The sequence below is a fragment of the Lutjanus erythropterus genome, chromosome 24 (genome assembly GCF_056507025.1).
Source record: "Lutjanus erythropterus isolate fLutEry1 chromosome 24, fLutEry1.hap2, whole genome shotgun sequence".
Taxonomy (NCBI): Eukaryota; Metazoa; Chordata; class Actinopteri; order Lutjaniformes; family Lutjanidae; genus Lutjanus; species Lutjanus erythropterus.
Window position 1 is genome coordinate 9,882,376 of NC_139340.1, and position 576,716 is coordinate 10,459,091.

At 40.5% G+C, this 576,716-nt stretch overlaps 16 protein-coding genes and 5 non-coding genes across 31 annotated transcripts; 12 read left to right on the plus strand and 9 right to left on the minus strand.

Annotated features, from left to right (window-relative positions):
- Positions 1–2,244: 2,244 nt before the first annotated feature.
- Positions 2,245–55,920, minus strand: LOC146304712 (cilia and flagella-associated protein 47-like). The gene is made up of 67 exons (XM_084713922.1): positions 55,644–55,920; positions 54,650–54,807; positions 54,405–54,520; positions 53,867–54,005; positions 53,527–53,611; positions 53,250–53,390; positions 52,984–53,153; positions 52,504–52,610; positions 51,352–51,581; positions 51,054–51,261; positions 50,726–50,954; positions 50,248–50,400; positions 49,962–50,127; positions 49,737–49,830; positions 49,246–49,462; positions 48,906–49,150; positions 48,584–48,714; positions 47,050–47,172; positions 46,812–46,943; positions 46,602–46,679; positions 42,204–42,351; positions 41,887–41,966; positions 40,722–40,914; positions 40,449–40,534; positions 39,989–40,205; positions 37,791–38,016; positions 36,444–36,561; positions 35,820–35,947; positions 35,612–35,712; positions 35,254–35,373; positions 34,907–35,132; positions 34,698–34,769; positions 34,127–34,264; positions 33,225–33,306; positions 32,903–32,998; positions 32,632–32,818; positions 32,081–32,178; positions 31,622–31,738; positions 29,794–29,928; positions 29,181–29,293; positions 27,873–28,014; positions 27,524–27,612; positions 27,092–27,172; positions 25,288–25,352; positions 25,045–25,181; positions 24,669–24,774; positions 24,117–24,337; positions 23,840–23,981; positions 22,771–22,898; positions 22,607–22,672; positions 22,114–22,257; positions 19,938–20,111; positions 18,747–18,858; positions 18,330–18,383; positions 18,151–18,248; positions 16,785–16,960; positions 16,399–16,506; positions 15,585–15,696; positions 15,035–15,139; positions 13,351–13,507; positions 13,144–13,227; positions 11,299–11,446; positions 10,416–10,600; positions 8,059–8,233; positions 4,037–4,198; positions 2,918–3,083; positions 2,245–2,598 (listed from the first exon to the last, which is right to left on the minus strand). The coding sequence occupies exons 1-67, from the start codon at positions 55,785–55,787 to the stop codon at positions 2,410–2,412; spliced, it is 9,273 nt and encodes a 3,090-aa protein (XP_084570048.1). The 5' UTR covers positions 55,788–55,920; the 3' UTR covers positions 2,245–2,409.
- On the plus strand, positions 20,610–20,680 carry trnag-gcc (transfer RNA glycine (anticodon GCC)). Its single transcript has one exon. It is a non-coding gene; the product is annotated as a tRNA-Gly (tRNA).
- On the plus strand, positions 52,683–52,754 carry trnad-guc (transfer RNA aspartic acid (anticodon GUC)). Its single transcript has one exon. It is a non-coding gene; the product is annotated as a tRNA-Asp (tRNA).
- A 1,203-nt stretch (positions 55,921–57,123) lies between the features above and the next one.
- Positions 57,124–60,649, minus strand: nufip1 (nuclear FMR1 interacting protein 1). 2 transcript variants are annotated; one of them, XM_084714127.1, is made up of 10 exons: positions 60,258–60,649; positions 59,810–59,893; positions 59,558–59,659; positions 59,391–59,453; positions 59,227–59,303; positions 59,005–59,097; positions 58,669–58,856; positions 58,420–58,560; positions 57,975–58,246; positions 57,124–57,875 (listed from the first exon to the last, which is right to left on the minus strand). In XM_084714127.1, the coding sequence occupies exons 1-10, from the start codon at positions 60,498–60,500 to the stop codon at positions 57,354–57,356; spliced, it is 1,785 nt and encodes a 594-aa protein (XP_084570253.1). In that variant the 5' UTR covers positions 60,501–60,649; the 3' UTR covers positions 57,124–57,353. The 2 variants fall into 2 exon arrangements, with proteins under 2 accessions (XP_084570253.1, XP_084570252.1); XM_084714126.1 differs by having other exon boundaries at positions 59,558–59,662; positions 60,258–60,647.
- Positions 60,650–61,233: 584 nt separating this feature from the next.
- On the plus strand, positions 61,234–65,937 carry nop58 (NOP58 ribonucleoprotein homolog (yeast)). Its single transcript, XM_084713460.1, has 15 exons — positions 61,234–61,397; positions 62,065–62,141; positions 62,257–62,309; positions 62,606–62,730; positions 62,818–62,954; positions 63,150–63,214; positions 63,471–63,605; positions 63,745–63,890; positions 64,139–64,265; positions 64,465–64,628; positions 64,723–64,857; positions 64,995–65,056; positions 65,143–65,297; positions 65,394–65,521; positions 65,641–65,937. Exons 1-15 carry the CDS (start codon positions 61,353–61,355, stop codon positions 65,695–65,697), a joined length of 1,611 nt encoding a protein of 536 aa, XP_084569586.1. The 5' UTR covers positions 61,234–61,352; the 3' UTR covers positions 65,698–65,937.
- On the plus strand, positions 62,338–62,421 carry LOC146304717 (small nucleolar RNA SNORD70). Its single transcript, XR_014769353.1, has one exon. It is a non-coding gene; the product is annotated as a small nucleolar RNA SNORD70 (small nucleolar RNA).
- Positions 63,969–64,052, plus strand: LOC146304718 (small nucleolar RNA SNORD11B). The gene has a single exon (XR_014769347.1). It is a non-coding gene; the product is annotated as a small nucleolar RNA SNORD11B (small nucleolar RNA).
- On the plus strand, positions 64,304–64,386 carry LOC146304719 (small nucleolar RNA SNORD11B). The gene has a single exon (XR_014769348.1). It is a non-coding gene; the product is annotated as a small nucleolar RNA SNORD11B (small nucleolar RNA).
- A 1,373-nt stretch (positions 65,938–67,310) lies between the features above and the next one.
- Positions 67,311–71,309, plus strand: wdr12 (WD repeat domain 12). The gene is made up of 13 exons (XM_084713461.1): positions 67,311–67,489; positions 67,862–67,956; positions 68,254–68,348; positions 68,555–68,661; positions 68,938–69,053; positions 69,146–69,300; positions 69,393–69,438; positions 69,523–69,608; positions 69,689–69,829; positions 69,995–70,100; positions 70,230–70,362; positions 70,742–70,814; positions 70,962–71,309. Exons 1-13 carry the CDS (start codon positions 67,449–67,451, stop codon positions 71,037–71,039), a joined length of 1,272 nt encoding a protein of 423 aa, XP_084569587.1. The 5' UTR covers positions 67,311–67,448; the 3' UTR covers positions 71,040–71,309.
- A 724-nt stretch (positions 71,310–72,033) lies between these two features.
- ical1 (islet cell autoantigen 1-like) lies at positions 72,034–82,508 on the plus strand. Its single transcript, XM_084713466.1, has 15 exons — positions 72,034–72,151; positions 72,955–72,988; positions 73,437–73,587; positions 76,856–76,928; positions 77,474–77,597; positions 77,710–77,908; positions 78,176–78,301; positions 78,436–78,534; positions 78,757–78,842; positions 79,319–79,368; positions 80,176–80,220; positions 80,378–80,606; positions 81,483–81,781; positions 81,882–81,977; positions 82,285–82,508. The coding sequence occupies exons 2-15, from the start codon at positions 72,981–72,983 to the stop codon at positions 82,398–82,400; spliced, it is 1,701 nt and encodes a 566-aa protein (XP_084569592.1). The 5' UTR covers positions 72,034–72,151; positions 72,955–72,980; the 3' UTR covers positions 82,401–82,508.
- A 4,010-nt stretch (positions 82,509–86,518) lies between these two features.
- On the minus strand, positions 86,519–97,072 carry fam117ba (family with sequence similarity 117 member Ba). Its single transcript, XM_084713467.1, has 8 exons — positions 96,551–97,072; positions 91,963–92,201; positions 90,873–90,956; positions 90,609–90,719; positions 89,096–89,239; positions 88,714–88,921; positions 88,494–88,614; positions 86,519–87,957 (listed from the first exon to the last, which is right to left on the minus strand). Exons 2-8 carry the CDS (start codon positions 91,981–91,983, stop codon positions 87,732–87,734), a joined length of 915 nt encoding a protein of 304 aa, XP_084569593.1. The 5' UTR covers positions 91,984–92,201; positions 96,551–97,072; the 3' UTR covers positions 86,519–87,731.
- Positions 97,073–101,746: 4,674 nt separating this feature from the next.
- Positions 101,747–139,287, minus strand: LOC146304723 (bone morphogenetic protein receptor type-2-like). The gene is made up of 13 exons (XM_084713451.1): positions 138,262–139,287; positions 125,995–126,180; positions 124,748–124,927; positions 119,990–120,097; positions 119,707–119,798; positions 115,646–115,876; positions 111,453–111,567; positions 109,999–110,159; positions 108,437–108,584; positions 108,018–108,154; positions 106,333–106,505; positions 104,897–106,230; positions 101,747–103,712 (listed from the first exon to the last, which is right to left on the minus strand). The coding sequence occupies exons 1-13, from the start codon at positions 138,353–138,355 to the stop codon at positions 103,456–103,458; spliced, it is 3,216 nt and encodes a 1,071-aa protein (XP_084569577.1). The 5' UTR covers positions 138,356–139,287; the 3' UTR covers positions 101,747–103,455.
- Positions 139,288–139,993: 706 nt separating this feature from the next.
- Positions 139,994–200,650, plus strand: dock9b (dedicator of cytokinesis 9b). Of its 3 annotated transcripts, XM_084713453.1 has the most exons (53): positions 160,437–160,713; positions 164,740–164,856; positions 171,047–171,136; positions 172,624–172,706; positions 175,585–175,654; positions 176,413–176,508; positions 176,720–176,854; positions 176,947–177,121; positions 177,468–177,523; positions 178,461–178,535; positions 178,684–178,824; positions 179,485–179,829; positions 179,908–179,990; positions 180,490–180,612; positions 180,705–180,784; positions 180,882–181,069; positions 181,703–181,768; positions 182,203–182,295; positions 182,614–182,725; positions 182,959–183,077; positions 183,896–183,982; positions 184,466–184,555; positions 184,732–184,847; positions 185,261–185,330; positions 185,439–185,564; positions 186,204–186,275; positions 186,374–186,520; positions 186,719–186,802; positions 186,888–186,999; positions 187,223–187,401; positions 187,685–187,792; positions 187,995–188,106; positions 188,448–188,578; positions 188,913–189,134; positions 189,653–189,767; positions 189,877–189,943; positions 190,900–190,947; positions 191,397–191,533; positions 191,993–192,108; positions 192,197–192,334; positions 192,428–192,610; positions 192,704–192,817; positions 193,248–193,463; positions 193,560–193,617; positions 194,819–194,925; positions 195,836–195,958; positions 196,455–196,568; positions 197,501–197,647; positions 197,790–198,000; positions 198,909–199,099; positions 199,202–199,302; positions 199,456–199,594; positions 200,264–200,650. In XM_084713453.1, exons 1-53 carry the CDS (start codon positions 160,597–160,599, stop codon positions 200,378–200,380), a joined length of 6,462 nt encoding a protein of 2,153 aa, XP_084569579.1. In that variant the 5' UTR covers positions 160,437–160,596; the 3' UTR covers positions 200,381–200,650. The 3 variants fall into 3 exon arrangements, with proteins under 3 accessions (XP_084569580.1, XP_084569579.1, XP_084569578.1); XM_084713454.1 differs by lacking the exons at positions 160,437–160,713; positions 188,913–189,134 and adding an exon at positions 139,994–141,264; XM_084713452.1 differs by lacking the exon at positions 188,913–189,134 and having other exon boundaries at positions 160,570–160,713.
- Positions 200,651–205,618: 4,968 nt separating this feature from the next.
- Positions 205,619–213,326, plus strand: slc15a1b (solute carrier family 15 member 1b). The gene is made up of 23 exons (XM_084714131.1): positions 205,619–205,740; positions 205,985–206,007; positions 206,297–206,381; positions 207,064–207,205; positions 207,362–207,481; positions 207,573–207,672; positions 208,105–208,195; positions 208,292–208,375; positions 208,704–208,786; positions 208,986–209,072; positions 209,168–209,257; positions 209,362–209,406; positions 209,526–209,558; positions 209,671–209,759; positions 209,897–209,978; positions 210,072–210,188; positions 210,285–210,425; positions 210,524–210,570; positions 210,780–210,893; positions 210,989–211,103; positions 211,196–211,333; positions 211,509–211,616; positions 212,315–213,326. The coding sequence occupies exons 1-23, from the start codon at positions 205,734–205,736 to the stop codon at positions 212,564–212,566; spliced, it is 2,193 nt and encodes a 730-aa protein (XP_084570257.1). The 5' UTR covers positions 205,619–205,733; the 3' UTR covers positions 212,567–213,326.
- Positions 213,327–215,072: 1,746 nt separating this feature from the next.
- Positions 215,073–229,263, minus strand: stk24b (serine/threonine kinase 24b (STE20 homolog, yeast)). The gene is made up of 11 exons (XM_084713442.1): positions 228,457–229,263; positions 223,945–224,175; positions 223,528–223,584; positions 222,162–222,270; positions 221,735–221,892; positions 219,670–219,855; positions 219,427–219,575; positions 219,006–219,129; positions 218,674–218,742; positions 217,203–217,339; positions 215,073–217,108 (listed from the first exon to the last, which is right to left on the minus strand). Exons 1-11 carry the CDS (start codon positions 228,496–228,498, stop codon positions 217,072–217,074), a joined length of 1,299 nt encoding a protein of 432 aa, XP_084569568.1. The 5' UTR covers positions 228,499–229,263; the 3' UTR covers positions 215,073–217,071.
- Positions 229,264–231,513: 2,250 nt separating this feature from the next.
- On the plus strand, positions 231,514–293,254 carry LOC146304727 (sodium-driven chloride bicarbonate exchanger-like). Of its 4 annotated transcripts, XM_084713777.1 has the most exons (27): positions 231,518–232,108; positions 234,221–234,250; positions 251,254–251,335; positions 255,808–255,951; positions 256,133–256,274; positions 256,536–256,696; positions 257,871–258,059; positions 260,401–260,489; positions 260,829–260,986; positions 261,150–261,237; positions 263,224–263,370; positions 264,676–264,776; positions 267,315–267,489; positions 268,795–268,928; positions 269,118–269,363; positions 271,519–271,624; positions 272,955–273,116; positions 274,360–274,473; positions 275,667–275,828; positions 275,958–276,209; positions 276,866–276,934; positions 277,035–277,208; positions 277,301–277,423; positions 291,066–291,130; positions 291,523–291,636; positions 291,963–292,000; positions 292,844–293,254. In XM_084713777.1, the coding sequence occupies exons 1-26, from the start codon at positions 232,061–232,063 to the stop codon at positions 291,973–291,975; spliced, it is 3,288 nt and encodes a 1,095-aa protein (XP_084569903.1). In that variant the 5' UTR covers positions 231,518–232,060; the 3' UTR covers positions 291,976–292,000; positions 292,844–293,254. The 4 variants fall into 4 exon arrangements, with proteins under 4 accessions (XP_084569901.1, XP_084569899.1, XP_084569903.1 ...); XM_084713775.1 differs by lacking the exon at positions 291,963–292,000 and having other exon boundaries at positions 231,514–232,108; positions 256,136–256,274; XM_084713773.1 differs by lacking the exon at positions 291,963–292,000 and having other exon boundaries at positions 231,515–232,108.
- Positions 293,255–296,352: 3,098 nt separating this feature from the next.
- Positions 296,353–298,619, minus strand: LOC146304728 (glucagon-1-like). 4 transcript variants are annotated; one of them, XM_084713494.1, is made up of 6 exons: positions 298,464–298,619; positions 298,248–298,354; positions 297,894–298,049; positions 297,407–297,523; positions 296,852–296,995; positions 296,353–296,770 (listed from the first exon to the last, which is right to left on the minus strand). In XM_084713494.1, exons 2-6 carry the CDS (start codon positions 298,343–298,345, stop codon positions 296,743–296,745), a joined length of 543 nt encoding a protein of 180 aa, XP_084569620.1. In that variant the 5' UTR covers positions 298,346–298,354; positions 298,464–298,619; the 3' UTR covers positions 296,353–296,742. The 4 variants fall into 4 exon arrangements, with proteins under 4 accessions (XP_084569620.1, XP_084569619.1, XP_084569622.1 ...); XM_084713493.1 differs by having other exon boundaries at positions 297,888–298,049; XM_084713496.1 differs by lacking the exon at positions 296,353–296,770 and having other exon boundaries at positions 296,848–296,995; positions 297,888–298,049.
- Positions 298,620–299,961: 1,342 nt separating this feature from the next.
- Positions 299,962–311,364, minus strand: LOC146304729 (dipeptidyl peptidase 4-like). Its single transcript, XM_084713842.1, has 26 exons — positions 311,195–311,364; positions 311,002–311,089; positions 308,970–309,068; positions 307,773–307,864; positions 307,521–307,595; positions 307,370–307,422; positions 307,151–307,220; positions 306,935–307,055; positions 305,969–306,123; positions 305,756–305,853; positions 305,514–305,643; positions 304,980–305,018; positions 304,754–304,852; positions 304,558–304,628; positions 304,186–304,239; positions 303,986–304,104; positions 303,820–303,867; positions 303,630–303,728; positions 302,638–302,707; positions 302,349–302,543; positions 302,075–302,129; positions 301,793–301,892; positions 301,647–301,705; positions 301,479–301,551; positions 300,614–300,687; positions 299,962–300,511 (listed from the first exon to the last, which is right to left on the minus strand). Exons 1-26 carry the CDS (start codon positions 311,195–311,197, stop codon positions 300,419–300,421), a joined length of 2,232 nt encoding a protein of 743 aa, XP_084569968.1. The 5' UTR covers positions 311,198–311,364; the 3' UTR covers positions 299,962–300,418.
- Positions 311,365–317,860: 6,496 nt separating this feature from the next.
- Positions 317,861–326,070, plus strand: gca (grancalcin). Its single transcript, XM_084713623.1, has 8 exons — positions 317,861–318,015; positions 319,486–319,737; positions 320,912–320,981; positions 321,974–322,017; positions 322,170–322,317; positions 323,007–323,120; positions 323,402–323,460; positions 324,600–326,070. The coding sequence occupies exons 1-8, from the start codon at positions 317,992–317,994 to the stop codon at positions 324,624–324,626; spliced, it is 738 nt and encodes a 245-aa protein (XP_084569749.1). The 5' UTR covers positions 317,861–317,991; the 3' UTR covers positions 324,627–326,070.
- A 3,348-nt stretch (positions 326,071–329,418) lies between these two features.
- Positions 329,419–414,623, minus strand: LOC146304731 (voltage-gated inwardly rectifying potassium channel KCNH7-like). Of its 2 annotated transcripts, none has more exons than XM_084713444.1 (18): positions 414,376–414,623; positions 412,954–413,184; positions 384,849–385,004; positions 375,590–376,072; positions 374,083–374,103; positions 372,136–372,159; positions 370,742–370,956; positions 361,525–361,950; positions 353,551–353,782; positions 353,290–353,457; positions 352,752–352,951; positions 349,196–349,439; positions 344,482–344,681; positions 342,881–342,962; positions 338,649–338,906; positions 336,889–337,048; positions 331,743–331,932; positions 329,419–330,925 (listed from the first exon to the last, which is right to left on the minus strand). In XM_084713444.1, exons 1-18 carry the CDS (start codon positions 414,449–414,451, stop codon positions 330,626–330,628), a joined length of 3,666 nt encoding a protein of 1,221 aa, XP_084569570.1. In that variant the 5' UTR covers positions 414,452–414,623; the 3' UTR covers positions 329,419–330,625. The 2 variants fall into 2 exon arrangements, with proteins under 2 accessions (XP_084569570.1, XP_084569569.1); XM_084713443.1 differs by having other exon boundaries at positions 344,476–344,681; positions 349,196–349,448.
- Positions 414,624–498,149: 83,526 nt separating this feature from the next.
- Positions 498,150–538,164, minus strand: LOC146304732 (fidgetin-like). Its single transcript, XM_084713974.1, has 3 exons — positions 537,978–538,164; positions 537,134–537,164; positions 498,150–501,648 (listed from the first exon to the last, which is right to left on the minus strand). Exons 2-3 carry the CDS (start codon positions 537,156–537,158, stop codon positions 499,364–499,366), a joined length of 2,310 nt encoding a protein of 769 aa, XP_084570100.1. The 5' UTR covers positions 537,159–537,164; positions 537,978–538,164; the 3' UTR covers positions 498,150–499,363.
- Positions 538,165–576,716: the final 38,552 nt, after the last annotated feature.

Sequence of the window (576,716 nt, forward strand, 5' to 3'; positions counted from 1 at the left end):
AAGGACAGATTTGTTCTGGAGTGGCACATATGTGTGATTTAAGAATTTTCTTTCAGGTAAAAATAAAATTTTCAAATGGTCCAGACGTTCTTTTTTAGCATCTAACATTTATGCCTGTCACAGTGCAGCTCAGTTCTGATGAAATGATGTCGACAGCTGTACTATTAATATTTTCTAATTGTTCTGGGTCCTCTAGTACCAGCGACACAGCTAAACTCGTTATCTTTTTGTCTGCTGAGATTTGACGAAGGACTTGGAGCTCAGCAGTGTGAAGTCATTCTTACTCATAACATTTTTGTGAATGAAACTTGCCCACAAACAGAGTGGAGCAGGTAGTCGTGTCAGTTATGCAAATGATTAAATCTCACAAACATTCACCTTCTCATGAACTAAGGATTAATAACAAGTTTGTGCAGAAAGTTTGGTGAATCCGACCTGCAACACTCGTATGGCCAAAACCTCTGGAAAGAAAGGTAAGTTTTAGAATAGGAATGTGACAACGTTCTTGCATGAAGCTCAGTGTCTTGCTGAAAAACAAATCTTCTCCCAAGTGGCAGATTTCTTTCAGACTGCATCAGATTTCCCTCCAGGATTTCAATGTATTATTACTGCAGTCACTCTCACCCTCTACCCTCACAAAGATGTTGCGGAGAAGTACATCCACAGCATAATGCTGCCACCACCATCCTTCTGAGCACTAAGTTTATGATGGCATGCAATGTAAATTCATTCAATCAAGAGATTTTTTTTGACTCATGTTTTGTCAATGCTGTCTGAGTTACTAGGATTCACAAATGTACCAAATCCTTGCCTTTTGTCTGCTTAATGATGACTTGTATTTATCTCTCACTTTAAATTAGTGTAGACTACTGCTGACAGGCCTTACTGCAGCAAAGGTCCATACTGACAATGTGGTTTGGTCTCAAACGTCTTGTTGATTCTACCAGTGTACAGCATCCCTTGAGTGCACAATGGCATGACTTAATGGGACAAGGACCGCCACTAAAATTAAATGCTCTTACTGCACACAGGTGAGCTCCATTGAACTCATTATGTGACTTGTAAAATCATGTGGCTGCACCAGTGATGAGTTAATTGTACATATACAAAGAAGTATTTTAAATTCTATATTGGTCATCAATTTAGATCACTTTCTAGAGATCGGTTTTCACTTTGGCGAAAGAGTTGTTTTCTGTTGCTCAGTGTCATTTGCTGCAAAACAATAAAAAGAATGCTGAGTGAATACTTTTTTATAGACACAGTAATAATATTGAGACAACATAATATCCGTTGAGACGACTTAACAAAATTCTTGGCTAAAGCTGCAGCTACGGACACAAGGATTTACAATGCAGTCCAGCAGCCATGGGTGCTGTGTGAGCTATATTTGCATGCACACAGGCCTACACACTGGACAACCTCTTAAGGCTCATGTGGTTTGATTTATTAAATAGAATATACTGAGGTTTTCAGAAAGGTTGCTGTATATTTCAAGGTTGTCCTGGTTAGTGTAATATAATGTGTGCTGGGAATATCCGAGGACCAGCAGTTTGAGATGGATCTAATTTATGGCCACGTTCTCTATATGCTATCTACCAGGAGGATCATAAGGGACGGGATGAATAAAACGAAGCAGGTAACATTTTACTTGAAGTGGACTCTGAGGCATGATAGGGACATCATAACCATTACTAGCATTTATTGCTCATCATACATCTGATACCTGCTGAATGTGTAAAACTTCAGGGACACTGCCTCATTTCATGTAGTACAGCGATGAGGTGAACCCAGGAAATGCCATTATCCCTTATGGATTTCACTTATTAAATCTATAGCAATCATAAAGAAGGACAAGGATATGAAGAGAAGCTACAGCTGGATTTTTGCATGTGAAGTTTTGTTTTAGACTGTATATGTAAATTACAGGCCCTGCAATGTGCTGTGTTACATGTATGATGATTACTTTAAGAGTATGGCTTAAAATAAGGGCTTTACTTCAAATTGAATTGCAATAACAGTGATGAACATCCAAATTGATCCTCACTCCTGTTTCATCCTGCTAAATATCCTTCAGCTGCCAACAGGGAAAAAAAAACATCTTTGTATTGGCAGAAAAATAGCTCATTAGAACTGCTGATGAGGAACACTAACACAACTAATGAGCCGTTTTAAGAGAAAAAAGGACAAACGGTGAGACCCATTACCATCACCACCATGTGGTAATGTGCTTGTCCAAATCAACAGTTCATTTTCAACACATAAAGGTGTCTCTTTAATTGAAGTTGACATTGTGTGGTAAATTTTTCCAGACAAAAAGGCTAACCATGGCTGTAATTCAAATACAAAAAAGTAAAAAGGGAAGTCAGAATGAATGAAGTTTCTTAGCTGTATGAGACAGTGAGTATGCCTTTATCTGCGGACTTTGAGAGGGGACGAGTTAGCCACAGCGGGAAGCCGCAGGTTCCGAGCAACAAAGTTCTGCTGCCGTACACTGGCTGGGTGCAGCACAGAGTTGCCATTGGTGGATTTAGTGCATATGGATGCGGAGTCCTGAAGGGTTTTCCCTCTCACCTCGTAGGTCCACTGCATGTCAGCCGCCTGTAATGAGAGAAGTAAGCTTTTAAGTCATGCAAAACTGCTAGGTTTGTATGTATACGAATGGGAAACAGCACTGAGGCTCCTGGTATCTGTATCAGATATATCCAAGATACCAAATTCCTAGTCATGTCAATGTTTATGGTGTTTATCAGTGAATATCCTCTGTTGATAACATGTTATGAAGAAGTGAAACAGTGGTTAAAAAAAAAACACCACTAGTCAGTCACTATAATTCATCATAATTTATCCTCATGAAATAGAAACTACAAATAGACACACAACTCAATGAGACTGTCAGAGAATAAAATCATTTAAATACCTGGATGGTCAGTCTTGCTCTGTTCTTCCTGGACGTGGTGGGTGTAAAGGACACAATGATGAGAGCTCCAGCAGAACCAACAGGAGGTAACATCCCAGAGGCTGGAGTTACTGTGAAGTCACTGCTGCTGCCCGGGAGGAAAGTTGCTGTGAACGGCTCCGGCCTCCTGGAATCAACAGTTGAAATTAAATACTTGGTAAGAGTGGACCTACCTTGCAAAAGAAAACAAACACTATGAGTGCATGAAAAAAATATATATGGGTATTTGGGAATCTAAGCCACCTTTCATCACAGGAACTTTCTCAGGGGACCAAGAATCTTTTAAGGAACTTAGGAACAAAGGACTTGATTTAGTTCCTCAACAGCAGATGACCCAGTAACCACTGGAGTGGAATTTGCAGAGCTGAACATCACTGATTGGTTGAACATAGAAGTGTTACAACTTGTTGACGGTTTAATTCACACAGTGAACAAACACTGGGTTCCTCTCCTATCAATATCACATGAGGGGTGGATATTTCTTGTACTAATTATTGATGTTACAAACAAAGTTATGATGCCAGTCTCCTCACTGGATAAAGAGAGAAAGTGTATATTTGTGTGAATAAGCTGAGAGCAGAAAGACAGAGACACAATTTGATGGTTATTTAATTGTGGTTTTATACTAAAGGAGAAAAAAGTAACCATAAAAGCTGGTTGGAGAGAGATGTTTTGGTGTTTTTAGTGTAAATTTGCATCCTTTCATAACATCCATTCAAACATCATAGTAAATGAAACGTCTTTACTGTGTGATTTTTTATTTCCTTGTTTGTGAAAGCTGCATTTCAAAGCAGATGTTTTTCTCTTAAATCTGTTACGGAACTAATTTACAATGTCTTTAATCTTCAGTATTTGACATGTGGCAGAAACACAAACAGGAGTGTGCAAAAGGGACTTTTACTTCCAAGTCTACTTTCTGCTCCTGGAATTTTTTTTTTTTTAAATAAAAAAAATGACTATTTGGGCACACTTCATGTTAGAAGTGTAGTGAATTACAGACATTTGTATTTAATATTTAGGAAACATGGATAGAATCAGAGTGAATGAAACAAAAATCAGAGTGTAAACACACTATCACACCTGGTGGTGCTGGTCAGACGGAAGCCCACAGCTGAAGTCTTTCCCAGCTCAGTGACCTCAGTGATGATGATGTCATCCACTTGAGGCTCTGTGGCGATGAGAGTGATGGGAAACTCCCAGATCCGGCCTGACACACACTGCACAGCTAGGACTGCTGAGCACCTGGACACACACACACATTATGGTTTTGTTTTGTTTATACAATTGGTTCCGCTTTTCTCAATATTAATTCGCTTTTTCAAAACTGAGGGTTCAACATGCTTGTCTTTTTTGCCAGGTCAAGCAAGTAGGTCAGAAATCTACTCGCCGAAATCAATTTATAGTTGCCCCTGTACACAGAGTATTATTAGTGATTATTAAATAGTAACAAAGACTAACATTAATTGTCATGTTTAATCTAGGGCTGTAATGTCTATAAAATGTCAATCCCACTTCCAATTCCAAGGTGATGTCTTTAAATGTCTTATCTTGTCCGTCTAAAGTACAAAGATATTCAGTTTAATATGATGATAAACAAAGAAAAGGGGGAGATCTCCACATTTGAGAGGCTCCAATCAGCATTTTCTGCCATTTTGTAAGAAAAAAGTGTGATGTGATGTGGCCAAAGACAGGGTTGACTAGCACTGCTGTATATCTGTATCTATCACAAACCATATGTACAGCGAATATATACATCTTTGTTTTTTCTTACATTACTAGAATGAGTAAAGTTTAGGAAAATAAAGCCTACTGGAATCTTGGTTTAAGCCAAGCATGAATACTGTATATGTGGGCCAAATATATATATGTTTATATTTAACCAGTGAGCGCACCTGCTGATTTTACTGATTACTTTCACCCAGAGAAGCATAATTAATCAGTGAAATGAGCTGCATTCAGCTTTAACTGGATTATAAAATCTGTGAAAAGTTGGCCCTCCATGGCACACAGACGAATACCTCTGATTCAGAGTCTGCTTTCCAACACTCTGTTTTCTTCAAATCATTATTCCACTCTAATTTATCTTGGAAAGTGTTATTTGAGCATTCTTATTTATCTAAAAGAAAACATGATTCAGTGTCAGCTTATGATACTTGGTCTCCTCATCTCACTGCCCACGGCAGAGAAATAACATGTAGATAATGGAAGAGCCTATTAGCAGCACCACACCCCCCGTCACTTCCTCATGGAGAAGTCATTAGCTCTCGGAGGTATTGATTCTACTAGGGCACGCCTCATTAATGGACTCCACAGATGAAGACGGGAGCTGATAAATGAATGCACTCTTCACTCAGCAGGATGTCACATGCAATATACAGTAAGAAGGACAGTAGAGAATAGGTAAATTGTGAGTTTAAGCAGTGAGATCATATGCTATATTTCCATTACATGCAAGTTACAGTGGGTATTAGTTCTACAACATTCATTTCAAGACAGGTGCGTTATCTATGGTGTGACACTATTCACTGATCTACAGGTAGTGATAATGTGCAGCAAAGCACCAACAAAGGACTGCAAGCAAGTAAACAAAGGTGTAAACGAACCTCCAATACTTTAAAAATTGTCTTTGCAAATGTTTTATGAGGAAGGAAAGGTATTCAGCTGGTTTGTTGGACCTTAAAGATGCACACAGTGTGTTTTGGTGAGTAACACTAAATGCAAACAGAAATTCTGTTTGTTTACAAGGAAACTCCACAGGGCACCTTTAAGCTATGGAACTGTGCCAACAGAGGCTCCAACTCGCAACAGAGGACCAAACTGAAACCAGCCGCAGGTGGCAGAATAATTAGGTTTGCAACATTGATCACAGGAATTGTAATCTTTTTTATAGCTTATAATAGTTCTTGTAATTAGAATTGTAGAAAAGCTTTAAAAAGTAATTTTTACATGGGCAACTAGTCTTTCCTCATGGGTTTAGATCAAATAACATGAGTAAGTATTTCAGATGGTTGCTCTTTTCAGACATCGGTTATGTTAAGATGGCAAACTTCATCTATTTGTTAAAATGATAGCTTCATGTTACTCAGACATGGGTGTCCATTATGCGAATTCTTGTTACAGCTTCATTCAGATATGACAGGACCTTTAGCCACAATGCCTGCATGACATTTGGCATCTGGCATGCAAAGCGAAGCGTTATCCCTGCTTGAGAACAGTGGGGAGTTGAAAACTAATAACATGAAGGAAGGAGAGTGTTTTCTGTTGTCTCACATGCTGCATCACTAATGGACTGTAAAACTGATTTTGTTATTGAAGCCTTAATTAATGACTAGTCTCAGATGGATGAGTCCCCTAAGCCAATGTATCAGCCCACATCAGCTTATCGTTTATATATTGGTATCTATGTATAAGATGGCTGAGAAAATTATAAAAAATGCCAGTCAAAAAACAAATGACCTCATATGTTTGAGGTCATTTAGAACCTGTTCAGACAAATAAACTTTCCTTACACAGTTTATTTTTTAAATGTAAAATATCCTGCTCAACATATCTTATTCACATTTTTTTCAATAACCAAATCTAAGGGATTTTTCTATCACTACTTTAAATTGGTTTTAAGTGATCATCCCTACAGCAAATTAAGTTATTTATGGCCAGTGCAAAGAAAAATACCACCTCACAGCTCTGAAGAATGGTTTAATACTTTAGTCTCACAGACAAGATACATGATAAAATGGATTATTTGAGACATAATCTGAGACACACAAACTAATCCTATTCTTAGCCGAGAAAAAAACATTTGTTCTATTAATCAGCCAATCAAACATCAAGTCAAACGTAGCTCTGGGGTTTTGACTGGCGGGATGAGTAGTTTGGGTGGGAGGACTTTAGTTCAGAGATTAGGGTAGTGTGGGGGGAGAGTTAATAATGCACCAATGATTGCAATACTTTGTCTGTTTTTGCTTGTTTGTTGGATGATGCAGGATATGTTTGTCTAAAAGCACAGTGGAAGTGGTCCATGCTACCTTTTGTATTTAATGTACACTGATGTTTTTCTCCAAATACTTTATCTCACTGAGTGCAGTTATAAATGAAATGTGGTTTGATTAGAAAGCAGGAGGAGAATCCCTGGTGTAACAGATCCAAAAAAGTATCATATGTGTTTTTAGGTCAAACCAAAGTTAATGTATGGTCTATGGGGATCTGACCTAACATGGCAAGTACTGTTAAAACAGAGGCAGCTAATGAGCTGGCCTTCCCCTTTACCTCGGAGAGAGCACAGCAACCTTTAGCTACAAACATTAAGACTCAGCACATGTAGACAGTCAGTAATAAATGAATGCAGAGGCCACACCCACCTGAGAGAGAGAGGGGGAAGATGGGAGAAAGAAAGAGGGAGAAAGACAAGAGATAAATGAATGCAGTGTTTACTCACAATGCTCAATGCAAGTGTGTTATCTGTAGAGAGGGAGAGCAACAAACAGATTGTGCCTTCCTTCTTGTTGTGTGTCTGTGTGTGTGAGAATGTGCGAGTACTGTATGTGCTTGTCTTGTTTTTCTGACTTATTATTAGCATCCTTTTGTGTTTTTGCTGCACCCAGGAGGTGTGCATATTTGTTTCTCTGTGTGCAATTTCTTTTTCTTTCTTTTATGTGCATGTGCTTTTTAACTTTTGAAGCATTTGTGTACCTCTCTCAGAGACTGCATAATCTCAGTGTGTGTGTGTGTGTGTGTGTGTTTAGTTCTCTCTGGTAATGACTGTTTGTGTATGTCTACATCTCTCTGTGCCTCAGAATGGGCAAACGTCTGTGTGTTTGTTTTTTGGCTTTTAAGGCGGTGTGTGTCTGTGGTATTTGCCTCTCAAAAGTGCCTGTGTGTGTTTGTGTGTATAGTGGTTTTCCTTGACTGTGTAAGGTGTTTGTTTGCACAACCAGTGGAGTGGTTTTGTAAAGAGAACAACAGGATTTAGCTCAAAAGCCACTGAATCTCAGCAACAAAAAGACATCTGAATATTCTCAGTGTGTATTTCATTCTCCTGTGAACATTTCTTTGAACAGGTTTGTGTGTGTGTGCGTGTGCGAGTGTGTGTGTAGTGCAGTAACCTGCATGGCCTGAGGGGAGTGTAGACAACATTAAGGGTGAGTGTTACGATGCCTGTCTCAGGGTCCGTCCTCGCTGCCTCAATGGAGGCAGAAAGGCAGTCCTCCACCTCTGAGCACTCTGATTTGTTGTCTGAACGAAACTCACACAGGAAATCTTCCATCGTAACCCAGGAAACTGTCCAGAAATAAAGATAGACAGGGATGACAGATAAGCATGTGCCAATCCAACCAGTGAGATCAGTATCAGCACAGATGCTGATCTTATTAAGTGGAACTGCTATATGCCAAATGTGAAAACTCCACCTTTAAGATAGTGTTCTAGTTCTGTTTTATGCTTAGGTGAGCAAATTTCAAGCTACTGTTTTACTTAAAACATCCTACATGTGCTTCAAAATAAATATGCTTTAACTTGAAGGAAGTGGTAGGTGTGTAATGCAGCATTTCCCAGTCCTGGTCTTTGAGACCCACTTTCCTGCATGTTTTAGATGTTTCCCTGCTACTACACACTTAATTCTAATTAACAAGTCATTATCAGGTTTCTGCAGAGGCTTGAAGATGAGCTGATCATTTGAATCCGGTGTGTTGGAGCAGGAAAACATCTAAAACATACAAGGCTGTGGGCCTCAACCTCATATTTGACATCTAAGTACAATAGCTGGATATTTATTAAGTAAATTGGATTTACAATCCAACTATTAACATACATGTTCCAGTCTAACTATACTGTTCTGTTCCCAAATAATCGCCACAAGCTTACACCTAAGTACTGTAGTTCAAACAAATAGATTACTTCTATGCACAAAGTTGCCATAAACTAACCAGTGCTACCTATACTTATATTATTGTCCCCTAATGTACTGAATAAAATAAAAAATAAATAAAATTTAGTTATTATTATATATTTTTTCCTCATATGTTTTTTTGTGTCTTTAATGAATAAAAACAGAAAATGAGTTGGACAAAAAGTTGAATAATTACATTTTTATGCTTCTGCCTTGTTTATTCACCATGTCCATGGTCCAATGATGAATGCAGCCAAAAAGGGTTTGGCTTTCTTAAACACAAAATACAATAATAAATACTACATCACTGCAAAATGTATACCTGTTCAGACAAGCTTAATATTTGGTTATTTGTGAAGATATGTATACATGCATATACACATTTTTATTCAAACTATTTTGGTCATAGATGTCTGGATTTAGTGCAGTTTTAAGGCACCTGTGGCAGAGCTGTTTAGCAAGCTGAGATGTACAGGTGCAGAGGCAGCTCTGCGTAGCAGTTTGCATTCAGTTGCACACCTTACTTCTGGCCTTGCTTCTGGCGACATCAAGCTCACTCTGGCCTGTGCTTTCTTTCACAGCGGTAAAAATTTTGGCAGCAGAGGCAGCCTGCTCCAAACGCCATGAACATACTCTGCCTGTATGACCAATTTATTTTTAGAAATTTTAAATTTCATATTTTAGAAAACAGAATAGGGGTAATATTGTGGGTTTTTTTTCCTTTTTTCCATACTTATCCAGACTTGGAAATTATTACAATCAGTCTATACTGTCTAGAAACCTTATAAAAGTATATTTCCTGCACTTTTTGTCAGGATGTTGTTTTCAAATACTGCATGGGTGAAGTAATGTCAGATTTTTTGAAAATACAACAATGTTAAAAGAAGAACTGTTCAAGCAAAATGATAGTTTATTTTAGCCTGTCAACAACAAAAATAATACTACATTGTGAGGAAAAAGCTGGAAAAAGACAAGAGCCAAACATAGCTGAAGTGGTTAGATGAGGAAGCATGCAATTTAGCCAAACAGCGACCTTTATCTGAGCTGCCCAATGAAAACACAGAGGACGAGTGCAGCATCTTATCATCCTTCATCATCCTATCATCCATCCTTCAAAGCTGCAAAATACAGTTTGGTAGGCTTTTATCTGCACACAAAAGCAGTAACTACACTGTTTGAAGTATGTTACTTGTGTTAGCCCTCAGGTCTGGATATTGTCAACATTTTACTGCTACATTTTTCCTCACACATCTTCACCTGACTGTGACTGACTGGCCTGCTGTCTCAACGTTTCCAAATTTAAAAACATCCTAATGTTCAGTTTTTTTTCCACTTGCAACACTTGCTGCTCTGATTAATTACCGTGAAGGCAACATACAATGTGATTATCAATCTGTCACCTGCTGAGCTGAATCAGACAGATCCTGACACATCTCATCTCATTATCACTATAATTACCAGATGACTCATTCATTAAATATGTGGCCTTTCCTGTGTGTAGTGCTGATCAAATCATTGTAATTCTCAGTGTTTCTTACTGTATGACCATAAAAAAAAACACAAACTGGCACACACCTTCCTGTCCATTCCGGTCTTGATTCCCCGGCACATATCCAGTGAGCAGTATATCCACCTTCCTTTCCAGCTGGCATCCTGCTTCACAGTGGACCACGCCAAGTGGCGAGTTCTCAGCAGGCACTTCCATGGGAATCCCACGGAGAGGGTAAATCCAACAGATGGTTGACAATTCCTGCTCTGACCTGAAATATTTATGGAGAACATTTTTAACAGTATTTACACAGCATTTAGGATTACCAACGAACCAGTCCTTGAGCGAAAAGGATGTGTCTGTATAATTAGGACTGAGTGATTTTGCTTTGCATGTAAGGACATCATTCTGCGTTTAGTGGTAAGAATTTAAGTTTAGCTTTGGTTTCCATCAAGACTTTTTCACTGAAACACATCAAACTGAGCCAAAGACATTGTACAACACTGAAAAAGTAATGGATTATGCTGCCTTCGCCAGCATAGGTTCCCTCCAGGTGTTTCAAGGTGAGAAAAAGTGTGAATGTGTTTGTCTGTGTGTGAGCCCTGTGATAGACGATCTGTCCTAGGTACCCCCTCCCTGCCTCTTGCCCATTGCACAATGGGACAGCTAGTGATGCTGAGCGTGAATGAAAAATGGATGAATGGTATATTCTAGCTTACACTACACTACTCTCACTGTGTTATACCCTCATACAGAACATCTTTAATGAGCTCAAACACTGTACAGAGCGCTTTCAAAACTTCCCCTAGTCTTTATTTTGCTTACAGTGACAGGATATGCAGAAACCTGCTTGGATATAGGAATAACAGAAGCTAATGAGCTTTACCGAATGTCTAGAAACTTGTCTAAGAGCAGCCATAGACTCAGATGTAGCTTCCCGTGTAGAAAATAAGACACACATGCACACACCTCACAGTGTCTTTGTTGAAGGTATTGTTGTTGCCTGGGCTGGTCAGGGGCTTCATAGTGATGCAGAGCCAGGCCTTTTGTAGCTCCATGGAGTTGGGTGCAAACACCACAGGCACATCAAAACTGGCCCCTTCATTGATCTGTATACCTGCAGCCAATATGGGGGACAAACACACAGTCATCAATATGCCCTGTAATCAAACGAGGTAGAGAAATTTTCACTCTGGAAATCATAGCTCATTAAAATATGTTCTTGCATGTTCTTGTCTGGACAGCTGCAAAACAATTGGGGCTGATTTCAAGTATAACAGAAGAAATTCAACCTGTGAAAATCTTTTTTGTGATGTAGTCTAAGGCTGATTAATAGCATTTTGAAGCTGATGAAGACTATAGGCTCTCCATGTTCCTTCAGTCAGTTAGTGAAGAAGATACAAGGATATTTATCATGGCTTTGTTTGAATCTTAAGACACACTGAGCATTTGCATTTGCTTTTATCTGTTTTGTTACCAACAGAAATTATTTTGGCCATTTTAAAATAGCAAAGACAATACTGTGACGCCTGAGAAAAAGAGTGCATTCTTGATTTTTTGGCCAGTTGGGAGAAGCAGTAAAGTTTACTTGAAAAAGTTCAGAGATTGAAGTCCTACTTTCAGAGATCCATAAAGGAAAGTTTATCATTTTAACTGTGTCAGCAGTGGAATTAAAGGACCTGCTAAAGCCAACAAAGGAGAAAAACAAGTGCTGTTAATGCTGCCTAAGGCATGTACTGGCACTGAAATAAAGAAAAATGGCTCAATATGAAAATGGCTTCAAAGAAAAAGAAACATTGGCCACAGCAATGTGATATCGAAGACTGTGACAAGACAAGAGGGGAGGGGGTCAAGGTCTCATTCACAAAGATGGATGAAAAATGTTATAGTTATAGATGTTTTCAAACTCAAGTTTACTTCAAAATCATGAAATATGCAATAATTAGTGAAAAACTTTGGTTTAGATAACAAGAGACTAACTGCTCATTGCTTTTACAATAGGTCTGGAGCACTTGTAAATTGTATTTGTACCTGAAATAAAACTCAGAATATGAGAAAACTGGTGAATGTGACAAGCTCTCCTAAATCACTGGTACAGACCACTTAAGAACAAATCTGTTCATACGAGTGATGCTTCCAAGAACAGGATACAGAGAAGGCAGACATTCTACAACAAAACAGAGCAGTTGATGGTGTCCCCAAACAGCGGTAAACTTTCTAACTCTTCAGGCTAATGTTAGCCAGCAGCAGACTGCTGTTCACAGACTGACAGTTAGAATCTCACCTCCTGTTCTGGCTGAAGAATAAACAACCTGTGTTGATGCATCTTCTCAAACATTTTCTCATTCTCAAACATTTTCTCAAACTCGTTTAACTTCTGCTTCTGTTTTTCTCACTGCAAAGGTTTACTACAGCAAACTCTTGCGCTGCGTCAGTCTCCTGTTTGTTTATATCTGCTTCTACATGAGATCGCATGAAATCAATTTTCAGTCTCTTGCTCCAGTTTCCCCGATATACAATATGAAACCTAACTGGCAATACATGGTCTGCAGCCTTTTTATTTTTAATTTTTTTAAAAGCTAACTGTATTAATTAATAAATTAATCAATTTGAAAAAAATCCTACAGTTCTCTGTCTGTATGACAATAACAAAATGAGGGGGAGGTGGAGTGTTTCGCTGTGTGTGGTGTTATTTGTGTTATGTCTCCAGCAGTGGAGAGCAGCCTCTCTGCTGCACTGTGAGCTCTGAGGAAAGACCTCGGTGTCAACATTTCATCATGATGTGGTGAAAAGTTATCGAAACTGTTAACACACCTTTAGGGTAGCTCAGAGGGATAGAGAAGACCTCCTTCTCTTTAGAGACTTGATGGCGATTGGTGGCCCCACTTGGGTCCTCATCTGCGACATGAAGACATCCCACATACAAACAGTATTAGAAACATGTTTGAGCGTGTCACATGCATGCAACAAGAACATGATGACAGAGCATCTGTTCTGAGAAAGACAAGAAGTCCCTGTGACCTGTGAGTGTGATGTCAAGCACAATTGGAAACTCAGTGGGGTTAGCGAAGGGAATGGTGATAGAGGCATTGGAGCCAATCAGGGATGAGATGCTCAGAGGCTCCTCACTCTCTGGATTAAGGCCACGTCCACACAGCAACACACACCATTCCTGCAACTAAAGACAGACAGAGACGGATTAACACATACACAAGCAGCCAGAGGGAGAAAAATGAAGTAAAAAATGAGAACGCATGAGGAGAATACAGAGGAAGGAAGGCAAAGGAAAGGTGTGGTCAACAAAGGAAACTTGAAGAGTGAATGGCAGTGTCCTCTCTAATATTGTGAGATGGTGAAAATGTATCACGAGAACTGTTTTCATGTCAGCTGATATCCATGTATATCACAAGTCATTGGGCCTCATGCAAGATGTGATAAACAAACAAATTATCTCTTATTTTTGTGTCTATCCAGGATTTTCTTTTATGATGATTATAATTAAAATATGTAGTTTTACTGCTTGCAGACCATTTGGATTTGAAAAAATTGCTGCAGAATCAGAATTAGCTTTATTGGCCAAATAAGTATACGCATACAAGGAATCTGAAAGGAGTCTTATGTCACAAGTTGTCCCACATTTTTTCCTGCTTTGCAAATGTACTGCTTTTATTTATTTCATACCATCTTAAATTCAAAGGTTTAGGGGTTTTAGACTGTTGGTTGGATGACAAAATAGTTAATTTGAAGAAGTCTATGGAGCCCAGAAACTGACATAAGGTTGCCAGACAAGTGAAAAATATAGCTAAATATATTAAGAAATACTACTGTTGGTTAAAACAAGAGTTTAAATTAAATATAAATATTTCCTTTAAGCTCCAAAACTTTTCAGTTTCACTTCCTTTGCCACAAACCATTTGATCAAGCAAATTAAAATTTAATTTATTTAGCTAAAAGTTTTATTCTCTCAGTCACTTAAATTATTATGCTTCCCTCTACTGACACTTTTTTTCTTACAGAATAACATTTACCGGATAGTACCAGGCATTTTCATTTTCCTGTAACACCAGTACTTATGTTATTTTGTTTAAATTTATTTAACAACATGGCTGGTGGTATCTCTCCAATTCTTGGCCATGTGCCTGAGGATTTATATCACAACACCTGCCATTCTATAGTGATTAAGTGGGATTCATTCAGCACATCTGGGCGAAAGCAAATCTGGATGTGCACCTGGAGCTGACTTGTCTTATTTTTTTTTTTTTTTCTTAACAGAAAATCTGAGAGATATTAAAGAGAATGCTGCTGCATGAGCCTCATTGTTTCTTTTGAGACTATTTTTTGTTTGCTTTCCTTTCGTTTCTAGTTTTCTTATCAAATAAACGCTTCTATCATTCTTTCTATTGTTTATATCCCCCAGCCTTAGTGAACAGCCTCCTGTGCCTTAAATAAAATGTACAATCTGGGCCAATGAAAATCTTTATGAGGCGATTTGATTGCTCCAAGCTTCGTGTGGATGATTGGGAGTGATGAGGCAGTAAATAAAATGAGAGCACCTGCTTAAACTAATTTAAGAGGAAAAAGAAGTCAGTTATTTCTGCACCTACTGTATGTGTGTCGAAATGTGTTCTAGTGTGTGTGCGAAGGCAGGGGACAGTGATTTATGTAATCCATTTTCTGTGTATGTGATACTATATACAGTATATACCTCAGGGCACGTGAAAGTGATCTTTGCCGTGTGGTTTCCCTCTCCGATGGATGAAGGTCTAAAACGGACACCGAGCTGGGTGGAGGAGTGGGGCTCCACAACAAGCTGGAAAACACACACACACACACAGATAAACACATAGGGAATAGCCTTCATGGGGACAGTAAGGGAGGATAAACACATTCACGCTCAAAGCAAAAAACCCTTCAAATCACACTGCTCAGCAACCCACAGCTTTCAATCCAAGTGACTTCAATGTCTCTTGTTTTTTTTCAATATATGTGTAAAAAGACAGCAACTGTATTATCAAGTATCTTATTATACTGCATGATGGTTATTTTCAGAGGTGAAATCCAAACCAAAATAATCAAATATCCATTAATCTACAAAGAACATCAAATATTATGGTAAATACATTTCCCCAGGGACAGGATCAAGGTAACAACAGCTGTATGTTGTGACAAATTAATCTTTATTCTAATGGAAAGAAAAACTGAGCTGATAAAGATAAGGGTGAGGCACAAAGGTGAGTGCCAGTGTGTGTACTAACAGGGCTTCCAGAATCCATTTCCAGCGTGTAGTTTCTGGGGTTACTGTTGGCTACGAGCAGCTGCAGAGGCTCAGCTGTTGGGTTCACCAGGGGAATGGTCTGTCTGGTCCATCTGACACAGACACAGATACACAGATACACACACACACACACACACACACACTGCTTAATTTTTGTCTCATGTTGAACAAACTATTAGAGTGATGAACTTAAAAACTGTTAAATTACAGCTCATCCTGTTGCCAAAGCAGAGAGGAAAGGTACAGATGGTCAGAAAAGGCCTAGATTAGAAAGAAACGGATACTCCATAAGGACCCAAGTGTTGCATTTATAATTTACTGAGCTAATTAGCTTGTGTGCAATTAATATGCAGCAATAATCTCCATTTCTCAGTCTGTTAGTGCGGTAAACTATCTCTCTGTTCATTAAAATTCCTGTTTTAAGCTGTAAAAAACTTGTCTTCCATCTCTGGCATAATTTATAACTGTAGACGATTCCAGTGACTTAGAAATTCAGTCCTTTTGTCCCTTGAAGAATCCTGTAGCAACAACAACAAAATTTATACAGGGAGCTAACTGGTCAATAGATGTCAGGGACAAGTGACAGGAATTACAATTCTTTGAAGGGAGCTAGATATTATGGCTCTGTTCCTGTCATCATTTGTTTTTCTTTCTTTTTTGTTTTTTAGAGCTTGAGAGCTACTAGGCTTATCTGTGAAATAATCAGTGTGTGTGTGTGTGTATGTGTGTGTACTATATGTATGTGTGCATTCCTAGCCAATAAATCTGCAGTGTGTTGGTGTGTGTGCACCTACTTGCCCAGCTGACAGCAGGCCTGTGGTAACGTGACGACTGGAGGAGGAAGAGCATAAAGCTCCAGTCGATACCAGAACTCCCCCACAAGCTCTGACTCAAACACCACACTGGCAGGAAACACACACAAAACCTATGTAAATGCTGTATATATACCACAGATTCATAATATAATTGTTGTTCCATTACTTTAACAGCACTTCTGTTCTCAACAGTCAATGGTGATGCTTGTAAAAAAAAAAAAAAAGTGTCAGATTCAGGCCAAATATGTCTTTTTAGATCAGGCACACGGCATTCAATGACCATGGTTCTCACTTTAAATGAGAATGATTTTTCTCTCTTCCTCCTATCAAGGAGGTTCTGTCAGCTACAGTGCGGTGAGTCTTACCTGCCTGTGCTCTTCCCTACTCTGCCAGGGGAGAACGTAGATTTGTAGGTGATAGTCTCCCACGGGGAAATTGAAAACCTGTTGGCCCCGCTTAGGTCCTCTCCTTCCAGGTACACTTCCAGCATCAGCAGCTCTCCTTGTGGATTACTGACAGGGATCTCTATGGCAACTGAGCTCTGGGAATACAACATTTCAAAGATGACCCCTGTTTCTGCTTTTCTTGTGATGTTCTGACAGTCTTTTGATCTAAGTGTAGAGGGAAGATTAAATTTTCCTGCGACACTGGCCAGGAGCAGAAACACTTCTTTAGGGTCTGCATGTTAGTAATATAACAATAATAATTCTGAACTGCATTTACTCTTTTAACTCAAAATGGCTCAAACAGCCAGCTACTTAGTATTGCTCTTTCATGGCTTGGTCAAGGTCCTCTGATCCCTCACCACTTGATCACCACACACCACACTGAATTTGTGTTTCAAACGCTTAAATTTGTCTTTATTAAAGTTACTGTAAAAGAAGATGACATTAGTGCAATTAGACTACAATTACAGTGTGATTATGTGCAATAAAATATGGTTTTATTTATACTCTGCCTTAATTACTTTAAAGGTTACACTTTGATGCACATTTGCATCCTTACCAGATGTAAAAGTCAACAGATGTATTAAGTTTTTATTTGTCATTTTGGAGAGTGTGGGAGCTTAGCCAACTCAAGCTACAAGCTTTGTGCTATTGTACTTCAAAAGCAGAAATTTCTGCCATAAAATTAAAGGGGGAATATTTACTAAGACACCCGTTTCAGTGTAAAACTGTCAACATATGTTTGGTCTAATGCAGTATGTATTGTGAGGTGCTCTTTTTCAGAGGTTATTTTTCGGTCTTTCTTCACTCAACGCCACAATACAAGAGTGAACAGAGGAGCACAAACAACTTTGTTTCTGTTTCCCTATGCAGCCTCCTGCTTTTTTTCTTTACTTTCTTTGCTTATTAAATAGGCCATTAGATTATTTTTTTGTTTAAATCAAGCCATCAGTTTTACCAAGACACTTCCACTTTAATTTTCATAACTAACTAATCACAGATCATTTTGTTGAATTGACACCATTCAGTCATTTAATAATTCCTTACAGATAAACTCCATTTTGAAAGATGAGTGCACTCTTGCAGCTCCCAAAGTGTCTTCTCTTCAGCAAATATTTCAAGTTCAATATCAGAAAACTGTTTGTGCTCCACTGATTGCCAGACATAAGCAAAACGTGTCAAAACAGTTGGGTCCTCTTTGTGGCACTTCAATCAGATGAACTGTCTCTCTGCTCATTTACATCTGCAGTCTAAACTGAAAAAAGCTTAGCCTTTCAAAGCTTACCTGAGTAGTACACTGTACATCTATGACCTTGATGGGCGCTGCTGGCTCACAAATTATCTCTAAAGAGAAATGCACCTCATAGCGTCCAAGTACATTTCCTGGATGACAAAACACATGTATAAATACAGTACAATATTAACAGATGAACAGAACAATATACAATACTACACTAAGCTTACCATTGTAGTTGTCTGCCACTTGCATTTCAACAGTTTCTAGAAAAGACACAGAGCCTGCAAGAAAGTTGATGGATGAGTGTTCACTTTAGTTTATCTGATTGTTTTTATGTAATTGTCAGCATGTAATCATACTAAACTGAATATGTAAAAATATTGTAGATGTATGCACAAATTCAGAAATAGAAAGGAATGCAACACTACAACATACACAGAAAAAACACAGCATTCAAATGCAGGTGTAAAAGCCAGCATTTAAACTATAGACACCAGCAGTGTCTGTGTGTGTCTGTTGAAGAAAATGTAATAGAACATAGTAAATAAACAAAGCCAACATTTGAGCTCAGCTGCCTTCCACGTTAAATAATAACAGACCATAAAACTCCACAATCACAAGTATGCAGTAGAAAAAAATATCACCTGTCTGTTTTCCTCGCTTCCACGGTGACACAGCCAGGGTATAAGGAGCGTTATGACCAGGTTTAATCTCGAGGGGGGCGGTGCCACTTACAATTGATAGGTCTGTCACCATCTGTGTGCATGCACATGTACACAAACACACAAAACAGAGAAGAACAATGAGTGCAGAGGGGAAAAAAAAGCTTGCGTCCTATCAGAATTGAAGACAACCATGGTATTTAAAAAATGGAGATAATCCAGCACCTCTTAAACAACTGCATGCTCTTAAATCATACCTGTTTCTCTTGGGCAGCCATATGTGGTCACTGGTGCTGTCTATAGGGCACTGGTTGCATTTCATGTCACTAAACCAGGCCAGATTACTAATAAAGTGCTGTCACAGTCACTTGTGGTGACTGACAGAAAGACATGTTGACTTAGTGGACAGTAATATGTGGTTGCTGACCTGAGCTCACCTTTGGGCATCAGCTTCCAGCTCTCAAGATTTTCTTGAGGAAATGCATAGTCTAGTTTATTGTAATAAAAGCCCAACATGTCTATTGTCCTTCAATATATATTTTTATTTATTCATTTATTTTTTGTGGTGCTGACACCAAAAGAAATATAATAAACTGATGCAACTTAATGAGCTAATTTTTAGCCAGGCTAGTGGCACAAATGGCATTGCTGCTCTTCCTGACAGTCCCTTCGTTGCTGTGGTCCAAAGCAAAAATATCTCAACAATTCTTAGAAGGGTTGGTGTGAAATTTTGTCCAGACATTCATGATCCCCAGAGGATAAACCCTGCTGATTTTTGTGAACATTACAGACATTTATGATTCCTTGATGATATACTCTGAGGTCATTCTCTTTCTTTCTCTTTGTTTCTTTTTCATCCAACAGGTCCAATGTTTCCAATCATCCTCAGCTGCACTATGCGTTTGATACTAATTAGCAAATGTTAGCATACTAACACACCAAACTAAATTATTTTAGCTGCTAATGATTAGCATTTTAGCACTGTTATTGTGAACAACATCACAGAGCTGCTACCATGGCTGTAGACTCTTAGTCTTCTGTGTCCACAGGTTTAAGTTGTGCTTTCTTTTGTAAATGTGTTGTGTAGAGCTGTGGATGTGTGAAATGCACATCCAACTAAACCTTGTTAACAAGTACCAGCATGTGTGGCAGTTTTTGCATGTGTGCTTTTACCTTGAGAGTGAGTTTGCTCTGGCTGTAGTTGGGGACATCCAGCTGTGTGTGTGTGGTTTGACCTACAGGGCAGTGTAGTACAACATGGCCCACAGGCAGGGGGTGCTCTCCAACTCCTCTGAGGTTAAACACGTGCTCAGTGCCGTCGCAGTCATTATGTAAGGACAGCTTGCCCTGTGGGGGTAGGGATAAAGTGCAGGCAATCAAACACACACAAACTGGTGTTCGATGTGAAGAATGCACACAGAAGAACAACAGCAAACAGAGTCTCAGCTGCTGTCAAGCATTCTCGCACTGTTGTTGGCTGATTACAGAGCTGAAGACAAAATATTTTCTATTGAAGTATAAAATGCATTTGACAGTGAGAGACAAGATGGTATTCACTGTGCAAAAATGTGTCTTACAGCCTCGACTGGACAAGATACACATAAATCACTCTTACAGGTTAATTTTACTAACTTGGAATTTTGTGGTCATCTTCATATTTTATTTCTCAAAAAACTAAACGATTGAGGCTACGTCTGTGTAGTGTGATAGACAAGCAAACAAAACAAGTGAACCAAGATCTTTAAAAATACAAACAAACCAAGATTAGACTGAACAGCACAGCGGCTACGTGCAGCAGGATGTCCCGTACTTAAACTCCGCCCCCAAAGACACACACATACAGATGCATTGGTGGTTCAGTGGTAGAATTCTCGCCTGCCACGCGGGAGGCCCGGGTTCGATTCCCGGCCAATGCACAGTACCTTTTTTTCTTGCAGAAGCAAAGTCAGTCATGTTCTTTGACTTATGCTTTCAGCCACCCAGCGACAGAGGACTGATGGAGGGCTTGGTGCAACCACAATCACCTGAAGCTCTATATCAGCAACACCAAAGAGCTGGTGGTCGACTGTTAAAAGAACAAGAAACACCCTCTCCCACTTATCATCCAAGGAGAGGAAGTGGAGAGGGTGGACTCATACAAGTACCTTGGGATCCATATCAGTAAAAAACTGGACATTAGACATAATCCCTCTTCAGGAAAGGAAAGAGCAGACTGTCCTTCCTGAGGAGACTTGGATCCCTCAGTGTGTGCAGCCTGCAGATCTTTTACCTGTCTGGATTAGCCAGTGCTCTGTTTTTTGCTGAGGAGTGGGAAGGTGGCATCAAGGTTGGTGAGGCCAGCAGAATTAACAAGTTCTGTGGTCGGGCTGGAACTAGACAGCCTGGACCCAGAGGCAGAGAGGAGGATGAAGGACAAGATCAAAGCCATCCTAGATAACCCCTCTCACCCTCTCCGTGACGAGCTTTAGGAGACGAGCAACTTATTCAGCCACAAGATCATCCCACGCAGATGCAAAACAGAGCGCTTCAGATGCCCACTGCCATCAATTCATTATATGTATGTATGTATGTATGTGTGCTAATTTTTTTTTAGCATTTATTTATGTATTTATTTCTTAATGATTAAGTCATTTTTCATCCTCCATATATCCCAGTATAATCTAAATGGAAATAAAAATACGTACAACAAACATATTTTAAATTCTTATTCATAACAAATAAAAATCTTCTTGTCCTTTGATGATTAAATGAATTAATCACAATGAGGACAATCATTGTTTGAACTGATCAGCATTCTCTCTACGTGAAATAGGTAGTGAGGTATTCATTCATCATTGTAACATATCAGCTAGCAGTCTAAATTGCCAGGCATTGTTATCAAAAGGCTGTTTGTCCAAAAGAGAAAGCTCAGATGCAGAAAAAAGCACTGGAAGATGATGCTGGCCACAGAGGAAGCTAAAATTCCCAGATATCATCTTAACAGCCATGCAGGCCAGACAGCGTGCTGCTGTTTGAGGCATCGAGATAAGTGGTTGTACTTGAGCAGACTGCTCCCTGAGAGGCTGGAACGGAGGAGGCTAATGAGAAGAAAGGCCAAATATGAGAGGGCTTGGACTGTGAGCATTGGAAGCAGGAGATTTTTAAAGTGGGCTTTTCCCTAAGTGTTGGTGACGCTGAATTATCCTGAATACACAGTAACTCAAGGCCACTGCACAGTTAAAATTTCATGGTCTATCAGAAAGTGTATCTCAAGCAGGGAAGTAAAATAGCAAGAATGTGACAAAGGAAGACCGACAACATGCAAGAAAACACAAAGAAAGAAAGAACCCACAACAAAAAAATCCATTACCATGACAGTGCATTGTGTAGATGGGTGAAAGGTGAGGGGGTAGGAGGCTCTTGTCCCTGCTGGCACATTCAAAACCTTTGGGCCTGAGAATCCATCACCACACAGCTCAGCTTGTATTTTCCAGTCTTTGTGGGTCTCATTGTACTATGACAGACACAAAGGCAAAATTTGACTTTAAGCCACCATCGTTAAACATACTGGCAACATATTAAAAAACAATTTTAAAAAACTACCAGTATAATAAAATCTACTATTATAAACAAAAACTTTTGTTGTGTTCGTTTCAGTCCAGTGATATAATTAGTCAAAGACACATTTCAGCCATGCTTTTTGCTTGCTGTAAATTCAGGATCACCACTCTCTTCCAAGAAATCAGTTTCTCATTATGCAGGCAATATTATTCATCATCCATAATTAATCAAATGCTTTTAACTCAGGCCTTAATAAGCAGCACACACACAGACTGATTAATACATTTTCTCTTGCCACTCACCAGTGGTATGTCTTGCGTGACTGAGCGGTGAGCACACGTACTGAAGTCCAAGTGGACGGGTTCTCCCTGTGGGCACAAATTAGGTTTTGATAACAGGAACCATAAACTACATGTACCAACAAGCAATCCAGCATGTTTAGGCTCAAGTGTCAGATGATATCTACCTGTGAAGTAACCAGTGCCTCTAGCATGTAGACCCTGGTATCACACCAAGACCTCAGGATCACCTGACATGTAAATTTCCCTACAGAGTCTGCCTGGAACCTTAAAGGGAGATCCACACAGCCACAATCTATTGAACAGAGGGAAGAGGAGATCCAGAGAGAGGAGGAGGTGGACAATTAAATGAACCTGAGTGAAACTATTAGGGCATTTCAGTTGCAGGAATTTTTCAAGATCAAATATTTTTAAGCAACTGAGGACCTTTAGCAAGATTTCTGGAAGAGCAAGTTCTTTTCGACAGGACATTTTTAATCCATGAAGAATTTTTATTTGTGTGATGTCATTCAAACATAAAAGTTATGGGCTGAGGGGGAACACACAGGTGGGGCCTGCACTAATGACCAACTTGTAAATTAACCAGGAACCGAGAAAACTTTTAGGAGATGAGACAGTAAAGCAAGCAGAGTGCAAAATTGACTTTTTTCTCCACCAAACAAATGGCTAACAAAAGCTCAAATTTACCAGCTACTCAGTAGATTGCCACTGTTTTGGTGAGCATTGGTAGCAGGGGATTTTCAAAGTGGGCTATCTGCTAATGAGTGAAGCAAATCTACAAGTCACTTGCATATTTTACCAGCATTTGGCTGGTCTCTTGTGCTAGTTTTGGGCCCTGCAAGCATGTGAACAAGAGAAATAAAGCTTTATTTGTTTAACGCTTCATTGCCAAACAGGCATCATGGGAGTTTTCAGTCCCTTTTTTTTTGCATTCATTACATCTACTCACACATCAATCAGGTAACAGTAATGCTCTCAGGTTTTTGTTTTTGTTGTGTGTTAAAAGTGCTCCAAAACACCACCATAGATTTTAAAATCAGTCATCTGTCAAATTTGATCCTCAGTTTCCTTTTCGTGGATCCTGAACTATTGGATCAGAAGGACTATATGACATTTAATTAAGTCGGTACAGCTAAATGGATCTAAATGTCAGTCAGTCAATGCTGCATCATCAAAGATACACCATGTAACTTCTCCTCTAGTGCTAAGAATTCATGCATATGTATGTGTGTTTACCTGTAAGATTCTCCCATGGTATTTTGGCATCTTCTTTTATAGGTATTGTAACAGTGCTGGGTAAAGTGAAGTATTGTGGCAAAGTAACCTCCACACTGTATTCTACTTCTTTAGTGTGCTGAACATCTCTCAGAACTGTGGCCTAAAAGGAGACAGGAGAAGAAGAGGGATAGCAAGTAAAATATGAACGGAAAAGACATCTCACAATACTAATGAGAATTCCCTGACCTGCTTGTACATCTAAAGATCTGGCTCCAGAGTGTGGCTGTGTGCATACCTGGTCTTTGAGGAATTTGCATGCAGCTGCAGTTGCCCTCACAGTGCTGCTGTGCAAAGTGCGTGTCAGCATCCGCCTCCTGTGTTCGTCAGAACTCATGCTGTGCTGACCCCAGATGGCAAGAGCTTGCTCCCATGCCATGTTGATCAGGGGCACACTCACCACCTCCTCACAAACCTGCCCCACCTGGCAGCATAGGCTGAGTACTGATACACACACAGCTGGGTATGTTGGTGGAAAAAAACATGTTGATATTACTGAATTAACTTTTCACTATAAATATACTATAAATACAGGTACAGCCAAAAGCAAGTATCACTACTGGTGCCTCTTAAATTTCAATATGCTCTTATCATGATGCTACCAAACCTGATAAAAACATAACAACAAACAATATCTCCAGTGAGGAAAATCATACGACTCTGAATGGTGAGTGATGTGCAGAATATTTGGTTCATGAAACAACAGCTAAAGTAAAAAACATTTAGTTTACTTCATATTGTGATGCTTTAAAAACCTTTATGAACAAAATTTAGGTGACAGTTTTCCTACCAGAGCTGTTGGGGATGGAGATGATGTTAGAACTGGGCCTGGCAGTGAGAGGGGAAGGGTGAGGCAATTCTGCTGTGGCCTTAACCATATAGACCATATCTCCCACCTAAAAAGAAAACACATGCATGTTTAAAATTTAGCAATGCTGGTATTGGCACTAAACATTTTCCATTTTGCAGAGCCAGGGTGCTGTCTTACACTGTCAAGATGAAGATTTCATTCAATTAAATTTTAATTTAATTTAGTATGCACTGTAGATTTTCTCTATAGTCTGAGAAATTAGAAACGTATCTAAAATCCAAATTAATGAAATATAATTATTTTGAATTATTTATTCCAAGGAAATGACACACAACCTAGACACACACACACTTACCTGTGGGCAAATTAGCAGCACAGAGCAGTACTTGGTGCCTGGGCAGAAGGGCAAGTAGTGGATGTTCAGAGTGTCTGCTTGGCCTGGTTTCAGACAAACACTCCTCACTGCACTCAGGAACTCGCTGCCTTCACCATCTTCACCACGCAAACATACGTAGACCACAACCAAGCAGACATGAATTAAGACATGAATTACGTATATTTGCACACAAGCTAAAACAGCACAGAATATAGTACTTACTGAGATCAGAGCACTTCCCTTCCATCGCCTCTACACAGCTCTTGTCTGAAGTCATCCTCTCGATACTAAAAGAGGGAGGCAGAGGAAAAGAAGTCTTGTTTCATAGAATATGGACACAAGCTCATTCAGGTGCACCACAGATGACCTCAGTCCTACTTCAAATCCTGATAGTCAACTCATGATTAGGAGGAGGAGCTGGAATGTTTAGCTTTGAAGAGGTCTCAGGTGGTGAGAGATGCATACTAACCAGTTATTCTTAATGACAACCCAGTGCTCTCCTGAGGAACAACCTCGTACTTACCTCACCATCTGAAGCAGTGACGAACAGCAGGGACACCCTTTCTTTCACCCTATTTTTCAACAAATAAGCTCTGAACTGTGTAGAGATCATTTACAAGTAATTATGCTTTCATGTGTAGATAGCTTTCTAAGTCTGCTTAAGACTGAAACAGGAAAAAAGAGAGAACCTAGCCCTGTCCAAAATTAACAAATATCTGTCTACTATCACCTCTAATAATCACTAATTAACATTTTATATATTGATTGTTTAATCCACACAAAAAGCACAACATAAAAATGTAAAAGCTGTGGTTTTAAATGGGGTTTTGTGCAGAACTATTTCTTTGTGACTTCCTGGAGCTTTGTTGTCACTCCACCCAGCCAAAAAATAGTCCCATACAGAGGTCATGTTAATCAAATGGAAAACTAATGGAAAAATCTGAAAACTGTCATTTTGACAAATTACAACACTGAGGGTGATCTACTGCAACGAGTGGTTGTAGAAGATCACCTTAAGTCATATAAAACATAGAGAAATAATAATTACCACCTCATAATATATTTTAAGTAAAATAGTTCTAAAAAATCCACGAAGAGGGGTGAAGATAAAATGAACTACTGTTAGAGAAAGAGTGAGAAATAAGCTCAAACCTGAACAACACACCACACCTGACCGCCTGGGCATGGGGCAAGAGGAGAGGCCCTGCCTCTGTTGGCATGCATGGGAATAAACTACAACATAATACGTTTTAATATATTTCTTGCCTTTTCCCTGATGGTCTGATTAAGATCAGTTGTCTCAAGTCACTTTTTAGAGATAAAGTCACTAAAAGTTCTGAAGAGTTGCTACGTTGTACGAGAAAGGTGCCGAATTGGCAACGATAAGCCCAATAATTATAATATAATTGATAAATGAGGTGAAAATACAGAATTGATACCTTGATATGATGGAGGATGATGGACAAGCAAGTGGCTAAAACTACATTTATCCGACAGCGGCAGCACCTTGTGTTGTCAGCAGACCTCCTCTGTTAACATGAAAAGTGGCCACACAGTCGGTGGCCATTTTTTCTCTCCATGCCCTTATAAATGCATAATGTGTAAGTCTGTGTACTAATTGCTATTGTGATCAAATGCTATTAAATAGGCTACGTCCCATTATAAGTAAAAATTAAAATTGAAATGACAAGTAAAAATAGATTATGACAGAATTTTTATGACCCTGTCTGTTAGAATAACATACAACAAGAGAGTCTAGAGCAACCTCTCATACATAACCCCCCTTAAAAGTACAACTTCGTATTTTCACTGTGGATCGTGTTAACTGCCTGTAGCTTCATATTCAACACATGTGAGAGTATTACAGATCTTCTCATCTAATTGTCAGCAAGAAAGCCAAAAATTGTCAAACTATTCCATTAGCTGTCTGTGTAATGTGTGGGTGCACAATATCTGTCTTTGATTGTGTCTGTGTGTGTCTGTGTATTAGGTGTTTGTGCTGAGTGCTGTGAACAGTGGGTGTTACTTGGCCTTGAAGGAAGCCCGCTGAATGTCTTTTTTCTTCTCAGGCTCCAGTGGGTTGAATGGAGACTCCACCAGCATCACCCTACACACAAAAAAACACAGCAGACAGGTTTGAATTCAGCAATACAGCACAAAAATATATACTGTACCAGGACTTTGTCTGCAGAACCACACTGCTGTTTTTTTTAAATATAAAGTTTCAGTACAGTAAGCACCACAAACAAAATTTAAATCACCTCCATTGTACACAGTGCACAGTATGGAAAACTTGGGAAAATAAACACAGAGCTATATAGATAGATTCTACTGACTGGAAAATACATGGGGGGTTGTAATTGGGATGTACAGCCCTTTAAATCTTAAACCTTTATGTCAACAGTTGATTCTTCAACAGTTACAAATTGTGTACAAGCATGTGTACATGGACACCTACCTGAAGTTAGCTTCTTTGCTGAAAGGGTTAGTTATGGGCACTTGGATCACTTTCAGTTGGTAGCATGGAGTCTTACACTTGACAATGCTCTAAGGAGAGACCGTAGGAAGCAGTTTGTCATCTAGTTATCAGTTTACAACTGTAACCATCCACTCGCTGCCGTCAGAAACACACTACACCAAAACTATGTGTGATGTGTGTTAAAACACAGCATGCTAGTGAGCATTCCGTCAAACAGTTAACAAGGTATCAACAAATCAGTAGGTGAGGCTTGTAGCCAACTACTATGTCAGTCGTGCTGTAACTGTAGCATGACAGTCAGTTCACCCATTTAGCTAATTATACTCACTGTGGGTGTGATGTGACTGGCGTGGGTCCTCAGGTTGAAGGCAAGGGTGGTGCCAAAAGGAGAGCTGGAGACGAGCAGCAGGACTGCCTCCATGGGCTGCATGAAGGAGCAGCTGAACTGGACCGTGAGTTCAGTACTCGCTCTGTGAAAATCACCACAGCCAACAGACAATTATTTGATGATTTATGGAACCAGAATGCTCTGTCTCACAGTGCTTTTACAACTCAGTTATTTTATTGTATAATCTCCCATTTTCAGGTTATGATAGCAATGAATCAGCAGAATCTACTAATACTATTTTTCTGCATAATGGCATGTCCTTTAAGAGTGCATTTCTGAGGGTAAAGCTAGGGATTCAAAATGGGACATAGGCTATTTTTACAGAGAGGCCTCACTTGAGAGCAAAACTGGTACATTTTAATGAGCTACAGTCTCAAGGCAAAACTAAATTTACTCAACTCTCAATAACTGGAAAACTGAGTAAATGGTGGAGGGTTTTTCCTTTTCTTAGCAGGGCACAGGTCTACCCAAAACAAGTTATTTTGGAAGTTCAGATGCCAAGACAGCATTTCTTCACTAACAATACCAGTTTTAGTGTATTAATTGTATTTATTATTGATGCACACTACAAAGGCATGCCCCAGTGTTTTATAATTATATTTTCTTTGCATGACTCTTTTGTGGAAAAACAGGCCTGTAAATACTTCATTATGTGTCCGAGGTAGAGGCATTGCATAAAATTATGCCACGTATGGAAATAATGCTAATTTCAATTAGTCACCCAAGGCAATTTCCGTTTGAGTGCCCATCTAATTATGTGCTACTAAGTGTTGGCAGGTTTGGTTCCATGATCACTATAAAAAGAGGTAGCACACTGTACATACATGTTAACCATCCTTAAATTCTAAGGTAAGTAAAATATGCCAGAAAAGTGTAGTCTTTGGTAAATTGCTAATTCAGTTGTTAAAACTAAAAAGAAAAGGACAGACTGTAATTGTTTTACTGAATGAAGGTGAGTAATTGCAAGAGATTAGAAAGTGTATTTACAGACCATAAAATCATGTGGACACAATTGTACTCATGGTAACTAAGTTAAGACCAGAGAAGTTCATGGTGGTCACAGAGGCATAGTAAAAAGAACTGAGGTTACACATCTGTAGTGACTAGTGTTTCCAGTCTCTACTTGACTAAATACTGCCAGGTTTTGTGGAACTCCTGTTTTGTTTCCTAGTCTTTCACACTGTTTCTTGGCATGAAACTTTTAATTAAAGTGCATAGTGATTTTCATTTTCTGGGTAAAAAACATACTTGAGAGGAATGGTAACAGTAGATCCACCAGGGAGGGAGAAGTGATGCGCATCCTCTCCTAGAAGGAAGGCCTGGTATTTGACAGGCTTAGAAGATGGGTTTTTCAGAGGCACCTGGACCACCAACACGTGACACACAGGAACACATAAAAATACACACATTTTTATACCTATAAACACAGGTGAGCACAACCACAAACACACAGACATGCTGCTGCCAGAAAACAATACAACAGTGGAATTCATCTTTGTTAGTGCAGACAAACTGACATCTGTTTTTGTTAGGCTTGTGATGTGGCTTAACCTGACAGTGTGGATCATTACCCAAATGTATATTTGCCTGGGTTTGTAATCCTGTTAGTGTGTGTATGGGTGTGTCTATAATCCGATTAATGTATGTGTGTGTCTATAATCTTGTTAATGTGTGTCTCGGTTTGATCCCAGTTGCAGTGTTTGTACGTGTCTGTGTGTGTCATTATCTGTCCAGGAGGTTATTATCCAAACCATTTTCAGTCTCACACTGCTCATGAATTGGATTTACAAGCCATGCAGTTCAATTTTGTTTTAGGCATCCTTTAAGACCCACGTCAGTGCTGTGTGAGCATGAGAGTTACCTGTTTGCTGAACGTGCTGTGCAGGCCTCCTGAGAGTGTCATGGTGTGCTGTGGCAGGTACTGAGGCAGCCTTTCATACAGGTGAACACACAGCATTAACATCTGTACTGGATTGGGGTCTGACAAGTCTGTGGGCTGAACACACCACACACACGCATGGACAGAGATATACAAGTTCACAACAGAAAGTGCTGTCTAGTCTAAAACATAATCATCATGATATATTAAACACCTCCAGTTATGCTAAAGAGTTCATTCATTTGGTAATTAATGCAACAATTAGCTAATATTTCTCTGTCAAAGTGATGGCTTACACTTAAAATGTGGGCGGCATTAATATGTACTAGAGATCTAAAAGGATGTAGTCTTTATTAATTCAGATTACTTTTATTTTCAACTATCTAATTACATTTTTTCTATGTTGATTCATTCTAAGAAACTAAACCAGGATTAAGGTGTTTCATGAAGCAGTCTCAGAGCTAATGACTGAATCAAGTCTGGTTTAAGAATTGCATGGGTTTGAAACACAGGACTGAGACATCAAGAACTGTTCACACCAATTTACAGTTAAACGACAAATATTAAATATAATGTTAGCATGACAACATTAAAGTAAAAACTGAGAAAACCACTGCAATAGACAAAGCAAAAGAGAACTCTTGGCAGCATGTCAAACCTAGACTCTGACACAAATAGAGATGAACTCAATTGGAGAACTCCTCTTCATTTTTCAGAACTGAAAAAGCCTTTCAGATGAGAGGTGGAACATTTACAAGAACCTCAAGCAAGTCCAGTTGCCTTCACACAGCTCCTAAAGAATCCTCTTTTAGCTTGGTTTGTTGCAGCACTCTGCTGTATTCATGCCAGCCTGGGCTCAAGTGCAGTGTGAATAATCTGAATTTTCTTTCTATCATGTCTATTGAGTGCTGAAAAATCATGTGCAAGATGTGTAAGATGCAACATGAAAGTAAAAAACTGGTTCTCTGTCCACCTGTCCTTTTAAATTAAAGTGTTTCTAAGTGTCTGTTTCACAATTTCTTTTTTTAATTAGGGCTGAGAACAAGTTTGAGTTTGAAAATGAAAAAAATCTGTGGACATAGATTTAAAAGTGGGTTAGCTCGCCAGACCTCTGTAGCTCACTCTTTGTATCTGCTCGAGGCTAGAAGCTCCTGGCTACATAAGCCATTGCTAGCATAACACACCTAAGGCACCAAGTTTTGACAAGGAAGCAGAATGTGTGGAATAAAAAAGAAGATATCTCTGAATCTGCTGCATTTATTGTGACCCTTTTTTTCTTTTTAAACTGTCCATCATGACTCGAGCAATGTTATAAGAGTGGAATGCTAAACTGTGTGCTCTTTTAAGTACTCAAAACTCTAAAGGAAAAATCTCGTAATTTTTCCATTGCATTTATAAGCACATATGTGGACTGGCCAATTGAATCTTGTTATGTCTGAGGTGGAGCCAAACCTGAAAACTAACCTGAACAGGACTGGGCTAGTCTGGAGGGACAGTTTTCCATGGTAAATTAGGTCAGACTAATATAAACACACAATACGAAAGTTCTGCTGCTAGGGAGCTTTCTCTAATCAAATTAATAAAAAAGGAGATGAGTTAGATGAGGTTGTGGAAGTAGCATGGGCTCATGGGAGTTAATGTCTTCATTGTTAACCATTGCCATAATTTTTAGACATTTAAATGCAGAACTGTTACATATTATTCCTTAAATGATCTTTTTCTTGAAAGTAAAGTGATTTATTCAAGTAAACTGGGTTTAACAGGTAATCTTGCTGTGTAAACCTGCCCTCCTATCCCATCTTCTATTTACCTGTACATCTAGGTTGAGACAAAGTGCAGTTAAGGCCTGGGACACTATGATGTTGTTGTGAAGGATCTGTTCCAGGCTGCTAGTTGTGGTGTACATCCTCTGGAAGTGGCTGCAGATCTAATTAGGAACACATTGATAAAGTGTGATTTACAAACTCATGTATATTTGGATCTTCTGTCCATTATCCATTGCTCAGTATCAATATGTGCTCTGTAAATCAGATTTTTGAAGTTGTACTCGCTCTCTCTCATACACACATACAAAATTAAATACACACACAAATGGTGCTTAGCATGATAACAGGCTCACCTAATCTTGTTCAGAACTAATTGTGTCCTCTTCACATCAATCACAGTGCCACTTACAGACATTAGCCATCATCCCTCATTGACTCACACATACTTTAGAGGGTCCACACAAAATGAACATGTTCTCAGACACACATGCACAGACACTGACCAGGTAAGGGCAGTAGGCAGCAAGGAGAGCAGCTAGCACCAGTCCATCTGCCAAGTCCAGATCAAAATTCACTATCCAGCGTGCTGATGGGACACCATCTGCAAACCATTACCATGAAGAAATTAGCAATCAATCAAACACACCTATTAAGGCATCAAAAAGGAGAAAAAATCTAGCCTAAAGCCTGACAGCAGGATATTAAATTATGTTCCAAGTGTCCCAATGCTTTCACAAGCTCTACCTGAATTTATAAAGCATAGCATGTAGAAACTACTAAAAACATTAAATGAAAAGAAAAAGTTGAAGTTTAAAAAGTACAAAGGTTTTAAAACAAGCATGCAGAAAAAGTATACATTTTGTTGTATAAATAGATTGCATTAATTTGTATAAAAAGTAATCACTGAAACAACTAATGGTTATATTAGATGAATTTCCTTCAAGACAATGAAGATCTGATCCTATCTTTAACTCTGGTCCTGCCAACTAGGGACAAACAAACCCTTTGAACCTTGAGAAGTTCTACATGTGTGTTTCCATACTGTCTGTCCTACCCTTTTCCCACACAGTCTTCCTCATGCTCTGGTAGTGCATGTTGAGCCATGAGAGCAGCTGGAGCTCCCAGGATGAGTAGATGTTACTGGACAGCGGCTGTAAGCTGACGGGGGGGATTCCATCTATGTCTTCCTGGTTCAGAGTTGTGTTCAGACCACTCTTTGACACGCGACACAACACCAGCACCTGCACATGTGCAAAGGAATATTTAGTACTGTTATTTACACTACACTTTGCACTACTAAGAGAGGACAAGAAAGAGTATTTCACCTTGTATAGTTGCAACAGCACATCAGTCCAGGATCGTTTGCTCAGTGACTCATAGTCAACACTGCCATAGTCCACACTGTGCTCTTCTTCATTTGACTGAGAGAAACACACATGAGAATGTATATGACACAGGGAGCTCTAAATATGCTGTGTGTGACTGAAAGAGAGAGACTGAGTAAGACCAGGACGGGTTCATTTTTAGCAAAGCAATTCTTTTCTGTATCCCAATGCAACAAAACTGTATTTAGAGGACATGCAAAGTAATTTACATGCTATAGGTCTACAGCATGTGGGACTGCTGTGTGTGGATGTGTATCTGTACCTGCATTGAGCACCAGTGTTTGAACTCCAGTGTGTCTAGCAAGTACTGTGCTCTGATGTGACATAGGCAGGCTCCACGCACCCTGAACACAGAATAACAATGAACAGAAAAAACTGCCAGTAACCCCAGAAAGTTTTAAAAATGTCATTTAAACCCTTTTCAGACATGGAAAATGTAACATTTCTGGCTTCATCTACACTGTATCTGTTAAAGTAATAGCATTTTTCCAGTGAGCCACAGAGTAGGTGTCCCTTCCATCACTGTTCCTTGCAGTTTTACTTAGACATGACAAGACAGCACATACGATGTTTGCCCTTAGCAGTTCATTTCATCAAATTTGCAACATGCAAGCTGCAATTATTTTGCTGTTAAAGCCTAAGTAATGATCATTATTGGCCATTCATGTGGCGGGTACAAGGGATGCTCGCCCCTTCTTCTCACAGTGTATACACAACAGAATGTTCTCAATAATTGTATTATGTAACAGAGAGAATTCTTCTTCAAGTTGGGACTCTCATTTAATTCATAAATACTATGTTTTGTGTTGTGTTTTGCTGATAACAATCATAATCTTATCTATGCAGATAATCATATCTATGCAGTTGGCATGAATAAGAATTGAAAATACAGGAAGTGGGCACTTGTGTAATTATTACTGTAGTTGTATGTTTTTTGTTTGTTTGTTTGTTTGTTTGTTTTAATTTCCCTGCAAAATCATGGAAGACTGGTGTGCTATGATATGATCCTCAGTAAACTTAATTAGACTAATTTACAGTGTTTCCTGGTTTAGTGAAATGTTTTTTGTTGCATGCATTTAATGTACAGTATAGCTGTGCAAGTTTTGCCTTGGAGTCAAACAATGTCAGCAGCATTTCAGCATTGTATCTGTGTTCAAGGCCTACCTGAGAAAAGCTAGCATAGCCTCATGCTGTTGGAGCAGCTGATTGGTGCGCTGGTCTATATTACTGGAAAATGTCTGACAGCGAGGGATACCAGGAATCTGTTTGCCAGTCAGGTGATGAAGCATGTCCACTACAGACCTAGACATACAAATACAAATACAATGCAATTATGTCCCTTGCACATGGAAACAGATCAATGCCCCCACTGTTGTGAAATTATATCCCACCAGAGCTTCAGTTCAAGCATCATAAACTACTTCCCTTGACCCATTTTGACTCTCCAAATAATCAATAATAAATGCAAACACGGGAAGACTGCCCACTGTCATTTGAAAAGCATTATTTACACATGAGAGCCTCTGCTTATTCTTGGGAACTCCATATAAAAGCAGTATTCAAAAATCAGAACCTGCTTTCAGGGTGCACACTTTCAATTCCTTTCAGTTACCTAGTTTAATCATGGTTATTCTGTTATCTTTCCATTATGTTAGCTATTTTAACTTCAGTATTTTGCAGCACAAACACTCATCTGCTCATATGGTTTGTGTGTTCTGAAAATTCATATACACACCTGGAGTCTTTGTTTTGACTGACTCGATAAGCCCGACCACTGGAATGATTCAATTGAATTTTTGACACAACTCTGGAGGGAGAGAGGAGACATACATTATTACAGTCCCTCAAAGTGGACATCCTCTGACATTAACTAGTCTTCAAATATGGCTGCTGAGCTAACTATTAATATAATAGCAAAACTATTGGGAGATCTCTTGGGTGTACCTTCTGAGCGTGTGTGGTATTGAGATAGGATGTGGTCCACCTGGCCAGCCAAAGAAGCTGAACCACCTCTCTATGGCCAATAATACATTCTGGTAATATATTCCTTCCTCTGAATTGGCAGCAGGGAATACTGGGATGCCAAGATTGGTTGGGGTGTCTCTGTTAGGGGAGATGTCTGTGTCCCTGCTGGCCTGACCGCTCACACTGTCACTGTCTGGATAGGAGTCTGAAAAGGACAGATATAAACATGGTACTGTATGTAAAAACACACTGAATGTGTCTGTATTTTAGTTTTTGTCTCAGCAGCAGACAATTACAAACACACACAATACATCTCAATTTCTGACCTGAGGAATTCTTGTTTGCTGAGCTGTTGTGATCGAATGATGAGGAGGAGGATGAAGTCGGACCAGAGGCAGGACTTGGCGTGTGACAGCGCTGAAGGATCGCCTCAACAGCTGTGGCCCCTAAATGAAAGTCACGCATACACTAATCTGATGCAAACTAATTCAAACCTGAAACATGTTTTATATCACTGCAACTTCAAATCTTTAGTAACTTGAAGACATCACACCTTGGGTTCATGGGAAATAATGGAATGTATACTTCACTACTGTCTGACATAAGAAAGCTGTACTTTTATGAGGCCAGTCTACCCATGTTCCATAGACGTACACTGTGTCATGTATGTTTGTTATACAGTACCAGTCTTGAGAACTATCTGTTGCTCGGAGCGGTGCAGGGCCATGAAGGGCCAAACTGTCAATTGACAGTTGTCAGCAATAGCACACAGCTTAACCTCAAACCTGGAGGGAGAGGAGTCAAAGAAAAAAAAAACAGAAAAAAGTCAAGTGGGTAGATTAATTCAACTTTAAATGAATGGGTGGCTGGTGTTTCAGAAATAACCTGTTACCTGTTGTGGAGGTGATCAGTGAAGGTGATGGTTGTGCAGATGGACAGAGGGATGGTGGAGCAGAAGGATACACTGCAGATTAAAGAGGCCACACTGGCCTCTTTGTTCTGAATGCTGACTGGTCCTCTCTATGATCACAGATAGAGAGGGAAAGTGGGATACTTTCACAGATTAAGACAGTATTTCAGCTGAACTGACAGCCATGAAAATCAGTTACACTCATCATATTCATCCAGTTGGTGTCATTTGATCAACAGATAGATTTAGTGAGAGATCAAGACGCACAAAATTGGGTTTTGCTCATGCTGCTACAAGACCTTCAAACTGACTGTGGAGAGACATCAGCCTCAGGAATTTATATAGGCATGATGGTATCAGGACAGTGTGGGAATATACTGTAAACAGCAGAGAGAAATAGGGAGGGAGTGTAAGAAAAAGTAATGTACAGATAAATAATGCTATAGTAAGACGCATAACAGATTTTTTTAGGCCTCTGTGTGGACTTAAGAGTGCAGTATCATACAAATAATATAATAATAATACACTCTTGATGGGGAAGAAACTGCCATAAAACAAATACAGTGTCATGGTGCTACTTGACTTTTTCAGAGCACAAGGCTGTACCTGATCCTGGTTTGGGGCAGGAATGTTGTTACCCTCTGGAAAGATGATGGAAAAAGGCTGCATCTTTATCCCATCCTCCAGCTCCACCTCATCCATTTCAGCTGATACCTTGGTTCCACTGCAAACATAGACAGACAGTGGATTTGGAAAGAAAATCTCAGGAAGGTAGAACATCCAAACTACACTGAATGTAATATAATGTGGCATGATTTCAACAGGTGATGTAATCAAAAGCGCCAGAAAATCTACTAAATGGACTCAAGTTATTGCCAACATAGAAGAGAAGTCCTTAAAATGTTGGGAAAAAATAAAAATCTGAACCTTTCAACAGCACTATGCTATTTCCATGTGATCTCCTAATGACACCACCATGGGGTTGCAAAAGATGGTGTACCTAAAATTCTTCTTGAAGTACCCCAAAAGGAATGCTATAGGATTTTTGATCAATTATCATCTATGAAAAGTCTGAATTAAGGAAACTATTTGAAGACCAGTTTTCCTCAAATTTCAGAAGTAGCAACAATGGCAAATATGAGTGGAGACAGTTGTAGTCTATAGTGCTTCATGTACATAATGGAGAAGTGGTAAAAATGTGCAGTGTGATAATACAGCATTTTAATTAATGAAATGATAAAAAAAACATTCAATTTATCAAGTTAAAGATTATTAACTCCGAAAGATATAAATGATTTCCACAGAATAACTGGATGCAAAGTTTCTAGCTGTATGCGCCCACAAAATATAAGAAACCTTCTGCATATAGCTTGTGGCTACAGAATACTCCATTATACTCTTTAATTGTTTTGTTTAGATATAATAATATGTAAACAGTGCCCTTGATATGTTTCCTTGCTGAGATCCACTGTGTTACTCAGTTCAGTCAGATGTGGGTCAGAAAATGCTGCCAGAACTGTAACAGTGCAGCCTGATTGATGTCAACGCAAACCACAGAGGAGTGTGGATTAGCTTATTGGCTTACAATGTAAGCGAAATCCAGCAGACCTGCCAGTTAACGCGTCCTGGCTTGATTGATAAAAATCCCACTGGAATGAATAATGCTGTCAGTTTACGTGGGTGGCAGTGTTTCCTCCACGCTCATTTAGCTCCAATGGCTCAACACAGCTGGTAAATTGCCACAAGCTAGAAAAATGTAAATACAATAAAAATCCATCATCGTTATTGCTCAGCTTACAAAAAGCTGACAACGACAACTGTGTTCGTATAGCAGTTGTCCATGTGTCATGATCCAAATGATCAAAAGTGAGGCCTTCATAAAATTTAACACTTACTGGAACAGTTTTTGGTCTGATGTGAATAAAAACACTGTGTGTGTGGGTGTAAACCAACCTAGGATATCCTACAGCAAGCAGGGTGAGTGTGGCAGTTGCACTGCTTTCCAGAGGTACTGGTGTAAGGAGGATTTGAGGGGGGTAGATGGTGATGCAAGGAAAATGGACAGTAATAGTGATGGACAGCTCTTGGTATGGTTGATGTCCCTCCTCTTCTTCCTTCCCCTGCCATCGCTTGTCTCCCAGGTAGAGAGGGAGGGACAGTTTGGTTACTCTTTCAGACCCTAGGAGAAAAAAAAACAGTACAAATCACACTGAGAAAATAGATCAGTCAAGTTTTTGAAGCCAATGAAGGTTGTTGATAGTGGAAAGAAACATTACACAAGTTGAAGAAATACTTTTCATTGTCATTTTCTCCTTTTCCGAAATGCAAATTTAACAATCCAGTAGTCTACTAGTCTGTCTACTGGCATTCAAATCTAGTTTGGGGATATTGAATTTATGTGAGGTGTCCATGCTTGCAGTGGAACCACACTATTAGCTGAAGTGGATGAGGCAGAACTACAGGATGGGACAAAGATACAGCCTGTTTCTGTCATCTATCAAGATGGCAACATCTTTTACTCTGCTAACTCTCTTCAAAGCCATCTGAAGGCAGCGGGTATCTGTTCCATCTGCAGTTTCTATCTGGAGCAATGGTGCACAGTGTCAATCCACAATTATACATGGCAGATCAACAAGGCAACAAGTACTAGACTGTTGCAAAATAATCACAGAAACCTCTGTGTTTATGTGCACGTCAAACATGTTGTGATAATTAGTTATTCTACAGTTTCTACTGCTCATCAACAGAAATGTTGGATACTGACACATTGAAAACAGTTCAGATAATTGCATGAAAAATCATAGCTCAATTAAAACTCCCTCATGATCATTCATTTCTGATAGTCCTCGCCCTGTGTCTCCATTCAAAACACTCGTAACCGGAGCAACGGCTGAGCATGTCCTCTTTTTAACAAGTCTGTCGCCTGGAGCTCTGCATTTTAATAAAGGAAGATGTGTGGCTGTGATCATCAAAATGATGTGATAGAGGTTCAGGTTAAATTTTATAGTGGTATTCCCAGAAACAAAATAATCTTTGCCATCATAAATGTCACAATATAAATAAGCAGGCAACTATTTCATTCCTATTTCATTGTGAGCAATTATTTTTGCACAGACAAGAGTCAACAATGTTATGAAGCATCTTTACAATGTATAAAAAAGTGAATTCAACTTTAAGAGTCATCATCTGCTCTTTATAGTATATTTGAGCTGCTATGTTCTGATTTGAAACAGTGCATGAGCAAAAAAACAACAGGCTTTCTCTGAGGAAAAATCTCTGAGGAAGATTCCCAGACAATCAATGGGCCATGATGGCAAGAGCCCTGTTTATAAAGAGGAAAACACTGGCCATGAAAACACCATAAGTATGCTTGACACGCTGCTGATCTACTGGGCTCACAAAAATAAAGCCCTATGGGTCATATTCATTTTACCCACTACCTCTGTTGTAGAGATATGGGAAAACAAGGAGTCGAGCAAAACGATACATATCTGGGACAAGCTACAAGAGCCTCCTCTTTTCTGTGAATAAAAATGTTATTATGGTATTCCAAGAGGATGACATTTAAGGCTCTTAATAGGTCAGAGGGAGGGGTCTTAAGAGGCTTCACACAGACAGTCTTAATGGCTTTTCTGTGGGTTTAGGGTGACCTAAATATAAGTACAGCCATTAAGGGTGAAAAAGTAAAGCATTCTTCCTAATACTATTGGCAACAATGAAAAAGAAGATCCACTGGTCTGTTTCTGGTGGCTCTCAGCTTGACAAGATTAAGTATTGCCTTAAGAGGTTTGGTCCCACGCTGAAAAATAATTCCTTGTTTATGGTCCGTCACTAATGATTATTAAGGCCCATGATTTAATGGTCTAAGCTGCATGAGAAAATTCTTTAACTAAGTATTATTTTAATTTAGATTTAGTTTATGTTTTTGCAAATGTGAAAATACAATCAGAAGGATGTTACACACTGTTAAGAAATGACATGTTATACATTATCTAATTCTCCTCCAGACGTATGTGATTATAGCATGTGTGTAAAGGAACAACTATATTTACAATGACACAACTGCATGTTTGAAAGAGGGGAGGGCAGTGAGAGATACAGTAATCCATCTTAATATGTATGTGTTGTGTGAGTTTCCACTCATTTCTCACCTGTTCTGATTGCCTCAGGCCTGATGCTGACCGCCAAGTAGATGGACTGGCCGGGCCCCAGACTGCCTGACGATGGAGACAGCGTACAAAGCTCCCCCTCTCTTCTGTCCTCCGATGATATAGCTATTGCACTGCAGTCAAACCACCAGTTTACATGCTCCCTGACACCACTACGCCAAAACACACTCTCTTCACACACTGTTTTCAGCTCCACTGTCTGCGGAGGGAGAGAGAAGTGAGAGATTGAATGAGACCAAAGGAACAGACAGCAGAAACACAGAGGATAAGAAAAAAGGAAACAAGTGTCAGATATTCAACACTGTGGTACAAACAGCACTGACAACAGGTAGAAGGGAAAGTGAAAAACAACAAAAGAAAAGTTAAGGAAAGGAGAAAGGAAGTTGAGGGGAAATATGTGACTGGATGGAGACAAGAAATCTGCAGATATATCCTTGTCTACCTTTATATAAGCATCAGACTGTGGGGTCAACGGTTCCATGTGGAACTGTAGGTGAGAAGGGGACATTTCCAGTGGGGCACACAGCACTAAAAACAGCAAGAGAAAGAAAAATATTACACTTAGCCACATGAACCTAATGCCATGTGTGAAATCTGTTCTGTGCCCATACAGTGTCGCAGTATTTCAGAATTAGTTTCATTAGAAAAATGAAAGTGAATATTACAGATATCACTCACCAAGACACACACTCAAACTCCACATTAATGACCCCACCTGTGGCCTGTATGTGCAGTGACCGTGGTGTCTCCATGGTGACGGACAGGGGTTTGACGACATGCTTCCTGCTGCCAGCTGACAGCGAGGAGCAGGTGGAGAAGGAGGACCGAGTGGGGACTGGAGATAGGGAACCAGTGGGCCATCTCACTCCGTTGACAATCAGTGGCAGGTCAAAGTCATAACTGGCTGCCTGCAGGAAGACATGTCCTTGAGTGTCCTCTACTTCATTGATATTTTAATGTATCTCTTTTGCAAACAACTTTAAGATGAGAGGGAATAAGATCTGTAATTGATTGTTTGCTAAGCCCTGCCTGCCTTAGTTACAGTTGCTATGCCTGTCAAGCTTATGTTCCGGTTGGGCCCAGCTTCCACTACATTTAATTTCAGCATGCAAAACGGCAGATAATGCCAACTTGAATCAACCTCTGTGAGGCACATAAACAAATACCACCTGTACCAGAAGCACCAACAGCAACAGTAAATAACAGAGTAAAAAAACACATATTTCTATGGCCTATTATGGCTGAATCTAAAAGGAAACAGTGCTGTGCCGTGTCTGCCAACACTTATAAGCTTCGAAAAGATTAAATTAAAGTTTACTCCAGCATCTCTACCACCTGCTACTATTATCATCTGCTTGAGATTCAAGGTCATACTTGCCGCTTCATATGTCACCGCATTTACTCTTCAAAAAGCCATGATGTTACACACTACAGTACAACAGGTGGTGACATTTCATGTTGGGTTGTACCTGACATGAAAACTAAAGAAGTAATGTTTAGGGTAGTGAGCTAGTTTCCTTGACATGTTAACTACTGTAGTTAATCTTTAAACACACTATTCATTCCATTTGCACCCTTGCATTTTCATTTTTCAAAAGGCTTTTACTCTTACTTACTCTTACTAGAGCCCCATGCACACTACTTCAGCAGAGTCTTTTTTTTACCGCAAGTATCTGTACTTCTACTTTAATAAAGAATGTGTGTATTTTTGCCACCTCTGAAGCCTACTAACTATTGCTTAAGTATGACTGGTCAACTGCTGTTCAGAAGAGTTTTAGAGAACACTAAAATCACAGATTTTAAATGTGCATTTGAGCTTGGTCTGCTCAGTCATCATGATACTATCATATCTATTGAGAGATGTTTGGTCAAAGTCTTACTAGGGTGGGCGAGAAGACAAAGGAACAGTCCACATTCTGGCAGCCCTGGACCTCCACAATACTCACACCTGGCTCCTTCTCTGCTTGTAAAAAAGCACAGAAACAATCATAACAATAAAAGCATGCACAGACAAAAACTTGTTGCGTTAACACTTTCATTTCATGTATTATTTCTAATCTTCGATGCACATTGCAGCCCACATAGATATAAATGCAATAACACTACATCTTATATAATCTTACATCTTGGGACATATTACCCACCCATCGTCATACATCAGCGTATGATATGTTGCACAGCGCGTGTAAATACATACTTGCTGAGGGCTGGGGGAGCTGCAAAGAGAAGTCTGTGTATTCTGACAGGTCAAAAGTAACCCTGGCTGCAGCTGGGGAGCGGTTTGTCAGAGTAAACGGTATCGCTCTCCGAGAACCAGCATAGACTCCGTAAAACTGGAAATGGGACTGAAAAGAGAGAGAGAAATCAATAAATAAAAAGTAATAAATGTCCTTCCAGTTGTTTTGCCCAGACATTTAATTATCCAATTATTTACTATGTAGTAGAGTAAACAATAATTCAAATATCATAGAGAAAAAGGGAAATTGGTACCTTTCATTTGCGCTTTGAGAGAATCAAAAACTCATTAAAAAATTGAATTAAAACCTGAAAGACCTCTGAAATCCTTTTATCTATTAGCTTTAGGTGAGAGAGCTTATCTACAAACCCAATTCTTTGAGTTGGAGAGCAACTTAAGAATCATGTCCTGCCAAGGAAACTCTGTTCAGGCGCCTCAACAGCTACAGCAAATAAGACTGAAAGGGAAAGGATCAACAACTACAGACGTACAAAAGCAGAATATCCTTGACTCCATTTCTTTCACAGGTGCAACCCCTGCTGTTTTTGAAGACATACACACACTCATTTGCACATACAGACTTTAACACAATGTCTGACTATTCTTCCTCCTCACACAATCATTTTCCATCTATTTTTTACTTTCCACATCTATGAGCCAAGGCATTATAAACTCTATGGATATTAGAAATTATATAAACCATAGAAATGATCCAGGAGTCCACTTCAAACTAGAATACCCCAGGCTCCACCACCACATATTCAAAACTGTGAAAGTTCATGTCCAATATGCAAGACTACTGGAGGTGTATATAAAAGCAATAATAATTGTTATGCATTAGAAATAAATTCTTCCCTTTTACTTTTGACTATCCAAGAACTGAACAATTTTTCTTTACTATCAAGCACAGCCATTAAAACAAACAAAAAAAAAAACCCTATGGGAATTGCATGCAAATATCGGTATTGTTCCCCTGAGCAATGTAAATTAAAATTAACTAGAAGAGGTCACTCACTTGAGTGCAGAATTCCACATATTGAGACGACTATTTGGATGCTTCCCTTTTGTAATCACCAACATTTTCATTAGTAACTGTAACTTGCATTATTTTTGTCAGCATATGTAATGGGTTACAATTATATTTATTTGGAAGTTTAATTCCATGTAACTAGTTAAATGTAATTAGTTTCTCTCAAGCCCTGCTGGTAAGTCCGTTCATCTCTCTCAAACACACACATGCCTGGTGGAGATAGTAAGTATGGTCAGACTATTAATTGGAGTGTTTGGTGCAATATTTCTTTTACTTCAAACAGTTAAAATCACCAACTGCGACACTACAAAATGATTCATAGTATTCAACTTGGTTTGTACTATTTATTAACTCGAATGTGGTGTCAGTTAAAATAAATTCAAAGTTCATTATGCACCCTTTATTAATCATATATTGGCACATCTACATGTTTTCTAAATGTCCAAATGTTCATTATTTTTGGTGTCACGTAGCAAATATGTTATTGGTTAACATATCATGTCTACCAAACACAGTGCTGTTGAATGTGCTGCCTCTTAATCTGCCAAGATATCAAAAGAAGGCTTGTTTTTATGGATTGACTGCAGCTAAGAAAATGAAGATGAAACCTCCACACAGATTATGTATTTGGCAGTGGGCGTCCTCTTTTCACAGTCTTTTTGTTTTATATATGATGATGATGAGGCAAATGCTGCCATTAAGACAGCTGCTGATTAAGTTATATTTATATAAACTGAGAAGTGACAAGATGCGTTAGGACTATGTGGGTGGATGAAATGTTTTTTTCTTCTTCTTTTATTTATTTTTTATTTTTTCTCTATTTGTCTTCTAAACTTGCATTTATGTTTATCAGTTGTATGAATATAGGTCATTTTGTGTGAATGGTGTAAAATACTAACAAAATGTTTGTCACAATAAAGAACCATTTCATAATAGCAGGAGCAAAGTATCCACATGAAAAATGGTTCAAGCTGACGATCCTAACCAAATAACAATAATACACTTTGCATGAAGGCCAAATATATTTGTGTCATGACAAAGGACCTGACATACACAAGGTCGCCGCTAAAAACTGAAGGACAACAGTTTATGTTGAGACCTACTTGGAGCTGGTATTTACAGCTAAATGCCTGTCTGCAACGCCACCAAGGCACAAAATGTTGTGCAAAGTGCACAAAACCAGCATTCCTGAGCTACAGAATACATTCTAGGGTAAGATGCTTTGCGGCACAGTATGTGTGTAAGATTACCACATCCTTCATATATCAAAGAAATTCATTTTTACCTTCTTAGAGAAAGAGCTCAACCACCTACACACAGTTCTGGATTTATATAATAGTTTTACAGTGAAAAGCAATGCTTTTCTAAAGTTTAAGAGTAGCCTTACTCCTGCAGAACAAACTTAATGTTGTATACTGATATCATATGTAAGAAGTTAGTTAGACTTTCTTATCACAGTAAAAACTTGGAAAATAGGTCCAAACATAATGGAGCATAAGGACTAAGGTGACAAAGTTTCATTAAGTAATGTTTCAACATCAACTCCATCTTCATCATAGTTGAACAGAGATTTACATCCTCTTGAATAATCACTCCTACTTAGACACTCATTCAGCATAGCCTCAAACAGGGCTCGACAGGGTTCAACACTTGTACAGTATGAAATATGTCAAGTGTGTTTAAACTCTTCCATCATCAGTGGCTTTCCAACTCAGAATAAAGGACTCTGGAGTCTGTCAAGAGTGTCAGACTGAGAGAGACTGTGTCTTTGTGTTTTGCATTGCAGCCTGGTATAGTAACCTGTACCTGTAAACAATGGCAAATTAAAAAAAGTTGGCTAAGGTTGTTTTGTCAGGAAAATTGTAGGTCACCAACAAAAATCATTAGATGCTCTGTATAATATAGCTGTATTATTACTGCCTTCTGGATGATGCTATTGACCACCTCTGGGAAATAAAAAGAACTGCCTTAATGCCATAAAAACTGAATGACATCACATACACTCTAACTTAACAACAACAAAACAGAGACCAAATCTACTTTTTTCCCTCTGAGGAACATCTTCAGACTCAGTTACACCTTCAAACTGGAATACTAACTGAGTTGTCCAGTAAAGCCCTGGACAAACTTCTCTGAACACCACTCTGATCTCCCCCACATCTACACCTATTTTCAATTTGCAATGCTGCGTTCATTTCTGTTTTTAAATCTAGTCTTACCCTTTTTTGCTTATTTTCTTAATGTAAAGTGCCCTTGGGTTACGTATTTCTGTTTTTAAATCTAGTCTTACCCTTTTTTGCTTATTTTCTTAATGTAAAGTGCCCTTGGGTTACGTGAAAGGTGCTTCAAATCAAATTTATTCTTCCTTTTCCTTCTCTAATTATTATTTACAAATGGATCCATTGTGCCAAGTGCAATCAATATGACAAACAAACTGTTCATTATATTGATTGCGCTTGTGGCATGGAGCAAAATGTAGATCTACTTATTTGAAAATAATAATGATAAAGAGCAATGAACAAGTCTTGACATGCAAGTAAACTGTGGAGAACAAAATAAAATAAGAGCTAAAATCTTCCTATTGTGGTCCCTGTTAGAGAGATAATAGATTAAGATGACATGATTGAAGATCTGCTAGTCAGGCAAGACAGATTTTTAAAAATGTGAAAAATAATACATACAAACAAATCAGACTATTCAACAACCATTTCTTTACCAAAGCCTAAAACCACACTCAGCCTGCTGTTGCTATTATGACAATCTCTAATGAGACTGAAATTGCTAAATAATGTCGAGCATCTTTTGGCATATAATGTCAGTCTATATTCAATTAATTTGGACCACAAATATTAGATATTAACAGAAAATCCTGACAGTCACATCATAACAGTCCTGGTTCCAGTTACAACACTAAGACATGTCAAGAAACAGAGCATACACAGATCAGCAGAGGAAAAGATCAATGAAATTTTTAATATTTTAGACTTTAAGCTTTGTCTTTCACTCACTGATTTTAATAGTTTAATGGCGCACTGAGTAGTGAGCTTAAATAAAGTATGTTTTCACAACTTGATTTGAGAGGTTTTGACAAGTTTGCTCACATATAGATTATTGTATGGGCCAAGTTCTAAGTGTGTAAAAGGAGGATAAATGCTCCCATGCTAAGAAACTGTTTTGTAATTCTCTTATGTAATTTTGGAATTATTCTTTTTATGTAATCTCCTTTTCTCTTGCCATGTTTTTTTTTCTGTGGTTCATTGCTCCTTCATTGATGAAGAAACAAAGTGTGTGCAAAAAGTCAGCACACACCAACACACACACACACTCACCACACTGATGTCTACATTTGGAGGCTCCACTGATCCACCCACTCTGAGCTCAATGGACTTCATGCTCCTCAGAGCTATCTGCAATAAACACACATTCCTCTCTTTATGTCTTATACACACATAGCCAAATCAACATAAGATGAAAATTGCAGGCTCTCTCTCCTCCTCTTTCTTTCTGTCTTTTGTTCTTTCTTTCCATTTCTCTCTCACCTCGACTCTGGTGTCAAATTTGATGACAGAATCAGGGTTGAAGTGGATCTTGAGCACAGCCTGGCCCCCGCTTGGCACCACACCCTCGGGTGGACTCACCACCATGCCGGGCAGAGGGCAAACATCTAGCACCTGCCTCAAACCAACAGAGACATAGACAGACTGGCTGTGTTTCTTGTGTGGTGTGTATAAATATCCCTGCAAAAACAAGAGTATGTGCATGTGTCTGTGTGGGCACCTGGTAATAGGCATGGTTCTGGCCAGTGTTGTGCAAGACTGCAGTTCTGATAGAAGGGATGTTGAGAGGCACTGATCCAAATATGACCTGTTTCTCTGCCAGCTGTACACTGGTGGATCCAACCTGAGAGAGGGAAAATTCTCTCAATGTTCTGTGATATTCAGTTCATAGTATTTTATTCTACATTTGTATTTCACCCACTCTCCCTAAACCTGCCTTGTCTAATTCTACTCCAGTCCCTGATTTTCCACATTTTACAAAAGCACTTTTGACAGCCCCCAGAGAGCACGTATTTGGAGCATGTGTACGACTCAGTGAGGAGAGCAATAGTAGTAACGATGATACTAAACAGCGTGTGAGTGTAAGAAGTTTCCCATTGCACTATGCAGGAAAGTCACAACCATTACTTAAAACACAACACTTGTGTTGTTGAATTGTGTTCTGGTCTACTGAGGCAGCTGTCAGAGCAGACGTCGATATTGGCCTCTTTGATGGATTTGGCCTTGTATGATTGTTGAAACATTGGTTAAAAAAAAAAAAGAATAAAAAAAGAATGAGTTGATAAAGAGGCTTTTTCTGTTTGATTCATTGCCTTTATCACTGATAAACTGTTAAAAATCTTTTTTGCTATTAACTCTAATTATAGCTGTTTATAATTATAGCTATAGCATCTATTGTTTATGTTTGGCCACTTATTCATGAATATAAGAAAATTACCATATAGCATTAAATAAGAAAATAGAGGAAAAAATGCAAGGCACATCCAGCAGTTTAAGAAGCTGTTGCAGGAGAGAACTGAAATGTTTGTGTATGTTATTTCAATACTGCTGTAAAAACTTCTCACTATTAGAATCAATTGTAGACGTGAATTCAAGCTGACAGCAGCCATTTTTCTTCGCAGAGGAACAAGCTCCAAACTTGTTGCTGCAGATGTTCAAGAATATATTTGATACTCAAGTGTTAGAGACGGAGAAGTTCTCAAATGTGCACAAATAAAACTGAGTGCATCCCTGAAAACTGTGTGTGAGGACTGACACATTTACATTTTGAGAAAAATATAAAGGTTGGGAGCATAAAATGGCCTATCCATGGTTCTGACATGTCTGCGGTTTTCCAAGTTTAATGGTCACCCAATTGGACAAGTATTGTTGACAAGAACAAATACTGACCTGAGATCATTTGCCTTTCCAAAATTCAGAATAAAGGCATATAATGACAGTAGTTTGAGTGGCTGGCATGCAGTTGCAGTCTGACCCAAATTTCAGACACCACCAACACCGATCCCCAAATGGTCCAAAACACCAGACTGAACTTGCTTGCCTATGCCACATTCAAAAGTGGCGATGGATAGTGGAGAAATGGATTATGGTGCAGGAGTGTGTTGAAAGGTTTCTATAGATGTTTTGATACCTCATGGGGTGAGTGTTCAAAACTCAAGTGATTTTCGGTGTGATGTAACTAAATTCGTCTCAGCCAACACATAGTAAATATGAGTAGATCATGCAAAGTAATATCCAGTATTGCAGGGCCAGACCTTAGCAACACAGTGTAGACGTTGTGTTTTGCCCTCATGGACACGGAGGTCAAAGTCTCCTTCTGAAGGGGAGGTAAAGGAGGGATGCCACACCACCTCACAGTCCAATTCTCTGTATGGCTCCACTGTACCTGTGGAGGAGGGAGGGGTAGACTTGTATCAGATCTAAATCAAACAGGCAAATCTACTAATTAAAAATGCTTATTAACAACAACACTGCTTACTAGAGAAACACAACAGAGGGAGAAGATGCAAAGTGACATTCTTGATCTTAAAGCTTTGAAAATGGTGATACAGATACAGTGAGCTGCACGTTTAGCACCTGTAGCTGGTCGAATGGAGAACAGGACACCACTCTCTGTGACTACTGGTCTCCATGTGAACTCTGCTGGGTGGTTACGCTGGTTTCGAAGGGTAACTGAGCTCCTGTAACCTGATTTGGCAAGCAAATAGGGGGTTGGGCGAAGCACCAGCAGGGTGGTGGACAGCTCCAGAGCCAAGGGTACAACCTGGGCCTGGACCAGTATCTGACCAGGGTGTTGCTGGTTCACAGAGTAGGACACAGGTCTGGAGGAAAGACGTGTGTTTATGTTACACTCAAACTGCAATAATTTCTTTTTTTTAATGTAATAAATATATGTTGAACTGCTTCCCGCACCGACCTGTAGAAGGGACCCAGCTTGCTGCTTTGAAACGTCAAGGGCAAGGTGCTGTGGGAGTTGGGTGGCAGGACGTGAGAGAGAGGTGAGGAGCCTTGCAGCTCAGGGCAGTCTACCTCGAGCTGCACCCAGATGAACGCTGACAGATGATTAATCAGCTCCAGTTTCTGAATGCACACTGACTGCACACACACCTTGCCATAGTCCACTAACAATGGACCTAATGAGGAAAGAGTGAGATTTTCATGAAGATTCCTCATTCTATTGTTTAAGAACTTGTAAATTATTTGATAGCATGGATGAATTGCTGTGTTGAATAAATGTTAATATTAGAAGATTATTTTCCTCTCAGAGAGGGTACAGGGAGAAAAAAACAACACACTAAAAACTGCTTGTTATACTCGTTCTACTTGTTTTTCTGCTCTATCTTAGAGTTTGTACTCAAGCTATTAATAGAAACAGTGACTCTAGCATTTCTGAATTACATCTCTAACCTATGACAACTTGGTAGAGCTCCTGAGCTGTCAGAGTCCTGTTGCAGTCTGCCACCTCCTGGCTGGTAGAGGGAACAGTCATTACCTCTGAAACCTAGAGAGAACAACAAACTGAGAAACAGCTAAAACAGAAAACATTATCCCAGGCTTTGCAGTGAAATTCCACTCTGCAATGGGTAACTGATCTGTTACCATTGAAATGAATTAAAAGTATTTTCTTTTGACAACCTTTTGACAGCTGCGGGTGGCTGCTGTGGAATCATAGCTGTAGTTTGGCTTGATGTCAGCGATCTTACTGCTCTCCAGGTCGCTGATGCGGAGTGTGGGGGGAACAAGCCCTTGAGAGGGAACAATCCCAATATCCACTTCATCCTCCACTTTTTCCTGCTGCCTACTCACCAAAAACAAAGGCTCAACTGCACCATTTACCATGCAACTGTTTACTGTAAGACAAAAACAGCTTGAGATGTGCCTTCAGGTCAGCAATCGAAGTATTTTTAAGACAACCTACCTGGCCTTGATCTTCTGCAGGCGTGTTTGTCTGAGCTGTGTGATGAAGTCTGTGTAAATCTGTTGATGTTGATGCCTCTTCTTCTCCTCTTCCTCAGTAAAGGCATAGCTGGTGTCAACATAACTATAGCGGTGAACACCAGTGAAGATGGTCCTGAGTACGATAAAGACAGGACTCTTTCAGCAACTGTGAAATTCCTCAATTGGGATAATTTTACTACAAGAAAAAAATGGTAATTTGTTTGTGTAGCAATTAGCACATTTAAAATCTTAAGCTGCAAAACACAGCTTGAGTTTCACAGTAGTGCAGAATCTTCAAAACAATGTAAGTGAATAGTGACCAGTTTTCAAACATAAAAAGCAACCAACCACCCCCAATAAAATGCCTCCATACTGTTCATCTGGCATAATCCAAGTCTCCTAAAGCACTGACACTGTCGCACTAACCCTTATAAAGAGTATTTTTCCTTCTCCTGTACCTGTACTGTCTATGTGCAGAGGAAGGCCTAATGCTCGTGGCTCGGTCGTTAGGAAAAGCCAGGAATTCCTCCCTGCCTGTGTTCTGACTCCTCTCCTTGCGATGTGCATGGATTCTTGTTTTGTCAGCACTGAGGACAGCCGCTCGTGCCATCCCACGACAATAAGCAAGTTCACTGGAACGAACGTGAGGCTGTGATCCAGTTGGATTGGTCACTGGTGGAGTGATGCCTGTGAAGCAGCGAAGGTATGTGTAACAGAATCATCTAAGTTAGGACCAAGTCTGATGATATTCAGTAGTTTTGTGAGTTTCATTAGATTGATACTCACCAGGATTTAGTTTAGGCATAGGGTATGTTGTCTCACTGTGGCAGACAGCAGACAGGTGTAGTGTGATGGTGTGGAAGCTGCAAAGCTTAAGTCCAGTAACATTTTCAGTGGTGTTGCCTCCCTTCTGATCAACATGACCTAAGATATCCAGCAGCTGACGTGCCCTGAAGCATCCTATCTGTTGCGCAGTGAAAGATAAAACTACATCCTGGGGAATGTAACAGAGAGTAAAAATTCTGCATGTTCACTGCTACACTTGGATTTTAAAATAAATAACTAAATCAATCGCCATCCTTACCTGGCATTGCCCAGGAGAGATTGTGCCACTGGATGGCTTAGTGGTGAAATGTGCTAACTTGCGGAAGCGGAAGTTGACCGGAAGTTGAGTGCAGAGGTTCTGCAGGACACACAGCAGGTCCACACGTTGGCCTGTCACACAGGTGAGGAAATCAAATCTCTGAGAAGGACTGGGCACCAGAGACACAGGTAGTCCAGAGCCCGTCACTGCCAGCTCCACAGTGCTATTACCTAGACAGACAAAGAGAAAGACCCGTCCTCATCAAAACATCAGTGTTAATGTTGTCATAATACCAGAATTTTAAACTTCAATAAAATACTAGTATTTAAAAAAATTTAGATAAGTCAGAGGCACACAAAAATAGGATAATTTTGAGCTGATATAGAAAAAGTTACAGAAAACTTAAAAGCAAGAAAAATACACTAAACTGAACTGAGGTCTAGCACTTAGACCTTTGTTTTTTTTTTAAATAGACAAAGTCAGTGACCATTCAGTGTGCTCCGCCGGATTCATTTATAGCTTTGGTACTTTGATACTTTGGAATGTTAGTATTGTATTGTTTTATACTGTATGTGGTATTGAAAAGGTATTGCATTGACACTTCTGACAACCTTAATCAGTGTGATTTATTTTTAATTCTAATTTAAAGGTCTGTATGGGATTCTGGAGAAAGGCTGTTGATAATTGAACTCAAAAGCCAAACAAATACACCCCCCCCCCCCCCTCAGTGCTCCAGAAGATATCTCATTCCTCTTGCTCCCCCAGTCTCCCCTCCCCCCTCCCATTCCCTTTGTCCTGTGTATAAGCATGAACACGACCAGTTGCTGATTGTTTTGAATAGTTTTATAGACTTCTGGCTGAGCCACTTTTTGTTACCCATTTACAGAGCCAGGGCTGTATTTTTTGTCAGTGCACACACACACACACACACACACACACACAACGGACAGCTAGCTGTCTGTGTGGAGATAATTGCTGAATTTGCAGTAAATTGAATTTAAATCACAAACCCCAACTTTAATCAGTTAATGAACACTCAGCTCATAAAGTTAAAGCTCACAAAATGAATGGCTGGCTCAAAACAGTTGTCTGAGTACTTGTATTGTATTATGCAATGTGGCATGAGTGTGTGTGTGTGTGTGTTGTGAGTACCATTATGGTGAGTAAAGCCATATCTGCTTCCCACTGACTCAAACAGGAGGAAGAGACAGTAGTCTTGTCGGCCGGCTGAGTAACCTCGCTTCTTCTCTTCAGCTGTCCTGAAAGACACAGAGCATTGTTTTGTGGTGGTGGCGTTAAATGGAAACCACACCCACAATCTCCTAACCAGCTCCTCGTTAGTATAGTGGTAAGTATCCCCGCCTGTCACGCGGGAGACCGGGGTTCGATTCCCCGACGGGGAGTTACACTTTATTTTCCCCCCTCTCAGACCTATGACATCTAGTTTTATGAAATTTCTACAGGATATTTTACTATAGATTCAGTCACAGAACATTGGATGATATTTCTAAGGAGCACTTTATTTAATATTATTGTTTAGGCCATTGAGTACTTCATATTCTTTGACATTAAATACAAAAAAAAGGTATTTTTGTTTTCAGACACATCATGGAACATTCACAGACAATTTACCTCTTGCATTTAGGGCTGAAGCATACTGCCACAGTGGTTTTACTGTATGGTCCCAGGCGACCTTGTTGTGGAACACACACAATAACCTCAGAGACGTCTTGGCTGGCTGGGTTGCATCTCTTCATTCTCTCCAGCAGGGCGGCATCTGTGCTCCTCTGGAGATCTATTCCCTACACAACCAACACAGCCAAAGCCTTGTTGTTTCATTTTCAGTTCAGGGCAACTTGCCTCTAGCTATGCTTACTTTTCCTGTAGCCATCACTCACCACCTCAGTCCCAGCAGCAGAATCGTGGAGCAGGCAGACCCAGTCACATGCCTGGGGGGCATTATTTCTCAGAACCACAGTCTCTACCTGGGTTGTCCCAAAGTATACAGGTCCAAACCATAAACAAGACAGTGGAGACCCCTGTAAAATGGCACAGCATGTTTACATGAACACCCTTCAGAGGTGAAAAGATAAAGATTAACATCAATTTCAAGGATCAATGAAGTATCGCAGTGAAGTACTATATACGTAGATTCCACCAGGACCACCAAATTACCTGCAGGTCAAAGACCTCAAGGCGCTGGTCCACCACCTCAGCCCTGATTCTGAGAACTACAGCAGAGCAATTCTGGAGTTTCACACTGGGACAAAGGGGAGTGAGGTTTAGGTAGAGTGGAAGTCCACAATTGTTACTCAAATCACTACTTAAATGGTTAAATTCCCATTGAGCTGTAAATTTTCCAGAATGTAAAATGATACAGTGATTCACCCATAACACTTGCATGATAAAATATCATGAGCTAGCTTTTATAAAAATCCTAAAATATAAAATATGTGAGTTAGCAGTTTGTGTCAATTCCAGTTATCCTGGAATGGCGTTATAAAGCGTTTCTTACAGAGCTTTCTCATTAATCAGCCTGGGCCCATCTGTGCGCAGTTCCACTTTCAGCCACTGGGTGGCACCAGCTGCTATGACTCCACTGCAGGGTGACAGTCTGACTGAGGGGTCTCCTTTGTACTGCACGTGGAACACACCTTCAATGCACACAGAAATACTATGTGTATTCTCACAGAATGAATTTACTACTGAATAGGATCACAGACATAACAGAAGTTTTAACACAGAGGAAAGATACCTTCACTCCAAACAGTTCATGCATAAACAGAGCAAACCTACTGCTCTTCAAACCACTGCTTATTACTGGTAAGAACTTTCGTATAAAAAAGTTTGCTGTTTTTAAGAAAATTAGGATAATTAGCCTCCACCTGAATAAGTCACACTTGACTCAGTATGTTCTTTAGCTTCAAAAGAAACAGTTGATGATAGATAACATAGAAAGGAGCAGCTCATACTTTCATTTGTTGTGTCATGAGTCTGTTTCGGCATTTTAGACATAGTATGTCCAGGCGAAAAAAAAGGTGTGCTTGATTTACCTGGTGCTGATCCTTGATTGGTTATATGGTGAAGTTTGCTGATCACCTGACTACTGGCAGCAATACAGCCAAAGTCTAGTATTGGATCCATTAGGATGGAACAAGTCCTTGGAAACCTAGAAGAGCAAATAAAGAAAGTAAAAATATTGAAATATGTGCATGTACATTAACAAATGCATTTGGTCCTAATTGTTTTTATTATATATATGTTTATTTACAATATATTAGAGGTCTAGTCTGCTCACCCTCGCAGTGGGATTTCAATGGTCTCCACATCATCTATATGAATCAAAAGGCAGTCTCTGACCTCTTTGTCTTCCTCTGGAGTGAACTCCAACAAGCCACTTACAGACAGACCAGGAGCAACCACCTTGGCTGAGCGAGATCCAGTGAACTTAAACAACTGCAGGACCAAAGAACAGAAAAGAAGAAGGGGGAGGAAAAAACACTGATCAGATGTTTAGAAAGGATTACACTTTGGTGGTACCTTTTGATACAAAAATAGCAAACATTTAGACACATTTTAAGAGCCAGACATGTTAGGACAGGGTAATATTGATATTACATCGATATCATGACATGACATTGGATGTCATCTTAGATTTGGAGATCATTATATCATGATATGACATACGTGTGGTATTTCAGTGGTTTAAAAGGCTGCAATCATCTAAAGTAATGTCATTTTCTGAAATTACCACATTATTCTGGCTGTTTTGTTAATTGCCTCTACTAACTTATTCATTATGTTCACATTACTGATGATTATTTGTCAAAAATCTCATTGTGTTAATGTTTTATGAGGGCACAAATCTGTCATTCCGACATGATATCTAGGTATTTGGGAAAAAATCACCTGGCCCTACTGTCAGTGTTTTAATACTATATATGATGTTTTTGGCTTAATATTACTGCTGCATTAATATGCATATTGCATTTAACTGCTCTAGATGTTTAAGGTTGTGTTAATTTTGAGTACTGCCTGTATTACAATGTTATTTTAGAGAAAATGTATATACCTATATCAAGATCTGTATTTAAAAATACATAGAGAGAGAGAGACCAACAATGTCAATAGTAAGTTAGTTAGCTAATTAGCAAACACAATTCCTTGCACGAGGCATAAGCTAGCTTACCAAGTAAATTAAGCTAGGTTAGCTAGCTACATTCTTTATTAGTTAACAAACATTGCGTCATTTGATTGGTTGGTTGTTAAAAGCACTTCGGAGTTTACGTTACCTTTAATGCAGGTTTTTCAATAAATATCTTCGTCGAAGTTTTCCCAACATTTGCTGCCGTGACTTTAATCTTGTAAACCTGCCCGACTTTCACATCGTTGAACTCGACAAACGGAGGGTCAACTCGAACGCAATTTAGCGCCATCTTATAACTTTATGCATACTACTTAGGCTACTTACAGACACCAAACGCCACAGGTAAACTTTTCCGTTCATTAACATTCATGTCAAATAATTTATTGTGCACTTCTATCGACTTGCGGACTCACATACCGATAGTCAACTTTACCGTTGCTACTCAAGTGTTGGAGACCAAACAGACGTTGGCAGCTCAGGTAGTTCCTAGGCAACGGATCGTATATAAAAGGAACCCCAGACCCGCGAAAGATCTCGCGAGAGTTATCATTCTAACTCAAACATTTATTATATGTTTTTATTTTATTAAAATACGCAGACAGTAAGCACAGCGATGCTGCATTGTAAAACAAAAATAGCTTCTAAAACGTACACAGAAAACATAGACTGAAATCTCACGAGACTTTCGCGAATCAAGGGTTCCCCTTTATACCGACGTCGAGTCCTGCAGCTGCAGGTGAGCCTGTTGACACCTGATGGTAATATTGTACACAGATCTTCTTAATTTCGGAGGAATTTAGTGTTTTAATACCATGAGTATCAAGACAGACTGTCATTATATTTGAAAAAAAAAAGAAAAATAATAACTTGAAGCCTAATCTTCTGACCTAATACTGCGTGAATGTTTTATTGTGCCACTACACTGCTCATTATATTTGTGCTACTGCAAACAGAACATAACGGAGCTGTAATTACGCACAATTAATATCACTGGTGGAATGAAACTCAGTACATTTACTCAACTGTTGTCCTTTAGTACAAATTTTATGTATTTACTCTAGGTTTTTTTTTTTTTTTTTTTTTAGTTTATATAGTTTTATACATACTCAGGCATGTACTGTGCTTTGTCTGACAGCTTTAGTTACTAGTTACTTTTCAGATTAAACCATGCATCTCCAGATTTGGTGATTTTGAAATTGACTGCATCTGATAAAAAGAAGTATTAAATGTTCCTTTATGCATTGAAACAATTCTCCTACTTCTTACTAAACTCCCACCCACAAATAACCACAGTCTTTAATGTATACAGCTGTAGCATTAATCCAAAAATATTTTGCACAATGAGTTCTTTTACTTGCATGTTTTTTTTTTTATTTAAGTAAGGTTTTACTGTCAGGACTTTCATATCTGTGTACTTTGTGTTATTTAATAAAGAATATGAATACTTCTTCCATCACTAATTAATATGGATTTCATTTTTAGTTTCTAGCTTCACAACTGTATGCTTTTCAACACAGCAAATCATTAACATCTAATCTAATCTAATCTTATCTAATATATATATTCTAATGGAATAGAACACAATTCAAGATTGAAATACAATAAACATTTGTACAAGAGTCAAATTATCAATAGAGTTGATGTTATTTATTTCACAAGAAAAAAAATTGTCTTCAGTACATAGCATGTTACAAAAATATAATTAGATACTGTTAGTCACACTAACATCTCATAAAAAATGAGTCCTTAAAAAAGTAACAAGAATCTGAAAGAGTTAACATCAACATATGAAAGACACGCCTCACTTTTATGTTATATAAAAAAAAATATTCCATTTAATTAATTTGCTATGATTTCACATGCCACCACCAGGGCTATCCCATATCTCATCATCATAAATATTTGAGGTAGGTGTGACTTTATCTGTGGATGTCAAATCCAGGCTGTGGCAGTCTTTGGCAGTTGTACCTTCGGTATTTTGGATGAAATCCTCAGCAAACTGCTCAGCCTGTGCTGCTGAGTCCATGTGATCCGTGGATGGTTTAGCAGATACTTGATCACTCTGCAAACCCTGGTCCTGACAGTTGTGGTCAGCTACAGCAGCTTTATTTGTTTCTAAATCGTTATGAATGTCAACTTCTTCTGAACTTCTCGCTCCACCAGGCAGAGAGGCAGACTGAGGCAAAGCCCTGCCTTCCTCCGATGGTTTTTCCTGCCTCCCTTCATGTTCTCCACTTGGTAGAGCTGGCGTAGCTTTGTCCTTTATCCCCTCCTGGCTCCGATGTCTGCTCTCCAAGCCAAAGAAGTTGTTTCGGACAACATAGCGCACACACTGCAGGAGGACATTCCTTTCGTGGCGAATATCTGGGGCCAGTAACTTAACAGAGTGGCAGAAAAAAAAGAGAAGATGCATTACTCAAATAATACACATTCATTCACATAAATTGTGCTTGTTTAACCTCGGGTGTCTCCTTACCATCTCAAGTAGCGTGGGACGACGCATCTGCGGTGTATCTTGGTGTCCTCCTCTACCACCCCTTCCTCCCCTGCCTCCTCTTCCCCCTCTTCCTCTTCGGCTGTGAGGTGCATGAAGAACAGGGTCAGGCTGGGGGACTCGGTGAGTCTCTGTACTCCGTGAAGAGGTTTCCTGGCCTCGAGAGGGTCCTCTGTTGTGAGCGTTTGGTGGTATTGTGTTTAGGAGAGTCTGGTTTTCTTGCACAAGGTCTTTGGCTCTCTGAATGGGGGCAGCTGAAACACAACAAAAAATGATAACAGGAACATTGGATGTAGAATAATGTAAAACGTATCAACAAAAGACAGATGATATATAGTAGTATATAGTCCTTGTGGATTTGGCGGGGGTGTCACTCCTAAATCACACAATGTGTTCTGTAGTTGGTTGAGGACTGTGGTAAACTCACCCTCTGGTTCTTCATCACTTTCACTCTCACTCATGGAGCCGTAGTTGGCCACCAGGGAGCCCAGAGCTGAGCTCATCTGTTTAGGGGCCACAACCAGGCTGCCGGTCTTGGACTCAGCAGCAGGGTCCTCTCTGTCTGAATCTGGAAGGGCATGACAAACACACTGCATGAAATATAAGTCATCATTACTGCTGTGCTTCTATCAGGTGGTCGCTTAGTGTTATTTCAATACTCAGATGAGTCGCTCACCATGGTCACTGCTGGCCAGCGCTCCCAGTGGGTCCCCGTCCATGCAGTGCTGGGTGAGGTGTGCGGGTGTGTCTGCAGCACTGCTTTCTGATGGGTGAGGAGGTCGAGGGTGTCGCCCATGGAACCCTCTGTTGCCCCAGCCACGGCCTCGACCCCGACCCCGGCCTCGTCCTCTGCCTCTCATTCGTCTGTGAATAAACATTAAAGTTCAGATTTAGATAAGATTGCCTTGGGCCTCGTGTCGACGCAAATGAGTGCAAATCTATTCTCGTTTCTGAATGCAATAAAAGAAAAAAATGAGAGCGATGGAATGCAAAATCAAATTTGTGAATTTACCCAAACTGAGCTGTCTCCAGAACAGCTCCTGTCTCCTCCCGAACCTCCATCACCTTCTTCTTCTTTTCAACATTCTGAAGTGTTGGATAGTTTCTGGAAATTTCAACAACACTCATTACATTTTGCTAATTGGAAGGAGACATCATCAGTAAAATCTATATATGTAAAGCAGAACATCTAAATCATAATGCCATTAATAATACAGAGATACTGCACACTGACCTGCGCCTCTCCTCTCTCCATTTTGCAATCTCTTCTGGTGTGTCCAGCTTGATTCTTTTAGCTCCTGGTGCATGGTTCTGCAGCCAGGATAAAAAAAGAAAAACACTAATATTAGCAAAAGAAATAAAGAAAGTTTCAGATCCACAGAGAGTTGTTTCACTTACATTTTTCCAGTGGATGCTGACTAATTTTTCATGAGCCATGAAGCTGCAGTCCGGCACAGAACACTGTAAAAGAGATTTGACAGAGGCAGTCAGTAAATTTTGCACAACAATTTCCACCAATCACATGAAATAAATCAAAATATACCGTGTCAAATCTATCAAATTACCTTGACATGTTGAGAAATATGCTCATCGTACTTCTCTTGGTTTTTGAAGCCCCGGTCACAGGTGTCACAATAATGGGAATATTCTGGCTCCTTCTTATTTTTCTGCTGTGGGTTATAGACAGATGACAGTCCCCCAACAGAAAAAGCTCTAAAATTTGTTTCCTGCACAGTAACTGTGATTATGCTAAATGACTGCTGTTGTATGACCACTGAGGCCATGACTTAAGTGGTAATGATTCAACGGATAGTTACCTTTTTCCCCTGATGGTTGGGAGGTCCATAATTCTGTCTTCCACCTCGATGTCCACCTTGATGCCACTCACGACCAAAGTTTTGACCCGTGGACAAGACTGGAGTTAGAGGCATAACAGCATCACAAATGCACACACCAATACTTCACTCTAAATAATGTCACAGTATAAATAAATTATTTTTTTCCAATACTTTCTGACAGTGTTTCTACACTTCTATAGCTGGACATATATTCTATAGCTTACACAGCCTGTGAGGCCAACAGAGATGACATTCAACTTTTCAAGTGAATTCAAGGAAACCATAGGCCAAGTAGCCTCTGAGGCAAATTGTAATTTGAGATCTGGACTATATAAAGAAAATTTGACAAGACAAGATGTTGTAAAATGTGCTATATGATACATTTTTTTTCTGGCTGAAGATGGAAGGAGCAGTTTTAAGCTGGCATACCGTATGGACGTCCATAGTTTCCACGGCCTGATGGGAAACCAAACCCTGCCGCTCCCCCGTGATGCTGCCACCCTGCCTGGCCGCTGTGGTCCCAGGTAGGCTCCGTGGGCGTCTCGCTCCAGCTCCACATGCTGGGGTTGAAGTTGCTGGAGCGGGGCTGCTGTTGGTGCTGGAAGGGCTGGATAGAGTTTGGAGGAGGACAGCCGAAGTCCGGCGGAGGATAGTGTCCCGGTTCATTCATGCTGCACACCCGAAGTCTTTATTCACGTCGACAACAGAGACAGTTTTAAGTAAATTTTAGTTTCTCACCGCCATGCAGCCTTCACATGTGCATGTTTTGCTCCAGTTTATACACACTTTCGTCACTTCCGCTAGAGCAGGAAGGACATCAAACAGATACAAAATATTAATTATTAACGATAGCTAACTTAAAATAATTATAGTGCTTTTATCTCAGTTGTATGTATTATGGTCAACTGCAACATTGTATTGTCTGCGATTGTTTTAATGTGTTACATTTTAAAACCGGCATGTTTTCGACAACTTCTCGCGAGATTTCATGTAAAGCTCTTCTTGGGCTGCCAGGTTGAGAAAGAGAAATCCGTGTGGAATTTAATTTCCACTTTTAGAGAAATGTGGATGAAGTTACAGAATGCTCGATGGGCTTAGAAAGTAAATTAAGCCTACATAAAGTATCGATGTATACATAAACTGTTACAAACCAGTGGTACCCGTTTCTTTAAGCGCCAACTGTTTTTCTGTATATTTTTGGGGAAATTAAATATAATTGTACAGTGTTAAAACATGTTATATCTAAACAAGACTGAGACTGAATTAAATGTTTTACAGTTTAAAAAAATGCATGGAATGTGTTTTAAATCTGCTAAAATATAAATAAGATTATAAAAGCACGACTGGTATCGGGGGATTTTAACGGAGCGGGCGTGGCAACCCAGCAGTTTCCTGGTGTTCTCTCTCGCCGCGTGTGCTTCAGCCACAGTCGGAGCAGCAGCGTGGTGGCTTTCAGAAAAACGAGAAGGCTCTCTACCGAGAGAGCGTCCATAGCCCAAAAAGTTGCTGATCTACTGCCAAAATGCTCGTGTTATTTGAGACCGCCGCTGGATATGCAATATTCAAGGTATGTATTCGGTTTTTGTGTCTTGTCTTTTAAAGACTTAGCAGTAATTACGCATCATCTGCTCGAGTTAGCTTAGCCACACAGCTAGTTACACAGTTACAACAGAGGTGTCTAGAATTATAGCTAATGTAACTGGTAGTGAACAAAATTAAAAAGTGCAGTTTTCATTTATTCTGAAGTATTTAAACGTGTTAATGTCAAGTCTGCCCATGCATGAGTGTTTTTGCTGATGCACAAGCTAACACGAAGTTAGCAGAGGATAGGCCTTGTAACCACGTGTGGCATTGAGGCATACTTAAGTGAGTGCCGCTAGTCTTCCTACGAAATATTCACGTACATTTTGGATATTGACTGTAATAATTCCTTTTTGACATGTCTTATAGGTGCTTTATTATGTCGTCCTGATGACTTACTATCATTGTTTGCTGATTCTGCTGTAACTGGTGTTTTTCATACCAACATCAATGTACTGGGGTCATAGGGGAAGCCAGTCAACTACTGCAACTACTGGTTTCATCTTGCCATTCTAAGTGTTGATAGAAGGGACAGATAGCTAGATAGCTAGAGACATTTTATAAATAATTGCTTTTTCGTGTGCACCCCTTCAGTGCTGATTAGATCTTTTTAATGCTTGACAACCAACTTAAATGTGTCTGTTATATTTCAGGTCCTTGATGAATCCAAACTGCAACAGGTTGACAGCCTGTATAAGGAATTTGAAACTCCTGAAAAAGCAAACAAAGTGTAAGTATTGATGCTGGTGGAATTACAGCTGCAACCAGCCAGTTGTTATTGATTGAAGTGCAGTTGATGCAAAGTGGATAAAATGTACTTAGTATTTTTGTTTTCCCCCTTCCAGTGTGAAGTTGAAGCACTTTGAGAAGTTTCAGGACACAACAGAGGCCTTAGCAGGTAACATTTCTTTATGTACACCTGAGATCTGTGGTCCATGATGTATTTCTGTGTCTGATTAAAGCATGAGGCATCCCACAGTATTCGTCACTACCACTGAGACCACATCATGTCATATTAGTAGGTTGTTTAGACGGCAAAGGAGGCAGTTGGCCCCCTTTCTTTTTAACGCAGACAAGGTTAGAAAATCTTTGAAAAAGTTTCAAGCAGAGTAGCACAGGTTGACTGTTTTGTTTTTATGCATCAGTTAATATGGGCGTGTGTGTAATGAAATGTTTCTAACCTCTGCCACTCAGCTGCCACTGCCCTTGTTGAGGGAAAAATCGGCAAGAGCTTGAAAAAAGTGCTGAAGAAAGTTGTTGCCAAGGAGGCTCATGAGCAGCTGGCCATCAGTGATGTGAAACTAGGCGGAGTTATTAAAGTAAGTGACCCAACAATTGCATTATCAGTATTTAGTAGCTGAGCATTACATGCAAGAGTTGTATCTCTAAATGGTTTTGATTTTTAGGAAAAGCTGGACTTGAGCTGCATCCACAGCCCTGCGGTCGCAGAACTGATGAGATGCATCCGGAGTCAGATGGAGAGCCTCATCACTGGACTTCCTCCCCGGGAGATCAGTGCCATGTCTCTAGGCTTGGCTCACAGGTAAGATGGCACAAGACGTAGTGTTACATGAAAAGTGACTGCTGCCTATGATTACACTTGCTGTCTGAAACTTTCATGTAGATTTTCCTCAGCATTCGTCACTACCACTGAGGTTGCAGTCTGTCATTAGGCAGACTAAGATAAAAAAAAAAAAACTTTGTGTGTAATAAATTTTGTTTTCTCTGTGCTCTCCAGTTTATCCCGCTACAAGCTGAAGTTCAGTCCAGACAAAGTCGACACTATGATTGTGCAGGCCATCTGTAAGTTGTATTTTTTTATTATGCAAGAAAAATACTTAAATATATGTGATGAATAGAGCTGCTATTCATTATTATCATTATTAATCCATCTGATGATTAATTTCACAGTTAACTGGCTAATTGTTTGGTTCGTGGAAATTTAGAAATATGTAAATATGTCATTCACAATTGGTGATGACTAATTTACCAATTCTTGAAACTATAATGTGAGTAATGATGGCTGTTGTGTATTTCATTGTTTTCTTCGTCTCTTCAGCTCTTCTGGATGATCTGGATAAGGAGCTCAACAACTACATTATGCGCTGCAGAGAGTGGTACGGCTGGCACTTTCCTGAACTGGGAAAAGTCATCACAGACAACTTGGCCTACTGCAAAACTGTTCGCAAAATTGGTAAAAATAATCTACATTTGCACCTTGCTATTTAAAGAGACTTTGTGATGGATAAACTAAAGGTGTGAAATCAGTGGACTTCAACATGCATGAAAGTGACAGTTCTCTTGAGTGGCTAACTGTCTCTGTGGTTCTCCAGGCGATCGCACAAACGTGGCCAGCTCAGATCTGTCAGACCTCCTCCCCGAGGAAATCGAGGCAGAGGTGAAACTGGCTGCTGAGATCTCCATGGGAACAGAGGTATCGGAACATGACATCGAGAACATCAGGCACCTGTGTGATCAGGTACGTCTCTTTCTTCCGTCTTTGCAGGTTAATGCCAAGAGATGGGCAGTATTTCACTTCAGTATCAAAGAGTTTGAGTGACAGTGGTGATGATGACGACTTCTGTCTTTTTCCTGAAACAAATCATGTAGGTTTTCAGTCACTACCTCATCTGAACAGTCACATTTCAGGACTCCTGCTAGAAAAATCTTTGTTTTTCTCATTATTTATCTGCTGGCAGTTGTAAATGTTCTGTCTGTGTTCCACAGGTGATTGAGATTTCAGATTACCGCACTCAGCTGTACGACTACCTGAAGAACCGAATGATGGCAATTGCCCCCAACCTGACAGTTATGGTGGGCGAGCTGGTCGGCGCTCGTCTCATCTCACATGCAGGTAAGTCACAGAGAAGAAGGAGGAGCGTGTGAAAACTAGCCAAGCGGTGATGATGACGACATAATGTCACTTTCCTGAAAATAACTGATGGTTTTAAGTCACTACCTCATCTGAGCTTGTGTTAGGAGGCCCGGTGGGCAGGTACAGGTGAAAGCGTGTTATTTACTCTTCTTTATCCGTGTTTTTTTTTTTTTTAAAGGTTCCCTTCTGAATCTGGCAAAACATCCGGCCTCCACAGTGCAGATCCTTGGAGCAGAGAAGGCTCTCTTCAGAGCCCTGAAGACCCGCAAAGACACACCAAAGTACGGTCTCATCTACCACGCCTCCCTGGTGGGCCAGACCACAGCCAAGAATAAGGGCAAGGTACGTTCAGAAGGAGTGGTAACTGGACACTCTCTCCGATTTTCAGTCTGATGATTAGAAAATCAGCACGGTCTCTGTCTTTTTTTCTGCCCAGATCTCCAGAATGCTGGCAGCTAAAGCAGCCCTGGCTATTCGCTATGACGCCCTGGGAGAGGACACAAATGCAGAGATGGGAGCAGAGAACCGTGCCAAGCTGGAAGCCAGGCTGCGACAGCTGGAGGAGAAGGGAGTAAGTACAACAGAAACATACTGATCCTTTTGGGTATCTCAAGTACCACTCTGAAACTTCGAACTTGAATACATCAGGAGCTAGAAGACGTTTTTTCTGTTGCTCATCTGATTGTGTCTCCATTTTTTCCTTCTCAGATCCGAAGAATCAGTGGAACAGGCAAAGCAATGGCAAAGGCAGATAAATATCAGCACAAGAGGTGAATAATCACACACTGCTCCCAAGATTAAGTTTTCCACATTCACATAAAAGTGTTAAATACCCACTTTTTTTTCTTCTTCACAGCGAAGTGAGAATGTACGATCCATCCGGCGACACTACAATTCCCTCCACCTCAAAGAAGAGGAAGTTTGAGGAGGTAGAGCAGGAGGAGGCTGGTGAGGAGCCCACAACGCCAGCAGTCAAATCCAAAAAGCCCAAAAAGGAAGCAGTAAAAGAAGGTGAGTAGAATGGGCATAAAGCTAATCTTTTGTGGCAAGATGTCAACACTGGAGTTTATGATGCTCAAGGTGTTTTTTTTTCTGCATGTTTTGTAGAAGAAGAAGAAGCAGAAGAAGCAGCAGAGGAGACTCCCAAGAAAAAGAAGAAGAAAAAGAAGGACAAGAAAGCAGATGCTGAAGCCGAGGAAGCAAAAGAGGAGGAGGAAGAAGTGGCCGTAACACAGGTGGGAATTAATTTCCTAACATTGATCCAAAGTCTAAAGACGATTCATAAGAGATCTGGCAGCTTCTCTGGTGTTATATGTTTTTATTTATTTTTTGTGCTCACTTTTCTTCTCTACAGTCAACAGAAAAGAAGAAAAAGAAGAAAAAAAAGAAGGCGGAAGAAGATGATGAGTGAAAGAGTGCAGAGTGTATATATTTTCTGTTCTAGTTTTTGTCATTTTAGTTTTGTGTCATACATTTATATCTAACGACGGCAAAGCTGTGTTGAATGCCAGTTTCTGGACTTAAAAAAATTCATGTTCAAGAAAAAAAATCATTGGATCTCCTTTTATAACTGTGAGTAATGTTGTTTGAAACCTCACTGAGTCATAAGATGAGTGAAAAATGTAAATTTTTATTTTTTAAAGATGTGAAATGAGTTACTACTCTCTCTACTACGATTTTTATTTGTGAACACATCTGTATCATTGTATCACATTCAACACATCAGGAATGAGTTGCGGAAAGATTATCGTTTTTTTGTCAAAGACTGAACATCCGCCCTGGTGAAATAAAGATCTTTTGCTGTATTGTTGTGGTTTGATTTGGTTATTTGATTTAAGACTCGCACTGCAAACCAGAAATGCAGTGTGTCGTTGTCTTATGATTGCAGTACTCACTGTTGAGCAAAGTTTAAAAGTCTGTAATAATAATACAAATGTTATTTGCATATAACAATCAGAAAATTACTGGCTGATACCTTTTGTTTGATGAGATTATCAACAGGTGGAATGTAATTTGGGAAAAAAAGGTTAACTGAGATACTTTGAGTATTTCATTTTCATGGTACTTAGATTTCAGTTACTAGTTGCTTATTCAGTGGTTGAAGTATTCATGTTGAAATACAATGTAAAATAAGTAAAAGTACATACAACAGGTGGGGCTAGTTTTAATTACTTTGCATACTTTATTTACAGTATATTTGTTGATTAATATTTTGTTTTAATCATCTATATCTACAAAATAACTTGTAACTACATCTGTCAGACAATTGTAGTGGATTGAAAAGTACAACTTCTGCCTTAAAGTGTAGTGTACTAGAAGTACTATCAAGTAACTTGGAATGAAAATAAAAGACTCAAGTAAAATACAAGAAGTACCTCGTAACTGCTTAAATACAGTACTTGAGTAAAGGTACTTAGTTAGATTCTCCCATTGGAATTAACATGCAAAACGTGTTGTAAAACAATTAAAATGAGTCATCTTGACCAGCTACAACAGCACAATGCTAAGGACACACTACTGTATCTGCATCATAATTAAATAATATATATAGTTTAATATATAATGGTATTTGACAATCACTGTGCTATTTCTTTTTCATGAGTACTTATTTATTATTATTATTTTTGGTATTTTTGATATTATTTGTGATATGCAGTTTTGGGACATATACATGAAATAATGTCCATATCAAGGGCACATAATTAAAGTTACAAGAGAAAAAAACACTCAGAATAATGTTGCACCACTTCATAAGACCACCCTAAGGCCTCTGGGTATTTAAATATAACTTAGCAGTCTTTCTCTTTCTTTTGGAACAAGTTGCATATTGCATAGATCGTGACAATCCAAAAAAAAGAGAGAAGACATATATATAAATAAATAGATAGATAAATAAATGTCATAATTGGTCTGACTATTTCCTGAATCACTGCAGATGACTACCAGCAAGTTACTGTAGACAGGCATTATCAGAGGAGCACAGATCCGCATCATCGATTGGTTGCATCTGTGCTCTGCTGAAGTGCCTTCCTTTAGTACCACATGGCTCATGCCTGACTACATGAGACACAGATGTGTTATGAAGGAACAGATTAACTATTGAGCCATATCTCAGATTCGTATCGCTAGTGGTCTGTAATTTAAATACATAACTAATAAAAAATGTCGCAGTTACAAGCGAGGTTTTTCACGGAGAACAAGAGGTAAGCTTTTATTCCCTTTAACGAAACATTAGAAAACTAAACAGGGCAGGAATCATGGCTAGCATGCTGGCTAACTAGCTGTAACTTTAAATAAACATGATTGTGAGACGCTCGTCTGCCTTTTACACATGCATGCCTGCTGTAAATGTTGGTTTAGCCTTTAACTACTGTTGGCTTGCAACAGTTAGTGGCTAATGTTTTTAGCTTGTTGATTTAGCTAGCTAATGCTAACAATCCAAAAACTTTCCTCGTGTTTCCATTTCTGTTACACGGTAATTAATGTGATAAAGGAATGCATTTAATATTAGATATATGTGTGTTTGATGGGTGTAACATATGGCACAAACTGAAGATGTACCTTTTGTTCTGTAGGTATGTGGTAGATGATGTCCCCTTCTCCATCCCTGCTGGCTCTGAAGTTCAGGACCTCAGCAATGTCATCAACAAGCTACTGGAGGCTAAAAATGGTGAGATGATAACACACTTTACCAGAGATTAAATTAGGTCTGGGGTTCTTAATTCTCTAAGACAGTAAACTGAATATCTTTGGGTTGTTAGGGAACAAAGACATTTATGAGCAGTGTGTAGCAAAACCAAACTGGGCTTTGGGAAACACTGCTGATCGTGTTCTTGATCAAACAACCAATCAGTTACCCGAGATAGTAATGAAGAGATCAATCGGCAATGTAAATAATCATTGATTGCAGTCCTAAACTTTACTTTACACATCTTTAGTTTATATGTTTTGTTTGTTTTTCCTGCAGCATCTCACAGCAAAGTGGAGTTTGACTTCCTGGTCAGGGGTCAGTTCTTGCGATCACCACTGTCCACCCACATGGAAACAGAAGGCATATCAACGGTACGACCAGCATCACTGCTTAACCCTGAGTGGATATGCTGTTTATTTGCTTTAATAGAACTGGATACTTCTACTGACTGTGTTGTTGAGAAGTAGGAATTGACTTAAGAGACAAATGTCTGGTCTGATTCATACACGGACTAGTAGAAGTACAACTGGGAACTTTGATATTTATACATCTGTCTGTGTGTCTGTCTGTGTTTCAGGAAGACGTGGTGGAGATAGAGTATGTAGAGAGGATCACAGCCCCAGAGCCTGAGGAGTGTATGATGCATGATGACTGGATTAGTTCTGTTGATGCAGATGCTGAATGGTAAGATGGCCACAGACACCAGATCCCAGACTAGAAATTGCATTTTTTTCATCAGTATTACACTGGTAGTGACTGTTGTGAGATAACAGGTTAAATAACAGAAGCAGAATAACTTCTCTGTACTCAGCCTCCAAAATGACCATAGAGCTGAATCAACACCTCTTCAAAGCAAGATTGCTGTTTTGGACCACATTAGTTTTAGCCGTCATTGTTCTACTTCGTGCTTTGAATCTACTATAATCTCCTCTTGATTCCTTACTGTTATATTTTTTGCAGGATCCTAACAGGCTCATATGACAAGACAGCCAGGATTTGGTCAGTGGAGGGCAAAGCAGTGATGACGGTGGCTGGACACACAGATGTGGTCAAAGATGTAGCCTGGGTCAAAAGAGGTGAGCTGCAGGATGAAATCACTCTGCTGTCCGACTAATGATGGCAACCTCTTTTTTTTTTATAAAACACCTGTGTGGATATTTCTGTGCAGATGGTCTGACCTCTCTGCTCCTGACGGCCTCCCTGGACCAAACCGTCCTGCTGTGGGAGTGGAACTCTGAGGGGAACAAGGTGAAAGCCAGACACTGCTGTCGAGGACACACAGGGAGCGTCGACACTGTCGCCACAGACCCCACCGGCTTGAAGGTAAAGAGGGATGGAGTAGAAAGGATGAGGGACAGATTTTTCACAGCTGTTGGTTGCTTGTCAGTCAAAGAGTTTGTGTTGCTCCCACACAGTTCTGCAGCGGCTCCTGGGACAAAATGTTGAAGATTTGGTCAGCAGGTAGGTTCCCTGATTGACTGATTGCATCTCAAGTAATACTTAATAAAAAGCAGGTCTCTCACAACTTTTTTTCCGTGCTGTCAGTGCCCACAGACGAGGCAGATGAGGTTGAAGAACCTGCTGACAGGCCGAGGAAGAAACAGAAGACCCAACAGCTCGGCCTCACCAGGGTGAGTGGTCGAAATGGCTTTATAATATAAAAGCTTAAATACAAGTTAACATGTTAAATGTAAGATCCGCATGTTCTCAGACTCCCCTGATGACGTTATCTGGACACAACGAGGCGGTGTCTTCTGTACTGTGGTGCGACAGTGAGGAAGTCTGCAGTGCATCATGGGACCACACCATCCGCGTGTGGGATGTTGAGACAGGAGGAATGAAGACCTCGCTGGTGAGAAACACACTGACTGAACATTTTATCATATCAAAGAGTTGCATTTCTTTAAAAACGTCCTGTCAAGCTCAAAGAAACTTTGAAAACTGGTCAAACTGTTAAAAACATTTTGATGCTTTTTATTTGCCAATAAAGTGACTGAGGCTTTTGTTCTTTCCACAGACGGGCAGTAAAGTGTTTAACTGTATTTCCTACTCACCTCTGTGTCGACGGCTGGCCTCAGGCAGCACTGACAGACACATCAGACTGTGGGACCCTCGCACCAAAGGTACCACTCTCTTCTTAATACCGCACATGTATCTGTGGCAGAGATATGTACGGTCATAGCTGTTCTAGCAGCAGTGGTTCATTTCCACTTTTCCTCTTCACGGTGATAAACGCCTCCTCTCCTCTCCAGATGGGTCACTTGTGCTGCTGTCTCTGACCTCCCACACTGGCTGGGTCACCGCCGTGAAGTGGGCGCCGTCACATGAGCACCAGCTGGTCTCCGGCTCCCTTGACAACCTGGTCAAACTGTGGGACACCAGAAGGTCTGTGAAGCACACAGTTCACAGTGCATACTTTGTAAAAAAAAAAAAAATCTGTTCCAGTCAGAATATTTTATACACTTTGTTATTGTCAACAAATCTCACAGAAATGTCATTTTCAGCAGCCAATCAGAGTGTGAGCTGGGTCATTATGTGTAGCAGGACATCCTGTTCATTCCACACATCTGAGAGTAAACATCTTTGTGCTAAGTTGACGCCTCCGTCTGGAACAAGCTTCCTGTCTTTGTCAGAATCAAATATCGTGTCCGTTTATACAGTTTAGGAGCTGTTTTTTAAGCCTACACACACTCCACCTCAACACTGGTTCTGTATTTTGGTGTGTGTTTGTCCTGTGTGTAATAAACCTTTTTGTTTGTCACAGCTGTAAGGCTCCTCTGTATGACCTGGCAGCTCACGAGGACAAAGTGTTTTGTGTGGACTGGACAGAAAGTGGGGTAAGACAAATATAATTCCACTGTTCACTGCTTGATCCAGTGGGAAATTTAGGACAATGCAGCTTCTTTTAATAGTTCAGTTCTCCACATATCGCATCTAAAATCAATGTCTGACTTGCTGTCTCCTTCATCTGTTTCTATTTCCAGCTGATGCTGAGTGGAGGCGCAGATAACAAGCTGTACACCTACAGATACTCAGCCTGTCAGACGGATGCAGGGGCGTAGGCTCCACAGCCAGCAGAGACCCGTTTAATCCATCACCACAGATGCACAGAATGGACATATACAGAATATATACACAGTATCAGTGTTGTGACTGGTAGATGAGAGCAGCGATGGTTTTGAATTTTGTAAAATACAAAACTTTGGTTGCTTTGTTTGATGCTGTCCTGGTTATTTTTACCCTCCCCTTCAATTTTTACACATATTTTCTTATGGATTGTTTTTGTTTTCCTGTAACCTCAGAAAACTATAAATTAATTTTGTCTCCTAAAACGTCTCTTTTATTTATTGCTTCATTCATTGGTGCTTTATAGTACATTTATGATATTTTAATGGTGGCTCTGATATGATATTACTGTCAGGTTTGCTAATTAGACAATTGATGCTGTAGGAGGAAATCAGTAATCCAGAAATTTCCATTAAATATTATTATTGTTTAGGTCTGATATATTCCCAATTTTGTAGTTCATTATCAACTTCCTCATATTTTTTGCTAGCAAAAGAAAAACATGTTGTCATGTGGACAACTGTAGACTTTTCCTTCTCGGACTGGTTTATCCAAAGAGTTAAACATGAAGAGGTCTTACTCTGGCTGTTTTTATTGTCCTACAATACAGTACTACAGTAGGTTTTCAATGATAAACCAATAAATTCTGCTTTATTGACGAGTTTGGAAAATTCCAGAGGAATTTAAGAAGCTGAATTCACATGAAGAGTAGTGAAAGTCAATGAAAAGCATATTGATCATGGTTGATTAATATTTAAATTTTTATTAATAATCAATGCCTCACAGACAGAAAACTAACTGCCTTGCTTTAACTGATCTAGACAGTTAACTACACTGAATAAAAAATTAATTAATTAATTAATTAAAAAAAAAAAAAAAAGAAAGAACCACTGGTACTCGGCCGACAATTAGCGCTTCATCTTCTCAATAGACGATCTTCGGTGTGGCCTGAGCGGCTCGGCAGCGCCCCCTGGTGTCCAAGCGGCGCCACGGCCACTTTGCATATCCTGTTTCTCTGAGTCAGATTATGATGACGGCTATCAGGAGAGGAGGCTAGCCGAGCTGCGCTGCATAGATGCTCGGACTGATCATCAAAACCAAACGCAAGGTAAAGGCATATTCACCTTTTTTTTTTATCTTAAATACCTGACTTTGACATAAAAAAAAAACGGACTATTGTAGTTTAATGTTCACAAGATATTTCTGCTCTGGCCTCGACAGTTGCTACTAGCTTAACTGCTGCTAGCACACAAGCTCCTTCACTGACGTTTTCTAGCAGGTTGTGTTAGGTTTATTTCTACTTTTATACCTTGTCATCAACGTATTCACACTGCTTATACATGTCAGATCGATACTTGGTATTGCTTTTTCTTTAATGGCAGGGATCAAGGCAGGTTTCGTTGTAACTGAACACCTGCTCGACAGCCAGCTGGCTCTCTTGACTCCTTGAAGTCTGAGCAGGTGTCTGATCCCAGCTCCAACAACCATACTAGATGACCTTTTTAGCCTGTAGCACCCACGAGTCCCATGTTTAAGTCCGGACACAGATAAATCTCTATGATAACTGCTTTTAATTACATTATAATTCATTGGAGGAACAGATGTCAGCTCTGTTTTCATGCTTGCTGTGTTGAGCAAAATTGAACAGGAAAACCAGCAGGAGCTATTTTTCCTGTTGTTTCAGTCATTGTTAGACAGAGTCACTCCCAGTCATTCAGTTTTACATAAAGTCTTTTCTAGATGACAAACTCTGCTGCTGTCTAGGCATGTTTTTCTTTGTAAACCAGGGAAAAATAACCACATAAACAATCATGACATAAATAATTTATTTTATGCTTTTATGCCCATTTATGCTTTTTTGTTTGTTCTTCCAAAGTCTAATTATAATCTCTATATATTTTTTGCCTGCAGGACAGAAAAAGGCTGATAATCCAGTGATGGACGGGTATGTACACAGTCATATTCTGAACTGATAACAGTGCTAGAGGAATAGGAAATATTTTCTTTTTTTATTTATATCAGAATAAAGAGATGATCTAAAACAACTGATAACTGTAACTAATTCTATTGTTATTATCATAATAAATAGGTATGTGAAATTTATATTATTATTTGTTTGGGATGTAACAGTATAACAAATATTGTAATAAAAAAGCATGTGTCAATACCGGATTGGACTGTGACAATATCTACCATGATATTACATGGTCAGTTATTTTATTTTATTTTCTAAAAGGACTGCTGCTGACTGCTGTAGAGTTCAATTCATACAATTTTTTTGCACATGCTTTGGTCATTGTTGGCTACTTTTATTTTATCTAATTAAAAAAGGAAAGCAGAAGCACTTCAGGTTGAAAGTAAAAACACCTCGCTGACTGAGCTGTTGTCCACAGGTTTGCGGGGGACATGCTGAGCGACAGCTCGGTGATGGCTCGCATGCAGAAGAAGTTCTGGAAAACCAAGCAGGTCCTCATCAAAGCAACGGGCAAGAAGGAGGATGAATACGTAGTGGCTTCAGACGCTGACCTGGATGCCAAGCTTGAGGTAGGAGAGGACAGAATAACACAAGACCTCTGTTATTTCTGTCATTCTGCAGAATTGCAAAAATGGAAAGAAACCTAATACTAAACCTGTTTTAATCAGTTATACAGGTGAAAATTAGTCATGTAATTGCTGCTTCTGGCTTTATTGTTTTATTTGAGTCTGTAAAGACTCAGCACTCCCTCTGCCATTGTGTCATCAGAGGGCTTTCTAACACTGATGATCATTTCCTCAGCATTGTCTCTCCCAGAGGAACCATATGTGGTTTCTCCCCCACCATTCATTAACAGCAGGAGTATTACATTCTCCCAAAACCATCGTTTCAGTTGAAAGCACAGCAACGTGACAAACACTTCACACAGACCAGAATTTCTCCTAAAGGACTTTACTGTGAGGCTTATAAAGGCAAATCCTATCCCATCATGTAAATTAGCACTTGTGTGACAAAAGATGTGGGAGATTGTCAGTCAGATTTCATTCAGGAAGTGCCACCTCTCTGATGCCCTCGAGCAATGGTGGCCTGTGATAAACAAAAGCAGCATGTCAAAACCTATTAAAAAAATAAAAGTGTCACAATGCAGGCGATTAAGCAGCTAATTGGTTCAGATGCCCAACAAAAAATTCATGATGATGTGACAGATCATTTATAAACCGTTGAGACTGTGATAAGGTGCGTGGGGTTGATGCGGCGTATGCAGGTGCAATACCTGAATAAAAATACCTAAACAAAAATAAGTAAAAGATGCTTCAAGTCTTGCATCTAAAATCTTTTTTAACAAAAAGTACACAAGTACTGTCAGAAGAATGTATCAAAGCAGCAGTTTTGAGATGATTAATTCATTCATTGTTCTTGACTTCTCTCTAATCTTTGCTTTTTTGTTCATAATAATAAATAGGTATGGAAAAATAGGTATTTTTTTATTTTGGGACGACCTGTCTCTTAAAAAAGGCAGTTGCTAACAAGTGGCTGAGTGAGACTAAAGATCTAAAAGAGTCCAAAGCTGCTAAATGTGCTAAAATGACCCACAAAACATGTAGAATATGCTGATACATGTACTGTACTGTATGTAGCTGTAGAATGAATATATGAGCAGTGTTGGCAGAAGGTGTAATATTTGCAGAGCTCCTTTCTTGTTGTCTTGTTATAACAGTTTTAATTGTCTCGCACCACATCACAGCTGTGAAAATGATGTCAACAGCAGGGTACAGTGTGTTCCTCTGCCTCTCACTCATTTCTCACCGCTGCAACAAATGAGAGTGGACAGTTTGGATTGGCTGAAACCCGGCTGGCATTTAGTTGTGACAGGCTGTCTGCCGGTCCGGCCCTGCGAGACGCGGTAGAGTTTCACGGAGACGCACTGTGAGGCTTTTGTTCGCTCTGGAACAAGATCAGGCCTCCTCTGTCTCCCTGCTCTCATTGTTCCAGCGCTCAGGAGTCAGAAACGAAGGGGAAAAGTGTCGACAGCTAAAGAAAAGAGACGTTGGACTAAACGCAGAACGCGTCTGTCTTGTAGCTTTCATTTTCCTCCGTCACAAATTTTGACTTTGAGCTCTCTGTGAAGCAACAGACCACTGAAAGCACCAGAGCAGATTAGATTTGCAGCCGCTTCTGGACGGCAGCTTTACAGCTAACCTGATTTTATCAGGTTTTTATCACATCGCCTCAGAGCTTTCTTCAAATTTCAGCTCTGCTGCTTTTGCTTTCTGACCTTTGAGCTACGTGAATGAAACATGAGGTCAGATTTTTTCTTTTTTTTTTCATCAGAGTCAGTTTATCCATATGAAATCATTATTTTATTAGTGTTCTGTTCCATCAGTGTCTTTTACTTTGTCTTGATGATGGGCACAAAACAGACGCAAAGCTGAATTTAATGTGTCTGTGCTGTAAAAACGAAGGCATGGATGTTTATATACATAAACATGAAGACATGGAGAAATCAATTAGTATTCCTCATTTCAAAATAAAAGTCAAGTGGTGACCTGCTCACAGCCAGAGGTCTAACACTATGACAGGTGTTTGGCCACTGCTGAGGCAGCCGGGAGTGACTGTGAAGGTAATGACTGTTTACTCTGCAGTTAATCAGTAACGGCAACTCGCCTCCTCCCCTTGTGCTGCGCTTTTAAACCTGTGTTTAAACTAATGTGGTCTCTCGGAGGAAAACTGCCAGTTTTGCACATCAGAGTCTTTTTACAGCACCAGCGTTAAAGAGTACTGCTGCACATGTGAAAAAAATGTCATCTTCTCCAGAGAGAGCTGTGTTTGAAGTCTGATCAACTAAGATAACTTTACTCTTTGTTGTCATTTAATAACCACTACCAAAACAGTTTGTGCAGAGGCAAGTAAAAAGATTTCTGATCCACATGCCTGACCAGGTTTGTGAGAAAAGTCATTAACGTTGAACCATGTGTGCTGCTTTGTCCTTCATCTGAACCAGCTGCTGTGCCGTGCAGAAATCACTAGTGGCCTTGTTCAGACTGCAGGCAAATCAGATTTGCTCCTTAAATCAGATCTTTAAGACAGACTGTCCACACTGTTATGTGCAACTGACCAGATCACATTTTAGTGTCCAGAAATCACCGACTTATCTGCATGGGCTTCACTGCTGAGGACGTTGGTGTCAGTACCAGCGCGGACTGGTGATGCGGAAGAATGATAAACGGAGATCCGTCATCTTGCCCTCCACACAATCACGCTGTCAGGCTGGGCGCAGAACTCCTCCATCACGCCAGACAAACTCAGTGACTGTGACCTCCTCCTCGCTGTGGTCATGGCAGACTTCACTGTGCAACCAGGGGTCTTGTGCCATCTGCAAAATAATGAAGACACTAAAGACACGTGGATATTTGATTTGAGCAGCCTCTTCTTGAGCCTGATGCTGTGCACTTTTGTAGCCAGCAGCGGGCTGTAAAAGCCGAGGTGACCCGGTCATCCCTCAGCGCTGCCTTTCTCTCAGACAGCAGTGCTGGAGTGGCCTCCGTGTTGCTATGACACACGCTGTTGTTGTCTGCCGGATGGGAGGAGAGGCGGCCGACTGCCAGACAGAGAGCCAGAGAGAGGAAATATGTTTTGTTTACTGACTGAGAGGTCAGACTGCTGCGTCACTGAAGGACAAACACCACACTGTAAATTAAGTGTGACTTGAAAAGGCAGAAAATCTTAAAACTGCATGTTGCTGTCGTAGTGTTTTGAGGAAAGGTCTGCAGAAGAAACTGTCATATTCCCTCAGTTTGTGCATGAAGTATTCTAATTAGACCTGTTTTGTCTCTGCAGTTTTTCCGCTCGGTTCAGTCCACGTGCACAGAGCTGCTGAAGGTGATCGAGAAGTACCAGCAGAGAATCACACGTGAGTCACAGTCAATACTAGACCTTCACTGAACAACAGTAGGGTGTGTTAATTACTGAACGTCTCAGAAACTCTTAATCACAGTACATGTTAGTGTTTTCAAGTGTGTGTCACAGTTTAATTTTCTTGTTTTCTCACGTAATCATCAGTCAAACATTACTTGACAGGGAGCATCTGTGATCAAAAGCAGTGAACCTTCCTCAAAGCTGGAGCTTCTTAAAACTCCTGGCCTCATTCGATGCTTTCAGGAAACACTTCTTATAATTAAGATAGTTCATTAAAGGGATTTTATGATCATCTTAGTCATAAGTTGCCTTTGGGAAACGTGGCCCCTTGTTTTTAAACAGTATTAGTGATGTCTTTACAGCCACAGGCCTGTTATGAAGAAGTCACCAATTAAAAAAACTGTCACTCACTACTCTGAAAAGTTTGTTTCCGTGACTGAGGTGATCTTCCAACAAAGAGTTTCTTACATAACATATTCTTAATTTGGTTTCTTATCCATTGTGTAAATGTGGGTCTTGAACCTGGCATTCCTTCTTCAGGTTTGTCTCAGGAGGAGAACGAGCTCGGCCTGTTCCTGCGCTTCCAGGCTGAACATGATCGCACAAAGGCTGGCAACATGATGGACGCAACCAGCAAGGCCCTGTGCACCTCCGCCAAGCAGAGGTCGGCAGAAAATAATGAAGTGGATTCAAAACAATCTTGTGTTGTTATAATGTGTTGCATACTGATTGTGTTCTCAGACATCCTCCTACTGTATCTTTCCTTTTTTCCACAGGATGGCACTTTGCCCTCCGCTGCACCGCTTGCACCAGGAAGTGGAGACATTCAGGCGGCGTGCCATCGCTGACACGCTGCTGACGGTCAGCCGTATGGAGAAGGCCCGCACCGAGTACAGAGGAGCTCTGCTCTGGATGAAAGACATCTCTCAAGAACTGGACCCAGACACCTACAAACAGCTGGAGAAGTTCCGCAAGGTGCGAGGATTAACTTGTTTGGGTTGATGAAACAGATCTGATTTAAGCTTCCTCACACAGATTTCATGCCATGTTGTCATTGTGGTTTCTACATTGTTTGTCAATGTTTGAGGCTGGACTGGCACTCTTTCATGACTGAAGAATCAACGCCAAATCCTGCTTATCTTGATGAACCAACCACTAAAAATTCACATTTTGTTTCGCTGATTTATGCAAAGTTTGTTCTTCGTTTGGATGATGACATGGGTTTTGTCCGTCTGCCGTCAGGTCCAAGCCCAGGTCAGAGGGACGAAGAGCCAGTTTGAGAAGCTGAAGAATGACGTGTGTCAGAAGGTGGACATGCTGGGAGCAAGCCGCTGCAACATGCTCTCACACTCCCTCTGCACCTACCAGGTCTGTCTTTCTTGAGTTATATTAAAAATAAAATCTAAACTTTTCACCACCATTTTGCACTTCTGTGGAATATGTGTCTTGATCTGTCTACTGGTTTGTTTGTGTCAGTATTTCTCTCTGTCCTGTCATGGCAGACCACCCAGCTGCAGTTCTGGGAGAAGACGGCCCATGCCATGTCAGGAATCCATGAGGCCTTCCAAGGACACGTATCATACCAGTTCACCACACTAAAGGTACATGAAACCAGTGTTAACTTAGTAACGGTCACAATTCTGATCTGATTTTGTCTTTGCACAAATGTTAGGATGACTCATCTGTAAATGTTGCTTCAGATTTGTTGTTTTTGCTGGGGATCACACAGTTTTCCTTACCGGCAAACATGAAATTTAAAACGGTCTGAATCTCCAGCTGTGATTGTGGCAGTGTGCTCTGCTAATACTGTTTTCCTCCTACAGGACCTGCGAGACCCTTTGGAGGAAATAACAGACTTACAGAAACAAGAAGATAAGAAGGAGAAGGCTCTACAGAGCAACACAGACAGGTGAGACAAGACAACAATCTTCTATAGATCAGATATAGTCTTGTGTGTGTCCAGTCCCAACACATACACACCCGTCCTGCCGTACCATCTGTCTCTGTTTTCATGCCACTGCTCTCCTCTCTCTGCCCCGTACCACACACACAATTATTTTCCATCTTTATATTTTCACCTCGCTCTCTGCTCTGTCCTTTTGTTTTTCCGCACACAACCACCTCAGCTATGTCTTCATCAAACACGAGGCCAATGTTATGCCCGTGTTCACTCACAAGTAAGTGTGTGTGTGTGTGTGCGCACAGCGGGTTTTACATGTGATGATCAGCAGTGATCCATGTGCTAGTTCATGGCTTTAGAGACTGCAGCTCCAAATCAAATAGAGGCTACTGCAGCGCTAAAAATAGCAAATTGTCTCGCCAGCTAGATAAGGCACTTTCTCATTTTTCCCCCTCCTCCTCCTCTCCTCCTTCCTTCTTTCCCAGTCTGGTGTCCTTGGATGACGACAAGCCATCAGGAAGTGCCTCCGACACAGGTATGTACTGCCCCCTGTAGGCTGAAACACGGAGTGAAGTGTTTCAGTTTTTCTTAATTGCTGTGGCGCTATCATAGGATGAAAATTATTAATTAGTGGACAGACATCAGTGAGGGAGAAAACTGGCTAATATCAGATAAAATGATATGACAAATATCCCTTGGATCACAGGATAGAAGTAAAGATGAAAAGAAAAATAGATTCTCATAGAGGAATGTGAATTCTTTTCTCCAATATTTGATTTTATTCTGAAAAACTGGATAGTTTTCCTTCTGTGGGCTCTGAAAATGCAATGAATTGAGACAAAATGAGAAGTTTAGAGGTCAGAACTTCTTTATATTAAGAGGCAGTCTAAAAGTTTGGGGAAATTGTCTTCATTAACTTAGAAAATAGTCAACAGATTCATTGATTAATTACATTTTACTGTAATGAAGAGTGTGATTCTCAGTATAAATGGTTTGAAATCTGCAACAGTGTTTCATAAAAAATTTAATGTTTTTTTCTTGAATCAACAAGATAGGGAAATTAAAAAAATAGAGCAAAACACATTACGTTGGGCTCTTTAATTTCATCTCAGTCTGCTCCACGCTGTTCAGTTTAATTTGGTCATAATTATGGCTCTAAAAAAGATCGATATTAAACTTTGCCAAGTACCATGAAAGAGCAGCATAATTCAAAGAGCATTTGATATAGTCAGATGAGACTAATGTCACAGCTTTGGTTGCTGTTTGAAAGAGTTATTTGGGCTGGATATTTGTTTTGTTGTCACACTGTCAGATGAAAAGTTGTGGTTATTCTCCTTTCCAGACCCGACCCACAGCAGTGATGGACAGAGCCAAACCAGTGACAGTGGTAAGTTTTCAGTTTTTTTGCAGCGCTAAGTGTGTTTTCTCCAGTCAGCGCTTGTGTAGACAGTACAGATGTGTAAACAGTACAGATGTGTGCATAGGGACCACTGTTGCTGACTGTTGTCCGGATGCTTTTTGGCTTTACGATCCTTTAATCCCAGCGCAACAAAACACTACCATGCCTACTCCCACCCTGCGCGACCTCAGAGGACTGTCGCTGAGCTCTGATGACGACCTGATGCTCATGGCCTGCGATCTGCCACAGTCGCAGCTCCCAGTCCAACCTCTGCAGCCCCAGCTGCTGCTTCCTCTTCAAGGTGGAGACCCTAATGCGCCCTGGGGCTTTGGAAGCTTCCAGTCCGGCCTCCCACAGCTGCCTGCCGCCGGTAAACTGGCTGGATGTCTCCTGTTTCCTCTTAACTTGAAGCTGCCTCACTCTCAGCTTTCCCGTCTGACTTTGCTTGATTGTGGCACAAATTCACCTCTTCTGGGATTTCAGCTTCCTTTCGCACTTTTGATCTGGATTCGGTCCACCTGGCCGCTGCAAGGGGCTTTGTTTCCTTCACTTTTGTCATTTAGGAAAAACAGTCAAACTTCACTTCTGAGACTCTGCTTCTATTTTTCTGGGCTGCATTTACTGACCGCCGCTGTATGTTAAACGTGTTTAAATCTGCTTTCTTGCCAAGAGTTATGAAGTAGTTGGGTACACACAGGTGTTACCAGTGATACTAATTAAGGGAAGGGCAACATGCACAGCTGCACCCTGACTCTGTTTGACCTGAATGGAACTGGACCTTAATTATTATCATTGGTCACACACGTGTTTGCTAAAAGGTCTATCTTGATAGTCTTTGTATCATCAGAGCGCTCTTGTTTCTTTCTTCCTCCTAAATGAAACTCGCAGCTTTTTTTCATATCAGGAGCAGCACAGGTGGAACTAATAACATTAATGATGCCTCAGCTCCTGCAATTACTGCAGCGCTTTGCAGACATTAATGTCATTAGTTGCACCTGCTGTGGAAAAGGTTTATTCATCTTTAATGTCACTGCACATTTTCCACCTTCTGGAATCTGAAAGCTTGGTTTTATCATTAAAGAGCCTTCCTCTTCACTACTAACTATGCTTTTAGTCGTTTCAGGCCTGTTTTCTCCTTTGTCTTGTAACGTTTCAAGGTCAAACCTTTATTTACTGCTTGTATCTCTGTAACAAACTGCTGCGCAGAAACGTCTGGCCTTAATTTGCCTCTGGTCTGTTATATTCACCCTCCCTCTCCTCTCAGGTGTCCCCACACACACGCCTGGGACAGGCCTGAGACCAGAAGAGGAGGACGGCGAACGGGGCGACATGGCTTTCCTCAAAGACCTCCTCAGCCCAGGCCCGGGGGCCAGCGATGAGTTCAGCAGAGAGTGGCAGGATGCTTTCGGGCTGTTCGACCCTCCCAGCGTCCCTCCGTCGAGCACGGGAGCAGCGAGTAGTGGCCCGGCGGCACGTCTGCCTTCAAACCCCCCCAGCCCCACAGGCTTCCTGCCCTCCCAGCTGCTGGATCACAGTCTGAGCTCTACAGGTCAGCAACACCGCCCTCTGCTGGAGGGATGAGCTCACTGCAGCGCACTGACTCATAACAGAAGTATTAGAATAAAAGATCCCTCTGCTTCGTCTTTCAGGCTGGGCGACCCCACCTATGTTCCAGGCTCCGCCCCTGCAGCCTCCTCCTGGTCAGAGCCAATCAGCTCAGCCAGCTCCAAGTTCAGCAGCTAAGGGTGAGCTCTTTCTCAATCTTCTCTGTCTCTCTTGTGCCTTTGTAGACCTCTGAAATGTCATGAGTCGTGTTGTCCTCATGTTGGATTAACTTGTTATTGATCATCGAGGCAAAAATGAGGTGTTGGGCGCAGACCCCTCTGTGTGCCGGGTTTCTATTTACATATATGACCATGTGAGTCTGTTTTTTTTTGGACAGATGTGTGGTAGTGTTGCCTCTGTGAACGTGAAAAACACTGTGGAAAAGCTGGTTCAGTGGACATGTATTTATTAAGATAAAAACCTGTGTGTGTGTGTGTGTGTGCGCAGCTCCTCCAGGTGGATCCAAAGACATGTCCGCCTGGTTCAACCTGTTTGCCGACCTGGATCCCCTCTCCAACCCCGACGCCATTGGACGCTCCGCCGACGAGCTGCTCAACGCCTGAAGCTCCGTTTGTTTGTTTGTGTGTGTGCAGCAGTGTATGAATCCTCTCAAAGGATCTGGATGTCAGCACATTTCCATGTCAACAGCCAAGTAAAAAAACAAAACAAAACGCACACACGCACACACAGACATGATGCACACAGACACGCACCTGCATTCTGTCAGCAGGAAAGCTGTGTACATATCCACACTCGTATCTGTGTTACACTGGAAGATGTTATTTTACACTGAAGAAGGAAACACTGTCAGCTGATTGTTAAGCGCTCCTCAGCAGTTCTCTGCTGCTCTGTACATGACTGTTAACACGACACATGAACACACTGACTCATGTGCACACAGCGGGCATCATGCGCTGCGTTTTCACTATCAGATGCCGCAGCTTCTGTCAGGCAGAGAGAATGTTTGTGTTACACGTTTATTTTGGATGCTGTCATGTTTTTTCTGTTTTTTTTTAATGTTTGCATTGTTTGGGTGTGTGTCAGTTTGCTGTGTGTGCACAAGACAAGGGACCCAGGATGTAAAATGAAAATCTCTATCTACTGCTTAGCGTTTTTATATGGTAGCACATGATTGTCACATATGAATGAAGAGCTTACACTACACATATATATATATATATATATATATAAATATATATTTAAAGGACATAGTGTATGTATGAGATGAGGATGAACCTGAGCCGTCACTGAGCCTGTATTTTCACACAGAAACAACAGCACCAGTTGAAGCTCAAGCTGCAACCAGGGGTCAGTAACATGAAGCAAGATCAGGGGCCGATCCAGCTGTGTTTGGGCTTAACTCAGGTTTTCTGGTATCACGATGCTGACTCATTGCCATGGTAACCTGGACCAATGTTGTAGACCATCTGACTGACCTGTGTGGCCATCTATAGGACCATGTTGCTAGCCTGGCTAAAAATATTACAAACTGTTAGTCAGTTTTGACTGATATTTATCAGATATCCATTTATTTTTGAGTGAACCCAGAGTTAAGTGAACCAGCTGATGACCAGCTTCATGATACCAGTTATCCAGATGTTATGCTCAGTGAAGCAGGCAACCCAAAGAGGAGTTTTCTCTGTGCTACAGACCCCTGTACCAGTTACACATAAATAATGTGACACTATATTGATCTCTGTAAGACAATTCTCTGTTTTCTGCCAGGGTTTCAGTCTGATGGTCTAAAGGCCACACTAAACTGTGAGCTGTCTTGTCTCTGGAGAGGACCGACGGTGTCACTATGACGACACGAACCGGAGTCAGATTACAGGCGCAGTGGAAATCCACTCCGTCCAAACTCTTTGTGGCTTTTGTGCCTCTTCATGTTCGTCCTCTCACCTTCAGCCCAGATTCTGCTCGCCGCACGGGTAAAAATAGGCTGCATTTGAAATCATCTTCAGTCCCATCTGTCGTTTGGATTTCACAATCACAAAAAAGTCCAAGGCCAAGAAAATTGTGTTAAAGGATGAAACAGTTATTTTGTAGTTATTTTCTCTTGGAGGAAGTTTTAAAGTAGGACACAGGAATTTGATTATTTTTGGGGTGGGTGGGTTATTTAAGTCCTAAAAATCTGCAAGTAAAGCTGCATCGAAATCTATTTATTTTCAGATTATATTACTATTTGCAAATGTTGCTGTGTAGTACACTGAAAAATCAAGATAACACTACGAAATAACACTGTAAAATATTGTATTTTGAGCTCTGTGTGTTGTGTCTTTTGAGAATTCACAGATGGACTTTTGAAATATATTATTGTTTTATGGGAAAGCATCAACACTGGATAACTGTTACCTTACCTGATGTGGATTTAATTCCATCGGATTTGGTTTTTGAGGGAAAGAAAACGACCAAGACTGATATTTTTGAATGTTTACGAGTTTGGTTGAGTGAAGAATTGCGAAACGGAGATGTGGACTTGGGTTTATACAATGAATTTTATGGACGATATGTGAGTTGTCGAGATGTGAATATTGCTCCCACATGCACCGACTGAAACCAAATCCTCAGTTACCACATTTGTGTGCCTGTGTTAATTGCACTCAGTGGAGCTAAAGTGATCAGAGTGCATCATGGGAAAAATTTTGACACTTTTTATACAAGCTGCACATTAGTATCAATTAATTTTTCTCGTTTTTTCTTGTTTTTAATGTGACACATGGGCTTCTGTTGAGGAGAGAGCAGGAAGAAACAAGGGAACTACTGATTTATTGTTTCTGTCACATCATATATCATGCTGTTTACTCTTGATTTAAAAAAGACAAGAATGTACTTCTCAAATCAATCACAAATGCTTTATTTAATTCAACTATGCCTTTTTATTTCACTCGAGGGGTTTAACAGATGAAAACTTGGCAGTTCTGTTTCCAATAAACTGGACAAGCAAACAAAGAATCGTCGTGTTGAGTATTTCATTGTGTCGAGCCTCATTCCAAAATGCTGTTTATCCACTTTGAAAAAAAAGAACTATCTGAAATAAATCTGCATCATCACATGTATGAATCTACTTTTTCAAACGACTTTTTTTGTTTTTGTTTTTGTTTTTGTTGTAAACAGACGTCTAAAAACGACAAAGAAGAACATGTCGCTGTAGGTGTGATTGTTTTTCAGCAAGTGGATATCTCATTTTGGAACAGAACTCTTCTTTTCTTCAGTAATTTCATTTTTAAAAATGTTCTCATGCCAAAATCAGGTCTCTGGATTATGGAAGCGCATTTCTGCCAATGTCATGAGGGGAAAAAAAAGTCCCGTAAGTCATTATAATGATGAACTTTCTCCAAATAATGACTCAGTATCTCTGATGACAAACTTTGTCAAAGTCATGAGTTATTATCTCAATATAAATAACAGGTTATCTATAAATAAAGAGAAACCTCCTCAAAATAATGACTGAATATCTCAAAATTATGAGTCAATATCTCCAAACTTTCTCAAAGTGACTTCCTTATCTCAAAATAATGGGACACTTTCTAAAAAAAACTTTTGCAAAATAATGACTTTGCATGTCAAAATGATTTATTATCTAATTATTTTGAGACATTACATCATCACTGTGTGATACTAAGTTATTAATTTGATAAAGTTTCTCAGTATAATGACTTAAATGATCTTTTTTTCCCATCACACGGACATCAACGTGCTTCCATACGGGATAAATGACATCCACACTTCTCTCTACTTCTACTCTGCTACAGGTTTACATCATTCAGGATCTCCATTGTGTGAAGCTACATAGATAGCAGCTGTTGGTTTGCTCTCATTATAGTGGTAGTGTAGACTTGTTAGTGTGCGCTGAGAAGTTAGTATATCTCTTTTTTTTTTTTTTGTAACCTAGTCACTACAACCTGAGATGGACGATGTAATCTATTCTTGATTAAAATTCTCTGCAGACCCAATTACACTCCTGATAAATAAATACATTATTATTATTCACAATAATGAGACATGTAGTAATTCACAGTACTCAGCGGAGAAAAAGCAGGAGGAGGAGGGTTATATGGTACAATTGTTGACTCATTCAGATACATATCTTTGTCAGCCGATAATACAAACACAGTGTGCCTCTATATTTACATATCCAGTACATTCCTATCCCACCGTAGCAGGCACAGTCAAGTAGTAATGACATATACAGGAAGAAGGGTCGTGGCATGGAGAGGCTGCCGACCAACACGCTGCACTGAGAGACGGTGTTTACCATACATGTACGCAAAATACGTTCCACATCAGCCTAGTTCACTGGAACCATTTTTTTACGTTAAGTTTCTGTATTTTTCTTGCTTTTCTCGCTGGTTTGAATTAGAGGTTACACCCGAAACCCCAAGACCCGATACCCGACCCAGGTATCATACTGGTTTTGTTTTGTTAACATGCTGACATCAATCAGCTGTGAAATCGGTGCAGATTGGATGAAGTGACACACTTCTGTGGTTTGTTTGATTGTTCTCATTTAATCATAACCTGCGATCATTTTAGTATTTTGGCCACTTTGGGACAAACAAAACAAATTACAAAACAAATATTTAAAAAAAGAAAGGTTGATGACATGAAAATTTTTTGTTTTGCACCATATTTTGAGGGTTTTGCACTTAAGCAATGTGGTCTGATGTGGAGACTTTCAGTTGTTTTTATCTGATCTGTATCTGAGCTGCTCTCGTAGTCTGCAGTGTGGTATCTGGGCTGACCAAACCTCTCCGTGCTCAGGGCCCTGTAAGCCAGAGGGAGCCTGTCCCCGCGAGGACGAGGCCCGCTGTGGACACATTTCACAACAACACTGAGCAAGACAGAAGGAAATCAGCATTACAGTGAGAGTGAGGGGAAAGAAAAGGAGAGAAAGAGCCAGAGAGAGGAGCAACAGAAGGAGGTCGGAGGTTGTGATGGTGGTGGAGTTTAAAAAGAGACATTTTTGAGCAAAGGCTGGCGCTTTGGGAAGGAGGGGCAAGCAGACACAGGTTGAACACGCTGCACACATCATAGCCCTGGCCTGTGTTTCCCATAGACACACACCGGCTGGCAGGGGACCAGTTCACTGCTACCAGTTAGTTTAACAAAGGCATCAGCTTGGACCAGTTTACAGTCGGCTGATTAAAGTACAAAATGTTTGGATTTAGTTCACAGGTGGTCTGAATGTATACTGTCATGTTTTCTGCTTGTCCCCGCCTTTCTGCGTGCATCTACGGCCACCGTAGTGCAAACATCATGCGTGTGTCGTGCTAAAGAAACAAACATGATCCGAGCACTACGCCGGTTTAGCGAAACTGAGCGGTCTAAAATAATCAGGCACATTTTTAACTTCTCCTTGTCGCGACCGTTCAAGTTTTGCTACGATAATATCTGGCAGCACCAAAATTAGCCTCCGTGGTCAAACTCTTGGTCGCCAAGGAAACCAGCGGCCTTGTTTTTTTTTTTTTTTTTAAGTAATGGAAGGCATATTTCATATCAAGAGAAATAACTACAGATAGAAAAAGAGATATGTCCGTGGAAAGGCGCCATGGTATAATACGATGAAATAAAAGAGTCTGTCCTTTCGCCCTTTTCCTCCCAAAAACAGGAACATAACCAGCACTAAAGGTAGAAGAAGAAAGCGATGAAATGTTAGCTGCAAACACCCGCTCAGGGCTGCAGGACTCTCACGTTGTAGTCGTCTGAGGAGGAGAGGCAGTGGGAAGCGCTTTTTCAACAAGATAAGGACATCAGAGAGAGCTTAGCTGGCATGCTGAAGGCATTTTTTTTTTTTGGAGCAGAAGGGTTGTTGTTTCCAATGTTTTCTGATTTTGTTGAGGAGAGGGGTGGGGTGGGGGGTTCTTCTGTGGTGACTCGATGACCTCGAGGGGCCATCAGAAGCTCTCGGGCTCCTCCAGGAGGCAGGGCTGGGTGGACAGAGGCACGAGGGACGGGGACAGGCTTCGGAGGCCCACCCCGGGGCGGAAGTTGAGGTCCGGGGCGGGGAGTAAGGGCTTGAGGATGCTGACGAGGCAGAAGGCAGAGCCGCTGTTGGGGATGAAGTTGACCTTGTTGCGGTCGGGACACAGGAAGGGAGGGATCTCCTGCAGAGGTTTGGGCCTGGAGACACACGCAGGGACACATTTAGCCTTCATAATAAATATACTAAAACTAATACAAGTGTTAGCATCAGCGTCAAGTAAATTTTCTATTGTGCTATTATAGAAGAGTAAAGCCTTGGGAACTATTTTCAGCTGCGGATTAATCCACATGTGGTGTTCTAGTGAGTATTTCTGGAGCAAGGGGATTCAGCCTAAATAGAGTGTGTGTGTTCATGGTGATGACAGAACATGTCATCCAGTGCAACAGTGTGGCTCATAACAATGGAGCTCCGAGGCACAACACATTCATTGTTTCTTTTTCTGACAACTTGACAGTAAATTACATTTATAGAAATTCAGCAGACTTACTCTTTATTTTAGCAAAGAGATGTCTACTTTTGTGAAGACAAACTTTTTCACAGATTAATCCCAGGAAATGTGGCATTAACTGATTTTTGGGAAGTTGTAAACTCAACGCTGACATGATTTAAAGTCCAGATGAAATGAAAAATGCCTTTTTAACCCTTTAAGATCACAAACAGTCTTCCTACTCACATGGACTCCTCGAACACTTTGACCTTCTCGCAGCCCTCTGGAGGTTCTCTCTTGAACATGTAGCTGTTGTTGGGTCTGGGAGAGGCGGCGTATTTAGGCAGCGGGGAGCAGGGGCCCAGCTCTGAGGAGGTCAAAGGTCAGGGTCAGCAACAGATCGCGCTCACACAGAGACTCCGGCACGTGTGCAACAATGGAGCGTGTGTGTGTGTCTTTTTTTTACCTTTGTCCTCATAGGGGCTGCCTCCACCCATGTCGTTGAGGACGGTGAGGTAGGAGGGCGAGATGGAGTCGGGACGGCTACTGCAGTTGCTATGGTTACCACTCAGGCCACCCCCTGAGGGAGTCTGTGTGTCAATGCTGCGGGTGCTGCTGCTGCGCTGAGGGGGGACGGGTGGGGGTGCACGGTGCCCATCTGGGACATCCTGGGGCTGTCGCACAAACACACACACACACACACAAATGAGGTCACAATAACAATGTTGCACTGGGGGCTTAATCGCCAGCCAGTGGTGGTGTGTGACCACGCAAAAAAAAACTTGTATGGTAATTATTTCAGTGTGGAACAAAACAGACAAAACAATCTCGCAGTTAAATTAACTCACAACAATGGTCTCATCCTTTTCAGGGGTGTCTTGGATGGTGATGCGTTCGATCTCCTGGTTGAGGCCCTCCACGCTGTTGCGGAAACGAGGGGCCGATGACTTGGATATAGGGATGGGTATCAGGATGGTCTTGGGCATCGGTGACTGCAAAACACAAACACACACACGACTGCAGTTAAAGGTTTTTTAACCACTAAATCTACATGTTGCTTTGTATTGAAGTTGTACAAGAAACCACAAGATTTCAGCTTGAACCTTGTTTTTAGCCTGTATTTGTTTACATTTGGTCAAACTGGATTCCTTAAAGGTATTTGTTGACGTTTTGTCAAATTGGCTCCATTAAACCTCATGCTAAATTAGCTATTAGCAGTTGTTTGCAATGTACTCCTGGATGTACATCACTGGATCACTTTGATTCTAAAGAAAACTTTATATAATGACGATTCTCAGTCAAGTTCAGCCGTTCTTTTTTCCATGATGGATGTTTATTTGTCTATTGGATAATAATATCTTTAGAAAGTGTGAGTCACACTAAATCAAAACAATATGTGCATCATGTTTGTGAGTTCAGACATGACTGAGTTATGAGTCAGAGATTTTAGACTCAAATTGCGCAATTCACATCACACAGTAACTTTGTCTCGCATCTCTTCCCCCTGCGCCTCTTTGTAAATCTGAGGACTGAAAGGAGCAAAGAACAGCTTCTTTTGAGCTGCAGCGTCGTACTTGCTATGTTTTCTCCAATCTCCTATAAAACTCGCCCCATTAAAGTTCAGGGAGCTGGTGTTTGTTATCTGTGTTTTTTAATTTAACTCCAATGCCAAATAAATACTCTGCAGTGTCACTTTTTCCTTTCAAATCCTTTATTTTGACATCCAGAACTACTGTCACGTGGAACTACCATTTCCACACAACCATAAATGGTTCTAATCTACCAGAAATATAACAACAGAAGAAGAAATGCTAGAAGTGCCAGTTTTAAAGGGTGAGGGAACGCTTCATCTTCATGTTACTTTGAGTCTGTAAGTGTGTTCCTGCTTGCTGGTGGCTCTTTGTATCAGTGAAAGAGCTTGTCAAAGGCGTTGTGAGAAAAGTTGCGCGATAACTCAGCCTGTCTTTGTCTCATGAGGGGGCCCAGAAAGCAGGACAGCTGCACTCCAGCGGACTCCACGGGGAGCACACGACTGGCCCTGCCTCTGTCACCGACACAGACACACGACATGACAGGACTGGGCAGTACAGTAAGAACGTGTGTGTGTAAGTTTGTGTATTTGTGTGTCAGAGGAACCCAATTTAACGGACTTTTCGCAGACGAGGGGTCGTTGAAAACCCCATGTCACATTTCAAATTAACAGGAGACACACACACGCCAGAGCCAAACAGGGACAGGAGGAAAAGTGGGACGTCCTCAAAACTCTCCAGATCAGGGAGCCAACCTATTTCTCTGCCTATTTCTCTCAGGCAGACACACACACACTCACACACTCACAAGCACGCTATCACTATCGATCACCTGCGACTGGATGATGGTGTGGCTGCCATTGAACGGAGACTTGCGGTCTTTATCCCTCCGATGGCGGCTGCTGCGTTTGCTGCGCTGAAGCTGCTGACGCAATTTGGCAATCTGGAGAGTTTCACAGACAGACACACACTGTGATACAGACATGTAGGTGAAAACTGCTCACAGTGCTCGGAAACAGCATTTATTTGCAATACGATATTTACAATTTTGCTTGTGCTTGTTTATTTGGGCTCAAAAATCAGGAGAGAGACTGACCTCCTTGAGCTGGTCGGTGCTCCCACAGGAGGCCGAGCGTTTGTGAGAGCCCCTCCTCCTCTCATCTGCCCAGGCCCTGGGGGTCTGACACACACACACACACAAATACAGACACTGGTTAGAGCTAAATATCAAACATACAAGCACAAAACAGCCAACTTGGGAGACAGATTGAAGGAAAAAAAGTCACATGAAAAGACTCAAGACTACAGCGGGGCACACTCTGAAGGCTGTGCTAAAAATTCTATGTGCAGAAAAGAATAAGACTAAAAGTGGGAATTAGACAACAACACCTGGGGCGATTTCTGAAACATCTGTTCGACCGCTCTCTGGTTGCTTGACTAAGATGACCTGCTGTTAAAGAAATATCTCCGAGCTACTGTTTGACCTGAGTCTGGTTCAAAGTCAGTCTGTGAGTGATAGTCGGCGGCAACACAGCGCGATGATGCAACCATCTGCAATCACTCTTAACCTCTTTGCATTGATTGCCTGCTTCATATACACACACACATCTTTGCAAGCATTCAGTATCTCTGAAGCAAGAACCCACACACGCGTAGTCATCACCCTAACTAACCTGAAAAGCTAGGTTATTACTTTGTGCACTATTTGTGGACCTTTCTGTACATTTTAGTACCTAAAACTATATTTCCAACATAGAACATTTTTTTAGGATGCTGTATTACCATTCTCACAATGTGATGTTCCCCAGGGCTCTGTTCTTGGTCCACTATTATTCCTTATCAAATTTACCAGCACAGTTTCTCTCACAGCTCTTCTGCAGGGTTTAATTAGTGTCAAAACCTTTGCACATAAAAACCAAGCATGTGCATGTGATACAAACACACAGAACAATAAAACCATCGAAAAATCAACCATCTCTACGTTTGCAACTGGTCTATTTTAATCTAATAACCAAACAAGGGTCCTAACTTGTTCATTTGGTTAAAATGATCAAACTTGAACAATAAAACAATAAAACATTTTTGATTTTTTCCTCTCTGTGCACAAACAGCACTCGAACTCATGTACCTCCCACCTAAACATCACCACACACAGACACCCCCCCCCCCCCCCCCCCCGCACTCACCTGCGTCGCTTTGTCCCTCATGTAGGGAACGTGTTGGTGCTGGCTGTCGTCCTGAGGCCAGGGACCTGTCAGGTGAGCGCCAGCGAGCGCGCCCTGTGAGGGCCACAGCTGGGCGCGATGGCGGGGGACCGAGAGGAGAATGAGGAGCGGAGCGCTCAGAGGGAGAGGAGGGGGGGGACGCCGGAGGACGCGGAGGAGGACCACTCAGAGATGTGGGAGGTTAAGGCCACTGATGCAGTCTGACGATGAAAGAGGAAGAGAAGTCTAGATGAGTGAGGTCTGTCTGGAGATGTAAACAAGTTATTTGTCAACACATGGTAAACACGTCAACAAATCAACAGCTGGCCTGTAGGATAAGCTCACGGCTGCCTTGCGCTGTCTGTCTAGGTTTGTGTGTGCGTGTGCATTTGTGTCTATGAGCGTGCGTGTTCCCAGATTGATGTTAATCCGTCCTGCGCTGGGCAGAGCGGATATACCCCCCACACAGCCCCCTGGTTAATGGCATTAAAACAGCTTAAAGCAGAAGGGGGGTGGAGGCACTGAGGGCAGGTGCTAGCTTCTGCCCGACTGACCCTGATTCAGAGCTGCAGCAGCATGTTTTGCCCTGGTGCATGGATCCACTGACACCCACGGGCCCTTGCATCAGCCGGCATCAGCAAATTCTGATCTCTAATTTCAGATTCTAATATTAACATTCTGGGTTTTAAAATGATTGTGATCACAAGAGTAACAGAACAACAATGCAGGATTAATTAAATCATGCAGTATATGCAAGCACAGACAACAGAATCCATTTTAATACATAGAAAGCACCTTTATTTTTTCAGCGTACGAGTTCTCGACTAAAAAGCAACCCAGTGTCTAAAAAACAACACACAGCACATGCAGCAGCATGCATCCACACATACAAACGCACAGCATTGACTGGCACTGCTGGTCCTGGAGCTAAAATTGGCAGGGGCCTTGACCAGCGCACATCACTGTTGCTAGGGAACAGTCTTCACACAGCCGTGCTTGTGTGTGTGTGTGTATGTGTGTCTAAACAGGGGTTTGGGCATCAGCAGTCTACAAGCAAAATGCTCAGACTTTGTTATTTTGACGGCCGCTCTTCCTGCCTCAGTCCACATGAATCTGCAACCCACAACAATGTACTGCAGGCTGACAGCAGTAGTATTGCTGGTGGTGGTAACAGCAGTATGCAGTAGTAGTATTGTGACTCATCCAGGCTGTTGTCATTTTTTTGTGTCAAACCATGATTCACAATATTGATTCTTAACCTATTCAGGGACGTTACTTGGCAGTGTAAGTGTTGTAGTCCTTGAAATCGATTTTGGTCTTGAGGGGGAGTTTCAGCCTGGACAACTCTGTCCAGCGCTCAGTGGAAAGCCTCATAAGTAATAAGCAGTGATGGGCTTCTGATTAAAAAAGCTCGGTGTGGTGGAGGTAGGTTCTGAAATTTTGAGGCCACAGGGTTTATCCCAAGGGTCGCTTGTTGCCTCTTGCAGTCTGATGTCCCAAAGAAAGAGTAAAAAGAAAAAAAAAACATATGTCTCAGTCAGTAAAAGGAAGTTTTGAAGTCCAGGGTTTGATCTTTAGGCAAGGTGGTGTGTTTAAGGTCCCACACCCAAAGAAAAGAGTCAGGGGTCAGACCTTGAAAGCACCTCTAATGGCTCAATAAGCTAAACAGATGCTTCTGATGTTAAAGGACACTGGTTCAATTCCCTATTTGTTTATTAATTTATATTATTGTGGTCTTCTTCTCAGCAGCATTAACACGAGTAAATAAACAGAATAATGTTCATTTATTTCTAACTCTCGTCCAACAGCTACTGAAGTGTCCCAAATGTGCAAATATCTAGAAACACCACCACTGATAGTAGCATATATTAACAGCTATTAATTTAGTCGTCTAATTTCACAGAGAGGGAAGCAGCGTCTCTGACAAAATAGGTGTTAGAAGACACTGTGGAAGTTGTGAGTTTGAGCCTCAGACAACTCTGTGAGTTTGTAAGTCCAGAACCCAAAGCAGATCCTCAAAAGCTTTAGGGATGTAAGTGCTTCTGATTAAATAGCTCACAGTGTTAGAAGCAGATTCTGAAGTTTTGAGGCCACGGGTTCAATTCTCAGGACTCCGAATCAGCTTTTGAAGGCTGATGTCCAAAGGAAGGAGCAAAAACCTGTAAGAAGGATTAGAGGTTCAGTGTATTTTGAAGGCTGCTGCCTAAACAGAAGACTAAAGAAGCAATGTGATGTTTTTTTGAAGTTCAACATGCAGAGGAAGACTCAAACTGTCTCAGAAACAGTTCTGGTTGAGACTCAGTATGTTTTGAAGCCTGACATAGAAAGAAAAGTCTAAGAAACTTGAAAAAGAAGCTGTGAGCGTGTTTGACAGAATAGCTCAAGGAGTAAGAGAACAGCTCTGAAGTCTTGAGGTTGTGGGTTCGATCCCCAGCCAGTCTCATGTTTTGAGAAGTGCAACACTCAGAGGAAGACTCAAAACCTCTGAGAAAGACATGTCAGCTGTCTGATCCAGTGGCTCAGGATGATAGTCTGCTGCTTGACAGTTCTAAGGTTGTGGGTTCAAATCTTATGAGGCTCGGTGACTTTTGAAGCCCAACATCCAAAACGAAGAAATAAAAGCGCCCAGAGAAAAAAGCTTAGTGTGAAGGGGACTCGGTGGTGAGGTGGTTTCGTTCGCGCCCGTTGGGTGTGCCAGGCCGGCAGTGTCTGGTTTGAATCCTACCTGCGACCAGTGCCTGGAAGGCAAGGCAGGAGGCTGTGTCTCCTCCTGAGAGACATGAGCAGGTGGTTATGGAAACTTTATTTACCTGCAGCCTCACACATGATGAACACACCGCCCCTGTTTCCCTCAGTGCAGCTCCACTGTCTTCTACCAGTGTCCTCCACCTGGAGCACATGGAGCCGAGTCAGTGCATCTCTTGGTCGTTTGATTTTCCTCTCAGAAGCAGGTATTAAAAAACAGTATTATTTGATCTTTGTTTTAAAATACAAAAGTTAAACTGGAAATACAAAGTGTAACCTAATTGAATTAATTATAAATTAAGTCAGTGAATTTATTTTTAACTTTGGCAGTTACAGTTCTCAATACACATCCAGTTTGGCAGTTAGTTAAATCAAAGTTAAATCAATACCATTGAAACAAGTCTGTCATCTGCAGAAATCTCATTTTGCTCTTTAACTTTTGTATTTCCAAATGACAATCAAATAACCACTTCTTTTGTTTTTTAAAACCTGTTTCTGGAGGGAAATCAAATGACCAAAAGACACACTGACGTGGCTCCATGTGCTCCAGGTGGAAGAGCGGAGTGTCAAACAGGAAGTGGAAGGTTCCAATTGAATTTATAGAGGAGGGGGCGGGACTTGGACTACAGGAAGTTGTTTTGAGTAAACATGTGGGGTTCATTTGTCATTCAGGAGATTTAAAAACCAGTAACATAAACATATTTTCTTCACTTTTTTTCTACTTTAGATAGGCTGACTTAGTCCCAGCTCTTCAAAGTCTTGGTCTTATCTCATTTGGATGGTCTTGATTAGACCACTGGGCGGCGTCTTAGATTTATGTGGCTTATAAATTCAATGTTTTTCAGAAGGAGGAGCTCATTTTAAACAGGATAACCAACCAGGATGCACAGAAATCAATAAATATCATAGTAGACTGAACTATGGCTGCAACTCACAGCTATTTTCATTATCAATTAATCAGCTTATTACTTTTCACTATTCATCGATTAATTGCAGAAATTGTGAAAAATTAATTTACTGAATCAGGTTCACATGACTGACTTTGTGCACTGGTTAATGGTTAAAATACACAAGTTTGGGCCTAATAATTCTTAGATACACAATAATTTTAATTTTTGCTGCATAAAACCTCATAAAATAGTGATTAATGCCACAATCACAGCTTCTCAAAGCCCAAACTGATGCTTTCAAATTGCCTGATTTGTTCAACAATGTTCCAATTATTATCATTATTATTTAAAATGTATCACTGTGGACTAAGAAAACCAGCAAACATTCACATTTAACATTCAGGACCAGGTTTTTTGACATTTTTGCTCTAAAAAAAATGACTGAAAGAGTTTAGTTTAGAATAGTTTCATTTTCTGTCGACTGTCTGATCAGTTCAGTTCAGCCAGGTCAAGTTAACACAACTGCCTCAGCAGCCATGTCTGTGTTGAATGTATTGTAATATAATGTATACATTTATCTTGCAAAATACTGAGTTTTATCACCAGAAACAAGGGATAAACCTGAGATCGTGCATAAAATACACAATCCTGGACGACACATCATTAACTTTAATAAAACACATGCTTTAAATGATGAATGATTGTCAAATCTCCATGCAATCTCATGCACAGTATAATGTAGGCCAATTTTGTTTACAGTGAGACAAACATGCAACCCCTCCCCACACATATGATATCACCACCACCACCATCAAAACAGACTCCATGCTAGTAAAGACCTGAATCCACCTCCATGTGATAAAGGAGCATCATCCACACTCATGATGTCGAGGTTAGATGTGTGTGTGTGTGTGTGTGAGGAAAATCACACTCACCTGCAGAAATGGTGCTCTACATGTAAAGGGGCATGGAGGTCTTGAGCAGCACCCCGGCCCCTGTTGATCTCTGCCGCTGCTGGAGGATGCTAAAGAGGCGGTGGAGGCAGGCAGGGCAGGAGGACCAGAGCGCAGGCTACTAGTGAGGAAAGCCCTCTTTTTAGATATAAACAAGCAGACATAGAAAAGATACTAAAGCGTCTACCGTGGTGGTACAGTAGGTGTCAAAATGGGCGTTGCTGTATTCGCACCCTGCCTCCTCCTGGTCGTCGTCGTGGATGGATGTTTTTCTCTCCCGGCTGATGCGGCACGACGGCTGGAGCAGCTACCGAAAACGGTCTGTGGTCGAAGGGAAGGTGCGTATAAAAAAACAAGAAGAGGATGCTTCGTTGTTCACCGGGCAGAGGCCGAGAGAAGTCGGGAAACGACGGAAAAAAATAACAGAAGGACAGAAAATACAGAAGGGATAGAAAGAAGAAGGCGGTGATGCTGGGCTAGCCTCGGTTGACACGACGGGAGAGGGACCAGTGTAACGCTAGCAGGAATACACAATTCAACTTCCGGTTGTCTTTTTCAAAATAAAATCTTCAGCTCAGAAGAGTTATCCGAAGTTTTCAGCTGATTGCTGGCCTGCAGGCCCCTGACACCTAAGGGCCCTCAAAATTATAGTTTTTCTTTTTCTTTTTTCTTAGTTTTTTTGTTTTAAATTCAACATAGTTTCAGCTAGTTTCCAGTTTCAGCTTTGTTTTATTTTAGTTTTGATATATTGGTGTCAGTATTGGTTTTAGTTTGTTTATTTTTAATTTACTTTTCAGTTAGCACAACAAAACAACACTAATGATAAAACCAGGAATAAAACAATGCTTGTGTTGACAAACTTGACCAAATTGGCAAAGATGAACACAGAAAACATTTGCCTTTTCTGGGTCGCTGTTGTCTGTGGATATTGTTTTGTTGTTGTTTTTGTGTGTGTGTGTGTTTCCTAGTGGTCATTATGTGTCTTTGTAGTTGTTATGCTTTTTGCATGAAGCTCAGAGGGCCCCTGGGTCTATGTCAGGCAGGCCAGGCCAGGCCATCCATGAATATAATAAAATCTTAATAGGGGTGCCTTTCAGGGTTAATCATGAATGGAGGTCCTGTTTGGCTGCTTTTTGTAAGTTAATGGCATCATCAAATAATATAGAACACATATAAAAACGATGTTTTGGGAGCCCATGGTAAACATACATTTCCTTTGTCTTTATTATACCACACAGTTGTTGCCTTCCCTAACTGATAGTGAAATCTTGCACAAAAAAGTCACTAAAAAAAACTCATAGTCAAGTTACACTAAAACGCCAATTGAATTTTATTTTGAATGCAAGTCGGTCAATTTCCGGTGCTGTCACGGTTACCGCTGTGTGGCTTGACGCAGCTGAAGGCGCGGTGTGACGTAGCGTACCAACGCTGCGCTGCTCGTGCTGATGCTGCAGTTGCTAGGGCGCGTGGAGCAGACGTTGGAGAGTAGCAGTGAGGTAAACAAGATGAGGAGAGGAAACGTCTCCCTCCTGTGTCCAATTTAACCACCTACGGTGTCTCTCAGAGACCTGAGACGGGTTCTTATGTGTGAGAGCGTTTCAAAAATATCTATATTTAATCTGTTTCTGACACATTTAAATCCACTCAGACTTGTTTCATCATACAGCTGTGGTCCCATACTATGGCAAGCCGTTTTAACATTTAATAGCTAGGCTGGATATGTATTTGCAGATATCTGTAATTCATTTCTTCCTATTCAAAAATAACATTTCAGATATCCACAAAGTAATTCTTCCTATACACAATTATCATTTCAGATATCCACAATGTAATTTTTTACTAGGACAAATGACGTCACTTTTTCCCCATTCATGTGTATGGGGTTTGTCATTACAGATATCCGTAATTAAATTGCAGATATCCACAACTCGCATTGCAGATATCTACATCTGAATTATGGATATCCCTAATTCCGTTTAAAGATATCTCCAAATTCCCTTAATTCAAAAGATATCTGCTTTGTTTTTCGAGATATCTTAAAATGAGTTTCACCTAGTCAAAACTGAATTACAGATATCTGTAAAATTGTCATTTAGGATGTGTGACGAGTCGAGTGTCGGTTTAAGTGACGTCATTTCGGATATCTGCAATTCAATTTTGACTAGTCAAGGGAATTTGGAGATATCTTTAAATTGAATTAGGGATATCCATAATTCATATGTAGATATCTTTAAATGGAATTAAGGATATCTACATATGAATTATGGATATCCCTAATTCAATTTAAAGATATCTCCAAATTTGCAGATATCCACAACTCGCATTGCAGATATCTACATATGAATTATGGATATCCCTAATTCCATTTAAAGATATCTCCAAATGCCCTTAATTCAAGATATCTGCTTTGTTTTTTCGAGATATCTTAAAATGAGTTTTACCTAGCCAGAATTACATTATAGATATCTTGAGTTGGAATTACGACTAGTCAAAATTATGTTGTAGATATCTCTAGCTGGGATTATGGATAGTCATAATTCAGATGTAGATATCTATAATCGGGTTGTGGATATCTTGGAATGGATTTTGATTAGAGATATCTCGAATTGGAGATATCTTTTACCTGCAATCTACCTAGTCAGAACGTAATTGCAGATATCTTGTATTGGAGTTTTGACAAGGCGAAATGACATTGCAGATATCTGTAAAAGTGGGAGGCGGGAGCAAGTGGGTGGTAGGAGCGGCTTGCCATGTGTATGGCTATAGGGCTTCCTAGTCAATCAATCAAAACCCTTCAAACCAAATTCCTTGGCGATAAACTTGTTCTATTTCGTGGCATTTTCTGACAACCTTGTTTACAACAGCAACTGCCATTTCTTCTACTTTTTCTTCTTCATGTGCATTTCTTCTTCTAACACTGTTCAATTGTTTTGTTTACTGAGCCAGTATCCAATGGAAAGCTTGCCATAATAATGAGCAAACGAATGGGAAGCCTCGCATGCGCAACGTCTTGCACAACAATTCTGACTAGTCATAATTACGTTTGAGATATCTTTAATTTTCATTCCGCCTAGTCAAAACAGAATTACAGATATCTGTAATTGTCATTTAGGATGTGTGACGAGTCGAGTGTCGGTTTAAGTGACGTCATTTCGGATATCTGCAATTCTGTTTTGACTAGTCAAAATTGAATTGCAGATATCTCTAAATGTACTTTTGACTAGTCAGAATGAAGTTATAGATATCTTCAATGAAAATACTTACTAGTCACAATATAATTACGACTAGTCAAAATGAAATTATTGATATCTATAATGTTAATTCCGGATAGTCAAATTTAGCTATTAAATGTTAAAACGGCTTGCCATAGTGGTCCTCTGCTGCTGCTCGTGTCCGATGTATGTAAAAACTAACATGGCTCCCAAAATGGTACCCAAAAAGGTTCAGTCTCGCTCCTCTCTGGTGATGCTGTCATTTGAGCACCTACTTTTAACAGCTCACCGACTTTCAACGGCCTACAAAGTATTAGAACATCATGTTTTATTCAAATGCACACCTCAGAAATAACAATAATAATAATAAAAATCAATGCATAACTATTGGTGAGTAATTAAAGGAATAATTCCACATTTTAGCAGTGTTTGCAGCAAATGTATGTAAGAATAATCAGAAAAATGTACTTATTTTAAGTAGAAGTACTCAATGCAGAAGCAGGATCCCTTGTGCATTAATGTAAAAGGAGGATTTTACTGTTTTAGTTGGCTGCAACTGATTATTTTATAATAAACAGCTATGATTTTATAAATCCAGACGGTTTTGTCAAGTAATTGATTCTACTGATTGTTTGGTTAATAAAATGTCACAAAATAGTGACACTTTTACAGCGTTTGCTTTGTCCAACCAACAGTCTCACAACCACAACATTATTAGAAATAAATTATTTATAAGTAATAATAATAAATTAAAACATTATTTAAATTAGATCTACAAGAAAAAACAATAAATTGTCAGTTTGTGAAGTTAGAACCATTAAATGTTTAACATGAAAAATGTCTTAAACCACAATCAAAATAGTTCAAGCAACAATGAAGTAGTCATTTTAGCTCTATCTGTATGTTAAGTAGTTTAATATCTAACAAAGTTTTATTAACTCCATGTGTAAACACTAAAAAACAACTAAAAGTCAAGAAAACTACAAATTTCAAGGCAACTGCCTTCAATAAAGTGTTGAGTTTAAAGTCAAATCAAGTTTTGAAATGAACTAAAACAAGTTTTGCTGGTTATAATGTTTTGTAATATAATTTACTTTTCTTTAGTGAAACTAGAAACCCAAAAGTTCTGTATTTCCTTTACTGTTTGCAGTAAGGTGTGAACCTGATTTGTCATTATTTGAGTGCTTGATACATTTATTTACTAAAAGTTATTCATTTTATGGTAAAGAGTCAGTTTTTCCTTTTTAAAACAGAAGTTTTTCTTAGAAGAAAAGTAAATTATCTCAACAAAATATTATAGTTTGGCAAAACTTTAGTTTGTTTCAAAATTAAAATATTTAGTGAAGAGTTGCCTTGAAGAAATGAGTTTCTCTTCATTATACTGTAAAAATTAACTGTCTGTCTCAGTTTGCAGAGTCAGTTCCTCATTTTACACAAAGACCTTCGAGCTGCAGCTGCTGCTGTTGGAGCTACTTTGTTCCTGCATTGGCACAAAGACAACATGTGAAACCAACATCTGTCAATTTAATATTATTGTTATTATTTATTAAATACTAACGTTCATCATGGTTCGCAATGTTTTCAAAACTGTCAAATCAAGCAACCATGACTTATTTTAAAATGTCAGTTTTCTTCAAACTATAAAAAACAGGGTCTCAGGAGACTGTGAGTTTAATAACTTGAATAAATAAAACTTGTCTATTTATAGGTTAATGGTAAAATTAGTTGATGCTACTATATTCCAGTATGATTTGTACAATATTTTCAGAAGGCCTTAAAATCCCACACTGTCAAAAAAGCCGAGAAAACTCACGGAAACTGTCTTTTTTTTAAATTTTATAGGTCAGAATGACTTAGAGCTCGAGTTAAAACTCAAAACATCAGTGAAGACAGTTGCCTTTTCGAGTTTTCTCAACCTCTTTTTAACAGTGCACATGAGACATATCCTAACCAGACATAACCAACAATTATTTCATACATTTATTGAGAATTTTTTCTTTCATATTGACTTGAAAATGTTTACAGAAACTGTACCGAGCAGACGCATAGCAATGGAATCAAAGGCCATGTCCATTGAATGCAAAACATAATTCCATAAAAATGATGCAAATATCAATGCAATACACATACATATGTTTTTTTTCATACAAATTACAGATTACAAAAACATAAATGAGATCTTTTCATATGCCCTGAAGCAGCGCTGAAAATACAGAATGAGTACAATGACATTTCATCACGCCTGTACAGCGCTAGGCCTCGACAACTCTAATGCTTGCTGACGGAAAGAAACACAACACGTGCACGCTCACTCACACACTCACTCGCGCACACACACACACACACACACACTGAATCAGTCATTTGAACATCAAGGGATGAGACAACAAGAAGCAGAAATAATATCCAGCGTGCTTCAGAGGGGTTTGGTTTTTTTTTTTTTGTGTTTTTTTTTTCTCTTAGACTAGTTTCTGATTTCCGACAAGAGTTCAAAGAGCAGAATCTGGTCTTTCTAGTGTTTCTGGTCTTCAGTCACATACAGACAGCTAAACAGACAAGTCCACAGTGAGGTCAGGCGATAGTGGTACAGTGTTTTGCGTCGGCCACTGTAACAGATCCCTCCGTAAATTTGATTCCGGTGATTGTAGTGTTAAAAGACCCCAGAGTCTGAGCCATTCCTGGTGTAACTGTGCAAGCAGAGAGAGGAGTTCCACGAAAACCCACTTTGTCCAGTCAGCTGGGATTGATTGTTAGTGTTTGTGCCCCCCCTAAAAATAGTCCAGAGAAGAAGGAAAAGAGAGGAGGATTGTCGTCCATTTTCTCCTCTTTGAGTCAGGGGGGTGATAGTGTAACGGTGGATTGTTTACAAAACGATTGTGACTATTCTTAAGTGCAACAGAGATTAACATATCAAAATAATGACGGGATAAAACAACGACAAAAGAAATGGAAGCGATAAAAACATCGAAAGCATCTAAAAGCTACATCCTATTGCACAATTAAAATTATGATACAAAAGAATGGATACATAGTCAAAAAAGACAAAAAAAAAATTGGTATTGCATACAAATCAAGGAGATAAAAAAAAGTTAAAGTAGTTTGTTCCGTCTTTTAAGACCGTCAATTCTTTTTCCAGAGCCGACTCTCGAGCATCGCTTGATACAGCAGAGAGAAGAGAGAGCTCCAAGTGTTGATTGTTTTTCGTCGCCTTTTTTTTTTTTTTTTTAAGTTTAGAGACCACTTCTTGTCGCGGTCGCATCAGACAGGACTTCTAAACACTGATTTTAATCGGTTCAAAGTGCACATAGGAAAAAAAAAAAAAAAAAAAAAAAAAAAGAGGAGAAATCTGTTTAAAAACATTGCTACGCTTATGAGGATGAAACGTGAAACAAACCGACAGAAGGGGAGATTAATAAAACGCAGAAACAGAAGCGGATGAGAATGCTGCATAGCTGGATTCCATTTAAAGCAATGCCATCATCAGAAAGACACACAGGAGCGAGACAGACCTAATTACTGTACATGATCAGACTCGACTGTTTGTTCACAAGACACTCCATAGCTTCCTCTTGCTGATTCAGAGCAGAGAGCTCCACAGACACAAACCAAACGCTCTCTGGTTCTCTTTTTTTTTTCTTTTTTTCTTTTGCAGTCTCGTCGCAGGAGGGTCTGAGTTCACACGTGCGTGTCGCTGGGCTCGCTGGCCAAGCTCCCCCCCCGCAGGTAGATGGCCGAACTGGACTTGGGCCGGTTCTGACTGTGACCCTGGCCGCGGGAGGAGCCGTTGTTGTTGACCTCCGGCCCCCTGGTGTCTGTGGAGATGACCCATGTGGTGGGTCGCCACTTCTTCAGGGAGTAAGGGGTTTTGACGCGCTTCTTGATCTTTTCTCCTGTGCCACCCAACGCTCCGTCCGGCTGTACCAACCCCTCCCCTGGAGGACAGGAAGGGACACTGATCAGAATCATGTGGCTTTATTTTTTATAACTTATTATTTATTCACCTGTTTACTGTCCACAAGTTTTGTAAAGAATTTTAGAGTAGCATAAAGGGAGCTACAAGGAGCATCTTGTACCTGGTATGTCTTTTAAAAAAAAAAAAGGTCACTAACATTTCCATTACCGTGTTAACATCCATAAAGTTGGGGGACTTGCAAGAGACATTAAAGAAAGAATGCTCAAAATCGAAGCAGCAGAAGACCAGATATCCTGACTTTTAGTCCCTAGTCAGGCTCCAAAAACACTAATTTTCCCATAATGCCGCCAATATAATCTCAGTAGCTGCTCCCTGTCTGATAGCTGCCCATTTCTTTTCAACTTCATGCCCTCAGTTTGTGACTCAGACTTGCTGGGACAAGTTTGTCGTCTCCAAGTCCAAGCCGAGGTACGTCTGATGGCATCACTAATGACATAATCAGATTTATGTTCTCAGGCTGAGTCGTACTTCACATGATGAGTAAAACTGGTCTAGTGTCTGTTTAACAAAACAAACTAACTTATCCTTTTAAGTGGAGAGCTGGAGAAACTTCTATGATGAAACTCTGATGCTGAATTATATCATCAGTAACAGTTGGATAGAAAAACCATAATGAACTGTGTTGCCTTGTAATGAACACGTGCAGACTCAAACCAACGATGAATGTATCTACTATCGTAAGTTATTATGTGTGTAAAGCCTGATACATTTCATCCGTCTGTGCCTTAGAGCTCCACTGTCAACACATCAGTGAGTCATAATGTTGCACAAGGTGACATGAGCCTTCATTAACATTAACTTGCACACTCAGGTCTGAGTAATTAAGCAATAGCGATACGTATCAGCTAGAAATACTTCATCAATAGAAGGAAAATGTTTTATAAATAGATATACAGCGTTTCACTTAAAAGCATTCAATTCAAACCACATGAAATAAAGATAATGGATCGTGCTATTAGTGAGACACAGACAGACAATCATGTAAAAATTATTTTAAAGTTGTTCTGTTGCTCCTCTTTATTACAAAGGGGTCATTAAAAAATTACAGTGATTACGTGTTTTAGAAATTACTGACCCTGTTCTCTTTTTAAGATGTAATTCTGCACAAAAACTCGTGTGTGTTGGTGTTGTGTATAAACTCACCTAATGAGGCGAGGTCTTGTGTAGTGAAGGACAGGTCCAGGGAGTTGGGTCTCTCAGGCCGGCGAGCTCTGGGCTGCCTGAGCAGGGCCTCCCCTCTCATGGTGACCGGAGCCGCCCCCTGCTGGTCGGCGGCGTTAGACCCCGAGCTCTCTCCGGGGGGCCCCGTGGTTTCCCTGCTCCCTCCCTCACTGCTCCCTTCCTCCTCTCCTCCGTCGCTCTCTCCTCCGCTCTCGCCGTCCCCCTGGCCGTGGCCGGTGTTGCTGTTGTTGTTGTTGGTGTTGGGTCGGGCCGAGCGCAGAGTGGCGACGCTCGAGGACGTGTCTCTTGGGTCGGGCTGCTCTTGCTCACGGCTCAGAAGTGGCTCGTGTTCGTCGGGGCTGGCGGTGATGACGCCGAGGCTCAGACGGCTGTCGTCCGACCTCAGGGCTCCGGAGCCGTTCTGAGTTATGCTCGATGCTCCGAAGCCTGACGCTCCACCTGCAGCCATTGACGAGATCCCAGTGCTGGCGTGACCGTTAATGGCGCCATTTATGCTGCCGTTGACATGCGTGTCTCGTAGAACAGGTGTGTTGTTTGTGCCTGTGCCCCGATGAGCCTCCACGGCTGTGTTCGTGCCCGTTACCGCACCAATGTTCATCTTTGTCCCCTCCACCTGCCGCAGGTTGGACTTCCCCGAGCGTCCAAACTTGAACCTGAGCGAAGACGAGGACGACTCCTTCTTGGTGGGCTTGGTGCGCAGGGGCAGACTGGACGGCCTCTTGGGCAGGTTCTGCTGCTTAGGCAGGGGGAAGATGGTGGTGGGCATGGGGGCGGCGGGGTCCGATGTTCCAGAGGCCTCAGTGGCCATCTTGATGAGGGGGTAGAGGAGGCTGGAGCTGCCGGGGCTCAGAGGATCTGGAGAACAGAACTGTTTCTGTGAGTGCTCCATCAGGTTCTCGTCCGAGCTCTCCTTCAGGTTCTTGTCTACCTCTTTTGGATCCAGCTTTGTGGTCTCCAGGTCCTCCTGGGTGAGGTGGAGGCAGACGGGGACTGTGGCGACGCCTACAGGTCCCTCAGACTCGGAGATGATAGTGGTGGTGGTGGTGGAGGCGGAGGGGCTGCCCCTCAGGCCCATGCTGGTGCTGCTGCCCTCTGGGCTGGGCAGGCGGGCGTTGGCTTGCTGCTGGCGCTCCTGGTTGATGGAGTTCCTGTTTCTCTCTCCGGTGCCAGCCCCAGCTCGACCGCTCACAGAGCCGGTGGTGTCCGCCTGCGTGTTTTTGGCCACACCCTCATGCTCTTCAATGTAGGTGGAGGGATGGTCTGTGTATGGGCCAGACTTCGGTGTCATACGATTTCTGGAAGAAGACAGTGGAAAAAGTCACTTTTGAATAAACAAAAAATAAGAACAACATGTTAAAGAGAACAGATATATGAAGCAGTTCTGTCTTCATGTTTACCTCTCATTATGCAGGGTGGTGGACATGGGGTTCAGTGTGGGGCTGACTGACTTGGAGCGGTCCCATATGAGGAGCAGTTCTGCCAGTCGTTCCTCGGCACACTGCGCTGTGAGGCGGGCCTCAGCATCCTGGTCCCAACAGTCCTCCATCGTCTCTTTTAAAGAGCGGACCGCCTGCAGGACACACGGTTTTAATATTTCACAGCATAAACAAAATCAACACTGATCACGGTAGAAATTTCTCTGTGCAAGTAAACATTTCCCACAAGTATTAATACGGACATTTTTGCATTACATTTATTTATTTAAACAGATTATAGCTCATATTTTAGATATATGTTTTTCAGGCATGCTATCAACAGAGAGCTGACAGGAATCAAGGAAAAGCGATGCTGCAAAGGTCTCCAGTGGGACCAAAACCAGGATGTTGCTGTTGATGTTCAGAGTCTTAACCCCAAAACCACAGCAGTGCCTTTATTACAAGAGAAATTTAATATTAGGAGAATCTTTAAGAGATAGCTTCTATTTTTCAAGTCTATCTGAATATAGTACTCACTATGGTCATGATACAAGCCTATTTTTAAAAAACAATACTTTATACCTGTTTCGATGCGATGCCAAAAAGAAAAATACAATAATCCTTTACATTTCTTCTAAATTAACAACCTGCATACAGTACTGGAACAGAAAGTGAGTGAACACGGTCTGCTTTTGCTGAAAGCTAAATTTCAGGCAGGACAATAATGGCAGAACTGGAATGAGGTCTTGAGTGAGCACTTGTTTTAAATGTGGTATTGAAAAACTATTGAACTATCAATACTTTTGACAACTTTAGTACTCACATGCCCATCGGGATATTGAAAGAATTACTGGTTACATCTCTATTCTGGCTAAAAAGAGATCCCTTCTTCAGGCAATTTAAGTGATTGGGGACAAACCCACAGCTCCCATCCTGTTTAAAAATGTATTTTTATTTTGGCCTTGATTTAACCAGGTTTGTCCCACTGAGATCATGGATCTCTTTTTTACAAGACCTGGGCAAGAACAGCAGCAAAGTGCATTCCTAAATTCAGCCAAAGCTAGTGTGAGTCTGGTCAAATCAAGTGAACATCTTCCAGAAATTGTCATTTTTGTGCCAATATCCTTTTTATGTTGCCGTCTCTCCACTGCAGCTCAGCAAGCAGGCACAGAGTAAACTCAAAGAGGGAATTTCAAACTAAAAAGATCAGTCAGACTTCAGCTGAATGAACTGAACTTCAGCTGAAATAATTTTTGAACAAAGAACGTGTTAACGTATTTTCTGGTTTCTGACAGCAAACTGAAAATCTTCAGGTTGTGGACAGAGCAAAAAAAATGCGGATGTCACCTTAGACATTTTTCAACATTTTCTGGACCAAACAACTAATCAACTTAGCGAGAAAATGATGAGACAGATGACCTTCATTTCATGTTTCTATCCCTCTTTTCCTCCCACTGTTTCCTGTCATGATGTAATAAAGGCAAAATGCCAAAAAATAATCTTAAAAAGAAAAAAAGAAGGATAAAAACTAACCCAAGATGTTCCTCAGATCATTGGAAATAACTGAAGTCGTAGTGACATGTTTTACAATCTGCTGACGGTGCTCATCTGTGGTCACTGGCGTATTATAATTTGAATTCTGGCTCTGCTCTGACACACAAACGTACCAGACTGTTCTCTTTCCAGGCCTCGGGGAATTTGGGCCGTTGCTTCTCCCTGGATACCAGGACCTGCATGTCCTCAAACGTCGGGTGGTTCCCTGCCTCCGCCTGGAAGGCCATCTGGTACTCTGGCACAGACTCTCCTAGAGGTAGGACAGGAAGAGGAAGGATGTCTCTTAGTTATCTTTCATGCAGCAGAAATGTTCATTAAATTTATGAATGTGCTTTCTTGCTTCCCGCAACAATAAATGTGTATTTAATGGTTTTCAGCTGTATGTAGCATAGGAGGAGCTCATTCTTGTGTTGTTTGTCATAATGATGGCTTTAAAATTAAAACAATATTATAAAGAATTGTGTATTTGGAGAGATGCAGCTCATCTGAGCCATAAAACACAAGACAGACTGCTTCTGTCTGTTTGTCTCACCTGGGAAAAGGTCGGTACATCTCATGAAGGTCTCCCAGTAGATGAGGCCCAGGGCGTACATATCCACCTGCTTCAGCGCCGACTCACAGTCCCTCAGGTTCACCGCCCCCTCCAACACCTCTGGAGCCATATAGCGGATCGTCCCCACCTGGCAGACAGAGCGGCAGGAATAAAAAAGGAGACACGGGGGGGTTTGGGAGGGGTGGGCGATGAGAAAAAGGTGATGAAAAATGAAGCGAGACAGAAGGGAAGAGAAAAATAAGACAAGGTGAGGAATGATGTTCCAAAGTTAGACATCCACAGTAAGCTTTATTCCCTTACTTTATCTTTTTTGTCTGCATGATGAGGACATTAGATAAAAGCTTTCCATGTCTTCTTTCACTACAGGTTCACGCCAAGGATTCAGTTTATGACAAAAGTCTATTACTAGTTGCAGAACAGGAAATGTAAACAGGCAGATAAACAAAAAAAATAATTATAGGAATTTTGTAAGGCTTAAAGGTTGAGCCCATTGTTTGTTTTTATTAGATCTTTATAATCATTTTGTTGCAAACCTGTAGCGTTCCTCATGGATTCAAATGCAGAGACATTTTGCAGAGATACTTTTGAATATACCTTTTTTATGTATTTTGTATAGTCTGAAGTTATGCCAAACAACAGTATTAGGCTATATTGGCTCAACTGTTGAGTGTCTATGGGATCAAATAGATCATATAGGCACCCAGGAACTGAACAAAATTAAGCAAGTAAACAAAGGGGGAACCTTTTTCCAAGCTTTGTCTGAAAGCAGTCCCACAGTTTCTAACAAAATCACACTGACTGGGCTGTGCTGTTATTATCTTCATTTTTGGAAAATTGGTCCGTTAAATTAATCTCACTTGAATTCTGTCTTCACATTTGCATCCTGATTGGAAAGCTCACAGTGCAAGAAATAATGGACTCCAAGTCTGTTGATGAATAATAAATCAGGCAAATAAAACTGGCTGGTGCTGTGGAGGCTGGTCAAAAATATTAATTTCATTTTACTGTGTTCCAAATTAATTTCACACCTGTGTTTTGAGATCTGAAGTGTCCACATTCAGCCAGTACTGTGATTATCTCAAACATCTGTGCTTTGATTCAGTGAAAATGTGTTCTGCTCCACTCTGCCATCACAGCACTAATGTCTGGTGTCGCTAGAGAGCGCAACACATAAATAATCTGGTGGACTAGTGTGTAGCCAGAAGTTAGCTACAACTTCACCGCGGAGCTCCCTGCACTTCCCGGCCACAAACTGGAAGCTGAACAGGTTGTTTCAGATGCAGCTGTCTGTTACACAAATCTTGGTTGAAATAATTTCACTGAAAAAATCTCACAGCTGGAAGATCATAAAAATGTCATTTATACCATTTAGCATGTGATTTATTTTGATAGTTGCAACAAATGTGAAAGAGAGTCTACTTTCCTCAGATTTTCCAGTTCTAGTAAACAAATGCCAAAAAATATCTCCTGTTGCAATGAACTTGTGTATTCTTTCTAGGTCTGAGCTCTGATTTCAATCCTGCCTCCTCTTTAACACTCACCTCACTTATAGCAGCATTTTCCTCCTCTCCATGGCGCGCTGGCCTGTTTCCCGTCAGCTTCATTGACAGGCCGAAATCGATGATGACGCACGTGCCGTCAGCCTTGACCAGAACATTTCGGCTGTTCAGGTCTCTGTGGGAAACGGCGGGCTTGTACAAGTCTGGATGGAGGGGAAAAAGGAGAAGGAGGGGGAGGAGGGAAGGATGGAAGAGGATCAGAAGGAGACACAAGACAAAAGAATTGGGCTAATTTACTTTTCATTAAACATTTAAGCCTGTAACAGCACTCCTAACATTCCCGGGTCCCCAGATACAATGTACTCAAGTAGTTTTTTGTGGTATTTGCAAATGAATGATAACATCCAGAAAATCCCTTCATATAGCTTTCCATTCCCCTCATTACTCATTGTTCAGCAAAGCAAGCTACACTGTCAACAGACAGCTAAACCCTCTAATCTAATCTACAACAATGGGATTATGACCATATCAGACTAGCCTCTCTTTGTAATATGCTGCTGTCCAGCAGAGGGCGCAGTGAGGCAGAGGGCGGCTGGTGGTTGTGGCAGCCACCACAGTTATCTGCTGCTTTGCCACTGATGTGCAGGAGGAGTGGGGGAGGATGACGACTGTATCAAGGCCTGAGAGATTCTGCTGTTAGCGGCTACACCCGGAGCTGACACACAAACACCCGCCCTCTTCTTCTCTTCTGTCACTTCTCCGCTCTGCCGATCACTTTAGATTTGCAGGAGGGAGATGGACACCCCCGCTTGTGTTTGTCACATGCTTGCACAAGAAGAATGACTCCTATTCCTTTAGCCGTCTTTACTTTACACACTGCTGCCTGCGAGTCCACTTTCTTCTTCACTTCTAAGCCTGTTTGATGTGTATCTGCACTGATGAAGGGAAAAGAGGAGGCTGAGGCTCGCTCCAGTTGTCACTTCTGCCTCCTAAGACTGATTTTATTGAGCCACAGGGATAGTCACATGTCATCTGAATCCCTATCTCGCCTCCGCCCTCCTTTCTCTCCCCCTACTTTGTCCCTCTCTCTGTTTTTTTTTTCACCTTCTCTGAGGCTAGCTTGAGGCCGGTCTATAAATACCCTCGGCTGGGCGTGCACGCAGTGTTTGTCAAAATGCAGGGATGCAAAGCGCTCCAAGCCAAACAGACCCACGTGGAGCAGCAGTGTGCAGGACGTAAGAAGGCTCAAGCGCTGGATAGAGGGGCAAACACACACACTCCCTCTTTAAGGCCTTTTTAAATAATCTGAGCTAACTGAGCTTCACACACAATAAGCTTTCCCATTTTCCACCACAATTCTTTGTATGTGTTTGTGTTGCAGTAACAGATGGAAGAAGCAGCCTTGGAACTTGAGCCTCGGCGAACTGTGAGCAGTTATGTAATTAACTGTGTGTATATGTGTGTGTGTGCGTGTGTTTGCGTGCCCTCTATCTCACCTCCTTTGAAGAGCTCGGTGTGCAGGTACGCCAGGCCGCGGGTGACGGAGTGCGCGAGCCGGCAGCTGCTGACCCAATCATTGGTCTGAACGCTCAGGTAGCGACTCAGAGAGCCCTGAAAAGGAAAAAGAAGGTGCAGGCGGTGAGGGACAAAGAAAGGATGAAAACAGATGGGGGTGGAATTTTAAAAAAAAGGATGAGACAGGGAAACATAGGGGACAGGTGTAGATAAAAATCAATCGCCAGCATCACTTTCGAGATGTAACAAGATAAGAAGAGTCACAGGGAGGAGGAGGGAATTAAAAAAACGCTGACTTGGTGTTTGTCACTTAAAATAAGCTACAGATATGTGCTGTCAACCATATGCACAGGGCCGAACAGGCCTGGAGCACTTGTCTGAAAGGTGGATGAGTTTATAAAATGTATGAATGAAATGAGCTCAGCAGGCTCAAATAAAGGGCACACTCAGTCAGCAGGTAACATCAGGTCTTATCAAGTCAAATTTAGAGAAGACAACTGACGATGATTAATCTAGCTAACGAAACAGTGCAGTAGCCTAAGAATGCTTAGTTTATAAAGAAACTGTGGGGCATTCTCAAAGCTGGTCAGGTCTCACAGAGTTTGGTAATTACTCAGATTTTACAATTCCCCTCAGACCGGCTCAGAGCACGTCGAGCCCGGCTCACCTGCTTCCCGAGCCCCCAATGCCTCCGAGGCACATCCAGCCCAGGTGATTGATGAGCCAGCCTGTCAGCCTTAGCTAAAGTCATTCCAGGTGCAACCAGAGATTGATAAGGCAAGAAACCTATGTTTCTCTATTTTTGAACCAAAGCCTCGACGGTGCAGTCGGTGAATAGCCATTGGCTGGCGGGCATTTGTTAAATAATCTACTGTGTATTAGTTAACACAGCTGCCTCAAGCTCAAGTGTGTGCAGTTCGTGTTAGAGATGCTAATTATGATGATGATTATATTACTTTTGTTGTTGCTATTATTATTATTATTATTATTAATAATAATAATGATAATAGCAGATATGTGAGGCTGAAACTGAATGTCAGCAGGAAAAGCTTAAGCAGTTTGTGTAATGGCATCCTTCCACCATTGGGCACTGGAAAATTCTGGCTTGTGACATTCACATGTGCAGCAGTCCAGTTTGAGAGACAGCCCTTATTTACATAATTTGCCATTATGCACTGCTGAGGGTTTAAGTTTTCTATTTACGCTCCAAAATGCAAATTTTACTGTTTGTCATGCATTTGTAATGTGTTTGTTCAGATCATGATGGTTTATGTAGATGCTGGTTTATCATTCGACCACGAGTGACATGGCTTGTACATTTCTTCACTCTAGCTGTATCAGTCCACAGTAGTATGGAACGCTTTCCCTGACTGTTACATGCAAATATCGAGCAGAAGGGAAAAGCACTTTCCACTCTCAATTTGCACAGCTTAATGTACTGTTTACAAATAGAAAACACTTGGCAAGTCAACTCAGAATGTGAATTGGTGTCGCCTGATGAATGCCTTACATTAATATCAGGGCCCGGATACAGATATTGGATCGGTTCCATCTCGTTCTGGTCAGTCTCATTCTGGCGTTTCATTATATGAAGGATGCTGTTTAGAACTAACTTCACCTCTTATACTGTGATACATTATGCACATGTCAGTTTTTTGACTTGCTGGAACATAAAAATTCTCTTTGAGATGAAAGCAAACTTTTGAGAGAATTTTACTGCCTGTTGTGTGTATGTGTGCGCGGCACTCAAAACAGGCTCAGTGCAGACATGATTTATAGAATTTAATAGGACAGAACTGAGAGCTTTGCCTCTTCCAGGCTTAATTCAGACTTTACTAGAGTAATCCACTAATTTACCACTGCACTCTTATAACACAGACCATTTTCACAGCAGCCTTTTTGACATGTAGTAGTAGTGTAAAACACAGGTGTTACCAATGATACTAATTAAGGTTCTGTTCCCTTCAGGTCAAACAGAGTCAGGCTGCTGCTTCTGTGCTTGTTGGCTCACTGAAAAGGCTCTGCTACACTAAAGTTAGTTATCCAACATGATTTTGGATCAGAATTTTTGGTACTGGCCCCAAAATCATGCTGACTCAAGTGACATCACTTGTGGGGAGTTACTATACTTCACACAGCTTGTGTGGAAACTTTAAGGCTTTCTAAACCTTTTTTCAACATATGTAGTAGTGCTCCCCAACACCTGGAAATGCATTTTGATGTGTAAAATCAGAGTTCCCCTTTAAGTTATCCTAGTGCCTCCCAATTATGTGCAATGGCATATTTCTATGTTACTATGTTCATCACCTGCACTGGAACCAAGCTCATTTTAACTCTGAACATTAATATTTGAATAAAATCTCAAAAAGGTCAAGACTGACAATTTGCAAAAACATTATCCTCACATTTATAACATGGAAGGTCAAAAAGGCTATCATTGTTAATTTGATAATAAACTCCACAATGTTTTATCGTCAGCTAATTAACACAGTTTTCTTCAGCTATGAGGTTTTTGCACGTGGACAGATTTAAGTACTTGGCAATGAAGCCTTATGCAGAATCAACAACTCGATGAAAATGTTTACCAGAAATTATATTGGATATTATTAATTTCCTTCCTCAATTATCTCCATCAGCCTTGATCATCCATTATTGGCTTGGCCCTGACGCACACACACACACACACAAACCCCGACGCACACACACATCCACTTCATCTTTTCTCTCAAAATCAATCACAAGGCAATTCGCGCATCCGCTACTAAAGAAAATTGCATTAGATCTGTTCGTTTTAAATAAATCATATTAACATTTACTTGAATGCATTATGTGTCCCAGTCTCCTGTCCTGGCTTGCACCGTGTTTCCATGACAACATGTATTAGAGTAATGGTTATGATGCACAATAGGCTCCTTTCATAGGTTGGCTGGGGGTCAGCTGACTTGTAATTACGAGGCTGAAGGCTTGGATAACAAACATATTCAGTATAAAGGTACATCCATATCAATACTGCTGCTCCTTGTGATAGCCTTCAGAAGTCACTTTTCTTTTGCTTCAGCTGCATGATCATTTGTCTATGAGAAAGGCTGAGATGGGTAAAAAACTTGCAATGACTCTACCCTGTCTGTCCCTCAACAATCTACTAATGTCATTTTTGATAATATTTATGGTTTAGCTATTATCTTATCTATAATTACCTCTCTATATAGTCGTCTTTGTTGTTAATGGATTGAGATGGCTTTCACACATACAAATGAGCACAGGAAACATTGCAGCATTACTGTTTATAATCTGATCTCATTGATATCTGCCTCACTGTTTACTGTTCAGGCTAATACAGCCGTATCAGAGCTAGATTAAGTTACTCCTAATACTAACTCAACAGTTTCTGCTGCTGTTGTGTCATATTAAAAGCACTTAGCTGGCTTGAATTGTGAAGCAATCACAGGAAACGCTATTTATTTTTCAGTGGAGACGGTGCTGACTGTGGTGGTTTTGGTCCTTTTTTTTAAACAAAAGATCAGTTTTAAATATTGCAGAAGGATGTTTTTCAGCATGTTTTTCTTTGAGGAGCAAAAGCAAAAAAAAAAAAGACAGGGGCGGCTGCTTCTTTTGTAATTGATTGTGTTAAATGGGCATATGATATCGAACTGAAATCATACTGTGGCAGACTTTGTCATATCAGCAAGTAGCATATCATTGTCCAAAAGAATCAATATTATATCATATAATGATGAGACGACTAAGAAACTCCTTTTACTGTGTCCTGCTGTTGAGTTATGACATAACGTGTTGTGCAGATTGTGGTTGCCAAGGAATGACAGGAAAAGGCCAATTATTGACTGAATTATTGAATAAAAAAACATGAGATTGTTTGGCTGCACTGTTAACAGATACAGTAGTTGCTCATGTGCTGTATTTCTAAAATGTAGCTGCTCGTTTTAACTACGTCCAGAATTCTAGGACCTGTAGTATTGAACCATATTTGTTACCATGGGAACCACAGGTGCTGCCAAATCAACCAGGACTGAGATCTTACGGATTCCAACTTTAAACAGCAGTATTTTAAAAACAAATGGGCTGATTTGATCCAATGCATCTGATGAATTTTGACAAACATGACTTTGTATGTTGAAGACTACACACAAAACCTCCTGCTCCCTCCACTACTCACATGTGGGTAGTAGTCCATGACCAGCAGGTACTCGGTGCGCCCCTCTGGACCTGTCCGCTCGTCGGCAGCCACAAACCGGGCAATGTTGTCATGCTCCAGCAGTGGTAGCCGATAGATGGAGCATTCATTGAGAAAGTTCTGGCGGTTGGCTGCAGTAAACACCTTCACAGCCACGGGCCGCTCATCCAGAGAGCCGCAATAGACAGCTCCGTATCTGCCACGCCCAATCAGCTGAAAGACAGAACAGGAAAAATCTATTTATACTTTTTTTTTTGTATCTCTAGACCTTTAGCTCTCACTTGTCTAAAAAGAAACATGAAAACAGTGTAAATAAAATAATAATTTTGTTTGTGCTGCTTTGAAATGTCACAGAAACACTGACAAGCCAAGATACAGAAAGATTCATTGACACATAAAAAAGAGGCAAAAAACGAAACACATGAAGAGTAACATAAGTATAGACAGCCAGGCAGGCAGAAGGCAGATAGAAAATAAACTAAATTACAGGCGAACAGCAGGGTTAAACAGTTAAAATCGTCCAAAGTCAGTTCCAAATCATTCAATTAGTTCCCTGAATTAGCCAGAGCACAGCATGCCATTAAGGCCCAAACACGCTGCTTTAAAAGCCATCTGCATGAGAGTAAGAACTGAATTGAGAAGTGCATTATTTCTGTGTGGTTTCCACGTCCATGTCTGCTAAAAACGTTTATCTCTGCCTATGAAATGTACTGTGAAAGCATTGGACTCTGTTTTGTCTGTGAGAAAGGCTCCCTGGCTCACCCTTCCTCCCCCCCTCACTGCAATGAGGCTGATGTGAAAGAACGTGTGCCTGCATTTGATAAGGCACAAGGACAGCGTTCTGAATTCAACTCCTGTCTGAAAAGGTACCACTCTCTCACTCTCTGGTCTGAAATGCACTAAATAGATGTCAAAAGAAGGAGGGGGGGGGAAACAGCAGCGCATCTCTGTGGTTGGATCGTTCAGTTCAGTATTGACTGGCTGGCTTGTCAAGAAGCATAGCAGAGGCATCGTTTTCTGAGACAGCTAACATTTCACATGGAAGACCTCACACCACTCTGTCCGCAAATTTCATCAATTTATTAGAAATCATGTTTAGTTAATATTACTGCAGACTAGCTGATAGCATTCATCTGATAAAATTGCTGGTCAGATGACACAGTAAAACGGAAATTCATTTTTTTCCCCTTACAATCAAGTCCATTCTGACTGAGGGTCATGCTAACTTTTCACTCACTACATCTGTGGTAGAGATTCAGGAAATGAAACTCTGATAACACAATACCAGGGAAAGCAGCACGAGTCTGTGAAAGCTTCCCATGTTACATAAATCATTTCAAAAAACTCTGAGTCTGACCCAAAGTAAACATGGGAATTAGCCCTGGATTAGCTATTGTAGATAACTGCAAAGGAATCTACTTTTGGGGCAGCTTATCCATTTGCACTTTACTGCTTTGTTTACTTGTGCGAGGCTGGGGCCCGCTGTTGATTTAAGACGCCACTAGACTGTACAACTACAACAACATTCAAGTAATTGTATTGCACGGCACACTGTGTGAGATGGGTCTAATAAAATCTTGGTCGCAATCTGTGTCAGACTGCAGCACGGGCCTATTTAATTGATGGTTTGTGGGCCGGATTCGACCCTTTAACAACCTCAATCCAGCCCTTTGACAATTTAAAAATATGACAAAATAGAAAATGCAACACTGTTTATTAAAACAACAAGCATGCATGTTTGATCACATCACCTTTCTATTAGTAGTTTAATGAGCCCATTCACTGGCTATGTCTGTTCTTAAGCACAGAGACACTTATTATTTAAAATAGTTTTAACTCAGGCTGTTTAAATAGAGTGACTTTAGATGTGTCAAACTCAGTGATAAAAGATGTTCAATACAACATTGTGTTTACTAAAGCAACAAGGTACTTTTAATCTAGAGCAACAAAGGTGCATTGTTTATTACTCTATTTTTTGTACATAAAATGGCATGGGAAATGTAACCGCTCAGCCCCTTGGCACTTCATTTTTTAAAATCTGGCCTTTCAACATAAGTAATTGAATAGACCAGCTGTATAAATAGAAAATATAATATTGTATGAGAGCAGAGGCATCATTCATCTACACTGCTCTAATGTTCTGAAACAGAAAGGATTTCTTCTCTGCCAGAGCCGAGCCCTTCTTATTTGTACTGCCTCCTTGGTTATGATTAATATGTGTATGCAGGCATGTTTTTTCCCCATTTAGTTTATTAAAAAATGTCTCAGAGAAGGATTTTATTAATGATATACTTGGATGTGCATGAAGGAGAGTGATCCAAGCTGGTTCTGAGGTTCTGATTAACGTTGCCATGCTAGAAACTAGGGCTGGGTGATTGGCAGAGTCCATCGCCGGTGGGTTGTTTGAGCAATCTTTTTGGGCAATTTTAGTCATTTAATTTTCTAATTTAATGGTCTGGCTCCAAAGAACGAGTGAGAGCCACTGCTTCAGGACGGCGTCTATCAGCGGCACCATTTGGAGGAAAACAGCCTGTAGAGCTAAAACTTTTTTTTTTTAACATCTAGCAATTTAAATTAAGGACTGATTTCGACCAAACTAGAACTGAGTTTTGGAACAATGAAAGAGTAACCAAGATGAAAAAGAAAGACTTGGCTGTATTTCTCAGTTTAATCAGAAACTGGATGTGACTAAATTTCTCTATACAATACAATATTATTGATGAATAGATGTGTATTAGTTAGCTAACCAAACGACTAGTTTCATTAGCCAGCCAGTTGCCCTGTAAGTAAATTGCAATCTCCAATAAGTAATTGTTTGTTTGCTTTAAGTCAGATGCAGAGACCAGCTTTTCAAGTCATTTATAAGAAATATAAATTTAGTGTTTTAAGGGACCCTTGCTGCTTTACCTAATAGATGCCATTTCGCTGGAACAGAAGTTCCCTTTTTCATGCATTTCTCCAGAGGTGGTGAGATCAAAGTCATTGAAACTCAAAAGTCAAGGAATTTTCCTTTCAGCTTTCCTCTGACAAATCAGCTTGTGAAGTGCACAGAAACGAACCAAAAGAACCAAAAAAAACTGAGAGGTAGTTAAGTTTCTAGAAAAGTTAAATTATACTTTAAAAGTTACAGCTGTCATCATGCCATCTCCTGTGGCTGGATTTATTTAAATTAGTAGCTGCATGGTGTGTCTTGCTTGCCTTTAATCCCTTCATCCTGCTTATATTGTCATCGTGGCTGCATAGCATCCAGACTCCATTGACTTCCTATCACAATATGAGACTTCCCATTTCCATATCAGGTTTTCGGTATCCTGTGTCAGTGTAAGCAAAATCCTATTTTTGTGCGCCCTGACCTGTCACTTGATGCGTCCTGCCGTGATCAGATGATAAAGGTCACATTGAAACAACAAATGTAACCGTAAACCTTGATGTATTTTGGTGTTATTTTTGCCTCTATGCCTTTGGTTTCTCCTTTCCCTTTCTAACTCTTGTTTCCCACACACACACACATACGCTCCTTGTGTGTGTTGAGACGCTGAAGCCAGTGAGAATACTACATGTCTGAACCAATCATACAAGCTTTCATCCGCTAAAGACAGGCGAGCAGAAATCCACAGGATTTGGGGTATAAAAGATGTAGTGAGCCATGCTGTTGAGGGGGATTTACTTTTTTTGACACGACCATTCATACATCACCACCACTATCATTAAGAGCGAAAACTATATGCCAGTGTGGAAGCATAGCAGTAATATTACTAAATCATGATTAGTCAAATTGCTGTGAAACAATTTACAATCACCGCTCTACTGGCCCCCTATTGGCTCATTTGGTTAGTGAGTGTAGTGTTGCACAGTGTTGTGCTGGCACTCGCACTGTTACGCTAAATACTTTGGCTCTTTCACGGGCCAGAAAACAAATTGATTGGATTGATGAGCAGATGACTGTTTTACAAAACAAAAAATATTACACGTTGGAATCAGACGAGACACATAAGAACGTGATGGACAGATGGACAGAGAGACAAGTGTGGGCACTGACTGACCTCCAGCAGTTTGAGATTGTCTAAGTCCAGAGAGCTCTCAGAGCCTGCAGCCTCCATCATATTCAGGTTGTGAAGCCCTTGTTTCCCGTCTCCTGTTAACAGGCAGAAACACACACAGATGCAGAGCTCAGGAAAGTACAAAACATGCAGATGCATTTACACAAAAGATCAGCTCTGATTCCATTTATTAAATTGACTGAAATTCTGCCAAAAAACATTTAAACGGCCTTGAATAATCAATGTTCTCTGCTCTTCCTCACAGCATGGCGCCATGGTAACTCACCGTGCATCATGCGGTAACCAAAGAAGGCTGCGACGGAAAGCACGGCCAGCACGGAGACTGTTGCCAGGGTGATAATTACCGTCTCTTCGTAGCCCAGTGTGCGAGAGTCTATAAGGGGGGGACACATCAAAAACAAAAGTACAAATCAAACTGTGACCTTTATGTGGGAAGAGCAAATGGCTGAAACCATGTACCAGCCTTTGATTTGTGAGCAGGAAGTCAGAGGGAGATCATGTACCACAGCTGATATCCACACACTGAGTCACCAGTTTATTTGGTACACCTGTACAATCTGATGCAACCCAGAACCATCCATCTGCAATACTCTGTCCATATTATTCACATAGTTAATGAGCTTCTGGAGAAAGGCAAAGTTATCTGTTGATTACTTTCTTGGTTAATCTGTTAGTTGTTTGGTCTGTAAAATGTCAGAAAACGGTGAAAGATGTTGATCACCAAGGGCCAAATTGACATCCTGAAATGTCTTGTTTTGTTTACAACCCAAATATATTCAGTTTATTGTCACAGAGGACTAAAGAAGCCAGAAAATATTCAATTTTTACTGAAAAGAAGGTGACGATTTGACATTGTTTGGGATCTGTACCAGACAAACATGTTTTCATGTTGTTATCTGGAGAACAAGATATTTGTCCAGGACATCTATGCAGCACTACAGAATTATGTTATAATACTGTTTTGTCACATATTTTTCCTTTTTTCAAAAACTACTAGAAACAACCCAAATGATTATGCAAGTATAAATGATACGATAGATCCATTAAGCAATTAGTCAGCTGACATAAAATCAACTGCCCACTGTTTTGATCACCCTTATGTCATTGTCATAAATATGACAATGACATATGCTGCTTTTTCTTCAAATTATTTTAATAATGTTGAGGTTTAGACTGTTGGCTCACTTTGGGCTCTGGGTAACTGTGATGACATTACTCACTATTTTCAGAATTTTTACAAATCAAACAATCAATCGATTATTGAAAATACTGATTATTGAATAGTTACAAGTGAGTTCCATCTCTACCAACTACAACAGTAAGATCCTGCTTTTATATTAATGCATGAGTCATAATAATCTAATGATGTTCACGGTTTAATTTTTACTACTTGGGCAAGTACACACTATACAAAACTACATGAGGGAATAGTTTTATTTTAAGTGAGCTACAGGAGCACACAGATTTTAACAAGTTCTGCCTTTGTGTGTTTTCCAAATCAACAAACAGCAGGTTGTTCAGTTTATAAATTGTTTCATCAAAAACACACCGCCTTCTGTCTGCAGTGACTATTTCAGCATATTTAGCACTGTACACAACTACCAAACGAGGAGCAGTTGTCAGTCTTAGCCTGCATTGTCCTGCCACAAGGGAAACAAGTTAAGATTTAAATTGTGAAAAAATGTTTGCCTTATCAGTAAGGAAATGCACTTGATCATTCCACAGAACACCTTTAATTCTCGTGGTGAGCCGCACCATAAGCCTCTTGGCTTTTTGGCTCTGCCTGCACGTGCGTTGTTATTGTGTGACTCTTTCCTTGTGTTTTAACCTGGTAGACTCTTTTAGACCTTTTATTCCTCTATTTTGTTTTATGCAAAGCAACAGGACATGACAGAATCAGTGTTTCTATCACCTAATTACTGCTGCTATTGGGGAAAAAGCTCCAGCAGGGCACATGTTTGCATGTGACTGCAAGATTGGGCATACAGTATATTATGTTTGTACTGTTTTTCCTTCCCAAACAGCAGGTCAATAACATTACACACAAACATTTAAATGTCTTGGGTACGTGTGTTTGTGGGCCATCAGGCATGCCATGAAGCGCATGAAGGAAAAGGGGAAAAAGAAACATCAATTAAGCCAAACAACCATGAAGCATGGTCAACAGACTGGAAAGCAGTGCAGGAAGAGAGAAACAGAGGATGTGTGGGAAGTGAATGGAGAGACTGAGAGAAAGAAAATACGTAAAAATCACTGGAGAGCTGGTCAGATGGCAGGTAGGAACAGTTAGCTGAGGTGGCTGCAGTTTTAGCTGTCAGGTATTTGTGATTAATGAAACTGCATCTGCTGTAAGTGCTACTCTGGAGACAAAACACACACACACCTTACATATAACTGCTGTTATATATACCATCAGCACTCTACTCTCTGCAGAAATAGTACATAGTCCACAGCAAATGCTAGTATACACACAGAAACGCACTCTCCTGCATCCGTTACATCAGTCAACACACTGGTGCTGCCGCGAGACACCAGCTTTATCAATAATTGATGGCTTCAAGAGCCTAAGGGCAGCTTTTGACTGACAGGGTAGCATGAGCATGCATGCACACACGCTCTGGCACACACAAACACATGAGGGGGTTGACACCGCTCCCCCTCAAATGCCAAGGTCAGTGAGTTCATAATCAACAAGAGAGTTGAGCAGGAAGCAATCTGACAAACATGGACGCACACATGCTGACACACCCAAACACACACCAAAAAGCTGTTTAAAATCTGTGACATTGATAGTGACTGTTGTTATATAACCGCATTTATAGATATTCAAAATATCATTCAGTCCCAGTGGTGCAAAGTAACCAAGAACATTTACCTTTTATGTATGCAACATTATGTTTGCACTTTTCTATTTATCTGTGCATTACAGTTACAGTTTACATTTGAAATTGAGATTTTATATACTAAATATGAAATATCTCAAATTCATATCATTGTTGATTAGTCTGATTAATGTTCTTAATTAGTTCAGTAATTGTTTAGTCTATCAGATGTCTAACATTCAGGAAAAATTACAATTACAATTCAGTTTCAGTGCACAATAAAATGAGAAAAGCAGCTAATCCTCATACTGGAAAAGCTGGAGTTAGCATGTGTTGCAATTCTGTTTGAACTCAATCAGTAATCATTTGATAAACAGCTGCCAATTAATTTTCTGTTGATCAGAGAGCTAATTATTTCAGCTTTTATATATATTTTATACTGCCTGTGCCCTGTGGATTTTCAGAGCTCGAGGAGCACTGTTTTTGTTACTATATATGTTTTAAACTGACTTAGCAATTTTTTTATTATGAGGAAGGAAATGCATGTTTGAATTAAATAGCATTTTTCCAAATAGAATGCTAATTTCTATGCTAAAAGTCATTCGGCTGCTGCTGGTTCTCTGTTTTATAGTTTATACATGACCTGCCAAAAAGAGGTAACAGAGGCAATCAAATTCAGCTCTTGCTGATTTTGCCAAAGATTAAATGTACAGACATTTTGCACAGCATTCACTAAATAATACTTAAGGCCCTCCCAAACCTGGCAGAGTATATGTAACTGAGTATTGCTACTTTTACTGACGTATAAGATCAGAGTACGTCTTTCACCACCTAGGCCTGAATGTCGTCATCGTGGCTCTTGGCGTTAGATCACTCAGACAGCATACTGACTCAAACCATTTCCAACTGCTAATAATACTGGCGCTCTCCTGCCCAGACATGTTAGCAATTAACAATCGAGCAAACACAGAAACGGGGTTTTAAATTCTGACACAACCCCCAACTTAAACTTCACTGATTAATCAAACGTTCTAACACCAAATGGTTATTTTTCCGCGGACTTTCTCCAGTCTTTGTCTCGTCATCCGTCTGCTCAGTGGAACAGTCACCGGCACGCCCGCAGACAGACAGATACAGCAGACGCCTTGTAATCCGTGGAATGCGGAGAGACGACATGGATGGTAGAGTGTGTGTTTGTGTTTATGTGTGGGCAGGAGAGATGATGATGAGCCACCGCCGCCATACTCCCTCCCCCTCCTCCTGCCACACACATTGCTTTCATTCACAGCTAAACCTTGAGAGGAAGGAACAATTAACAATACATCTGTTTGCTTTGTTTGACACCGTACTAAGAACACACCAGTAACTTACTAAACAAAGCAGCAGACTGGCATTGATACAAATAGAATCCAATATCAACCACTTTCATGGCCCTTTAGTGCACATAATCTACACCAGCTCTCAGTGAGGACACTGAAAATGCTACAAAGCTTATCTGTCGCAAACCAATTCATCTCCGCGATTCACAGTTGTCAAGGTTCATAATGGATAACAATCAGGAAGCTCAGTTCTATGCCATGTGGCTGAATGATGAGGCAGAGGAAGAGGAGGTGGAGGAGGAAAGAGAAAGGAGCTACAAGTAGGTGTAGGTAGAACAGCTCTGATGATATCAAACATCCTTTCATTCTTTTCTGCTAATAGCTTTGTGTTTCAGGAATGTGTGGGCCTGAATTTTGTTTTCTCCCATTCTTTTTCTTTGTTAGTCATTTTTCTTTCATTCATTCCTCTCACTTCATCGTGTAGGAGATGATTGTAACCAAAGCAGAAGAGTTAGAATCACAGCTACTTTCTCAATACAACACAATGTCTCCTTGTCCTTTGACTGGAGCGGATCAGATGTCAAAGGTGATCAGTGGCAAAGTGATTTCCCTCACTGCCTCTGTTTTCAGAAAATGATCAGCACAAAATTCAATACTAAAGCAATCAAAGTATTAGTGTAGGCTGAGATCTGGCTTTGAATCCATCTGGCTGACTTGCTTTTGTCGGTTAGATGACCACCAGTCATATAAAAAGAGGAAGCATCATGACTAAAAAGGAATCCTTTGGCAGAAATTAAATGAAACGCACTACAAACCAGGCGTGTATTGGATAACATCTATTGTATGACTACATGTGCAGGGGTTGATAAAGTGCTTCCTTACAGATAGGTTGTGCAGTCGTGGGGCTTGGTGGCGGGAAGTCCTCTGTGAAGTTGACATTGCACATGTCACTGCCGCAGCAGCAGAAGTGGTACGTCCCATTCTGGATCTGTGGAGGGAGGTTGGTCACCACGCAGCGGTCATCGCGGCAACCCTGGTGGTCACCCAGGTGAGTCCAGCAACCTGACAGAGAAGAGTGACAGAAGAGGATGCGGGCAGTGAAGAAAACGTTTGTTTATGCCAATGACTCCTTTAAAAAAAATCAAACATCCAATCACTACAACTTGACATGACTGGTAGCTTGACCAATATTATTACCTCCATATTGACCTACAACAGCTACATCAGATGTGTCTGATATGCACTGATATGAAAATAAAGTTATATTAAATATAGTTAATATCCTTCATTAGCCAGACTCTAATGATGAGTAGCTTATAGCTGTTAAGCATTAGCTATGTTATAAAGGACATTACTAAGCCATTTTGCTGACTTTATAACTTTTTCTACTTGCTACTGTTACATTTTGTTCATTCGCTGTTCATTTACCATTATCCTGTAACTGACTGCCATAAAAAAAATTGAATCTCCCCCAGAGGGCACTAATAAAGGGTGTTCTTCTTCTTAAAGAAGGCCTGTGATTATACTGGCCTTTTATTTTTACACTGAAACAACCAACACCAGCATAATGCTGCCCCAGTTTGACAGTGTGATTTTAGATAGCATGCCAGTGTTCTGGAAGCAAAAGAGGCATTAAGTGCAACACAACAGCGTCTGCATCCTCTCCTGTCTGCTCCCCTATTTTATACAGATGCCGATTCAGCTCAATTCAAACATTTATTTCTTTAGCACTAACTGCTCTGTCATTTTTACGCTAGTGGGTCCTGATTTGTAATGTTCAGCAGATCACTGGCTTCATGCCCTGACAACTGTTATTCACATTTTCAAATTCTTCTTTAAAAAGATATAACAGCTGGTAAACTAAGCTATGTTGTCTTTTTTCTCCTCTGATACATCAGACACCACAAGTAAGCTCTTTTTGATAATTTTTGTATTGAAGTTATGACACCCCTACTATCTACACTGCAGTCTGAACAAAAATGCCCTCCCATTCTGTGTTTGTATGTTTTACACAGAATGGCAAGTCAGAATAGCGGTGCAGCATTCCCACCTTAAACAGGCTGTATGAAAGCGGCTATTGTCTCACTTCAAAGGTGGATGAAGCATAGCACAAGCCTCTGAAGTTGTACCTTGTTTGACAAGTCGCACTTCGCCTGGAGGACTTTTCTCCCAGAGGCCAAAACAGTGGCTGCCCTTGGCACATCTGATGGTGGTGTTCTCTGGGGAGACCCGGCCTTCGCCCCCTGCCACTCGCTCCACCTCCCACTGCTGCTGCTGGTCTGTGAAGGCACACTCCCTCTCCTCGCCCTGCGCCGCTGTGAAGAAAAAAAAAGGAGTTGGAGCGGAGTTGAATCAAATTTCTAGCTGAACAGAGATGCAGAGGCAACAAAGTGAATGAAATATTTGGATGACAAGAGGTAGGCGCACACGATTTTGAGATGAAGGCGGTTTGTGAGTTTGCGTTGAGCTTGTGTGTGTGGTGAGGAGAAAGGGTTAGAGACAGCTCAACAGCTTCATTAATTTATGCCATTTCATCGCCGCTCTTTATTGATTCTCCTCTCATTCCACCAACACACAAACACTTTTAATATGCAATTTCAGCCTGATGTAGACGAAAAGTCACTCACATTAACACTTTTCTAATGAAGCAAACTCACACTTTATATATCAATAAAAACACATATATGTACAGAAGCCTCTCATCTGCTACACCAGCTACTGACAGATTGATACTGGTGCAGCATCCATCTACACAGAAACAATCAACAGCTGAAAAATAGTTGTCTGCCTGCAAAGTCTGCTGTCTCTCACAAGCCAAAGATCAATAGAAATACCAATTTAAACTCCAGTCTGAAGTACACAACACAAATATATGCAGAGCCACAAAGAAAAAGTGAACATTAGAGTTTAACAGAATCCTCATTAGAAGCATAAACAAAAACAGCAAGATGGCCGTGGAAAAACACCATGGAGAAAATGAAATGTCATAAAATGAGAGATGGGTGTTCAACACTCCTGCTACTATTATCTGAGTATATGATTAATATTGACTTTAAATGATGCCCAAAGTATTATTAATGCCTTAATCTGTAGGACTACTATAATGGTCTTTGAATATGTATAAATCAGAAATCAATTAATAGACCAAAACCTAGAAAAGACATTACTCCAATTTTAATAACATTGTAATGGCTACTAATTTGTTTTAGGACTGATTTTAAGATTTTTCTTTGCCAATTACTTTTATAACCCTTCATGGCCTGGGTCCAGAATATAGATATAAATGAACTGCTGTGCCCGTACCAAACGGCGCACAGCCTCAGATCCTCAGGCAGGAACCTGCTGACTGTTCCCATCTCACGCTTTAAGACTAAAGGGAACCGAGCATTTGCTGTTACAGCTCCTCGGCTGTGGAACAACATGCCTAAGAAACCCTGGCTTGCTACAAGAATATCTCCTTTAAAACACTTTTGAAGACATATTTTTATCGAAAGGTTTTCTTAGAACTGTTCTTTTAATCTGAATCATTAACTACAGAGTTACACTTAAGTCTTGCACTGCTTTACATATTTGAAGTTGAACAGAACAAGTGGTTTATTTTTTTTATTCTTGGTATTTTGTTTCTGTTTATAAGTTTGATTCCTCTTTTATTCCTCATACTTGCCTGCTTACTCACACATTGCTGAGTAATTTATTGATGTGTTTTATGTGTGAAGCACTTTGTAATGGTTGGTTTTGATAAATGCTATACAAATGAACTTTACTGTTATTATTATTAATACTTCTGATGTTGTAGAATTGTGTGTTTTCAGCACAAAAAGAAAAGCCAGAATGTGTCCTGTTGTGAAATGCTTGTTGATTTGCAGCAAATGTCGAGAAGCTGTTCCAGGGAGACTTAGTTTGAGCCAATGTCAGTGTGTGTGTGCGTGTGTGTTTGTGTACATAGTCTGCATTGTGGGTAATTTCAGATAAGGGAAACATGATGTGCCAGTTTGTTTCCCTTACTCCCAGCTCCTCCCTTTCCTCCTTGCCGGGAAGAGGGGAGGGGTGGATGGGTGGTCTGTTATGGAGGGTTTGGAGGGAGGAGGGTGACTGCGCCCTGCCCAAGGTCAAGCTAGCCTGTGTGGGCAGAGGGTGACGCGATGGAGTGGTAGCTCTGCTGGGCACGGCGCCAGCTTTCCTCCTCTGCTCCCATCCTCAGATAAAGCTATCAACCCTGGCCTACTGTGGGCCTCGGCTGCCCTCAACCTGTGGGCCTTTACTACCTACTGTTCTGTGGGACTGACTTTGCCTACAGGGGGAGGCACGCTGTGTACATGCCTGAGTGGGAAAGGAGTTCAAACCAAGGGTTAAGTATGTGGAAGAATTTTCATTCTGATGAGGAAACTGAATTTCAATGAGCTGATGTTTGCACCACCAGTGTTAGCGGTTTGATTCCCAATGGGGGAGACGATTCTCCATTTGCATGTATTTTCAGCACATTAACATGCCCAGGGTTAGAATGACCACCAAAGGGTACATGCACCACATACTTATCATACATATTATGTCATACTGCATATGTTCTCACTGTATCAAGCTAAAAATAATAAAAAGTATAAAAACTAACCCAAAACCAAGCACCAAATAAACCACATTTTGCCTATGATAACTCTAGTTCTTAACTTGGAAGATGTGAAAAATAACTGATGTCAGAGAACCAGTATTTTCCCCAAAATTAATAACCAGCTCTTCCATCAAACCAGAACATTACATGGCAGGCATTCATATTTTACCACTTTTCTACCACCACAGAGAGAAGATCAGCTCTGATCTATTCAAGCCTGACAACTGATGATACATTTAAAGGAAAAAGAGACCCATAACACTCCAGGAAACTTTAAATAATGAAAATAAAATTCTAATTTCCATTTAAATGAAACAAGAACACTTACGTTTCAAGACGTGTTTTTCTCTTTCACTTAATCATTTTAAAGGACTTGTGGCAGATCTGCAGCAGTATAAGCAGAGCTTTTTTACATGTCCTCCTTATTTTTCTCTCCATTTTCAATTGCTGAACAGAAGTATTTTGTCCTTGCCACTAAAGGACATGTTAACAGACAGATGTAGAAATGAGCTTAAAAATAACAGCATGAGGGACTGCCTCCTAATAGTGGACCAAACATTTTCATTTATCCACTAGTTGCAGAAAACGCAAAAAGACCTCAAATTCCATTAGGAAGCTGCACCTTGTTGGTAAAGCGAGGACGAAAGTATCAGGGGAACGGTTGCAACACGGACTTTTCCTATTTTAACATGTTAGTCACTAACAATATAGAGCACTTGCACTAAACTAAAACCCGGGGAGCGGTGGTGTTTGTTTACACCAGTAGCACAGGAGCTTTTCGCCCAACAAGAAGAGGAGTTAACATGCAAGTACACATCAACGGCATCAAGTCGGCTGGAAACAGAATTTTCAGTCAACTCATAAAACTACTGTTTGCTTAAATTGCTGGCTTACTACAGCTGATACAATCTGCCAGTTACAGTTGTCATTTCAGCCAACAAAATTGACAGCCACCAGATATGAGAACATGAGATTTGATATGAGAATAAACGGGCATTATTCAGCACAAGGTCAAAAGCTTTTAGCTGCAGTGTGTTTAAGAGATGAACTTCAAGCTCAAGTGATATTTTAACTGGGCTTAAAATAATGACACCCTCAACAGTGATCTGTTCAGCCTTGAATGTGCTTCCTTTCCAATTACCCCAACCCAGAAATCGAGGGCAGCGGGCGGTGGAGGTGAGGACATTGTTAAGAAAGGAACTCTAGTAAAAAGAGGAGAAACATAAAGGAACAATAGAAGGAAGTGCCTTGCCGGTGACAACACCCATAGACAGTAAGACAAATAAACCACCCCTGTACAGAACGGAAATCCATAGAGCAGAGTATCTTCTGTCTTTCTCCCAAAGCTGGGCAGATAGATACAGTATCTGATATTAATTATTAATATTCTTACTATAATTCAAGGGTATGAAATCAAAAACCTTTTAATGATGCTTGGTCTGTGAGAGCTCTCAGGCATGTGAAAATACTGAACAAGCAGTTAGAAGGCTTATGTCTCGAGTTTGATCTCTAGAAATTGATTTTGGTGTTTCATTCACAAGTATGAATGATAATTGTGCTGCATTCTCATAAGGGAAAATGTTATTTAAGTACATTTTTACAGAGCTAGAAAGCAAGGCCTCCATATAAACACTGTTAACGATGTAAGAGGTATCAAGTAGCCTGACGATTATTATGTGTATTCACTGGATTTAGCAGCTCAATTTACAAAAAAGTGAACAGAGAAGAAAGACAGTGTAGCAAGCAGTGACAACCAGGCTTTGCTCATTTGCAGTCTGAGCCATGGGAGCACTCCTGTCGTCAGATTTCATTGGTTTGTCTGCCGCTCTGCTCGCCGGTGGTTGGTCCTGTGACTCAATTCTGTCTTTCTTAGGAGTGTTTCTGGTTGGATGCCAATCTCTGTGTTTATCTGCGATTGGCCGAGCAGACTCTGTCCCCGGTTCTGCTCTGTGGAGCTTGCTGTGTGATCTTGGCTTGCACTGCAGTATTGGATTGTGGGTCAGAGTATGCAGGCAAGGCCAGTGGAGCGAGGCAGATGAGAGAGAAAAAGAGAGGGTAGTCATATCAAAAGGCTTCGGAGTAGTTTTTCTGCTCCAAGCCTGTTCATTGGATGATGGCGGGCACTGCTGAGTGTTTACCCATGGCCCAGTTATTTGCTAATCTCTCTCTCCCCCCTCTAACCCTCCTCCTCCTCCCCCAATTGGCCTTCGGTGCACCCTCCCACCCTCCCCTCACCGGACTACCCCCATCCCCTCAGTCTCGCTGCTAAAAAACAACAGCGATCTAATCTGGCTCTCTCCTTCCTTACTGCCAAGGCCCATTGGAGCGATGTAAGACACGGCAGTCTGAGACTTGATTAAAAGTCACCGAGTGCACTGATGTGTTGGCTTGTGTTCTCTCCACAACTGGTTCCGAGTTCACATCCAAGATTAGAGGCAGACACACAGGGTGGGAGGGGCAGGGAAAAAAAGCAGAGGAGGCTGTCTTTACCAAAGGCTGAAACGTGCTTGATGCACCCGTGCACGCACCATCTCCTCTGCAGGCATGCATGCACTGTCCGCAGCCACTGAAGTATACAACTTGTGCTCTCTTGCTTGGGTTTTTCGGGGGGAGAAAGGGCCAAAGTAAAATGCTGTTTGTATGCGTCTGTATCAAATATGTATGCATCTAAACACAGGCCTTTTCTCTGGTTTTTGCTGCTGTGTGAAGCAGACGAACACACCCCGAGATCCAATAATGTGCCATCATGCGTGGCGGGTGCAATCACAGCCAAAAAATGCCCAAAATGCAAAGGGCACTATGCATGCCCACGTGCACAGTGTTTTCATTATCGCAAAGGCTCATACTGCAACGCCATCACATGCACCTATCCGCCCTAATCGTACCTGCTGCTGCTGTTTGGGTGCACGCTTGTTGCTGAGGTAGGATGGATGGGTTTCAGGGGTATTTGCTGACACCCCCAATTTTCCAAGTCCCCTGGTTGAGTTTAAGGATGTGGGGGGTGAGTGGGCTTTAATCTGTCCCATCTGTTGCCTCGGGACTGCCCAAAGCCCCCCCACCCCACCCCTCAAAAACACCACCACTCAGTCTGTGTCTGTCTGGGTCTGGTACAGTTATGCTAATCCTTGGGGCTTATACTACCCTCAAAGCTTAGAGGCCTCCGTTATTGACCACGATGCATTTATACCAAAATTCATCCCCCTCCCTCACTCGCGCCCTCCCTCCCTGTATACCTTAACTTTCCCAAATATGTGATACACAGATGACAGAGTGACCAAAGTGGTGTTTACCATCACACCACAGGGGGTATAATCTCAGATTATATATGAGCAAGCAAAAGTTTGCCTTCACACTGCGTCTGAATTTAGCTTCATTTATGACAACATTTTTTCCTTGTTGAGTACATGAACAGCCATTAAAGGCTTGATGGCTACATACTCTCTTGACAGGCTGATTTTCCACTACACACATCCACCTACTTCAGTGTCACTACTGGAGGCCTGTGGTTGTCTGGTATGAGGGAATTTTCACCTGTTCTGTGACAGCAAACTGGTGCTTTGACATCCTTGCAAGACTGCAAATAAAGCATCTTTTTAAAAAGCTGAAACAATAAGATAATAAATTGATTAGGCTAGATGATTGAGAGAAAAATTAAGGTCATTGTTGAATTTTTCAAGCAAAGATTTACATCTCTGAGCTCCAGCTTCTGAATTATAATGATTTCCTGCTTTTCTTTGTCTTATCTTTACACTGAATACACTGAATAACTCTCAGACAGTTTTTCTTAAATGGAAATATTTTCTGGTTCATTTACTCCTCTATGCAAGAAAATTGAATATATTTGAGTCTTGGACATTTGAGGACTTCATCTTTGGCTTTGGGAAACACTGATCAACATTTTCCACCATTTTCGGACATTTTATAGACCAAAAAACTAATCGATTAAAAAATTAAAATAATCAACAGATTAATCAACAATGAAAATATTCGTTAGTTGCAGCCCTGTTGCTGATATGTATACTGGTAACAAGTAACAAGAAAATGCCAAACTAGGTTTTAAGGTTATTTAGACATAGTGTCTCCAGTGATGCCACTGTCCACCAGAGAACACTGACAAGTTTGTTTTTACACCGTCAAAAAGTCCCCACAGATTTAAAAAATCTAAGGAAACATTATCATGATTATTAATGTTCTGCATTTACATGGAGAAAACAAATTTTCTTGTGGCCAATACATGATTTTCAAACTCCCAAATATCTGTTTTGGTACAAGCGTCAAAAATCTAGTATTAGTCAGACTATACTTAATATTTTCTCAGCTATTTTCCCTTCTTTCTAGGATGTTTCTCAGAGGGATGTTGTGAGTGTGCAATTGGTCTGAAACCTGCACCTTTCACCAATGATTGCTTCTAATACCAGGAGCATGTAACTGCACCTTGTCCTGTCATTGTAGCTACCAGGCCTATCAGCTGATGGGGATGGAAAGGCCTAAGATATGCTGTATCTGTATACAGGGAACAACTGCAAAGTCAGAGAAATATTCACAGATGTGACATACCAGCGACAAGAGAAAAAAAGCCTTGCAGCTGTGAATAACTAGCTTTCCTTTTAAAGCTTCTATCCATGAAAATACAATAAACTAATGAACACAGATCATCCATACTCTGAGCAACATTTTTTGCGCGCTCTAGACTTATTGTCTCTGCTGGTCAAGGAGAACGCTTCGTGTTAATCATAGGCTGTCACTCTGAGTTACCATCTCAAGGCTGCACCTTTTGTTTTCTAAAACATCCACTAATTTCTACTTTTTGCCAAAGCAGAAGGTCGGCTGCTGAACACTGTTCTATTGTATCTCGCTTTGCTTTTACCTCTGCTCAGAACTCAAACCAAGGTACTAAGAGAGGCAGACATTGATTTTTTTCATCTAATAGAGTACAAGGCTAGCTGTATTAGAGACCAAATACCCTCCCTCCGCCCCCCATTCCAGCATTCATTGGTCTGTTTCTAGCTGCAGTCAGTGTCATCTCTTCTCACGAAATAATGATGTGTACTGAGTGCAAAATATTATGGAATCAAAGTGGGTGCAGTGCTTTTATATCCTTCAGCCTGGGCAACTACTTCCTGCATAAATTGCATTGCTCCAGTTGTGTGAACACTGAATTGTTGGCTCATAGTAAGTACAAATCATTGTATTACTTCTATTTTTGCTTCTACATACTGGCTTCCTCGCAGTTTTACAACTGATTTTAACATTTTATGAACTACTTTTACCCTATTACTGCCCTTGTTATGTGTTCAACTCTGCAGCATCCACATCCAGACAAGATTATGATGCACATTCAGCAGAACCAAAGGTGACGCTGCTCGGGAGTGTGAGCCCCTGGGCTTTGGACAAAGCCTGTGCCATTTATTAAGACACACACATCTATTTTAAACAACTGATGTACAGGAGGGCTGCAACTAAGCATTATTTTCAGTGTAGATTAATTTGTTGATTATTTTCCTGATTGATCAATTTGTTGTTTGGTCTATAAAATATCAGAAAATAGTGAAAAATGTCTCGGTTGTTTCCAAAAGCCCTAGATGATGCCCTCAAGTGCCATGTTTTGACCATCTAAAGATAGTCAATTTACTGTAATTACTCAACTGATGAATTGATTATCAAAATAGTTGGAGACCAATCTATAAGTTAACAACTAATCGATTAACAGTTGCAGTTCTAATGCAAAGACTTCTTTTTCAAATTACTGTGCAGTTTTCTTATGGTCTCTGGCTTATAATTAACATAAATGGCTTTTATAACAAATGTATGCACATGCTGGAATTATTGTTGTAAAATATAAATATAGTATGAGCTGGTCATATAATTTAAGACCTGAAACGATTAGTCATGTTCAAATGTTATGCTAGTAGTGGCCTACTCATGTCTTTCTAACTTGACACCTGTATTTTCAAACTTGTAGTCTTATGGACACTGACTTGTGACATCACTTGAGGTAATGTATCAGACTCTTGAGATACAACAGACTTTATGCAACTTTTCATATATAAAGTCAAGCTTCTCAACACCTGACAACACCTTGATGTGTTCCCCTTTAATCAGAAATGAAAATGCTCTTTAGTCGCACATCACAGAAATTTCTCGCACTCTCTGCGCTGTTAAAGCCCTTCCCTTTCCTTGTTTTCAAAATGTCTCTGCTGCAATTTCGCCAAGGCAAATTCTTGAACATGTATTCTACTTGGCATTTAAAGTAATCCTGATTCATTCTCATCTTCTCCAACCAACCTTGCCATTAAAACCATTGCTTAATGCCAGGCCTGACAGCAGCCTGTACCTGGCTCACCAAATTCTGTAGGCTAGCCTGCGCGGCAAACACACTAGCAGCCACTCAGCGCCAGCCTGTAATCTTGGGCCAATAACTTCACTTTCTGTTTGAGCCGCTGATGTGAACGCAGAGACGACAGCTTCAAGAGTCCCCCGTGGCCCGCAGGGGCTGGAGAGACGCGGCCTGGTTGGGGAACAGTGGGCCTGTCAACGCCACAGTATGGGGCTCGAGGGACACAGCTACAGAGTTTGGACAAGCGGAGCAAATGAGCAGTCCTTTTTATGCTATGGTATAATACTTCTGCTCTAATCCCCTTTTGGACCCTCAAACCTCCAGCTTACCTAGGACAACGGTAAAAAAGTCTGCCTGAATATGGGTTGTGGCATACATTATGAGCTACAAGTCGATGAGAATTTAGGCTAAAGTCTGTCCCCATCTAATGTCACTACTTTGAGAACACCTGTGGTTCCACGCCGCAGGTAGCGTCTGCAGGCTTGTTTGGAACTGTTTCTACTCCAGATTTTGGAACAGCAGGCAGTACACCCACACGCTGATTAGTCACAGGGGACAGGGAGCGGAAGGACGACCCGAGCTCAGCTGCAAACAGGTTAAACACATGGCAGGTGGATGGAAATGAATAATAATTTGAAAAAGAAATTAACAGTGGTTAAGAGGCGAGTTGGGAGAAAGGGATGATGGAAGGCAGTAATGTTCCCGGAGCTGAGACGGAGGGTTCAAAAGGAAAGGTGTTGGGTCAGACAGATGACTAACACATTAAGCCCTCTGCTTCCTCTCATCATCATCATTACAAGTATCATCCTAAGAAATGGGCACAGGGGTAGCTCTGCTTTGCATTCATGAAGTGAACAGCCGCACAGTGAGGGAGCGCTTTGTCTCCTGTCTCTTTACAGTCACTATGCCAACAAAGTCTGACTGCTGCCCTAATTAATTTTGCACAGTGCAACGATTTGAATTTATTGGCTGTTTACATGGCTCGCGTGTGTATAAGTATCCATTAATCATCCTCATACTGATTATTGAGTGAACATGTCAATCCTCCTCTGCCAGTCGCTGGAGTCGTTAAACTGCGCTCGGGGAATACTAATTTGCATGTCATGTCTCATAAAGGTGAGTTTGTCAAGGCGATAATATGTCGTGATGATGAGAAATCTTCCAGCGTATGTGCTGAAATGATGAATTACAGTTTCACATTTTGCTGAATATTACAATTTGGGATGGAAATTGCACTTTTTCCCACCCCCCGATCATACGTCACAACCTGACAACTCATCTCTTCAGTGAACGCGCTCTCTGCTGAATCACTGCTCTTCTATGCCTTGCTTTATCTACTTACTCTAGTGTTTTCTAAATTTAAGTTTTCTCCTCTATTTGTTTAAAGCATGACCTCATAATCAGAGGATGGCAGAAACACTGCAATAACAAATAAAAGTCCTTGCTTGTCATTTTATGGAAGTGGGAAGTAAAAAACACTAAGACTACCGCTCATCTGTTAAATGCAAATCTAAATGCAAATAGGACCATAGTCTCTCAGCACTATGAGCTTAAAGGGATGAACACAGTCAAACTGTGTATTCAAATTATGCTCCACGCTCACATTTTTCCCTTTGCTACAGCAGTTATTATTCTGGGCTTTTGATAACACCCCGTCTATGAATGGCTGGACATGCCTTAACAATAACACACACACTCACAGAAATGTTAATACACCATTAACAATCTGTTTATATGCACATTCACACCCATGTGCGCAGTTGTAACACTGGATGAGCTACAAGACCACCTATTTCCAAGTACCCTGCTAGAGCCAAAGCACAATGTTGAACTTCTATCACCTAAATTACCCATCTTGTAAAATACCTCTCCTGTCTTCCCACACATTCCACCTTCTTCCTCCCCCCTCCTTGCATGCACTGTTACTCCATCTCTGTGCAGCTTCAGCTACTATCTTATCATGCTCAAGGTCTCACAGAAGCCTGGCTTCAGCCCAGAGTCTTGAACAGGGGGCACAACTTGGCAGACAAGGACTGCGGTATGTTTGGCAGTGTTTTTCCAGGCCTTTGTACACAGAATGATTAAAAAGGAGCCAGGGGTGCATTCGCTGCTCTGTTCAAGAGGAGATATCTGTGAAGGTTTAACTTGACTACAATGAGATGAGCTACACTCCAGATCAATCCAGAAATGGGGCAGGCAGACATCAAGATGGAAAAGGCGGATAAGGCACAGACAGGTCTGACAGAAACACAGGCACAAACACACCGGAATGATATGATGATTTAGGGAAATTACATCCGATGTTGACAATACAGTTGCATAATTAATCAAAATACTATCTCAGTATGGCCAAGTACAAGACCCAAATCACAGTAGGTACATTTTTTGATAAAGGGAAAGTGTGACAAAACAGCAGTTCATGAAGTACTGTCATGCTGCAGAGATGCCCTGGCCAACAAATGTTGTCTTCCAGAAGTAAAAAAAACATGATTGTTTGGCACATACAACAACAAACATCATATCATCATGATTTTAATACATTTTGTCAGTAAGAATGGAAATTGTCATGCAAAAGCGATCATTCCCGCTAATCATGAATCATAACACAATCTGGCAAAATAATCACTATATGATTATTTTTAACCATATTGTGCAGCCCTAATGGAAATTCTCAGACAGAGATGATCTTACAAGGGTTCCCAAACATTTTATACATTAACTACACATTGGCCCATGGCATTAATAATAGCAAATATTTAGTTTTTATGTTTGGAAAAAAATGAAGCAGCCTAATGCAAATTGGAATTAAGTAATTAAAAAAATATTGTAGAATATTGTAAACTAGAATCACTAAATTATAATCAATCAAAATGGCCAGCCCCATTTCTTCCGATAGTGTTCCAGCTTCCCAAACGTAATAAAAGTTGAAATATTCTGTTTCTACTTTTGCTGGCCCTACAAAAACATCACTGTTGCAGAATATGATGCATTACAGCAAGGGATCAGGTAACTACACAACAGTATAAGTGTGACTTCATAAATAGGTCTGTGTAATATCAATATTACAACATTATTATATGTGTTTTCACAAATGTGGATATAATGACTACAGCAAAAAACAGAACCATATCACAATCAAAGATAACATCTAGATTCTTATCATTATAGTGCCCAGCCCACAGCCTGATATTGACTGTCTATGTAATTAAAACTTTATCAAAATTACAAAATAATCACACAGATATAATCAACACTGTAGCTGCCCCAATCCAAAAAACAGATTTTGGGTAGAGGCTTAAGCAGGCTTACATTATTCAGGCGACATCATCTGCACCAAACAGGCTATGTGGACGAAATACAGACAGCAGAAACCCAAAAGGAAAACATGAAATATTAATGAGACGTACACTTCCCTCGTTTGCAAAAATCAATTCACTAATATAAGCTACTTACCAGCCACAGAAGTCAGGAGAATCGTCAGGCAAAACCCAAATTTAGCGAGTGATTTCATCGTGATTCGGCCCACAGCCATGACAGCACTGTGCATCGACTTTGGTCTCGTTAGTTGGAGATCCTCCAAGTGTTGTTAAATACTTCTTCTTCTGGTCCTCTAATTCTTGTTTGCAGATTCTCAGCTCCTTTTTCCTCACGTCAGCTCAATAACTTGAACTGATTTCTCAGGCAGGGAGCACATTGATGAAAAATGATGCGAAAAAGAGGCTCTGTTGCGTTGGGGTAGGCTGGCGCGAGCGGATAACTAATATTTACACACCTAGACCGAGCAACTAACTTGTTTGGCGGATCTTCCATCTACAGCCAGCCAGCGAACAACGTCCATATCTACTGCTAGCCAACATGCTAGCTACCATGCTAGCTGCCCAGGGCGACTGTCTGGCGCTGCAAAACTTAGGCAAACAGGGTAAATATCGCAAAAAATACAAACACACAACTAATTCGTGCCAACACGGACCATTCTCAGTTGTGCATTTTGTTAAAAACGTCCACCTTTTCGACAAAACATTAAAGAACTTGGCATATAAACGTTAGCCAATTAGCTCGGTTAGGTTACAAGCTAACTGCTGTCGATGCTAACCGACGTTAGCTCAACGGCTAGCCAGTTAGTTCTCCTCGTCCCGTTTCATTTCACGATCTTCTTTCAGGGGGGAGAAGGAAAAAAAATACAAGTCAGTGGGAGCGTTTCTGCCTCGCGATAGATTATAGATTATTAGTCCCGTGATGGCAGACGATGGGGTTGAGGGAGTGGATATCTCTTAGTTTGATCTTCCCCCAGGCAATCGGTCGGGTCGGCAGCGTTTGGCATTGACGGTTTGGAGCTCCTCCGCTGGGCAGACAGACAGACAGGGAGGGCGGCTGGGAACGCCTCGTTTGCAGGCTTGTCTGGACCGCTCGTCTCCGGTATCAGGTTGCTGTGGGTTGGTGTTGGGGGTGGAGGACAGTCCTACACAGTCAGGAGGGGTGTTGCAGCGCCGCGGTGCCGCAGACTGTGGACATGACAGCCTGGAAACATATGCTGCGTTCAGTCTCTCCATGCAATTGTCCGACTTTTTTGTTTGCTGTAAACACTGTGAAGCGTGACTCAGTTTGAGTAGACATGCTTGAGTAAAAAGTAGTAGGAACACAGTGTGGAAAAACTTTTATACAAGTAAGAGTCATGCATTCAAACTTTTATTCCACCTTTAAGTCAAAGCACAAAAAAGTATTTGCATCAAAATATACTAATATAACTAAGTACTAGAAGTAAAAGTAGGCCACTCATTAAAGAGAATGGACAATTTCTGCATTATGTATAGTATACTATTGAATTATGAGTGTTAATGCATTAATGCATTAATGCATAGTTTAATGTTGCAGCTGGCAAAGGCAGAGCTAATTTCAACTATTTCATGCACTTTATCTGCTGGGTAGTTTATGAATTTCACCTGGGGATCTAAGTTTTGTGTTAATGCTAGGCATGCATAATATTGGATTTTTGCTTGCATCTGATATGCCAATATTTCCCAGCTAATTTTGGCAGGTATCCAATGCTGATGCATGCACATATATTTTCCCACCTAGTTGTAGAGAGCATTGAGTCTCTCCTGTAGTTTAATTAACATAATTAATACAGAATTATTTGCATCGGTCTAATTGTCGGCCTTCCATATCAGTAGAAATGTTCATTTTAAAGCCTTTATTGGTCAATAATGATGATGTGCCAGCACTATCATACATCCTTGTTACATCATCGTATATTTCTTATTAATTTGAATCTGCAAAGTAACCAAAGTTATACAATAAATATTGTAATAAAGTGATATTGTAAGGCGAGAAAAGACAGAGAATTGCTCATTATAATTGCTGTGTAGAAAATGGTAATATCCCAGTAACAGGCCCCTCCAAAAAACATTTTAGTTTGAAAACTATTAAAACTTAATAACCAAAACTGTTAGACAGACGTAGTCGCGTAATTCCTCCTCTTATTATTTATGTTTTAATTTTATTTGCTGTTTCTATGGATAACCCATTATTTCAGTGCTTGGCACGTTGACCATCTACTTATACTACTATTTCCGATTGCTCTTAAACATATCATTAGTTATTCAACTATTAGTGTTACTTTACTGCCTCTGTGTGGTCAAATACCTTCATACAGAGTTTAAACCCTCAAGCACAAACTGTATGGTTAAAACAATAATTATTCCAGCAGGTGGCAATGTTATCTTGTGCCTACAGCAAGACAGTGTGTGGTTTGTAGTTATATAACCTCAAAATAGTATTTAGTGCTGCTCAGATGCATTATGCGCCTTTTATTGACACAACAATTAAGGCATTAATTGCCATCTAAAGCTCTGGGGTCTTTAATATGCCCAACCGTTATGGAAATATAATTGTGAAACCGCAGAGAGAAACTACTATTAAGTGGCATCTGGACACTATGAAGTCACCAATGCAGTCATATTATATTCAGTAACCCTCCAAATATGATGGATGTATTAGTTTACAGTGCTGTCCCACTGGGCATTCATCCACTGAAGATGGGGGGCGTGTCAGTCAGTTTGCGCAAGGGACCTCCGCTGACGGGACAGAGCAGAACAGACGCTGGATGTTGCTCTCCGGCAGCTGTTGACCAGGGAGGACGTCTTCATCTATCGACTGGACAACTGATTGGACTGTGGATGAGACCGAGCTGATGTAAAGTTAAAGGGAAGTGCCATGGCTGGATAAAACAGCGCCAGTGTGCTTTTACGCACGTAGGACAGCCTGGAGCGCAGGATTTCAGCCTCCGCACCGCCGGCTGGGACAGTCTGCTCCTCTGTCAGATGAAAGGTGGGCTACATCATGGCTTCTTCTGCTCCACCCGAGGCGAGGAAGTTTACCCGGGGGCTCAACAAACCCGGCACCGCCGCAGAGCTGAGGCAGAGCGTCTCCGAGGCTGTCAGGACGTCAGTGTTGATGGTGAGTGAAACAAACTGGGCTGTCTGCCCTGCGCTCACACAAGAAGATTGATAGACACAACCAGATATTATACAACATATCACAAACAATATTACTGTGGCTTTCCTTCCTTTCACTAGGATAGAGAGGTTCAATGCCTTGCGCAAGGGCGCTTCAGCAGAGCAGAAGCTGGATGAAGGGGGTCTTAAACTCTGGTCTCTTTAGTTAAAAGCTGGGCCACCTACAATACATTATATTCTACTGTAACCAACAATTATTTTCATTATGATAAATCTGTCAGTTATTTTTCTCAATTAATCAACTAGTTGTTAGGGCAATAAAGCATCAGAAAAAAATGTCCTAAAATGGTGAAAAATGTTGGTCACTGTCTCCCAAAGCCCAAAGGGATGTCCTTAAATGTCTTGTCTTGTCCACAAACCAAATATATTAAGTTTACTGTCACAGCAGAGGAAAGAAACCAAAAAATATTCGCATCTGAGGCAATAAAATCAGAGAATTTGGACATTTTTACTTTAAAAAATTACTCAAAAAAGATTAATTGTTGGGGATTGATTTAATAGTCAATTAATAATAATAATTCTGTAACATAAGGCTGTCAGAACTTTTGATACTTCAAAAGTTTGTCCACACCATCTAACAAACCTTTAAGAACTCTTTCTTCCATAAATGTTTTTTGTGTTTTTTTTTTGGATGAAAAGAGTTCTTAACCCCTGACAATCCGTTTTCTCAAAAACAGGTTCTTCAGGAGTGAATGGTTCTGGGTAGAACCTTTGCCCTTCAGGAAGAACCCTGTTGGAACCCTTATTTCTAAGAGTGCATATTTAAAGTAATGCAACACTCACATCTGATAGTATGAAATGCACCGAGACTATAAAAAAGAAAATATCTCAGTGCGCACTCAGTTTGCTTTAGTTTTTATTTTCCTGCCTGAATTTTGAGCTTGCAGCAAAACCAGACAGAATAAAGCGACTTTTTCTGTACTTTTTATTATTTTTATTTAATTTATTTCGTTTTTTAGTACTGTTTTTACACTAGCATTGTGTAAAAGTTTAAAATTCTGGTACTGTGACAACCCTACTATAACATCACTCGTGATTTATTTTGAAAATGGTGACATTTCTATCGTTGCGCTGTCACTTGCTGGTACATATCCCCCATGCCTGACTCTACAGGGTGTCTATTGTTACAACTTTCTCAAAGGGGTTGCCAGGTAACTGAAATATACACCGGCAGCTCTGAAGGGACGAGAAAGACAACACATGCACACACACATACACACTAAGACGTGCACACTTCTTTAGTTCATTCTGTCATCCGACCCCCCACAGGTGCACCTTGCAACCAGATAGGTTAGAGAGAAACAGCTGAGTAATGACGAAGGTAAAAACTGCCAAAGACACGGTCGATCTATGCTTTTGAATGTGTGACAAGGTAGCATATCTCTTATATATTGTATATATCATAGTATTGGCATGACATCCTTCTTTACAGGTTATAGAACAGCTTATATCGTCCCTTCATAAGTCACTTCTTGAATGTAGATTGTTTTATTGTATTCTCATCCTTAGGGACTCGCCCGTCTGCAGCACTGACCTGACTTACCCTGTGTCTGTGTCTTGTTGCATAATGGTGATCAATATGCAATTTTTCTGCAACTAATGGCTCTTGCTGTCAATTACGGCTGCTGTCTCTCTCCGTCACGGTCCCAGGGCGCCTACTGATCTTCTAATCAAGTCATCAAAATTGGCAGACAGTTTAGACATAGTTATAATGAAGCCTGAGAACTGAGGGTTGTACATTTTCCTTATATCTTTCAACATGAACATCAACATTTTATTGAGAAGATGATGTTTTCATGTGCCTGTGGTCACATGATAGCTCAGATCCAGGCACTGACCAGTGACCATAAGATCTTGTCAGTGCTGATGAGTTTGTATTGGGGTTGGGCAAGGGTCATCATGTTACACTCGCATACTGTGCATCATTGCCTTCGCTATGCAGAGAAGCTGTGCTCTCAGAGGAAAGTAGAGCAGAAGCACATTCATAAGTATAATTAAGTAAAGCATTTAATATTTTTCTTTTAATCTGAGATATATATTCTCTGACTTCATGTTGCTGCCCACTCCCTTTTAAGTGACAGTATGCAGTGTAGATGGACCGGCTAGCTCATGATCCCTCACCAGCTTCACACCCGTGTCCAGTGCTAATTGTTTTTAATATGGCACAACATCTTAAAGGAATATTTTAGCATTTTGGGAGCTATGATTATTGGTCATCTGTCAGATAGTTAGAGCCAGCAGCCAGTTTTCTTAGTAGGCCTGCATGTTATGATAAAAAAAATTGTGATTATTTTGACAGATATTGTAATTCTAATATGTATACCTGGGACTAAAAAGGGGTCAAGTTTCAACAGCATTAATCCACATTACCCATTATGCAACCAATTGTATAGCAGACATGATGTAATTTTCTCAGACTTGAAAAAAAATCCTTAGAGCCTGTTTACACAGGCTGAGCAGTATTATGCATGACGAGTAAATAAGTTCCCCTCTAATTTACTTCGGTTACTGTACATTAAGTTCAGACTGAATTCTCAGAAATACTTAACGGTATCAGAAGCTCCCTTTTACCTTTATGGTAGATCACAAGGTATCCATCTGGCTCCCATTATGTGCCTGTTATAGTACTTGTGCGAATAACGCACTTCTGCTGTACCTCTATTTTTGACTGTGTACTTATGGTGCAGCTGTTTCTCTTGCCCATTTGACACGCAGCCAGGCATGCTGGTATTCTAAAAGCAAATATATATATAGTTACTGGACATCAAAGAATTTCCTCAACAGCAGGTTGACTGGCCTTGGACTGCTGTGTGATGCTTAACTGCAGCTTTGATCTGATCAAACTGGTTTTGCAAAAAGGATGCAGGAAGTATTTTGTAGGTATTTGTATGAGCCTGACATGTGACACACATTTCTTCCTGGTCCATTATTCAGTCTTAACCTTCATCTCCACACTTATGTCATAGTAGCCTATTAATTCTGCCTTAGCCCACAGTGTGTGGAGTGGCATAAAGGATGTCAGATCACATCTCTGGGCCGTGTTTAATAATGGATGAGATGATGGTAGGTGTCCTCGCTATTTTTACACTTGCCCTCTTTCTCCTCTGTAACTTGGTGTCACACTAAGCACCCATGGGAGCATCAATTATGAATACCTGCATATGCAAGAAATCATCTAGATTCAGGACTGAAGTTGGATGCTCGCGCACACACACACACACACACACACACACAAACACACACACACACACACACACACAGACACACACACCATAGTTACTGCAGGCGTGGCTGGCTCTCAGCTATACCTTAGTAAACAAAGTGGAGGCCAAGCAGTGGAGCAGTAAAGACAGCCCCTGCAGTTTTAATAATCACTTCCAACTGTGGGAAATGCTTGCTTAGATGTTTTTAAACCTCTTTCTGCCCTCTGCCTGCCATGCTGAATGAGTGTCTTTACTCACTCCTTCATGCACACACATATGCAATAGAAAACGCATACAAACACTGTCTTTTATATTTCTGATTTTTTTTTTTGTCTACTATTTTTTCCACTGTCCCTCTAGCTAAGATACTTTTTTCCACTCCTGGGGCTATGTTACAGAAACTTTCAGCTTTTGGTTACCATAGTAATTAGGATGAAGATCTGATTTAGGGGGAAAATAAGTTCCTAAGTCAATGTTCCTATCCTAACTTAAGATATGAAATGTGCATTACAAAAGCATCCTAACTTTCAAATAAAGTCTATTAACTTCAGGATAACTTTTACTTACAAAGTAGCTAATGATCGCTAACAGTAGTGGTCACTACAGTATCTCATGATAGTGTTAGCTAACGGTAGCTCACAGTAGAAGTTGAAGTTAAATGGCCATTGTTTTTGCTGAGTTTTTCTAAGTTTCACTGATAATAAACCACGGTTATATTGTTTTTTAGCTTGGCAAGATGAGAATAATAGTGTTGGTTGCTAGGTAACAGATGTAAGACTAAAGAATAAAGACAGGAAGTTTCTTTGATACTAACTAGTAAGTGCCATTATCCCTGTATTGTGCATCCTGATACTTTAATACCATCTTCCATTGTATACAGTAGTTGGTTCAGTCCAGCAGTTCAAACTGTGGAATTCCACTTAAGAGCGAACTCTGCTCCAGAGGATTTGGTCTGATTAGAGCATAAAAAACCTGGCAGAGATAATCTGCAGATTTGCAGATGCTTTAGCACTGCTGACCTATATCGGTGTCATGATACAGGAGCTGTGATGAGGCGAGGCGTTTGGTCTGCTGCTTGGTTTGTGGTTGAGTCCTGAGTCGCTGCCTCTGATAGCTGTGGCTCAGGCTTTTCTGACCATGCGGTTTTCCATGTCGTCTTTATTTAGGCTACCTCATGCTCTGTGTCGTTACCACCCTTACAATGGTGTAAACACCGCTCTCTTTTTGCTTTAGCAGCCAGTCTGGCATCTAGAGTGTAATTTGCCTTCCCATGAGCCTCAAACTTATTTTTTCTTTAAGACTGACAGAAAGCAGCAAGATTCAACAGCTCCATATTACAAAATTCCTACTTCATGACATGATTTTGATATGCAGCCAGTTTCCACCATATTCAGCAAACAAGGCTGTCATCATTCTGTAGAGCCTGCAGGCTCACAAATGAAAAGTCTGTTCTTGTTTGAGTGTCATAATTTTTTTTATTGGATAGTTGCTGCTGCATGTTTTTGTTTCTGCTACATGGCCCGCAGTGTTGGTTCAGGAGAGCATGTAAAGGAGATTTCAGCTTATTGCAACATCTTCAGTATTTTGAGCCTTCATTTTGTTGTTTATTGTAGCAATCTGCCTGACATAATGGCATTGCATTTCAAATTTAGCAGACAGTTTCACAAACTCACAATTCCAACAGATCTTTGTTTGTTATTGTCTCACAACTGCCAAAAATGTCCATTAACAATGTGGAAAAATAAAGAAACTCGGGCAGTACCTCAGTGGTTGAATGAATCAAACATTAGGAGACAGACCAGGCTACCAAATGTGAAATATTATATTTATAAAGTGCAGTGCATGAAGAAAACTTGAAATACAGTATTAGATATGGGAACTACATCAGTTATAGTGCATAATTATGACTATACTTCTGGTTATAATGTTTTACTATTACTTTATATTATTTGATTGGCTCCAAGCTTGACATAAAAACAGAACCTCAGTTTTCTTTGTCCATACTGTGTCCTAAATCAGGTTTTCAGCAGTGTGTTCCCAGTGGAGAAGTAACAAAATAAGGGACAGTCAAACCAGACAGTAATTAGACTAAATATGGATTTTTGAGTGCGCCATTGAGAGACAATGCAATTGTGCACAAAGGGACTGGAGGAGCAGCTCACAGCTGAAAAACATTAAAACAAATTGTGGGTGGTGGCGGAAGAGCCCCAGACAGATCTTAGAAAACAAAAAATAAGTATTAAATCTTAGGAAAAACATTTTGATGTCTATTTGTGAAGCTTAATTGTCAATTCCAAAGTCGCACTTTGATTGAGGTCCATCATTGCATGTATTGTATAATTTTCTGTAAGTATAAAATTGCAATTTTGTACACAAGCTGTTAAAACTCTATGATGAAGAGTAGCATATAGTATAGACTGTATAGAATAAGTATGTAGTATGGATCTGAGACACAACTCTGGAGTCTCATGCTGGCATTACATACTTTTTATTTTTTACTTTTGGTTTGTACTGCAGCTGCCCTTAAAGGTTCATACTGTTGCATGCATTATGCATACAGTTCGTACATAATACTTTGTCATAACATTCAGCTTTGACCCTCTTGCTCATACATCCATAAACTGTCAGTGTGAGGTATCTTCCACTGTGTAGAGGATTGAGGGTCAGAATAGCCAAAAAAGCATGCTGGCTTGAATATTGCAAAATACGACCAGATGCAGAGGGACATCCTGGTACTTTTGGCATACTGCATTTGACATACTATGTGTTGGGACATACTAAGTCTTTTTTCTGGCATGCTAAGTAGTATGGTGGTAAAATTATTGGATATATGGAATGCGATTGCCATCCATAGAGCCCTGCCAATAACTTGAGTTATGTTTCAGCTGAGGTTGCAGTATATCCTGATAATCTGGTGCATTTAGTCATTTGTGTGCCCGCATGTGTTTGCATGTGTATGCAAAGTATGACTTTGTATGAGTAGAAATAATCTTTATAAAGGTGCATTACAAGGTCTACTGTTTGTGGAATATAGCGTGGTTCTTTAATATTTGGGTGCTGAAGTGGAGTGGAAGCTCCAAAAACACTGCAGCTACATTTCCTATAATGCAACCATTTGGTTCCACTCTCCCTGCCTGATAAATGTCCGCAGCTATCTCCAGCTTGTAGTGCAGGCTTTCTGTTGCAAATTGTCTTGAATCCCCGAGCTGAAATAACCCTAATGACATCATCCTATCACTATACCACTTAAGCTCCTCCAGAGCCACAGTTAAATGTTTCCACAGGCCGAGTAGTGCTGCCCATGATAAATAAACTGATTTTTATGTGTGAAATTGGTGGCATGCCCCTTTATGTCATATCTATAAAATGGCTATGTGTCTATAATATAACCATGATTAACGAAACAGTTGCTACTTCAATCAGCTGTGCAGCCAGCCTTGTCTGCAAAAATTGGGCAGTGACCATAAAAAATTCCTCTGACCCAGTTGACACAATTGCACATCCAGTTCTCTGTCGCAAGTGTAAAAATAGCCATTTCGCTTTAGTGTGGAAAACATTCACGGTCCTTTTGGCTGCTTGAGAATCCTTCCAAGTGAAAGTTAGGCTGTGATAGGTCGAATTAGAGCACATTAACTGGTGGCCTAGTTAGAAAATAATATACACAAAGAGAGCAAAAACGAGAAGCAGTGTGCTGGTTTTTCTCATTACTGGTTTGTTAGCTGTGACACAGCCAAAACCTCATGTCAGGACACAAAGATCCTGTCCTTGTCTGCCAGATTACCTGCAGGCCTTTCATGAGACACTCAATACCCAAATCACATGAGCGTAACCCAGATTCAACAGTAACATTCATTATTGTTAGCCTGAATTTAGGTCCCTGATGAAACTATTGGCACATTTTCCCGAGATCAAGAGAATCACAGTTAAAACTTACACTATATATATGAGGCTTGGAAAGCCATCTGTAAGTGTGCTCTCCCTCTAGTGGAATTAGACTCATTCAATTCAACATTGTATATTATGTTAATTTATTGAAAATATATCCATATTTATATCCTACTTGTAACAGATGCACATTATCTTCCAGGGTTAAACCGAGTGATCCTCAAAACAAACCTCTTTAAACCAAATCCTTTAATAGGAATTTTCAGTGTAAGACCTCAGAGCAGTATTGGCAGTGCTGGTGCATTTATTTGTCTGTTAGCAAAGCATCTTATTCTAATGAATTTGAAAAATCCAAAAGGCCATTTTTATGTCAGTGGCTAATGGATGTCATTGTTTTAATTAAAGTGAGTGTGAGAGTGGCATGGCTTTATAGATGGCAGTGTCGGTAGGGCTTTGGGTTGGTCCACTCCTTTAGTGCCATTTACTGGATGGATTGTCTTGTTTCATAAAAACATTCACTGTCTGTGTATGAATTTGCCTTTCTGACAGAAAGCTTTCTGCCAGCATGGTCTCTTTTAAACCAAACCATGATCTTTTTCTGAACACAACCAAGACGTTTTAGTGTCTAAACCTAACCAAACTGTGAAAGAAAACTGCAAATTTTAATAAACAGAAATGAAAATAATAAGTCAACTAAGTTTAAAAGAAATTCACATAGGACATAAACCCTGATCTCCTGGGTGAACGTCCTGCGTTTGACCCAGTCATCCACCACAAATGGATGTGTTTAATGTGCTTATCTGCACTTTGTTGCTCTTTATACTATGTCACCTGATTTCCTGAATCCCTTTTGCCTGAAAGCCCTTCTGCCATCTGCCAGATTATTTCTGTCAGAAAGGCTTTGTGATAGAAAGCCCTGAAGGCTGATTTCTCCTAGTCCAAACCAAATACCTGCAAAGGTAATGACATTCTCATCAGCCTCAGCTGTACTTTGTGTTTAGTGCTAATTTGCAAATACCTGCGTGCTAACATGCTAAACTAATGTGCTGAAAATGGTAAACATACCTGCTGAACATCAACATATTAGCATCGTCATTGTGACCTCTTTAGCATGTTGATATTAGCATCAATCAATGTCTTATCAGAATGGTAAGTGTAGTTAACTTATTTTAGCATCTTTTATTTGTTTATGTTGTTTGATAGCTTGTAAATAGCGTTGGTTAACAAAGCTAAAAATGCTAACTCTCGCTCTCTGTACTGACAGGTCCGCCTCAGGGTTTTTTAGGTTTCTTTGCATACGTTTGCATATTACACAGTGGATGGCTTTCAGTTTTGTGACACAGACATCTCCCCCTTTAGCAGAGGAATGTGAGAACATTTGTTTAGTGACAAACTTTGCACAGTCAAGGTCAGACATAAACATAAACATAAGAAACACACATTTTGAGAGGAATGTATCTTTAATTATTTAAAAAATATCATGATAATCGTACTCACAGCCACAGTTTCAATTCAGAATTTTTACAACTCTAAATAAGTTATGAGAAATGTAATTTCTTTGTAATTAGATATTAATGAATGTGTTAATGCAGTGTGATCATTCTGTCTGTATATTCCCTCTGTCTGCATTCACATGATTTGCCACACATGCAAAAATAAAACTCACAGTATATTCAGTCTCTCAGGCCCAGTTTGCAAAACAAATGGAGGATAGATTTTCCATGGTCCATACATCAAACCAGTGAAACTTGGCTGCCATGCCGTCTTTTGAAACCGTGATCTGCTTTGCATGCTACACTCTGGGTCACATTACGGCGTGTTTTGGGCAGAGCTTTCACGACTGCACATCCCTTTCCATTTGTACAGGCTTGCTTCTCGCATGGCATCACTTTTGTTTGCTTTGATTCATGTGGATGTGTAGGGAGTGTCAGAATCTCGAAGAAAATGCCTTTTTTTCCAGTGAGTCATCAGGCTTCAGTGTTGTTGCAGTGTAAGAAGCAGCCTGTGGGAGGCAGCAGTGATGCATGTGTTAGAGATGCTGTAGAGACGTGATCATGCTGTAAGCCCTTCAACATGTGAAGACAAACACTCCTACTTGCATAGGGCAGTGGAGCAAAAGTTATTTTATTATTGTGTCAGCATTTAGTGATGGCATGGCATTTTCACATTCTTAAGTCATGGAAATAAGAGTTTAATTGAGTCATTTAGCTTATAAATCTTCACACAAATCTGGTTTGACTTATTTGGTTTTTGCAGCTTGTGCAGTGAGAAAATTGCTGACATGTATTGGAACGAGTGATGGCTGTCAACCAAAAATATCCCTCATTAATTTCTGTACTTTTTCTAAAATAACAGTGTCTTGTTGCCTGGAGACCAATTTTAATCTCCCATATTTAATTATTGCCGGTTTTTCAGAATAAAAGTGTTTTGAAGGAGTCATCACACTGAAAAGCTGACAAAAACTCCCCCAACATTTTGGCCCAAAGCTGCCGATGCAAAAGCCATAAAATTTATGGACTAAGTTTATGATAGAGGAAGGATGTACTGCACTGTTTTGTGGAATCGAAGATGAGCATCTGAGAAGAGCATTATGTTTGCTTTGCTGACTTTGGGGGATTTCATCTTTTCCACTTCACTCTGTGTCCTGTTTTCAGTACTAAACAGCACATGGAAACAACTGATAAATGTCTGTTGTGGATTCTGATAAAATAATTCTGCGGTCTGGTGCAACGTCTCCCTGGTTGTCAGATGTCTGTGAAAAGGTTATTGGGTGCATGATGGGGTGCAGTTCGGATCTCATTAGATTAATGCGTCCTCTGAGGAGCTGCCCTAATGTAATTGTACAAAGAAAGCTGATGAGGCTTTTTGAATGAGCCCAAAAACACAGAAATATAAGAAACTAGTTAATGGCTTTAAAGGGGCACTTTGTCAAGAGGAGCACCACTCAATTTAACAGTTGTATAATGACTTCTGTGGCTCTAAAGGGAGCTTTCTGAAGTCAGCCTCTGCTTATTAATGTGTCAATTGAGACTCACTCAATTTCAAGCGGATATAATCAGTATTCTTACCAAATGATTACATGGATAGTTGTCTGTGAAAGGTGTCGCTTGTAGTGACAAATCCAGAGACACGTTTTAGCATCTTTTGGCTCCAGGTTTTGGTTTTATGGCCAATAACTTTGCTGTTTTTGTTCACTCTCCGCACCTATTTTCATTATAAAAGCTCTGATAAACTGGCTGCATGCTGCCTGAACTGTTGGCAACTAATTGGTGAACATAACAGTGCATTTAGCAGCTAAAGAGCCAGATATTTTTCTGGCGGACGCTGTTGGGAGTTACATGTAAGTAAACTATACAGAAACCAGGCTGCCTTTGGAAATTTTGTTAGTTATGCATAAATAAGATGACGCTTAACCGAGTCATCTGAAGAGTGAGAAATCAGAAGCAGCGCCGCTGTGACATCCCTCATCGTATATCTGGACAATTTTTTCACCCTCGATCTGCTCATTTTTGCTCGCTCTTTTACTCTTCAAGAAACACTTAAATTTCAAATGCCGTTTGAGCTTCTTTTAGAGATGCTTCCATGGCCTTTTCTTGCCTTTTCATTTATGGCCACAATAACTGTTGTCGGTAGAAGTTATACAGTAAAGGCTCACTATAGTTCCAATAGATCTATCTAGCTTTCTATTTAAGTATTCCCTTGTACTGATTCTACATTGTGCTCCCTCTTGCTTTTAATGTGATTCTCCTTCTTACCCATTTTGCTGCATCATCCACTTAAAAGTAGGTGAGTGTGTCATGTGCTGATGAAATATTTACACCAGCCACCAGAGAGAAGCTGTGGAAAATTCAGGGAATTGTTTGTATGTGCATGTAAATTAGCCTTACATAAACAAGCCTGTATCCTTCAGCTAACAGCCTCACTTTTAGAGGGGAGGATGCGAGGATGCTGTGATGTTAATTAGGCGATGATTTACAGAGGGTTGCCAGGTTTGTCCTGGTTGTCCTATGACGCATCGCGCTTGATGGATCAGTCCAAACCAAGAAGTGTTAATGGCCGTGGGCCTGGCAATGCAGGTCAAGAGAAGTTAAATCATTCCTTTTTATGTCTTAGAGCACATGTAAATGACATCAGCTGGATGACTGCATCGCTTGTAATCTCGTTGTGAGTGGGAGAAAGAGGAAGGAGGGAAAGCGGCAGAGAGAAAGAGTAAAACATTGTCTGCAGCAGCTAGTTGTTGTGTGTGTGGGTGAGAGTGTGTGTGCGTCTTTGTTGGTAACAGTCTGCTTTTACTGTTGACAAAGCATGCAGAGTCAGAGAAATGACTAAGCTGTGAGAGTGAGGGAGGGACAGAGCCTGCTGGGAGAGAGAAGGAGGAGAGAAGAAGAAGTGAAAGTGACAGGCGGGCAGAGGTGAGTGATGGAGAGAGATGTGCAAGGTTGAGAAAAGAGGGAGAGAAAGCAAACCAGTGAAGAAGAGTCAGTGAGAGGAGGAGAGAGCAGAGCATCTGAGCCGAGCATCCCCCCAGCAGAAGGAAGAAGGAAGGAAGAGGAGTCGGAGAGTCGACGCCCTGCTCCAGCTGAATGAGCAGCTCAGCGTCTCTCCTCCGCTCACTCATCCCTCCATCCCCGCTGGGCTGCACACAGAAGGATACGGCTCAGTGGCCCGGCACTTGGGCTGAGATTTGTTTTCAAAGATAGCGGTTGTGTTTTCAAGCGGGAATCCTCCTCGGCCGTGGGAGATAAGCTGATACCTGAGTGAATCAGTGCACCTGTGAGAGGACTTTCTACATATGGAAGCGGTCAGGGTTGAGAGATCAAGTTGGAGTTGAAATTAAGCTGAAGAGTTTTACCGTAAAAAGATTTTTTTCCTGCATGTGTCTGGTGGAACCATGGGATGCACCACCAGCGTGGTTCTGTTGGAGGGGCTGCGCTCCATCCTTGAGAGGAACTGTGGCTACATCAAGGGGGCGGTGGAGCTTGGGGCTCTAGAGGAGGAAGAGGAAACACTGAGTCTGAGGGGATCTCAACTCTGGATCCCCACCACTGCTCTGGTAAATTCATTTCAAAATGTTGCCTCTTCTCTGTCGTGTATGTGGATGATGATAATTAAATTAAACCCCATCTTTCCAGGAGAGAAGACTTTCTTTTTCAGTTTCATTTTGATGCAGACCTCTTCTGTGCCACAAAAGGTGTATTTCTCTCAAATTATGTCAAATTTGAGATCGTGAGCACTTCTCCTAATGATAATCTGTCCACCGTGCAGATGTGGCATATAGAGATCATCATGGTTGGTTAAAGTTTGGGTAAGAATGTCAGGGTAAGCCAATCACAGGCAGAGTAGGGAGGGTCATGACTTTGCCCTCCATTCACTAATAATGAACCATGTCTCCTTGAAAATTGCCAAATCATTTTCATCATTCCTAATTCCAACATGGATTATATTCACAGATGTGTCTTTGAGAGAATTCATTCATATACGTGCTGGATTTGCAAGAAGGTGGTTGGGGTCTATCTGAACAGATAGTAGCAAAATGGAGCATTTAGTAGAATCATCTATTTCTTGATTGAGTCCATATGACTCAGTTCTCCTCTATACTAAAGAATCTCTTTGCTTTTCTCGCTGTATTCGACCAGTGCCTCCTCTGGATCTTATAACACATATACGTATAACACCAAGTCTTTTTTGAGAATGGAAACTAGGTAAAAAATTAATAATTTACAGATGGAGCGGAGACTTGTCGGATTAAACATGAGTTACTGCGCAGATCAGCAGAATTTTGGCTAATAATCTTCCTAATAGACTCCCCAGAGGACCTAGATTTAGAAGTCGAGTGTATCTTTCAGTGGCCCCCGATCACACAATTACTGGTGCAGCACATCAAAAGCTCAACATTTGGCTGCGAGCAAATATAAGATACGTCTCAGGATTTGCGCAAGTTTGCTTGTTCTAAGCAAGGAATTCAAAATCTAGTGCTTTCTTTTCTCGGCCTGTAGCCTTGTTGTCCTCCACTTGGATTTATGCACTGCTACATTAAGCTACTTCCCTCAAGTTAGCTCCATTAGCCAGCAGCCTGCCCTGTGTTAAGTCAAAGAGATTTAATGGACAATCAATAGCGAGGGGGTTAAGTAGGATTGCTAGTGCACACACAGAGTCAAGGACATTCACTATAAACCATTATCACTTTTGGATGCAGTGTTTCCTTTACAGCCATTAAGCTGTGGGTTGGCCTCTCATAACCTTTCCTATAAAAACAACAATTACATCTGCAGTTGCAGCAGAACATCCAAATTATAGTGAAGCTGGAAAACATAGAAAGCGTCCAGGATTGAACCTCCAGCGTTCTCACAACCAGAATACATTTTGTGCGTCCTTTAGAATTAAAATACCATATAAAATGAAGCATTTGGACGAATCCCAATATCAATATAGCTTCGTTTTCCCTTCATCCTTTATGTAGCTGGAAAACACACACACTTGTTTTCTTCTGATTTTGATCTTTCCAAGGAAAAAGAGACTTGCTCCCTTTGCAATCCTGTTTTCATCTAAAGCCCATAAAACTTCAGTTAGCTCACCAGTTGCAGGACTTTACCAACTAGCCTCTTTCTGGAGTGTTTAATAGTCAAAAACTGAGATTTAAATTTAGCAAATCTGATTCATTAGGACTATGTAGGTGTAACTTGATTAGATATGATTGACAGACTTGGCAACATTAGCAAACGATACACCCACAGCTGTCATTGCATTTTGTTTAAATTATTGTATTGTATACTGTGTACAATGTAATATAAATCACGATTTATCCACAGAAATATGTGTCATAATCTTTTCTTATAGTGCACCGCCCACTTAAAACACAGACAAAAACAATGAAACTCTTCCAGAAGGAAATTATGTGTTTATTTAGGACCCCCTCAATTATACTAGAAAGCTGGTTGAGACAATATGTATTTATTTCCTTGAATAGCAATGAAGGTCTGGTCACCCCAGAAAAACACAAGGTGAAATTCATCTGAGTGTCTTTGTAAAATATGTGGTTCTCGAGGCTTGGTGAGGTGGGGATATTCACAGGGCTAGAGCTAATTGCTAATTATGTTATGTGGCTAATTATTAGTTATAATCGCTCTCTAAGCTTTGTTTATTTTCTTCAGTACTGGACTATTAATACACCCTTGCTTTATGTTCAGGACTTCCTACAGTGCCATCTTCCAGCATTGTGGTCCAGAGCAGGCAATCTTGGATCATTTTGTAAAAGAGACAGGCGACTGAATGAATCTGTTCCTTTGGACAAATCCCACGCGGGGATTTTCTGCACTTCGGCTGATGTTGCTGTACAGTCTGGAGCCGAGCTCTCAGCACCCCTGAGAGCTCTGACATCATGGAACTCCCCTCTCCTGTATCACATTTAACTTGTCCCACATGTTTCCCCTGTGTTACCTGGAGGTAGCCAAAGTAATATGTTATAACGGTTGACCACAGGACAGACCGCTGCTGCTCTTTATTTCTATGATTAGAGGACATTCTGCATTTTCCCTTTGTGTGACAGACAATGGCTTGTGACAGTTGAGTGAGTTTGAGGTCAGGGAGCTAACTTTCATGTGATTACTATGTGTGTGTGTCTGTGTGTGTGTGTGAGGAGGGGGGATCAGTCTGAACGGGAAGTTTCACTTCTTTTGAGGCAACACCCTCACACTTTTACTCTCCAGGGCGCTTGTAGCGATCCCAACATTACGTCAACCCAGTCTTATGCAATTCTCCACAGACTTGTGTGACGCTGTATGTCTATATGTGTGTGTGTGTGTGTGTGTGTGTGTGTGTGTGTGTGTGTGTGTGTGTGTGTGTGTGTGCATGCCTATTGGGAAGGGTGTGGAAGGCTCACATGTCCTAATGGGTTCAAGCTGTGTAAAAACAAATGGACGCCATCCTTCTCCTTCTCCTCCCTCATTTTCTCTTGACAACTTTTTTTTTTATGTCAAGCTCTTACGCAGATGGCCCTGTAAACTAATTTGCACTCCCATCATGCACATGTGCAGACACAAACTCACACATCCTCGTGGTATTGCTGCCGTGGTACCAGCGCTAGCTACAGGAAGCGTGATGGCGTGAGAGAGCGTTCCAGAGATGTGGGTGAATGAAGCAGGATGACCTCAGTGCAGCCAGGGTCTCTGACAAGAGGCTGATTATCACGCTGAGCTGGTGACGCTGTCACTGAGGCCTCCGCAGGACGCTGGGGACACAGTACAGTCAGCAGTCCATTACACACCGAGGCCAGAGGAGAGTCAAGTCAGGAGTCTGCATTAGATTTGCTTTTAATACCTCACCTCAAAATATCCTTGAGAACACACACTGAGTTTCCCCTTTTAGTTTCATCATCTCTCAGCCTTTTCCAACACTATTGAAGTTAATAAGGGAAGCATAAAACGTTTCCCAGCTTGAGCATCAGAGTCCAAGTGTTTTGCAGCAAAACAGTGGTGTTGTGGTTCTGCAGTTTACCATCAGTATTCCCAATATTTCCCGCAGTGTGAACATTGAAAACAAAGTACTGACTATAATATGAATTTAGGGTGAGATTTACCTTCAGTTTAAAATGTAGAATAATCTGTTCATATTGTTGATGCACCGGATCAAGGTTAAGGTTTGGAGATGCCAGTTTCACCAACAACTAAAAAACTCACTCAGGTCTAAACTTTTACACAGATGTAGTTGACATCATGTAAAAGCTTTGTGGTGATTTTCAGAGTTTTAACATTGTTTCCTTCATGTTTGAGCTGATGTGGTGTAGATAATATTTACTAAATAAGCATATTTTCACAAACTAAAGACTTCCAAATGAGTCCTCATAAATGCATTTAGGCATTGTGGTTGTAGCACTGGGTGTTGACAATTATGTGAATCTGTGCACCAGTCCGATGCCATGTAATGTATTTGGCCTGAAACAACCCATAGATCAAATTTTATTTGGTCAGTGGAGGAGAGAAGCGCCAGCTTCACCTCGGCATCCAATCACATGCAATATTGTAACCAGCCTGTGGTAAACATAAAGTCTCTGGAGTCTGTGGGGAATAATGAATTGTCTTTTTCCCAGTTGGAGTTTCTCCAGGAGTCCCTCTGGCTTTGGCGGAGCTCGGCTGACTGATCAGTGGCACCGTACCTAATGTATACATATATTGCACATAAGCTCAGTTATTGTACTGCAAACAGATGCTGTTATTTGGTTTTGTGGGGATTCGGTAAAACCCAGAGTGGACTTTTTCAGCTGTCTTTCTTTTTTGACTCTTTACCCAGTGAATGAAGCTCTGCATGCAAAGAGTTAAGTGATTGCTATGTCACCAAAGTTATTACAGTTCACGCTGATAGGGACGTGAATATTTTTTTCTGACCTTTCATAGACTAAATAATTAATTGACATATTAACTGATATTGACAGTAACTATCAGTGGCTACCTTGCACACTTTTATTATTTACGATATTAATGCTAATGGTTATTCCCGTGGCTGTTAAAGCTTTTTCCATCTCACCTCCTCACCTCGTGGCTGTCCTGTTAGTTGAGTGGAACAGCCTTTATTTTACAGCCTCTGTGAAGTTTTCTGTGTTTTTAGAAGAACTTATTTCTCTGAATGGTACATTTCAGCAAGTCCCTTTGAAGCGAGTACAGTTAAAACAAGTTATGCTAATTATGCACAGCGCCTCACACATCAGAGGACCCTGCTGTAGGAAAAGTGAAACTCACACACACATACACACGCGTGCATGCAACACACCCTTGCCTGCCTTTGTGCTACATTTTGTTAGGAGCGATGGCACTGAAAGAGTAACGGAGACGTGACGGCCCTTTGAAGTCCTCCCGACCCGTGGCATGTCATCCCCTCTCCCTGACATCCCACCTCTCCCCCTCCTCGCTCTGTGTGCACAAGAGAGCCCCAACTTCTCTCCCCATACATATAATTGGATGAGTTATTAATCATGCTTGTTGAGTCACAAAGATTCAGTGGCTCGTAAACATCTGTGTGGTTTGGGAGTTGTGTGCAGCATAAATAAGAGAGAAAAAAACCCCTCCAAAATACAGATTTGCATAAATTTACCCACAGCAATTCCTCTCTGAAAACTTTAAATGTCATCATTCTGAAACACACTCTCCGATAGAAAACAGCTGAGCCGAGGCGCCGTCGCTGCTTGAAGATTAAAGGCGAGTGATGCTCCTCAGAGAGAGCGCTGACTGGATGGAGAAACAAGGGGCAACTCAAACTCTTCCTGAAGCAGCAGGAGAGTGTGTGCAGGAGTGTGTGTGTGTGTGTGTGTGTGTTGTGTCTAAGAGCCGGATAAAGGGGGAGTGTGTTTTCTCTGACCCTGCTGTGTGTGCCTGCTGCAGCGGATACGGCGCAGGAACAGTTCAAAGCAGAGCGAAATATCAATGGAGGGCAGAACTTTATCAACACAGATCAAGTGTCTGAATACCTACATACGCTGGCTGGTGACAGTTATTTTTAGTCATTTTAACAGTGACGCAGTTTTTGTAGGATGTTTTTATGGGATCTGATGATGAAAAGCGATGTAGAGAAGAACCTTTTATGTCCTATCACATCATCAGACCATGAACAAGTAAGGAGCAGGTAATGAGTTTTACTTTTTAGTAACAGCACACTATGCAGCACAGTTCCACTGTAATTACAGAGTAGTTCCAGAGGATGCTGGCTGTAAAATAAAGTGGCCCATTTTCAAGTTAATTGCAAAGTAAATATTGAGTGTGGGGGCTGTAATATGAAGCATTACAGTCATTACAATAGCTATTATTAAATATATGAATTTCCATCTCAGTGTTGAAGCATATGACCAAGTAGAGTCAGTAGAATCAGTGGCTCTGACCTGAATATGTTTTTGTAACAATTGTGACCATGAAACATACTCGGCGGGACATTTTCCAGTTGCCATTCCAACTTTTTGGGAATTTTCACTTGCTCCCACAATTTAATTGCAAAAAAAGTCTAAAAATATTGCAACAAGGATTGCAACGATCCAGCTAGCATCCTTATACCCTGAATGCATGCTTAAAGAGGAATTTCCCCAATTTCCCATGTCAATTTGCGCTTCTAGGTGTTGGGGAATACTACTGCGTCATTGAAATGACTTGTATGAAGCCTTTTGTGGCTGCAGACTACTGCCATAACATGCATTGTGGGTTATTTTTAGGTGCTGGGTTTTGACAAGAAAGACAAATGCTTGGAGTAAACTGGTGGTGGTGCTTCTATTTTTATCTAAAAGTAGCAACCTCCTTTAAGGAAATCGCCATTGCGTTGGTTGTGTGCGTTTGCGAGCTGTGTGGAGTCGGGAGAGGAGAGACAGAGACTGTGCGTGTGAAGTTATAGCTGTGAATCCTGCACAAAGTTAAGGCTGTTTGTCTATGAATAACTGCTACAGCTGATTAACACCAAGCCAAGGTCCCATGTCTTACATGATGCTGAAAAGCGATAGCTCCTAAAAGTAAGTAACAACAGGCTCAGGCTCACTTACAGTGGACTGACTGTTAAGGTGGACCAGGCCCGCTCCTCCAGGACAGTATGGTATTTTGGGTGGGACAATAAGAAGATGTTTGTAGCTTTTCAAGTCTGTACACAATGAAAGTATTGTATTGTATATTTATTATATCATATATGATATAAAAGTTTATAATGAATTTTTTTCCTACTTACCAAAAGTGATAGGGTCCTTTTTTATGGCCTTACAATTGTGAAAGAAAAAACATGTATAGGCCAAATCTTTTCTGACACCTTTTTTTCTATTTTCAGTCCACACACACACTAGGCAGGTGGAGCAGGCATATGACGGCATGATCTCTGGGCTTCTTCTAAGTTTTTAATGGGGGAGTGGTTGATTACTCCTCCCCTACTCCTCTCACAAATCACATACTGTACATACAAAAACACACACACGTACATATCCAGACACACACTCTCACAGCTGCACAGTTGCGAGGGTGGGAGGGGCCCTACCCTTCTGATGAGAGACAGACAGACAGAGCGGGAGAGAGAGGGGAAGGGAGGCTGGGCTATTGTGACTGAGCACAGAGTGAATCTCACCGGACGCTCGGCAGAGCTCACTCAGGCAACTTTGTGGCCATGGCGGTGTGTGTGCATTGACTCTCACACCTGATTGAAGGCTGCAACACACTCAGGCAGGATTGAGCAGCATGCAGGGCCGGGCTGGAAAAGCCCCCAAAAGGGAGATGGTGATTGAGTCTCCACAGCAGTACAAGAGCCTGGCTGAGATTGAGGCAGAGGTGGAGGCTGGGTCACAGGTGGCAGCGGTAAGTGTGTACTGTCTGAGCCATCTTTTACTGTACACAGAGGTACAGTTTTTCGTTCTGGGAGATGCTCGCGTAAAATAAACCGATGCGATCTGATTGTTTAACCAAGTTTTTAATCGCTTAGATTTCCTTTCAAGAGCAGCTTTGAAGATAATTTAAAAGGCTGAGACGGAAATGGGAAATAGCAGCTTCAGGGCACACCTCTCCAGGGGGTTGAATGTTGATCTTTTTTTAGGAAATGGAGCACTTGTGGCTCCCTTTGTTCATTAACTGTTTCTTTGCGTCAGAGTTAAGGAGTTGGACAAGTTGGCTGCAAAGCTGGTGCAAAAATAAAAATGCAGACTCAATAGTTTGTTAAAGATCACTGTAAAAAGCAGCACACACTGCACTTTACTGTACTGTTGTATATTTTATACTTAGTTTCTTTTAAAAGATGTAGATTAGGGCTGCAACTATTTTCATTGTCGATTAGTCGGCTGGTCATTTCTTGATTAATTGATTAGTCAGAAATTTCAGATAATTTTTTCTAATAAAAATGATTAACCAAATATTGTAATAGTTGGCAATTAATTTAATAGTTGACAACTAATTAATCAATTGACTAATCGTGGCATAAGATGTAGATTCACTAGTTTGTACAAGAAAATACTACTTTCTTTTAAAAGATGTAGAGTAGGACTGAAACTAACTATTGTTTCCATTATCAATTAATCTATGAATCATTTTCTTGACAAAAGTGATTACTCGCTTGGTCCATAAAATGTCAGAAAATGGTGAAGAAGTTGATCAGCGTTTCCGAGAGCCCAAGATGACGTCCTCAAGTGACTTGTTTTTTCCACAACCCAAAGATTCAGATTCAGTTTTCCCATCATAAAAAAACTACAGAAATCAGAAAATACAGAAAATACTTGGAAAATGACTCAAAGGATTTATCGATTTTCAAAATAGTTGCTGATTAATTTAAGATGACTGATAAATTAATCGACTAATCACTTATAAAGATATGTCCATAGTTGGGCTGGCATTTTGAAACTAAAGAATTTACCACTTTATTAATATTTATATGTTAGTTTACTGCAAAATTTCCCCACATTTGGATTTTTTTACTATCAGAAAATCAAGATTATAAATCATAGTTTATTATTATGTAAGAGTATTAATAATCTGACAGTATTTGACCTCATAGTGCTGAAAAAAGCAACATCTTCATCGTTCTTCAAGTGAAACTTGACTCTCACAACTTTCTAAGGTTTTCATGTGAGATCATTACTGACGAGTCACAGTTCACAGCTGCTTGTTGTTATCTTCTGTCTGCATGGCGATTATCCAGTTGGAAATCAGCAGCGACGATTTTGTGCTTATCAGATGATCTTTTACATCCAAAGGGCTGAGGGAGATATGGAGGGATATTTTCATTGCGTCATCAGGAGGATTGGATGGACGAATCAAAATGTAAATCTATGGTCAGGCGTCTGTTTAATTGGCCTCAGTTTGTTATGTGTGCATTGGAGCCAGACCAGCGGGCCAATCCAAATAATCTGGATCGTAGTCACACCCAGTGGACCTCACAGCCATGGCAGTTTAGAAATGTATAGAGAGATGAGTGAGGAACATTTTAATATTATTTTGCCTAATGGCTGATTTTCTATTTATTTGATGAGTAAAGCTACGAGAACTTAACTTTAGATATGCACAAATCCTGTATTGTTGCTTCAGTCAGTAAATTGCACCCAGTATACTAATTTTTCAGATTCTAGGTCCACTGCTTTGGACCAGACGGACATATTTCAAGAAGTATTGGATGGATTGCCATGAAATTTGGTGCAAACATGTCCCCCTCAGGATGAATCGTAATAACTTTGTTGATGCTATAATATGTAACATATTGACATTAAAATGACATGCATTTTGTTGAGTTGTATACTTATATTTTCCTAAAGGTTTCCAGCAATGGTCACACCCAGAGAAATCTGCAATTTAATCAAAGTAACAGTCAATTTCATGCTAGCCGCTAGTTGCTTCCAGGAAGTTAACTATAAATATAACGTGAATACAACTATGTATGTCCCACACTAAATATGTTACCTCATCTGTGAGTCATGTCAGATAGATTTTAATCTGCAGTAGCGGATGATTTACAAGAACTCCCATGATCCTGCGGTACTTAACTTCATTAAACTAAAATGTTTTGGTGTAATTTTAATTTGAGAGAGACCTTAGAGCCTCGTCTCCTTTTTTTGGGGGAAAAGAATAGTGCTTTCACATATGTTAACCTGAGAAACTACAGCGAAACCAATGACCAGAGCTTCCACAGTGAGATTTGAGCTGCGTAAGGTATCCGAATTTTCACTGTCAGTGTGGTAAATAGCTCAGTAACACTGGTGACGGTTACTGTGGGTAGCTGGCTTGAGTGGGAGGCTGCTGGAGTACAGCCACACATAAGCTACAGCAGGAGCAATAAACATGACTGTTGTCTCCAAGTAAATCTCAGCCCAGATCATATATAGATGCTTATTAATAGATTGGTTATTTACAGACAACACTTAGTTGAACACTCCCCGGTGATTCAAATGTGAATAAATGTCCGGATAAGCAGAGCCTGGCCACTGTGTTGGCTCATTGATCCACTTGGACGGTGGAGGACTCAAGATGCATGATGGCTGACTGATCACCCTTTTATTTTGTTTATTAAGGTGTCACAAATGCTCTGGTTCAGGCAAGGTCACAATTATTAGACATGTTTGTAAGGCTTCACATTATTCATTCAAACCAGATGCTATTGATAAACTCACATTAGAGCTGAAATATGTACTCAATTCATTGAATGATTAGACAGAAAATCAATTAGCAACTATTTCGGAAATTGATTAACCATTTACGTTTATGTCTTTCAAGCAAAAATGCCAAACATTGATTGGTTCCAGCTCCTCAGTTAAAAGAATTTTCTGCGTTTCTGTGTGTGTGAACTGAACATCTTGAAGTGATAGACCATTGGTCAGAGATGCAAACAATTTGAAGAAATCAACTTAAACTTTAGAGAGCAAAACAATACCAGAATATCTTTTTTTTTTAAGTTCACAAATCCAGCCTTTCTGTGATGCTTTAAAGCAAAGGAAATTGAAGGGAGGAAGGGATTAAAATTGCTGAATTCTGAAGTGCTGACTTACAACTTTATGCACGGTTGGTGTTCTTATCCATGCTTGAAATGAATTTGCGCAAGAAATCAAATGTACAGGTACAGATGAGGTAGGGTGTCCCCACATTGTGATTAAACTGAAGAATGAGAAGCATTTAAAGACTATCTTTGCTCGGCTTTAAATAGATCAAAGCTTTGTTTACTTCCTCAGACACGTGTGTGTCATATGTGAAGATCTGTTTTCTAATATCACGGTCAGGCTTGTTGAGGAGGAACATGCTGGAAGAATCCCATTGGCCTTTTCTGTGGAATGTTAAAGCCGCATCTGCAGCGTTTAATCTGCTCGATCATGAACCAGGCTCCACTACCTACTGCCAAGCATCAGTTCTTACAAAGCCCTCTCTGTATATGATGTTGCATAAGGATTTACAGTGTTTGGACTGTGTATCTCCCAGATTCTCTTGAGATTTGAGGAGCTGCAGCAGCCGCCGTTTACTTATCTAGTTCAGGTTTTTGAACGTGAGCTCATGACACAGTGACTGGTACAATCAGACTCTCGCTCATCCGTCCATCCATCCCTCGCTTCTCGCGTTTAGCTGTTAACCCACATTCATCTGTGTCTCTGTGCCTGCTCCTGCTGCTGTAGCTGCTGACCAGTAACTCTCTGAAAGGACAATAGCAACTTGTTTTCCAGACAGCCTGAATACCCCAGATTTCCCTCTGTAACTCATCCCACAACTCCATACACTGACACCCGTATCAATTGTATTTACCAGTCAATGAAAATTCACTTAATGCCCAGAAATATTTATAGAGAAGCAAAGATACAGGTAGTCTGCCTCGCCACATGCTGCCCCTTGTTCATCCACCGCTGTGATCTGTTCTTTCAGGTGAAGCCGAAGATCATAGAACCACTGGACTATGAGAACGTGATTATACAGAGGAAGACCCAGATCATCAGCGATGTTCTGCGGGACATGCTGCAGTTCCCCACGGACGACTTCCAGGTATGACACAGTAGAGTTTGAGCAAATTTGAAAACCAATTCTTTGTTCCAGTCAATTTTCAAGCAAAAATGTGAAATATTTGCTGCTTACAGCTTCTTAAATGTGAGGATTTTTACATTTTATGAACTAAACAATTAATTGATAAGCTGTGAAAATAATTGTCAGATCAATCACTGAAAATAATCATGCATTGCAGCCCTACTTTATATTCTGTTCTGTATTTTAATTTATTACAATGCATTATATTTTATTTGTTGATCATATGTGTATGATCGTATGTAAACCAAATTACTTGTCATCTTTCTTTTTTCAAGCATTCTTTATTCCTTGTTGAAATGTGTTACCTGCATTACCCATAATGCCACTCAACCACAGACAATTCAGTCGGAGATTTAGGTGTTCTCTCCTACATTTTAGCAGTACAATCAAAGAACCCCCACTACCTGTGCAAAAATTGTACTTGAGTAAATGTACTGAGTTACTTTCCAGCGCTGGGAAACACTCATCGTTTTTGCCATCACTATGCTATCTCTATTGTTATCATTGCTTTCCCCACCCACATGAACAGCTGAAAACACCACCTGTTTTCAGTAAGTTGTTTGAAGTAACTCTGGAAAAAGTACAAAGTCAGTAAGTGAGGCAGCGGCAGGTGAGGCACGCTGAGATAAAGTGAGGACAGCAGCACTTGATCACAAAATAGCTCCTGGGATAAAGTGAGCAGACAGTGCGTTTGTGCTTTTGAGACTTGGAAGGAGCAGATTTGTCTGCTGGGAATGATTAAAGTAAGCTGTGTTAGGAATACTACTGCGCTGTTTGTATTTTTAGTGTTATGAGTTGAATTTCCGTAGTCAAACACTCGGGGGATGCATGATCAGAATGGCAGAGATTTATTGAGATAAACGTTCGCAATAGTCTCACCTCCATTTGTGTTACCAGGCGATACACACAAATATGAGTCTGACTTGGGTTATATGACTGACAGAGGAAGCTCGAAGGCCCCAGATCGTTTCCATGGATGCTGCTCAGTGTGGATATGAATGAACATGAATGACTGTAGTCATGTGAACCACGATGTTGCTGACCTCAGGAGTTTGGCTCAGGACAAATTTAAGACAAATATAAGTTACCTAAATCCTCTTAATCGGTTGTATGGTTTAGTGCTCTTGACAACCAAATGCTCTCACATGGAGTGTTTTTAAAAGGCCCAGGAACTGGTTGCCTCAGCTACATTTCCACCCAAAGTACCCAGAACTTTTAGTCCCAGAGCTACTTTTTGTGCGCAAGACTACACAACGTCATTGTCGTCAGTCCATCTGTGGTACAATGAGCAACAAAACAAAGTGGTTGCAGATCGGGTTCTGCTGTGTGTTCGGCTAGATCGGCGTGCAAAATGAACTATCGCAGTGAAAGTTAAAGGTGACTCAAGGTCGTCACACAGCCCAATCCCCTCACTGAGCTGGCTTAGGTCATCGATTTGGAAAAGCTCAGTTTACTTTGTACAAACTGAGACACTAAGCCAGTGTTTTTATGAATTAATTCACTTGAAAAATCTTTATTATGCTGTTTTAATTCAGTACACTTCATGGACACACTAGAAAGACTTTTAAAAGTTTTTTCAGTGATGCTGTGTAAGTTCCTCTTCACAGCAGCTGACTGGAAACCGCCTAGCTCAGCTATTTAGGAGAATATTATCAGCAAATTATGATATAACTTTGTGAACCCATGTCTGAAATAGATTATAAACATGTCTTCTACATGTACTGTATGTGATCGCTGGCTCACGGTCTTATAAACATTTCCACGCTGCATGGATCTGCTGCTTGTGTTTAAAGGAGCTCAAAGACCGTGTCAACATTACATCACCGCGGTGCTGAGATGGATCTCAGCGGGGTCCACTCCCAGTTTGAGAGAGGAAGAGAAAACATGGACAGACTCATGTTCACATGTTTGTCATTCCTCAAGTGTCCTGAATCAGACTTTAAAGGAAAAGTCTGGTGAGATTAAATATTTTTCTACTTGCCAACAAATCCCATGTGCAGACTCAGACTAACAATAAATGTGTTCGATGCTGTCTGATATATCTTATTCCTCTGTGCCGCAGAGCTCACTTGTTGCTCAAAAAGTACTAAAAACACATCAAAGAACTCACACACTGTAGTTTATTTTGACCTAATCCCATATACACCTTCCTGCTGCCTCAAATACTTGCCACACCGCTCTCTATGTGAATTCATCGACTGCTGAAAATAGTCCCCAACAAATGTACTATTTCCTCCCGTTAGATAAAAACTACAGTGACCAGCTGTTTTAGAAAATCTCTGACCCTTTTATAATAATTGAACTATGTATTTTTGACCTGAGTATGTGGTGGGAAATCTTCAACATACAGTCTGCTTCCAGACTATTTCACAATCAGTAGATGATGAGTGGTTTTCATTTCAAGGCCGTATGCAGAGCACAGCCATTAGTAACTGCCCAGGACTCTGTGTGTGTGTGTGTGTGTGTGTGTGTGTGTGTGTGTGTGTGTGTGTGTGTGTGTGTGTGTGTGTCAGACCCAGTCCGTCCATCTGTCTAACCTGCCATATGTTTTACATCACCGAGCTTAGAGAGAAGGGGGGAGCCAGCCAGACATATGGGTGTAGCATGCTGCACGTGCTGCACACACACACACACACACACATGCACACAGTAACTGGGCATGCAAGAGAGAGAGCCTCAGTGTCAGGAAGGAAAGTGTTGAGTTATGGATTAAAGGGATAGTCAGCCTATTACCCTACAGTAGATGGTGGTCGGGACACCCGCACTTAGCGGTCCTCTTTCTGTGAACGGGGTCAGCAACAAAAGGTATTTTAACCACTTAGAAAGTGGATGCTATATTTAAAATACTTTCACTGCTTTACTTTGCCATCAGACAGCCTTTTCTGACGGGAAATCCGTTACACGAGCTAAATATCACTCTCTCCAAACCGACCAAAATCAGTAGTTTTACCTTGCAGGAGTTGCTGGTGTACATATGCCTCGGTAAGTTAGTTTGTTTATGTTATGGTCTGACTTTGGGGTTTTAAAAGGATAGATAAGATTTAACAAAGTCACACAATAACACAAACGAACTAACAGATTGAGGAAGCAGTAGACTAGCAATTCTGCAAGCTGTTCCCCATCAGAAAAGACCATCTGATCTCAAGGTAAAGCAGGTTTGATAAGTACCTCATACAACCCCACATTAAATAACCTGAACTATCCCTTTAACTTCCCCTATATGCAGATTTTATGGAGAACAGGAGATCTCCTTGGATGGATGTTGGACTAAATGTGGTTAATATACTACCAAAATTTTTATGATAGATGCTGTTATGAATTTTTGATCCTGCACACATGCAACACCACAGATAAAACCGTCACTCTCATCTTTAAAAGTAGAAACAGGACCTCAGAAGACAGACTTTTCTCCTCCTGACCAATCCTCGACCACTCTGCTTAAATATCTCCGTGCTGGCGAATTTTAATTCCCGCCTGGCATCACCTTATCTGCCCCGCAGTGTCACTGCCTGTGGGAACACGCTCCTCTGGCCCAGTGGAAGCCATCAAAGCCTCGGTTTAATGGCTGTGAAAAGAATGCTGTTAATTGGCAGCCAGCAGTTCTTGCAAACAGTTGACTGACAGCGGTGTGCTTTGGTCAGAGTCTCCCGTGAGTGGCTGGTCAGACGGAGAGGCTGTGTGTGTTGACTGGTTTGTTATCAGCGAATTGGCAAAAAGAAGAGAGACACGGGCTGGAAAGCATGTGAGAGTACAACTGAAGTGTCTATGAAGTGTCATACTGTGTTAAACTGCACTGTGGTATGGTAATTGGCCAGCCAATCATCCATTATCTACTCACCCTGGAGTATTTGTAATCACCACACAGGGCAACTAAGCCCCCGTAGTTTCATCACGTCCTGCTCACACACTATTTATGTTAAAGCAATACTTGGAGATTTTGTGAAATATTCTCTTTCTTGAGTTTAATGAGGAGATTGATACCACTATCACATCCGTACGAGAAATATGAAGGGAGAGCCAGGACATGACAACTCAGGTTAGTATAAAAGTTTGAAGCTGGGAAAACGGCGGTATCGATCTTATCATTGAACTCAAAAAAGAAAAGCAAATCAGCGTGTTTTCCAAAATGTCTAACTATTCCATCAGTAAGATCTTTTTTTCCCATTTGTACAGCTACAACAAAGCAATAAAAGTTCAAATTTTTTCCAAACAGCATTTTGTGGCCAAACCACTGCATTGTCTGCCTGAAAGACCAATTTTCCCTCACTGCATATGTTTTAAATATCACTAGTCCTTTGATTTTTAGTACTTACAAGAACTTCATTTGATCTGCACACAGATTATACAAGACTGACTGAATAAATTGAGCCCAGTCTGGGCTACTGTCATGTCTTTAATCGCTATTTGCAAGAGTGAACTGAACAAATGAGGGCAGAGGTTCAGTCACTGCATGCCAGCGTAAGAACAGGAGACTTATGACAAAACTAGGTCATTGTGCCACTGTTTCCTACTCATCTTTGTTGGTTGAGTAGAACAGCGGAACACTTAAGTGGGAGCAATGGTGGCTGCAGCGTCCAACAGCTCGGATGGCTTGACGCCCTGGGGCGCCGTTTGCTTCTCGGCTGTGGATCCTCGCTCTCCTTTCTGGCTGTATCAATTTAATAAGGCTAGCGGGGAGTAGAATTAGGACTGGAATAATACAGACCGCAGATGATTCTCTGTAGTACTGTTTTCCACATCTCCTTTCATCCCTCTGTTTAAGATTTTTAACGTTGTTTGAAAGAACAGTTCAATATTTGGGGAAATATTAGAGATGTTACATCTGATACCTGTGAGACGAAGCTTGTGTGATGATGCAGTCAATAAAATGCACACTGACAAACGATATCTGTTTAATTATACTTCTCCCTCACCATCATATGAGCCCTACTCTTACTGAATATTCTGTAAAACTGCTTAGGCCAAAATTAGTGACAACACGATCATTTGCAAATAGTCATCAAAGATAAAATGAAGACTTAGCTGGCTCCAGTCTGAAGGCTCAACCCTGGATGTTTTAATCATTATTGATTTTTCTTTACTTTCCATCCCAACAGGAAATTAGAAGAAAACATCACAACAGCCACATGCACACAGGTCACAGTAGCACAGTTAAACCTGTGATCTGCAAAATCATGGCCCTATGCCTTTTTTTCACTACACATAGACTCTTGTTGGAATACAGTATGATATTACAGTATTGATTTTTCCAACAAAATTCACATAATGTGTAAGAAAAAATTACTTTACTGCTTAAAATGAACTTGCACAGTATGCGTCTGCTTGGATTTGAATCAGCCAAATCCTCTCACTCCTCACTAACCATGACAATATCTGCAAGAAGTACAAAAACCAACATGTAAATAAGTCCTGGTTTTATGGGTTTTATGTCAAGTCCATTTATTTATATAGGGACAAATTATAGCACTTTTCATATAGAGGAAGTCCAGACTGTACTCTCAGAGATCTCCCACCATGTGCATGCACTGAGGTGACAGTGGTGAGGAAAAACATCCTTTTAACAGGCAGAAACCTTGACTGGAACCAGATTCTATGGTAAGCAGCCATTCGTCGCAAACCGGTTTGACACACTTACTAGATGAGTTATGTGCTGGAACTATTTCTTGGCCTGGCCAGTGTCTTCTTGGAGTCATTTTAACATTTTTGTGTTTTTTGCACAGACTAAACCGATGAGACATAATGTGTTAATCACTATGCTTGAGAGGTGCTCCTCATCTCCTCATCTAATTATTAGAAAGAAAGCAATGTATGCTGTTTGTTATCTGGATGACTGAGAAGATTCAGAGAGGCTGCTGAAGTGTCCTTGAGCCTTGCACTGATCTCCAGCAGCAGCTCAGGAGGCTGGTCTGTAGCTTACCTTGATCTCTGACCTTCCTTTGAAGGAAAGTACAAAGAGAACTGCTCTATGGGGCTCAATAAAATTCCATATAATCATGAGGAGCAGTAAAACCAACACTGAACATACACAGCCAAGCAGGAAATGAGTTTACTATGCAAGTGTTGTATAAAAACAGCAGCAGGATGGATGTGTGTTGTGCCAGTCTCTTCTGTCAGTCTGTTTTTAATGCCTGCCCTCCCTTTCCCTCCTCAGATCTCCACCCTGAGGCGCCAGGGCAGGACTCTGTTCTCCACTGTGCCAGAGACTGCTGAGAAAGAAGCTCACTCGTTGTTTGTCCAAGAGGTAAAACTAATACATACCTGGACGTTAGCCTGCTTTGTCCATTCTTTATCCCGCCATCTTGGCCAAAGCCTCAACCTCTGTGTCCCGACCGAATCCCGGCTTTATCCTTTAGTTTGGAGCTCGGCCATGTTTTCTCTCCTTTCACCCAAACACAGGTGCTTCGTCTCTGTCCAGATAATCTACTCTCACACCCTGAAGACCCATCAGATACTGGGGCTCAGACATGAATCCAGCCAAAGATTCTTTCTGATTTGTTTATGGTGGAGGGGTGAAGCGCAGCTGATTGGATTTCACAGCGAAAAAGAAAAGCGTTCGTTGACCACTCACATGAGTTAGAGATAAGGGAAAATCAATATGGTGCATGTCAAACATGTTGCTGTTAGCCTTTAAATGAACTTCCATTTGTGTTCTCCACCCTCACATGTTTCCTGACATTGCAGAGGATCAGCTACAGATGGAGTCCACACAGTTCACCGGTGGTTCACTTTGTGTTGTTCCAGAGGAGCTGTGTGCCGGGGTTGGCTGGGGTGCGGCCTGATAGACCCTGATAGGGGATAGTCCCCCATGGCTGAAGCCAGGAATTACATCATTACTACATCTGGAACAGCTGTGCAGCCTTATACAGATGGGCTGCTGTTTTTATGAATTTATTTTTCCATATTTTAGTGACCCTATGCCTCAGTCAAGATGTGTATTTTATGAATTCTCAGAAATGATTAACACACTGAAATATCAGCAGCCAAGTGATACCAGTGCTGTTTGTCTTAAATGGTCAGATGTTTATGCAGCCTCTCTCGTCTTTACAGGAAAAATCTTAACCCGACATAACCCTTCAAACAGATGTTGAATCAATAATTGTCTTTATTTTGGTCTGAATTCCACAATTGTACAGAAAAGACTCATTTTGACACAACTGATTTCAACCAAACTTCCACTTTCCAAAATCAGAGAAGTGCTGAGATGACCCAACAATACATTTTATTCTGTGCTCTACAGTGCTTATAGGGCAAGGTGTCATAATTAACCTGTCTTAAAAAAATCCAAATGATGGCTTTTGTTTTGGAAAGGAGTGGAAAGTTTTTATTATCCACCTTCTTCTGTAATATTGATCCTGTCCAATGTGGTGATGTGTTCTCATTTTTCTCATCTGCTCTACTTTCCTCATGTCCTTGGTCTGTGCCAGGATCATTTAAACAGAAATAAGTACTATTCCACTGCGTGACATACAGCAAGAAAAGCGTTTTTCTTGCTAATTCATTTGGACACAATGCATTTTAGTGGAGCTGCATCTGCTAAAGCTCCTTAAGGGCCCAAAGTCAAGCCTAAAAAGCATCCATTTGCACTGAAAAAAAGAAAGCATTTGGATGAAAATCAAATATCCACAATGTACTTTTCTGAGATTGTTTTAGAAACCTGACACCACATGTGTCTGGACCGTGGATGTAATGGATGTAATGTTGTGGACTCTTCACTTTCTGTCTCTGCAGTGTATCAAAACCTACAAGTCCGACTGGCATGTGGTCACTTACAAGTACGAGGACTATTCTGGAGACTTCCGCCAGCTCCCAAAGTAAGTGTATGTGACTGAGTCATGCTAACTGGTGCGGTGAGGTGTTCACCATTTTCTTGAAGGGGGGATAACAGTCATCAGAACTCTGTACAGTAACACCAGAACTGAACTGATTGACATTAATATTATTATTTAAATAATGTTTTCTATTGGTTGCTTCCTCTAGGTGTTAAACAGACACTCCAATGATTATACACATGAAGTTTATTTTATGTCTGGTGTGACTCTTAATGGCGCTTTGTGTCGTCTGAGAAAATAACCCTGCTGATGTCGTACTGATGTCATCAGGGTTAGCTCGGGAGAAAACAATTTTTTAAACAAAAATTCTGCATTACAGACTGGAAACTTGGCGGTTGAGAGGTATTTATGTGATGGGGAGAAGAAAAGAAGACATACTTTAATAATCCCCCTTGTAGAAATTAAAATTCTAACTCCATTGTTGTTATTATTATACACACATGTTGGCCTGAAACACACAGTTAGTGGTTGAACTTGAAGCGGCCACCCTGCGGTTCCCAAGCTAAGTCCCTGCAGACAGATCCCCAAGAGTCTAACAAAAGACACAAGTGAACTGCATTTTGGGAAGTGTAGGATACTGTGTTCTTAAATTCTTGACCCGTACTAGCCCCTTTCGGGACTGTCTGTTCTGGACATTTCTCACAGAAAGGCTCTGGGAAGAGGCTGTGCACTGCTCTTTGTCAGATGTGGGTAAGTTAACCAGACAAATGTTTTTCAAATCAACCTGTTCGTGTTTATCCTTGAAGTCTTTGTCTTGTAAAATTGAAAATGTCACATTTGCGCCGCTTGTCAAAGTTTGTTTCTGAGTGAGGGACGGGTTCACCATTGCCTCCTGTGTCATTCATTTTGCACACCAGACTGAGGCAATAAAGATGCCACACTCGAAAACAGACTTGAACAGGCCACACAAAGGTGAGATTTATTATTTGTTGGAAGTGTTTTCAAATTATTTTTCACTACTGCAAAAGAAAAACTTCAAGGATGAAGACTAACTGGTTGATTTTAGCAAATGCCTACTTAACCGAACTGAGCAAAGCCGCCTCACAAAGCCTTTCTATGGGACCCATCTGCAACTGTCTGATACACACTGGATGAAACTCATACTCAGGAGTAAAAGTCATGGTCTCTCGGCCTCTGCTACTTCTATTTTGAGAATTTTTAATCCGTCTCTTGTGAGACCCACGACTTAATTAAAGTGCAACACCCCTTTAAATTCAGTAAATAAAACAGATTTACACTTTTGCTCTTACTTAATCAGCTTTCTCAAACCCAAAATGACGCATGAGAAGTTCAACACTGTTGCTGTTCTTGTACGAATTATATGTACATTTGGATATTAGTGTTAATTTAACGAAGGAATGATTAAAATGTGTAAATTTGCAAAGCAATGTGCCATCCATTTGTTCAGTCCATCACATTTTTTCTTTGTATTTACTCTATATCTTCACATCCAGAAATGTGTGCTGCTCAGCTATCTGCTTTGTCCACCCCGCAGCACACTATGCTGCCAAAGCTCTCCAAGGGATATTGTAAATCTTATTGTTGTTCAGTGACACTTGCCTTTGTTTACAGAGCAGTGAATGTTTTAGCCAGATCTCTAGAAAGACAGAAATCTGAGCCTCGGAGGCTCCGGGCTCTTCCACAACAACAATAGAGGGCTTCCTATGTTTTTCTACCAAGGATAAGCAGAGCTATTCTGAGACTGCTGTTGATTGATATCATTAAAGCCTAAGGGAAATCCCACAATGCCTTATGTGTCCTTGGTTGGGCCACTTTCCTTAAGGACAGGAATGTGCTTTACAGATGTTGTGTGTCATGTTTAAAACATTGTAGACAAGCCCCGGCCTTGGCCTTGACACTGTTTGTACTAGTAGCTCCCAAGAGCAAGCCGGGTCTTGTAAAGGTCAAAGGGCAAACTGTCCGTCTGGGGTTTGAGCTGCACTTAGAGAAGCAGCTGTAGTATTTGAGCTACATCCTGTAAAACTAGAAGCAGTACTGAATAGTCCTGAAATTGAACCTGAATCTGAAACATATATTTCTTAACGCAACCCAGTTAAGAATTTGTCTTTGAGTTCCCATCCAAATCTATCCAATATAGATGCTGAAATCCTTGCACACACTCTTATAATATCCAGAATTTATTATTTACTTGCACTTTTCTCTGGCCTGTCCATGACAGCAACATGGGATCCTCATTTGGTCCAAAACGCAGCTGCCAGAGACCTGTCTAGATCTAACAACTTTCATCTTATTACACCTGTTCTGACATTTTTGCATTGGCCACCAATACAAGCAAGGCTTTAAATGGATTGCAGCCGCCTTCATCTTTCAGGGTTAGAGCCTTTGCTCACTGAGCTCCCCTCCTTTGAATACGCTTCCAAGCCAAATTCTGGAGGAAGGCTGTGTTGACATTTTCAAAACTAGGTTTAAAACCCATATTTTCTCTGTGTGCTATGGCCTGGCTGGGTAAATATTCAACTGATTTCTACACTTTCTCTGTTCAGTTAAAAACAGTTGAAATAGCTAAAAGTAACTGATAAACAGTTGTAATATTTAGATAAAAGTAATTGATACAAAGTCAAAATAGTTAGCTAGAAGTGCTATCTCCATATTTAGCGTACAGACACGAGAGTGGTACTGATCTTAACCTCAATCCTATTGCTGTATTGACATTTTTATTTTTCCCTGTATATGTGTGTGTGTATGAACACATGAATTCTTATAGTTGTGTTTAAATTGTTTATATTTTAACCTGTGAAGTCTTCATTAAGTCCTTGGTTGATCTGCCCTTTAAATAAACTGTAGTTGAAGTTGAACTGAGGTGAGCCACGTCTCACCGATCTTTTTCCTGTACTTTCAGTAAGGTGTTGAGACCTGAGAAGCTGGCAGCTCACCTGTTTGAGGTGGATGAGGACGTGGAAAAAGATGAGGTAAGTCTATCGATCGCAATCTTTATTTCGTCTCAGATAAGGGAGCCCTACTTGTCCCATAGTCTTCTCGCAGTTCACACAGCTGGCTGTTTAGCAAACCTGTGAAGCGTCGTGACAATGACTCGACAAAAGCAATACGTTCAACCTTTCTCTAGGCCTCAACAAACCCTGTTAAACTTGTGAAACTTGATTATAAGGGAATGCAGTAGAGCACAAACAATATCTTTTAATTAATTGGACAACATTTTAATCATTTATTTAATTTCACTCCTTTATTAGAAGCCAACCTTTGGATGTTTTTTTTTTATGTCCGTGGTCCTCATCCTTTCCAAGAATAGCTGACATCTTCATGACATTTGTAGTGTTTTAAGGGCACATCCCCTCCTAATAATCGCCCCGCTTCAGGCATTGATTTAAGTGAAGGCCAGTGACCTTTAATGGACACACCGGCATGGCTGAGATCTCCTGAGATTAAAGAAGTGCAGTGTTGTTGTAAATGTTAATCTTAATTAAGAGCATTCTTCTCAGGACTGACTGGACAGTCAATGTGAGCCTCTCCTCCCACTCCCCTTCAGGGCAGTCAGCAGATTTTTAAGCTCAAAGTAAAGTGTGTAAATAAATGTGAGTATGTGTTTTCTTTTAATGGAGAAGAGGGAGACGTGTACAGACATAAACATATATAATTCTGATCTGTTTTTAGCTTTATTTAACAGTAGTATTCATGTATTAATGTGTGTTTTTTGCACCTCCTCCTGCAGGACACAGCGTCCCTCGGATCTCAGAAGGGAGGAGTGTCTAAACATGGGTGGCTCTACAAAGGCAACATGAACAGTGCAATCAGTGTTACTATGCGGGTGAGTATAGTAACACAGCCTTCAGATAACTTTATTTTTTTCTCTCTACACATATGGAAATCAATTTAGCCTTTGCTTATGGTAGCCTATAGCTTGCTGTATTTATTCATGTTACCCTTGAGTTTTCCCATGCCCCATCTCCACCCTCGAGGTATTTTTAGAGAGAAAGAGGCCATTTGGGATGTTGACGTTCTGTATTTTCATCCTCTAGTCCTTCAAGAGGAGGTACTTCCATCTGGCCCAGCTGGGAGATGGATCCTACAACCTCAACTTCTACAAGGATGAGAACACCTCCAAAGAACCCAAAGGAACCATCTTCCTTGACTCATGCATGGGGGTTGTTCAGGTATAGCGCACAATATGTGGCCTGGAATGCAATTAAACCTCGAAAAACGACCAAAATATATGAAATCAATGTTTGCATTTGTCTCCTCTCAGAACAGCAAAGTGCGTCGGTTTGCCTTTGAGCTGAAGATGCAGGATAAGAGCACGTTCCTGCTGGCTGCGGACAGCGAGGCAGAGATGGACGAGTGGATCGGCACCCTCAACAAGATCCTCCACAGCAGCTTCGAACAGGCCATGCAGGAGAAGAGGAACGGAGACCTGCACGATGGTGTGTTTTTCTGACGTCACGTTTGTTTGTTTGTCTTAGCAGCTCAATTATCTTTGCATGTACTTATTTGTCTGCCCTGCAGTGTTTGTGTCCATATTTGTCTCCATGTCTTTTGATGCTTGCGGCACCTGCAGGTTTCTTCAATTCGCCTGCACCCCGATGGAATAATTTATCTCTGGGATGTTTCCTTATGAAAACCACTTGAGCTTGATAAACAACTTTATTGTGAATGTTTTCTTGCGATGTAATTCTCCTTTGCTCTTCATGGCGAGGCTGAGACCAACACATCATTATGTTTTTATATAATTGCATCAGCTCACAGAGCTCGTGTTGATCTCTCCAACAGATGAGGAGCAGGGAAAAACAGACCTTTCCTCCGGAAGTTTTCAGGACAGCTTTCAGGTAGCCTGCTTTTTCCATCTTTCATCACATTAAAACAAGGCTCACCTCCTCTGTTTGACCACACAACCAGCCACGCCATATGGATTAGTCCACATACTGCAGAGGTGCTGAAGGTGTTGTATGACTTCACTTGGAAGCAATCTGAACTGTAACTGGGGGTTTTATGTTGAGAAGAATAGCTAAACATCTGTATTTCCTGCAACCAGGTCCCCACGTTTTCCTGTTGGTGCTTACCAAGCAAACATCTGGTATAGTGTGTATGGCCTCCAAATGTAGAGGCCAGATGAGGCCAACACTGGTGCTGAGCAGGAGTCCAGGAGTGGAACGTGGCAGTCTGAAAACAAACACTTAAAGACTCAGTCTGTAAATAGCTGTGTTTATGAAGTCAACATAGAGTTAAAGCTGCAGTAATCAATATTTTCATATTTAAAATCAAAGGACTGTGTGCATTGTGAAAGGGGCTGCTTCAGAGAAATATCACCCAATTCCACAGGGTGTTGTAGTATTTTTCAGCTCACCATTTTGATTTTCTGCCCCGTAACTTTAATGTTTTGGTGCACTGTCACTGCTTTTATTAGTATTTTCTCCAGCAGCAGGAATTTGCAGTTAAAAAGCTCTTATAAACTTCAGCACTAAACAGCAGACACACACAAAGTTAGCAACTATCTGGTGAACAAAACAGAGCATTTAGCAGCTAAAGAGAGACATAGTTTTCTGAGCAGTTGGTGGAGACCAAAATAGAGCTGGATGGAGAATGAATATTGGATTTAAATTCACCAGGTGGACACTTTATTAAAGTCAAGTGAATGCTATGTTGCTCTGAGGCTGCTAGATATGTATATGGACGATATGGGCAGTGTGGTTGTTTCCATCCTGCATAATTTAAGTATTTAGCTGCTTGGTGATATTGAATCACATTTTGCTTTGTTCTTAACAGTCTGCCAGAGATATCGAGTCCAAAATGAGGAGTGAAGCTCGCCTGAAACTGTTCACGTTGGACCCTGACACACAGGTGACAAAGATAATACCTGACAACAAATCTCTGTACATTCTGTATACTTATTGTCTTAATTCTCCTGAGCACCACAGGCAGGTATTTATTGATTTCATGACAAAAGGTTTTTATTGTGGCTTTTTGACAACATCTCCTGTTTTCACAGAAACTGGATTTCTCTGGCATTGAGCCAGATGTGCGGCAGTTTGAGGAGAAGTTTGGGAAGAGAGTCCTGGTCAGCTGCCACGACCTGTCGTTCAACCTGCAGGGATGTGTTGCAGAGAACGAGGAGGGACCAACAACTAATGTACGTTTCACTGAAAAACAAATATAGTTGAAGTTAATTATTGACTGCACACTATATTTATCAACGTTGACACAGAGGGCACATTTCTATGAATGCGAGTCCAGAAACGTGTTTCCAGCATACTTCTGGGAAATATCCTCTAGCAAATGAGGGCGAGGTCTAAATCAGTTAAGAAGATCACAGACAGTTCAGATGGCCCACTTGGCTGGCCCCCGTCAAAACTGGTGTTGTTGGCATGAGGAATGGCCGCTACCATGGCAACCAGCCTGGGCCTCCCACTATGCATTAGCACCAGTCTGAGGCTGGTTTCCTGCCGTCACTCTCCATCCAAGGTCTCTGTCTCTGCTGAAGGAGGGCTCCTTCTACACTTAGCACTCAACTGGGAAACCACAGCTATTAGCTCTCCGAACACACACACACACACACACGCGCACACACAAATGGATTTGTGTAATGGAAACACATGGTGGAAAGAGTGAATGGGGAGATGAATTAGATCAATGGTGCGTTTTGACTGAATGGAAAATGAGAAGTGCATTAGGAAGGATGGGTATCCCTTAAAAAGTAAACAGTTCTCTTATTCCTTCCTTTACTCCATTTGTCTTTCATTTTCCAACTTCCATCACAAAATATTTTCCTTCCTCTCCTCTTTCATCGAAGGTGGAGCCTTTCTACGTCGTCCTCTCCCTCTTTGACGTCCAGAACAGTAGGAAGATCTCTGCTGACTTCCACGTGGATCTCAACCACCCTCTGGTCCGACAGATGACAGCAGGATCTGGTAGCGGACAGGACGTGCACATCAATGGAAGTGGCGACGGCCCCCTGGCTGGCCACAGGCAGGCCAGTGGGCTCCCAGAGGGGGCCCTCCAGTACCCCAGACAGGGGGTGTTCTCAGTGACGTGTCCCCATCCAGAGATCTTCCTGGTGGCAAGGATTGAGAAGGTCCTGCAGGGGGGAATCACCCACTGCACCGAACCCTACATGAAGAGCTCAGACTCTGCTAAGGTAGAGAAAGATAATTAAAGAGCTCAGTTCATCTTGAATGATTACTCAGTGCACTTAATTTATCTTGCCTGCTTGTAGATGGCTCAAAAGGTGCTGAAGAATGCTAAGACAGCCTGCAGCAGACTGGGACAGTACAGGATGCCATTCGCCTGGGCTGCAAGGTTTGAAAAAACATTGTGTCTTTCTGTAGCCTTCATTTCTGTGTCAGGGAAAGCAAGCATTTTCCAAAATGTTGAACAAAACGCCAACAGCCACTTCAATTAAAGAAAAAAAGAAAAAACCCTCTGCAGCATGATAGACACAGCAATCTACACAGCAATAGCACAATAGATTTAGAGCTAATTCAAGATTTAAAACACCCCCCCAAACTTTTTTCAAGATTTTATTTTGAGTTTGTCCAATATGCAAAATACTCATGCAACAGGAAAAAACTCAGCACCCACCCAATTACAGTTACAAAAAAATCAAGGGGACCTACTCTCTTGTGGCAGGATACTACACAGTGATTCAGATCTCGGATACTGTATGTAGTAGACTGAATGGAAGCTGTCAAACGAAAGTCAGCCCGATGGGAGGCACAAATCTTTAAACCACTAGTGTAGAACTGAAATGTGCTCTTTCTCCAGTAGATTCAATGATTTTTTTTCCCTCTCCCTGCAGGCCTGTGTTCAAAGATGCATCAGGAACTTTGGACAAAGGCGCTCGCTTCTCAGCACTTTACAGGCAGGACAGCAGCAAGCTGTCAGACGAGGACATGTTCAAGCTGCTCACTGACTTCAGAAAGTATGCTTCCCCCCCTCTCCTCAAGATATCACCGTAACTGGTTTTGATGCAGTGTTGTAATAGCTGTTTCTGTTGTCTGTTTTTCCCAACAGACCGGAGAAAATGGCCAAACTCCCTGTGCTCCTAGGGAACTTAGATGTTACTATTGACAGTGTGGCCCCGGATGTAACCAGTAAACCCTCCAAATATTTACAAAACTACTTTTAACCATCTATTTATGACCACCAGACCTTAACCTTGAACCCTGTAACTGTCTTTCCTGCCTGCAGATTGTGTCACTTCTTCCTACATCCCTGTGAGGAACTTTGAGGGCAATGGGCCCGGCAGTGCTCTTCTGGAGGTCGAAGAGTTCGTGCCCTGCATCGCTAAGTGCTCCCAACCATTTACCATCTATAAAAACCACCTCTACGTGTACCCAAAACACCTCAAATATGACGGACAGAAATCCTTTGCAAAGGTACAAACAGAATGGATTCATACCAGTGCATTGGAGTCAGTGTGACTCTCACTTGAACTAGAGGAAATAGGGGATTACGCCTTTAATGTGGAGCTTTTCCGTTGGTCGTTACATGATCTGCACAACTGATATTTTATCCTTTACATGCAACATGAAATCCTTCCAAACATATGACATATCCTTTTTGGAAAGTGAAGCTTTTTTGGCTCGTATTCTCTAAGCATCATCATTTTGTGTTCCTGTTTCGCCTACGAGACAACTGGCAACTGCCTCAGGTTCATTCAGCCAAGCTGCAGAGCTGGATAGAATTATCCTCATGCAGAGCAGCAGCTTCTGATTAATACATTAATACAGGCTTGTTGCTTTTCACTAGGTCAGCTCCATATAGGAAACCAACCTGCCTTCTCTCCACATCTGTTTCCCTGCCCATTTCTATTTTAAATGAGAGCTGAAAATCCTTTGCCTGAAATATCTCCCCTCTCTTCACAGAACTTTAAGAACATCTGAAATGGAGGCAGAGAGACACAGTAGAAAGTCTCTGGCAAAAATTGGTTCTAGGCCAGGCGGGGTATCTTGGGATTTGTACTCACTTTTCTAATCTTCCTTTTTTAAACTTTTGTCTCCACTCTTCAGGCGAGGAATGTCGCCGTTTGCATTGAATTCAAGGATTCTGATGAGGATGAAGCCCCGCCGCTGAAGGTGCATTTACATACCAGGGAATACAGAACACATTTCTCATTTCGGCTCTTTGCACACTGCAAAATTTAAAATGACAAAATCCAAACCAACAGAAGGGCAGACTGAAATCTGGTGACTTCTGACTTGACAAAAAAAGTTTTGACAAGTTACTTGTTGGTACCAACTTCTCAACCTGGCTCTTGACTTTGGACTGGTTGGTCTCAAGTTGGGTTTTGACTTTTAACTTGTTGGTCTTAACTTGGGCCTTCACTTTGGACTCATTGGTGTTGAGTAGTTTCTTGATTTCAGACTTCTTAGTCTTGACTTTGGTCTTCATGACCAAACCAACAGGTAGCACTCCACACATTAAACCACATTGTGATGACTTTGTTTATACACATGCACTCATATCTTTCTCGTGTTTGACTACCTCCTACTTTTTGAATCTACTGCAGTGCATCTATGGTCGTCCAGGAGGTCCTCTGTTCACTAAGCAGGCGTATGCAGCCGTCCTGCACCACCAGCAGAACCCTGAGTTCTACGATGAGGTATTTTTATGCTCCTAGTACTCTTAATAGTGTTATTAATATCCTGGATATTGTAATACACTTATTAGTAGCTGAAAAACAGTGGAGAAAACCTCAGCTCTGTGATTCCCTCTCAAAGTCAAAAAGTCATATATTTTTTTAAATCAGCGTGTTCTGAAGTGAAGAGGTACCTCTCACCTGCTCTCATGTTGTTTGAGCACATTTCAACCCACAGTGGAAATGCTCCACAGGCCTTTTTTCCCCCTTTCATTTTCTGGAACAAAGCTCCCTCTGTATTAGGGAACAAACCCCAAGTATCTGTGTTTTTCTCGCCCTCAGATAAAGATAGAGCTGCCTACTCAGCTGCATGAGAAGCATCACCTTCTCTTCACCTTCTATCATGTTAGCTGTGACAGCAACAGCAAGAAGAAAGACCTGGTTGAAACTCCAGGTAGGCTTCAGACTTCAGTCATGTCTTCCCCGTCTGAATTAAAACACCAGTGGGTATTTTTAGTGTTAAACAAAACAGTGAATTCATGCAAATATCTGCTGTGCAGAGACAGGCATACTTTTACACAGTGTGACGGTGGTTTATATAATTGTGATCCTCGTGCTAATGCTACAGGAATCCCAGTGTTACCACTACTTTACAAACACGTGACCGTACCTGTTCTTTACCTGCAGTGGGTTCAGCATGGCTGCCTCTGTTGAGGGACGGCAGAGTCATCATGAATGAGCAGCAGCTGGCTGTGGCCGCCAATCTTCCCGCCGGGTACCTTGGATCTCAGGATGGTGTCAACAAGGTAAAAAAAAAAAAAGATGATTGTTATCAATGTCTGATTATTTTTTAAAGGAATCAACATGCACAAATTATCGTGGGAGGACTGTGAAACCATAATATTCTTGGATGGTTATTGGTTGCTGCAGTATTCTGTTTAAGTAAAGGATGTAAGTGCTTTAGACTTAAGTTGGTCTTTTCCTGTATTGCCCTAAAACTATTTTCAAAAATGTTTTTTTAGATTACCATACAAGATCTAATGCAATTTGTGGTTAACGGATTAAGATCTTATTAGCTGTGATTGGATTGGGACCTTGTGGAAGTCCAACAGGCTTTCTCATGATGCCTGTAAAATCTGACAGATATTAAAATGTAATCCATTGAAACCATCAATGTAATCTCGCTTTTAAGCTCCCTCAGTGGTGGTTTGTGGTGCAGAGATAATGGGTTTACTTTAAATTAAATTAAAGCTGTAATATAATCCAAAAAAAAAAGTGTTTGCACATAATGCTCAGTGCTGATTTCGAATTTAATTGCCTGCGGAAGAAGCATTTTTCTCAAAATGAGCAACTATTCAGCCTGTAAACTCAGAGGTTCGGTGGGACATCTGTTGCAAAAAATAAACTCACAAAACCTGTCATTCCTTCAGAAGAACTCCAGTTTGAAAAGCCTTATTGTGTCTATCTTGACAGCCATATGGCAAGACAGCTTGTCTTCTTATTCCTGAAAAAAAAAATGCTGCTAATTTATTAATTATATCATGTTATTCTGGATATGCTCTTATAAATGTGCAGCTTTTATTCAGTATCCATTGCAGTAACTGTTCCCCAATTGTCTTTGCAGCACTCTGGTTCAGAGATCAAATGGGTGGATGGAGGAAAACCCCTTTTCAAAGTCTCAACTCATCTTGTTTCCACAGTTTACACTCAGGTATGTTCACCTTATGTCCATTTAATTATGTCCTTTAATCTCACCTGCTCATCTACATGCAGGTTTTCTGCAGGTTTCGTTTAAATTTGAGACTTTTTAAGACCTTTTAAAGACCATTATGAATGCAATTTCATGCCCATACCGACAAAGAAATACGAAGGATATGAAAGAAAATCTGAGTTTATGTTTTTCCTCACTTTTAAAAGTTCAAGATTCCAGGGTCAGTTTGTCATTTTCGTCTTGTTTTTTGCATACATAAAAAAATGCTGTTCTTCACAACCCATAGCAGTGTAAGAAGAGAGATAAAAATATATATCTAGTACATGTCTCATGAGACTGAACTTTATAAAAGTAACATATGTAAGACATTTTAGAGCCTTAAATTCAGATTATTGGATGTTAGGACCTGCAGTAACCCTATAAATGCCAATTTGAAATGCAAATAAAAGTGAAATATGTACTAAAATAATATGTTTTCTTTAGGATCAGCACTTACACAACTTCTTCCACCACTGTCAAAGCATGGAGATGTCAGAACAAGCTTCAGAAGGAGAGCTGGTGAAATACCTAAAGGTATTCTGAGCTTCATTTATTTGTAATGCCCCAAGGAGAATTCAGCACACCCTTTTATTCATGTCTCATCAAATACAATCTTGTAATCTAGCTTTTAAAGGTGGTGTGACAAGCCAGAGGCTGCATTCCTTCAGTACTTTTTTTTTTTCTGTCTTACCTCTTCCCTTCCCGCCTAGAGTCTCCATGCAATGGAGGGTCATGTGATGGTCAACTTTCTGCCCACCATCCTCAACCAGCTCTTCTGCGTCTTAACCAGGGCCACACACGAGGACGTGGCCGTCAACGTGACCAGGCAAGTTAAACGCTCACACGCGTATGAAATGCCTGGTCTCCAGCAGCAGAAAGCTATGTGTTTACTGCAGTATTTTTGGTCTTTTCTAACAAACTTCATCCGTGGAAAATTATAATAACTGCACTTTCATCTGGGTCTCATTCCAAAGTGCATTCCCCTGTTTCTCTTTAATAGCCTGAATCCTTTTTCTCATTATACACTCACCTATGGCTTGCACACTCCATGTATGTGTTTTATATCTCAGTAGGGTGTGCGACTAGTCTTTGAAGCTCGGTAGGCAGTGTGTAAATGAGATGTCAGTGCCTTAGAATGCATAAATGTAATTCCTATCTTTTGCTTGTTCCTTATAGCGAGCCTCCCTTCCTCCTTTCTTATTCTTTTATATTTTTATGTCATTATCTGTTTCTCTGCAGGGTGATGGTTCACATTGTAGCACAGTGCCATGAAGAAGGGCTTGAACATTACTTGAGGTCTTATGTCAAGGTGCAGTTTTTCTCATTATATTTATGCTGACAATATGCTGACAATATATTTTCTTGTGCAAATTAAATTTAACCAATTTGATACACATTTCTTCCTCTCTACTCTCAGTTTGTGTTTAAGCCGGAGCCTTATTCCTCCACCAACGTAAAAACGGTTCACGAGGAGCTGGCTAAAGCCATGACGGCTATTCTCAAACCATCCACAGACTTCCTGACGAGCAACAAGCTGCTGAAGGTAAACTACGTTCAGTGCTGTTCTGCCCAGGGTCACCAGGGCTGCAGTTCTCCTCTGGAATTGGGCTAGTTTTGAAGTGTTGCTGTGTATTGATTTTTTCGTCTGCTGGTTGGGCAGACACCATATTCTAAAATCCTTCCAAATAGAAGAAAAAAGAGGGAAAAGGGTGGAGAAAACAAAAAAGGTTAATTTGTATGTCAATGAATTGGTCTACACGTTCACAGAGCTATATTTTATTTATGATAATATACTGTATCTCATAAGGCAAGGAAACTGTTTTGGGAAAACTGCTTTTATTGCTGGCATACTTAACATTTATGGTGTTACTTTGTAGATATTACAGTACATTTGGCAATAATAGCAATTCTGTTGGACTTTAATAGCAATGTATATGGTTTGGCAGGGGCTTAATTTTAAATTGTGGTATTTTGCTGGTTTGTGGGACGATTTTATTGGCCTTTGGGCTGGTTTTGATTTGCCATTTGGCTTGTTTTGTCACACAAATCTGGCAACCCTGACTGTGCCTTAGAAAGACAGAGCAGTAACAAAAGAAGGGGGGAAGTTGAGACTGAACTGTTAAAAGTTTTCAGGCTGTAGGGTGGTAGCTTTCCTTGCACTGACTCTGTCTTTGTGTTGCAGCACTCATGGTACTTCTTTGAGGCTCTGGTGAAATCAATGGCTCATTATCTCATAGAGTGTGGGAAGGTCAAGGTAAGGCTTGTTTTAGTCTCCTCTTCTTCTCTTGAACCCTTTTTACGTGCAAGGCTAAATCCTCTCCCTCTTTTCTTTTTGTTTCTCTTGTTCTCCAGCTCTCCAGGAACCAGCGTTTCTCTGCATCGTTCTACCATGCAGTGGAGACTCTGGTGAATATGCTGATGCCACACATCACCCAGAAATACAAGGACAACCTGGACGCGGCTCGCAATGCCAACCACAGCCTGGCAGTTTTCATCAAGGTTGGCACGCCTCCCGATGCCTGCAGTGCTGTATCGCCCTTAAATATGTAGATGACTTTGAAGAATTGCCCTTTGTTTTAGAGCAAACAAAAACTGAGAAGGACTGTAGAATTGTGTAAATTACTCTCACCTCATTTTTAATGATTAGCATAATTTAAAAATATATGAAAATATGTGTTCACTCACCTTTTCACTCAGCGCTGCTTCACCTTCATGGACAGAGGCTTCGTGTTCAAGCAGATTAACAACTACATGAACTGCTTTGTGCCTGGAGACCCCAAGGTGAAAAAAAACCCAACTTACTTCTAATTAACTTACAGCTAACTTAAAGCCTTATAAAATGTTTTTTCTCTTGCATTCCTACCAGACTTTGTATGAGTTCAAGTTTGAGTTCCTGCGGGTGATTTGCAACCATGAGCACTATGTCCCTCTTAACCTGCCCATGCCCTTTGGAAAAGGCAGAATTCAAAGGTTCCAAGGTAAATGTCACACATTTAAAGGTGCATTACGTACGCGTTTTCATTTCAAGACTAGCTTAATTATCTTATGTACTCATCATAAAACAAACTTCATTCAAACTGGTTGGCATTCTCAAGTCAGCAAATAGGACAGTTAGTTGCACAGCTAATTAAGGTAATATATTATATTCTGCTCATTCTCTGCATCCTTATATTTATTTCTGTCAATTGGTACCTGCTGCAGATCTCCAGCTGGACTATTCTCTGACAGATGACTTCTGCCGAAACCACTTCCTGGTGGGGCTGCTGTTGAGGGAGGTGGGCGGGGCTCTTCAGGAGTTCCGAGAGATCCGTCAGATCGCCATCCAGGTGCTCAAGGGGCTCATGATCAAACACACGTTCGACGACCGCTATGCTGCAAAAGTAAGCTCTTGACCACCTTCACTTAACTTTGAACACACACCTTTTTTTTAACAAAGGATGAGTCAGATGTACTATACACTGAGGAAAAATGTGTGTTACTCTTCATGGCAGCTTTTTTCCCCTCCACAATCCAAAGATCATTTTAATTTTGCAAAGGCTTTGGATTTAAAGGGAGCAGAGCCTGCTAAATTCTTTATCAGTGGATTGACTTAAGTTTGAATTCTGTCTGATTTTTCAGAATTATTGACTGTATGACTCATGAACACCTACTGTGTCATTCCAGAGCCAGCAGGCCAGACTCGCCACCCTCTACCTCCCTCTGTTCGGTCTTCTCCAGGAGAACGTCTACAGACTTGACATGAAGGAGTCAGCCGTCCTGAGCAACAACAGTGTAAGTCTGACACCTAGTGGTGGCAAACTGAACAGCAGCATGTATCTCTAATTGCAGCACCTTTTTAAAAACATGAATTACTTGGTTAATGTCAGCTTAACGTGCCAGACTCTTGACTTTTTCAAGGCAATTTTAGTGTTTTGCCTGCAGCTGAAAGCTTTTTTTTATTGTGACCGGCTCACTTTGTTGCTTTATGTCCCAGAATGCCAGGGATGACTCCCTGGTGCCAAACTCCATGGTGACCCCTCAGAAACCTGGGAGCTGCATAGAAAATGCCCTCCACAAAGATGTGTTCGGGGTCATCTCTGGGACAGGTAAATCCTCACTCCGCTATCTTAGCTTTGATAAGCGCACAGTTAGAGGGAATGCAGCAGGAAATCTTCTAGTAAATTTGCATAATGAGCTAAATGTTCTCTCAAAGATATACTGTGCCTGGACTATTTTTTCCTCTTCTTACTTTCTTTTTTTAAGATAAAACTTGATATTTTTTTTTACCTCAAAGTGGATCAGAAACCTAATATAATTTGACTTTACCTTGCCTCATTTTCCCCAAACTTTCGCATGATTTTCTCCATGTTGACATGCGCACTGTAGATTTTTTCCCATCTTCTGACGTGCAATATATATATTTTTTTTTTGCGCTCCATCCCTGCAGCCTCCCCTCACAGCTCCACTCCCAACGTCAGCTCCGTTCACCACGCGGACTCCAGAGGCTCTCTGGTCTCCACCGACTCTGGAAACAGCCTGCTGGACAAGAGCAGTGACAAGACCAACTCCCTGGAGAAGGTAGATGAACGCTCAATTGATACTTCATTTGCAATATTAATGAATCCCTCTATATTTAGAAATTATTCATATTGTTTTTTAGAGCTTCTCAGTCTATTCTGTTTGTGCTATTATACTTTTTATATGTAACTTTTTACATAAAATCTCTGCATCTTTCACACAAACGCACTCAGAGCTGGAACAGTAAACCCAGAATTAACTAAGCCACTCCCATTAACTTTATTTATTTTTACGTTATCTGCACTCTTGGGCATTCTCGTTGTCCTCCCACCCCCTCCTCCAGAGCTCCCACACCCCTTCTCCTTGCTCTGTAACGTCCCAACCTCAGCAAAAGGAGAGATTTACCAGGAGGCACTCAGTCAACGTGCCCCCTCTCCCCCTGGACCCAGAAGACCGAGTCCCACCTCTGAACCGTGCCACCAAGCGGGTCACCATGGACTTCTCCCTGCTCTCCGTGCCCCTGCCTGACCTGCAGCAGGACAGTGACAGTGATAATGACAAACAAGCTGCAGGCCAGAGGGTGGATGGAAATCATGAAGAAAACATACCGATACAAGTATTCAGTTTGACGTGTGTGAGACTTTGGGCTGCTGTTGTACAGAGTCCAGCAGATTTTTGATTTATGTGTGTCAGTGAATTCACACCCCTTCATATAAAGTCTTACTGTGAATTCCAGTTTAGAGACCAAAACATACTGTACTACTCTGCAGTATGCAGATATCTGTACAATACGTCCAAAATCCTCCCAAAGTTCCTCCCAACATTCTTCCTCTGAGTGTCCCATGACAGGGAGTGTGTGTGTTTTTACCACTGCAGAGGCTGAGGTGACCTCGTAGCCTTTCTCACTCATTTCCTCAGATGCTGTAATGAAACTGTAAATGTGTTTCTTGATGCTGCTATCTCAAAGCACAAAGCTGCTGCAGCAAATGTGCCTCTTTGCGCTTGCGTACTTGACATTTCTAATCTCTGAAGTTTGTGTGACTGATGTTCTTTATCTCTTTGAAGCTTGATTTTCTGCAACTCCGCCGTCTACGCCTGATAAGTAAAACTTTCATTTGTTTTCTGTCTCTCCAGTACCAGTGCGCGTCGGCTCTGGGCAGCACTGTGCTGCGCTGTGACAAACTGGACCGAGACGAGATCAAAAACCTGCTCATGTGCTTTCTGCATATTCTCAAGAGCATGTCAGAGGGTAAGACAGCCTGTCTGAGTGACTGTGCTTGATTTTGACACAAGCTGATATGAATAACCAGTCCAGAGTAATCCTCTCTTATGATTTTCTCACCATTTCATCACCTCAGAGGCCCTTTTTGCATACTGGAATAAAGCAGCTCCCTCAGATCTAATGGACTTCTTTACATTAATAGAGTAAGTACAGAGTGAGCCAACCTTTTCAAGATAATCCACCAGCAACTTTTCAAATCAGTAATTAACGTGTCATATCCTGTTTGTTTCATCTGTACACAAACAGAAGCGTAAAAATGTGAACTTTAAAGGTGGTGGTTCGAACCCAATGTTGAGTCTGATAGAATAAAAACTGAGCCCAGCCTAAACCAAACACAGTTAATGTAAGCTGCAGCGCTGAGTTTGAGTCACCCTGTCACGCACTTGTTGTTACTATGGTTACAGCCTGCCTCTAACCCAGACAGTAGATTAAAAGAACTTCAGCACTATGTCAAGGAAGCTAGCCCAGCCGACCTGCCTGAACCCAACCCAAACCTAAACATAATTTCTAAACTGGACAGAGCCAGACTGGCTGTTTCCCTTCCCCTCTGGTTTTTATGCTACGCTAAGCTAATTGACTCCTGGCTTCAGAGTGCTATTGATCATCTTCCAAAAATGTTAAACTAATCTTTTAAGTAGACTAAAATAACCACCCTGATATCCATCCATTAAATAAATAATGAATGAAAAATAAAAATGCAGACTGGATTGCATGCTCTTTTTTTCAACTCAGACCTTATTAAAACACATCAATGCCAATATTTTATACTTAAGAGCAACTAACTACCCTACTGCTACTTCTCACAAGATTTTTTCAGCGTATTAGTGCTATAATTTAGGCCTTAAAAACAAGGATAAACAGGTGACAATGCTTATTTTAGTGATATAAATGGTCCCACGCTTTCTGTTCACCTAATAATGTTACAAATTTGCTAGAATTAGAAACTTGGGGAAAATAAAGTAAATACAGAACAAGTTTTTAATGTATTGATATTTCCAACTATCCTATGAGCTTCCTGTTTTCAGAAAGTGTGATGTGAAAGTTTTTGAGTCTACGGATGATCTCTGGCTCAGCTTCATCTCTTGTGTTTGTCCTGCAGAGTCTGCCTTCATCAGTTTAGATACATGGGGAAGAGATTCATCGTCAGGTAAAGTGTTCAAGAAAATAAATGCCATCTCATTCTTGAACTGAATACTAATATATGCTATATTCATCATCTATGCAATAATATGACTCACAGCCAAGCACAGACTCCTTACTGGATCTTTTAACCCCTTGAATCTGGTTTGTTTGTTCTCTCGTCTGTAACACTGCTGGAAAGTTGTTTTGTGGTTATTGTCGCGGCTCTGGGCCCCTCCTGCATGGGTAAGAGATTGCTGTCTTTTGATCTCACTTTGCGTAATTAAATGCACGATGCTGCCGTTAAAACTGCATTACATTCTCACCACTCATTTATCTGCTGTGTTTCTATCAACACCACTGAGACATTCCCTCATTTGCTGTGTGTTCATCTGATCCTTTATCTATGCCTTTCTATCTATGTATTAACACTGACATCCGAACTTAATGGTAACAGCATTTCTCTTCTCCCAACAGGAGCCAGGAGGGTGCAGGGCCTGTGGCCCCAGACAGGAAGTCTCTGACTCTGCCTGTGTCTCGTAACAGGGCGGGGATTCTGCATGCCCGCCTTCAGCAGCTGGGAACTCTGGAGAACTCTCACACCTTCAACAACAGTAAGCCCTGCTGTGCTGTCACGACTTTTATAGGACAAACATCACACTTCTTACTAACTCAGTAACTCAAAACCGAGATGTCATATACTGCTTGAACTGACTTTTTCTCAATATTATTTTATTAAAAGAAACATTGAGTGTAAAAAAATCCATCGCTGCAGTGGGATGCATCCTTGAAAATGCTTTTTACACGCAGTCATTTCAGTTTCAGACATGTCTTGTGTCTTTTACTGACCTCTACTGGCAGCAAGTGAGAGTTGCAAAAACAACAATGAAGCTTATCTCCATCCATAAACAAGCAGAAATGTAATGACTTAACAAATATCCGTCTAGTCATCACTGCTATTTAACAACTTAATTAAGCAGATAATGTTCTATGTTAAGGTGAAAATCATATTTATTGTTCCCATAAAGATATTTCTGTCTGACAGTGACCTTGTGTCTGTGCTTTCTGTGCAGTGTACTCTCACACGGAAGCAGACGTGAGCAGCCAGTGTCTGCTGGAAGCCAACGTGTCGACAGAGGTCTGTCTAACTGTGCTGGACACACTCAGCATCTTCATCATGGGATTCAAGGTATTAGCTGTGACAGCCTGTTGACGCAAATGACAAAAAATACAAAAATGACATCTTAATCACAGTTTTGGTCACTTTTTCTACTCAGACCCAGCTAAATTCAGACCTCGGCCACAACCCCCTGATGAAGAAAGTTTTCCAGGTCCATCTGTGCTTTCTGCAGATCCCTCAGTCTGAGGCCGCCCTCAAACAGGTCTTCACCTCACTCAGGACCTTCATCTACAAGGTGAAGCATTTATTAACTGCGCAGGAAATTAGCACATCTGTTCCTCTTCATGTGTCACTCATTGCATCCTGTCTCTCTCCATGTGTCCTCCAGTTCCCCTGCACCTTCTTTGATGGCCGGGCCGACATGTGTGCCTCTCTATGCTACGAAATCCTCAAGTGCTGTAACTCCAAGCTGAGCTCTATCCGCAGTGACGCCGCCCATCTCCTCTACTTCCTCATGAAAAGCAACTTTGACTATACCGGACGCAGGTCGTTTGTAAGAACACACCTGCAGGTACGTGTGTCAGTGATTTTTTGGACATTAACCGTGTTCTTGTAAGTCATGCAATAGTGTGGTATTGTGTGATTGTTGTCTCTGTTCACCCAGGTGGTCATTGCTGTCAGTCAGCTGATTGCTGATGTCATCGGCATCGGGGGTACCCGTTTCCAGCAGTCGCTCTCCATCATTAACAACTGTGCCAACAGTGACAAGATGATCAAGGTGAGGGGAGTATAATGACATACGTAAGGGATGATGTACAGTTAGAGGGACATTATTCTGAATTAAAATCTGAGAGGGTGATGAAAGACCCAGACATGAAGCGATCAGGATTTGAATCACCCTGAAGGGATTAATTTTGCAATAATTACCTGCTCAATATACATTATCCTGTGTATTACAGTTACTAAAAAAAACTATATTTTGACACAAAATATTATTACTTCCTCTAAGTCCTCCAGAGTCTGTGATGAGAACTGTATCCATAGCAACGGTCTGTCCTTCATAGAGCTTTTCAGAAATAACAGATCGATTGCCTAATGGCGTTATTGATCTGTCAGACGAGTTTTGAGGGGCTTTGATTCCCAGCCATAAACGATTTCATACAAAAATTGCCATTAAAGCATAATTTATTGTCACTTTACTATTATAGCACACAGCGTTTCCATCAGATGTGAAGGACCTGACAAAGCGCATCAGGACGGTGTTGATGGCCACGGAGCAGATGAAGGAGCACGAGAACGACCCAGAGATGCTGGTGGACCTCCAGTACAGCCTGGCTAAGTCCTACACCAGCACGCCTGAGCTCCGCAAGACCTGGCTGGACAGCATGGCTCGCATCCACAACAAGAACGGAGATCTTTCAGAGGTATTTTTAAAAATTAAAAATAAGTAAGTGAGTAAGTCTTCATTAAGACATTTTTTGCGCTAACCTGTGACCTGTCCCTGTCTGCTTCACCTGCAGGCCGCCATGTGTTACGTGCATGTCGCCGCTCTGGTAGCTGAGTACCTGTGGAGAAAAGGTGAGTCGAGGATATAGAAGTGGTAAAGGTGTGCTTCCCTTTTCCAGGACAGTAAATTACTGTTGATCGTTTGAACTCGTCCAAGATTTTTATTGTCCCAATTTATAGAGGCCATATAATGAGAAACTGGTTGACAACACAGTAGAAAGAAGATTAGACTGGAACAAGTGTTGAACAAACTCGATAAATGGATAATAAATGTGTACTTGAGAAATATTATGGACAGTAATAAAAATGCCATTTATTGGAGGCATATAAAAATCAAGGATGTCTGCACTTATTATTATTTTTATGCTGCTCGGTTCTTTAACTAGAAGAAATAAAGTGACCACAGATCTTGCCATGTTCCACAATATACACACAGTGGAACTACACCTTCATCCTCCACCTGAGCACTTGTCCAAGGGTCAACTGTTCATTCTTGTGTTGAAAACGCTCCAACGCCGCATTCCTCAGATAAGATCCCCTCTCATGTTTCTCCACATATCAAACTGGATCCTGTGGCCAGACTTTTGATCTGTCGTACATTATGTGACAGGATTTTGTGGAACTCATCAATTTGTTTTCAGGGCAGGGTGAGATAAAGTACAGCACATAAAGCATCACAGCTGCCCTTATTGTGAATTAGGATGGCAGGTTCCAGTTCAAGGAGCTAAATATAGAATATAATGGTTAATAAAATGTTTTTTTTCTCCAAGACTTTCCTTCCCAAAGAGAACAGAAAAATGCTAATTATATGTCACCCTATTTGGTCTACAAAGGATCCTTATTTTGTAATCAATCAAGCAATCAATCAGAATTTATTTATATAACACTTTTTTGTATAACACAGTACCCTCCCCCCTCCACCCATCTACCCACACACTCCCAAAGCAATGACTGTGTAATTAAATAAAGAACTAAAATAAGAAGAGCACTCATTAAAAACAGGAACAGAGAGTTAACCAAGAAAAATGGAGTGATGCTGGGTGATTTTTTGTGCTTTTGGCAGATATGAACTGTAGGACACTTATGTTCCAATGCCATTTTGCACCAGTATGTATTACATTGTACATAACAGCACATATTAGACCTGTGTATCACCGCCTCTCTGCCAGTCCTCATTTTTTCAGTGTCCCTGATACTGTACTTCACTGGTTAGAGACTGTTAGAGAGCCAGAATCATTATTTCACTCATGTCGCTCCTGTGTCTGTCTGTCAGGTATGTTCAGGCAGGGCTGCTCGGCCTTCCGCGTCATCACTCCAAACATCGATGAGGAGGCGGCCATGATGGAGGACGTAGGGATGCAGGATGTTCACTTCAATGAGGTCAGACTTTGATTTTCTTTTAGTAATCTTTTCCACATGCTGTGCGCTGTGCTCACTGTGTTGACCAAGCAGGTAGTCTGTTTTCTTAGGTTCCTCACCAGCATCACGTTTTACTTTATGACTGTCTATAAGAGCTCTTATCTCTGTGAAGAGTATCAATTGCTCTGTGAGGTGAACATGCTGTAGACTTTGACACAGGGCTTGGTACATGTGTGAACGCAGAAAATCACTGAGCTGGCCGACGGACTGCCAAGGTCTCAGGGTCAGCACTCCAGAAATGACACTCCAGATGGAGCAGTGGATCGTGCTTCTGCATTTCCTCCTTACTAAGATAAAATAAAAGTAGCCACCCATACCTGTGTACATAAATGTAATGTAAATAAAATAAAATAATCTGACAGTATATATTGTCACAGTCTGGTACAGTATTTAGATCATTTTTACTGCAATATTCTATATGTAGTTACAACCACAATAAATACCAGTTTATATGTGGGGAAAGATGTTTACATGGTGTTTGTGCGTACATATCGTTTAAATATTTGGCCGCTGATCTTCTGGTAAACTGATGTGAAATTGAAAGTGATGGTGGGAGAATGTAGATTTTATGAGTTGGTCAACAGATCTGTAGGCAATGAAAAGCACTTTTATCTTCCATCTCCTCTGAAACCCTTTCCTCTTTATGATCTGTATCATCCCCCAATAAAAGGAAAGGATGTGATGGATCCATTTCCTCTCACGTCCGTGGTCTCTACTGGAACATCATGCTCAGTTTAAGCTCACTGCAGCCTTGTAAACAAACAAGAACAAACAGAAACGTCCCTCTTTGCAACAATTAAATATTCTGAGCTGAGACTGCAGGGAAGAAAAGGAGGGGAAAGTTTACACTTATGTATCTGTGTGTGATCAGGAGGTGCTGATGGAGCTGCTGGAGGAGTGTGCTGATGGCCTCTGGAAGGCGGAGCGTTATGAGCTCATCGCTGACGTCTACAGGCTCATCATTCCCATCTACGAGCAGCGCAGAGACTTTGAGGTAAATTACACAGTGAGCACTGTTATACAACAGGCAGCAGTAGTGTTAGCATTACATAAACCTGCCATGGTGCGCACATTAAATTTAAAAACTTACCATAACCCTGCAATAGATACATGAATGCTTTTTATTTAGCTTGTCTTAATCATGTTCTCAGTGCTTTTAAGGACAGAAAGTTTTAATTTATTTATCATATATTTAGAAGTAATTGGGTAAAGTATGAAAGATGAATAACACAATCCAGTAGTAGTAACACAGTTAGCAGCTAGCTTGTGAACATAATGGAGCATATAGCAGCTAAAGAGACAGGTGTTCTTCTCAGGAGGTGATGGAGACCAAAAACAGACTTAAAAGAGGGTTAACACTGGCCAAAACATGACTCTGAAGGAATGCTAATGTTGCTTTATAACTAATGTGTCACTAACAAGTATTAAAACTTTTTCTTTTCATGTTCTTGGTTGATTTTTGTGAACATGTCTGCCATTTTTTTGAACAGAAACTGACACACCTGTATGATACCCTCCACCGTGCCTATACTAAAGTGATGGAGGTGATGCATACTGGCAAAAGGCTGCTGGGCACATACTTCAGAGTGGCCTTCTTTGGACAGGTGAGGGACTGAGTTTCCAAAATTAACAATACAAAACAAACCAAAAAAACACAGATAACCACAGGAGCATTATAGTCGTGTTATCTTTTGCCTTTTGCATGCACACACTTTCAATATGGGAACACTCTCTAACACACACACACAATCTACCCCAACTAAAATCTCATTTTAATAGAGTTTTCTCTTCTTTTCTCCTCCTCCTCCAAGGCTGCGGTAAGTGTGTAGAGGTTTAGATGTGTGTGTTGGCCTGGTGTGCGCTTCACTTCCCTGCATCGTCATTATGTTCGAGGCCTGATGTTTTTTAGTTAAATTAGTGCCAAGTAGCTGTCGATTCCCAAGTTTTAGCTCTATAGTGGCTTGTGTAATCAGCTGTATTTTTTAGTGTTATTGCTGTATTTTCCCCCCAAAGCAAAATAGTAAAATTCTGCACATAGGCTGTTTTCTTCTGTAATCTTCTATGTGTTGCTTTGGGTAAACCTCCAGATGAACCTGTCCCTTGATTAGCCAGTTTATCAGTCGGACTCCTGCTTCAGTGATTTTACTAGTCTGTTTCCACCCACACACATGCCTGTATACTTTTCCATATAGGTTTGAATGTCACCTCTACTTAATATCACATTTAATGTTTGTGAAGTCATAAGTTTGCATGTTTCGTGTTTTCATTCTTTTATTCTCTTCTTCCTTTATTGGTTGGTCTTTTTTTACTTTTGGCATGTAGTGTTGGGTTTTCATACACCAAGTTTTGTTTGATTTTACTTGCAGTGGGCTTCGTATACAGTCCTTCACTCAAATGTGTTGTGCTGTATGTCTCTTCTGGGTAGTATTTTGGTTGTTGGCAGGTCAAGGTCTGCCTTATCATTACTATAGGTGAAAAAGTGTCCCAGAGTTCACAGCCAGGCCCTTGATTTCCTCTCCTCTCCTCTCCTCTGCAGGGATTCTTTGAGGATGAAGATGGAAAGGAATACATCTACAAAGAGCCAAAGTTCACTCCGCTGTCTGAGATTTCTCAGAGGCTCCTGAAGCTCTACTCTGACAAGTTCGGACAGGAGAACGTCAAGATCATTCAGGACTCTGGCAGGGTGGGACCACAGTTTGTGTGTGACATTTATATGACTGTGACAACAAATGTTAGACCCTGACAGTTTTGGGATTATATTTTATTTAGAGGGGTCAGAGACGCCATTCAGAGTCAAAATGTCTTTGACTCTTGTGCACCCGCAGGTGAACCCTAAGGACCTAGACTCCAAGTACGCCTACATCCAGGTGACCCACGTGACGCCCTACCTAGATGACAAGGAGCTGGAGGACCGGAAGACAGACTTTGAGAAGAGCCACAACATTCGCCGCTTCGTGTTCGAGACCCCGTTCACAGTGTCGGGCAAGAAGCAAGGAGGGGTGGAGGAGCAGTGTAAACGACGGACCATCCTCACCAGTAGGTCACGCAGCGATGAAAATAAATTGGCTACCACAGCAGTTTAGACACAGATTTCACTCGCACAATCATTAACAAGAACTAGGAACTAAAAAACAAAACAAGAGGTGACAAACAAGAATATTTTCCTGGTTGCCATCTGTTACTGTTAATTTCACCTGAAACAGTAATCAGTTAAAGTCAGGTGAGGTTTATTACTGTACAGTTCTGTCCACTTTATCCCAAAGGTCAGGTGTTATCTTACCTTGGTTATAATCACACTGACTGATAATGACTTGGCTGTAGGGAGGGGCGTGTTTAGAGCCTGGCAATTTAAAAAGTTTTTTTTTTTCTTTAGCCGCAGGTCTTTTGTTCTTTAGCCTTTTGTCATGATTCTCCAAACCCATGATTCAATTTGACTTTTGATTTTAAGGTCAAGATTCAAGTTTCAAACTTTTTTTTTTTTTGCACTGACAGCTATGTTGGTGTTAAACTATCAAGTTTTGATTTGTAAATATCAACAGATCATTGGTTTTATGCCCTGACAACTGTCATTTACATTTATGGTATCAAGTGTGATATAATGGCCGATAAACTATGCTGCGTTGTCTTCAAAGTGCTGGTTTTTTTTTTTTCTTCGGACACGTGCCAGCACACTGGAAAGGCTCTGCTACACTAAATGGAATGGGACCGTAATTAGATTTTTTTTCCTGGCAACCATATTCATATGAAATACAGGTGTAAACACGTGTTACCAAAAACTTGCGTCCAGCTCATTTCCTCCCTTTAGGGGTCAGCCCCAAGCATTCTGTTTTTATTTATGTTTCACACAGCATCCTTACTTGTTTGGAACTGAAGTTTGTACGATTCATGTGACATTTTAAAGCCTCCCTGTCTTTTTTTTCTCCCCCAATCCCCCTCCCATCCAGCCACCCACTGTTTCCCTTACGTGAAGAAGCGTATAGCCGTCATGTACCAACACCAGACCGACCTGAGCCCCATCGAGGTGGCCATAGATGAGATGAGTGCCAAGGTAGCTGAGCTGCGACTGCTGTGCTCGGCCTCTGAGGTGGACATGATCCGCCTGCAGCTCAAACTGCAGGGCAGCATCAGTGTTCAGGTACAAATGTCGAGGTCGTGCTGCCAATTGAAGGTTGTAAATCGTTTTACTTCGTCTGAATTACTTCTGCGTGATTAATCTTTGATGTTCATTCTCATCCAGGTCAATGCTGGTCCTCTCGCCTATGCCAGAGCCTTCCTAGATGACAGCAGTGCCAAGAAATACCCTGACAACAAGGTCAAACAGCTCAAAGAGGTCTTCAGGTACAGTCTCTCTTTTGCTTGGTTTTTCCTCAGGTGTAGGATAAGGTCATCAGTGTAATTTCTATAGATAAACAGTCTACAATACCACATTAATTTTTGGCACTTCATCTGAGTTTTGAAGTGACACTAAAATGCTATTGCGTCCCTCCACAGGCAGTTTGTGGACGCCTGCGGTCAGGGTCTGGGGGTGAATGAGCGGCTGATCAAAGAGGACCAGCAGGAGTATCATGATGAAATGAAGGCCAACTACAGAGACCTGACCAGGGAGCTGTCAAACATCATGCACGAACAGGTAGGAAGGCCAAATATGGCAGTGAGTAATGCGTTATACTATTCAGACCACGATTAGCTGGTATTGCATTTAGACTGCTTTCAGCTATAGAAAACATTTGTGACACCAGATCTGAAGTGTAATTACAGATTTTTTCCAGGTCCTCAAAGAATTCACATAGCTTTGTTTTAACAGTTAATATTTAATATTTTTACTAACCACGTCTCCTGTTATCTCCTGCTCTCTTTGTGCTGGCCTGAGCAGATTGGATGGTAATGCTGCTTCTGTCACTTGACAAAGTTACGACATATTGCACTTGTACTCTATAGAGGAAAAGTATGTGACTGTATGAAAATTACTAGGATGGGGAGTAGGGCTGAATCTTACATTTTATTTTAGCTAAAAGCAAAACCCTCTCCAGTGAACCTTTCTTTGACTCTCCTCCGCACAATATATAACATTCCAACATGATTTTTGCATAAAGAGCTACTGAAAAAAGAAAGAAAAAACATATAACCATACCCCTGAAATAATTTTCCTACAGTCCCTTAACTTAAATTAACATGCATGTAGGTATGTGTCACATTTGAACGCTGAACATTTTAAAAAGTTGCACTTATGTGCTTGAGACTACCCATTTAAATAAATTATTTAAAAGAAATCTTTCCTAATTTACCTTTATTTTCCCAGATAAACCCAGTGGAGGACGGCACAAGGAGCGCTCTGTCCGACTCTATGGGCATCTTCAACGCCATCAGTGGCACACCAACCAGTGCCAACCCACACGGCTCCACCACCATCCTCTGACACGGACGTTTCACACCAGACTCACGCCTTCATCCCCACTAACGACTGATTAAACCACCTGCCAGACAAGAGGAAACAGTTACAACACAACCTGAAGCTATCATCCATTGGAATTTTGTTAGTTTTGCTATTTCTGTTCACATCATGAGCTGGAAAATTATCAGTCGGCCCATTGCTCTTGTTTCCTATGGAGACTCAAACTTTGAGAGCAGTGATTCTATCAGCTTATTCCAGATTTGGGACATTTATCTTTTTGTATAGTTTATTTTATGTAAGCAAATGTTCTGACACAGCAAGTGTGTGTCCAATACTGTGACTGATGACATTATCTTAATTTACATTATCTTAATTGTCCTGGTGTCTTTAGCTCCACCGAAGAGGTGATGTAAAAAACACGAGGGACTTCAGTATTTGAATTTGCCCCAAGTCTACACCTTTTTTAAACTGTAGGGCTCCCACTTATGTACAGTGTTTGTAAGAGAGTGCTTCAAGAACGTTTTTAAAGGAATAAATAATTAAAAAATGCCACTGCTGTAACAATACATGCATTATTCAGCTGATGCACAGTATTTTTTACATTTCCCTTTTCTATATTCTTTTCCATCGAGGCCCTGTTGCAGCAGCAGAGTTTATCTTTTATCTTATCTTTGGACATTTGAAAAGAATTATTCACTCTATTTTAGGCCAATGGACGTGTATAGAAACTGTCTAAAGCCAAGTGAACCGCAATGTTTTGACCTATTTTCTGTAAAGGAAAAAAGTGTGTGCAATATTTTCTATTGTTACCAAGGCAACCTACTGCACAGAAAACCACTCTTGCCAAAGACACTAGAAAAAAAAAAGACTGTGCAATGCAAGACAAGGGTGTGACTATTTGTAATCTACCCCCTTTGTTTCTTTGTCTGTCATGTAGATGCCTTTTATTATCTGTGAGGTGAAGATTAAGAAAAACGTTTTTACTTAATGACTGCTCATGTAAATATGTTTAAGACATATAAATAAATCTGTAATAAATAAAATCTGTAATCCATGCCTTGATTTTGTATGTTCACTGTGGAGTATTTCTCCCATCTGTTAACCGGGAAAAGCAGGAATATTTAGGTCAGGGAGTGTCCTCTGTATCTGTATATCAAATTTCATCACAGTCTATTACTGTTGGTAAAATCATTTCCTTAAACTTACATCTGATTCGGTCATGACTTTGCAGGATTGTTGCTGCAAGTCATTGTCATCTGATAATACTAATGTCATCCTCTAGTAGCTAATGTGGATTTAATTACATTAAAATCATTTGCACTTAGCAGAGGTGTGGGCTCATTTGACATGACATAGAAACTCATAAAAAAAATTCTTGATGATTTAATTAATTTAATTTCCACAAGCCCACTGTTTGAACCAATCAGAGAGCATCCTGTTAAGTATACAATAATATATATTTCCTGTTACCCAACATGCAGCACTCTAACTGTTTGAGCTGACTGGAATTAGTTTCAGTGGTATCACCTGTTTATCCAACTATTTCATGTAAAAATGGCTGCATTGAAAAAGGTCTATTTTCATTTTTGTAAAAGAAACTACAACATGGTCAACAAAAAGAATTGTAATATTCAAAACGAGCGAGTGAAAAGTTATAGATGGAGACGTAAGCTGCAAAAAGAAAGGTAAGTTGAGGCTAATACAAACATAGTTAGCAGACTAATGTTAGCTTTACAGCTACGTCATGGATGGAAACTTACATATCACTTTTTCGGGTTTATAAGTAATAGTTTAGGACTTGGGACTTTAATTAGGACTTGGTTGTAAAGACTTGAGACTCACTGGTGACTAACAAAACAATAACTTGGTCCCCAGTGACCCTTTGAGCTAAATGCTAACGTCAGCATGCTAACATGCTAGAATGTGGGTGTAATGTTCGCCATCTTTGTTTAGTGTGTTAGCATGCTACTACATTAGCCAGGCCTGGAGAGTAACGGATTATAAGTAACAGGATTACCTATTCTGGATACTATGAAAGGTAACTGTATTCTATTACAGGTACAGAAAAAAAGACATACTGAGATTAGATATATTTACCAAGAACATGTATTATTAGCAGAATTTTGTAGTAGTAGAGTGTAGTAACTATATTTAACTGGATATTTTTGAGTTATGACAAAACAAGACATCATCTTGAGCTTGAACATTTTTCACCATTTTCTGACATTTCATGGACCAAACAATAAATCAATTGATTAAGAAAATAATCAACTGGTTAATTGATGAAAATAGTCATTAGTTGCAGCCCTAGAAACACTATATTAGACTAAATAGTTTCACTATATTTTATATTGACATAGTCCCAAAGTCAAGTTACATTACTTTAATATTGTGATACTTGGATTATGTTACTGACTGCATTTTTAATTAGTAATTTTAAAATAACCCTCTTGGCTCATTAGCATGAAACACAAAATACACCTCTGTAAGGAGTTGCAAGTTCACTTTGAAAGTTTGCATTGTGTAAATATGCATTGTATTTCCTCTGTGAGAGCAGATGGATCACTCTATAAGCACCCTGTATTGTTTCAGATATAATTCAAAGCAGCCTCTTATCTGTGAAACAGAAGCCACAGGCTCCAAACTGTCAGTCTGCTCTTGCAAGTCCAGTTGAACAGTGTAAGCTCCCGGGGGCAAATATACTGTTTTTGTTTAAAGTGACTCATCACATATGACCAGACTGCATCATGTATGGCTGGGCTGCATGCTGCTTTAGGTAAGTTGAAAAAAAATGGGCTGTTAAAATCAGTTATTAACTGTTAAAATTGGTAGATATCTGTCTTATACTGCATGTTGGATTTACACTGTGCATTGATGTAACTGAATTAGTTTGCAGTTATTGTTTATGTCATAAACTTAGAACAAGTTTGATGTTTGCAGCAACAGCAGTGTTCATCAGTATGGAGGAGCTGACAAGATGGAGTGAAAGCTTATCAGAAAAGTCAGAAATGTAACAGTACATAACATAAGATAAGATAAACCTTTATTAGTCCCAGAATGGGGAAATCAATAACAGATTATAAGCAAGTAAACAAGCAATATAAACAAGAATAGATCTAAAAAAAAAAAAATAGGAACAATACAAACAAGAGGAAACATTGGAACATAGAGACAAAACTAAATATATAAAATAGGAACAGTATATACAGTATTAAACAATAAAAGGGTCTACTCTTCAGTAAAAGGTGCATAGTCTCACTACAACCTTTAACTTGCTCATTTTATTTTTCTGTTCTGTTATTTTCCTCTATTTGCTATTTTCTCAAAGCAGTCTTTTCCATTTTTTTTCTCACATTTGTTCTCACATTCAGCAGTCTTAACAGGAAATATTGGCAGCTGAACAGTGAGAGTAACAGCCTTTCCAGTTAGGTAGCTTCAGAAAACTACTTGCCTGCTAGTGCAAGCAATATTAATGGTCTGTGTACTTTGTACTGTGGTGGCATCACTGTACAGGCTTTATAAACAATTACATGGCTTCATACATCTGTCGTAAAGCCTTGAAATATGCAGTTTACAGTAAATTTAGGGTGTAACATGTGGTGATAGTGTTGCATGATAATGTGTCATATTGAGATATTGTAATCTGCTTGTGTCACTTCATCATCAGTTAAAAATAATTGTATTGTTTGTGTGTGTGTGTGTTTATGAGTAAGCATGCTGGCCAGTGTGGGGGTGAATGGAGCTGTGCATTCATTGAAGAGAAACAGGAGAGAAAGGAGTGAAATCGGGATGCTGACTCCTGTAAAATCCCCACTGTGCTCTGTGTCGTGTTAAACAGCAGCTAATCCCACCTCTGATCACCGACAGACCCCCCCCCCCCCCACACACACACACACCTCATCCACACACAAACACACACTCATCTTGTGTTGCTGTTACTAACGTCCCCAGCTGTGTCATTGTTTCTGAGATTTGGGCTGCTAAACATCATGTATCTGGCGTGAGTCCTGCTGTGTGTTTTTGTGTCTTTATTTGGTGAAATTCACAAGAAATCAAGATTTATACTACTGTAAGCTCAAATTTTTTGCATGTTGTAGCCACTGCTGTTAACTTTCTGGCTATATACAGTAGCCTATATAAAGTATAGCCTCAGATTGTGCCTCTATGTTACCTTTTTACATTTTAGTTCATATATGTAATTTCTGGTTCATCTTTCTTTGGAAAAATGTTAACTCTGTCACTCAAAGTTAGGAGGGACAAACGGGCCAGATGCAAGTATATAAGTGTTTGGCAAGATTCAAGATATATAAATAATATTAACTCAGCTTGCCTCATAAAACTTGAACAAACACACATAAACACGTGCACACACATGCGTCAATATGAGTGCTTTATCTGCTATCATACAAACTAGACTATCTATTGAAAATGAAAGAGGCTTTAACGGTCTTAAAGGTGTGTTCCGTGTGTGCTATACTTATATGTTTATGGTTTTTAAAGGGATAGTTTGAATTTTTTTAAGTGGGGTTGTCTGTCCATAGTCAGTTTATTACCTACAGTAGATTGACGTCAACACACCCCCAGTTTGGAGAAGCTGCAGGAGTCCCATGTCCTGCCTTTAGATACCTAAAAAATCTATAAGCTTAACTGTATGCTATATTTAGGATATTTTCACCACTTTTTGGTCATGAGACCAGCCTTTTGTGATGGGGAAACCACTGTTTCATCAGCCAAGTATCGCTTTCTCCAAACCAACCAAACTACAAAGGCAAAAGGTGGTCATTTTACCTTGCAGAGCACAGGTGTTGTTGGACTACCACTGCCTCAGTATGTTGGTTTGTTTGTGTTATTGTGTGACTCTGGTGAATCTGAACTAACCTTTTAAAACACTGAAGTCCTATTGAGCCTATTTATAGAAATACATATATTTAGAAATACTAATAATGAAACTTGTGTCAGAATCAGTTTGGAAGGCAATAAGAAATAGACTATGAATATTACAACTCCTATCAGCTGACCTGATCAATCATCTTTATCTGTAAGACAAGACCCTCTCATTACACCTGAGTTCCCTGAGTCGTAAAGTAATTACTGACACACACACACATACATTAACATCAGGTTATGATAAGGAAAAAGTCGTGGGAGGAGGGAATAATGGTGACTTGTATGTTGTGAGGTGCTGGACAAGATGTGGATGGATCAGTGGGTGGGGCCGAGGTGGAGGGGTGGCTAATGTGAGGTTACATAAGGAAGTGTCCAGGCCTCGGCTCGGTCTTCACGGTGTAGATCTGGACTGGGGTCACTAGTCTCTTTGTGTCTTTTTGTTGAAGGATTCAGCTGGAGAGAGGACCCGTAGTTGACACACACAGCAGCCATGGCAGGTCAGTCCAGGACACGTCTATACATTTTGGGATTTTCTTTTTAGGATATTCTTTGATCGTATCATGCTTTACTCAGTGTTCTTTTTTTTGCAATGGACTGTTGTTTACTTTGTGCATATATTTTTATAATAAATGTACAAATATTTAAGCCATTATCTGTATATTTAATGTGTTTTTGTCTTATCTTTCAAGAAAAAAAATATCATTTTACTTAATGTGTGTTTTATGTTACTTATTTCTGCAGACGAGAAGCGCAGAGGAAAAAGTGTAAGTCAAACTATTGTTGTACTGTCAGTAGTATTTATAAAAATGTGCATATTTATTGTTTAGTGCTCTGATATCGATCATGACTGTATTGTAAGAGGAAAATGTGCACTCATCTGTGGGTATTAAAAAGAAATTGAAAATAAAAAATCACAATCATGGCATAAAAAGGCAAGTTGTTGGTTAACGAATACAAAGACTTTAATTTTATGGGTTGTGCAGAACATGCAGATACTTATTAGTCTCTTTGGCAGAGTTAATGATATTGTATTTTTTCCGTTCTCTCTAACAGGCGACTGTCTTTGGCTACCCAATAAGCATCTTCTTCATTGTGGTCAATGAGTTCTGCGAGCGTTTCTCCTACTATGGCATGCGAGGTGAGTGAGGTTGCTACTTTATTCATGTTTTAAGAGGCTGCTCAATTTCTCGGCACCCAGCGGTGGAAAGTAGTTCCAAGTAGTAGTTACTTGATCAGTATATCAATACAGTGGTGGAAGAATATTCTGATGCTTTACTTATGTGAAAGTACCATTACTACAATATAAAAAAAATACATTACATTTCTAAAAATGTTCTCAGGTTTATGCTTGACCTTAGTCTTAAGATCATATATGATTGTGTGCTTAAGTTTGATTTATAAAAGATGCTGAGCTTTAACAACATGGCTTAAGCAGGTTCAGAGAAGCCCATTTATAACTTGCACACCTGTGATATATAAATCTCAAATTAACTTAAAATTGACAGCACCTACCTTACAATCACTGAGCCCCCCTTATATACAGGTTTTCTGCTGGTCCATAAAAAATCCATGGTCTACTCACATGGTCACAAGATAAATCTACGGGGTTGTGAGATGATTAATGTGAGAAAAAAGAAGAAAGTCATGCTGCAAATATTTATTTTCTGGATTTTTCTTCTTTTTGCTGTGAAGTATTGGATAATTTGAACCTCTTTTACTGAAGTAAAGTAACAGAATACTTCTTCCACTTTTTTCCTGCTTCCATATCCACCTCTTTTTTACTTTCTCCCATTATCCCCCTCCTCCCTCACCGTCTGCAGCTGTGCTGGTGCTGTACTTGAAGTACTTTCTGAAGTGGGATGATGACTTTGCCACTACTATCTACCACGCCTTTGTGGCTCTCTGCTACCTGACACCCATCCTGGGAGCCATCGTGGCTGACTCATGGCTCGGCAAGTTCAAGTGAGTATCAAATCCTGCAAGTCCTCCTGTCAAGAGTCTTAAGGCCAAAGTATATCTGTCAGAATCAGCATCCTTGGATTTCTGACCCTTGTCTATCTTATCGCTTTGATGTACACCTGTGTAACTCATCCTCCTCCTCCTTCTCCCTCTGCACAGGACAATTGTTTACCTGTCTATCGTTTATACGGTGGGACAGGGTGTCCTGGCAGTAAGTGCTATCCATGACATCACAGATACAAACAAGGACGGCACCCCTGACAACATGTCCTTCCACGTGTGAGTAGAACACATTAACATCTGTGTGACATAAATTCAGCAGGTACGCAGATACAGATGTGTACTGACGCTGTGTCTGTGCTGCCCACAGAGCTCTGTCTATGGTGGGTTTGATCCTCATCGCCCTGGGAACAGGAGGCATCAAGCCCTGCGTGGCTGCCTTTGGTGGAGACCAGTTTGAAGACCATCAGGTTAGATGTCACTCAAGCACACACACGTATATTATACGCACAGAAAAGAGACAAAAACTGATTCAACACTTCACAAGAGCTTCACAAAGCTACTATTTGTTGCACTAGCATGCTGCATGTAAACATACAGACAGACATTGACTTTCCCATTACATACATATATGCATGCTACCTCCACATGCAGGGCATGCGTGCACACAGCAATTAAAAGATGAGTCAGTGGCGTCTCGTCAGCACTTCTTTTATCTCTGTTTCATCCCAGCTAGTTGTTTATTAACTAATAGCCACAGGTACATCTGTCTGTTCAAGGCTGAGGACAAAGATTACTGTAATATTAATGACTCTGCTGAAATGGGAGGTTATGTAAGATGTTACGTGGGGAAAATGCATCCACTGCATGTAACATTTTGTTTAACTTCCTGTATCCAATAGGAGAAGCAGAGAAGCACCTTCTTCTCCATCTTCTACCTGTCCATCAATGCTGGCAGTCTGCTGTCCACTGTGATCACCCCCATCCTCAAAGGTACACTAAAGTTGATCACAGAGCGTAAATAAACTAAATGATACCACATATTGAATTTAAAGCGATGTGTATGTCTGTGTGTGCTGTGGTTTCCAGCTCAGGAATGTGGTATTCACAGTCAGCAGCAGTGCTACCCTCTGGCCTTTGGTGTCCCCGCTGCCCTCATGTTGGTCGCTTTGAGTAAGGACTCTTTTTTTCTTATTTTTTTGTGTCTCTGTTGACTGTAATCAGCGCTACTTTCTAGCATCACTCCATCATTCGCTCCAAAGCCACCAAACTCCATTGCCTCACACAACACAGAAGTTGCTGGTCTACCTTGATCTGTTGGTTTGTTTGTGTTACTGTGTGACTTTGGTGTTTTAATTGGTGAGTTTGGATTCACCAAAGTCACACAATAACATCACAAACTAACCAATGTAGGTGGCAGCAAACCAGAAATGCCTGTGTTGTTGCTCAGTGGTTACTACATTCATATATATCTCTGGTGTGTGTGTGTGTGTGTCTACAGTTGTTTTCATTATTGGAAGTGGTATGTACAATAAGACGGCTCCTCAAGGCAACATCATGGTGAAAGTCTGCAAGTGTGTCTGGGTAAGTGGTTCTGGGTTTGAACATGTTTCTCCAAAAGGTTTCAGCTTCAAAGTTGATTGTAATTATTAAAAAAAAAACTTAGAGTTATTCTCTTTATTAGAGCATGAATTGGTGAAACTTCAAATTACAGTTTAGGTAACGAAATGCATTCCAGTTAGAGAAAAAATTCACATTTAGATGTCCTTTCTGTTACCTACAGTTTGCCATCCACAACCGCTTCAGGCATCGCTCTCCTGCATACCCTAAGAGAGAGCACTGGATGGACTGGGCTGAGGAGAAATATGATGTAAGTGTAGTGTACATGTGAACGTACATGCAAATCCAAACAGTACGCTTAATGATGTAAAAAAAATATTAATCCTTTTCTGTGTTTGGCTCCAGAAACTCTTGATCGCGCAGGTGAAAATGGTGCTGAAGGTGCTGTTCCTCTACATCCCTCTGCCCATGTTCTGGGCTCTCTTCGACCAGCAGGTAGCCACCAGTTTTGTCCTTGACACTTAACTGTGACACTTAACCTACAAGTGTGCTAGCAGAATCAAAAGACAGACTAAAGAAGAGCTGCGTCTTCTTCACAGGGCTCTAGATGGACCCTCCAGGCGACCACTCTGGATGGCAACTTTGTGAGTGTTTTATTTTTTTTTATAATTTTTTGCTCTGTCACACCTTGTGAAGGCAAATGTAAGAAAAGATTGGTTTTAAATGAGATTCTGTCTGCCTCGCTCCTTTTCTTCTTCAACAGGGCTTCCTCATTGTCCAGCCCGAGCAGATGCAGGTAAGACACTTGTGCTGATTACACTTCACTTTCATTTAATATTTTGCCTGCATGCCGTCGACATAAACCTACTGAAGGGTTCAAAAGAGTAACTCGCCTTCTTTCCCCTCAGACTGTCAACCCTATCTTGATCCTCGTTTTGGTGCCGATCATGGACAGCGCGATCTACCCGCTGATTGCCAAGTGCAAATTAAACTTCAGGTGAGTTTATTTTTATGTTTTAGTCTTGTACTATTCCTTGTTTAGCACCTTAAAGACTGTACTTACCACCCCAAAAAATGTAAATCTAGAAAAAACCTCAAACGTGTATGATTGTGTGTGTGTGTGTGTTTCTGCAGTCCATTAAAGAGGATGACGGTGGGGATGTTATTCGCTGCTCTCGCGTTTGTCGCTGCTGGCCTGGTCCAGTTACAGATCGATGTGAGCGAAGCATACATTCAAACAGACATTGTCACACATTGTCTTATGTTAGGTAGCACGATTATCACACACACAATGTCATGTCTCTTGTAGAAAACCCTGCCTACGTTCCCATCAAGCACTGAAGGCCAAGCGAAGTTCATCAACATGCTTGACACACCGCTGAACGTAGAAGCTGGAGGCAACAAGTTTAAACTGGAGCCTCTCACGGTATGTTAGAAGACACAAGATACACAGACACAAATTATCCAGATGTACTAAAACTAAGGGTTTGACAACATATTGATATTATATTTTCTCCTGCAGTCCAATGAGGATTACCTGACCTTTGATGAATCATTTGTGCTCAATCTGGGATCCAATGTCACTGAAGCTGTCAGTTTAGCGGACGGCACTCGGAATACGTTGGTCATCGTTAAGGATGGACCCCAACCCAGATATATACAGGTGAGCGCATGAGACAAACAAGAAGAAGAAGAATTATCCATCCAACTGAACTTAAAGTATGAAGATATGGAGGTTCAAATGTATGTTTCTGTCTCCAGTTCACAGACATCACATCAAAGCCGGAAAAGGGCGCCAATGCTATCAGGCAAGTTTCAGCAGAAAATATATTACACACCTAAAAAAATTAATAACAGATTTAGTATGATATGTTAATATGAGCACGGATTTGGATTTGAGCAAGGGTGTGTCTTGATTATAAAGTAAAGATTTTATTTGTAAGAAGAGGAATGTGTCTAATTTCATATCCAATGTTATATAAACTCACACTAAAATTGTTAAATTCTCCTTCCCCAGATTTTTCAACGGTTTTAGCGACGTTTTGAATGTAACAGTGTTGAACTCTGACCTGATCTTTAAGGACTTCGTCGCCAACAACATGTCAGAATATGTTGATGTACCACAGGGAAAGTAAGACTGATCTTCCTTTATATATGTCACATACAGTGATACTGGAGAAAATCCTTGGCTCTGATTGGTTGTTTTTTTTTTTCTTGTCATGTCAGTGCACAGTTCTGGATCAGGGATACGACTGGAAAGGAGTGTATCTACAGTCAAACACTGGGCTTCGGCAGCTCTTACACCTTAATCATCCCACCAAGTTTCACATTCACTGACCAGGTAACTCTTGAAGACATTTTGAGCCACGATATAGCCTAAATGTAACTTTTCGATTGAGGTGACGCATATGGGTGTCTGTCTGTGTCCTGCAGTGTTCACAGAGCATCCGACAAGTGATGGACATGAGTTCAAACTCCATCAGCATGGCCTGGCAGATTCCTCAGTATTTCCTCATGACTGTAGGAGAGGTGGTCTTCTCTGTCACCGGCCTGGAGTTCTCCTACTCACAGGTAGAGGGTGCTTTCCTCACTTATCTTAACACAGTCTGGAGACAACTGAAAACACAAAAAACCAACGGTGACATTGAATAATAAAGTCTGTCCTAATGTTTATTCAGCCAGTGACACAAAAATTAAATAATAAACATATAATATAGAGCTTGGCTATGTTTGGATGTCTCACCAGGCACCCAGCAACATGAAGTCTGTGCTGCAGGCTGGTTGGCTGCTAACTGTTGCTGTAGGTAACATCATTGTGCTCATTATCGCCGAGGCTGCAAAGCTCCCAGAACAGGTAGGTGGACTTTATTATTTATTTACTGACCTTGGGAAAAGTAATTTCATGTGACAGGAATGCCTAAAATTTATGTTTGGTACTGGGTGAAATTGCTTTTGGTAGGACATAATAACAGTGGTTTAAAAACACTTTTAAAAACTATTTCATCAAACAGTTATCATTGATTGGTCACAATAAGACAGAGAATTAATTTTACACCTGCAATTTTTTCAAGATTCAAGATATTTATTTCCATTTGCATACATGCAGGACAGTGCAGGTACATAGGATTTCTTGTACACAGAGAAAGGTAATTAAAGGAGCAACATAAAAGGAAAAAACAAATACACACTATATAGAAAAAATGTGCATTATGAATTACATAAAACTACAACCTGTGAATTAATACAGTATAAAAGGAAGGGGGAAAAGAAGTACAAGCTTAATAAAAAAAATATTCGCTATGAAAAATATAAAAATACACCAAATAAATTATTGCGCAATTGGACAAGGTCTTTTTTCTTTGAAAACCCCTGGGAGCAACAATATCCATCTCAAGGTTTCCCTCTGTGAGACATGAAGCATTTTATAGAGGAAACAAGATGGAAATAATAACATAAGTGGTATTGTTTTTTTTTTATAGGGCTCAGCAAGAAAGTCCTTTTAGTCCTTTTAGCTCCAAATTAACACTCTGTGTTTCTGTTTGCGTTCACTAGTGGGCCGAGTACATCCTCTTCGCCTCTCTGCTGGTATTAGTGTGCATCATCTTTGCCATCATGGCCTATTTCTACACCTACATTGACCCGACCAAGATAGAAGCCCAGTTCGCCCAGGTGGAGCCTGAAGACAAGGAGAGGAGGAAGAGTATTGAGATGGAGAGGAAGGACTCGGTTGAGCACCAAAACGAAGACAGAAGGAGTTCTAAGGCCAGCTCTGATGATGAGGAACTCGCACGGACCAAGATCTAAAGCGGACCCTTCTCTGCGGCTTTTCTCTTTTTCGTATACAAACGCTGCTTGGTTCTGTGTTTCATTTCTGAGAGTGTGCCTGTGCTGTAAAGGTTTTCGGTCAGTTTGTAGATGCAGTCTGGCGCACTGCTCGACATGTGGTGGTTAGAATGAATGGATGACCTGATTGAAATGGTGCTGAAGAACACAGAAATATATTGGGCTTAAATGGTTAAGCTCTTAGTGGACAATGTAGGATTGTGGCAGGGATAATTTAAACACTATGTTGCCATTTTGCCTGAAACTCTTCAAAGAATATCCCCTTTTTTTAGGTTATTCATATAATTAAAATCCCTTGATTTTTATTGGTCAGTAATTTGTGCTTTTGCTGTTGTAAATTTATTTTACAATGATTTATTTTGCACTGTATAGCAACATCTTTATGTAATCTAGTTCGTGGGATTTTGTAATATACTGGATAACCCATACACAGAAACCATTCCAAAATGTGTATTTATTTCCAAGCACAGTGTTTTATGTATTGTAATATATTGTCAATGTTTTATATATGATGTTCTCATCTGCTCCAGGTTAAATTCCGTAGCAGCAAAGGCTGCTTTTTCTGTCAGAAAATGTTTAATCATATTCCACATTCAAACTCAGAGATATCATTTTTCCCTGGGAGAATTTTTGCCCTGTGATAAATGGCTGCTCACCAAGCTCTTCAATAAAAGTGGTAGCAAGGAGTTGTTGTCAATAAACACAGGCTACTTTAAACCTATGCAGCGGCATTGTGTCAAATAAATTTCTTTTTCTGAATACAGAACCTTTTTGCATATACAGCATATAATTTATGCCCAGTGTTTTTGCTCCAGTTTTTGTAGAATTTATTGCATGTTTCAGTGTTATTCAATGATTAAAAATACATGTTACAAATGGAGATGGATGGAGATGAGAAAAGCAACGTTGGTTGCTAGGTAACAGCATGTTGGTGTTAGGATTTCCTAACTAGTGATAGGATGAGATGAAAGTTAGTTCCTAAAGTTGGACAGCATCTTATATGTTTTGTAAAAGGGCCAGTAAATATATTGCCTCAGACTGAAAATTAGTGAAGGAATTTCCATTTAGAAATGGCTGAGTTCAGTGTCACGGAGCACAAATAACGGAGGGGGATTAGCTCAAATGGTAGAGCGCTCGCTTAGCATGCGAGAGGTAGCGAGATCGATGCCCGCATCCTCCAGATAAACCTTTATTGACACCACTAGATCAACCAACACCGCAGCGACCGCGGAAGGATACGACAGGAGCGCAAACTCCAACGTCCTACTCACCGGTGCACATTTTGAAACCCAGACAGCGGCATTTAGCGATGTATATAGTGCTATAATGCCAGAAACTAAAAAGAACTGTAATCCAAACCACCTCCACGCCATGTTAGTAACTGTAGCTAAATATACAGCTAGTTGTTCACAGATGTTGCACTACATGATGAGTTAACAGACCCAGGTGCGCTCGGACTCAGATGACAGTACTCACTTGCAGCATACGGTCCCATTTGTTATTTCCTTTAGCCGTTATAACTTCACACAAGGACCAAACAAAAGACAAAAATATAACGCCTATATTATCAAAATAAGGACTCCTGTATCGACAACGTCACACTTAATGAGGCTCCTGAAAACGCCTGGTTAGGTGAGTCATTTTGTAATATGAAAGTTAATGTCAGCGCTTGTTAACTATTACCAAACATGTTTAGCTAGCTCAGCTATCTAACGTTAGCTTGCTGCTAGCTTGATTAGATTGACGTCCTGGATACTTTGAGAACATGAGTGCTTGTTTGTTTGTTTGCAGGCCACTTTGTCGCGCTGTCATGACTATTTAGAAAACAACAAAAACAAAACATCCTGTCCTGTGCTGCCACCATTTGCTAGCTAACGTTAAACCACAAGAGGGCGCACTTTATTTATAATTACAGGCAGGTTCCAGGTTTAGAGACCGGGTTTGAGGGATACTTCACTTGCTTTTCCTGGGGGCTACTTTTGCAAAATGACAGGGGGACAGGGGCCAGTTAATAAACAGACAATATCCTAGGGGTATTATATATAAATATATATATATATACAACTGCATTTCCGTTTTATTTTAGCTGAAACCTCTTCCATCATGCAATCACTGAAATGTTGAAATGAGTCATAAACATAAACCATGGTGGTATAATATAATTGAATATATTTCTTACCTTTTCTATGATGGTCTAAATAAGTTGTTAGTTGCTTCTTATAAAGGTGGTCTGAACAGTAGCAACACTGGATATAAGGGCTGGGTCTATCAGCTAAGTAGCTGCTTTTTGCCTGACTGAGTGAAGGATTTAACAGTTTAAGGGTACATTAGGTTAAAGAGCACTATCACTTCTAAAAGACTGCTCACCCAACTTGTACCACATTTCACCATGTATTGATAATGTAACATAATTATATCTGCTCTATACACATCTAACCCCAGAAAATGATCCATGCACGACACAAAGTTTCAGTTAGCATTAGATCTTTATTTCTCATGTCACTTTGAAAGCTTACAAGGAGCTTACATTTAACTTGGGAATTCTCAAATGACACAAGCAAAGATTATATACAGTACTATAAACTGTCAGCTATGATAAAGGAGACCAAATGTACACATTTTGTAGTTATTTCCGTAGCATATGTTTTTCTGTAAGGTATAGATATTTTTTTGCCAGAGGCAGGTGCCCATATCCATAAAGCATTCCATATTTCCATACTTAACTCTTTGCAGTTATAAAAATATCAGATATTTCTTAATTTCTTTCAATCCCTGTGTTGACAAGTGCGTCTTGATGCAACTCCTCAACATTATTGCTGCATTAGCACAGTAGTAAATTCTGGAACTCTTAAGTAAACATATATAGTAAAACATGGCTATTAGCAACTTTTTTCATTTTGTTTTTTTTTTTTCCTCTTACAGGTTTCTTTAAATACTCGACACACTTTCAAAGTGCAAAAAAACTGATCCGAAATTTTTTTAAAAAACAAAAAAGGTGCAAATCATACTACAAACATCTGGTGAAAGCATAAAACAGGACATGGCACTTCTAGCGTGGTGTGAAAGTGAAAACAGAAATGTCTGGAGTGAGGAAAGAAAGATGACGTTGATTTCTTGCAGCTTGGCTCGTCCTGATCTACGGTTTAGTTTGGCCATGAGCGAGTGTCATGATGCGATTGCCTACAATGGTCCTTGCCTGTTGTTCCTTGCCTCCACTTTAGTTTTTAAGTAACACTAAGGATAAATTACAAGCCAAGGAAAAATAATACTTCACATGATAACAGCATTCAGCCGCACATAGTGGTTCCCCCTTGTAATTGTCCTCGGCTCCACTTGATATTATTACAGATCTACCTTCATTCTTGACCTAAACAATTTCAAAACTGACTTAAATTGTCTAAACATAAGTACAGGGAGGAGATTCGCCCCCTGACTACAAAAACAAAAAGAAAAGCTTCTGCCTCTAAACAAAGTAAGCTTAGTATCAGAGTTAGTTCGATGATTCAGCAGGTGATTGAAATGGAAGATTGGAGCTCAGTAACTTAGTAAGAAAACACTGATGAATACTGAATTTCACTCACTGACGAGTAAAAGAAAACAAACTAAATCTCTCGATGAAATGCCAGAACGTAGATGCGTGTATCTCAAAAAGGCAAGGCATTTTCTGTTCTTTCTGTTGGAGTAACTTTTTGAAATCTTTAAATATCTACTTTTTAACATTATCAATATCTACAAAATGCGCATGACCATTTTGTACACAGTGATTCATTTCCCGCAAATGACGACTCGTTATCATGTACAGCATGGCGACCCCTCCCTCCCCTTCCTCCGCCTCTTCCTCCTCCCACTGCCTCGGAGGACAAAGTCCACTTAAAGCACTTTACCTGAGGTTTCATTAAGAATGCTGCAATTTGCCTTAACAGGGAGTCTTACATACCGCGAGAGCACACGTGCACACACACACAAACACGCTCGCAGGTGCCCACACACGCAGCTTGCACACTAAGATAATATCCCTGCAGGTTCATCAAGCATGCTTTCAGAGGTTCTGGGGATATGACGCCTGCATTAAGAGGGGGACTGAAGTCTTGTCTTAGATTTTTTTGGGGTGGGGGGGGGGGGTTTCGGCTCCAACTCCACGGTGTGAGGCGGGAGAAGTCTCAGAGTCTGACTTGGCTGTTGCTCTGACTTTGTCCCATCACAGCCGATTCCACGGGTTCTGCTGCTCCCCCGAACTTCTCCTCTCATAAGTGGCTGTAAGAAGCTCTCCAGAGTCTCTCCGTTGTCCTCCACTTTGGAGTTCAGTAATTTTTACAGGCTAGATTAGCCCACCCCCCGACACGGGAGGTCAAACTTGGTCAGCTGGTATTGAATGACTTGACCCCTGGCTTTTAACCCTCTGACCTGGCTGTGGTGTTGGGGGGGTGGGGGCCTGGGAGAGCAGGGCTGGGGCAGAGAGCCATTTACTAGGGGGAGGAGGAGGACGTCCTGCTTGTGGAGAAACTGCAAGACAGAGAAAATAAGAACAATAGATTATCATCAGGCACGTGAAAAAAATGCAACGTGGTTAAGGATTCTGTTTTGTGTCAGGTGTTACCTCTGGAGCCTGTGGACCATGTGAGCCACGAGGGAATCGGAAATGCCAGGATAGGCCTCCTCAGCCAGCAGGATGGCCTCTCTCAGCTCATCCAGGACCATGGGGTTCCCGTTCACCTGCTCCTGTCTTGCCTTGAGCTGGGACAGAGGAGAAAGGTGAGGAGGCACACATTTGGTTAGACTGTTAAATAAATATGATTAATAAAATTGGTTGCAAGACACCCTGAGTTTGATATTAAGCCAAATGTTGGACCAGAAATACAGACATTTTACCACTAGGTGTCACGCATGACTCAGCCACTCCTGAGTGGAACATAACAACAGCCATGAATTAGAGCGTTTCAAGTATGTGTGTGTAAATGTGCCACAATAAAAGACCTGTTAAGAAATCAAGGGATTCTGTAAAACTGAAACACCACAGAATGTTTTATTTGAAATGGAAACATAATGTCTTGAGTTTGTATTAACAGTGTAATGCAGTAAACAGGGCAAACAGAAGCGGATCAAAACAAGGCTTACCTTTCCACCTGCTACATAATGGATTGTACTGACAAACTATAGCTGGTAGCTTCCTCACTAACATAGCAAGCAGTCAGGTACAGGGTTATGTTAGAGTTACACTGAAAAGGGAAAGTGATGGGTCTTTGTTTAACTTACTCAAGTGTTGCACAGTATACCAAAATGTCAGTATTTTTTTCAATATTTGTTTTGTTAAAAAGTTCAATATTGGAATGTCCCAGAATTCAGTGCTTGTGGTGAGTCAATACTGGTGAATTTTACTACAGAAAAATCTTTTTCAATGCAGTAAAAACCTTTTTTTCCCTCAACTAAGGAACCCTCTTGAGTAAATCTCTCATCTTTGGAAAAATTAAGCCTTTAAAAAGGGACAATTCATCCCAAAATCAGAAATACATCTTTTTCTTTTGGTCTTGGAGTGCTATTTGTCCACCTAGAATGTTTTGGTGTGAGCTGCTCAGTTCTGGAGATATCGGCCATCTGCCTTCTCTCGGCTCGTGAGGCGCAAAGCACGAGAAAGTACATTTGAAAAATTCAACAGAAATCATGACTCAGTTACTCAAGATAATCCACAGACCTTGTTGTGAGCAATTTTTCAAATGTATTTTCTTGGCGCACTACAAGTCAAGTGCCATTTAGTTCCATTATATTTGAGAGGAGGAAGACATCACCATGGCTGGTATCTCCAAAACTCAGAAACCCAAAACAAAACAATCTAGATGGATAAATGGCACTGCAGGCCAAAAGAAATATATGTTGATTTTGATGTGAACTGTCCCTTAAGTGTCTTTTGTGTCTTGTGCAACTGGCCTCAGGATCTCATCTGAGCATATTTTGCACCAAAGTTCCTTAGGTGTGAAAGCACCTGAAGGGTACATTTTGGGCACAAAGTTCTCTTCTATGTAGGCATGAGTGTAAAGAGTGTAATTTGTGGTTATCCAGATGGAGGTCCTTACCTCAGCTAATGCAGGAGAGATGACTGTGGCCAGGCTCTGTGAATAAGGCCTCTTTGGAATGTCTTTTGTCTGTGGAAAGAGACAAGAGACATTAGAACGAGGGGAGTGGGAGCAAAATTTAAGTCGTGCAGCTTCACCTTAGGGGGAATCTTTCTAGATCTGCCCAGCTTGCATATTTCCCCAAATAACACCACGCCATCATCACATTAGTTCTGTTAGGGTTAGTTCTTGTGAAATGGTGCACATTATTTGCAAAGTTGTTAGCTCAGAGATCAGACAGGAGCTGAGAGCCTGAAGAATAATCTGTTTTCTGAAGCTGTGATGTGTCGTACCTGGTCTGTTGCCCCCGACTGGCCCTCCCCATTCTGCAGCTTCTTGGGGTCCTTCTCCCGGATGGTGAAGATCCAGTCGTCGCTGCCAAAGTCGTTCCCGCCCGATGCCTGGCCATCCTGCTCTCTGATAGGACAGATATTAAACCGGCTTTAGACATCTATCAGGATGAGTAATGAAGGCACGCATGTTAAGTGCTTAAAGCTCATCATAACAAATGTGGGAGGGAAGCTGCATAGAGGATGATTCTCTCCTTCAGCTGGATGGATTCATGTCAAATTTACTTTAAGCTGCAGGTATAACAGCATAAACTTAAAACAAAAAGAGAAGCAATATAAAGAAAATACTGGTGTATTTACACAGGACACCACGCCAAAAAAAATAATCAAACCTCTAAAGTGAGGAGGATGGTATCAGACTTACGAGTCAGACTCATCCGAACTGGACTCTGTTGTTCTAGACTGCTCTGCCTTCCACCTCTTGTACTTGTCCACCAGCTCAGTCAGGTAGGAGGTCTTTTTCGCATGGCGAACGATCAGCTTATGCTTCAGCAGCTCTTTGGCAGTTGGCCTCTGTGGAAATAATGCAGTCAGGAGAAACACACTGAAAACTCTGAGCTGTCCATACAGACTAAACTCAAATCCTTAAATGCGACAGACTACTTACAAAACTGGGCTCTTTGTTGAGGCAGGCCTCGACAAACTCCTTGAGCGGTTTGCTGTAGTTGCCCTCCAGCGTGGGTGGGTTGTTCTTTGGGATGAGGAATAAAACCTTCATGGGATGAAGCTCTGAGTGGGGTGGCTCACCTTTCGCCAGCTCGATGGCTGTGATGCCCAGAGACCAGATGTCAGCCTGGAACACACAAAGAGACAGAGAAAAAACTTAGCATTAATGATATTCATTCAAAATATACAAGCTTACCAACAATCAGCCAGTAATATTCCACCTCTGGGTTCCAAATAGTAATCCACCACTTAGTTTGCATACAGCTTGTCCCTGTATGACCTTCCTAAGCCTTCATCTATATGGCTTTTTAATTTTAGTCTCCTAAAAAACATATTCTGTTGAGATGCATTTACTGTAACAAATGAATCTCTGCACAACCTCTGTAGAAGTCCGTGACCTTTCACCAGAGGTGGGTGCAGTGGCCAAAAACTGTGCTCAAAATAACTATAAGTGCAGGAAAGCAGCCAAAAACTAGACTGACTTCAGACTAAAAGTCAGTCATAGGTTGCCAGAAATGAGTGCACCTCAACAGAGAAGTGCATACTGAACTCAGTGGTTCCCAAAGCGAGTGCTACAAGGCCCTGAGTGCCTTAAAGGTACCCTGTGGAATTTTCTTCCAAACAAACTATATTGTTCCATCCATGTTTAATAGCTAGCAGTCTCCTTCCCTGGCTTTGCTGGCACCTTGCTGCATTTTATGGTGCATTATCACCATTTGTAGATCAGTTGAACAGTATGAAGCCTTTAAAAGTGATCCTATGTTGCTGCAAGATTTATTTCTACATTTTTTATTATGGTGGGGAGAAATGAGCAACAAACATCAAAATCACTGTATAAAAAATATTAATTATGCAGCAGCCAAGATTGATGACGACAGCACACAGCTGCTGATTTTCATAGCAACGCGACATACTTTCTAGGTGCAGAGCAGTTAGAAGCTCAAAGAAATACTGATACATCTCAGCCCTCAACAACCCTTTAAGGTGACAGAAGGACTGAAAAGTGTCTGTAAAATAAAAGCGACTTGGCTTCTGAGATTTTGTAGATTGTGGTTGCTGTGGTGTCCCACAGCTGCATCCCTCATCTGGAGAGAAAAAAAAACTGTCAAATGTGGCAATGATGCCAAGTGATCTCAAGAGACATCTTGATACAAAACACCTGTCATTAGCCAGCTGAATACTTGCCAGATATTGAATACATAAACTATTAAAAGCAGGTAATGGGAATGTTGTGCACGGAGGTCATGACTTAAACAAAAATGACTGAGGAAGGCACTGAGGGACCTCTACAACCTTTTCAGTTGGCTTGCTAGCCCGTCTACTTGTACTGTAGGAAAAGGTAGTGAAAAAGTGCGTAACACAACCATACTTGATAATCACTGCCCTCTCCCAGTTTTCCCCCGGGTCACAACAAACAATAAATAAGTCAGTTCTTACTGAAATTATCCGTTATAGCATAAAAAATGAAGTTTTCGGCCCCACATAACACTGTAATAACAGCTCACACGGCTCATAATAACAGGCAGGAAACACACAAACAGATTAGCTTGCTAGTGGTAGTGCTAGCTTAGCTAGACTAGTCAGTCATGTGACCCTCACTTTCCAGATAGTAGTTGTCCATTGAGAGTTGAAGGGTGGTTTGCTGTGCTTTAAAAAAAAAGCTTCAAATAAAGAGACCCACTCTCTCTGTATTTTCATTGTTAACTTGGATGACCTAATTTAAAGTGTACTGTACTAGCAGTGTTATATTTTTCTTAGAAAAAAGTGTTATGTGTTTAGATTGTGCCAGTAGAAATATGGTATACAGTTTCCTGTTTTCTGTCACTGTAGTGTGAACAACACTGATGTTCACAACTTGAACAGGGTGGAGTCTGATAGTACTGGTCTTTAATACTGTTTCAAAGTGTTATTCTGACAGAGGAATGCAGGTCAGTGTAGTGAGATGACTGTGATCAAATATATTGTGAGTGCAAAGGGCAAAGGTAGCACAATGTTTCCAACCTTACCTTCGAGTCATAGGCCGACTGTTTGATGACCTCAGGGGCCATCCAGAAGGGCGTGCCAACAAAGGTGTTCCGTTTGATCTGAGTGTCGGTGAGCTGTCCCGCCACACCAAAATCTGCCAGCTTCACCTCTCCTTGCTCGGACAGCAGCACGTTGGCAGCTGCAGAGGAATGAATGAATGTCAATGCCATTTATCTGCATCACCAATTTATTTAATAAAGAGGGAACAACTGTCAGAAGCCTTTTAGAGCACCACCGCAGCGTTCATCTCAATTCCCCCGATGAAATACAAACTATATAATGAATGAAACCGTAAGTGGACGTCAATACCATTAACGTGCTATGTGATATTTGTGTGTGCTCACTGATGCCATTTAGTCAGCTGAAACCTGCGTCCTCTAATAGCAGCACTCTCAGTTGGTCAGCTACCTTTGATATCTCGGTGGATCTTCTTCTCAGAGTGCAGGTACTCCAGGCCCTTGAGGATCTCTCTCAGGATCGTGGCAATCTGGGTCTCGTCCAGAGCTCCAGGCTCCATCTTTACAAGAGAAACAAACAAAAACAATCAACTATCAGCTGAGCCTCAGGGGGGATGATTATTAATTCTACAGGAGTAGCAGTGAGTAACTTATCTACAGCCAAAAACACGACTTTGAGTCAGATTTTAGAGCAGTTCACCTAAAATTACTTTAAATGATAAGTCTTGAGATATACTCTTCTTAACACCAACAAACCAACAGTGAATGTATCCTACTGACAAGGATTATGTGCGTCCAAAACCTGATAAATCTTATTCCTCTGTGCCACAGAGCTCCATATTAGTCTAAGAACTATTAAAAACACGTCACACTGGTACACTGGGTGACATGTTCCTTCATTAGCATAAACACACACACACACACACACACACAGAGACACACACACTTGATCCCACATACACCGTCCTGCTGCCAAAAATACTCACTGGAGCACCAAATGCGGATTAATCCGTAGCTAAAAATAGTCCCCAGCTAATGCACTATTTCTTCCAGTTTGAGCAGCATTTCATAAAAATGACAGTGGCCAGCTGTTTTAGTAAATTACTGAGACTTTTGTTAAACATGAAACTATTTATAGTTTATAGTAGTACATTATATTAGTGAGTGTTTTATTTTAAGATTTATGCATTTGGCAAAAAACAGTGGACTTGGAGCTTAGAGCATGTCTGTCACTACTTCCCTACTTTCCCAGCCTAATGCATTTGTTGGTTTTGGTCTTTTTGTGGGATTTGTTGACAATTAAAAAGAAAAAAAAAACATTGCCAGCTTTATCCTATAAAACTGATTTTAACATTCACACAGAGTGCTATTAGGGGTGGGGAATATGACCCTAAAATAATGTAACAGTATTATATTACATAGGGTATTCTGTGATAACAATATTCTTGACAATATGACAAAATGCTGAAAAATGATTTTGGTTTAGATCCCACAGTAGCTGTTGAGCTCCCCTTGCTGGATTTTTGGCTCTCTTCATAATCAACTTAGTGCTGCTGCTTGAGATGTTGAAATAATTGTGTTGCATTGTCCCCCCTTTTTTGTTACAGTCAAAATATCAAAATCTTGATAACAGCTGAATCAAATAATATTATTGTAATTTCTGTTTTTTCATAGAATCGAAGATGTCGGAAGGAAGTGGAACCGCCTCTGCTCACCAATTTCCTGGGGAAACACTGGTATGTAATAATCTTTGTGACTGATCAGGGAGACAGTATGGAGCTCAGTGCAACAAAAACATGACGCACATATTTACTTACCAAATCTAATGCAGAGCCTCCACCTAAATACTCCATGATTATCCATAACTTAGTGTCCTGGAAGAGTGGAGGCAGAGAAAGAAAGAAAGACAGGGGTTGTTAAGTACTGTGGTGCTTTTCACAGATGGTTTATGAAGGTGGTTACTGGCTTATCAGAGCAGGTGCACTCCTAAACAAGTCATGAAGACACTAATAAGGTGGGTGTCTGAAGTCATCTGAGGCTAATCCCTTTTTAATTTAGGATTATTCAGAGAAAAAGTGGGTAGAAGAAGAGCAATCCTTTTATGTCTCATCCCATTCGCTCACTTAGAGGTTTGATTTTTGGAAGAAACCGATGGAAAATAACAAACTAAGAACTCTTAATAATATATAATGGTGACTATAACCATGTCGTGTGATATTATGTGTCTAACAAACCTTCAGATATGAGCCATAGTACTTGGTGACAAAGGGGCTGTCACACTGGCTCAGCACTGTGATCTCCTGCTGAATGTCTTCGATCTCGTCCTCCGCCTCCTCCAGGTCTATGATCTTGATGGCCACAACTTTTTGGGTGCGATTGTCGATGCCTTTGAACACCTCGCCAAAGGAACCCTTGCCAATGCGCTCCAGCTTGGTGAACAGTTCCTCTGGGTCAGCTTTGGCATTCTGGCGGTGATGGGAGGGAGAACAAAGCGCGGGAGGAAAGGGGAGGTGGATTTAAAGAAAGAAAAAAAAGACAGAAAGAAAAAGGAGTGTTTGAAAAGAACTGAATGTTGGGGAGTAAATAGGAAACACCAGCAGGGTGCCATTCTTACAGGATATATTAATTCATTCATTGTAACACCTTGTGTTTGTGTACACAGAAAGAAAGACACAGGAGAATGAAAGGGAGAGTGTAACAATTGGATAACATGCAGGTTGAAAAGAATTTAAATTACACAAAATGTGCCTAAAATAAATTTTTTTGTCTTTTAAATATACCCTGCTGCACCTTTTTTTTAAATGGACAATAGATCACTGTCAATCTTGTGATGTAACAATAGATATCTTTTTCTTCTATCATCTTCTTTTGGATATCGTTATATCGTGATATGGCTTAAGTGTTGTATTTTCCTGGTTTTAAACTTTCTGAACTGTTCTATTATTTGCCTCTAAACACTTAGTTTTTATATCCACACTAGTGATGATTATTTATCAAAAATATTTTTGTGTTAATTAGGGTTGCAAATTGTAAGCATGTTCTTTAATCAATGAATTGTAACTACAAGATCGTATTTGCATAAACAAAACTATACCAAATGCGTTTTTTCCCCATCAGTCAAAGCTTTATTGCCACAGCAAAAATTGGATATTCTCAGCACAGCATTATATAGCCTATGAAATGTATAAGGGGTTGAGGTCTACAAATTAAGATATAATTGAATATCAGATTACATGTGGAGCGTGCTCATACAAATAATCGAATTGCTATAATTCAGATCTTAATTTGATAGTAGACTGAGTAAATTTTTGTGAGCAATCAAATTCTCAATGACCAATTAATCAACCATTGATTAATGATTATCATACCTAGTGTTAATTTTATGTGAGTACCAACAGTCATCCCTACAATATTTGGCCAAAAATATGGTGACATTTTATTCTGTCCATATCACCCAGCCCCAGTTTGCACTAATTGTTGCAGCTCTACTGTGGACTCAACAGGAGTTGATAAGATTTTCTTGATACCAATGCCATTTATCGACCCTCATTTATTGGTACAATTCGTTAACCCTTCACTTACTTACTGATCAATTTCTGTGTGGAAAAAAAAGGGTGTCTCAGCATTTCACAGCGTTTTCATTTAGGTTTTCTTAGTCAAAGAAAAACTAAATCAATTTTGCCTGCCTGCGTGGCACTTATGTTACTGTAACATATGATATTTACCCTCAATAATGGATGTGCTGCTCGTTTGAGAAGCAGTGGCACTCATACATAGAGTGTCAAATACATGGCATTCCTGGGATTTAAGCCCATGTTGCACAGAAAGATGTTTCAGCATGTTGCTAATGTTCCCAGCCTCCACTGAAATTATCATTTTACAGACATTAAAACTAGCACTGTTGTCATCTTCCTTCATGAAATTAAGCCTTACTTTGGATTGTTTCTTCCTCTCTGCCCTGACTTTTTCTGTTGAAAGTTTCCCCCTATGTCACCTATAGTTGCACCCTCTTTACTGAGTCTCTGGAACTGGGACATATTCAGTGCTGTTGCTGAGGCAGTTTGTGCTTAGATGCAGTGATGAAACATCTCTAACATCCTATTACTTTTACAGCCAAAAAGGACCGTTGGCGCTTTGAGACATAATTATAACTCCTCTTGAGGCCAGAAGAACAGGAGAGACAAATCCAGTAGTGTTGCATGATTTCAAACTGTGTTAGGGTGGTCAGACTAAAGAAAAAGCTTATGGGGGCCTTTGAAGTGTTTAAAAAAGCTGAAAATGCGTTCAGTGAATCCGATGACGAGCCCTATTTCCAACCTTTCTGTGGTAGCACACTAGCATGTGTATCTGAGCGATAAATGAAAAAGAAAACTACTTGAATGCCACAGGAAGCAAACTAAAATGACTTAACTCTCCAGGGGCTGTAATGTGGGAAACACAAGAGCAGGCGCTGACAAAAACAACTTCCTTTTATGACCTTTTTGGAGTTGAGAAAGGGTCAATATTCCCATTTTCAGATAGCTAAAAATGCAGCAGCTACCTTACGCAAGTAAGGATCCTTATGTCACAGTAGGAGATCGTTTTGGTGCCATGAAAGAGATTTTTGAGATTTTTTAAAAACTAAACAGTGATTCTGCTAATGGAAGTGTGATGCAGAATGGATTAAGAAGCCATAAAGTGATGACAATATGATACTTTGTTTGGAATCAAGGGATCAATGGAACATGAGTTTCGAGTCATACTGCAGGCATTTACTGACTTTTACTGTCTGATTTACAACTTCCACTGCTAGATTTACACATGAATTAAATGAGTCTTTGAAATGTGAGAATATTGCTAAAAATTCAACTGACAAGCTGAAACTTTGATTTCACTTTCCTCTGTGTCCTGCAGTTTAAATTAAGAACAACGGCTGGGAACCGTCTCCACCTGACTGGCAGCAGAAACATCTTTACAAGGTAGCATGAGTTATTATCTTTTTAAAAGGACTGGAGCCTTTAATGGTGCCAAAATCCCAGCAGTTTGTCTGCCTCTGATACATCCTCCCCCAGATTGTGAATCTGCATGCATTTACTTCCAAACCAGAGAAATCTGCTAACAAGCCTGCACAGGGAATCTAATCTGGTGCATGAGGCAGTTTACATTAGGAACAGTTATCTCCTCTAGTTATCTACCCAACACAATTATCCCCTATAGGCAAAATCCTAAAGATAGCAGCAGAGGCAAGAACAAGGCTCATGTGTGCATAATAGTTTCTTTGTACAGGGGACCCACAGAGCTCGACTGCTTTCAAGTCATGGTTAAAATATCAGAAAATTGTCTTCCATGCATAACTTTCTGTTGTGAAGATGTAGTGTTCAGTGGTACACTAGCTGTCAACATGACAATAACTAATAATAATGACAGAAATTATGGAAATTTATAGTCTTATTTTTTATTCTGATTAGAGCTGCAAACATTAGTTAATTGATGGATTAGCTATCTACTATGAAATTAATTGCAAGTCATTTGAAAATCATTCAATTGTTCTTTTTTTTTTTTTTTTTAGGATTTTTGTTTTCAATTCTCTCATTTCAGCTTCTTAAAAGTGAGTTTTTTTCTATGACATCAACCTGAATATCTTTTGGTTGTGGACGAAACATGACATCTGAGGATGACACCTTAAATGAGAAAATAATAACAAAATAGTTGTTAGTTGCAGCCCTAACATTACAATGACATTACAGCTGATATCTGATTTGACCTATGATGTCAAAGCATTTAATATGATTCCACAAAAAATGTGAAAAATGTTGATCAGTGCTTCCCAAAGCCCAAGGTGATGCCTTCAAATGTTTTGTCCACAACTTAAAGATATTCAATTAACTGTCATAGAGGAGTAAAAACAAACATTCATATCTAACTTTTTTCTGAGAAAATGACTCAAAATTATTAAATGATTATCAAAATAGTTATCAGTTACTTCAATAGTTGACAACTAATCTATTAATCTTTTAGGCTTTAATAAATGTTATGACTACATCTTTGCTCACTGTATCTTAGCTTTCAGGGTTGCATTAACTACAAGTTACATGAACTGAAGTGCAAAAAAATATTGGTTATCTTATCTATATCAGCCATGAGAACCAGGTAATTGACAGGAATTGGCTCAAAATGCAAATTAAGTTTTTGCTATGTTGCATGGCTCTGCCTGGCATGCACTTCATTCTGAAGACAGGGTCCAAAACTTATGAGTCAAATGGCTAGTGAAGTTTTAAATTTTACCTGCCACTTTTTAGCTGGTGAGTGAAGTAAATCTACCAGACACTTTAATATTTTACCAGCATCTGACTGGTAGCTGGTGCTAATTTTGGTACCTGATAACAGGGATGTCAATTAACGTCCTGCTAAGTTGTCTAGTGTCCCATGCAGATGACAGTTTCTGTTATGGATCTGTGTTTACGCTGCTCCACACTTAAAGTTATAGGTAATTGTGGCATCATTTACATGCCTGGCATGCATTTCATTCTGCCCATTGCAGGATGAATAAAAACACTTGGTTGCATCATGACCTTTGAAATATTTCCAATTTCCGACGGCGAGATTATGAGATTTTATGAGGTGTGCTTGATTCCAGGAAGGATGCAGAGAGTTGGAAAGGTGTGCAGTGCACAAACCCACAGCAGGGAGTCAAAGAGTGAACATTTTGTTCTGGCAGTGACCTCAACTACTTATTGCGGCACAAATTCAACAGACATTTGGCTTACCTGCATCCCCGGCAGGTTACCCTGAACAGGAGAATGGGCCATGGTGATGCTGCCTGGATCTGCGCCTCGTCCAACACCGCAGGGCTGAGCTCTCCTCGGCTTCACTTCTGTTTACAGTCCCCGGCTCCGGTGCAGCTGGCGCTAGCAATCCTCCTCCAGGATACCTGCTTACACAGGCCTACCAACAACCGTCTCGGATACTTTTATGTGGAGAGAAAAATGTCCTTCCACACACGCTGGTTGTCGGAATAACCCCAAGTCATCCAAAACAGCTGAGCCAGCTAACAGTCGTTTGCTAATGCTAACTCTGAAGCTGCAAACAAGAAATCCGCAATGTTAGTTTGCTAACCAGCTGGCTAAATGGTGCGTTTAATCCGATTTTTCCCACTCGGTTGAGTTTTGCTAATGCAACAAAGCAAACGAAGAAGTAGCAACAACTATTTATTGTAAAATTACCCGACTGTCACTTTCTGAAAGCGTATTCTCTCGCTAACGGTGTTGTCAGCTAGCTAACATGGCTAGCCCGCTAGCTAGCTAGCCACCGCAGACAGCAGCCTGACAAACGTTGTGTCAGCGAGCTGGCTCCGAGCACAATCCGTCTGTCTGCATACCGAAAATGTCTCCCACACAACCGAGTCCTGGACACACCGATCACCGAGCTTTTATCTTTGCTTTAACTTGTCTCCAGCAGCTCTACAGGTCTGGCATCTGCGGCAAGGATAGCTGGCCAGTGTTTTTGTTTCCTCCCTCACTTTCGTCCCGTACTCTCGGCCATCTTGTCGGTGCTGTGACGCCTGGCTGCTGGGCGGATCCGGATCCGGATCAACAACAACATCCTGACTGCTCTCTCACCTGCAGGTGTTGGTACCAGGTGGATGGGCCGAGGGTCCCCCAAGAATGTATCAGTCAATGATACTTAAAAACATCCGCATTTAACCTACTTGATGACACTTAATGATAACCATCATTAATAAATAGTGAATTAAGACTTAATTGACCTTAATTAACAGTTGTTTACTTTTAACAAACAATGAAATTATGGTAAGTAGTATTAATGACATATTAGTAATGCTATAATTTAGGTTATTTTATCATTAGTTTGTGCAATATAAAATAAAATTAATATTTTGTATCATAGCTGATAAGAGACAAAAACAGTTAATTGTAATTAAACATTCTGATTATTTGATTATCTGATTATATCTGTTTTATTGTTACATCTCAAACAATGCCAGTTATAGCATTATTAATAATTATTAAACATTATTCATTATAATTTCACATTGTTTGTTAACAGGGACATAACTATTAACCAAATGTTACAGCAAAATATATGTATATATTTAACCAAAAAAAAGATCAAATATACACAGAACACTGCTTATAAAACTAATACATAAAAACAGTCTGCTTTATGTTCTGTTAAAAACAGAATGTTTTCATATCTGCCCATCTCCAATAACATTATGGTGATATTGATATAGACCGATATAGCTGGGATAGGTCAATATTAGGCTGATAATTTTGGTTGACTGATACAAGTTGAGGTCCTATTATATACCTAGCTGGAAGAAGTACGTAGATGTTTTACTTAAGTGGAAGTACTAATACCACAGTGTGTAATACTCTGTTACAAGTAAATGTCTATTTCACATAAGGCTACAGATACCTTTTTTTTCCCAGGAGAGCAAAGTCAGGACCTGCCAACTCTGCCTCTGATTGGCTTGTTTCCTACGCTGGTTTGGTTGGTTAGGTGTAGGAATGAGTGCAGTATTTCTGCACTCTGGTTTTGCTACTTTTACTTTAGTAAAAGATCTGACTACTTGTTCCACCACTTCTGGTAATAATACTAGAATTCACATTTTATTATGAAAGGCTGCAATAACACACTCACACTGGTTTGAACTACCAAAGATTAATTTAGTCTAATATTAGTTCTAATTAGAGTTTAGCAATATTAGATTAAAAATTAGTAAATTCATTTAAATTTGAAGCAGAATTCTATCTCAGTTTAGTAAATCAAATTTTAGTGATGTAAGCCAAAATTAAATAGAGTTTAAACAATATGGAGATGCTTGTGTAACCAAATGAAAATAAATAACCATAATAACAGATTGAAGTGGTATTTAAAAAAGGGGAAACCTTTAATTTCCCTCTGCTCCTTAACACAGTGATTCCCAATGCTTTTTCCTTGGAGCCACCTCTACTTGTATCTAAGAAAAGCTTGGTTAATTTAATTGGCCTACTCATAATGGCTCAGCAGTCATTTTACTCAACATCTAAATAAAGCAGCCATTTTAAAAGTTAAACCTCCCTAAGGACAAGTTTAAAGTTAATTTAAATTTGGGTTTAAAGTTTTGGTGCAACATGATTAAATTTAATCACGGTTCAGAGGAAAAACTAAACAGGTTTACAATTTAATCTTTTATAATGGCTTAAAAGTTTGATGCAACTTAAATGAAAGTTAAACCATGATTTAATCAGGTTTAAAAACAAATCTTTGATTGCAGCTTTTTTTTTTTTGTCCCACTGTAATACTGACATTCATGTAACAGCATTATACTATATACCACTTACTGAGATAACATTATTGCATTATGATTAAATCCAATTCCAGTGATTTCCACCCCATGCTGTTTGCAGTGCATGAGCAGCAATTGCAGTCTAAGTGACGTTTGGTGTGTTTGGCCACAGGAGGGCGCCAGTGTATAACCTTCATGCAGCAGCATCCTTGTGTAACCTGGATGCTGATGCCGGTGCACCATCGCTTGTAGTGCAGCAGCTACAAATAATGGTGGGATGGCCGGTGCATTGCTGCAGCTGGTGTTGTTCTCGCCAAGAACGTTTAATCCAATTTTATCAGAGCTGAAGCGACGACAGGTTGTGATCATAACGATGGCTGCGACAACCTGTTTTAACAGAGGGCCTGTATGTGTGGCGCAGACCAGTGGATGAAAATCCACATGGGTTGCTGAAACGAGACACGCTGCGCACATTGAGAAGGCATTGCAACATGAGTGTGTTGTTATTGCTGCTGTTTTCAAGTGGATTTCACTGCAAAGATGCTTCTGACTTCTCTGGGTGAAATTATACAAACAGATCACATAAATTGTAGCCTGTAATGGCATCAAATCCTGGAGATCCCCTCTGGATGAGACCCCAGGTCGCTTCAAATTCACATAATTGAGTGATACACATGCGCCTACTCTCCAGCTGGACCAAAATATTTCCACGGACGCCTGTTTGCGTGACTATAAATACATATTTAAGGAGGATTAGCCCCCACAAACGAATTTCTGGATCAAAGTGTGCGCACAGCGGCTCCGCGTCTCACTTGTGCGTCTCTTCATCGCTGCGTCTAGGGTTGAAACGCGTGTAATGGGAAGCACTACCTCCCTCCTTCATGCGTAAATTATGTAGGGCAGGACAGGGAATGCTGTGCTGCTACCTCCATTTGAGAAAACCCGGCCGGTGAATGTGAGAGGAGGAAAAAAAAAAGGAAGAAGAAATCACAAACGCCAAAAGCCTCGTCTTCAAGCAGCGTTTGACAGAAGCGCAGCAGCGCATCACGACTTGTCTATTGTGAAGCCAAGGAGAAGAAAAGATGGACATCACGGATCAAGGAGCTCAAATGGAGCCGCTCTTACCAACGGTAAGACTAAAGAGACGCGCTGTTCTTGTGTTTATGTCCAATTTCATACACTCTACCTTTGAATCCTAGACAAAGCTGAATGGACGGTTGGTCGTCAGCTTATGTAATTTCTCTTTAGAATAAAACAGGCACAGTTTTGATGAAACGTCCCACAAATGTAGCTTATGATTCGTATTCAATACCCCTGTATTTCAAAACGACCCACATGTTCGTGTGTCGCCTGGATATCATGACAAACATGGATGCTGCGCACCATAAATTTGAAAAATTTATGTTTTCACCGTCACAATTCATATTTGAGTATTTTACCTCTCCCACACTACAGCTTTAAACAAAAGGCATTTGTGAAGCACTGTACAGGTTGGTACAGTGTTACACAGCAGCCACAGTTCTTCATGTGCACCTTCTTTATATGCTGCCTTTCAGCCAAATCATATCAGTCGACCCAGTTTTTATACTGTTTATGAATCCTGCTGTCAAGCTGTTGCTTTACAGTACTCAGGGCCTAAGATTTACACTGAGATGAGAACATAAAAGTGTTTAATCCTAACAGCTAGGAGACAGAGGGAGGTATGTGTCTCATCAGTTGGACGTAACAACCTCACTTGTCCGTCCATCTTTACATGAGGAGCTTCACTGGATTATTTTTCATAACCCATTTGGCCTATTTGTACTTATTTTGAGAGCATAGCTCAGACACTCATAAAAAATGTAATCAGATTCTTTCACATGTGATATTTCTGAGCAGTAATCCCTCCCTTCTCTTGAAATCACTATCCATCAACCTGAGAGATAGAGAAGTGCCAGACAAGCATCCCAAAGTCTTTATGTCTCTCTCCAGTGTGGGCTCAGATTGTATCACATGTTGGTGAAGTACAACAAGCAGGGCTCAACAATAAGAATGCTGAGGCAGGTAAAATGCCACATTAGGTTAGTACAGTTCAAGAATGAAACTACTTTGATAACCGATTAATCATTTGAGTAGTTTTTCATGCAAAAAGGGGATGGATGCTGTTTTCAGCCTCTGGAATATGGAGATTCCCTGATTTTCTCTGTTTATTATCATATCAAACTGAATATTTTATTTGGGTTTTTGACTGACAGAACAATACATCACCTTGGACTTTGAGAATCTGGGATGGACATTTTCCACTATTTTCTGACTTTTTATAGATGTTGTAGCCCTAGATTAAACAAGACAAGTAACTTTATTCTTTGTTGATCATTGATAACCGCTAATAAATAAAACGATTTCTTCAGAGGCATGTAAAAACTGAATTTGGGCAAGTAGATTTTTGACCCTCTAGCCTGATCAGGTAAGGTAAAATAACTCTAAGGTGGAATATGTGTCCCCCTTGGGTCGGAGCCCAGTGTAACCCCTGGCAGAATATCAAACGAACATGTCTCACACCTGAAGGCAGAACCTACTCCTGCAGGTCAGCCTCCCCTCATTAGCATTCAGGCGAGATGACCGAGAAGAAGGAGGGGGGAAAAAAATGTCCGCTACCTCGGATGCACAGAGGAGAGAGATGAAATATGTTTGCTTTGTGCTCACCATGTTTAAAAAGCAATGATTGTTCCAGAGGCCAATCAATACTCTCCTTGTTTAGTTCTATTTGTGGACGTGTTACATGAGGACTTAGTTTTCCAGAGCTTACAGTGAAGCCTGATGATGTGGCGTGGGATGGCTGTTCTGTTTCCCCTGCAGTCTCAATGCAGTGTGTGGTTGCTTTTCCTGTTATTGTAACTCGTTGCTGCTTCCCTGGTCCCTCCGCCTCCACGGCAAGCAAATGCGTTGTCATGGTTTCACCAGGATGTGTATCGGTATGTGAGGTGATAGCATGGTGAGAATCTGAGGGACTCCTCACTATGTGACAACACAACATGCCTTGAAAAAAAACATCCTATTGTACCCCATTCTCATATGTTACCAGGTTCCCAAGGTCAAACATGAGAGTATGTTTAATTTACAGCAGGAAGGGCTGTATCTGAATGCATCACTGCTCGTGCTACATCTTTACTGCATCTTAAGGAATTTCCTAACAAAGTTAAGCATCCACATGCTTTTCTTTTGTCCCGTTGACTGATTTCTTGATGTTCTTTGACTTGCAGGAGCAAAGTTCCCAAGAGAATAAAGATGTGGTGAGTACATCTCTGATTCACTTCATCTGCCCTGGAAAAATGTCATATTGATTTGCTCAGTAATATCAATGATAACTCAATGTAATGGACTTGTTAAACACTAGTTTAAAAACACAAGGATGCAGTCCAAAAATCAATAGTAAAAAGCAATAAAATAAGAAACAGAAAGGGTAAGGCAGGAATAATAAAATGGAGGTCGCAAGAAATTTACTTACGTAAAGAGTTATAATTGAGTATACCCATTTTCTGCTACTTTATACTTCTACTCCACTACATTTATTTCATAGTTATTAGTTACTCTTAAGATTTACAGAAGATTTTACGCAGAGCTAAGCTTATAAGTCTAAAAATACAATGCACTGCTAAAGTGGCAGGGTGGCTGATGGCTGATATACACTACAGATCTGAAAACAAAGAAAATTCATGTATAATTAAATAACTGCATGAACATTGCAATCTAATATGCATGGTTATCTCAGCCAGAACATGTTGTTTGTAGATTAATTTGTAGAGGAAAATCCATTGCATTATACTGTACATTTCAGAACCTGACTGTTATTTAAGGAGGAGTGATACAGTATGTCAGAAACAACGTAATTCAACTCCATTATTATAAAGTAATATGTATTTAATGCTAGCCAGCAATAATTTGAGATTAGATTTGCTGTCATTCTGGATGAAGACTAACATTGGCCAATGCCTGGTATCTCAAAATGCCAGACAATTGGCTTGATTAATTGGAATATCACTAATGTAAAAGGTGTTGGTCATAGTGACAGCAGAAACAGAAAATAACCACCCAGCTCTGCAGTTCCTCTCAGCTCTACTGAGAGCTTTAGCACCTTCAGCACAGAGACAGCTATAAAAACCCACTGCACCATACCTGTCCAACACCAGTCAGCCGCAGGTGAACATAATGCAGCATTTAGCAGTTAAAGAACCTGATGCATTTATCAGGTGGACACAATAATAAATGCAAATTAATGCTGTGCGTCTGCACTGTTTGCCATATTAAGTTTATAAGGTGATAATATAGCACGAGTGTGTTTAAATCAGTCAGATTAAGCCGGTGATGCTCAGCCTTTTTGGCTTGTGACTCCTTAAAGATTAAGTTGAGTCTCACTCCCAGGTCATCAGATGCTGATGTTTTGAGTTGGTGACTTGCGCTGAGGCTCAACAGTCAAGTTTCTTTCTTCAGAATTGCATGTAGCAGCTTTGTTGGTACTTTTATTTAAATAAAGGATCTGAATACTTTTTTCCATCAATGAAGAAGTCATTAAAAGTAAAAAAAAGATTTGGCAGACTTCAGACAGGCTGTTCTGTTCTCTTTATGTGTCTGATGGCCAAAGTGTGATCATAATGTGCTCTTAATCCATGTTTTCTATAATCTATAATCTACGATAATATTGCGCAGCTGTATTTGGTTTCTATTTTTAATTAGCCAGCTTGCTTAGCAGATGTCATGTATTTTTAGATCACAATTGTCACACATGTCACGATGCATCTGGCAGCCACGCAAGGCTGAGAACACGCTGTGTAAATAAATAATAATAGATAATGAGAATTAAGTGAAATGGCTTTGAAGAGCTCAGAGGATATGAGTGTGAGCAGACAATTGAGCTGGCAGTAGAGGAGAGTTTTGATGCATGCATGTCATCTGTCCTGACAAAGTATTGCTTATGCAACTGTGGGCTGTGAGCCAGACTGAGGACAAGGCTGAGCACAATGTGTCTGCCACCAGCCAAACTGTCAAGCTTCCCCTTACTAGAACTTAGGACTTATACATTTCTAACTATTATGAAGAACCAGTGATGTTTTTATCTTTGTTGTCTGATGACTGCAGCAGTTTTAATCACTGTACTCCTTAGTAGCCAAGGTCACTGATAGATTATTGGAATTTAAGGATCAATTCTTTGTAAGACTAGTCGATAAGATAGACACATATGAAGGTAAAGATCTATTTTGTGGTACATTAGATATGAGCTGCTGGTACACTGAGCTTGTAAAAACAAAAAGTCACATTGTGGTTTTATGAGTAGAAGTTACTGCACCTGGCCAAAAAATAGTCTGGCTCATAACCACCCGCAAGATCACAACTTGTTGTTTTTACAACTTATTTTTAACCGATTAAACAAATGTGATATAATGTCTTAGTTAGTGAGCTTTAGAGGTGCTACTACGTGGATTTTGTTACCTTTGGATTGAACTAGGCTGTCTGTTCCCCCAGTCTTTTCACACTCTGTTTCCAGTCTTTGTGCTTGGGCTGGATGCTATAGCTGAAAAAATTATAACAATGAAATATTTCATTTCAGTCAATATCAGTAATTATTCAGAAATTTTAATGACTGGGACGAAAAGGTTGAGTTTACCAACTTTATTTTGAATGTAATAGCTTTATTTATCAAATCATTTTAATGTTACTTGCATGCACCTATTTTTATATATATATTATATTTAGGCGAACAACCTGGTATGAAATAAAAGTCCTCAGACTTGATTGATTAGTTAACATCATGCATTAAAGGACCAGTGTGTGTAGTGGCATCTCGTGGTGAGCTTGCATCTTGCAAACACCTCATCTCACTCACCCCTTCCAAGCATAGGATGGCCACAAAATGCAAAAGGCCATCTATAGGTCCAGTGTTTAGTTTGTATGTCCTGGGCTACTGTAGAAACAGGGTGGTGCAACATGACGGCTGACACAGTAATAAATTGTTGACAAATCCTTTCTTTTTAATTATTTTTGTCATGCTTCAGCTGTTACCACCTACCCAGGGACTGAAAAGAGAGGTAGTTTGTTTTGGTTGATGGAGTCCATTTAAAATCACTTGTGTTGCCAGCGAGTTAGTGCTCGGTGTTCAGCATCATTAACATTGCTATGGTGAACCTGCAGTTTAATATACTTTGAGCACTGAAGCTCAGTGATTAAACTGTTGACTCTAACCTTGAATTGTCCGCTGTACATGATTAGAATGAATACCTGGCTGTATTGTCTGTGTCTATGATATAATTCATTGTATAGTGAAGGCTGCAGAGATTGATATCTTTGCTGGTCTTGAACCCCTGACAACCTCGTCTTGACTCTCAAGTGGACCTGGTCCTGGATTTGACTTGGACTCTCCTGGCGTGGTCCTAATTGCAACCCTGACATAACAGCAGGCGGCCTGCCAGGCTGTCCAGTTAGGGCTGGTTGATTGGTCGGGTTGGAGAAGATCAGTGAGAACAGACGGAAGAAGACTGCCGGAGTTGCCCGGGCTTGTTCTTTTGAGCGTGGTGTTCTTGGACCAGTGTGAAATCACTGTTTGATTTGGTGATCCAACTGTGCAAAACTGGCAGGCAGGCGGGCAGGCAGGAAGCCTCCCCACACCCTAGCTAGGAGCCTGGACCGGCTGTGCTCCTTTCCACGGTTAATTATAGCAGTGTCAGTGGAGAGGAGGATGAAGAGGGCACGGAGATAGGTAGAGGGAGAGGGTACAGAGCTGGATGGAGGATGTGAGAGACAGATGGTAAGATGAGGAGAGAGAAGCATATATAGAAAATTAGGTCGCATTTTATTATACAGTACAGTGGTGAGATGTAGGGAGACGTATTTTGTATCAAATTGGACAAAAACTAGAAATAATATGTTCTTCACTATTAGACCCTTTATTACACCCTTATGAGAGTTTATTAGAGGGTAATTAGGGACACATTACAACAGAGCTGTATTGTGAACCTAAGTTAAAACCCATATCTGCTACTTCCACATTTTAAAACAATATTCAGATCTACTAAGTAAAGGCTAAAAGGAATCTAAATAAAATCTACTGTCTAATAAAGAACATATCATGTCTAGTTTTTGTCTAAATTCATACAAAGTATGGCTTATTATTCTACTGTAAAATAATGTGTGAGTGTAAATTAGATTGTGTAGTATTAAGTCGCTGTCTCATCTGTGAACATCACAAGTCATCTTTGCTACTGAAAATTCCGGGAAATCTCAGATGACACAAACCACAAAGACAGCGAATTTGTAATTTGACAGTCATCTCAGGCAGCGCAGCAGAAATAGTTGCTTGTTCCTCCGGATCTGTTTCTAGCACACCATGCCTCGATCACAGTTTCGCTGACAATGCACTACAGCCTGAGAGCAGCTTCTTTGCCTCAGGTAGGTTGTGCAGACACACGGACACTTAAAGATGCACATGCTGTACACAGTATCACTGCAACGCCGACCCTGCTCATTGCTTCTTGTACTTGAGGTGTGTAGGGACCATGGTGTGTGTAGCTGTGAGGTGTACTTGCCCCTCGTGCAAGATGGTGCTGTTTGACTCCCTGCGACCTAAGGCTCCTCTTAGGTAACAGAGCTACAGAGCTTGGAGGCTCAGCAGAGCAGAACTGTACACGGCACAGCATCGGTGATGTCAGAGCGCTAATCTCTCTGGGGGGATTGGCGGATGGACGCTTGTCAGAAACATTTGATGCTACCCTGGATGAAAGCCGTTGGAGGCAGAGGGAGAGGCAGAGGCAGAGTCGGAGCTGTGCTGAGCTCCCTGCTCTTTGTTTTTATGTTGTGTTTTGCGGGAGCTTTCGGAGTGAGGCTGCTGCCATATTCCAGCATGGGAAGAGCGGCTGAGGAGAGCAGCTGAGGAGAGGAGGAGGGTTTGACTGATAGCCCAACCGAGGAGCTGACTCTGTCTTTGTCTGCTGTTCTCTCTGACCCTCATACACAATCACAGACACACACTCAGAGTCCAGAGTGGGGCTCAGGCCCTGAGCCTTAGCCTCTCGTCTTACCATTGCCGCAAGCACAAGGGGAGTTAGCGGGCATCCTGCCCCGACCTTACAGGAACCACAACATGCTCTCAGTGGACCAAAATAAAGGATTTATTTATCAGGTAGGTCATTCTGATCTTGATGTCAAAAGTATTTAAGATTTAAGCATGTGAGCATTTCTTTGACTTTGCTGTAATTCAATTTGAAATAGTAAGCCACCAAAGAGTTTGTCAATTTTGTCAACTTGCAGACATATACATTTGTGAACCAGTCAAGTTTTAGACTGACTTGGAAGAACTGTTGTTGTGATGTTGATGTTAAGTAGTCTCTCTTGCCAGAGAAAGCTTGCATGTCTTATGAACTACATAATGTTAATATATGTATAGTTGATAGTCTGCGGGAGCCTTGCCTCCTGTGCTGCAGAGAGGGCCAGTCATGCTGATGTGCATACGAAAGGTCCCGAGGAGGTTGGCTGACAGATGGGACTGTCATTCTGGGGCGAGAGAGGAGCTTATACCCGCTGTCCTGACCCTGGTGATCTCTAAGGGAACAAAAGGCAAACAAAAGCCAAAAACACTGGATTTGTTGGCATTTGAGCACTTTGTCATGTATGTAGGTGTATTTTTTGGTCTTTTTGTGCGTTTAGGACATGCAGAAAGTTATTTAGTGACTTCAAATCAAAGCTTTTTAGATTTTAAAAATCTTAACTTTCTTGCTATATTTATAAAGCAGTGTTCACACTTCTTTTTCTTCTCCCCATGTCCGGCAAGGTTAGAGAAAAGTGATGATGTAGAGAGTGTACTTAGCATATTCTTCCCTGTGATGCTGCTGATGCTTATCCTACTGCCATTGCCACGGTAACCATGGCCATCTGTAGGGATGAAAACCATGACAACAGAAGCTGTCAGCCAATCATAGAGCTTGTACAGCTGCTGATAATCCATCGCAGGTCTTAGCTATAGCTACAAGCTATAGAATCACTCCAGCTTTTAGCACATGTAGAAAGTCCACTAAAGCAGATTGACAGTAAATAGACAGATTCACATTAAAACCCATGCCTTTTTTTTGCATGAAACCATCTGCTTGGCTGTTTTCTGTAATTCCTGTGGAAAATACATGCAACATACCACAGCTAATATGACTTTTAGAGCACACCTTCTGGCCTAGATCTGAAGGTATAGTAATGTAAACATTCATCTTCCCTGCTGCTGTGAAAACCTCAGGAGAACATAGAAATGAGGTCACATATCTCCCTCCCTGAGCGAGATGTGATAATGTACACAGATTCCTGGAAAGGATCCTGTGAGAATCAATAGGTCTGTGATTTATACTGGCCAAGAAAATGGAATACAAGCTCTCAGACAAATCCGCTGTTGACACTTGAAGACGTCCTCTCTGTTGTTTTATAACCAGTTACGTAGGAAAGATAACATCACTGGATAGTTAATACACCCAGCTAGTGTTGCATTCACTCATTTTCCATTACATCTTTTGTTTTCATTCCCAGGCGCTGGTAGAAATCTGTCTGAAAATGAGAAGACATTAAATTAAATATGTTACTTTCATTTTTGTTTTACAGACTAATCCTTATTTCAAATGCATCAACCACCGTGTCTCTTCAGAAAGCCAGAGTATTAGTTTGAAAGCAGTTTTCATCCCTTCATTAATTGGCCATGGATACTCTTGTAAAATAAATGTGTTATCTGTTAGTCTGAAGGGTGAAGCAGTAGTGTTTCTTTTTCACCTTTGTAGAACATGTAGTCATGTTTGTTTCTGTAGTTTGAAGTGTAGTTATCAGTGAATAGGGACCTGACAGGACCTGAAGGGACCTGACGGGACTCGATGGGACTCAACGGGACCTGATGGGTTCGGGTTGGGTCTTAGTTCTCACATATTTCACAGACTCGCAATTTTGACAGGTTTTGGGCCTTGTCGGGCTCAACTTTTCATGCCAGATTAGAACTCTAGTTATGACCAGCATTTTCAATTATGTCAACATTGTTTCTGAGAAATTTTGTTGCAGTTGTAAACAAAATGCCGTGTCATAGTTGCTGAATTTTCTGAATTTTGTCCCAGAAAATAGAAGAGAATTTATTTAAAGTGGAACACCTCATTCTATCTTGACCATAACCCCGTCACAAGTTCAAAAAATGCATTTGAACCCTGATGCACATCATCGGCGGGCAATAATGGTCTGTGTTTCACTTGCATAACTCCAAAACATATTTATCAGTTGGTGAAATCGAAAGGATGACAATAGCTTTTCTCCAAATCTGCCTCCTGAACTGGTAGCTTATTATTAGCTTTAAAGGTCTCAGAGGTGGAGAGTGACAGAAAAGGGGATGTAAATGAGTAGTAGGATGGTAAATTTGCCCCAAACATTATAACACTGATTAACAGTCTAAACTACTGCAAGTGGTAGAACTGTAATATTTTTACTTCACCTAGGAAGCTCTCAGTCTTTATTACTTCATACTGTCCACACTGCTGACAGCTGATTGCTGCATTTATGGTGGGAGAGATGTTGAGGGGTGAACATGATGTTACTTCTCTATTTGGGGGCAGAATGTCCCAGATATCTGTCCAACACGAAAGTTTGTAAGGTGGTCTTTGTGTAATGATGACATCATTAGGCTTATTTATGTTTTTTGGATGTTCCCTTCAGAGCCACTGAAGACAAACTGTTTTCATGGGCTAAATGCTCCTTTAAATCAAAATGGTGTTAAAAGTACCCTCCAACAATTCGTGCGTTCATTCAAACAACATTAGTCAACAAAGTCAGCCTCCCATCGATTGTCACCGCTGTAGCTCCAGGCTGTACGCTGCTATGACAAGCCGAATTACAGTCTTAGATTTGCTCTTCAGCTGTGGCAGGGTGGTCCACATGTGACAAACGCTGACTGGGCTGTCAGTTTGCAAGAGTTTCAGTTGAGTGGCGTTTACCTTTAAATGCACTATATCACCAAGAGGTCAGAGTCTGGAGGAAACTGGAGCACGCTGTAGAAGAGATTTAGGGATGTGACTGTAAGATGTGGTGAAATGAGCCGTGTTTTTGGAGCAGGATGTTCAGAAAGCAGACATATTTAAGGTCACTTTCACTGTCGGCTGGGTTTATTTTTGGATTGTATTTTTTTTTTCATCCTTTGCCCAATGTCAGGTAAAAAACAATGAATGTTCAGCGTAGGATTATGTCCAGGTAAAAGGACCAGCTGTTCAGTTTGGATATCTTTTCGCTCCTTGCTTTCCCACGATAGTTGGCTCTTTTTCCTCTTTCCAGTGGTCACCAGATGTGTTTACAAAAGCGAGGGCGGTGGCTGCCTGGTGATACTGAGGCTTTGTTGGCCCTTTCGGGTCAATCACTCGATTCTCTGCAGACTCTGTTTAACAATGTCAGACATGAAACTCATTAAGAAGAGTGGTCAGGGACACGAAGCGCACGTGTAACAGCCTGAGGGGTGTAATCAGGTTTTGAGAGGTGGTGGATGAATAGGTTCAGAAATGCCTCCAGTGTCTCTCTTGTATAGAATTTATCTGGGTGGCCCATGTCTTAAAACACATTTCAAAGTACAGATTAAAAGTCTGCTGTGATGGTGCCTTTAAGTGCAATTTGTAGTTAGCGTGTGAATTCAGTGCTTGCAGCCATCTAGATACATTCAGCTTGGTTACGAGCACCATAAATAATATATCAACCTGTGGGAAACCTTTGCATGGATGCACAAGTGCTTGGAAACTTGTAACCCTAGATCCAGTACTTCCAGGGACACCTGTTCTTCGGAGGGAAACACTGGTGGTAATCCTGTGAGAGATTTTGGTGTTTGGGTAATTGTAGAGATTTGTTTTGTCACTAGCTGTATTATGTATTGTGACTACCAAAGAAAAAAGCTATTGTTAGGTCTATATCTGCTCAGGAAAAGTGTTAGAGTGGGGTCATCCTCCAGAAAATTTTGAGCCTCAGTCACTTCATTATGGTAATTTTTTTCACCAATCTGTGCCTTTTCTGTGTCAATTTAGAATGGGAATGTCTATATATTAAAGAAAACAGGATATACAGGTTATATTTTACATTTTGAGACTCACGTGTCACTAACACTTGCAATGAAAAAGACTTATTCAAGCTGCTGGTTTTGGGTTTTGCTGTGCACAATCAATAGAACATTGAAGTAGATTTGCTGTCAGTAGAGTTAAAAGTAAGTTGTTGGCTCGCTTTGGTTTTGTAGTGGGGAGGCCATCGCTGGCATTAAAATGTCTATATCCCTGTGAAAGAAAAGGTAACAGCTGCTAGCTTGTTTATGTTCGTACTGTATTCAGGTATTACCTGGCCATTTTCAAGGTATACGTTGCTAGCTTGGGGGCTGTTGTTGTTTCCTGTTGTGGAGGGGTTTTTGAAAATTGTACTGCCTGAAACAGCTGGCCAATGGCAGGCTTATATGTAGTTTAACAGGAGCAAAGAGAGAAGAACAGTATAGTTGTCAGATTTTCTCCAACATGTCAGTTAAACAGCATCTATCTAAAGCTTGCTAACATTAGGTACCATGATCTACTACTCATACCAGACCAAGTGAGGCTGTAGCAGCAAAATCCTTAAGTGTATTAAATTGCGCAAGTGCACATTTTATTGATTATGAATTTAACTTTTCATTTGTAAGATGGAGATTGTGCTCTTTCTTATTTCAAAGGTTATCTAATATGGCTTTAATAAATGTACAATAATAGAAAGTCCACATGATTTTTTCCTCTGGGGTTCTTAGTGAGGAATTAATCAAGATAAAACCAAAAACCTGACACCTATTTTAAGTTCTCAGGCAAGAAAATCTATGCTAGCTCAGGACTGAACCTCTACTGCACACATCTACGGAATGTGCATTGAATCAAAATTAGATGAAATCCAATGTCAAGCGTTTCTCGCGAAGGTCATGGTGCTCTAATTAAACATCACTGCACAAATGCTTGCACTGTGTGCACATACATGAACACACACACATGCACTCTTACTGTAACACTGTGTGACATTCTCTGGTCCTCGGTTCGTTTCCAGGCCTGAAGCCTTTTGCTGCTCTTGCCCTGTGCTCATCCATGCACGCTGCTCCTCCCCATCACACTACTGCGAAGGCACTGTATGCATTAGTGTTTCTATATGCATGATGTGTGTCCCTGTGTGAACAGTACATGTGCAGAGTCTGTGCATACTATATTTATATCTGAAGTGTGTGTGTAGGAGTATATACATACGAACAAATCAATAACTTGTAAAGCTAAAAGGCTTATGATGAAAACAAGATAGATGATAGAAGATACAATAAACATATATGTTACATGTATTCGTCACGCCTGGTCACATGTCAACACCTCCCCCAACCCTCCCATCCTGACTCCCCTGGGGTCTCGGTCACGTGCTCCCTGCTCCCGTTCCCCCTGAAGCCTTCATCACCGACCAGTGGACCAACCGTGAGACGCCTGATTTAATTCTCTCCACCACGCAGGGCCCTCCATCACTGATCCCATGGTCAGAGACATGGTTTTATCCTGCATGCCGTAAAGGCGGGCAGATTAATCTCAACCCAGATTGGTGAGCAGGGATGCAACTCTCTGGGCCAGTCTGGGGTGGGTCAGCATCATGAGGTAGAGAAAACCAGCACCTATAAATAGATGCAGGAACCTGCAGGGAGGAGATTCTGGCTCATCTGTCATACTGAGCAGGGTAAAGCTTTGTTTGGGACAGAGCAGAGAGGGGCATAGCATCACATAGCACATCAGTCATTATGTCAGATAAACTGTAAAGTAAAACTTAAAAATCACTTCTATTCTTTCTAGTTTACTGTATGCCTCTTTTCTCAAAACAGACAACAGATGAAAATTAGCATTGTGCTATATCTGGTGCAATATGTTTATTATTACTATTATTATTATTATTATTTACATTGATAGAAAATTAGACTATTAAGAAACAATATTTGTTTAAATATAGAAAAGACAAAAAACAGCACAGTATTGGCAGTCGAAATACACAGCAACCAAACAAACAAATGGGGACAGACACACAGATAGAGAAAGAAAATCAAACACAGGCGAGGAAAAAGCAATAAATAAAAAGGATCAGCTATTCAGACAGGTTAGCCCAAAGCCTGTCTGAAAAAAAACAAAAAACATTTTCAGCTGCTTCACAAAAACATCACAGGAGTCTAGGGATCGCGGCGGTAAGAGGAGAGCATTCCATTATTTGGGTGCAGCAGCTTGAAAGGCTTTTATTGCAGGTCTGAGGGACAGTCGGTAATTTCTGGTCACAAGACCTAAGAGCCCGATTGGCCATATAAGGGAGGAGGTCAGCAATATACCAGAGTGTTGGACCATGCAAGGCTTTAAAAGTTAGCAAAAGAATTTTAAAAACAATGTGGAAGTTAATCGGGAGCCAGTTAAGAGAGGATTAAACTGTCATATGCAATGTCTTAGCTTTTCTAGTTAAAAGCTGAGCTGCATTTTGGGCAGTTTGGAGGCCGTTCACAGAAGTTTGATGCAAACAGATAAAAAGCATTGAAATATTATTAAAAGTAGAACTTTTAAGTTCCCCAGAGGAATAGATGTATCTAAGTTGAGTTTGTACTGCAGTTTATTCCAGTAATGAGCTGTTACTGGATTCACAGTTATTCTGAGGAACTTTTAAAGCTAACTACTCCTGTGATCTGGTGTCACTGTAAAATATCTCAGCAACTTAGAAAACATGGCCTTGTAAATGGAAACGCAGGTACACAGACAGCATTCTGAACATCAGTGACCTCTAACCCTTTTATATAAGTGACAGTGGTGAATGGAACGGCTGTCTTAGGTAATGAATCGAATGGATCTGTTGTAAATGGTGTCTAGTCATTTAATAGCGACAGCATCACTGCACTTTTTCCACAATCCAGTCTAGACATAATAACAGTGTTTTATATGTTGTTTTTTTCTGTTTTGAAGGGAGAAACCAGCTCTCTTGTTGTACTAGAATCCAATTTGATTTTTTGCAGGACAATGTGCATTCTTTTTTCTTTTTTTAAACATCTTTTCATTTCCTTTTAACAAGTGCGTCATACTTTTATTTTCTAAATAATACTGTGCAGCCATTCAACTATTTGTTAATGTACCCAAATGATTTATCAGTAAATTATTTAATCACTTCAATGCTTTACTTCTTAAGTTTTTTACTATTTGCAATGAAATATTGTTTATTTTCCTCAGATAAATATGTTAAAGCCTGCCTGCCACATTGCTACAGTGGTGCAGTGACTACTGCAGTGCTAATGCAGGGGAGATGCAGGGGAGATATAGGGGACTTGGGAGACAACTATCACAGTCTTTGTTAGACGTGTTAGATAGACAGAGGAGGTTACACACAATCAATATAATGCAGCAGTGGTTTTAAAATCCTCATCCTGTTGCATCCAGGTACTGCATGCTAGCTGTATTTATAAGTGGTGTAGTTCACATGGGTTGGGGATGGGGAGACACTGAGGAGTTTCCCTGGGGACCTGCAGGGCCAACCAGCAGAGCCAAACCCCTGCCCCTCTCCCAGGCTTGTCAGAAACACTCACATCTTTGCTGCCGTCACGACCATGAGGGCAAAAGAGATAAGAGATTTATCAGTTAGTAGGCTAGTTTGTCAGGTCTTTATTTAGTTATTATGGCCACTCTGGCATTAGAATGTGACCTCTGTGTCTCGAGTGCTGAAGATAGCGTGCAGTGGTCACAGTAGATAGCGTGCAGTGGTCAGTGTAAGTCTGTGGAGTGTTGGATCGCAGTGAATTGGAATGCAGAGGCATGGACAATGACAAAATTAACACATTAAGAAAGTCTTTGAGATTAACTATCTGTCAGGGGAAATCTAGGGAAGTCTGTCTGCAGGGACTCGATAATGAATCCCCATCTGGGCCTGTGTACTGTATGCGTGCTTGCATGTCTGTCTCGCCCTGTTCATGTCCCTCTATACAGTAAGCCCACCATGTCAGCTCTCAGCATCTGTCCACACACTCTTTTGATGCTTTGGCTTGTTTCTCACATGGTTGTACATGTGCATGAGCGTGTGTGTCTCTGTGTGAGTGTTGTACCACCAGTTCTCTTGCTTAATCCCTCAGGATCAGAGATTGATGGCCAGCATCAGGCACCTTTAGCTTGTCACAGTGCAGTTTACCACATGTCTACTCTGTAGTTATTTACAGTGTAGTGTAGTGCTCAGTTTTTGAAGTGCAGAACCTTTAATATTTCTGTTGGTTACATTTTGAGGAGGTATTTGTTGCAGCAAAGAGGTTAGTGGTGCAGATTTTCAACTGAAAAGCTGCTGATTCAAATTCTGCTGTCTGGTTTAGAAAAGCTGTGTGATGATTAGTTTTACATGTTTGCTTTTTCAAGGCAAATGTAAAGGTCCAATGTGTAAGATTTAGGGGGATCTGATGGTAGAATATGGTACAAATGTAATATTCCTAAGTATGTTTTAATTAGTGTATAATCACCTTACGGCCTTTTGCATTTTGTGAGTTTTGTGGCCACAGGTCTCGTGCTTGGAAGGTGAGGGTGAAACGAGTTGGCTGCTGTCCGAAACATCACGAAATCCTACACGCCGATCCTTAAACAAAAGACATTCCTTTAGGGCAAAAAGTTGAAAAATATACATGGACATTCATGTACAAAATGAAACACATCTTTAGGCTCTGTCACATCAGAAAGTGGCACAGCTTCAAGAAATGTGCCATTCTAGAAGTAGGGCTCGCTGGTGAACTGCTGCGAGCTAATGGCTAACAGGCTTGCATGCTGGGAACATGCAAGTGCAAGTCAGTCTGACATTTTTCTCTGTTTTACACATGAATTCATTTTATACAAATTTACACAACTGAGGGATAAAAATGCTCTCAGAAGTAGCGAGTCAGTCAGTCAGTTCACTAATTGAAAGTACCTAGCAGACTTACTTCCACCCTCTACGCAGTAGGCAATTTGTTAATTTTAAAGAGAAGAGATGGCCCAATGGGAGCACCCTGATGAAGGATGAATGGTTGTGATGTCTAGAATATTGCAGATCTAAGACAAAGCTCACAGAAATGTGGGACTAAGAGATAAAAGACGCAATTACAAATCTGTCTGCTACTTCAGCACCACGGACAGAGCCATGGATTTATCAATGCACAGCACAGTTCGGCCCTTTCCGCACTTACACGAGTATTTTTAAATACGTAGCTTTTTTATGCATTTGAGCCTTTCGCCTACACACAAACGGCATTCTAGGTCACTTAAAACAGAGCTTTTTGAAAACTCCTGCCAAGGTGAGGATAGAAAGGCAAAAACATTGAAAGTGTCGTTGCTGTTGAAAATGTTTGAATAAAAATAGCATTATCTGGGAGTATACTGTGCTCAGCAGTCACATTTCTCTGCCTGATCATCAAAGTCTGCTGCTGTATCTGATTGCCCCAAGGTATATTTAAGGCAATACTCAAATTCTCTACTAACTGTGGTCAAAATATTAGTTATGTGGTCATCTTGGGCTAGCTGTACTACATAAATCTGATGTACTGCTTTTGTTTTTTTAATCACATGAAGTGCAGTGAAGGACATCCTAGTCAGATTACACGGTCAGACCATGCAATATGGAACAAAAAATGATGGGGCTTTTAATGTGCTTCCTCTAACTCGCAATCTAGTGTGAGTGATTAACTACAGTATGTGTGTGACGTGGTCACAGTTCATTTTAAGTGAAGGATGTGGTTCCCAGGGCCGTTTCTCACCTGTAGTATGACTGTAGCTCTGGTGTGACAGATATCTCTCTTACAAGTTTTCTGTTTGCCGTCACTGTCTGTCTTGTCTAAATGCTAAATAACTAAAACAACTTGTAACCTTTCCAGCCGTGCCACTATTATTATCTTGTGCAAGATTACCATGGGGAAAATGAGAAATACGAAAAGAAAAGAAAGAACAATCTTGAGAAAACAACATGCAAAACAGAAACAAGGGGCAAAACAAAACAAGGAAACTTACTTTAACATGGAAAACAGTGCATTTTCTTCCTAAATATTCCATATATAACACAGAACACTGGTTCATTCAGAAGATGTTGCCATGCCTTATTTTTTTATTATAGTGTTTCATTGTGTTTTATTACCATATAATGGAAATTGAAGCAAACGCTCAGTCAGGTCTTGTGAAAAATTGTTCTTTTTTATTGGTTACTCGTAGTTGGTTGGCTTCAAGCTGGCATCAGGCAGCAAGAATTATGCCATTATTTAAATTAAAGCCAGTAGAACTATTACCATCAAAATATATGTAAAGCTGGCATTATGCAGAATGGCTCATTTCAGAATAACATACAGTATATTAGCTTGTATTATAATTATTGATGCATTCACTCAAACATAGAGTATTCCATTTCATTTTTGCATGATGTAATGTTTTACATTACAAGTGCTTTTAGGTTTCTATGATATTTTGTTTCATTGTTTGAATTATAACTTTTAATGTCTCTTTGCTGGTGAAGTTTTGCTATCTTGCTAACTATTGAACAGTTGATGATTTTGTCCGTTGTCCCCGTTAAATAAACAAATAAAATGAATAAAATAAATACATTTACTTAGGTACATTCCATTACTGCTAAATATCTGCAAAGTCGCATTAAAAACAACAAGGCAACTCAGACAGTGTAAAAATAACTGCTGTTACAACACTAATGACCTAATGCAGGACAGGTACACAGTCAAGAGACCTGCAGCTAATTCACTGAGGACGTCTAGAGGGCAGAGCACACATGATCCAAATGATAAACACTGGACTCCCAACAAGCACACACATACAGAGAGACAGAGGCAGATGAGGAGGGGGAAGGTGATGGAGGAGGCGTCACCATGACAACTTTTTGTTCTGTGGTGTTCATGGCGTGCAACTCCCTGGCCAGCGAGGTTTTCAGATTGATGAGTAACTACAGGAAGCTGTCTGTATAGATCACTGTCCACTGGCTTAAATAAGCATGAGTGGATACATGCAGCCTCATGTTATTACAAAACCCTCAGTGTTCATAAGGGTTAGTTTGTCAGTGACACATATTTTGAGCTGATAAGTGTTGATTGGGGAGTTGATATGGCTCGAGGGCATCTGTTCAAAATGATCAAAAGGGCTAAAATAACTCCGATCGGTGCAGACGTGTTGATTTTTAAGGTATCAGAGCTGACAATTTTGCTGTGTGGCAGTATTTCTCTGGGAACATCTTAATGTTGCAGGATCGGATGATGTCTGAGTTTCCATCCTGGTGCGAAACAATTGAAAACACCAGGAATAACAAGCCAGTGTTTTCATTAAATATTAAAGAGCAGAGTAAGCATTCAAACACCGGTCCCTCTTTCATTTTTCAAGGTCAGTGCTATTTATAGCAGTGGAGTAACTAGAAGAGCACTATGTTGAATCCATTATCACCAGTCCCTCCTTCCACTTTAAGCATCCAGTGTCTGCAGTTGCTCCAGTCACCGAGAAATCCGTCTTGCCAGAGGTGTGTGGGTGTCGGAGCATTCACATGATTGAAGGCTTACGCACAATGATGCGTTCTTATTAAAAACCATGACTCAAAAACAGCGTAATCTGGCACTCAGTAGATGAGTATGGATTTTTTTTTTTTTTTCAATTTATGATTGGCTGCCTTTTGTTGCCATGGTGACAGCCGGTGGAAGTTAGCCTTATAATGCTGAGTTTCTCTGTGTGTGCGTGCGTATTTATTTGAAGACACATCCTCCCACTAGGCAGGGATGGGGGAGGAGGGGGGGGTAGCTCTCAGTGTGCTCTTACATAACAACTTGTAGCATTTAGATGAAATATGGATTTTGCTTCAGTGAGGACAGAAAGGCTCCTTAGTCTGTCGTGTCAGAGATCAGCACCAGGAAATAACTATTAATTATTAATAGTGATTAAGTGGTGTCTCATATGGCCCATGTGTTAACCTTTATATGCTTCATATCTTACAGTACGTGTATGTGTGCGACTCTGTATGAGAATTGGGTAGCACTTAATACATGCTAATTGAATGACGATGATAAATCATAAATGATAGTGAATTAAACTTTGATTAAAAGTTATTCTACTATTAACAAACAATGAAATGATAATTATGTTCACTAATTATTAGTATGATATAGTATTATTAGCAATAATTTAATGTTGTCTCATCATTTGTTTCATATAGTTAATAATGAATGTATATATATTATAATATATATAATAATAATGTCTGTCTGTGTTTTTGCCTCTTCTAGAGAACTGATGAGGAGGCAGTGGTGGACCGCGGGGGCACACGCTCCATGCTCAACACCAACTTTGAGAAGGAAGAACTTGAAGGTAACACCCAAAAGTGATAATTAACATTTAGGTCTACAGAACTATACGGTCACTTAGAGACCGCAGACCTCCACCAAGACCATTAGTTCACTGTTCTATGATATGCAAATCTGCAAGCATAACAACTATATACGTCTGGATATATTTCCAAAGTAAAGCTTTTTGGACTAGAAAAATACAATCATACAGCCACTGAATTCAACCTCCTCTGATTTACTAAACTAAGATTTAATTGCCTTGTTAACCTATCATTTAATTTAATTTATTTGTGAGACTCAGGACCATGATCACATGGTATGGCAAAGTACAACAAATGTTCCTTAAAATAAGCAAAGACATTCTTCAAAAAACTTTTGGCAGAATACTTTACTCATCCCCCAGATGATTAGCATCATCACAAAAGTTGCAATGGTCAATGGCCTCCACAATTGTTGGTATCTTTGTATCTTCAGACCCATTTTGTTATTTGAAGGTGCAGTTTCTTTCCCTTTGCAGTTAATCTTAACTGATGGGATGTCACAATATATTTTCTGCAGAGTTCAATAGCAGAAAACCTGTCTAACATAGCAGACTCTCTGACAGCAGAGCTTACTGTCGGCTGAAAACTTGTCTGTCCACCTGTCTCAATAATTACAAATGGATATTAGGGTTTGATGAAAGTCCTGCAGCATCAAAGAACGTGGGCTTTATTATCTTCAAGCATGTTTGCATCAGCATTTGATCCTTGATGAAAGAGACTGAGATGCCCATTTCTGCACCAACAGCATCCTGAATTTACACAGAGCCCAGAACATAAACTGATACAAAAATGCCAAGGAAATTCCTCAGAATGCAATGCAGCTGCACAACATGTTGTTTGTGTTATGCTACAGTAGTATGAGTGGCTCTTCATTTGTGCTTACTATTATTGCTGCTACTATCTCCCCTCCTACGCGTTTAACACAGCTGAGCTGAGGTTCAGGCACATTGTCTGGGTGTACTTTAGGAAACAAACAGAAGGCACGCTGAGGGAAAATGGGGACAATAAATAACAATGCTTCATCAGAATATAAGTCCCAGAATGTGCTGAAGATGACAGATGTATCTGTCATGATATAGCATGTGAGAAAGGAGAAAATAAAAAGAACCATCTTGAGTAAATGACATACAAAACAGAATCAAAGGGACAAAATGTAAAATAAACATAATTCCTTACCATATAATACTCAAATAATATTAAAAAACTGATGCGTTGAAGTGAGAGTTATTACTGAAGCAGAACCTGTTCCTCTGTCAGCATCCACTGTATTATCGTTGCCAGGCAACGTTCACCCAGGGAGACGACAAAGATGTCACTCTTTGATTCTGCCACTCCGGTGCCGGTGAGACAGCACTTTCATCTGAAGGACCCTCATCCTCGGATGATGGTTGCTGTAATGATGAGGAGAGGGAGATCCTCTGAAGTTATCTCTGTCCAAACTACACAGCTCCTTTCAGCCCCAGCACGCTTACACTCATATTTGGGTGGTTTGCATGACATGATCTGTTTCCACTGTGAGAGAATGAATTGAGAATTAATTCTTTGACTTTTTGTTGCTTTTCTTGGTGGCTAAGGTGAGAATATGTGGCTCCATATTTGGTGTCAAAGTAAGTTGTACTCTTTTGGCACTACCATATCATACTTTTTCAATACCACATTTTCAAAACTATACAGTCTGCATTAATAATACATTTGATAGTGCTGAAAATACCGAAGCCATAAGAAAATATGTGCTGATTCAAGACCTCAGGCCACTTCAGGTCAGTCTTTACTGTCCTGCCTGAAAATTACCTTGCACTAAAACAGAGGATACTGGTATTGTAATAAAATTCTGGTGTCATGAGTCGTGACAACATTTGCTGTTCCTGTGCGTCAGAGCCACATAGCCAGAGCCAGTTGTGTGAAGAGAATGCACAATCCCCAGCCAATCAGAGTTGCTGTGCAGAGCAGTGCATACATGAATACACGCACAAAGACTTAAGGATATGGAACACCAAAAACTCAGCACGCCACACACCACTGCATGAATTCAGGCCTCGACTGAGTGAAAGCCGCTGAGACGTGGTGACAGAAGAAAAGAGAAAAAGACATCCTATGACATCAGCAGTTGTTCAGGCCCGGGGGAGGCAAGCTATTTTTGTTGAGTCCCCAACTCATGAGTCTTGACTCATGAACTTTAAAGCTCTAGTGCTCTGTCCTTATGTTTTCCCTCTCATACCTTATTGTTCCTGTCTGCTGGATTGTGGCTTTTATTGTGAAATTTGCTTGATGTGTGAAGTCAGACTCTCCGCTTTCCTCTGCTTCTGACATAAATAATTTAGAGGATGCTAACAGCAGTTAGCTCTGGATGAATGCCTCTATATAAGTGTACACTCTGACGGAGTCAAATACACTCCCAAATGGCAAATACATTTTGACATATAGTTAGTTTTCTCATTACATTTTCTGAGACTTCACTTAACCTCTGTCCTGTATTCCTGTTGGTGAAATGTACTAAGTGAGTGGCTCTTTTCAAATGCTATGATGTTAGTGTGCTCTTAGGTGATTCATGTTGTGTCTTTGCTTTGCTTAAATCTGATTAGTGCGCTATGATGTGATTAGTCGTGTCTCCAAGCAAGTGAAAACAATTTAAGACACTGATGTGGGATATTTTCCCCTCAGACAAAATGAAAACATACTGCGTTTTTCACTGGTACTCTGACAATAATAAACAGAATATGCTTATTTATTTCTGAACCCAGTACTTATTAAGTTGGTTATTATGCTTTACTTTATAATGCTGGTATACCAATTCTAATGTACTAATCAAATACACACGCTATTTACCTTGATATAATCCGATACATAATAAAAACAAAAAAGTTGAAGAAACTCAAAATTTTGAAAAAAAAAAAAAAAATTTCAAAAAGGTTTTACCAACTAATAATATTTTGATGAGATAATTTATTTTTCTCTTTTAGATGAAAATGATATCTTTGAGTTTTAGACACCTTAAATGTCTTAATATTGGTCCCCATGTTTTATTAAACACTCCTACATACACTGGCTATTTGTCACAACCAGAGTTCAACGAGTTCAGAGCAGCGTCTCTTGTAGACCCCAGAATGGCCACAAGGTGGTCGGGCTGCTATTGTTGTCAAATGCTTTTGAGTAAAAATCAAATGCAGAAGTCCAGAGTGAGTGGAGGTAGGGGCATTTCCAGATTTGGCGTGTAAGAGTGTCATCTTGATTCTTACATTTGTTACATAACAAGTGGGAAACATTTTGTTTACTTTCACTTTTGCGTAGTGCAGCCTATTGTGTTATTTGGGAGAGGATATTTTTGTAACTGGGTACAGTGTGATTGGACTCTGTATCCTTTAGCTGTGGTGATACCAGCAGTGAGGAGAGCAGCAATTCCTTTGCAATTTACCCCTGTGCTTTCTTAATGGTAAAAAAAAGAGGCAATGATGAAATACAGACTCAGTTTATTATCATCTGATGGATCCAATTTTGTAGCTCTCAAGCATCACATTGCTCTTGGTGTCACATTATGCTGGACACTGAGGCACCTCATACGGTGCAAGAGGCAGATAAAAAGAACAGAGTGTCCAATAGTCTTGTCTCTGTCCAGCCACTGAGCTGAGGGCCGGCGGGAAGGAAGCAGCGGCCAGGCAGCTCGACCGCAATAAAGGAGGAGAAAGTCAGCTTGGATTATCTTCACGCTGACCCTGTAGATGCACGCTCATGTGTGCATGTACACGCACAGGCACACGCAACAGGCACGTTCAGTATCCCAGTCTCATTATCTGTAATGATTTGAAATTAAAATACCCCTCACTGTAAAAGTCAACCAATTTCTAAATTAATTTCAGCTTCTTCAAAGAGGACAATAACTCTGTATTCAAGAACAAGTACAAAAGTCTGTGGAGATGGCAGTTAATTAAGTGCCTCTTTTCTGGTTTCATTATTACTGAGTGTTTTTATAGTTATTTCACTGCACGTTTTCTCCAACGTGTTTCAGGGAACTGACTCAGTCACTCAGGGATGCCCACTCTCATTGCTCTCGTTGCCAATATTGCCAGCTACAAGCTCTGAAAGTCTATCCACCTGATTCCTAGCTTCATGATGCCTTGTATGAATTTCAGTCCAGTCTAAATTTACTCATAAAACACATTTAAAAACAACAATTGACCAAAGCACAAACAAAACACAAAGACTAAAGGGCAGTAATATAGAAAGCCAACTCATTCCTGGCCACAACTGCAAATGTGCAGTCCCTCCCATTATGTGTTCTGTAAAGTTTAAAACAACCCTTATCATTAAAAGTCAAGACTTGATTTCAGCTTCTTCAAAGGAGAAGCTTTCTATTCCTTGTGCAAGGGAAGTAAATACTTTTAAATTAGCTCAAAGAAAATATGTGATGGGTGGCACTGTGAAAAGACTCCTTTTGTCTTCTGCATGTCGTCTCCAGGTCACCGCACTCTCTACATTGGGGTTCACGTCCCACTGGGCAGGAGATCGCACAGACGTCACCGTCACCACGGACACAGACATAGGAAGAGGTCCAAGGAGAGGGACTCTACAGCTGATGATGGAAGAGAATCCCCCTCACACAGTAGGTCTCAAAATAGACCAAATCAGACTCCAGCAAGTTTTAACTGATTGACTTTAAATAAAAGTACACTTCAAACGACTTTCTCCATCACATTTTTCAAATCTTTCCTGTTGTATGCTTGGTTCCTTTCCCCTTCTTTTCTCTATTTCCACTTGTGCCCCGCTTGTCCCATTTGCTGCAGCAGACACACCAGCTCAGAGGGTGCAGTTTCTTTTGGGAACAGAGGATGGCGATGAGGAGCACATCCCCCACGCCCTGTTCACCGAGCTGGACGAAATCTGCCTCAGGGAGGGTGAGGACGCAGAATGGAAAGAGACAGCCAGGTACACTGCTGCTGTCGGCCACATGGGCTGGGTCTTGCCAGCTGCGACATTTTCCTCCGTTGCACCTGAGAGTTCGATTCTGTTCGTGTCTGACCACAAGCTTTTTATCTCAGGGCTGTTGTTCTGGCGTCCTACCTCTCAGGAGGTCAACACTTGACTTCATTTCATGCACACTTTAACTTCATCATAACTTACAGCACTTACAATTACAAATGTAATATGTCCGATGAATTTACCGAGTGCTGTTTTTAATGTGTACAGGTGGCTTAAGTTTGAGGAGGATGTCGAGGATGGTGGTGAGCGGTGGAGTAAACCCTACGTAGCCACTCTGTCCCTACACAGTCTTTTCGAGCTTCGCAGCTGCATCATGAACGGTACAGTGATGCTGGACATGAGGGCCAACTCTCTGGAGGAGATCGCAGGTAAACACTTGGGGCTGAAGAGTTTCGCATTGTCGCTCCATGTAAAATATGACTGTTTGTGCCTCATGTGAGCAAACAAAAATAACATATGGAGTTCCCCAAGGCTCAATTCTCGGGCCTAATAATTGTTCAGAGAGTCAAAGACAAGTGAGTAGAAGTCAGGCCTCACCTTCAAATTCTAACATTATACACCAATCTAAACTTTAACATCCATACCAAGGCAATTATAAAATCAGGGTATTTTAAAAACATAAAAATGCATAAAGAATGAAATTAATTCTGACGCAGCAATGCCTTAAAAAAACATGTTTTTTTATTTAAGAGACCCAACCAAGAAAGTGGATCACATCACTCTAGGTCTCAGATCTTTGCGCTGCTTCCTGTGTGTTCAAGAATTCACTTTAAAATGCCACTATTGGTTCGTAAGTCACTGAATGGTTTGAGGCCGAAATTTAATTTCTGATCTGCTTCTATGTTCTGAACCATTCAGACCTCTTAGATCATCTGCTCTGCATACTGTCCAAAGGGACAAAACTAAACATGGAGAAGCAGCAGAGATCAGTTTTTATGGACTGCATTATCTGCAACAAACTCCCAGAAAACTTGCGGTCTGCTCCAACTCTCAGCTCTTTTAATTCAATTCCTTTTTAATTTGTGTTATTTAATTTTAGCTTATATTTATCTTCTATTTTAATCAAGTAATTTTTAGATAATTTTATGTGTTTTTATATTGCCTTGTGTTACTTATATATCTTGTCTTAGCATTGTAGAATTGCCTTATTGGCAAGGAAGGTTGAAGGTTTGTAACAGAACAGAAGCCAGGTTATGAAACGTTAACGTTAAGTCCATCCAGGAATTTGTTTTCAAATGCTTTGCTTCTTTGTGTGCAGGCTCATTTGACCGTGTCTAGAAAGGAATAAGGGAACTGTGTTTCAGCTTTTTAGGGCAGCAGAGAGATTGTTTACTGTGCTGCTGAAGAGATCCGTTGAACTTAACCTGGTTTTGTGCGATTAAATCAGCAGCAGTGGGTCGGTTTTTGTTGGAATAATCAGCTTAGCATCGCTGGCTGCCACGGAGAGACAGACACTATCAGGAGTAGCGTTTGTGAATTTAAAATGAACTGGTGAAACCTACAAATGTCTGTTCCCTTGTGTGTGTGTTTTTACTTTACCAGACATGGTTCTGGATCAGCACGAGGTGTCGGGGCCTGTAGGTCAGGATGCGAGAAAGAAGATCCGCGAGGCCCTGCTCAAACAGCACCACCACCAAAACCACAAGAAACTGGCCAACCGCATTCCTATTGTACGCTCCTTTGCTGATATTGGCAAAAAGCAGTCTGAACCTCATTCCATGGACAAGAATGGTGAGCAAATGGTCTGAACACACATATACACACAGACCTGTCAATTGCCAAAACTGCTTTCTCATGGTAACCGTTTCCTATGTAAATAAATACAGTATATTTTTCTGTATAATGTTTTAATCCTTTGCATGAAGTGTGTCCATCTGTAACCTGTTTGATATCTCATTTTCTCCTCTTGTTTGTGTTTCTCTGTGTTTGTGTATGTGTCTTGTCTGCTGTGTTTTGTATGTTTGTGTGCATGTGTGTCAAACACTTTACCAGTAAATGGCATCTATTATCAAACCATAAAAGCTCCCAAGTGTTTGCCTGAAAAACCACCAAGCACCAAGAGTGTTCCATTTAAAAAGGCCTTTTCCTGTGTGGCATGGCCACGGTGTGTGTGTTGCGCGTCATGTCCGTCCACCCCTCCATCACCTTCGAGCTTGTTCAGGAGCACCTGCCACATGACACCAGACACGGCCTTTGGCATACCGAACCCCAAACGTCTTAGTGTCCTTCAGGCAGTAGCACAAGGCTACTGTCCCATCTCACAGGAAGACACAGAGCAGGAAATCTGGACAGGCAACCAGAGCATCTAAGCTGATACTAAACACTAAAAGACTTCAGATAATATAGCAGTAGTAAAAGTAGAAAAAGGACACATTAAAGGGGAGAGTATCATCATGAGCGGTTAGAAATGGTTTATGTGCAGCCTAGAAGAATAAAAAGAAAACCTCTGCATTTTTAAACATATGCAACTTTCTCTTTATGCACAGCTCGCAGTCGTGATGTTCCTCCAGCTGTTCTATTTTTGAGACTTAAAAGTAAAGCATTAAAAAGAGAAGCAGATTGTTTAAAGTATGCAGAAGTTTTTGTACTTTCAACGTCTTAGAAAAACTTTGAGTAAGTGGTAGTTATTGTGCAGAATTATTCATGTAGCCCAACAGGGCATGTGCTATGTGCCAGTTTTCATGATAATGCTCTCCACTTTTTTTAATCAAAAATGTGTTTCATGTCTACAAACCATAGGAGTGACTCGTGTTCTACACTCAAAACAGTCACTAATTACTAGTAGTGGTAGCTCCTCACTTTAAATGGAAAATTCTGCACTTTTCATGTGGATATTTACTCATTGTTTATGGTAAGTCTAGTCAGTTGGAGCAATAAATCCCTGAGTGCTTCTATATTGACAGAGAAATATGATTCTACCAGTGCAAAATCTGTTGTTCTTCCTGCATCCAGCACTGATGCAGTGATGTTGCTGATGTTAGGAAAGAACTACAGACTGTTTCAGCTTGGATTGCTAGTCACATCCTCTGAATAGCCAGGGGGTGTTAGATTGATGAGAATTTTTGTCACCAAATGCTATATTTTGGCCAACAAAGCAATAGCTACAGGTTAAGTGGCATCAGAAGCTTGCACACAATGCATTGAGGAATCTGTTGTTTTGTTTGAACACACTTACCATCGACACTGATTGGACATCCACATGAAAAGTGCCGCATTTTCCCTTAAAATTCATAGTGTAACTCAATAACCTGAAATAAAGTTTTCATTTTGTTGTCTTTGGGATTGTAACATAAAGAACTAGTTCAACATTTTGGGAGCAATGCTTCACTTTCTAAGCCAGTCAGTTTATCTTAGCAAGGATGGAAACAGCTAGCTTGCTCTATTCAAGGATGAGCTTTAGAGGTGCTTGTAGATGGATGCTCCTATTGGACTGACCTGGCCTCATATCTAAACTGACAGCTAGAATCTTTTCATCTAACTCTTGGTGAGAAAGCAAAAAAAATTATTTCCCAAAGTGTTGAACAATTCCTTTAATGGTAATAGCAAGGCACATTGTTAACATTCCCCTCAATTGCTGTGATTTGCTCAAACAGCTGTAACTGATGTATTCACAGCAAAAATTGCTTGAAAATTTAACAATCTTTGACTTTGTTTCAAAAGTAAAACAATGCAAGTTGTATAAATACCTGTTGATACACTTTAATTTGAAATGCAAGTTAAAGATTGTGGATAATTTAGTTCCCGACACTTGATTTGGAACAACTGAGCCCAGCCAGAATCACTATTTCCACTGTGCCACTGAGCTTTCACCGCATAGTCTTAATATTAAGCTAACTCACCAGGTACACTCTGAAACATGGTACAATATTGTGTTTTTTTTGTCACTAGGGCTGAACCTTTTTATCAGTAAAGGTACAGCACCTTCAACAAAAAGATTCACTGTTGTATCATAACATTTCAGAGAATGTAACTGTACCCTGCGGTCACTCACTGAAGACCTCTGTCTTTGTGTGGGAAAGTAATATTGTGATAGTGAAAACTGACGTGATGTGCTTCCTGCTCTGCCTGACAGGCCAAACAGTCTCACCTCAGTCCCAGCCGGCAAACAATGAGGGCAAACAGGACGTCAGCCGAGAAAACAGTGCCGTCGACTTCAGCAAGGTGAGCAGTCAGACCCACCACTGATCCCGCTGTTTATCTACGGCCACTGATAGCTGGACACATAACTAGTACTGTATATTTAACCAAGATTGGGTTACGTGTGAAATGGTCACCGTAAGACTCTTCACCCTGGGAACCTGAGTGGAATTTAACAGGAGCACAGCTTGTTTTCTTTTGTTGTGTGGACAGATCAGAGTCAGATCCAGCCAGTGTTTCCAGTTTTTATTTTGGTGTTTTACTGTAATAACCACTTTCAATTCATAAATCTCAAACCATATTTTTTATACTAATATTTTATCCACAGAAGTGTTGTTGTTATGGTTTCCTTCTGTCTCACAGATTGACCTCCACTTCATGAAGAAGATCCCTCCTGGTGCCGAGGCATCCAACGTCCTAGTGGGGGAGCTTGAATTCCTAGACCGCCCTGTGGTGGCCTTCATCCGCCTCGCTCCCGCTGTGCTGCTGAACGGCCTGGCTGAGGTTCCCATCACCACCAGGTTATACACCAACTGCTTGAAAAGCCCCCTGCTTGTCTCCACCGCTCTCTTTTTCTCTGTCTTCTGTATCAAGTCTGAATAGATAAGCTGATAATTCCCTGAATGCTTCATTAGAAAAGGATTTGACTTTTGCCCAAAACCTGTTGTCTTTTGTGTCGCACAGGTTTCTTTTCATCCTGCTTGGCCCTCTGGGAAAAGGTCCACAGTATCATGAAATTGGCCGGTCTATTGCTACCCTGATGACTGATGAGGTGAGGCATTATCAATGTTATCAATGTGTGGAGTAATGATGCTAGCAGGGGTGGAAGAAATATTCAGATCTTTTATTTCAGCATTGTACTGCTGCAGACTGAGTCAGCCTAAAAACATATTTTAGCCACAATAAAAGAATCCCACCCAAAAAATCAATATAAATTGATAAGTTGGTGTATGCTTTATAATATTTTCAGTGAGCCAGTCATTTAGTTTGGGAATACATTTTCTCAACCGTAGTACTTCTGTATTTCTATGCCACACAGTGTATTATGCTACAGATCAGCTGTTTGGGTCAGACTTAATAGTGATTTATTCAAGAGACAACAAATTAAAAATAAAATGAGTGATTATGACAGTGACAACAAAATGCTGTTCACTGTAAAGACAAGAGGATACATTTAAGAATCAGAGGATACAGAAGAAGAACTACAGATGAAGACTCCTTGAAAAAATGCAAATACAAAAGCAGGGTTGTACGACAGTGGTGTGTTTATGTCTGTGTTAAGGCTGATATCACTCAACTGAACACAGTGAAATGTACGGTGACCAGAACACTCTCTCTGAAATCTTTAAGAAAGTAATGTTTAATTTTACTCTGCTTCTCCAAACTATGGGGGGTGTTGACCAGCATCTACTGTAGGTAGTACACTTATTATTGTTAAGTACATAATACAACCCCACGTCAAAAACACAAAACTATCCCTTTAATGCCTGAAGACTGGACGTGAATTTAGACATGAAGGCATTAAGCTGAGGAGACCTGACTTGGTGACCCATAAATATTGAAAAAAGCTCCACTGAATGTTGTTTGTCTTTTGGAGTTCTGCCAAACTGTCATGAATAATAAATAACCAGGAAACACTCACCTTCAGTTACAGCTGCTGGCACCAGAATCAAATGGAGAAAACTCTAAATTCAGATGAGAGAAAATAGCCTCTCATTATAGAATTAATTAGTCTGTACACATAACTGAGTAGTTTCACCTCTTAATATCCAGCATATTGCCTATTTTCATCTCTGCAGTCATGAAAATAATGATGCACAAATAATTCATTTTTGTGCTGGTTCCTGCTTTTAGTTACTTAAAGATCTCTTTGTTTATGTCAGATATTTAAGAATATTAATAAAGTGTTTTCTCGAAGACGTGAGATGTGATTTGTTAAAAAACAGCTCTGAGTCGAGGTGGAACTAATTTTAAGTACTTAATAAAGTGTTGGGCTGTCTAATCTGCATAAAGCTAAATCTTATAAAGACATTTCTGCCTGTAACTGAATTTTAAAAAGCACCCAAGGCATCTTATTTTTAATATCTGTTTTTGTTGTTATAAAAAGCATTAGGGTAGCTTAGGGAGTAGAGAAACTATCCTGTGAATCTGAAGTCCACCTATTTGCTCTGCAGTTGCTTTTCTATGACTGATCCTGACATTTAACCTCAGGAAAAGCCTTTGGGGATCAGCAGAGTATGACATGAAAGCTGTGACAGGATTTCCCACAGTGCCACTATGAGCTAATGTTACTGCCCATCATCAGAGCCAGATGTTGCCTTTTTTTTTTTTTCAATGCCACCGTCCTCTGGGATGCACGAAAATAGAAGCATATGGATGTCAACCTTCTTCATCATATATGGGAATAATTTGTACCGATACGCCCTTGTATCCAAGAGTCATATTCTTTATTCTGATGATGGGATACTTGAAATAAACTGACATTTGCATCTGAATATTTAACATTGTTGTTGTGTTCATGTTATGTATGGAGATAGCAATAATCCTCTGCTGAGTAATCTTTCATGGCACTGCTGGTATAGGAATTTCTGTCTGAAAATCCACTGAAATGTGCTCAGTGATTCAGCGTGATAGAACCAAGCAGAAAATATTATATAATGGATGTTGTATTGAAGAAAATAATCATTTAAATATATTCATGCCACACAGAAAAATCCATTGACTCATATTTTATGCCTCCGCTCATCTTGCCCCACAGATTTTCCACGATGTTGCGTACAAGGCCAAAGACAGGAACGACCTGGTGGCAGGCATCGATGAGTTCCTGGACCAGGTGACGGTGTTACCTCCCGGAGAGTGGGACCCCTCCATCAGAATAGAGCCTCCCAAAAACGTGCCCTCTCAGGTAAACTCCCTTTTTATGTAACAAAAAGCATATTTATATAAAGATTACTGTTCAAAACTTTAGAATCACCTGTTGTATGAATGTTTTTCTTCTTTTCTTCAATAATGCCTGTTTCAACAAGGATAAAAACTGTTAAAATCAGACAATAAATGTTTTATTTACATCTGAAATACTGCAGTTTTGGCCCCAAAAGAAGAATAATTAAAAGTCAGTGTCAGTGTCTCTACATTGTTGCACAGAGGTGGCAAAAGTACACACATTAGTTCCATCATATTGGAAAGAAGACAGATATCTCCAAAACTCTGCAACTCACTCCAAACTAGAAGGTAGAAAGAAAATATGTGTTTTTGTCTCTGGGGTGAACTGTCCCTTTAAGTCTGCACAGATTTTGATGCTAAGCTTCTTTTACCAAAGACTGCTGATTTCATATTTTCTTATTTTAGTGTTGCTCAGATGTATCTTTGTCTCCTTCTTCCCTTTCACTTGTCAGTCTAGTTGAACCATTATAGAACATCTCATTCTGCACAGAGAAAACCCTTTTTTGCAAACGCTTCATACACAATAAAATCATGACAGACCATTCAGAAATATATTGTAGTCCTCTCAGCTATTTGACTGTACTGAATCAAGCTTTTGTGGCAAGTGATTACACACTTTTTTAAGAAAGTGTTTGTTGCCTGTAACATAACATAAACAGAATGACAGATTCCATTTTTAAAGAATCATCTCCACCGCTGCCACTCAAAAAGCTCTTTGAGAGTCTGTTTAGAGTTTGAACATCTCTGTATATAATGCCATTCTCGCGAGTCCCCTCTGCTTCGTGCTGCCTACTGAGAAATTTTTAAACATCTGCGTTCTCCTCTAATCTCAACTGCGTTGTACTCTGCGCTTTGATGCCTCTCCCCAGGGTTCTGCTCTCAATCCTCTCCAAAACATTAGTTATTTTTCCTCCATTAGTTATTTTGGTCGACTTTGAAAAGCACTCCGCCATCTTGTTTGAGAGTTATCCAACAGAAAGCTGCTCCTGCAGATTTAAAAAAAAAAGTCTTGTTTTTCTTTTCGTCTTTGTCATTAGGCTCCTGAGGTGAATTAATGACACGCTGCTGTGCAATTAGATGGTTATGCTGATGAGCCATGTATCAAAATATGCCAGATTCATGCATAAGAGATCATTCATTTGGGGTTGGAGCGTGGTTAAAAGTATGTTGGACTAAGTGTAACATCTGGTGAAGATTTAAGTACAGCTGACACTTGTGATAATGGCTGGTAACAGACAGCTGACTGGCAGTGATCTTACCTGCACAGGAAAAGCGGAAGATTCCCCCTGTTCCCAATGGAGTGACAGATCTTGGAGAGTCGGAGGAACACGGAGGGCACGGTGGCCCTGAGCTCCAGCGCACTGGGAGGTAAGTGTGAGAGAGGAACAGCGTGATTTGCGATGTACAGCCTTGAGCTCTCTCAACTTGTCTTTGTCCCCGTCTTCCTGTCGCCTGTTCTCTGCCTCGCTGTCCCCAAACTGTAAATTTAGCTCTCTTAAGAGGCAGACTACCCTACTGGCCCATTATCATTCCTCACACTTCAACTCCACAAAGACCTTTTGTTTGAGTTTGAATTCATTATGACTGTAGAGACGTCCCAGCATGCTATCCCACGCATAAAGTCACACATTCTTCAATATTGCAGTGTTGTTGTATTATTTAACAACACTTTGCCTCCTCACACTGCACGCAAAGTAACAAGGTAGATGTACTGAAATAATATTCTTAGCTGAAATATTCTCATCACATGAAGTACTTGTATTTCTGCTTCTTTATACATCTCACTAGTTACTAGATACTTTTCCACCATTTGCAGTTTGGCTTATTATCTTATCTTAATGCACCAAACCCTAAGATTCACATAAAAGTAGCAGAAAGATTTTTTTTTTTTTTTTGACTGATTTTCTGGAAATGCTGATAAAATTTGCTCTACATTTGGATGGAAATTTGACTTATAATGAACAATTTAACCAAAGAGACATTTTAAAGGTAGAATTTATATTTAATCCAGATGCCACACTTCCTTTCACAGTATCTTTGTGTGTATTTCTGTCACAGGTGATACATGTTTCAGCAATATATCCAAAAAAAATAACAGGTTCAAATAAAAACATAATAAAAATAATCACAAAAAACTCCAAAGCACTCTCCTTAAAAACAAAATGCCAAAATGCATCATGGCTTCTTTTGTTTCAATAAAGGCATTTTAATTGTTTTAAAAGAGAGTTTCTTGGATTTTTTTTGTGATTTTGAGCACATGTATCCCAATCCACAGAGCACCTCAAAGAAACTCAATTTCAGTCCAGGAAGCACTGATAATGTAATACTGCTGGACCAGTACTTCTACATTTGATACCTGAAGTATATTTATGAATAATAAGTATAAGTATATTATTATTTTAATGGTACTTTTTCTTAAGTAAAAGACATACCTCCTCCACTACTGCATTCATTCATCAAGACACATATTATCACTGTGTGTGTCGTGTATTTGTAGTAACCTCCCTCCTGCTGTCTTTATTATAATAATCATGTCAACAGTGCTAATAACAAGGCATTTCTTGTGCTCTGAAACTGAATTTCTAAATGAACAGTGGACTTAATTACTTTGATTCACAACAAGAGAGACTTAATGAGGCTCCCACTATAGTCTCATTAGGTTGTTTGCTTTTTAAAATTATCACTTAACCCGTAAACGCATACCTCTTGTTGGGACAGTGTTACACCCTGTCTCATTCTTTAATTTTCTTTAAATAAATCCTTACATCCTGGGCATTGAAGGGACAAAAACTCAAAATGTAGACTGTTCATTTCTCCTTGATGAAGGCAGATTTTCAAATAGTCTTGACATCAAGAATTTAACTTTTACACAGTTTTATGGCATAAAGATACAGCATGGTTTCACAAACAGGAAAATATTGAGATCTTGCAGAAAAGATTAAAGATGACAAAGTATCCTGCTGTCATCACCCACAAATCACGTTATAATACCAGGAGGATTCTTGACCCCCCCACATGAAACAATGACATAACAGTGCAGCGTGTTCAGTGTACATCTTGGTGGTTTAATAGGAGCGCAGTGAGTGATGTGCTGCTGCTGAGCTGCGGTATGCTGCGGCTCTTATCCCAGCTAAGATTGGCCGGAAGCCCAGTCTCAGCTATCAAACCGACTCCCCTCCATCTCCTCCTCCTCCACCACCACCACCACCACCTCCCGGGACATGGCATCGCTGCCTACTGCTCAGACTGAAATAAGCATAACGTCCCGCCCCACTGTTGCCATAGCAACCACCTCCAGCGAGTTCACCGCGGTCCCGGCGCGCTGCAGCAGGAGGGCCTGCTCGCTCGCTCACCGATAGAGGCACGAGGAGACAAATGTACACACACTTACGCACATCTCTTACATGGATATAAACACATGCAGCACATGGGTGGACTCAGTGTGAGGGCGCTTTGTACCTTCTCAATGTTTGGTCTTGCAAATACCCAGCATTTATTCAGCAGTGGAGGGAAGTACCGTTCCACATTTTGAGAAGTTTGTTTATTTGTTTTCTTACCCATAGTAGAAGAACTGATTCAGCTTTTTTTACTTCATTAAAAGTGAAGTGAGTAGGCCTCTGCAAATGTCCTATACAAAATAATAATATAATAATTGATAATAATAATTCCCATTAAATGCATTAAGACTAAAGTAATAAGTTTATTTTGCAAATGTAAGACATAGAAAATGCAGATATTTGTTAAAATGTATGGGGGTAAAAGTTCTCAGAAAAATAAATACTGAAAACTCTACCAAAGTACGTTAACAACATATTTGTAGTAAATTACTTCCCACCTCTGTATACAAGCATATTTATACATTATGTTTCTGTGTGATTCTATCATAAAATCCCTGTTTCACCACAGGATATTTGGCGGGTTGGTCTTCGACATCAAGCGAAAAGCTCCACACTACCTTTCCGACTACACAGATGCCATCAGTCTGCAGTGTTTGGCCTCCTTCCTCTTCCTCTACTGCGCCTGTATGTCACCTGTCATCACCTTTGGAGGACTCCTGGGCGAGGCCACAGAGGGACGTGTGGTAAGAAGCAAAATCATTATTAGACTCTATGATCACACCTTAAAGTTTTATCCTTAAACTTTTTTGATATATTAGAACATTTCACATTGATATGGTGAATTTGCTAGCAGGGCAGTAACATTAGTATTCATTTGGAGTTTTGCTTTGACCAGAGAAATATATCTGGGTCTTTGGCTACTAAATCTATTATGTTCACCCACCAGCTAGTCGTTAATTTTGTCTGGCTGTTGCTTGGTGCTAAACAGGTAGTGTTGGTGCTGTTTTTAGAGCTGTTTGTCTGAAAACTGGCAGCAAAATGAGAGCGGTTATATCATATTCTCCGTAAGTCATTGTGTATTCCTGAATGTTATATTCATAAGAATGGATTTTTGAAACACTTTAGAAACAACCAAGGTCAGATGTTTTCTTAAATCTATATATCTAGGCTTAGTATCCTGGGAACACATCACTCAGAGCAGAAGCTCTTTTTCAACAACTCCCTGCATCAGAGTTAACACATCTTGCTCAAAGGCACCTTGAAACTAGTTGCTGAGTGAAGTGAACTCTCCCTTGAATTTCTAATGTCACTCTGCTTTCCATGAAACTCAATTTAATTAACAGCTGATCAATAAGTTTGTTCTGTGTTTTTATCTATGCTGGCAGGGTGGCTCTGGGGACAGCAGTGTCAGTCTGTTGGTTGGTCACGACACCATGTAGGTCCAGGCTGATTCTCAGCAACTGTTAGATGAATGCTTTGAAATTTTGTACAGATATTCATGGTCTCCCAAGGATGAATCCTATTATGACTGTGATGATCGAGTGTCACCAGGAGGTTGAGCTTTATGGTTTTGAGTGATATCTAAACAAACGAAGTGTATCACACAGCATACCAATGAATATGTTAGGTACCAGGGTTGTTTTTTTTTAGATATTTGCAATATTACAAATGTAACTGGGATTTCGAATGAGGTTTTCTTCCTCCTGGAAGTAAACCCACTTCATTCTGGCTCTCTGCACCGGCTAAACATCAGTATGATAGCATTGTCATGTGTGCCATGCTAGTGTTTTTAACATTCAGCTCAAAGCACAGCCTATAGTTGTTAAATTTGCTGAAGACATGTATCCTAACACTGATCAAGGAAATTAGTAAGATTGGTTAAAATGAACTCCAAAGCAACATGTGCTCTTGTTTGGAAAAAACAGATCATTTATAAGTAATACCTGTGACAGTTAACAGGAATTGTTTTTTCCATCTTTTCCATATGGGTTTACCTGAGTGACGTTACAGTGTTAAGCATTTGAATCGGTATTATTTTGTGTTTCCAGAGTGCTATTGAGTCCCTGTTTGGGGCCTCCATGACTGGGATAGCTTACTCTCTGTTTGCCGGTCAGCCCCTCACCATCCTGGGCAGCACAGGGCCTGTTCTTGTTTTTGAGAAAATCCTCTTCAAGTTCTGCAAGTAGGTTATCATCTTTTTGGTATTTGTTTCATTCAAATTGTGTTTTTGTTATAGTAGAATATGTCAGTGTTGATGGTGGATGTGTGGGCTTTCCGCTTGAGTAGGAATGCCATATGTAATTGCTCATCCCTTCACTCCTGTGTGTGTGTGTGTGTGTGTGTGTGTGTGTGTGTGTCCTGTCCCTCTCAGGGAGTATGGCCTCTCCTACCTCTCCCTGAGGGCCTGTATTGGACTGTGGACGGCCTTCTTCTGTCTGCTGCTGGTGGCCACGGATGCCAGCTCACTTGTCTGTTACATCACACGCTTCACTGAGGAAGCTTTCGCTGCGCTCATCTGCATCATCTTCATCTACGAGGCTTTGGAGAAGCTGCTCCACCTGGGGGTGCATTACCCCATCAATAAACACAACAACCTTCAGAAACTCACTCAGTACTGGTAAGTGCTCTTTGGAAATCCACAAGTGCCGCTTCTTCTTATTTGCTTATTTAATTATAATTTTAATCTTGGACTCTTAGACATATTGATACACATTCATTTCAAGTTTTCTTCAGAATAAAAGTAAGCGAGTGATAGTTGTCTGCACTTTTATGGGTACATTGCAAGCAGGAATAACTAATAGATAATTTTGTATACTTTCAATGGTGTCAGTTTGGCAAAATGTAGTTAAGACTCTGGAGAAAATTAGATAAACACTAAATATACAGTGTTTTTGAAAAATGTTAAACATCAAATCATATATACAATTTTAATTACCAAAAATAATCTAGCTAACTGTAGATAAGATCTTTGTAGGATATTTTACTGAACATTGTTGGACTGGCATTGCTGGACAAAAACAAGACATTTGAATTTTTGGCCTGCGATAAAAGTGTCTGCACACCTGAATGTGCGACAGACGGTGCAACTTGAAAATATAAGAATGAACCCATAATGAAGAAAGTGTTACTTGCAGCTGGAGAAGGAAATTTGTAAAGACTGAAAAACAAAAACAAAGAGGAGTTTTAAGAATTTCTGATTTGAAACGTAATCAAATCAGAGTTAGAGAACCCAAGTTTTCAGTTGGCTGCTTGCACTCACACATATTTACAGTAAATATATTTTCTTCATTTTTTAAAGATTATGCTTTTGGGCTTTTGCCTTTATTTTGGATAGGGACAGCTAAAGATATGACAGGAAGTGGGGTAGAGAGAGGGGGAATGACATGCAGTAAATGGACCACAGATGGGAATTGAACCAGTGACCGCTGCAGAGGGCCAACAGCCTCAGTACATGGGGTGAACGCTCTACCAACTGAGCTATGGGAGCCTCCCTTTTTTCTTCATGTTAATTGTTTATTTTTTCAGGTTGAGACAAAGTCTAAAAATATTTTAGAAGATTGCTTTTGGCTCTTGGTGTCCACTCTAATCCTGTGCGCATTCTGCACTGATGTTGTCAATGTTGTTGCATGCACAGTGCACAGTACCCAACTTGGCACATTTTCACACACGTGCTCAAGTGTTTCGCTGCCTCGTCAGGCAACAGATGGTACAGTGGTATAGTACAGTCCAGTTTTTCTGTAATGGGTTTTGCTTTATGGTGAATAATCCCATGTTGAGTGCGTGTCCGGAGGACTGTGCATTACCCCGCTACATACTGTAAGCTGACGGGTGTCTGTGTGAAGCCAAGAACTCCTTCTGTGGTTTTCTATTCTGGTGGGATGGACAGCAGGGGATGCTGACATTTAGTTTTGTAAAATGCCAGCAAAATGAGTCATTTGATGTTGAAGGCTGAACATTTCGGAAGTGGTGGTGGCAGGCCTGCAACTTACCATTATTTTCATTATCTGTCCTTCATGTCAAATTCATTGTTTGGTCTAGAAAAATTGGAAAATCTCTCCAATGTAATGCACTTTGCTGAGTATTTTGTGTGTATTCTTCTTTTTTAACTATCTATATATACCTTTTTTAAAGCTTAATTTAATTATGACTGTGGCTAGGATGTGCTGTGTTTGTTTGGGATTTTTGTCCTTCTTCCTTTGTATAATATTGTTATTTTCTTGTGATGCTCTCAAAAATGATAAACGGAAAAATATATGAAGGATTGTTTGCAAATGCACCATTACATAGAGAGTGAATTAGGAGAGGAAGTGCCATCAGTGAGAACAAAGCAGTGAATGAGAGAAATAAAATGTTATTTTTCCGATTTTCCTGTCTCACAGTTCAGATTGTCAGACGTTTTAAAGCACAATAAGCCGACATTACCTCATACGGCCGCCGTGATCCTCAGTCTGCTCGGCCTTTTTGTGTCTGTGTGTAAAACTCTTTCTGATGTAACCATCGGTCACTATGTTTTTATGGAGTTCTGACCTCAAAACCTGCGCGCTGTATTGGCTGGGGAGCTACACACCACTGCCAATCAGGCTTAAGCCCAGAGGCATCCTAAGCACAGCAGAACATGAGAAAATGAGGAAATATAGGCAGAGGACAGGGTCTGTTTAAATACACTTCTACTTGGTCATAGGTGATGATTGAGAGTGATTACGTGTATAGAAGTCTGAATGAATTTATTTATATTTTTTACAAGTATATATGCCTTGTTCTGTCCTCCATAGGTGTATGTGTGCGGAGCCCAGAGATCCAAGCAATGAGACTCTGCGGTTCTGGGAGGAGAGAAACATCACGCCCTCCCAGGTCAACTGGACCATGCTAGAGGTCAAGGTAAGGAACCCTCGACATGTGGAGTAAATTATAGCAAAACTAGCTGTGCCTCAGGTACATAGAAATAAAGGTTGTCTCATTTAGAGATTCTTTATACGAAACAGGCTTTCTTTGGTTCAAGCAGACTTCTAATGATGGATAAACAACCCAAAGAAGATCTGGATCTGTAAGCTGTTGAGAAATGGGAGTCAAAGTGTTGAAGACAGACGAGGGAAGGCAAACACAGACGGACAGAAATAGCACATCTCATCACAGCTGCCAGCCTTCAAACTTAACCCACAAACAAAATACCCTTGAAAGTTGGGGATATTTGTTACAGTCTCTGGCACCGTGTTGTGTCTCACATAGCCCACACTTAACGTTATCGAGAAGCGTCATAAGTCTAGGCGGGGATTAAGAACGTGTGGGCAGGATTTCACAGGATTTAGCCGTGCAGAACGAGCATGGAGATGCAGTGTGGAGAGCGGATTCTCTCTCTTGCAGACACAAATCAGTCATGCCAGTGGCGGCGTGCTGCGTCACTCCTACACGTGCTTGTTTGATGTACAGCAGCTACTAGTTTGGGAGACAGACAGGTCACTGGGATTATATATAAATGGATGAATCATATACTATATAGATATTTATAGGCTTTTAACCTGGACCCTATTTTCCCATGTGTATCTAAGTGACTAATGCAGACAACAACTTTTGACATTCTTTAAGTATTGAGGGAGAGTACAGAACAACTGCACACTGTCAAAGTATGTTCATTAAAAGTGCTTGGCTGACAGGTGATGGCTGACAGTATATACCCATATATGTGAGTATATACACATATATATACATACAAATATTGCTGACAAACTGACCTACAAACATACATGATTTTACTTTAAAAAGTCATTTGCGGTCTCTAGATTTTGTCCTTCCTCTGAGCCAGTTTGTGACAAAATGGGGGCTCCTCTGTGATGAATCTCTCACATATTTTGTCTAGACTGGGTCAAAGGAAGGACGAAATATCGAGACCACATGACTCTTTAAAATAAAATGAATTTGAATTTAAAAAAAAAGAAGAAACAAAAATGGAGTAAAATAGGGTCCAGATTGAAAAATACCAAACTTACCCTTCATAGCATTGAGTGCTGAAGAAATCAATGCTGAATTTACCAGATTGTTAGTTTTCAGACTTCACTAATTCACCACTGACATCCGTCATCGCCATTATCTCCACTGCCACTCTAATCATTTTTATTGGCCTTATTATCCCCACCACTCTCATGCTCATCATCATTACCATCATCATCATTATCATCATCATCATCATCATCGTGTCCTCTGGTGCCAGTAGGAGTGCGAGATGTTGCACGGGGAGTTCGAGGGCAGCGCCTGTGGCCCCCATGGCCCCTACATCCCAGATGTCCTTTTCTGGTGCGTGGTCCTCTTCTTTTCCACTGTCTTCATGTCTGCCTTCCTCAAGGAGTTCAAGACGAGCCGCTACTTCCCCACCAAGGTACATATCACACTGCGGTCATCCCTGAATGACTCACAAACACTTGTTTGTATCAATTTTGGTAGACATTTAAAAGTACAAATACTTTTAGAGTTCCTGCCTGATACTGTCTTCAACTGCAAGATTAAATCTGCTTCATTAATTTTACAGTCCTCCCTTTATTCGCATTTTGCCATGGGACTGAAATTACACTGAAATTGGTTTCCATGTCATAAATTTGTTTCTGTCTGTGTCATTTTAGATCATACTGCCATCTATTGGTTGTTCTACAACACAGGGAAAAAACTGCAGTCTGTGCAGCAGCTCTATATGTGCAATTTCTATGATTTATCATTGAGATGACACTCATGAGCGTAATATGTGGCGTGATGCTGACATACTAATCTATAGTTTGTTGGCGCCACCTTGTGGTTTTGGGTGCTACACCGTAGTCATCAAATAAATATCATTAAGCAGAACAAGCAACATATCTGCTTGATTGAGCATCAGTCTGCTCTCAGACTGGATCAGTCAGAGCAAAATATCGCTCTATATAAAGGGAAAAACATCATAAATGTTACACAAGAGCATATCAAATCTAATACTTCAGTCAAATGTAAATCATCCAAAAGGATGACGGTGCTCACACTAGTTTGTATTTTTATTTAGGTTTTTTCCATCCGGTTCAGGTTTAGTAACTTTTAAGAGTGAGTTTGCCCATTTTAGTTTATTTTTTATTGTTTAAAAATATTTCTTCATTACTTCTTAGTCTCAGTATTAGCTTTAGTTTTTTTTTTTATAATGTTGGGTCCATTTGTCAGGGTCCAAAGAGAGTTTTATTTTAGTTTCTTAAGTACACAATGTCATTTCAGTTTTATTTCAGTCAACTAAAGTGTTAGTTTATTTATTTTTTTCTTTATTTGGAGAGGGACAGTTGAAAATGTGACAGGAGGGGGGGATGACACGCAGCGAATGGGCCACAGGGGGGAATTGAACCTGCAACCACTGCAGACGACCAATAGCCTCAGCACATGGGGCAAACGCTCTACCAACTGAGCTATAGGAGCACACCTCAAGTTTATGTTTTCTGTTTAATTGTAGTCAACTATAATAACCTTGCTACGTTCATAGAAAAATATCACATAGAAAAGTAGAAAATAATAATACAGTATATTGTGTCTGACTTTCGCCTTCAGTTATTTTTTGATATAGCACCTGTAGAAGCAGGCTGTTTGAAAAGTGTGTATCTCTTTGTTTCCTCCAGGTGCGGGCCATCATCAGTGACTTTGCTGTCTTCATCACCATCCTCACTATGGTCTTAGTAGATTATGCCCTGGGGATCCCCTCACCTAAACTGCAGGTCCCCAACAAGTTCAAAGTAAGCCCACATGAAAGCATCCATTATAAAAACCATCTGTTTTTACAGAATATGACTTTTCCATCTTTTATTTTAGATCTTAAAATAAAAAAAGGCATTGGGAAATGAATGCACAATAAGAATGTCAGTTAGATTTGATACCATGTTATTTTGGCATTGATTAAATATGCTGGTACGGTTTAGTTTAGTTTTGATCCCATACTATAATATGTAAAACATAATTTAACAAAACATACATATACATATGATTGTATATATTAGCAATAAGTGAGTCAGGCTGGATATTTTGAGGAGGGAGAAAATGAGAAACACACAAGTGAACATAATTATTTAAATCTTTTTAAATTAAAAAATATTGAAATTGTATGTTTCCAATCCACATAGCACGATGCCTAAAAAGTCTGGTTTGTTTGAGAAATACACAGGAATTCAGCATTAATCAGTTGACAGTAGTTCTACAAAAAAAGAGGAAAACAATTTGACATAATCAAGAGTGAGTTAGACATTAATAATCTAATGAATGTGAGCATCAGATAAAATCAACGCACTCATGAAGAAAATGGTGAGATGAGAAAATTATAATGTAGATAAATAATGTGTTCACAGCTCCATTCGTTTCTGATTTTTGCCTGTAAAGCTTTCACAGATTAGAAAACCTTTCATCATTACTGAGTGTGGCTTGTTAGCTTACCTGTCAAATTTTCTCTCATGATGTGCAAATTCAGCTTGTCAACAAGTAGTCTGACTGCCGATTCTGTGACCTGCAATGATTCACTCTTTTCTTCAGGGACTCCATCAGTGATGATAATATTCTTTGATTGGCTCTGTAGAGACTTTCTTAAAAGGAGCTCTTACAGAGGCAGACTCACTCACTTCAGACCTGTAGCATGGTCAAAGAGTCTTTTGTTATAATCATTAAGATCCTTTTGGGAGAACTGCAAACTATCTTTTATGTCCTGTACATCTTTCATATTTTTTTCAGTTCTTTGGTCGAGTCCATAAATAATTAAACAATGGACTTGAAATTTCTTTTGTGGATCATGGAGCTCATGAATCACAGACAAAAAATAATATTCCTCCTCATTAGCAAACAAAAGCTGAAAAAAATAAAATAAAATACAATATTCTTCACTATTAGATTCCTCTTATCACATTTGTTTTCTCATTTCTCCATCTCTCTTCACTCTTCTCAGCCAACCAGGGACGATCGAGGCTGGATTATAAACCCTGTGGGGCCCAACCCCTGGTGGACCACCATCATCACCTTCATCCCTGCTCTGCTCTGCACCATCCTCATCTTCATGGACCAGCAGATCACAGCCGTCATTATCAACAGGAAAGAGCACAAACTGAAGGTATTTCAGAGTTTTCATTTAAAATCCTAACAGAAAAATAACCACATGAAAGCCTTTTTAACAAACATGTCTTCGGAAATAATGTAAACATGTCTTTGTCTGTGACAAATTCTTCTTCTCAATCTCCAGAAAGGCTGTGGCTACCACCTGGACCTGTTTGTGGTGGGGGTGATGTTGGGCGTGTGCTCGGTGATGGGCCTGCCGTGGTTCGTGGCAGCCACTGTGCTCTCAATATCCCATGTCAACAGCTTGAAATTGGAGTCGGAGTGCTCAGCCCCTGGAGAGCAGCCCAAGTTCCTGGGCATCCGAGAGCAGCGCTTCACCGGCCTCATGATCTTCACCCTGATGGGCTGCTCCGTTTTCATGACCTCCGTGCTAAAGGTCAGGGGATAAACACCAACATATGAAGGACTGTTGTATCAGACTGCATTTGTTTTAGCTAGGTGTATGCTAGCGCACTGGTAACTCAGTCTTTCACTTTTCTTTCTTCCTAAAGGTCATCAAGTTTTTTTTATTGTCTTTGAATTAATTTTGTCTGTTTGTTTTGAATATGTTAAACAAAGAATATACACTAAGACTGGGTTGCACCAACAAGGATTAATTTTTAACCACAGTTAAACCTGATTTAACTTTAATTTAAACCTCTCTTTAAGACTCAGTTTAGTTTTTACTTTAAATTTAATTATCTTGCCCCAAAACGTTACACTCCAATTTAAACTGTAATCCAGTATTAATTTTAAACTTACACTTAAGGAGTTTTTTATCTTTAAAAATAGCTGCCTTTTTGACATAGATTGGGCAAAATAGCTTGCAAACAATGCAACATTTTATTACAGAATACAGCAAAGCTTAAAGTTAACAGTGACCCCTCTCCTTTATTCTTACAAGGTCCCAACAGCTCTGCTTAATTTTAAAACTGGATTTACTCATTTTAAACCTAGTTTTGCTCAACTCTGATTATAACTAATCTTAGATTAAATTAATCTTTGTTGGTGCAACCCAGTCCTCATCCTGAATATTTATCGGTCTGTCTCCAGTTTATCCCCATGCCTGTGCTGTATGGAGTCTTTCTGTACATGGGAGCTTCCTCACTCAGAGGCATTCAGGTGAGCTCAAACTCTAGCTGCTCATATTTGAGTAGATCATGAACTAATCGAGAAAAGATGCAGGCTGAATTGAATGGATTGTCTGTTTGTATGTATCCAGTTCTTTGACCGTCTAAAGCTGTTCAGCATGCCAGCCAAACATCAGCCAGACTTCATCTACCTTCGTCACGTCCCACTCAGGAAGGTGCACCTCTTCACCATCATCCAGCTCAGCTGCTTGGTCCTCCTCTGGGTCATTAAGACCTCCAAGGCTGCCATCGTCTTCCCCATGATGGTACATGAAGTGTGTTTGTGTATGCATTATGTACTCTGTCTGTGCGCAATGCACATGATTAGTTGATTTCTGTCTGTTTCTTGCTACATCAGGTCTTGGCCTTGGTGTTCATTCGTAAGCTGCTGGACTTCATCTTCACCAAGAGAGAACTGAGCTGGTTGGATGACCTGATGCCAGAGTGGAAGAAAAAGAAACTGGAGGATGCACAACAAGAGGTGCAGTTATCCTCCAGCATAGGAGAACTCTGATTACTTCAAATTTCCACCACTGCAGTGGCAAAGCCATGAAAAGTTTCCATGAAACTTTGCCACACCCATGCCCAAGACCCATATCAGATTTTAATTTTCATCACAGCTGACAAGTGTACTAAGTTTCATGAGCTTTTGAGCATGTTTTTCCACTCAAAATGCAATTTTAGTTAATTATGAAAGCTGGTGTTCAAAACAAAGTGTGAAAAGCTTTAAGAAAGACAGCTCAAGTATCTCTTGCCCATTATCTCAGGAAGGTACAGCACTGCTTTGACATTTTGAGGAAGTGCGTTCAGTCACTCTGTGAATTTTTAGTTCCATTTCCAGCATGAAGCATGAAAAGCTCCAAGAATCAAGCATCACCTAGTTGAGCAATAGCTCAGCATGGAAGAGGGCTGTTCTGAATTTCTGAGGCTGTGGATTCAATCCTTATGAGGCTGTCTGACTTTTGAAGGCCATAGTCCCAAAATAAAAATTGAAAACTTCGGAGAATCAAGCTTTGGTTGTGTGCTTCAGTAGCTTACTTAGTAAGAGAAATGCTTCCAAGGTTGAGGTCCTGTGTACAAGCCTTAGCAACCTTCCTGAATTTTGATAGATGGAGTCTCTGAGAACCAGAGCTTGACTGTCTGCACCAATAGCTCAGTTTGTAAGTAAACAGCTGCTGAGTTGGACATTGTGTGTTTGATTCCTTATGAGGTCTGCTGACTTTTGAAGGCCAGAGTCCAAAGAAAATAGTGAAAACCTCTGAGATGCAAAGCTTAGCTGTTATTTCCAATAGCTCAGCCTGTAAGAGGACTGTTTGGGAATTTTTGGTTGTGTGTTCGATCCTTATAAGACTCAGTGACTTTTGAAGGCCGGAGTCTAAAGAAAAAGTGAAAACCCCTATGGTTTGACCCCTATGATGGCTTGAGAGGTTCAAACCTTATCACCTGCAGTGAATCTTGAAGGCCATAGTCCAAAGTTCTGAGAATCAGCTCTGCAGTGTCTGATTCAATAGCTCAGCCTGTAAGATGATGTCTTGGCAGGTAGAGTTTGTGTGTTTGATCCTCTTACCCTCAGTGACTTTTGAAGACCAGTCACCAAAGAAAAAAAGTGAAAACCTCTGAGAATGAAGTGGTGACTGTCTGCTCCAGTAGTGCAGGGTCTAAGAAGATGCTTTGCTATGCTGAAGTTGTGTGTTCAATCCTTACAAGACACAGTTACTTTTGAAGGCCAGAGTCCAAAGAAAAAAGTGAAAACCTCTGAGAAACAATACTTGAATGTCTGATCAAATAGCTCAGACTGTAAGAAGAAGGTTGGGGACCCTGAGGGCGTGGGTTCAATTCCACAATTTCATCTTTTTTTTCATTGCTCTGGGTCACTGTGTCTGTAGAGATGATTGATCTTAACCTAAGAAGTTTAATGTTCACCTGCAAATACTTACCTGAATGACAATCAACCAATTAACAACATGAGTGTGTAAGATTTTAGCTTTATTGTTCGTACGACATGATGATGTTGATGGATCACCTTTACATACAGCGTTTTTGTTTTTTAAATATTGGACTATGCGGTGTTCAGAGGTGTGGTCTTAAATTTGAGTTATCTTCATTGTGAAAAACAAAGAAAATGTAGTAAAAGTTACCAATGAGAGTTGCCTGTGGTTTTCATTTGAATACAACACTCAAGCAAAATGGTCAGGAGGAATAGCTCAACATGATAAGCTGCTCATCACTGTTACCTGAGGTGACCTCTTAGAAGAAGAACTTTCCTGTGTGATCCAATAGCTCATGTGGTGGTGGTGGTGAGGTGGGTTGGTCAGGGGTGGGTGGTGGTGTTGATGAGGTGGTGGTGAGGTGGGTTGGGTGGGGGTGGTGTGGTGGTGGTGGTGAGGTGGGTTGGGCGGGGGTGGGTGGTGGTGGTGGTGATGAGGTGGTGGTGAGGTGGGTTGGGTGGGGGTAGGTTCTGGTGGTGGTGGTGTGGGGAGTTTCAAGTCTGCCGAGATTTCTGCCGAGTGGTAGACTCGAAACACCCCACAACACCAAAATAAGCTACCTCCAGATCCGACCCCCGCCCAAACCACCACCACCACCAACCCCCCCCCCCCCCCCATCACCAGCAGCACCACCCCCCCGCTTTTGCTTTTACAAGGGAAATAATTCAAATTTACAACCACACTTAAGAACATCACAGGTACCAATAAAAAAAAAAAAACAAAAAAAAAAACAAGTGCAGGAATAGCTCAACAAGATAAGGAGCTAATGTCTGGAACCTGAGGTGGGTGGATCAAATCCAAGCTCTCCAGTCCTAAACTTTTCAAAGTATTAGTATTGTCACTAATTGAATAAGTATGTAAAGGTCCTTGTAAGGATAATAAATGATGAGATAAAGCGGAAAAATCCAATCCAATCAGTTTTCCACTTTTTCTTGTCTAATATGTGAAGAAAATCTTTTAAAAAACAGCCCAAACCTGTCTGATCCAATAGCTCAGGTTGTAAGACAATGGCTTGAGAGTTTGAGGTTGTGAGTTCAATTCTTATGAGACTCAATGACTTTTGAAGGCCAGAGTCCAAAGAATGAAATGAAAACCTCTAAGAACCGACAAATAATTACCTGATCTAATAGCTCAGGTTGTAAGACAATGGCTTTAAAGTTTGAGGTTGTGAGTTTGATTCTTATGAGACTCAGTGACTTTTGAAGACCAGAGTCCAAAGAAAAAAGTGAAAACCTCTGAGAACCTAAAGCTTACTACCTGATCCAATAGCTCAGGTTGTAAGACAATGGCTTGAGAGTTTGAGGTTGTGAGTTCGATTCTTACAAGGCTCAGTGACTTTTGAAGACCAGAGCCCTGATTCAAATGATCAGGTTGACGATGAGCTGATTGTTTGGTTGAGGTGTGTTGGAGCAGAGAAACATCTAAAACATGCAACATGAAAAACATGAGTGAGCTCTGAGGACCAGGGCTGAAAAACACTGTACCATGACTGTACTCAAATGTAAAGATGCAACAAAGTTTAAAAAAAAAAAAAAAAAAGTGTTAAGAAGGACCAACACAGATCACATTAAGATTTGTTGTTCTTCCGATGACATGGTGCCAGCAGCATAAACATGTACAAATTCTATGTTGTGCCTCTGTTTATCATATTACATCTGTAAAATATATATGACAGTAATCCTAATGCATTGAGGGAAGGGGGGCTGAAGTCGCAGAAGGGGGGAATTGAACTGGAAACCTCATGACAACAAACCCAGGAAGGAAACCACTACACTAATCCAACCGCGCCACCCACCCCCGCATTTTTTTTTTTTCTTAAATGTCAGAAACTCGGTGGACTCGGCAGACTCTTGCTGACGTGGGACCGACATGGCTGTGCTACACTTGGTAGACTTGGTGCACCTACTACACTTGCACACTTATGAACACCAGCAATGTCACTACCACGTCAGCAGAGGGCAGCACAGTCTCCACCACTTGGACTGGCCTATTTTTCACACTTTATTTTGATCCTTTCAACTTTTTTTTTAAAGGTAAAATCATCTGTGGACTCCATAAACACGAAGACCATAACTAGATCACATAGGTAGACAATCTGAGTTATCTCAAGTGTAAAAAAATAAACAAAAATGTCATAAAAGCGATCAATAAGAGTTCTCTGTGATTGTGATTCTTGTATGATAATTAAAAATGAAGAAGAACTCTTGGGAACACAGACACAGTTGGATTGAATCATATCAAATAATAATACAATGGTGATAAATGTTCTCCTCCAATCTTCCAATCTTCAGACACTGAACTCTGGAGTCTAACCACCAGCCACAATTTCCTCAACTGTGATAGGCCAGTCCAAGTGGTGGAGACTGTGCTGCCCCCTGCTGACGTGGTGGTGACATGGCTGGTGTTCATAAGTGTGCAGGTGTAGTAGGTGCACCAAGTCTACCAAGTGTAGCACAGCCATGTCGGTCCCACGTCAGCAAGAGTCTGCCGAGTCCACCGAGTTTCTGACATTTAAGAAAAAAAAAAAATGCGGGGGTGGGTGGCGCGGTTGGATTAGTGTAGTGGTTTCCTTCCTGGGTTTGTTGTCATGAGGTTTCCAGTTCAATTCCCCCCTTCTGCGACTTCAGCCCCCCTTCCCTCAATGCATTAGGATCACTATCATATATATTTTACAGATGTAATATGATAAACAGAGGCACAACATAGAATTTGTACATGTTTATGCTGCTGGCACCATGGCACCTTACAATTAATTAATGAACATGTGTTTTATCATTGAAACATGAAGATTAAAGACACAACATATATTTGACATATGAATGGATCCTGATACACTGACAGGTAACACAGGAGGATCTTTATGTTTGAGTACAGTCATGGTACAGTGTTTTTCAGCCCTGGTCCTCAGAGCTCACTGCCCTGCATGTTTTAGATGTTTCTCTGCTCCAACACACCTGATTCAAATGATCAGGTTGACGATGAGCTGATCGTTTGGTTGAGGTGTGTTGGAGCAGAGAAACATCTAAAACATGCAACATGAAAAACATGAGTGAGCTCTGAGGACCAGGGCTGAAAAACACTGTACCATGACTGTACTCAAATGTAAAGATGCAACAAAGTTTAAAAAAAAAAAAAAAAAAAAATGTTAAGAATGACCAACACAGATCACATTAAGACTTGTTGTTCTTCCGATGACATGGTGCCAGCAGCATAAACATGTACAAATTCTATGTTGTGCCTCTGTTTATCATATTACATCTGTAAAATATGTATGATAGTGATCCTAATGCATTGAGGGAAGGGGGGCTGAAGTCGCAGAAGGGGGGAATTGAACTGGAAACCTCATGACAACAAACCCAGGAAGGAAACCACTACACTAATCCAACCGCGCCACCCACCCCCGCATTTTTTTTTTTTCTTAAATGTCAGAAACTCGGTGGACTCGGCAGACTCTTGCTGACGTGGGACCGACATGGCTGTGCTACACTTGGTAGACTTGGTGCACCTACTACACTTGCACACTTATGAACACCAGCCATGTCACCACCACGTCAGCAGGGGGCAGCACAGTCTCCACCACTTGGACTGGCCTATCACAGTTGAGGAAATTGTGGCTGGTGGTTAGACTCCAGAGTTCAGTGTCTGAAGATTGGAAGATTGGAGGAGAACATTTATCACCATTGTATTATTATTTGATATGATTCAATCCAACTGTGTCTGTGTTCCCAAGAGTTCTTCTTCATTTTTAATTATCATACAAGAATCACAATCACAGAGAACTCTTATTGATCGCTTTTATGACATTTTTGTTTATTTTTTTACACTTGAGATAACTCAGATTGTCTACCTATGTGATCTAGTTATGGTCTTCATGTTTATGGAGTCCACAGATGATTTTACCTTAAATAAATAAGTTGAAAGGATCAAAATAAAGTGTGAAAAATAGGCCAGTCCAAGTGGTGGAGACTGTGCTGCCCTCTGCTGACGTGGTAGTGACATTGCTGGTGTTCATAAGTGTGCAGGTCTAGTAGGTGCACCAAGTCTACCAAGTGTAGCACAGCCATGTTGGTCCCACGTCAGCAAGAGTCTGCCGAGTCCACCGAGTTTCTGACATTTAAGAAAAAAAAAAAATGCGGGGGTGGGTGGCGCGGTTGGATTAGTGTAGTGGTTTCCTTCCTGGGTTTGTTGTCATGAGGTTTCCAGTTCAATTCCCCCCTTCTGCGACTTCAGCCCCCCTTCCCTCAATGCATTAGAATCACTATCATATATATTTTACAGATGTAATATGATAAACAGAGGCACAACATAGAATTTGTACATGTTTATGCTGCTGGCACCATGGCACCTTACAATTAATTAATGAACATGTGTTTTATCATTGAAACATGAAGATTAAAGACACAACATATATTTGACATATGAATGGATCCTGATACACTGACAGGTAACACAGGAGGATCTTTATGTTTGAGTACAGTCATGGTACAGTGTTTTTCAGCCCTGGTCCTCAGAGCTCACTGCCCTGCATGTTTTAGATGTTTCTGTGCTCCAACACACCTGATTCAAATGATCAGGTTGACGATGAGCTGATCGTTTGGTTGAGGTGTGTTGGAGCAGAGAAACATCTAAAACATGCAACATGAAAAACATGAGTGAGCTCTGAGGACCAGGGCTGAAAAACACTGTACCATGACTGTACTCAAATGTAAAGATGCAACAAAGTTTAAAAAAAAAAAAAAAAAATGTTAAGAATGACCAACACAGATCACATTAAGACTTGTTGTTCTTCCGATGACATGGTGCCAGCAGCATAAACATGTACAAATTCTATGTTGTGCCTCTGTTTATCATATTACATCTGTAAAATATATATGATAGTGATCCTAATGCATTGAGGGAAGGGGGGCTGAAGTCGCAGAAGGGGGGAATTGAACTGGAAACCTCATGACAACAAACCCAGGAAGGAAACCACTACACTAATCCAACCGCGCCACCCACCCCCGCATTTTTTTTTTTTCTTAAATGTCAGAAACTCGGTGGACTCGGCAGACTCTTGCTGACGTGGGACCGACATGGCTGTGCTACACTTGGTAGACTTGGTGCACCTACTACACCTGCACACTTATGAACACCAGCCATGTCACCACCACGTCAGCAGGGGGCAGCACAGTCTCCACCACTTGGACTGGCCTATCACAGTTGAGGAAATTGTGGCTGGTGGTTAGACTCCAGAGTTCAGTGTCTGAAGATTGGAAGATTGGAGGAGAACATTTATCACCATTGTATTATTATTTGATATGATTCAATCCAACTGTGTCTGTGTTCCCAAGAGTTCTTCTTCATTTTTAATTATCATACAAGAATCACAATCACAGAGAACTCTTATTGATCGCTTTTATGACATTTTTGTTTATTTTTTTACACTTGAGATAACTCAGATTGTCTACCTATGTGATCTAGTTATGGTCTTCATGTTTATGGAGTCCACAGATGATTTTACCTTTAAAAAAAAAGTTGAAAGGATCAAAATAAAGTGTGAAAAATAGGCCAGTCCAAGTGGTGGAGACTGTGCTGCCCTCTGCTGACGTGGTAGTGACATTGCTGGTGTTCATAAGTGTGCAAGTGTAGTAGGTGCACCAAGTCTACCAAGTGTAGCACAGCCATGTCGGTCCCACGTCAGCAAGAGTCTGCCGAGTCCACCGAGTTTCTGACATTTAAGAAAAAAAAAAAATGCGGGGGTGGGTGGCGCGGTTGGATTAGTGTAGTGGTTTCCTTCCTGGGTTTGTTGTCATGAGGTTTCCAGTTCAATTCCCCCCTTCTGCGACTTCAGCCCCCCTTCCCTCAATGCATTAGGATTACTGTCATATATATTTTACAGATGTAATATGATAAACAGAGGCACAACATAGAATTTGTACATGTTTATGCTGCTGGCACCATGTCATCGGAAGAACAACAAATCTTAATGTGATCTGTGTTGGTCCTTCTTAACACTTTTTTTTTTTTTTTTTTAAACTTTGTTGCATCTTTACATTTGAGTACAGTCATGGTACAGTGTTTTTCAGCCCTGGTCCTCAGAGCTCACTCATGTTTTTCATGTTGCATGTTTTAGATGTTTCTCTGCTCCAACACACCTCAACCAAACAATCAGCTCATCGTCAACCTGATCATTTGAATCAGGTGTGTTGGAGCAGAGAAACATCTAAAACATGCAGGGCAGTGAGCTCTGAGGACCAGGGCTGAAAAACACTGTACCATGACTGTACTCAAACGTAAAGATCCTCCTGTTTTACCTGTCAGTGTATCAGGATCCATTCATATGTCAAATATATGTTGTGTCTTTAATCTTCATGTTTCAATGATAAAACACATGTTCATTAATTAATTGTAATGTAATCAGGATAAGACACAAAGTATTAGTATTGTCACTAACTCATTAATTCATCCAGCTATGTGTTTGATTTGGGGTGGGGGTGGGTTGTGGTGGTGGTGGTGAGGTGGGTTGGGCGGGGGTGGGTGGTGGTGGCGGTGTGGTGGTGAGGTGCGTTGGGCGGGGGTGGGTGGTGGTGGTGTGGCGGTGGTGGTGAGGTGGGTTGGGCAGGGGTGGGTGGTGGTGGTGATGAGGTGGGTTGGGTGGGGGTAGGTTCTGGTGGTGGGGGTGTGGGGAGTTTCAAGTCTGCCGAGATTTTTGCCAAGTTGTAGACTCGAAACACCCCACAACACCAAAATAAGCTACCTCCAGATCCGACCCCCGCCCAACCCACCTCACCACCACCTCATCACCACCCCCACCATCACCAGCAGCACCCCCCCCGCTTTTGCTTTTACAAGGGAAATAATTCAAATTTACAACCACACTTAAGAACACCACAGGTACCAATAAAAAAACAAAAAAAAAAAAAAACAAATGCAGGAATAGCTCAACAAGATAAGCAGCTAATGTCTGGAACCTGAGGTGGGTGGATCAAATCCAAGCTCCCCAGTCCTAAACTTTTCAAAGTATTAGTATTGTCACTAATAAATACAACTTTGAATAAGTATGTAAAGGTCCTTATAAGGATAATAAATGATGAGATGAAGCGGAAAAATCCAATCCAATCCGATCCAATCCAATCAGTTTTCCACTTTTTCTTGTCTAATATGTGAAGAAAATCTTTTAAAAAACAGCCCAAACCTGTCTGATCCAATAGCTCAGGTTGTAAGACAATGGCTTGAGAGTTTGAGGTTGTGAGTTCAATTCTTATGAGACTCAATGACTTTTGAAGGCCAGAGTCCAAAGAAAAAAGTGAAAACCTCTGAGAACCTAAAGCTCACTACCTGATCCAATAGCTCAGGTTGTAAGACAATGGCTTTAAAGTTTGAGGTTGTGAGTTTGATTCTTATCCTCCTCAGTGATTTTTGAAGACCAGAGTCCAAAGAAAAAAGTGAAAACCTCTGAGAACCTAAAGCTAACTACCTGGTCCAATAGCTCAGGTTGTAAGACAATGGCTTGAGAGTTTGAGGTTGTGAGTTCGATTCTTACAAGGCTCAGTGACTTTTGAAGACCAGAGCCCAAAGAATGAAATGAAAACCTCTAAGAACCTATAGATAATTACCTGATCCAATAGCTCAGGCTGTAAGAGGATGGTTGGGGAGCTTGAGGTTGTGTGTTCGATCCTTATCATCCTCAGTGAATTTTGAAGTCTAACACCCAAAACGAAGACTTAAAAGCGCCCGGAGAACTACTCTCAGTGTGAGGGGTCACTGGTGGCGCAGTGGATTTGATAACGGCCTTACGGTGGTCAGCAGACGGTGTACCGTCTGGTTCGAATCCCGCTGCGGCAGTAGGGGCTCTGATCGGTGGGAGGTGAGGGGCTCGGGAGGGGGCTGTATCTCCCCCCCCCGAAGCTCCGGAGAGATAGAAGGAGGGGGTTATGCTTAAATTTTACTTCGTACACCCGGCATGTGAAATAGTGCAGGGGGGCCTGCCAAGTCAGGGTTGTGATGACAGCGACCTGACAACAGGTGGAGCACATGGCGTCAGGTCAGGTCAGTGTATTGTTTGCTCATTGGATGTTTCCTTTCAGAAACAGGCAGTAAAAAACAAGTGGTTATTTCTTTTTAAAGGGAGAGTTCACCCAAAAATCAAAATACATACTTTCCCCCTAACCTGTAGTGCTATTTATCCATCTAGGTGTTTTTGGTGTGATTGTAGAGTTTTGGAGATATCGGCTTCTCTCCAGTATAACAGAATTAGATGGCACTCATTTGTGATGCTCAAAACACCCCATAAAAACATACATTAAAAACCAGTGTCTCCTTAGAAAAATCCACAGACCTTGTTGTGAGGAGTTTCATAAAGGAAGTATTTTATTCACACCAAGGTCTGTGGATTAGCCAGGTTTTGAATTTTTCAAACATACTTTTTTGGGTGTTTTGAGCAGCACAAACCCAAACTCTACATCTCACACCAAAAAGATCTAGATGCACAAATAGCACTACAGGCCAGGGGAAAGCATGTATTTTTTCTTTTGGGGTGAACTGTCCCTTTAAAGTACAAAATGCAACGCAAATACAAGGCATTTTTCTTTGTCATGGTCAAAAAGGTATGAACTAACTGAATTTAAGAAATGGTTTTCATTTTTTACTTGGTGCACCAAAACATAAAAAGACTAGAAAACAGAAAGGAAAAAAGGCAATTTTTTTCATATTCTGAGACTGGTCATTAACAAGACAATAATTAGATTTTTTAAAACATATCCATAAGAGTCATTTGAGCTCTTAGACAGTAAAATAAATCAAATTTGACGTAATTATAGCAAGAGTCACTAGCAATCCTACATTTGCACTTCGTCTTGTAAATGACCACATCCTTTTCCAACCAAGGTACAGTTTAACTGTTTAATTTCTGACAGAAATTGTGGCAGAAACTTTGTTTTTGGATGTAAAAGAAATATATAACTTAAGCCTGAAAAATCTGACACATTAAATAATTACAGTAGTTACTTAATTTGAAATTGAACTGGACCTCTTGGCAAAAAAAATCTTTATATTTCCATATGATATTTTGTTTGTATGCTATGTATTATATGAACAACAGTGCAGTGCACTGATAGTCCACCAGAGGGCAGAAGACATGGTTGTTTAGAAAAGTACTGATCATACTGATCTATCAAATATGATGTAAATGGTATCTGTGGGCTTGCATCTAATTATAATGATGAATAATGTTGCGCTCTGTCAATTATTTTTCCACTGTGCTGCCTTGAAAATCAAAGTTCTCTACTTCATTTGTCAGCAAAATGACTGATCTAATGAGAAAAACTGCATGATCAATTCATTATGTTAAACGTTAGGTTTTAGGTTCATGAGATTATTTACCAGAAGAAAACAGGTCGAGGAATTGAGGCTGTCAAATAAGGTTAATTTAGATTGATTGAAGAAAAAAAACAACTTTAATAATAGCTGATGAGCTGTATTTCACACTGAAAATTATTTTAATTATTTGCTGTTTCTATTCTATAATAACATTTACAAGCAAATATTATGTCTTATTTATTAATTTTTTACATGTTATTTGTATTATTATTATTATATTTATAATTTATGACATTAACCATAATAAAATTCCTCTCAATGATCATACAATCTTTTCCAGTCTTCAAAGATTGAAAGATTTGTCAGAATTTTAAATTCTTGCCATAAAATGTTCATCTATGGAAAAATAACTATTACTTATTATTTTATTGTATATATTCATGCTATTTTTGCAACATAAACATCACATATTATTTAAAAAACAGTTTTCATTTTTTTATATTTATTATTTTTAGAATGAATGAATCTCAATTAATATAGTCTGAGCCTCAGTTCCTATATTTATTTTCTTCTGGCAAGTAATCCTTAAAATCTTACTCTTAAAAACCTTCAAGCATCATGAAAATGTTTTCTCATTTCTGAAACTAATTTCAGTCACAAGTCAAGTAGTTAAAAAGCACCTTGGTCAGACTTTTCCTTTCTATGTTCTAGTTATTTTATTGTTCTTGGTCTATACGAAATGAATGAGAGCAGCCATACGTCACGTGCCACGACCACGCCCCCTTTGGGCGAAAACACTGAAAGCGACCAGTGAGTTTGTGTTTGTGTCAAACAATTCATCACAAATAATTAATGATGTTTTCTGAGTTAATGACACGTGTGTCTGTAGATCAAAGTATATCAGAAAAGAGTCTTAGTGATGTTGTAAATAAAGTTTTGACTGTCAAAAAGTACGGCTCTACTATGAAACAACTGCTTTTAGAATGGGGTTTGGTGCGACAGTACCAAAACAGCAAAATAGTGAAGATATTGACTGGCCTGACTGGCCAGAGGAGTTTGGCTCTTAGTTAGTTTAGTTTTCTTATTCTATGCTTTGAATCTGCATACATTTTGCATTAGCCGCCAGTCCAATCACAGTGCATGTTTCCACCAAAAAGGGGGCATGATGTAGCAGCAAAGTACCCGGATGGCCAGCTCCCATTCATAGAAAATGAATTACAAATTACCTCGTCTCTTTTTGACCACGACAAAGACAAATGCCTCGTATTAACATTTTAAAGTTTGCATTTTAAAAGAAGAATCAAATAACCTCTGTTTTTTGTTTTCAAACAGCGTTTCTGAAAGGAAAATCCAATGAACAAACGATACACTGACCTGACCTGGTGCCATGTGCTCCACCTGTTGTTAGGCCGACTGCCAAACCGGAAGCGGAAGCTTCCAACTACATTTGTAGAGGAGTGTGAGGGCCTGGACTATACCACGTGGTTTACAGTACGGTTTAATGAAGCAAAATCATAATTTCTACACTTTTTTTCTTCTGTAAGTCGACAGGTATCACAGGTAGAACAAGGGATCATTACTTGATACAGCAGGTCGATAAAATATAAAATATAAGATCTGTGACTCTTTATTCTATTTAATTTTATACATGCAACCTGCTCTCAATGGAATCACTTTGTGATGCAAACAATTATTATCCATTTAGCACTTGCTAATAATTGTTTAAATAGATTTTCACACACACACACACACACACACACACACACACACACACACACACACACACACACACACACACAAATCTTGGCTATGATAAAATAAAAGCTCTTATGATTAATCAAATTCCTAACATAAAAGAAATAAATTCCTAACATATCAAATATGATACAAAAGAAATATCATATGTGTTAATTATATAGTTTTATTGTTATTACTATTATTATTTGATGTGTTGAGCTTTGATGAATCTGTGATATGGTTTCAGGATGAGCAGTGTCTCCCCCGTGTGGTACAGAGAGGTCATTGCAGATAGATGTGGCAGTTAATGTACACAGGGGGTGTGAAAAAATCACTACAAATAAAGTTCGTGATACTTGTCCTCAATGAAGGAAATGTCCACAGCTGTTCAAGGCTTGAGTAGAAGCAAAGTTTAATATTTTATAGTTTTATGGCTGAAAATGGTTAGAAAAGGCTGTTGACATGCAAAAACTTTCATTAGTAAAATTAGTCAAGACAAGGTGTGTCACTGTCAGTGGTTCACTGTCTTTTGTTAACAAAGACAAAATGCCATAACAAAAGCCATAAAGACATAACAAGAAAAAAAGTAACAAGACAAAAATCGATATAAAAGACATAGCAAGACAAAAATAAAATTTAATTTAGTCAACATTTATCTAAAACCATAATAATAACATAGTTTGTTTTACATAGGGTTTTTTTTCCCAGTAAAATCATAAAATGTAAAAACTGGCTCATGTTACTCCATTCTCCTATACTCAGGCCTATAATTCTGCCAAGATTAGTGTGTTTGGATGGGATAAGGGGTATCTAAGGTTAATTAAGCTTTTTCTCTACACACATACTGTTGTAAAGTGTAACTTACTTTCACATAGTCATTTTCCTTTGTGCAAATCACACCACTATTTATTTATAATGTACTCTGCAATTTATTATAAGACAAATGATTTTTCTGTCTAATTTATAATTAGTGGACACAAATCTGATCATATATTTTTATTGAACCTTTGAAAAAGCATGTGGCTGAAGGTCACCACACATGATTTGAGTTAACTGAAGAATCACTTAAGTCCTATATTACATTTTTATTTATTTCTTCAGGAGGAACACAGTATTATTGCAGAGGAGGAAGGCATTGTACAAGTGCCGCTGGAAGGAAACTACAAGTAAGTAATTTTAATCTTTCATCATAGTCTGCATTTTTAGATTGGAAGAAATACTTAAATCCTTTACTAAAATAAAAGCAGAAATACTAGTGTTGTGTTTACATCTTATTTCTGATATTCAAGGTAGAATAATAAATAAATTTATTTGTGGTGAACAAATTAATTGAGCAGTTTAATCAACAATAATGCATCATATTATATGAAATAATCATATTTTGAGTCTAAAATCAATCTGCAAAGTATAATTATTCCTAGATCCAATACTACTTCAAGCCATTAAGTATGAGAAGCATCAAACAGTCTAGTTTTGCTATTTAGCTTGAGAAATTTCACATGGAAAGTGAAATAATTTTTTTTTTTTGTCCTGCTTGTTTTTGTGTGTGTGTTTGAAGGAGTGATCCAGCCACAGTGAACATCACTGATGAGATGTCCAAAGGATCTTTCGGGAATGTGTGGAAGAGCGTCAACCCTGCTGAGACCACCAAGAAGGAACCAAGCGCTAAAAGGTGAGGCTCCTTATCCACATCACTCACAGATATCTCTCATACGTCAGAGTGCTTGAACACTTAGTCGAAATACATTGTTTTTCAGGGTCAAAAAGTAATTAATTTAAAGGGGAGCACAGCATCTGGGTGTCAAAGCAAGCAGTGGCAGGTGTTTATTATTGAGAAGCTATGGAACATTTACTTTATTATTTTCCAGGAAACTGAGGAGCGAGTATGTTTAGATAAAAGGGGTTTATCTAAGAGCAGCCCTGCCCTCGCAGGTTTCCCACAGAGTAGACTAACATAGTGTCTCCTGCCTGCCTCTCTCATTCCACTCCACCCCTAAGCTCCCCTTCCTAACCTCTCAGAAGCTGATATCCCAAAGGTAAGTAGTTCCCAGTCCCTGTCAGCATGGAGAGTCTTGTCTTGTCTTTATTGCTGATGACTGTTGATTGTTGCATGATGAAAACGGTGTTGGTCTGTGCTGCGACTTTCGATTCGTCGACTCAATAAATAAACCGATAAATCAGTAATAAATTGATGTTGGAATGACGACACAGCATGGCCTGGGTGTGCATGTTATTTCAAGGACATATTTTATGATGTGTTTTTTGCATGTTGTAAAAACAACTGCAGTAGCACTATATCTCATATCTCTATATATATATGACATATTGGCATGCTGTGTGATCTGGGTTGTTAACTGTTAGATTTCACCACCTTGGAATTGTAAGGTTCTCTCATCTTTGTCAAAATTAAATTACAACTTTATGCCAGGTTAAGTTTCAAATATCTTTGGACTTTTTATCCAGAAAACAAAAAGGTTCAAGCTATAACCTAAACTTAAACTCAGTTTATGAGAAATCTCAAGACTGAGGGGTTATATTGAGGATTATACACGGCGATAAATGTTACAGACTTAAAAAAAAATTAAACCTATAGCGGAATGGAATGATTTAAATGATGATTTAATGATTTAAACTTAAACTTTTGAACCTATATTCAGTGAATTCAGAATAAATCCACTATATTTAATGTTCAGACTGGTTAACTTTAGTGTTTCTTACAAATTTAGTATCATGTATGAAAAAGATTTGTTCCACATATAATTTTTGCTGTTTGGAATGCAAAACATCCGAAACACAGAGAGAAGCTTTATAATTCCAAGGTGAGGATTTGCTTTTAAGATTTCGCTCGGTTTATTAAATCATTCTTTTTCCCCGTGCAGTAGTTCCAGTGGCGGCGAAAAGCGACACAAGCGCCGGAGGCATGAGAAGAGTTTGGACAGGGAGACAAGTTTGTGATGACACATACTGGCGGTGCCACTGTGCTGTCACTCAGTAGATCAAAAAACTAAAAAAAATAACACAAAAAACAAAAAAACAAAAAAACGTGCCACACTCAGCCACCTTTGTACTGTGCTACACTGTGTTTTTGTCATGTAAGTCTGTGTGCAAGTTGTGTAATACAAAGAAAAATTTGTTAGAAACAGTATTAACACGAGGAACCGAGACAAACTTGTGTTCTTTTTTCTATGTGTATCAATGTTTGGTGATACCAGCAACAGAAGGAAGCCAGAATTATATGACACTTTACAGTAACTGCTGTGTCAATGGGCCAATTAAAAATTTTAACAATTTTTAAATCTACTTTATTTGTATTTTGTATGTTTTTATATTTTTCCAACAACGACAAGTTGTCCTTTTAAAGACCTGCCACAGCAAACCGCAAAGTGGATTTTGTGTGCAGTATTTAATGCCGCTATTGACTTGATGCACCTCACAATAGAAAACCACAGAGTAGATATTTGCCAATACTAATCTATTTCACTGGTATCTTAAAGGCTTGGCTCTATAGCAAATCTAGTAATTTTTTGGAAGTATTAAATATACATTTTATATATTCTGTATATCTAAATGTTTTTGTGACAGTGACCGCTCATATCACTCCAGAGTCTTCTCCATTGCAATTTTACAAATAAGTGTCTCACCTCCAGTAAAGCATTTCCCCAAACGAGTGAAAGGAATAGTCTGACATTCTGGAAATGGACTTTTTTCATTTTCTTGCACAGAGTTACACAAGAAGGTTGATGCAGCTCTCGTGTTTGTGCACGAAATATGAAGTGAAGTGAAAATGGTGAAACAGCTCCAACGGCGTCCAGATGTACCAAAATCCACTTAAAGCCCTTGTTTTCTATAATTCATATATAAACTGAAATGTAGCTAGCTTAGCATCTAGACTGACAAGACTAAATCTGCTTCAAGCTCACCAATTAACACTTTATATTATGTTTATATAATCTGTATTCAAACAGAAATAAAAAAAAAAAAAACGTTTACCAGTTCTTAGATAGTGACAGCTTCATATTTAGCACACAGACATCAGAGAGCGCTCAGTTTTCTCAAATAACTGTCAGCAAGAAAGCAAATAAGTACATTTCCCAAAAAAGGACTATTCCTTCGGGGAAAGTACAGTATATTTTGGGGGCAGGTTATTGAGAAATTACATTTTCAAGCTAGCATGGCGGCATAGTTCAGGTACTTTGAGTACCTCTTGCTACTTGGCCTTGGCTTTTTAAAAACTCCCTGAATTTGCAAATGCTGAACATTAGGGTGACTGTACAGAAAGCTCTATGTTTTCCACCTTCATACTCTTTGTCATCTTGTCAGTAAGTGTCATCCATGGACATGTGATCTCCTCTCCAAATGACCCTCAACGTGTTAGCATCTGAAGCTAATTGTTTTTAAAAAAAAAAAACACCTGCATGACGGCGACACAGACTTGACCGTCTCGCCGCAGGACCATGGTTACTTCTAGAGATGCAATAATACCCTTTTTCTGGGAAGGGCAACATGTAATAAACGGTAAAGAGTCTTAACAATGTATAATACATAGTATATTTTATTCATGTAAAATGTTACTAATATATTACTAACATGAAGTCAGTGTTGAAGGCAGGTTTTTGTTGTAGATGTTCTTTTTCCCATTGTCTAATTGATGGTTCTTAGTTGATTAGAGAAACTTAATAATGGGTCAAAATTATATCAATATCAAATATTTTGACCACTTCTGTGTGGAATTTCTGCCTTAAATTTGGTAGTGATAGCTGTACACTTTCTGCTAATTTAAGTCACCTGTATAGAAACCTATCAGTTCAGATCTGTTGTTATAATGTGATTTGTTTCACGAGAATGAGAGCGCGAGTGAGTGAGAGCATAAATAAAGATGTTAAACAAACTGCTGGAGTGACGTGGTATTTTATTGATCCCTGTTCTTGCTTCTGTCCACAGGGAGGTCAGAGGTCATCTGAGGTTTTAACACAGCACCATGCATTTTTCGCTGTACTATGTTTTTGTCCAATATTGTACCGTGCTGTATTCCCCAGGGTTATACTACACTACTCTGCAACTTGTCTCCACCTTTGACCTCAGGAGCTCAGTGTCTTTGGCCTCATGGGAGGACAGAGAGCAGAGAGCATCCTGAACCCTCAGGCTGAAGTTCCTCTCGCCTCACTGTGGCAGAGATGCTGTATCTCTGACCCACAACACTCCCACAGAGCTCACTGTCCTCCTTTAAAATGAATGAATACATCAGAAACAGCAGGATTAATCTGTTGCATCTCCTGCAGGACTGTTTTGATTTGTCTTTTCCTGATTGCATGATCTGACAGCTAAGATAAAGGTACAAGTTTACATTTAGAATGAATAATAAATAGAAATGAAACTGCATTTTAAACTTTAAAACTAATAAAAATTCAGCATATTGCTTTTATTTTCATTTTTTCATTATACTCTACTGTGATGGAAGAAATATTCAGATCCTTTAGGTAAACTCAGTTTGGGGAGTAATGCATTACTGCAATTTCACTACTTTTGAACCAAGCATGTAACTAATTACTTTTTTCCCAATTAAATAAAGCACAAACAACAACACAACAAAAATTAGCACTCCTTAGATGTTACTTAATGTCACAAGATTTTTTTTTTTTTTTTTTTTACCTGTGAGATCATCCTGAAGTACAGTGTTCCCTAACCCTGGTCCTCAGAGGTCCCTGTCCTGCATGTTTTAGATGTTGATCAAGTTGTTGTCAGGCTTCTGCAGAGGCTTGATGACGAGCTGATCATTTGAATCAGGTGTGTTGGAGCAGGGAAACATCTAAAACATGCAGGACATGGGGTCCCTGAGGACCAGGGTTGGGCACCACTGCTGCAGTAGAAGGACTGACAAGGTGTCTCTGCAGGTGTTTCTGACAATCAGCCATGTTTGTTTTGAAAAATCTGAGTTGTACTTGAAGTGACCGGCCAAGAGGTGGCAGCGTACTGGACGATGCACTACTTTGCACGTGCTGACTGATGTGCAAATATACCATCAAAACAGATGATGCACATACAAGAAAACAGCTGGTAAACAGCTGTCCAGTGCAGTGACCATCAGAGGGACAGAGATCTTTGTACGGAATATCAAAGATGTCAATATCAAATAAATAAATAAATGCTTAGAAATAAATATAAAGGCAAAACAAATATGTCTAAATCATTGTAAATATAATTACATAACAAAAAAAAAGATTTTAATGTGGATAAATAAAAGTAGTCATTTGAAAATCATTAATGAAGATATAAAAATACCTAAAAGTAAAATTAAATACACTATTTGTGAACCATTTTGAAACCTTCAACAGGAAGCACTGGGCTAAGAGACAACATTTGAGAATAACTGATCACACACTGATACATCTGACTTGTATTTATTGTCTCAAAATATTGCTACAAACACACAATGAGAAACTTTATTTTGCAGGGCGGATTAGTAATATGCACACGACGTGCGTTTCCTACAGGTCTACCTGAGATTTCACTTTTTGTGTTCTTGTTTTCACCTTAAAAATATAGAAAATAATTTAAACTTGTAGAAAAAAAATGTGCCCTCAAATTAATTTCTTCTCTCTGTTGCACCATAAAAACTATGGAAGATGAGCAGTTTTTGTGTCTTTGCAGAAGTAAAAAAGACTTACATGTTTAAATATAGTGTTGACATTACGACATGCAAAGCAGTATGGCTTTCTATTCCTCCTGTATATGGCTTCTTTGTGTGCAGCACAAAGAGGGAGTCCTCAGAGGGAGTGTCTCATTGGTCCTCTGCTCGTCTTTTCGTACTGCAAAAGAGAGAAAATCACCATCACTCCAAGTCGTGCATTTCTGGTGTACATCAGCTCAGACATGTGACTCAGGTTTACCTCTCCCCTGAAGGCTTGGAGGTCATGACCCAGAGTAAATATTCCTTGGCCGCCATGGAGTCCAGCACCTTGTTCACATCACTGGTGAAGGTTCCATCTACATGCCTCCTGCTGAACGCTTCACCCCGCCTGACGGTTTCAGATCTGAGTGTGCACACATGCAGGCACATGATACAGCGTGCCGTTTGAACTCTAACATTTGACCTGCGTTCATCAGGAAATCATCCGTTTTATTATTCTGATCAGTGAAGACACTGTCTGGTGTGATCATTTTGTGATTGGTTCACCGCCCGCTTGCATGTTTTAGGTCAAAAATCACCGTAGAAACATATCAATCAACACAGTGCGAAAAGTTCAGGTGATTTATTTTAAGCACAAACACAAGGAACATCAAGGAAAAAAAAGCAAAGAAAGGGGAAAAAAATTTTGGCAGAAGAAGCGGTTGATTAGTCTCTGTCTCTCTCGTCATGGTGGAATCAGACACAGGCAGGCAGGTGGGACGTTAGAGGGTGTTTGGTACTGTAGGAGGAGGAGAAGGAAGGAGGGACAGCCTACTCTCTTCTGACTTGTCCAGACTTGAGCCTGGCCACAAAGTCTTTGATTGCCTGGTCCTTCAGGTAGGAGCTCACGTCGCTGGTGAAGGTCCCGTCTGCGTGGCGCTTCTCTGCAGCGCTGAAAACACACATGGAATATTTTAGATGATTTTAACATTTCAAAGCTGCTCTTTCTGATTATTTTCTTAGTGTTTATTCCCACTCTACTGTGCACAAAAGGCACTATATAAATAAAGTTTTCAGTTTCAGATGTCTAACAGTTCCAATAAAGAGACATTTCTCATCAGGTGGCTTCAATTAAAATATCTATTCAAATGATCCAATATGTCACAGAGATTAGAGGAAAGTTAAGTGTGTAGAAAAACTTCTTTCTCAGAGGTCAAGAACCACAAGAATCATCAGTTTTAACAATCTAATAATGTCGTATATTATAATAAATAACAAGTTCTGATTCTGATGATAATTGCTTGAATGCATCTTACACTGACCCGCTCCTCTTGTTGTTCATCAGCCACCGCACGAAGTCCTGCGCCTTCCTGTCCTCCAGGTATTTGCTGTAGTCGTTTGAGAAAGTTCCCTCCGAGTGTCTCTTCATGTTCGACAGCTCCTTCAGCTCGTCCCCTAACGTGTCAGCTGTCTCAAAACTGCAGCACGGGAGGGAAAACACAGAAAAAAATATAGTATTTTTTATTATAACTTGATCCAAATTCTTTCTGGGGCCCCTGACCTTTCCACCATCAGCACAAAATCTCTTCATAACGTAAGGTGGCTCAACATTTTCTGAGAAACTTCATGGACCCCAAACAAAGACAGTCCCGCCGGTCTGGACGTGATTTCTGTACCTTGAGCTCTCGTCAGCCTCGAGCAGAGGAACCTGCCAGCTGCTCTGGATGAAGCCGAGGACCAGGAGGAGACCAGTCAGGGAGTGGATGCTTTTCATGGTTACAACCTACACCACAGCACACACACACACACACACACACAAAGTGTTTGCACATTGGATCAGAAAGCTAAAAGTAAAAAGTGATTTCCCACATTTCAACAAAAAAACAGCTCACCTTTTCTTCTTTCTTTCCACAGATCGGTGCTGTTAGTTCCTCTGCTTGTCTGAATGTGGCCCTCCTCTCCTACTTTCAGGTCTTATATACTGTAATACCAGGAGGGGGACGGGTCTGCTCAGGTGGGCCAATTTGACCACTCCGCCTGCCAGGTCCACCTGTTACTCTCAACCCATTAGACACGGGCCCCCGTCACATCGGCCGAATCAACAAGCCGAGCATTTGTCCAGAGAGGAAAGATGCTATTCATGCGTGATGCCAGCTGGTACTTAGGTGTTAAGATCAAACAAGCGCAGCTCATCCTGTTAAACACAAAGTAGGGAAGATGCTTTAATGTGCTACTGTGTCATCATGATAGGAAGAGATACGTGTGGACGATGAGTCAGTGTTTGTGGATTCTTTCCGATCAAATTTAAAAGATAGGAAATATTGACGGCTCTTATGCATCAGTGGCAGTTATCTCCATTTTACAAGGGCTGATGTTCAATAAAAAAAACAATAGACTCTCACAAAGTCCCGTGTGTTTAATTTGTTGAAAAAGTCCAGGATATATCAGCATAGTGTCAAGTCTGAAAGAACAGAATATTTCTCTTTTATTTCCAAAAATTCCCATAGATCCAGAGTTTTATTCAAGACACTGAAAAGAATACTGAGCCCCGCTGTCAGTAATTATTATTATGAACTTAACTCCATTTCTTCTTTGTCTGGTATAATTTCACAAATGGAGCCAAGTATTCCTCTGTGCCAACATTTAATCTTTACTTCAACAAGACTAAGAGTGGTGTCTTGAGCTAAATGCTAACATCATTATGCTCACATGCTCACGATAACTGATTTAAGGATAATGTTTATCAGAGATGTGCAGCTCGACTTGGCCTTTAACACCACTGACTCCCAACTTTGAGCCTTTCGACTTGAAAATACTTGATGCCTTCCCCCAAACCCAAAGATTAAAAACTGCTACTTAAAAACTGTTCCGCAAATCATTAATTTCTTCTCATGTCCAGAGTCAACTAAAGTTAGCGCTTCTTGTTTCCAGCAAGTCCAAAATTTTATTGCAAAAACAAAAACTTTGCAGTGGTCGTACTCTGACTCACATCCAGATGTGAACTGCGATAAACTCCACCAGATATATCAAGGAAAAATGTTCATACTTTATGCTTCACAAGAACAAACGCGTGAAGTTTGCATTTGCAGATTTGCACATGACAGAAGAGTGGATCACTGGTCTTGGCAGAGGTCTTTGGCTGAGTCAGCATTTGCATTCAGCTGAGGCTGATAGGAATACTTTGTTTTTACATGTATTTGGTTCAAAACCAAAATATTAAACAAAATAAGACTTCGATGATAAGTAGCAGCACGCACAGATCTATATCTTTCTGTAAAAGGTGCACAGTTGTGACAAAGAACAAAACCGTGGCCACAAACAAGAAGACCACCTGATTATGATTTACCTTTAAAACCAAATAAAGCACAAGATATTTCTGACAAAAAGAGCTCTTATTTAATTCTTTATTATTTTATAAAAGAAATATTACATTAAACAGTCAACAATCTCATGAATTTTGTAAAACTGTATAAAATTGTTTGTTTAATTATGTTTCTGTCCATAATTTAAGACAACACTGTAAAAACATTTCCACCAGTATAAGTACAGTTACACTTTGGGGGAACATTTTAAACCTTCATATTATTACATGTATGTTCTTCGTCAGGTCAAGTAGCAACCTCATTAAAAATTCAAGAGAAAACCACGAAAAAAAAGAGACAATTTCCAGAGAAGCTGTTTCTACTGACTGAAAGTATAAGACAAAATTTCACAGACACAGAATGACATGAGGACTCAGTAAGTTTCCTCCATCATTTGAAGCACAAATGATCAAGTCTGCATTTACAATTAAAGTCTTTCCCAAAAAATATTGTAAGATTTTAATTCACATGAGGAAGAGAGATCTTTATGCAAAGCACCTCTTCAGGAAGTGAGTCATGTGGGTGTAGACGTGTTGATAGGCCGAGCCGCCGAGACCGTGATCCTTGTCTGTGTACCACTGAAGGAAGAAGGCAAAAAAAATAAAATGTTTACTTATTTTAACCAACATACAGAATAAAGTCTTCTAGTGATTCCATTCTGGATTTTTCAGATCACTCACCATCGCCTCGAAGTCCACCTGCTGCTCCACCAGAGCTTCAGAGATCTCAGCCGCCTGCTGGAAGTGAACATTGTCTAGAAAATAAAAAATTAATTGTCAAATCAACAAGGTTTTCAAAGAAATCTGCCCATCCGGTCTAAAGATCAGGAGGTCACCAAGAACTGGACCACAGATCCTGATTATCTGCTGCAAATTAAACACGTTCAACCATGACTTTTCCAAAACACCGTGTCGTGGCCTGACCTGCTCATCGAGGAGAAAGTTTCAGCTAAAATTTTGGGAAAATATGCTTGTTTGCATTCTTGTTGAGAGTCAGAAGAGAACAGTGATACCACTCGTGTTTGGCATTTATATAGAAACACAGCTAATAGCTTCAGAAAAGAACTAAACTAGCTGCCAACTGTGGTTTCATCAGAAGTTGGTGTCATAGGCTACGTTAATAAACAGAGTGGAAGAAGCAGAGTTTGCAAACCGGAAACAAAACCACTTGTTTGGCAGCTCCCACTACATCTCAAAGAAGAAGAGGAAACAAAACCGGTTTCATCTTCAAGAGAAAAATGAAGACAAGTCGACACTTCTTCTTCTGCTTCTCTCTGAGTGGAAACAGCTGATCAGTCACGCAAGTCAAATGTTTGCTGCATCAGAACTTATTTGGAAAATGTAAGCATCGACTCTTTTCTTTTGCAGCACCCTTGATCTAAAAACTTCACATGTGCATACATACATCTGTAAAAATATTAAAATGTGAGAATGTGAGAGTGTAGTTCTATGGTTTGAAAAGAAACTGGAGACAACATGTCTTATCTGGGTTACTATATAAAATATAAATGCAGAAAAATATAACTAAATGTTCTGATTAACTCACCGTCAGCTGTTCCATGCACCAGAAGGTACTGCACCGAATGGAAATTCTTGGCCCTCTCAGTTACTGTTGAGTTCTGCACACAATCAGATTTGTGTTTATTTCTGACCACTGGCAAAAAAACAACAACAACAAAATACGAGAGATTAAGTGTCACAGAGTGATTCTTACAGCGTAGAAATTAGGATTCTCAGATGGCTGCTGCATGTAACGCTCCGTGTAGATGGAATCTGGAATAAACGGGAGACATCGTGGGTCATTAAAGTGTCTTAACAGCTTGTTAACATGAAAAAGTTGCTGAAAATGACAAAGAATACCATAATAGACCCATTTGGAGACTGGAGCGACCGCCATTCCACATTTGAAAACTCCACTCCCAGCTCCCAGCACCATTGACGTCACATATCCACCGTAAGACTGTGGAAGACAAAAATCTCATCTTAATCCTTAAGTAAAGACAGATCACACTGACAGCAGGGTCAAACATTAACTTATTTTCATTTTATTGCCCTCTGAGCTCTGAAATACCACGTGCTACAGGTCATACATTTCATTTTTTCTAACATTTTTGGTTTAAATGTGCTTGTTCTCCTACTTACCCAGCCCCAAATAGCAACTCTGTCTTTGTCAATGAATCCCATTTCAATGAATTTCCTAAAATACAAAAAAATAATTAATTTAAAAGAATGTGAACAGGACAAAAGCCTCTGATCATATTTGTGACTTGGAGCTCATGACAGTTCCTGTGTGTCCGTCTGTGTTTCTCCCTCAAAAACAAGTCAAATCCAGCTTTTTTTTTTTCGGGGAAACGGAAGCTGTTTGTTTGAGCGGGAGATGCATTGACTTTTCTGAGCTGCTCCTCGCCCTCCTCACCTGGCCGCCGTTATCTGATCTTCCACCTCATAGGTTCCCAGACGTTTGTAGATTGCGTGCATTAACCCGTCGCCTTGGAAACCACTTCCTCTTCCGTCAAAGCTGGCGACGATGATTTTCTCAGTGCTGGCCAGGTAGGTGGACCAGCTCACCCTGTAGATGTAGTCTGCTTTCTGACTGCAGGGACCAGCGTACCTGGAAGGTCGGGCAAAATCAGGTTATTTGTCAGCTTTTAGAAAGCATACACACTTTTATCATTATCGCTTTTTGTTTTGTGATAAATCCTTACACGTCTATTAGTAAAGGGTACTTCTTGGATTCATCAAATCCTGGAGGCAAAAACATCTGGTACCAGAGCTCTGTGGAAAACAGTGAACATCGTCAGAAAGATGTGAATGAATGGAAATGGTGGAAGAAATTAAGTCATTTGCAAAAACAGATAATTTCCCAGAAAAGTGTGGGTTTAGTAGACTTTTGTTTTCTGCATTCTTTTCATATTTCATTCAACTTTTTAATCCCATTCAAACTTAAAAAATTATTCACCGTTTTCTGAAACTTGGTTATAATGGCAGTCAATGAGAAAATCCTTCAAACTCACTCGACTTCACCCTGTCGCCACGAATTCATACATTCACGTACAAACTCCATTCCAACTCTCAAACGCTTACAATGCCGTGGACTTTCAGTCACTAATTCAGATTTTCAATATCTCTTTTAGTTTTTCTACAGCAGCAGTTTAAAAAACATGAAATTTTCATCTCTTCTCAGACTTTATAATGGGTGTGTATTGCGTGGAATCATTACAGCTAGAGTGGGTGATGTCATCGCTAGAGTGGAGAGCAGCTATAAAATCATCTAGAAATTTTCTCTTAAACTCGCTGCTACGGTCACATTGTTCACTCTACATACACAAATTGAAGAGGATTTTGTAGTAAAAGCCGCGCCGGTCGCAGAGGCGCGACCGCCAAAGCAAACGGACCAACAGTTTGGGCTGAGCGGGGTCTAAAAGGGCAACGAGTACAACCTGCCGCCCCATTCGCTCTCAGCTTGTGGCATTCACACCTGCAATTTCTTCAGAAATCTTGAGATAATGATATTAAATAGAATTATTGTAAGCGTGGTATAATGTAACATAGGATTCAAGGATCATTTATCAATTACAGTTATAGTTTCGTCATACTGCACACAAAACACAACATATATACTGATAATTAAATTCAGAGGATAAAAATAGAAAACAGATCAAATACATAAATACAGCTGGTTGTTGAATTAACTCACTGTGTCCGTAAAGTTTGATGAAGCCTCGACGCATGGTGGGCATTTGGATGTCTGATATCAGACCCTGAAATCCTTTATTGTCCTCCAAAGCTCTAAGTTCTAAAAGTGCAGGAACACAGAAAGCTCATTAGATGAACATTTTTCCCATTCTGATATTCTTTCATATTCAATTACCAAATTTGTGGATTACCTTTATCAACCCGGTTATCCATCAGAGCATGGTACGGAACGCCGGGACCTTTGAGTTAAAATTACAATAATATATCATATTTTAACAATACTTGTTTGTTATAGACAGTGATACGTTTCCAGAAATCAAAGAGGCAAAGAAAAATAAGAAACAAAGTCTAACTGACCACTGCAGCTCATGCGGAAATAAGAGGCATCGTGGCTGAAGTAGGCCGAGTTATACAGGCAGTCGTCTCCACGTTTCCCACAAGTCAGACACTTTGTCACTTTGACAGCCCGTGTATATCTGAAGAAACGCATTAAATCAAAAAATATGTCTTCATATAATAAAACCAAAAACACAAAGACTGTAAAATAAAGCCCTTACTTGTAAACATTCCTTCCTCCTGGCCTGTCGCCCTCTTGGTTACTTGAATAATACCTGTGGAGTAATTGGTGTGAATGAGAGGGAAAAGAAACAAGACGAATTAGAGATTAAGGCTGGGTATTGTTTCATTTATTTTCCACTGATACGAGCGTTAAAACAATTATGTTAAGACAATTACACTTAAAAAAGGTGAAGGACATGGAAGTTGCTCTGGGTTTCTGTGCCCAACCCAAATTAGAAACACGAAAGGTGAAAGAAAGTGTGGAAAAATACATCCTGCATGTTTTTGCAAGAGAGAATCTGTGTGCACACGTCAGGTTTCGCTCATCTTCATGAAGCTGTATGCAAATGATACAACACGTTCCAACTTACACGCTGTCACCGGTAACTTTCAGAATGTCGATGACTTCCCACGGTCCAGAGGTGATCGCTGTGGCCTTGCCCTGCATGAGTGAGTCAGAATATGTGTGGGTGCTAAAATTCTTCACAAAGGATGTTGTGCAATGTGAGTGATATTGAGCAAGAAAAAAAAAAGCAGGTATTGATGGTGTGAAATCTTTCGACCTACCCCGACCACATGATGGATGTGCTTGTACCCTTTTCCGTCGCTCATCAACAGGTAGTAGCTGTTCTTGTCTGCAGCAAAAACTGGGTCTGGTGGTGAGAACTGGGAAGAACAAGTTTATGAGCCAAACACTTCCTACTGAGCGCGTAAATCATAAATATATAGTTCCATTTCTTAAAAAAGGGCATAATATTAAATTAAAAATCCTTTAACAGTGTGGTGTACATACCCGCCCAATCCAACCAGAGGTACTTGTCAGTTCCAGATGCTGTAAAAAGAAATAAAATCGCTTTTATAGCTGCACTAAAGTTACATTTGATAGCAGTCCACCTGCCTTATCAGTCCGAAAACAGACGCTGTGACACTGAAGTGAATTTAGGAACAGTTAAGCTAACATGGGGAATTTCCAACAACAAAGCTGAAACAGTTTTATGTGTTATCATCAAGGCTGCTGCAGGGCGCTGAAATACTGCATGAAGCTTTTTGCAGTCAGGTTAAAGCAACAACCAAACAAACACTCCATCCACCTGACAGGGCGGCGTGTAGAGATGCTGATTAAACTGTATGATTATTGCACAGGTATGTCTTAGAGCCTCATAACAAAAGGCAATGAAATGCATTGAAATGTGCAGCCAGTTTTAATTTAATGCAGGAATGCATGACATGTATGTTCCATGTTAGCAATGTAATATTCCATGCCATATTTGGTTCTACATATAGTGGACCAAAAACAATAATATTGATCATTTGTAACATGTTTTACCTCGCCAGGATTCCACTTCGATCCAGCAAAATTGTAGATCTGAAGGATGAGGTGCTGCTGCAGCCTCTTCAGCCACTGGACAGCAATGCGTTCATCTGTCGCCCAGGTTACAGTGGCCAGATAGTGTTCACTGAAAGAAAGAAGTCATGACGGTCCAACTTTGTACATCAGGATCCTCCATCCTGCTATCAGGGGAGGAGATGACAAACGAAGTTTAACAGCGTAATAAAAACTATCATTACCTCGAGCCGTATGCGGCTGGAACAACCACCTCAGTAATTTCTGTCGTGTTGTCTGTGTCCACAACAAACAGCTTCACAATAGGGTTGGGAGTACCTGGCTGCACCAGAACAGAACATAAGATACATCAGATCATCAAGATCACGCAGAGCAAATTCATATAAAACAGTAAAATGATCCAAGTAGTCAAACAAGTCCTGGATGGATGTTCCCACCTTTGGATATGGAATGACGACAGTGCTGGGGTACTGCTTATCGCCGTACCACGTGTACTCGATGTTGTGGACCTCGGTGTCATTGGACTCGATATAAGCCACGTACTTCCCTCCAGGTGACCACCAGAAGCCCTGGTGGGTCGAGAACATCTCCTCTGGAGGAAGAGGGAAAGTCGAGTTAGTTTTTTATGTCTTGATAGGTTAAAAACTGCAACTAGAGCTGCGACAATTAATCGTTTTCAACTATTAAACTAATCATCATCTTGATTATTCTTTTTTTTCTGGGTTTGTTACTCCTCTGTGACAGTAAACTGAATATCCTCTAGTTGTGTACAAAACAAGACATTTAAGAATATAATATTGGGCTTTGAAAAACACTGTTTTTTAACCATTTTCTGACCAAACGGATCGCTTAATTGAGAAAATAATTGACAGATTAATCAACAATGAAAATAACTGTTAGTTGCAGCCCTAATTTGAACAAGCAGATATCAGCTTGACACTTCCCCACGTTTTATTATGCATATATTTATATGCTATTTTGCACAGAAAAATAAACACCAATATGTGTATTTTGGACATTTTCTCACCACTAGTCTGAAAGAAGAAACATTTAAAAAATTACCAGTGTGTGAAAAAGTTTTGTTTTTGCCTGTGATCACCATTTTTATATTTTGTTTTGTCTTTGAACTCCATGTCATTGAAAGTTTTTATTTCCACTCTGTTACAGTTTTCACTGTTACGTCACTGTTAAAGTCACTGAAAGTTTGATTGATTGATCGATTGTACTGTCTTGTGATTAATAAATCTGCTTTATCACTTTCCAGTTAGTTGGTGCAGTTGAGGTGTCATGCAGAACTAATTTGCATATCTAGATCCAATAACAATGTAGGCAAAATGGAGATAAGGACTCTTATCAGTACCAGGTGTAATGCCATTAATGCCAGGTGTAAATATGACGCTCACCCTCATACACCCAGTCCGGGACCCCATTAAAAATCTTATTCTCCTCGCCGTTGGAAGTGACTTGCTGTGGCGGAGACTCGGGGCTGTTCTTCACATACACATTATTTTTCCAAACATAGGCCTGGAAAATACAATGAGAACACAAATACACACGTTTAGTCACTCAAAGTTACGCACATATGACCAATCATCAATCATATGTCCGTCCTGACTCACCAGTTTGTTTCCTGCTGGGGCCCAGGCAAAGTACTGGACCTCATCAGGAATGTCAGATGTGAGAAATGTGCTGAAATGAAATAAAATAATCTAGTGGATGCTTTTAAATCGAGTGCATTGCATTATCGTAAGTGCATACATTTAACTGTCCATAGGTAGCCAAATACTTTTTGTATGTGTGAAAATAAAGCAGTGAAAATTCATAGACGGGGTTCTTACCTTGTGTTCCGGTCATAAAGTGAATATGAAGCTGTAAATGAATGTCTCCACAGCTAATGAGACAAAAAACACACACACACACACAAAACTATGGATCACTTCAGGTGCTTTGAATATGCATCAGATTCATGTGAAGAGAAGCTCAGCGTACCTTGGAATAGTTGCTCATGAACGCAACGTATCTGTGGTCAGCAGACAGCTGGTAATCATAAGCTCCTTTTTCATCCTGCGCCGGTAAAAAGACGACTGTTGTTAGAGTTTCACCAACCCTCTGCTCATGAGCTCACACACAACACTGTATTTGTTTGGATGAGTATGTGCAGCAGTTTTCAGGCTGATACCATGTGATTCACGCCGCTGACACAAAAGAAGCACACAGATGCACATGAGCAGGGTGACTTACGAACTTGTCTCTGTTCAAGAACTCGCTGTGAGCTCCTGTAAGGACGTTGTTGATGAAGACTGAGCCCTCAGACTTTGTCAGATACTCATTATCTGTGGAAGACGAGGAGAAAGTTTAATGTAAAATAGTCAGTATGATAAAAAAGACACATGCTAATGGCTCTCTGAGATTGAACAGCCTAACTTACCATGTTCACCATCTTAATTTAATGTTTTAATATGCTAACAATTACCGCCACACACAAAATACAGCTGAGACTGATGGTCATAGATGAGAAGTTAAGGCCTCAAACTTATTTCAATGTCTGCACCGAATTTATGGCATTCTGTTTAATTTTGATGCATTTCATATAAGATAATCAAAATGCAGAATGCATGCTTTGTTTGCCTGCAGGTAAACAGTTCATGTTAAGAGTAAAAGAGGCAGGATGTACTGGCTGAAATGCAGTCTTGTTACCCTGATGGATCCTGTTTCTTTTTTAGATTTTTTACATCTGTTTATACAGTAGAGATCTCAGCACCATTCTCGTGTATCAAGTTGCTAATTGGACTGTAAACAGTGAGTAGACCACGGAAGAGGAAGTCTTGGCCTGGATATCCGTTATCTTGATATCCGTCAGCTACTCAGGAAGCCCAGACGTGCAGGCCATCGCCCCCAGAGGCTAAATCATCATCATCATGACAGCTGAAAGTGTTCCAAAGTTGGACTCAAAATAGCAAAAGTCAACTTCATAGTGGAAAAGTTGTGAGATCCTTCTCTCTTTATGCTACTGTCACTGCACCCCAGCTAATTTGGTGGCATATAGATGAATATAGATACAGAGTAATGTATGAGTTAACAGTTATTATGTGATGATGCATCAGATGTTGTCTGATCACATGAATTCAGCGTCTTCATGATGGTGAGCAGCACCCTGCATTCACTGGTGTTAAGTGATTGTACAGTTATTACAAAGTGTTATAAAATAAATGTTCCATGCACACTCGTCATAATTACATGAAGACAAACGGCCACTTGAATGAAAGGCTCAATCTAAGTGAATTAGTAACTAGGACAGGGACAAGGACAGCTCTGTCAGTCACTGATAATAAAGCGTCCTCCGGGACACAACAACGGTTTAAATGCCAGGACACACCTGGCTGTAATGTCAATATAAATGTCAAAGTTTAATTCTGGTGATGACGAATCGTCTCCCACCTGAGATCCACCTCATGCCGTAAGACTTCGGTTTCAGTGTACTGTTGAAGACGTCCTCCAGGGTGAAAGTTCGCTGGTTGTTGGTCCCCTGCTTGTCCTCTGAAAGCACGTGTTAGAAATTTAGTCTCCAAGGTCACAGGTGACAGATATGATATCAGATCCACACACATCATCATCATCATCATCATAAAAGAACTGTAAAGGCTGGGACTGATAATGACAAGTGGAATATTGCTTACGTCAGTGAGTGATTGCAGGTAATTATGGGAATTATTACGGTGTGTGCTGAGTGAGTATGAAGCTATTTAAAGGTGAGCACATGTTGTATCAGCAAAACTCAACCGTAACCCTCCCTTTGTGGCGTAACTACAGATTGAATATTGCAAGAAGAAAAGACTGACAATATATACTGTGATTTTACATGGTTAATTATTTTAATTTTATAAAACGGCTAGTGACTGACTGTTTTCTTTTATTCAAACATTATTCAAACATTTATTGCCAACTGTTTGCACATGCTCAGGACATGGCTGGGTACTTTAATTTTACTTCACTAGGAAACAAAAGAAGAAGTTAAAAGGAAAAAACAACTATATACAAACAAAAAAAAAATACTGCAGACATCAGATTTATTAATTTTTTTTTTTTCAAAGACATAATTTTTCTTCTTTTTTTAAATATTGCAATAAATATTGTATCTTTGTCTTTTAATCATAGTATTATTGAACCGTGAGTTTTTGGTGTTGTTCCATCAAGAACTGCAATTAACCCATTCACTGCCAACTACTAATCAATTTGAATATTTTTTTTTTTTAACAAAACAAGACATTTGAGGACGTCACCATGGGCTTTGGGAAACACTGATCAATATTTTTCATGATTTTTCTGACATTTTATGGATCAGACAGCTAATTGATTAATTGCAACTAATTGATTAATTGCTATTGTTACATCCCTATATATATATATTTATATATTCAGTACACACCATTTAAAGGGGACAACTTGACATTAACCAGGACTACATGGCCTAAGCACGGCTTCTAGCCAAGTCTGACTAGACTGGAGATTCCAGCCGGCCCAAAACCAAACACAGCCTCTGAGACCAACTGTGGCCAGTTTGACACGAGGGGATGCAGTACTGAGGTGGTTTTCTTGCCGGGTTTGGCTCCTAGCTAAGTCAGCTAATTTGCCGGCTAGTTCCACAGCCAACCAAACTAACCTGTTAATGCCAGATAACAGCAGAGAGTGGTTACCCAACTTTTGCAACAAGAAAACTAGCAAACCAACTTCTGTCCTTCAGCTTACTCTGTCAGCCAAATCACCTTGGTACTGTACTCTGCTGTCAAACTGGCCTTATAACATTTAATGACATCTTCATGACAAGTCTAAATGGCACCACTTTTGATGAAGTCCAAGACATTATTCATGACACTGTTACAAAACATATGACAGTGCAATAATACTGTGGGACATCTTTATGAGGAGTCCAACTTTACCTGAGGTCAAGGTGTCAAGACCTACCACATGTGACAGTTTAATGTCATGTTAAAACATAAAGCTAAACAGTTTGATAATGGCAGGTTGTTATAACACAGATGTTGACAAGTTATGTTGTCTTGGTTAATGTCAAGGTGTCATAACAAGGACATCCTAAAAAATTAAATTTAATTAATTAAAAATGACTTAATTGGCAGAATGACACTTAATGATAACAGTTAAACATTCATAAAGACTCCTTCATGTTCATGACAGGTGTCATACATGGCATGTCTTATGTACACCCCTTCAAACAAAGTCTTACCTTATATTCTACTAAAACATTTTTTATTCTTCAAGGGAAATAAATTCTCAAATTTAGCCACATTTCCCATCAGTATTTTTGACGAGGTGACATTAAACAACACTCCAAGCGGATGATGCGTAATGACGCGTGCGTAATGAACGGTCTTTCGCGTTTAGCGGTGCGTCTGAGCGCAGATGATGCATTAATACCAACATGTGAATCACTTAATATTTAGCAAAGACTCACCTTTCAGATATATGGCCGTGGGCACCGCTATCAAAATGACGACCACCGCTACCCCGAAGACTCCGAGGAGCACTTTGGCGACGGAAACCTGTTGAGGAGTGAGCGGACAAAAGTCAGAAAACCGCTCCAAAAAAAGAAAACGCTCCGTGAGAAGCAACACAACATCGATAAGTGAGTATCAACCAGCACCGACCATTGTCTCTGAGCTTTCAGGTCAAGTCTGTAACCAATATCCGTCCAGATCACAACTTCATCGATCCAGCCGGCTGCACGCTGGAGAACACTGAAGTTATGCGACAGAAACTCTCGCTTTGCTGTTAAATATTATCTCAAGTGAAGTTTCAAAGGTGGGACAATAAATGTCCAGCGGAGTAAAGTTCGTCAGGTTTGATGCTGTTCCAGTTTTTCAGGAAGTGTAGCGGCTGCTGTCAAGGCTGTTCTCCAAACTGTCCACTGCTCAAAACATTTACAACTCATTCATTCAGAGCGTCGACACACAACTCCCTCAAAACAACACACTTTAGACAGCTTTCACTTATAATGCATAGACTGTAAATACCACCATTATTCTGCTTTTAAACTGCATTTAACAATAAGCATGCTGTGTTTTTGTTCAAACTTGCAACACTGCCTACAAAATGCCTGCAGCTTAAAGGAAGTTTACACTGTAAGACGCAGTTGTTACTGTTTACTGAGTGAAAAGCATGAAATAAACAGCGTGGCTGCACACAGTGAGAAGAAACAGATATGAAACGGGTCCAGGCAGTTACTCTGTTTGTTTACTGTCATTAAGCTGGTCATAATGATGCAAACAAAGTCTCCTGTGGTAATCTAGACCAAAGAAAAACTGCGCTGCACCGGTCAAAATGCAGAGGTAATGTTCAAACTACAGAAAAACAACAAACAAACAAAATATTAGACTTTACACTATACAGACATCTACAGGACCTTCAGCTGTCAGAGTCACTGTGAGCATCTATTAACAGCCAATAATCAACTACACCGATTAAATAACTGCCAAAAACATGCTTTCTGTCCTTTAATCAAAAGCTGATAATGTAATTGCTATTCTATAATGTAATAAAACTTCTTTACCAACTTTTTGCACCTAATAAATCATTACATTCTCTACTGGTTATTGCATTATTATCAGGGTTTAAAAAAAAGAAAAAGTACTAATTGGAGCCGATAATATAATAATATATACTTAAAATGAGACTAAAGCTTTTGAATGAAGAAATAACTTACATTATTATTAATATAATATATATGACTGGGTCGGTTTGCTGACTCCTCTCTATTCGTGCAACTGTCACGCTATATTTTAGCATTCACTGTTATCCCGTAAAAATCCCTTCGCGGCCGCGGTGGCTGCTGGTCAGCAAGTCTCACTTTAAAGCAAGACTGTCAAACTTTTGTTAAAGATGTTACAGATTCTTGTTACAAGTTTAATTATTAAGCAATAAGCCCAGTTTAAGTCACAGGGAGGGGTTTACAGCCTGACTCAGATATTTCTGTGAAGCAAACATGACTGAGTCAGTTTGTTGACTTCGACTCTTTTCTGTATTTCACTGTTACACAAGGTTTGAGCCTTTAATATTATCCCATAATTATCATCTGTGGGAACTGCGGGCACAGAAATTATACAGGCGTCACTACTAAAACGCTCCAAGCTTTGTAACCTCATTAAATACACATTTTTTACTGTACTTAAGTGGTGAAAACATTCAGGCCCTGTGCTTCCACTTGCAAGTCAAAATGTTAGCTTTAAAAACGTTCATCTGTCTCAGTTTGCTGCCAACTCCTCAAGTTAAGATAAGGTGAATTAAAGACTAAAGCCTGTCGTCTGGACTGACCTCAGTGTGCTTCATGAGAAGATTATGTGTTCCAGTATTTTGTAATTTCTGAGTCATGACCATTGACACATATAAAGATGGATGACAGGAAGCAAAGCCAGAACATCTCTCAGAATTGCATTTTTTCCAATACTTTCTGTGGAATGTCATTATTTTGCAGGTAAACCAAACACAAACGGTCTTCATTTGTGGATGATTCGAAGTTATACACTTCAGACTTCAGAGATTAACTCTATTAAAATGAATACTGTTGGAAAAATTTTTGTCTTTTAGTGCCAACTGATTTTTCTTCCCAACAGATTTTTCAAAAAGGTTGATGGCACTTGATGAATCTTTAATATGGAACAAAAAAGACTTGAAAAAAGGAAATGAAAACAGTTTTTGCAGAGGCTCAAACGAGGCAGAGGTCTATCACTTCCAGATTTCAGGTCCTGTTATTGGGCTGCTAATCCTACGATCATTCAGTCCTGCTTGCAGAACAAAGAAATATCACCAACCCAAATATGGCTACGGATGGAGGCTGCTCAATCTATACCAGCATCATCGTCTCACTCCTGACAAATAACTTGCTACTGCAGTTATTCTGCAAATGCTTATTCTGCAAATCCCATCAGCCTCAGCTGTGCGAATGCAAGCATGCTAACACGCTAAACTGAACATAAACATTATACCTGCTAAACATCAGCATGATAGCACGGCTGAGAACTCTGAGGCCTTCTAGCTCTCCTATAACTGCAGATATTCTCAGTCTTCTGTCATGTTGACAAGTTTACTTTCTCTCACACAGTCTCTTTCTCCACATTTCTCGCTCATGATGCTGAATTATGTCCAGATGTGACCAGTCCACCACAGGCCTAACTGTTAGACGACTGATAAGCTGTACGAAAGCTAATAAACCGACTGCCGTAAATGCCATAAAATGCATAAATGGTATTTACTTTATCATTAATAGCCTTCCTGTTTTCATCTAGTTCCTGGTGGCAGCCTCAGAACTGACGGTGTGACACAAGGGCGGATAATTTCTAAGGTAAAAACTTTATAAGCAGTATTCACATTACATATTAATTTTTTTTCTTTATTTTTGATAGAATTAGTCATGTTTAGCACATGTTGCGGCCACAGATGGTGGAAGTTTTCCTCTTTGTACATACTGTGAGTTCTGACCAGTCGCAGTTAATGCTAAAAGCCTGTTAAAAGCTTAACAAATATAAAGCTGTGCCTTTATGAGGAATAGACATCATATTCTGCACTTGTTCCCCTCACACCGGACATCCTCAGCAAACAAACAGACAGTGGACGTTTCAACTAATGCAGCACGGCTTGTTTGAAGAGCGTTACTTCATAGATGCCTCCATTTGGCTGACACTAAGCGCGACTAAAACCGTTTATAGGTGTCACTTTGGACACATTTGGTCTTATTGAGTGTGGAGGCGGAGCGAGATGGAGCAGAGGGACAAAAGAACGGGGATTGAATGAGACAAGAATCAACCATTTGTGCACTGCAGAGCTGTCATTGCATGGCCATTTATGTGTGTACACTTTTAACTGTCTGTTAACTGAAAAAACAAGAATAAAGGATGCTGACAACATTAAGTTTAATTAACTTGAATTAAAAAAAACTTGCATATTAAATTAATGAGCAAAGATGAGAGTTAATTCCAGTATGATTCTTTTTCTTTTACGGTGCCCAGTGTGACGTCTTCTGAGTAACATTCAGTGCCTCAGAGATGTTTGTATAAAATGATATTAAACAGCTGATGTGTGATTTTAACTTAATTAAATGACTGAAACAGTCAGTTAATTAGATGTCGATTGGCTCATCTTTTCAGCTCTAACAGGGGCAAACGATCATATTCCAAATATGTTTGAGAGTTTCCAGACAAACGTGACAAAACTGAGGTTAAGTGTAAATCATTTATCATAGGTAGAGCACATCACACTGTATACATCCCGCAATGGATGCTGGGTATTTACACTCCAAGATCTCCCGCCTGTAACCAGTTCCTCTCACGGAAATGCCCAGTGTTTATTCGCAGGGATAAACAGAGATGCTTGGTTTTGATTTCAGCAGATGTGGTGTTAAGTGTCAGAACCGTAATTGCATTCTTGGCTGGAGGTTGAATAAGTCTTAGCGAGTTGCGAAGTTATTGTTTGGAGAACTGTGAAGGAATCACGGTGTTAGAAATGGGTCAGTGAATCTTCTGTTAACATCCTCATAGCACTGACTGTATGCATCTGCTTAATGTGCTGTAACAGCCGCTGACGTCAACACCGTCTTCACATCTGCACAAAGACACTTTAACCACTACACTACTATTACTACTGATATTTTAAATAATAATTTCAGTTTGAAGATATTAAACATACCAGAAACAGAAGACAAGGACAGGAAATTTGTTTAAATCCTGTGCTGAAGTGCAATTTCTGTTTTATGCAGTTTTACTTGATAAATGTTAATAAAGACACTGTAAAAAAAAAAAAAAAAAGTTTAGGAAACTCAGAAGTAAAGCAACTAGGTCCAAATCATTTTTAAGTTTATATCTTTATAGACTGAAAATATACATCAACAGCACTGCATTAAAAACCCACGAACTCTCAAGACAAGCTGCTATATTTTGAAATATAAGTGATCTACATGGTGACTCTCTTTCTTAACTTGAGCACATTGTGCAAAAAATAAAACTATATGGACAGGTGCATGGATATATATGGATAATTGTGCAGGATAATTGCATGCATGTAAACGTTTTACGTAAACGTAGTTTTATATTAAGAGAAAAAATATAAGTATTATCTTGTGAATGGATAACTGCACAGAGACACAGAAATTTGGATTTCATACAGTAACCTAAGGTGAAACACATTAGTCCCTCTTTAAGTAAACTCAAAGGCTTTGCAGTTGATTGCTTTACTTTAAGTTTTCAACTTTTTTTTTTTTAGAGCGAGTAACACAGATTAAGCATGTGGCGTTCAGCTGCAACATGCTCATGGTAGTCTGTTAACAAAAGTAGATCTACACCCAAGGGAAATTTTTAGATTGACGGAAAAAAAAAGTTGGTTGTAACGTTAAGCAAAAGTTTGTTTTTTTTTCTAACCTGACCTTTTTAACTCTACCATGAGAGACCATTAGCAGTAATCCTAAAAAACAGGTTGCCCTGGACGGCAGAAACTCTGTAGATGTATTTGCACATCAAGTAGTGATGGTTTTGTAAAAAAAAAATATGGCAAAAAGACATTTGTGAATGTAACATTGCATGATTATAGACAATCACTCACAAAACGATTGCTAAATACTTTCTGCTCTCGTTGCTTGATTTTAAATCTGTCACAGCACAATAGCACATTTAAAGTCACACGATCATGTGACTTCAGATTCATAAAGCTTTATACAAAAACCTTCATATGTCATTAGTACATCATATTTACCTTCATAGCTGCCAGTGTTATGCCCTCAAACTCGCAGCTTTATCAGACACTCACACTTACACTAATCTGAATGTTACACTCAGGTTTTAGTACATGAGCGTTGGCATCTGTGGTTAGGATGTTGACACCTCCCATCACAGATGTTTGGTAAAACTGCAGCCATGAGACGCCACAGAGCTCAGCAGGAAGCTCTGCCATCCCCTGCACCCTTCACCACCTGCTTCCCACATTACCCACACTGCTTTTCTGTCCTGAACTCACTGCACATCTGAGTTCATGTAATTGCTCTCAGGGACTGAATTCACACCTTGTAACTTCTGATGAATTTCTATCACAGATGATAATCTTTGACATAGTGACTTGTGAGCATGGCATATTTTTGTGACACCTCTTTCTTCAAGGTTAATAAAGCAGATAAGTTATACATGAAGCGTGGATGATTGGAAAAAGTCCCAAAAGCACCATCTAGTGGTGAGTGAAAGTTATGCAGGACAGCCAAATACTTCTAAAACAAAAAAAGAAAAGTTTTAGAAATCCAGTGAATTGTTAAGACAGCTATTTGGAATTGAAACTAATAATTGTGTATTTTGTGATGACACTGAAACTGCTGATAATTTATTTTGCCAATGCATGCATTCTGAAGCTTTATGGCAGGATGCACATGACTGACTTTGCCCAAAGGCTCTACAGCTTGAAAACTCCTCTCAAAAGGACATGGTTTATGGAATTGTCGTGGTCAATTGCAAAGATTACTTTCTGAAAAATAACATTCTTATTCTTGGAAAAATTTATATACACAAGTGAAACCTTTTTGGCAAATAGAAATGTTATACTCAACAAAATATAACATTCAGGGGCCTGTGTGCAAGATTTGTCAGTGGTTTTGATAAACTGATGTGTATTTTTATGTTGAAATAGAGGGAAATGAGATAGCAGATAAACGTGTTACAAGTGCTTTAAGATAAAATGATATTTTATAAATTTGTTTTGGGAGAATAGAAACATAATCACTTACAAATAACAGAATAATGATATCTTGGCAGGGAATCTAGAATAATTATTCTAAGGGTTGAGATTACAAAATCAAAAGCCTGTCAGAGTGAGAATGAATAGAGGAAAATGTAGGAAAAAATAGTTTTTTAAGATTAAAAGGTCAAAAATATGATTTTGAATCTGATAACATGAAAAAGGAAATTTCCATTGAAATAGTTCAATGATGAGTTAAAATACTGGGAAAATGGAACTCTTAGCTTTAAATAAAAAATAAATGTTTCCTTAAGTTACCAAAATATGAAATACAGGGGCTAGTGTTCATATATGTTTTATAACATTTTACTAACTCATAAATAAATCATAACTCATTTTTATGACTTTTTTTATATATATATATATATATATTGCAATCTTTTAGTTACCACCCATTTCGACTATCGATCTAAATTAGTCGTTCGAATTTACGAGGAGTACCTGAAAGTAGCAGGTAAAAGCCACACACACACATACACACAGCCGGTGGGCGGGACTTTCTGTAATACTTGCCAGCCATTGGTTAATTTGAGCAATCAGTCACTGCTCTTCCGACAGCTCGGAAATGATGTAGCAACTGTTCAGAGTTATCGGAAGTTAATCCGTACTGTAACAGAGTGTGCTCCGTGTCAATCACTCCTCAAACATATTGAACTTGTGACAGTTTGCTCTGTTTCTCCAAATGGCGTATCCAGGCTACGGTGGGGTGAGTAGATTACGAGGAACCGTTATTATTTAGTGATAAGCGAGCTACAGTGTTAGCAAAAAATGCTAGCCTGGGGCTGTGTGTCAGTGAATTTCCGATCATTTGTTACAAGATGTGCTGTTACACGTCTTCCTGTCAAGATAACTTCGATATAACCACAAAGTGTGACTTTGTTTCTCTGTTATTTGTGCGTTAGGAGCCACATTAATGTCTAGAGGTTATTAGAAATTGACCTGATCTGTGTCTTCCGGCATGAACATGCCGTACCTCCACAATCAGGAGTCCTAAAAACCACATTACCTTTAACCTAACTTTACTGACTGTGAAAGTGAAAGGATTGACCTGCTGAGCAATTCTGCTTACAACAGCCTTCATAAAGCATATACACTATATCTTAAACTGCAATAGAACTAGTTCAATACAACTCATACAAAACACTCACCTTATAATATTATAATAAATTTGTCACTGACATTGATTCAGGCAGTCCTTGATTGATGACAGGGACTGTCTATAGGCACACCCTGTTCTATTTTTATTCTATTGTCTGGAGAATTATTTAAATTCCTTTGGCTCATAGAGTAGTGAATAGAATGGCCCTAAACGTCTTAGTTCAAAGTTACACTTACACTGTAGCTCCTGTGTTGTAAAATAAGGACTATAACCCACAACGCCCTCCCTCAAGCAAAGAATAAGTCCATCGCAGGCCGTGCAAAGGTAACAGACATCACATGAGCTTCATACACACCTTGCCATGATTAAGATTACCAACTATTCATTGAATACAAATCTTACATGTCTTGCATGGTTTATGCAATAGTCTTCATATGTATGACATGTATATTGAGTTAAACAGTTGCATATTAATCAAATAGGCCTACATGTTTTTTGTTTTTTTTTTTAAATACGCAAAATTCAAACTTACTTGGAAGTTTGCATCTCTACATATACTTTGCAGGGTTCATAGTGCTCTCTCAGAGTCGCACAATCTGTATTGTGTGGTCAAAACTTGTATCCTTTATCATCTTAATATAATATATGTCCAAAGTGTTCATCCACTGCCTCTTAATGTTCATATACATTCAGAACTGCTCATGTGATGGTTATATAGTGAAAGAACACCCTGGGAAAAACAATGCATAGACATAAATATTAAAATAGCATGTTCAGAAGCAGATATATGCACTTGTGATCCACTGAGTACATAATGTGTTATTTTGATGTCCCTAAGGATCATGTAAAACATCGAATGATTACTTTAGCAGTTTTCTCTGGGTCAAACCCCTGATTGACTGGACTGTATGACTGACTATTATTTTGGAGCTGAGACCAAGTCTAAACCCATTAAGGAACATTTATGCACAAGAAAAAAAAAATGACACCAGTCTTAACATTTTGACAGTTAATGTAGAAAAAAAAATCTTACTTTTAGTGGCTTATTTCTCCTCTCTGATCTCTTCTCTTCCTCAGTATGGTGGCCAGATGCCAGGCATGCCAGGTCAGGGGATGCCACCCCAGGGAATGCCAGGAGGGCCCATGGGAGGCCCAATGGGAGGCCCTATGCCTGGGCCCATGGGTGGCCCCATGGGTGGCCCGATGGGAGCTGCACCACCACAGGGAGGATATGCTCCCTATGGAGGAGGGTATCCAGGCACATACGGCGCTCCACCTCCAGCTGCCAACGATCCAATGTGGGGTTACTTCACAGGCATAGCAGGGCAGGTCAGTGTGGATAAACTCGCTGACGGCATCCTTCTATCATGTCCGCTGATCACAAATACTTTTAACACAAAGAAACAACTCTTGTCACTTTTTAAGTCCAGTAACACAGTTCACAGTTTTTCCACTTGTTCAAACAATAATGTGGTGAGCAGCAGTTATCTGCAGTCTAACTCATTATTGCATTTAAAGGGAGAATCTAATTAACCAACGAGCAGCAGCTGTGACAGTCAACTCACCTGGCTCCCCACCTCTCTCTCTCTCTCTCTCTCTCTCGCTCTCTCACTCTCTTGCTCGCTCCTGCAGCTGAATGCCAGCTTCACTCGCCTCCACAAATAACTTCATGGTTGAGAGATTTTAGGGATCTGTCTGTACTTGATTCCACTCTGCCTTAATAGATATAAAGGTCATCAGTGCAAATGTATGACTTTACAGAGAAAGATTTAAGGCAGTCTTTGGTAGTTTAAAACTGTGCGTTCATTTTGCATTTTGTAATTTATGAAAGATTTAAAATGCCTAAACAAACAAACAAACAAAGTGCAAAACAATGCACTTTGTTATATGTATTTATGTAGCATTTACTGTGCCATAATTGAGTAGATAATTAGCCTTTTGTCTTAAATAACTGAATGATTTCTTTTATAGGGAAGTGTTGGCAGCTAAAATAAGAATGAAAGTAGAATTATAAGCTGCAAAATTTACCCATTATTTATTCTCGGAGTCAGGCCTTCAGGCAATTGTAGCTCTCTACCTTGTGGACATCTGTTAGCATTGGTTTATCCTGCAGTTAGTGAAGCAGTCAGTGTTTACTGTAAGCCAACACAAACTAAAACTAATTAGCTGCCAACACTTTCCCATAAGTGTCTGTTTGAACAGCTTCCTGCAGCACAATCCATTCATAAAAAGTAAATGCATGTGTATTTTATTTCACTTTTTTTCTTTTAAATCTTCCATACAAATGCTTCCAGGCGTAGACACACATTATTGAAGATTATTTAAGTGAGACCACTTAACTTTAGAATTGTTTTTTTCACGTATTTTCACTCAGCACAGTATACAGAACTTCAGTGGTAGCGTACGCAGGGACATTTCCTCGCTCTCATCGCTTCACACTTGACCAGCAGACCAGTGGTCTGAGTGTCACACATGACTGAATATCACCTCCTGTTCTGTGCAGGATGGTGAGGTCGATGCCGAGGAGCTCCAGAGGTGTCTGACGCAGTCTGGTTTCACCGGCAGCTACACTCGTAAGTTCACAACTCTCCCTTCTAGAAAAGAGGATTATACTTTTCCCATGAGTTATTCTACAAGGTTTATTTCAATCAAGTGTTTTATAGATGTTATAGAGCTCACAAACAAATTTATTGCATTCAAAGCAGTTTACACGTTCCTGGACGAAGTTGGAGGTCCTTAACATGTAATATAGTTGTTAATATCATATTGTATCTGAGGCTGGAGCGTTTTCCAAGCTTCGATTTGCAACATGTGATCATTTTGTTTCTGATTTAGAGTTGGTAACATTAGAACGCCTACACTGATCTGTAGTTTGTGAGAAACAATCGATGGGGTTTCCCTAGAAGGGAAGTAGGCCATGATTTGTTAAACCACTCTACAGTGTCTACAGTGAGTGTTCATCAGTATACAAGAGCAGGAGGTGCAGGTTTAGATGGATAGTTTATAAAATATCTAATGTGTCAGATTTAATACATAAAACAAAGTAAAATATTATATAAATTGTCCATCAGACACCATCTGTGTGTTGATATTGTGATATTCTAGTTACTCTAATGGGTAATTCTGCATATGGCACCAACTTTAGTGGGTAATGAAATGAAATCTGCTGTATTTATTCATTTATTGCACTTGTCATTATCTAATGTGCACTTAATGAAGTGTTAAACCAAGTGGGGAGAGAAAGGCAGCATTTTGGGGTTTATGAGGTGCTGAAAAACATAATTTTTTGGATACTTGAACTCAACCAGCGTTAATATATTGGGGCTGTCCCAGATATCATTTTTGGGGCTTTGAAGCTTCACACAACATATCAAGTTTAAGAACTGAGCTGAGGTTTTAACTTTAAAGACCATATTTTAGAAAGACTGTAGCTCTATCACATAAAGAATTTGATGTTGGTCCAGACACATGCAAGGTTTCAGCCAGTGTTGTTATCTTGAGAATAAAAATGCACAGACTGTTACCCCTAACTTGATTAATTCTTCATGTTTTAATCTCTTCACAGCCTTCAGTTTGGAGACGTGCAGGATCATGATCGCAATGCTTGATGTATCCTTTCTGTACAGTCAGAGTTAGACTGGAAAAAATGTTGCCGACTCACTGATGAAATGTGTTTACGGTAGGTGTGGTCGCTGCTCTCTTCATTACATTCACACCATGTTAACTCTGCAGTTATTAAAGCTTAACCAGACGTCCTTCAGCGGGACTTTACAGGCAAGATGGGTTTCAATGAGTTCAAGGAGCTGTTCACAGCTCTGAACGGCTGGAAGCAGAACTTCATGATGTTCGATCAGGACAGGAGTGGAACCGTGGAGCCGCATGAGATGTCTCAGGCAGTCAACGCCATGGGTGAGAGCCTTAACAGTTTAACATGATGGACGTTTCATGCGATCATGATCTCACTTTTAATGTTAACCAGAATGTTTAATGACTCTTAATTAGAGTCGGTTAGGCTTTAATGTGTGCTGATCTGTCTCTGACAGCAGAGCACTGAGGGGACAGACTGTCATATCATCCACAGTTCAACAGGAAAACATTAAACTGCTGTTACACAATACTATGTTCAACACGCACAGGGTGTAAGAGGAGGAATTACAATGGTCATAAAATTATCTTATAAAAATGTTTGAGTAGGAGTCCTTCCTGTTTGAGGTGCTCTTTGTTTAAAGATAAATGTGTACACAAAAAACACAAAAACTCCAAGGCTAGACAAACTACAGTATGTAAAGGATCATGTTTCTAAATAACTGCAAACATGTCCTTGACCTTGTTGCACTGATGATTCACAGCAGCTATCTAGACCTGATTAGTCCAGCTCTCCATGATTCACATTCACTTCTCAAAATCCTTGCAATCGTCATTAATTTGCAGCAATAAATCTTGTAGTATTGATACTGTAGTGCAGTTCTTTTCCTTCTGTTAAATGTATTTTTAGGTTGCACTTTTGACCCAGTTTGACAGGAAACAGTGGTGTCTGTCTAACCACAGTTGCCACCGTACTACATGTTCAAATGACATGTTTTTCTTCACTACATCAGGCTACCGCGTCAGTCCTCAGGCTCTGAACGCCATCATCAAGCGCTACAACAAAGGAGGAAGAATCTTCTTTGACGACTACGTGGCCTGCTGTGTCAAACTGCGAGCTCTCACAGGTATGAAACGTGGGGCAAGGGTTCAGCAATGGATAGAAATAACCCGACACGCTCGGTGAACGGCCGCTCGTGCGCAGATTCGGGTGCTTTTAATGTGGACTGACGGTGAAATTGCTTTTGGTTTCATTCCACCTGTAATCCCAGATGTGGTTATCTGTGAAGTGCCGTGACATTCTGCTCGGCTCGCCGCGCAAATCTGTGTCACAAGGTGTCGTGAAATCAGTTTTATTGAAATCGTGACCCTTCAGTGCTGTGAGCTGTGTTTACTCTCCTTGTTACAGACAACTTCAGACGGAGAGATACCATGCAGCAGGGCTCAGTCAACTTCCAGTATGACGATGTAAGTCCATCCACTTTCTTTTTGCAGCTCTGACTCTATTAAATAACTTGCACTTTATTTAGCTTGTATCAAAGTGTAAAAGAGGACTGTATAAAAATGATTGGGATGGGGAGGGGAATAAAGCCTATGATTCTCTTTTTAAAAGTCAAGAGCTTCTGCAGCTTTATTAAAACTTTCTTTGGATCTCTCCCTTGAATTTTAACATTCAGTACTTAAAAAAAACATAAATTTTCACAATGTTAAACCTGTTTTACCTTGAGGTGCTCCAAGTCAGATTCGGCAAACTCTCTTAACCTGTCATAAATCCCTCATTTCAGCCTGATGAAAGTCATCTGTTCACGAGGTTTGACCATTAGCATAATCACGGCCTCCAAATTGCCATGTAAGGCTGCCTGTTCTGCACAGTTCATTTACAAAAATGTTACCAAAGAATGAGAAGAACTTTGCACCGTGGAGCTTCGAGTCCTGTGGAGACAGACAGATGAAAACATGAACATTTTTGGCTGTGTCAGTAGTTGGATTAGAGTGAAAATACTACAACAGCTGTGCAGTGACAAAAAGAGGAAGTAATGATTCAAATGAAGTTAGATGCTAAAAAAGCAAACGGTCCACGCCTTTCAACAGATACCTTTCCTGTTCTGTATCTAAATATATTTGCAAGCGTCAGCGACTAAATTAGTTTGATTGTATTGTTTTCTGATTCTATTGATCTATTTTTGTACACAAAAACGTACAATAGAAGGTAGGAAAATACGTTTTTTCTTACCTCGTACAGGCAGAAATAAAAGACCTTCCCCTCTTCACCCCCAGTTAAGTCGACTATTGTCCCTTCAGCAAACAGAAACATTACAACACCCTCCATCTTTTTCTACCCCCCTTTGGGCCCTCATAATTTTCATACAGTCCCAAATTCCACCTATTTTTACCCAACTTGTCTTCTACTTGCACAGACAAATGAAGTTTTTGCTCTTCCTCCCTTGTTGTGACCTACAGTCAGTAGACAGACATTTGATGACATTATTTCAAGCTGTTTTCCCGCACACTTAACAGCTCAGTGCAGCTTTAAAGAGCGTTGTCCTGTTCCTCGTTTGGTTCTGCAAAACGACTTTGTGGCTGACACTCTCCCTCTTTGTTAACAGTTCATCCTCTGCACAATGGCCATCTAAGTGCTGCTGTGAGTCCCGCACCACGAGGTCAGGACGCTTAATGTCCAATCAGTGGTGGATTCTGGACTGCTGCCTCACAGGAATGCAAAGGGAGGCCAGTATATTAAACCGAATGGGGACAGTACCCATAATGCTTGTAATGCTTGCTGTAATGCTTTAGTAAAGATGTATCAGGTGCACACAGACACACATATATACACAGTACTGTATGTATCCACAATAGAAGAGGGGAAGATAATATAATTCAGAGGGGACTATTATACATTTCAGTGTCTTCAAAGCCCTTATGTGTTCTGATTTTCAAAACAGAAGTCTTGACAGCGTGACACATTAGTGTCAGGATAATTAAGAGAAATGTTCTGTACACATACGGGCTTTAAAGAAAGGAGGCTTGACAATTTAATCGGAGCAAAATGGGAAAGAACAGTTTGAATATTATGCTTCGGGTCTCATTTTGTAATGAAAATGCAACATGAACTGATTGTATAACAATCATGTGACCTGTGAGACACCTATTGTGCCATTATAATCTCTGAATGTATTGACTAATATATTAAAATCATTTATATATAGTATACCTTTGTAGTGAAATGAAATGTTAGCATCGCCAGATAACATGACATTGATTTGACTTGTACACTGAACAGTTTTGTTATACATTGTCTCACATGCATTATTTGTTGTGATATTTTTTGTGCAGGAAATAATGTGCACTTCTGTTTTTATACAACTTCTATTGAGCCTAACAACAGTAGATTATAGATTTGCTTGATGTTTATCTTGATAACAAGCCAAAGTGACTGTGAGCTGATATAACTCCACACTAACACCTGCTATTAATGATACTGAGATAAAAAAGTATTTAAGTCATATAGCTCGTGTGTTCATATGCTTAAGATTTTGCAGCTGTAAACTTTGTTTTTCATGTTTCAGCTCAAACAGCTTTTTCACATGCATAAACTGCAGTGAGGCCAACCTCTGTGCATTACAGAAACCCTGAGAGGCAAAATCCCACTGATCCATTTTCTAAGTCTGATCTAATTTGTGTTCTTTCCTGTGTTTAAGACTGAAGAACAGGTGGAAAAAAACAGGTTTTGCTAGGATAATCTTTCAAAGTTCTTGATTATTTTTTGGTTAATCTGATTTGCCAGTAGAAAAATAGTTTTGCTAGGTAAAAAAATTACAATTTTAGCCACAAAAAAGTTTTTCCAGGTGGATTTTTTTTAGATTAACAAACAAATTAAGGACCTCGGAAGGATTTTCCTGGCAAAACCTCTTTTTTTCACCCATTCTTAAGTCATAACCAGAGAAAACAATTTTATATCACACTTAGAAAACCTGAATTTTTTTCCCTACCATGCCTCTCAGGGCTTCCGTACAACATATACAATGTTGTAGTAAAGATCATATTTTGTTACTCACAATAAACACTTTTTAATCAGTATGCATTCTGTTTATTAATTTATACAATTGCGCATTTTTTCCCCAGTCTATTTACACAATATATTTCATTTCTTTAAATATAGTTAAGAACGGAAACATTCAAATTAGCTGTTAAGTGTTGCATTGTATAAAATACAGTGGCAAACATTTAAAAAATGCATAAAAACAATTGTGAACAGCACTAGATTTAAAAAGTGACATTTATATCCAGTACAGCAAGTTTTTCTAATCTGTGCAAAAGTTTGCAAATCCCATGAAAGTTCAGTTAGACGACTCTTCAGGACTCGTTGGACATGTCGAGTTTTAGGCTTCAGCAACTTTTTTGTTCTACATCTGTGCTCGAGAAGAAAGAAAGCTTATCAAAGAAAAACACCCCGCGTTCTGCTGGAAACATCTGTATTGTCCTGGAAATTAATCCCCCCCATCGTGTCTCGACCTCTCAGTTCTTCTTGAAGCGTAGGAAACGTGAGCGTCTTCATCTTGGCATCTGATCAGATTTCATCGTGTCTGTCACGTCGCACAAACCCTTCCATCCGTTCTCCATGTTGTGATCGTTATCATGAGGAGGATGAGTCAGAGGACAGGATGAAGCCCAGGTTTTAGGGGATTTAGGGGATTTAGGGGAAGTGTTGAAGGGAAAACTCAATGATATGAAAATCAATGTGCAATATCTAATCAAGACAGACTATTTCACCAGCGTACAGTAAATGCAGCACAAAGCTCAAAGTGTTGCCTGTCACTGATGTCTTGCTTGCTACATTGAGAGGCTGTGCGTTGCATTCGTCATCTTCCCATCATCAGCAGTCCACACCATTCAACATCAGGGGGTTTTAAAAACAAAGAAGGTACATAGAAAAATAATGGCAAATTAAATACTTTGTTTTAGAAAAATAGGTCTAACCGTTATTTCTAAATCTCTGGATGAGTTTATGTGCTGGACCTTTACGCGTTGATACATGTCACACACGGTTGATTGAGACCTTTTAGTAATTTAGTGTGAGTGCAGTCTCCATGCAATACATGAGCTTGTGTGGGAATCTGTGTAGCTATTAGAAAACTAAAATGACTAATTCATTTTTCTTCATGCAGTTCACCCTAAAAACGGTTCAGTACATTTACACGTGTGACGGTGGAGAAGAAGCAGGTTTCTGTTCTCTGTAAAGGCTAGAGCAGGCTTATAAAGCTAAGGCTATTGAAGGCTGAGCTGTGTCCTCGGCCCAGAAACATGGAAAAACATATATTTTTAAAACGTTTTGATTTTTCTCTTGATGCTTTGTTAGTACTGATTTAATTGTATTTGTAGGAAGATAATGGAAGACCGAAAGCATGCAACCAAAAACTATCTTGCAGGATGGGAGGGGGTTGGTTGCACCAACAGGCTTAGAGTCGGTCGCAACTTGAACTGTGTTTCCATCCAAAGTACCCAGAACTTTTAGTCACAGGAACTACTTTTCAAGGAACTTAAAGTTTGCTTCAGCCCATTGTTGTCCTGGACATAGTTGTTGGTCCATATGCTTTGTTCTGTAACTCCATGTTGATGTGTCAAAGCAAAATGAAGAAGAAACAAACTGGTTTGCGGCTTTTTAAAAATGGTGGCTGAAATAAAAAGCTGCAAGTACTTGACTAGTCAGAAATGTTCAGAGATGCAAACTCACCCTGAAAGTTCTTGGAGGCCCACTTTTGGACAGTTCTGCCCTGTGTGCAGGGACTTTTTGGGGGGTAAAATAATTCCCCCAGAATGCAATCTAGACCCTGGTCCCTGTGGTGGAAATGCACGAAGTTCCTCCAAAGGTCCCTAGTCCCTGGGAAAAGTTCCTAAAGTGGAAACACAGTTTTAGAGTTCTATGTCTGAACTAATAGTAACACCAGTTGCATCATCTAGACTCAAGCCGCCTTCTTGCTAAAACCAAATGTAAATTTCTTGCCTTATTCAGGAAGTCTTTCAACTGTTTACGTACACTGTTTTCTGATGAAGGCTGAGTCTGAGCAATCATCATTTATAGCCTCTGGTATTTTTTTTCTGACTCGTCTGCCTCTTCTTATTTGTTATCATGTCGGACCTGCTTGGCTGTACAGCTCTATTAGTTTTTATATCTTAATGTCTGTGAAATTGCCTTTTCTTTTTCTTTGATCCTTCTAAACGTTGCTGCAAATTAGAAATGATTAGCAATAAATGAGCAAAACAGCGGGACATTGTTATCAATGTATCCTAGCAACACACTCTGCTAGGCAACAGCCATAGTTGCGTGGGCATCCACATGGACGTGCATCGCTAAGACCCGGAGTATTTAAGACTAGGCTTAAGTTTGGTTGGTGCAACCGATGTCAAGTTAATCCTAAAAGCAGGTCTTAACAAAGACTGACTAAACAGTTAGGACCAGGCTTAGTAAAGACTAGTTGGTGCAACCCATCCCTGCAGAAGATTCAGGATGTTTCACAGTTGCAGTCAAAATTTTACAAACACTCGTAAGGAACTTTATGTCAAGGCAGTGTGGGGATTTTTATCCTTTCTGTTACTGTTCTTCCACTGTGACAGAATGATTCAGAAATGTGCTTACAGGAGACTTTATATACTGGTGGCACAGAAAGTTTTAAAATCCCAAGATCACCTGTGCAATCGATTACAAGTACTGTGAACAGTGGTCTCTTTGCCAAAATCTGGAGGAAAATTCAAACTGTCACCTTGTGCTGAGAGACTATTGTTCCGGATGACTGGAGTCACCAAGAAACGGGTCTGCCATACTGGAGCAGAAGTGTCCCTCTCCTCAGTCAAGCAAGGTTTTCTCCATGAGCTGAAAGACTGCCCTGCCAGAGAGAAGCTCCTGCTCACAAAGTGACAACAATTATCTGGATAGAGTACCTCACTTTTTTGTACAGTGAGTTCACATTTCTTACTTAAATTAACATAATTAATTGAATAAATCCATGTAAAGCTGTGTGTCCTACCTCATACATCAGGTGTTTAGTCATGAAAATGGCGTCAAAGAATAAAAAGAACTTTACAAGTGTTGAGATTGAAGTCCTGCTTGCAGAGATCCATAAAGGAAAGTCAGTGGAATTATGAGAAAGGGATGGAAAAAAATGCTGTGTCTCCCGAGGCTCATACTATCACTGAAATAAAGAAGAAATGGTTGGATATGAAGGAAAAAAAATCTTGCCACAGCAAAGCGATCGATGACTGTAACAGGAGGACGGGGTCAAAGGGAAGTGTCCCTCGCGGAGATGCACGACAGAATAAGTGTCATAATAGGTGATGTTGAGATTTCTCAACGGAGGACATTCCCCCTGAGCAGAAACTTACAAAAACCTGCATGTGAAGAAACAGTCGAAAGGCCTGACGGTAATAGTAACAGACTACAATACAACAGGTTCAGACCACTAGTAAATTGTGTTTGTGTATCTTTTTATCCTATAAACTGCTGGATGCCTAAATTTCCCTTGTGATCAATAAAGAATGTAAGTACATTTCCCAGTCATTCTGTCACAAAGAAAGAATATTTCTTGAAATCGTTAAAATCCCCAAACCGCCTGGACATAATGTCCTTTACACACTCAGCTTCACTACAACTGCAAACATCCCAGAGCCATGCTTTTGTAATATTGATAAGATGCAGGTGGTTATATGTTTTCAAATCTACTAAACTTTAAGCATTCATTGTGTTGTCTTGAACATTTACAGTTTTAAGCTGAAATATCCTGCACGTGTGAAGGTTGAGCTGTTAAATCACAGACAGATCTAAACATAGCAAATGAATTCACAACATAAAACGCCTTGTTTCTCTTTGCTTGGGTTGTATAAAATGATCTCCAGAGCGTATTAAACTCTAGAAATATACCGAGAAGAGTCTGTTCGCTTCATCATTATTGCTCTCAAAGACCGACAAAAGTCTTGTTGTGCTATGGGATGTCCACGCAGCCTCTACACACGTTATTATTACACTGGATTTTGAGCGGAATAAGACATGATTTTGTGGCAATGTTGTGTACAGTAGGCACGCTAAATATACAGACAGACCTCCTGGGGAGTTCGACCGTTTTGGAGCTGCGGAGTGGAATATAGAAATGCCTCGGAGGGAGTTTCAAGTAGCTTTTTGTCCCCGCGTGGAGGGGAGGAGTCGTAGAAAATGAGACTTGAGAGCTACAGTCGTCTGTAAGCATGCCGAGGTCACACCTGATTGCCTGGTGAGTTGCAGCGTGTGTGAGGAACATGCACCAGAATAACCGAAAGAAACCATGAGAAACAAAAACATGCATATCTCTTCTTTAGAAAAAGCACGTCAGGTGCCTCGTGTTGCTGGCAGTGTTCTATTCGAAGTATGTACACGGTAGATGAGGACTTTACATGTATGTTAATAATATAGTGTATAAATACCTCTGTATAAATGGACTTTATACATCAGAGAGTTGGAAGGGCAGGGGGAGATTTTTCCCAAAAGGAATGGAAGAAAAGTCTACAGTTTGTTTTCCTTTGCATATTCAGTCTCTTTCTTTAGACCCTGAGTCAAGCTTGAGAGGAGACCTTCAGTCAACGTCGGAGCGTGCGGTGAGGAGCAGGCCTACTTTCCTGGAAGCCCCGGGTCAGAAACTGGCCTGTGGAGTCCCAACATTCCTGAGCTGCTGGGGACGTCAGGTAGAGAGGCTTGTCGGCCTGAGGGGAACCTCTGCGGCTGCTGCTGCGGTTGTTGTTGCTGCTGCTGCTGCTCTAGAGAGTCCACGCTGTTTTGTGTGTGTCTCTGCTGCTCTGTGTCCGTGTCACTCTCCAGCAGGCCAGCAGCAAAGTTCCCGTCTGGAAGAGTCTCTGTGTGAAGGAGGACTGGGGAGGTTTCTTTGGATTTGTTCTGGGCCTTCTCTGGGCTCTGAGGGAGACAGTGGGCGTCATGAGCCGTTTGGCAGACAGACTACACACAGATATATCAAAGGAAATAGAGTACACACAGCTATTATACACAAAAATGTCAGTTTAAACAAAATTAGCTGACCGGACATATATTATTACTGGACATTATGGATACCGAAAACATTTACAATATTTAACAACAGCTTTCTTTCCCACAGCTACAAATCTTTTGCTTCAGAGATAGTCACAAGTGGGTATTTTCCAAAGTATTTTTAGTGCCAGTGTATTTTTTTATTTCCCTGGACGCTGTTTCCTTGTTGAGCTGTGGCAGAGGGACTGTAACACAAAAAAGACAAAAACCTTTAGCTTCAGTGTCGACTTGAGTTGTCTGATCCAGACTTCTGAAAGTCTGTAGTAGTTTGAGGACTAAGGAATCTCATTAAGAAGGGATTTCTTCACGGTCAGCGTTAACAAGACAAACACTTGCAGCCAGTAAAACCTGTTCTAGAGTTTGTTTGAGCACTTGAATAAAGACAAAGCAGAAACAGTGATCTGTCACAAGTTTTGCTTGCTTAGGGCTTTAAACTTCCTGAATCTCCTACAGTTTGCATACCAGGCTCACACTGGAGTGGAGGAGGCCATCATCTTCCTGAGGCACAGGGTCTACTCCCACCTGCAGAGACTTTTTTCACTTCATTACCGAGTGATGTATTAACTAATTAAATTTGAATTTTTCTGCAAACTGAAACTGAGCCAAAGTGACTGTAAAATACTGGAACTGCAGCACGCGTCAGTTGTTTCCAAATCAAAATGCAGCGTGTTTTCGGTCAGCGTACCTGTGGCCGCGGCGGAGCAGGAGCCAGGGTGAGCTCGGTCTGGATAGCAGACACCGGCTGCACCCTGATGGCCGGCCTCTGGTACTCGGGGCTGGAGGTGACGGTGCTGTAGGCGGGGGGACCGGCCGCCGTTTGCCTCTGGAGAAGCTGCAGGATGGCCTGGATGTCTGAGGTCATCTGGGACTCCAGTCTGGTGACAGACAGAGAACAAAACATTGAATAAAATAAATGAAAAAAGTGAGTGATTGCACAAAATTATGATATAAGTTAGAACAATTAAAGACCTAATGATGCTGATCAATACCAATAATGATTAAACCAGAAAGATAAAACGCCAAAGCTCTCACTGAGATGCTATCAGTGTCACATCAGTGTATTAAATGGTGTATTGTAATTGGAACGGTTTGCTCATGTTACAATGTGTGTTTGTACTCGATTTGTCTTGTTTCTGCGTCTGCAGTGACCTAATTTCACCACGGGGATCAATAATTTCATCTCATCATCACTGCTGCTTCACTGTCAGCACCATAATTAATATGATGACGGCTATTATCTTCGTCCTACTTTCCTCAGGAACAGGAAAACAAAACGAACGGCGGACAGATTTTATATGTCAGTGTTGAAAGGCATGAATTCCCAGATGGGAAAACGTCTGAAAATGTATTTAATCTGTTGTAACACTGTGTGTCATGTTTATGTACAGAAGTGAGACACAGTGATATCATTATGGGATGTTAGGTGGGTGGTCAATACTGATACCAAACACTAGGGGGAGGCTCAAACCTTAATGTGCAACTGCAGTTGGTTTATACAGAGAATCACGTTCTGAAATGCACCTTCTGCAAGGAGAGGAAAGATTCTGATGAGTCTGATTTAGGAACGAGTGAAGTATTCACACCCTTTATCTGAGTAAAAATACTCTATTACAAGTAAGGCTGGGTAGTGATACAGATATCAATGGATATCAGTCATTTGATCCCTTTTTTCCTACATCATTTGATAACTATCGTGTGAACGGAAACATTCCTGATATAACTGTTATTTTATGCATTTATTCTTATCAGTCAGCTCCACAGGTGTGTAGTACAGCCACAAAATGTTTGCGGCATCTCGCCTCACTGAACTGCCATCTTCATCAAATAAACAATTTCACCGCCACTGACTGCGTCGGTTATAGCTGCTGCAGTCGTGGACCACACGCCTCATTGAACTGAGGAATGCTTGTGGTGATTGGCCACCAGCAAAAACATACAAATAGTTATTTTTTCTTTTTTAAATCTGGGTACAAAAAGGAGAAGTTTACTGGGTACTAAAATCCTGCAGCTAATTATTATTTAAGTCCTGCATTAAAGATCTTACTTAAGTACAGACATATTATTAGTAAAAGGTACTTATAGTATCAAAGTAAAAGTACTGATTCTGCAGAAAAAGGCCACTCCGACTGATATAAAGCATGATAATATTGTTTTGTTTTTTTTTTGCAACTAGTTGTAACTGGTTCAAGTGCAGCTAATTTTAATGAATTTATATACTGTTGGTAATAGAGCTGCAATGATTAGTCAACTAATTAACTATTTGTGAACTGTTAAGTTAAATGGAAACTATTTTAATAATAGATTAACCGTTGTGAGTAATTTGTTATGGAAAACTGTCCAAATTCTCTGATTACAGCTTCTCAAATGAGACTATTTTCTGTTTTTCTTCACTCCTCTGTGATTGTAAATTGAATATCTTTGAGTTGTGAACAAAACAAGACATTTGAGGAAATACAGTCATTAAGATTTTTCACCTTTTTCTGATATTTTATGCACCAAACACCTCAACTATTAATCGAGAAAACAAATGACAGATTAATCAATATTGAAAATTATTGTTAGTTGCAGCCCTTGGTAATTTAGTTAGTAATTTAGTTTTAATATGTTTTGAGTAACATGTTTAATGTGACTACAGCTGTGAAATAAATAGTGCTGTGTAAAGTACGAAGTATAAAGTAACAGACAAGGAAAACTTTACTCAAGTAAAGTGTAACAGCGATTGTAGGAGCATGTGGGGCAAGAAAAAATTAATTAAGAACAGATAAAGTGCCATTTTTTTCTCACAATGGTTATGTCATCCTCTCTTTAAAATCTTGCCAAGTATTTTCCAATTCTTTCTGAAATCGTGCCTAAGAGGTAAACTTACGAATTGAAGATGAGGCTTTGATGTTTGCAGGACAGATTTTGTACCGCAGCCAGGTATCAAAATACAGAACACCTGCACTCTGTTTCATCATCTAATGCAGCAAGTTACATCATGAAATGGTGTGTCTGGGATGGTGAATCACCTCTCTTCTTTTTCCAGTCCATCAGCAGAAAAAAAAAAAAGAACGGAGACACAGCGAGAGGAAACAGAGCAGGCAGAGGGGAATGCCTCTGTCGCTCTGCCAGGTGCCTGTTTGGCTCTTTAGAGGACAATCAGTGCAAATAAACACTTTGGCTCCAACCTGTTTCTGGGGCCTGCCGCCTCAGACAAATACTCGCCCATTTCCTCCTTAATTGCACCAAAACTCTGCAACTTCACCATGACATCCAGCATCCCGACCTCACAGGATGACGTCAAGAGCCTTTGCAATGTGTCTGCATCTCGTGGCTGCGTGCTATAAATAGACAGCCGCTGACTGTCTGCCTCCCCCTCATCTGTATCAGTGCACCAGCCGAGAATCACACGAAGCTGCTCGCACAGTCCGCTCTCTGCATTAACACAGCTGCAGCGGGTGTCTGGCCTTATAATGTCTTTGTGTGAGTTTTCAGCCAATTATAGGCAGGATCACGGGGGCTTGTACAGTACCGCGAGCTCCCAAAGATGACTGTGTGGAAATGAAGTTGAAAAATAAAAAGCCTATAATTGGAAACTGAGCCAAACAGGATTTGTCTTTAGTTATCTAAAGGTCAGGAGCCTCATCTCTGAGAGAACACATTTTCTGCTTCAGACTTCAGATCAAAGTTTGAAATCATTTCCATTAATTTTATCCAGATTTATGTGGATTAATATTGGAAATTATTTAAAGAGCACTGCATTGATTTAGCAATACACCACCCAGAATGCATTCGTCTCTCTTGTCAACACCTGGAGCCTATTTTACCATTTTTGTGAGGTGTTTTATGCTCATAGCAGCTAATGTAGTGAGACACTGAGGAAACTGCAAGGTGGTTTACCTTAACATCTACAGGCTGATCTAATATCTTTAACTAACATTGATATTGGATGATATTGGATATTGGATGTTGTTATCTTCCTGATCTACCCTAATTAACAACTTTGACCTCAAACTGATCCCCAAAATCTCTAAAAGAGTGTTTAAAAATGTTTTTCTATCTGAGTCCTTATGTCCTCACTACTTTTCAACGCAAAGTCCTGGAGGAAAATTCTGTTTCTCACAACCATATTTTCTTTGTCTTATGAGAAATAAATGAGATTATTTTATTGTGAGCTTATTATAGTATCATCTGTTTCTTCTAGACCCCCCTTAGGAGGAAAAAGGAGCAAAACAATCTCTTTGCTGAGCTCATATGCGTCTCAGAGGTTTCTCCTTGGCAACTGCGTGGAGCAACAAAACTTTAATTTGACTACCGAGACAAATTTAAGATCTCATTTAGGACAAACGAGTTTTCCTTTAGTGCTGTTATTGCACTGTTATCTCAGGAGCTGAATATTTAAGACAAATTTAAGATGAGAAATTTTAAGATCTTCAATGGGGCTCAAATTAGTCTCGAGATGAGGGCTATTTTTCAGGAGCCATATTTAAGGAGTATGAGAAAATGGTCAAAGTCTCATATTGGTTTTAAATTGAGCCCATTTATGTCTAGGAGACACAGAACAGACAAAGGCGAGATCTCATTTTGAACTTGTCCTTTCCTCTGGGGTGATACCTTCGTCAGCTGGAGCATTCGCTAACAACATGTGCTGGTGGTGAACTGATGAGAGAGGCGAAACCTGAAGCGGAGTGGTTGTTAAACTAGTTTCAGCTCTTGTTTCTTAGCTTCATAACGGTACACAGAGCAATGCAACTGCGTGACAGGGTCTAAACTTGACAAAGCAAGTCTCAAAATCACCACAAACAACAAAACTAACTGTGGAAGTGGAGAAGGGTAGAAGTTTAGTGTGGCACTGAGCTGAAAAAAAAAAGGAGCTTACTCAAGTGACATCATTTCAGGACATTAACCAGACTTCACACAGCTCACTGCGGAGACGCTAAAGGCTTTTTTTTTTATAGCACAGTATTCCCGAGCACCTGTAAACACACTCTAATGTGTAAAATCAGAGGAGTTCCTCTTTAAAGGTGTGAAAACCACATTGAAAAGCCACATGATTTTCATAATATCCCCTGAAACAATGATATGATGGGATCTAAGATAAAGCCAGAGAAGGATTATATAAATGAGGCCACAGATCGTCACAGTCGTAGTTTACTGTAAGTAGCGTGTGGTGTTCAGTGTTCCCGCTCAAGCAGCTGACAACACGAGCGACATGCTATTTAGTTGACTCAAACATACTCTCACCACATTATTTTGTTTATTTTATGCCCTTCCCTGATCGATGCTGCGTCATGTATGTTTGCTTTTAGACTCTATTGTTGCTTGTTTGCCCACTCTTGTGGATTACATGACTTTATATTTGCTTACATACTGACTGAGGTCGAATTTCCTTCTATGAGCCTCTAGGTTAATATTTAAAAATCTCACCTGCACAATCTGATTCTTGTTTCTGCTGCTTTGCTTTATTGCACAAATTTTAATGTATTGTTTTCAAGGTTTGAAAAGTGCTTGTTTTTTGCATTAATTGCATTACTGAACAGTTTGTTTTGTAGATATAGACGTAAAATAAGGCTGATATCAAGTCAACTTACAGACAGGTGACAAATTTTGAAACATGAAACTGTAGAAAAGCATATTTTTGATAGTTTAATACACAAAAACATCTGATCTAATGTGATAAAGAAATTAAAATATCTAATTGAGTACTTATATAAATATGCAATTAACCATAGCTATTAAGTGCTGGAAACGCTTGATAATGCACCTTGAAATTCCTGAAAAGCTTTTGAATTTGACTTTGCAAAAGCCGCAGGAACCCTGAATTAAGAAAATTAAAAACTTCCTCTCCCCACCTGTTGAGGTGCTGCTGCAGCAGGTCGAGCCGTTGCTCCACCTCTCCATAGGTGAGGTCTGTGTCGCTGTCATCCTCCCCGGCCGGCGTCTCCTGACACTGGGCTGACTCCTCCGCACCCTCGTCAGGACGCTGACGCACCCACTCCTCTGCGTGGAGCTCTGGAGGGAGACACGTGTGTGCAAACAGACGTGAACACACACACACACGCAGGGTAAACGATGTGTGTTATCAGAGCAGTGCCTCGGGGGAAGCGTCTTCCTGTGTTGTGCCTTCTCATCATCTAGCTTTTACTAAGCTGTGATGAGCTTACCGCCTCCTGCATCCTCACGTCTATCCTGCAGAAGGAAACACACGTCTGACCCCAGCTGACAATCACATTCTCAGAGGGATTTCTGTTCCCCTTACTTTTGGGTTTCTACAAGCGATGGCTGCAGATTAAATCGACATTTTCTGTTCTTCTGTTGTTTATAGGAATCAATATCACTCAGCTCACTTTCTGGCAGAAATCCTCTTATGGCTGCAACAGCTGAATTATGGGATATTACGATCAAATCAACACGTTGACACAGTTCCCCCATCTCAGCGAGGAATCACGCTGAGTTTAACTTGGCAGTTAAAGTATAGGGAGCACTGATGTGTGTTTGTGTGTGTGTGTGTGTGTGCAGGAGCTTTTGTTCACACTGGTTGATTTTATGGGGGTTTAAGCCGACAACACAGTGGCTTCTTCCTGCGAGAGGTCATGTGAGGTCACAAACTGGTGTGTTTGCCCAACGTGTAGCAGCAGGCAGACGGTGAAAGTGAGGATTTCTTCCGGAGCTCGCCGGGGATCTCGAGCTGAGACGCAGCTCTTTGTGTGGAAGCTGCTCAGTCAAGCCTGCTGCTCCACAGGAGGATTTTCTAACTCTCTTAACTTGTCTGTCATGTCACAGCGTGTAATTCTCTAAACAATTAAACCCACAATCTCAGATTCCCTAAAAAGATTCAAATATGACCTGACACACCAGATACAGCGATGCCAACATGATTTTACCTAATATTTCCTGTAAATCCGTTATTTGGTCATGACCTACGATCAAAAGGGGGTGACCCCAGACCGGTTGCTGCATATAATCCTCTTACGTTTTATTACTGAGTGGGTTTTAGGTTTCACCATAATGACACATAATCCTTGTTTGGATTTTTAATAGGTGTGACATTCCTCCTCTGGGGCTTAGGGATTTTTTGGGCTTTTCTAAATTAACTTCTGAGCCAATTACCATTCTGGAGGAAAACTTTAGAGGGCGAGCTCGCAGATTTGCAGGAAATTTAATGTCCGTTTGAACAAGATGGTGATTGGTTTGAAGGAATAGTTTGGATTATCTGATGTGGGGCTGTAATGAGATACTTGGATAGTTAGTGTAATAACTACAGTAGATGGTGAGCAACAGTTTGGAGAATGAGAGAGGAGCACCAGTCCACAGCAGTGCATCGCTTAGCTTCTACGCTGGTGCTCCTCTCTGCTACAATCGATGCATAACTCATACCACCTCACTTCAAATAATCCAGACCATCCCTTTAACACAGATGTAATTTAAACTGTCTCTTTTGTGTTATTTTTCTTGTTTAAAATCTGTTGTTTCTTTGATGTTTGTGCAAAAATATAAATCTGTTTACATTTATTTGAATGTAATTCTTGAGCCAAAAATAAATTGCTCATCACTAATAAAAGAAAATGAGAACTACTGTAGGAACAAATGAGGTAGATGTTCTTGTCATCACCTTTATATGTCTGGTTCTGCGTGTTGTCTTCAGCCTGTGCGTCTGGAGCGCCGCTCAGCCCGAGGCTCAGGGTGTGGTCCCTAACCACCGGGTAGCCCAGAACACCAGAACACAAGGGCCTCTGCTCCTCCTCCTCCTCCCTGCCTTCTTCCTCCTCCTCGTCCTCCTCGTCCTCTCCCTCCTCGGCGGACTCCCTCCTCTCCTTGGCGTAGATCTTGGTGTCGCAGTAGGTGGCCACCGGCTCCTTGTTGTGGGAGCCTACAGGGAGAAATGGTAATCAGGAGATCTGCTGGGGGAACACTGACTCCTCCGCTCAGTCTTCCTCTGGGGATGTCGGGGCTGTCTCATTATCTCTGACAACAGGTAGAGAGTGTTTTGCTTTGGGGTTGAACTGAGGACAAACAACGTTAAAGGAGAATTTAGCAGTGAGCCGTCGCTCTAAATGTGTGTTTATAAGTCAAGTATGATTAAATGAGCACTATGTGTTCACGCCTGATGGATGGTGGCAGGATACGCCGGCTGCTGGACTGTGAAATGGACTCTCTGTCCTCACTTGTGTTATATTGGGAGATTGTGATACTGTATTCAGACGGCCCGTAACCATGGCGACCAATTAGATTTGCCTGAACCGGAGCCAAACTGCTGAGTGCCGCTGCGTCTCAGAGTCCCGAGTCTCCCGACTGTTAAAAGTCTCAGAGACGAATAAGGTGCTACGATCTGACAGGAGGGAAGCTGCTGTCTTTGTGTATAGTGTAACTGGTCTGAGGACTTGTTCTAACTAGATTACACAGTTAATGGCAAGATGTTGTAGACAGTGATATGCAGGTATATGCAGTATAACTACTAAGAAAGCTCCAGAATTTCTGTACACCCACTAAAAAAGATGCAAGGACGCCTAACAATATATAATATAGAACTTTCATCACCAGTCAATAATGCAATCAGCATTATTTTACCTCGGCATAGTTAAAAAAAGCATCTGCTTTGATCACAATCATTACATGCCACTACCAGCGACGCAAATCAAACACACCCTATGTTGCATGACGAACAGGCGCATCCTGGGTTTGATGAAATGTTAATGTTAAAATGCCCCCGGTGGATCCACCAACAGTGATTTCTAGATTTGATACACCGCCTCTGAACTTTTACCTTCAGTGCGAAATCAAATAGGATCAAAAAATGATTTGTCTCTTGCCACTGACTACCATTCACAATTTTTCTGAAGTAATGTCCCATCAGGCACATTAGAAAGGGTGTGACTTTGCCCCTCCATTGGTATTCTGCGAGCGGACAGCAGAGACTGAAACAGTTGAAGGATAGGAACAATTAGACTTCGCTGCTTTCTTAAATATCTGTTATAAAGATCCTGCAGAGTTTCCTGCACAGTAACAGCTATTTTACTGCACACATTGATCATCTATTGAGTACATTTTTATGTTTAACATTGATTGAGGTTGATACCAGCAGATGAAAGAGAAAGTGAGCACAGACTCAATTAAAGATCAGTAAAACATTGTCATCACAGTCCTCTTGACCTGAAACTTTTGCTGAGACACTGCTATTTTTTCTTTTATATCATGTCAGTATTACTGTAAAATGTCAGTTTATGGTCTCATATAGTTCCCAAATACTTGTAGGGCTCCGCTATTTCCTGACTATGCTGGCCATCAATCACTGGCTGAACTGTCAGGGGGAGAATGTCTAAAATCGATGCACATGTCCTTCGTCTTCAGTACTAAAAACAAACCATGACACCAATCTGACAAGCAGTCGGCAACAGGACCATGGGAAATTTCCTCACAGTGTAAGTTGGTAAGTGTTGAAAATAAAAATATAAGAAGTATAGGATACAACATGACAACCAGCCAGGTGATTTAATTTCTAGCAAGAAAAATATTTGCTGCTTGTAGAAACGAAGGTCTTTATCATTTGTATTATGTTACTTGGTTTGTACAAGTGACATAACAGCCTCCATATTGTCATTAGGCTGTTTTAATACCTTCAGATTAGCCGTGTCATTTTTTTAAATTGTCAAAGGTCAAAGTCAGAGGACAACTGAGTTTCAATTCATCAGACTGACTGTAACATTTTTTAGGCCTGAAGTGAATCCTAAAGACTAGCCTGGTCAAACCCGGTGATGTCTGTCAGACTTATTTAAACTGAAAACAGAACGTCCTGAAAATAAGCCTCCTTCGCTGAAATAAGCCTGGTTTAAGTGGTAATCTTGCTCCCTGATGTAACCCTTAATTTGACTAATGAACCAGCGTCAGCGCCAGCAGACCTTCATTAGAGGTGCACAGAGACGTCATTATTTGTATATGTGTATCTGTATATGGATGAAAGACAAGAAGTCGACAAGGTTCATACATGTTAAAATAAGGCAAACTGGGTGATACAGAAAAATATGAGACTGAAAAAAGGTTAGAAAGATCGAAATATTAACAGAAACTCTACGCTTAAGTTATATGAGTATATAAACTATCCTTCAGTGATTGATTAAAGCAGATGCAACCCTTTTTAAACTAATAAGCAACTCTGAATAGAAGAAATATCTGTTTCCATATCTGTGCTTTCTCAAATCATGTATTTGGATTTGGGTGCATCCCTAACTCTCATGGTCATAAACTGAATGAGTGAGTAGAGCTTCATTATATAATTCAAACACTGGCAGATGGCATCATAGTTTTTTATTTCTCAGTCAAAGAGAAGTTTTTGAACGCAGATTCTTTAGAGGGAAAAAATACACGAGAAAAGCAGGAATCCTGGAATTTATCACAAATGGCCTCTCTCATATGTGAAGTAACACCACGCAGCAAACAACTGCGGACTGTTCATTTCATTGTTATTGAAATGAAGGATCCCACAAAACACACGTGCAAACAAACACCACAGTCCCTCACCAGCCCTTCAGAGTTTAAAGAGTCACAAAGAGTGGAAGTGTCTCATAATAACTGACACACGCATGTGGATCTGGATCTGTTTTAGTGAGACGAAAGCCAGAAGAGTACAAATAACTGCAGTTACTGTAGAATAAAATCACCTTTGCAGCTTTCACACGTTATTAAGATCTATCTTTAGCAGGGCAGAGGTATTATTTGAAAGTCCTTGATACCACTGCCAACACAACACCTGAGCTTCACTACTAATACCAAAATATGACATATTCTTCATTTATTAATATGCAAGAACTTACAGCTTCAGGGTTTATTGTCATTTTTAGTACAAGCAGAACTTTTCCAGCAAGAAGTCTGTCTGCGTTTATCTATAACTGAATGTGTCTGTTGTCCACAGCTGCTTTAAACTGTATAAAAAACTCCTTCAGTTCATTAAATCCCTGCTGACAACCTCTGATTGGAGGAGAGCAGTGCTGTTACAAACAACAGTCCACTGTTTTTGCCTTCATTAAATCATGTTCAAATGTCTGCTACAAAATAACCCCACACACCTCTACACACATCACGCCGGTCGGTTATTACTCGGCGTTCTGCCTGTTTATGCTGGAGAAACCCGATTACTGGAGCTCATTAATCCTGTGCGTGTCACAGCCTGAGAATCAGTGGTTCATGTTTTATTCTTGAAATGCATTTTGAAGCAAACGCTGCTGTGTCACATTTTAAGAAATGATGTGGTCATTTACAACCAGAAATACAGAAGAATTAAGCGTGAAATAGAATCCGACTGATCATATAAACTGCTTCATCAAGCTATTTGCCACTATCATGGTTGTACTAAATAACTTATTCATGTACACTTAATTAACTATTGTTAAAACTTTATATTTATTCCTGCTGCAATAGAGCATTTTGATCACATGTACAACAAAGACTGAAACACTCAAGATACATTTTACTTCATATGATTTAATTTTTATGCTCGTGAGCAAAAATTTGGTATTACTTTAACAAACTTTTCTGTGCTAGGATCTTAAGAATTGTCTGAACATGCTTGTCAATCACTTACACTCACACTGAATGAAGTCATTGCCTACACCCGTGCACAGAGGACGGGTGGAGCACTACCCATGAGGTGTTGTTTTGCCGTGCCAGTTTTAATTCTCTAATGAAGGTGCAGAGGGACAGAGATGCGAGACGGCTGAATAAGTGACGCCGCTGAGAGGAAGTGTTAACAAAACACTGAACAAGAGCTGTGTCTTTAATTCAAAAACTAAACATGGTTTTATGATTTTAAAGCACGGTGGTATTAGTGGTCATGTTGTGTCTGAAGCTGACCTGTGGAGGTTTTCCTCTTGTAGGACACTCGTCTTGGACACTTAGCGTTGTCCATGTGAGAATCGGCTCCTTGACTGCTAGTCTGTAAATGGAGAATCCATGATCAGATTGAACCATGACACATACTAATGCACATGACAAAAAGTTATTGGGTGTCTTTGCATATTAAAGTGGTTTACTGTGTTGGTCTTCAATCTTAAAAGAATTAAATTAAAACTGTCCATTTAAAACTAACATTTCCTGAAAGGGTAACTCCTGTATTTTTCAACACACGCTATATTGTCCTATGTTTTTGCATCTAAGGGACTAAAGGGAACAACACTTTTTGAGATTTCCCCAGTATTGACCAAAAATGCTGCAGCTAACAGCAGATAAACTAAGCTGCAACATAATCCCCTCCAGGCAACTGCACACTGTCAAAGTATGTCCAGTAAAAGTACTTGTTTTGCTACTGACTGGATCAGATTGTTATTCTAAGTGTCTGACAGCATGATGGAAATGATCCCTACAGCGAGAGACCTTTGTGTTCAAGAGTAAAATCTTGCTTTTTTTAACTAAAAACAGCCACTATATCACTGTTCAAAGCAACCAGACTCAACTGACAAAAATGTATAATAATAATTAATTAATTATATATAATAGTGAGAAAAGAGTAACACAGACTCAGCCCTGCGTTAGTGAACAACGTAACTGTCAAAGAGCAGCAGCAACTAATCGAGGCAGCGGTAGATCAGAGAGGTAAAATTACTGTTTTTGTCAGTGGAGTTTGGTTGTTTTGAACAGAGTGACATGATGTCTGTTTCTGATTATACAAAGCAAAACTCACCCTTTAAAAATAGGTCTATCTTTGTAGCGATCCTTTCCATGATGTTGTCAGACACTTAGATTAACAATCTGAGCCTGTCAGTAGCAAAACAGTTACCCAGAGAGATTATGTTGCAGCTCATTTTTGCTTCTGACATGAAAGAACATGGGAAAATAGGATCCAGGTTGAAAAATATCCAAGTTATTCTTTAACTAAGCAACATAAACTCTTGTTGGTCTTGTCGGATCACAGTGTGTCAACTGTTTTTGGTGTAATCCTACCAGAACCTTCTCATGTCTCTCCTTTCTTGTCTCTTCTTTCCAATTCTCTGAATAAATAACACAAGGCCGAGACAAAGTGCACTTCCTGCTCTGTGTTAAAAGATAAATAAAACAACTGACTGATGTTGATTCTCGTTCAAGTAATGCCACTGGCCTTACATGTCTTTCCGATACACTCAATTTATCCCAATTACAGCCTACATCATGTCCACCCCACTCTTAGTGCTTGACTAATATGCTCTACTGTATCTCTTACTTGTCTTCCAGCAAACATTTAAATTAGCCCTCGTGCTTTCATTCCCACAACCGCGGATAAATTGAAGCACTAAGGAGAATTAATAAAAAGGAAATGGACATGACAGAGAAAAGGAACAGATTGTTTAATTCAATTTAATGGTCTCTATTAGGAGCTTTCTTACTGTAAAGCAGAACTACTACGATTGATTTTACATAAAAGTCTTCAATCCTTGCTAATGCTTTCTAGTGGTGGCGCCTCCGTTGCTGATTACCTTGGCGTTTTCATCACGGAGGTCAAAGGTCAGCTCCAGGTTAGTGAGGAAATGGTCGGCGAACTCTGGATACATGTCCAGCACCTCCAGGATCTCCTCCCTCTGAATGGTGTGGAGGTCACAGTAGCTCAGCGCCCGCACGTCTGCGCAGGATTTCCCCGGCTTGGTGTACAGGTGGATCATCTCGCCAAAAATGTCGTTCTTACCTAAAGGAGGAACGGGCGAGAGGAGAGCAATCAAATGTAAGTACCCGACTCCTGTTAGCTAATGAGGACATAAGCTTTTATCTATTCTTGGCTTCTTAAGGAACATCAACAGAGGAGGAACTTTAGAGGTTTAATTTAATTCAGTTGTATGTAAATGGGCAGCATGTAGTACAGTACGTGGTGACCTATAAACAGTCGAGCCACCTGGCAGAGGAGCGTGAGAATGTTAAAGAGGCTAAAGGGCATCGCTGTGATCTAAAAAAGGATTTACACAATGCCAGTCAGTCCGCATGGAAGTCACACAGGCCAAACATTCCTGCCTCTGTTCAGTGACTAATGACCTACATGGAACAGCCACAGGGTTTACACCGTGCTGCTTCCGCGGACTATCAGACTGCAGTATGAGGCCTAAAAGTGTTCAAAATTACATTAATTTTTCCAGTCACATGCTTCCTGTTTGTTAAGATAGCAAGCTCAACTACAGTCATCTAAAATGTAGACCCCTTCAGCGACCTTTGGACTGTATGTCAATGTCGACACCATGCTGGTCTGGTTAGTTTTTCTGGATAGGAAGCACTGTAATGTTCTCATTTCTCAAACAATTTCAATGAGTCAAGGGTTTATAATCTAAATGGAGTTGGAAGCAAAGTTTTCCCAACTTACTTCACATAGATCATGAATACCCTTGAATACAAAACAAGTTGAAACTGGTTGAGAAATGTAGACGTTATAGTGCTCTTTATCCAGAAAAATGGCAGCTCCCCTGCCAAGTTATATTTGTTCACAAGCCAGTCTTGAAAAGCCCTATGCACCGAACATGTTTACTTGAAACAATAAAACAGGCTTTGAGGAATATATTCATTTGATGGGTGTGTGAGAGGTTTTACCCAGTCAGCGGTGATGTGTATAAATCCTGCCATATTAAAAAGTCAGTGCAGTGCGCTTAACACAACAGGCTTCAACACACCACTGTTCCCATTTAAATAAATGTTTTGCTATATTTTGTCAGGGCTGAACGAAGCAGAGATTTAGCTCTAGTTTTATTTCACTTACTGGCTGAAAGATGAGAGGGCAAACGTGACACCTCTGAAAAGTGAAAATCTAAAATAAAAAGTGACATTGTGAATTAAAATGAAGATAAAACGGCCAATAAAACTCAGGTATTATGGAAATGAATGATAAAATAAGCGACAGGGCTGCCCCTGAAAATTTGATGATATGAGACATCAGTTAACTCAGTATTTTGTCACTCATTGTACAAAGAACAGTGCAGAAGCAACAACATGGGAGCCATAAATTATACAAACCAAGACTCAAAATGACCACAAACCACAAAGGGGGGAGAAGAGTGACAAACATGGAGGAAAGCATGACAGAAGCAGGCAGCTCAGCTCCAGTCTACAGACCGTTTCAACGCTCTCTGCTCCGGTGATGACTGTCAGTAAAATTACCTAAACCACTTTTGAACCAGACAGTGCTTCAGCCTCCTCTACAGCCGTCAACTGTGATTGACTCTCGGGCTGACAGTGCTGTCATCAGCCCAGCAGGAGAGACGCTCCCCGGTGTGCTGGGATTTTATAAATGAACTACAAGCAGGATGCACGCTTACTTTCTCTGACGTTTCTGATGTTTTCATAATGCAGGTGATGAAGAAAGGCATTAAAACACGAGGGAGGCTACAACACAAGACGGGTAAGGTCCTAGAAATAAAAACCTTTGGGTCAATTATAATAAATTCTTCAATGCCACAATGATTAGTTAATTTATGTATTTTACACAATCTATTCATATGGTCATGTCTTCTTTTAATTGACCACTTTAGGCCTCCATAGAGGATGTCTCAGCACATAAAAAAACATCTCATCAGGTTTTATAAATAATGAAAATGTCAAACACTGCTGAGTATTGACTTTGTTAGTGTTTGCAGAGGGTCACATTAGTCTTGTTCTCAGAATTGCAAATTGAGCCATTGGATAATCAATTATTTCCATCTGCTGATCACACTATTACTGTAAGGCGCAGCATTTCTACGTGTGGTGCAGTGTAATGTGTGTCATACGTGACCATATGACAGTGGTGTATCGGCGCCGTAGTGTGAAAACGGAGTAATCAGCACTTCTTTTGCAGTAGCAGAGCAAATGTGCTGAGCTGTGCGTAACCTACAACTTCTACATCCATGATTCTTGCTCATCATGACCTTATTGTGTCATTGGTTTTCGCCAAGCCTTATTGGCTGCATGAAAACAGCCATTAAAAAGAGAAACAGATGCATAAAAGGCTTAGTAGGATACACCTGCCGCCGGCCGCTGGGATGAGAGCAGAGGAGGGAGGGGAACGGAGAGGAGATGAGATTTACTGTGATTACATTTGATGCTGTCGATAAAACCGTGCGGCTCAGTGGCTCCTGTCATTAAGCAGTGCATCACACCACGCTGACAACCGCATGAAACTCTCGCTAACTTCCTTTCTCCCTCTGGCACTTCATTTCTCTCCTGAATTCCTCAATCTGCCCCCTTTCTTTTACTTCTTTCTCTCCCATCACTTGTCTTTCCCTCCTACCCCGCCCACTCGCTCAGCTCTCCATCCCTTCCCGCATCTATTGTCATCCATCTCTATTTGAAAGCAATCATGCTCTCCTCTTTTTTTTTTCCCATCAACACAGATCCTCCGTTACCCTCGTCCCACCATGTGTCCTCCCCCACTCTTTCCTGTCCTCTCCCTTCATCTGAGGCACGACTGTGAGGCGGCAGCAATCACATTGTTCTTTGAAGTAAGTTATTACAACATACCCAACAGGGATCTCAGCTGCCAACCCAGCCATATCACAGCACAACGGAGCCATCTTCATTTAGCTGGCCCACCCGCGTCTACACTATGGAGGCGAGTTCAAGCAAAGCTAACCAGGCTGCAATGACAGGACTATGCAACGCGCTCTCCTGTAGTGGTTTTTGAAGTGTTTTTGAGCTCCGTACTGGCTCGACAACAGAACTGACGGGGCTAATTAGAAATGTTTAGACACTCTGTGTACAGCGACGCTGAATGAATGTCACAAAGTTTCTACATCAATTGTGTGTGTGAACTCGCATCGTACTCCCATCAGAGTTTATATCCTACAGCCAGACAAGCTAATGGATGCCTTTTTAAATGCCTGTGTGCAGTGGAAGATATGTTGGGTGCCTAGTAACTCAATTTAGGGATGTATTTGAGGTCTAATGTCAGGGCCAAAAGGGGGGCATTAGGAGGCCTGGACCATTTTTAATGGTTAAAGGTGAATATTTCAGTTCACTTGTTCAATTAAATACAGTAAATAAACTATTAAAGGATTTTTTTGTATTTGCTTTCTTGCAGAGTTAGATGAGACTGAATGAGAAACAGCTTGCTGGTACTTGCAGCTACTTTGGTGAAGGCCTGACCCGCCGAACTGTGCGTCTGATAGCCCTCGCTGAAAGAACCGGAAGGTTTTGCTGTCTTTGGCAAACTGGCTTGAAATTTGCTAAACCGTGTGAGGACTGTGTGAGAAACGTCACAATCAGAGGCACAGTCAGGCAGGTTATGCCTTCGCCATAGTCGGACTCCTAAATTTGCAGCCTGGCAGTGTGACTCCAGGAAGTCACTGCAAGAAATATTTCAAGCACATAACCCCTTGTTAAACTATAACTTGTCATTTTTTATGTTTCAGCTTGTGTACACAGTAAAACAAATATATAATGTGTTCATTAGTGAGATTTAGCTCACATTGGCTCTGATAGCTGATAACTGTCTTTTGGCTCTTGCAGACATGAGAGTGGTATCCATCCTCTCATGCAACTCTTGGCAAGAAAGCAAAGTATTTTTCCCAAAATGTTCAGTTTGTTCATTTGTAAATCCGTCTGGCTGCAAACAGTTAATGTCATTTTATGTTTGCTGGTGTGCTGGTGTGTGACTGAATCGTGGAATCAATAGCGTTCTTCGTTAGCGACGTATGCTGATGTAACCTGAACAGAAAATTAATACCTCCTTGCTGGGTACTTCCTTCACTTTTTTCTGGTGAGATCAGGCATATTAGAACAAAGAAACAAGATTATATCAAACTTCTGATCACTGTTTACAAGCACAGCATGAGACACAGCCACAGACGGTGAATGAATATGAATTTTCAGATAATGTCATTCCCAATTTGATCTAACTATTAGAATTCGGTACATGCTTGTGGAAATGTTTGTTTAAAGTGTTTGAGCACTGATTATTGAGATACATATTTTGGATAAACATGCAGATTTTATGACAGAGTTGGTTTTATCTCATATGTTTAAATTATTACATAGGAATGGCACCCATTAGTTTGAGAGTTTATATGCATTTTGCCTGATTTGTGTAGCAGGGGACAAGATTTGCTGATGCCTAACACACACACAAGTGCTGACACCAACTTCATGGGTCAATTAATAAAGACGTGAAACAAGGAAGTCATGGGGTCACACTAATCAATAACAAACTACTGATCACAGCGTTCTTGAGGAGTACAGCAGACCCACCCAGGATGGCCACTACAACATCATCTTTGAGGATTTCGATGGAGCCACGGGAGACAAAGTAGAGCGCTGTGAGCACATCTCCGGAGTGGACTAGGGTGTCTCCTGGGGGAGCGTGGGTAGTCTTGAACCTCATGGCCAGGGCCCGGAGGCAGCCCTTCGTGGCTCCGCGAAACGCCTTACAGCCCTGGAGGAGGTTCTTGTTGAGGTGGAGGCAGATATCCGCCTGCAGGCACTCTGGGAAACCCTTCAGGACCTGGGTGTGAAACACGGGTCAAAGCAGACATGAATGTGGTCAGGTATCATGTGGAAACTGTGGGGTTTGTTTGTGCAGAGATTTTTACTAAGTGTGTTAAATTTTGGTTCTGGAGGTGAAGTTGTAGGTCAAATTGAACGGATTTCCAGAGATACAATTGCCACTTGTGTTCTTTCCTTCTTCTCAAAACCTATTACACCCTGCAGAAGAAATAGCCTGCAATGTCCTCTACACAATTCAGTGTTTCACTGAGCCTTTCAGCAGCTTTAGCAGCAGACGAGAGACAAGACAGAACATTTAGAGACTGAGAAGCTGCAGATAAACGACAGCACAGACTTGAAACACAGGTTGAATATTTGTCTTCTCTCTGTTTGTATTTTCAAATATATTTTTTAAAGTGTTTCACTGCCTTTATGCACTGCAAAGATGAAATGTATATATGAGGCACAACCTGCTATATGACCAACAAGCAGAAACACTGGTAACATTTTATGATAAACATCATTAAGTAAATGGTAAATTGATAATTGTTAATTAAACTTTTCAGTCATTTCAGTGATTCATCAATATAATCAATGTCACTGATTATGAAAATATGTTGATTTGCATAACGTGTGTCAACACTTTGCAGTGAGCTGCAAAAAGCACTGATTTAACAGGAGAACAAGCTGCAGCTAACAAACTTCACCATGATCATGTAAGGTGTGGGAGTATTTCAGACAGAGAGGTAACTGTATGCTTCTCTATAAGCTTGAAATGTCTTATCACAGCAGTACAGCTGCTGTGTTTGTCTTAGTAGCTGTCAGATTGATTTCTGAAAAGCAACTTCTGCACTACCTTGACATAACATCACTCCATGTGCCATCCGGTGTTTATGGAGCTGTTTCCATATTTTCTGTTTACTTTTAGAAAATGGCTTCAACTACATTAATTATTTTCTTTGCCCCACACTGATGCAAAAATACATTTATCAGAGAAATAAATCCATGTCATGACTATTTTAAGTTTTAAGGCAAGTATTTCAGTAAAAAATACTGATTGTTCAGTTCAGGGAAAGGAACACAGTGATTTAATTACTGTGTGTCACAACAATCCTTTTGAATTGATGCCCAGTATTTTTCTTATCAGGCATCTAAAAAATAGGTTTTATTGAATAGGATGGAAATTAGCCTAATCTTAAAATATGCCACAATTATAAAGTGCTTAATGGTTTATAAAGCATATAAAAACATTACTTAATTGAAACTATTAACCAAAGTTGAAATAACTTCCAATTTACCATTTATTACTTACGGTTATTATAAAATGTTACCGAAATGACATTTTCTCTCAATTAATTTCAGTATTGAAACATTCCTCAACAATCTGATCCATAATCTGCTATGTATGTAAAAAATAAAATAAAATAAATAAATAAATGCATATCAAAAATGTTGACTGGTCATCATTCCTACCCATCCGAGATAGCCTGGGAGACTGTCAAAAATATAATGACAAATATGCGTATTAAATGATTAAATAATTAATTACATGAATGTAACAATTTCTGTTAGGACTTTTGATGCAAAAAAATAGACTTACACTTACCCTTTAAAGACAAAGATACAGTGACCACTGACAAAACAACTAATGTTCCCCGGACAACGTGAACTGACTGTGAACTTTAACACCATAACAGACACTGGAAGGCGAGGGGGAAAGGGCTTAGAGGACACATAAGGGGCAGTCGAAACAAGAAAAAACACATTTTTTATCTTTGTCATTTACACATAAAAATACAATGTGCTAATGACACGAGCACAGCAAAAAGAGATGTAGCCTGAGCTGGATTTCTGGCTCTGACAGGCTTTTTTTGTTTGCTCGGAACAAAAAAACTGATCAGTAGATTTGGAAAGGAAAGACTGAACAACATTTGGCAAGCGCAGGTGCCACCGCAGAGCGTGCAGCCAAGCCTCCCACAGTGGGAGGGAAACCTGGCAGCACCCGGCGAGGCTGTGCCCACTCTCACAGGCGTGATTCACTCTGTCTCTGGTACCAGATGAATATCATGGGGTTGTGTTTGAATACACAGATTTCATGCAAAGAGGGACCTCGAGGCAGGCCACGTGCAAGTCTGCCGGTAATGGACACATAATGTGGCCTGTGAGAAACTTTCAGTGCTCTGTGTGTCGTCTGCAGTAACTGGCATGCACAGGTAGATACTGTAAATGCATCTATGATGTGGTATCACAGCAACTGTTTACAGTATGTGTTCATGTATGTACAGATAAGACACTGAGGGAACATGTCCTCCAATAACATGCATGTTTGGGACAATAATTCAACAATTACATAGTAAAACTTTAAAATGATAGCTCGGATTGTTTGACCACAGTAGCTGGTGGTCGACACACTCCCAGTTTGGAGAGGCAGCAGGTGCAGTGGTGTAGAAAGCTGAAGCATGTTCTGTCTAAAAAAAAATCAATCTACTTTTCAGTGTACGCTATATTTACGTGTTATGTGTTTTGAAAGGTTGGTTCAGATTCACACAATAAGACAAACGAACAGAACGAGGCTGCTGAAGTGCAGCAAGTCTGTTTGAGTGAGAGAAAGACAAGATAAAGCAGTTAAAAGTATTCTAAATACAGCATACACTTAAAGCGATACTGACTGAACTTGACGTTGCTTCGCTTTTTACACCGTTACCCCTGCTGCTTTTCCAAACTAGGGGCGCGTCCAACCCCATCTACTGCAGGAAACACACTGAAATCAGTCAAATCAAATAATCCCAACTATCCCTTTAACGCTAGACTCACAAAAAAAGTTAAAGGCTAACAGGACTACTGGTATCAGACACAGCTAGATGAAGTTCTACCACTGAGGAACATTCAAATCAACATTAGTTGGGTTAACACATGTACCTCCTGCTCTTACCAGAGTGGTGGGGTCATTCCATTAGACATGAGGCAGACATGGAAAAGACAAACTTATATAAGTACCATGAACAGTATCATGATGAGGAAAGCCACAGTTACTGTCTGCATCAGCAGTAACTGTGGCTTTCATTTCATTGTGGCTATGACTGAACATTGCACAGTATAATTGGGATGAAAACATTATACTATGCCAGTGACATAGCGAGATTGCTTCACGATGTGGTAAGAGCATTTTTTCGGGGGACAGGAAACTGGGCAGAAATGGCTCAAACTTGCACAAATGATATTGGAAAGAGAGAAAAAGCAACAGAAGAAAGCAACAACAAACTTAAAGTTATATATTGAGGTTAAAAAAAAGACACTGGTACACATGTGCTCCCTCTCGTACCATGTTCATGTCGATGCCGTTGGTGTACGTCCAGGCGTGTTGGAAATACTCCTCCAGCCTCTGCCTCAGCGGGTTTGGGATCTGGTGGAAGCGGATGAATTCTTTGACACGGAGCATCTGGAGGTGATACCTGGCCGTACCTGAATACAACCTCTGGATGATGGCGGACACATTCCCAAAGATGCTGGCGTACATTAGAGCTGGGAGAGAAGCCATACAAGGGACCATTGAGCCATGGTGACCAAATAAGCCACTGCTGCTTCTTGTGTGTCAGCATTTTCTCAAGGAAAGACCTACCTGATGACATGCAAAAGCTTTCATACTGGGGAAATGCAGGTGATAAAAGTACATTAAATATTTAGTGTTTACTTATTCAGTAAATCTTAATATTTAACGGTTTGTATCATTATGTTCATTTGTAAAATGTATTTTCTGGTCTGGTCTGGTAGCTTTTCAATAGCTCCAACCTTAACTGCAGTGGGTTTCAGTAATAACAGGTTTGAAGTACTGTTTGTACTGTGACTCAGCTGTCACTCACATCCAATGAGCATGACGCAGATGGAGAAGATCTTCTCAGAGTTGGTGTTGGGGGAAACATTCCCAAAGCCCACACTGGTCAGACTGCTGAAGGTGAAGTAGAGAGCTGTGACGTACTTATCTTTGATGGAGGGGCCTGAGCTGGGGTCGCTGTAGTTGTATTTTTTTCCTACAATGAAAGAAAAAGAATACAGGCATTTGGTATCAAAAAATGTTGTTCATAAAACTTTAAAAATAGAACATAAAAAGCAAGAATGATCACCGATTGACACGCCCAAGTTGTCCAGCCAGCCGATCTTATGCTCCAGGTAAGGCTTCTCCACGTTGCCAATGGCATACCAGATGCAGGCCAACCAATGGGCGATGAGGGCAAAGATGCACATGAGCAGCATGAGGACGGCAGCACCATACTCTGAGTAGCGGTCCAGCTTACGGGCGACTCGTACCAGCCGTAGGAGGCGGGCCGTCTTTAGCAGGCCGATGAGAGTGGTGGTCTAGGGAGAAAAACAAACAGAAAAATACGCAGGATTTAGTTTGTCACTTGATGTGTGTGTGTAAAACCCCCCACAGGCTGATGTGTGAATGTTAAAATGTGCTAATATCTGCTGCTGTCCCTGCTAGACTATTTGTATTATGAGCTCAAAGTACTTGGAGCATCAAAAACTCATTATGCAGTAAAAGGTACCCTGTGACTGATATATTAGATTAATACTGATGCATCGATGTGTGAGCAGTGCCAGTTTGGAGGCAGGAGTTTTCAAAACAATAAAGGCTGATTTGTTGTAAGTTTGATAAGAAATATCACCAATATTAATGTGATTCATCACAGCACAGTCATATAATTTAGTTACAGTTTAGTTTTATCTCGAAAAAGAAGTTTAAGAGGTCAGTATCTCTTTAAAGCAACTACATTGCTTTAATATAACAGCTTCTAAATCATTTTGATGGTGCACAGACTTATAATAGGGAGAATGGCACTTCAAAAACACAAAGACTTACACCCCTGTCTACATCAGTGGAGCTGAGGTGGAACAGGTGAACAGTCTTAGGTTCCTGGGAATCAACATCACAGAGAGAACTGTTATGGAGATCACACAACTCTTCTTGTTTACTTCCACAGAGAAGCAAAAGAAAGCGCCCTGACTGGAAACATCACAAACTGGCATAGGATGTGTGCAGCCCACGGCAGAAAAAACTCTACGGCAGGTCATTAAAACTGCCCAGAACATCACTGGTGTAGCGAGCATCACTGATATCGAGGCGATGAGATGCCCGAGCAGAGCCCCGAGGATATTAAAAGACAAAACCCACCGCAGCCACAGCCTGTTCACACTGCAGCCGTCAGGCAGGTGATTCAGAAGTGTCTGCTGCCATACCACCAGACTGAAGAGCAGCTTCTTCCCTCAGGCTGAGACTGATCAATTCATCCTCAGCATCCCACCTTGTTAATTAGTTTGTTCTATATTTTTGTTTATCTCTTCAGTCCAATCAATCACTCTAGAGGGAACTACATCGAAATTTCATTATACAACCTTGTTGAAAATGATAAATAAATTACCTTGCATCCTTCAGTCCTTTCATTATTTACTTTACCTCTTTTCTCCCATAGATCAACTGGTAAACTATGAAAGCTGGTCATCCTCAGACTTGACTTTTAAATAACATCTAAAGTTAATTAAAAAACATATACATAAACTAAACTAAATTAGCAGCATGTCCATTAAACATTTAAAAAAATGAACCTTTGTGCCAACACAATGCAAAAGCAAAACTTCCAGATTAGACCAGGGGTTTCTCATCTGATTTCAACACAGCAGCAACAGAAAGATCAACATCATCCCTCACTTGACCCTGACAACAACCGTTTCCCCGCAGTCGAAGTGAACAAGTTGTTTGTCTTGTTTCAGAGTCAGAGGTTAAGATCAGGGTCATGAGGACAGTCATCGCTGGATTAGAGATTCAAAAACATATGCAGCTTAGGAATGCTTAATCTTATTCACAAACCGCACATATGAGACACACAGGCTAGACAGTGGATCATTCCTGCTGGTGTAAACAGATCTTTCAAGGTCTCAGCATCCCTCAGTGTCAACACAACGTCACTGACTAAGACACTGCAGCCCGTGGCTCTGCAAAGCATGAATGTCGGTATAGACCTGGCTTTTAGTGGAACAGGCTGGCACGCAAAGAGGAGAGGGAGAGGTTGGTGATTCATTCATTTGGCTGATGATGAAACTGCATGACGATGGTAAAGTGAGCTCTAAAAACATAAAAATCGGCCTTTGTCAAAGCGAAACCAGTCAATGGGAAGATGACAGCATCTAAGCCACCCCTGAGAATGCATACACAAACAGACTCGCGTGCATACATTACAATGTACACACAGTGCCTTCTGTCCTCTTTAATTGCACTTTAATCCTCCCGTCTCAATTTTCTAGTCAGACTGAATTAATACACCGACTATGGGAGGGGAAGCTGGGGGGAAAAAGGTGGCCAGCATACAGACATGATACAACTTGCGATCTATTAGTGTCGCGCAATCTGTAAACACAATAAGTGAGTCTTAGAGGACACTAATAGGTCCTACCACTCCCTATCGCGTCTGACAATTATCCTAATATCCTCAGGGAAATCATTACCCGCAGCCTCCTGCAGTAATTGTGCTTCCTCACATCTAAGCTTGCTTATTTCCGCCTCTTGTACAGGTGAAAGTAAACATGACATAGGTTATTCAAAGTACTAAAAGCTAGCAGGGTGGTTTGTTTTTTTTTAAGGAAAATGATTCATGAGGGAGAGTATGTCTCCGTCATGGTGAGGGAGAGAGCTGTAGCTGTTTCTGATGGGTCCATTAAAGAGCCTCCGTCCTCCCAATCTCACCCCTAAATCACCGCCATCATTCACTGCTGTGCATCCGGCCAGCGCGCCCTTTCACTGACAAGTGAGCGAACAGTGAATGAATCATATATAGAAACAGATGAGCCCTAAATTATCCAGTGAACGTTGCCTGTGAGCATGTACTGCCTGTAGGTGTAGTGCCGCTGAGTCTGCGTGAGTGACCTGTACAGACGACACAGCACACGCTGTATGATGTGGCCCACACAGTGTAATGTTGATTAAAATCTGGGCTTACAGTAAGTCGGAGGCGTTTGGGGCTGAGGAGAGAAGCTAAAGCTTCCATTAGCAACCAGCTGTATAAAACATATCCACTGAATATCCCTCTGGCCATCTGCCACTGTGGCTTTCCAGGCTTGCCTGACCACTTTAAAACACCAAGAGTCAACCAAGATTGTGATGTAACCTTTAGACTCTTTGTGCATGGACACAACATGCTATCAAATATTAGTCAGAACAACCCCACCTCCAAAAAAGTTGTTGCAATGTTTTGCAAATCATTTTTGACTTGTATTCAATCAAATGACAGAAGCAACAAAAGACTAGTAAAGATGCAGAATAATAAAAAAAACACCTGTTTGTAAAATGGATGGATGGACGAGGTTCATCACTTTCTGAAAAAATGTCCAGCAGTTTAAGAATATCATTTCTCCACCATCTATCATCATTAAGATTCAGAGAAATCTCTGCACGTAAGTGGCAGGGGCATTGAATGCTTGTGACCTTTGACCCCTTGAGCAGCTCAGGTTTAAAAACTGAATTAAATAGCCACATAATTGTATAAAGGATACGACATGGGTTCAGGAACACTTTGGAAAACTGCTGTCAGGAAACAGTTTGTTGCTGCAAACACAAATGCAAGTTAAGACTCTACCATGCAAATCAAAACGACATCCAGAGACGCTGAAAGCTTCTCTGTGCCCGAGCTCGTCTGAAATGGAGTGATGCAGAGGGGGTTTGTCTGTGGTTTGTTTTTGGAAGTAATGGACATCGTGTCCTCTGGGCTAAAGACAAGATGGACCATCCAGATTGTTACCAGCACTGACTTCAAAAGCCAGCATCTGTGATGGTATGAGGATGTGTTAGTGCCCATGGCATCATGGCAAACAGTCATATCTTACAAATATCTGGACTATAATTAACTAAATATAGGTTGTAACTTTTGGAAAATCATTGCCTTGTTTTTATTTATGTATTTTATTTATTTAGAAACCTAAAGAAGTCTTATTATAGTAGTATTACCTGTTTAGTCTCTTTAATGTCTGAAAACTACAGTGTTTCCTGATCAAAAAAGTACAGTATGAGGAGAGGCTCTGATTAGCTCCTCCCTTTTGGCTGGCATCCAGTTTATTTTGGGGTAAAGTCAAGGTCAGAGAGCACAATCTCAGAATCTTTATCTCTTCAAACAAGCCACTCACTGTGATAATATTTAACCATGTTTTCAGAGATAAGTCGATCCACTTATTACCTGTTTCCATCAAGCTTTTAATTAGTCTTTTATCCCCTAACCCTGACTGAATTGGAATTGCCCCCGGACATGTTCGTCTCAGTTTCTTTCCATCTTGACTGATAATCTAACAAAACAAGATCCTCAATTGGACTTTTAGGCAGGAGAGTGCAAGTCCTCCCTTGTCCTTCCTCAGTTCTTATCCTTGTTTTTTTTCTTTTGCCAAATAGCTCATTTGTTAAATTGTTTACCACTTAATTTTTTTCAAGGTAATTTTTGGCGTTTTAACAAACAACCAAACATCTAAAACATGCGGGACATGGGGTCCCTGAGGACCAGGGTTGGGGAACACTGACTTAGACACAAAAACACAGGAAAACAGGGTCCAGCTTGAAAAATACAGAAGTCACCCTTTAAGTTGTTAGCAAACAGTTGCTTATTGACACATCCAGCAGTTACGGAGCAACATTAGTATTCGATTGGAGTTGTGTTTGTGTCCACCTGATGAATTCAAGCCCAATATTTACTCTCCTTTTAGCTCTGTTTTGCTCTTCACAAACTCCTGAGGGAAATATCACTCTTTAGCTGCTAGAATCTCCACTATGCTCGGCAGATACTCTCTAAATGTGTCTGTCTGCTGCTGACATTTTAGAGCTTTTTCACTGAAAACAACGCTGACAAGAGCAGAGAGGGCAAAGCAGGAAAGTTGCAGCCCATAAAACAAACAAACAAAAAAAAAAAAAAAAGAGGTGAAAGCTGCTGAAAATCTCTGTAGAGCTGAGAGGAACTGCAGAGTTGGCAATAAATCTCTGTGGGTTCATCGCTGCGAGCAACACCTTTCACATCCACGTAGTCATGCAATCCGTTGTTAATGTGAAAATATTGATTTCTCCTAACCCTTAGAGCCAAGTTGTCATATTCCCTCTATACACAAGAGCTGCACAGGTCAAAGAACAAGTCAACAATACTGTTTTGCTTATTCATCTAATTTACAAAGAAAACATGCTGTGCACAACAACTATATTATTGTTTGAGTAGGTAGAATAAAATCTCTCTTTTCTCCTTCTTTTCTATTCTGACGGTGTGCACAATTCCAGCAGGGCAGAAATGAGACTGTGGGGGCTGCTTGTTACAATGAACCTGCCTCCTCTTTCTGCTTTGTTTAGCACAGACGTTGCTGCAGGTTTTGCAGCATAATAGAGCTGGAGTGCGTTTCTGTACAGTTGGCTTTAACAAAAGGCAATGCACGTTTTACGATTTTACAATTCAAACGCAGAGATTGAATGCATAGCTTGTTTAGTTTGCAGGGAAATATAATATATAGAGAAATAATGTGACTGTGATCCACTTTTAGCTCAAAACGTGAATGAGATATTTGTGAGCAGAACAAGCTCTTGCACCAGGTTGAGATTCAGTTCATTAATAATTATTAATAATCACTGGCATAAATTTTGTGGAACTGCTTCACTGACAACAAATAAAAGTCTGGCACTCTGGACTTGTTTATGTTAATAAACACTGAAAAAGATTTCTCTGGTGAGTGTTTACGACTACTGAGGCAAAAAATCTCCTCATATTAAAGCAAAATCACCCATGCCCGAAAACATACTGGGTGAGAAGTCTTGGCTTAGTTCAGAGCTGTTTGTTGCACATATTGCACAAATCTACTCTACCCTGCCCAGGATTAAAGAAAATAACATTTGAATTCTGGTTCAGAGGCCAAAGCCTCCATAATTTGCAATTACCTCAAATTTAAACACTATGTACATGTGAATGTGGACATAATAGGCAAATAATTTCATCTTATCCCAACAGGACGTTGATATGAAAATGATGGAGGAGCTCAAATGACTCCTGTAGGAAAATTCAGCACCACACCGCTTCTTCTCATTTGCCAGCCTGCACAGCTGAAATCCCGCACTGAAAAAGAGCCTCTCACAGGAGATTTCAACCTGCTATGTTTCTAATGAAATCAGCAACAAAAAAAAAAAAATCTTAACATATTGTGGGAGATGGTTTCCAGGCAACAAAGGTGCACGAGATTATGTCTAAAAATAGTCTCCCGTCTCTGCACAAAGAGCTAAAATAACACACCTTAAAAACAAGAGCTAAAACTGTACATGGATGTGTTATTTTCAGTTTGAGCTAAAAATACAACATTTTTGTCACTTGACTCACGCTGTCACTGCGTGCTTTGGACATGAGCTGTAACGGGAACACACATTCCGTCGCTGCACCAGTCATCTAGCTGTATGACGAGGACATACATCGTGCTGCAGCGTCGCTCAGCTGTCTGCTCTTTTCTCTCCACCTGCCACTCACTGCCAGCCTCCAGCCACGGACTCCCACACAGGACACACACACCTAATGGTAAATAATGACTCTGCAAACTGGCGGACCAACATTGGGGGGCCTCGCCCTCAACACACATATCAATTGAAGGTGTTTTTCTGTGCGGCATCTGTCATTTTAACACATTTTTGTTGAGACTGTGCACTTCCCCTGTGCACTTCTCCTCTACATGTTTTTTGAAACTTAAACAAGAGGGGAGGTGTCATACTGTACAAGAACATAATAGTTTCTCACAGGCGGAGTGGTTAGGGAGGCTGAGACCTTTTTAACTCATTTGGATCGCCCGAGGCCCTTCCTTCTCTGATGAAAACAGAGCGGAGGGAAGCAGATGTGACAGCCGAGCGTCAGATTGGTTTAGTGGTCTGAACATTCGAGAAAGCTGCTCAGAAACATGACTGCTGGAGTGGCGGCCTGACGTCATCGCACAAGACGGTCAGAGAGAGGGGACGAGGAGCTTTGCCGTGCAATTTAGAGCTGCAAATGAGGATTATTTTCATTATCAGTTAATCTGCCAGTCATTTTCATTAATAATCAGTGCAATCGTTTAGTTCAAAAAGTTTCCCAGAGCCCAAAGTGAAGTCTTTAAATAGCTTCCCTTGTCCAACCGACAGTCCAAAACCCAATGATTATTCATTTACTATCATAAATGATAAAGAAAAGCAGCAAATCCTCAAATTTAAGCAGATGGAACAAGCAAATATTTAACATTTTGCTTGAAAAATGACTGAAACAATGAATCAATTATTAAAATAGCAAGTTTTTCTTCCATTTGCAGCCTCTAACTAAAGTGCTGTTGCACACTGTCAACTCACTGTTTACATTTTGTGCAACAAGCACCAGACTGTTGACTGTTGTCCACATCAAATGCATTGTTAAAATTAATTATTCTACAGTTTCTGCTAATCAACAGGCATGCTGGATAGTGACAAGTTAAACACAGCTGACACAGTTCCATGAAATCATAGATCAATTAAAACTTCTATGTCCACTAATAACTCCCTAAGGACCGTCCATTCCTGCCAGTCCTCCCGCTGTGTCTCCATCCAAAACAACAACCCAATTTACTGGTGGATCACTTCCAGGATTATGAGTGGTATAAAGATTAAGCAGGAAAATGTTTCGTTCACAGATTGTCAGAAATTATTGCTGTATGTAAAACAGACAAATCTAACTGGGGCTGCACAATTAATTGAAATATTATTGAAATTGCAATATGGGCCAAGTGCAGAAGTTGCAGTTTTTTGATAAAGGAAAATGTGTGACAGAACAGCATTATAATAAAGTACTGTAGTGCTGCAGTTTGTTTGGTGCTGACCCAAACAAATGTCCTATCATAATGATTATCATGCTTTTTTTATCAGTTCCAAATCACTTATTAGTTTCCTTGATTACGAATAATTGCCATTGGAATCTGCACCTAAAAGAATATTGGTTTACCTTGCATTTCATTTGGAAGAAAATCTGATTGATTTGCTGATTGATTGACACGGTCTAACTTATGAATTATTGTATTAGAATGTGAATGATTGATCACCCCCTCCTCACCTCATCTGATCCTGAGCCGAAGATGAGCAGGTCAAACGGGATGGCGGCCACCATGTCTATGAGGAACCAGCCTTTAAAGTAGTGGATGGCGATTTTGGCCGGGTGGCTGACCACCTCCTCGTTGATGTTGACGTATGTGGTCCTGAAGTTTATAAGGATGTCCACAATGAACATAATGTCCACGATCAGGTCCACCACGTTGAGGGGCGAGCAGGAGTAGCCGCACTCCCGCCTCCTCTGCTCCTCGATGTCGTTGAGGAGGAAGGCAGCAGAGTAAGGCGTGAAAATTGCCGTGTAGATGACGAGCAGCAGGATCAGCCAGTCCCATACTGCTTTGAAGGGACTGTAATGAAGGATGGTCCACTTGTCAATGCGTGGCGTTTGGAGCTTGTACTCGGGCAGCACATCTGCACCCAGAGAGAGAACCTGAGGAGGAAGATGGAGAATTTACTAACTTATCCCTCTGACATTTTATCAGTTTGATTATGTTTTTTGTCGAACAGCCAAAACCCTTAATATATCTGAGAGCAAAGTGTAAGCTGATGGTGTTTGCAGCAGACTTCTGTCTTGGTGTAAAGGGGCACATATATTAAGACCTAAGCTAGGTTGCTAGCTAAAGCTGATATTTGCTTCTGTAGGTCTCTTGTTTGATATTCATTCATACAGAGCAGGTTTACACACGCACAAGCTAATTTTCCTTTACAATAATTCACTACATGCTTACAATCTGGCAACCTCATTATAATGTGCAGCAATGAAAATCAGAGTATATGTGATGGAATTGTGGCCTTAGAATGAGGGCATGTCCCCCAGAAATCCCTGGCTGGCTGTTTTTTTCTAACTGGCTGGCTGCTCCATATCCTTAAGGAAAGCCACGGGATTTGTAAACCAAGCAAAACTACCCTCAGATGCTCCACTGTAGTGTAAATCTGCATAAACTTTACCATTTAGATGAGATCAGAATGGCGAACAGTAGAAGAATCTAAAACATGCCTTGTGGTGCAGGAAACAGATTAAATTCAGTAAAATGTAAATACAGTTCAATATAAGCCAACATGCATTAGAGTTTGCGTGCTTTTACATTGTTGTGCGTGCTTGTATGTGGGATTGCATTGTGACATATGACTGAAGATTAGGTCAAGTAAAGGTCATGTTTGTTGATATGTGAATAATCTGGCTGTAGGAGCTGAACTTCAACACCACGACTGTACACACTGTACACACTGAAACATCCTGCAGTTCTTCATCTCTTCATCTCTTTACAGAAAATCTTGCATGAGCAGATTACTTGAGGCATGAATCTCCCACTGCCCGTAATAAATCATGCATGTGTTAAGTGAAGGATGAAAAAAAATGCTCCTAGTCTAATAATTTGAAATTTTAACTATGTATAAAAACATATAATCCATAAAGGAGCAGGCTACATTAGAGTCATGGTTTCATAACCTTGAGAAAATCCGAAGATTAAAGCCGCTGTTGAAGATATAAAATCTTTATCATGATCACTTGTGAGATAAAAATACCTGGGAAGCTGTATAAATTGTATTAAATTGTACAAATATTGTATAAAAAGAAAAAATATTTCACCTAATCCATACAGAAGCAAGTTGCTTTAGAGGCAGGTTTCATAACCTTGAGAAAACCCTGAGATTACAGCCACTATTATGTAAATAAAATATTTATCATGATCACTTTTGAGATAAAAAAAAAAACTAAGAAATTATATGTATTGCATTAAATTGTATAAATATTGTTTAAAGTAAAAAATATATATATTTCAAACAATCCAGGCTACTTTAGCGAGTACTTGTGCAATAAAAATGTCTAGGAAGTTGTCTAAATTGGATAAATATTTTATAAATGGAAAATGTTTCACATAATCCACACAGTAGCACGCTACTTTAGAGCCATGGTTTCATAACCTTGAGAAAGTTGTAAGATTACAGCTGCTGGTGTGGGAATAAAATGTTTATCATGATCACTTGTGAGATAAAAATACCTGGGAAGTTGTGCATAACTTTGCCTCAGCACAGAGAACAAAACAGTTTCAGGACAAAAATACAACAACAAGTAGAAAAAATGTGCATGAATTGTCTACAGAAAACTTCAAAAAAACAAACTGCGTGCATAAAATCCTCACAGTGTTTTGCATCAAGGACGGAGGTATAATCCATTCCAGCGAGCCAGAATGTCACTATCATTATCTCTTGTTATTGCAGTTACCATATATACCCGAATGGCTTTTAACATCAATATTACAGCAGCGTCATGGACCATTTCGGATAAGAGTCTCAATGACTTGCAGGTAATTATAGGTGCGGGCAGAGGATACATCTATTCATCTAAGTGTCTGACACTTCAATAGCCAGGAGTTTTCAGGCCATGGCTTTCACTGCTGATTATTGAAGCTCGAAGGAGGAATGCAAAAAGAGAGAGGGGCAGGTAAAGTACACGAGCTGCAAGGGCAGAAAGACAATTACTGTGTACGAGTGAGCAAAAGAAACGAAGAACCTGAAATGGCTCTATTTTGGCGTCCGTGTCACCTTATCCCTGCCCTGGTCACCTTCATAACCCCTGTAAGTGAGACGAGAGGACTTGGGGGGGCTGGAGGATGATGTATGGCACAAGAAAAGGCTGAAGTGTTAATAATTGAATTGGTTATTAGAAAATCTTGCCCTCTGTGTGATGGGGAGGGTCAAACGCTTTTACCCCGTGATATGGGATAACCTTTGAAATCGATCAGAAAACGACGGCCAGAGAAAGAGAATGTCTGCTGTTAATCAGCAGGCTGCCACTTCATTAAAAGCAGGCGTTTCAAATGCTTGTTTCATTACGCTCACAACGCGATGTGTAATTGCTGTTGACTTTTGAACAACTGCTCTTCGATTTACATGTTCTTACACTGATTTCTGTTGGAAAGAAAGCTTGAACACAGTCACTACTTTTGAATATCTTGGTATGATACCGGATCCAAACTTTGAAGGAATAGTTTGGATTATTTTAGATTTAACTCCAACTCCAAAGTAACACAAACAAACTAACAGATCGAGGCAGAGACAGACCAGCAACTCCCATTCTCTGTGACGTAAAACTACTGATTTTTGCAACAAAAAAGGCTGCTGGAAAGGTAAGACGGTGAAATTATTCTAAATATAGCATACACCATTATAAGAGGCTATAATACCTGTCCATGGTAGTTCATTGCTGGTGCCCCTTTCTGCTTCTCTTAACTGGCGTGTCTGCAGCTTCTATACTAACTATTGTTAAGTGCTTCTGTCACTTCAAATAATCCGGACTATAACTTTAAGAAACATGTAAACTTGTTCTACAACTTGGCAAATTTTAGAGCTATAAACTGTCTTGCTATGATGCCTTCCTGCATGTTTTATTGCATTACATGTTGTGGGCAGGAAACAGCCATAAGACCTCTTGAGTCCTCAAACAAACAAACTGGACAAAAAGCCACAGCAATTTCATCACTTTAGGGTACTGGATAAATATCATTTACTGAGCTCGGAGAATTAAATGGTTTGGCCACTCCTCCACTAAAAGCCTTTGTGTATACTTGCTCGGTAAATTCTATTATCATTTCACCACACTGCATTTGGGCAATCAGCTTTTCCTGTAAAGACCACAAACACCCTCCTGACAATGTAAGGAGCTGCAGCTCTATCAGCACTTTCAAAACCAACATGAAAAGTATGTTAAAAGCTGCTCAGCTTCGCACTCTCTGACCTTGAATTCTGTCTCATGGTTGTTGTGATTTGCTTTTATTTGACAAGCACACTTCTGTGATGTACTATTGTGTAAAGCTTTGTATTGCATGTCTTTTTTGTTTCAGTTTATATTATGTTATTGTACTGTTCCTTTGTTCTGACCTGCCAAGGGACTACAGATGCAAATTAGCTTAAAGCTATCATCTGGTACAGTACATCAAATTATGACATTCATGTTTTAAACTTTACATGGTCCCTTTTAAATAAAATATACTCAAATAAAATATAAATGGAACACTTGCAAGGCATCATCTATGCACACAAAAGGTTTATTTCTCTCAGTCCCTGATTGTGAGTGCTTATCCTTTGCCAAAATAGCCCGTCCTCCTGACAGGTGTGGCATATATAAATGCTGATTAAACAGCATGATTATTGCACAGGTGTGTCTTGGTCTGGTCACAATGAAAGGCCACTCGGAAATGTGCAGCTTGTTCTTGGATAAAAGACATTTATTAGGCTTGAAAAGGTTGAAAACCACTGGACTGAGGCACACCAGTGCAATAACGTAAAGTGGATGGATTAAATTAGCAAAGGTGAAGTGAAATTTCATTTTTTGTGGCATGTATCTTAATCTGTGCACTGACACAAACGTTCTGCCATCACGCAGCTTATGATCAATAACGATGACACAAACAAGATGGTAACTCTGCACCGCACCAACAACGCTCTGCATGCATGGATATATTACCCCTCGGCCTGCTAGGAAGCCTGGGAGGAGTCGGTTGGTTGGCAGAATGACAGTTCTGGATTAACGTGTTGCAGCCAATCTGTTCCTAAATAAAAGATCACATTTTAATTATTTAACCCACCTACTGTAGCTATGCGCACTTGGCGCAAATGAACTCTCTCTTGTGGGATAATGGAGGGCTCGTTGTGTGTTTGGCCTGGCCTCAAACGATATGCAAATGAGCATTAGCTCTCTCCCCTTCTAAAGTTCTTTTTGCTCTGCACTGTCAGGGCTGGGGTATTATTTATAAGATTGGAGTGTTGTTTCATGTTCCTGTGGTTAATCACGTGGTTTCCATCATTAAAAATGATTCATGTACCGCTGGTCTGACTCCATGTTCGGCTTTAGATAACCCTGAGAAGTTTAAAATGAGACATTAAATGGAAAGTTGTGGGCATCTAAGACTTGAACTGCATGCGCTGAGATGTTCAAAATGTAAGAAACAGCATGAGAGCTGCTTCTGTCTTTCTGGGTGAACCCTCCATCTGCTGTGAAGGCAGCCAAGGCCAGATGAGAGCGTGTCTGTTCGCACGCCTTGATCGTGGCTTCAGATGAACTCAGAGGGGTCCGGAGTTGGTTTCAAGACATCTGCTGTTTCTTTGTGTTGCTCACAGTCAGGTGTCTGGAGAACTGTTTGCAGTCCTAAACTGTGGAAGATGGGGATACGCTGCAATCCCCCCATGGCTTATTTATTTGTTTATTACTATGATCATTTTAATGCTTAACAGCATGCAGCAAGCAAAACACAGAAATGACAGTGTGTTGAACACCATGTGCTCAGTCAGAGAAAGAGCAAAAGGGGAGAGACATACTGGTATAACTACCAGTGTAACCAGAGAAATGTATATTTGACAGCTAATTTCCAGGGAAACCAGTAATTGTAAGGAAACGGGTGATAACACTGTGACAAGGCATTAAACAGTCAGTTTCAGTCTGGGAGATGTATGCAAGTGGCAAGTTCTCTATATTCTAAGTTAATAAAAGAACAAAATAAAGTCACAAAATGTCAAGAAAGGAAATATTCTTACATCTATTCTCCTCATTAAGCAGAAAAGTGCAGCCATATTCTGAATTCATATTCTTTCACCAAACTATGACGATCATAACTATCTTGTTAACTCATCAAAACACATTTCATCCAAGAGAAAAAGTTCAGTCCTGCCACTGTTCCAACAACCACCACCTCCGCTTTGAAAGCAACTCTTGCTGCATTGAATTAGTGAAAAGAAAGAGCTGTTATTTCACTCTCCTTCAAGCCACCAAACTCCATTGACAAAAACTGATCGTTGTAAAACGCACTTCATTATTTCAGAATTCAAATTAAAAAAATAAATTATATGTTCATAATAAAACATTACCATAGGTTACTGCAGGCCTTGTCCTCTTTTTTCTTTCCTCTTCTCTTTTTCCTCTCCACCTTTTCCTAACCTTTCTTCTCCCCTTCTTAAATCACTTTTTTGCTTTCTCTGCTTCTCTCATGTCCCCTCCTCTTTTTCTCCCTCTTCTCTTTATCCTGCAATGCGTCTCCCACACAGCTGCAGAAACTCTTTATGTAGAGACAGTGAGAATGATGTGGTGATAGTGATATTGACAACATACCGGCCAGATGACACCTTTCATTACTGTTTCAAGGTCTGTATCTGTAGACTATGTCAGAGGCACGAAGAAATTGGGTTAAGGGCGGTTTTTATATGTAAATAACTAGTCGTAATGGTCATAATAATGAGAATTACCATCAATGTGCTGACGGAAACTGGCATCATGATTTCATCGATTTTCAGGATCTCTATTAACACCTAAAGGTAGCAGTTAAGTTCAAAAAGTATTTCATTAACTACTTTTATAAACAGCATAGAAATGACGCTGCTGAAATAAATCCCAAAAAGACTGACTGACATATGATGTGTACTGTTAGTGGAAATATGACTCATGACGTTCAGTCTCTACAAGTGGATGATTCAACTTTTCCCCAACGCTGAGTGTTAAAAATCTCAATAAATGATAATATTGAATCGAAGTACTTGTACAATCAGCACACAAGTACTGTGAGAGTCTGAAACTGGGACCACTAGCACCCCAGTGCCAGTAATCTGCTAATTTACACACAAATTGTTGTGTACACACACCACCCTACAACAGAGCAGACCACAGCAACTGTTTTCCAGGTCCTCTAGTTTGCTACATCTTTCAAAAGTCCATTAAACCAAATTAACAAGTCTGCTCTCTCTGCTGCTTAATAACTTTGACTTTACTGCTGGATGGAGAGGTCAGCGTGCTGCACTGTGCTCTGCTCTGTCTCTGCCTCTGGCTGCAGTCGAAGGCCCACAGCTGAAGTTGCCTTTGAGTGCGAACAGGGGTCAATTTCTGTGCCCTCTATCCGTTACACCATTAATGGGCAAAATGCAAAACCGAGACCTAATCAGTGGTTTGGGGCAGCTTCGGCCTACCCCGGGGAATACATTAACTTACAGTTCCCGTCTCACTCTGCGCTGCCTCTCAGCCGTGGCGTGGAAGGTGAGAATAACCTCTAACCCTGGCCGTAACTTTAGAAATATGGCCCGAGCTGTGGACACTGTCTGGCAGCGGTAAGAGTATCCCTGATTATCTGCAGCAAGTGATAGACACCTCTGCCGTTTTACGTATCAGACCCCTTGAGTTTCAATTAATCATCCTGAGGCACACAGAGGGCAGTTGGAGCGAGGACGGGCGGGGGGGGGGGGTGTGGATGCAATCTGCTGACTTCATCAGCTGCTCAATCTGTGCCAGTGTGATTTGTGATGATAGTAAATGATTTTATGATGAGCATCACCATTGAATTCCAATGTCTCTCTTCTCCAGACTGTACAACTTTAGTCAGTCAGCAAATAATTGGTGGTATGAATTATTAATAAATGCAAACTATATGTGCCCACTACTGTTCTTAATTGTTTTTTTATTTTTAGTTTCAGGCAAAGTACCCATAATAATCATGTCAAAGAACTTACTAACAGATGGCTGGATGTAGTTTGTACAACACTGAAAATAATTGCCTTGTGCGTTGTTCGAAAGATTGCTTTTTATAAAAGTCAGAGAGTGATTCACATTCAATTTAAAGATGGGAAAAACAAATTTGTTTTGTTTTATGAGAATTTTATTGTGGATGGAACATAATTTGATCCAAACTGCTTCGTTGAACAAGAACTAGGCAGATATATTTGCCAATATTAAAGTAATCATCTCGAAGATCTTTGTTTCGTTCTCTTTAAGAAGCAAAGAGATCTAAACAGCGTTGCCTGTGTGACATCAGTCAGTTGGCACTTGGGCCACGCCTCCATAACAATCCTGCAGTCACCGATCTTTCCTTTGTTTGTTCCCTCATAGTAACCGTTTACGAGCATCATTAGGAGAGTCTGGTAAAAAAAACCCACTATGCCGCTTCATACAGAAGTGAGTTGAAGAGCGAGTCTGTTGGGTAACCTCCTCTTACCCTCTCTGACAAACTGGAAAATGCTTCACTAGCTGCGCACTGCTTCTGAAATGACACCACAGACGCCCAGTCTCAATACTGCAAATGCAAGGGCACAGTCACCATTGTATTACCTCACTCAGCGATATCAGGCGACTATGCAGACATTTATTAAATTAAATCCAGGTTAAAGTCGTGGTATTGCTGAAACTTCTACTTTTATGGAGGATTTTAAGGTTCCAAAAGTACATCTTATGCTGTTGAAATACTGTAAATGTTACAGTGATGAAATTGGTAAGGGAACAAAAGCAGAGAATCTTTCAGTAATAGAGCAGGGCTTTCCAAACATTTCTATGTCAAACCCTCCAAAATAGTAATATCTTACAGCCAGGGGCCCTCTTTTGCAAGATGTCTTTAAAAATCTAAAGTCAGCTGTTTTTCCGGCTTCTGTCGGGTGCTTTTATTTCAAGTGACGCTGAAGCATAGATAGTTTTAAACAGTTGTTTGAGAAGGTCTCGGATCTGAGAATGCATTTAGGGCACTCTTAGCCATTCTTACGTGCTGCAGTAAATCTGTGCTGCATCGTACTGAGTTTTACTGGACAGATGGAGTGTTTGCTGGGCTGTTTGTCTGCTCATCAGGTCCTTTCCTTTTCAAAAACGTGTCTTTTTATAAGTCAGCATGTTAGCAAATGTTGGGAGCAGAGCAGCTTTGTGGGAGGTGCAGACTGGTCCAGGTTAACACTGACAGCTTATGATGTGAAGAATGATGTTTTGACTCTGCATTATTTTTTAGCATTTTGCTGAGACCAAATTGGCGCCCTCTTTGATAATAGACCTGATAATTAGATCTGACAATTAGACCTGATCCGAAATGCAGATCAAACCCTAACAGGGAGAGAACACAAACACCAGCAGCAGTATGATGATCTATCAATTAACAAGCAGCTGGGATTGAAAACAGCGGCAATATATTAATAATCTCCTTAGAACAATTGCAAAGTCCCACAAACTAATTCCAAAAATAATTGAAAGTCGAATTTTCACCTCCTGCACGGACAATTAAATATTCTGTATCCAACTGGGTGATTGACAAGGAGAGGATAATCATTTTCTAACCAAATTATAAAAGTAATTATCATTTAATGGAATCTTTTTTACACAGGATACTGATTTGCTAACTGATTTTCTCTGCAGTGATGATAACACACCACCATCAGAGCTGATGGCGAGTACGCTCAGACTCAGAAACGCTGTGTTTGAATCTTACCTGCGTGACCTTGTCGGTGACATTATGTGTGCGGTCTTTGACCTTTGGGGCGATGATGGTTTTCTCAGATGACGGCGGGGAGGGGCACTTCTTCTCATTGTTGGCCTCTGAGAAGTTGAGCGTGATGAGGGGGATCTTGTTGATGGTGCTGTACTTGTTGAGGTTGGAGTCGGAGGTGGAGCCGAGCAGGCTGGATTTGATCTGGCTGAGCGGCCCTGAAAGAGAGAGGGGGCGACAGAGGGAGGATGTCATCATTAAAAGTTGCCGCATCTTGTAACTACTGTGGTTGTGCTATTGTTGATCTGAATCGTGGACATCAGAGAACAGCCTAGTGTTCATTTGTGATTGTTGTGACATGGGTAGTGAGCATGGAGCGGCCCTTACTTTTGGAGTGAGTTCAACCACAACACAACACTGAGAATACAACAGATACTGAAATACAAACTCTACAGCCTCTGATTGACCCGTCTAGGATGAACGGGCCTTTCAAGGTTTCTCATTAAAAAATAATGAAGAACACTGTTGGTGAAAGAAAAGAATGATTCAATGCACAATCAATGCAACTTCACACAGTTAGTCAAACCATCTATCTGTCTGATGCTGAATTAACAAAATGTGGTAACACTTTTTCTTAAGTGGTGCTCATAGGACCCTCATTAGACTGTCGTAGTAATGTCATGAAACCTGTCAAGAACACGAGCGAGTCTTTACGAGTGTTTATGACTGTTGTCTTTTAGTGTCATTTGGTCAAGTATGTCATCTTTCATGCAAAGTTGACATTATATGAGATGTCTTTGTCATGACAAGTTGTCAAAACCAAGACATTTCTACCTCGGTTAATATCAAGTTGTCACAACGAAGGCAACTTTGCATTAAAAATGACATAATTGACTGAATGGCATAAACATTCATTAAGACATGTTAATGACATGTGTCATGAAACGGTTGACAGTTTAATGACAGTCTTATGCGCAAACCTTCAGATGAAAATGTTCCCTCGTCATACCGCTTAATGTCCTCCACACATTCACAGCATGGTCTCAGACATTCACTCCCTGCCTTCTTGTTAAGAGCATCCAACACTGCAACAATATGTGACAGCACTGTGACACACACTGACATGTGGCCCAATGAGAGTGAGAAAAAGTGAAAAAGAGAGAATTGCTGATTCAGCTGTGTGAGCCAGCAGAGGAAAGGTTGCACTGTTTTTTTTTTTTATTCTCCCCCTTTTTTTCACAAAGTACAGTACAGTGATTGAGAGTCAAGGACAGAGAAACAGACAGCTGAGGATGAGAGATTGCATGCACAGCTTCGATACATGCCACAGTAAGGATACATCATTGCAGTCATAAAAAAAAACAAAGAACTTAAAAAAGGAAAAGCTGAAGCCATACCCCCAGCCATCCAGGAGCGAGACACTAGCAAACCAGGAGAGAGAAGAAATAGGAGGTAAAAGGGGAAAGTGGGGTGTGGAAGGGTGGTTGGATTGTAGGGTCAGTAGTCATGGGTACAAACATTGCTTTAAATATCACATTATGGCATTTATCAGGAAGCAGAGGTCTTTGGAAGATCTGTTGGTAAACCTTTACAGCAGCGTTCCCCAACCCTGGTCCTCAGGGCTCACTGTCCTGCATGTTTTAGATGTTTCCCTGCTCCAACACACCTGATTCAAATGATCAGCTCGTCATCAAGCCTCTGCAGACGCCTGACAACAGCCTGATCATTTGAATCAGGTGTGCTGGAGCAGGGAAACATCTAAAACATGCAGGACAGTGAGCCCTGAGGACCAGGGTTGGGGAACGCTGCTTTACAGGATTCAACTTTTCATTAAGTGACAAAACATCCCCATTGATTGGTTGTACTTCAGTCTCAGCCCAGTATTACAGCAGTTTGTGAGGTAGTCATGAAATGTAATTTATAGATTTGTGCAGATGGACATGAATTGTCTTTTTTTTAAATAACAGTCAGCAGGACTTCCAAAATAATAAGGAAGAACATAGCATAAAGACAGGAGGTTCCTGTGTGAGATAACGGTACTCAATACCTTTAAGGCATCAGCGCAAATAACCCAGGACCAAGTAGTATCAAAATTTATTCACTCAGCGATACCTGCAAAGTACTTATTTTAACTCAAATCCTAATCGTTTCCTTAACCTAATCCCTGTAGTTTTAGACCTTTACTTTGTTATATCTGTAAAGGTCTGTAAGGTTATACTGTAGCAGATTGGTGCAGTTTTCAGGTGATCAATCAATCAGTGTAAACACAGTCAATGGCCATGCGTAACAATGCTGATCTCTGGCACAGTATTTCAGTCCTGCTGCCTTCAGATGGTGCAGCGATTTACATGAACTGAAGAGGCTTCTCATACAGTATTAGACAGCTGCAGACAGCTAAGAATTACAGTATCCACAATCATTCATAAATGCAGACTGATTTACTGACTTTCCTGCTATAACCATAGGAAACACTATTTTCTTTGCCAGTTTTTGTTAGTTCAGCTACTTGTATTTTATGCTTTTATTGCATTGTTGCAGCAAGTATTAGTCTGAAACACGAGGCCAGTTGCCAGATCGTCCAAGAAAAGGCACATTCCCAAAAACTCCTATTGGTATGGTAATTCGTTAGTCTGAAAGTTGTGCTAAGCGTCATGAAAAAAAAAAATTCTTGTCCATCTACATGCATTTAAATTTCATGATTTTCATTAACTGCCGTTAGATTGTGTCGTTAATTTGGGGGACTACTCATTTGATCCTAAACACAATTAAACACGAATGCATCAAGTCATAATCTGTGTCAGTGAGATAATGTTGCATGCAGCATACGCACTGCTACGCTTCCATTGCAGTTTATACCACTACGGGAAAAAGACGAGGGCGAGCATATAGAATTCAAATGGACAGTCAAGTTTCTTCTCATTCACTAAGACATGGCAGCAAGGAACCAGAGGTTGTATAGAAGAAAACAGAGGTTACAGACAGTGGGAGGTATCATCTTGTAAAGCTTCATTGATTTTCTTCAATGAACGAAAGCAGAAGAGATGTATTATGTTGCTTCATGCAAGCGCGTGCAGAGGTCAGTGTGTTTTTTTTTTTTTTTTACTCTGAGCCTCCCCCTGGGCAACTGGCTCGGTTCAACGGGTCATGTGTGCTGAGACCCGGTCATTTAGCGCCAGTGTTTCGAGGCTCAGGCCCGAGAGCTTACAAACACACTGTCAGTCACCCACCAAGGCATTTGCATTCAACATAAACCTCAGTCATGTGGGAATCTCATGCAGCAAGCAGGCTTTGTGCAGCATACATGTATTATCCGTGCTAAAGTTTAACAGGCTGCTGTTTGTTACCTTTAATATTGCGACCATTGTCTGTGATGACAGCAACACAGCGTCGAAGAAGGAAGAAGAAGGGGAGCGGAGGTGAGAGAAGAGTTTATATGATGACAAATGGCGGCTGGCATTAAACCCCCGCTAGTGCCCCCATGAACAATTCATTACTGTGAAGTAGACATATTACTGTGTCAGCCAGTGGGAGCGATTTGAATGAGGATTGTAGATAAGGGGATGGGGGTAGACTGATTGGCCTGCAGGAAACAGGGCCAGTCTGGGGCACTTCTACCCTCGTCCAAATGAGGGCCAAAAGGCTAATGAGTGATTTAGACTCCAGGGAAGATCAATAGCACACAGTACAGATGGTGACTCACTATAATGCTGATTAAGAGACTGGCACGCCACATCCCGCAACTCCTATTTTGGGACCACAGAGACTTTGGTAATTAATAAAGCCAAATTACAGTCAGTGTTTGTCAAGATTAATAAATTCCTTCAAAAGTCCCTTAATGTAAAATTCAACATTCGGGTATTGACTCTTCAAGTCGTGGTCACCAGTCACAGATTTGTTTAGAGATCCCCTCCAGGCATTAGGCCTGATGAAGCTTCAACCGTTGCCATGGTAACTGATGTCCCAATCAGCAGCCAAATGCTTCATTTTTCACATGGCTCAACTATTAAGATTGCTCGCTCGCCCAGTGCAAGTAAAATGCTATCTGTCAATCTAGCAACTCACTTACCTGATGGACAGATTTGTGACCCACTTGCGAAAAAACAGTTATTGTCGAGCCTTGTTTTGTATTTAGCACCGACAAATATACAAAAGACGAATAAAAAGCTAAAATGAAGCTGCTCTATGGTGTTTAATTAGTCTCAAAGCTGCAAACAGATAAAAAACGGGCACATGTACGTGAGACGAATGCAGACAAAAACACCCTCTGTACGAGCTGTGGCTGATGTCTCCCCTCCTGTCCTCATCTCTCATTAGACAGAGGTACAATAACAGCAAAAGAACATAAGTACATACATCTGAGGAAAGTATTATTTGAATATTAGAGGCTTTGAATACTCACAGATAACTCGCTGCAGCTTCAAAGCCCCTAAAATGGTATTTGGGACAGTCCTGCCAGGTATATTTTGAATTATATACATAAAAAAATAATTTAAATAATAATCTGTGTTTAAAATAAACCAGCATGACTAAAAAATCAATTACCTTGTATAAAATTCTCAAAATTGTATCAAGTCCTCCATCACTGAAATATCCAGAATCTATGAATATGCAACTATTTTGCATTTCAAGCCATTTAACTACTTTATTGAAAAGTTAATGTCAGCTTTCTAGTGTCAAACATCAAAGTGACATAACAGCACCGTAACACAATTTTAAGTGGAGCTAGTCTTAAACTACAAGAAGAACAATTTCAACAGCAGAGCGGGACATAGATCAAAAAATATCTAGTGTAGTATTTCATCGAAATTCAAACAAGCTGCTTAAGGGTTTAGTGTAGCAGGAGACTCCTACCTTCACTGGCGTGTCTGTCCCTGAACGGCATCTTGGAGTTGGACCCAAAGCCTTCCATGTCGTGTACGGAGGAGGCTCTGCGAATACTGCACACACTCTCTCTGGAGGCGGTTGGAGTGAGGCCCGGGATTGACGGAGCTGCGATGAGTGTGTCCTCCTGGCTCTGGTGCTGCTGGGTCTGGGCGACGGCCTGGTCCGGGTATATCCGATCCCAGGGACCCTTGGGCGACGAGTGGTCCAAAGGCCCGGACACGGGGGTGGAGCAATGGCTGGGGCCGATGAGGGCGCGGGTGTCGTTGGCATAGGAGGGGCTGCAGCTCTCGCGGGTGGTGGGAAGTTGGTAGTCCCGCGTGGCCACTGAGCCGTCACTGTGGCGAGGTGAGTCCACCATGACGGCGTCAGGGTCTTCCTGGGGCAGAGACTGCTTGCTGATGCCGAGGAGAGGTAAGGCTGGGAAACGGAAGCGGAAGAATCTCCCTATTCCTGATGAAGAACAAGAGAGAGAAAAACAAGTCACACTCAGTCATATTGTTTCCACACTACACAAGTAAGGGTTTAAAAAGGGCTGTTCCTGAAGGCCTGAGGTTCTACCCAAGATCATCTGTGTCTGAAAACCCCTTTTTGTGAAGGGTTCTTTGTAAAACGGGTTCCATTATCCGACAAACCCTTTCTGAAAGAAAGAGTTCTTCAGCAATTGTTGTAGAAACTCTTAGGTGGGTTCTTGTTAGGACCCTTAAAAGTTGGAAAGATTCCAGATATAGCCCATTACACCATAGAATGGTTCTCTGTAGAACCTCACACAGGAGGTTCTGGGTGAAATCTTTCACACATGGTTCTTGGCATAACCTTTTATGCTGGGTTGTAGGCAGAGGTCTCAGGGTTTTAAGTGGGATCTTTAGAAAAGCTCCTAACAGGAACCAAAATTCCAAAGTTCTCCTATGGAAATAGGCCAGAGAACCCTTTATCGCTCTAGTTAGCACCTTTATTTATAAGGGTGTTCTGCCCCATCTGACATCAGTTTATGGGGACTGATAACAGCGAGTATGGAGTGCCTCGGGGCGATAAATTCTAAGGCCGTGGAAAGCCTAGTCACTCAATTATCATGAAGAGTCTACAGTGAGTTATTTGACTGCTTTCAGACTAAAAACAGCATAAAAACAGAATGTACGGTGCTTTTTAATGAGCCAGTGGGATCGACATAACCCCTACTGACCTTGTGTTGTGTTTTCATGGTGTGTTTGCAGCACAACTTGCTTGCAGTCTTCAACATCCCCGCTGATATCTCGCACTTGTTTGCCAATAGCGCTGAAAAAGCCTGCCAATGCAGCTATCTTAAAAAGACCCTGGCAGATCAAAACAAATGCCCGTTCCGCCTCGGGCACTAGTTCAATCTTCAATTTCCTTCAATTATTCATGGAGGAGGACATTTGCTGAAATATTGTAATGGCAGTAGTGCGTTGAGGAGCCAGTGCAGGATTTTAATAAGTGATTGATAGCTCCCGGGGAGATGAAGGAGACTGTAACACAAAGTGATATTTAGGATGCTGTTGTTGTAACAGTCGGTAGTTCTGAGGGTACTTTGTCTAAGAAAAGGTGAAGACACATAAATATAATTCTGTTTAGCGTGAAGTCTGTTGAATGTATGTAAACTACTGTATGATATATATACACACACACACAGAACACACCCACACACACACGATTACGATTCACAAATAGGCCCTTTGAGTTGCATCTAACAATATCTGCAAACATGTCATGAGAGAGACTCTCACGCTTGCAAGATTCAACATATGGACCACAAAATGTGGCATGCGTGTTGTGAATCATTTAGTCGCCTGAACATATGCCATACATATCAGACATGTCCTCGGAAAACTTGCTGCCATGCAGCGTAATGACAACTGTGAAAAGTCATCTCATAAAAGCTAACCTCTTCCACTTGACCTCTCTTGTCCTTTTTAGGAGGAGACAGGTGTCTTTAGGGGGAGAGAATAGTGTATATATATTGTACATGTATATATAGAGTGTATAAGGACAATACAATAATGGACATTCAAATGATTTATCATGTCTCAGCAAGAATTAGATTTTTTGGAGATTGAATGGCAAGCATTTTTCTGGGGACTGCTCAGAAATGAGGATGTGCATGATTGGTCAAATAATAAAACTTTGCTTCCCTTGCTAGTCGGCACCAGAAATACTGTCTTGAACTATTTATTAATATTTTATTAATGAAGAATGCCAGTTATTTGTTGTATCTAAGATTTCACGCACCTACCTGCCACCTATTTAAGAATGTGAACAGCTTAATAGGCTCTTAATATTTTTTTGGACATTTAACCTAGTTGATTAATAAACTGTGCTCAATTCTGACTGTTTTCTGAGTGCTCTCTTATTCTTAGAATAGTTGACTAGTCTAAATTAGAATTTCCATTTAGTCGACAAGGAAATTAGTCACAAGTAGCATCCCTACTCAGAGACCCCCCTCATCTGCGAGGTCACAATACATAATTTTATACAGTGAGGCTGAGCTTCAAAAAAATGTCTCACTAGAATGAAATAGCTACTACAGGGACTAACATCATCACAAATTTAGCCACAGAATCCATTAGAGTCTCAGCTTTCCAGTCATGCCCAATTTATGCAATGCCAATACTGTTTAGGGACCCCAGTATGCAGAAATGTTCAAATAAAATTTATACTGTATGCCAAAAAACTGCAGTTTTTGCCCTAAACTGCATGGAACAGGCATAAAGTGGTGAAAAGGGAGAACCCTTCTTATCTTGAGGTGAAAGGTCAAGAGAGGATAGTAATAATTACCATACCAGTTTCTCCCTTGCAAAAATTTAGCTTAACTTTAGAGCGTTATTTAGCTCCCTTCCAGAGAAGCTAACATAACATGGTTCGTAGCAATAGGTCATCTAGTTTCCTTTATTGTATACAATCTAGCTTTAAAACTGAGCAAGCTGCAGCCTCTGAAAGGCACTAAGGCTGGCCAAGGACACAGGCGTTCTCGTGGAGTGTAAGAGGTTAAAAAAAAATGAATGAGCAAACCTGAAATTATGAAACAACCACCTCAGACCACATCATTAAGTCCCCTTTGTATATTTGCTTGAGCAAACTACAGCACATTGTGTTTGACACACCCCGTTCAACTCCAATATCTGCAATGTGTGAGTGCAACAGCCACGGATGTATTCAGAGACACAATAGGTGGTGAAATAGAAAATAGAATTAATGTTTGAGGCTCAGCAGGGTGCAGCATGCAGCTTTTTTCTTCCCCATTACTCCTTCTGCTGGGGTGAGACTGAGAGAAAGAAACTAATTTTAGACACAATGCCCCGTGTCTGCTCGGGTCAGTGTGGTGTGTTTAAATTAAGTCTCGAGCCAGATGCTGATGACGCTGGAAACGATCATTTGCATTTAATTGGTGAGTCAGAGAGATCTGAAGCTGGTGCTCAAATCTACAGTGCAGTATGACTAAACAATTTCATTCATCTGAGGGACTGGTTTACATGCACAAAATATTACAGTTTTTGCTCTTATACTGAAAAAGACAATATCCTTACAAAGCTGTTTACCCGGCTAATGGAAATGAATATTCCACTCTAATATTCCTGCTTACATGCAGCTGTGTATACTCTGGATTTGTGATATTTGTGTACATCCAAAAACCTGATGATATCCAAGAGTCACACATGTCAAGCGGGGTAACCAGGAGCAATAAGTGCATGGTCCCAAAATGCAGACTTGAGACAGATCTGGTGCAGTTCAAAAGTTTTAATAAAAACAAGATCAAAACACGAAAGCTTGCGGAGCAAACAAAGGCGAACAATTTCAAAAGAACAAAGTCCAGTGTTCATGAAATCCCAAAGAATATCCACAAGCAAACACGAGGGAAAATGCTAGGAGGCTCGATGAAAAGGACAAAGTGCACAGGCAAGGAAAGGAGGGCAAGACACAAGACTAAATACAGAGGGAGGTTAATCAGGGGCAAAGGAGGGAAAACAACAGGACTTTAAACAGCAAGAGGACAGAAAGAAAACTAAAAAATCCTAAAGAAATGGTCTCTTAAAATTTTGTGAGGTAAATGAGCCAACATCAGCATTCTTAAGACAAAAATTTAAGGGAAACCTAACCTAAGTGGTATTATGCAACCAGGCACCAGGTGGAAAATTAGTGTGCCTGTAAACGTACTAAGTAATAAAAAGAAGTTGAGTTGGTGCTTTTGTTTCTGCAAAAGAATCACGATCAAAGGTTTGTCTCATCTGAGCCTACTGCTATGAGGCGCTGATAAAAAATACCATCTGATTCTGAGTCTGCAGCTGATCCCAAACCAACAAATCCAATTTATATTCCTAAGCATCTGCACAATACAGCAAAAACCCTGTTTATTGGGGCTTTTCCCTCCAAAGAGAAATTCCCTTTAGCGGTCGCGCCGGTGCAATATTACAACATCGCTCAATCGTGCAGCCGAAGCATTTCACATTTCCAACAGTTTGATTTAAACACAAGCTGACTGACTGTTAAAATGACACCTTAACAAAAGTAATGAACAGTAGCTCATGAGCGCTCGCATGCCCAGAGCTCTGATTCTAATTACCGTGCCTGGAGGATAAACATATACACCACAAATTGTTTAATTAGCTCATAATTCAGTCACAGATCCATGCTGTGTGCTGAGAACATTGTATGGAGCTATATTTGAGCGTGATATTGAAAGGGCTGAACCTTGCAGGAATATGCTGCCCTTTGAGTGCTGTTATTGGTGTGTGTGTACTGTACGTGTGCGTGTGTGTGTTCGCTCTCAGTGCCTCTCCAACCCTCTCATTCCTTGCCTGCAAAAACTCACCAGCGGCTTTGCACAACCAACGGACGTACAGTGGCCCTTGTTGCTATGATACCAGATAGTAATATTTGCATTGAATATTAATTGGGCCCTCAGATCCCCATGTTGGAGAGTGAAATGTCTTTCTGTAATGTGAGCATGATTTAGATGTCAGGGGAGAAGTAGAAGGAGAACAATAAACATTCATCCTTTGGTAAAAGCAGGACAAAACAGGCTTTGTGTCCTTTTGTTTTCTGCCTCCTGCTTTTGTGATTTTGCTGACGTTAAATAAAAAAAAAAACTGATTTGCATGTTGTCTTCTTTTACCTTAAGGAGTGTTTACCTGGGCTCCCAGTCCTCCTATTACTCACCAGCTCTAGAGGATAACATGGATAATTCTGCTGTGTCCCCACTTTGCCCCACACTCATTAATATAGAGAGAAAATTAAAGTGTGATTATAATTAGCTAATGAGTTAATGGCAGTTAATTTTATTTTTTATGGCATTTTTTAAATTAGACAGTAACATGGGGAGAAAGGAATCAATAGAGACAAAATGCTGATTGAAAACACACCTGCACAACATTTCAGCCACAGATGGTGGCAGGTGGTTGTCAGTCATGCAGGTACTTTGTCCAATCTTTCATTTGCATACATTTGGTACCCACAGCCTGCACAGAATTCTCGTGTCTGTGCCTCCTGGACACAAACCACGTTGCCTTTTGGTTTTTAGTTAATTCATTGTTCAACCTGATTTGGACATTTTTTTTGAGGCTGTCACTGGAAAATTGCAGTAGCCTACTTCATCATCATCGCTGCCGGGGAAAATCAAAGCCTTTCTTTTCTTCTGAATGACAGCAAGTCATGCTTCTCCCAAATGCAATTGATTTTGGCTCTTCTGGTGGACACAAATGGGCCTTTTCTATGACAGGAACTTGATGAGCCGTCACTTAAGGTTTAGGTGTATGGTTGGGTTGTTGGCTTCAGGTTAGAGGTCATTAAGTTCCTGTAGCAGGAAAAGAGCTAACAGAGGTCAGAAAACTGATGGGTTTTTACATATTTCTGAAGCACTGAAAGGTACAAAGTTTCAGAATTGCTCCAGTAGATTGCCTCAGTCCAAAGCCATGAAATTGGCTGCAGCAACATATTCCTTCACGCAATTATTAACAGTTATTGCCATTTGACCCTTCCATGCTAATGTAACCAAGTAAACTGACACAGGAAGAAGTGAGCATATATCTTTACTTTGCTCAGATTGCACAAAAAGCAGTGCTATAATGATGAGGGTGTTTCAGGGTCTGTGATAAATCGAAAAGCAGATCTCACTAATCTTATTGCAGAAAAAAGTACAAATAAAACATGAAGGAGTAAACTTTGTTTGACGGTAATCTGTTCTTCATACTATGACAGTTTTCCTAAAATTACACTTTGAAAAAATTATAATACATCTTTTAAGTCACATACCACAGACTTGAGTTGAGCTGTGTTTCAGGAAAAATTACATTTTGATCTCTAAATTTAGTTTTTATGAGATCTCAGGGGTTGTGACCCAGTGTAGTGACATCATGCTAATCTGTGCTGCTGTCTGCTTTAGTGTGTGAATTATTCTGCAATTAATTTCCCTCCTGATGGTCAGTTCACTGCTGGATGCCTATCAAGTGTCCTACTTCTGCCTTGCAACAGCACTAACATATGAATTTCAATGCATAGCCTGGTGCACCCCTGAAATAACCCTTTAAAACCTCCCATCTGGAGTCGTGGTCAATACATTTAATGTCACTGTGTGGAAGTGGTCCTGCTCAGCCACATCAAAGCAAAATGGGGAAATCCATGATGGCTGCAGAACGGATGGAATCGTCGCTGAGCGGCAGAGGCAATCGATAAGTAGCACCTAATGCATGGCTGCTCATTCCCTAGAAGGAGTCTGCATAATGCAACACATGGATCATCACCTCACACCGTCTAAAGGCTGCTGCTGCTACTACACACACTATAGAGCTGCTCCTCAGAATAGTAACATGATGGGTTTCACCGAGTTAAAATTACATCTGTAGCAGTTTGTTCATCTGTGATGTTCTCTTGAATTATGCAGAGTTATTCATAATTTGTGACCTCTGTCCATCTGCTAGTAAAAGTGCAAAACCAGGTCTCTAGAGTTAGCCGCGATAAAATGAGGCCAAGAAATACCAACTCTCTGCGGTAATCCCTGCGACGGCAGAGGTTGCGTGTAGGCAGAGAGAGACGTAAACAAATTCTGGACCTCAGCAGCAGATTTGCAGGGACGCCCACTTAGATATTCAGATAAGCATGAATAGACTTTAATTCAAAGAGGCCTGCTCCATCAGGGATTGCCCTTGTGCTCAGGCTGAGCAATTAGCTCCCATAGAAAGTGAAAGAGGAAGGCCTTATCAGTGACACGTACACGTCTGCACAAGCACACGCTTGCAAATTGAAAAGCTTATACGTTCACGCATGGTTTCAGTCTGCACAAATACACACAGACAACACTTGCTTATATACTCGCAACACACGCATCCCCACTCTTTTCTCCAGACACCCCATGAGGCAATGGGGCCTGTTAGGGGCCTCATCCAATTACAGTCATCTAGAGGTGACCTCTGGTCCTCCACGCTGCTGCTTTATATGTCACAGACAGAAGGAGAGAGACACAGAAGAGAGTGGAGGCATCAAGAGCGTGTTTGAGAGCACCGCAGGGGAATGGCATTATACAGTATTACACCGACAGCTCTGGGATGCGGAGCGCGCTCCAGCACTGCTCCAGTAGTTCATCAGGCCATCCTGGCAGGCTATGAGCTATAATTGGGCCAGACCTTTGAGATGATGGCGGGCTAACACATCAGTGTCTGCTAAACGTTGGTGTCAACATGCCAAAGGAGCTGTCTAGCAGGGATTTCCTGCGCTGCAATGCTGCAAGTAAAAGTGGACGCACATGCTGGAGAGCACGACAAGTCACATCAAGGCTTAAAGGGAAAGTTCTGATTTTTTGAAGTGGGGTTTTATGAGGTACTTCTTTATCATCAGTGTATTACCTACAGTTGATGGTGGTTGGCATGCTCCTAGGTTGGAGAAGATGCACGTGTACTTGTGCAGGAAGCTCAGCAATGTATTGCTGTGGACAGGGTTAGCAGCAAAATGTATTTTAGCCAACTAAAAAAGGCCCACCTAAAACTTGAGAAGTTATGTTTTTGCCAAAGGAGTTTGATGGCTTGGGAGAGAGTGATATCTGGCTTATATAAAAGCAGTTTCCTGTCAGAAAAGGCTGTCTGACAGCAAGGTAAAGTGGTGAAAATATTCTAAGTATAGTGTACGAGTGGGAGTTTGTCAACCTCCATGTACTGTAGGTAATACACTGCCTATAGATAAGTACCTCACACAACCCCACTGCAAATAATTCAAACTATGCCTTTAAGCCTGACGCTACAAAGGTTAAAGATTCCAGACAAATGTTTTGCATTATACCATCTAGCAGGGCGTGCAACATTAATACAGGCTCATGTCACGAACTTATGACACAGTGGGGAATGGATAAAGGCACAAATTGATGTGGATGTGAGAAAAGGTTACAAGTAAAAGGTCATGACTGGCTGTTACATTACTATCACTCCATTTCTCCCGCTTTGCTCTTCTCATGTGATGACTTCTTTCTTCTGTACATGTGAGACCAGAAATGTTTATATTTTCTGCATGGCGCTAACAAGGCAAGGATTAGGGAATATAAGCGTTCACAATATGTAATTCTATCTTGCGTAAACCTCCTTTTCTCCACCTCTTTAGGGTTCCTACATATTTTCCATTCCATATTTCCATTCCAGACCTCCCTGCAGATCTTTTAGACCAGAGGTTTTCAAACCTTTTGTGCCCCTTGCACACCAAAGGGCTCTAAAATCTCAGGGCACGTCTGTATTCACATCTGTGCCAAATAGCCTCTATACCAACACGTGTTATTACTCTGTTATCATTTATTTTTATTCACTAATGTCAAATAAAATTTGAAGCGCAGCATCAACACACCCATTTAAAAAAGGTCATGAACTGAAAATGAGGTAATGCTATGTATGTATTTATGCAATTCAATGATATTGCCGCACTGTCTTTCAAACTAATTTGGCCGCAGACGTCCAGATGTAGTATAGCTATAAGGCACTTGGGGCAGAGCAGTGTTGCAGGCTGTGACGTACAAACATAGAGATAACTCTGCACAGAAGCGTGCATTCAGTTGTCCAAACATCACTAAACACTCTGCTTGAATTATTTTTTTTAGGAAATAGAGGTTTATATTTTAGAAAACAGAATAGGGGCAACAGTCTGCAACATTTTTCTATAGTCTCTTCTCTTTTTTTCATGTAAATGACTAAAATCAAATTCAGTACTTCTCCATACTGCATAGGAACCCTTTGTCTTTACTCACGTTGGTCAGCCTTGGATGGTGACGTGTGGTTGAGTCTCTCCAGTGAGTCACTGCTGCCTTCATCCAGGATGTAATCAAAGTTAAGGATGAACATCATCACCACGCCCTCCTCGTTCTTCACCGGGATGATATGGGTGGCACACAGGAAGTCTGAACCTACCCAACAGGAAATTAAATCAAGGTTAGAGATTGGTAATAAACTTTTATGCTTCGTGTTTGATGGACTTGGTACAAGAGGCACTGCAATCAGTTAGAGAAGGCTGAAATTATGAGCCCCATCAATCTAGAAGACAAGCTCACCTGATTTAAAATTCATGACTTAATTATTTTCCGAGCAAAACAAAATGGTAAAAGCCGAACAAAGACTCAAAGTAACACAACAGTTTTTCAGATACAGTGCAGTTTGACCCTGGAGCTTTCCATTAACACTCTTTGACATTCAAACATCTTATTCCAGATAAAGCTGTGTGCGCAGAAACGCCGGGCAGAGAAATGAGGGGGAAAAAGGTCATGAGGTCCGCTGAGAGGAAAGCCTCTGGAGCTGAATGATTACATATATCAAGACATGCCCAGAGTCCATCCCTGCTACGGCTCACTACAGTCAAATACAGTGCAAACATCCATTCACCTCCAGTTAACATTACTGCCTTATTCAATTACTATTCTTTACTGTGTCACCCCGGATGACTGGACATGCAAAGTCATCACTGCATAACATGTAAGGTGTCATCCATGAACTGTAATAATGGATAACATGAACAAGCTAATACCGTATGCTGTGAGACTTGATGGCTAAATGCTGAGGAGACACAGTAAAATAGAAAAATCATGCACTGAACTTACTGTGCATTTTGGAGCACTGCCAAACTGTCATGAATATTTAATGACATAATGAAAATACGTGTAACAAGCTGCTAATGTCACCAGAATAAAGATTTTTCAAATGAGAGAAACCTTTCATTCAATTATCCTTTTCCCCACATTAATTAGTAGATCATCATTTTTTGTTTACTCTCTGAATCCATGAAAATATTCTGAACAAATCACTTATGTAGTAGGGATGTTAATGATTAACCATTATTGAATTTATCATCATTAAGACTTTAACCAATTAAAATATATTAATCAGCAATTAATTAATGGCAGTAATTGTGCCTCATTTGGCATTGTTTTGTCAGGCAAAATTGTTTGCACATGTAAAGTTAAGCCCATTATCTTGCAAACAAAAGCCCACAGTTCCAAAAATACACACTCTGGAGTTGGAGCTCAGTGACTGCCTCCCTTGCTGCCTGCCAGACTCAATTTAACAGTTAAAAAGATCGATGCCTTTTAGAAGATTATTAATGAAACATTTATTCTGGCCAGGAATATAAATTTCAAAGGAGGACACTGTGGCTGTAGCGTTGTTGTCAGAGTAGCGAGTATTTCAATTTAGCATGTTTCCTTAATCTTTGATGAAATGAAAAAACAAACGAGACTTCCCCTATTGGTTATGGAAAATGCACAAAATTTACAACCCTATATAATTCCTGCTTTTAGTTAGTAATTAAAAATGTCCTGTTTGTTTTGTAAAATATGTAAAAGTATTACTGATGTGATTTCACTCACTATAACATACTAGGTTGAACTTTGGGCATATCATGTTGTGTCTGAAAGGGTATAAGCTCAGGCCTAAATCCTCCTCATAACATGCCTACCCCCAACTCCCATGTCCTGACTTTCACCCATTCTCATCTGGTCACCCTGGTAACGTGTATGCTTGGCGTGCATTGCCTCAAAAATATGGCAACCACAAATGATTCTCACAATTTGGTCTCGGGGAGAAAAAATTAATTGCTCTCAGTTCTTAAACCTCAATTATGAGAGTTGCCGTTGGCTCTGCAGTGGGAGGTAAATTAGTCGCTCGTGCCTCGTGCCTAAATGTTCCTAATTTATCAAACGGCAGACAAGAGGTTAACGGAGATGAAACAGGAAGGTGCGTGTTTACACCAACTGTCTTGTCTTAGGCCTCAAATTAATATTATCATTCAGAAATGGGGATAAAAATAGACTTGGCTTCATTGATGTGTTTCAGCTTAAACAGCGGTATCTCTGGTTGCCAGCGTTGGCTAGATGCAGTGTTGAGAAGCAAGCTGTGCCCAGGATCACTGATGTAGAAAATGAAATGTATATTAAGTTTTAAATAATGAACGTGGACATCTCTGGAAGATGCTCTCCCTCACATTAAGCTCTAAGTCCTGCTGTCACCAGGAGGCTATTTATAGCTCACCCAGCAGGCACCCGGCCTACAGCATTTCTTTTCTGGGGAAACACAGACACACTGCTGCACAAGCATCTCTGACTCCACTCACATTAATGTGTGCGTACTGTGCGAATATGTGTGCACATACTGCCACACACAAACAAAATAATTGCAGAATACCAGCTTTCTTCCAGTCATTTTCTCATATTGTATCGCTCCAAAAATCCTATTGTGCAGCAACATTACAGACGAACTGCTTCTCACGAACGGCTTCAACAGACTGGGGTGTGATTTATGTATTGGGGAGCCCTGATTCCGCTGGGCTAAGCAGTAACCTGCCCCTAATAGTACATCAGTGTCACCGAGAGTGGATGGAGCCATTAATTTCAGTCACTGGGACTGGGGGGGACAAGCAGTATCACGCCTCCCCTGCCTTTCGTGACAATATGCAAAAGAGGCCCTGACTTCAAGTGGAGGTGTCTCATGGTTTCCAGGAACAGACTGGATGTACTGGAGCTGAGGGGAAGACATACTGTACACAGCAAAGACAGGGTACAGGGCCTTGAGTAAAGTTTGAAAAAGAACAAAAAAAAAAGCTCAACTTTTGTGAAGAAAACTCAGATGATCTTGTATACTTGTCTAACACTGACAAATTATGATTAAATTCTTCTACTTCAGTACAAAAGACCTTGTAAGTAATAAAATTATGTCAGTCTTGAACCCTTTATCTGCAGACATGAAAGTCTAAAAGTGCGTTTTATCTCCTCGAGCACAAGGAGCAGCAACGACAGTGACGAGTGTCCTATTATTTGAAACCCTGACGATTCATTCTGTTTGCAAATTAAAATTAAAACGATCGACGTGTGTCTCCATGGAAACAAGTGAGCGCTCCGGAGAAACCAAAACTTCCTGTGCCAAGTTGGATATTAGTCTCATTTGTCTCCAGCACAAAAGCAACTTCAAAATGTTTCTCAAATGAAATGAGATCATCTTTTTTTTCCTGCTGAACAGGAACATCTGTCAGTTTATGGAGAAATCAGACAAAGTGAGAGAAATGTTCCTCTCACAATGGCCGATTTCTATTGAGTTTAAATACACAATTCAGGATGAAACAACAAGTTAAGGATCTTCTTTTTGCTGTGTATGCACCAGTATACAGCATCAAGGACCATTTCGCCTGCAGCAATGCTTCAGGTACAGTACAGACAGAGAAAGCTGTAGCTAAAGAGGCTAAATTCAAGGCCAAACACGTGCACATGTACATTTGCATACGCACATGTACAACCACACATAGGCAAAACAAATTCCTCCAAACTAAAAACACTCCTGTGCAAAAACATGAGTCCAATACACACACATAAATTCACGTACACACACTACTGAGTGTTTAGTTTAACCTCTGCATGCCTCAGGAGGGGACGTAACCCCAGCTTTGTAAAGCAATCTGTGTGCATTTGTGTGTGCGTACTCTAAAAATAAGCCGCTTGGAAACCATAGGCATTTATAATTCATAGGACCTAAGTATTATGTTCAAGAAAGCATAATGGTTGGACTTGTTTAGGCAATATAAGAATGAGAAGAGGCTCTCTGCTTATATGTGTGTTTGTTTGTGTGTGTGTGTGTGTGTGAAGGAGAGAGAGACATGGCTTAAAATAGATACAAATCAGAAATGCATGACCAAAATTGACTCAAAAAACATCTAAATTCAATTAATTAGGTTGTGAAGAGTAAGCAGTGGGCAATTTGAGGGAGAATGACGTGGGATGCCATCCCCCTTGTGAGCAAAATGACCAAAATGCATCCCACTTCTTAACCTGCCACCCTCCCCTCTCCATCCCCTGGTAGCAGAGGGGTCATTAAGTTGAATGTGTTAGCCTAGATTGGCTGACTTATTGATCCTTCATCCGACACACTGGGGAAGTCAGAATCTACAGGCCTGACCATGGCTCTGAAATATATATCAGTACTGATACTGCTTATAATTGTGGGGTATACTGTACAGTGCTGCATGTGGGGTTGACAAGAGAACAAGTGCAGGTATGTGTGTGTGCACAAGTGTGTGTGTGTGTGTTCTAGTTGCATTAACCTCCACTGTGACTTGCGTGTCTGTCTATTTGTGCTTTAAATCTGCATCCAAATGTAAAAATGACAATACCTACTACTGCTGTTAGTGGTACGAGTCAGAGTGGTGCTCATTTCATTTTTCCATTACTCTCAAAGATGTACATAAGTGTGTGATGAGGCACAACAGAATGAAGCCATTCTCAAATAAAATAAATCTGTTAACACGATTTATTTTCCATTTCCCTCTTTCCCCTCCATTTCCCATTATCACTGACTTCTTTTCACTCAGTATCTGCCTCCATCACTCTTTCTCCTGCTTTTTTCTCCTCCATGTCCTTGTCTGTCACTCTCTGCCTCCTTCACTGTTATTAAATCCATCCTAGTTCTCATTTGTTTTCTTTTTCTGTTGCTGTTTCTCTCGCTATCCTTGCGTCTCCCTTCAGCCTCAGCGTGTCTCCTCTCTGTCTCCCTATGTCTCCCTGGCTGAGAAATGAGATAGCTGTCCAGGTCCTCTGCAGGAAGGCCACCTGACGTGTTATAAGTGGACAGATCAAACAGATCCCCGGCGCCACTGCCGATGCAAATTTCTGCCTGTCTTCCTGCATATCCTGCCTCGGCGGAGGGTCAAAGACAAACACACACATGCATGCACACACTCACGCAAACAGAAATAACATTTACATTTCTCAGTTGCACACACTGGCATGGAGACAGAAAAGCATGCACACACGCAAACACTAATGAGGTTCACAGATCTGAGTATGAAGCACAGACAGACAACGACAGACACAAAAACACAGTGGCTCACATACAGCCTGCCGGCAGCATTAATTAGCAGAATGTTCTCTGTCCAACTAAATCTAATAAGCAGGCGATGGAGCTGGTTTACACGGTGCAGTGTAATGAGAGAACGCACCTTTGAAAGGCACTAAAACAGCTTTAGTCAGTCTCTCTGACCTGAATATTCATAGCGAGCTGCAGAGCAAAACACAGTTAAGCATCCTAATGTGATACATCAGGTGCCATCGCTGCTTCTTCAGAAAGACGTTTAGAAAAACAACATGACTCAGCATGACTTCTCCTCCTCAAAATCTACAGTCATGGATGGATGGGCTGAAACAGAAACAAAATCTCCTCTTTTCTGGTCTCTAATCCTCCGAGGACGGTGGATTTGAGGAAAGTGCTGACTTGCAGTTTGTGAAGGAGGCAAACAATCTCAAACTTTGCCAAGGTGAAAGTGAGCTGATAAACACAGAGCTGCCAGTCACCCGCATAAACATCAGAAAATCCTTGAACCAAACCACAGTGAATCCTATATATTTACACTCAACAGAAATATAAACACAACACTTCTTATTTTGCTCCCATATTTCATGAGTTGTCAAAGATCTACGACTTCTTCTGTGCACACAAAAAGTTTCTTTCTCATCATTACAAATGTGTAAAAATCCATGTCAGTGAGCACAGTGTGTCATAGAGATGCTGCACAGGTGTGGCTTGGACTTTAATTAAAGGCCACTTAAAATGTGCAGTTTCATCTTGAAAAAATGACATTTATTAGGCACTGACCTAGAGCTATTTCACATAGGGTTACATATAATATTTTTCCCCACTCTGATTGGCTTGTACTCATTGTTTTTGTTGGTTGGATTGGTTAGGTTTAGACATAAGGAGTGACTGGTTATGATTAGGGCAAGAATATTAGGGTAACCCTATCTGAGAACTTAGACATTATGTCTTTATTAAATTGCTCAAAACATTTAATTGATTATCAAAATGGTTGGCAAGTAATTAAACGGTTGAATAAAAATCAACCTATTATTGCAGCTCTATAGTTCAGTGCCTTCAAGATGAAACTGGACATTTTCAAGTGTTCTTTTCTTGTGACCAGTCCAAGGCACATCATCCTGCTGTTTAATCAGCATCTCTATATGCCACAACTGTGCGGTGGATGGAACAGTTGTGCAAAGGAGAAGTGCTCATTAACACAAACTGTAAAGCATTTTTGAACAAACTTTGTGAGAAATAACCCTTTTGTGTGCATAGAATAAGTCTTGTTTTTTTTTTTTTTACTTCAACACATAAAAAATAGGGCCAAAAAGAAAAGTTTTAGAGAACAGCCTGATAAGCCTACTGTTTTGCTCGTGCATTGTTGCACTGGCCTGGTGTGTCAAAGTCAAGCCATGAGCCTTAAGCCTGAGTGGAAACGTGGGTCTTATCGATTTAAACATTTTCCACTCGGCTTCATTTCCTCTCTGACGCGGCACAGCCTACCTGGATTAATAGGGCTACCTGGTAATCTCTTGCTACACAGATGGCTCGGCAGGATGACAGCACAGCGTGGCACCAAGTGCATACACAGAAAATGCCAAATCACAGTAGGCTGAGGGGCTCTTTATTGTTTTCAGGCCAAAGCTGCATTGTTTAGTGTCATCTCTTTTGAACACACCACTTCTTTGGTACTGTGTGGGGATTCATTTTTAACTCAAGATTAAAAAAAGTGAGGTCTGCACACACAAAGTCACCTCCACGCCAGTTTGTTTTGGACTGGATGTCTCTCCAATAAACCACTTGGATGACTGGTCCAACCAAAGACATTAGTCATGGGATAAACACAATTACATGCAAAGACAGATGGATAAATGTGGCTGCTCGTCCAATATGTGCTGGAGAAAGGTTGATATTCTGCATAACAAACATACTGAAGGTGACTTTTTAATCATAAGAAGATCTGTTTTGGGTGTTTTGGTTTATTTGACCTTGAGTTTTGGACTGAAAGCAACACCACTGTTGGACATCAGGACAAAGTTCAGGCGAGGACACTCTGATGCTGCACTGATACACCACTGACCAACTGTTCCCACAGAGTTGTGCCTTCATTACATGGAGCTATCTGATACACACACACACACACACACACCCAAAACACCCGCACAACTATGAAATTACCTCCCTGTTCACCTCAGCTCAGCCTCTTGCCACCTCCCCATTCTTTTCCTTAAGTTATATTAATTACACTCTAACAGGGTTATGTCAGTTCAAACTCATTTTAAGCTTGAGGGCTCACTACTCCTCTGTGGTAAAGGTGATGAACTCCCCTCTCATCTTCTCACTTTCAATTCTTTCTACTGAATTAACAGTTAAGCAGCCATGTGTTTGTTTGAATATATTTCTTATGCAGATTAGGTAATGTTTAAAATTATGCTGCAGATTTCCTTTCTCATTTCCTCCACACCTACATAGGCCTTTATAAACTATTCATGTTTAGTTTTTCTAAAAATGGCTTTAAAAATCTCTGAAATGTCTAGAAAAGTAACTCTAATTTTACTCCAAACACTTGATTCAGGTATATAACTGAATTGTATGAAGCACTTTTTTATTTATTATCTTGAAACAATCAATCGGTCAATCAATTATGTAATGCTTAAATACTTTATGGTTTGGTAGGTTAGAAACACTGTTTAAGTGCAAGTAAAGGTACTTAAGTAAAATATGGTAGATCTATTACCAGCAAAATCCACTATAAGTAAAGCTGCAACAACAGGAAGGTGGAAATGGATTACTCAAAAGAAAATTAATTTGCATTATTTATAAACTTTGATAATCGGCAATAATTTATTACACAAAAAATATGAAACATCTGGTGGTTCAAAGTTCTCAAATGTGAGAATATACATTGAGAATATATATCTAATATATTGTGACATCCCAACAAACAAAAAAAATAGCTAACTGTTAAAAAGTCTGCAGAATAACTGATAGAAAATAGTTTTTGCACCCCTATCCTTAAATATGAAAAGCAAATATACTAATTATCCCAAATGGCTCTGTGAAGTGTTTAATTGTGGAGCCCCCAAGGTCCTGAAAGTTGATTATTTTTTCATTATATGTGCACAAGTCACTATCTAATGCAGCAAAAATCTTTCAGAGCTTTGGGCGCCTGCTGCAAAAGTTTATAATTCTTATTAGTACACGGTGATTTCATGTAAATCACAGCAGACACAGCTTTGCACAGCTACAACATGAGCAGGCCTACTCTGCCACAATACTTGTGTGGAAATGCAGGGTTTTCAGTCTATAATAATACATAACATTTCATAAGTTCGGTCGAGGTAAAAGTAACTAAGCTTTTAAATCCATACAGTGGCAGCGCTCTATTATTTCATTACAGCGAGGCTATATTTCTTTGAAGGCTGTTAAAACTGCATTTTTTACACTCTGAGGAAACATAAATGATTGAACAAACAGGATTTGTGGAGTGTGTGCTCATAGGTGGTGCAGTAAGAGGAGTTCTAGTTTCAAGATACTGGAAATTTCATTAGATTCTATTTCCACTATCAATAATTAAGACAATGCAGCTCAATGTGCGCTTCATCACAGTGCCAGGGTGGCACACACACACATCGATCAGGCAGTGCGATTAAAATGCATTCGGTCAAGAAGCCCGTTCTCTGCCCTCTCTGCCTCACACACACATATACACACACACACACACACACACCAGTTTAACATCTGCTGACTGTTTGTGTCTGACAGTGATTGTGGGATGGTGGCATATGGGAATCTTGATAGCCCTCATTTGGAGAAACCGCTGCCAAGAGTAGCGCAGTCAAAATCATTTTAAATTGCAGCCGGAGCTTTTTTGCCCTGGCCTAATAGACATGGTGTGTGTATGTGTGTACATACAGTAGTTAGGTGTGTGTACGAGTGAGTGACACTGATGTGAGCTGAGCCCCCAGCAGCAGGGAGCTGTTGGTTAGCGCTGTACTGCTTGAGGGGTTACAGTGACATCTCCCTCCTTGTTTCCCTGCCTCTCTCTCACTGTCTTTCTGTCAAAAGCTCGGCAGGGAGCGTCTTCATCTTGGCACGGCTAATTGTCATCAAATCAACTTATCCGGGTCGCTCTCTGACCCTGCGTCCACATGTCAGCGCGTCTGAGTCAATCGCTGCCGCGCTATTACCGTCTCCTCTTTGACTTTTACATCAGAAGGTGAACAAAACGAGCGCTGCCCAAGCTGCACAGGGCAGGATGTCTAACAAGCCGCTCCATCTGCTGACTATCGAAAATGAGCTCAAGTTTACAGATAAATGCTGTTTACGGGCAAGAAAATATACAATAATTCCCTTAACTTGACCCTGAAGGGGCATGATTATTGGGGTGGAGACAATAAAAAAAATGTAACACTGTCATCACACTGTCATAACCATCTCAAGACACCTGTCCTAAACAAGAAGGAGGCTTAATAAGTGTTAATGCAAAGTGTGGTCTGGTTAATTAAGTCATTTTTAATGCCAAGTTGACATTGTCTGAGGTGCCCTCAATACGACAACTTGACATTATCAAACTTACAGAAGCTTTATGTTTTGACATTACATTATACTGTCATATGTGGTTGGTTTTGACACTGACTTAACATTGACCAAAACAAAAGTGTGTTTATTATGTACACCCCTTCAAATAACGTGTTCCCAAAAAAGTTAAATATGAGAATTGACCTTCTTTCAGAGGGTGGAAGGCTTATTTTTTTTGCCTTCCATTCTAGGGAAATGTGATCCCTTCCTCTTCTCCCTCGGGAACATTCAGTTGTACTAAGAGCTGTTTAACTCTCTAATCCAGGAGGGAGAGCGCTACTTTATCCCTCGGGATACAATATCATCAGTGGCAGCACACTGGCCTGGTGGTTTGAGAGTCCTGTAACCTCAAAGGTCACATGTCAAATCACTGCGACGCAGACATTTGTCCATCGATAGACATATCAATGAAAATGTCCACAAACTACATAACAAATCACTCATGTGCTCCATTACTGCAGCTGCAGAAAGCAAATACATCCCCTGCTTCTCTTCTCCAGATAAAATAAAGGTCCCGGTGTTATGTCATCGCTGTTATTAATTGGTTTACCGCGAATGACTGAAAATATTTTTAATCTAGCCTCACTGTTCACTCACCCCAAGCTCTAGAAGGTGTCACTCCCATGGCAGGGAAACTTCAGAGCTCAATTTGTTACCTGCTCAATACCTCTGCCTTGATCCATTACAACAAGACACTTTAGGAAAAAAAAGGCAGAAACAAATTATGTGATTAATCTTTTGATAGAATCAGTCAGGGGTCAAAAATCCATATGAGCGCGTCCCTACTCCCGTGTGCCATTGTGCAATTGCCTTGACTAAACTGATAGGAACTGTGGGTGTGATACAGTGATCCACTGCAGCCTGTCGAGGATGTGGAGGCAGCCAATACTGCCTGCACTAGAAAACCAGATAGACAAAATCAATGTGGAGAGAACACGATGAGAAGAATCCAGGCATTAACTCTTCACACGATATGTCAGTGCATAATGACTTTGAGCAGGACGTGATCACGTCGGCAAAATGAGAGTCTATCATTTACGGAGACGGTCCCTTAAATAGAAGATCAAATATTTGAGCCGCACGAACCACAAGGTCACTGCGTCCTATTCCAGCATCTGTTGCTAATGCACTTCCCGTTACTGAGTGTAAGTTGCATGGTACAGTTACTACGAGTCCACTAAATGATCAGGTGACAAGATACTCGAGTGCACTCACATTGAGCCAGGGATTTAATATCTTCAGTGGGGTTTCGGTTTCATTCTGAGATCATTCATTCATCTAAAATTAGTTTTAGCCAAATTACTTTTTAAACAAGGTGCCCTCTCCTAACTTCCCAAGTAGTGCAGTTATATTATTTTTATTGCAATACATGAATCTGAATAGAAACTGAGTGTGTATCTAAATACCTGTATCCTAAAAAGAGTGCCATTTTTAGGGACATTTCACATGCACTTTCAGCTTTTCACATGTCATTTAACACCATTTAGGCCATCACATTTTAGAATTTTTGGACATGGTAGACACACAAGTGTGGGTTTTGCCCTTAATAGGCTTTCTTTCTGGCCTCACACCAAACAACAATTTACTGTTGCAGCCAAATATCTAATGTCAGAATAAAATCATAAGAGTTGGTGCTCAGCCCCGTCACTGAGTCATTAAATGTAGGCTAGACTGTTGGCTAGAAAACACAATCTCCCTGTTTTCATTGTTAAAAATGGGTGGAAACTATAACAGAGTTAGCGTGGTACTTTATGACAGAGCAGCGAAATGCAGAAGTGAAGTGCATACTACTTAGGAGAAAGGGGGGAGGGCATTATGCATATATGGATGTAACATGACTTACAGTAAGTACATTCAAAGTCTCGTGTTTGTTTGACCCCAGCTCCTCCATGCGCAAACTCTCTCGCTCTTTATACTACGTCACCTGACATTTTTTGTCTCTTTGACATTTGCGTAAAATGACACATCATCTCTGCATAAGTGTGTACAGACTAGGGATGGAAAACGACAACACAGGTTTTGTCTACTATTTCTCTGGAGCTCACAGGTGAACAAAAGCAGCTGTTTTATTATTCTTTCTGTTAAAATTAGTTGTGCATCATGGATTGATGTTTCACATAACTAATGTGTCATTAGAATTATTTAAATAAAACTTACACTGAGAAAAACATGCAGTTTTATGTTATTAATTGTAAATTATAAATGATTAATCCATTGATTGTTACTGTGTACAGCTATCAGTTGCAAATGCATAAAAACTGCAACCCCAATACAGACTAAATGGTGTGAAATGACAAATCAAAAGTAAAAAAGGGATTGTGATAACACACAAAATGACTGAAGGCACTGGTTTGTTATCCATATGCCATTTGGTGAGACGAGGCTGGTGGAGATTTTACACACCGACAACTAAAAAAAATAAAGAGGATGAGTCAGAACAGAACAGAGCAGAGCAGAATACAAATAATTGAGTCATGTTAAACATTTGTCCTTGATTATGGGGCTCCTCTTTATATTCATGCCTCACTCTCCTGAAGTTGCTGGATTCAATACATTATCTTGCTATTTTTTTCCACGTTAGCTATTTCAGGTGTCACTTGTCTGCCAGCCTCCTGCAGAGGAGCATGTCAGTGGGGAAATTGCACACTTAGCCCTCTTTTGTTCCAATTTGTTTTTCCAATCAGAACAAATTGCTTGAGATGTGATTGTATTCACTAACGTCTTAGTATGATATCTGCCTTTGTAGTATTATTTTTACAGCTGGTAACAGGAAGAAGAAGCTTGCTCTCAGCGTGTTGCCCCAGTTAATAAAAAAGGTTCGATGTTGGAATCCTATTATGCCCACAAAGTAAAACATAATTGTACTTTTTGTTGGCTAGCTGCGTCAGATTTGTGACGGTGAGTGAGGAGATAATCTAAGGTCATGGAGCAAGTCCTCAGCAATTCATGGAATACAACAAAGCGCTGCATAGCAGTATTAACAGGAATAATCTGTCTGGAGCTTTGGGCGCCATGCGGTGTCACTGCAAAAGGTTATCTGGGAGATCATGGTGGGTGATGGAAGGCTCTGCGGACTCTGTCAAACAGCAAGCTGTGAGGGTGCCAGAAATACACTGTTTATCATTATGGATGTGGAAAAAAAGACTTGACAGATGGTGAAGCAAGCGAGAAACCACAAAGTAAAGTGACTTGATTGGACGTGTTGGAAAATAAAAGTTGACTTTTACAGAACTATGACTTTTTGGTCTCTTTGAAAACAGATGCCTCCATCTCAATTTTAATATGCTAAAAATATTTCAGCTCTTCTTCAACAACACTTAAAATACTTGTCGGACTTGCACCGTGCAATACATGTGCACATGTTTTATTTATTACATTTTTTTCAAAACATTTAATTTTGTCCTTAAATGGTTGTGAGAAGAAGTGAAATATCCACAAAAATGTTTCAAGAAAAAATATCCGTGTATGGGCTATCCAACTGTTGAGACTAGCAGTACAAAGTCATTTGCGATTTTGGGTTGTCGCTAAAACAATCACTGTGTCCTGCATTGATGACATATTTTCATAATTTACACTACAAAAGAAATGTGACCAAATGAGCCCCAGATCTTAAACTTGTATTTAGCGCTGTCCACTCTTGATCTGATTACTCAAAATGCATTTTAAAAACCAAGTGTAAAGATGGCAGGCTGTGTTCAGGATGGATCATTGAATACTCAGCCATCCACAACATGCTTTTTTTCCCCTTTAACATTTTAGACTAGATCCAAACATAATCAGACATAACATTAAAGTATATAAAGCATATCCACACGTATAAAGCTCATCTAATATTCTGAAACTGAACTGCCTAAACATAGGCTGACAAGAGAGCATGGCCTGTATACAAGCAAAAGCAATTACAACATCACTGAGATAAACTGTAAGTGCTCCTCTAGATGCTGAAACGAATCTGATTAAGAACATTGTAAAAGCTTGACAGGCTCCACTTCCTGTCACCCTTGTCTCAGTGCAGCACTGCAACTAAAGAACTTTTGTCAAATTGCCAGGGAATCAGCAATCCATAAATCTGTCTGCCCGCAGCAAAGAGAAATACAAAGACAATATGCGTCCTGGTGTGTCTCAGCTGGACAGAAAGTATGAGGACGACTCAAACGGACAAAGACAAATCAGAAGCTTTACCATCATGCATCATCTAATGCATCTGGTAGAGTGATATATTGATATTTTTTTTGCTATTTTTTAAAAAATCTAATTTTAGGAAAGCTGTTTAAAGAACATATCACAATGTGCATGAAATCTGAGTTTTAAAAGATTACTTTTTATGCAATCAAAACAGGATATGGAACTGCAGGATATGGTAAAAAAAAGAAATCATATTGAGATTATTTTGACAGCTATTGCAATTTATTACACAGCTTTGTTGATAATATATGCTGCTTGGTCAATTACTGTATTCCAACTGTATGTTAGAGACATTTCATTTTCCAATGTCACATACAGTCTTTTTGAGAAACAATGAAATATCACAAAAGCTAATATCTTGATGGTCAAGTGTATCGATATTTTCTTACACGTGTTGTACAAATAATGTCTGAGTCATGTGATTCAAAGGGTCAAACACTGCCTGTGTGACAGTGCCTGGACACGAAGATACTGTAATAACATCAACATATAAATGCCAATCATTAGGTGTGCCGTTATGGCTAGGAGGAGGATTGAAGCTCTCTGCATCTCTGGAGAAAAATCCAGACAAACAAAATATACCTTAATACTTTCATTTCACAAATACACCTGGATATGGACCAAATGTTAAACAATGCCCACATGAATGAAAACAATCAGGCCAGCACGTGATTGGATGAATGAGAGAGCCTGAGGGGGAAAAAAATTCATTCACATGTGGCTGTTCATTCACAGATGTGCTCATATCCAATCTGTGAATGAGAGTAAAGCAGGGATCATGGACTGAAATCACATACTGACACTGGGGGGGGGAGTGAATCGACATTTTTACCATAAACCTTTTAAGTGTACATGTGTGATATACTCTAGGATTTCTTGACATTTAAAAAAACCTACATAATCTGGGAAAATAATCTTCCTTGCTCACATGCAGCTCGTCATTTATCTCTCAGATCTCGGCTGGATGGATAGACCGTATCTCCCGTGCACACTGGGAGCTGTCTGGTGCACAGCTGTGCAAGGTGGGTGAGGGTAGGTGCTGGCCCCTCAATGAGACAAGAATGGTGAGAGACAAGGGGGATGGGAAGGCTGCAAAGCGAGGTGTTTGAGCCAGTGTAGGTTGGGGGAGGGGGCTGTCAGACTGTTTACAGTCTGTTTGTGGTAATACCATCACATAATGGCAGCGTGTGTGGGCTTAATCCATAGATCCAACATCAGAGTGACCTATATTTATTCACTGGCTGTGTGCCTGCAAAACAGGCTGTGAAATAGATTTTATTAATATAGTACAGGCTGAGGTTAAACTGGTTAATGTGGCTGATACTGGCAATCATAAAATATTGTATATCAGACGGTTATATGGCTGACTGCTGATACGATGTCAACAGCCATCAATTTCTTTAATCTTCTTTGCCCATCTTTATGTGTATGAATGCTTCAACTAAAAATCTACAACTGAAAGCTTGGAATTCTGTAGAAAAGATGAATACAGTGGAAACAGTGGAATTGCAGTTAAGTCCACATCTGTAACTGTAAAGAATGACCTGACAGGAAAACAATGGAAAGGGGATGGCCCCCCAAAGAATGGATTATTGATCCAAATGACCTTGTTAGAAAGCAAAAGCGGGGTTTCATGAAATTCAAAGCAAACAGGTGAAAGATATCACATCATTTATCTGTCTGAGGACTTTTTTTTCCCCTAATTTATAGCCTGGTAGATGCAGCATTTCTATTGAGTCTGCAAGATAATAAATCTTTTTTTGCTTTGATAAAACATCTTTCTTTGATACAGATCCCCACAAATATCACACCATAATAATTTTAATATGCTTTTCAATGAAAACAACAATATGGAGGCAATTATTATCATTCCCTCTAATATTGCAAATAATATTTTAACAACACAGCATAGCTGATCAAGACAAAATAATTGATCACTGAGTCTCTTTCCAAGGACGTCAAATACATTTTGGGTTGGTTAAATGTCCCAAGTACAACAAAATAATGAGAAAACAAGGAAATACAAGCAGAGGGCAGAGTCTCTGCAGACACAGACACCATCACAAACTTCTAGTGGGTCATAAGTGATGATTAAAAGGGATTATGTTTGTATGAGTCTCTTTTTTTGGGGGGAAAATATTCAAATCCAATTGTGGATTTAGAGAGTCGTGACACCCTTAATCACCAAGTCATATTCCTCTGCATTAGCTGTACTTGACTTCATTTTCAGGATTGTGTGACTGGGTCCCAGAAGTCTGTTCTGTTCTCCAGCTTTGAGCCCAATAGGCAGACATGCCAGGATGAGTTGCAATGATATATCATGGCTCTTTCAATGGTTGCCAGGACAACACTATGCTGTACTGCACAGAGACCTTTTTTATACAGGGATGGGAACATGAGGGTGTGACAGACAGGAGGAAATACATCTGAATAGTTTAAAAATGCACTATGGTGATGGTGAGGTACTACTTTACATCCCTCCACTTTGTCTGTTTCTCAAGTGTATAATTGCAACAAGCAATACTAGCAAATAGAGTAACTACAAATCTGCTTTTCTCGTAAATGACCAGACTGTAATCCTGGAGCCTCTTCCTCTCGATGGCCGCCTGGAGAAGCCATCAAGGAGGCTCGTTATTAATGAGATCCACTGTGAGGTATGAACGCTGAGGAAATCGAAGCCTTTGCTGCAACACGAATCTGTCCATGTCACTTTAGATTGAGAGTGGGGGTCTTGCTCATTACGCTGCTTTCTCTCAGGCTCATGAGGACTGATGAGAGGGAGCAGGACAGCTGCATGCGAAGTCACACACCATTTGCAAAGCCTTTATTTATTTGATTATTTCTGCGTTTAGTCTACTACCAATTTTATATGGTGGTTGATTGAGAATAATTGTACACATCTGCGTATTAAAAAGAGGTTTCTACAGAGAGACAGACAGGGTGTTGGAGGTAGAATTAGGGCCATCCATAATTGAAGCAGCTCCTGGACTGGATTCAAGAGGGCGTCCCACAATGGAGGAAGCCATCTGATATTCAGCTTCACCTGATTTCTGTCTCTCCCTGACACCTTCATTTACACTCTCTTGCCTGCTCACCCTCGTCATCCCTCACAGTCGCACAAAATGTCAAACTTAGTTTAGGATAACTGCTCCTGCTCCCATCCCCACACTCCCTCTGTCTCATTTATGTGTCTAATTTCGTCTTGGTGTGGCCCTCACTCTCTCCCCTCGACTGCATCTGCTCCTCTCCTTTATTTCCCTCTATCTTGCCTCATGCATATGCCTTTCACAGACACAAGCTGTCCACTGCAAGCTCTCAAACACAGCTGAACCTGAGAATGTGAAAGAGACTGCAGGCGAAACAGAATAAGAGCTTATCTTGTTTGCACAGCAGCGAATGTGCAAGAATTGGTTGAACTTGGTTTCCATTCCAGAGTCACACGATCAAACTCACGCCTCAAATAACCCAAGAGGTATCATCATCAGTCATCATGTCCGCCATCTTCCACGGGCTACAGACCCTCATTCACCAGTTGTTCTTGAGAGTGGTCGACTGTTTTTTCAGTGGCGAAGCCAGTATTTCTAGAGCAGGGCGGCCGACGGCAGATGTATAATGCAGATATCAAAACAAAGAAAAGTCATGTATAATTCCATTGTTCAATGCACACTATAATCTATTATACATCTTACTTCAGCCAGTAACCTGTTGTTTTAGATGGATTTTTTTTTTATTAATTAATGAAATAGAAAAATACACTGGGTTATGCTGTAGATTTCAGAACATGACTGGAGTCTAGGGTGAAGTATGTCAGACGCAATGTCATTTAACTGCATTCTTGTATACATTATAACACAATACGTGTTTAACACAAGCCTTTTGTAAGACTATTTGCTGTCATGTAGGATGGGAGAAATGAGTTTACATTAAGAGGAGATGATGGTGACTGAGGAGATGAAGGCAAACATCTCCACAGCGGGGTTCATGAGATTTGTAGTACAGACTTCCAAACTAATTTTTGCACCAGCTTCTCAAAAAACACATAAGAGGGAATGCTAACATTGTTACACTGACAAGGCTGCCTGCTGGTCTCTACGGTTAATCTACCCGTTCATAACAACTGTACAAGAAAAAAATGCCAAACATTGACATTTTTATTGTCTTATATGGCTATACACTGTATATTTTTGTGTTTTAGTCTGTTAGATGGACAAAAGATGGACAGAAACTATTAAGAAAATAATCTTCAACCTTGATGAAGCTGCAGCCTTAGTCAAGATTTAGTAATACCTAAAATGTTATGTCAAATTAAAGTTAAAATATGTTAAAGAGAACGCAAAATCCACATGGTGAGGTTTCCATTATGCACATGATTTTTAAAGTGTAACTAAGTGGCCAGACTGAGGTATTCTTATAGCTTTTACTTTTCATTTTAAAGGCAAGGTAAAAAGTCTCTAATCTCAGAGAGCATCACTGAAGCACAACCAACTTTAATCTATTTATAGCGTGACATTTTCAGTCTCATTTGCTATTTGCAAGTGAGAGCTTTTACCATGTACTGAGCTTATGGATTTCTTGATACACCAAGGACCCTGAGAGTCGGCTCTTTAGTATGGAGAGCAAAACACTGAGATTATTCTAATCACTGAATGAAGAGGCACATAGAGCAACTCTTACTGAGTAAATTTGTGCTGCCTTTTTATTCACGGATTTTTAGGCAGTCTTTAAGAAAAGGAGATTTAAATGCTTAATCTCTAACTTCTGCAATTTATCCGCAGCACTGAATTAATTAATTAATTAACAAATAAAAGACCACAGACTAAGACAACTGTAGTGTTAGCAGTAGCTACTAAGTGCAGTGCATTGTTTAATGTAAGATCTGAAACAGGTGCTGCTTCTAGCTTTGCTTTATATTTGCATTTGTTTTAGATGGGAAGAGATCATCTCATTTTACAAATCCAATTTCTCACTACTTTACTGTCTAATTACAATGTGAAGCATTAGCATTTAAATGGACCACATGGCTATCTTTTACAAAACCCTGCCAGGAGGAAACGGACCTAAATGCAAAGTCTTGGCGACGTCCCAGCATTTACTGTACTGCTACATAATGGAGCGACTTTGTCAAGGGCTAATTGAATGGAAAACTAATAGGTTTTAGGTCTTTTCCTTTTGCTCTCACCTGCAGGTTGAACAAAATGTGCTCTACGTGACAGTCGCTCGGTAATTTCTGACTTTTTAATGACATCCTTGGCTCTAACCCGCTGTGTTAGAGAAAGTGATCTCCCCTCATTGTGTGACCTAATATGAAGGTGATCTGAAATGTTTTTACTGCTGTGATTTGTGATTTGAGAAGCCACTGAGAGGGAAAAAAATCCCTTTTCTTAAGTAAAATTGACACAGAGAGGGGAGATGTATTTTTTAGATCAGTGGGTCTCATTTCTCAGTGGAGTCAGTAGCACAAGTTTTCAGATTAATTATTTTGAATGATCATGATTTATTACACAGCTTTGATAACTGCCTGATTCTGAATGGTCATTTACATCATGCTAGTCTGTTATTTCTGAATAGCAGAGCGATGCTTTGAATAACACACCGTTGCTATGTGTAACAGACTGTTGCTATGAATAACACGCCGTTGCTATGGACGCAGTTTGGATCATAAACTCTGGAGGAGCAAGAAAATCATTTTTAAATCAATAAAATCATTTTTAAAGCGCGTTAGCGGAGACCAATCAATCAATACAATAGTTTTTAAATGAATATTTTGTGTCAAATTATTAATTTTTTTAAAGTAGCTGCGTAATAAGTGAAACAATGTACAGTGAGCAGGTCATTATTGCAAAATAAACCCTGACAGGGTGTACATATATATATAAATCTTCACCCACTATTCAGGCACACGTCACCCACATGTCACCAATCATCAATACATGTCTTGTATCTTTCTAATACATTCCTCTTGTGTTGTTCTATCTCATAACTAAGAAGAAAATAGACTACGTATTCAAAGGGACATTGCCGGCATATTTTAGTGTTCTTGGGTGGGAAAAAATTGAGAACCTTTGTATTAGAGGAACTCCAACACCAGCAAGGTGCTCTGTGTTTAGTACAAAAGAGATTGGAAACAAGTGGAATCATTGTTATGTACATACGCCTGCAACAGTAAATAGCACTTTTAAGATTCTGTGATAACATTATCATATTACAGATTATATATCTGCGAAGTGATGGGCTATACACACACATATCCAATCTAAGTCCGTTCGTCCTCTGGCTGTTTTGTTTACTTATGCTTTATGAATCAATTAATCTGTCCGGCACACATTTAGTTGACAGAGTTTCTGCTTTGATGTGATTATAATTGTGTGAAATTCATCTGTCATCGTCTGTCTCAAATACACCTCACATAGTACATCCACAAAACACACACACTGTGCGTACACACACACCACCAGTCTGCCTGTCTTACACACACTACATTATGCATAATGACTACTGCAGTATCCTCTCTTTCTCTCACACAGGCACAGGTTTGTGTTTTTCCATCAGTTACGAATGGAAACAAAGACTGAAATGCATAAATATGTGGGATGGTGAAAGCGAAGAGCAAAGCAAAACAGCACTGATGCCTCACTCTGTCTTTAAAGGTACTGGATTGAGATGAGAACAGGCACTGGTCAGAGAATATACCAAGGTTAATTATCAAAAACAGAATTCAGTCATGTTCGAGGTGAATAATATCAGTACGGGATAACATTTACAGGTTACCCTGCGGTTCTCCAAGCAAAATAAAAGACTTCTTAAGACCTTTTTGATACAACTTAGAATAAAATGTAATGCCAACTTCACAGCCATACCTGCAAAAGTAATAAAGATATAATAGAAATGGTTATAGACTTTAAGACCTGCAAAATTACTTACAAAGTACTTGAAATTTATTAAACATTTCATTATAATACTGACAGTCATAGTGCCTGGAATAGGCAATGCTTTTTAACCCTGACTGAAGGAAAATGGTGGCTAGAGCTACAACAATCTCAATTAAGTGATTAGTAAATTTAAAAGAAATCTATAGGATCATGATTATGTTATTTGATCCCACAGACACTCAACAAATGAGCCAAGATAGCCTGATATTGTCGTTTGCCAGAATTTAAGATTACACAAAGGCATTCATTAGTTTCTGACTCTGGGAAAGTGTGAAACACAGTGAAATTCCCTCAAACTACTGAATCTCTGAACTACCACTGTAACCAAATCATACATTTCAGGCTGTTCTCCATGATTTTCTTCCGATAACTGATGTCATAACATCTGGATTAAGTGTAAAAAATAATATACAGATAAATTGATAATGAACACAGTGTTTCCCCTGTCCTAGTCCTCAGAGCTCACTGCCCTGCATGTTTTAGATGCATAGATGCAGCCCTACTGATAAAAGTCTAAATAGCCTCCACAATAATCAACTTTGAGAATAGCCAGCCTGTCCTGAGTTTCAGCAAATGCTCTTGGAGCAAGTGCAGTAAACAGCTCAGCATCTTAAATGTCAAGCACAGGGCTTTGCAGTAAACTTTTGCCACTTTAATGACAGCCACTTCCCCTATAGAGGTCATCGAGATATGTGCACCGGAAGGCAAAAGGACCAGCGGCTGTGCGAGGGCACAAATCATAAAGCATTAAGAATGTGCCAGAGATTGTGCTGACGAGCAAAATCTCCTTCACGGACTGTAGAGGACAGCGAGCGATGCGTTTATGCAGACCCTGGGTCACAGGATTAAAAAGGAGAAGATTGCCTCGCAGAAACCCCAGTGGTCCACCGCGAGGAGAGCAATCAGCTTGCTGCAATGACATTTCCCCTGGAATTCCAATACAGGAGACAACAGAGATAGGGTCTGAGAGCTGCGAGCATGTGTGTGTGTGTGTGTTGGATAGAAGAAGGGACAGAAGTAGTTGCATTGATTCATTCATTCGTTCCTACGATGTTTACATCACAGTATTGCTCAAAATAAGACAGCTAGTACTCCTTTAGTCTTATTGTGGTTGTTTTTCACTATGCCCACTGTTATGTTTTCAAAGATTTACTCTGTTTTTCCCACTGGAGCTGCCTGCCTCTCCATATTTTGATCACATTAAAGTTCATAAACGCGCTCTGAGAAATAAGGGTGTTCCAAAAGGGCTCTTCCTGAAGGGCTGAGGTTCTACCATTTGCTCATGATGAACCTCTTTTTTATATAAAAGTGTCTGGAAAGAATGCCGACAGTGTTCTGAGTGGAACCGTAACACCGTATAAGGGTTCTCTATAGAATCTCTCATCTCAGGGGGTTCTGGGTCAAACCTTTCACAAATGGTTCTAGGTATAACCCTTTATGTTGGGTTCTAAGTAGAACTATGTAAGGTTTCCAAAAAAAACCTACACCACAAACCAAAAAGGGTTCTCCTTCAGGGACAAGCCAAAGTACCCTTTATGGTTCTAGTTAGCATCTTAACGCGTGTGAGTGTGGTTACACCTAGTAGAAGTGTTTCATCGACAATGACACACCGGGGTTTTAAAAACACATAAACGTAACACTTCACAGTCACTGGATTACAAGGTTATGAACTATGGACTCATACGATCATGTCAAAGGATGATCTGAGTCTGATCAACTGCACAGCCACACTTGCTTATTATAAAGAGGAGATTATAAGAGCAGTCTGCCTTGTTGAAACAGGTGTACGACCTTCCCTGGAGAAGCTCTGAGTCAGGTGAGAGGAAAACACTGAGGTAATTAGAGGCACAGCATACAGAATGGTAATGAGGCCTTTTCCCCCGCTGCAGGGTCCGACAGTCAGAAGCCCTCCAGTTCTTTTTATTCAAGTCTCCCGTGGGCCAGCCGGAGAAGACAGGGCGTTCGGCCGTCATTGATTTCCCCTCTCCAATGCACCGGTTTTGAAGATCAATGCAACATGAAGGTATTTGTGTCCTCATTAAAGCTGTTTGCTCAGCGGATCGATGCAGACTGAACCCCAGCTTGGCTTGGCTGACAATACGCCGGCCTAGAGAGGCATCAAACCTGTTTACGGCCAACGTTAAAGTACTTAAATCCTTTACCTCGCTAATAGCACAGTATAAAAATACTTCAATATGAGCAAATGTCCTCCATTCAAAACTTAAGTTAACTAAAAGCATTATTTGTATACACTATCTACTATGAAAATTAACCACTAACTATACATTTAACCATGCATCATGAAGCTTTGTTCTCTTATGTTTTATAGCCTTCAAAGAACATTTTTGCTTGCTTAATTAGTTCTACAAATATTCCCACAAGGTTAATTCATAGCGTTATCTTGTGGTTACGCAATACTTTTCATTAATAGGGGTTCTCATTAATGGCTTCTCTGTGTAGGGCTGCCCCGAAAAAATTGATAATCTGAATCCCTGACGGACTCATATTTTATCAGTCAAATCTCTGCTCTTTTGCTTTTTTTTTTTGTTGTTGTGTCAGAGCAATGTAGGAGCAACAGCACATCAGACTGAAAACTTTACAGACAGAGTCTCAAAATGACCACAAACCACAAATCTAACTATGATGGAAGCAAAGACAGCTGATAGAAACAGCGTGACACTGGACAGCATGAGACAAGGCTGCATGACTCCAGATTATTGGCCTGGTCAGTTATCAGATCCAGTATTCAATTTTTTTTTTATTTTTTTGTCTTTCATTTTTAATTTTTTTATCCACTTGCCAATAAAATAAATTAATGTTGAAATACTGCTTTGGCTCTGTGTTTGTTTTCCTTTCTCTGTGTAGTCAGCAGGGTTTGCAGACGGGAAAAGGAACATATTCTCACACCTATTTTAGTCTTCAACAGAAAAATTCAACCACTTTATGAATTGAAGTTTCTCTCTTTCACCAAACTTACAACACACGACAGAGGGGAAACAAAAGAAAAGTCACAAGCCATTTTAGTCTTTCCACTGTTATAACAGTCACAAACTCTGGTTTGGTCAAAATAAGACAATAAAAAGTTCATTGTGAAATAGTCTTGCTCTAGTTTTGTGTCATTCTTAACTTTGACACAAAGATTTTCATTTTTACTGCAAATTTCTTGATTACAAATAATTGCCATCAGTATTGGCCCTCAAACAGTCTTATCATTCAAGCCCTATAGTCTGTTGGCTGCTCTGATGGTTTCTGCTTCTGCCAGATGGTGGTATAACCTCGACTACTGCTGTCCACTGTGATTAACTCTTCATGCGTCAGTAGTCCAGCAGGAGAGACGCTTCGTGGTGAGCCAGAATTTTACAATGCACACTTTTACTTTCACTGACTGTGCGGAAGTCTGCTGTTTTCACATCACGGATGACAAAGAGAAGCACTGAAACATGCAGTAAGCTAAAAAAAAATGAGACTCACGTAATCCGAAACAAGTTAAGTGTGAGTTTAATGCTGAACTAAAAATTCAGGAAAAAACAATAGTTGAATTTTTGTATTGAAAAGCCAAATCTGATTCAACTGACAGTGCTATAGCCCTACATGCATGGTGATTTTTAAACACACCTCCAAAGAACATCTGGAGAAAAATTCTTGATATATAAGATTATAAATTACTGGTATGTCAAAGGAACTTTCTAACCCACTTAACTGAATCGCAATCTATAATGTTACTAATTGTACAAGACGTAAATTGGTACTTGAGCAAATATTCTTGGATAATTTCCACCTCTTTTGAGGCAAACATGTAATACTGCAACGCCAATCACAGGGGCAATGTCTCATCTCTACCACAGGGAAACTGTAGTATACATGACACAGACTGAGCACCTTGTGGTGCTTTTTCAGGCTGGTCAAAGTTCAGCTGAAAACAATATAAAACAAAGCTATGGGTTGCATATTGACAGTCTCAAGGGGCACAGGCTAGAGCCCCCTCAAAAAATAAGCTGACACCTCTCTCTGCCTATTCCCTCAAGCATTTTTCTGCAACTTTATCTTTCAACCTTTGACCCCACACATCTGTGTCTCCAAGGATACTATCATTTGTAACGGTTCTGTAAGCTGTCTTCAACCTAATCTAAGGCACTTTCTCCCTCTGGGCTTTCTCATATGTGGCTATGAATGAACACAAACACACACAGGCAAGTCATCAGCATCACTGATCCCGAGCTCCTATCACACATCACACGTCAAAACAAAACCTCCTGACAGCAACTTGTCTCATTATCCATGGGAAAATCCATGTGTTTGTAAGGAGAGATATACTTTAACCTCTCTACGTCAGGAGCCTTATGTTTCTCCTACAGCGCTCATGAGTACCCAGCTGCAAACTTATCTGGTGAGAACATGCCGAAACTGAGCTTTAGAGGAGTTTTGTGCAAGCAGTTTAGTCAGCCATTTTTGTTTAATGTTTTTGCAAAATAAATATATTTAGGATGTTATATAGGAGGGGTTAAAAAGTTTTACAAAGATTTAATTGATGTTTTTATCGCACAGCCACCTTTACAAATTGTTGTCAAGTCTTTTGTCCAGATACATTGACACAGAAACTAGTGGTCGACCGATTAACTACACTTAAATGTTCCAGGAGTGTGGATACATTTCGTCAACTGCCAAAAGTGGAAAGATAATCACACCTGAGGACAAAGCAAGTCCCTTGCTTAATAAGTATTAAGTGTATTTTATTGTTCAGCTAAGCTTTCAGCTCTAAAGCAATAATCAAGTACATTCAACCTGTTTAGCAACTTTTGCAAAGTTATGGAAAAACGCTGAACCCTGCAGGCTCAGCTTGAGTGCAGCTGATTAATTTTTATTTCATTAAAAATAAGTCACATACTGCAGCATTAACAGTCACTGAGGAGAAAACACAATAAAATGGTGGCCTTAAACAACAAACAATAACAATACCCAGAGCAAAACACATGGGTGATCCCCATGTTGGTCTTATAAAACTATTAATCCTCATTTGTGCCGTAGTGAAACCTCACCAGTCCTTAAGCGTTATGCAAGGAGGCTTAATCATCTGAATACATATGTCATTGTTAGAGGTCACCACATGAACTCTCCCTGAACCAGCAACATGCATGCGACTGCTTTAAACTTTCACTCTGAAGCTCGCCTTGTAACTCATCAAAAAACAATACCAGCTGTCATGCCAAGTCATGATCTCCATGCAGTATTCATAAGCAGCATATGCACGCCAGTAGACAATGGATGCAGTCAGTCACAGGCAATTCTCAGCTCTGTGAATACGAGCGGGATTTTAAAGGGATACTTTGGATTATTTGAAGTGGGGTTGTATGAAGTATTATCAATAGTCGGTGTATAAGCTACAGTAGATGCCGTCAGCAAGGCCTCAGTTTGGTAGCACAGAGGCTAAGCAATGAAGTGCTGTGGACAGGATCCGCAAGAAAAGATATCTGAGACGCATAAAAAGGCCCACCTAAAAAAAAAAATCAATATCAGTTTAAGTGTTTGGTATATTTAGAATAGTTTACCATTTTACGACAGCCTTTTCTTATGGGAAACCGCTGTTACATATGACACTCTCTCCAAACCAAACTTTATGGGTAAAATCAGCAATTTTACCTTGTGTGCACAGGAGTTGTTGGTCTTACTGTGGCCTCAATGTTTTAGCTTGTTTGTGTTATTATGTGACTTAAAAACTGCATGAATTCACTTTAGTCACACAATAACACAAACTAAAGCACTGAGGCAGCAGTAGACCAACACCTCCTGTATCATGAGAGGTAATTTACTGATTTCACCCATGGACTTTGGTTGGTTTGGAGTAGGGACATTAATGTTTAATCATTTGTTGATTAAAATTTTATGAAACGATAAAGTATATTTTGGAAACCACATTGTGAGCTCAAAGGTTTTCAGGCGGACAAGAGAAACTGTTTTGACAGGAGCCTTACTGTTTTATTGTTCAAATTGTTTGTGCTTCATTCATTAATTTTTCACATAGCCAATGTGCTGCTAGAAATGTTTGAATAAAACGTAAACAGAGAAAAAGATGTGCATTTTGTATCGTGATAATCCTATCTTGATTAATCAATGATGGTTAACATGTTCAACTCATGTCCAATCGGTTACAGAAAATGCACAAAAATTGCAACCCTAGTTTGAGAGAAAGTGATCTTTGTCTTATAAAACAGGTGTACCACATCTGAAAAGTCTGTCTAACAGTAAGGTAGAGTTCTGAAAATATTCTATTGTAGCTAACACACTAAGTATCGATAAGGGTTAGGGTTCACTTCAAATAAACCCATAAAAAAGAATCCAAACTATCCCTTTAAAATGCTGAAAGTAGCTACATGAAAGCAGAGAGGCATCTGTGTACAGTACTATACTGTACAGCAACTACTGTATGCTATTTTTCTGGAGATGATGAGAGCAGAAGCACCTCACCATCTCCACGTTATTCTTTGGGGAAGTGAGCTACATCCTTGCGAGGGTGCCCTATCCAGCGCAGGCTAATGAACATCTTTCACAGCCACCCAGCGAAGCCTGCCTGCATCATTTCAAAACTGGACTTCACAGCAAAAGGAAACCTTCACAGCTGCTCTTCTCCCCCCTCAGGGTTCTAAATGGGTGCACTCAGTGATTTGCTGCTGCAAAATGCTCCAGATAGAGCCGACTCAGAACTAAAAATTGCCCGCTGTGTACCTAGAGTGTTAGACATTGTAAAAGTCACCTTTCACACATTTATCCCACATTGACGCAGCTTGCATTACCACTGCACAGTGCACGTGGGTCTGCCTGGTGCAGCACAATGTAACACAAATCTTGAGTGTTTTTACTTTAAGTACTCTTTAGAGTTCCTACACATTTCCAACGTCAAACTCAAGCACCTTTCAAGCATTTTCAAGGTGCATTTTCAAGCTTTTCCGACACCTTACAGTTATGGTAAATCATTATTATTTATGTAGATATACTCAAAATTTCCTCATTGCATTAAATCTGATGTTATTGTGCTTTAAACAACCAAAATTAGACATCCTATACAACCAGGCTGATTTCTGGCTTACTTATGTTTTTATCTAACAGCGATCTATTCAATCAGGTAGCGATTTATTATGAATGTAATGCAATTGCAGTCTCAAGCAGTTTACTACAATACTACATTCAAGGATTTCCAGCACCTGACATTTGGAGACAGAGTAAAAGAGTTCCAGCTGCTCATCCGGAGTGCATTTCAAAGTCAGACACCTACAAGAGCATGTCATGTGTTCTACACCCCACCTGAGCCCATATGAGACAGCCCTCACACAACACTCACCATCCTTGCGGTGGTAGGTGATCTCCACCTTGCGCTCCTCGGAGCCCAGCAGCGCCTGGGCCACCTGGGCCACGGCATGCCGGTTGGTGAACTCGCCGTGCAGGAAGTCGCAAGTGCACGGCTTCTGCATGACGTCCGGCCGGGAGAAGCCTGTCATCTCACAGAAGCCATCATTACAGTAGATAATAGCGCAGTTCTGCACCCGGGCATTGGCTATGATGAATTTCTTATCTGTGGAGGGGTAACAGAGAGATATGAAGAGGGAGAATTTGATCATGAGCAGAATATAAAATTACTGTAGTGAATCACACGTGGATTTATCAATAAAAGCAGTAAATACATTAACAGAAATATGAAAAAATGGAAACATTTCACAAAAATATAAACACGTAGGAAGGTGTAATAGGTTTACATGGGATTATCCTCCATTAGATTCTTTAATATACAGTAGGTGCTTGTTCCAGTGAATAAAAAATTTAACTCCTTCAGCAGCAGGCTGGATGCTTTATACCTGCTATTGCACTTTCTATGATTGCCTTCAATTTAACATTTTATTAAACATATAAGAATGCAAGTAGGACTGCAACTATTAATCAGTTATTATGTTATATTAAATTAATTACCTGATAATTGATTAACCAGTTTGAGTCATTTTTTAAAGAAATAAAGTCATAATTCTCTTATCCCAGCTTCTCAGATGTGAATATTTTCTGGTTTCTTCACTCCTCAATGACAGTAAAATGACTTTCTTTGTGTTATGGACAAAAAAAAAAATAAAAATTCACAATTATTTTTACAGTTCATAGACCAAACAACTAATTGATTAATCTGGAAAATAATGGATGGCTAACTGAACAACAAAAATAACAGTTTCAACCCTGAATGCATGGAAAACCAGTTTCCCACATTTCCAGCTATAAAAGCAGATTTATAGCACAAGAAGTGATGCTTTATTCAATAGGCCTGCTCCAGCATGGTGTGCAGCAACACAGCTCTGCAAATAATCCACGAAAACTAAACACAAATGGAGGACTTAATAAAGGCAATGAATGTATTTTGTGGATGTGATCTCAAACTAATGAAATCCCATAATCCTTTTTTGTCACATGCAGCTTTTTAAACTACAATCTGCACTGGAGCAGGTGAGTAGAGCACCACAGGACTATAAAAACAAACCGGGTGTTAAGGAAGCAGGATAATTAACTTATAATGACTTTTCATGGACCCCTGTTTATGAAAATCAGTGGAAAAATAGAACAGAATTAGTTCACTGCGTCTGCATCACAAGCCTTGTTATAAAAGAGGAGGCCTATTAGGCGATTTCCTAATTGTTCAGAGGATGCAGCAGGACAGACACAAAAGGCAGGCAGCACAACACAACGCACCCACACAGCTCAGTGGACACTAGGGAAAGGCACTCACTTTGTCCTTCGAATTTCCGAATAATTACTCCCAGAAATGTGTTTTGTGGCGCAACATGACCCCTCCGGACAGGCATGGTTCCCCTCCAAAAATATAGAAGATAAAAAATCTTTGGCTGTCCAAGTGAGAGCAAGCCGGTCCCCCAAAACGCCTTCCGTCAAGTTCTAGCGGGTGACAACCGAAGCCAGAGGGGCTCCCCGTTTTCTTTGTCACCAGTCAGTCATCCTCGTAAGAAAATCTCCCCCCTCTGCTTTATTTTTTTCTCCCCCCGACCCCCCGTGTTTCCCTTATTTCAACTCCGACGCGTCCCCGGTTGAGCGCATCGCAGCAGAGGCTTCCCTGCGCTCCTCGCCGATGTGAAGCTGGAAAGAAAGGAGTCGGTAAACCGCAGTTTAACCAACATTTCACCGTCGCTCCTCGAAAGCGCCGTGCGCGTTTTGTGTCGGTGCCGGCGCGTCAGTGGATGTGCCGTGCGTGTGTGCGCGTCGGGGTCTATTGTTGTGAAGGGAAGACTGATGGTCTCTGAGGCCAATGGCTGAGAGGCTGACAGAGCAACACCGACACACTGCGAAGGGAAAAACCCACATGGATGCGTAGACAAAGCGGCAGACTGACGGAGAGATAGTAGAGGCAGGGCTGCATGGTAACGGATTACTGTAACGCGTTACAGTAATACAGTAGCTTCATACTCCCTGGTTTGTTTCATGATCGACCTTACAGTTAGCAGAATAAACAATATTACATTGTTTCTTAATTTTCAGACGTATTACATGAAATTATAAAAAAATATTCCATTGTACATTTCTAGCCTTATTTATATGCAAGCCCATTTCTGCCAAAAAAAAATACATCAACATCCCCATGGTAATGATAATTATGAGATAAAAAAGTCACTGTCTTAAGATAAACTCGAAATTATGCTATAAAAAGTGAAAATTATGCTATAAAAAGTCAAGATAACATAAAAAGGCAAAATTATGAAACTGGCATTATTAGTTAAAAGGTCATAATTATGAGATAAGTCGAAATGAGGAGATAGAAAGTCATAATTATTTAGGTTAAAGATGAAAAGTCATAATCATGAAAAAGGTGAAAAATATGAGATAAAAAACTCAAAATAATGAGATAAAAAGTCAATATGGGCTAAAACGTCTTAATTATAAGGGTTGGAACTGGTTTAAAAATCATAATTATGAAATAAAATTGAAATTATGAGATGGACAGTCAAAGATTATGAGTTTAAAAGTCATAATTATACAATAAAAAGTCAAACCTATGAATTAAAAATTGCCATTATGAGTTAATTATCAGACAGAGTCAAAATTATGAGATAGGAAGTCATAACCACGTGATAAAAACTCAGCATTATTAGATAAAAAGTCAAAATTATGAGTTAGAAAGTTGGAATTATGAGTTTTAAAAGTCATAATAATGGGGTAAAGACTTACCAAGGGGATATTTTTTTTTACTTTTGCTGGCAGAAATGAGCTTCCATATAATGAATGCCATACAGCGGCTAAAAATAAGTTAACTTAATGTTAGCTTAGTGTTAGCGTAACGTTTCCTGCTCAAAGTGAAGACTTACGACGACTTTATGATGGAGACTGCAGCACAATTCAACCAAAAAAAGGCAATAAATCACGACAGCGACTAATGAAATATTACTGCAGTAATGAGTGATTAGTTCTGGAGGCACCTGTGACTTTTCTGAGTCACCAGCGTGTCGCCGGGGGTGATGACGTCAGAGCAGCGCGCAGGTATATCGCCTCAGCTCGTTAGCGGACAGAGTCCCGCAGCCCTGCAGCTCTGCAGCCCTGCAGCCACGGTTTGGCCGGACGGTCGCGTTGCAAAATGTCTTCTCTAGCCTCCGGTTTCCGCCTCGCTCTCCGCGCTTTGTTTGCATAAAATGTGACCGAGCTCCGCTGGCTCTGCCTCGGAGTGCGAGAGGCCCACGGCTGCAGGAGCAGGCGCTGGCCATGGTGCTGTTGCCGAGGCTTTTCACTTCATTTTCCCCTCCCACCAAGTCGCTCTTGCAGGGTGAGGACAGGGTGGGAAGTGCAGTCCCTGGGCAGGTGTAATGACATCTACAAAAGAAACATAAAATACATGAATAAAGGAATAGCAGTTCTGCAGAGCATGCATGAAGTTTATAATGAAATAAGCACTGAGGCTGCCTCTGCTGCTATATGTCATCAGTTTTATGACAAAAATGTAAAAAATTAGGATAGAAGCCATCATAAGACTGGTCACCACATCAAATCAGAAAACCTGTAATGCACAACTGTTATATATTATATGTTTCACATGTAAGCATCATTTTAATGCTGCAGCTGGTCAGTGTTTTAACTAACTTTTGCTGTCAGATAAGTGAAGTGAAACAAAAAGTTAAATAAAACCCCACATTGCACAAAGACAGTCCTGTTAGCATGTGAAAACAATGGCAGGTACTGTGGACTGGAGGTTTAAACATTTTAATACTCTCTTCCTCTAAATTTATTCCACTTGTTCCACTTTTCTTTCAGATTAAATTTATTTTCCTCCCTGTGTCTCTTTCAGCGTCTCTCTCTCTCTCTCTCTCTCACACACACACACACACACAAGCAAACAAACACACCCAGAGTCTAGTGAAACATCTGTCCTGGTCTTACACTCACTCTCCCTCCATCTGCTCCATTGAGAAAACGTTTCACTATACACAGACACAGGGGGAGCTGGAGAAACGGCGGCATATGCTGCTTTTACGACCTTTTTGTTTTAACAATGACTACAGTAGATTCCACGTGAAGGCAGCCTTTGTTGAACACTTCTCTCCCTGTCATGCACTGACAGCTTTCTTTGGATGTGTGATTTTTTCCCCCCCTGCGGCTTGTGGCCTTCTCTAGTGCAAAACTACTGGCTGCTTTGGAATACTTATCAGCACTGATCTGCGTTTTGTTGCCCACATCCAATTTCTCATCGCACTTTAACACGGTAATGATATTTGAATCCATAATAACAAGTTAATCCGCCACACAAATCTGTTTTTTTCCTCTCTTTCATTTCCCTCTTCTCTCTGTCTCTGTCGCACAGCGAGCACGACTCACCGACTCACAGCGGTGAAACAGCAAAGGGTAGGCCTGCCCTTGAGTCATATTCACATTAAAGGGAGTGACAACATTAATTAATTGTGTTTTAGCTCATAATATGCTCACTGAATGGACAGCTGGTGGTGATGAACAACATTTTTACAGAGCGGAGAACATAATCCTTAAGATGTGAGTAATCTCCGGCGCAGACACAGCTATTACTACAGTTCAGTACAGTAGAAATGCAGGATTTTCACATTACCTGTTTAGTACTGCAGTCAAAATTCAAAATGCACCTACCAGGTAAGGACAGAGTCAAATCTTTTGAATGCAAGACCAGTATGTGGGAATCTCCTCCTCTTCAAGGCAAACAGAACCTTCATTCAATTTCAAAAGCCATCTATAAGAGATGTGTTTGCACTGAAAGCTCATTCTACCTAGACTTTTGTTATTTCATTAGTTACAACAGAGAGGCTGTGGGAAAATGGAGAAACAGACACATAATGGCCTTGGGGCCAGGAGAAAAAGCCAGAGTAACTCTATAGAAAGCTACAACCTACAGGTTGTTTTCAGCACAGCGGACAGCTCCTCAGGCTTAACCTTTTAATTGGACAGTCTTTTTTGTTAACAGTTTTTAGTTCCTTTGGGCTTTATCAACAAAGAGCTGGCACACAATTTTTAGCCATGCTCGCAGTGAGGAAGTTGCACTTCAACAATGGGGTTCTCAGTGCGAAATCCAGTGAGCATATTCCAAAAAAGAAAATCACATCTCAGGTGTTGAGGTCAAGTAGGACAAAATACTCACATTTCACTTGTTTATTTGGCTCACACAACAGTGCACAAATGCCTATGTGTGTTTTGGCGCGGCGCCTTCATCAGGGTGTTTCAACGTGATGAATAAATTAGTGAAATGTGAGCATTTTGTCCTCTGTGACTTAAAGACTTAAGATGTGCTACCTTTTCCGTTTTTTTTCTTTTGAATTTTCACTAAGTAGCAGATGGATTGCCATGAAATTTTTTTACCGACATTTATGGTGTGAATATATTAGCACAGAATGAAAAGATATGTGTCCATAACACAATAAACAGCCTAAGACATTTTAGACATTTTCTGAAGATGAAAAAAGAAAATAAAAAGTATCTATTTGTCAAATGGAAATAACTAAAAGTCATGTCAAATAAATCAGACTTGCCCATCTGTTTTGGAGCAACAGCATGACATCTGTTTCAGTGATGGAGCTCCTTCTTACTGATTAAAAAACCTGAAAACTCACAAACTGATTTGTATTCAAACACAACTTTCTTGTACATTTCAATATGATCACACCCTTAGTCCAGATGTTGCACCGTCCCCCTTTGTTAACTGGGTAAGGAAGATGATTGAGGTCTTCAGCGTCCAACTGTTATCGTGCTTCAATGTCTTTGCTGAATCATTATTAGCAAAATTAGCAGTGTCACCAGAGATTTACTATGATAGACATGTGTTGTCACTCTGTCAGAGTGTACATAATCATATACATTTATTTACAATCATAATAAAAGTCTTTTTTCCAGTGTCAATATTCCTGAAGCCCTCGGAAACAAAACTACATGAAAAATATATATAATTACTTTTGAAAACCATGAACAGACCACATGCCAGGAGCAGGCTACAAGTAACATGAAAAGGTTTGGGCCTGAAGACTGCAGTGCACCATGGGGAGTTTTTTTTTTTAATAAAATGGCTCAGTTAAGTTGAGTTAAGTACAACAATTATTTCAACAAGCTATCATGACTCAAAATGTGCTCTAAAAACCTTAAACTTGACTGTTAAGGCTAAGCTCATAAGAGGTTCATTATTAGTAGATATTTTCTGTGAAGTGGCAATAATCTCTGCTCACTTTTTCTTGTTTCCTTTTGTTCCTTGAATATCTTTTACCAGATGCTGTTGGCAAGGAGGCTCAGTGGTTTATGGGAACTGATAGCTATAAATAGATAAAACTGTATTTACTCTCTTTTTATCTGGAGCATCACTTATCTGTTTATACTCTTTATGAGACTGCATCCCTCTGACCGGGTTTATGAGTCACAGTAAGAGAAGGAAATTAAGTTTTATCCCTGAGTTGCTGTTAAAGGTGTAATGAATAATTAAATGGAAATTAAACAATGCAAGAGGGATGTGGGTCTTAGTGGTAAAACATGAGGGAATTCTGAAGTAAAGCTAGAGGGTTTGAGAATATTTCAGAAGAGATATTTGCTGTGGTTATGAGTTCAGCTGTATTCCATTAAGTGCAACCAAGTGATCATTTCTATCAGACTAAAATGCTAAGACCCTTTGCCTCTTGGGAAATATTGTCTGTCAGGAGAGTCATATTGTCCAACAATTTTATGGTCAAATGAATCTATCCAGTGATTGAGTTCTGCAACTGTAATAATGAAGCAGTCAAGCTTGTTGACGTAGAGACTAGGGACTAGTAGAACTAGTGTAGCTGGTGAGCTAACAAATAACACACTATCAAGCATGCATGGTGCTTATTAGTCATGATAGTTTACTTCCGCTGGTATTTTGCTCTCAGGAATGTACATAATTTAATTTCCTATAGAGTTATTGAAGGGGGACAAAAAGCATTCCAAACTGAGTTTGCCTACCGTCAGCGAGCTCGTTAGCTTGTTCACTAAAGGGACAATAAGTTAACAGTCTATTCAGGTGATGTATTTGTAGAAAACCATTGACTTCTGTCACATAAATGTCTGCAAATTATTTCTCTGTCAAGAAAGTTTGCTATTGGTCAATATGGGGGCATACCTATTTTCCTAGGGGCCTATGTTCCCAGGGCCCTAGGCTAAGAATACTATGCTAACCCCTAACCCATTATGTGCTATATGGAGCTGGGGTAATTGGGACCATTGAAACATAGGACCCTGGGAACATAGGAGCAATGGGAACGTTGGACCTTGGAAAGATAGGAACCTGGGGACATGGGGCCTTAGGCCAATAGGGCCCAAGGAACATGGGACCTTGGGAAAGCAGGACCCTGGGCAAATAGGAACCTGGGAACATGGGAGCATAGGATCATAGGACCTGAAGAACATGAGGTACTGGGAACATGGGCCCCCGGGACAGCACATATGTAGAACTGGTCAAGACAAAACTCTTTGCCATGTTCCTGTTACCTTGCATTAACATCTGGGTAACATGGGTATCTGGGAACATAGGAATGACCCTGTCATGGGAGCAAATTTGCATCTCAACCAACCCAAACTCTACAGTAACAAATTTGAACAGATTCACTTTGCCCCTGCTGGAAAATGTACTTATCAGAGAGGTCTGTTGAACTGAAAATTTCCCAATTTTAAATTCTTCTTTTGACCGCGCCACAAGGGGCGAGAACCGTAAAGTTTGCTCAAGCAAAGGCTTTTGTTTTGGGGCAAGGATGGATGTTATTCTCTGGGTTTTTGCAGGACATGCCTTAGTTGAAAAAGGATAGAGCTGAAACTGCCACTTTATAATTGGAGCTGAGTCAGCAGGTGAATGATTACAACTCTGCCCTGTGGGATCATCACCATCATTATGATGTATCGGAGAAAGGGAAAAAATGGTTATTACTGTAGAGTGTAACCTTGCCCTGGGCCCTGCTAATTAGACAGACTAATACCAAACACTGCAAGCCCCTGACAGGCTGTCACTCCTGCAGCAAAGAGGTCCAGACTCGGCATTGCATGTGGTGGCGTGATACAGTATTGCAGGAGCTGTGAGAAGTGAGTAGGGACACTGTCCTTCAACCCGGGTTCAAGCCCCTTTGACAGCAAACATCCATCCTGCTGAACTGTCCTACAGCAAGAGCAGACGCTGAATTCCCACATGCTTCTGAGACGTTCAGCCAAATGAGAACCTTCCTCCTCAATCAATACAATATGACATAATTTCCCGCTCCACTGTCAGCACTAGATCATTTAAAATTGGCTATGTCATGCAGAATTTAGGGATGCCACCCGGCACGCTGTCAAACAGCCTCCATCCACTTTATGTGGCACAGGATTTAAAGGTTAGGACCTGCAGAGGGGGTTTATTCTCCAGATTTTGTGAGTGTAAGAAAGCTAACATGGTTAATTACATGGGCTGCCAACACACCAGCAGTGATTTCCCCCGGTGCTTGTAAAGGATGTCTATTACTATGAGGCATTTTCTCTGACCTCAGCCTATGAGAGAGGCTCAGTGTTACTGTAGCCTGTGCAGCAGTCATTAAATAAACCCCGCGTGGCCTAATCCACTCAACATCAGCTCATTTATGACCACAGAGAGGAACCAATAGTAGGTGTGTGTGTATATGAGTATTTATATGTGCTATCTGGAGCATCTGGATATCTCTCAACTGCCTATCATTGGAGCCACACATTATTATTACATATAGCATTATTTATTTCTAGAAGAATGCTCCATATTTGTGATATTATGAGCAAAGTGAAGGCAATAGGGAGGGGGAAATAATATGTAGCTATACACACGGTTGTATTTCTTTTGTTTTGTCTTACTCATGCAGAGGCAGAGTGCAGACAATGTGATGCCCATCTATGTTTTTGGACCAAAATAAACTGCATCCTGAGGCTCTACGCAGCATGAGAGACAAGACGATGAAGACTGAGGTTCTTAAAATACATTTGGTTGCACACTACAATTATTTCAGACTCTGCAATTGTTTTTAACTTGCCACTTATTTCTTAACTTAAATTTTATTTTGTGCACGAAGGTTTGTGATATTCTGTTATTTCCTCTTGTACTGATATTTCATTACTTTGCCTTGTCTGTTGGTATAAACCACATCTCTTTTACACTTGCTAATTGCACAGTTGTCTGAGCTGCTGCAGTCTCCTTTCACATCTGTTGTACTACATGTACAGTTATGCATTTCACATGCAGTATAAATCTCATGAATCTTTAATTGGAAAAAATAACTAATTATAGAGAAGGAACCATTTGTTCTACACCTTTCTGGTGCATTATATTGCTTGTTTTCATCTAGTAATTGTTCCATATTAATCAGATTTTTCTGGTTGTTTTTATACCCATATTGAACACATAACAAAACATGTCCATGTGGAGGATGTGGGTAATCAATTTTGATTGATACACTATCAAAAGACCCTAATTTTCCAAACTTTGTGGAGACTCTCTTGGCTTTGGCACGCTGATACTTTGAACATAATAGTAATAGTAGCACAAACTGCTTTTCAGATTAAATTTCTGCAATATGATTAAGAATATAAATATATATAAAATAGAAGCCACGTAAGCAGGTCATTCATCCTGAATGTCTGCACCAAATGCGTTGGCAATCCATTCAATAATTGATGAGACATTTCATTCAAACACCACAAATCAGGAGATCAAAATCATCAGCATTCATCCTGCATTTCTGTACAAAATTGTGTGCCAATTGACCTGCAGGTGATGCTAGAGAAAAAGTCAGGGGATCTCCCAAGTATAGGGACTCATCCTCTAGAAAAATTTCATGGCAATCCATCCAATAGTCTGGACTAAAGTGGTGGTCCAACTAATCAACAAACCAACCAACCAACTGACAGCGCCATTCCTTGAGTCACGATGGCAGCATGGCGAGAGAGATTAATAAAAATGAAGATGATGGTGCTGCAGATACTGTAGTGGTGGTGGCCATGAAATCAAACTAATGATGATGATTTAAGTGTTAATGATAATCAGCATAATCATGATGACAGTGACATCAAGCTCGACAATGATTATTAATCTTGATGGTGATAATGGTTGTGATAACGATGCTAAATAAGTAGCTTCAGTGAGGGTATACCCATGCCACTCAGAGCGCTCCTCCGTGAGAAAATAAATTCCTCTCTATGTTAATCTCCCTACTGGCTCTGGCCTTTCGTCTCCTTGCTGCTGCCGCTGCTGCCGGGAGTGTTTTTGAAAGGAGAATATCCCCCCATAAGCCTGACTCTATCAGCTCGGTTGGTCCATTCATTTTTAGCTTAATCTGTTCAGTATGTGGAGCAATTTAGATCGGGCAGCCGGGCCTTGGCCCCTAATCCACGGATCACTCCAGGGCAAACGGCTGCCCACACCCAGGAACGACCCCCACGGTCTCTCTATTCTCTCTCGGGTTATTTCTGCCTGTTCTTGTTTTCGTTGGCCCTTGATCTCCGCTCCGGCTGGGAGCCAGGAAAAGACAATAGAAGAGGGGTGACCGTCAAAAGATCAAAGCTGAATGATTAGAAACAAAGTCAGGCAGAATAGAAAAGTCTCCAAAAATGAGGCGGACGGAGTGGACGTAAGAGAAAGTTACACTCTTGGAAATAATAAATCTGAAGGGTTGTTCCTGAAGAACTGAGGGTCTACCCAGAACCATTTGCTTCTAAAGAGCCATTTATTTGAAGAAAGGGTTTCATCCAAAAAACCTTTTCTAGAAGAAAGAGTTCTCCAAGTCCTTTGAACCCTGGATGGGTTCTAGATGACGCTCTTGGAATAGAAAAAGTGTTCTCCTACAGGGACAAGCTGAAGAACCCTTTATAGTTCTAGTTAGTTGGTTTGCAACAAATTTAAGTGTGTGTCTGATTGGACTTTTAGTTTTTGCTGCAGTCCCCCGTGCAGCTTTGTCCCAGACAGTTTCCACAGCAGGCCTCTTCCACAGATAAATGTCTCACCTTTCCTCGTGTGCCGTCTTGCTATCTTTTAGGAGCTGGACAGTTCAGCTCAGTGGTTCATGGGAAATAGGCGCCGGGGATGCAGTGTTGGCGTGTCAACGATAACCTGCGTGTCACTCCGAGATACCGCCGGCGGCTCTGCGTAAACTCGCGTCTTTGTCTTCTGTCAGTGTCGCCATCACAGCTAAATGCCTGTGACTGCACAGCTCATCGCCACACAGAGGTGTCATCCCAGAGATGTATCACCCTGCACATGTCCCCGTCTCTTTGCTAGTCCACTCAAGGTGCCAAAGTGGAGTGACTCTGACTCAGGATAGTGTGTGTGTGTGCGTCTGTTTGTGTGTGGCCGTCCTTGTGAGAACAGATTTGAGTTTCAGCCCATTGGAGGGAAGCCATTTTGGTAAAGTGAAGTCATTTTGCCCTGATCCCACTTCTTCATGGAGTTATGACCACGGCCAAATTAACCTGTTTGAGGGCTTCAGGGCAGAAATTGGCTGTTTGGCTTCCTCAGAGTGTCCATCAAGTTCAGTGCACACACACACACTCAGAAACCAATCAGTACTCCTGCACTGGATTCTCCCTGGTCACAGTTTTATTGTGTGGTTGTGGTTTTTCTCAAAAACTCAACTTATTAATGAAAATTCACCAGGTGAGGACAAAATAAACTAACATAATGAAGCTGTTACAGCAGGGTGCATGCAGAAAATAGGGCCACAAGACTGCGTAATAATGCAGGACAAGACTGATATTATATTTTTGCAAAAAACCAAGACATGAGGCTGACATTTGTGGTTTTGAGTGAAATGTCTCCACAACTTTTGGAGGGACTGCTATGAAGTTTGGTTCAGACATTGATTTTCCCCTAAGGATGAATTGTACTAGCTTTGGTGACTTTTCATCTAAAGATATGCTCAGGTCAAAAATTTAATTTGTCCAATAATTACAAACACATACAAAAGTAATGACATTCCCACCTCTGCTGTACTTTGTGTTTAGTGCTAATAAACAAATGTTTGATTTGATCAACAAGTCTCATTAAGAGCAAATAACCACATGGCAAGAAAAGTTTAAAAACTCCTATAAATAAATTAAAATCAAAAAGGACCATGGCAATGATCGAGACTATTAAAAAGGAGAGGAAACAGTCAGTATTCTACTCACAGAGCGAGCTGAGGTCAGCTGTGCAGGTTGGTTGCTTCCTAACAGTTGTCAGCAACTTTTAAATGTCACTTGATGGCAGTCCTCCCTGGGCCATCGCCACAGACTTGGCCAGCGTCAAACTTCAGCCTTCAGGATGCCCAACTCTGCCTCGGGGTCACAGCGTGTGGGGCAGACCCTGGCCTGCGCACAGAGAAACACAACAGGATGAGAAGCAGCAGTGTTCGCCGCACGTGGCACGAGTAAACTTCAGTCAACACCTGAATCACAGCCACTGGCTCATTGGTCTTTTATCAAATAAAGATATCAGCCTTTTTAAGCATCATTCACTATGACGAATTACTGCTGAGCAATAATCTTAACTAGCTGCAAACTGTTAAGCTCGCATGTATGAATGTTCGTCCCAGTATGTGTGAGAAAGCTTGCTGAAAAACATACAACAAGCCTTGCAACCCCTTTCTGGATAAATAAAAATACAAAAGGGTTTATAAAGAGGAGGTTTGCTTCATTAGCACAAATCCCAAGCCAGGTCTCACATCAGCTTCTTGTGCCAGTTCCTCCCACCAAACCCATGAGCATAGCACTCAGTCCTGTTTCTGCATTTAGCATTACTTTGCCCTATAATGACTCCTGCCGAGAGACCTCAATGAAATTCTTTGTCACTCATGAAATTACAGCTGTCCTGCCACCGAGCTCCAGCGTGACAGAGCTCCTCACTCTGTCCTCTGCTCACGCGCAGCCTGTCTTGTAAACACGTGTTAACACCTGAGACTTCCACTCATCGTACACCTATGTGTGTAATTAAATGAAGCAGTGATTGCCGTTACAGATGGTGACAATTGCATCTATTTATGAGAGCAGCTGGATGTTCCCCAGCTACAGAATTACAAACGAGTCACATGAATCATCTTCTGGCAACAATAGTGAGTTGGCGTCTGAATCTAAGGAATGATACTGGAACAAAGCCTTACAAAAATATCACTCACTTGGCAGCAGAACTACTCTGGGCAACATTTAATTTCAAATATAGACTACTTTATACAATATCAAACAACACTGGAGTCATAACAGAGAAGAAATTTATGCAATGTTCACACCTCTGGGTCCACTTCGTAGTCATTGTAGTGCACAGTATGAACTCTGCCGCCATTTTTACCTATAAACTCACACTGGAAACGGCTTTTATCTGGAAATTAAATCATCATAGCATTCAGGACAGGTGATATACAACAGTCAACAATCCAGTCTGAGAGATCAAGATGAAGATCATATTGCTGCATACTCTCTGTACCATGAATACTAGCATTGTAGTTTGTGTTGACAGAACACACAGGGACTGAGGTATTTTTGGATTTTGTTTACCTATTGAATTACTTTCTATCCTGGTAATCCCGTGTTTTTCCCTGATGATTTGTAGGGAGTACAGTAGTTGGTCTAAATCTGGCGCTCTTGTTGTCACAGTTCATATTCACAAATAGAGCGTGCAAGAAAAACTTACATCCTGTAGTTACGCAGTGTTTGATCCTTTCCTAAAATACATTTATTCTCATGCCAAGGCATCGATTTTGGGTTACATCCCATACAAATCTTGGAAACTAATATTAGAAGCTCCCACATCAGTGGTGGTTCCAAGACTTTTTGGCTTGCGACCTCTTACAGTGAAGCAAAGTCTACTTAAAGCCACACTTATCACGCCGGTTGCACCAGCAAGGTTTAGAGGCCCCAGAGAATCAAAAACTTCCAGCATTTCATATTTAAAGTGTGAAAATATAAGAAAATGTGGGAAATAATAATTTAGTTTAGTTTATATGGGTGAGTGTGGGTCTGTATGTGCATGCGCTATCGTATGCATTTGCTTCGATTTTGTTTTTTTGTTACTTTTCCACTGTGCTGCCTTCAAAATCCCTAAAAATAAATATGAAATCTTTAATCTTTAATTAAATTTGATTATGTTAAATGATGGTTTTTAGGTTTATAGGATCAATTAATTGAATAGTTGAATTCTGAACATAGATATGATGATTTTGTGGTAAATCAAGTATCAGTTGTATCTAATATCAGCTGAAATTTTACATACTGATAAGGGGAATAGTCTGCGCAACAGTGTGGCCATAAAAGTTATGCAAATATTATATGCATTATTTTCATTTTGCATTTGTGTTATATATATATTTTTTTAGAATTAATGAATCTAAAATGCAATTTAAATTAAACTTGAAAGCCCTAATTACTATATTTCTGTTTAAAAAAAATAAATAAATAAATAAATTAAAATATGCATGACGAAACAATTCTTGAAGATCATACAATTTTCTCCAGTTCCTTTGAAGATCGATAAACTTTTCATATTTTGATGCGACTGTCAACCTGCTGGCAGAGACGGAAGTTGGGGACTCTTATTTTGAAGGCGGTACAGTGAAAACGATTTTTATTAAGTTGTATATTTATTTATTGGTTGTATATCGGTTCTGCAGCGAAAGCCAAATATTATTTCCTCATTTGTGTCACTCTCAAGTTCAGTCAAAAAATTAAACGGCGAAAAAGTTCCCTGGCACCCAGACACCCCCCTCGACCCCCTGGGGGTCGTGTTGCCCAGGGCGAAACTTCGCTCGGTGTCGGCGAAGTTATCAGAGGACACAACTATAAATGTTGCAAATTGAGCGGATAATGCCTGTTTAATGAAGACGTGTGGAGTACGAGAGGGAAATGAGATCAAATGGACGGAAACAACAACAAAAAACGGAAGTTTTGAGGTAAGTCGGAAACTACATGGACATAAACAAACACAAACAAAGTCGCTGCGTCCGCCGCTAGGTGGCTAACAGCTAGGCTAACAACACCTGTGGGTACATAAAGTTTGAGGCGGATAAACAAACCTCACAGCGGCCATTCCACCCGAATAAATGAAGGAAAGTTAAATTTTAAAATGAAGGGAAATTGTGAGATTATTGTGGGATGTCACGTGTCGTTTTATATCGCTTTTGTCAAACTTTCCTTGTGTTATTGTCAGAGTAAATCAACGCCACCTGTGCATGAGTACTGAGCGAAAGCGAATATCGAACGATCGCGTCTAGAAGGGAACCTAAGACCCGCGACAGCTCTCGCGAGAGTGACCGTTTTGAGACAAACCATAATTTTCCCTAACGCTAACCAAGTATATTAAACCATAGACCCAGACGTTTTTTTTTCCTTTCCTTTTCTTTTTTTACCACAGCGTTGTCGCCTTATAAAATCACAATATGAAACATAATTCATTTATACAACGTGCTCAATAAGGAAACGACATATGCAAATCTCGCGAGATTAAGGCGTTCCTATAACGGCGGATGATAAACACCAGTAAAAACAATATCCCTATAATGATGAGTTATGAATTATGAATTATGAGTTTAAATCATAATAACGTTGTATCGTTGATTATGACATTTTCTGGTTATTTGGGCCTTCATCTCAGAATTTGGCTTTGTAACTAATAATGTGACTTTGTTTTTTAAATCTTTTTATCTATTATATCAAGGGTGGACAATTATTTTTCCTAGGGGGCCACATGAGAAGCCCTGATTGTTGCCAGGGACCGCACAAATTTTTGTCGCACACACCGGCCCTGATCAGTCGTCACATATCCGATTCTGTGGCCGTCATCGTCACACACGTGTTCTGCACGATGGTCACGTCATGCGCGCGTCAGACAACCTGACCGTAATATCAACACAGTGCTGATAACAGCTACACACTCAGACACATGCTTGCTTGAAGTTGATGTTAGCGACAGATTCCAAGAACAGGATAAAGAGAAGACAGACAGTCTACAACGAGACAGAGCAGCTGACAGTGTCGCAGAACAGCCGTAAACTTTGTTAGTTCTTTAAGCTAATGTTAGCTAGCAGCAGACTGCTGTCCACAGAGGGACAATTAAAATCTCACCTCCTGTTCTGGCTGAAGAATAAACAACCTGTGTTGATGTGTCTCCTCAAACATTTTCTCATCCAGACTCGTTTAACTTATGCGTCTGTTTTTTTCACGGCAAAGTTTTATGGCAGCAAACTGTTGCAACGCGTCTGTCTCCGGTTTGTTTACATCTGCTTCCACAGGAGATCACGTGAAATCGCGTCCCGCGATCTCGCGAGATCGTGTTCACCCGATTCATAATCTTAATATAAGACTATAATAAGGCTTGGTTGTAACATGGGCGACTTCAGAGAAAATTTAAATAGTATTTAATGCATATTTAATAGTCAGTGTCTTATTATGAACATCCAATTTAAATTTTACAAGAAAAATTGCAAAAATGTTTGTGAATGCTGTCAATTACAGTTCTTAGAAAGACTGAAAATCGAAATCGGCCAGAATCGGAATCAGCAGGTCAGACCGTTCAAAAAAAAAAAAAAAAAATCGGAATAGGCCAAGAAAATTGAAATCGGTGCATCTCTAATTATTAATAATCATTTTCACTTATGATTTAAGGAAAATGCACAAAATTTGTAACCCTTTCTAGAGGTGACTGACACCAACGTTTAGAAATAACTAACACTCTGAGTAGTTTTTGTGACAAATACTTTGTACTTTTACTGTACTTAAATATATGTAACACCAGCGCTTTTGCTTGTAATTGAGTAATATTTTAGCAGTGTAACAGTACTTGTACTTGAGTACAGACTTTCAGTACTCTTTCCACCTCTGTATAATTTAAATAACTGATCATTTTTTTCAGGTGGCTAAAATCTGTTTTATTGCTGACTATGTCTATGTTTAGCTTCTGTGCTGGTGTCCCTCACTGCTTCTAGGAAGTGTGCTGTACTGAACACCATCTACTGTAGAAAACACACTGACTCTGGATCAGTTGCTCAGACAACCACACTTCAAATAACCTGACTTTTATTTATCTTACACTTGTAGATATGCAGCATCAATGGAGGACATCCTAGAAGACGACCAAGTGAGAGGACATCTTCACTGTGGTGAGATATTTATTCTCAGTATGACCAACTGCTGCAGACAAAATGTTTTAAATTGAGTCGCCTCTTTGTTAAATCCCAGTGACATTTAGTCCCATTATGTTGGAGAGAAGGCAGACATTTCTACGGCTGATATCTCTCACCAAAAATATTTAGATGGATATCCAACACTACAGACCAGAGGGAAGAAATGTATTTTTGACTGTGGGTGAACTATCCCTTTAAGACTTGCTTTTCACTTGTGTTTTACAGGCAGACGCCCCCCCAGTGGTTCAGTGTCAGAGAAGACGTCGATGCTGCAGCTTCATACATCATCTTAGTGGGGTGGGGACTCTGTCCTCTGTTGTCATCTTTCGCCTGGCTGGAATGCACCACTAGGGCGACAAGGAGGACAAAAATTTTTGAAAACTTCGTTTTTAATATAATATAACCCCCTGTTTATATCTCTGTGGAAACAGAGAGGAGGAGACACTGTCCCCTCCTGCTGACCCGCAATGCTCTCTGTGCCAGGATCCAAATTAACACCACGGGGGTTTGAACCAGGCAGAGAACTGCCTGTTGGCTCCATAGCCACAATGAACCTCCACAAAGCCACCTGAATCCCTTTGTGCTTACACCTTTTCTCCGGGCGCTTTTATCTTTTCACTTTGGCTGTTGGACTTCAAAATTAAGTGAGGGTGATAAGGATCGAACACACAACCTTCAACTCCCAAACCATCTTCTTACAACCTGAGCTATCATCTCAGGTGATGAGCTATTCGTTCTCAGAGGTTTTCACTTTTTTCTTTGGACTTTGGCCTTCAAAAGTCATTGAGTTTTGTGAGGATCAAACCCACAACCTTCAAATCCTAAACCGTCCTCTTACAGCTTGAGCTATCCAATTGGACGCAGTAACTCTGGTTCTCATGGGTTTTCACTCTTTTCTATGGACTGCATCCTTCCAAAGTCATCGTGGGCAATAAGAATTGAACCCACGACCTTAAATTCTTAAGCTGTCGTTTTACTACCTGAGCTATTGGAGAAAGTACTTTGATTGGTACCTAATAAGAGTCTGGATGGCCACATTGCTTTGACTTGAAAATGTAACAATTGTATTTTCTTTTCCAACAGAGATAGTTTAACACCTTGAGTTTCATTTGTAGTTGTATTTCTGGGCCAAAATACTAAAAAGAAAACTTCAGAAAAAAGAAAATGTGGTGAGATTGGATTTGATCCTCCAACCTCACGTATCCAATGTCAGCCACTTATCATGTTGAGCTATTCCTGCTGACATTTTTTTGTTTTCTTCAATATTGCCAACAGTGGTTTTCATATCTGTGGTCATAACTTTGAGCTATTTGGAAACAAAAGTGCTGGTGTCTCAAGATCATGTTGAAGTTTTCAGGTCCTCCACCCCTCAGCAGGAACTGTTGTAGCATGAGGCTGAATGGAGGATTGAACCATCAACCTTAAGACAACAGACAATGAAGAGTAACCCCTAGACCAGTGTTTCTCAACCCTGGTTCTGAAGGCACACTACCCTGCATGTTTTAGATGTTTCTCTGCTCCAACACACCTGATTGAAATGATCAGCTCGTTATCAAGCCTCTGCAGAAGCCTGATAACGACCTGATTTGAATCAGGTGTGTTGGAGCAGAGAAACATCTAAAACATGCAGGACAGTGAGCCTTCAGAACCAGGGTTGAGAAACACTGATCTAGACGAATGCAATCACACCACTCACCCCCCTCGACCTGAAGGAGGTGGGTGGAGTGGTTGTATTAGCTTGGAGGCTAGTCTCCAGGATTTTGGTGTCCCTCTGACCCTCTGACCCATAGTTCTAATATATTAGGACTGTTCCCACATTAAGAGTGTAGGCATAGTATATTTTTGAGATATGAATCTGATACACTGACAGGCTGGAGCATAAACAGGAGTTCATAAACAACCTGTAAAATGCTCAAAAATTACTTTAAAGAACTTTGTTGGTTTAAACATTTAATATGAAACAATCATGTTGTTAACTGTTTGCAGATAAATGTTAATCTTGTTGGCTTAAGAACAATCATCGTGCTCTGCTGGTGTCTTTCAAGACAATAACACTTGTCCTCAAGCATGACTTGAACCAACACCAATCAGACAACTTCAGTCTTAGCCTCTTAGCCCCCTGAGCTGTCTCTCTGCACGAAATTCAGCTTGTTTGGGATTCTTTTAGAGTTGTTGAAGAAAATTCTCCTTTCAAAAATTTTTGTCAGGAGTCATGTTTGAACTCACAACCTTGACATCCTGCAGCCAACACTTAACTGAGTGAGCTAATGACTCTGATTTGTCACAAATCAACCCAGCATGTCAACAGTTTCTTAGAGCTTTTCACTCTTTTCATTGAACACAGGCCTAAAAAAAAAAGCAAGGATTGAACCTGGTTCCTCAGAACTTGAACGCAGCGTAACAACTTCCTAAGCCAATGAATCAGAGATACATGAAAGGTTTTTATTAGAGATTTTCACTCTTTCCATTGAACACTGGCTTAGGAAGTTAAATCACTACTTTTAAGTTTTGAGGACACAGGTTCAATCCATGGAATCTCTTTATTAGAGCTTTTCACTCTTTGTTGGATGCAGGTCTCAAAAATAAACCAGGGATTGAACCTGGTTCCTCAGAACTTGAAAGCAGCATACTAGCTTCGTAAGCCAATGAATCAGAGATACATGAAAGCACTTTATTAGAACTTTTCACTCTTTCCTGTTGCACCAGGATTCAACAGAGACCCTTTCAGTCTTGCTGTTGTACAGAGGCCTCAAAAATAACCTGAGGATCAAATGAATCAGAGAAAAGAAGCTACCCCCCCCCCCCCCACGCCGAATTATAGACATCCAATATATTTTTATAACTTTTATTAAATGTTTGATCTGTGAAAAAATTGATAGCCTTAAAAATAAAGTGTAACAGCATGAAATGAAAGGACATGGTGCACCCAACAAAGAAATGCCCTGTGGTTTGCTGAGTGTATTTCTGTGTGTATGTTTGTGTATGTGTGTTACTCACACTGACAGCAGATTGCATCCATGTTCTGTGTTTCAGTACTAGGTGTTTGTATGTCTGTAAGTGTACAGTATGTCTTACCAGTCTGAGTCCACTGGGAATTTGAATGTTCTGTGAATGTGTGTTTGTACCTGCGGGTGTGTGTATGTGTGTCTTCAGTCTTGTCAGTTCTTGAAAGGTTGATGGTTTCAGATGGCCTAACTATTAAGAGGTTATCCCTCTGGAGACTCTCCCTTCCTATGCGATGGCTCCATCCCTCCTGTTCATTACCGTACTGTTGTCAAAACCTCTGGCAGCGCTCCAGCCCACCAAAGCCATCTTGCCTCCCCCCTCCCCTCTCCTCCAGTCTGTCTCTCTTTCTCTCGCTTGCTTGCTCTCATTCTGTGCCAGCTCCAGCCGGTCTGAGGGATCAGGAGCCAGGGTTGCCGTAGCAACTTGTCCTATCCCTATCGCTGGATGGATCATCCCTGGATTGTGTTCCCCTGCCATCTCCAACTCCCCACAATGCACACACAATACTGACACACACACTTCAACTTCTTCACCCCTTGCCTGTTTCACCAAGATTTTTCATCTAAAAGACAACAGCTTCTGATTTCTCTTTTCTTTTATTCGTTTTTTCTTTCCTTTTCTCTCTGCATCTATCACTCGATGTTTCCCTGGGCTGACATTTTTGACAGCTGAGTCAGATGAAACAAGGCTTTGTCACTGGTTTGTTTAAGTAGAGCTATAGGGTCAGCCATGCCTCTGCGGGATTTCCCATCATGCCTCTTCCACTGGCAGGCAGTAACCGCGAGGATCGGATTCTCTGGGGAAGAATTAGGTATCTGCAGCTGTCCAGGCTGCAGAGAGAGGGGACATTTCAGGATTGATACCTGCGCTGTGGCTCTCTGATAGCTAAATGCTGCATGCACAAGCAGACACCCACAGGGATACTGCTTTACATGCTGATAGAAACCCCTGTACACATGTACACGTTAGGATACAGATAAGAGTTTTAGACATCTCTTAGAGGGCTGCACTAGAGGCAGAAATAATCCTCCCAAAAAGTAGCATTAGACTGCACTGAAGCCTGGTGAAAAGGCAAAGGGTAAAACAAGAGGTACTGCAGCTGATATTATGAAACTACTACCTGCAGCTTATATAATTGGCAAGTTCACCCTGCTGTTTTTCCAAGTATGAGCTACCATACTGCCAGATAGTAACTGTATCTAATCTAATTTGCTCGACAGCTGACTTTTCAAGATCATGACATGAACGCCCTTGGCACAACTGAATGAACAAGGGGTTACAGCCACGCTAGCAGCTCTGCCAGACTCTGAGCTAAATGTTAGTAATGTCACTATGCTGACACTCCCAATGCTAAGATGCTGATATTTAGCAGGTATGTTGATCATGTGTATAATTTCAATTTAGCATGTTAACTAGAGGTGGGCGACTTCAGTTGCAAATTTGAGGAGTTGAAACTTGCCTGACTAACACTGATAAAAGATTCAACATGACCTGGACATGGTATTTATGACTTGATACTTGAATTAGACTTGAGACAGATGACTCAAAAGGACGTCACTTTTTAAATAAATATTTGCAGACATTGAGAAATTACATTTTGTTTTTTGAAACAGAGAGTCAGAGAAACTTTTGACCTGCTGTCAGCACTAGAGGAACAGTAAGGATCACTAAAGTCATTGGGATTCGTCCTCTGTGGACAATGAATGTCTGTATCAAATTTCTTGCCAATCCATCCAATATCTGGTGAGCTATTTCAGTCCAGACCAGAATGATGGACCACCTGATTGAATTGCCACTCCCATAGAGCCACTGCACCAGTACCCAGTGTGCCCAGCATTTTGATGGATTTCTACATCAACCTCTGTCCTTTAATTGACACTGGAGTTTGAAACCTGCGCTCCAAAAACTCTTCTTTCTGCCTCCAGAGCAGTGTTGCCAAGTTGTATTTAAAGATAGTAGCTCTTGGCTGGTCAAAGGCTTGCTGGAAGTTGCCAGGTGATATTATTTATTTGTACACAAATATATTTGCTGCAGCGGCCAGCTCTCGGAGGAAAGACCTGCCTACACTGTGTATTAAAAGCACTGTGATCACCACATCGCTTTAGATTAGACACGACAGGGCTGCTAGTGTACGTGCGCTGGCATCAGCCGCACCAATTTACCACCAGAAGCTTTGGAAAGTCGACACATTGCTCCCCACAGTCCGGATAAAACAGCTAAAATTGTGTGTGGTTGCTCCTGATGAATAAAGTCACCTGGGGTCCCTGAATAGTTGCAAAATGTGGTGACATTTTCCTGGCTCTGAAAAAATGTTAGAGTGACCCAAACTCTAATCTGACAATGCACATTACTACACACACACACTTGCACACGCACCATCGACCCTGACTAATATCTTGACAGGACAATCCATTTAAAAGATGTCATACAAGGTGAAGTTGCCTACTGATCAATATCCTCCATTGATTAATGGCTAATGACATTGAGAGATGACTGCAAAAAGCTCCTGCATTTAGCTTATTGACACGTTGTATCGAGTGACAGATACCTGACTGAGAATCATTTTCTGAGATAGTAAAGCTACCAGCCAGCTAATTGACAGTATAAAGGGCTGAATATAGAATGTGGCTTTAATCTACGAGGATATTTATAGCATTGCTACTGAATGTCTCTTTAAAATGCAATCAGGGACTAAGTTCAGCACTTTAGTGTCTCCAGAAACATGAGTAGGAAGGTTGAGACGGCGAGCAAAGAGTGGGTCCTTCACCTGAGTGACCTGGCATCAAACCCGAAGTGTCCCCACTGCTCAAGGGCCTCTGAGCAAGACATCAAATGTTCCAGACATCCTAATTGAGGGACAAAAAGGGAAGCTTCAAAAGGGGTATTTTGTCACTCAACATACGATTACATACTAAAAAAAAGTCAGTCTTCCTGTACTGTGGCTACAGTGGACAGTTGTACAAAATCACAGATATAATTTAACACTTTTTATTGTATTTATGTCTCACCTTTTCTCCCTTTTTGTCATATTTGCATATGGCAACTATGGTATGCTACCCAAATTGTCTAATCTGGATGCTTTGTCACAGCCCCTGCATAGCGTAACGCAATGCAACATACTTATTTTAACCATGGACATATTATAGAATTAGACAGGGCATTAGCACTCAGTCTTACCGCCAGTTTTTCCCAGTGGCCACTTGCAGTATTGGACTGTAAAATTCCCCACTGGCCTAAAAGCATTTTCCCCATAAACCACAACAAGTACATCTTGTGCTTCAGTGTGAGATACTAACATGTGACAAAGACCTGAGGTGAAAAGAGGTTGGTTGGTTGATTTCTCTCTACATATTCTACTGTCTGCACTGGTGCTGAACATTGGCATGCATTTCTGTCCAATATGTATTTAATTTCTTGCTATATATTCCAAGGTGAAAACAGAAATGTGCATGTGTGAACAAAAGGAAATCTCCAATTGAGGTGGAAAAATGTGTCCTTGAGTGAGTTGTTAAACTCCTGACTGCTTCTGTTGCTGTTTCTCAGTGCACTGAAACCCAAGACTGGAATTAATATTTGTCATTGTTCAGTTCTGAGAGAACAAATATCAACCCAGCCAGTATAAGTCCACATCCATCAGAGTTAATCGGCCCTGTGAGTGCACAAACAGCTCACCAGTCAAAACCCCATCTCTGAAAATCAACACTAATTAAAGAACAGTTTGACATTTTGGGAAATAATTTGCATTGTTGCAGAGAGTCAGAAGAGAAGATGGATACCATACCACTCTCACATCTGTCAAGCTAGACAGATGTGAGAGTGAAGCTAGAGCCAGGAGAAGATAAGCTTAGCCTGGCATAAGTGATTTACAGACTAAACAAACTTTGGACAGTGTCAAGCTAGTTGTTTTCCTCTGCTTCCAGTCTTGATGCTAAGCTAAGGGAACAAGTTTGTGTCCCAAAATGTTGAACTATTTCCTTAACATTAGAAAGATTGTGCGTTGAATAGTAAATAGGATTGGTCAGAATTCTGAGGACGTCTAAATGAAGCCAGCATTTAACATCTAATCACTCCTCAGTCACTCAAGATACTTACTTAGGCCTCTGCAGTCCCCAAAGAACTAAGGCCATCGACCAAAGCCCTCCATCCTGTCTGGTCTTGTGCCTTTCGATCCAGTTGATGCAATGATAGTCCCTCAGCCTTAATCTCTTCTCCGGGTCGTTCTGTTTCTCCCTCTGTTTCTCTTGCCTGTTTGATGACTGATTTATTTTGTCCTCTGAGTGTGTGGCCTATCCCTCTCCACTTCCTTCTCCTAATTTGAAGTTCTATTAGTTCTTGCTTGGCGTACTCCCACCGGCTGGTGTTAGTGATGGTGTCTGGCCTCCCAGGAGGTGTTGCAGGCAGCGGTTGATGAATGTCTCTGGTTTGTTGAGTATCTTGGTGGTAATTTTCCAGGTTTCAGATCCATATAACGGAATGGATTTGACTCATTTTGTATCATTTAGGTCAGGTATAAAGTGCTCAGCTTTTTGTTTTCCATATGATATTTAAAAATGTTATTTAGAATATTCTGGCTTTGGCTTTTTTCCTCCGTTCCTCCATCCACAGCGATTCCAAGGCTGTCTACCTCCCTCTTGTTATTGATCGTCATGCCTTTTTGTTTTTGATGTGTTGATCGTGAGCCTGAGTGCAGCAGCAGCTCTTGGTTTGTGGGATTTTTTTCCTGCATCTCTTGGTGAGAGTGTAAACGTACTGTAGTGCTATATCAAAGCAAAAATCAATCTGGGGGTCAGGACCCTTAAGGGGGTCACAAGATCATTTCTGGGGGTCGCCAGATGGCTGTGGAGGACATAAACCATCTACCATGATGTTCTGAACAGACAGACACGAACAAAAAGTGCGTTTAGTAACATGAAATAGCAAAATTAAACTTCTCAGTCCAGCAAGCATGATGGGAAATGCTGGGGAATGTCTTCTAGATTTTAGATTTTGTTTCATAAGTTTTGATAGTCAAAGAGTGGATTGGATACATAATAAAAATACATTTTGGTGCCTTTGTGTCACATTAAACAGGTAAAGTGGAGTAATGGCTTCTCAGAAAAAGTACGCCCGACTTGGACAGACAGGAAATGGAGACTGTGGGTCACCTGAAAGTTTGCCAGCAGCCAGCGTTTTCAACAGCGCCCACCAAGCCTTAGATGTATCACCCTGACTTTCTGGAATATTTCTGTGGGGGCATTAACACCTACCTGATTATTCTGGGGGTGGAGAAGGCAGAGAACCACTGGTCCAGATATTTGGTCTCTGCATGCCAGTTCTGCTGTTGTTGGTGATCCAGTACATGCAATGGAGGAAGAGGAAGGGTGATAGCAAACCTCTCTGTCACATGCCAGTCAGGACCTCAAATGCCTCTGATGGACACCCTTCATGAAGGATTCGACGTCGCATCCCTTTGGTGCTCTTGATGACGCTGATGAACTTTAGCACTGTCGGATGCCTTAAAAATCAATGAAATTCAAGTCAGGATGTCTGGTCCATTTTGTTGATTTGTGATTAAATTAACCAAGCATGCTTTGTGTCACAGAGATACAGCTGTTTGGTAACTGCAGCAGGACTATTTTTGGACAACATTTTCTGTGTTACTGTGAACTTGTGTCAGTTAAACAACGGTGAACAACAACCAGTAATCTGTAACCAAAGACATTCACACTGAGTCTTACGCAGTTTACTCAAGTTATAACGATGTAATTAAACGCAATTAATTAGAGCTGTCAGCATCTTGATGGTGTGACGCCATCACTGCTCCTTATATGGCTTCTCTGTAACAGGAGCCCGAGCTCTCAGCCGCTGCTTATCGAGGACAAGGGAAACTATAGAAGCGTCCTATAAACTTAGACAATGACTGCTACAGTGCCAGCAGGATTCAGTTTCTCTCATAGGGCACCTCCAACAGCAGCTGGCCTCATTAGACGCTACAAAGTTATGTAGGGGTAAGGAGGGATGTCACCTGGAGAATCGCCTGGATAATTTTACACAACTTCAGATTGGGCTGGCCTCTCAAAAGAAAAAATACTTGTGTGTGTGTGTGTGTATATGTTTTGCAGTGATATGATCGGTCTTTATATAACTCTGCAGGGGGTGATATAGGTGACCTACTGTATGTGGTTATCCTCACTCTAAATATTTTATGAAGTGGTTGCCAGTGTGTATATGAAGCAGAGGCCATGCAGAGGTGTCTCACTGTGGAAACCTGCTGCTTGGTGTGAAGATATAATCCAGCCGGAGGGGAAGCTTTGTAATTGTTGGAGATGAATGGAAATGTTAAATCTCCATGGTTACAAGGGATTTGATCGCTTTAATTCAGTGTAATAAGAGGAACGTGTCGCTCGTATTATTCCTGAGAGCTCATCTCGTGGAAAAACAGCAAGTTTGTGTCGCCCTCTGTTGGTGATATTATTTTAACACACCTATATGTCTGGTATAACAGTGTTCCCCAACCCTGGTCCTCAGGGCTCACTGTCCTGCATGTTTTAGATGTTTCCCTGCTCCAACACACCTGATTCAAATGATCAGGTGATTATCAGGCTTCTGCAGAGGCTTGATGACGAGCTGATCATGTGAATCAGGTGTGTTTGAGCAGGGAAACATCTAAAATATGCAGGACAGTGAGCTCTGAGGACCAGGGTTGGGGAGCACTGTGGTATAACATTATGACACCAATAATTACTGTTTCCATCTATTAGAAATTATACATCAATTATTTTATATACACTGGGACCTCGGAAGAATTTTTTTTTGCACATGAAGTTTGATGACCATGTTAAAATAAATAAATAAACACACCCTACATCTCCCTCACTGAAAAATCAAGAATATATGAATGTGCAAATGTATTTAAAAAGGAAAAGTACTACGTATAAGATGTCACTGAAAAGTTTCAAACTATCAAAAGTAAAATGACTCTTTATGAAACAGAATGTCCCCTGTACTCTCTTGTCTCTATCCAATAATAACAATAAATAATCTTATTACCTGAACTGCTACTATGAGCTTTGAGAAGCAGAAAAGGGGTCAAAACATTTGAATTATTCACATAAAATATCTCTGCTCCCATTGGTCTGGACTGTTAAACCAAACTCCATTCTTAAAGCAGGTGTTTTACAGAAGGGCCATATTTTTTCACAGTAAAAATGTACTTACACCGTCTAGTACACTTCAATCTACAGGCACAATCAGCACACATCAGTGAAGTGATAAAGTGTTCAGCACTACAACAGAGACATATGCAGTTCATAACACTCAGCGAGATCAATTTAATTTAAATATATATTAAATACATATTATTTTCATATACATTTTGCATATACTTTATGCTAAGCTAAGCTATCTGGCTGCTGGTTAAATCAAGCCTCATATTTATTGTAGAGAAAATGAGATTGGTATCAATATTCTCGTCTACCTGCAAGAAAGTAAATAAATGTCAAACCATTACTTGAAGTATATTAGGTGAGTAAATATGCTTTTTTTTGTACTTTCCACTGTGCTGCACTCATGTCAATCAGGAGAAATCTCTTTTTTTTTCATCTGGGTGCCTTTAAACTCTACTTAAAAGGCCCAGCAGACAGTTTGGCCTGACACTAGCAGAGTGAAAAAGCAGTCAAACACGTCCGACCCCGGTCCTCACTGTCCTGAACAGGCCTAATTTGATTAATTGCGATCATTTACCAGCCTTGTTCTCAAAGGGGGGAACACAATCAGCCATTATGCGACCCGTCTGAAAGACGAGCTACGACTTTCACGTCGCCTGAAAGGGCAGACTGCACGAGTGCACAATCACAGGTGTCACTTGACCTCGGCTGTAAGGTCACAGCTCAGCAGGGCGAGCTTGATTTCCTGATATGACTTGTGTCTCGATCAATCATTTAGCGCACCTTGTCTAAGTAAACCTGGTGTCGTGCCGGGCCTGCTGCCAGTGTAGAGGAGTATCACTGGCTGTCATTAACTATAAAACGACTAAAGAAGGTAAGAGCAGGAGCAGGATGAAACTGGAGGAGTGAACTTCACCACATACCTGCCCATCTGCCAGTCTATCTCCCTCCGTCTGCTTCCTTCCCTCCATGACTCAGCCTGAATCACATGTGTGTGTTTGAGTCTGCACAGTAGACCCCGACCAGGACCCGGTTGAGATGAGAGGCCGGTCTTGTCATGTCTGGAGAGATCTAAACCACTTAGAGGATGAGCAGTGGTCTGAGCTCCCTTCAGACATCCCAGCACAGCATTCTGCTGAGAATAAGATCCTGGAGTAGCCCTGTTTAGCCACAGATAGCGGCTAAGTGCCCTGTTAGTTCACTCTATCTCCAACCCTTCAAGCTCGATTCCCAAGAGCCTCTTAAGAGACGCTGTGCAGGTTTTTTTTTTCTTCTCAAAAGCAGCTGAGCTCAGAAAAACACATTTGTCACACTGGGGAGCTTTACAGGTATCAACGCCTGTTACAGCCCATCTACCTCCTCTTACAGCACGGGTTTATAGACACAGGCTGCATCTGCTGAGCTATTAATGGCAAATATTTGCTTTTTATTTTCTCAGTGTCACTCGGTAGACTGTTTATGAGCGTGCTGTATTCCCATATCAAGTTCAAACTCAAGTTAAAAGGTAAGGCTGGTAAAATACAGTGTTTAGTTTTTGTTAACAGCGTGATAGGGCCCTAAGTCTGAAAGTCATCTTAAAAACAAGCTGGCAAATGGTATATTCAAATACCCATACTATCATTCTATTTAGGATGCCAGAAATTAGTATGTTCCCTACATAGTATGCCTAGTGCAAAAATTCCAGGCTGCCAGTTGTATTTTGCAGTATGCAAGCCAGCATGCTAGCTGCACAATCTAGCAGAGCCATGTGAGAGTTAATTGATAAAGAAGTAGGTAATACTCAGTCTCATTCTCATTCCCAAGTCATCACATGCCAACTTTTTGGATGAGGAGGGGTGGATGGCTCAAATAAACACAGGACTTTCACCCAGGAGACCAGGGTTTTTCCCACAACTTTATTAAAACATTATAATCTTTTACTTGAGTCTGTCTTTAAAACTCAACATAGACTAATCTGGAACAATATTAAAGTGCTGGCAGCCATCAGTGCTGATAAATACCCATGAACACTGCAGAGTCATTTGACCCAGGAATAAATAACAGTCGTACCTTTTTTCCAGTGAAGCCGAAAGCCAGACGTTAGTGGGATTTTGCTGCTAATAAAAGAAAGCGGGGGTGTAGGTTTGGATTCAGAAATGGGGGGCAAAACTGAGGCTTTATTTTCAGGTAGAACCATCTGTAAGTAGCCTGGGAGGCAAAGCATGGGGCAAAAATAACCAATCGAAAGCGGTGCTGCTTGTTGAGCTTATTGCTTTGAGCTCACTCTAACAACTGAAGGCGATTCATATGAGTGTATCAACATTATCATCAACTCAGATCTTCTCAGGTATGGACTACAGTGGAGAACAATATTCAGATGAAGAACGGGAAGAAAACAAACCCCCAGTGGAAATTAAGCCCTTGAAACTCACATAAGTAAAGCAGCATGAACCGAGATGTGTTTTTATGTAAAATATGGTGATGTATTGTTGCTTTTAAAGGGAAAAACACTTGTCTGAAGTTACAGTTCTTTTCACTTGGAAAGTGAACGAACTGAGCATGCTCAGTGCTGCAGAACCAGCTCAACTGACTCTGTAGGATCATTTTATACGGGCTATAGGTTTACTGACACTAATACCTTGACGTCTAAGTGTCCAGGGGTTAAAGATTTCAAGAACTGTACTGCACTTTGTGACATCTCTTTTATCAGGCCGGGCTCGATTTAAAGACCCGGAGCAGACCTGCCAATCAAACTCTCACATGGACGATCTCTTTCCGTTGGACTGAGGTGGCAGGAGTCACTTTCAGGCAAATGGAGCAGGATATGGGCTGGAGACAGAGGCGGAAGGCAACCCAATCCGGTCACATGGTTTTGTTTGGGTTTGGCTGCGATTCTCCTAATGAGAATCTAGTTAACGAGAAACGTTTTAGTCTTCCTGTTTGTCTGATTTTAAGATTTTCTCTACAGTTTTTGAGGTATTTCAGCCCTGCTTTTTGGAGCATGAACCTGCGGGTGTTAAAGTGGAAAACAGCTAAATGGAAAAGAACTTCTCAAGTTTTTTAAATATTCATGCATCTACAGAAGAAGGAAACTCTATAAGGAGAGAAAGGCCAAGTTTCCTTTCAGCCTGTCTGTCTTTATCAATAAAACACCCATATTCATCAAATTACAAGCCCCACTCAGGCAGAGTACAGTACATTATACAGTCCCGTTAACCCACTGTAGGACTGTCACGTCAGCTCGACTCTGTTCTCATGTCAGGGAAAGTTTTACACCCTGAATGTCATGTAAGAAAATCATTGAACTCCTGTTTTAGTTCAGTTTTAGTTGATTTGCACGGTCATAAATCATAAAAAAGTGATCAATTATGATGATAAAAGCAGAAACAGAACAAAGAGGAAAGGCTATTTTGTGCAGGTAAGATCAAATACATCAGGAGTTCATAAAAACAGTGTATCTAATATTAGCACACATGTCCTAACACTTTCCTCTTTAAGCAATTTAAAAGAAGGTTTATTGTGTGGCCAACATAAGATAAGGCTTATTTACTTAAGACATTACAAAGAGATGTAAAAGAAACACAAAGCTACATAAGACACTTTTAAATTAGTTCTTTTGCCTCCTTGCTTGTTCCCTTCGGCACTTCATGTTGTTGTGATAAATTGAGTAAAAACAGGTATAGAGTAAAATATTTATAATTGTCTTGTGCAAATCCTCTTGCTGCAATAAAAAGTTAAAAATAAAAGAAGAGAGCAGTTACTGTAAACTGAACCTGATCTACACTTGTTTGAAACATCAGACTGCTCTTTATATTCAGTACCAGCAGGTGGCACTACTTCTATATAAATGATCAACAACATAAACGATGCCATCTTGTAACAGAGCAGCTCACACACCAAACACTCCGTAAAGACATAAAGTTTTATAAATATTTGCTTTGATTTTGATTTCACCACATTATACCTTGCAATAAACATATAAGCATCTGAAGATTCACTCCAGACGTGCTTTTAAACAATAATTTGTCTGATTTTTTTCCTTCCATAAATTCCTTACAGATACTGAAAATGACATCTGCTCTCCCTCACTGAAAAAAAAAATATATATTGAGATGTTCTTCATTTTTAAACTTTAAGCGCCGGACACAAGATGTCTCTTTCTCTCTTTCAACCTCCAACTGAACCAGATAATGATTAAACAAATAAATGTTTTGTGGCCTGAGATGTCCACAGTGAATATTAGCCGGATTTGAATCGTTGAGATGCTGCTAAATCAACACTGAAATCCCTCTTTGTGCTCACTGGACTTCCCAGCGTCTGTGCACTAAGTTGAACCATGAGGTTCTTTCTTGTGGTGCAAACATTTACAGAAAAGTGTAAATGTCCTGTCAAAGAGGATTGTATGTCAGAGGACAGGCTGACTGAAAAAAGATCCCTAACTAGGAGAGAACACACAATTACTGCTGGCTAAGTATTTTTTGTTTCTAATTTACATTTTATTTTCAGGAATAATTTGCAATTTTGCAAAAACCTGCAGGTATGTTCTTGGTGAGCTCAGAGAAACTTTACTTCATTCACCAGATGAATCAAACTCAGCACATACATCAAGTCAAGTCAATTCAAATAGCCAAATATCATGAATCACAATTTACCTCAATGGGCTTTATAGTCTGTAGAGAATACGACACCCACTGTCCTGACCCGTGATTTGAACGAGGAAAAACTCCAATAGACGCAATGCAATAGATGTCATTTGACTGCAAAGCGTAAGTGAATAGGATGGATCCAGGACGGATTATTCTGTACGGTGAATGTCAAACATCCACGTGCAAGTAACAATAAGCAAAACATATTTTAGAGGACAGGGGGATTTTAAAGAAATGAGAAATGTTACATAAAATAACACAAAAATCCAAAGAAAAGAGTGAAATAACTGAATCAATAAAAAAGAAGAAGAAAAAGGAGGTGGTGGGTTAACGTGTGTATTTAAGAGTGTGATAAAGAGGGGTGGAACGTGTATCTATGGCACGTCTAAGATTCACATTATTAAATTATCAAGGTCATCACAGGACTCTTTTAGCTTTTAGAAGCTTTTAATAAATTTGGGTTCTTAAAGCGTGAATGCATCTGTCATTTGCTCAATCTCAAAATGTTTCCATACTTCTTGAATTCACAAGTTGAATAAAGGAAAACCAGGTTTCAATCTCATTGTCTGACAAGTGTCTTTGGTATCTTTGTGAACATCATCTTCTGACAGTCGCTGAACTTCCATTTTTGACAAAGAAGAACCGTAAGAATTGTCAGAAGGACTGACAGCTTGTATGGTAATCTATGAATTATTCTATTAAGAGAATATTTTTTTATTGCAAACTACCTAAAATGTTCTGCTGCTACTGCTGCATTTAGCTATAAATACATAACTGTCAAAGAAACCAGACACACACACACAAAACCAAGGAAGTAAATCTAAAACAAAATAAGAAAAATAGCTAACAGTGCCTAATCTTACTTTAAAATAGTCAATAATTCCACATATCCATGCAGGACCATGATAGGATGCACAGTACCAGGGCCCTGAAACTGGTCTCACCTAAATGGAATGCGGTCGTGTTTAACGTCTTCAGCTCCACATGTGTTTTTCCTGCACAAAACATCTGCTGTGAAAAAAGGCCTGCAGTATCACATTTAATGGCGCCTTCTGGTAATGTCTGTAGCACACAGATTTCCCTCAGAGCCTTCTGCAATTACACCTTTGGATATTTGGGAACGTCACGCTGGAATATTTCTTCAGGTGCATGCATAGAAACTCACCACATTATCTGTAGTTATTGCACGATAAGAGTAAAGTAAATATAAAGCAAAAAAAAAAAAAATCTACTTACAATATAATAAAAATGTTGAATATTTTAATAACTTTCTGCACATGATGTAACAAATTATTACATTTTATGCTGGTAGCTACATTATTAGCTTAGTGGCAACTGTATTTTAAATTTAAAAAATGTAAATTGTTATCAGTTTTTATTACATTTATGCACAGTTATTACATGATGAGTTTCTGCAGCAGCAAACACATCCTTCCAGTAGCATCTTAACTTGTTTTTTTTAATGTACTGTTTCTGTAGCATCAAACTTATAAACATTTATGTAGTTATCTGTTTATTACTCTGTAGATACATAAATAAATACAGTAAGATCGTCTGCTACTACTAATACCCACTATAATCTGTGCTTTAGCCTGCATCTTGTCGGCTAATTCTTATGCTGATTTAACAGATTTACCAGCATCTTTTCTAATCAAAATCTGCATAATAGTCCTTTAATTGATGATGGAGAACAGTGGTATTAACTCCTCTTCAGACCAACTGCAGCTTTAGTTAACCCGTTAATGGCCGACATTGTGCAGCATTACATAGAACATCTATAGAGTTTTCATAACTCATCTCTGATTCCAACCTTGGAGCTACTTTCAGAGACAAACGCCCCGGTAACATTACGTTTATCCTCCTGGAATCATCTTTTCACTGAGGGAAAAAAGGGGCCTTTTGCACCATTACCCAGCATTCCCTCAAGGTGGCGATAAATATCAGGAAACAAAGTCCACGCAGCCTCGAATGAAGCTGCTTCAGTTCTGTTACATGTAAAGAAACAAGGAAAAAAAAAATGTTTCCAAGTATGAAACTCGTGCCTGATCTCTTCCTGTGTGATTAAGGAGTGGATGAAATAAGGAGCTGTTAATACTTGAGTCAAATGATACCTTTTTAAGTCCTCCTTAAACTGTCCTCCTTAAACTGCAGCCCGGGTGTGAGAGAGATGCTTTCACAAGGAGAAAACTAATTGAACTGTGGTTATGTTTGAATTATAAAACAGATCGTAGAACAGATGATGAATATTTAACCAGGAGAGCTGAGATTTGACACTTTAAATACACTTTGTTTTTATTATTACTACACTACAATCTCTTTAAATCATACAATAACATGTCATTAAACCATCTGTTAAGATCTCATAAGTAGGGGAGACTGGGGATGGTTGTGTTTCTCTCAGAGACTATTTGAAAGAGACCAGCCAAATCTTTATATATTAAACTTATCTGCTTGCTAATTTCCATTTAAGATGATTATATACGGCATTTTATTCCCAATATTTAAATGAATGGATGAAGTCAGACGTTGCAACTGACCCCAACCCTTGGGACAGTTGCAACATGTAAAAAATACATTAAATTTCACTAATTAACTTTTGTTTTTTGTTTCAATAAGCATTGTATTCTGAAAATATGCACTGATTTACAAAAATATCATTAATTTTGCAGTATTCTTTATTTATACAATATAGTATTTTTTTTATTTAGTACAATTTATCAAATGCCAGTTTTGTTTGTTTGTGCAGATGTTACAGATGCATGTATTTATCATACAAAGCTTCATGTGTTCAAACTGACACAGCTAAAGGGAATGCACCCAGATTTTTACTTTTAAGTACATTTTTACACAAATACTTACCTGTAGTATTATAATATTATTAGAAAATTTAATTGTGTGTACCATTATAGCTCTGTGTAAAGTGCAGGCTGTGGAAATATATATTTAGAATCATTACTGGTGCATTGAAGGCACAACAATTACAAGTTGCACACTGCCAATGAATATTAGATGAGAAAATACAACATTTAACCTGACTGAAATGTCTTTCAGTTTAAAAGTTCTATCCTAACACAGGCACAGATAATGACGTCTCTGTGCACCTCTAACAGCTAATAAGCAAACACCTTGCAACAAGTTTCCCTATCAGCCACGACGAAAACAATGATTCAGACTCACAACGTTTTGATTAATTCATGCAAGAGGTCAGGACAGTGTGACAAAACTGCAAAAATACAAAAATAGGGTCTAACTGAGCACGAGCAGCATGAATGTCATCACTGCATTGACCTAAATATACAAGTTTCATCTATTCAACACTTCAGAACTCATAATCACGAGTTCTTCCAACTTGAAGTCTTTTGACGTGAAATGATGAGTTGAATCAACGCAATTATCATCATAACATCATAATCATAATTCTCATCGCCCTAATGATGGTTTGGAATGATCCATGTTCAGTATTCTGCCATTTTCTTGCTCGATGGTGTCCAAACAGGTACAATTTGAATAATCCTCAGATTTGTCCGAGGTCATCAAGCTGATTGCGGCCTCTCTGTCTTTCCTCTTTATTATGTGAGTCGGGTATGCGCTCTGTCTCCCGTCAGTGGCGGGGGAGCAGGAACCTACAGGTGTGCTTCCTCTCCAGGGGGCGTGGGAGTGAAGCAGGAAGTAAGGTAACTAAATCAATATCATGTGAATTATTAAGAGCTTCCTCCGCTGTCACGCACCACAGATCTCCTCCTTCCTTCCTTCTTTTGTTTTCCTCCTTCATTTCCTTGTGTTATTTCCCTCTTTTTTTTCCACCACCACATGAACACACACATCCCTACTCCGACTTTGCGCCATGTACGATGCACATACGTATCACCAGCGCACGCACACATGCACTGGTCTTTAAGCTCACCCTTGTTGGAGTGCTCATTAGTCAGTGCAGTGATGCAGAGTAGCCCTGTCATTAGCTGAGAGCTCTGTGTCCTCCACTCCCTTCCCTCTGTTTTATTCTTCTTCCTCTACTAAGGATTCGTCTTCATTTTATCTCGGACGCCGGGGGCATTCCAGAGATCTACATGACAAAGATCTCCCTAATCCCACTGACGTCTAAATACCCTCTGCAGACCGTCTTTATTAGCAGAATTGAGATCAGGTATCCTAATTGCCTTTGCCATACGTGTCACTTGTTACTGCTGGAGCTGAAACTGTTGAGTTTGTTCCACTTTGCCTTTGTTTCGGCTCTTTGGATGGTCAGAAATTAAACCATTATCTGTTTTGGTATTGTAACAATACAAGAATGTAAAAAGCCATGCATTCAAAAGCCTACTTATGTAAAAGTATTCTCAGCTAAAATGTGTTTAAAGTATCAAAAGTCAAAGTAAAATGTCGTCTGGGGCTGATTTATTATTATATCTGACATAATTACGTTGTTAACTCTGATGCAACAGTGTGTAAGCAGAGTTTTACTGGTGGACTTGGTTTTAACTACTTCATATACAGTTAGATAGTTTAGTCCAGTGGTTTCCAACCCAGGGTTCCAGCCCCTCCAAAGGGTCACAAGGTCAGTTTGAGGAAAGAAGAAAAAAAAAACCAAAGTCCTACCTTACAAATATATCGTATGATATATATTTTATATATATATATATATATTTTTTTTTTTTTTCTCAAATAGAGCTGCAATTATTAGTCAATTCAGGGATTATTTGCCAAATATTGCATTAATAGCTAACTATTTTGATCACTGATTATTTATTTCAAGATATTTTTTAGGAAATTCTCTAATTTCAGCTTCTTACATGTGAAAATGTTCTGGTTTATTGCCCTCTAGACCATCAGCAGGGGGTCCATGATCTCTAGGGGGTCCTCAGTTTTTTCCTTAAAGTTACGACTGAAAATACACATTAACATGAACCCAATTAGCAAAGATAAACCTGCCTATTCATTAAAAAACAAACAAAACAAATAATTTCATTTACACAACACTGACAAAAGGCCTCCAATTCACAAACTGCTGGCGCGTAGACAAGTGAACGGCATGTTGGGGACAGTAAAACTAAATATTTAAGCTGTGAATAAAAAAAAACTTTGTTTTTAACAGGTAATTGACTGTATCTTCACCGCTGCTGTTTCACATTTGTATTTTTCTTTTTCCTGCTGACACGTGGCCAAACGTGAACCTTGAGATATTTCCAGTGCAGCTATCGTGGATTTTTTTTTTTCTTTTGCATCCATCTTAACATCACCAGTAAATGTCAGGTTTGGGTTTCAGTCCTTCACAATCAAAGACTCATGGCCTCTTTCATCATTTTTGCACCAACATTCGACAATTACGCAGCGAGAAATACATCAGAGAGGAGGCAGAGATAAAATGTCTCCTCAGAGTGCAGCCTTTGTGATGCAGCGTGGAGCACAGCCCCGAGACAAGCTCTGAGTCATGGGCCTGACTCTCACTTTCACTGGACTGGAGGACCTTTGGCTCTGACGCTGCAATCGTTACAACGCATGCCGTTGCTCTCTGTACCTGTGTATCAGCTCGGCGTGTTCACGTCCAGTTTCTGTGACGGGTGTTCTGGAAAATCAATAACTGAAAGCTGACTTGGTTGGACACGCTTTCCAAAAAAACCCTAAAAAAAAAAAGAATTAATCACCTTCATGCACTTGACATGTGCATAAAGTCATTTTTTTTCATTTATAGTGACATCACCATTGCATCACCATTCCTCTAAAAACATCCAAGTCAACTCAAATTCAACTTTGGCACAGACGGTGTGTGAAAGTCTGAACAGCAGCTCAATATAAAGATTTTTATCTGGGGCATTTTGTATGGACACCCCAGGATTAGAGATGAAATCTTTATTTTGTATGATTCATTTATTGTTTATTTTGAAAACAGGTTATAGTGTAATATTCATCGTGCTCAGTGCAAAAAAAAAAAATCCTTATGAGAGCTGGTCTGTTGATGTCTTAAATTATGAACATAATGTCTTATTAAAAACAGCTACAGAGCTGAATTTGATCACAAGTCAACAGGTATGAAATGGTGTCTCTGAAGAAAAAAGACTTTGTTGCATGTTGTGTGATTTAAAGGACGAGTTGATATTCTGTATTTGTCTTAAGGTGAATAAATCTCATGTTCAAATTCAAACCAACAATGAATTTATCCCAATAAAAAGTAATGCATGTCTATCCAACACCTGATATCTTATTCCTCTGTGCCACAGAGCTCCACTAAACTATTAAACTATTAAAAACACATCAGTGAGCCACACTGTTGAACTGGGTGACATGTTCCTTCTACACACTGTAGTTTATTTTGACTCAATTACCCATACACCATCCTGCTGCTAGAAATACTCAGTAGAACACCAAATTCAGATTACATCCTCTGAAAGTAGTGCACTATTTCTTCCTGTTTGAGTAATGTTTGATAAAAAAAAAAAAAACTACAGTAACCAGCTGCTTGGGACTTTTCACTGTCTTTATTTGATAGCAGACAGTGAAGACATCACAGGAAATATGAATATAGTATTAAAAAGTATGTTTTCATTTGTGTTTAATCACCTGAAAATAAGAATCATTGTGTTTTTGCTACTTTAGAATGAGCTGTTTATATCTACAGAGGGTGCAGGTCCTCTTGCATGCATTTTGCACCTACAGGAGCCCAGAGAGGACAAACCAAACACTGGATACGACCTTTCACATTTTGCATGAGTTCTGCACCTTGGAAGTGCTGAGTGTCACGACATATGTGCAGTCTGCAAGATCAACCTGTGCTTGTGTTGCGTCTGAAAGGCTCATAAACCACCAAGTGAACTGCATATTTGCAGTTACCCTCTCTACTAGAAATAACACTTATATCAGTCACTGCATGAAACAGCAACAACTTCTGAGCTACATGCTGAAAATGCCAAGTTACCTTAATCCTAACACGTCTGTACAAACATAAACCAGCTAGCAGCTGTCATCTTTTCTTTTTAGGGGATTGAAAATAAAGGCTAGAGGCTCGAGACAAGATATTATTACTTTAGTAGTCCGTTGATTTAGCATTGCACTCCTATAACACCATATTTGAAACCTACTCTCTGGGAGTCACAAGAAGTAACATCATTAACTACCAAAATAACTACCAGTCAACTTCAACCCTCTCCAATCAGGAACATATGAGGAACCTATTGTAGCATATCAGGAATTCCCAACCTAATCAAAAAGAACCTCTAGCGACTCGTGCATCTGAACACCATCCTCCATCACTTCACTCCTCTTCCTCTCTGTCTCCACTTCAGCTCTCGTGACAGTAATGCTTGTTCGTCATGTGTGGACCCGTGGGTGAAGAATCCATCACAAAGCGAAGATGTATTTATTCTGTCTCGGGGTGCCCACCCCACATCCCAAATCCTAATTTGTCTGAGCAGAGACGGGTCCGACGCGCAGACTGATGGGATACGCCGCCGTACGCATGTCGTCCTATCAGTCTTCCTCCTCTCTCGCCGCTGTTTCTTATCTCCGAGTCGGCCTCTTGTTTACTGACACCATCAGTTAAACACAACATCCTCTAATATCTGTTCAACTAATGACTGTGTTGTAAAATCAATCAATCTGCGGGCAGCGCAGACACCCGGGGAGGTGTTGAGCAATAAAACTAAAATTCTAAAGCTGTTAGAAAACAGGCCAGGTAAATTTCCCACCAGACGTTCTTTACAAAACACGTCTCGCAGTTTCTAGCAGAACCAAATTTGCCAGAATGTGAGGTATTTCTGTCGCATAAACACTCATCACGTCCAACCTGCTGTGTTACCAACTACCATCAACAATGCAATTAATGAACACAATGATGATAGCACCAGGAGGACATTCCTCTTTGCTCATCATGCATTCTGCACTGCATGCTATTACAAATGACCAAACACTCCATATAATAGCACATCATTTAGCCGATGTCCTTCGCTGGCTTGGCTCCCCACATACTCCACACTGGCCATCAAAATCTCTGTGATAGAGCACATTAATTACACCCATCCAGAGACAGCTATGATTACAATTTCACACGTTTGAATGGACTACAGCCATTTGCCACAAAACTGCAGAGGCAGAGCAATGACTTTGGCGAAACGGGGAGGGAGAGAGGAGGGAAGGGGGGTCGTTCGTAATTCTCCAGAGAACTGCAGATGCAGGATATGTGGACGCATGGATGCTGACAGCTCTGGCGTTTAAGCAATGTGCTGTAATTGCATGCAAATGGACCTGAATCTGTATCTTAACACATCTTCATTAGCTGGTTCACAAGTGTCTGCGGCTTAGATGGAGGGACAATGGAGGGTTGAAGTTAATTCTTAGTAGGCTGGTTCTGTTTTCATACTGGACAACTTTAATTAAGCGATAGATTAAGTTTTGAAGGGACGGTTTAATGCATTGAATCCCATGAGTGCTCTAATAAACAGCAGAATGTAATCAGTCAGTGATATCTAATGGGGTTGAAAATAGACACAGACATCTATATTTTCAACACTGAGAGCCTCTTTCCCCCTCATACTTTAAATACATCTGAAATGCCGCACTAAATGTCTTGATGTATTTCAGCTGGACTGCATATTGTTTTAATAAATGAGCAGAACTGATGCGCCTCTGCAAGAAATTTATATAGTGAAGTAATTAAAACCCCTTAAAGAACAAGACATTTGCTTTACTGCAGAGATGTAAAGGAGAAGATTGATGCCACTGTCACGTCTGTGTGCTAAATATGAAGCTGCAGCCAGTTAGCTTAGCTTAGCATAAAGACTGAAAACAAGGGGAAATTGCTAGCCTGGTCTCTCCAAAGGTGAGAAAATCTACCAGCATGTTCAAAGCTTATTAATTAACACAGGTTATATACAGAACTATTTCTTTGCTGAGAGCAGCGACTTCCAGAAGTCTTGTTGTCACAGTTTTTACGCATCTGTGTCGTATGGATTAAATAATAACATTAAAAAAATTAGCAGGAAGTGCTGAACTCACGGACAATCACGCTGCATTTCCTGTGACCCCTCAAAATAAAGGTCGAGTTATATTTTGCTCATAAAATGCTTTTAATGTGAAGCTGCGGAGGAAATGTTAAGTTTGCATTAAAGTAATGCAGTGTGTTTTCTGAGAATTTCACCACAGAAATGGAGCTGCTCTGTGTGTGTGCGCTCTCTGTGACTCAGTTAATGTTGCGTGTCTTCTTCTGTGCAGAGAATTGTGGGTCTGGATGCAGTATGGTTGAATTGGGACACACCCTTTATATAGAGAAGTACAGATGGCAGCTATTATAAATCTGCAGTCAAAATATTCATTTAAACCTGCAATATATATATTTTTGTCTCTTGGGGCAGTGCAGCAAGCTATAATCATAAAATTTATAAGTACAACATAAAATTGATATTGCTAAGAGCAAACCCTTGTCCATTTAAACATTCAGACACAGGAGTGCAACCCTGGCGTTCATTCAGAGTTGTGTTTCTGGCAACAACAAATTGCAATTCTCATTTTTGCTCTGTTTTGGTCTCATCCTGCAGCACCCGTCCCTAAAAGGGCTTTAATGAAAAATAAGAAATTGAAAGGCAAACTATCTGACTCTTTTGCAGCTAAATATTTCACTGTGATCCCACGCTAGTTGCTAACTTTGTCCGTCTGTTGTTTGGCGCTGGGTAGGTTGTACATGGTGGTTTTATCTGTGCTTTTTTTTTTTCACTGAAAACAGCTGACTGCTGCCGATGGAAATGGAGGCTGATGAGAGCAGAGAGACCGAACCAAAACAGTACAGCTGCAGGCTGTGAAAACAAAATATTAGATAAAAAACGTACACCTTTCACATTACAGTTAATCATCTGATCCATTATTCATATTAAAATATTGATTGGTGCATCACCAAGGGCACAGATTTTGTTGTTATCTATTTTCCGGTCTGACTTGATCATGAAGAACAGCTTTAGTGAGTAATAACCGCTGATGGGGATGAAGTATGTGGCAGCACACATTATATTCATTCTCTGTAGCAAAGGGTGTCTCAAATCTGTTTTTTTTTCTTGTGTCTGGAATCGTTTTGACCTGTAATCCCCAAGATTATAGTGGCTAAACTGCCCACTGTGTGTTTTCATGCTCTTTATCAACTCCTGGTATGCCTGGCTGAGAGGACTGCTGGCCTCTGGATGCCCTTAGCCTGACATTCAGGGATCACAGGGGTAGCTCGCTGTGCGCGTGTATGCGTGTGTGTGTGTGTGTGTGTGTGTGTCCGAGCGCGCCTGCATGAGCACAGGCGCCTCCGATGCCCTTGGGGTGGAGACCAGCTCCTAGGAGGTAACGGTGGGTCAGGGGGCACAGCAATTAGGGAGCAGTTGGAACCATTAATTAGTCGATATATCACTTACAACATTGTTGATATAGTCTGTGTACTATAAGCTGGAAATAACCTCTGGACAATTTTCCCTCCTCATCAGTTTCCTATTAGGCTTTTGTTGAGATAATAATTGCCTCCCACTGTTTTAGCCCACCTACTCAAAAGTTGAACAAAATGACATGGAAGGATTCATTTCTAAACCCAGTGAAATCATGGTTTAACTTAAAATAATGTTGCACCAAACTTTTATGATGTGTCTCCTCTTTATTTCACTCCAGTTGATAATTTGGCCAATATGACTTTGTTTTTTTATTTATTTTGCTGAGATAAAGAGGTTAGAAGCGTCTGTGTGTTCAGCTTCTAACTGAATCTCTGCGGTTTCAAGTTTCACTCCTGTGTCCCTTTTTTTTTTTTTACGTCCAGGCATCCGCTTCATGTTATTGTTTTATGTTCACTTTCAGCTGGGTAGGAGTTGTGTGTTTTGTGTGCTGTGTGCTTTTAGATAACAAAATAACAGTGGGCTTTTATTATTAAGAATGTAGGGGGTGATTATTCACCATTTTAAAGCTACTTGGCTGGCGTGCATCAGTTAAATACACACCCTCAGGCAGGTGCAAACTGTGCTGCGCTGAGCTGATGCACTGAGTCAAGCTGATTCAAGTCAAGCCAGCAGGTGTATGGATGGAAAAGGGGCAAAACAGTCGTAGTCTTCACCGATGGCAGAAACAAACCTTCATCGCCTCGACTGGCAAAGAGGCAGAATTTAGTGTGTGTGTCATGTTTCGATCCTGACCAATCAGAGCTGGAGCTGATAAATACCTGTGAATACTACTGAGTCATCTGACCGTGGCAGTGAAGGCCAGTTGTGCGTTTCCTCACTGAAGACAAAAGCCTGACATTAGTGGGTTTTTGTGTTCGGTGTAAAAGGAGCTTGGGATTAGTTTATAATTGTGCCACAGAGCTCTGCTGAATTTTAAACCTGGATTTGCTCAGTTTAAATGCTGTTTACAACTAATCATAGATTAAATTAATATTAGTTGATGCAATCCAGTCTAAGAAACGGTAATGGCGGAAAATCACAAATAAGTAATCGAACCTCGGAGACGATGCCTGGCATTGAGAAAGACTCTTTCAACTCTGTGCCCCGTCTTCAGGCAATGTGTCTCCTGAATTTACATCAGGATTTTCTCTTTTTTTCCCTTTTTTTTCGTAGGGTTTCACCTGTGATCCGAGCCCGCCTTGAGCAGTTTGATTTTCCTCTCTGTGCCTCCAAGCCAGGCTGTGAACTTTCAAAGGCTGCGAGTAAAGCCGCGGTGAAAACTCAGAGAGGGGGATCTAAGCCTGCGAGCTCGGGAGCTCTGCGGCTGAGAGCGATGGCGGATGATGGGCGGAGGCTGCAGTTGTTTAGAAGCCATAGAAATGCAGGGAAGTAATGGGGATTGACAAGGCCACCCACGTGAGGGAAGGACAATCGGGAGCGAGAAGTACATGACGTGCACGGATGTGATTGTGCAAGCAGACCTCTTCATAGAAACATCATCAAGCCCCTGCGCGCGTGGCAAGTCGAGTGGTATCCTGTTGAGCAACACACCACCGCCAACCCTTCAGTTCAACGATAAGGCTCCTCCTGCTGTTGCTGTACCTCTCTAACCCACAACCAGCGGATAAGCGAGGAACACAGTAGCAGTTCCTCAGGAGCAGCAGAGGCCATTTTGCCAAGCCACCGAGTGATTGACAGGAGCTGACGATAAAGGCAGAGAGGAGCGGCGTTGAAGGATAGCGGCCTCTGTGATGGAGTGCTCATGGGGAAGAGTAGCTATTGAATCCTCTTTTTAATCTGTCTGTCAAGGTTATTGAAAGTGCTGTCTTCGTTATTACATGCCAGCCTTGGACTTTGAGGGGCCATAAGTATTAGAACACACCCTGTTCTGGTGGGCAGATAAACAAGCTGTAAGCAAATACACACATACGAATGGCGACAGATGCACAAACATGTGTATAAAGATGAAAATGAGTCCCAAGTTACATCACTTTTGCATTAAAAGTTTATTTTTTTCATGCAAAACAAGCCTGAACACGAGGTAATGAAGGGGAAGAGCAGTGGGCACTACATCTGTATTGAATCTGCAAATGTTACAAGGTGGACAGTCCATTGATCCCATCATGCCCCTGTTCTCACACGGTGAAGATTTTTGATGCACTCTTCATACTGATAGCTGCCCCCCCCCCCGCTGCTGTTGTTCCAGCTCAGGTTAGACTGAGGGGGCTCCACTCCAAAACCGAAACCCTTTTTCAATCAATGTTCATCAGCAGGTCCAGCAATAAGTTGTCAATGGGATTCTCATTAGGATTCAAGTATGCTTTTGAATAATATTGTATAGTACTGAATCACACTGACAGATGACTGGGTGAGTGGCAGTTGAGAGCTTGTCATGGAGTGAATTTTAATCAAAAGCGGGGATGTGTCAGGCAGAAATTGATGTGTCTGTATCAAACCACCGACACTGCGTGTTCCTGTTTGGTCTAATAATCTTTAAGAGTTTACCGCACATTAATGAGGTTAACTAAACCTTCTCTACCCTTTTAGTTCCTTTAAAGGATAAGGCTTCGGCAATTCTTTGTTTTTCTTATTGCTTAAAAACTCACTAGACTGTAGATGGGCAACGTGTCTCTACATCCTCCCACTAGCTGCTAGCATGTTTCCTGCTTCTGGCTGTGCAGGATATTACAATGATATCTGATATTTGTGGGTTTGGTGAAGCTCATTTTCATAATTTGATCAATGCATATAATGTCATACTATGGAGAGAGGTTAGCTGGCTACAAGTCTCACCTAATCATCGTTTTTATTTTCCAATTTTTTCCAATTTTTGCACTGTTCAAAGTCCAAATTGTCAAAGTGAATGGAGGTGAAAGAATAAAGATATCATGCGACCCTGTGGACCGTTTGTAGGCATTTCCAAGTTTTTTCTCTAGAAAAGAAAAACTGTTTGTTATTGTTAACATGTGCTACTTTTGAATCATCCCAAGAGTTTTCAGTCCGCATATGATATGAAATTCATTCTCAAACACCACAGGTGTGTGTCTAGCCTTGCCTGGGTCCAGACCTTCGAAACCGCCCACGCCACCGAGTTGACTGGTATCAGGCAATGTCTAGCCTTGTTTATTCTGTATTTACTGCAAATTCCATAGCTCCACAAGTAAATAATTGATTCAGCAACTATAGCCCCTGCAAGAAGATACGAATGGTGCTGCCTATGGGTCACAAACAATAGTTTAATTTAAAAAAAAATGCCAAATAATTTCTGAAAACAGCAGGATACTTACTCAAACTGGAGGAAATGGTGCGTTTGTGGGGGTTATTTTCAGTGGAGGATTGATCCACTTCTGTACAGTGCAACAGTGGGGCTCATTGATGTGTTTTTAATAGATTTTGGAGCTCTGTGGCACAAACGAATAAGATATATCAGATATTAGATATACAGTGCGTGTTAGCTGGATACATATATCATTGGTTTGTTTGTTTAATGTGGGTTTGGAGCGAAAAATTCATACAATGAAAGGAAAGTGAACTTTGTGAGAGGAAAAAACATCCCGGTGTCCATTTGTGATTCCGAGCTGTGTGAATTGCATGACCAACCAAATGGAACTAAATGTAATTAAGATCTACTCGAGGTTAATTTGGTCAGTAATGGTATTAAGTATGTATGGAGTAGCCTTTTTCTAAATACCAGTCCATTAAATCTGTGTTATTAAGAGACGATACTGAAATGAGACCAAGCATATACACATTAAAAATAATTAGTTTGTTCTGTGTGTTTTTCTTGAGAGAAATATGAGGGTCGGATTTTAATGTTTATTATCACTAATTGTCTCTTTATTCAAGCCTGTTTTTCCCCCACATTTTCTTTTCCTTGTCATTCTGCATGGAGCAAGTTATTCATGTGCTTTGGTTAAAATCAATTGGTCGACATCCACTCATTTGAGCTCCATTCAAATTACAAATAAAAGACAGTGTTTTTAGAATTGAGCTTTGGTAAGAAAGGAGTGCTTCTTGAAAACTGGCATATATCCAAGAGAAACAACCTTCTATTCTCTTATTCATTTCATTTGAAAACTTGGTCACAGATTGCCCTCAAACAGAATAATTTTCATATGCCGAAAGCGCTGCTTTGTTATCTCTTGCAAGGCTAGCTTCTATCGACACAGTGGTCTGAAATTACCAAATAATCCATCAAGAGCCACTGCTTTTCAGAGAGCTCCTACCTCGTATCAAAGGCTTACCTTGCCTTGTATTCAAATTTCCCTGCATTATTTGACCATTCATTTCTTTAGAATAATAAACCCCTGGAAGATATAAAATCTCTGAAAGATGTGGAGCAAAATCACTTATTTACTCATGAGAAGCCAGTAATTTGTGCTGTCCCTGAACCATCAATGGCTATCCACCAAGACGTAACAAAAGCTACTGTTTATGAATATGCTCTTAGCCTATTCAATTCATTCAGTGTCTGCTTTATAAATATAATATATTCATCTGCTGTTGACTGTTTAGAGTTTGAAACAAAATGCTTTCTATAGCCGGGCTTTGGGAGTAACTTATTATAGGATTATGTAATTAGGATACAAAAAAAGGGCTATTTTTCCATTACAGTGAGGAAAAATTATAATCAGACTCAAAATTTAATACAAATTGGGATTATTAGCAGGATTACAGTTTTAAAATGGATTTAAAATTGTAGAACAATTAGCAACCTGCATGCACACGTTACAAATCTCATGATAAAAAAAAAACGCTTTCTCTGGGTGGAGCTTTTGCCATTATGTTGTTTTTAAACCATAAAAGGGAAACAACATCACAGCACAGTCCACGTTCTCTTTTTTTTTTTTTCGTGAAAACAACCAGTCTGATTTGACTTGTGGCAAATTCTCAGTTCTTTGCCAGTTTAAATGCATGAAATAAAAACAATGAAACAATCAGGAGCCTAAATCACCAGTCAGGTGAATGATTCTGCTCTGTCTCAGCCAATCGGCATCATTATAAAAGAAAATTTGCTCTTACTCAGGTAATACCGTGACTTTCTATGTTTGTGCTGTTTACAAGCTTCATTAGAAGGTAGGCCAGCTCAATTTATGTGAATTATAAAAATTAAAATATCCTCTGCTCCCAGAGGTTTTTCCAAGTGGACAAAAATATTATAAAAGCAAGTTTTTACAGTAAAATTTATATTACACCATCACAACATAAAACATTATATTAGGCCGAACAATTTCAACATCTTTTCACCACCCATTTGGCACTGAGGTAATCCAAAAGCGACAGAAAGTAATCTGGTTACATTACTTCAATACTGTGATATTTTTTAACAGGTGATTATTATTTCAGAATACATTTTTAAAGTAACCCTCCCGCCCCTGCATCTATAGCAGCAGTGGAGACTGTAGTCACTGTGTTTACATGCATGCATGTGTGAGTGTGTGCACACGTGTGGGAATATTTGTTTAGGAGGGAGATTGTTATGACCATAACATTATCAGCTACAGTTCACACTCCACTGGCAATTAGACGGTCCGCTTGTGTGTGTGCATGTACAGACTGTGTGTGTGTGTGTGTGTGTGTGTGTGTGCGCTCACAACATATGCTGGAGCCAGTGGGGAATAGTTTTCCCCAGAGAGTCTTCCACACAGCCCTCCAGTCAGTGTCTCAAATTAGAGGGAGCAGCAGCATAGCCGTGCCTCATCCACTTTAATAGCATTTTAACTGTTATTGGGCCTCTTATATATGAGCATTCAGTGATGCTGGTCATGGCGGCACGCCTATGAAAAGGACAGTGCCACAATAGCCTCCAACTGAACTGTGACAGGCCAATTAATGAGCCTTCATTGGGAAACAGTCGTTACATAGGTCACCTAAGAAGTGTAATTAGAATGCATTGTAGATTCTTATTTTTATTGAGAGCGTTAAATTGAAAGAGGGAGCGCAATCAATGGCGAGTCGTTATAACGATGTGGGGTGATAGATTTGGGTAAAAAAAAAAAAAAAAGGTGACTGTTTATGGTGGAGATGCAAAGCAGTTCACATGCAAGAGTTAGCGCGTGTGTTTTCTACCACACACACACACACACACACACACATAAATGTCGCCCATGAGGCTTGATAGATGTGTCACAGTGGGGATGTGAATGGGAGCCAATTACATTTATAATGTCAAACGTGGTGCAGAAATTAGCTTCAGTATTATTATGTGAAAGCTAATTGCAAGGAAATGCTAAAATGATTTAAATCACCAGGGCTATTTCAAGACATTAAGACATTTTGAAGATAGCTACAGCACTAACAATTTGTACCACCCGTTTTATAATTACATTTAATAGGTTGTCTTATCAGTGCTCTAAAAGTGGATTCGGATTATCGCAGGCTGGACCAGACCGACAGAACAAAATTGTATTTTTTTTTCTTTTTTTTTTTTTTTTTTGAGTGATGAGTGCCGGCCATTCTGCTCATAGGCGCAGGCAGAGAGATAATATTCTGGGGGTTAAACTCTTGGATTGCCTCTTCAAAAGGTAAAATGGAGCAGAACGCCATTGGCGGGGCCATGCTTTGTATTTTCAAGAAGGCAGTCTGGAAGGTCTACTATTGGCATTCACCGCCACTTAACTTCCCACCGCAATAGATTTCCTACAGTATGCAAAGACACATACAGAGCATGTTGCCAAGCCGTCCTCAGAATTGACCCCATCCAGCGGCACTGACCTCACCATTGTTGGCGCTCTCAGCATTCAGATTGTATGCTAATAAGGGCAGCGGATGGAGGGAAGGGGAGCCGGAGACATGCTTTGTTATTAAGTGTACGCAACACTTGAGTTGCTGCTGCTTATTAATGTTCAGGCTCCAACGCTGCTAAGATACTGAATTATGTTGGTTTTGCAGCGGAAACAGTGGAAGCATTGTCGATAAAGGGTGATTGTAAAAAGGTCGAAGGAAGTGAATGTGGTCTTTTGGAAAATCTTGACTTTTTTTTTTTCATGTTTTGCCACCAAGTTCCTTTCACTCGGCGTGGATGAGTTTGAAGGACAATCAGCACTCAGCGCAGAGTCATTCATTGTTAAAAGAACATGGCGAGTCCTGCCTCAGGTTGGCTGTGAGAGTCACAAGTGCCGTCAGGAAAACAACCACACTCTGACGAACACAGACGCTCACCAGAACCATAAAGGGTTCTCTGGCTTATCCCCAAAAGAGTACCCTCTTTGGTTCCTGTTAGAACCTTTGATGAAGGCTCTGCTTGGAGCCCTTTCAGAGACTTCTACCTGGAACCCAACGTAAAGAGTTATCCCTAGAACCACCTGTGAGAGTTTCTACAGAGAACCCTTCTATGGTGTAAAGGTGACACACAGAACCCTCTGTGGAGGTTCTATCAAGAACCTTTCCCCCTTCTCCTTTAATATTTTTCTTAAACCATTGTTGAAACAGCTCTTTCTTCAAAAAAAAAAGGGTTCTTCAGAAGCTAATTGTGCTGGGTAGAACCTCAGGCCTCCAGGCAGAGCCCTTATTTCTCAGAGCGTACAGGAGATTTGTCGTTGAAGAAGAATTACAGTGACAGAAGCCGCTGAATGAAGGAGACATAATAAGGAAAGTGTGTTATTGTGTGTACGTTTGAAAGGAAGCTGGAGGGGAAGCTGGAGATCTGTATTCTGTGAGCGTCGGCCGCCGAGGGCTTAGGGCTCTCTGTCCGCAGCACCTGAAAGCCTTATCCACAGGTGTACAATCAGCAACATAAGCAATAGGCCCTTTACCCTAAGACCACATCATCCGCGGGCCAGCCATGCAGACCCGGGGCGCCACTCGGAGCTTAGAAGGAGATTAAGGTGTGGATCTGGAGGAGGAGGAGATGTATCATTCATAAAGCAACATTTCCTAATGGTGTATGATGTCTACAGCGTGTCTTAACCATTTAACCTCTGGCTCAAATTAATTCCCTCTTCAAGATTTCACAGGATGTGCAGGGTTTTCATAAAAGAGTCCAACAAATCCAGAAATGTAGTTTTTTTTTTTTAATTTTGTCAGTTTACCAGCCCTTTTCCTGCTTTAAAGGATGACTCCAGTGATATTAGCAAAAAATGCCCCTTTTTGATAACAAAAAATTAAAACAGCTCAGCATTGATAATAAAGAATAAAAGGTCAAAAGCGAAACACACGTTCTTGACAGGTAAATTTCTCAAAAATTGCACATCATTTTGAGTCAGCATAGTATCACCACAAAAAAACAACCTGGTTAGGTTACAAAAAACCTTTTAACAGGCAAAAAATTGAAGGAAGCTCAGAAAGAGCCACAGTGGAGGGATGTCCTTAAGGTTTGAAACCATATTTTTTCAGCAGAAAAATACAGAATAGCGTTCCTTTTAATAGCACAGTCCTTTAAAAGAGCGTCCCTTCTCATAAAGTCTCATTGAAATGAAACCTGAAGGAGAAAAAATTTACTCAGAATTAAGTTATCTTATCTCCTACACCAGTAAAATATACATGTATAATCTTACAACCAGTGATGTTTCATCGTGTTATAACCAGTTATGAATGAAGTACAAGTGAAAGTACAGAAGTATTATCAGCAAAATGTACTTAAAAGATCAAAGGTAATAGTACTTGCTTTGCAGAAGGGATCATATCAGTCTTATATTATGATATAATAGTGTTTTTATCACTAACAAATTCATGTAAGAGTATTTTAATGTTGCAGTATAATTCTGCACCACATCATGTTTCTTTAATGTGAAAAGTAACTAGTTACTAAGTGTAAAATAAACGTAGGAGAGTATTAAAGTATGTAATAACTAACTTAAGCTAATTTCATGTAGTGATATGAATTCTTCTTGCTCAGCTGTTATTGTTGTGACGTTTCCAGTTGTTGATTTAATTTAATCATGTAATCTTTTCTATTTTAAAAGCAGCTAGCAAACATTCGTCTTTTAAATCCCATGTGAATATTGAAAGCAGGTGTGAGAAATTTTCTTTTTTTTTTTTTTTCTCCACACTGTATGGCGGTGAGCTACCACTTAATGTACAGTATGTATCATGAAACCAACCTGAAGTGTCATCCAAGTTAGTGTTTTAGCCATTCGCCTGCAGCACAGAGGTTTGCGGTGATGAGTCGGCCTTGATTTGAGAGTGTCGGTAATCAAGCTCGGTGTGCAGTTAATTCTATGTTCCATTATGTGCTTACATGCATAGGCACACGGTGAATGATTGTGCTCGCACACACACACACTCACACACACAAACAGAGCTCTATATGTGAAGCGTCTCTGTCTCTCTCTCTACCTCGCTGTGAGTCATTAGCCATTCCAGACGCAGGGTGATCAGCAGAGCCAGCCTGGCCTGAGACAATTAGAGACCCCAGAGGTGGCTGCACATCACAATGAGCCCCGCGGCCATGATTAAAACATCAGCCGCTCTCTATGCAACGCTGACGGGAAAAGAGAGAGAAGGGGGGAAAAAGAGATCACAAAAAAAAAGATGAAGGGATTGAGAGTTTAGTTCTATCAGCTGCCTATGTTCCTGATTAAAAGAGGGGTTTGTACATCATTTTATGAGCTGGCTTCATTTATTCTTTATTGCACATGATATCTACTGTACACGCTTTTCACAATAGTCACATTCAAACTCTTAAGGCCGAGTGTGAGATGTGAAAATGTTCACTCAAACCCCACAGACGCACTTGCATAAGACTACAACAGCCAGTGGATTACCACCGCTGCAATGTTGCTATCTCCTTTGACATTTGTGGCTTTGATATGTATCTCAGTGAAGGCAGATTTAGATAGCAAATCCCTCAAGTGCTTCAATGAGCCAAGATGTGTACCATTCAAAAAGCTTACGGAGACGGTCGAAATATAACAGGAACAACACTTGAAGCAGGACCTGAGCTTTTGAAGGAGCTAAAATCATAATTACAAAGGCAAGTTTCAACAGCAGACCCTCAACTTCTCGGGTCCTTGAAGCTTATATGAATGTGGCTGTTTAGACTTAAGGTGTTTTCAGACGTACATCTAAGAGTTTCAGGGCTACAAGTAGAGCCAAGTTTTATGTATATAATAATGATTCACAATGCATGCATGTCAAGGGGCTGTTTCAAGAAGCAGGTTTGCGGAGTTATCTAGAGAAACTGCATTCAAACTGCAACCTTTAAGGTTTTAGTGCTCAGATCTATCGGCCGGTCGCGTTATTTTTTTTTAAAAAGGAGCAACATGGAACACTTTGCAAAAATGAGTACTGCAAGTTGGAGCCACAGAAGGTATATTAAATGGGCTGTTATCCTATTTAATATATGATCTATGGTTGAAGCGAGTTGTTTCCCCTTTCCTCCTCCTGCCCAGACTCAAAGCTGAAGCAGGTTGCCTGCAGGCTGCAGAGACACTGAACCTATATGCATGTGCAACATTATACTTTGAACTGTCCCGGCACAGAATGGAAATTTGACTGTAGTGCTGTTGTTGAAGAAGCAAATACTTTAACTTAGCATGTTTCTCTAATCTCTAATCTCGGGTTATAGTTCTGCACAGATACGGCACTGTTGTATGGAAGTAAAAATGGAGGCCATTAAAGTCAGAGTTTCAGTTAAAAGTTGATGTGCAGTGGAAGCCAGTGAATTCATGAGCGGATGATAAGGGCGAGGAAAAAGAGCCAAATTTTTAATTATGGCTTTTTTGTTGAGCAATGGCTGCTTCTTCTGCACAGAGGTGTGTGTGGGTGCAGAGTCAGAGCCAGGAGTGGTGGGTTCGTGCCATGAATGGCTTCACAGAAACAGGTTTCATCACAAAAAAAAAAAAAAAAAAAAAAAAATCAGGATGTCAAGGGCCTTTTTAACTACATCTGTCAGCGCCTCTCCACAAGAGTCGAGCAGCAAGACACTCGGTTCAGGCAGGTGAGTGACGTAAAAGTTCCACGAACTCCAACACTACTGTTCAGGTCACACTGCAAAAAAAAAATTAGACATCAGAGTTTCTGCAGGTTTCAACAAGTTAAATTTAAGCCTTTTTTTAAAAAAGACTGTTTTATAGTTTGGCTGCAAATACTGTCTGAAATAAGCGTGCCCCAGTATTTCAAGTACAGTGTATCACAATAAACTGCTCAACAGACTACAGGACCCCTGGTTCTCTGAAGCACTGAGGTCTCTCTGATCAAAGTCTCCCCAGTGAAAACTTTTATTCACATCACTTTTATATCCCAACATAATGGTTCTCCAAACTACCACAAATAAAATTCAGTTTAAGACAGACCCAGTCTTTCATTTTGTAAATACCCACCCATTATGTTATTCACACTAATGTGATTTATGGTTTTTATTTTGTTATTTCTTTTAAAATTGTATTTGTATTGTATTTAAATGCATAAAGTGTTATGTGTTGAGTTGTTTGCCAACTAATGTAACTGAGATTTGGTCATTTATTTTCTTGCCTCCTCTTTCTTTACTGTTCTGTTCATCTCTTCCACTGGTTTAATAAATTGCAGAGCACACAAATAGATTGCATTTAACCATCAGTCAAGGCTCTTCTTTATTTGACTGCAACATATAGGAAATGGTAAATGATGAATGGTAAATCAAGTTTATTTATCATATAGAGAGTATATAGTTCAGTTCAATTCAACTTTATTTTCAGACTCCATTATAAAAACACAAAAAGGTACAATACATATATTGAAATTATATAGAAACATTGACACTTTATAAAAGACGTTATACAACAGTAAAACTAGGATTTGACAGCAGCAAGATAATGGTGTTATAGGAAACATAAATTTGAACTTTCTATTTCCTATAGAGCCTGGCGCTGAATCCTGCTTTACAAAACAAGTTACTCACACTACACCACCTATGTTTTTAAAGTAATGTCCATGAACAGTCAGTAAAGACAGCCAGGACAGTACAGGGAGGAACGCAATATGCTGTAAAGAGACTAAATGAAAGCAGAGATAGAAGGTGAAATGCGTTCTCTGCATCTGACCCATCCTCATTCCTTTCATCCATATATGCCGGCCTAAAAGTCACATTTAAAGGGGCACTCTGTAAATTTAACACTGCACTGTTATCGAGCTGAAGGACTCACATGAGACTTTTAGTGTCCTCACTTGTAGCTGCTGCAGCTGCACAAAACGCTTTAAGTTTTCTTCTCATGTGTGGCACTTGAGGCTTAATTTCTCCTCAGTTAAGGCATTTATTTTTGCTACAGACCAAGATAAAAACACTTAAGTGAACATTTTAAGGAAACCTCAAGGAGAAGACCTACTGGTGTTTTGTGCGACTGGCCTCACAATGTTCTGGCATTTAAATATTGGCAGGTGTTTCCATTATTCTGTCCACCTCTGGTAGCTTTACAAATCTGAGTGTTGTACGAACAAAGGAAACGTTTGATATGACATTTGAAAACTAAATCCTACATCAGAGGCTGAACAAGTCAGCGCAACATTCAATTATAACTGTGTCGCTCAAATGTGCATAAAGAACTCGTGAATATCAATCTGTGCTCCATCATCATCAGCCCACAGCTACAACACTGGCTCCAGTCAAAGAAAAACCCACCTATTCTCTGTATTCCCACTGTGATCTGCCCTCCTATCCCCGGTCCTCACCGCCTCGGCCGACCCTCATCTCCCCCCTCCAACTCCTGCCACCCCACCCTGCTCCGCCTCCCCCCAAGAGCCCGGCTGTCCTCTGATCTGGAGCGACACCACCACTTACCCAAGGCAGCGGTCCTCCCGGAGAAGGTTGAGCTATCCCAGAGTCCCTGTGGTGTGCAGCCCTCTGTCCCTCTGTTCTTATGGTTCAGTCACCATTGAGCAAAGCCACATGGGAGCTCCACTCCAGCGCCTGGCTAACCCACAGTGGTCCCACCGAAAACTCCCAGCACGCCCACTGTGGTGTGGTGTGTTGTTCTTTCATGGAACCAGAGAGGGTGAGATGTCGCACAATTCAACTTTGAGACAGATAAGGAAATAAGTCGGGAAGGTCAGCTGTGCAAATGTCTTCGAAAACATCGTCCTAACGACGAAAAAGCAATAAACGACGCATAATTAAGCACAAGTTTGCTGCTCAAACCTAAATGAAGGGAAAATAATGCTTGTCTGACGCAATATCGCATCTAATGTGTCTAAAGTTGTGGCTGCCGTTGCTGTCTAGTTGCATTTGAGATGTCGCCGCATCCCCTCCTGTTCTGACACATGCTATAACGGCTAATTAAATGTGATGGCTGGTATTATTCAATTCGGAAACAGTCGTACCTCAAAGAGCAAAGAAAATTACAAAATTGATTTGATGACAGCTAAATTGCAAGAGAAGGCCTTGATTTAACCAGCCAATGTAAATGAGTCCAATTTAGAATCGTGTAATGCGGCCGGGAGAACGCGGCGGAAAATGATCAGGCCGGCCAGTCACAGATATTAAAATGAATTATATCTAATCGGAATTTTAGTCACGCTACATTAACTAATAGAAAGTTATTAACATTTCAAGAGCGCGGGGAGGGGGAGAAAAAAAAAGCTTTTGCCTGCAAAATTAACAGTGGCTGTGCTGACCCGTGGGCCTGCGGATGTGAACACTGTAATGACAGCATAATGGCATATTTACATTTAAAACCTCGCTGGCTAATATTCAGATTCAGAATTAGACGTTAAGTCAAGGAATATTTGGTTTGCCCTCCTGGCCCCTCCACAGAGGGTTTCTCTGATTTCAATAGTACAGTCTAACTTTTAATTTCCTTCACTATTTTCTACCTAATCTCTCCTTTTTCATCCTCCCTCCCCTTGTCACTGCTGTCTGTGGTGTGGTTGTAGCATGTGATTCATGCTGCACGCTACAGTAAAGCGTCGACTCCTTCCCCTTGTTCCATCTTCATATTTTAATATGATCATTAGAGTGTTGTCCCCTTTATTATACTGTAAAAAAAACATACAGGAATTTAGTGGAAACAGTTAATCTTTTCTCTAACCTAAATAAAAAAAGTTCATTTATTCTAGTTAATTAAATTTAAACTTTCTAGAATTTATTTTCTTAAGATTTCAGAAGCTATAAACAGTTATTATAATGTGAAGTTTTTGGATTGAAATGAGTGAATGACTGTAGCGTACAGAGTTCGATCAACTCATTAAACTACGTTTCTAAAGAGACATGATCAGACAAACGTGACCATAAAAGGAAAGGAAAAGAAAAGTTTATTTGTTTTGAATCATTATCAAATTGTCTCAACCTGTCTTTTCTAATTAATTCAGCCTAATTAATAATATTTTTTAAATTTGCTAATAGTTTATTTGTTCAGTGAAGTCTGTCATTAGGCTAGAAAGCTACCACTGATGATTTCTGTGTGTTTTTATGCAATGGACTAAACACCACATTTGTGGCAGGTTTACCACTCAAAATTCATGGCAGTTTTTGGAAACAATGGATTATTGATTTCAGACAGAAATAGACACCAAATAGACATCAGAACAGATAATTTTGCCTGAAGAATGAACAGTTTCTGGGCTTACCTGTGCGCCTGCAGCATGCATCTACCTAGAATGTTCAAAATTCCAAGGAAATGCTAAAAATTGTAAAGAAACTCATTTAACACAGGAATTCATTTCCATCTTTCCCTATTGTATGATGCACCACTATCAAACTGTATGTATGGAGACGTTTAATGCTAACATTAGAGGCTGTCTCATGTCAAAGCGACGCAGAGACACATTCTGCATGTGTTGCAACAGCATGGCTTGATAGTAGAAGAGTTTGGGTACCAGACCGGCCTGCCTGCAGCATGACAAACTGTCACATCTGTGAAACCACTGTCGTCATAGAAATAATGTGCAGCGTTTTTTTTTTTTTTTTTTTTTTTTTAATAGAATCACAGACTCGTCATCCCAGCACCCTGCCGCCACCTTTCTGCCAGAAAACAATGCTATGTGGACGCTAATGACAGCAAAATTATATATTTAGATTTAAACCCTTGCTAACTAATATTCAGATTCAGAATTAGACTTTAAGTCAAGGAGCATCTGGTTTGTCCTTGTGGCCCCTCTGCTGAGGGTTTCTCTGATTTCAGTAGTACAGTCGAACTTTTAATTTCTTCCACTATTTTTTACCTAATCTCTCAGTTTTTCATCCTCCCTCCTCTTGTCACTGCTGTCTGTGGTGTGGTTGTAGCATGTCTTTCATGCCGCACGCTACAGTAAAGTGCCAACTCCTTCTCTTGTTCCATCTTCCTTCTTTAATCTTTTCATTAGAGCGTATCTATAGAAATATTGTCCCCACCTTTGTTTGCCTTTGTCTCCCTCTCATGACGAGCCAAGTCTGTCATTAGGCTAGAAGGCCATCCCTGACAGCTACTTTACCTCTGGCAACAGAGTTTTGTATTTTAAGTGTTTCACTTTTATATTAATTTTCTTTGCTCACCAATATCACTTCAGTCTCTTATGCGTCTTCAATCCACTCAGTTTTTAAGTTCAAGGGCTGCAGAGAACACAGAGGGAGTGCTTAAAGACACAGCTTTTGAGGCTGTTGATACCTGCCAGGTTTTGCTAATTTTCAAAGTACAGTGAATAACCATAATGAAACAGCGCCCAACAGTCAGCCAAGGACAGTGCTGCATTCAAAGATGTTTCATCACTTATCACACACTGCCCAGAGAGCCATTAGTATTCACAATATATTAGAAGTTTCATGGACATCATACAAGACGATTCAGATGAACTCAAAGCATAGTCAATCCTTAATAAAGGCATCAAAATCTTTCAGTATTCAAAGTTTGTTTTCATGACCGGGGGTTATTCAAATTCCAGTGTTTTTCAGTAAGTGAATAGAACAATTTACAAGCACACAATGTGAATATGTCTCTGCGTGTGTGTGTGCGCGAGTGTGTGCATGCATCTTTGTGTGTTATTGTTTCTGGGTTTTTCGCCGGAGTTGGGCTGACCTCTGGCTCAACACGTTCAGCGCCAGACATCACCGCTCCTCTGCTCTCCTCATTTCCACTCCTCCGCTTGTCTGCAACTGCTCTGTTCATCCGCAGCAAGCGATGAAATTTTTACATAGGACAGACTGTCTTTTTTATAATTTAACACAGTATGGGGAAGAGCAGGAACGGATAGCTGAGACTATGGTGTAGTGATGTATTTAATGTTTGATAAAAAGGGGCCGTTGCTGCAATCCGCAGGGTTTGTCGTCGTGGTTTGAAAAGCGTTCAGGTTTCATTGGGGCGTTAGCTTGAATGTGTGCGTGTGTGTGTGTGTTTGCGTGAGGGACAGACACACCAGGAGGGACAATATCCTGGTTTGTGTGTGTGTCAGGGTCGCCTCATAAAATGTTCCCTTTGCAAAATGTACGATGGTATTTGAGGATAACGTGAAGGCTTGCTTCTCTGTGTCCTTTTAGGTTGACACTTTTAGCTTCTGACATTCATATGGTCTGCGTGTGTGTGTGTATATGTGTGTGTGTATGTGTGTGGCAGTGTACAGTAGGTGTCTGTATCTGTGTATGCCTTGCCTGTGCCAGCGGTGGTCTGCTAAAAAAATAAAAAAGCAACAAAGAACGTCTTGGGCTCTGACGTCCAGCCAGCAGACCTTCCTCTCAGCCCACCATCTGCTCCCCAGGTCACCAGACCCCCCCCTCCTTCCCTCCATCCCTCCCACTGCTGCCTGCGAGCTTAGTAACTGGTTTCAATATGCACTGATGTGTGAAGCGCTTAGAGACTGAGCTCTGATTTTCTGTCGACTACAACTTCCCCCAGCAGCCATTTTTTAAACACGTCTCTTAGTGCAGGAAATTCTGCTGTCCGGCTACTTCCTACATGCAGAAACACCTCATCTGACCTTGGAAGCAGGCATTTGACTTTTCATAGTCCTGACAAACAAAACATGAAAAGACACAAAAGGATCTAAAGCATCTCCACGGACACAGGTTACCTACTGGTCAGTTCGCTAAATCCCAGATTTCACAGGCATGCATGGTAATTTTTGAAACAATGGGATTTCAATGAGAGATTTCAATGTTGCGTTACTTTGATTGATGATTGTTGGAACATGTGACGCAAAACAAATCTGCGTGTTTTGATTTTGTTGACAATTTGATTTCATTGGCTGCAGCTAGCTCGTGCAAGCTAATGCTAAGAACGTGAAGAATGCGTCTTTTTTTTTTTATTCCACACGTTCGTCTTCCTGAACAAAACCCAATGCCTACATTACCCACAATGCAACTTGACCACCACCAGTGTGGTAAGAGATTTGGTTCTGTCATGCCAGTATAGCGGCAAGCTCCAAGCAGAGATGAGTTTGATTAACTCACTTCTTTTTAACCCCACACTCCCAGATTTTATTAATTTTCAAACTTGTAGTCCTCGATCCGATGAACACTGACTCAAATGACATCACTTGAGGCACACAGCTTCCTCCTCTTCCCGTTCACTTTAGGTGGGTAGGAGGTGGAGTGTGTCTGTGGACCAAACCCAGGTAATAACTACTGGGAATCCTATTTACAATAAACGATAAACATGGATTTTCTCGTGTAACCCCGCAAAATAATGTAGTTGCTGTTGGAAAAGGGGGCACAGCTCTACGTTATTCGGCTCTGTTGGAAGCTGTCCTACATCAGCTAACATCTAAGCTTAACTTATTCAAGCAGTTAGCACCTGTTCCCAGTTTTCTAGCTAATTTAAGAGTGCAGGACTTCTGAGCAAAAGTGATAAGGGAGCCAAAAGCAGCACACGGAGAGCTGCTCTGAGGTGGGTGCATTTATAGACTGAGGAGCGCTGGGACCAGGTGCTCCCGTTCGCACTAATTTGACAGCCCCGCCTACCAATTACCTGCAAGACAACATGAACAAGCCAAGAGGCAAATAGAGGCAGGCCACAGGGCTGACACACTTAATTTGATCAAAGTAAATACAGCAAATATTAATATATTATATCATTATAGTGTAAAAATCAAATTAATTGTGAGTTGCTTTTAATACAAATATAAAAATCACTAACATTTTGGTGTATTCACATGCACTGTATCCTCCTGTTTGCTCAACACAAATTTATTTTGTCAATTTAAGAACATATAAAGCTGCACGGAACCCAAAACACAAGAAAAACACCACAGATGCCTGTAAAAATACACAAATGTTTAGTGATAATCACTCAAAATATCATAATAGAACAGTTCTTGACATGGATACCATTTAACAGACAGACTTCAGAGGGTTTAAACAGTAAAAATATCTCATCTTATGATGCATCTCATCTTTGTTTCACTAGTTGGTCCATTAAAACAGTCAGTCTCTTTATTCTTTACTGTGATGTGGTTCGTTTTTAATTTTCTATTATTTGTCCATATCGCTCCATTAATTTGACCATCAAGTTTTTCTCAAAGGAAGTGAAATTAGAGTTTCTAACTAACTAACTTTTCAGCTAGAGAGCAAACGATGTTTTCCCCTCACTTTTACAGCACATAAATTTAATCAATTCATTTATTATTTATTTTAATTTCGAGTAGCAATACTGATTAAACTCTAATTTAACTCGGATCACAGCTCGCTTTAATTTCAAATCTAGATTTACTCTTTTAAAAGTTTTGCTAATCTCTGATTTAAACTAATGTTAAGATCTAAGAGTCAACATTTGTGGCTGCAGGGTTTCAGAATGCATCAGCTTCTCTGTTGCTCAGGTGATAAATGTGCAGACAGAAATATCTTATATTTTGCTGCAACGGTCTACCTCGCACAGAAACAGAAACAGCTGAAACGTTAAGTGTTAAGTGCGGGTTACAGTGTCCTCCAAGCAACTGCCTGCATGAGTCTGAATTTACCAGCAAACATCTCTCAGATGTTCAAAGCAAAAATGTGTTTGAGGATTGATGCATCCTGCAGTCTCTAAGGTACGCCGAGCAATTTAATTGTTGTTTTCTTGATACTTTCTTTTTCAGCTTGAAAAGAAAACTCTCACACGCCAATAATTCTGTTTTGCTACCTTGCTGAGATAGTTTGAGACGTATGCGGCCTGTTGTAGTTACTTTTTATAATTAGACTGCTTGTAATGGCAGGGGCTGCAGGAGAAAGACTGTGGAGAAAGTCTGCGAGAGTGTGGGCATCTGCTGATCTATTTTTTATGTCTCTGTGTATGTATGTGTGTACCTGCGCATGCTGGAGACCAAGGTGAGCGGCAGGGCACGTATACAGCATGTGTTTGTGTTTTTGTGTGCGAGCCGAGGTGTCTGCATCACAGCGACTGCATCCGTTAGCACCCTGTGGAAAAAAAAAAAAAAAACTGAACAGTTTGTCTCCCCCCACCACTTTACAAATGAAATCAGTGCTGTGAGGCGGTGGATTAATATCATAAGGAAGGCCAGAGTGGGCCATTAGAGTGGTGTAATGTTGCTCCGGGGCCTTGTGATGGATGGCCATCGGCGCTACGGCCCTATTTGCACACAGTCACCTCTGTGGTGGCCGCCATTAGCAGGACATGGGAGGTAAGGGCTAAGGGATGGTGGTGAGGTGGCTGGACCAAGGTTTTATTAGAGAGGTGTGCGTGTGTTTGTATTTCTCTGTGTGAGTATACAAGTGTGTTCATATCCCAGCATGTGTATCTGAAATTATAAATGTGTAAAGTGTGTGTGTGTGTGTGTGTGTGTGTGTGCTTCGACTCTTCAGCAGACAGATGTTGCGCTCCCCGCCCTCCACTCTATCTAACGTGTCTGTCTCTCTCAGTGGACGGCGGTAGTAGGCAGCAACCACACTCAGTGTAATTAAGACAAATTAGCCCGGATGGCAGCTTGCAATAACAACAACATATGTTGGGAGGTTTGTGTACAGAAGAATACAATCAAAATCATCATTAGCAAATCACTTATAGTAAACAGAATCACATTTTCCACCTTGGAGCTCTTGGATTAATAAGACGCCTTGATTTCTTTTAATTTATTTATCTCGTTCTGTCCTTCTCGCGTCACTTTTTTTTTTCCTGCTGCCACTTTCTCTCTCAGTTCCTTTGCTTCCTAGTTGCTCTGTCTTGTGCTGCCCATGATTAACCATCAAAACTTATTACTGGTTTTTACAGTGGGTCTTTGATTTCAGAGCAGCTTCTCATTTTTAGTCAAAAAACGTGTATTTAGTCGACTGAAATGACAAATGTCTTAGTTTCTGATTGACTTGTTGTTTCCAACTATCCTAAATCAAGAAACTGGTGAAACATTATGCATAAGATGGCTAAATAAATAATGTCATGCTCAAAGAGTTTTCACCAAATGTTCTCATCATTCAAATTCTCATCAGTTTGGCTTTAATTTTTTAGATATTTGATGTGATAAATTGACAGCTGAACTCTGCTAGCGGCTGATCACTACTTTGCAGACTCTGCCTCCAAATGATCACCGAATATTCTGGCTTCATTTTTGTGCGGCGAGAGGAAGTGAAGAGGCATCGTCCATCTTTATTTTAAGGCTAAACCTACTCACCACCTTGGAACTTAATTAATAAGATGCTCTGATTTGTTTTCGAAATGCATTTCTCTCATATTTCCCCCCTTGCATCACCTTTGTTTTCGCTGCAGCCACTTTTTTAAACTCACGCTCTCTTTGTGTCTCTCGTCTTCTTTCCTTTGCTTTCCACCTCTCTGCCTCGCTCTATCATTGTCCACATGTGCAAAATAACAATTATACTTGACAACATTCTTATTTTGTACAACAACGAGTCCTTGATTTTCGACACAGTGACTGCAGCTTCTCATTTTGCAAGCTGATACAGCAGCTGGATTCTTCCATCTGTAGTTGATGCTGAGGGCCTTCCCATTAATGATTGCTCGAGATTAAATATAGGTTGAATTAAAAAAACACACATGATGTCTAACTACATGATGTAAAGCTGGAGGAGTCAGGCTAAAGTTCTTTTCCACCTTGGAACTAAAAAAGAGGCCTGCATTTCTTTTAATTTATTTATCTCAGTCATCCTTCATATTATGTTATTTTGCTGCTCCCACCATCTTTGATTGTCTTCCTCTCTTTGTTTCTGTCGTTGTCTGTCCTCCCCATCCTCTCCATCTCTCTGTCTTGCTCTATCGCTCTCCATGTCACTCCCCTTCTCCTCACTTCTCTCTCCATCTCCCTAAACATTTCAAAAGAATGAATTACTTTGGGCTGTCACTTGGCCCTGGCCAAGAATTCATTTTTGTGGGTCAAGTGTTTCAAACTGTCATCTTTGACAGGAACCATCTCATACAATAACTACATGGATGGACCTTGACTTGGAGTGCTTTCATTTTTTTCCCCTCCTCTCTTCATATACATGCTAAAAAGATCTCGGCTATTGTTGGTACAGAAGGAGGGAGGGATGGAGAGATGGGAGAGATAGGGAAGGTGGAGAGTGTATCCGTGAAAAGGGCGGCAAAGCAGAGATCAATACTGGATTAATAGATTCAACTCGACCACATGCAAAGTTATATGAGGAGTGAAAATATCAAGGGGCTTTAACCGAGTGCTGAAAAGCTCCGGCGAGAGGATAAAGGAAATCACTCGACACGACAGGAGCGCTGCAACATTTAGTTATGCCAAGGTCTTTAACATAATTCATTAAAGAAAAGAAGGAAAATGCATTAAAAGATTCTGGCTCAGTGTGTGAGATGGGGTAAAGATGGCATTGAAGTGAACATAAAGCCTGTGTGTGTGTGTGTGTGTGTGTGAGAGAGAGAGTGTGTGTGTTTGCTGGGGACAGCAGGGCTTCAATGGCATTGGACTTGAGCAGACAATCTATTTACAGTGTGCTCAGGGGAGCTTATAAACAAATGTTGAGTAATTTCAGCCAGGAGTAATTACCCTTGCCGCTGACAAGGAGAGTGTGTTAGCACTCCCCTTCACCCTCGGCCCTGTCCAGAAGGCTTCGAGCTTGTGCGCAAACACACACACACACACACACACACACACACACGGACATGCACAGATGCACATCCACAAAGTAGAGAACTTCCTCATGTACGTGTGGCGTTTGTTCAGCAGTCGATACCACAAACACCTCTACAGCCTCTCCGGTTTCACCCCTGTATTTGAGGATGAGCTGATGAAATATTCCTGCCCGCTTGGAAAAACAGAGCCTGGAATGTTCCAGTCATGTAAATGCGTGTTAGAGATGGACATTTTTGGCAGGGGAATCTTGCAGGATGGGAGTCAATTTCATTTTTTTTATCATGTGACTGGGATGGGAAAGGAAAACAGTCAGCAGGGATCAGGCAGGATCAAGAGTCATAATAACAATTTATACATACATATCCAGTTCTGATATGAATAAACCATTTCTCTTCATTTTAAATACAACTAGTCATTCTTTTGTTTTTTATTCTCATGGGTGTGGACTGGATTGGAGACGGGGTGGGAAGTGTGCAGTAGCATGCACCTTTTTGGATGCAATGCATGTATTACATCACTTCCTGAGAGCTTCCTTGATGGTTGGCGATGAGTAAATGTGGTAACCTGCGTCACTGACATTACACCAGAGCGAGAGAGTCTGCCGTTTATTAGCTACAGCTGCTAATCTTCCTTGAGCAAAGTTATATATACACCTACAAAAAAACTGAATGTTGCAAGCTTAAAGTAATCCATCGTTCCAACGGCCCATTATTCCAAAATTGCGGTACTTAAAAAAAATTTCCCATGAACACCACCCATTGATCCAAAGACCTATTGCTCCGAGAAAAAAAAACCTGGGACTTAACCCAACTCTCACATATATCCTGACCATTCTGTCCCACAAAATAATAGAGTGGCATTGATTTTGTGTCTCCAGCCCCAAAGAGGGGGAACAGGTATGTTGACACGACCCAGAGGTGCCAAAATTGTGACCGTTGTATATATACTTTTGCACAAAGTCTTTTCCATCTTTGTCGGTAACAACTGAGGAATTTGTCCAAATATATGTTGGAACTGCAGTTCATATTTTTTAAATTAAAACCGCCCACTCCTGCAAGATTTGCATGGTGTTCCACAGGTTAGGGATTCCACCGACTGAGGTCAAACTCTTGTGATTTTACAGTTAAATTCTCCTGAAGCGCTGTTTGGTCTCAGGTCAGAAAGGTAGCCTGTAAAGGGCAGAACCGGACATTTCAGCACCATGGACAGAGCTGGCAGTCACTGAACTCAACTACAGCGGAGCAACGGGCTTTCGGAGCAAAGTGCGTTTTGTTTCAGGATAACAGGCTGTTGTACAAATGGACTATTTGGTCCATTGGGACTAATCAGATTATTGGGGTTCAGAATTATGGGCTGTCAAAACAATTAACAGCCCCCATAAGAAGCTACGGCCAACAGCTAACAGCTAAGCTAGCCACATCTACGTATACTGTTCACACGAACATGTCTCTGTGTGTCTGGATTTAACAAATGAGATTATGTGTAAAATTCTGAAGTGTTATTTTTTTTTTATTTTAGACAACGTAGCTGTGTCTACTCAGCTGCTTCCGGTCTTAATGCTAATTTAAGGCCTGCTGGTTAGCTATATATATTACAGACAGAGTTAAAGATTTATGGATATAGTCCAGGTCCTCTTAATTCTGTTCTCTTTCTAAATTTAATTTTGAAAAAAGAAAATATAGCAGGAAAGCAGCTTTCTCTAAAGAACTTAATACAGCAATTAGGTTTAGTTTCATGCAATGCAACATTTACAGAGTCTGTTTGATTATTAAACTGTAGCTGCACCTTTAAGCTTTAATCTGGGTTTTTTTCTTCCTCTTTTCCCACTGAAACGCTTCTCATGTGGTTTAAAAAGAAGATTTTTCTTCTCTGAGGTGAAATATGCAGCTTTGTTTAAACAGTTGATGTCAAGGCGAAATTAAAACAATATTGTCTTGAGAAAATTAACTACAAAACACCATAAAAAAGCGAGGGTTTCTGTGAGCCATCAACAGCTCACTCACCTTCATTAGGATTCTGTGAGCACGGTCATCAGGCCAACAGATCATGTTATCGAATAAAAAAAACAAGCAATCAAAGTCACATTCATTGCTCCATTGTTTTACATTTTAATCATTTGCAAGACTTAATTACAGGATTGAAATGTAACTAACGAACAAGCAAATTAATTTTCACCTTAACCTTTGAAAGGCAAGCGAGCCAGATACAGGCTTTATCCCATCTGATCGATTATGATCTCTCCGGCTCAAACAGAATGGATTCCCATGCAAATTCAGCCGGATCAATCCGCGTTCCTGCAGGATCGATGGAACAGCTTTTTCCAGCCCTTCCAGAGACAACTGTATGATTAGGAGATGAGATGATAACGACTGGAGAAATAACAGAGGATCAGAGCAGATTATATTAAATCAAAACAAAGGAAACCAGCTGGAGATTTGAAATGTAACCAGTGTTGAATGTAGAAGCACAGAAAGAAAGAATAAAACTTCAGTGTCTCAAGACAGAAGCAAAAGAAAAACTACTTGTCGTATTCAGCTCTTTAAATTCCAAACAGTGGAGCTTTAAAAGTCACAGCGGAGGCCCTTTCCTCCCTCATCCCTGTCTCTGTTCTCCCTGCCTTTGATTCCTACTGAGCGGGGTAAAGATGTGAGAGAGGTGGCTGCTTAGGCTGGGTCTCTTGACAACTGAGCGTCACATGTATTCTAGTGTTGAAACCATTAAACAGCGAGGGAGGTGTTGCGTGTGACATGCAAACTGAGCCAAAGCTCCGGGACGCGAGAGAGTGAACAGGACTGAATTCTTCCGACTTGAAGTTTTTTACTTTCTAAGGTTCTCGATAGCATCCTTTTAAAAATAAGATCTCAACATTTTGAGAAGCAAATTTGCTTTCTTGCCAACAGTTTGATGAGAAGATCAATACCTCTCTCCTATCTGTAAGCTAAATATGTAGCTACAGCCAGGAGGCTGTTGCTGTAGGTTGGCATGAAGACTTCAATAAAGATGGTAAAACCACAGCATTTCACTTTTACTCTTTGTGTTTGGATTAAACAAACTACTGTCCAAAATGTCCTAAAATACCCCATTTGACAGAAAGGTTGTTTGTCCAACAGAAGACCCCCAAAAGACACCCATTGCTCCGAAAATACACACTCTCCCTGCCGATGTTAGGATTAATAGGATAGCATTTTATTATTACCAACAAATTTCAAATGCTGGAAAAAAAATCATGAGATTTTACTTCAACAGGTGCTTGTTTTCGTCACCTGCATTATTAGAAGGGGTGGGTCTGGGGAGAGTTGCCTTTTTCACACATACAGCAGTGACGGAGCAACATTATCAATTGTTTAGAGTAAAATATTTACCTCATTTTAGCTCAGGTTTGGTCTCCACCAACTCCTGAGAGAAGTATTTATTTTTTTAGCCTCTAAATGCTCCACTACGTTCACCCAGTGCAGCCCCACTACTTGGTTATTATGGGAACCAAACCCAAAACACATTTTGCAGATAAAACTTCTGTTGCAGCTTTAACAGGTAAATAAAAATCCTTTGAATTCTGATCCGTGTTTTGTCCCAAATGTTTCTTGAATGCCAGTAATAATTCTAGCAGAGCAACCCAAAATATCTTCACTTCCTTTGCCCACGAGCTGATGCATTTTAAAATGTTGGTTCTCCAAAATATCACAGTGTTATTTGTCTATTTTAGAATGTAAAATCTTTAAAGATAGCCACAGCTCCAGTTTAAACATGTCAAAATGTTTGAAGTGGCTGGTTTAAACATGTGGGGTTTGAGGCGACTCAAACATATGTTTAGAAAACCTTTGCTCGCTGTAGAAAACTTGCATCAGTTGCATCAGCTGGGAATGAAACTGAGGTCATTGGAGAGAAAGTCACATTTTCACATTCCACTGAACCATTTCAATGTCAAACTTCCTCTGCTGTGTCCTCCACATCATATATGGAGGGGAAATATACACTATATCTCCCACTTTCCACTTATAGACTGCATCATTTGCATTTTAGCACATTGTGCTCCATTCACACACTCAGAATCAGTGCATATATGTTCGTACAGCATATACTGTACCTGTATATGTTTCCATAGAATGAAACGCAGACTTCTTTGTCCTCTCTTTGAACAACTTTTTTTCCCCAGCTGATATAATATGCTGGGAGGGTGGTGGTGGGCTACGTTAAGCGCCATTGTGTTGCCTTGGCCGAGGACTGCAGGAAGTTGTGCTTGGCACCCGGCCCAGAAGCAAGGTGAGGACAAACACTCGCAACAAACACTCACTGACATCCACAAATCTACAGACGCATATCTGCTACATAGTACACATGGCCAGTGTGAGTGTGTGTATTTGTGTGTGTGTGTTAGCGTGCGTTAGTGTGTGTGGGTGGGTAGTGGGGATAAGTGTTGTGGATGCATGTGAGCAGGTGTTGGAGTGTGTGTGCACATGTATGAGCAGGTCCACCTTTCATCTGCGCCGAGATTTGGAAAGGCTTCACTTTGCACAGGCTCCTTAATTCTCCCTTAATTCATTTGTGCTCCAGATTCACTCGGCTGCCGGGATAACCTGGGAATGATAATGAAGTGGAGGGGGAAGAAAGAGGTGGAGAGACGGAGAGAAAAAGGACATGAAAACATCACAGCACATGGCTCCTTCTCCTATCTCCCCTTTGAATGTGTTCAGAATGGATTTAGGGCTTTTCACTGAGTCTTTTAAGAGAAGATGGATCTTATTAGTGCTGATTGCTAGTCATAGGACGTCTTCTGCCTCGGGAACCCACCTTACTTAACCCTTTCACACATGGACTGGGCCTGTAGCATTAACAGGGTTGGGGTCTGATTGCATTTTATCAAATATGAATCTGGTATTGACTCCACTTATCAGATTTGAGTCCTTTCAGATGACTACTGTATTTAGGCTCAACCCTGTTTCTGAATGTCAATATTTGAAGATGAAAAATGAAAAAGCCCGGATTATGTTCAGTGACAACGTTTTTTTTTTTTCATCCAATGCAGACGATTTTGCAATTCCCACCGGTGAATGGCAACTACTGTACGGCTACTCTACGCTTAAAGTCAACATATTTTTATGCGTATTTTAGAATATTGCATAATAAATTTAAATTTTAGGCTTGCTTGAGGTTCTGACAAAGCAAACTTTTAACTCAAATTACTGATCAACTAAGAGAAGAAGAAGAAGCTCATGAATATAGCTGACATGAAAGAATAATTACACCTTGCTCATTTAAAGGCATTTGTAAAGACACCTCTCAATTTTTCTCTCTGAGACACCCAAGGCGACTGGTTTTGTTTCTTCTTCTTTGAGGTGCATGAACAGCTGGCAAACAACTTTCTTATGTTTCCAGTTCACAGCCTCCACTTCTTCTGCAAGAACTCCAAACCGGTTGATGGAAACACATCTAATTAGACAGAAAAATAGCTAATAACACTTGGTTAATGGGAGGAAGAGCTTGTGGTTGAGGTTAATAAACATCCACACCCTTATTTCCTGCATCACAGCATGCAGGGCAAACTACTAACTGCATCAGAACTGGACTTTGGTGTAATCGAAGACTCGGTTAAACCAGAACCAAACAGCAGACAGACAAAATTAGCTGATGAACAGCAGCTTAAGAGCCACATGTTTCCCTTCAGACTTTGGTGGAGACCAAAACAGAGCTAAAGTGAAAGACCCTTTGAAAGACAGCTCTGGTGAACCTGCATGCTCTCTCAAAACATGTAACATCTGTGGCACTGTGTTGTGCGATAAAACTGCACATTTTGGACTGGCCTGTTACTGTGACCAGCCCCAGGGCACGAATAAAGAAGATTTGCAAGAGCTCTCCCTCAGCCAGCTTCACTGCTCCAAGACACACCTGTGCAGTAATCATGCTGTTTAATCTGCATCCTGATACGTCACACCTGTCAGGTGGGAGGAGAAGTGCTCACTAACACAGAGTTTAACAACTTTTTGAAGAAAATTACAGAGAAATAAATATTTTGTGTGCGCAGAAGTGTGTTGAGTGTTGAGGGGACAATCTCATCTTGCTTCACTAGTTTGTCAATTTGGAAAAAATATAATTCCAGTCTATTTATCTCCTTATATTTACCTAACTTAGTTTTAAAAGCACAGTTAGTTCTAACTTTAACTTTGGATGCATATCCTGCACATCCTTCTCAAATTTCCTGGCTTTTCCTTAATTGAGCTGTATGCATGTCTTGGTTAAATAAGTATTCAGAATGGCTTCAATTACTTCTCTGTAACTAATTGATCTTGCCTGAAACAATGGCAGCGATAGAGTAGTCCCAGCAGGACACAGGCCTCCCCTCCAGGAAAGCAAACGCAAATGCTGCCACTAATTGAAATTATTTCGATTAATGTGGAGCCTAATCGAGGCTAACTATGCGGCATCACAGTGGGGTCATGCAGGCGGGAGCGTATTCCTGTTCTCTCCCGTCTCCTTTCCGTACACCTCTGTGTTTTGACAATCTCGCCCTCCTCAATACACAAAGCAACAATTCATCCCGCGGAGAAGAACAAGCAGACGCGCGGGAAGGGAAGGAGAGAGAGAGAGAGAGGAAAAAAAAAAAGAGGAGCTCGCAGCAGGGCCGATCGATAAACAGAGTCGGAGCTGTGATTTATTTACCGCTGTGTGTTATGTAGAGGCGAGAGCAGGGAGAAGAAAAGCCTTCTGATATGGCCACAGGCAGCCGACATAATGGGGCCCTCTCAATCTTCAGTGAGTGGCTTGTTGGATTGTCAGGCAGGTTTCCGCCGGTGTTCAAAAGCGCTATCCGATCAAACCCCTGAGACGCGAGCGACCAGACAGATGATTACTCACTGTAAACGATCCGGGAGGGGAAAAAAGAGAAATAACTACAGCGGATATTGATGACTCAATAGACTCGGTGACAGACGATTCCATTTGTGTCTAGATAAAGTGTTGACTGTCTTGGATCAATCATAATATAGGCCTCTTATTGAGCATAAAAACCATGTTTAATGTCATTAAATCCAGATCTAGCTTCTCCTCCACCCCTCCTCCTCCTCCTCCTCCTCCTCCTCCTCCTCCTCTCTCTTCCTCTCCGTCTTTCCTGGAAGCTTACACATATCTGGCCGCCTGCCTTCTACAGTACGAGCATGTGAGAACGAGGCAGGGAGACAGTGGGGGATGGGGATATGAGTTGTGTTGTTGTTGGTGGTGGTGGTGAGGAGGGGTGGAGGAGGTGGAGGAGGAGGAGGAGGAGGAAAGGCATGGGTGAACAAGGGGAGATGGGAGAAGAAAAAAGAAACCTCGGAGGCAATCATTTCTGGCAGAGCGGTGGCAGTCAGTTTGGGTGTGTGTGTGTTTTCTCTCCTCTCCTCTTTTTTTCTTTTTTTTTTTTTGTAATTTCAGACAGTTTGGACGTAGCCGACGCTCAGCTAGGGCCAATAACAGTTTACAGACTGCTGATGTCATCACATTTTGACAAACTTCTCAATCTGGAGTGACCTTCGTGCCGCTCAAACACACTCACCTCTCTCGCTGCATCTACTCGACTCCCCCTCATCTCTGAGCACAAGTCGCCACGAGCAGAGGATGTTTGGGTTTATTACAGGCATCTGACTACGAGGAATATACAATTTACATAATGGCCCGCTTAAATGCAGTAATGAGGAAAATAGGCTGCGAAATCCTGTAAAATAAAATAAAAAAGCCTGGGAGTGTCTCAGAATTCCTCTCAGAAAATGTCTAAGACTGAGAGAAGGATTGTGCACTCATAATTGAAGGTTATGAGGCTTGTTTAGGCCAGTTTGGAAAAGGGCAGGCACTTTCAACAAAACACTTGATTGGATGAACCACCTGTCTATCACATCTAACATGGACTTCAACCAGTCAGATCAAAGGAGAAGGAGTGATGCTGATGAGCATTTTCAGAATCAGAACTATTCACAAAAGTACAATTTGGGCCTGTATTCATCAAAGTTCAGGAGGATTAAACATACTGAAAGTGTTTTAAAGTCATAAACGGCTGAACGTGCACCAAAAGCAGTATGTTTTGATTTTGGAGCATCAAATCATCCCGCGACCAAAGAAACAGAACTTGTTTGAAGAGAGCTGAAAGGAATAAAAAGGGTATAAAGGTAAGGATTATCTGTGCTTTATGACTTTCGCCCTAAATAAAAGATGAAATGAGATGGCTGGTGTTCTACTGCCAACCAACTGACATTAGCAGCAGTTGCCCTCCTGCCTGATGTAATGTTACAGGCTATTTATACAGAAATGTATAGAACATTAATGCGGGGCGTCTGTAAAGACATACACACTCATGTCTGCCAACATATAACAAGCGATCATTTCCAAGAATACTGCTGGTGGTGTGTCAATTATCAATTTCAGCTTGAGCCTGAAGATTTACACTCCTATATGTTCTTTTTTTTTAAAAAAAAAGTCAGTTTAGGGATAAAAACATTTTCTAAAAGTATAAGGGTTAACTTATGGGGTAACTCAACTGATCATGTGATGCTTGGAGGGGAAATAGCCAATCAGACATAAGCATGGTGTCCATCAGAATAAGTGCTGCCAATTTTTGAGCGTACCACTGACGAACACTGTGCTCCCACAATGCATTTGTGCACAAAGGAAATGGAGAAGCAGCTTACACCTGAAAAAAACATTAAAATAAATTGCTGTTGGAGGTGAAACGGCTCCAGAAAACATTCAGTCTTCCAAAATTAAAAATTAAAAATCAAAAATTGATTGGATGATTAAAGTTACCTCTTAACGTACCTTCAGTCACGCTTTTAAATGAGTTTTGGAGAAAAATTTGTATTAATCATGCAGTAATAAGCACACACAGCTAGGGTGTTGCGGTGTGGTGTGTGAACTAACACGGCATCTCCTCACATGAGAAAAAAAGTAGAATTTAGGAGTAATAAGTTAAATAGTTTCTGGTAACTTTACTTTTATCTAATATGGGAAAGTGCAAGCTTAATATGGACACGAAATAGGTCTTAAATTGTGTTGATAATGGTCTGAAAAAGGTTTTAAAAGTCTAAAATTTAACTTGTTGAAACCTGCAGAGACCCAGGAGTAAAATTGCAGCACTTTTGTCTTTCACTTAAGTCCAAAATGTCCCTGAAGCCGTTTGATAAAAGCCGGACCACATTTAGGAAAATAGTTGTGATTTGTGACGATGCAAATCAGCCACCTGTGTGAACCAGCAGATGATGTGATAAACCTGTGGAGGGACCGAGGCTGACACTCACCCCATCAGTCAGGCCCTGTCCTCGCCAACCCCAACCCCCGCAGATTTCCACCAGATCTCCCCTCTTCCAACCCAGCCCTCAAGCCCCACCCTCCCCCCATCGCCGGAGGCCTTCACCCTGGGGCCCACCTGACTGACAGCTGTTGATTTGGATCTCTCCATCACACGCCAGATAAAAGAGGGATTCAGGACTCATTCCTGCTTCTCCCTCCGCTTCATTCCTCCCTCCAATCCCCGCCACAAACGCAATTCCCAGGCACCGGACTTCTACAGGGCCTCCTAATGAAGTCATTCCCAGCACACATGATTGGGTGAGATTGCCACCACACCACCGCCGCCGCCACCATCGCTGCCACCACCACTGCCGCCGCCGCCACGATCCCCGCTCTCCCCTCACATCTCAGGTCTCCCATCCCCCCACCTCCACTGAGCGTACTCATGTGGAAACAGCAAGTGGTTGTGTGCATTTTCCGTGCGCATCCGTCCCCTCGCCTGTGTGTGGGTGTGCGTGTGTTTGTACATCTGCGACATGTGTGATGTGTGTGTGTGTAGGTGTGTGTTCTTAACTAAGCTAACACAGCCTGACTGGCTACTAATTGGATGTCTCCATCGGCAGTTATACACGATGTGGCATTATAGCGGAGAGAAAATCACATAGGAAACTACACCTCCAACACGATATACTGTGGAGAAAATAGAACGGGTTCAGCAGTGAGGGATTTTCCTCGCAGTAAAGGAAGATGATGATCAGATGATGGTGTTGGTACAGTATGTGCTGTTATAAAATCAATCAGAGAGGCAGGAATTGAGTTATTTCAACCTGTCCATCACTGTCGACAAAGATGAAAGGCTTTGATGAGTAATGATCAGAAAAAAGGTAGACAGCTAATGAATCTCTCATAATGTCAGCCACAGAAAAAACAAAAAAACACCCCCACCCACTCTAAAAAAAAAAAACCCTGTCTTTGTCGAGGTCTCTTGCACAGCCTAATGCACATCACAGTCCCTGATAGTTCACTCAGCGACACCTCCTCAGTAGGAATCCTCCAGAGACAACCTCACTGGCTGTCAGTCGGTCGGTCTGCCACTCACCGCTAACACGACAGCCCATCCCCGAGTGCCTGTGAACACTCCGCAAGCGCCGCCAATCTGACAACACAAAAAAAGCAAGAGAGTGTTTCTGAAGGTACCCTCCTGTGACGCCGGAAAGGCTCGTTTTAAGTTTTTCTGCAGAGGGAGGTGGGCATCGGAGTGAGGATGACTCACGTCTGACTCCCTGTTAGCGAGGGGGCTGTGCGATCAAATGGATCTGATTTTTTGGCGCCTTTGAATCTCGATGATGGCTGAACAGGAGCATTCGTAAGAGAAGAGCTGCATTGATAACAGCCAGCTGTTAAACCTAAAGAACATCTCTGATCTTGAATAGTGATTGATATCTTTTAGATAAGACAGACAGCCATAAATGAATACATGCATTATAATGTGACACGTTTTTTTAAATAGCTAATGCATAGACTAGGTTGCACCAACAAATATTCATTTGCTCTCAGATTAGTTCTAATCAGAGTTTAGCAAAACTAGAATTCTTGGTTTCTGTTGCACAATAAAAAACTAATCTCTATTTAGTAAGTTTAATGATGTAAACCTAAAGCTTAAAAAAAAAACAATAAGAAGAGATGCTCAACCAAATTAAATTAAATAACAAATAATTATGCTGCTCTATATTCCTGAGCAAAGCTCTGAATTGTTTACTACGAAGCTTAAAAAAAAGTTATAAAACAATGCATTGCTTGCTAGCTAGTAAAAGAAAAAGTTATATTGTTTGCTGGCTGGCTGAAGAGTTACTAAAACTTAACTTTCTTTACTATAGCTAAAAAGTTAATGAAATGTTGCATTGTTTACGAGATAGCTAAAAAGTAAAAAAAAGAAAAGCCATATTGTTAGCTTGTTAACAAAAAAGTTTTTTAAAAAGTAATATTGTTTACAAATGTTACATTTGCTAGCTAGTTAAAAAAAAAAAAAAAAAAGTTACTAGCTCTAATTTTTCCCCCTGTAAGAAAAACTTGTTCGTTGAACTACAAAGTCAACAAAAACAGAACCAGAAAGAGGAAATGCATCATAAAACTAATTTGGGTCTGTCCTTGAACTTGGATCACATATGAAACTGGAGATTTAAGTTTTGGTGCAACAGAATTTAATTTAATCTAGGTTTAGAGTAAAAACTAAACTGGAGCTTAAAGAGAGAGTTAATTTTTCTTAATGTTAAAATAGTTTTAAAGTTTTGCAGTATAAAAATGAATCCTTGTTTGTGCATCTTAAAGTTTAATTAGAGGATCATATTACTAATTATCATTTTCTCCTAGTGTGATTCAGAATTTCTGATAAGTGTCAATTAATAAGCTGCTAACGTAGAATTTGCATGACAATACATGCAATGTGATATCAATATGCCAAAATCATGCATTATTAAAGATGAACACCATTAACATAATAATAAATTAGCATAATCAAGACCACCATTTGCATGGGGGATGTTCTTGTAAACCACACAGGATCTCCACGCATCAGCAAAAGGTGAAGCCACTTCAGCTTCTGCGCGACATCTTCATCTTCAGATGGTCCAGAGCTTTGTGAAATCTCTGCTTAGTTTCAGTGGCGCTGATGGAGCTCATTGTTGTAATTCAATGGAACCTGCGTGTCCACACTGCCTGCATGTCTGACTTCTTGTTGACTCCATTGTTGCTCAAATTCCTCTCTCAAAGAAGACTTCTTAAGTTACTGTATGAAGGTCAGAAATGCTGCAAATAGCGTCTTTCAACCATGAGAACTGAGAAGCACCACTGAATTCTAGTGGTTGAAAGTTCAGTTACCATTTTATGCTACTTTATACTTTTATTTCACTTAAGTTCACAAGAAATCATTGTGGTTTTTTTTGCTCCGCTATTGGATTTTTACAAAACATATGACAGCTATGTAAAATATCATGCATTACTATTAATTCAACCATCTTAGCATCACGTGAATCAGCTGCAACACTGATGCATCACTAATAAATCAATCAGTCAATCAATACTCAAGCCATTTTTTTTCAAGTAAGTGTGTCCCATCTGTTGACTTTTTCAAGACAACACCTACATGTTTTCTCAGTTTATCATGTACACATTTAATCCAGAGGAGAAAGAAACAGTCAGTAAACTGGTAAACTAAGTCTTCCACAACTCATTACTGCTTTATTTGCTACACTGAGCTCTCGTGTTCCTCCTGCACTAACTTGTTCCCTAATTAGCCGCAGCCACACAACGAGCGCATGAAGGGGGTGGGATACACTGATGCACGAGTCCGCTCTCATCAGGAATCTCAAACTTTGTCTGCTGTTCGGTGCTGGTCAGGTAGTGTGCAGGGGGGGTTTATTAAAGCTTTTTGACTGCAAACGGCTTCCTGCTACGACCAAGAATATTGCTAATGAGAGTGAACCAAAACACTGCAGTTGCAGGCCAACAAATGATAAACAAAACACAATGAGCTGAAATACACTGTGGAACTGAGGGGAACTGCAGAAATAATTCCCTGACAGTTAATCAGTGACGTCTCTCATGTCATGTGATTAATTGTTAATATAAAAATATTGATTTTTGCAGCTTTAAGTGAATTTTACGCATTAACAAGATTTGTGCCTCTCTGCAGCACTACAGCACTTCATTTATGATGCTGTTTTCTCACACATTATCCCTTTATCAAAAAATTAATACTCATAAGTATGTTTTCATTAGTGTATAATCACCTGAAAATAAGAACTGTTGTGTTGTTGTTACCTTAAAATGTGTTGTTTGTATCTATAGAGGGCACAGGTCGTCTTCCATGGGGTCCGCCATGTTGCACCAGGGTTGCCAGGTCTGTGTGACAAAACCAGACAAATAGCAGAGTGAAACCAAAAAAAAAAAAAAAACAGCCCAACGACTGGAGAGCATGGGTACATCATATTTTTGTGTGTTTATGTGTGTGCACATGCTGAGTTTGAGTCAGTTTGGTAGGGCTTCATCCTACATCAACATTTCAAAAGTCGCCCAATTCTGCAGAAAAAAAAAGTGCAGACCTGGCAACCCTGTGTTGCTCTGCTGTGTCTACAGAAGCCCAGAATGAACAAACCTAACACTGGCTCGAGATGTGGCCTTTCACATTTTGCACAATTACTGTGTCCATCGCATTTTCTCCTGCACACTTGGAAGGGGAGGGTGCATTAGTAGATGTCTCTAAACCCTACAGCACTTGTGTTTTTTTTTCCCTACCTCTGCCAAATTGGTAATAATTTCTACTTTCTTAGACGTGTGATTGCAGTTTAGGAGTTATGAATATGTGAGTCTATTTCTCATGCTGTCGTCCTGCATGGACAGATGTCATCAACATGTGATAGAAAATAGACAATGTGATTAATTACAAATGTAATGTTAGAATCCACATTGGGATTTTTATCATTTAACCAGAAAGGTATGGGTTTTCAAGTTATATTCAAAGTGAAGCAATGTGCCCCTGATAAAACAAAGGCACTTAGCATGTGTTCTCCTAGTTAAGATTCCCTCTCAGCAGTAATACAATGTTTCTGAGTGTCTGCTGGAAAACAAGTGGAAGGTCAAGAACACGAACAATAGATGTTGATTCCAATTATGTGTAAAGCATTGAACAAGATGCGCTAATGATGGCGTTGTCGGGAGAAAAAAGGTGTTTATGTGCTACTCTCCCAAAGCCTGTGGAACAGTTTATTAGGCAAAGGCTTTATTTCCATAAAGGCTGATAAGACTTCAAATGATTCACTGAAAAACAGTCCTGGCATCAGCACAGCAAAGCGGCGTGTGTATTTATCTCTCCCGACGCTGCGAGACAATCAAGACAAAGATGATAGCACATTTTGAAATGCAGCACAGAGGCATAATGAGATTGCAGCTACTTCAGGAACAAAACCAGACAAAATGCTTTTTTTTCATAAATGGCTCCTTGTTTTATTCACTCACACCAAAAAAAGGCCATCGTTTTCAATTAATGAAGCAGGGAATTGAGTCCGAGGTCCTGCGGGATATGGATTAACCATGATGGCTGGAGGGCCCAATCTCACACTGAGTCTGCGCTGCGGTCTGCATGGAGGAATTTCTCATTCAAGGCCTCGACCAGCAGCCCCCCCCTCCTCACCGCCACCACCACCTCCCCCACCACCACCACCTCCTACCACCAACTCATCCATCCATTCCTCATCCTAAGGTGAGTTGCTTCAGTGCAGACCGCTATTAGTGGTGGGGGGAGATAAACCTGTAAGTGTTGCTCCCAATTAGTGCATCAGTGACCGCTCTGTGCCTCCTCCTCCACGGCGAGGCCTGCGAGGAGGGGAGGGAGGAATGGAGGGGAGGGGAGGAGGGGCGGCAGCGAGTGAAAGATTGGAGGAAGGATGACAGGAAAGGAGAGAATGGCACGAAGACGATGGCTTTGGAAAGGAATAAAAGAAAGGGAGCGGGTTCTAGCTAGATAAAGAGAGGACAAGAGATGAAACGAGAGTGGTATGGAGGGAGGCGGGGGGAGAGAAAAGTGACTAAAAAATGGCTTAAGCATTCATTTTGAGTGGCGAGACAGGTCCTATTAACATTTAACAGCGTTTGCGCAACTTGGTGTGGAGGTTAGGATGCAAATGAGGAGGAATTAAAACTGGCCAGAGGTTTGTCATTGATGGATTGCAGTCTGGCGGTACTCACCACTTCCTAGTGTCCATCACAGACGATTACTGTATAATTAAACCTTATTTCTGGACTCTCCGACGCATAATTACTTGTGTGGGAATGTAACCATCATCTAAAAGCTCCAGCAAAATGCTTTAGCATTTAGTCTGGCAGGCTGCAGTCATTTCACAGACCAGTGACAGATAGAGCCATCTGATGATCGGCAAAAGAACAGTCACTTTTAATAAGAGGTGGGGAAAAAAATATTAGGCGACAGTGTGCTGATTATAGGAAAATTAGGCTTTCAAGTGGTAAAGTCCTTTGTGTTATTTGCATAATTTATTCCTTCTTTACCCCCCTGTTCAACCACCTCTGGTTTTTTTTTTTTTGCGAGCTGTGGGCAATTTCCTCTCATATTTGAATGGATTGCACATTTAAGACTACTTAAGGAAAATGATCACTTAGCATATTTTAATTGTCGTGCAAAGAGTGAGCAAAAGGTGCGAGGCAAAGCTTATGGAACGAGGACCCTTTAAAGTGAAGAGGACACAGTGGTGTTGTGGTGGATAACCTCAGGGTTGCACACACACACACACACACACACACACACACACACAGTCCTCATCACCAGAGATGGGAAGTAACTAAGTACAAATACCTCTTTACTGTACTTAGTTGAGGTTTTCACTTTTACTCACTACATTTTAACACAAATGTCTGTCCTTTTTACTCCTTACTTTCATGCATTTAAGGGGAATTATTGATTATTTTTATTTTGCATCATTGCACACCACCTTCCAGACCGATTTCAATCTAAATGGATTGAACAATAACACACACAAAAAAAAAGATTTTGTGCTGTATTCATCGGTGCATGTCACACACAACAGACATATGACATAAAAGATGTAACAAGTCAAAAACAACATAACAAGATGTAACAAGATGGGACAAAATATAAAAGATGTAGCAAACATAAGACGAGAAAAGAGATGCAAAATGACCAAAAAGATGTAAAAAGCCCAAAAAAAAAAATGTGAAGTCAAAAATGGCATGACAAGGCGAAAAAGACGTAAAAAGACAAAGAAGAACGTAAAAGATGAAACGAGATGAAAACGAGTAAAAGATGCAACAAGACAAAACGAAAAAGGTGAGGTTCAGTTAGCTTTGCACAGAAAGGATCAGGAGAAATATCCTTCAGAGGGTGAATTTTTACTTGAAGTTGAATCAGTACTTCTACTTTAACCAGTCTCTTTGTTGCACAAGTATCTTTACTTCTGAGACCGTGTGTACTTTCGCTACCTCTGCCCATCACACACACTCATGTAAACCCTCACAATAAAACTAAAAAGATTTTCCTCAAAAGTCTGGCTGCCGCCACCTGATTTGGATAAAAACTCCAGGTCAGTTTCATGATGATATTTCCTGTATCACTCCCCCCGCTGAGCCGAGCCAAGACCAACTGCAGCTCTGTGAATACGGGTTATTTACAGACCAGCTTGCTGCTACAGTATTTATGAAGCTTAGAGTGAAAAAAAGGTGAGCAAAAATAATCAAGTCTCTTCTTCTAGGCTCTAAAATCTGGAAGAAAAACACCATATTTACAAGCTTTATATATATATATATCTAATGGACAAAAAAAGCTTGTGTCATAAATTATTTCTGATCATGGCTATAGCATGTTTCAAAGTGGGAAAATAAAGAAAACAGCAGCCCTCGCTGCACTCTAACCTCTTGTGAAGCGTTTGAGTTTTCGCAGATAATTATAGAGGCTATACAGCAGCTTCCCACACCTCAGCAGCAGCTATATAATGATACCTTGGAAATGTAGTGGGCAAATGCACATCATTTTCATTAAGAGTACTCACGTAACTAAAATTCTTTGCGATGGGGAAAGATAATTAATGCTTTAATGTTTTGGTCTTGCCACTCTTACCACAGCAAGAGAAATGAATTGTTACATTTTAATGAGAGAAGCGACAGCGCCGGCTTCCCGCGCAACACGGATGATTTTATAATTGCACACAAGGGTGACTAACTCAAGGCTCATTAAGGCGATTTTTCAGCTGGGCTATTTTTTGGCAGGACAATACATATATTTTTCCATTCTACTGATAAATAAATTCTGTTATTAATCTTTTCAGAGCCTTAATGTGACCGGTGACATAAAAAACACAAGATGTACAAGATATAATCTCCCAAGAAAATGTCTTTAATGAATCGTTTGTTGCTGCTTGTACCTAAGATTACATGAAAATACATTTAAGTTGACTGCAAGTATGGCAACATATTCACACATATAAACAAGTGGTGCATTTTTGTATTGTATGTATAGGTATGTACAACAGAAACACGTTACACTCTGGTTTAAAGTTGTGCAAGTGTGTTATATATACTAACAATTTATAAAATTCAACACACTAAATAAAAAAAAGAAGAGTGTGCCCACGTATATACACATTCACACGCGCACAACCACAGTAGTTCACAAAAGATTAAAGCAAATGTATTGGATTATACATTTCCAGGTCGCCTAGAGGTCGACCCCAACTGTTCCTTCCTCACAAATCGCTTGTGAGTGTGTTTTTGACGTCAGTGTTTTCGGGTGTGTGTGTGTGTTTTTGCCTATAGCTCGGATCTGACACACAGTGACAGAGACGCACGCACACACACACACACACACACTAGGCTATGCTGCAGCCTGCGGTTGCACCATCAGCTAAATGTTTTAAGTACAGTCATCTGAGGTAGACTGCGCAAAACTTCATGGTGTTATTCTCCCCACCTCTTCTTCTTTTTTTTTTTTTTTTTTTTTTTTTAAAGGGATAGTTCAGATTATTTAGAGCAGGGTTGTATGAGGTAGTTATCAATAATCAGTGTACTAGCTACAGTAGATGGCGGTCGGTTTGGAGAAGCAGACAGGCGTACCTGTGTAGGAAGCTAAGCAATGCAGTGTCTTCTCTGACAGGAAACCGCCATTATATAAGTCAAATGTCACTTTCTCCAAACCAGCCAAACTTCATAGACGAAATCAGTCATTTTACCTCACAGAACACGGGGGTTACTGGTCTACCGCTGCCTCAGTCGCTTAGTTTGTGTTACTGTGCGACTTCCGTGTTTTAAAAGGTTAGTTCTGATTCACTGAAGTCACACAATAACAAAAGCAAACTAACAGTCATACATAAAATGACTGATTTTGTCTATGGAGTTTGGTTGGTTTGGGAGGAGGGTTGCAAATTTTGTGCATTTTCCTTAACCAACAGTTCTTAACACAAAAAACTGATTAATTATTAACAATTAATAACAAAAAAAAACCACACACACTTTGTGTTGTTTTTTTTCCTCATTTTTATTTTTCCCTCTTTTTTAATTTTAAGTTAAGTTTCCTTATTCAACAAATGGCTCTGCCAGACATAACAAAGTCAAATGAGCTGAAATTACTGCCATCTAGACTGTCAATTAATTATTGATTAGTACATTTTAATTGATTAATGATTAATTATTAACATCCATAGTTTGGAGAGAGTCATATTTGGCTTACATAACAGCAGTTTCCTGTCAGAAAAGGCTATCAGAGGGGAAGGTAAAGTGGTGAAAATATTCTAAAGATAATGTAGACGATAACTAATAATGTCTTTTTTTTTTTAGTGGACCTTTTTTAAGTGGCTAAACAACCTTTTGCCTCTGACCCTGTCCACAGCAGTACATCTTCTCCAAACTGGGGTCTCACCAGCTGGCATCTACTGCAGGTAATACACTGACTGTAGGTACCTCATACAACCCTATCTCAAATAATCTGAACTATCCCTTTAATTTTTCAATGCATTTTTCACAAATGTCTGACATTTGGAAAGACGTAAATCAAATACCACGTGTGTTTTTGTAGCCATGAGGTAGAAATGCTTTAAAGAAGAACTTTTAGCGTCCATTTAAAGAAAGATTTCCCAAGAATAAAAAGAAAAGAAGAAAAAAAAAAAAAAGCTAGATTTAAACACCATGTAGAAAAAGGTCAAGACACAAAAAGAAGGACCACAAAACACGTAACAAACAAGCGTAGCATTGACCGGTGTGTTTCAAGTCGTTTGTTCGTCGGCTGTGTGGAGAGAGGACGCCTGTGCTGTTGATGTGTGCTCTGAAGTGCATTAGTAGGTTTTTCTGTCTAAAGGGACTCTCTCTCCAGAGGATTTGCTGACAGAAGGAATTCTGGTACAGATTGTTTTGAGGGTGGTTTTCTGACGGACCACTCTGCTTTCCCCTTGTGCTGCCGCCACACTGCCTGGCTGTCTTTCCTTTCCATCAATTTTGCTGACGCTCAGCAGAACTTTTTCCCCCCACATCAGGTGCTGCACTAGACCAGAGATAGCAACACGGAGCGGGCCTGCACATACAGTACGAAGCTCCTACTTCAACACTGATATTATAAAAAATAAAAAAAAATAAAAATAAAAAAGCAGGATGTACAATAAAAGCGTGAGATAAATGAAATCTCCTTTAGGATAAATATCAGACAGACGAAAACAAAACAAATCAAGCGCTGCCAGTGGCGTTGATACATTTCAAAACAATATCACACACAAAAATGCTTTAGTGCACATACATTAAACTATCTTAAGCACTCCCATGTCACGACGGCAGAGCTAAAGGACAGCGTCTCACACAGTGACAAGGAGGAGACAAAAATACATTCCAATGCAATACAATGGGCGACAGATAACCGTCAGGTATGAAGGACTTTAAGACTAGTGCCAAAACTTCCTCACTCACGTTACAAAGCTTTTCAGTCAACAGAAGGATGTATCCAAATGCATTTAGATTACGTGCTCCGTGCCATCTGTGTAAATATAGTGAGAAATAAAACTGACGATACAATTACAGATGAGAAATAATGGGTTTGAATTGGATTAGTTAGTCTGGGGCGGTCATTTTGGATCATTAAAATCAATTTTTCTGAGTCTAACTTGATTAAAATAGAGTCCTGCTAAAAGTGTATATGCCTGCTGGTTGGACAATATCATGGCCACTATAATAATAATACTAATTGCATTACAGCGATGTCAATCAATCAGAATTGCTATCATCAAATGACCTCTGACCTCTGGCAAAAACAGCAATTTACTCCTGATTTTCTGCTTTCCATGCTAAATTATAGACATGTATGTGCTGGATGAATGACCTTGCCTAATTTAAATTATAGGAGTAGTATCCCATTCTACAGCTAATCCAGTTCAAATACAGCGAAACAGTGTGAGCGACAAGGCAACTTTGCAAAATCCACATTTCCATATCTAAGTTGTGATCAAATCCGACTTATAAACTAGGACGACGTGTGGAAATAGCTCCCTTGATCCTGGTTTACTGTTATTAAAAACTGATTCTCCATCTTGAGCAACAACATATAATTTGAGACCGACACAAAGAGATAGAATAAATTGTCTTTGATACGACTGTGATTTAAAGAATAGCTCAACATTTTGGGAAATATACTTATTTACTTGATACCACTCTCATATCTGTCTGTACAATACCAGGCTACAGCCAGCAGCCTAACGGCACATAAAACCTCAAATTGTTGTTTTTTTTATACTTCGGTTTTCAACCAAGGATCAACCAAACAAAATACAAAACAGATTTTTACCCCCTGACATCTGACAACACTTGATCTAACTCATCGTGAGAAAGCGAATAAGGTTGAGTTGCACCAACAAGGACTGATTTTAATCATGACTGAACTTCAAATTATGCATTAGCATTTTGTTAAGGAACACTGACAGCACTCAAATTTGTTAATTTATTTATTTTGAATTAGGTAAGCAAGGATCTCCATATTGATTACATGAACTTGAATTTACTAAACAGAGACTAGTTTTTATTTGTGCAAAATAAATGTGGATTTACTCATTTTAAACCTAGTTTTTGCTAAACTCTGTTTAGGACTAATTTTTTGTTGTTGCAACCCAGTCTAAGAGCCAATGTTTCTCCCAAAATGTCAAACAATTCCTTTAAATTTTTTGGAGGTGTTTTTAGCATCAAGTCCGTCTACATCTGAGAAAATATGATAAAATGAGCCGATATTTTGCGCAGAAGTTTAGCTGACAAACTGATGGAGCCTCCATGCAGCCTAACCATATAGCCTAGCTCACACAATATAAACAATGTTGATTATGGTTGTTTTAATAAATATACAACTCCCACCACCCCAACACCTGCCCGCCTCTTAAAGCCCCCGAATAACAAAGCCGGGCAACACAGTTTGAAATTTTTATACGAACGATGGAAAAAAAAACAACTTCGGGATTGGTCAAGTAGAAACAGGCAACTAAAGCACCTGCTGTGAGGAAAAAAAAAAAGAAATGTTTTTACTCTCACTATTGATTATGTTCCATCATCCAGAACATATCTAGTACATTCATTGTCACCTCTTTGCTATTTATCCTAGCCAGCTGAGGTACACCTAACACTGCTTCGCTAAACTGCCAAACCCCCCTCGGATTCTCCCATCGGATTTTAGTGCTTTTCGTCAAAATATCTTGAGGTACTGTACAATTCACAAACGCTTTCCTGAGTTTTGTTTGTTACGTTTGTTTGTTTTGCAGACACAGGATCAGAAGAGATGAGTGTGAGTCAGGGCCCAGACTACTGCCGCCCTGATGGATTACTGCTCATAGCAAGACAATAAAGAATGATTGACCACCACCGACTGTCAATCTCTTGTTTTTCAGACTCGCTGCTGAAGTTTTAAAGCTCTTAATAATCATCAGCTCATGCCATGAATGTAGATTGTGAGGCAAAGGAACAAAGAAAGAAAATCAGAAAGCACCACTTCAGGCACTTGGATAGCCAACTAAATCTCAAGAACAAGAACATAAAGATATATACACAGACACTGGGGCGTCTCTTCTGAAGCCAACTTGCTTGCAATGTGTAAACAATGCCTGGCTTTCTGGAGTGTCAAGCATTCAAATTAAAACTCTTGCTCATTAACTGCAAAACTGCCAGTTGTCTCATCAAACCAGGTCTCTCAGTGCGTCTAAACCCTGCTTGTGAGAACTCAGTGGGCTCGTGTTGGCCTTCTGTGTGCCTTTCCCTCCAGCACAATGCTTCTGCCCTGAGGGGAGGAATTGTGGATGCCTCTTTTTCTCAAGGGCGGAATCTATCTTTTCACTGGCTGCAGCCGAACATTTTGTTCCACTCAGTGTACGTGTCAATCTCTTTCTGCGATATACTGGCTTGGAATTTACAAAAGACACTCTCAAAGTCCTGGTAGGTGAGGGGCCTGACCTGTCCCCTGGGCATCATACCCGACATGTCCATGCCCTGTGCGGAGACGTGCAACAGACCGACGAGGGCCTCCTGGCAGAGTCTGGCCAGGTCCAGTCCGGAGAAGCCCTCGGTACGCTGGACCAGCAGCGCCAGCTCCTCCTCGCTCAGGCAGTATTTGTGCTGAGATTGAGCCAGGAGCTGGTTCACGATCTGGTGTCGGGCCGTGCTGTCCGGCAGGGGCACGAGGACCCTCCGGGCAAAGTACCTGCGCAGCCCTTCGTCCATGTCCTGGGGTCTGCTTGTGGAGCAAACCACCAACACTTGGTTGCCTCCGTCCTCGCCCGAGCCCATGAGAAGCGAGTCCAGCTGGGCGAGCAGCTCCCCCTTCAGCCGGTTGATGGGACTTTCTTCGCTGAGGTGGGCTGACAGCAGCATGTCCACCTCGCTAATGAACAGTACTGAGGGCTGCCGGCAGCGCGCCACAAGGAAGGACGCTCGGATTATTTTTTCTCCGTCTGCCAGCCACTTGGTGGCCAACGTGGAGCCGCTGAGCTGGAGGAACGGTGCGCCCAGCTGGCTGGCCAGGCAGCGACCCAGCAACGTCCTGCCGCTGCCCCTGGGGCCAAACAGCAACACGCAACGCGGGGCGGGTCCCAAACTGCTGAACATGTCCGGGCGCAGAATGGGCCACAGGACCTCCTCCTTCAGGGTCGCCTTGGCCAGTTCTAGTCCCGCAATGTCGCTCCAATCTACGGGGGGCCCCTGCTGAACGATTTCAGAGGTAACCATGTCGAGGAGGTGAGGGTCACTGGTTTTTAGCTGCTCTTCAGCAGGCCGGGAGGATGAAGTGGACGAGGAGGAGGTAGGCCCAGGCGCTGAGTGCGATAGGTGGAGACGGTGATCGTCAGCACCTTGCTCGCTTAGGGACGGGGAGGTGAAGCTGACGTGGGAATCTGCCGAGCGGGAACCCCCCAGGGTGGAGGAGACGTAGGTGGGTGGAGTGAGTGGCCCACCTGTCGCCTGGCTGCTGTACTTCCGCTGCTGCTGCTCAGAGGACATCGTGGACTGCTTCTGAGGATTAAACGGTAAAGACGACTTCTCAGCACTTCTGTCAAACCCGCCACCACCAGTGGCGCTGTTGGAGCCTCCGTTTGCACTGCTGCTGTCTGCTATCCTGTACATGGGGCTCTCGGCGGAGCTCCGAGTCTGGCCGTAGCCGAAGTTTCCATAAGTGGAGTCTATCTCTCCTTGGCCTGTCATGTAGAAGGCTTTCCTCTTCAGCGAGTTGGAGGAGCTACTGTTGAGAGGGGTGGGGGCGATTGGGGTCAGGTTGTGGCTCTGGTATGGGTATCCAGGTAAAGTCGAGGAGGGGGGAAGGGGCGTAGGTGCTGCGATGCCTGAGGGGAGGTACGAGGAAGGCGGGGGTGCCCCCCCAGGGCTGTAACCTGGCCCGACTGAGCTCTGCGCTGGGTAGCCTGCTGGGGGGTAATTATAACTAGACAAGTTGGGGGAGCCTCCGTTGTAAGCTGGGACTAAAGTGGGGTGGGAGGGCGGAGGAGGGGGTGGCTGGAGGAGCCCAGAGCTGTGCAGTGGGGAGGGGAGAGCAGGGGCGGGGGCAGACTGGGAGCTGTAACTACTGTGCAGGTAGGAGCTGCTGTACGCAGGGCCGTATTCCTGAGAGGGCATGGAGGAGGAGTGGAGGGCGGTGGCGGTGTGGCTCCCACAGCTGCTGCTGGAGTAGCTGGGCTCGCTCAGGGTGCTGGAGGCCAGGCCCGGGGAGCTGCACATGCCAGACACCACCTCTGAAGCCGCCGCCACCCCTCCCTTCCTGACTGAAACCCCCTCTGGGATGCAGCTCATGGGATAGACACCATCCTGCCACGGCTCTGATTCACCTTTCCGGCCGTTCATCACACCCGGGACTCCAGGGGCCTCGGAATAAGAGCCCGGCATCTCCAGTATGCCGGAGTACTTCTCGGCATACTTCTTGAGGAGGTTGGAGGCGGTGAGGGCGGAGATGTCGTCATTGGCCCACGCATACTGGTAGGTGGCCGAGCGCTGCAGGTGGCCAGGCACCGCCCTGTAGGCCTCGGCCTTGTGGGCTGGCGAACGTGTAGTGGAGGAGATGTCGAAGTGCTGTTCGGCCCACTGGCTGTGCTCGGGGGTCCACTGCATCTTTAAGCCTGAGAGAGATGGAGACAGAGACAACGCGTGTGAGCACTAAATCATTTTAGCAATAATTAAAATGACAACACCTTCAAATTGCCTGGGACGGAAGGTGGTCAATTAAAAAGGTGATATTCATCTGGAGCAACCTGTTCCCTGAAGGGACCCCTTTTCTATCATTGAGGAAGCTGACGACCTCGACTAAGTGATACATATTTCATATTATATTGAATGCATAACAATAACAGTACAGGACAAACGGTCAATTAACCCAAACAGTGAATGAAATAACTGCAGCATGTGATCTGGATATATTTTTAGCAGATTATTTCCTCTGAATATTGCATCACAGATGAGTTTTCCTAATATTTTTCGGAGCTTTTGATAAAGTTCTGCCTGTAGTACTTTTTTATTTTTTTTAGCAGTCATACATACTTAATAGGCTTCTCTTTTTTTTGACAAATTCACAGCTTTCCTCTACTTGATGCTGGGTCATTGTTTTCTTAGCACTTTGTCTGTTTAAACTGCATATTTTTTCTAATGCAGGCTAATTCATGTTTAATACACAAACATACAATTTGCTTACCACAATAATAATAATAATAATGATCTGAATTTTACAAAAAGCAATTTAATTTAGCATTCTTCCCAGAAATGAATGAAGTGCAGACAAATAGCCCTACTGTATCTTTAAAAAAAAATGGCCTTGCAACCAACTATGAGGCTCTGGCGACCCCTAGTAGGGGTCAAGACCCCCATGTTGGGAACCTGGAGGCTTCTTTTGTGTAGTATGTTTATTTTTATTTATTCACTTTTTCCTGGTTTTGCGTCTAACTACATGAGATGTTAATTTCTACAGATCATAAAGAGGGCAGGAGGAATGTGTGTCTGCAGGTATAGCGCAGCGGTAAAGGGGGATTGTGGGATGGCTGGTTACGGCAGCCTAATGCACCCTGGCCAGACCAATAAGACAGAGGCATTGAGGGTCACTCTATAATCCCCGGCTCATCTGAGGTGGCTGGAGATGGGTTTGAAAATGCGCCTCGCCGAGTGCCACAAAGCAACACACACACACACATACACACACACACACACACACACATCCACCCCCCTCTGCTCATGGTGCTTTCATCGAACACACACACACACACACACACACACACACGCTCAGACACATAGGCGTTTAAAAAAAAAACTATCTCTGCCTGCACTCAGGCGTGCTGACGTGCACACGCGCACACACAAACGCTCACATCCACTGACCCAGACGGACAAACACAGGCACGCACACAGCAGCTGTAGCGAGCAATGAATTACAACACATTGTGTCTCAAGCTTAGTTCCTGTCTGCACAGCTCCACCTTGACCTCTCTTCTCCACCGTTCTCTTTACCTTTCTGTCTGCCTCTCTTCTTTATGCCTCCCTGCCGCCTTGTCTTTCCTCTCACTCTCTCCTCTTTGCTTTTCTCTGTCGTCCATTTTCCACCTCCCCTCCTGCTAGATCCTCCTTTATTCCTCTTCACCTCCTTTTATTCTGACTCCATCTCTTTCGATATATATCTCTCCTTTTCATTCCCTCTCTGCTCTTTCTTCACGGCCACCCCTCCTCTTATTTACTCCCTCTGCGCTTTGCTTGCTTCGCCTCTTCCTCCTCCCCTCCCTCCCTCCTTGCTCCATCTCATCTCAGACACACTCACCTGGCTCTCCCCTTTATTGCCTCAGGAGGCTGGAGAGCCACTGTTTCCTTTAATCCCAGCCAATGCCATCTGCAAACACTGACAGTCACACAGCGACTCCATCGTTGTCTCACTATCAAAGCCGTGGCGCTATCAAAGGCTGGACGGGGCGTAATCACAGCAGCCGCACGGCAGATTGAACCCCGTTTGATTTGACTTAGTGCACACAAATAAAGGATAATATCGGTGTCATTTAGGCTGCTTCCTCCGACTTATTGACTGGCAGCGGTTGCATGTAGAGCTCCACAGTTGGGGGTCTGGTGAGCAATGCCTGCCTCGGAATTGGTTTATGTGTGTGTTTTTGTGCTTGTGTGAGTAAAGCAGGCATGCACAATAAAATCCATTCATGGAGGAGCAAATCTTCCCTTCCTCCCATCCACTTATGCTACTGCAAACACAGACATGCACACGAAAAAACACCACATACACGTTCACACTCTCTTGCTCTCTTTTTCCGAGGCCCTGTGTTTGTTTGGTAACAACACAAGGAGGGGAGGGGGGAATCCCCAGACTCCTATTTCCTCTCTGATTCTCCTCTCTAGCCATCTCTCGGCAGACGCCAGTGGCTAATTAGCAGAATGGCGATCTGCTAATTGTGTTAATTTACAACATTTTAGCCGAGGGGAGTCTAGCAGGGGCTGGCAAAGCCTGTCACCCTCCCAGTGTAGCGAGCAGGGAACGCCTCAGACAAAGAGCCGAGCGGAGGAAAGTTTTGTATTAGCTGGGAGGCTCCTTTAATATTGAGAATATATTAAGTGGAAGCAGTGCTATAAAAGGGCAGTATTTCAAGGAGAAAATTACAAGTCGGGAAAACTGGACGAAATAAGAGGAAATGAGGCTTCAGGCCAAACACATTCCTTCAACAGCAGCTTGGTTTGTATACACTATTATATTGTTATTATGTGCTTTTTAAAAAAGATAAAAATGAATGGAGATGCACTGTAAAGGATCCATAAGAGGACGTAAATGTCAATTTGTCCAATAGCTGGCAGGTACATGGTCCCTAATACTATATAATCCCCCACACGGTATGAAGAAATACTCATAAATAAATAATATCACGAATGAACTGTTGAACTGTGTAAATCAAACATTGTTTAAGGGTGTTTAAAGTTATGTTGTTCTCAGGATTGTATTCTCAAGCATGTTTGTTCTGTAGCCGGAAGCTGGTTAGGCGGCGCACATGCAGTCTTTACTATTTCTACATTCGCTCTTTGGCATTAATAGATAATATATAGCTGAGGAGAAAGTGGAAGGCACGTGGCCAAGGCTCTAATCCAGACTCAGCCGTGTCTTCAGCCATCAGTATGTACCTTCTCCTGCTAATCCACAGTCCAACCCCCCCCCTTCCCCGCCCATCCGCCAAATCTGATTCAGAAACTACAGTCGCTGCACGTCTTTGCACAGTGTCTGGTCTTGGAGAAACCGCCTCGCCGACAATGGGGTCAGTCCACCATGTGTCTCCTGATTCTGCTGCAGAAATATCCACCTTCTCATGTCATATAATGAGGCATTCAGCAACCATCCATTCAGTGATTTAATCATTGGCCACCACTGTTGAGCAAGGAATGACAGTTGTGTTGTCAAGTACTTGACCTTTGGCCCTTAACATAATAATAAAGTACCATTTTTATAGTGGAGACTTATGGACTGAAGTGGTGATTTACAATAATGTTGACATGAAAATGGATATATTAATATATAATTTCCAAGAACGTGGCACTTAAACGCTCTCTTTGTTGCAGACAGATATTTTACTCGACAGCCAACAAGGCTTGCAGCAGTATTCCAGTTTCATGGTTTATATAGGGTATAAAAATTGACAGGTACGACTTTAACTGAAAGCTGAACAAGTCCTGGGAAAATATAACTAGCCTATCTTTAAGACTAGCTGACAAGCTAAACTACTGGTAGTCCTGGTAAATGAAACTAGCTGAGCTTAAACAACATAGCATGTCTTAAATTTGTTGTGGCTAATATAAAGTCATAAATGAGCTTTATTTTCTTAAACAAGCTTGTTCAAAATGAGGTGAAACATTTTAATGACACACAAGAGACAGAGTGGTACAAATTTATAGTACATTTATGTAAGATAATCAGCCTAAATAGGCACACAGTTGGCTGGAATTCTTTTATTGTTTCTGTAGCACGGTAAATCAGCGTTATGGGACAGCAAAATCCAACAAATCTGACATTTAATCTCCAGAGTTTTAAAAAGAAATCTGTCACTGTAGTGGCTTATTTTTGTATGCCAGTCCTCGGTGACATGCAATCAGGCAGGAATTTTGAAGCGAGCGTTAAATGAGTTGATTTAACAAACGTCTTGAGAACAAGAAGCTGCACTGCATTGCAAACAAGAGGAAATATTATGACGTGTTAAGACGGATGTGTCTTTGCGCTGTCATGATGAATCGGCCTGTTCGGGCTTCATTTTAAATGCTCGGGTTCAGCTCTCCGGTGCAGGGACGCGCACTGAGAAATGGACGGAGACGGACATAAAAAGGAGGAATGGGGGACGAGCAGGAGGAGAGGGAGCGAGACGGGTGAAAAAAAAAAAAAAACACAAAATAAAACAAGCCTGGTGAATCACACGCACTCTCCTCTCCACATAGTCTGACACTCCATCAAACTCCGCTATGTCCTCCATTTAAAGAAACATGAATCTTTCTAATTCCATCATTAATAAAGATAACATATATAAAAGAGTGTGTCAGGCTCCATCAGGGCTTTCATCTCTTCTATAATGAGGTTAATGCAGAGACGCAGTGATTACCCCAGCAATGCAAATGAAGGCCAAATGATAACTTGCACTATTTAAATAAGGTAATAGCGATTACTCTACGTTATTCAAATGAGGACAGATGCTTTGAACTGAGCGCTTTGAACCCGCTGCTCCTTCTCCAAAACATATGAAAGAGACGGAGGAGGATTGACTTTGGAATCATTCAGTGTGTGTATCCTCTAATTCAATGTGATGTAAACCAAGGGCAACGAGTAAAGCAAAGTCACTTAATGTGGCTGCACAGGATGGGCGGGGTCAACTGGGAAAAACATTCAAGGTGTGCGCTCCCTTACTCACTTTGAAAGACCTTGAAAGTCCTTGAATTCATTGTCAAAGTTAAGAACAAGGACTCAAAATCAACACAAATATCCATCATAGTGTTTTTCTTTAGATATTAGTAAAAACACCAAATACACCCACTCTCAATGCCACCCATTCAGTTCCAGAAACTTTCAAGGTCTTCAAGGTTTTTTCAGTTTCACAAATGAAAGGAATCGTCTACTTGTGGATCCCAATTTACCCTGACATTAATGTTAAAAATGTGTGTGTTTTAGCCTGAATATCCTTTGTCAGGGTTAGAGGATTACATGTATAGATCATGGACTTAAAAGAGTTGTCCAAATGTTCCTAAACAGCCGAATTCTTTCCATTCATTTTCTGATTATATTACCTCGATGGAGCTGCAAGCTTTTCCCCTTATTTGATTTTCCCCCCGCAATCTTTCAAGGGTTTTTAAGGCCTGAGGGAGATTTGCAAAGCGTCTGGATGGACACATGCAGCAACGTGTGCGAGAGTTAAAAAAGCAAGACGTTGTGTGTGTGTTTGTGTTGCAGAGAGAGACGGAGAAAGAGGGAGGGAGAGAGAGAGATCGTGCACTCAGCTGAAACAACATCCAACAGAAATCTTCTCCACCTTCTGAAGCGTCAAGTCTGCCAGCGTTTTTTTTTTCTCCTGCACCCCCCCCCCCTTCCTCGCCTCCTCCAGCTTCCACATAGAGAAGCCTAATCATTCTCATTACACTCGGCGTCCATCTGCATCAACAGAGCTGCCTATTACTGTGCGTGTGTGTATGTGCAGTAAACAGCTCTTTAGAGAGAGCTAATGAGCTCTTTTAAGTCTGTCCGCTGTGTGATTCTGCAAGCGGGGTGTCAGAGCAAACTGCCCATTTTGGTAACGTCATAATTAAGCCATGTGAGTGTGTGTGTGTGTGTGTGTGTAGGAAAAAGAGATGCCGGCACACATGTCAACGCCGACATGCCAGCACACGCACAATCTGAGATAAGACATACAAATGTGAGCGCCCTTCTTTGTCTTTATAACATAAACAGACACCGAGGACCTTCAAAAACAAACCATCGTGTCATATTTTTATAAAAATCTGTCTCCGATTGAGTGTAGGAGGAGGAGGAGGAGGAGGAGGAGGAGCTGCGTGACAAGCGACAACTTCATCAGGAGAGACCTGTTTCCACACACCACCGGGGAAATCTTACCAGCCAGTTATTCAAATCCTTATCAAATACACCAGAGGGCATCTTTTAACCTCTAAATCGCTGCACATACAGTAGAAGCACGAAAAAAAACCTCCCTGGATATTGAGCGAATGTGTATGTAGCTGCTGCTAACAAGACACAACAACGACGGCAGCCAGGAAGGCCACATCACAAATAATAACAAATTCAAGAAGAGAACATTTCAAAACATTAAATTCCACGACAGAAACACCTTATTACATAGGAAACAGTTTTCTCTGCCTTATCTGCAACACATTTTCTTTAACTGCACAAGCTGCTACCACCAGCTTCAGCTCTAAAATCATTTTATTAAGTCTTACTTATGATCTATAGTCATTAATCAACCATTTATGAACTTTATAAATACACCAATAACATATAACCCATTGAAAAATAATCATTTAATTCAAATTACTGATCTATGAAGCACTAATAAATGATTTATTGGCTTAATAAAGCCATTAGTAACAACATGCAAAGACTTAATGAGGATACTTTAACATTATTAAACCATCTATTAACTAAACAAATCCATTAGAAACAACTTAAGCCTAATGAGTCATATTACTGCATGTATAAAGCACTTATAAACTATTGAGTGACCTAATAAAGCCATTAATAACAACATATAAACCCTTAATAAGAATACTGTAGCAAGGGTTTATAAGTAGTCACTAAAGTCTTAATTAATAATATTACATAAATCCTTTATTATGATTAATTATCACTATCACTTACTATTAACAATAATAAACAATTAATGTAATTAAGTTATTTGTAATGCATATAAAACCTTAATAACTCATTCTTTAATGTTTACAAGTTGTCAATAAAGTCTTTATTACATTAATAAATCCTTAATTACTGTTCTACTATCATTAATAAACAATAATTATCTTAAAGTCATTTGTAACAGCTGCTTTGTTACAGTAATAAATCTACTAACATTAACAAACAATTAACTTAATAGTCATTTGTAACATCTAGTAAAATCTTACTGAATTATTCTTTGATAAGGGTTTATAAGCTGTTACTAAAGTCTTTATCAATAACTCTTTTATTACTGTTCTATAATTGATTAAGTAAAGTGTAGCTAATACTATGGTACTTAATACTATGAACTAACATAATTTTAACCTTTAAATGACTACATATAGAAGCACAAAAACTGAGCATGTGGTGTATGTAGCTATCGTTTTATGCGTGTGTGTGTGTGTGTGTGTGTGTGTGTGTGTGTGTGTACTCTCATGCGCACAGGCCTTGTGTGTGTTTGACAACCTCCGGACCACCTTGTTAATGAGTCCAGCACACTGTGACTAAGCCACGGGCTACGCTGTATTGGCACACAACCTACAGTAGAGAGTCAAATAATGTGATTAGGTCCTCCAAAAGGCAATTAATTATGAAATTAGTCATGAGCTGGTGTCTCGCACACACACACACACACACACACACACACACACACACACACACGCATCGCAATCAAAACTCTCCCTGAATTTATCTGTAGTGCGTCCTCTCCTCTGAAGTGACAAATATTAAGAAAAGGTTGAATTATCAAAACTAACACAAAATGAATTTAAAAAGACAAATGTGTGTTAACAGATCAACTAAATTCCTCTCCCGTCCCCAGTGACAGACAACAAAACTGTTCCCGAAGCCAGACTTTTCCTCTTTCCACGTCTTTGAAGGCGGCTATTCAAGCTCAGCCGCTGCGCTTACCATTACAACGACTAGTCTGTCGCAGAGCAACGACAATAACAACAACAACAACAACAGATAAGGGAGTAAACAGAGCGAGTTCAAAGTCTAGACGGCGAGCAGTGACCGGGAGAGATGAGCTGTCACTAACTCAAAGACAGTGAGGGGGGGAAAGAGAGATCGCTGTAAAGATGACAGCTCGGAGCTTGCGATATAAGGATATTTGACAAATGACAGCATCTTTTAAAAAAAATCAAATATTCATTGTAATCTGTGATCTTTGACCTCGTGATAAGTTTGCGCAGCTTTCGACCATCAAACTTTGAAATCAGGGCGTCTTTGTGGAGCAGAAACAGGCTTGAAAATGTTCAAGCTTTAAAAAATATTAGGGTATATTTAATGAAGACTCTAAATTTAGCTCGCAGGAGAAATCAGACTAAACCGCCATAAATCTCTTGCTAAATTCCACAGGCATATCATGGTCGCCCCTGCCTGCCTGCCTGCCGGTATCAGATCTTCCTTAGAGCTGTATAAATTGACACTGTCTAAATTTCCTTTTACTAGACAGACTATTGAATGGGTGGGTTAAATGGGTAGGGCGCAGTTAAACAAATGCTCCGGATCAAGGAAATTGTGCGTGGCTTCTTTTGTCATTCAGAGAGGAAATTGAGAGATATTCGGCGGGGGCTTGGAGCCGCTAACGCATGGCATTCATCTATAATGCACTCGGCCTGTCCGTCAGCTACTCCATTTCCTGTGACTAGCGCAGCGTGCCTAATCACCCGGCTCGACGCGGGGTTCCTTCCTCAAAGACGGCCCTGCACACACACTCACACTGACGCGGGCACACACACACACACATGCGGTCACACAGGCAAAGGAGGGAAGGCAGACACACGCAGGACACACACAAACAGGCGCAGGAACATCAGGCCTGCTGAGGCAAACAGATTATTCTTATCTGGTGAACAAAACATCTGTAAAGACTCTCAGCACCACTGTGCCGGGAAACGTCCACACACACATCATCATCAGTGGGGAAAAAGACATACGTGACTGAGCAGCTGTGTCGTCAAGGTAGAAACTTATAAAGTGTGATATCTGCTGTAGATGTGTGCCCGGATGTTAAAGTACTTGTCTTGTGTTTAAATATTTTTACGGAGGATTAACTGCAGGCAAATGAATGTTTCACAACTGTAACAGTTTATTAACAACTTGTAAACTGTAACTAAGGCATACTTTATTTTAAAGTGTCAAATCTGTGATCTATACTGCATTAACAAACAAATTATTAACTGAATAAAGTGATTGGGAACAATATAAGAAACCTATTAAAGCAGACTGTATTAAAAATGTATAATGTGTAACTAATTATTAACTGTATAAAGTCATTAATAACAACTTATAACCCCTTCATAAAGTGTGTCTTATTAAAGCTTTATTTAAGTTGTTACAACTGGCTTGATTAAGTTTAAAAAAATCATACATTAATTCATAATACAGGATCAATGAATCACTAATAAACTATTTATTGACTCTATAAAGCCATTCATAAGAACATAACTACTTATAAGCTCCTACTAATGCAGATGTTACTTAAGGTTTATAAGTTGTTACTAATAGATTCGTGAATTATTATTACTAATCTATAATAAATTATCTTATTAAAGCGAACAGTGACAATTTATAAACCCTAAATCAAATATGTCTTATGAAATGTTTGTAAGTCCATATGAGATGCTTAATTAAGTTAGTAAATCATTTATTAATTCATATTACTGGATCTCTAAAGCACTAATAAACTATTAACTACTACAGTTAATAACTACTGACTTAATAAATCCATTAATAACAACATATTAATTCTTAATGTGCATACTTTATCAAGAGCAGTTAGTAAAGTCGTCCTTTATTACTGAACTATTAACATTAATAAACAATGCATTGACTAAATAAACCCAGACGCAACAACTTTTGAACTAAATCATTCTTTATTAAGAGTTTATAAGTTGTTAATAATGCCTTTATCAGCTTCGTACATCAGCTAGTGATTTATATCTGCAAAGCTTTGAACAATTTCATATTGCTGAGACTTATAAACCCTTAATAAGGCAGACTTTAAGGATTTATGAGTTGTTGCAACTGTTAATAATCATGTTGAATAGATGATCTGATATAAATCATAAACCCTGATTAGAAAGTGGAAGCTTTTTTCAACCTGAAGCAGCTTGACAGAGTAACTCTTCAGACTTTTTAAGAACAAAGTAAATAACTTCCTCCTCCTTCGTGTCAATTAAAAGCTCCGCTCTCCGTGCACCTGCGGCGTTTGTTTGTCAGGTGACGGCAGGAACAGTCGTACATCTGCATTCGCTCCAAACAGGCTGAGGGGCCGGTCACCAGGATCTCTGAGAGTGGCCCCGAGGTTAACATGGGGCCACATGCTATCAATACTCCTCTGACGGACAGATCCATACCTGTGAACCACCACCACTTTGTTTACCTGTGTGCTCAGTAATTAAAATAGATTTCTGAGAGGAGGCCTAATCCTTTCAGAAATGACATCGATCCTGCTACAAATGCAAAGAGAGCTGTGGTGTAACTTTTTTTTTTTTTTCCCTCTCTCTCTCTCTACACTTGCAGCGATGAGGATGCCCCCCCTCTCCTCTTCCTCCTCCTCCTCCTCCTCCTCCTCCTCCTCCTCGATGGAAACTTTGGAAAGTCCTCGACATGAAGGACGTCATTTAGGGCCTGGCTGGGAGGGGAGGGGAGGGGTGGCAGGTGGAGATAATAGAGAGGAAGCCTCTAACCTCGTCTAAAGCTGTCTGTCTTCGTAAATAAAATGAGATAATTATTGAGTGAACAACATTATACGCCGACGACGCACTCTTTCTTCTACCCCCCTCCTGCCGGCGCAGTTGTAAATCTCAACAAACACGGTGCTTTTGGACATTAAGTGCTCACTAAGCACAGTGGATGCATCATATTTCAAGAGCAGGCGTTGTGTGGGTGAGGAGCTGGGGAAAATGGAGTGTAATGGTTATCCATTATCTTATACGGCAACGGCGGCGATGATCATTTTCAAGTGACTCATTTCTGGAAGTACCTATCTATTGGCCACTTCGAGAGAAGACTTTGATGGCTAATCCAAAACAACTATTCAGAGGTCATTTGCTGCGGCGGCGCGGAGACACTCTGCACAAGAGAACGCTCCAGCCTCCCTCATTATTCAAATACAATCCTCAGGAAGATCCACATCACAAACAGCGGCGCCGCAGCCCCAGAGTGGGCGATTACCTACACAGCATACTCCGGTCCAGAGTGGAAACATTAACAATGCATCAACAAATGAATATATCACAATCCAAGTAAGAGTTTGAAAGCGCACAAGAGATATTTGTCATGGGAATTAAATAGTGATACTGAAGCGTATTAACATATCAATGATCCCACTTGTGGAGAAGCTTCAATAATATCCAGATACAAGTCGAGAACTTTCATATTATTCAGTCAGATTATATTATTATGCCCAGCTAAATTTATTTTTAGAAGTGTAGGTGCGATTGTTTGTTTGTGTGTGGTCTCGGCTCCACATGAATGGTTACTTAACACCACACTGATTTCCCCTCAGCAGTTAGAGAAAAACCAGCCGATGCTCAATGATGCATCACCGTGTTTGTTGCCGCCAGCTTGTGTGTATGTGTGTGCATATGTCTGTGTGTGTGTGTGTGCGTAGTGTGTGTGTGTGTGTTATCGTCGCTGGCACGTAGACAGACAGCCCAGGAGTGACTGCCGGAGTGTCACCATCTGTGGATGCATTATGTCTGTCTGCACTGGGCTGTGTATGTCTCAGTGTGTCCGTGTGTGTGTGTGTGTGTGTGGGTGGTTTGGAGGGTGGGGGTGCACTCAGTCAGACAGTAGACTGGACCACAGCTCCATAGTTTGCTGCTTCTGACAACAGCAGGCCAACTCGGTGCCAAACACTAACTACACTGCAAAAACTGGCAATTTTAACAACTTTCCCGATTCAAAATAATATTATAAAAATCATTTTTCTTCAAATTAAGTAAAGCATTGTGCCAAAAGCTGAGAAATCTGCATAAATTATTCAAAAGTCTGTCCTGAAACAAGACAATCTCTGTACTTATACTAATAACCACATTTCAAACTTTTCAAACATTTCATCACCAAAGCACATTTTAAAAAAGGATGATTTTAAACCATTCACTATGTTAAATGACAACAAACATCAGTTTAGTATCTCATTAACTATTACTGATTGATTGTTTTTCTGTAAAATTAGTAAAGAAGTAAAAGATTTTCCCAAAGAGCTGAGAATGTATTTTAAAAATTCTGTCTTGAAACAAGTCACTAATAACATAATATTTTAAACTGTTGTTTTATCACCAGGGCTAATTAAAAAAAATACAAATTTAGAGCTATTTTAAATGAGTCTTTAGTTTGAGGTTTTCAGTGTATTAAGCACTTGGCAATCAAGCGAGATTAGACTTCAAGACAGTACTAACTTCACAGGAAAAATACAGCAGATAATACATGTTTTAACTGTTTTTTTCATCACAAGGTTTCATTTTAAAAAAGCACAATTTTAAAGCAACATTAAAAGACTTTGATTTCAGTTTTTGTAGTGTATGAAACACTTCACAAGCAAGTATCATTGCAAATTTTGTGCATTTTTGTGCAACTTATAGTTGCATACTTAAAAAAAAAAAGAGTAATTGCTTAATCATTACTTATTTATAAGATGTTTTTGTTTTTGTTTTCGCAGTTATGGCCATTTCTAAACTAACAAGGCAGACGAATCCAAACTGTGAGAAAAACTGTGACCACCAGATGTGTTGGTACACAAAACAAACATTACCAGTTTATAAAATTTTGATCATTCGGTTAAATTTTGGTTGATTGATTAATTGATTAATGGATAATTAACATCCCAACAAGCAAGTGAGATTCTAGTTCAGGACGGTCAGACAGTAAACTGGACCACAGCTCTATAGTTTGCTGCTTGTGACAAAGGCAGGCAAACTTGGTGTTAAATACTAACCAGACTGCAAAAACTGTCAATTTTAGCAGCTTCAAAATTCCAAATAATATTATTGAACTCTCTTGTCCTCAAAATAATCAAGCCTTAGGCCAAAGAGCTGAAAAAAATGCAGAAATAATTTAAAAATCTGTCTTGAAACAAGACAAAATTCCCAATCTTATTTTAAACATTTCACAGCCAGGGCTCGTTTAAAAAACACATGATTTTACAGTGATGTTAAACGACTCTCAATTTGAGTTTTTTGCAGTGTATGAGACGCTTGGCGAGCGAGTGAGATTAGAGTTTAGGACAGGACAGTCAGGCAGTAAACTGGATCACAGCTCCATAGTTTGCTGCTTCTGACAACAGCAGGACAACTCGGTGCCAAACACTACGTACACTGCAAAAACTGGCAATTTTCACAACTTTCCTGATTCAACTTTCCTCAAATTAAGCAAAACATTGTGCCAAAGAGCTGAGAAAAGTGCATAATTTATTTAAAAATCTGTCCTGAAACAAGACAGATCTCCCTGTAATGTTTTAAACTGTCAATTCCCCACCAGGACTCATTATTAAAAAACAAAAGCACGATTTTAAAGCTATGCTAAATGACTCTTTAATTTGAGTTTTTGCAGTGTATGAAACACTTGGCAAGCGAGCAAGATTAGAGTTCAACAGCAGTTGGTGGAGATTAACGCCCGCCGTGAGTAGCACACGTGCGAGGGGTGTGTGTGCATGTGTGTGTGCATGCGCCTGTGGGGTGTGTGTGGATTACTGAAGAGGCCCTGGCTGGGATAACCTCTACCCCCAGCCTGTGAACTCGCAGGATCCTTCACCGTGCATGTTTGAAGTGTCAAATCCTGCACACTTCATATAGATTCTGGCAAGATCTGCCAACTCACGCCTTCTCTCGCTGTGTCCCAATAAAAAGGAGAAATGTGGTCGTCTCTAAGACTGTTTTCAAGACTGTTTTACATCATTTTGTCTTTACACCTTTAATGTTACACGGAATAGAATTAGAGGGGAGGAAGGGTTAAAGCCTCTTCAAATTTGGTTTGAAAGAGCAAAGTATTTGATATTAAAGTTGAGTGTGTCAAAAAAAAATCTTAATCACCTTAACTATATGCTATATTTAGAATATTTTCCCCTCTTTAGTTTGCTGTCAGGCAGCCGTTTCCAGTGGGGAACTGAAACCACCTTCTTCAAAGCCACCAATACCATTTTACACCAAAACTGACGCTTATAAGCTTATAAGTTTTTTAAATGTGGCTAAACCTGCTAATAATAGGTGAATGACCCTTTTGCCTTCCTGATTTTTCTGTCTGATGTGCAGTGGAAAGCCGTGACTGTACTCGTGCGAGCAGGAGAGCAGAGAGAAATATGTTTTTAAGCCTCTGTGTCATCAGCTCTCAGTACTTTCGTGGCTTTTAACTGAATCTCTGTGGTTTCACTTTGTTTCACTCTTGCGTCACTGTGTGTACGTTCAGGTATTCACTTTATTTCACTGTTTTATGTTTCTTTCAGTTGGATAGATCTCTTGTGAAGTTACTGCTGATCAAAACGCAGCATTTCCTGATTTTAATGCTTTATATTAAAAGTTTTTAGATAACAAAACAAAGGGGGACATTTATCGCAAAGAATTTAGAGGAACTAACTCAACTCAAGATGCAAACTTTGCGATGCTGGACTGATGCACCGAGGCTTAAATGACCCTATTTTGAACTTTGATTAAAACTAACTCATAATACTTTATAGATGCTTAGTAGAATGCAAATAAGAGCATAATTCACATTGTTAGAAGGTTATTTAGTTTTCCGGTGACTTTAAAGGTCATGCTTTTATGTATATAAAAAGAAATTTAATTACACAATATCTCTGCCAACAATGAGTTGGTGATAAACTTTGGAGTCATTTATCTTAATGTCATACCTTTGGCTTTGTGTGACAGCAGAGTGTACAGGATGCAGTGGCGACTGACAGGATAGGTGAGAGGGGAACGAGAGGACATGTCGCGTAAGGTCACGGAGTTGGATTCAAACTCTACGCGCTCCAGCCCACACTGAGTCATCAGGACGCCGCAGCAGGCCGTCCTACAGCTGCTCGTTCTGCATCTGAACTCACACGTACGCCGCATCTGGAGGTGTGTTAGGAGGAGCGAGCGCTCAGGTACGACGCCGGCTCGCGCACGTTTCGGCAGGTACGCGGACACGAGACGGTGAAGCCTGCCCGCGCCTCTTTAAATCCACTGTGGCTCGCATTATGCTGGAATTCACACAGGTTGTCTAAACAGTCAAACAGCGGATCAATACACCCATCGATCGGTGGCATTGAGACTGAACTGGTCGTGTCGAGGGGGCAGGAGATTCTCACTAGAGCTCTCTGCAGGCTGCCGGCTGGAGGACGCACGTACACACACATTTAAACAGAAAGCACACACACACACACACACAATATATACATACATATATAAATATATATACACACACACAGTTGAGGAACTGCAAATATTTGTGAACGCATGTATATAGATTTATGAACACACACACTCTCCTTTTCCTCCACGCGTATGTGCCTCTCTACCCACTTGAACAGAAACCCCAGGCTTCCTTGGGACACAAGCTACCTCCGCACCAACACCGCGGCGTTCATCTCATATGAGCACATTCAGGTCCTGTCTGTTCAAGTCGGAGCAGTCTGCCAGCAGTTTGTCTCAAAGTGAGGGCATCCAGTCAGCTTCAGCAGCTGAATATCAAGCTGGCTGCCGCCGCGTCTCCTCGCGCTCAACTGACACAGTCGATAGCTCTGCATTATTCATGGGGACGGCGGGGGCCGATGAGATGGCCTCTCACTGAGGGCTGGATTTCAACGGTCCCAAACTTTACAGGGGCTGGCGGACGCGTGACACCTTCAACAACTGCTTATCGTCAGCGAAAATGACAACGTGAGGCACGAGGAAAGGGCAGGGAACTTTAAAGGGGAGGCAGACTCAAAGGCAAATTTGTAGGTTTTCAATAAGACTGTAAATTTTGACATGATAGTTTGAAGACCCCTTTCACAAACAAGACTGGGAGCCTTTTAAATAAACTGTAAGAGAGCTAAAATAGCCCCAGTCTGAAAAATAAAGTACATATTATGACTCTCTTGTCAGCTCCTCTTGTTTGCTATCAAGTCAATAAACACGGATCAGAAAGTTAACATGAAAACCTGAAGCGTCTAATAAAAAGAAAACAAATCATAATTTCAAATGTTGCTCATCCGCGTTTGCTGATTTCCATTACACAGACTAAAGACATCAATTAGCTAAACTGCGTCCGTTCAAAAAAAGAAAAAAAAAAAAAAAGAAAAAACAAGAAAGAAGACAGTTATTTGGAGTAAATCAAACAAGACGCAAAGAGAACCAGAGGCAATAAAACACGTCAGGCTGCTTGATATCAGATCTCGGAGGAGAAATTTGATGGGCACCGATGAGCAGAAGGCATCTCAGGAGAATTGGACAGAGGAGAGATTTAATGTGATCATAGGGGACGCTCATCTTTCAGGGAACGGGGTAATAATGAGCAATCAATAACGTCCTTAACAGAGTTAGAGCGAGTGGCTGACAGCAGATGTAAGGCTCCGGCTAACAGGCTACGTCTGATCTCACATTACGGCGCTGGATCTGGGTTGAACACGCACGCACGCGCGCACACACACGCGGCACTGTACGTACGCGCACGGACGCCGGCATATGGACCAACACGCACCAACATATGGACGCACACACACTCCCTTTGCTTTGCTTTTTCCGTAGGCCTGTTTTTTTTTTTTTTTTCTCAGTCACCCACACACACGTACACACCATCTCACACACTCTCTCCTCAGGTGACATCCAGCAGCATCGTGTCATTGTCTATCGATCAATAGCTGTAATCACATTCACAGGCGATGAACACGGGGGTAGACTCTGTTCTGTGAACACAGGATTCTCAGTTTATCCGCCGACTGCTGATTTCACGAGCTAAACTGACAACCACCGCTGGCAGATCCTATCAGCCACATACAGTATTTACTTATGAAGTAAATAAAGCTGTGTACTCTGCTGGCTGCTGTCCAGGAAACTTAGGCTCAGCTTCCATCTAGACTCAGGGTCTCAGGGTGGATACGCCTGAAAATGACACACAATTTGTCCCATTCTGATTATCGATAACAATAAAGGGTAGTTGTGCTGCTTTATGCCACCTAAAAAAAAAGTGTCAAGCATATCTACAGTAATATCTGTGCCTTGTATACAGTATACTTTCTACAACAGGTTGTTATATGCAGTTTTTTCTGTTGTTCTTCCTGCATCCAGTGATGTCACAGTGATGTCACTGGATGCAGGAGGCTAGAGGGGCAAGTTAGATGAATATTTTTGTCAGCTTAACGCTGTGCTTTAGCCAACAAAGTAGTGGTTATATGCGAGGGTGGTGCTCCACCGCGTCAAGGACGTGGGCATCAGAAGCTCACCTGCAATGCATCCTGGTACATGTAGGCACTGCTGCACTGCTCCATGAGCAGGAAAACTTACTTTACTCGGTCAATATAGCACACACTGAGGAATTTACTGATTTAATTGACTACATTTCCACTACTATTTCCACTGTTTTGGACTGTTTTTTTGAGTTCAGGATGGGGCTACATTGGTTGCTTATGACTTGATTCAAAAAAATTATGTTCAAACTTGACAGCCCTTCTATAAAGTCTTTATTTGTAATTATTAGCTGTTGCCATATTTGCATTATGTAAATAAACATTTACATAAGAATCAATAGAGTTAGTAACTTACAGAGTTTAGATCAACAAAAAATGAAAAAGTAATTTCAGTTATTGCTGCATTATAATTTTTTTTCACAGCATGTAGATCAGAAAATGATGGATTAGTTTATTTTTAGTTGCAGCTGCAATCAGAAAGACACTAAGAATTGTCCTTGTTTGATTCATTGTTTGGTCTATAAATGGTTTCAGCTTTAACAAGCAGCTTTTTAAACTCTGTCATCCTCAGATGTCACAACAAAGGCCAACAGCCAATGGACATCACATCTCCTTAAAAAAAAAAAAAAAAGTTTCTTGACACAGGCCCCAGTAACAACTCAGTTAATTTAACTGTGCTTACATTATAATGCTGCTGACAAAATGATAAATATCTAGACATTCCAGTCTATGTTAGAAATGTCCTCCAATGAAATGTGATCTCGTAGTTTGTTGCTGTTGGCGTAGGAGCCCAGCATATGTACAGTAGCTGTCAACACTGAGCGTAATACATTGCACTCCCCGATGTCCAAAATTTCTAATTTTAAATCACCTTTTACTTTCACATGCTCGCTTTGCATCTTCAGCCGAACCTCTGAACCTATCAGAAGTGTTCTTATGGATTGACAAGTTGTTTGTGTGTGGTCAGGTTAAAGTGTAGTACTACTACATTATAGATGTTATGAGCAGTAAGTATCACATCCTTCCAGCAGAGTATTCCCTTCTCAAAGCCACTGAGGCAAACAGAAAATGAGATATTTAATACCTCTGTTCACTATTCTGCATTTTCCCTCCAGTTCTAGCTGATCTGGAGTGAGAAAGACCAGGACCTTGATAACAGGGTGGATGTGCATGTTTGTGTGTGTGTTGGCAACTTAATGTACTTTCACATATTTTCGGTGCAATATTTCTCACAGCAGCAGCAGTTAGAAAGTCTTGTTTTCACTCTTACTAAATAAATAATTACAGCTTTATTACTGTGGGGCGCCGCTCCAGCCCTCAGGCTAACACAGGATCTGTACTTGTTTGTCATCTGGAGAAAAACCAAAGTACTGTATCTGAAAAAAAGACCATGTTCCAGTTTTGGGAACCGAAATATTTCCTAGACAGACGGACAGCACTACAGCACAGATATCCCTGTGAAACTTGGATTTTCATCTCATAATTCAAGATGGAAATGTTTGCGGACATGTGCACAGAAAGAACCAGAGAGATAAACATCTTCTGCTCCGTGTCGTAGATGGGAATATGATCGGGTATAGGTGCTGAAGAACGGTGAAAAGGATGTGATTCGGCAGGGAGGAAAAGGATGTGAAGTGTTTATTGAAGAGATGAGCGGTGACATAAGATAAGGAGTGACTCTGCTGTCCTGTTGGAAGATGAATGTCATTCCACCATTCAGGTCCCGGGAGAGAGATGAGTCAAGGAGATGAGGAACGGAGGGCCGACAGACAGGACAGCCTGAAATTCAGCCTGTGATATTTTCATTTTTTGGAAAGTTGTCATGATACAGTCATTTCCTGAGAAATGAAAAAACTTTTGCTGCCTTTCTTGTCACTTCTACCAGAATGTTCAATATAATTCTAGCATAAAAAAAGCTCAATACTAGTCAGATTTTAAGTAGAATTCACAATAACTGACAGTCAGATTAATCTTTAGCTTACTTTATTGTGGGTTTTGTCTCATTTCATCTCCAGCAGGTGTATGCATGGAAGGGATCATGTGATTTCTTGCATGTGTACATGACCAATAGTCAATATCACACACTGGACCAGTATGCTGAAGGACCTTCTTTCCAAAAACCTTGAAAAACCTTCCTTATGCCCCCACGCCGCCGCCTGGAACATTACGCTTTTGGGTCATCCCATTCTTCTGTCAAAAACGCCTCGAGGGAATGTCCTCAAACTTGGCACAAATGTCCACTTGGACTCACGGATGAAATCGATTTCAGTCATCAAAAGTCACCTCACACTTTTGTAAACGCAGCATCTCTGGAATGCTTAGAAGTAGGTTCTGCAAATTATGAACAAAATCCGACTTGGACTCAAGGATGAACTGCTTATATTTTTGAGGTCAAAGGTCAACACATTTTGGTCCACAACTCAAGAATTCATACACTAATATGACTAAATCAATCATAATGTTGGTGATTGAACTGAACTGAACTGAACTGTGGTCTTGAATGAACATTTTTAAATAACTTTTGACCCTATAATTAACAGATACTGTATTAATACTTTTGACAACCTTTTGTCTGTTGTTTCAGCACAGCTGCTTTAAACTGAAGACATCACAATTATTCAATCAGACTTTTTTTTTTATAAACTTCACTCCTGCCTGTTTCTGAAAACATGTCCTCAGACAGAGGCCCTGCTCTGGCCGACAAAAAGACTATTTTCATTTTGTAAACAGTATCATGCTGTTGCGGATGCTCCAGCCCCTGTCAACAACTTGTACTAACAGCTGACCAGATGTGTCCGAGGGATCCAGCGTCTCCTAGCAACAAGTAAAATGCTCTGGCCCCTATGGGCAAATCTGAAAACACAACACTGATTTCTATACCGTGTCATTTCTAATCGTTTGCTGCCACTGGACATTCAACTCGTAGAAACCGCGAGGAGAGCGTGTGAGAACGTTACACCGTGTCGGGCCTTCATCAAGTTGCTAGTTGCTCTGAAGCTCTCGGACGTGGGTACGGGCCTCTTATCTTATCAGTCAATCGGCAACAGCACGCAGGAAATGAGACACACAACAGTGATACTGCCAGCAACACTCATCTGTCAAGACACGCTGGCTCAATTACCATACCGTAGCACAAAGACTCGCACAAAACAGGATGCGCTGCACGCCGCTGAAGAGGATAAACTGGATTGCTGACGTTATACAATGTACTAAGTCATTAGTCGCGTCCATATAGGGGAACCAAAAGCTCGGTGGAACGCGAGGACGGAGGTGTTGTTTTATTTGGTGTAGCTGTGCACAAGAGGAAGTGGTAAACTTCTCGCAGCCCAGACATAAATCTGCATTTTTCTAATCATAAGTGTGTGTGTTTGTTTCTGATGCAGCCCCCTCATATTACTGTACTTGTTTGCTGCCTCTGTCTGGAGATAGAAAGAGGAAGGGGAGGGGGGGTAGAGGAAATATATAAAGAGGAAGACAGACAGAGATAGAAACAGAATGGGAAACAGATACACTGAGAGAGAAACAAAAACAGAGACAAACAGAGAAAGAGGGAGAGAGACACAGACGGAGAAATAGGGAGGGATGCTGGATGTGTGTACTGCATCCCAAGGGATCACTTACTCAGTATAGACACAGTACTGGAGGACAGAGCACAGCAAGGGTTCATTGGCCAAAATCTCTCCTCTTTACACACACATACACACACACAATCCCTCCAAGCAATATTCCTGTAAGCACTCGTCCACTGAGAATAACCGCATTGACTGAAGTGGAGTCAATGTAAGAGGACGATAGAATGAGGGGAGGAAGAAGAAGGGAAAAAAAAAAATAAAACGGAGGGATCAGGAGGAAGCAGCAGGAGGAGGAGTGTCCACCTGGCCAGTGTCCAGGGGAATTAAACAGTCTGTTTACCGCTCTCAGCGCCTCAGCAGCGCCATGTTAGCCTAATGGCACGGACATGAAGCCAATTGATTTGTGGACCAATAGACCTGTCCCACAGCACAGGCAGATTACCTAGATCACTGGCTCCGCATCGAGTAGACATCGCTTCTCATTCGCGCCCCACAGGCACTGGAATGTGAACAGGGTTTAATGCGTGTGTCTGTGTGGGCATGCTTGCATATATGTACACGTGTACTACTGGATTACAACATGAAACAAGAGGGTTCATGTCAGTGGGGGTTTATTCTCAGCGTGCACATTGTCCCCGTCAGGTGAAAACTTCCTCATTTTATTCCCTCATTGTATTTGAGTGATGATATACGCTCCTGTTTGGGTTTAATAATTTAAAACTGACAAAGATTTGGTTTGTGAAGGATCCAGATCACGTAATGCAGTTACCTTTTGCGTTTGTTGATGTATCGAATGTATACTTTTTCTTATCAGTGATAACAGCTATGCAGTGAGTTGCACACGGTTTCACTGTATATGCAATTACACAATGTAGTTGGCAAGTTATGGCAAACTGCAGGTTACGTCTGACAATGATTTGATATCAGACAGGCAACTAACATCACTGGTTACAACTCAAGCTAATGCTAAGCTGAAGCAGCTGAAGTGCAGAGCTGTCAACACAACACTGATGTTGAAGAGCTGCTTCACTGCTGGACTTCATGGTCAACAACTCCAGACCGACCCTGCAGCTAACAGTGTGACATTAAGGTGAAGCAAAGACTGTTTCTTTAGAAACAAACTCGCCAATTTATGAAACAGTGAAATGATTATTTCATCTCATTAGTGTATCCAATTAGTCCAATTCCACTTTACTCAAAAATCTGACTTTGGTCATGACATAATATGACTAAAGTAGTGTTAAATTCCTAACAGCCTCTAAAGTGGTAAGCAAAGGCAAAAAAAAAGCGAGCTAACGATAACGTTAAGAGTATTGTATTAAGAGTATTGTCAGATTGACGCTGAAGAGCTCCTTCACAGCTGGAGGTCTGAATTGTCAGGCTTTTATGTGATAATCTAAAGTTCAAAGGAAGATTCCAACAATTCTCCTTCATCATTTATACTAAAAGACTGCAGAGCTACCTGCTAGTTAACGGAGAGTAACGTGAACCAACGGCCAAGATTGTTTCCAGAGAAAAAGACTCGTGACTCTTTTTTGTCTTTTATGATGTGAAGACATCTTTTACTGCCTCATCTTCATCACCAGCATACAGAGAACATGATTAACCAAACTGTCAAGAGTTTCTTTTTTGTTGTTTTAACAACAAATGTAAAATTAATTAGCGTCAGATGAGTAAATTTACCAGTGGCAGATCAGTAATTATAGCTGGGAAATCAAAGGTCACCATATTTAACGCTTAAATCATGAAAAACTGCTGCTTTTAAATCACGATTATAAAATATACAAATATAAAAACAATGAACTGTTAAGCTTTATAATCCAAGCAATTATACATGTGAAGAGTTTCCTCTCTGTTGTATTGCATAACATCAATTTAATCACATTTTACATGTAATTTTGTGTAAATCTGTCATAATTTCACATTGTCCTGTAAAAGTTTTCCTTTTAATATCATTATACCAATTTCCCTTTCACCCAGCTCTAATGGATCCCTCTCAAAACCACATTTGGAGAGGAAGAAAAAAAATGTATGATGGTCAAACTAAAAGCTTAAGTTGCTTTCTCTGTTTTGATGAGGCTCACATTTAAGAGATATAAAGTCACCCAGCACCAACAATATGTACGTACAGTATATTCCTGATGTTAAAATGTGAAAGTGTGGAGTTCAGTGAGTAATATTTTCCCACAAGGATACAGCGGGCTGCATGCACGATGCACGTTTGTGGCATTAACGGTGCATTTTGTTCCAAATTGAATGTTACACCCAAATAAAAAAAAAAAAAACCTTGCTGCAGGACAATGAAAGACCACACACACTTGAAACTACAGTTGTCCATGTGTACGGCCGAGGAGTGAGAATAATTCCACATTCTCCACAGTTTTCACTCATGTCAGTGTCCGAGTTGATAAGCATGAAAATCCATTTATCTACAAAGAGACTGTACGGTCCATATTGGACAATGTCTCTTTCATGGTCCCTTGCAGGCCCTTTTTCGTCCACAAAGCCACCCAACTGACTCCACCACGTCTGTAATAGGCCACATTCATTTGATATGGACACATCAAGGGAGATATTGCAGTGGTTTTGCCGTGCATCAAGAGAAGTGGAGCTGGTTCACAGAGGCAACAATATGCTCTGAACATAAAAGAACAATGGACGCGAGGCAGATGCAGTTAGGCAAAAAAAAAAAAAAGGGAAAAAAAATACAGTGGACGCCGCGCAGGCCTGGACACGAACGCCAAACATGTACGCCAGCATGAGTGCATGGATGTAAAACCATATGGAGACGCAGTAAGGCTCACTGTCATTATCACTCAGCCTTTTTCTCCCTTTGAGAGCTGCTCTCCAGGCTGCAGGAGGACGCAGATCCAGAATTAGGCCTCTGAGGAGGAGGAAGAGGAGGAGGAGGAGGAGGAGGAGGAGGAGGAGCCGTCAGATTACAGATTAGAAGGTGGGGAAGAGGTGGGATTAAACATGCGGTCTAGATGGTAGCCCCACTAATACAGCTCACAGCTCGGCTAAGGGCGTTGTCAAATTTAGTCCCGTGGATTATGCTGTGGTTAGTGCATCGATGAACTGAGGCAGAGGTGGTAAAAGTACACAAGTAGAAATACTGATTTAACTTCTTTTCTCAAGTAAAAGTGAAAAAGTACAGGATCTGAAATGTACTCAAAATATAAAAGTAAAAAGCTGCTTTCTGAAGGACATTTCTCCTGCAAAGCTGACTGAACCTCACCTTCTCTTGTCTGTTTTGTCTCATCATGTGTTTTACGTTGTTTTTCTCCTGTTATGTCTTTTTTGTCTTATAATGTCTTTTAAGTCTTTTTGGTTTTGCTGCATCTTTTTTTGTCTTCAGACCAAGGAATCATCTTTTTTTTATGTGCTATTGTCCTGTACATTTAGGTTGAACCAAGTCTTGATGTTGGGAAGACGCAATACACAATGATGAAAAATAAAAATAATCAATAATTCCCCCTGAATGCAAAATAACAAGTAGAAAGTACAGATATTTGTGTTAAAATGAGGGGGGTAAAAGTAAAAAGCTGTCAGAAAAATAGATATTCAAGGAAAGTACAGAGAGCTGAAAACCCTGCTTAAGTACAGTAACAGAGTATTTGTATTTAGTGACTTCCCACCTCTGCACTGAGGGAAATGTTTAAAAGAAAAACGACTCTCCTGGAGGTTCTTATTGAAACACTTTCCACGGTGGTCAATGTTATTCATTGCTCATCTAATCCATATTTGTGTAAATGAGGTGCGCGGAGCTTTACAACACAAGGCAGACACAAAAACCTTTGAGACTCTGGTATTAACAATGATGCTACGTCTTAACCACCCTCTGGCTAATGCAGCTAATGAATGAGAAAGCGCTAGCAGGCTAACGGCTCTAATTCTCCTTCACAGGCTATCATGTTGCAGCCCGGAGACAGATCAATACCATTTGCTCAACACACAGGAGGCCTGGGAATCTATAAAAGGGCTTTTATTGAGTAATTAAACACCCATTACTGTCCCGTGCAGCCAAACAATAAATTTGATCAGCCTCTCAGGCGCAGATCCAGCCGTGATTAATACTCAGTGCATGCATGACATAAAAGACCACAATGACATTTTGTTAAGTCCTGTCTTAGACTCTTTGACGGTGCGGGGACAGGAGTCCTTCTGCTCGTTCTTTAGTGTGCGGTCGGACCTTAAAAGAGGGATTTTGTGGACCTCAGCAGCCGCATGTTGTTCCATCCTGCAGGCCTGGGATCGAATCCCACCAGCACCTGCTGTCCCGAGGACGCCAAAGCAAACAGAGTGTCCTCATTCAAAACTGTAACCTTCTGAAAGGGTGACAGCACAGTTAAGCTAGTCCTTGTTCATCACTCAGATAAACAAGCTGGAGCAACACTGCACACGCTGGAGATATTTATTTATTTTAACCTGCACTTCATTTTGGCTTTTTCATTCTACAGCTTATTTCTTAAAGTGTTTTTTAATTAGTATTCTCAACTTTTAAGCCTTTGTGGCCTTTTATCATGTTTGTCTCTTGTCTGTGACGTTTGCAAAATGTGTCTTCTACTGCACACCATCTTTTACCACAGGTACAGATTAAGTAAAATCAAACTATTAAATATGGCATTAAGATTTGTGATATTCTAAAAGTATTAATATTGAAAATTAGTAGTTGGTACAGGCTTAAAATACATATTAGTAACTGCTTAAACTATTGTTATATACTGCCTATAAATGAAGCATGTGCTATAAAGTGGCTTATAACACACTTGTAAGCAAATACAAGTTACTATACATCAAATATAAACAAAGAAGAAGAAGTATTTAAAATATGATATATTAATTTATAATATGGAAACTTTTACTTGTTACAACAAGATAAACAGTATGGTTTTATTAAAAGGAAAGTTTATTGTTTTAAGAACTATAACAACATATTTCCCCCTTATTACGACACACAAGCTTAATACAAGAAACTTTTCCTGTTATAACAAAATTTATCTTGTTATAAAGTGAGAAGTTAGATCATATAATGTAATACATGTTTATAACAACACATCATAACAATATAAGCTAACATTATATATTAATGTTATAACAGAAACTTAAAATATAATTACATGAAACTTTTCATGTAAAAGAAGATCAAGAAAAATAGTATATTGCTGTAACAAGAGAAGTTTCTTGTTACAACATGATATTTTGTAATTTTGTGTGTTGTAGGATGTGAAAACATCTTGTAATAACATGTGGAGCTGCAGAAATCAATCAATTACTGTCAGCTATTAAATCAGGCAGAAACTATTTAGATAATAATTTTTAAGACAAACAAAGTCTATCATTTCAGCTTCTTAAATGTAAATATTGTCTGATTTGTTTGGTCTTAAATTAGTTGAAAATCTGAATACTGAAATATTTTCCTCTTGTCTGACATTTTATGGACCATTAATCAAGAAAATAATCAACAGATTAATTGCTAATGAGAATAATTAATAGTTGCAGCCCTAATAACATGAAGAAATCTTGTTATAACATAAAAAATATCTTTTTATAATGTGATACTGATTTTTTTTCTTCTTTTTTTTGGACGTGGCAGAAGACTCTACTGAAGAAAAAAGAAACGAGCACACACTGAAAACTATTTTGAGAAATTCTTCTATTCTTGTATGACAAAGTAGAAATAAAATCAGCAAAGCAGGGGCACTATCATGTCCCTGTTGTGTTGGTCACTGCTTTACTATTCACCCTTTTCACAGTGGCTGCAGGGTCGACTGTTTTTTCTCCAATTTCCCAACGTCCTTTTCTCCACTCGCACAATTCAAAAACCTGTTACAATCCCATCCTTGTTGGAGAATATTTAGCGTTGTTGAGCCAACAATATGGCATCTGGGTGATTCTCCTAAATATGAATGGCCCATTCACGGGGCTCAATGGAGTCGCTTGGCAATGGCCCTTCTTCCCCTCCCTCCTCCATACTCAAAACAATATTCAGCGCAGCAGTCTTGGCACTTTTCCCCGAAATCAACAAAAGAGGAACTCGAAGCTGTCCCTGAAACCCTCAAAGCATTAAGCCTCTGTGAGATGCAAGTACTTGGCACAAGCAAAGCGATTTAACGACAATGGGCAAATCATACAGTGCTTTGTGAGATTTAGGGGATACAATAGCACTCCGTTTCCAAAGCACACATTAGTAAGCATGTCATTGGGACCCCCTGGGGGATTTGAGCAGCCTAGAGGATTGTGTAGTGAAGAGGATAAATATATGTTACTGGGCAAGAAGATGGAGCGCTGCCAACGCCTCCCTCCATCACACACACACACACACACACACAACATACTGTGGATTATGATGAGTGTGTGGAATACATTAATAGATTAATCTTCTGAACACACAAACTAACCCGCAAACTGAACCCATTTGGCTTGTTAAGTGTATACATCGCAACACATCCAAAATCAATTTACCACCATTTAACAGAGCTCAAGAGGTGCAGATGAGGAGAGATTCTCGCCTCACAAAATAAAAAAAAAAAAAAAAGAAGCGAGCTCCTGCCATGAAAATGAAACCAAAAAAAAAAACTTGTTATAAATGTGCGGCGCTTGCAGCCATGCTGACCTCTGAGTGCTAAACAAAACCAACAACGGACAAGCAGACACCCACTCAAAAGTCAATACCATGCGTGCCTCCTCTTCCTCTTGTATGGTTAATGCATGATGCCAGGTAGGGGAGACAGACGGAGAGTAGGATCTCATTATACGCTGCATGCTATCATTAGCTATCTACCACATGTGTCCATCCTGCCAACAGAGTTGTACAAGCAACACCCTAATGCTCCGCGCCTGCTTCCAGTGGGGAAACTTGGCCCACACACACACACACACACACACACACGCAGAGTACAAGCATGCATGCACACAATCACAGGTGAGCATACAAACAGGTTCGTTCCCCAGCAGGCCAGGGTGCATGCAAATATAAGTCATTTTTCAAGTAAAAGTACTAAATATTCTCACTTTCAGCTTCTCCGATATGTAGATTTGCTGCTGTTCTCTGCTTGTGAACTGAATATCTTTAGCTTTTTTGGACTGTTGTTCAGACAAAACAAGATATTTGAAGGCATCGACTTGGACTTTGGAAAGCTGGGATGGACAATAGTCGATTAATCGATTAATTGTCAACTATTAAACTGATCTGCAACTATTCTGATAATTCGAGCTACTTTTTAACGTCCAAAATGTCTGATTTCAGCTTCTCAAATATGAATATTTTCTGATTTCTTTACTCCTCTATGGCAGAAAACAATATCTTGCTAAGAATCTAAGGATCCAATCTTTGAGTTGTAATAATAACTGGAACCTACAATTAGCAGATTTATTATTAATAATAAAATCAAATTCTTAGTTGTGGCAAAAAGTCATCGATTATGCTGCCAATTCTATAGTTAATCAGTCTGTTGAATGTCAGCATATCTTTATCTGCAAATATTTTAGTAATCGATTAATCACTTCAGTCTAAATGCTACGATTTTTCAGCTTCCAGCTGCTCAAAATAGAAGGATTTGCTGTTTTTCTCTGTTTTATATGATTGTAAACTGATTATCTTTTGACTTTTGGACTTTTGGGTGGACAAAACAATGAGTTTGAAGCCTTGGACTCTGGGAAACTGGGATAGACAATTAGCACATTATTGATTACACAATCAAATTCTTAGTTGTAGCCCTAATTCAAGGCACAACCGTGTACATACAGGATGCAGCACTCGACATGTTTCACTTACACACAGATGTAAGATGCTATACAACAGACTACAGCTGACACTTTCAGTCGATTAACAGATCAACAAAAAAATAATCTGTCAGATAGATTCATTAGATTCATCAATTAATCATCATTTTCAAATCAAAAAATAATGAAAAAATGTTTCAGATTCTCAGATCTGAGCTTCTCAAATAGGAGGACATGCTGCTACTCTGAGTTGTGATTGTTTTTTTTCCACTATTTTTTGATTCAGAGGACAAACAATTATTCAAAAAGACGATGGCAGCCTAATCAATAATGACAATAATCGTTATTTATAGCCCTAATGAACTATTACTATATTTATTATCAATAATTAGATCAAATCCTTAGTTGTGGCCCTGATGCAGCACTTGCCATGTTTTATTTAAGCACAGATGCAAGTTGGACGACAGACTACGTCTTAAATTATTAATCAATTAATTTAATAATCAACTATTTTAGTAATCAATCAATAGTGAAATACTCAGATTTCAGCAGGATTTGTTGCTTTTCTGAGTTGTGATCTGTATTTTCCAACTATTTTTTCATATTCCACAGACCGAACGATTAATCGAAAAGAGAGCTGGCAGCCTGATCGATAATGACTATAATTGTCGGTTGCAGCCCGACAATGGACGCAGCAGAATGTGAAGCTGTGCAGCGACGGCGGCAGTTGTTTTTGCTCCCAGTTTGTGCCCATCTCCCAGAGGCCACAGGCAGCTCAGTGATGCTGTGCCACACGCCCAGCCACTCAACATCCTTTGTGTCCATCCCCTGGCAGCCTGCCAAGCTCAAACACACACACACACACACACACACACACACCAGCTCTCCCTTGCACCCAATGAGCCATTGTTCATTAACGCGCACGCACACCTTTGCCGCCACGCAGACAAAAAGTGTCCCGACTTACTTGCTGCTCGCGCTGGATGCCTCGCTAATCAAGACGTTCAAACTGAGCTGCAGACGGGAGGAGGTGGAGGGGTGTAGGGGAGGAGGTGGCGGCGGCGGTGGTGGTGTGGTGGGGGGGGGTGCGGCAGCAGACGGCCACTATCTAGCCAAGGCTCGCTGTTAACAAAATCAGATCATCCAGCCAGAGCCAGAAAGAGAAGAGCAGCGGCGGCGAGAGATTACAGTCAGATCCATCCTCTCTCCTCGCTGTCATTTTCTTTGGCCCTTGTAGAAAAAAAAAAAAAAAAAAAAAAAAAAAAAGGCCCTCGTCTTCTGCGTCCTCTCCATCGCCGGGCCAAATGATTGGCGAGCATCTCCGCATATCAATGCACAATTTAACTTAAGACTTCCATGGCAATAACCTAATTAGAAACGGCGCCTTCTCATTTGAAGGCACAATGTAAAGGATAAGCTGTGTGCCGCCATGTCTATTGAGGTCTAATGGTGCGGAATATTCCAAAGTGGAAGTTGGATTTTTTTTTTTTTTTCTTTTTTAATAAGTCCTTAGCATATTTAACGCTTCCACAAGCTGAATGTTTTAATATCTGCCAGAGAATCCGGGCCATGGGTGGTGGAGATTGCTGGTAAAGAGTAAAGGGAGGTGAGCGGGGGTCTGCTTAAAATTCAGAAAAAGGGGGCAGCGGATTGCAAAGAAGGTAGGAGGGAGAGGAAAAAATCTACAGCTTTGATTTGATTAAAACCTATGAAAATGACGCATTACATAAACCAAAGAAACTTCAAACATTTGAGGGGGATTCGGAGTTCAAAGAAAGTGAGATAATGCTTTTAATGCCAGAATTAACATGGAAATGAATTTAGCAGAACGTCTCTTCAAGGATGGAAAAAATAGGAGGTGGAAGAGTGTGGAAATTTGGTGACACTGATCTTAAAAATCAGGTTTGCCTCAAAAAAAAAAAAAGGGTTCCCAGCTGTTACTGGGGACCTGAACTGACCGTGGAGATGCTGTTTTCATCAAGGACGAAGGTTTCGTTTCAACATTCGGGAGGACACACATTAAATGGGGGGGTCCTATACCCGGAAAGTGATTTTTATGCACCAGTTTGTGTCATTTCTGCACCAGTTTAAGTGGGAATATCTTTATCTATGTAAAGGAAAACACAAAAGTCATGCAGTAAGGCTCTCAGGCAAGCCGTTTGTCAAAATAAAACTCCTCTGCTATTTTCATATTTTTATTGGGAGGGATGAATACATGTTATAAATATTGAGGGGGACTTGTCCTCTCCATCGCCCCTGAAGTCTACACCTATGCATGTTTTCATTTGGGCTCAAACTTCAATTTCATCCCTTTCCTGACTTTTTTTTTTACTTTAAAACTGCTGTTTGATCATTTAAAATGCACAGATTTAACTTATTTGACATCGTATCTGTAGAATCACATCCTGAGTGCAGAAAATATGCACAAAAACCTCATCAAACCCCTGATTTCGAGTGTTTCCATGATACATAAAAGCATTATCTTGGTATTAAACATCACAGGCGAGAGGAGGGTCCGCAGCACTCAGCTGTCAATCTGACTGGATAATAACCAGTCAGCAGCGGGAGAAAGACGTGAGGGCAGAATGAATATAATTTGGAGCACTGGTTCTCAACCTGGGGGTTGCGACCCCCCATAGGGGTCACGAAATAATTTCTGGGGGTCGCCAGAAATAAAAAATATTGTGGCAAGGAGTCTAGAACAAGAGAGCAACATCAGCCCTGTAAAGACCTTCAATGAAGGTGAAAGCATTCAAAAATATTGTCGCTGTCGGGCAGAAACCTTGTATGTCCAAAAGTGTTACTTTTCAGGAAAGTAAACAAAATGCATTTTTAAACTTCATAAACAGCCATTAGCTTTTTTTTTTTTTTTTTATACTTTTCATTGGTTAAATATGTGAAAAACCCACAGACAGACATGAAGGGGGACTAATGGCATTGATTTATGGAAAAATAAAAAGACAAAATATGGCGATATGAGGTTTCTGTCTGACAGCAGCAAATACAATATTTACAGGTAGCCTCAGGAAATGTAACAGCCGCCTACAAAAACTTCAATTTAAGCACAAAAATGACAATTACCATGTTCTCAACAGATATAAACACCAACAAAAATTAAGATTTTGTTACATTAAATAGCAAACTAGAACAAACTACTCAGTCCAGCTAAGGCATGCTGGGAAATGAGGCCATATTGTACATCAGGAAATGGTTTTTGCACTATAATTTGCCTTAGAATAGATATTCTAGAGTTTGTGTTTGCGTTATTAGGCAGACAGGGGTGGGACTGGGGAGGGGTCACGATCACCAGCACTGATTATTCAACATAAACCACCAAAAGTTAAATTTGCATTTTGTTACATAAAACAGCAAACTACTCAGTCCAGGACGAGGCGTGATGGGAAATGAGGCTGTATTTTATTGTTTTTACATTAAATCACCTTTACCTGTGACATAATTTGCCTCAGAATAGATTTAATAGACTGCGTTTGTGAGAGTCACTGCAATAGTTTTCACGTTTGAGTTTCTCCTCAGACAGACGGGGTTGGGTTTGAGGGGATCACGACCACCAACCTGATTATTCGGGGGGCTTGCGGCTTGAAAAGGTTAAGAACCACTGGAAATGTAACAGCCACCTCACTAACACTTAAAACTATAAGCCAGCACCAAAATGACAATTACCACCATAAACCACCACGTTCTGCAGAAACACAAGCGCCAAGAAAAAGTAACGTTTGCATTTTGCAACATAAAATATCAAACTACTAGTGGACGAGGAAATGGTTTTTACATTATAATTTGACTTAGAATAGATTTTATAGTGTGTGTTTGTGAGTGTCAAAGCAGTGGTCGCGTTCGGTGTTGAGGTCATGATCACCACCTGATTATTCAGGAGGGTCTTGACTCAAAAAGGTTGAGGACCTCTGGTTTGGAGTGTGTGAGGGCAAATATTTTGTGTGTGTGTGTGTGTGAGAGAGAGAGAGAGAAAGAGAGAAAGAGAGAGAGAAAACTTTAACTGCAACATGGAGAAGAAAAAAAATCCATCAACCAGCAACTGTCAGTCACAGAAACACTTGCCCCCCCAAGAAAACAAAATCCCAAAACCCCTCTCTGAAAGAGGAAAAAAACGCAGCCCATGTACCAACACTGAAGGAGGAGGAGGCGGAGGATTGAGTGGATCATGGTGTCAAGGATTTTAAGGAATTGGCGTCCACTCATCTACGGAGAAAACGGCGTTTCGGGCAACCGACAGCTGCCTGCCGTCTCTGGGAGAGCAACTTAGATCAGCGAGGAGGGGCTGTCAGCGAGCATGCAGGGAAACACACAAAGACTTACAACAGCCTTCGCTACAGTTAGCTGACACACAGCCCCGGCACTGTCTTCTGGGACGGAGACGGAGAGAGAGAAAGAGAAAAGAGGAGGGGAAATAAGTGGACAAAGAGTGAAATAGATGAGAGAGCAAGGAGACAAGACAGGCTGACGCACTGTCGAGCAAACGTGGAGAAAAGAAGAGAAGAGAAGAGGAGGAGGAGAGGAGGAAGGGGGGGGAGTGAAGATGAGAAGACAAGAGAGAGATGGAGAGAGTGAAACAGACAGACAGGTCCGAGAGGGATTTGTTCTATTTGCATGCGCCGGGCTCCCATGGGGTCCAGCTCGGCTCGGCGAGCCCAGAGCACAAAAGATAACACTTAACATATTTGCTAAAAGATGACAACCCTGGCTGGATCTCGTTTGAAGAGGCCCTTTGTCAGGACGTGCAGACAGGAGAAATCCACTGATATGGATGCAGCGGAGACTAACAAATGTCTGTGTGTGTGTGTGTGCGTGTGTGTGCGTGTAAAAAGAGCACAATATTTCCCCACATCGCCTTACATCTGGCAGAAGTCCCACGGGGCGGGCTAGATCGCACGCCGGTGGCTCCCGGACGGTAAAACAGCTTTTAATGGTAAACATTACAGACTGATAGAAAGTGTCAGGATAATTTATTTATACGGTCCCACTGGGAGAAGCTGAGCCACCCTCGCAGCACACACACCGGCTCTATCCGGCTATTCATTTGAGGGAAAAAGTCCGTATTTAGATAAATAAAGGCAAGAGTAAAGGGGTGCCTGTTTGTAAAGCAGGTTTTTTTTCTTCTTCTATTCCTATTATCTCTCCTCTCTCTGTCCCTATTAGCTGTATCGGGGGGCTGCTGGAGATGTGAGGCGATATGTTATGTGTATAATGAGGGGGATTATTGCTACTGTCACTGCAACACGCGCAGACAGCGGATGCAGAGGGACGGATCTTAAGCCAGGGACTGTAGCAAACAAATAGACTTAGAGGAATAAACAAACCGCTGAGTATCTACATTATTTACATTACACACACAGAAACGACACATGCATGGCTGCGCCCGAGTTTCCTCCACTCTTGCACACACACACACAAACTCATGCACCCCATCAGTCCCCATATGTTTACGTAGATTCTCTTATTTAACAAAAAACAGCAGTAAAGTATACTAAGAATTGAATGAGTCCTGGATTATCTCTAATAAAATCATATCCACAAATCTGAATCGAGTGCAACCAAACCTCAATCAATTTTTAACTAATTTAACGCAAAAGCTGCAGAAAATGAATTTGATGTATCACTTGCATGTTATTTAATTATGTGCATACGTCTAGATCTGTGATATATAATTTTAGATTACAACAAGAGAGAAGTTAGAGTTTGACAATATGGACACACACTCACACACACCTATAAAACACATTTACAAGATAGTAAATGCCGTGTGTGTGAAACCGACACACACAAGTGCATCAGCAGGAGAAAAGAGGAAACAGCACATGACGTGAAGCAAATAACTCTGTGCGTGTGTGTGTGTGTGTGAGAGAGAGAGAGAGAGAGAGAGAGGGGGGTAGTGAGCAGAGAGAGAGTAAGATCAAAGGTGAAAGGTCGAGTCCTCGCTAATAACTGCAACAAAAACCGAGAATGTGCAATCGTGGAAGTTGGTGTGTACAGAAATGAAAGCACACTGTGGCGATTATTCATTAGAAAACTATTGCCGCTCTCACTTGTAACAGGGGTGGGATGCTTGTTTTCAATTTCAACAATCCACCATTGTTCTACGAGAATGTAGAAACATGTTTCCTGCAGTGGCAGAAATAATTTTTTTTTTAAACACCTCAAAACCTGAATGAACTTTGGTGGAGAATATTTTTGCAGCCAAGTCTGTCATTAACACTGTATATTCCTGTTATTAACACACAATTCCCTCACATAATAAGTAATTATCTGCAGATTCTGCTTGAATGTAATAAAGCATGAAATATTAAGTAAAGGGTAACTTTTTAAATTTTTAATTAATTCTGATCATAAATATGCATATTTGACTTTACAGTAATAGAGGCCTTGTTCACTGAGACTCTGATGCCACTTGTTCCATTAATTGATGAGTGAATTTGTGTATTTTCATATCCAAATTAAAAGAAAACTCTGGTCAGAGTTGTGTGAGACAAGTAAAAAATAAGTCGTATCTAACTGAGGTCTGCAGGTGTGATTATTTAAAAAGTTCAAGAACAATATTTGAGAGCAGATTTTAATAACTTACAAATATTGTAATTAATTTCATGTAATTCAGTTATTACAATAATTAGCAGGTAGTGTGTGTGTGTGAGAGAGAGAGAGAGAGAGAGTGTGTGTGTGTGTGTGTGTGTGTGTTCTAACTGTGTGTATTAGTGATATGAGAAAAACATAAAGATGCAGAATAAACCTAAACATGGGTGCTACAATTTTGGAGATTTATCCTACAAAAAGAAAATTATTGCACAATTTTAATTCAAGCTGAAGGTGTGAACACACACACAATATGATCACTTTTATCCAGTCCACTCAGTGTGCGGTCATGCTGAATGTTAAAACTCATCTGTGCGTTTTTACACCTTCTAATACATCCATCCATAAATAAAAGTGTGTGTGAACTGATGAGAAAATCAACCTACCATAGACGCTGCTGCTGCTGATCATCTCGGGCTGAGGAAGAGGGAGAGCAAGAATTAATTTTTGGAGAGGAAAAGAAGGGAAGAAAAGAAGGATTCCCCCTCAACCACAAAAAAGGAAAAAAGGCTTTACATTACACACTTTTTTTCTGTCTTTCTGTGTCCAGCTCTGCTCGGATTTCACGCCGTGTGAAAGGTGGTGGGCCCTTCAAGCAACTCAATAGGAGGAGAAGCATCTAACCTACATGCATCTCATTAGAAAGTGGAGCCCGGCCGGGATGACAGAGAGAAATCAACTGGTGCAGCAAGTTAAATCTCTTGATAACGCCCTAAAATGTCCCAGCTTTTAAAAAATACATGCTGCGGTGACATTGTATCCGCTCTCTGCGCGCATGCACGGGGCAACTTGTTGTAACCGTACCGCCGCAGGAGCCGGAGAGGAGCTGGAAAAGCGTCCGCGTTCGTGCAAGTTGTGTATTTTTCCCCCCTATTTCGAGCCGGAGAGTGCAGCACAGCCCGACTAACGGGAGCTACAGCGCAGCCTGCGTGTCCGTGTGCCTCTGCGATGTAACCGTGGCGCAGGTGCGCTCCTGCAAAATCACATTTAAATAAAAGGGGGAAAAAAAGAAACGCACACGGCAATTCACGCTCAGGTGTCGTCTGCAATTCAGGGAACTTGTTAAATCAAGTGCACATGTATTATTCCGAGATAAACGGCGCATGCAGGCAGCTCCTCTGCTCTCCTCTCCTCTACAGACGCGCTGCCTGTCTGCTCTGACCACTCAGTCTAATTGCAGACGCAGCGGATCCCCCCCCCCCCCCCCAAGACTATCCTTCCCTTCCTTACCTGCTTTTTAGCGACAGGTCGACCTCTCAGGTGGGGGGGTTAGGGTCGCATCGATCCCGGGGAGGGGTTCTGCTCATGAACGGGGTGCCGAGGTTAAGCCGGGTTGCGCGAGAGCTGAAACCATCCCAAGTTAACGCAGGAAACACTGACCACAGCCACTGCCATGTTGGAATTTCACCAGCCCTGAACAGCTGCTTCTCACACTGACCAGTACGCTCCCCACTGCGCATGCGCCCACAGGGGTAAAGAGGGGAGAGGGAAAAAAAAAATAAAAAAATCCTCACTTCCAATTATTGCCCATAAGGTTATTATGGGCGTCTAGTTTGTATGGCGAGGTTGGCTCAGTCAAAATGTTGAGGAGAGATGAAACTGTAACAGGAAAAGTGTTAAGAAGCCAGTGATACACTAAGGAGCCTGTGCACTGCAGGAGATGTGCACTTTAACAAATCACTTCTTGCTGAATTTTACCCAAATTATCAGATTAAAGGTGAGACAGTCATTTTTTTCTTTACACTGCACATTCATTTTAAAGCTATTATGTGCAACATTTCAGAATATGTTACTTTTTTACGATATATAACATTTCCAAAAAGGTTACGTTAGTTTACCTTTTTGTTTTACCTATGATACATTGCCTTTCTTACATTAGCTTAACTTTCTTGCATTAATGTTGCATCCGCAGCCCATGTAAATGTTAGGTTATCTTACCCTTTGAACGTTAAATCTATAATATGTAACATCATGCATCAAAATTTCACAAAAACATTACATTTCCTATTAACCTTTGCTAGCTAGTTGCTATAACTCCGGGGTAAACATGGAATATGTCACAGTGTGAAGAAGGAAGCAGGCAATCTACTTTAAAATAATTATCAAACACTCTGATATGTTTTTGGGATGCTCTCCAATTCTAGTCACGTTAGCAAGAGATTCAATTTGGGAATATTTTTGGAATTGTAGTTGATTGGTCTTTTGCCACGTTATACCTGGACAAAATCCCAGACAACATCATGGCTTATGAATATCTTAATAAAGTTCTTTTGGTTTGCGAGCAAGAAAGCCTTTACACAGAAGCAGCTGCAGGCAAACCTACCATCAAAGGACGACTGGATTGCAGTTGTCAATGAAATAAACTGTATGGAGAAGTTGACCTTTTCCTTAAGACTACAATCTGACTAAAATATGTAAAATACTGGAAAAATTTAAATTTGAACTTGACTTGAAATTATAAGTTGAACGAATCTACTGAACAGAAGTCAATCAACTTATTAAATTAAGTTGCTGAAGAAACGTGATCAGCATATTAGCAGATTTCCCAGCATGCTTTGTTTGAGAGTTAAACCCTTTGTATAAAATGAAGAACTGACTTTACAAACTGAGGATATCATCAATCAATTTGTTTGTAATGTTTGTCAGCGTTACTGAAGAGTCAATGGTTCAACTTAATATATTAAACTTAATAAACATTATTTTTTACAGTGTTTTGTCCTTCTGTAGTGCACTGGAGGACCCTTAGGAGGCCCCTGGCCACAGTTTGGGCACCTGCTGAAGTGAACATGGGGGCAAATCAGCACTCCCCGCCTCCCCGTCTGCCCGAAATCTCGCTGCAGTGTCCGCGTATCTCCCAGTGATAATTATAGCAGCAATATGGAATTAGCAATTGAAGCCCTAATTAGAATGAAAATGTCCCAGTTAGCGAGTTATCAAAGCATCAGCAGGGAGACCAGATTTAAACAAGACATCAAAGATGGAGGAACTGTCAGTTCATTGTTCCTAATCACCCCCACAAGTTGATAGCGCGCGTGCCACTAGAAATACTCCTTAATGTGGTCCAATCAGATTGAAGGTGGGGTTCATAAAAAGGGCGCGGAATGTAAATAAATACGTGGAGGCGAAAAAGGGTGCTGAGGTCAGCGCAGTCAAACGTGGTGCCCTTGAGTCAGCGGTGAGCAGCATATGTAGAAAAATGGATTGTTTCCTTCCTCCACCTGCTCTTCACTCCCAGTCTTTGTTTATGAGAGCAGCGGCTGCAGCAGATTACACACTCCTGCAGGCCTGAAACTCCACCTTTCGCTCTCCATTGTCTCCTATTAATTGTCTTTTTTTTCCCCTTCCATCAATTCATTAAATTTGTCAAGCCTGCAATGCAATCAAGGATTTGTTAGCGTAATTAGAATTGATTGAAAACTCAACTAATCGCTGTGTAATAGCTTTGTAAAGAAGTGTTGTTCTCCTTTTTTTTGTAATGCAGTGCTAATTATTAGTTAGTAATTAGAAAAAGCCTTAAATTAGCGTCTTTAATGTTTAAGTGAGGAATACAGAGCTTTGTAGTATATAACTGTGCAGATACATCAGCAAGCATGCTCTCCCTGCTCTCTGATTTACATACTGAAGGCAAAGGTATAATTCAAGTGTGTTGAATATGCAGTGTTGCTATAAAAGGCTCCCACATTGATTTGGAAAATCTTATGTAGAGTCGCTTTCAGGTTTAATTTTATGACATATTTTCTGATTTGTGACCGACACAAGCTGCATGTGTGTGCGAGTGTGTGCGCGGAGGAGATTTAACGGCAACGTAAATCTAAATAGATTTTAACTCATTAGCCATTGGAGAGGTAATGATGTAAGTCTGCCACTAATGAGCTTAAGCTCTTAATTGAATAGGAGGGGGGGTGGGGGGGTTTGGGTGGGGGGTGGTGGAGACACACACACATACATACATACACACACACACACATGCATGGACACCCACACCACCCAAAGTGCACAAAAGGATGCACACATCCACACACACAACTACAAATACAATCCCGCCTCCTGTGTTGGTATGGGGTGTTTTTTTCCCCCCTTTCTCTCTCCGGGGTCATGTGGTGGTGTTAAGGGGGGGGGAGTCATAGTCACATGACCAGCTAAATTTCAACTCCACTGCCTGCGGACTTCAGTGTCGGCCCTCATCACTTCACCACTGCACTTTTTTGTGCATTTTCTCCCCAAACACAAGTAGAAAAAAATAGGACAAGCAAATTTAACATGATATTATCCCGCATGTGTTATTTATTAAATCCCTGCTGTAAATGAACACTGTGAAAAAAAAAAAGAAAACATGCAGGAATTTAGTGGAATCAACTAATCTTTTTTCATTAACCTGACATAAATATGCAAGTTTTATTTATTCAAGTAAATTAAACTTACATCTTTGAGGGTTTTTTTTTCATAATATCACTAAACTGAAGTTTTTTTGTCTTGAAATGAGCTGAATGAATTCACTGTACAGAGTTCAGTCAACTTATTAAATTACGGTTGTGAAGCTTCTCAAACTGAGAAACTGTTAAAGGAAATCAAATGTGTCTGTCAGTGTGACTGACGAGTTGTTGGTGCAACTTAATATCTTAAGCTTATTGATCATTTTATCTAAAGTACAACTGAATTAATACTTTGACTAGAAGAGTTTATTAGTTTTGAATTGTTACAAAACAATTGATTGATTCAGTCAACTTAAAATTTTAAGGCAGCCTGAGCACTAACTTTTTTCAAGTTAAAAACAGTTTATTTTTACAGTGTATAGTCCTTATATAGTGCTCTTATTTATTCAAGTTCTTTAAACTTAAAACTTTTGGTACTTATTTTCCGAACACTGCAGGACTTATAAACACAAGCTCTTCTAAATGTAAGTCTTTTGATTTAAAATGATGACTTGAGTGAATTTACTAATCAACTTGCAGACTTCCCAGCATGCATTGTTTAAGCCTATCGAACATGTTTTCTGAAGTACAGCTGAATCATTGTTTTGGATCGTTGCAAAATTACTTCAACTTGCATTTTTAATGGCATGTTCTTTAATACGAGGCAAAAACAAAAGCGTTTTTCACAATAAGCGCCTAATCAAAGCACCCACTGAATGTCACACTAATCAAACCTCTCTTCTCCAAATGTTCCATATTCACAGTATAAGAGGAAAAACATGCAACAAACCCTGCCGCTTTGATGCCACCTCTTCTAGACACATTTCATATTTTTATTCATCTCTTCCAAATAATTATCAGCACTTAACCCGCCATGTCTGCCAAGACGTTAAAACGTCAAAATCAATTTGGTCTAAAGAAGAAAGCTTATAGGATAAAATGTCCATTCTTTATAAACTGTACAATACGTTTAGAATAGAGCGCGTTCCCCTGGTAATACAGGCTGTGAAAATGATGATATCCAATTTCTTAGTGTCTTCTATCAAATATACGCTGATATAAACAAAGCCCCAGTGAATGGGGGACAATCTCAAAGCAGGAAATCCAGAGGGAGAAAAAGGGGAGATTAGAGGAGCCCAGACAGTGTTTCCAGTTGCTCAGATAAAGAAGAGGGGAAATAAAAAAGGAGAGGGGATGAGTCGTCTTCGCTCAGAGGCTACAGTGTGTGTGGCCAATCCACTTTTATGAGCCAGGACTAACACCCTGATGGGACACGGCGTAGATTTGAGCAGAGCCTATTGAGCATAAGCTGCTAAATTTGGCAATAAAGGGAATGTGATTTACTGTAAGCTCCACTGGGCCGAGAGCGACGCAGCCGACGGCGTGCGCACACACACACACACGCACACACACACACCTGAGAGCATAAAAACACACACCAACAATAACTCACTCACTCTGTTACTGTCTCCTGCTCTCTCCCTCATTCTCCCCGACACACACACACACACACACACACACACACACACACACACACACACAATGTGAACGCCTGGCCGGCTTGCCTCTGAGCCCCACGCACTCGCACAGCCACTCATGCGGCTCAGCGGCAGTGACTTTGACAAATAACCAGGAAGTCCTGGTGTTGGCTTAAAAACTCCAACTTGTTCAGTTGCAATTCTGCATTTGTCCTGCTTTAATGGCTGTGGAAGTGGCTTTGGAGGTAATCTGTCAGTGATTGATTAGAGCCCGGCCAAATCCCCTCACTGAACGCATTGGTAGGCTGCAGGCCCGCCTGCTATACTGTGTGAGGCAGAGACAGACAGACACACAGAGAGGAAAAGACGGAAAGATGAGAAACACAGTGCCTCTGTCTGTGAGCCTGAGTGCATGTATGTATCTATATCGAGTCAGCAGCAATTCACACAGCAAAGTTCACCTGTACTTATAAGAACCTGATAGGTAATACTGGATCAGTTGTTAAAATAAAATAAAATCCAATTAGAATTTGTCATATTTTAACCCTGTGGCTATATATGTAAAATAAAAATTAAAAAATCGAATAATTTTATTTGTTGTTATTGTTATTACACCAATACTATACATATCTATACTGTATATATGCCTTTTGTTTGCCAAAAACTCATTCACAGACATTACTTATTAGACACCAACAAACTGGTATAAAACCAATCAAATTAATCAAAATATTTGACTTATTGGGGATTTTTTGAGGGCTCAAGCTTCATAAAAAGCCAGGCTATTCCTATACTAGTACTAGAGCTGCCTCTGGTACAGCCTAAAATGCTGGATCAGGTACATTGTTTATTACCCCCGAATTGGGACCTGCTACGTCCAAGAAACATTGTTAATACGATTTTTTTTTTTTACCTGAGCCAGGCCATTTAAAAATTATAGCAATCATATCACAACCACACAGTGTTCGTAGTATAAAGCTGTTGGTACTGGCTGACATGCAAAGTTCGGGTACTTGAATCGGTATCAGGAAGGAAAAAATGGTAGCAGAACATCTCTAAAACAGATGTAATGTGTCATTTTCTGCACTGGACTTCTGCAACCCGTGATCGGTTCAAAATCAGGTTTATGAGCAAATACAAGCCAAGCACTTAAAGCAACGATGTTAAGCATGTTTTTTGAGCTGTTAAACTGATCATTTAGGGGTTTGACCTCATTGACCCCCAGTAGTGGAGTCATAATAAAACTACAAAACAACAAAACCTTATTTAAAATCCTAAAGAAAACCCAAAGACTGAATTAGATGATGCACAAGACATCTTGATACAATGGTGCAGCAGAGTTGAGGGGTCGAATATTTCCTCGGTGTGAACATCATACAGCCTCAGTGTAGAATAAACTATTACTAAATCAATATGCGGTGGTTGATGAGGCATTCAGATCCTTCACATAGAAATACCACTGTATAGAAATACTCATCATTCAAAGTTTTATTCTAAGTGAAAGTAGGATGGCGTCTGGAGGATGAACAGTGCCTGTCATTGTTATATTTTTATATATTATGTGACTGGATTATTATTATCATGCACCTGTGGGCAGTATTTTAATATCACTGCAGGAGATAATTTGAAAATTACATAAATATAACTGCTTTTAATGTCTTTCAATCATAGTTTTAACTTGATCACATTTAAAAAAGAACAATATTTCTCCCTGAACTGTATTCGTTTCCAGTACTTACAGTGAATCTACTTAGTTACTTTCCACCACTCTGTCTGCTGTATGATATCGTCAGACTGGGATTTAAAAAAAAACCTTGAAGCAACTTCAGGGGAAAAAGGGTGACAAACACTGTGTTAGATTTTGATCAGAGATTGATCAGATCCTGGAGGACTGTCCTATTAGATCGAGACATGAAATAGAGACGAGGATGAGTGTCTTTGCAGCTAAAAGCCCACATTACTCTCCATCTTGCACAGAAAGAGACTTTTCTTTTAATGGCTGCACAGATTTAATCAATTCTTATATTTCACATGCTGTAAACGAATTAGTCCACTGATAATTACACTTCCCATGATGTAATCATCTATTTTCATCACTTTTATATATGAGTTGATGCCTGCATTTTAATTTTGCATGTACTGTAGAACAAATTAAGCAGCTGGTTATGTTGTTCATGGTTATAATCTGCAAATAAGTAACGAAACTGGAACAATATTATGTTAAACGGACACTCCAGTTGCTAAGATCGACCATAATGATTGTTAAACAGTATTCAAAACAGTCTGCAATATTACTCTCTCTTTTCTCATCAGTCAGAACTAATTTTTGCCGCAAAAAACATTTTTCTTTTCTTTTATAATCAAAGATGAGCATGTCCTTCTGCCAAACAGTGGAGGCTCTGACCATGAAAATGTTTAGCATGAATCTTAATATCACTTAAGTGATAATTATTCTGCTCGCCACAAACCTGACTAGCAAAATGGAATTCAATCAGAGCCTGCGCATAATGACAGTCATTATGAAAATAATGAATAAAAAAGTAATAATGACATCCCTGTCTGTATTCAGACCTCTTTTTCTCACACATCTCCATGGTGATCTGGATTATTTTTTTTCAACTCCACATTCTGGCTGGCCCATGGCCGCTTTAATCACATTGTTTATGGTAAACCAAGCGTTGTGTGGTAGCTCCATGCTTGGACTCATTTAATTAACCACTTGAGAGGTGTAGCCGAGTCTACAGTAGTCCAGCGTTGTCTCCTGCAGTGGTGAGTGCAGGGTTATTGTTGCTGACCGGTCCATCTCTCAGCAGCTCTCTGCATCTCTCTCTGTTGGCTCTTTGAAATGAGACAAATCTCCCTGCGAGCAAGAATTTGCCTTTCCACCACTAATGTGAATCAACGTCTGACAACCAGGAACAATATAATTATGTGAAAAACATCTCACCAGGGTTGTGGAGGAACAGATTACACATGCTGGGATTCACTGGCTGCTCTGCTCCATTACAGCCTGTGAACTGTGACAATAAAATGTCGATTTGACTTCACATTCTGCAGATTTCTGAATGAAAATAATGGAGAATTGGGACAAAACTGTATTTTGAGGGGTTTTGATTTTTACTCTTCAATTATGCTGGAAAATATATTTTCAAAGATCAAACTCTTGGCTATTAAACCCTGTAACAGGCCGACCTCCCACTGATTCAATTTTTCATTCAGTGACGTAAACTCCGTCAGATTCTCCATGACGTCTTACGGAGTTGACAAAATGCGACTTTTTTTTTCATTTCACAGCATTGTCGGTGTGAGTAGACATTTAATTTTTTAAAGTTGCTCTTGATGTTTATCGAAACACACATTTTAAACCATATTTCTAATTAAGCTTTGATTTAGAAGGGCTACGGAGTTGACGTTACGCTTGAGATACATCTGACAGCAATATTTAATGAATTTGAGGCTTTTCAGTGTCTGAGCACTAATCCCGCCTTTTTTTTTGCGACAGGAAGTGAGACAGGGGTCCTCAGGGTATAGCTAACCCTTTTAAGCCTGATTAAATCATATTTTGATAAAAAATCTGAGTTGGGACAAAACTCAAAGGGTTTTTTTGAAAATCGATTTTAAAGCAAAGATTATTCTAACGCACATTTTTACACCGAGGTTACCGGCAGGTACTGTTAGTTTTAGACTTGAAAGCTTTTAACACATTTTTAAATTGTTTTAAGATGTGAATTCTTGTCTGGGACGAGCATGTTAGTTTAGAAAATTTTAAAAATGAAGTAGACCAAAACATTTTATTAACTGCATATATTTCATTTTGAGTGTTGGTCTTCATAGATTTTTAAGTTTTTTTGGTAAGACATGACTCTATTTGTGAGTAGATTTTAAACCTGCACCTCCAGTTATGATTAGAATAATTATTACGTGTGTGTGTTTGTGTTTTCGGACAGATTTTGTGTGCTGTTGTTTGTACGTGTGGGCATTTCTTTCTTACCTTCCTCTCTGTAGATGTGTGTGTGCTGGACCATGTCCTTGAGGTTTACTCTTTTGATTCAATAGCGCTCCACATGGATGGACTCAATCAGATACCTCAAACCCAGTGAAGGGTGATGTTCAATGGAGCTGAAGTTACACTACAGCAGCTCCTCGGAGAAAAGACGGCCTGGTTCTCAGACGATGTTTACATGTATAGACACCCTGTAGAAACCACAGAGAACCTGAATTTTAAGTGCGTAAACAAAGCCATTTTCACTTGACGTGAAGCAGCGCTGCTAAATTGCTTAATTGTTGTCACTGGCACGGAAATGCATTTTATGTGTGAGAACAAACAACATATTCATATGCAGTTTTCTACTTCATGTACTCTACTGACTGGCAGTGAAGGAGGAAGATTTCCTGCATGGTTGGAGCATGTGAGATTCAGGGCTACACTTAAAATAAATCCTCCTCTGTTTTTTTTTACTTTTTCAACTGTCAAACCAATTTTATTGCAAAAAGATTCAAATGTGTATTTAAATCATCAAAGGTGCGGTGCAGAGATCACATCATTTACTTCCTAAAATCAGATTTAGAACAGATGTACAGCTTAAAAAGGATTGGAGAGATGTCACAGGATCTGCAGTTAGCTGTTCAAATCTTTTCAGTATTCTGTCCAAACACTTCCACGTAGTTCCTGAACAATAACTAAGAAGGTCTGGGCAAAGAACTTGAAATGGCCAACAGGGTTTCTGGCCCTAGAAGCCATTACTCCTTGAATACCTTGAGGATAATGAAACTGGGCCAAGGGAGAGCGGAGATGGAAAACTGTGCTGTTGGAGTGCACTGAGCCATTGCACATTTCTGTTTGAACCCATAACACTGCGGCCATGTGACAAATGATAGCAAACACGGAGCCTGAGCCACTCGGAGAAGATTATAGTCAGCCTAGTTCAAATAAAACTCAAAATAAGGTGCTTTTTTTTTTTTTCCTGGTTGTAGGTTTTCACTCTTCATGTTGTGTTTGTAATCATTATTTAGCCCAGTTCAGTTGACAAGAATCTATTTGTATTTCTGCAACAACCTGTCAAATCAAATAACCTTAAGGGAATGCTTTGATGTATATGCTATTTGCTTTTTAGAGTTAGACAAGAAGATTGATACCTTTCATATCTGTCCATTAAATATGATGCTACAGCCAAAAGACCGTTAGCTTAGTTTAGCATTAAAACTAGGGGAAAACAGCTAGCCTGGCTTTCAAGAAAAAAACCACCTCCCAGCACCTTGAAAGTTCACACATGTACATATTAAAACTTGTTTGCTTAATTAGTGATTTTTGCCCTGCGTCTGGTACGAGTAGAGCATTTGCTTGGTTTAGCATAAAGATTGTAAGAAAGTGGCTTTTCTGCAAAAAAAAAATACACCTTGCAGGCCCACAGATGAATACATTATGCCATATTTGTTTCATCCATACAAAATAAGTGTAAAAAGTTATTTTTTCACCTTTGGACGAAGGCAGGTTGACTGTTTCGCCCTGCTTCTGCAACCAGGAGACCATGAGCTTAGTTTATCATAAAGACTGAAAGCAAGGAGAAATCAGTTAAAAAAATCACAAATGTACATGTTATACCTTGTTTATTTAAACTGTAGAAAAGAAGTGTAAAAAAAAAAAAAAAATACTAACAATGTTCCAGCTGTACTGCCATATTTAACAGACAGTATGAGACACAATACATATTTAACAAACTGATACCGTTTTTAAAGAGATTTATAGTAAAAGTGAGCAACACAAGTCATGATAGTGTTTTTCTTGATCGTAGGACATAATCTAAATAGTTTGTCATACCATAATACAGTAAAATCCTAATATCATAATGTATCTGTCCATTAAATATGATATACTGCTCAAAAACAGTAAGCACTGACTAACTGACTGCACCTACCAGCACTTTAAAAGCTCACAAATGAACACATTATAGGTTGTTCGCTGATACAAAAGAAATGTAAGAAAGTTTGGATATTTTTTTTTCACCTCTTGACACAGCCAGTCTAAATGTTGTGGCCCTGCTTCCAGTTTTTATGCTAAGAAGTCTCCTGGCGGTAGCATCGTATTTAACACAGTATGAGGGATTTAACACTGTCAGAGTGAGTAACGATTCATGAGAGTGATTAAGTCCGGGGACGTAATCGAAAGAATCTATGTCATAGCGTAACACAGTAAGATCCTAATATCGATTTCCTCTGAATAGGGAAATAACTTTTGTTGCACTTAACAGCATGAAGGACTACCCAGACTATTTCTGCTGCGAGTCACATGTCAATTTGTACCAGCACTAACTGAGAAATGAACATTGGCTGGGAGCAGACTTCCTGATTGGTCATTTTGAAGCAGAGAAGTACGTCTGCATGTCCTGACCTCTGCCCGTTGTTTCTTCATGCTCTGCTGTATAACAAGACCATCACACAGCACCGACGGGAGACAGGTCTCAGCTGCTCGCACTCTTATCAGAATGGGCTGCGCGGAGTGAGGCGCCTCAAGGAAGTATCAGTAAACAACGCTATAGGGTTCCAGTTGCTATACGCTCAGGCACTCATGCAAAATTCAGCACTTTGTATGTAGACTGAGACGGAGCCAAGGCAGAAGGCAGGGGTTATGTTTTAACTGGTGAACCTTCAGAACTCCACTATTCCCTCTCTAATTCTGACGGAAATGTTTGCGGATTTGACCCGAGAGCGTGAAACAGAAATATTAATTGCTGCACTTATACATGAAGAAATTCAAACAGCAGCTGCTGCTATAGCTCCAGCTCTAACCAGTTATCTCTCGCAGTCTCTCTCTGTCTTCCTCACAAGTCCTTTAATGGTGTGATCGCCCTTAACTCCACTGTAAATCTCTCCCCAACGGCTTATGGTTCAAATTAATGGCCCTGCCATAAGTGTTTGAATTTCATGAATTGTAATAATACTTACATCACAAGACACATGAAGTCATGTCTCCCTCTCTACAGTGGAGATATGATACATTTTAGAGGGATGCACAAAGTGGTCCCCTGGTAGGGTAGTGATGTATTCTAATAGACTGTGCTGGCCAACCCCCGGGTGCAGATATTCATGATTCATATTTGAAGGCTGCAGAACATTTAAATGGGACATTAAGTGGCGTAGAAGATTAAAACACTGTTGGCTTTGTGGAATAACTGGGACGTTCACTGGTAGGTTTTATGCCTCTTTTTCTTTTCTGTTTTTTTTTTTTTTTGTTCTGAGCAGTCAAAATATATCAAAGTTGAACTGAATTTAGAATTGTTCTCATTTTTTATGTAAAAAAAACATAAATTATGATGATAATAAAGCTATTATGCATATTTTAAAAATTTCAAAAGAGGGAAAACTCTTTGTGGATGATTCCCAAGGTAGCAGTGCACGTGCTAACTGGCGAACGTCACACTGTTCAGCCTACAAACACTGAATAAAGGACATTTTCTTATTTTGAATAAGCCTGCATAGCGCTGGCTAAACAGCTTTTCGAGCCGTCATGCAGCATTCAAGCTTTCGAAGTACTGACTTGGTTTTTAAAGACTGCATCCCAGACAAAAAGTGTCAGCCAGCAAGCTGGGAATATGGACGCTAGTTAACATAGCTTGCTTGCATTAGTACTGTCTCTCACTGGCTGTTACTTTTTGCTCCTGTTATTTCAACACCAGCTGAGTCACATCCAGTTTGTCCCAGTGGATGATTTTGCAAAATGTATAAAATTGCAGAAAAAACTGTGAATACTGATTTTTACTTGTACTTCTTATGACTAAAATGCAAAAAATCAGTTGTTATTTATAGGTCCAGCCAACTTGAGATCAAAATGAATGTGACACCCCCGTCCTGAAGCTATCAAACAGCAATGGGCAGTCCTGAAAATCAGCACTGTACCTAATTTAATAGTTCTGTACTTGGATGATGCTTTCCACTCATATGCAGAGATCATTCTGCAGCTTGTTGCGGACACTGAGTTTGTACCTGCTGCTCACCCCCTCAACAATACAGCATACAATAATAATACAATGACCACTTTCTTGCAGTGATATGGTGCTAACATAAAATTTTATGCTAAACATTGTATATGGTATAATATATGCAGTATATTTTAAAACACTTCCTAAAAGAGAAGACGTCCAATTTAGTGGGCAAACTTCAGCGCACTGCCACAGAGATGCAATGTCCATAAATCCACTTACAAAAAAGAGAAAAATATGCTCCTTATAACTGCAGAACTTGCTTGAGAGTATTTTTAATAATAGCTGTCCGTACATCCATGAATACACTGCAAACAAAACCTGCTAACAGCTAATTTGGGCTCATTTGCCAAAACATAAACAAATATTGGTATTTTATGTTGTTTTTGTGTGCTACTACTTTGTGTACTATTACAACTCAGGTCAAAAGTGTCCTGACTAAACAACTGGCACCAGTCTGACCCCCCAAGAAAAAAACTGGTCTAGAACCACCGCTGGTCCATTCAGAGCTTACTCTTACAGACACGTCGCGTCATGTCGACCTTAGTGGACTCATGGAGGCTTAAAGCATAATTTTGGCTTAAACAACACATAACAATAGTGGCGCCCACCTTGTAGGACACTGGAACCTAAGTGATATTACAAGCACCAACAGTGGTTCCCCATGTAGAACACTTATGTAGGAGGTGTTGTTACTGCAAGAAAATAAATAAAACCTGATTTTCTCACAATTTTGACCAATTAAGGAACAAGCACCAAGGATATATATAGAGAGATACTTCTTAGCAAAAAATGTATTTCAATTTCAGCTCTACTTTCTTATAATTTGTTCTGACAGGATAAAAATCTGAGCTGCAAATAAGGTTAGGAAATGGACAAATATATCTCTGTCTGTCATAATCATCTTACAACTTTATCTAGCCATTATTATTACAGGTGCATGTTGTGTGTCTGTGAGAGCGAGAGCACGGTCGTGTGCGACATAGATGTGTGTGTGTGTGTGTGGTGGAGCACGAGGACAGACTTGATGATCCCCTGTCTCCTGGTGACTGTGTGGAGCCAGCCAGCCGTGGCGAGGCTGCCATAACTACCAGTTGAGCTCTGTCAGGGAGATGACCCACTCTCTATTCAACAAGACCTGCCACCCTGACAGACAGACAGACAGACAGAGAGCATGACGGACAGTAAGACAGGCAGGGCAGGAAGACAAAAGACACAGCATGTGAATATTTTAACTCTCGACTGAATCTGAGAACTCGCCGTCTCGCTCCAAACGGCTGAAAACAGGAAAAAGCCGTAGGTGTAATTGGACCTCAGCAGCGTAGGTCAGGAGTCAATGGTCTTATTTGAGGGCTAACACCATTTAAGACTAATTTGAGACTATGTGTTATTGTGCCTTTAACTAAGTTTCTAACCTGATCTGTATAGAGGTTCATTGTGCTTTTAAAAGAGACCTGCTGCCCTGCAAAAGGCCATCTAATGGTTTTTCAAACCCACAGTATTACTTTAATGTACTGCAGATCAAAGGATAAAACAACCGCTTCAGCAGATGAGAAAAAAAAACTCAAGTGCAGAGAAGATTTTAGATTTTTCTTTATGAGGAGTCCATTTGGTTCTGACTGTTGCGAATGATTACAGTCTCGCAAACGATTAAAAGGCACTTAAGCACATTTATTATGTAGCTTACCTCATGCATACGTGCTAAAAAATACAGTATATTTTGCACAGAGTTACTGTGGAGGCATTGAATGATTAATGGGTTAAGTTCCTGCTAATTTATGTAAAATGTAAAGAAAAAATACCTTTTTTTTTACTTGTGGGGAAAACAGATTTGAAGTTTTGTTGCATGAAGAAAATAAAGCACCACACACAAGTTTACACTCTTATAAAGACAATAAACAAATACATGTGATGGGTGTGAGGTGGAGAAGTGGTGAACATCAAGTCAGAGCAAAGATTCATATTTATAATTAGGGGTGTTATGATATACTGCTATTGATGATAACCACGATATTTAAAAAATGAAATACTGATATCATGTTAATAATCCACATGTAATAATAATGTGTAAATAAACAATAACATAAACATAAAAACATAATCTTATTATTAAAGTAATAACTTGTCTATTTAATGGTTGATTTTCATAACTATCTATAGATACAAAAGCCTGACAGTGATGTTAATGTTGCATTCACTGCCCATGAAAATGCTGCGTTAGCTTACCCTTTAGAAAGGTAAGCTAACATATCATGCATGTTCTGGAATTAAGGAACTGGAACATCAACAGGTACAGATTACAGGTAATTAAAGTTTGAGTGTAATTCATCTGCCAGGAAAGAGACAAAACTACAAAAAACACACAAAAACAGACAAAAAAATGTTAAAGATTAATTTGACAGATAGCATTTTTTTTATAGATGTTGCAATAATATTGTCAATGGTTTTGGCTACAACAATCATGTAGCGAAAATGTGATATTGTGACAGCACTATTTTCATTATCAAAAATTCTTTGAGGGGAACTCTCAGCGTGAGTAAACGTTAATTAGGTTTCTCATTATAAGCCAGGAATGTGTGTGCATTCGGGCACTGTTGCTTCAGTGTTACCTGTGCGAGGCTGTGCGCATTAGTGCGTTCATTTTGTCATTGGTGTTTGTGTGCAAGTAGCGAGGTCAGGACCTGGGCTGGAGGCCTGTCCCCGGAGAGCTTGCCTCCAGCGTGACCAACTAACACTACAAACAATTAAAAACCACTGCTGCCTCCCCCCGGGGCGTTCGGCTTTATCCAGCTAGGGTCGGAGAAATCGCTGCACAAGATTCCAAACTAAACCCTCGGTATCTGGTCTATAACGATGCCGGGCAACGCAGAAGATGGAGAGGCAGAATCGATACGGCTACAGCCTGTGGACCAGTGTGGAGACAGGGGGCTATTATTAGGACGTCCTTTCTTTACCACCTGAGCCACTTACACACTTAGGATAGTCACACACACACATTCAACTCTTCCGCGGTCAAAAGAGCTCGGATGTAAGAACAAATGATGCTTGTGGGGAAACACGCTTGTTATTTATTACAACAGAAAAGCCTCATCTTGTTGCAGCGGTCCTAAATATTCACATTACAAAATCAACAACATGTTCTCTCTCTGATGCTTTGAGTTCACTCGAAATGAAGCAAGACTGCTGCAAAATTAATCACAACTTTGAGAGCAAACAAATAATTCAGACTTGCGGTCTGATGCAATACAGACAAGTCTGCTACACAGACTGGGCCTTACATCCAGAGTGGAGTCTCTTTGAATTAAAGCGTCTGAATTTATTAGCAGACTGGACACAGTTAGCGGTCCAGCCAGCCAGTAAGATAACCAGTCAGCCAACCAGTTATCTCCCTGGGCATATGCCGTGTCCACTGCTCCAGAGCCCCGCTGTCAAAGCCATTGTGAATCCTAATGATCACAGTGCATCCCAGCCAGTCAACACACACACAGACACACATGCAGACAGACACACTCCCCGGTCTTCGCTCCAGGGGTCCTGACAAAACAGGAGACGGCGGGGACTCGTCAGAAGACAGCGATGCCGGTGCGCTCCACCTGCTCACTGATTCTTACGCCTGGAGGAGCCTGAAGGCACTGCCATCACACAACCTCCCTGTCCATGGCACACACACACACACACAAATACACAAATCAATAGACACACACAGGTGCCCACATTCTTACACACACATACAGTAAATCCACATATACACCCTTGTCTCCTACTTACTTACCTCCCACCTCTTCTCTTCCTTGCATCCTTTCCCTCGTGCCCCCTCCGATTCGACCCTATCCATATCCTGTTGTTTGTCCTCCTCCCTCACCTCCTCGTCACCCCCCAGCCCTCCTCGTCCTCACCCCCCCTCCAACTGCAGGATGCATGAAACAACATACACACACACACACCTACACACACCCCTCACCTGTCAGGTAACATCAGAGAGGGGGAGAGTTGAAGAGACGTGACAGCGTGCTGAAGGAATCGTGTGCCAGGAACACAGACCTCTCTCCGTTCACCTCTGCTGTGCTGGAACACAACGAGCTGCAGCCCCTCACCTTTGCTAAGGATCAGACCTGTTTGGAGAGTGCTGGAGAACCTCCAACAGTCGGAGCAGCGAAGACACGCTGAGGCGAGGAGGTAATATATCCAAGAGTGTGGAGAGGAAGTTCTGATAATCAATAGGCACACAGAGAGGAAGAAACAAAGACAGAAAGAAGACGGAAAGAAGGCATGGGGTAGGTAGGGCCAACACATGCAGCCCGAAGGCCGATTCACTATCCATCAAGTTCAACAAGTTGGCCCGAAAGCTTGCAGCTGCCATATGTGGTGAAGCATTTACACAGTAAAGTCCAACAAGTCAGCAGCAGCCCGGCAGATGATTTGTTAAAGCGTGAAAAAAAAAAGATAAAAATTCACCCTGAAAAACTTCGAACACTGCACTCCACGTTCATGGGCCATTTTTTCTTGATTGGTGGTGGTGTGTCTTTATTTTTACAGATATGGAAAAGGAGCCAAACATGGGCGAGGTTATGTCAGTCATTATGTTTTCAGCAGTGGAGACTCAAAGGAAGACATATTTCAGCTATCATTCACTCAGAATCAAAGAGCAAGTGGATTCTTGAAAGCTCCATTATTGCGATGATATTCAACAGTCGCATAGAAATCAAATTCTCCTCCGGCTGTGTGAAATACAGAAGTGCTAAACTTGAGATTTTGATGGAGATGCATAATATTTTAAGACACTTTTAAAGAATTTAATTTATAGTTAATAGCATTATATGCACATTTTTTTCGTTGTTCTCTGAGACTGCAGTTAAAATACTATTCATTATCTGGATCTAGCTTGAATTGAGCAACTAAAACATGAAATGAACATATTAATATTAAAGTAGTGATAACAGTAATAACAATTTTGTCTATTTGATTGACACTCTACAAACACAAAAGATAGCTCCCTGAAAGTAGTGCTAATGTTTCATCCACAGCCTGAGAAAATGTTGTGTTTGCTTACCTTTTTAGAAACATGCATGTTTTTCTGTTTTGTCAGTAGGGTTATAGATTAGGTTAGACAATTGGCAGAGACCATTGGCTACATACACTGAAGATAGCTGCCTGAAAGTAGGTTGTTGTTGTACCGTTAATGTTACAGCCACAGCCATGAAAATACTACATTAACTTACATTTTTAGAAAGGTACACTCATGTGACATTCGTGTTTTCTTACTGAAGTACCATGTATATTCTTGTGTTTTGTCATAGCTCTTTTCTCACCGCTTTTGTCTGTCAGTGGGATTAGAGTTTTGTTTTGTTTTGTTTTTTCATAAATTCCATAAATTACAGAAATAAACACACCAAGCAGCTGTATCAATGTATGCAGAGAGATAGTTTTGTTTTTAACCAATCAGGAGCATACGATGTGAGATGCACACAGGAAATTAAATTATACTTTTATATTATCATTTAGATTTCCTTACCTGATGAAAATTTTAATATATTGTACCATAGTTTTTGTGTAAATCAACACTAAGTAAAGCCATGTTTGAAATCAGCCATGCTTTGTGGGGTAAAGGCATTCTGGGAAAGCGAGCAAAGTACAAGAGCACAACAGCAGAGAGTGGATCAATAACTAAATGAATGAGGAACTCATTTTCTGGAGTGCAGATCGCACACTGATGGTATCTCAACAGCGTCAGAGAAGGCCACGCAGAATTGTGATCTCCCTCGTTGTATACACAACATGCACGCAGAGTTCATGGTAACAGCATGCACACACCTGTAAATACTAGCTGGGCTGGTGAGCTTACTTTCAACATCTTTGGAATAAATTGAAATAGCTCACTGAAATGAATGAAGTCATCAGTGAAACTGTGACAGTCTGGTGAGCTTCCTGCTTTTTTTACACAGTATACTGATATAGACCTCAACCAGGCACGACCCCGGAGAGGAGAGGATTGTGAAGTGAAAGATTACTGCAATTGAAGGATTTCATTTTCAAAAATTCTCCTTAAGATTTCTGTGGCTGATTTCGTTTTCCTGCCCTGAATGTTGGATGCACGAAATGTGTGGTCATCCTTACAAAATAACTGATGCTACATATACGTCCATAGCACACTGCATGCAAAACTCAATGTATTCAAGCTAGGAAAATGAATTAGTAATATGTCTGCATGCGCTGGCCTTGGGAAAACATTCCCTCTTTATAATTAAGCCACTGGCAGACTCGAGCAAACCTCTACGTCTCCTCTTGGTTTGAGGGGAATGTTAAAAGCCGTCGCAACTAATTGGTTCCCCTGCCTCCTGTTTGTCATGGGAACAACACAACAATCAACGCCCTCCATCAAGTCCTCCAGAATTGGGATGTGAAACAATAGGGTGGTTGTCTAGTGTCACGCCAAATAGACTGACGGTCATTCGGGCATTAGTGAAGACTGATGTCACGCATTAGTCACTTACAGGGGGGATCCATTTCTGTCCATCACCTGCTCTGCGTCTTCCGCTGTGTTTGGGTTTGAGTTGACAAACCATCTACTTGTTCAATTAAAGAGAGGTGAAGTCCCTCCCCTTTCCCTGGACCACCTTTTTTTAAATCACAAATGGTACATTTTGTCTTTGTCAAACTAAAAGATAAATTTAAAGGACAGTGTGCAACGTTACAAGGGACAGAAATGTTAGTTTTGGTGACGTATATTGTGCAAAATTAGATGTAATTCACCACTTTTTAATACCAATTTAGTTTAAGTCCAATTTTGCATTAATACTAACATCAAATGTGAAAATATAGACATAATCTTATGAATAAACAAATATTGGCAGTTCAAAATTACAAGTAAGGGAAGAGTTCAAGAACATCATCCCAATATGTTAAAAAACACTGACACTGGGTCATGCCGGAAGGGGAGGGTGTCCTATCACAAAACAAAAGGAATGATATGTTCTTTGTCTATGCGCCCTACGAGTGTTGGATTAACTTCTCACACTTGCAAATGGGTCTTTTGTCTAAAGCCGCTCCTAATTTCTTTACTTCATTTACTTTGAGGGAACCCTCCAGCATTTATATTAAAGAAAAGCCCTCCACACAGATCTGAGGGTCTATTTGCGAGTTAGAGAATGCCACTTGAACAATAACTACCCATCTCTAGTGTTAGTTATCCTCTGTATCCACAAGAGCCATTTGCGCAGAGGGGGGAGAATGATTTTGCTTCATCAGGAAGAAGTGGATCTTCTAAAAACAGTCATTTTGTTTCCCCGTCTTCCCCCCACCCATCCTTACATCTCGAGAGATGGTGCAGGCTGATTCTCTGCCTGAAGTGCCTCTCGACGCTCTCAAAACTTACATCATGCATTGTTTCGCCGGCTGGCATGTTTTGCGGGCTCTTGGCCCATTCGGGTGCCGGATTGAGTGTGTGTAGGTTAGTGGGTGGGCAGCAGGAGTGGGTTCTCTGCGAGGGGCAGTAGATGCTGGAATTCCTAATAGAAGGTAATTGAAATGAGCACTTAGAAGCCGTTGGCTGGTATTTTCCTCCTGCGCGATGAAGGGCTGCCATAATCATGTGCTAGACTCTGTTGTACTCAACATGCAATGGATTGGCTCATTAGTGGATACTATGCATTACATAGGTGTTTCAACGTACCCTCACACACAAAAGCTCAAAGAAACATCATGTGCTTGCAGCCTGCTGAAGTATTTCTTTCGCAGATATTGCACTGAACTTCTTGTCACTGGTGTGCAGAGAGCAGCAGCCTTGAAAAGTTTTGAAATATGACAAAATTCGATGAGTAGGCTGCCTGAGGTTGTGAAGTGGCTGGCTCACAGAAAGAGCCTCCACTTTGGTATTCTTCCTCTTTCTCTTCCTGTCTGTTCTCCTGCAGTCTCTGTTCATGGCTTTCAGGACAAATGGTTCCTACTTTTGCCACCTTTGGATAGGTTTGAGCAGTCGCTGAAGGCTTTCAGCAAATGCTTCATTTGAAATAACACTGCAGTTTGTTGCTATTGTGCTCTGTGAGGGTGTGTGAGGACACAATCTGTACTAGCAATAAAAAAAAAACGTGTCTCCCTGAACGCCTGAAATTCTTCCAAGAACTGTTTGCTTCTGAATAACCATTTTTTGAAGAACCCCCTCAGGAGCCCCTTTGTAGGTTCGAGATAAAACCCTTAAAAGGGTTAAAAAGGAATAACGTGGAACCCTTTCAGTGTGTTGTAGATAAACACCCTTGGAAAATAAAAAGGTTCCACCTGAATGTGTTCTAGATAAAATCCTTGGAATATAAATGGGTTCTTGGTAGAATCCCCTCCTAGGTATAACCCTTTATGTTGGGTTATATGTAGAACTTACTCAAATGGTTCCAAGTAGAACCTTTATAAAAGGTTTGAACAGGAACCAATAAAGCGGACAAAGAGTACTTTTATTCATGCACTTTTATTTCTAAGAGTGTATTTGCAGGGGACTCTGGAAATGGAAACAACTTGATTTAAAGAAGAAGAGAAAAACAAAAGGAAAAGAGCAGAGACAGCGAGAGGAGCTCCCTGAGAAGTGGAGCGCACAGACCGAGGTCACATGATCCTGTTCCAGTTCTGGTAATCCACACATTTAAACGGTTCGACAGCGATGGAACTGAAATTCTATAGCCATCCGCCTCACTCAATCAGCCACAATATCTTGCTCCAGCAAACAGAAGCTGTGGTGCTGCCGCTTAGCACCGGGATAATGATCAGATTAAAAGCTTTGACTGGTGCGACTTGGACTAATGCCAGGTGATGGGAGCAATTTGCTGCCCAATCAACAGCCAACGAAGGAGGGAGAAGTGCACCATTGGCTGCTGACGACAGCAGGGAGGGGTTACGGGGGCTAGGGGAGAGGGGTTGGAAGCATCCCAACCCCAAAAAGCAGCTGGTGATTCAACAGTTCCTATTGTCAGATTCCATTACATCCCCCCTGTCTTTGTCTTTCTTTCGCTCGGCCTCTAATCAAGTTCTTTCCCTGTCTTCCTCACTTTCACTCAAAAAAATGGACGGTCAGCAGAAGGCCTTTTCCGCTGAAGTATTCCTGTTTGGCTCCAGTCACGCATGCACGCACACACACGCTCAGATCCAACCTAGCGCTCACCCACAGAAAAGAATGAAAGATGAAGGAAGAAATAAAAAGAAGGAAGTGAGGATTTAAAAAAAAAAAAAAAAAAAACGGCGAGCAGAGACTGAGGAGATGTCTTTGTCAGTGAGAGAAAGACATGAGTGGGCCGGCGCGCTAATCATCGATCGGATGATTAAGGCAGATGAGGAGGGCTTTTTCCCCCAGTGAAGGATCTGATTGTTGGTCTCCTCCCGCCTGGTGTCCAGGGAGCACGCCGGCGGCAGCGGCTCAGGATCAATACACTCAATCACGGCTGAGAGGGGCAGCGTCAGTCACGCTGTGCCAGACTATTAGGACCAAGTAGGCAGACAGTGAATAACTCCATGCTTCCCTAGTCCCACCTCACACCAGGGGGAAGCCATGAACTGGCTGGCTGGCTGGCTGGAATGTGTGTGCGCGCTTGTGTGTCTGTGGAGGAGTGTGTGCGCAGTTGTCACACCTGCCTCTAGTTTGGAGAAAGGAAGAGTTCAACATGCTGGGAAATTCGCCTCTTCACTTTCTTGAGAAGATTGATACCACTCTTATATCTGTCCATTAAAGATGTGGTTAGCAATTCTGAATTGATCAACTATCTTACTGACCTGTGATTGGCTAAAGACTCCATCAGATTTTCTAAAGCGGCAAAAACGGGGCAAAGAGAGGAAGCAGAAGTCTACTTTTCTCTTAGACCACTCAAATTACATTATGCTTAAAGGTTATAATAGAGCCAATAATAAGTTGAAGCAGCTAGCCTGGCTCCATTGAGCAAGCTCAGTACTAAAGGTTGCATTAAAGAAGTGGATGGAGCCACTGTGACATCAACCACTGGTTTGTGGACCACCGTTTTGAAGCGCTAGGTTTAGCCTTTTGGCTGGTTTTTGAAACCAGGACTGACTTCAGTATAATCAGACTTCTTTCTGGAACCAGCGGAGTCGCCCCCTGCTGGCAATTCAGTTAGACTCAGAGACAAGCGTTTGAAATGACTGAAACTCATTATTATGACCAACAACCCGTTGACAGAAAGGACATTATTATGAGAAGTGAAAAATGCCACAATTTCCCACTAAGGACATGGACATCCTGTAAACAGCAAAGATTCTTGAACTGTAAGGCACATACCAACTTTAAATGAACATTTACTGGTATTTTTATTCATAAGTGGAGTATGGATGTTGGAATAAAAACACAACTCATACTTTTTGTGCCATTGTGCCAAGACATGCATTTTGTAAAAATCAATAACTGATACTTGAGCTACACCTTGTCCTTGTAAAATAAAGTAAACATTGCAGCACTTCACTACTTTCACAGATTTTGGAAATAAGAAATAACCACTTCTTGTACAGTATCCTTCACCTTTTCACAGCACTCCCTTTAGATTCTCAACTCCTAACTCTTCAAATTTTTCCACTGGAAATTATTTTTCCTTCTCAGATGAAAAGGGAAATAACAAATCATTGTGAGCTTTGCTGCTCTGACGCAGAAAAGTCAGAAAAGCATATATGTACTCTTCTTCATCTTGCTTCTTGAAAACCTTGTGCGCTGACAGAAAGGCCCCTCCTTCCCCTATAGACGGCATCATCCTATGTGGCGGGTGAAACACTCGTTAGCACCGTAAGAAAGGAGGCGTAGGGAGGACGGCACTTCTCAGACAGCTGTGTCCCTGACAGACAATGGATGGCCCAGGTCCATCTGGATGCAGCAGCCCTGGACCAACATGATGTATACATCTTCACTAGCCAATGGGTGCCATCAATCCCTCCTTCACCATGGTGACCGGCGGTGACAGCTAGCCGAGGACCACAGCCTCTATCTAACTATTGTCTATCTATCTTTACATTCGGGCTGTAAACAAACACATTATTCAGATATGAAAAGATCATTTTTTCCAGTAATGTTTAGTCTTTTTTTCCTCGAGTGATCACTTCTTCTCACTGCCCTTACACAGAGACATCATACACACTAGAATAAACCAAGGAGGCTATTTGTTAATATAACTGTAAAGAAATCATAGAAAATGATGATGTGTATCTGTACTTCCATTTAAAAAAATGTTTTCAAGTTTTATGTCTACCACAACGTAATATTTTGTGAAATTAATCACATTTCATTCGATGGCCCTTCATTCTAGGGTCATTGTAACTGATTATTGTGTAGTACTAGTACACCACGATACTATGAAATCACAGTATTTTCATAGACAGTGATCATACGGTGAAAATCTCACAGCATTTTATGGCAAGGAAAGTCAATTTCTGTCTGCTTTATTTTCACTGGGACCTCTCACACAGTTCATTTTTTAAAAATACTGTAAAAAAAAAAATATTGTGTGTGTGAATGAGGGGGTGGTCAATAGATAATCATGCAAAATGGATCAAAGCAATCTTCCTCTCAGGTCAAACCTCCCTCGGACGCACAACTTTTATTTAGAATGACTGTTTTTATTTTTAAAAGGCCGTTCAAATACAACTTGTGTTTTTTTGTATTCATTTAGATCCTTGGTTCTAGATGTTTCCGCTCTTATAGCAAACCTGATTGAAGTGATCAGTTCATTATCAAAGCTTCTGCAGAGGCCTGATAACCACCTGTTCATCTGAATCAGGTGTTTTTTTTTTCATTTGATATGGTAAATATAATTAATAACTTTGTTTCAGTGACTCACATCACTTCATTGATTCACTTACGTATGAATAAATAATTGAAATCACCCTGGGTGTTTGGCCACAATCAGTTTTCATTATTCTTCGTCCTCGGTTGAATTAGTGTTTGTTGTTTATTTCAAACTAATAAATGTGTCACTACAAACTGCAGTGCAAACCTGGTTCTGATTGGTATTTAGGGAAATTTACATACACACTTTGAACCAAACAGCACCTATCAATTAAAATGATAAATATTCAATGAAGCAGTTTCTCTCCCGTTTAGAATCATCCGGACGGGTAGCGCCAATAAAGATTAATTTAATCTTTAATCTTTAATTCATAAAACTAGATTCAAAATGAGTAAATCCCAATTTAAAATTGAGCAGAGCTCCATTGCAAAACTACAAACTCCTCTTAGTTTGGTAAATCCAAGCACAGGGATTTTAACCAAAATTAAATAGTTTAATCAATGCAAAGATGCTTGCTCAAATTCAACTGGAATGCCTCCGGGAGGGTAACCGTTAACTTTCAGCTGCCCTGTATTTCTTAACTAATTGTCTACTAGCTAGCTATATAGAAAATAAAATGTTATATTGTTGGCTAGCTGGCAAAAAATGTAAAAATATGTATATATACATACTGTGTGCTACCTAGCTGGATAAAGCAAACTAAACATTACATTGTTTACTAGATAGATAGTTAGTAGATAGTCTCTTACTCCCCAAGAGATATTTTTATTGTCCCCAGAACATCCTTAATTACGGACAAGCTGATTTAGACACATTTTGTATTTTTTTAGAGTTAACTTATGAGTAGGTATGAGGAGTATGAGAACAGAAAATAATGTAACAGAAGATGAAGCAGGCTAGATGATTTCTTTCTGTCTGTCGGTCTGTCTATCTATCGCCTGTTTTCCCATCTATTCACATGGTGTTTGAATTCAATATTGTCCTTTTAGTAGACCCTGCTTTTGAGTTGAGTGTTTGCAGCATTCCTCTCTAATCTCCATCTTTAAAAAAAAAAAAAATAATAAAATAACAGGCAACCTTGTCAGCCGAGCAGTGGAGATGCAAAGAGGGATTGGAGGAACGGCCTTGCTACAGGACCATTCTGAATATGTTAACAGCGCCGCTTCCCTTGAACTGTCACAACTTGAAAATCCACCGTGTTAAGAGCTTCACATGCAGGCAGCCATGAATATCTGCCGTTTCCATAGACTTGGCCACAGAGGCTCTTAAAAAGCACTTGTTGTAATACATGACCAATTCCCCGGCAGCGAGTGCAGGGGAGTATTAACATCTCCTCAGCCTGGTTCGGTTTTAATGTGATGGAGATGTTATTAGAGCCATCACAGGCCCAAATGAATGGCCAGTGGAAGCGCCACAGCGGGAGGGAGCGGGGGGAACACATCGACCTTCGCCTTACCAAGGACAAGGACACTTGTGCTCGTAAAAAGGGGTGGTCCAATTGTTCACACTAGCCATGGCTGCTGAACCAAGCCTTGGAGTCAGGCTTAAATGTTCATATTACACTCAGTTAGTCAGCTCGGATTTCACAGAATTTCTTCGATTCAAGAGCATCAGTCCGAATTAAGTTTATTTTCATTTGATCACTCACCTTAAATGCCATATTTCCCGCATAAATACATCAATATACCGCACAAATTCAAGGATAAAATATGTGAATCTATCAATGATTCATAATTAGAGAGGACATCTGCTGCACTGAATAATGTTCTAATCATTTATAAGAAGGTAAATTATGAACAGCTTCATGGTAGGCCTATGAAATCACATGATTTAGTTATGATATAAAGTTGCTCAGAAATGCTAATTAATATATGGTGCTGTATATGTGAAATTGACTGTGATATAGCACCAAAAAGACTTTAATATCTCTGCAATCCATTTGATTAATTTTGCTGTCCCGCATTGTTGTGTTAAGCAATTCTCCCTGTGACAAGAGGTGCTCTCGTCTTTGAACAGTTATCCTGCCTCCCCGCGCCTTTGAAGTATAATTATTTTGCTTTAATTAGAAGCGAATCATGCTTAGTAAACACAAAAACACGGTCTCTTCAGATTAATAAGCTGGGGTAATGCGTTAGACACGAGGAGTTGCTCTGAATGGGCTTTGGCTCTGCTCCAATTTGGGCATGATTCTCATTGTGCGAGCTGTGCAGCTCCCTCAGCCTTGACGAACTGACCAGTGACTAGCAGTGGCAGAGGAGGGGGGGGGGGAGAGTGAAGATACAGCAGAGAAAAGCAGCATGTCCAACACTGAATTCTCCTATTGTTTCAACACAAAACATGTTGTTCTTTGTTGTCTGCTATTAATAATACATTGGCCAAAATCTGTAAGTCAAATACAGCAGAATTTGGCATGAGGCACCTCGTTGAAAACACAAACTTGAGTGTTACATAATATAAGCATGCAGTGGGACTGTTCTGTCATGCAAAATGTAAGTTGGGTCTTGATTTGAGATTTTTCTGCAAATTCAAAGATTGTTATTACATATAATAGATTGCAGTCAGCAGGTCCCCAGTCTGGAGAAGCACAGAGGAGTATCAACATGGAAGCTAAGCTAATTTAAAAATGCTACATCTAAATAAATCAGCACTTTATTTTGAATATTTTCACCACTTTACTTTGCTGTCAGACAGCCTTTTCTGACAGGAAACCACTAGTATTTAAGCCAAATATTGCTCGCTCTTAATCAACCAAACTCCATAACCATAATCAGTAATTTTGCTGTGCAGAACACAAGAGTTGCTGCCTCAATCTGTTAGTTTATTTGTGTTATTGTGTGACTTCTGTGAATCCAGACTAAACTTTTAACACAGAGAAGTCACAAAATAACTCAAACAAACCAAGGATCAAGGCAGCAGTAGTCCAGCAATGCTTTTGTTATGCGAGGTAAAATAACTGATTTTTTTGTATGGAGTTTGGTTGGCTTGGAGAGAGTGATATTTGGCTCATGTAACAGCGGTGTCCTACCAGAAAAAGTGGTGAATATACCGTCATCTACTGTAGGAAATATACCGACTATTGATAAGTACCCACTTCCACAGGCTTTGTAGAGTACAACACCCCTTTGGTCGTACAATTCACTGAATCTAACGGGTGGACTGTTTCATATCAAACAACCTTTAGATGAGTTTAGATTACACAAAATCTAACAACCTTTCCTTAACACATTCAATTATACTATCAAACTGAAAAGATAAAATGCTCTAATATTTACTTGCCAGTTTCAGCAGCAATGCAGAGGGAGGGGAGGGTAGTGGAGGAGGGGGGTGTCGCTCTCCCAGCAACTAATTACTTAAGCAGTTGTCAAAGGTTTGAAGCTCGCTCTTGAATTCCAATGAACACTGTCCATGGACAGCGGTGGTTTTGCATATATTATGAATATTTCAGCTTCTCCCAGTAACCTTGGTGTCGTTTGGCAGATAGGGGCTGGCAGAGAGCCATTTAAAAGCTTCTCTGTTGCAGAAGGGAGGAGACAGGGTATTAAGCTTTATCTATACTTGACATTTCGAAGCATTTGTAATTAATTCATATAGAAAATCTTTCTCCCCTTTCTCTAAATGACTGGCCGTGAACAGTCAGAAACAAAAGGTAACTGCTATTGTTTTCTGTGAAAGGACGGCAGACACGTCAAAATTACACATCAGAATACGCTCACATAAAATCAAATCATATGCTTTTTTAAACCAAACTCATATGGACGTCTCTGTTTACACATGCTGTTCAAGATTCAAGGTAAGAGCCCACACGAAGCCGGGCCCTGAATACAATCACAGAGGTTTGAGATTCTGAGTGTGAATAAAGATGCGCGTGTAAATGTTATGAAAAGTGAAATGTGAAAGCGCAGCCAGATGGACAAAAGTATAGTCTATCTGCATGTCACAACTCCTGGCGGGGAGCCAAACACACAGGTGTGTGTGTGTGTGCATCTGTGCGAAACCTCTCATCCATTCTGGTAAAGAAAAAAAAAAAACACGTCAAGTTAATCCTTCAATCTAAAAAGTTTTCCTGTGTACAGTCCTTAAAGTCTGAGAAGTCTCATTGTGTGTTTTCATTCTGTCCTCCCTCCCTGTCGAGACGAACACATCTTTTCTATGCTTCTTTTCTGCGTGGTATGGTGAACTGAAAAGGCCGATACAAAGTGCTTAAACATACGAGTCAGACCTTCAGGTAGCCTCAACAATTCGGCCTTGCATAGAATATTTCTGCAGTTCTCGTCCTCCAAAACTGGCCACCAACGACCGTTTCTACCCACCTTGAAAAGATAACCGTCTGGAAAAGCACGTCATTACAATTTCATTATAACTTCTTTATAATGTACAGGGAAGAAGTCAATATTGTTGCACAGATTGCTTTCTCATCAGGGAGTCAAAACAGGCATTCAACAGCATTCAGAAAAACCTCTACAGGTGGCAACTGACAGAAAAAAACACAACAGGCACTTTGCTAACTTGTTATGGAATTTAAATAGTGACGTGATTACTAATTTTAAGTACACACGTTTTGGTATGCTGGTTAAAATGTGGGCTAATACTAAAGATCTATCATCGAGAATAGGTTCAAGAATCAAAGAGTGATAAAAATCAATAAAGCAGAACCAGAGATGGACTTTATTCCACACTTTCTTCTTCCTACATTACCCTCAATACAGCCTGACGACTAACATTTCAGTCACAGATTCAGGTGTGTTATGCAAATGGCAGATAATAGAGCCACTAGCCTGCAGCGAGTGAGGAGCGAGCAGAGAGGTCTGCTGGTCTTCGGCCCCTAACGACACTGACTCAAGTGACATCACTTGAGGACATTTATCAGACTTTGCTTTGCTGCCCCCAGCTGGCCAAAAAAATTGATTAATGCAGGTTTAAATATCGTTGATAACAAGAGTCACTCGGCCAATTTGCAGTAAGCCACTGACTTAGGAAAGATTTGTCAGAAAAAAAATATGTTTTTGCACTTTAGACCTGTGGCCTGATTATAAGGTTATTTTTTTTTTATTTGTGCAGTCCGTTAGAGAAATATAATTGCAGGTTTCCAACTAGTTTGTCTTTGCTCTGACTACCAAATTTTATTCTGTAAATTGTTTTTCATATGCAGATTAATTAAATAATGTTTGTTTGACTGTATGTGCTCTTCCAGATCAATTTTCTGCCCTGTCTACATTTCAATTTTAAAATAACCGTGATAGGATTAACATCTATCTTGTGACTACATTTCAAATAGACAGACTTTAAATAATTCTGTATTTTGGCCTCGCAGTAAATGTTTGAAGCTTTGGTGATCCAATAAACACCGTATCCTGGGTTTTCCTTGATAGAGGGTTAGCTCTGATATTCCCAGCAGCTCAGCCTCTTTCCTGGAGGTGATGTCAATCCACTGAGATGACTACGCAAGTGTAAAGACTTCAATCTGTGGCTGTGCCTCATCTAAAGCCGAACCCATCCACACCATTGTGTCCATTTTATAAAAGAGTGAGCGAGTTAGAGTGGCGTCGGGGGGGGAGTGAGCGACTCTCTGAGTGTGTGTTTGTGTGTTTGTGTGTGCGTGGAGACGAGTGTGCCTGTCCAAGAGGTTGCCAACTGGCATTAGGGGAATGTGAATCAGTGAGGGACCACCGCGGTGGTATCCAGTGGTGTTGAGAGTGTGTCCCCCTCAACGCACACACACACACACACACACACACACAACAACCCCCCCTCCTTACCTCCACCCCTGTGTTCTCTTTCACAACCCACCCCCTCCCCTCCCCAACCCCCCTTTCCTTGTCCCTTGTTTCTGCCTCCAGCTTTAGCACTTCCTAGTTTAGTTCTGCCTGAGCGCAGAGCAGCTCTCTCTCCAATTTAGTGAGTGGCAGGGAAGATGCGGACTGACACCATACTGATTCACAGGAGTGTGTACTTGTGCGTGTGTGTGTGTGTGTGTGTGTGTGTGTGTGTGTGTGTGTGTGTGTGTGTGTGTGTGAGCCATTATGTGTGGGAACAAACCGCAAAGAGTGAGAGCGGGAGAGAATTAAGACGTAAATAAAGTTTAAAGAAGAAAAAGGGTGAATTAGCGGCTGATTTCACCTCTATAATCTTTCTAAAATAATCTGCAACTGTCGCCACCTGACCTGTGTGTGTCTCTCCTAATTAATAACCCATTCATGTGAGAGAAAAGAAGACAAAAAGCAGCTTTAAAAAAAGGATCAAATCATATCTTCTATCAGCCGAGATGCCATATCTCTAAATCCTCTCTTTTCATAGCAGAGACTGGTGTTTGCACAAGGGCTGCTTCCATGTGAAGCCTGTATGTGTAGAAAAGCTATAGCTCTCTATGAGAAGGCCAGCGCTCAGTCTTCAGGGTGCCATCCTGTGGCAACATCAGAAGAAATGTCAAAGATTTTGAAGGCTTGGTTAAATACGACTGGATTTCTTTGCCTTAAACCTTCAATGACATTTTTGGCTGTCGGAAAGGTCAGCGTGCAGCTCCTGTGAAATGCTAGCTCTTTTGGGGTGAACTTCAATACAGGATAATAAATCCCTCTCTCTATTTTTCCCCCTCCATACTTCCAGCGCCGCCCGTGCCACAATAGCCCGTCAACAAGTAGGAAAACATACATCGCTTGATGGATATTTCTGTGATAAATGTCTTCGTCCCGAAGCAATTATGATACATTTTCACTCAACTCCACCACGCAACTGTACAACTGAGATATTAATATGTCTGCCAAGTCAGTTAAAACATAATATTGAAAGCCAGTTTTTAAACTGAATTGCATTTACCTTCAGAATAATTGACTGTTTCTCATCTGTGAGGGTAAGTGCAGTGTTTATCCATCAGAGTCGACATGTCATTGGTTATGAAAACCAGCTCAAGCTGTGCCAACACGCATCTGCAAATAAGGGTTTTTACCTTAATTTGCAAGTGAACTCACCAAGGATTCGAGCATTAACATTTCACCTCTAAAATTTAAAGTTTGGTATCCTTTTAATAATCATAATCAAGGAAGAATCCGTCAGTATTGAGCGGAGGCTGCAGGAAGGCTCCAAACTCATTCAATAAAATACTTTAAATGCCTGAGATTGCACAGCTGTCAATAATGCATATGAAAAGATCTTATGTTGGTAGACAGAGCAAAGAAATTGAACTTTGGTTTGACAGCAAAAAAAAACTAAAATGTCTCAACAGCTTTTCATGGAGGTGGCTTGGAGATTATCCATTCCAGTGTCAAGTGTTGGGCAGTAAAGTATTATTTATTAAAGGACCAGTGTGCAGGATTTAGTGGCACCTTGCAGCAAGCTTGCAGACCTCATCTCATTCTTCCTTTATGATGGCTGCAAAACTCACAGGAAACAAAAAAGGGTGCATCAGGAGTCAGCGTTGAGTTTGTCCGTTCTGGGCTACTGTAGAAACATGGTGGTGCAACATGGCGACCTCTGCTGAAGAGGATCTGCACCCTCTGTAGATATAGACGTTTAACTCTAAGGTAACAAAACCACAATGATTCTTATTTTCACACCAATCAATACTATCTTCCATTTCTGCCATATTCTGCCAATAACACCCCTTAAATCTTTCACACTGGACCTTTAACATATAGAAAATTATTCTAAATTATTAAAGTTATTTTTTTCAGTAATAGGGACTACAATGCTAGCTTAACATTAGCAAACCAGCCCTACTTTAAATCAAAGTTAGACGTCCTTTTCATAGAGGACAATTCGACATGTTACAGTATGATCCTTAAAAATTATATCGTCTTTGGAGACCTTGAAGAATCCATAATTTAAGACTCTGAAGGGGAGTATTTTGCTGTTACGTGTCCAGCCATCCACTGAGGAAGGCCATGAGATGTGGTTAAAAGCCTCTAAACAAGCAAGTAACTTGGACCTTGTGTTCAGATTTTTTCCTCAAGTAAAAACACTAACAGAAAAACTAACTGGAAAAAAGTTTACTGTGCTGCAGTAAGTCCAGCGCGACAGGAAATCTAACTTATTTACCTTCCGCTTCTGCGTGAATAAACATATTATCGGTGAAGGAGCAACATTGTGATACTTTCCGCAAAGATGTAATTAAAATATTGATCATATAGCCAGGTATTGGTTTACAGTCACTTTTCATTAGTTGCAGTTGTTTTCACTGCTGTGGCTGCGGCGCCCGAGTCACTTCCACTGAAAAAGAACATTACCACGGTTTTGTAAACAGTCAGTACAGGGCAGAGAAGATAGGAGCAGGGTATTGCCTTGAAAACATAACGATAACAGTGTTTGTGGATGATTCATTGAGGTAAATGTGCCACAGAAATCAGTAATCAAGCTCCAGCTTCATCCATATGATATTTTGTAGTTCAACTGTCCAGCTGTAATTTTACCCCTGGCTTTACCAGAGGATGTTGCACTCCACCATCCACAGTGATGCACAATTACTCCTTCAATATGATGCCACACAAAGACGATTTGGAGAGATGGAGAATCTGATGAAAAGCATTGAACAGGAATTAAATCATGTTTTCCACACCATAGGTTCAGAAAATGGTGCTTGAGACACTGGAGAGCCCAGCGGCGGATTCCAATCTGTGGGCTGAAATTGGAAATGAACAGCGGTGCCGTCTCCATTCTGACAGCCTCGTGTCAATAAAAGTCAGTTTCCCTCCATTGCTTCCCATCGCTGACCACAAAGGGACTTTTGTCAGCTACAGTCGGAGCGCCGGGCAGCTAATATTGTGCTAACGTGCAGAAAATGGTGATTGCATTTACGACTGGTGAGATTTTAACGATTAATCTGGTCATACAGGTAGACAGTAAGCGACAGAAAGAGGAAAACAAAGTCTTTAAAACCTCCACCTGTGCCCATAAGTGCCATATTATACAGCAGTGAATTGGTCGTTTTCTGCATTCAGATTGAACAGCACTCGCCAGCTCTCCGTGCAGAGGGGATCATATAATGTGATTTATGGTTCTGGAGTGAATTATGGAAACACTGACCTTCCCTTTACATCCCATCAAACAGATAACTGGCCAGTAAGTTGCTGTTATGATAGGAGGGGGGGGGGGGGGGGGGGGGGGGACACTGTCATGCCTGTTTACATGTTCTGATGCAGGCAAATAGGACGAGATTCATATCGGATGCTGCCTGTGATATATGAATACGAGTCAAAAATTTGGCTGCATTGAAGCCCAGATTCTGAGTGTATGTTTACGATCATGCAATCCTACCAGCTCCGGCCTTGTCCTGACAAAATGCCATACGAGGTGGTACCTCACATTTTTCTTTTCCAGCAGTAAGTCATGACAGTACCATCTCTGAGATTTTTTTTTTTCTTTTTGAAAAAGCAAAACAAAACCTTCATCTCCTCCACCTTTGTTTGCACTTTAAATTTGCATATCACAGAAGTCCCACTGGGATAATCGATTAATCGTTCATTTTGAAGAAATAATGTCCCAATTCTCTGATTTCAGCTTCTCAAATGTGAATATTTTCTGGTGTCCTGGTCTTCTTAACTTAATATTGTTGGGTTATAGACAAATTAAAAAATAATAATTTCCACAACCTTTGTTTGCTCATTTGAGCAACTGACTATTTCACCATTTTGTGACATTTTATAGACAGAACAAGTCATCGGTTAATCCAGAAAATTAAATAAATAATCATTGTAGTGCAGCCCTTCTTAGCTGTATTGTTGGCAAACAGGCTTAACGTTACTGAGATGGTTTAAAATTTACTGTCAGGCCTGTTTACATGTTCTGATTGAGGAGAATATATATATTCATATATGAACAGGGGTTAAAAATTTGGCTGTGGTGAAGCTCAGATTCTGGGTGTTTATTTACTATCATGCAATCCTACCAGCTCTGGCCTTGTCCTGACAAAATGCCATTAAAGGTGGTATCTCACATTTTTCTTTTCTAACAGAATGTCATGACAATACCATCTCTGAGATTTTTTTTTCCTCTTTTTTTTTTGAAAAAAAAAAAAAAAAACCCTTCATCTCCCCCACCTTTGTTTGCACTTTCAATTTGCATATCAAAGAAATCCCATCGGGACCTGCTTTGCATATTTACATCTGATTAGTAACTTTAAATGAACATGTCAAAAATGGTCGAGTTTTCTTTTTTGAATGTGCGAGGACTACCTAGCTTGTATAATTAGTGCCAGCACATGTAACATAGCCAAAAAACAAAACAAGCTGATTTCAAACAACACAAGAGGCACCTTTTATATTGCCTTTCATTAGGCATACTCAAATATTCCTGTCTCACCTTGGACCTCAAAGCTTGCTAAATGATAACTCCCTTCGAATGATAAAGACAAAAATATGTACTGTATGTTTGTGGTAATATTTCTTTGCAATGACATTAGGTCTTGTAAATTCTATCAGTTTGCTTCTGATGGGAATATTTTTAGATGTACGGAGGAAGAGTTTGAAAAGAGAACGGCTGGGTTCAAGGTCAGTTAGTTCTGTGACAAAAACAATCTGTCTGCTTACCGTCATATAGTTCAAAGTCACAATAGGGTAAAGTGATATTCTGTCTTCTTACCTGACAGCAGAGTATGTCTCAATGCTGACATGTTATTCCTCTCATTCTAGAGACCAGAAGTGAGATCTGAAACCAAATTTAAACATTTTATTTTGCCCGTGTTTTGTCACATGTGGGAGGGACGGGAGGGACAGACTCGAGGGCCTGTGCTTTCTTATTTCCACCAAGTTGAAACTTGACATGTTTGACGCTTTGTGTGTGTGTATGTGTGTGTGTGTGTGTGTGTGTGGAGAAATTCAAACCAAACTTTTCTCCGTTGAAACTTCAGCGAGGATGAGCTCCTGCAGGCCACGGTGTGCACACAGGGAGCCTAAAAATGAACTAACTATGTGATTATTAATTGGAGTCTATTTTGATTCAGTATTCCACGCTGCATATCGTCACGGGTCCTCAGTGGGATTGTGTCTGCGTAGCGGTGTGTTGGGGGGAAGCAGTCTGGAAGGCTGCGCCGTTTGGAGCACGGCTCGCTACCCGCACATCGGCATACCAATGAGTGGGGTTAAGAAGGCACGGCTCCTCGCGGAGACACCGTTCCTTCAGCAGACCCAATCCGCCAAGTCTCCACGGACCTATTTCCAAAAGCTGCTCCTAATGTGGGCCTGTGTCAATCACCCCCACAGACAGCTCCCCCTCACCCCCCTCTCCTGTCCATATGAAATAGTCATACATTAGGAACCAGGGGAGAGCACCTCGCTGTCTAGGAGTCCTCATGTATTCTAATGCAATTCAAAAGCTATGGGTAGTTAAGTGGAAGACAGTTGCTGGATGTTACAGCCGCTCACTGGAAGCGCTTCCTTCTTTTTTGGCTTTTCAAAGAGTCGAGTTTCGACATGTAAGAATTCGGGCTGTCTTTTGTCTCTGTTTGTTTGTTTATGAAGAGTCATACTGTGCCGGCAAGGAGAGGATTTAACAGAGGAGGCGTCGTTCTGTCAGCCGGTGGACGGGGGCTAGATATTGGATCTCGCAGTGACATGTTTATGTGACAACATCATTTGACAGCTTTGACACTCCATAGACAAACACCTTCAAAAAGAGTCGGCAGTATACCTGCGCAAAAATATAGGGATACCTTTTGCTGCCAAACGTGCACTTAGATGATGGGATGATTTTATTTATATTAGAACAGAGTTAGGAGCAGATATGCCATCAATATACTTATGTTGATCAACTGACTGCTGGCATAAGCAGCTGTATGTAGCTGATAAAAGAAGTTAATATGTTGACAGAGAAAGATCAGCAAAGTGTCCAAATCTAAAGGACAAGGCTGGCAATACATGTTTTTCTTAATGTTACAAAAAGTCCTTTATTTTTTTTCTAACTCCAAATTCACACTTAAGTTTTCTCATGATATTCCTCGATTGCAAAATATTTATGCACTCTTATTTTTTATGATTAAAGTCCTTGAAAACTTCACGTCTTAAGTATTTATCTATAACATTATATATTCATGAGTAATTAAAAATCAAAGTTTTCTTTTTGATCAAAGTATTTCTGCATATTTTCTTAAATTCTGTAGAGGCCGATGAAGCAGAGCAGTATGCAGACGGGTGGCAGCGTAGCCACTAGTTCAAGTGAGACACGTCAACAGGACACACTGAAGAAAAAATCTTAAGTATTGCAGAGGATGTTTGTCATTATGCTTCCAAATTTGCCTCTTTCTCAAAAGATGTTACTAAAACCTCTACCAGAAACTTTGTAGTTTGCAGAAACAGTGGAACAAACTTTTTGTTGGAGTTTAAAATGACAGACCAGAATGCACCTTAATTTTTTTAATGATTAAAGCCCTTGGAAAGTTCAGCCATAAGTATTTCTCTGTAACATTAGATATTCATGACTAAATCAGCAAAAATCAAAGTTACGTTTTCGACCAAAGCTCCCAGATTCTAACACTCGTGTACTTCAGTCAAACTTTGATCAGATCTTACTTACAGTTGCCCGGCAACGTACGCAAACAACCCCACATTTTGATGCAAACGTTGCTTAATCCTGATTGGTGCACAGAAAAAGGTGACATGGTGACAGGTGACAAATCTGGGAATCTTCTATGAATTAACCAAAACTGATACTGAACTTGGCAGAAAATTATTTTATGTTCAGGTGGGAAATTGATTGAAGGCTTTCAAGGCCCTTTGATGGGTTTTTAAAAGCCACCCTTTCAGCATCAACTAGTTCTCACAGCGTCACAAAATATTTAAAAACACTTCTGGAATATATATAGATTTTTTTGCAGTTTTCAAAAGATGCTAAATACTTTGCTGGTCATGGGAGTTTTTAGCAAATTTCACACAAACTAGAGTAAATAGTGTATTTGTTCGGGACTCCTCCCGGATTTTAAAAGTAAACTCTGATTCTATTGTAGTATACAGTTATTTATTTAGTTCAAGAAGTGGGCAGAGGCGATGACTGGGGGTCGGGGATGGATGAGTAAGAGGAACTTCTAGTTTGGAGTAGCTTATTTAAAAAAAAAAAAACAAGAAAGTGTGAACTAGTTAATTTTTAGGGACTGCGATCTTCAAATTCAAAACTGTGAACTCTGAACGTGAACTAGTTCATTTTAATCCGTGGACTGAACTTTGAGCTTGCTCTTGTGAAGTGTGAACTTGCGCAACACTGGTTGTGGGAGCGACTCAAAATAACCTGCAGCGCCCACGATCACTGTAATGAAGATACATCTCACCCAGCGCAACGGCGTGGCGTATTGGTGTGTTTATAATAAGTTTTTGGACAACAATGGCACAGAAGAGTGAGGTGTCAGGCTTTGCTGGATGCACACAATACCTGGGTTTTGTCGAGTTACATGTATAGCACCACCAAACTTTCCTTCACTGCACGTATTCATTAAATTTCTTTGTAAATGGATAAAGCTGCTTTTGAATCTAGACTCAAACTTTAACAGAAAAAGTATGAAAAAGTAAGGCGGATCATCCTTTCTATCCTGTATTGACTCCTGATTTATTGCAGCCTTGAGTCTTATCACTCTGCAACTAACACATTATCCCACTGTCAGGAGTCGTACCGCGGTGCCACGGAGGCAGCCGCCGCTAAGTTCCTCCACGACCAAGGATCCAATCTCCTCTGGGGTCAAAGTACAGAGAGCTTCCATGGCCGGTCCAATAGCACCATGCCTGGCTGAGTGCAGCCCACGCTGGGCCAGAGGTATAGTGGCAAGTCCACGGGACGTGAGCTAGGATGAGTAAACCACAGGGATCTGAGTGGATTTACTCTCCTGCCAGCATCCTTTTTGGTCGGCAGTGGACCTATTGTACCGGCTCAATGTGTTATAAAGCAACACATAGACAAAGAGGGACGGACAGCAAATAAAGACAGGTGGAGAGATGTGCTCAGATGCTTAGAGACGTGGCGGAACAAGGACACATTTTTGTCATTTTTGTTAAAACTTGGCTCCCCGTCATATATCAGAAATTAAGCCACCATGGAAAAGAAGAATTGAAGGCCATGGCGATGAAAATAATTAATTGAAGTATAGTTTTTTTTGGTTTAGCAATTTGTCTCCTAACTTAATTTAACATATGTGAAAAGAAGTTGATAACCCAATTAATTGTGAAGAAGCCTGCTATGCAGAGAATTTTGACTTCTTTTAAATAGATTCATTTAAGATAAAAACATTTTGAAGGCTATTTCTTAGAGAAAATCATTCTACTCTGAATTATGTGTATAAAAACTTAATTGATTTGTTCACATTTATTGTTCTGATCTGAAATTAAGTTTTAGTGCATTGACAATAACATAAAGCATTGCATTTGTGCCAATTCATCTC

Bases quoted from the DNA above. Each gene is read 5' to 3' on its own strand.
- LOC146304712 (XM_084713922.1), bottom strand. From the start codon at position 55,787: ATGGCGCTAAATTGCGTTCGAGTTGACCCTCCGTTTGTCGAGTTCAAC. The intron at 53,154-53,249 runs GTGAGTGATGGC...TTGGTTGTGTAG, and splicing joins CTGCTGCTGGGACTGAGGTG to GGAATAGATCTCCAGAGGAG. The intron at 29,929-31,621 runs GTAAATAGAAGA...TGGTGTGTTCAG, and splicing joins GTCTCAACCTAGATGTACAG to CCCACAGACTTGTCAGACCC.
- nufip1 (XM_084714126.1), bottom strand. From the start codon at position 60,500: ATGAATGAACCGGGACACTATCCTCCGCCGGACTTCGGCTGTCCTCCT. The intron at 59,098-59,226 runs GTCAGTGTGCAG...TGAAATTTCCAG, and splicing joins TGGAGAGAGGAGAGGCGCAG to AAACTATCCAACACTTCAGA. The intron at 58,857-59,004 runs GTAAATTCACAA...GTTTATTCACAG, and splicing joins CTGGAGACAGCTCAGTTTGG to ACGAATGAGAGGCAGAGGAC.
- nop58 (XM_084713460.1), top strand. From the start codon at position 61,353: ATGCTCGTGTTATTTGAGACCGCCGCTGGATATGCAATATTCAAG. The intron at 62,310-62,605 runs GTAACATTTCTT...TCTGCCACTCAG, and splicing joins CACAACAGAGGCCTTAGCAG to CTGCCACTGCCCTTGTTGAG. The intron at 62,731-62,817 runs GTAAGTGACCCA...TTTGATTTTTAG, and splicing joins AACTAGGCGGAGTTATTAAA to GAAAAGCTGGACTTGAGCTG.
- wdr12 (XM_084713461.1), top strand. From the start codon at position 67,449: ATGTCGCAGTTACAAGCGAGGTTTTTCACGGAGAACAAGAG. The intron at 69,439-69,522 runs GTAGGTTCCCTG...CCGTGCTGTCAG, and splicing joins GTTGAAGATTTGGTCAGCAG to TGCCCACAGACGAGGCAGAT. The intron at 69,609-69,688 runs GTGAGTGGTCGA...GCATGTTCTCAG, and splicing joins AACAGCTCGGCCTCACCAGG to ACTCCCCTGATGACGTTATC.
- ical1 (XM_084713466.1), top strand. The intron at 73,588-76,855 runs GTAGGAGAGGAC...TTGTCTCTGCAG, and splicing joins ACCTGGATGCCAAGCTTGAG to TTTTTCCGCTCGGTTCAGTC. The intron at 77,909-78,175 runs GTGCGAGGATTA...GTCTGCCGTCAG, and splicing joins AGCTGGAGAAGTTCCGCAAG to GTCCAAGCCCAGGTCAGAGG.
- fam117ba (XM_084713467.1), bottom strand. From the start codon at position 91,983: ATGAGGGACAAAGCGACGCAG. The intron at 89,240-90,608 runs GTGATCGATAGT...TGTGTTTTGCAG, and splicing joins ACACCATCATCCAGTCGCAG to TCACCGATGCCCAAGACCAT. The intron at 88,615-88,713 runs GTAAAAAAAAGA...TGACCTCCTCAG, and splicing joins CAGCCCCTATGAGGACAAAG to AGCTGGGCCCCTGCTCCCCG.
- LOC146304723 (XM_084713451.1), bottom strand. From the start codon at position 138,355: ATGCACAGTGCTGTCATGGCTGTGGGCCGAATCACGATGAAATCACTC. The intron at 120,098-124,747 runs GTAAGGAAGCAC...CCCCCCTTATAG, and splicing joins CACGACTGCACAACCTATCT to ACTCTCGCACACTGGGCTAC. The intron at 108,155-108,436 runs GTGAGACAAACA...TCCTACCTCTAG, and splicing joins ATGTACCGACCTTTTCCCAG to GAGAGTCTGTGCCAGAGTAC.
- dock9b (XM_084713453.1), top strand. From the start codon at position 160,597: ATGCAGGGCCGGGCTGGAAAAGCCCCCAAAAGGGAGATGGTGATTGAG. The intron at 172,707-175,584 runs GTAAGTGTATGT...CTGTACTTTCAG, and splicing joins GACTTCCGCCAGCTCCCAAA to TAAGGTGTTGAGACCTGAGA. The intron at 179,991-180,489 runs GTTTGAAAAAAC...CTCTCCCTGCAG, and splicing joins CCATTCGCCTGGGCTGCAAG to GCCTGTGTTCAAAGATGCAT.
- slc15a1b (XM_084714131.1), top strand. The intron at 208,787-208,985 runs GTAAGTGGTTCT...TGTTACCTACAG, and splicing joins AAGTCTGCAAGTGTGTCTGG to TTTGCCATCCACAACCGCTT. The intron at 209,559-209,670 runs GTAAGACACTTG...CTTTCCCCTCAG, and splicing joins TCCAGCCCGAGCAGATGCAG to ACTGTCAACCCTATCTTGAT.
- stk24b (XM_084713442.1), bottom strand. From the start codon at position 228,498: ATGGCCCATTCTCCTGTTCAGGGTAACCTGCCGGGGATGCAG. The intron at 221,893-222,161 runs GTAGCTGACCAA...ATTCCTCTGCAG, and splicing joins GATCCACCGAGATATCAAAG to CTGCCAACGTGCTGCTGTCC. The intron at 219,576-219,669 runs GTAAGTAGTCTG...TTATTTCCACAG, and splicing joins TCAACAAAGAGCCCAGTTTT to AGGCCAACTGCCAAAGAGCT.
- LOC146304727 (XM_084713773.1), top strand. From the start codon at position 232,061: ATGGACATCACGGATCAAGGAGCTCAAATGGAGCCGCTCTTACCAACG. The intron at 260,490-260,828 runs GTGAGCAGTCAG...TCTGTCTCACAG, and splicing joins GTGCCGTCGACTTCAGCAAG to ATTGACCTCCACTTCATGAA. The intron at 273,117-274,359 runs GTACATATCACA...TGTTTCCTCCAG, and splicing joins GCCGCTACTTCCCCACCAAG to GTGCGGGCCATCATCAGTGA.
- LOC146304728 (XM_084713493.1), bottom strand. From the start codon at position 298,345: ATGAAAAGCATCCACTCCCTGACTGGTCTCCTCCTGGTCCTCGGCTTC. The intron at 298,050-298,247 runs GTACAGAAATCA...CCCGTGCTGCAG, and splicing joins GAGGCTGACGAGAGCTCAAG to TTTTGAGACAGCTGACACGT. The intron at 296,771-296,851 runs GTAAACCTGAGT...TCTCTTTTGCAG, and splicing joins TCCAAGCCTTCAGGGGAGAG to TACGAAAAGACGAGCAGAGG.
- LOC146304729 (XM_084713842.1), bottom strand. The intron at 307,056-307,150 runs GTGAGTCAGGAC...TGTATTTTCCAG, and splicing joins CCCCAGCAGGAAACAAACTG to GCCTATGTTTGGAAAAATAA. The intron at 304,629-304,753 runs GTAGGTCGAAAG...TCACTCATGCAG, and splicing joins ACATCCATCATGTGGTCGGG to GGCAAGGCCACAGCGATCAC.
- gca (XM_084713623.1), top strand. From the start codon at position 317,992: ATGGCGTATCCAGGCTACGGTGGG. The intron at 322,018-322,169 runs GTATCCTTTCTG...GACGTCCTTCAG, and splicing joins TCATGATCGCAATGCTTGAT to CGGGACTTTACAGGCAAGAT. The intron at 323,461-324,599 runs GTAAGTCCATCC...CTTTGTTAACAG, and splicing joins TCAACTTCCAGTATGACGAT to TTCATCCTCTGCACAATGGC.
- LOC146304731 (XM_084713443.1), bottom strand. From the start codon at position 414,451: ATGCCTGTCCGGAGGGGTCATGTTGCGCCACAAAACACATTTCTGGGA. The intron at 370,957-372,135 runs GTATGGCTTCAG...TCTCTCTTTCAG, and splicing joins TCGCTCCTGGATGGCTGGGG to GGCCGCTCAGCCAGATCAAA. The intron at 342,963-344,475 runs GTAATCAGCAAC...CTCCATTTACAG, and splicing joins TCCGTGATGAAAACGCCAAG to ACTAGCAGTCAAGGAGCCGA.
- LOC146304732 (XM_084713974.1), bottom strand. From the start codon at position 537,158: ATGATCAGCAGCAGCAGCGTCTATG. The intron at 501,649-537,133 runs GTAGGTTGATTT...CATCTCTCTCAG, and splicing joins CAGCAGCAGCAGCGTCTATG to GCTTAAAGATGCAGTGGACC.